Below are 576,716 nucleotides of genomic sequence, written 5' to 3'. Positions count from 1 at the left end.
GAGGCCCACTGAAACATGCACCGCCCAGAGCTCTTCCCTCTGTGTAAATCAGAACAGGGGGTCCCTCTCCCTTCACCTCCCCAACAGGCCTCTCACTTGGCTTCTCCCAGCCCCCAGTTCTCTACACCTCTTGTTCCCATACTCCGTCTTCAGCTGTCCTCTTTATTGTTTTTTCCTTCCCCTGCACCCATGTGATTTCTGCCAAGGTGGGGACTTTCTCTACCTTGTTCCCGGCTGTGTCCCGGTCCCTTACATGTTGCCCAGTACGTGCTAAGGGCTGGATCATTATTTGTTGAATGAACTGTCAAGTGCAACAGTCAAGCCTACTTCTCTCCATGCCACATCCTTAAAAAGCCCCTGCGCACAGATATATGACGCACACCTCCCCAAATCTGCACGTGTGGTCCCTCCCTCCCCTTTCTACCTGGGCCCCGCTCTTCTCTCTCTGTCTGCCTCCTCCTGGAGCCTCTACAACTCCGTAATGCCTTCCCGCGGTGCACACTCGATACTGAGCCGCGCTGAACGGGGCTTCTGTAGTCCGCAGCCTCCCCCCAAGAAATGCTAAGCAACACCAGATAGTGCCACTTGTGTCTTTTCCCCTATCCTGGTGCTTTCGATGTTTGAGGAATGTATACGTAAATGAGCTATCCAAAGACACACAGCTAGTTAGTGGCAGGGACCAGGCTAGTGCCCAGATATCCTGGTCTTCCATACATGGCTCTTTGTTATTTCCACCAGAGAATGCCTCCGAGAAGCCCTTCTCACCAACTTCCCCCAAGCCCACCGTGTAGTTTCCACACGTCTACAAGTGTCAGCTTCCTGGTACCCAGCCTGTATGCTGTCTTCCAAAAACAAACGCTTCCTTAATTCGTCGTTGTCCTAATGCCTCACATTGAATCGCAATGTCATCCGATTGATTAATTTTCACAAAGTGTTAAAGCACAGAGAGATCTGGGGCATGAAGAGTTGGCTGGAATTTACAGATGTTTTGAAGTTACTTACACCGAAGGAATAACATCCTGGGCACATTTGCAAGGTTTTTGGAGTCCGTTCCGTGAACACATTTTCTTTTTCATGAAAAATCTCAAACGCACATAAAAATAACAGGACCAGTACGTCAGTAGGAATAATACAAGCCTCGTGGATTCATCACTCAGCTTAACAATTATTAATGACTTGCATCATTTCCTTTTTCTTTATTATTCTTTGTTGAATTATTTTAAAGCATATTCCAGAGACGGCATATCGTTTTATCCTTCTTCAAAATGCCCCTCCTTTTTTTTTTTTTTAACATAACCACCCCTAACAAATTAACAATAATGATTACTTAAAATGCGATAACATTTTCACGGAGGTGTTTGGAGGGGGTGGGTAGAGCTTCTCTGTACTCTCTAAGTGTATAACAGAACAGAAATAAACCCCACTGAAGGAAAAGGCCTGCGTGTATCCATTTTACCTTCTCAGAAATTGTAGATGGAAGTCTGAAACGGCCCAGACTTCTTTTCCTGGATGAGTGGAGCTTCACTGGAACTTTCTTAAGAATCTAGAATTTTCTCCTCTTGGGGTCTCAGTAAATGCTGGCTTAGGAGAGCTGCGTTCTCTCTGGGGCCCATCCCCAGGCCATGCTTACACCGTCCAGGCCCTTTAAAGCCGGCCTCTCTGTTCACCACCTACCGGCAGTCTAAACACCCTTTCATTTTCTTGGCCCTCCCATTTCATAAGCATAGTGACCAGGCAACAATAAAGAGAAGGTATTCGGATTAGTTAAGTGAATTAATATTCAAGTTTAAACTTTCAAAAATCCCGCTATCACCTATACGGGATCCACAGGGCTGGGGAGAGAGAGCTAAAGAGACCCCAGGATGGGAACCGCCTGGCAGAGCCTTTCTTGCCTCACCAGAAACAACTTGACCATGGGCAGGTCCTCCCCAGAAGATTCTCTGGCCGCTTCCAAGGGCCAACGCCCCGTCGCCGCTCACACCCTCCCAGATTTGGCAGGACCCAATTCCTCCCCCTCTCTCCCTCCTTCCTCCCACCTACCCCTGAAGCTCATTTCCCTTCCTTCTAGAGCACAGCTTGTTTTCTCTGGTTGCTAAGCAGCCTGGTGCTCTCTGGCAGTGCTTGCTGTCGCCTGTCCACTCCCGCCCTATTCCGATTATTCACATTAACCCTCTGTGACATAGATTAAAAACCTGGCGTTGGGTGACAGTCCGAAGGATCACATCAGGGGGCCAATGACAATCTACACTTTGCGTTCCCTAGCACTGTATCCTCTCTGGGGTCGAGGAAGTGTGATGGCCGAGGTTTCCGAGTCCACACACAGCTGACTTTGAGTTCGGATCCCGGCCCTCAGTAATGGAGTGACGTAGTAGTAACTTCTGGGAAGTTACTCACTCTTTCCAACTAAGCCATGGTCTTCTCGTCTGTGAAAGGGAGTAACATAATGGTTGCTGCATTTGCCTCCTCTGAAGGTTAAATTACTTAAAGCGCGTCGAGGGCTCAGTATAGTGTCTGTTATGTAGTGAGAATTCACAATATATTAGCTGATACTGATGCAATTTGCACAGCACTGCCACGTCCCGCGTCTGCTTTCACAACAGTGTTAGTTACCTCGTGGAGGTAACCATTAATACTTCCATTTGGGGCGTGGAAAACACAGGACAGAGAGATAAAGCAACTTGCTCAAAGGCAAACAGCTAAACGAGTATTGGAGTGGGACTAGTTTTGTGTTTTATGTTGTCACTGGGTCCCAGACCTACCTGAGGCTTAAGATCAATCCCACCCGGACCCTTCTTTGGGGAAGGGAATTTATTTGGAAGCAATCAACCCCATAGGCTTTGTTTCCACCTTCGAAACAGTATAGTATTTGAAGTATAGTATTTGATCAATACAGTAAATCCTCCCCAAGATGAAAATATGCGTGCATCCATTTCCATAGCTGGTATAATGAGAATGAACAGATGATTTGGGCTTCGAGTCAGACCACGAGGGCTGGAAAGGGAAAATTTGGCCTTGAAGTACCTGGTACTGACTCACACCTGCAATTCATACTACGCATAGAGCTTAGGGAAGCCAAGCTTCATAAAAGAAAAGGAAGAGCACATAACGCTATTCCTGAAAAAGCAGATAATGTTAAGTCTTATCTCTCAGCCCCTAATTCTAATTACACTACTTCCTCTTGTTAAAGGTGGTGAATCCAGCCAGCTTCCAAGGACTCGGGAGGCTCAGATGTGATGCCTGAAACTCCTTCCCTTAGTTGTGTTTCGCAGCCCGAGGCTGCACTTGACCGCAGCCTGGTCCTGGTCTCTCAGGGGGCCTAGTGAGGGCCCCCAAGCCTTGGCTTTCTCCTCTTCTGGAAGATCAGCTCGAAGACCGCACAACACTAACGTGGCATTTGAATAACACTTTTCCAATTTTTGTTACACCCTCGACCATTATTTAGTCGACATTTTCTTTGAGTGCCTTCCTTTTATGATTAAAAACTTTTTTCAATCATTGTGTGAGCCAGGAGAGGATGGGCTTTGCTGAAATAATAAACCCTGGTATCTCAAAGGCTTTAGCAGAGCAAAGGTTTATTTTTCATTTGCGTGACATCCAACGTGAGTCCAACGACTGTGCAGGGCCGCTTTCCTTGAAGGGGAGTCTTAGCCAATGGCCCTGACATCCAGGCTCCCTCCATTTTGTAATGCCACCGCCTCAAGATGTGGTGAAGACATTCAGGACATGCTACCCCACCATGTGCCGCTTTGGTATATTGATTTTGAGTTGAAGGCCTTTGAAAAACAGCAAATGCGGGGACAGACCAGGCTTACTCTGAATTCTCTTTATTTGCCTAACGACCTAGGTTCCAGAAGGACTCAGTTATCCTAACCCTCCTTCCCGAGAGCCAGGAAAGCTCGATTCTAATCGCAGGAGAGGAGACTGGATGCGAACACCACACCCAGGCAAACTGGGTCACAAACGATCACGTCTCCCGTCTGTTCTTCCAAAGGCCCATTCATTCATCTTTCCTAAATATCACTGACTCTCCCCTGAGTTGCCCTTCCCCCGCTTCCCCTGTTAAGATGGCACATGAACTCTCATTGAGGCGGGGGTATTCATGTTTTTTCTTGTGATGCCCCGTGCACGTACTATTTAAAATGAACACATGTGTATGCCTTTACTTCCGTTCATCTGCCTGCTGTCAGTTTACTTTGTAGACTCAGCTATTGAACCAAGGAGGGCGGAGGGAACGTCTTTCCTCCCCGACTGTGGCATCCAGGGTCACGGAGGCAGGAGAGAGAGAGGCAGGAGGCCTGCACACTGGCTTAGGAGTTCTGAGCCCAGAAGGGAGGTCAGTTGTTTCTGCTCGCGTTTTGCTGGTGATGAGCTGTCCCGCGGCCCCGCCTAACTGCAAAGGGGCGTGGAAGTGGGCGTGAGGCACGTAAGGTATTTGCTTTGCACAACGCCCCGCCAGTGGGACGGAAATGGAAAGCTGGTGTTATCGCTTGCTGTGAATAAGAGATGGTCATAAATAGAGGTAACGAGAACAACGTGTTACATTCTACGAGGGTATTTTTGTCTGCTGAACGCTCTGATTCTTACATTGATTTCCTTACGCAAGAGATGTTGGGGGTGCAGGGGGGAGACAGCGAGAGATACAGGTGTTGAAGGCATATTCGCACCACATGGAGAGCCCTCTCTGATTTCCGAAGGAATCAGAAAGATTGCAGGATCACTGAAGCGGGAATAACTTTCTCATTATAGGAGTGCAGGTTTTGCTTAACACCTTGCCGTGCGCTGTCTAAAATCATCTCTCTTTCCACCCAAAAACTCCCAGTGGACACCAGGCGTCCACCTGCCATGCTCTGGGACAGGCTGCCCTCATTGGACTGGGTCAACATCACTCTCCAAGGCAGGAATAAATAGTAGCTGTGTGGTGTGCCTGGTGCGAAGAGCACAGAGATGATGATTACCACCCCCACCCCCACCCCGAAGATCTCAGAGAAAGGAGAGACTGAGAAATAAACCAACAGTTCCAATCCAACGCACACAACGCATTTGGGAACCCCGAGGTGCTATTGCAGTAATCCTTGAACGACCGCTGATTTTCCCAGAAAAATTCTGTCACATCCTCGTTGGTTTGTGTTCACTGTTTGATTTTGGTTCCTTTTAATTTTTCTTTCGGTGATGTCGATGGTATTCTATTTAAGGTAAAACCCACGGGTAGAAGGGGAAAAAACCCCAGCTAATGTTTTCTAGGTACTTTGAATCTAGTGCCTCTTGAGGCGTGAGATGTACTCAGGGGGCCACGTTGATAAGAATCATAAGGCCGTTTCAGGATGTGGGGAAGCCGGATTGCAAGTTGTGGAGAAGGCTCATAACGATGTCGGATCAATACAGCCGTTATCGACTCAACTCGCTGAATGGAGGGGACAGGCGGCAAGCCCTGGGTCCAGCCCAAGGTCCTGGTGCTCCGTGGCATGTAGCACCGAGTGCCTTGTGAGCAAGTTTTCTTCTTGGGAAACTCAGAGAATTGGACGAAATGTGCAGTTCCTGAACTCTGAATGTTCATAGATGCAAAGGGCGCTCTCCCATCAAGCCTGCCCACAGGGGACAGATGACCTCGGAGTTCCTGGACTCTATGTTTAGCCTCAGCCATCCCCTCATTTGTTATTCTAGCGCATTTGAGGGAAAACAGTATTAACCTCATCACTGCTGCTTCCATTTACTTCATACTTCCTGTGTGCCAGGGGCTTTAGCAGTATTAATTAACTTAATCTTTTAAAAATGAGTACCGTTATCATGCCCATTTTAGAGATGGGAAAACTGAGGCACAGGGGGGTTGAATGCGTTCTTCGGTATCCGGTATCTAGAAAGACGCAGGCAGGTGTTCAGTCCCAGGCAGTCTGGGTCCAGATCTTGGAGTCACTACCTTGCAGCGTCTCTAGGCAAGGGAGTTACAAGTGCAAATAATAAGATGAGGAATGTCATAGTGAGTCCTACAAAACAAGTAGTTTTTTTGAAGATTAAAAAACATGAGACAATGACAGATGTTGCACATGTACCGGAGTGGAGTCCTTTTAGAGAAGAAACAGCATGGATCACACGGTGTGGGAGAAGGGGAAATGCTTCATATTGTTATGGACCTACCAGGCTTTAGGTACATGAACACCTTTGCTCCTCCCAGCAGCCTCAGGAGGTAGGGCCATTACCACCCCCCAGCCCAGGTCATACAGCTGGTAAGTGGTGGACACGAGGTCCCCCAAAGACCCAAGTGCCTTAGGGCGGAGCTGGTGCCCCAGACCATTGCCTGGACACCAGCAAGGGCAGGGATAGGGAATCCACATCTGTCAGTCGAGGAACCATGGGTCTGAGTGAGGTGATGGGGCAGCTGGTGACACCTTTGCTGGGGACATGAAGGGCGTCCTGAGTTCAGACGTCTTAGGGCCAATGCCTTGGGGTAAACGGGTCTCCTGTTTGGACAGGACGCTGTGCTGGCAGGCGTAAGAAAGAGAGATGCAGCCGCCTTAACATAGTCCAATCAACCTGACGGGTCTGTTTCCGGCAAAGACACCCTGTGCATAGGGGACGCCTAGCGACAAGAAGAGTGTCTGGTCTTAAGTGCCTCAGGACTAGATTATACCCTTGTTTTGTGGAAAATCATCTACAAGCCACAGTCGCTCTGGACCAGGGTTCCTCAACCTGAATTGTTCCCCCAGTATCCCTAAAATTTCTTCCAAGTCTCAGAACCTAAAAAAAAAAAAAAAAAAGGGATTTGCATACAGTACTTTATGTATGGGGTTGCTCAGCACAGCAGAGAGGAGGAGACACAGAATCCTAAGCGGGCTCCAGGCTTCGTTTCATTTTTAAGTGCTTATTTATTTTGAGAGAGAGAGAGAGAGAGAGGGGAGAGAGAGCACAGCAGAGAGAGAGAGAGAGAGAGAGAAGAGAGAATCCCAAGCAGGCTGCATACTACCGCGCAGAGCCAGACGTTGGGGGGTTCTGGGGGGGGAGGGTTGAGGGAGGAAGGGGCTGGATGCCAAGACCCTGGGATCATGACCAGAGCCAAATTAAGAGTCCGTGGCTTAACCGAGGGAGCCACCCACACGCCCCTCATCCAGTTAATTTTTGATATTTCGGGGAGTGTATGGCTATGGTGAACAGAGCTTGGAAAGCATACTCATTGCACTTTACAACACGATTTTACTTTGTTACTTCACCTCCTAACGGGCGGAGTTCATGTCTTGCACCATACTGCCCCCTAGCGGGCACTTTGTTTCGTAGCACACAGAAGAAAGGCTCTAATAAAATGGCTTTTTAAGACGGAAGTCAAGCGGGGGACTTGCTGGGGAGGTGGGTGGGGTTCATAGGACAACTGCAGCTTCTGGCTTAGCCGAATGGTGACCCTCCGGCTTCGCCACGCCCCCCCCCCACCCCGAGAGCGTCGCCCCACTCCTCTCCGAGCCCCACCCGTCTTCCTGCAACCCCACTCCCGCACATTCCGGCACCCATGACCCCTGGGTCTTTCCTGCCAGCAGACTAGGCCTCTTCTTTGAGAAGGGAATTCAAAGCTGTTTCCATTTGGAATAGAAAGAGCATCCTGTCACTAGAAACATCTGACAAGAAGCGTTTTATGAATGCCCAGAAGAGAGCTGCCACGTGAAAACTAGAAATGATTCAGCGGAAAAAATATGGATGATTTGTTGGTGCTGTTTCCGAGTTGGCCTCAAAAACTTCCCAGGAATGTCTTTCCTCCCAAGTGGAGAGTGTGCTACTTTGCAGGTGCCCGTCTGTTCTTCTCACCCAGCTCCGGACCGTTTAGTTAACGGGATGTGACAGGCCGCCCTGTAAATGCATGTACTTGTCGTCTCAAGAGCTTTGGTAAGCCGAGTGAAATTTCAGGGAACTAGAGACTACTCGAATGGCTTTCACTCAATAGGTGACATTGTGTGATTAGTAATCCTATAAAGCTTTTAAAAAACATTTTTTTTTAACGTTTATTATTGAGAGGCAGAGCATGAGCAGGGGAGGGGCGGGGGGGGGGGGGGAGACACAGAATCCGAAGCAGACTCCAGGCTCCGAGCTGTCAGCACAGAGCCCCACACGGGGATGGACGCGGGGCTGGACGCGGGGCTCGAACCCACCGCAAGATCATGACCTGAGACTAGTCGGAAGCTTAACCAACCGAGCCACCCAGGTGCCCCGCTTCACCTTCTTTACTTCTTGTCACTTGACTCGGTTTGACCCCAAGACCCCAAGGTAACAGGAGCCTGAGCCCCAATAGTCTGGTGATAGATACTACCTAAAAGGAAAGATGATCTCTGTGGAGGTAGATGTGAACTTGACAGTATGAGCAAGAAGGAATTGGTCGATGCGACAAATGGTGAACTCAGTCTGGGCCAACAAGTTCGGCCTGGCAGGCGAATTACCCATCCTCAGATCCACGGATCTCATCGGCACTTACGGCTCTATAGACATGGCCCCCAAGATGACTGGAGGGGGCTACTGTGTGACAAAGAAGACAGAGGCTGCTGGAAACTTCCATGACCGGCAGTTGAATTGTTCAGGAATGTTTGATCCCTGCAATGGAGGAGCTGGATGAGGCAAAATAATACATGACTGGTCATCAGGGGTTAATAGAATCGGTTGATTCATGTTAGCCAAATGTCAAAAAAATGAGAGCAGTAAAGTCTAGATGCTGTCTCTAGCCATACGGTGCCTGTGGCAATGTTACCCTTTTGGCTTATTATCGGCTATCTTATCAAAGCCGCTCTCTAAGTGTGCGAGAACTCTCCTCAGAGAAGAGACGTGTATTGAGAAGGTCGCTTCTTTTATTTATTTACTTATTTATTTTAGTTTATTTATTTATTTTGAGAGAGAGAGAGAGAGCAAGCAGGGGAAGGGCAGAGAGAGAGGCAGCAGCAAGTGCCATGCTGTCAGCACAGAGCCCGACACGGGGCTCGAACCCACAAACCTTGAGATCGTGACCTGAGCCAAAGTCAGACGCCCAACCGATTGAGTCGCTCAGGCGCCCCTTTGGAACCTCTTTTTTCATGTCTGTAAAACAAGGGTAATCAAAGAAGATGAAGTTTATAGTGCACACGGCCAAGTGCCTGGCGTAGAGCAAACACACAATGAGCCTTCGCCTGATGGAGGAATTTATTTTAGAGTTTGATCTTGAAAGTTATTTGTGCGTCTCTCTGAATTTGCCTCACCCCCACCTCCCTTCACTGTTGACTGCAGGAGACGTTGACTATCAGTGAAAAATCCATTCCCTAGTTAATGTTCTCCGGCTTGCCTTTTATACTGTCTGTCGGATCCAATCCATCACGCATGTAATCATATTATACATTGCCTTCTCTATGAATAAGAAATGAGAGGACGGTATTTTGTTTGCTGCAGTTCCCCTATCATGAGAGACTAGATACAGGACGAAAGTTTTAGCTCCATGGCTGCAGGGAGGGTACAGATAATAAATCATTTCATATTTCCGGGATGGAAGACAGTCTCCTTGGGGATTCTGTGGCTGTGGAAGCTGTGGTCTCTTCACGATCAGCGTTTTGGATGCCAGTCTGCGCTGGCCAATGGGGAATGAATGGAGACCTTAGGGTACAGCCATATCCTCCTGGGTGGGGTGGGGAGCCTTCCAGAGTCAGAGTGTGGAAGTGGCTTAGGTGAAGTCCCTGCGGGCGTTAAACTCTCTCATAGGCATCAGTTAGGTGTTAGGACCCCAAAAAACTCCTCAGCGCTGCAGAAGATTTTACAGTCTTTGGATGCTAAGAACAGCCACTTAACTTCTTAACATTCTAGCTTCCTTAGGCGTAAAATGGGGAATAAAAGCTCCCTTACCTGTTTCACCGGATCACGTGGAGAACAAATGTAATAATGAAAGTGAAAATGCCTTGTACATTCGGGGAGAGCGATGAAATATTACTATGAAAGTCAATAGCATTAGTTACTATTATGTGCATAATTTCACAGACAACCTACATTTCAGCAATGGCTTCCACATACTTCTTGCATTTGCATCCTGGTGCTGCTTTACTGTATAGATAGGCTATGGAAATGAATTCTAAATGCTAAATACTGGATCCTCTCAAATTGGAGTAATACAGAGAAGGCGATTCATATACACAGTTTTGTTTTCAGCGTGGTTGTCTGGAACAGGTCGCTAAAACATTTCTCAGATCGATGAAATAGCGCCACCGTGTGGCATAAGGACGTAATGCCCTTCACTATTCACTTGTCTTTGAATTTTCATAAATACGGCTTAGGAAATAAATATCAGAAAGCCTATTTCCTGTTTAAATAAAAGTAATTTTTATATATTTACCTGTAAGATGCATAGAATTCACGGAAATTTAAGGAAATTCAATGCAACCCCCCTCAGCTGCATTTGTGAACTACTCGGTAGAGAAAGTTATCCACTCGTGCTTGGCACGAACATACTCGAATGTTTGTGAGTGATAACAAACCTAATATCCGCCACAATTCTGCCTTTGTGATGATGATAACTATGGAAATATACCTTTTCCAGGATATATCCCTCAATTCAATTAAAAATTATATATAATGTGTATATTTCACAAAAATACTTTTTATTAGGGGGTCTATATGGTAATACATATTTAACAAAAAATATAAGAATAAAAAAGTTGTGATGTGTTTACAATTAAGACGCATTCACCTATGCTTGAATTAAGCAACTTAAGGCTGAAGCACTTTTGAAAATGATGTGATAGCCCTGGATTGGACTGATAGTAAATGGAAAAACCTGAGTAAGGTTGTATTTGTCAGCGAGAATACCACAGGGAGGATTGGCTAATTTTTTCAGTGGCGCATGAATGACAATAACAATAACTCACTAAATACTTAGCAAGGCATTGTTAAATTTGGTAAGTATGGAGGAGTTCAATCATGACCCTTTAGAAAATTTTAATGGAATTTAAAAAGAAAAAAACCTAGCCAATGTAAGCAGAAACATCTTCAAGGTAGAAGCGGAGCATTTGCCTGAAGTTCTGGGTATTCGGTAGTTAAATGCTCTGGGTGGCTGATGCCCTCTGGTGGCCATTAAGGGAATTTACAAATTTAACCCTGAAAAAAAATTTTTTTTTAAATTCAAGTATGTACTTTTATTTTGCTGTTTCTCAGGCCCCAATACCATTTTGAGCTTGTTCATAGGCTTTCCTATTAATCTCTGACCAGCTGCTTTGCCAAACATGGAGGTTATTCCTATCCCTGTGACAAATTCTCACCTCTTAACAATGTGGCAAAAATACATTTCTGCTCTATCCTGCCCAAATTCTTTTTTTTCCTAGTGGCTATCTCTATTATCTTCTTTTTTTAATTTTAATTTTAATTTTTTAAAATTTACATCCAAATTAGTTAGCATACAGTTCAACAATGATTTCAGGAGTAGATTCCTTAATGCCCCTTACCCATTTAGCCCATCCCCCCTCCCATAACCCCTCCAGTAACCCTCTGTTTGTTCTCCATATTTAAGAGTCTCTTATGTTTTGTCCCCCTCCCTGTTTTTATATTATTTTTGTTGCCCTTCCCTTATGTTCATCTGTTTTGTCTCTTAAAGTCCTCATATGAGTGAAGTCATATGATTTTTGTCTTTCTCTGACTGACTCTTTTCACTTAGCATAATACCCTCCAGTTCCATCCATGTAGTTGCAAATGGCAAGATTTCATTCTTTTTGATTGCCGAGAAATACTCCATTGTATATATATATACCACATCTTCTTTATCCATTCATCCATCGATGGACATTTGGGCTCTTTCCATACTTTGACTATTGTTGATAGTGCTGCTATAAACATGGGGGTGCATGTGTCCCTTCGAAACAGCACACCTGTATCACGTGGATAAATGCCTAGTAGTGCAATTGCTGGGTTGTAGGGTAGTTCTATTTTTAGTTTTTTGAGGAACCTCCGTACTGTTTTCCAGAGTGGCTACACCAGCTTGCATCCCCACCCAACAATGCAAAAGAGATTCTCTTTCTCCGCATCCTTGCCAACATCTGTTGTTGCCTGAGTTGTTAATGTTAGCCATCCTGACAGGTATGAGGTGGTATCTTATTGTGGTTTTGATTTGTATTTCCCTGATGATGAGTGACGTTGAGCATTTTTTCATGTGTCAGTTGGCCGTCTGGATGTCTTCTTTGGAGAAGTGTCTATTCATGTCTTTTGCCCATTTATTCACTGGATTATTTGTTTTTTGGGTGTTGAGTTTAATACATTCTTTGTAGATTTTGGATACTAACCCTTTATCTGATATGTCATTTGCAAATATCTTCTCCCATTCTGTCACTTGCCTTTTAGTTTTGCTGATTGTTTCCTTCGCTGTGCAGAAGCTTTTTATTTTGATGAGGTCCCAGTAGCTCATTTTTGCTTTTGTTTTCCTTGCCTCCAGAGACGTGTTGAGTAAGAAGTTGCTGCGGCCAAGGTCAAAGAGGTTTTTGCCTGCTTTCTCCTCAAGGATTTTGATGGCTTCCTGTCTTACATTGAGAACTTTCATCCATTTTGAGTTTATTTTTGTGTATGGTGTAAGAAAGTGGTCCAGGTTCATTCTTCTGCATGTCGCTGTCCAGTTTTCCCAGCACCACTTGCTGAAGAGACTGTCTTTATTCCATTGGATATTCTTTCCTGCTTTGTCAAAGATGAGTTGGCCATACGTTTGTGGGTCCATTTCTGGGTTCTCTATTCTATTCCATTGATCTGAGTGTCTGTTCTTGTGCCAGGACCATACTGTCTTGATGATTACAGCTTTGTAGTATAGCTTGAAGTCTGGGATTGTGATCCCTCCTGCTTTGGTTTTCTTTTTCAAGATTATTTGGGGTCTTTTCTGGTTCCATACAAATTTTAGGATTATTTGTCCTAGCTCTGTGAAGAATGCTGGTGTTACTTTGATAGGGATTGCATTGAATATGTAGATTGCTTTGGGTAGTATCGACATTTTAACAATATTTGTTCTTCCTATCCAGGAGTATGGAATCTTTTTCCATTTTTTTGTATCTTCTTCAATTTCTTTCATAAGCTTTCAATGGTTTCCAGTGTGTAGATTTCTCACCTCTTTGGTTAGATTTATTCCTAGGTTTTTTATGGGTTTTTGTGCAACTGTGAATGGGATCGATTCCTTGATTTCTCTGTTGCTTCATTGTTGGTGTATACGAATGCAACTGATTTCTGTGCATTGATTTTATATCCTGCAACTTTGCTGAATTCATGAATCAATTCTAGCAGTTTTTTGGTGGAATCTTTTGGGTTTTCCATATAGAGTATCATGTCATCCGCAAAGAGTGAAAGTTTTGACCTCCTCCTGGCTGATTTGGATGCCTTTTATTTCTTTGTGTTGTCTGATTGCAGAGGCTAAGACTTCCAATGCTATGTTGAATAACAGTGGCAAGAGTGGACATCCCTGTCTTGTTCCTGACCTTAGGGGGAAAGCTCTCAGTTTTGCCCCATTGAGGATGATATTAGCGTTGGGTCATTCATATATGGCTTTTATGATCTTGAGGTATGTTCCTTCTATCCCTACTTCCTTGAGGGTTTTTATCAAGAAAGGATGCTGTATTTTGTCAAACGCTTTCTCTGCATTTATTGAAAGGATCATATGGTTCTTGTCCTTTCTTTTATTGATGTGATGAATCACATTAATTGTTTTGCAGATATTGAATCAGCCTGCATCCCAGGTATAATCCCACTTGGTCGTGTCTCTTGTAAACAGCATATAGATGGATCTTGTTTTCTTATCCATTCTGTTACCCTATGTCTTTTGATTGGAGCATTGAGTCCACTGACGTTTAGAGTGAGTACTGAAAGATACGAATTTATTTCCATTATGATGCTTGTAGAGTTGGAGTTTCTGGTGGTGTTCTCTGGTCCTTTCTAATCTTTGTTGCTTTTGGTATATATATATATATATTTTTTTTTTCATCTTTTCTCCCCTCAGAGAGTCCCCCTTAAAATTTCTTGCAGGGCTGGTTTAGTGGTCACAGACTCCTTTAATTTTTCTTTGTCTGGAAAACTTTTTATCTCTCCTTCTATTTTGAATGACAGCCTTGCTGGATAAAGAATTCTTGGCTGCATATTTTTCTGATTCAGCACACTGAATATATCCCACCACTCCTTTCTGGCCTGCCAAGTTTCTGTGGATAGGTCTGCTGCAAACCTGATCTGTCTTCCCTTGTAGGTGAAGGACTTTTTTCCCCTTGCTGCTTTCATGATTCTCTCCTTGCCTGAGTATTTTGTGAATTTGACTATGCTATGCCTTGTTGATGGTTGGTTTTTGTTGAATCTAATGGCGGTCCTCTGTGCTTTCTGGATTTTGATGTCTGTGTCTCTCCCCAGGTTAGGAAAGTTTTCTGCTATGATTTGCTCACATAACCCTTCTACCCCTATTGCTCTCTATTCCTCCTCTGGGACCCCTATGATTCTGATGTTGTTCCTTTTTAATGAGTCACTGATTTCTCTAATTCTTAAATTGTGCTTTTTTGCTTTAATCTCCCTCTTTTTTTCCGCTTTGTTATTCTCTATGTCCTCTATATCGCTGATTCTCTGTTCTGTCTCACCCATCTTTGCCGCCACTGCATCCATCCGTGGTTGCAGCTCAGTTATAGCATTTTAAATTTCATTCTGGCTATTTTTTACTTCTTTTATCTCTGCAGAAAGGGATTCTAATCTATTTTCAACTCCAGCTAGTATTTTTATTATTGTGATTCTAAATTCTGGTTCAGACATCTTGCTTGTATCTGTGTTGGTTAAATCCCTGGCTGTCGTGTCTTTGTGCTCTTTCTTTTGGGGTTAATTCCTTCGTTTTGTCATTTTGAAGGGAGAAGAGGAATTCATGAAGTAGAAAAATTGAAATAAAAAAATTAAAATTAAAAAAATGTTAAAATTAAAAATTAAACACACACACACACACATCAAATAGATGATGCTAGATCCTAGGTGTGTTTTGGTCTGGGCGTTGAAAGTGGCTTGACAGATTAGAGAAAAAAAAGGGGGGGAGAAAAAAAAGGAAATCATTTGAGAATTTGAAAAATGAATATGCTGAAGTAGATTAAAATGAGATGATGGGGTAAAATAGAATTTGAAAAAATATACACAAAAGTAAAGAATATAGTAGAAAAAAATTAAAGAAAAATATTATTAATAAAAATTAAAAATAAATATGAATTTTTTCTTTTACTGTATTCAAGAAAAAAGAAAAGAAACAAAAAAGAGAAAAAAGAAAAAAAGAAAAAAAAAGGAAATAGTTTGAAAATTTGAAAAAGTGAATACACCGTAGTAGACTAAAATAAAATGATGGAAGTAAAAAAGAATTTGAGAAAATTTACATAAAAGCAAAAAATATAGTAATAAAAATTAAAGAAAAATATTTTAATAGAAATTGAAAGTAAAAATGAAGTTTTTCTCTTTCTGCATTCAAGAAAAAGAAAGGAAACTAAAAAGAGAAAAAAAGAAAAAGAAAGAAAAAGGAAAAAAAGAAAATTGTTTGAAAATTTGAAAAGGTGAGCACACTGAAGTAGACTAAAATAAAATGATGGAAGTAAAACAGAATTTGAAAAAATTTACATAAAAGCAAAAAATATAGTAAAAATCAAAGAAAAACATTTTTAATAAAAATTGAAAATAAAATGAATTTTTTCTCTTTCTGTATTCAAGAAAAAGAAGTAAAAGAGAAAAAGAAAAAAGAAAAGAAAGAAAATTGAATAGACGGTCCTGCTAACAGATTCAAGTAGGACTGAAATTATTTCATTTTCCTCTAGAAGTCAGTCTATGTAGTGTTATAGAGTCATAAACTAAGCCGGCGGTGAGACTTGTGTTCTTGAAGAGTGAAGTTGGCCCAGTTGGGCGGGGCTCAGTGTAATGGCTCTGCTCTCCACTAGATGGCGCTGCTAGCCTACTGGGGTGGATTGTTGCGGCACTCGTAGGTGCGTGTGCGTATGCGCATGCGCGGGACCGGTGAAGATGGAGCCACCCAGGAACCCAGTCTGTTCTCCCGGATCAGCAATCGCGCACCCATCCTCTGTTTTCAGCTCTCGTCCACTCCCCGCTTTTTCACTCTCCGTGACCAGGCCCCAGGCAGTACCTCTCTCCCGAGTTTTGTCTCACTTGCGGCTGTTTTCCCCGGCCCCGAACTTCCGAAGGACTGAAGCTTTGACCCGTTCCGCCCCTCTGCAGGAGGGTGTCACCGAGCAATGGCCGAACGATGGCTGAATGTCAGCTGCACCCAGGAACGCTTGCTGGACCCTGCTGCTGTCGGTGCCCCGAGACTACAGCCAGGTGCCAGCCCGTCCCAGAGGAAGTTCACGAGACAGGGTAGCAGCAGCGTTTCAGGGATTATGGAAAATCACAACATACGTCTGGCACAAGGCTTCACCCTTAACGACCTTGTTCCAGCACCAGCGAATGTGGCCATTCTCTGGGGTCTGCTGGGACCAGGTGGCTTCAACAGTCTCTACCAAATGCCCTTCCAGCAGTGGAACCGCTTTTCCCCGTGTGGCCTGAGACCCTCCCGGACTCCAGTCTGTTCCTGGGGATTCGCCCTTCCCACCAGAGCACTGCCAGGTATCGAGCTGTGGAGTTGCAGCCTTTGCGCTCCCCTTGTTTACAGTCTTAATGGAATTTAAACCCTCTCCTTTCTCCTTTCTCCCTTCTCCCTTTTAAGTTTAGTCCCTGTGGCTATTTCCAATTTTCCACTTTCTCTCCAGCTGCTTTTGGGGAGGGGTGCTTTTCCCATATCCTCTCCCCCTCCCTAATCTCCAACTTCTCTCCGCCCGCAAAAGCGGTTCTCTACCCTCTGCGGCTTCTTGCTCCCCAAATTCACCTCTCCGTGCCGCGTACCTGCTAAATTCCGTGGTTCAGGTTGTGCAGATTGTTGTGTTAATCTTCCAATCAGTTTTCTAGGTGTGTAGGATGGTTTAGTGTTGGTCTGGCTGTAGTTCAGGGACGTGAGACACACAAAAAACTTCCATGCTGTTCCGCCATCTTGGCTCCTCTTAACCCTGAAATTTAACAAGTAATGAACATACCAGGACACCTGTTGGTGAGTGCAGAGTCCTGGCCAAGGACACTGAAGCCACCGGTGTGTGGCCAGTGACGTACAACCATCTTTATTCTCATTAAATCCCTACTGTAGATGAAAGAGATAGTAAGTGCATTCAGATCCACTGATGTGTTAGGATTCAATATGGAATGTGAAGTTACAACCTATAAAATGATGGGCGTTAACAATGGGCTGACACGGCCACTGTCTGTTTTCCTATTTTAGCTGTTAAATCAAGTGGGAGCAAGCATTGAAAATGCTAAGTAAATCATCAAAAGGGTAAACAAACTGTGGTGTATTCATTTGATTCATTTAAAACTGAAAGTTGATTTTTGCATTACACAACACATTTATATGCATGTGTGCATGCGTGTGTGTGTGTGTGTGTGTGTGCACATGGGAAATTGCAAAAGGATACGCATCAAATTGTTAATAATTGTGACCTCTGGGGATGCGTATGAGGACAGGAGAATGAAAACCTGCTTTTTACTTTGTCATTCGTTCGTGAACACAAACTTGTATTTCTTTCATCGTAAGACAATCTTAAGGGAAAGAAACAGATTTTAAAAAAACAAAAACAAACTTATGCCCTTTGAAATAGAACATGCCCTGAAACAGAGATGTTATAAGTTATTTTACTATTTTAGAAATTTAAAATGTATAACCGTATGTATTAGTTTTGGTGAAATGTGTATGAATTCCCTAGTATTTTGCTTGTTCCTTAAGATGAAATGGAGTTTACCTACCCATAGATCTAAAATATTTTCATTACCTGCTGTGAAGCAGTTAGGGCAGGAAATCTGGGATCCTTCTTTTAAGCCACAATTTCACTATTTCCGTGTTTGTTGGTCTTTTTAAAAAGTTTCTTCTTGGGGCGCCTGGGTGGCGCAGTCGGTTAAGCGTCCGACTTCAGCCAGGTCACGATCTCGCGGTCCGTGAGTTCGAGCCCCGCGTCAGGCTCTGGGCTGATGGCTCGGAGCCTGGAGCCTGTTTCCAATTCTGTGTCTCCCTCTCTCTCTGCCCCTCCCCCGTTCATGCTCTGTCTCTCTCTGTCCCAAAAATAAATAAACGTTAAAAAAAAATTAAAAAAAAAAAGTTTCTTTACAAAACTGACATGAAAGGCAAATAATGTTTTATAGACCGCATTAAAAGTAACTCTGATGCCATTTATTTATGTGCCAAAATATTTAAGGTAGGTGTTTTTGGTTTTGAAATCTATATAGAATACCAGAAAACAAAATAAAAATAAGCATGAGGGATAAGGAGGAAGGAGAAAAGGGTAAGGACATAAAAAGAACCACATTTGAAACAAGTAAAAGCACATGAGTGAAAATGAAGATCCGTAGAGCTTTTGGTAAGGGTGAATCCTAAATTCAGTTTGGAGTTTGCCAACAATTGAAACAAGGAAGAAATATGAAAAGTTCCAGGAGTCACAGGCCCATGAGACACAAACTAATCAGTAGTTACAGAGAAACAACAGCTTCTGGGCTATTAAAACAAGAAAAAAATCTGTCCCTGCTTGGCTGGCTTCTAGAAATATACGATGTTGTTCATCCATTACAGAAGAAGATGGGATACGTGTGCTAGAACATGCCTTTATCCTGGGCTTGAGGCAAGACTGACTGTTAGTTAGTCTTCAATCCCTCAGAAGTTTTCACTGCCCATTTTTAGTGGTCTCCGTGTGCTTTGCCGAATCTTGTCCGCAACCCCACCCTGTCCCTGGGACGGAGGTGGGGGGGGCGGGGCTCTATGCTTTCTCCATTTCTTCCCAGTCAGACTGTGCTCCATGGAATGGTTCTGGAAGACTCCATAGTCATGCATAAGTGATTTAGAATACAAGTGTGCCCCCTCCCCCTTCAGGCATTTGGATTTATTTTTTGTTAGAATGGCAGCTGGGTAGGTGGGAGTCATTCTTCATTCTTCATAACAACGTTTCCACTTCACTTGGCGACACACGGGTTAGCATCTCCTCTGACTCTTTCCTGTATTTACAAATTCTCCTTTGGCTGTGGAGATCACAAGTGAACCCTAACCGATTAAATTATGTCAACTTTATTTAATACATCCTGGTTCTATCTTCCACATATTTTATTCTAGAATTGCTTATTTTTCTTACAGCCATCACCCGCTGATAATCAGGTTAGGGTCTACTATGACCCCATCATCTTCTAAATCAGTCTTGAAACCTCGTAAGGAGTCCACTCATTCCCACCGGCTGTTTGTCATCCCCTCCCCCTCTCCCGCTTGAAGTGTTCATTTAGCATCCAAGTTCACACATAAAAAAACACATTGTGCAATGACAGACTGTGATGCCCTAACCCAGGGCAATAAATGGACTATTCATCTCACCAACGTCTTGGCCTAAGAAGCAGACTTGAAAGGAAAATAAACAAAGTTGTGAGTTGGTATAGGTGGAACCCTCCAGATTTCCTTTCCCAGACAGCACCAGGCAATTAGGCCGAATGCCCATAAAAGTGTAGGTACTGATATTCTTTGCTTCTGCAGTTTTCCTTTATAGAAGGCAGGAAAGTGGTGGTGAGTCCATCAAGTTACATACACTAGGTAATGGATGGGTCAATCCAAGAAGCCAGAGACTCTCTTTAGGACCAGTGTTCCCTTAGTTATTTTTGGTCATGAGCGGATGATCCAGGTCTAAGAGCAACAAACTTTATGATGTGGGCACACACAGACCAAGATCACTGATGTCTTGGGGAGGGATCAGTGCTGCCAGGAGCCCAGAAACATCTCATCCCACCTTGGCCCATCTGATGCAGCCTTCATGTCTCGCCACGTTGCCCTCCCACCCCTGGAATGTACTATATAGTGAGTAGGAACTGGCATGCCTCTTCCAGAGGAGGTCCGTGTATTGGACCTGCCATCAAAGAGCTGTTTGGTCCTCACGAGGAACAGAGCTGTATTAGGTCACAGGTTTTGTGACCAAGGAGGTGGCAATGGTGCAATTCACCTAAGTGAGAGGAAGTTCAAGTTGTAGACTCTGTCCCTGTCATCATCCATTATTATGTACGTGTTTATAAATGGGCATGCTCATGGTAGAGGCTCAATGTATACCCTAACGATGCTTTTGGCAAATGTTTTATCATTCAAGTATTTTGCTTAATAGAATCCAATGCTAGTTGATTTGAGGCGCAGAGGTTTGCAACTGATTACCTTTACGGTGGATTGATCTGTCAGTGTACAAATGGCATTTTAATCTTATTTGCTTTTAGTTTATATTTGCTTGAAAATGCCTATAATTTGCTTTTAAAATAAAACTATAAGGAAGTATAACATAGACACAAAAATGAGAATGTATAACTCAATGAATTTTCCACAGTGAACACCCCAGTGTAACCAGTTCCCGAGTCCAGAAATGGAACACCACCAGCATCCCAGGGGTTTCCTCAAATCCCCTCCCTGATACAACCCCACTTCCAAGATAAATATTAACCTGACTTCTTTTTTTTTGATTGATTGATTGATTGATTGATTGATTTAGAGAGTAACCAAGAGAGGGGCCGAGGGAGAGGGAGAGAGACAGAGAGACAGAGAGAGAGAGAATCCCAAGCAGACTCCACACCAAGCACAGAGCCAGATGTGGGACTCAATCCCATGACCCTGAGATCATAACCTGAGCCAAAATCAAGAATTGGATGCTCAATTGACTGAGGCACACAGGTGCCCCAAAGATTTTTTTTAAGTAATCTCTATACCCAATGTGGGGCTCAAACTCACAACCCCAAGATCAGGAGTTGCCTGCTCTACTGACTGAGCCCACCAGGGCCCCACGTTAACCTGACTTCTAACACCAAATATTAGTTTTACCTTTTTTTTTGTACTTTCTATAAGTGAGATCATACAGCTTGCACCATTTTATGTTTGACTTTTTTCATTCATCATGCTCATGATGGTCCTTCAAGTGCTTGCATGTAGAAATAGCACATTCATTCTCTTTTCTGAGTAGAAATCCATTCTATGAATATATCGCCATTTATATATTTTATGGTAATGTACATCTGGGTTGTTTCCAGTTTGGGGTGATTGTATATTCTTAGACTTGTCTTGGGTGGACACATATATAGATGTTTCAGTTTGATATAAAACCAGATTGTCGCACTGGGTAATGGGGCATGCCAATGTTGGATTTAGTAGACCATGCCAAATCATTTCCTACAGTGGCCACACCAAGTTCAGCTCCCCAGCAGTGGATCAGAGCTGAAGGTGCCCCACAACACTTGGTATTGTCAGTCCTTTCACTTCTGGTCATTCCAGTGGATACGCAGTGGTACCTCAGTATGGTTTCCATTTGAATTTCCCTGATGTCTGATGATATGAAACACCGTTATATATGCTTATTTGTCAGTTGAATATCCTCTAACTTAAGGGCCTTTTTGAGGCTTGGCCCATTTTTCTATTGGGCAGTCTGTCTTTTTCTTTTTAGTTTGTAGAAAGTCTTTATATAGTCTCCATGTAAGTCTTTTGTGAATATGTCCATTGCAGATGTCTTCTCCTCCCTTGTAATCTGCCTTTTCACTCTCATAATGGTGTCTTCTAATGAACAGAAGTTCTTAATTTCAGTGCTATACACTTATTCCCCGCCCCCCATAGGTAGTGTTTTTTTGCGACGTGTTTCAGAAATCTTTGCCTATCCCCAAGGTCATGAAGATATTCTCCTAAGTTCTTTTCCAGAGTGCTTTATTGCTTTATCTTTGATACTTGAGGTTATCATTTATCTGAATTGTTTTTGTGTATGGTGTGAGGTAAGGGGTGAGGTCCCTTCCCTCCCCAACCCCCAACCCCTGTATGGTTATCCGACTAGCCCAGCACCATTTGCTGAAAAGTCTGTGCTTCCCCACTGCCCTGCGGTGTCATCTCTGTCAAGAATCAAGCAACAGGGTAAGGGTGTTTCTGGATTCTCCGTTCTGTTCCCTGGTCTATTGGTTTATCCCTATGCTATTACTACACTGTCTTAGTTGTCTATAATTTATCTTTAACTTGTCTGTGTCTTTTTGGTTTAGGCACACCCCTTATTAGCAGCTTATAATTAGATTTAGGTTCTCTAAACCCACCTTGGAAGTAATGTCTTTTGAAAAAGGGGTTTTATGAAACATTTATCTTTATTGTTATAGTTGATACTTTTGGCCTCATTTTCTGTTTTGATGATTTCACATTTCATCTTCTTTTAAAAACACCTGAAAACGAAATAAGTTTACCTGTTAAAATCAGTAAGTGTATAAGTATTAGCTTCTTCTCGGTCATCTTTGGTTTCTGTTCTGTTGCAACTTTCCTTTGGTTTCCTGCACTTTATAGGTTGATATCCCTGTCCTTTATAGATCAGTCTTTTATGGACAGTTTGTCTCCATAACTGTCACCTCTCCTTGGTTCCTCATTTTGTCCTTTCTCCTGATCTTTTAATTTTTTTAATGTTTATTTATTTTTGAGACACACACACACACACACACACACACACACACAGTGCGAGTAGGGGAGGGGCAGAAAGACAGAAGGAGACACAGAATCCAAAGCAGGCTCCAGGCTCTCAGCTGTCAGCACAGAGCCCAATGCAGGGCTCTTAACTCCCAAACCGTAAGATCATGACCTGAGCTGAAATCAGATGCTCAATCGACTGAGCCACCCAGATGCCCCTTTTCTCCTGATCTTTTACGAGATTTCTCCACCTCATTGATTTGTTGTCCTAAACCATCATTTTTACTCTTGGTCATTTCACTGTTAATTTTATTTTTGCTATTGTAATTTTCATTTTTTAGTGATTTGGCCTGTCTCTCAGTCTCTGATCCAGGGATCAGACCGTACAGGAAGCAAGAGAGCCTATTTCTACCCTTTTTTTTTTTTTTTTTTTTTGGTTTGGCAGGTTGATTCTGCATTCCTGACAAACTCTGGGCTTTAGTGGTCTCATATTTTCAGTCCAGCTCCACGATCTCTGTAAGTTCCTAGAAAATCTTCCCGAGTTATGGCCATAACTTGACTCTTAGTTTTTCTTACTGTGATATTTATATTATGCGTGAAGTGGGATAGATATAGAACACGGAGAGAGATTTCCTCCACTGCTAACAGCTGGAGGTACCGGAACCTCTCCCTCCAGCATCGTATAGACTACATCTTTCTAGCTTCTTACAAATACAAAATACAGTTTTAAATAGTCATTACTCTCAACTTAGAGGTTTCACGTTTCAGCAATCTTTCAACCTTGGCTTTTCAGCAATCCTGACTCACGGTCAGTGCCATTCATTCACTCTCCCTTGGAGCAGCCTCCTTTATGAGGCCGAGGCTTGCTTCTTCCGCTAGATATACGTTCTTGCCTGAGTCATTCAACTGCTGATGATCTTGGCTTCCTTAATCCAAACAATGAGGTGCCTGAATTATACTCTCTGATTTCTTACAGTTTGAAACACCACGCTTCTGTGAAATGCCACAAACGGTCATTCTTAATTTTTTTTAATTGAGATGACAGTGATCACCGAACAAAACCAGCTTGCAGAAATCATAGTTCTTGCCAATAATAATGTGTCCTTCCTAACACCTTCTTTAGTTGACTTGCCCAGAAGCCACCGGCACTGTAGCAGTGAAGGGCTTGTTCATAACCAAAATACACCTGCTCTGCCTCTTTTTGTTGGATAGGATGGTAGCGTTAATGGGTCCCGACTAGGTACACTTGTTTATCAGAGCTTTGAAGTTGCCTCCTCACAAGGCTTCTATGGAAACAGTGCATGGCTGACATATTAATCCACTCTTTGAGGACAAGAAAGATCCTACAGTAGGGGTAAGGGAAATCCTTTAAACCCTCTGGAAAGGTAAAAGATAATGAGACATCAACGACTCTAGAAAACTTGAAGTTATGACTTATATCCTCTTTCACGTGCATAAATTGTCACAGTTTTTCCTACTATTCTATCCAAGAAGGGAGATATTTCTATGTAGTGTTTTGTTTGCTTATTGAAACCAAAATCAGGTCCTTTTGTAGAATGCCACCATAAAAATAATCTGATGTGTCATCTGATGGGTCATTACAGAAATATCCAAGATGTGAACAAAGGAAAATAAACTCCAAGTCTGAATATTTTATCTCCATACTGCTGAATCTGGCCTTTGGGACAGCTGCAGAATCGGTGTTTCTCTCTCTGACTGTCTGGAACTGTGTGCGTGGAATGTGGGCATGGGGACACACATGCAAGATGGCACCGGGGTGGCGGCTTCTCTCTTTCACCATTTAAACGACTCTCTGTGAGATGAAATAATTGTTTTAAATGTCCAAAGAGGTTTGGGTAAAGATTTCGAGTTGTTTCCTCCAAAAAGCTTTTTAGAGTCCATCGCGGGAATGGTTTTAGCATCAAAGACATCGTTTCCAGCCCGTAAAACACCACTTTCATCCACAATGAAGCAAACTTTAATCCTCGGGAAAGCAGGGTTAGCACAGACCAGTGGTATTTTAGTACCAGGCATTCTCGGTAATGACCTGTAAGATTTTTTAAAAAAGCTCCACTGGTGAATTCAGAGGGAGGCAAAATGAAATGTGTCCAACACTCTGGCCAGCCTGTAGTCGCCTCGCATCTTAAATGAGAGGCAGGTGTTGTTCTGGGGCCAGGTGACACAGTGGTCATAAAATCCACACGTATCTACTTGAAAGTTGCAGGGCGCATAACCATTGACATCAAAGGCAGCCTTGGGGTCTGCAGTGATCCTCAGCCAGGTTGCCCAGACACCCATGGGTCAGAATATTTTTAAAACAAGAAACGTTGGTGAGGAGAGTTTGCAAACAAGAGGCTTCCGTTTTGAGGTTCTTCTAGAGGCGAATGAAATTGTAAAGCAATTGAAAAATAACCAAAAACATGTAGCATTGGAGGCAAAGGAGTACAACTGGTATTTAAAATCTGTCCCATGAGAGTCATCACTTTCTCAGCAAAGCCTTGTGGATTGTTTGCATGAGGAGCAATCTCAGGGATTATCCAACCCAACCTCGGTGCCCCAGTTATCCAGGCCACAAGTGCGTATTCAGTCCTACTATGCACCAGGCAGAGAACTGAGGTGTAGAGATCAGTGGTTTTCCCAGCATCACACCGCATCTAATACTTATCTAGGTAGGTCCCAAATGCCCCCCAAATTTAGATGCCTAAACCACTTAATAGCTTATGGTTTCTGTGGATCAAGAACGAAGCACAGCTTGTCTGGGTCCTCTGCTTCAGGGTCTCCCCACAAAGGCTGCAACCGAGGTGTGAGCCAGGTCTGAGGTCTCATCTGAAGGTTCACCTGAGGAAGAGTCCCCCTTGCCAGGCTCATGCATGTCGCTGTTGGCAGAATTCAGATCTTAAGGTTGTTGGACTTTGGACTTTGGTTTCTCATTAGTTGTTGGCTGGAGGCTTTCCCTGGTCCCTTGTCGCTTGGGCCTCTTGGAGATGCACTTTATTTCATCAAAACCAGGACGACAAGAAGTCTGGTGGCAAAATGGAAGTCACTGTCTTTTGTAACCTAATCACAAAGTGACCATCGTCACCTTTCCCGAATTCTTTTGGTTAGAAGCAAGTCACTTGGTCCAGCCAAGGAGAGGGGATTTTATGAGGGCACTCAAGGGGAGAGGATTATATAAGAGTGTACATACCAGGAGGTGGGGATTATTTTAGACATTCTCCTCCTATGCAGAGTAAATGGTAAGACTTAAAATATACTACAGTGTGCTTTCCACCCTGCAGGCAACATACTTTAGGTACATAACAAAAAAGAATGCATTCCCCTTTTCTGAGCCATGTAGAGTGGTATCTGCAGAGAAATCCAGTTGATTTTTGTTAATAATTTTTTAATATCCCACCAATGACTTACAATTTTAAGGGAAGTGATTTAAAAATGTTTTCAGTATAGCAGTCATAATTCAAGGGGCCCTGTCTCCTCACTCTCCCCTTTAACCCACTTATATTAGGGTGAGCATATAATTTATCAACCAAATGAGGGCACTTTGTGGAGTGAAAGGGGTTGGTATGACATTAAAAATTACAAGAGTAAACCAGGGCCAGCCCTGGTAAACCTGACCGTATAGCCCCTCTACTTACATGCAAATGCAAGAAAAATCCACATCCAATTAGGAAGCCCAAACTTGAATGATGAGGAAGGGGAGAGAGATGGAATCAACCCTGACCTTCGGTGGGGCTATGGATCTGCAGACAGATAACCGCCCCCGTCCTGCATCTGACTTGGCTTCTCTGGGAGCCTTTTAATGAAATTAAGGGTCATTAGAAGCCCAAAGGGTTTCTTTTTCTTTAAAAAAATTTTTAAAGTTTTATTTACTTATTTTGAGAGAGAGAGAGAAAGAGAGAGAGAGAGAGAGAGAGAGAGAGAGAGAGAGAGAGAGAGAATCCTAAGCAGGATCCACAGGGTCTGTGTGGTGCCCAATGTGGGACTCGAACTCAGGAACCCTGAGATCATGACCTGAGCCAAAATCAAGAGTTGGCTGCTTAACCAACTGAGCTCCCAGGAGCTCTTTCTTTCTTTCTTTCTTTCTTTCTGTTTATTTTTGAGAGAAGGAGAGAGAGCATAAGCAGGGGAGGAGCATAGAGGGAGACAGAGGATCAGAAGTGGGCTGTATGCTGACAGCAGAGATCCCAATGCAGGGCTTGAACCCACAAACTATGAGATCATGACCTGAGCAGAAGTTGGCCAGTGAACCGACTGAGCCACCCAGGCACCCCTAGAAGCTGGAAGAGCTTCTTAATGGTTTTGTATTGCCTCTCCTTGTTGTCACTTCTCATTCCTTTTTCTGTTAATTTAATGAACAAATATGAAATGCACCTTGCCTCCTTCAAGGTTTTGCGACAGTTCAGTTGTTCTTCAGCTCTTTTATTTCATCTCATTTTTAAAATTTCCAGATGCAGATTGGGTTATTTCTTGATACAGTATTGACAACAGATTTCAATGGAAAATGATAGTCCAGTGTTTCATTAAATGCTTGCTTAAAAACAAAAATCTGAGACATCACTGTCTATTAGTTGTCGGTTCCTCTGTCTCATTTAACACTCATACCAGATACTTCCAAATTAAACACATAGTAGACATTTTTAGAACTTGATTAAGGGGCGCCTGGGTGGCGCAGTCGGTTAAGCGTCCGACTTCAGCCAGGTCATGATCTCGCGGTCCGTGAGTTCGAGCCCCGCGTCAGGCTCTTGGCTGATGGCTCAGAGCCTGGAGCCTGTTTCCGATTCTGTGTCTCCCTCTCTCTCTGCCCCTCCCCCGTTTATGCTCTGTCTCTCTCTGTCCCAAAAATAAAGAAAAACGTTAAAAAAAAAAAAAAGGCAGCAAGCATGTGAGATGTTTATTGAAACTCATGGAAATATTGTCTGCAAAGCAAGCATTTCTTTGGTTTAAAAAAAAATCTGTTGAATGCTTTCACTGAGAAACAAAACCTGGTAAAAATATTTACTTTGTTTGAATCAATATACTCACTACTTTAAACAGAGTCCTCAACATGGAAATCACTTGTGTATGCCCAGGGCATCAATTAAAAGTGAGGTCAGACAAAAAAAGACAAATACTGTATGATCTCACTTATATGTGGAATCTTAAAAAAAAAAACACGTGTATTCATAGACACAGAAAATAAATCGGTGTCTGCCAGAGATGGGGGATGGGTAGAGGGCAAAATGGGTGAAGGTGGCCAAATGTACAACCTTCCAGTTATAACATAAACCAGTTCTGGGGATGTGATGTACCGCATGGTGACTATAGTTTAAAAGAAATAAAGTGAGGTTTAAGACAGTTTCTCCTATGGAAGACTTGCCTGCAGTATAGTGTATGTATGATTGAGTTTGCATATGGCGGCCTCTTGAGGACTCCTTCCATGTCTGAGCTGTCCATCAGGAGTCTTTTATTATTTTCTAGCCACTCAAACAAGAAAACCATGATAATGATCATAATTCCACCTTTCTACCCACCTGACCATCTCTGTACTTTTGTGTGCATACATATATATATATACACACACATATATATATATAATATATATGTATATAATATGTACGTATATAATACTTTATATATGTATATACTGTATGTATATATAATGTATATAATATGTATATATAATATGTATATAATATACATAATGTGATATGATATGATAAATATTTCAAACTTTATAAAAAGGCATACAGTCAAGCACACATTATAATCTCATTTCCTGGGGCAGCCATTATTAATGATTTCTTATATATCCTCCAAGAATTTTTCTATGATATGCAAACATAAAAATTTGCACGCATGTTCTTCTCTCTTTCTTTCTTTTTACACAAAGGGGAGAATATTATCACATTTGAAAAAAAAAAAAAACAATTTAACACTATACTTTGAAGATCTTTCCAAGTCAGTACTGATTTGTTGATCTGCTTCATTATCTCCAGCAATGCCCCCAAGTATTCCACTAATGGGGGTACCATATTTAATGCAGCCAGTCCTAAACACGTAGGCTGCTTTCTGTTATTAAAAACTTGCTGCTGTGAACATTCTTGTCTTTGTGTGTGAGTGCAAGTATATCTGTTTGTAAACCCCTAGAAGTAGAATTGCTGAAACAAAGGAAATATCATTGTAAAACTATGATAAATATCGCCAAGCTAATTGAGTATCTTTCTACTCAAAATATCTCCAAATACAGCCAATTCATACTTCCATCCACGGAAAATGAACATGCCATTTCCCTACTTGATCAACTTGTGTGTCACCAAAACAGTGTCACTTGTCTCACAGGTGAAAACGTTCTTTTTTTCTAAATTGATTTTCTTTCATTGTGATTATGGTCAAATATCTTTTCAAATATTTGGATTCCACTCATATTCCATTTTCAGTGAACAGCAGGCTTTCAGATTACTTGCCCATTTTTCTATCAGATTGTTGGCTGTCCTCACTCTGAAATTAAAAGTTCTACCAGCTTGGGGTGGAATTTTTACATAGATATATTCCAAATTTATACAGATATATACCAAATCCTGAATCAAGTGTTCTTGGGAACAATCTAACCGCCATAATGTTCTTATATACAATTTTTATTACCCTTCAGCTGCTATGGCTTTGGGCTTTAAAAAATACACAAGGCCTGTCTTTTACAGAATGGATTTCAATTTTTAATGTCAGCTCTTAAGAAGGCCTTACTCCTATCTTTCGCTTAATGATGTGCTGGCACTCAGCATCCACAGACGGCATTTTGTTTCTATGAAAGCATTAACTCTATCTGGTCCTGGTTTTCATTGACTTTCTCTGGATTGCGGTCAAATGCTGTGGTAATAATAAAAGTAATTCTGTGCTTCACTTTGAAGTGTTAAAGCTAAGGGTCACTTGGACAGGCTGCTTTTATTTGGCCAATGCGAGAAGGCTTCATGAAACTGGGGCACACGGGGTTGTCCTGATCTCGCTAATGCAAGTCTTCAGAGAGGCTATGCAAATAGAATGTATTTATCCATTCTTTTGATTTATGTGTTTTCTTAAAGGTCATGATTTACATTCTGGTTCTCCATCTCTCCTTGTGCTGCTTTCTGAGAAATGCAAAACCTGTGAGGAGAAAACTGTATTTGGGGATCTGGCTTTTGAGACATTTTCAAGTGTAACTCCCATTATTATCACCAGAGGTGGGGCTCCCTAGTCCTTCCTACACCAGCCAAATGCCTGGAGGGGAATGGATTATCTTCCTGTCAGTGACTCCATGGGAGATATTCTCAATGGTTTATGCATTCTGGCCGGAAAATGCTCCCTGCAGACATGTGGGGAGATTTCTTCCTGTGTTCTCCAGCAGCGGTCCACTGGGATTGAATCTGGCTCACAAAATGTAAACCCCATGTACTGTAAAGAGAAGATCAAGGGGCAGCATTGGCACTAAGTGGTTGTTCAAAAGTTTCCAAATGCTCTAGCTTTTCAAAAACAGAGAGTGAATTCTTGCCGCTTTAGCCTCAGGGAATGCTTTAAGAAGGTGTCTTTAAACACCCACGCAAAGTGCCCAGATTTTCAGAGGAGGGAAAGGAAACCATAATGGGAACAATGCTATTGGTTCCATGTTTGGAGAAGAAAACAGAAAGGCGATAAATAAATAAATAAATAAATAAATAAATAAATAAAGTGCAAAAATCTTCCAAAGCAGACCTTCATGTTTGTGCAGAAAGCATTTGCAAGTGCAAAGCCAGGCAATGGATAACCAAAAAATTGGTAGCTCACAAGTATCTCCTTCACATGTAATGGCATTGCGTTACAGTTTAGATATCTGTAACAGCTTTCGCCATAAAGCAAGGGGGTAAGCTTGGTAAACGAATAATGTGCTTTTGGAAAATCAGCAAGAAAACTCTTTGAGTGTGATCCAAAGAAACAAAAGAACTTTCTGAAAACATGTTCGGGGTGGAGTCCTTTCTGTATCTTCAGATTCCGGATCAGGAATATTGGAAGATTGATGCCATTAGCCAGTGTACATCCAACCAGGGCAGCTTTATCACGTAATGTTTTTCTGGTTGTTCTACAGAGCTTGAAGGACAAAAGGTTGGCAAACACTTAAATTACCGGGCACATTAAGCTTTTGTTTTGTGATTCTTAGGCTCCGGGGAGGCCTACAATTTTGGACTTGAGCTGATAAAAGGCAGATTCAGGGAATTATTTATCTTGCTCTTTTTCCATCTGGGCTTCCACATTTAATTGAATGGATTCATTTGGTGCCATTTTTGTTCCCTTTAGAATTTTGGTCATGAAAATTAAGAATCATAACTCTAATATCTCACACAGCCTGTGAGTAATGGCAGGATGCTTTATGGCTCTGACCTTTCCAGTTTTCTAAGTTTTGATTTGCTGAGTTCTTTCCTCCTCTTTCTTGCAGTTTACTTATTATAATTATTAATGAGGAAGCAGAAAAATGACCATTCAGTCAAACTTTAGGGAATGGAACATAATAAATGGTCTCTGTCTAGGATCTAACATTTGCCCCTAAATACAGTAATTATTAGGTTGCCTGATGATATGCTGAATTTTACAAGGCTCTTATTAGGGGAAGAAAAAGAACATAATAAATCCACTAATGTGGGTAATGACTGGTATGGCAATTGAAAATGGTTCAAAATTAACCCACTCCTTTTTTCCATCTTCTACATGCCCTCTGGGTCCTAATATTATTCATCATATAGTATCCTTGCTTTTCTCTCATTTCAAGCAGTTCTGCATTGCTAAGAAGCTCCAGAATTGTTTGCAATTAAGTGCTATCTCGCCTAACCCAAGCACTGCCAACAATTAAACAGAATCTGTGGGAAAATATAACCAACTTGCATTAACAGATTGATTCAAACGTTGGCCTGTGAGCCCTTTGTATCTTACCCATTGTTAGCTCCCTGGCGCTCTGAACAGCATGGGACCAGGGAGGTCCCCAGTGAGTGGGAATTTTTAGCATTATCTCCAGGTATTCAGTGATCACTGCTGGAGGGCTGAAGAGCCTAGGTTTCTCTTTAGGCTTTTCCACTTCTATGGGAAAAGGTAGTCGTATATTAAATGCAGGACTTCCTATGTGCCTTTTAGAGAAGCCAACAGACAAGAGGTGAATAGGGGACATGGTGAAGATTGAGGCAGGGAGAGTACAAAGAAATGTTTTCTACTTCATTGTCTCAAGAATATTTGAGGTCCGGCGTTCACTGTTTGCAATGTTATTGCCTACCTTCTAGGTTGTATAAAACACTGCGTTTACACAACACAGCTTTGGAAAAAATTCCATTTCATGTAGAGATGTAATTATTTGTTGAGGCTAAAACTGAAAAGAGTGTTGGATTGAAAAGAAACCTTAATGTCACCCAAAATCTGTTTTCCACATACCTCCAACTGGTGTTTGCAATCTTTTTTAAGGCTTAATTGAAATCAGAGTGTAGTAGTGGGAGAAAAGTCAAACTAAACTAGGACCAAACACCAGCTCTGCAAAACAAAATAAAAACAACGAAAGAAACAACCAACCAAATAAACAAAAACACACAAAACCTTTAGTAACTGACAAGAGAAAAAAAAATCGTCAACCTAATAAGGATTACTTACCAGAAAACAAGAGCAAACATCATACTGAATAGCAAAATATTAGAAGTATTAAAAATGGAAAAAAGAAAAGGATGTTTTTAATCACTGTATAATTCAACACTGTATTTGAGAGTTTGCCAATGTCATAAGACAAGAAGAAATTAGAAGTATAAATAGAATAAGAGGAAGAAATAAAACTGTCACTATTTGCCAATATGATTGTTATTATGGGCTGAATTGTGTCTCCCAAAATGTATATGTTGCAATTCTAACCTTCAGAATGTAATCATGTTTGGAGATAGGGTCTTTAAAGAGGTGAGTAAGTTAAAATGAGGATATTTAGGGTGGGGTCTAATCCAATATGACTGGGATCCTTTAAGAACAGAAAACTTGGACACATAGAGACACCAGAAACATGTGCACTCAGAAGTGTGACCGTTGGGGGAACACAAATGAGAAGCGGCCATTTGCAAACCAAGGAAACAGGCCTCAAAAAATCCAAGCCTGGGGTGCCTGGGTGGCTGAGTCAGTTAAACATTGGACTTCAGCTCGGGTCATGATCTCGCTGTTTGTGAGTTCAAGCCCCCCTGTTGGGCTCTGTGCTGACAGTTCAGAGCCTGGAGCCTGCTTTGGATTCTGTGTCTCCCTCTCTCTCTGCCCCTCCCTCACTCATGCTCTGTTTCTCTCTGTGTCTCAAAAATAAATAAACGTTAAAAAAAAATTAAAGCCTGACAAACACTTGATCTTGGACTTCTAGCCTCAAAAACTGTGAGAAAATAAATCTGGGTGGTTAAACCACCCAGTCTGTGGTGTTTGTTATTATGGCAAACCTGGCAAACTGATACAAATACCTGTTTAAAAATGCAACTGAATCCAATAAGCTCAATAAAGTAGCCAGAAAATGATCAACATATAAAAATCAGTTGTGCTTTTATACACTATTGCACCAGAGAGAAAAGAGATCCCATTCAAAATACCAACTTGCAACATAAAATAAACACCTAAATATAAATGCAACTGAAAATACACAAGACTTAAACATGATAAAATTTTACTGAAAGACATTAAAAAGGCTTAAGCAAAAGAAAATATACCATGTTCCTGAATAGGAAAAATTAATTACAAAAATGACAATTCTGCCCCCAAATTAATCAAAAATTCCAGTGCAATTACAATGAAGTTCCTCCTGTCAAGATTTTTTTCTAAGGCTTAGTAGAAAGGGTCTAAAAATTTATATGAGAAACTATTAACATTTCATAAAAAAGTTTTTTTTTTAAATTAGAAGACAGGGGAGAATATTTTCCTATTATCAACATACCTTAAAGATATACTAAATAAATCGATGGGTATTCATTTAGGACTAGATCAAAGGAACAGAATAGAAAACATTCATGTGCTTATTATAGTCTTTCTTTTTTTAAAAAATTTTTTTTTAACATGTATTTATTTTGAGAGACAGAGAGAAGACAGAGTGTGAGCAGGGGAGGGCCAGAGAGAGAGGGAGACACAGAATCTGAAACAGGCTCCAGGCTCTGAGCTGTCGGCGCAGAGCCCGATGCGGGGCTCAAACTCATAGACTGCGAGATCGTGACCAGAGCCAAAGTCCGACGCTTAACAAACTGAGCCACCCAGGAGCCCCTAGTCTTTCAAATGAATAGCTAAACAGTGTCTATTTAATAAATGATGTTGGGACAGTTGACTTGCCACTGGAGAACAGTACAGCTAAGGAGAACAGTACACTTAACACCAGGAATTTAGATTTCAGATAGCGTAAAAACAAACCCAAAGAACTACCTGATGAAAATATAGGAGATACTTTCCACTGTAATCTTGAGGCAGGGAAGGCCTTAAAGACACAAGACTCAGATCCCTAACTAAAACAGAACAAAACAAAAAATGTGTATGATATTATAAATATATCATAAATAAAATAAAAAATTATGCAACAAGCTTGGAAGAAATAGTTATATAACAGGTAAAGGATCAATAAGAAAAATTTATAAAGCATGCCTACTAATTAATAAGAAATGACCAGGGGCGCCTGGGTGGCTCAATCAGTTAAGCGTCTGACTTCAGCTAAGGTCATGATCTCACAGTCTGTGGGTTCGAGCCCCGCGTCGGGCTGTGTGCTGGCAGCTCAGAGCCTGGAACCTGCTTTGGATTCTGTCTCCCTCTCTCTCTCTGCCCTTCCCCCGCTCATGCTCTGTCTCTCTCACTCTCAAAAATGAATAAATGTTAAAAAAAATTAAAAAAAAAATAAGAAATGACCAAAAAGCTATCCCCATAAGGACACAGGAAACAAATTGTTAATCCACAGCAAGATGTACCATAAGAGGTCAGTAAACTTCAGAATTCTGAGCCTCATTAGTAATCAAGTAAAACAATGAAATACCAAATTCTGTTATCACTGGTAAAAATCGGAAGGATTTATATGTCAGGGATTGGCAAAGATAGAGAAAATGGTAGTGACTACTTCTTGAAAGGCAATTTGACAATATCTGTCAAAAATAAAAATTCATCATATGCTTTAACTGGGGATTCCTCTTCTAGTAATCTAGCCTAAAGAAATACACATGTGCACAAATATGTACGTACAAGTCACCAGAGTGGTCTATGTAGCTACAAAAAAATTGGTATATTATTTAATTAGTTTGTTGGTACTGCCATGACAAAGTACCACAGAACAGGTGATTTATTTCTTCACAGTTCTGGGAGCTATAGTCCAAGTTCCAAGTGTTGGTAGGGTTGTTTTTTTTCTGAGGCCTCTCTTCTTGCAGATGGCCGTCCTCGCTCTGTGTCATTTATATGGTCTTTTTTCTGTGTGTGTCTGTATCTTAATCTCTTCTTTTATGGACACCAATCACACTGGTGTAGGACTCTCCCCAGTGACCTTATTTAACCTAATGACATCTTTGAAGGCCCCATACAGGGGCGCCTGGGTGGCTCAGTCGGTTAAGCATCTGACTTCGGCTCAGGTCATGATCTCACGGTTCGTGAGTTCAAGCCCCGCGTTGGGCTCTGTGCTGACAGCTCAGAGCCCGGAGCCTGTTTCCGATTCTGTGTCTCCCTCTCTCTCTCTCTGACCCTCCCCCATTCATGCTCTGTCTCTCTCTGTCTCAAAAATAAATAAACGTTTAAAAAAAAAAATTTAAAGACCCCATACAAATACAGTCCCGATACAAATAATACAAATACAGGCCCTATACAAATAAAGGCCCTCCAAATACAGTCACATTCTGAGGTACTGGGGACTAGGACTTCAACATGTGACTTTTGACGGGACACAATTCAGCTATAACAGTTGAAAACACTCTTAAAGGGGTGCCTGGGTGGCGCAGTCGGTTAAGCGTCCGACTTCAGCCAGGTCACAATCTCGCGGTCCGTGAGTTCGAGCCCCGTGTCGGGCTCTGGGCTGATGGCTCGGAGCCTGGAGCCTGTTTCTGATTCTGTGTCTCCCTCTCTCTCTGCCCCTCGCCCGTTCATGCTCTGTCTCTCTCTGTCCCAAAAATAAATAAACGTTGAAAAAAAAAAAAAAAAAAAAAAAAAGAAAACACTCTTATAAATACAAAATAGGAAAATGGTTACGGTACATTCAGTCTGCACTGAATGAAGTTGACTTATGAAAGATTTTCAAAATATTGTTAAGTGAAAAAGGAGTCACAGTGTATGTGTATAGTATGATTCCACTAATGTAAAAAGAAGACAGAGAAATTGATATGAGTGCACATATCAATGTATAGTTTGAGACAGAGAATTAAAAGGGAATACACTGAAGCGTTGGGAATGGCTGCCTTTGCTTGGGGAGGGAAGTGGAAATGTGGCTAGGGCGGAGGGAAGCATAGCAGATAAAGGATGAATTTCATGTTTTTCTATGTATTTCGATTTCCTTGAATATTTTACAATGGGAATGAATTCTTAAATTACCTGAATACCTTACTTACTAACATGCTTAACAACTTCATAATAAAGTGGCACATGCACATACAGAAAAGGAAATTTGGAGTTTGGAGTTGAGCAAAACAGAATTGATAACTATTCAACACCCTTGACACCCCAAATTCCACTGTCCAACAGAGTCCAGAGCAGCCCTAACTCGAAGTCTCTCTTCTCTGCTGTTTTCTACCATAAGGTATGTGAACTGATGCCCTGGTCAACTGGCAGAGCGATGTCAAAGTGTAAGATTCAAAGGAGGAGCTAGAGAAAACATCTTCCGGCTTTCTCTAAGGAGGCATCGCTAAGAAAATGGTAGCAGAGAAGGAGTGCTAGCAAGGCTAGGCTCTGATGAGAGAAAGAGAACCGAGGTCTTTTTTTTTTTTAAGTTTATTTTTTATTTATTTTGAGAGAGAGAGAGAGAGTGTTAGAGGGAGAGAATGAGCAGGGAAGGGGCAGAGAGAGAGGGAGAGAGGGAATCCCAAGTAGGCTCCGCTCAGCGTTGACTCCATCCCACAACAGTGAGATCACGACCTGAGTCGAAATCAAGAGTCGGATGCTTAACCCACTGAGTCACACAGATGCCCTGGAACTGCTGTCCTTCTGGATACTCTTTACCTCCCTCTGTCCTGGGATCCTAGGAGCTGTCAATGAAGAGTTCGGGGCAGCAGCTGGTCCTGGAGCTAAATCCTCAGAATCGGCTGGGGGTGAAGCCGCACTGGTCCAGAAGTTCTGCGCTGGAGCTCAGCACGAAAGTAACGTGGTGGACTGGAAACCCTAGCCTGGCAAAACTATAATCGACATGCCTGAATGTGTGTCATTGCCCTTAAAAAACTTAGATCCCGGTATAACACTCAGTCATTATTAGACAAGTCAGAGTTTAAATAAGAGCAAAAATAAATGATTGGCTGTTGTATTGAGGGTGGCTTTTAAGGCCACCACCTACTCAGCTAAGATTTATGTGTTTCTAATTCCAGTTTCTGTCTCATAGAAACTGCCATGGAGGGAGTGGGGATGGCACCTGGGTGGTTCAGTCGGTTGAACATCCAACTACGGCTCAGGTCATGATCTCACAATCATGGGTTCTAGCCCTGTGTCTGGGTCTGTGCTGACAGCTTGGAGCCTGGAGCTTGCTTTGGATTCTATGTCTCCCTCTCTGTCTCTGTCCCTCCCCCACTTGTGCTTTCTCTCTCTCAAAAATAAATAAACATAAAAAAAAGAGAGAAAGAAACTGCCACAAGGAGGCATATGGATGGGAAGAAAAGCTTTGAGTGTCAACATACATGAAAATTCTCACAAGATAAATCAATTTGCAACCAACATTTTAAAGGATGCATCATTGTGGATAAGCAGGTTGTGATTGTGGAGCTGTCTAAAGGGGGTAAGATTTGAACTGTGATTTCTGGGGCATGGTGGGAGTGGCCAGCAGTCATGAAAGAGGGAGGTTGCTTCTGCTGTAGGGAAGGTCAAACAAAGATGTGGGGTTTGAGAGCATGGCCAGTGAGAAGGATGTGCACATGGAGAGGTATCAGTTGGGGAGGACCAGGGCTTCTGATAGAAATTTCTTTAGTCTTCTGTGGGGCTTATACTGATCTTCTAGTATTTATGTCTCTTTTTTTTCATATGAAAGTATCATACATGAAATGGCCACCCACCTTAAAAGCGTTAAGAGAAATTGATGAATGCAATCAGTAATGTATTGTGAAATGGCATTTTTTTTTATTTACAATTTTATGCATTCTTCACGTATTAGGGTTATTAGCCCTTTGTCTAAGATACATGTTGCAAATATTTTCTCCCTGTTAATCAGTTGTCTTTTGGCTTTTTTAAAAATGGTATTTTGTTTGTTTTTGTCAAAGAAAACCTTTTAGTTTTTATTAAATTTATCTCCCATGTCTTCTCAGACTGGCTCTGGATTTTAAAGTCACTATTAGGAAGACTTTCCTATATTGAGACTACAGAACAATTCACCCATATAAATTTCTAGTACCTTATTATTTTATTATTTTTATTTTTTTATTATTTTATATCCCCAGACTATTTGAAGTTTATGCCTATGTGTAGTGTGAGACATTGGATTTAATGGTATCTTGTCCCAAATAGCTCTTCAGTTTTCCAACATAATTTATTTTAAAAGTTCATCTTTACTTCAGTAGTTTCAAATGACACCCTTGTCATATACTACACTTTTATATGTGTTTGAATTTATTCCTGGATTTTTTTAGTCTATTCTATTGCCTGTGTCAGTACCACACTGTTTTAATTATAGAGACTTTATAGTATGTTTTAGTGTCTGCTGGTCCCCCCTCATAAATATTCTTTTTCAGTGATTCTTGGTTATTCCTGCATGTTTGTTTTTCCATGTAAACTTTGGTATCAACTTAACTCTATAAAAGAGCTTGTTGGCATTTTAATTGGGATTGCATTGCATGTGTAAATTATCTTAGGGAAAACTCACATCTGTATAATGTTGACCTATTTTGTTCAAGGACAGAAAATGTCTTTCCACTTGTTCAAAACCACTTTTTAGTGTTTCAGGGGTTTATTAGAAGTATTTTCTATTAAATTTAATCTTGTGTATTTTTGATGCTAGTATAAATGAAGTTTTTTTCTACCACTATATCTTCTAACTTTTCATTGTTTCTGTGTATGAAAACTATTGATTTTTAATATTAATTTTATACCCTGATACCTTCCTGAATTGTTTTATTGTTTGAGTTTGTTTCACCCCTGCTTCTCTGGGGATTTCCTAGTATACTATGATATTATCTCCAAATAGAGATTGATCATTATACTTCATTTTACTTCTTCACCCATTCTTATACCTCTAATTGATTTCTCTTATCTAATTGCATTGGCTAATGACTCTAGTACAATGTAAAGTAGAAGAGACAGTGGTCATCCTTGCTTTGTTCCTTATCTTAGTAAAAATGCTTTGAAGATCTATTGGTTTTACCTTGTCAGTGACTCTTCTCTATTTTTCACTTTCCATTGTCAACGATGATGCCCTGATTCAGACCTTATCATTCTTTTCCTAGACTGTTGTAGGTCACCTATCTAGATTCCCAGGCTCTCATTTCACCTATCTATCTCCCTTCTAATCTACACTGTAGGCTGCTATCAGAGGTGGTCAATCTAATACACAGCTCAGAGTTTGCAAAGCTCCTCAAAAACCTCACCACTGCTTTGTGAGCAAAGTCCTAATATGAAAGTGTGGCATTCGTGATCTGATCTCACATTATATTCTCTTCTACAACCTCTCCCCATTCTTATTTCATGAATCTCTTTTTTTTTTTTTAATTTTTTTTTCAACGTTTATTTATTTTTGGGACAGAGAGAGACAGAGCATGAACGGGGGAGGGGCAGAGAGAGAGGGAGACACAGAATCGGAAACAGGCTCCAGGCTCTGAGCCATCAGCCCAGAGCCTGACGCGGGGCTTGAACTCTGGGACCGTGAGATCGTGACCTGGCTGAAGTCGGACGCTTAACCGACTGCGCCACCCAGGCGCCCCATGAATCTCTTATCTAGACATTCACCTTTATACTTTAACTGATGTTGTTTTCTCTGATAAAAGCAACCATTTCAAATTTTTGAAATCCTCTCATTTTTAAACCTAGCTAAAGTGCCGTCACCTCCTCAAAACATTCCTATTCCTTCAAGTCAGAATTGTTCTTCCTTTATATCCCATAGCATGACTTGTAACAATATTTAGCATTTATCTTATATTATGATTATCTTATATTTATCTTATGAGTTAAAATATACTGAGAGCTTACTATATGCTAGAGGGAGTTAAGCTCTGGAAAATCATATCTCATTTATCCCTTCAAATTCAATGAGAAAGACATTGCTATATCCATGTCATTTGAGGTGGATAAATGAATAGTGACTATCTCAGTACCTTTTATGAAGTAGACTCTTATTAAATCAATTTTGCTGAAACAAAGAAGCTCTTTATTGGATGACTTCCATTGGCCTGGAAGTCTTATTATTAACCAGAGGTCAATTCCTCCTTTCAGGAAATTAAATCAAGGAAATATTTATTGAACACTTACCATGTGAGCAGTTGTAGATTTCATATGATCTTTAACACAAGTTCTATTATTATGTTTCCCACTTTACAGTTGAAGAAACTGAGGTTTTAAGGAAGTTAATGAACATGCTCATGGCTATACCACTAGTAAGTAGTAGAGCTGAAACTAGAACTCATGGCTTTCTGTCTCCAGAATTAGAGACTTTAACCATTATATTGTCATGCCTTAAAGGGCTAATGATAATTAGAATTGGTTTCAAATTTGATATTCAAAGTACCTGGCACAGACCACTGTTTGTCTCTTTAAGTTCATCCTCTTTTTCTTCTTGGAAACATGGCTTCCCAGCTGGAAACTGAATTTCCCAGTCTCCTTTGCAGTTAGGAATAACGACACGGCTGTTTTTGGCCGATGGAATGTAAACTGCCGTGATGTGAACAATTTCCACCTCACTTTTGTGAAGGAAAATTATTTGCTTTCTATTTTCTCTCTTTCCCTTTCCCAAGGGTGGGGTGCGCTTTTTGTTATGGCAGCTTAGCCTTTATTACCCTAACTAATACACCATCCATTCCAAATTGATGTTATCCACGCTTTTCTGAAGACAATTTAAAGTTTCTCCTCATCAAATTCTCAGAGTGGGGGACAGATAGACCAAACAGGTACTTGTGAATGCATCAGTAACAAACCAGGCATCAATGAATAAATTACAATACTAATGACACAGCGAAAATGTTTTTCATCATGCTTTATGATTCCCAATTAGAATCTCTTTCCATTGCAAACTTCATTTCTGCAACCAATATACTGTAATCGACACTAGCTAACAATCCAGCCACAGAATGTTAATATTTTTCTTCAGCTAATATGGAGCAAGCCCTGAGAATTTAATGAGATAACCAGCTGGGTGACACTGAATATATTCCTCTCTGTTCTCTGGATGCACAAAGTGGGGAAGAAAACTGCCCCATCAGGGGAATAAAAATAGGAAGACACCTGGACAGAAGATAATGAGAACCACATCAGCATAGAGAATGGAGAATAGGCTCCAGAGGACTGTTCAAATACCGAAGTGTCAGAATAGGAAAACTGTCCAAAGGAAAAATCATGTTTACTCTATATGTGCCATGAGCCAAGGTGAGGCTTGGTTTGAAAGGCTAAAAGATTTAGGTCAGCCGAACACACACACACACACACACACACACACACACACATACACACACAATCCTACCAGTTTAAGGATGAGAGAATGAAAGGGTAAGAAAAAGGAAAAGAAGGTAGGAAAGAAGAAAAGAAGGAAGGAAAAAAGGAAGTGAGGGAGGGAGGAAAGGGGATATATGGAGAAAAACAAAAACATACTACACGAACTGTATAGATAGGTTAGTTCATGTTCCTCCCTTAGAGGTCATAAAACGTTCTTGCGGGCCTCCCTCTGCAGTGTGTGACACACCCAAAGGAAGTCCGTGACGGGTCTCAATGACACAAGAATCACACCTCATCTCAAGGCCTTTCCAGTTTCTGGCAAGACTTTCTGTGAACTTTACACTTACGCAGGGCTTTGCTTCTTAGGCAGGCACTTCCCTTGTACAAGTGGGAAAAAGAGCCAGAGGCCACGGAGAAGCATCTTTGCTCCAAAATCTGACTTCTTTGGGCGTTTTATGTTTTCTAATGGCACACTTGCCATGTGACCATTTATACTCACGGAGAGCTAAGGACTCATATAGAACATTTGCTTCTCAGTCCCCCAGGGAGCACAGGAGGAGGACTGGGCTATGCACCAACCTCCCCAGTGACAGAGCAGGTTTGGGGTCCACGGTCAAGCGGGACATGGAGCGACCAGGGCTTCAGTGGTCTCCAGACGCACTTCAGTTTCCTAGTAAATTCCAACTTTACGATCTTCCCTCCTTCCTGGAAAACGCAAGTCTTTCACTTTTTATACATTGGTTTGTCTGCTTGTTTTCCTAGAGGACTTCAGCGATTGGTCCCTTACACTGGATTTTTGTTTAGCTATAATAGATCTTAATTATAAATTTGCAACAACATTTATAATGATTGCCCAGAGAAAGGAGTACAAGCCTCTATAGCTCAACATTTAATGGAAGGACTTTTCTTTTTCCATCTGAAGTCTGAAATGAACTCCTATTTCATGGCTAAATATTTTCTGGTGTGAATCATTTAGAGCTCTTGGTTTGCCCTTTTAAAAGCATCATTGATAAAATGCTAAAGAGATACATTTAAACATTCTTTAACAGACTGATCTCGAGAGTTTGTCTGGAGGACTGTGGAAGATAATAAAACAATCTGTTACTTACAGGCTACTAGAAGGGAGGAAAGAAAGAATTAAAAATTAACCCAAAATATGGCAAGAAGAAAATAATAAGTGGCACAAATAACAAGAGGGACACAGAAAACAAATGGCAAGATGGCAAATTCAAACTTGAATGTATTGGTAACTAAATATAAATGGATTTAAAACTCCAAATAAAAGACAAACTTTGTTAATGAATAATAAAACAAAACTCAAGTATATGTTATTTACAAGAGACTCCCATTAAATATAAAGGATACAGAAATACTGAAAACCAAAGATTAGAAAAGGATATAAAATGCACACATTGGGGCACCTGGGTGGCTCAGTCGGTTAAGCGACCGACTTCGGCTCAGGTCACGATCTCGTGGTATGTGAGTTCGAGCCCCGCGTCGGGCTCCGTGCTGACTGCTCAGAGCCTGAGCCTGTTTGAGATTCTGTGTCTCCCTCTCTCTCTGACCCTCCCCCGTTCATGCTCTGTCTCTCTCTGTCTCAAAAATAAATAAACGTTAAAAAAAATTTACAAAAAATAAATAAAATTCACACATTAAGATAATGGAAGCTAATGTAGTTATCTTTCTGTGACAAACATTGGACTTCAACACAAGCAATATTACTAGAGGTAAAGAGGGATATTTTATAAAGATAAAAGATATAACAATCAGGAATTTTTATCCAATATATAGCATAGTATCACATTGTATAAAGCAAGGACTGATAGAAGTAAAAGTAGAAATAGCCATCTGCACAATCCTAGTTGTACTTTTTATCAAACCTCTCTCATAATAGAGAGAATAAATGAATAAAGTTTCGGTTAATACATAGGAAATTCAAAAAGCCAGAATAACTTTACCAAATTTCCATGGAAGGAACTCTGCACCCAGCATCTGTAGAATAAACATTCTTTTCCAATACACATGAGACATTTACCAAAAGAACTCAATACTTAGCTGTAAAGCAAGTCTCGCCAAATCTCCAAGGATGGACATAGGCTATCTGAATACAATGGAATTAAACTTGAAATCAATAACCATAAATAACCACTATGGAAAACTCCCCAGATGTTTGGAAATGAAGTAATACACATCTGAATAACCCATGGGTAAAGATACAATTACAGTGAAAAACTTAAAAATTATAAGTTGGACTAAAAGGGAGTGAAAATATGACACATAACAACCTATGGGATGCAGCTAAAGCTGTAATTAATGTCAAAGCAAATTAATGTCAAAGACAATAGAAGGAAACAATAAAGATAAAAGGAGAACTACTGTAGTAAAAGATACATATGTACTAGAGAAAAATAATCAAAGCCAAAAGTTGGCTCACTGAAAAGACGAGCCCCTTTTGTAGGTAACCCTATTTGAGAAACCAAGAGAAGTGAGAGATTACCAACACGAAGAATGGGCATTTCTACAGAAGACCTCAAGTGTGTAAGGAAGAAATGGTATTAGTTTATAGGAATTCCTCCGGAGAACTGAATTTTGAAAACATCCAACAAAATAGTTAGAAAGCGAGTCTAACAAGATGGAAAAAGAGTGATCTTTATGACTGCTTTGCGTTTTCTTCTGGAAATACAAGGCCGGTCTAACATTTGAACATCTATGGAATTCATCACATTGTCAGAATAAAGAACACTCAGATAATAATCTCAACAGCTGCAGAAAACTATTAGGTAGGATGAATCCCAATTTGTGACAAAAAGTCTTGGCAAACTAGGAATTGAGGGGGACTTTCACTATTTTACCAAATTTTGGAGAGTATCTCCCCCCGCAAAAAAAAATCTGCCTCCAGTTTAGTGTGGAAACATTGAAAGTTTTCCTGTGAGATGGCAAATGAGACAAAAACCTCTACTGTCATGGCTTCTATTCAACATTGTACTGGGACGTCCGACCATGACCAACTCCAGGGCAACTGAACCTCAGGAAAAGGTTAGCCCTGTGAAGAGTAGAATCCCAAATCAAGCAGCTTATTTCTAGACAGGACTGTGGTCTCAGAGTAGTCGCACTGACAGACATGAGGAGGAGTCTTACAGGATCTCTGAGAACATTGAGGAAGGACATGAAGCCTTGGGGACCTCCTGAGTGTGGGGAGAGAGAAGGTAAGAGGAGCCTAGTGAAGCCTCTCAGAGAACTGAGGACGCTTTTGAAGGATCTGAGTGGGTGGGAGAGTCATAAAAATATTTCAGTATACTTATTTACAGTATTAATTCCTCCTCAACTCTCCTCTTTTTTTTTTTAATGTTTATTTTTCATTTTTGAGAGAAAGAGCACACGCGAGTGGCAAGGTGGAGAGAGATGAGGGGGGGACACAGAAGATCTGAAGCGGTATCTGCGCTGACAAGCAGAACCCATGAACTGTGAGATCATGACCTGAGCTGAAGTTGGATGCTCAACTGACTGAGCCATCCAGGTGCCCCTATTCCTCCTCAACTTTTAAGAGGCATTTTTGTTTGTCCTGCTAGATTTCCAGGTCTTTGTTGTTCTCCAAGAGGAAAGGGCTGGTTAGCACATGTAAGAGGGTACTGCAGCAACCTGGGGCTGGGTGGAGAGGTGGCCAGGATTGGTTGGAAGAGGGTTAAAGAGAGGACAGCAGAACATATGAACGGAACCCGGAATCCGGAAGTCTCGCTTTGTGTTTGGTCAGGATAGAGGACAGCGATCTGGGAAGAAGCCAAGGTAAGTAGAATCTGCAGAGAGGAAATGGTAAAGGGGATTTTTAGAAAGAGAACTCCAGTGAAGACCTATTATATATTATTCTTCAAAGCTTGCTGAAATAGTTTGGGGGGCGGGCAAACATACCAAGTTTTATTCAAACTTCTTACAGAATATCCTCTAATTAGGGTTGCCAAATGAAACCCAGGATGCCCAGGTAAATTTGAGTTTCAGATAAACAATAAATACTTTGTTTTAGTGTTAGTATGTCCCCAATATTGTATGGGACTGTTAAAAGATAAGCTGAGACATATTAGAATTTTTAAGAGTTTACCTGAGCAAAAAAAATGGTTAGAATAGGGCATCGCCCAACCGGAAGTGGTTGGTAGCCCTTCACCAACACGACCATGGGGACAGATGTTCATGGAGAAGAGAAAGAGGCAAAACAAGGAAATGATTGATTAGCTATAATCTTAGCGCTTAGTTGGCTGTCGTGATTGGTTATTTGTAGTGTTTCAATTTTGTCACCTTGAGGTATTGACAGGCTTAAATTTCAGCTTGCTTCCACGGCCTACAATAGCATTAAAACCACAGTTTAATGGCTTCCTTATTTACTTCATTTAACAGAATAAACTTATACCAAAAGGACAATTAGTTGCTTATATGTAATTTGTTTAACTGGACATCCTGTATTTTTATTTGCTAAGTCTTGCAACCCTATCAATGTAAGAATTGTAAGTGATACACAAGAGTTTTTACTGTAACATCACCATCATTTGTGCATGGCAGTGGTCATTTGCATTTTGGTAGATATAAATACAGCTGTAAAAAATTTTAAATTATACTTATTTTCTCTTGATAAAATTTTTTCTAATTCACCGTGGCCAAGGTGCTTCTTAATAAACAGTTTATGTTGCTAGTAGGCTGCTGGGTGAAAAGATTTTCCTAGATTGTAGGGCACCAAGAGAAGTGTGACTGAAAATAGGTTTTATAAGTGGAGAGAGGGGCGCCTGGGTGGCTCAGTTGGTTAAGTGTCTGACTTTGGCTCAGGTCATGATCTCCTGGTTTATGAGTTCAAGCCTCACATTGGACTCTGTGCTGACAGCTCAGAGCCTGGAGCCTGCTTTGGATTCTGTGTCTCCCACTCTCTCTGCCCCTCCCCTGCTTGTTCTCTCTCTCTCTGTCAAAAATAAATAAATATATTTAAAAAATAAGTGGAGAGAAAGCAGGGTTTACAGGAGCTACTGGACCATAGATGGTAGAGAAGAGAGGAAGGTGGAAAGCTGGGAGCACCCAACACGAGCTTTAGAGACTGGATTCTGAGCTACACTGAATTTTTGTAATTTTCATTTGACAGAGAGAAACAGAGAGAGGGAGACAGGGAAGGAGGGTGTGAGAGCAGGAGAGAGGGACAGAGGGAGAGAGAGAGAATCTTAAGCAGGATCCATGCTCAGCTTGGCCCTACACTCAGTGTAGGAGTGGAGCCCAGTGTGGGGCTTGATCCCACAACCCTGGGATCATGACCTGAGCCAAAATCAAGACTAAGGTACTTAACCAAATGAGCCACCCTGGTGTCCCTGAGCTACACTTAATTTGTAACCATAGCAAAAATCAAACTTCCCTTTATTGTTTTCCCCCACCCCCACCGAAGCTCATTAATTGTGACTGTCTTTCCACCTTGGCACACATTAAAAGTATTCTTCGATAGAAGACCCACTGTTTTCTTGCTCAAGCCAAAATTACTGAAAAATCATTTCCCTATCATTTTAACACTGACATTTGTTATGGTAGAGGATTTTGATTATTGGTTTCAGTTCTCTTCTTCTCATCTCTGTTATTTTGCTCCCTGAATATATTTCCTGTCTCTATTTCCTTTTTCTGATTTCTAGCCATTTTTCCAGTTGATTCCAGCTCACGAACCATGAGCATGTTCTCTCTAGCAGGTGATGTGTAAGTGTATGTTGCCAGTTCTTTGCACATGTATTATTTCTTTGTAAACCAATTTTCAAAAATTTTTTGAAATATACCCTTAGTTAGGCACACATTTAACAAGTTCAGGACTCCTTTTATGTGCTCTATCACATACCGGACTGAACTGTGAGTCCTGTGTGTACTCTGTTCTCTCTCTTTCTGCACCTACGTAAAGAACATAAAACTCCATTCATAAACATGACTTACAATACATTCTAGGTACAGCATTTAAAAGAGTTTTCGATTTGTATAACTATATCTCCAGCAAAGAAGGCCGAATAAACAGCCTAAGGAGTCAATGTCACCATTGAAAAGAATTTATTCAACATTCACTGGATGGAAAATGCTCAAAAGATTTGTGCTGTTTTTACAGAGTGAGTTATAAAATGTGTGGTCCATAGAGAGTGGAGAGTTTATATTTATAGCAGAGTGCCTAAGACCCCTGCCCCCACCCGGAAAACTTCAAGCTCATCCAATCACCTTGTCTTAGCTTTATAAACATGAAACCCTGTATAAATAACACTGAAGAAATGCGAAGACATGTTGGCATTAGAGCTGCTTCAGAATAAACACAAAAGTAACATTTTAATGTGACTTTATTTTCTAAAGGGAGCCGAAAGGGTAAATCGTTTGTGTGCAACATATCTCAACTGATGCCTTGAAGCAAAAAATGGAAAAGTAAAGTCACATGTCACCAACTGCATCAGAATCACTTGGAAATCTGAATTACTTGTGTTTAAAGCAACAATAGTTCACGCTCCTGATAATGGAATGTATGTGGCATCTAGAATAACCAACAAGAATTTCCAATACTGGTAACCTTAGCCCTCAGGAGAGGAAGCTAGATAAGAGATACTATTTTTAAATAAACAATTAACATCTTTTCTCTTATTTTTTTTGCTTAAAATGTTTGAAGCTCATTTCTCCCCTAAAATTCTAGTTGTAACTTAACTAACCAGGAAGCCCTATCAGTTCCCAAGATTTATAAAGTCAGAGTAATTGAGATGGTGCAACTTTGGTACAGGAGAAGACATGTTGATCAAGGCAACAGAGTAGAGGGCCCATCAGTGTCCCACGTGCATGAGGCAATCTTGCTATTTGGAAGAGGTGGTCTTGCAGATGGGTAAGGAGGTGGATGGGGGGATCCCAACCTCATACCACAGGCAAAAAAATGGGTGAAAAATTATTTAAATGTTCAAAGCAAAACTTTAAGACTCTGGCTTAGGAGGCCAGTGAAGAGAATATCTTGATGAAGGTAGGGTGCGGATAGATCTCTTAATGAAGACACAATGAAAAGTTCAATACGCTTAACTACTTCCAAAGCTGAGAATTTGTCAAAAGAACCCACAAAAGCGAAAAGACAAGCCACACAATTGGAAAAGACTTTGCACTTCACATAATTGGCAAGAGATTAACATTGAGTATTTATAATGAGCTATAATAAATCAGTTAGAAACTAACAGAAATAAGAAAATAAGCAAAGGGAATAAATAAGCATTTTGCTGACGGGGAAACATACATGGTAAATTCAATTGTGAAAAAGTGTTCAACCTCATCATTAATCAGGGAAACACAAATTAAAACTGTAACGTGATTTGTTTTCTATCTGCTTAATTGGCAAAAATGTAGAAGCCTGACAATATGGTATTGGTGCAAATACCATACCCCCCTAGTGACTTATAAACTGATACAACCTTTTTGGAATTAAATTGCCAAGGAAAAAAAAAAGGCCCAAAAAACATTTGAAAAGCTTATAAACCAGAAATTCCACTCTGAGTTACATATCCCAGAGAAACTCTTGGACACGTGTACCTGGAGACACATACAAATTCCCTGAGAATGGAATTGTTCATAACAGCAGAAATGGAACCGCCTGAAATGTTTATGAACAAGAGAATGAATAAGTAAGCTGTGGTATATTTCTAATAAAGTTTATTGTGGATCAGTGAAAATGAATGAACTATAGTGAACTCCGAAGCATGAAAGAATTTCAGGAACATGATAGTGACAAGGTACAGGAGATTACATGCAACGTGACACCATTTTTGTAAAACTCAAAGAGGAAGAAACCTCAGAAATGTATCCTGTTTTTTCCAGAATTCACACAGCGCGTGTAACCATCTTTTTTAAAAGTAAGAGAATGATAAACACAGCATTGCGATAGCAGTGGATGCCCTCATACACTGGTTTTTAAGTTGGTGGTGAGGTCATGGGTGGCAGTTTATTTAAATGTTTATTGGGGCGCCTGGGTGGCTCAGTCGGTTGGGCGTCCGACTTCAGCTCAGGTCACGATCTCACGGTCCGTGAGTTCGAGCCCCGCGTCGGGCTCTGGGCTGATGGCTCAGAGCCTGGAGCCTGTTTCCGATTCTGTGTCTCCCTCTCTCTCTGCCCCTCCCCCGTTCATGCTCTGTCTCTCTCTGTCCCAAAAATAAATAAACGTTAAAAAAAAATAAAAGATAAATAAATGTTTATTTATTTTTGAGGGAGAGAGTGTGAGTAGGGGAGGGGCAGAGAGAGAGGGGCAGAGAGAAAGGGACAGAGGATCCCATGCGGGCTCTGTGTTGACGGCAGAGAGCCCGATGCAGGGCTCTTGAACTCACGAACCTTGAGATCATCACCAGAGCTGAAGTTGGATGCTCAACCGACTGAGCTACCCAGGCACCCCGGGGGGGGCATTTTATGATCATGTTGCCAAGTTTATATACCTGACATATATTCTCTTTCATGTATCAATTATTTCATTATCAGCAGAAGCAGCAGCATCTTCATCAAAGAATCATACAAACTTTAGAGATATGGTGCCCAGCTTCCTTCCCTTTTTGAGGGCTAGGCCACAAGACCCTCTCCAAAAGCTTACTCCTAGTAATTTTTCTCAGTGGCTCCACCTTTAGAACACGTGTATTCCCCCATTCACTGGCCAGTGTCCTATTGCCCATTCTTCTCTCCATCCACCCCTTGGACTCTCAGCCTAGGTGGTCCTCACAGGTTCAGGGACACTCATAAACATGCAAGCTAGCCAGAACCAGTTCTCCCAAGACCTCAGCCTCAGATCAAGGCTCAAGTCCCACTGGCTTGGGAGAGGAGGTTGGACGGTGGGCCCCAAGCAGTGCAGGACCCAGAGAAGTCTTTGTGGAGACGCCAGGTGAACAGTTCTGATGCCCGGGCAAAGGGAATAGGAAGGAGACTTACAGACCATTTTGTACTCTATTTAGTCAGCCCTTAGGGCTCTTCCGAGAGGGTACACCTTACGTAGCCCAGGCTTGGGCAGATTCTGAGCAAGTAGGGATAAGATTAGTAACATTTTATGCTCGCATAGTGCCTTGACTGAATTTGAATTCACGGTGCCAGGCTTCTGTGGATTATTTAAACAGACAGATTACATTTTTTATTGCATGCTCGTAAGCTGAATTTTACACCTGGGTCGTGGGAGATTGAATAATTGGTTCTATTTCTTTACTCTTCTCTGTATCCATGGCATTTCCCACGTGCCTTTGTAGTTCTTCCTGCTGGAGATGGAGGGGAACCCCCTGCCCCTTGACTAGGGTGCAGCCCTGTGATGTGGAGACGCACAGGGAGAGAGGACTACGCGGTGACAGCCGGCTCCTCCCAGACAGATGAGAGCAGACCTGGTTGGAACCCGCAGGCTGGAGCCAAACCCCAGTGAGATCAGCAAAGTTGCCCCAGCCAACCTGTAGGTGTGCGTGATAGAACACGTGTTTATGGTTGTATGCCACCGAGTTTTGAGTGGTTGACACAGCGTTGTATTGTCCCCAGGTGACTGATATACTCGTTGAAGGATTACATAGCCTTCCAAGGGATATCAAGTACCAAAGGGACCACTCGGCAGTAATGACACTTTTCACCACCACCACCATCATCCCTTATCATCGTCATCATTAGGAAGGCAATAATAATTGCTCCCGGCTCTGTAATAGGCAATAATAATAATTGCAATAGGCAATTGTAATAGGCAATAATAATTGCTTCCTAATGGCTCTGTAATCCTGGGCAGGTTTCTACTTTAAGCCCAAATTTTCTTATCTACTTACTGTGCCTACCTCTTGGGGATTCCTAATGATTACTCACCTGTTAAAAACTCTGAGAAGTTCTATAATAAAGAAAGCTTTAAATTTCTTTAAGTTGGTTTTCCCCAAAGTTGTTTTACCATGAAATCTTTTTGTTTTCAGAAAAGCATTTAAGGGGTGCGTGGGTGGCTCAGTCGGTTGAGCGTCCAACTTCAGCTCAGGTCATGAGTTCAAGCCCCACGTCGGGCTCTGTGCTGACAGCTCAAAGCCTGGAGCCTGCTTCAGATTCTGTGTCTACCTTTCTCTCTGCCCCTCCCCTGCTCACACTCTGTCTCTCTCTCTCTCTCTCTCTCTCTCTCTCAAAAATAAATAAACATTAAAAAACATTAAAAAAAAAAGAAAAGCATTTAATATCTCACAGGACACACAACACTTGGGACAGAAAACTGGTTTCCAAGTGTTGTTTAGTGGCCGGTAATGTGGTCAAATGCCTTCCATGCAGGAGAGTCTTTGCCTGGTTCTGAAATATTTCCTTTCTAGCAACAATAAAACTTTACTGCCTTTCTCTCATTTTTCTGCTTAATAGAATAATGGTCAACAAAGCCTCACTTTAACTCTCCAGTTGTAAGCATTAAGTCTTTGGGTAACTCCTCAAATACAAGCAGAGCTCAATCCATTTAAAAGTAGAAGTTTGGAGTCAAAATTATACTGCCTACAGAATTACCAATTTTCCCTCTTTTTTTTGGGGGGGGGGGTCCATGCACACTGTTCCTCAAAGCCAAAACATCATCTCTAAGCCCTTGCCAAAGTACCAGATTCATATTTGCTTTTAATTTTTTAATATTTATTTATTTTTGAAGGAGAAAGAGACAGAGTGTGAGTGGAGAAGGGACAGAGAGAGAAGGAGACACAAAATCAGAAGCAGGCTCCAGGCTCTGAGTTGTTAGCACAGAGCCTGATGCCAGGCTTGAACTCACGAGCCGTAAGATCATGACATGAGCTGAAGTCAAAGGCTTAACTGACTGAGCCACCCAGGGGCCGGTAGACTCATATTTTCTATTCTCTGGCTGAACATTTTCACCAGCACTTGAAAGTCAGAATGCCCACAGTTAAGCCAGCCATCAAGGGGAATGGCTCTTCCTGGTTTCTTCACTGTAATGACAGTGCCTCTGTCGCTGGGCCCTGGGCTTGAAATCTCAGAGTTATTGGTCCTTTGTTTTGCTTGCTTTTTCTAAGACCAAGCAATTACTGGCTGTTATAAATTTGATCCCCTCCAGTCACTTCCTTTTTACTTCTGATACTCGGGGTCAGGGGTGGCAAACTTTTTATGCACAGGGCCAGATGGTAGAAATTTTAGGTTTTGCAGGGTCATGTGGTCTCTATCACAACTACTATGCATCTCTGCCATTGTAGCTTGAAGGAAGGCATAGACAATATCTAAATGAAAAGGCACGGCTGTGTTCCAGTAACACTTTATTTACAAAACCGTTCTGCCTGAATAGGGTGGAGAGCTGTAGTTTGCTAGCTCCTGCTCCAGGCCAACCTTATTCATCTTCACAGTTAAAATTTGAATTTGTTTAGGGATTTATAGGCTGGTTTTTGCATGTGTATGTGCATGTAATGCTTTGCAAACTCCCAGTCAGTCCACACTGCAAACATTGTCTTAGTTGGCAGAGGAAGAAATTGAGTTTGGAGGGATTAAGAAACTTCTACAAGTCCCAGAGATAAGTGGCAGAGCCAGGATTCAAACCTGCTTTATGCCAGAAATTCTAATGCTCTATTCATAGAAATTGTCTAGATCACTGAGTCGCCATCTTCTGCCTCCGTCTTCAACATTTGGCCTTGTAAATGACCACATCATCTTTCTAAGTTACACCCTGCCTCTGCTCAAAGGCTTCATTGCTTTCTATTTCTCAGCTGGGTACAGGCTCCTTATCTTGTCCTCAAGACCTTCCACAGCAGAGTCACAATTGCCTTTTCAACAATAGCTGCATGGTTGTCCTGTTGGAATCATGGTTGTCACCCAAGGCCTATCACCTTCACCAAGTTTCCTGTGAAGAATTATCTGATCTACCCAACTGTTAGGGGTTGGATTCTCTAGGAAGCAATCTCTGAGCTGAGCTATGCATGCAGGATGTTTATTAAGGAGTCCTTGGGGTTGACACCAGTGGAAGGGAGGGGGTGAAGCAGATGTCACTGTGAAGGCCCAACAAAAGATCAGTCAACACATGGGGAGCTCTGGAGCCAGAATTGTCCTTAAGAGATATCCCAAGTTGAACCAAGATGGCCAAGTTTTTACTTCCCTTTCAGGCAGTGAGTGGATATGGGCTTCTCAGGAAGGGGTATGACTTTGGACAAGGTGGTTCTCTGTAGATGAGACAATCCCTAATAATTGAAGGTTGTATGTCCCCAGCACTCCCAGCAGTGGGGACAATGAGCACTTAATTGAAAGGGGATCATCAGCGTCCACCACATCACATGTATTTTGAATTTCTTTGGGACTCTTGGATTCGGAATTTCTTACACAAATTAGTATAATCGGCTCTGTACTACAGTTTTGGGTACACTTGCATTTCCGTATTTCTATTTCCATTTTTCTCTTCTTTGGGGGTAAAGGAGACAGTATGGAAAGAGCATGGACTTCCGAGTCAGATATACCTGGCTTGAAGCTCAGCTTTGCCTCATATCAGCTGCGTGGCCCTGGGCAAACACCTGAACCTGACTGGGCTCCTGTTTCTTGGTGCAGAAAATCATAGTAGCATCGTATCATGAGTCGCCACAAAACCCCCACAAAATGGCAAATGCAAGTGCTTGGCTCATGGAAACTGATCAAGTGTTAGTTTCCTCCCTTTTGAGCGAAGAGACTCATTTTGGTGTCAACCGAAAAGCAATTCTCAGAGTGCCATGAACACATCAGTCACTCGATACATCTTTGCTGACTTGAATCTTTGAAAGTTTCTTTAAATTCATTCCTACTATTGATATGAATTCCTCATATATAGGTGGCCTGTCTCTGTTGGATCTAACCTAGAGACTCTGGAAAACAAAGTAAGTGAAAGAGAGGGAGAGGTGGGGGTGGGGTAGAGAGAGGGAAGATAAAGGATCTTTTAAGATTTCTTTGTATGGGCTTGAATGTCTGTGTGTGCATAAGGCCATTGGGACCAATGGGTAAACACTTCATGAGTGTCTCACTGGAAATCCATCATTTAAAAACTGGCTGTCTTAAGAACCATAGGGCAGCAACAGAATCACAAAAAAATTAGGCAAGGCCTTTGTTCTCATAGTTGGCAGTGCTTAATGACAGTTCTGGCCCTCTCTTTGAGGCTACAATCTCTTTTGCACAAACAGCAGTAAATGTCAACTCTGAAAGCCACCCAGTTTGACAACAAATGATTTAAGCACTAGGGGTGACAAGAAGACCATATTTTATTGAGCCATTGAGCTGGATTTGAGGACTACTTTCTGACATTTTATATCAGATGGGCAAAAATGCCGACAGTTGCAGATGGGAAGTGTCAGCCTGAGAGAGAGTGTGTGTGTGTGTGTGTGTGTGTGTGTGTGTGTGTATAAACATATATATATAATCAGCTTGCAACAAAGGATAGAAACTAGAGCTGACTTTCCATATTTTTTTAAAAGAATTTTGGCTATTCTCATAGTCCATATTCATGTAAGTATAAAATTCCAGAGAGTGATACTGTCCTAGTCCCAATTAGAAGCTGATCATGGATCTTGGATGCTATCACTTATAACTTTCCAAGAAACCCTTGAAATTGGGAAATTGGAAACAACTTCTTGATTTATCTGAAAATTCATCATTTCAATGGAATATTATAAATGAAGTTTTGCAAAAAATGAAGCTTACTAACACATAATGCCTCCTTTCTTTTTTTTTCTTTTTAAGTGTTTATTTTTGAGAAAGAGAGAGAGAGAGAGAGAGAACAAGTGGGGGAGGGGCAGAGAGAGAGGGGGACAGAGGATCTGAAGTGGGCTCTGTGCTGACAACAGAGATCCCAAGGCGGGGCTCGAACTCAGGTACCACGAGATCATGACCTGAGCCACCCAGGAGGCCCTCTCCTTTCTTATCTTAACTGCTATTGCCTTAAACACAAAGCCAAAGCATATATTTGTGAAGGCTGCACCTTGCACAAAGGTGCCTATCCAGGTAGATGGGTAGGAACTGAAACCCATGTTTAGAAATCAAGCTCTGGCTGCATCCATTACAAGGAGACGCCTTTTTCTAAAAGCTCAGATGCTTTCACTGATGGCAAATAATTTTCACTAATTTGGTTTCTCTTTACTATGCATAAAAATTCAAAAAAGCTCTGAGAAAAGTAGATACTCTCTGGGGGAAGAGAGAGGGGGGTTGGTGGGTATGAGTATGAAAGAATTCCCTTGCAGTGTTGGAACTATTCTGCTCTTGACCATGGTGGTGAATACACAAATAGGCACATATGATAAAATTGCATGGAACTTATACGAACATACGCACACACACACAGATGACCACAAGTAAAACAGGAAATCTGAATAATATCCATGTCAATAATCTGGTTGAGAGATTGTTCTATAGTTTTTGTAGGATGCTATCCTTGGGGGCAACTGGGCACAGGGCTCATAGGATCTCTATTAATTTGTACAACCGATGTCAATCTGCAATTATCTCCAATAAAAAAGTAGATGTTCCAGACTTCACAAGTGGCTATGTCTTTTACAGGGTGGTCCTTTTCCTATCTGTGGCGGAGTTTTAACTTACTCAGCTAGTGGGAAAAGATGAATGGCTTACCCTGTTTTATTAATAATAACATGACTTGGCCAGGACAGGAGGGAAATTATTCTTGATCACTGTCTGTGTGCATTACAATGACCTTATCACGAAGATTTTTTCCATTGACATTTAAGAGAGAATATAAATATGGGTGTGCGTGTTTTAAGCAAGCCCCAAGAGACAGGAGCTTGAGATTACAAATCTTCAGAAGTGTTTTAATAGTCTGTCAAACTCAGTTGACAATGTTTTATCAATTATGGAAGCTATTTCCATAATGATAAAATTAATGGTTTAGAAGGAGATGGAGAATTTCTTTGACATCTAAGCACAAAAGTCATCCCCAGGGTTTTGCATATAAATCAAACCCAGTGCTCCCTCTGTTAATGAAGAGAACCCATTTCAAGAGCATACTTCAGTTCCAGAAATATCATTAGTCGAGAAGGAAATAATAAAGAAGTTACAGGGAAATGTTCCAGGATGTCAGATACAAGGCAGTCCAGATTAAGAAAATATTAAATACTAACTAAAATGAAGTCAGATGTTGCAGAAAACACATGCCACTCTGGTGGTGGTTGGGACTATGGTTTTCTTTTCTTTCTTTTTTTTAACGTTTATTTATTTTTTCAAGACGGTGGGAGGGGCAGAAAGAGAGGGGGACAGAGGATCTGAAGGGGGCTCTGCTGACAGCCGAGAGTCTGAGACAGGGGGCCTGCCCTCATGAACGGAACCGTGACATCATGACCTGAGCTGAAGTCAGACGCTTAATCAACTGAGCCACTCACGTGCCCTGGGACTATGGTTTTCATGTTCTTTGTATCTTCAGTTTGTGTAAAGGACTTCAGGGGGGCAGAGAAAGACTCCCCCCTGTATTATCTTGTCTCCCTTTGCCCATGCTTCCATAACTCCACAGTCAGCCCTTTTGTTTGTTTCATTCAGTTTTGCTTTTGAGAAAAAAATTGTAGCCACATTGACCACCAGCACATCTAAGATAATATTAAGGAACCAGTTTTTAAATGTTTGTAGTGTTCCGCGATCCTTCCCTCTCTTCACTTCTTAATTCTGCCTCTTTGTCTTCCACCCCTATTGTCTGTTTCAGATTTATTTAGTAATGCTCTACCACTCTGGAGGAAAATTAAGGATGAGCCCCTTTATCCCTTAAATAGCTTTAAAGTCAAATAAATGAATACACATTAAATGAATCTGACATAAAATAACATTTTTTTATTTTCCCAAGCTATTTCACAGAGGGATAATATCCTTCCAGAAGGCACTAAGTGCCCTGGTGCTCCTGTAGTAAAACTGATGGTTTCATTTATTATTGTTAATGCTAGCAATGAACTTGACCAGATCAACCAAACCCAGAGCCTTTCATTACAAAACCTCAAGAGGCAGAAGCTGACGCCAAGAAGAGGCAAATGGAAGATGAGTTTTTTTCCCTCCATCTGCCATGTTAGAATCACAGAAAACTTAACTATTAATCTTTGAAGATATTGTTTTCTTATTATTTGAAAATAGCAGGGTTGAAGAGCTTGGCTGGTGATCATCTAGGGAATCTACTGATTGTGGCCAGAAAGATAGATCAACAAGGATCTTTGCTGAATAAACAATTCTTTTGGAGACCTCGGCCAGGACTCATTTATGTTTATTTTCTTCTTTCACCTAACAAATGGAGCATTCGGAACTTAAGGCCTTTGAGGACAGGGATCATTTATCTTTTTATCTTTTAGAAGAATGAATTCCAACATTGAAGCTGGACCTCCTGAATTTCCACCAAATGTGACCATGTTTCTCTCTCATACCTTCTTTTCCTGTTCCACTTATTTACCAGACCCTTCAGAGGATTCCCCTGGCTCTTCAGATCTCAGGATAATGGTTAAGGTCCCCAGTGTCACTTTCCAAGCCCTGCATGATGTGTTCCTACCTACTTCTGCAGCCACACTGACCTCTTGCCTTTCTTGACCCCCTCAAGCCCCTCATTGCCATGGAAGGCCTCATCATGTCCTCATGGGAGTCTTTCCTGAGCCCCTTGACCAGCTGATCCCCCATGAACGGCACTCAGAGCATACACCTCTCCTAGCAGCCCCATCAAGTAGTAATTTCCATCTATTTGTGAGCTTTTAAAAATTAATTCCTGGCTTCTTCATTCAACCATAACTTTCTTGGTGGAAGCAATGGTTTCTTTTTTCTTGCTTTGCCATTAAATCTGCAGCACCTAGCATTGTGCCCAGAATGTAGTGAGTGTCCAATAAATGTTGAATAGTTTTGTGACTGCATCATGCAGAAATACTTTATTGCTGGCCAAGTTTGGGCATGGGTAGGAGAGAGAAGGAAGGGAGTACGGGAAAAGCAGAGAGAGAGAGAGAGAGAGAGAGAGAGAGAGAGAGAGAGACAGGGACTGTATGGTATATTTAAATATTTTACAAAAGCAAAAAAGGATCATGTAATTATATCCCCAAACTGTACCATATAAACCGAACCCATGTAAATATGCAGGGTCAATTTTGCTGTTCATTCATTCAAAAAGAAAAAAAAAATGTTTCTTGAGCACCAACCAAGAACTATGCTCACTGTCAGGGCCACAGGAATGGATACAACACTGTAAGTTCCTGCTCTCAGTGAGCTTGAGCTCTATATTTGCAAATAAATATTTAATACATAGCTGGTGGTGGAGCTCCATAGAAAAATAAAGCAGGATGAGAAGACAGTATAGAAGGTGCTAACAGGGTGGTCAGAAAGGGCCTCTTTAATGGGGCAGAGACTGGAGTGAGACCAGGAAGGAGATTTGTAGATGATGGAACAGTAGCGTTGGTCTGAAATCAGAGCAAGTTCAAAGGCCCTGAGGCAGTAGTGTGCTTGGTAGAGGCACAGTTAGGGATGCAAATGCCTTCTTCAGATGTGGGGTTTTTAAATCTTACTGCTCATGCATTGGTGCTCTTCTTCGGCCTTCTCTGGGTAAGTTCTCTTGGGCCTGGTGGGGGAAGGCTGTGCTCCTTTCAGCCATGAGGAATCTCAGTTAATTTGCAAAAGTGTCCAGCAACCAGGAGATTTGAGGAGTCTTGCACCTGATTCTGTCTTAACCCTGACTTATTGGCCATCTACCTTTCTCTTTTGACTGTCTTCATCTTGCCCTTTATGCCTGACTGCCGAGAGTGTCCTTGCTATCTCTTGACTGTGACACTCAACCCAGGGCGGCTAGGTTGACTGGACCTGGGATCAGGCTCTCCATGGTACTCACCCCTTCTCAGAGCTGCTACTTCAGACTTCACTAGGTTCTTGGAGTAGAACCAGCATGGGTTAGCCATCAGCAATCCTTGCCAAGGCATTATCTGGTAGATTTTCAGTGGTAGCCTTCCAGAAGAAACTTCAATGTCAAAAATACCAAGTAATTTCCAGGGGTGCCTAAGTGGCTCAGTGAGTTAAGCGTCCCACTCTTGATTCCAGCTCAGGTCATGCTCTCAAGGTTCATGAGATCAAGCACCATGTCAGAGCCTGCTTGGGATTCTCTCTCTCCCACTCTTTCTCCCTCCCACACTTAGGCTCTTTGTCGGTCTCAAAATAGATAAATAAACTTTAAAAAAATATACCAAGTAATTTCCAAAAGCATGCTTCCTTAAAAGGAGGTAGAAGATGTTATAATGCAAGAGAAGTGGTTGATTCTACCTAATATGTCCCTGACATAGTCTCTACCTTATCAGAACATTGGACGTGATTAGCAATGTCATTGGCAGTTTTGTATCTCCTGGGGGAGGGAATTCATGCCATCGATGGCTCCCTGGGTCTGTTCTGGATGATACACCTGTAGAAAAGGATATGGAAGACAAACAACACCACCCTTCCCTCAGAAACATATCTTAATGCTCAGGAATAATCCTGGAATCTCCTTGGCTGGTTTCTGTCTTTCCTCTGAAGCATGACAAATGTTTGTATTTCTCTTAGGAAGACACTGCTAATCTCGAGACAGATAAAATAACATTCAGTTTCATGGAAGCTTGGTTTTTAACAAATGCCACTACACATTTCTAAAGGCTGGTGGAAAAGATTGTGACAATGGTGTAGTGGAGAAAGTAATATTTTTGCCCTAACATGCTGCTAAAGTAAACTCAAATATTGTAACAAGGAGAAATAGTATCGCCTTCTTCTGAGCTTGGGTAAGACAGAAGGAACTCTTTAGAACTTTTAAAAGTTTTTACAAGATCCAGTTTATAAGGAACAACTATGAAATTACCAGCGAGAACTTGGATTCCAGATACATACAGGATCCAATAGTACATTCGAGAAAAGCAACAGGTGAGGCCTCTCATGACCTTCCTGCTATCAATAGCACACATTCCACACTTAGTGACAATTAGTTATCTGGTTATCCATAGAAAGTGCCTCTTTTAATGTTTGTTCAACCTAATAGTTGGTTGTATGAACAACAGTTTCTGTTACAGGACTTACTGACACATCAAACCAATATTTATTAAGCAAAATGGTACATTATACCAATATCTATTCCTTTGTTCATATTTCTAGTTTGTCCTGTTGAAAGTATAGTGCGTAGAGATTAAGGGCCTTTAACTAGGTCTTTATTTGTTGCTTAACTGAAGGCAATGATGAATATCCATGACTACACGTACCTTTTCTGATGAACACATACAAATATAGATAGAGTACATACGTACGCTGATAATTTAAATAATAGAAGTTCCACACTAATGCATTCAGGTTATACTTACCATAATTTATAAAATGAATGAATGTGCACAAAAATATAGATGGGTTGAATTTTGTGGTGGCCCTTCCTTCATGTCTGGCTGCCCTTTTCTATTGGCATTCCAATTCCCTTTGGGAGAATTATGAAATCCCAAGGCCAGTCTCCCAGGAGATGTGTGGTGTAAGCATCCCCTTGGCTTAAATTTGTCAGAAAAAAAATTTCTTTTGCTTTTAGCCAAGAATCCTAACTGATAGTACCCTTTATGAGGAACAAGGAAAATAAATAAATAAATAAATAAATAGTGGTCAGCATTTGAGGTATATTTAATAACTGTTAATCTGATAAAAAACTAAAAAAAAAATCCTTTTGGTTGGTATTCCAAAATGATCCAGTGGGAAAGGAACTTTGCATTTATGCACATTCGAATTAGGCATCACATTATCTTCCTCTCAACAGTAACATATTCTCTTGTTTCTTCTCCGTAAATAGCAGATAGGAAAATGCCATATCTTGACATCAACGAACATGGTGAAGTAAGCGGGTTAATAGTCGTGCTTCATTTTAAATGTCTTTGGACGAAGGGTGCTTCATTAGAACAGCAGATTATTATTACTGACTGCTCACTGGGGTATGAAGAGGAGAAAAATCAATACTCAATAGTGTTTTCTAAAACCCTATGTAGTCTGACCGGAGTTATTTCATTTTTTTTTAAAGTGAGAGTGATGAGCAAGAAAACAGCATACAGTAGGATGTTTCTAACATTTTTTTTCAATGTTTAATATTTTTTCAAATGGTTATTCGTTTTTGAGAGAGAGCACACGTGGGGCAGCGAGAGAGAGGGAGAGAGAGAATCCCAAGCAGGGTCTGCGTTGTCAGCACAGAGCTCCACGCCAAGATCAATCCCACAAACCGTGAGGTCATGACCTGAGCCAAAATCAAGAGTTGGACGCTTAACCGACCGAGCCACCCAGGCGCCCCCAACCCACCACCTTTTTCGAATGTTTGTTTATTCATTTTTGAGAGGGAGAGAGCGTGCATGAGCAGGGAGGGGCAGAGAGAGGCAGGGAGGGTGGAAGGGAGAGATCTATCATTTAAAAAAAAAATGATCTTCTATTTATTCTCCTCCACTATCTACTCATTAAAACTTGGCACCCAGGCAGCTCCAGTGGTGGCAGGAAATTTCTGCCCCCTCCCTCCCCACATACTTAAATTTTGCCACAAGAGCACCTTTTCCAGGGACTACTGAGATAATGGGCCATTTCCTCCTAGTGTTATTTGTCCAGGATCCATAGAATGTTCGATGTAAAAGCTACTTTAGAGATCATTTGGTTTAAACCTGTCATATACTGGAGGAGAGAACAGAAGTTAGTCTAAAAGAACACAGGTAATTTGGGTGTGGGAAAGGAGACAAGAATTTTATTTCTAGACATGACTTCAATCCTTTCACTGAAACCATTGAATTTCTCCCACAGGAATCATCTTAAGGCATGGTTCTGTGGTCAGTGCCTTACCTGGTAAAACCGTGTATTTGCTTGATGCTGTAGGCAACACTGTCCAACAGAACTTTCTCCAGTGATGGAAATAGTCCATATCAGCACTGATGATGTGACTCATGGGCCTGTGTGACTGAGAAACTGAATTTTCCTTAACTTTTTGTTGTGCAAGTACAGAGAGTTCGCCTATATCCTTCTCCCAGATTCCCTGTGATGTTGACCACTCACATAACCCCATTGCATTTGTCAAAATGAAGAAATCAACCTTGGTACGAAACTGTTAACTAATCTACATGCTTCATTCAGATTTCACCCATTTTTCAACTATTACCCTTTTGTTCTGTTTTAGGATCCAACCCAGGATCCTACATTGTCTTCAAAGCCTTAAAGACGTGAATATTTAATTTGATTAAATTTAAGTGGCCACATGTGGCCAGTGGCTCCCGTAAGGGACCGTGCAGCCACGGAGCGTGCAAAACACATTCACATCCATTATCTTCTTTAATTCTGACACCAACCCAATGAAGAGCCATTATGACTCCCAAGTTATGGTGAGGGAAATTGAGGCCCAGAGAACGTGTGACTTACTCTTGTCACATCACTCGCGAGTAGCAAAGTGGATGAAAGCTTCCAGGGTTTTCTGACCCTTAGCGGCACGCATTTTCTGCTCTACCACAGCTGCTTCCCCACAGTGACACGTGTGACTTAAAACTCACAGGAGACTCTGATGTAACATTTATTGCTAAGATATGTGGAAAAATCTATATGTCTTAGGACATCTTTTAAAAAGCAAACAGCCCTTTGGAGTGGAAAAGGTCTCAGTATTCTGGAAGAATGGCCCCTCCTCCCCTTGACCTCTAGATAGATGTTGGATCCCGGTCCCCAGTCTTGGGACCTCTTCTGTATTTACACTCTCTCCCGAAGTGATCTCATCCTGTTCTGTGGCTTTAAATAACATTTATAAACTGATGGGCCCCAAATTTATATCTTCAGGCCAAACCTTGCCCTGAAACTCCACCTGCTTCCTTCCCATGGTCATGTGAATGTCTAATGGCATCTCTAACTGAGAATTCTTAACATTGCGCCCTCCCTAAGGCCCCCAGTCCGGGCTTCTCCAAAGCCTTCCTATCTCTATAAATGGCAGTACTGTTATTCAGTTTTTAGTTACTCAGGCTGAAAACCTAGAAGTTGTTCTTTATGCCTTTTTCTCTTACTCTCATTTGTAACATCCAAACCATCTGCCAGGGTTGTTTCTCCAAAACATACTCGTTGTCATCCAACTCCTTTGAGGTTGCATCCTTTCTCACCGAGGCTGTCACCCCGCCTCCCTGCTAATCAGTCTCCATCAGATCTTGCGATTATTCTCTTTCGAATCATCTCACAGCTTCCCGTTGCCCTTAAACTGCAATCCAGCCACACCGTGATGGTTCAAAAGGCTCTATCTAGATGATCCCCTATGATCTCCGTCTTCCTTCTCTCTCTTCTCCATTTATGACGTTCCAGCCCAACCAGACTTCTGGCAAACTGAAAACTCAGGCCCTCCAAATAAGAACTCATCCACCTCAGGGCTTTGCAGCTACTGTTCCCTCTGCCTGTAAGTTCCACCTCCAGATCTTCGCGTGGCCGTTTCATGTTACGGGCTTAACTGTCACCTCCTCTTGGAGACTGTTCCTGACTGCCCACTTGCTCTCTGCCACCTTGCTCCAGTTATTTTCTTAGGCGCAGTTGTCCATTCTGAAATGATCTTATTGTCCTTTTTGTTCCCTTGCTTATCTTCAATTAGTACGTCAGCTCCCTGAGACCAGAGACCTTACCTCTCTTGGTCACCATTATCTCTAGCGCCTGTAAACGTTTGGTCCACAGTAGCAGCTCCGTAAATACTGTTGAGTGAACGAACGAAAGAAGGCTCACATGTGAACATTTACCTGTTGGGCTCTCAGCCATAATGAAAATCCATTCCTATTGCCTGGTGAGTGATTTTCAGAGTGGCACTTCAGGGTCAGCCAGTTATTGGGTCTGTCTGTCTGGTAAGATCACTAAAGCGGTCATGAGGATCACAAAATGACACGGCAGAGGTCAAAGAAACATTTTTTTAGATAGGCGAGGTTAGGCGAAGCTGCAGTAACGAACACCCTCCAAACCTCAGTGCAGGCTGGGTCACTCTCTAGGGCACTTCTCCTCTATGTGGCAATGCAGGAGTCTAGACCATATTACGATGCTCTCATCACAATAAATGGCTTCCTGGTCTCACAGCAGGCAAAGAGAACGCTGACAGTTCTCACACCAGCTTCTGAATGCTTTGGCCCAGAAGTGACAAACACTATGTCTGACCACAGCCCATTAGCCAGACCTGCCCATGAGACTGAGTGATTGCCAGGGGGCTTGCAATATGGAGGCATACATGTCTCTTTGGTGAGTGGAAAATGTCTCCACAACAGTCCACCCTTGAACACTTAAAACTACAAACACCTCTCCAAGGGGGCTTATCTAAAGTCCCATCTAGTCATAGCATCTAGCTCTTGGTCCAGGATCTTGGGGGGATATGCCAGATGTGACATCTCCACCGGGGCAGGATGCAGCTTACTCTGGTCCGGAGACCTGTGACCTAAAGTGACTTTATCTACCTTCTCCCATACCCAACACACAATAGTGTCATAGGGAAGGGCAACCACAACACACACACTCCCTTTTGGAAAAGAGAAGATTGTGAGGTATAGAGTGGTCTCTGGTCAGTAATAGGGCCCAGACTTCAACATGGCCTTTAGTTCCACCTCTGGAAGTTTCTTCCTTTCTCGTTATTTTCCTTGGTCAAATAGGAAGTGAGTTTTGGGGAACACACTCTCCTAGAGATATACATGCCTTTCTCAGCCCATTTCTTGCTTATAAAGTATTAAATCTCAAATAGTCTCTTTCAAACCAACAGCAATTTTCTCATCTATCTGCTTCCAGTCAATTCTATGAGCCAGCAATGACACCCATCCTTTTTTTTTTAATTGTTTCAGATAAAGGATTTAATGTTTATTTCCTTGCTTTCTTGCCTCCACTGCCCTCCATGTCTCAACTTCATGATACTGTCCACTTGGGTGGTATCATCACTCCTTCCATAAGATTTTATCCTGAGTCTTTTTATCCAACAGGAAGATTCTATGGAGCACCACACCATTCGTCTAATTCTTTTCCAGGAGTTTCTTTGGGCCAAATGTTTTCTCAGTATGATTAGGAATCATGAAGTGGTCCCTTGAATAAATGTATCAGGTGTCAAGTTTCTAGGATGTATCTTCCTTCTTTTCTTCTTATAAAAGAGTCAGTTCCTTTTTGAGCTCATCTCTTTCTTCTCACACTTTAGGACACATAATCTATAGCAATCTCGTCCCCTGAAGCTATGGGCTCACAATCCTGTGATCTCCTCCATTACCGGCGACAGACTGCACAATATGAAGTACTATTTTCCCAAAATTGGACATTAGTTTCCACACTGCCCACTGCCTAACCGCCCAGGCAGTGCTGCATATTTTAATCCTGAGTACTTCTGTTATTGCAGCACCCGTGGACTGGGCGATCTCCAAGATCCCTTTAAATGTCCTATGATTCTAAAATGATGCAGTTTGCTTCATCCTATAGTAAAATCCTGTTGCTAGAACACTATCGTTAAGCATGTGCATTACACCCATAAATAAATCAGGATGCAGAATAATATTGAAGTACATTTTTCTCTTGCGTGTGCTTAAAAAGAGCAGGATAATAAGGAGGGAGTACTGTGATCTGAAGTTGTAAGTCTTCCATAGTTTTGGTGGGATGGTACCATGTCAATCCAGGAAAAGGAGAACAAGAGACAGGGAACAGCGGAAAAGGCAATCTCGTGTGATAAGGGAGGGAGGAACAGATTGCTAAAGAATGTAGTTGAGAAGAATAATTCCTATAGCCGAGGAGGGTGTGGTGGGCGAAGGCAGGAAGGACTCCACCTTTTTGAGTCTCCCAGGCTGCTCAGGCAAGGAGTTTATGGCAAGCTTCAGCAAGTGACTCAAGAAAGAAGCAGGGTTAGCAGTTAAAGCTCAGGGTCTTAGAGAGCACTGGTAATGCCAGGCTTCAATGACTTTCTTTAGGGGGATTTGAAATTCTATCAGTCCTGGGCTTTGCAAGAACCTTAGCCAAATTAAGGGATGGGACCATGGTCATGGTAGAAACGGGTGGTATAGTGAGAACGGTAGGGACCAGGGCCAAGTGGCTTGACCCCTTCGAGTGTCACTTTCTTTCTCTATAAAATGGGGACAATAAAAATACTTAGATTGTGAAGAGGAATAAATAAGATAATGCACGTACGTAACATAGAATTAGTGCTGAGCAAGTGTTAGTGTTGGCGATAATGATGATGCTGGTGGTAATGGGGCCATGTAGGAGGTAATAAAGCTTCTCAGCCTTCTCTGTGCATTGTAAGCGCCTGGGAGCTTTTAACAGCTCAATGCCTGGGAGGCACCTCGCCCAGTAAATCAGAATTGTGAGGAGCAGGATCCAGATATCAGTACTCTAATATCTCCCTTGTTGATTCCAGTGTGCAGTCAATGTAGAGAAGCCCTGCTTAAGGGCTTCTGGGGAGCAAGGATGATTTATTAGAATCAAATGCCTCAAAAAATAATAAAATAATAGAAAATAATAGAATAAAATAAAGTAAAATGCCTCTAAAAGCATTTCACACTGGTCAAATTTTCAGTGATGTGACGAAGGATGGTCCGTAGGAGTCATGGGTGTGGATCCATTCATTTATACAGTTGTTCCATAAGTCTTTCACTCAATCCTCTGAACAAGACAGAGAAGCCGTTCTTGGGCAGTTAACAGTCAAGTACAGAGCCAAGCGATAAGACCAATCCCAAATGTGAATAGCAGTGGCTTCAATAAAAAAATGGATCACAAAGGGATCTCAGCAACTTTTATTATGGCTAATTTGTTTTATTTGTTATTAATTTTTTTAAGTTTATTTTGAGAGAGAGAGAGAGAAAGAGCATGTGCAAGTGGGAGAGGGGCAGAGAAAGAGGGAGAGAGAGAATCTCAAGCAGACTCTACACTGCCAGCCTGGAGCCCAACGTGGGGCTTGAACCCACAAACTGCAAGATCATGACCTGAGCTGAAGCTGCACGCTTCACTGACTGAGCCACCCAGGGGCCCCATGGCTAATTTCTTTTAAAAGGAAACACTGATATCAAAACATCAAAGATTTCTTCAATTTGGCTGGCAAGGATGTGGGCATTTTAGACTTTCCTTTTTTGTACACTTCTCCTTGTTTGGAATATTTCATCAAAGAAGATAATGCCACATTAACATAGAACTTAGGTGCTAAGTGCTTACCTAAGTGCTATGATGGGGTAAGATTAGGAAGCAGTGAGAACGAAGAAGAGGAGGGCCACCCAGAGTGGGTGTAGGAGGGTGGGGGGGAGAGTCAAGGAAAGCTTCCAAGAAATCATCGACGGGGTGCCTGGGTGGCCTGTCGGTTAAGCAACCAACTTCGGTTCCGGTCATGATCTCACCGTTTGTGAGTTCAAGCCCCACGTCGGGCTCTATGCTGACGGCTCAGAGCCTGGAGCCGGCTTCAGATTCTGTGTCTCCCTCTCTCTCTGACCCTCCCCCACTCACACTCTGTCTGTCTCTCTCTCAAAAATAAACATTTAAAAAAATCATTGGCACTTATAAAATAGGAAGGTGTCACAAGAGGATTTGCATCTTAGCAAGAACAAGGGGAGAAAGCAGAAATATGGAGCTGGAGGTATCATTAGAAGACCATTTGGCCCTCATGTGAAATATGTAAGGCCTGGCTAGACTAAGGCACCTACAGTAAGGATGGGGAGGAGGAGTGGAGACAGAGACGTCCTGCTGTGAGCCGATAAATTCAGATACAGATGCAATTGGACCTGCGAAGTAAGCAAGAGGAGTTCTGGAATTCCTCTTGCATTCCTGGGATGGGCTTTTGGGCAGACATAGTTCTTGGCATAAATAACTCAGCTAAGGCTTTCAGGATGAGCAATGGACTAGAAGCGAGAGAAAGTTCATTCGGCGAATGGTGCTTGTACATCTAAGTGTCCACATCAATAGAATACATGGGCTCAGGAGAGAGGTCCAAGCCTGAGATGTAGGTATGGGACCATGGTGTCCATCCAGTTCATCTCTTGAGGAAACGGAATACATTCACACAACAGGATGACCCATAAAGGGCCTTTGAACACACCTGCTTTATAATCACGAGGATTGGGATGAGAAGAAAATTCTTCCAAAGAGGGCTGAGAAGAAGCAAATGGACTGATAGCAAGTGAGATCAGGAAAGAGTTCTGACCATGCCCAGGGGAAGGTGTGAATACCAAGTGGAAAATAACCGAAAAGGTAAAAAACCATGGAGAAGTCGACCGAATACCCACGAAAGGTATTACTAAATATAGCAATTTATTTGCAGGCCAATGGTGATTACAAAAGCCATTTCAGGACGCCAGGCTATAGAGGGGAACTTGTAGCATGAAAGGTGCTCATTAAATGGTTGTTGGATTGCAAATGCACTGGGTTATTGCCATCATGGAATAAGCCTTGAGCCTCCAGGCAGGGGTAGGAGATGTTGGAGAAGGAACGAGGTCTTTTATGGGGCTTCTCGGTCTGGCCCAGGAACAGTGGTTCTGCTGATGAATCTAGAGGGGAGACTGCCTTTTCCTAGCCTGGTTGAACTTGCCAACATTTTTGCCAACATTCTGCAGCTCTGATCCACTATCAGTAAGTGTCACCCGTTAGCCATATATAGAAACAGCAAGCAAGGAAAATGCACTGTGGGGGCGGATGACTCAGGGTGTTTGGCAAAGGGATAAATAAGCATTTTACCTTTAGTGGTGATAGATTAAGGGCCCTCAAGGAAAAGACTGCTGTCTGGTTCTCCTCATCGCTCCTCCTCCTACTATACTCTTGTATAGCTCCGAGCACACCATCAATAACACCCACAATAAACCATTAATTAAAGCTAGCTTCTGGACCAGGTTTGAACAGCCCAAAGTTGCCCCATGGAGCTGGGTGTATGTACGAGCGAGCTTCACGAACGATCACAGCCATCGCCTCTCCCATTTACCCACCCAACTTAGTAGTAGGTACTGAAGCCCAGATGAGGGAAGAAATCGTGTCAGCTCTGTTTCTGGTTGCATCTCCGGAACACCCTGCAATACCCCTACCACCGGGAGACAATCAGAAAATAGTGAATGACAGTTGGGAGGAATTTGGGTGGAATCTGCTGACACTCTGAACTTCCTTCATGCTTTTTCTGATTTCAGCCATGGGAGTTACATCAGCTATGGTTCAACCAGAGACATAGAACCAATACCTACATATATAGTAAGAGGTTTATTACAAGGAATTGGCTCATACGATTGTGGGAGCTGGCTAAGCAGGCGCAAAATTCGTAGGGCAGGCAATCAGGAAGACAAAGTCACGAGCAGAGTGGAGCCCGGTGGGCATGGCTGAAGCTGTTGTCCCCAGGTACACTTTCTCCTCTGTCTCTGTTTCTCTGGGAAGTCTCAGCCAGGCTTTTAAGAGCTCCCAACTGATTAAGTCAGGCCCGCCCAGACTATCCAGTATAATCTCTAGTGATTTTAATGACACCTGCAGAGCCCCCTCAACAGTCACATCTAGATTAGGGTCTAATGTAATAACTGGGGGCTTTAGCTTAGCGAAATTGACATCAAAAAGACCAACACGGGTGTTTAAGAATAATGTGTTAGAGACCTTGTAGATGAAAGAGAAAATAAGTTTGTGTGTGGTCAGAGAGAGAGAGGGAGAGAGAGAGAGAGATAGACGAAGCTGGTTCTGGAAGTTGGGGGACCTCCTTGTTCTCCCTTTGGAATCTGGAATCTCACAGAAGCCTGTTTGGGGGAAGGTCATTGGTATCTAACATATTGCTCAGGGAAACCATGAGGTTCTATAGCCTTAACACACGGAGGAAGAACCCAGTCTGATGTTTTAGGTAGGCGATGGGCCACCAGAACCAGCAGGCCCCCCCCCGCCCTTACTTCTTTCAAACCCACAGCGCAGCTCTGTATTTTCCTCCACGGCTCCCCGCGCCGGGTGAATTTCTCCATAGCGGCACCAGAGGGCGCCCGAACTGAGGGAAAGGCCTCGGGACGCCAAGAGGACCCAAGCAGGTGCTACCACGCCGGCAACCCAGACCTCCCTGGCTCCGGTATAGCCCCTTCCCAGGGACCTCTCTTATGCCCACCTTTATGTGCCCGTTTCAGGGATGAGCAGACGGGAGCAAAGAGCTAGCAGATTCGCTTTCCTTCGTAAGGGGCGGGACGGGGCGTTTGCTGCGGAGGGAGGCCGTGGCCCCAGTACAAGGGAGAAGAGATGGGACTATCTCTTGCCTCACCTGTCAAATCGTAGGCTCCTACCTTCTACTCCTGAAATCCGTGGGCAACTTGTCTTCGTGCTGAGAGTGTAGGAAGGCCCGCTGTCCCGGGAGAAAGGCACCTGGCGTCCACGCCCAATCCCATCTTCCGCCCCTGAGACCACCCGTGGGAGCCCTGCACCCGGCTGCTGAAGTTTGCGGGCAGGTCTGCCTTGTCTCCCACTCAGCCGCCCCTCTCATCAGCAGCCCCACACCCTAAAAATCAAGGGCCCAAAGCAAACAGTCAGGTCTTTTCTGTAGGTTAGTATTATTACTTTTAATCTTGGGATTAAAAGGAATGTTATTGCAGCTAATATCATCCATCTGTCCTATCCTCTTCCCTCCTTAAAAGTGCAGAGTCTTAATGAAATGCTTTTAAAGGCAATATAGATGTTGAAGGAAAGAAAAATCACTAGAGGATTCCCACCAAGGTTTAATGCAAGGGACTTATTAAAAATAATCATGGGCATGGCTTTTTGCAATTCTCAAAGGTGGATGGCTACTAAGGACAAGTAGAGTAGATCAGACAGTTGGAAATTATAAAGAATGGCTGCTGCACTCATAATTTGCACAGTAGGGACATTTAAACACTCAGCAAAACTGAGCAATAAACACATTGCTCACTGAGATATAATGGAGGTCAGGGAGGGAAGCCGTGTTCTTCTTTTCTTGTCTGATGTAGGCACCTCGTGGCCTCAGCTTATGTGTGGTTTTGGAAAACTCTGGCGGGAATGAGTGTCTGGGAGACTTCTCAGTTGTCAAGAAGTTCTTACATTTCCTCAAGAAACTCAACCTACGTTTGTTAAGCCATGTCACAGAGCAAAGAGAATCAAATATTTTTTTAAGACTGCAGCTAATCCCGCAACTGAAACATGGCGGAAGGAATCCCACATAGGAAAGTTCTGTGAAATTTTTATAGGAAATGTGCAAAAACGTTGTGTTTAAATATCCCCCGATGAGGAAAAATCGAGATACACACCCCCGCCAAAAAAAGAAAAGAAAAGAAAAAAGACACCATGATTTTTAGCCATCTAGTCTCAGACCTGCCCTCCTAGACTTCAATGAAATACGATGACATCTTTTTTGGAAAATATTTGTATATCAGTGAAAGCAAGAAGATTCTTTGAAAGATGTGTGTATTTGAGCAAGGCCAAACCTTTTATTATTTATGCTTTTTTCATTGAAGTCGTAGGCTCACATTAAGGATTTTCTCTCCCTTTATAAGCATCGGCGCAGTGCAATAACTTCCTTTATTTGCAATCAGTATAATCCAGGGTTAACAAAGAACTTTTTAAAGAAAAAATGTGCCCTAATGAATTCAGTCCTTCTTTATATGCATTTTTATATGCACTAAATATATAAGGATAGTGTGTCCCTGGTAAAGTTGGTTTCTGCTGATGGGGTAACCCAGGTAAATCAACATCGAGTCCATAGCACGTTATAGGTTCCATTTTATTGGGTTTTACCTTCAGGTAAAGACTTCTATTAAGAATGTACAAGTGCTTGCATACCTAACCTGCCTTGTTTTACACAGTGCTGTATACATAATCTCTTTAAAAAAAATTTTAATCAAAGCATGCTATATTGAATACATTTAATTGGAATCCAGTGGTTAAAAAATATAAAAATTTACTGCTGTAGCAAAGTTTTGATTAGTACTTTCCATGAGCAAGTGTTGTTGAGTAAACTCTCTAACAGTCTATTTGCATTCAGACAAGAACGGACTTAGCAAAACAGGTGACGCTTTCAACTGTACAAATATATTATTTCCCATAAATATTCCTAATGAAAGAGGTGGTCTGTTTCAGAGGACGTTACTGCAGTGAAGACTTTTAAATGACCGAAAAGAAATTGTTCCCAACCTTGATAAGTATGGGCATGGAGGCTTGAAGGTTGAGTTATTAGGTGTGGAAAGGTAGAGTCGCGAAAACCTCTCCCACATACATTCTAAAGTAAACTGCCCTACAACGTGGCAGAAAACATCTTTCATTGCTATTCTCTTACATCAGAATCTTACCCTGTCTTCCTCCATCCAAACAAAGTGAACTCAGATACAAAGAAAGGGTGTTTTACTCTAATGAAACATTTCTGGAAGATGAGAGTTTATGCTGGGATTTCTTCACTTGACTGTGCTAAAAATTTTTTGTATAAATACAAGAAAACCAAAGAGAAAAATAGGAATACTTCTAACCAAAATTCAAATGTAAACAATTTTCAATGCTCAGAATTTTGATTAACCTTCATCTGACATTTAGCTATCAGTTTGGACTTTACCAGTTAACAAAGAAAAGTAAAAATAAGATTCAGGTTTGAAAGGGTATTTTTTTGTTCCCCTTTCCCCAACAGCGATTATCCGATTCAAGAAGGGCTGTGTTTCTCTCCAATTGTATGCTTAAATCTGGAATCAAGATGGGAGCACATTGTCCCACCGGCTGTTTCCTAAGTAACAAGTCAGTGTTCTGTGTTTCATAGACGGCAGACCTCTGATTTCACACACTGAAGCGTGGAAAAGCCCCATGTACTGGAGCCAGAGGTCTGAATCCAGACTTTTCTAGTACATAGTTTCAGCCTATTCTTAGAGTTAAGTGCAGTGAATATCTTCATTTGTATACTAGCGTTATATTTGGGCAGATTCCTAGCTACTATAATGCTGTGTGTGTGTGTGTGTGCGCGCGCGCGTTTGGAATTGGGGGCACAAGAGCAGTGGGGTGGGGGCAAACAGAGAGGAAGAATCAGGGACACAGAAAGCCTCTGCTTTGGGATATTACATGTCCTCCTTTTCTACTATCTTATTCACAATGAATTTAAAGAAGAATAACATTATTTAAGGAAGCAAATCTCCCTTTCCTTCTTAAAATTGGTCACAGTTATAGCAGATGATCTACTCTGTCTCACGACTGTTCAGATGTGATGTTTCTATTCTCTGGCTTACTTTTTGTGCATGATACACGCACACAAGTTTTCTGCTCTTTAAACCTCATCACTGTTGGCTGACAATGAAATTGGGTATAACATCCCATTCTTTGTTGCATCCTGATGTTCTTTCTTTGTGAAACTGATACCTCTCTGTAATGAATGTAATTTAATGACAGCAGCAAACAACGCTAATCACAATGCTATGCACGAAAAGGATGTTATACCATAAGACTACTTTGCAGAAAAAGGACATTTCGTGTTGGAATTGTTTGATTTGATTGTGGTGAAAAGAAAATGTTAGTGTATTCAAATCAAATCAAATAGTAAGCAGTCAAAAGCAAAATATGTAAAAGGATCTCAACTTTCAGATGAAATGTACTGTATTTGATTACTACTCATTTAACATTCTGCCAGTGTAAATTTCATTAATTAAGTAAAAAATTACATAACCTGTTAACCTTGTAAGTTATTCAAAGAAAAAATTTTAGTTCAAAGCCTGAATAGAATGCAATTGTGTTACTTTTGGTATAAAGAATGCTTCTTCGTGTTACTTCCAAGCAGGTTTAACTGAATGACTGATGGCTTCCATTTCTTTTTTTATTAATTTTTTTTAACGTTTATTTATTTTTGAGACAGAGAGAGACAGAGCATGAACAGGGGAGGGGCAGAGAGAGAGGGAGACACAGAATCTGAAACGGGCTCCAGGCTCTGAGCTGTCAGCACAGAGCCCGACGTGGGGCTCGAACTCACGGACCGTGATTTCATGACCTGAGCCGAAGTTGGACGCCTAACCGACTGACCCACCCAGGCGCCCCCTTTTTTTTTATTAAGTTTTTTTTAATGTTTATTTTTGAGACAGAGAGAGACAGAGCATGAATAGGGGAGGGGCAGAGAGAGAGGGAGACACAGAATCTGAATGATAGCTTCCATTTCTAAGAGCTTTATTTGCGTGTAAGGAATGTACTATTATGTGCATTGATATAATATAATATAATATAATATAATATAATATAATATAGTAATGTATAATATAACAACATAATAATAAAAGCCCTTTAATTATGAACCTGTGCTGTGTTTGGAGCTGCACACAGTGGGCTTACACAGGGAACAAGAAAGATGCAGTCTGTCCCCTAGAAGGCACAGTCCAGTGGCTCATTTAGAAAAATTAACCAATTAACCAAGTTTTCACATGATCCAATTTACTTGTTTAATAAGTCTTTCTTAGTAAATAACTCTCAAAAGATAACTTCTTTTTTTTTCTTAGAGTTTATTAATTAATTAATTTATTTATTTTGAGAGAGACAGAGAGAGAGATCAGAAGCCAGGGAGGAGCAGAGAGAAGGAGACAGAGAATCCCAAGCAGGCTCTGCACTGTCAGTTCAGAGCCCAACGTGGGGCTCAAACCCACAAACTGAGATCATGCACGACCTGAGCTGAAACCAAGAGTTGGATGCTTAACCGACTGAGTCACCCAAGTGCCCCTCAAAAGATACTCTACTGAGTGACAAACTACTTTTTTACAAATTCCAAATTTGTGGCATTTGAATTAATGAAACATTTCTAAAACATTTCCAAAACTGTTTAGGTTGAGAATTTTAAAACATCCCGGATATGTGGTCTAGCCATTCTTTTATGCCAGCTTTATATCTTGAACGTGACTTCATCACCTTTACCAGCTGTTTTGCACTGTCTTCCCCTTTACAAGTGTCTTTGAGGGCAGACAGCTTTATAGACAGCTCAGGATCTTCAGCATTAAGTGACAGCATGAGCTAACACAGTTTAAAATTGTGCTAAAAGTCCACCTTTTAAGAAAAAAAATTTTAATTGAAAATATCATTTTAGGGGCGCCTGGGTGGCTCAGTCGGTTAAGCGACAGGTCATGATCTCACAGTTCGTGGGTTCGAGCCCCGCGTCAGGCTCTGTGCTGACAGCTCAGAGCCTGGAGCCCGTTTCAGATTCTGTGTCTCCCTCTCTCTGACCCTCCCCCGTTCATGCTCTGTCTCTCTCTATCTCAAAAATAAATAAACGTTAAAAAAAAAAAGAAAAAAAAAAGAAAATATCATTTTAATACAAAGTAATAGATGTTCTAAATTAAAATGAAGTCATACCATAAAGGAAAGTTTAAAGAAGAAAATAAAAGTCCATTGTAATTCTGTCAAACACTCAGAGATCAGCATGGGTACCATTTTGACGTATTCACTATTTTGACATGTTTGTCCAGATATTTTTCTATGGATATTCATATACCTTTTAAAAACCAAAATGTGTGGGGTGCCTGGGTGGCTCAGTCGGTTATGTCTGACTTCAGCTCAGGTCATGATCTCACAGTCTGTGAGTTCAAGCCCCGTGTTGGGCTCTGTGCTGACAGCCCACAGCCTGCCTCAGATTCCATGTCTCCTTCTCTCTCTCTGCCCTTCCTCCGCTCATGCTCTGTCTCTCAAAAATAAATAAAAGTTAAAAACATAAAACCCAAAATGTGCATTTATGCTATATAATCTAACCGACTTTTTCACTTAGCAATATATCATGAGCATCTTTTGATACAGATAAGTACAGATGCCATCGCTATTCTCAATGCACTTTAAAGCATCACACCGTGTAAATATAACAAAATTAATCCAATCAACTTTCTGTCATTAACCATTTATGTTCTTTTCAGGGTTTGTTAGATTGTTGGTTGGCTGCTATGTATGAAATACAATTAAAAAACATTTATTTTATTTTATTTTATTTTTATTTGAGAGAGAGAGCCAGAGTGTAGCAGAGAGGAGACAGAGAAGAGGGAGACACAGAATCTGAAGCAGGTTCTAGCCGCCGAGCCATCAGCACAGAGACTCAAGTTCAGGAACCACGAGATCATGACCTGACCTGAAGTCAAACACTTAACTGACTGAGCCACCCAGGCGCCCCTGAAATACAATTTAAAAAGTGACTTTGTTTTTTGTATCTCCTTAGAAAGAACTAGTTTTAAAAACCCCATATACACAATCAAGAGGCCATTTGTGGTCACATCCTGATTCTGCTTTCCTAGATGTTTCTAAGGATCTGCTCCCTAAGATGTATACTTGTGAAGTGAATTTCGTTTCTTTAATGTTCAGAGCATCAGGAAGAAAAATCATAGAACATGTGGATTCTGCTGGTATTCCTTATGAGTCTGGGAATAAGACATTTTGCCTGTGTAGAAAGCAATGGCTTTCAGCACACTTATACCGAATAATCAAAAAAATACTGTCAATTTAAAATTTCGATGACTTCATATTGCTATGAGAAAAAATATCTATTTCTAAAATCAATTACTTTGTTACATAGGCAGCACTGACCAAGTTTAAGAGAAGTTAAGAAAAACCTACTGTCTCTTTAGAAATGGTACCTAATGGATACAGTGGACTTTTAAAAAGGATGGATGTTTTTTAGATGTCCAAAGCACAAGATTATTGCTTAAGGAATCAAGAAAGCAAAAAGAAAAGTAAATGACTAGAACATTTCACTAACTGCCTTTATTCTTTATTTCATCCCCCAGGACCTTGAAGGAAAAACAGAACTGTGTTCCTCAGCTCTATCCTTTCTGCTCATTTCCTGTCACCCAAGATGTGATTTTTCAGTGGTGGTCTCCATTTTAATTCACATATGGCTGCTAGATCAAGGGACTGACATTATCTAGAAATCTGTGAAGTAAAAAACATCCAAGACCCATTCCCTGGGGGCAGAAAAAGGAGGGTAGAAAAAAAGGTGTGTGTGTGTGGGGGGGGTGGAGTGGGAATCTCTAATCAGGGTTCTCTGTTCATTGTTCTAGAAGGTTCTAGAATGAACAGGAGTGTTTCTGAGTGTTCCTGAGTGAACATAGATTCTAATGCTGCTGTAGATTTTTCTTATTTCTTTGTCATCTCCATTTATAGACTGAATTAAAACCCTCAGTCCTAAATGAAAACCTGGCCTTCTGCATGGTTGGGGAGGAGGCCAGAATCTCTGCCTTGCTGCTTTTTATCTCCATCATCTCCTGCCAACAGACTGCCTCGTATGTAAAGCCACATTTGGCTTACTCTCATGAACATTATGATTATAGCCTAGGGTTGCCTGAATAACATCTTCCTCTGTCATATTTTGATAGATCCCTACTCTTTTTCTAACATAGATGAGGAGGGGTGAGCCACTTAGGGGAAGTTACTGTTTCTTTCTTGAGATGGTCCGTGAGGAGAATCCATTGGGCCAGGGTGGGGCTAGGACCCGGCTGAAATCTTGGCGAGAGCCAGTGGGTGGACCCCACCTAAAAGCTGACAGAACACAAGGTCCTGGTCCAAGCTGTTCCGCAGACGTAAGCCATTGCCTTCCAGTTCCAGCTGATCTGGCTTAGTGGATGAAATGGCATCTTTCCCTGAGGAACTTCCATTCCTGAAATTTCACTCAAGAGATATGCTGCTTGTGATAACAACGTGTCAAAGAAGTCAGCCTTTTACACCCAGACCCTGGGTGACCTCAGATTCAGGAGACATACCCACAGTCCTTCTCTCTTTGCGGAGAGAAGCCTCCTGGGGGGGCAAAATCCCTCTCTTGTTTGTGGTGACCTCTCTGTGCTTACCACAGAGCTTGATGTCTGGGGTGGAGAGCCTGGCCACATGGCCTCGGGGGGTATGGGGGGACGAACTAATGCTGGAGGCCAGGGCTGCTGATGCGATTATTTATTATTTCACTGAATTACTGCTGAGTGACAAGGGCGCTTTGCGTTCCTGCAGGCTGGCATCCATGGAACATATTTTTAACATGAATCGCTAAAGAAATAACAAAATATGAAATGGCTAATTAAAGAGCCATTTCACAAAGGTCCTGCCTGATGACAAGTTTTTTGATCAGTCTCACCATTTGCTAATTTCCAAGTGGAATGAAATCAGAGTCCATGAATCCAGGGCTCAAAGCTGGGGCTGGGGGTGGCTGGGAACAGGGAGAGAAGCAATAAGGCTGAACTATTGGATATACCTTACTGCATTCATAATGTTTGAGTGAGTTCATTGTATTTTGGAAAGCTCTGTGTGGCCCCTCAGTTTTTGGTGAGAGGTGTGGACCCCTAGTCACAAAGCAAGTGATTCTAGCCTATTATGGTATTTCTAAGACTAAGTATTCCCTTTTTAATGTAAAACTCAATGCCCTTGACAGATTTTTTTTTTCCTCCTCTTTCATATTAACCATGAATAAAAACTTGAGTGAGTCTTTTCCTGCAGTGCAGTGAAATGTTACATTGTTTTCTGGGAGATTTTAAAAGCCTTCAAAGCAGGTAATCATGTTCTGAGGTCCATGAGTGATGAAGACCAAAGTCTCTATTAATCTTTGTGTGAGTATACCTTTGGAGTTTATAGAAAAGAGGAAAAATGGACAAAGAGTGTTTTCTCCATTGTGTGACAGGCTAATACTTAAACAGCTCCTTACTTAGAGGTCGGTTTCCTTATGTAGGGAAGACAACACCCTGGGAGCTTCCACAGCTTCCACAAAAGATCTCTTAAGCATTATGAAGGAATATTATGAATTGCCCTATTGTTTGCCTTTGACTTCTATAAAGGGAGAAGATCAGTCCCAGCCCAGCAATAGAAGTACGCACAAAACAGAAGAGAACACGAAGGGACTTCGGTTTCCCTTTTATCTCAATACATACGGGCTAATGAAATGACATCGTAAGTCATGTTAGGATTCTATTTCCCTTAGCATCGCGTACCACTGTGGGACCTCTGTGTTTTGGTAAGCGTTCCGCTGCACCAACAAACTGTCCCCAGACTTAGTGGCTTAAACCAACCATTTTATTTTGTTCACAATTTTGTGGGTCAGGCATGCAGGAAGGCATAGGCTGGGCAGTTCCTCTCTGATTCACAGAAGTCAGCTGGGCCTGCTGGGACTGGAGACCCTTTCCAAGGTGACTACATCCGTGTATCTTGTACCTCTGTGCTTCTCAGCCTCTCTCCTCCTCCCCCTCCGTTCTCCTCCCTCTCCTTCCTCCTCCTCCTCCTCTTTCTTCTCCTTCTCCCTCTCCTCCTTCTTTTCCCTCTTGTTCTCTCTCTCTCCCTCTACGCATTGACATCTCTTCTGCTAAGCCTTCTTCATGTGGCTTGACCTCTTCCCAGTATGGTGGTCTCAGAGTAGGCACACTCCTTACTTGGGGATTGGCTTCCAAGAGGCAAGAAGTGAAAGCAGCCAGGCTAGGGAAGACCTCTGATGATTTCACTGGTACGCCCACGAGAAGTTGACTGGTGAAAGCAGTCACAGGGCCCACTCACATTTAAGGGCTGAAGACACAGACCCCTTCTCTTAATGGGAGATGGACAAGGTCACACTGCAGAAGGGTATGTGGGATACCGTCATTTTTAGAAACTATGTAACAGTAAGAAACAAAACTCTGACAGCTCTGCTGAAGAAAATTTTATTGTAGGGGCGCCCGGGTGGCTAATTGGTTAAGCGTCTAACTTTGGCTCAGGGCGTGATCTCACGGTTCACGGGTTCAAATCCCGCATCGGGCTCTGTGCTGACAGCTCAGAGCCTGGAGCCTACTTTGGAGTCTGGGTCTCCCTCTCTCTCTGTCCCTCCCCTGCTTGCACCCTGTCTCTCTCTCAAAAAGAAATACACATTTAAAAAATGTTTAAAGAAAGTTTTGTTGTAAACATATCACCTATGAAGTCTTCGTTTTCTACTCTGATATCCAAGGATGCATTTCTTTCTTAAATTTTCAGTCTGTGTCCATTGGGAATCTCCATGCAGGTCACCTCCTCTCTGAAGCCCACCAGGCAGTCTTCCATGCCTCCTTCAGGGCTCCAGCACTGATGTCACTTCCATTACATCACCTGTCACCCTGTTCTGGTGCTACCTGTCCATCCTCACTGATGGACTGTGAATTGAGGCAGAAGTTGTGTCTTATTTATCACCATAATTGAGAACTGAGTGTTCTTTTCGAATTCTATTGATTGACTTATTAAGTGAATAAATGTCACCCTGACTCCAGGAGCTTGGCCCTGGAAGTTCATTCGTGTCGGTTGAGGAAAGAGTATAGACTAGAAATGGAAGCACGGTTTGCCTAATAGGAGTGTTTTATTTTGTAGGAGCAGCATGGAGAACCTGTGTTTTCCGATGCAGAGGTGGGGATGTAGAAGCTATTAAAGCAGGGAGAACCAGCTTCAGCTGGCCATCTTTCACCTTCATTTTCACTACATTGGCTCCTGGGGACAGCTCATTCATGAATATGGCTGCAGTGAGGATAGACCCAGATGGGTTCCTTCTATTGTTCAGACCATTGGCATATGTGGATCCCCCCAAACCTCTTGAGTGGATCCAGAGTAAACATTTTTTGCTTCTGAAACCTCTGGGGACTTAAATGTAATGACATATATGTATTTGTGTGTGTATGTATATCTCTATCTTTCCTGTATGTATGTATGTATGTATCTATCCATCTGTCTATCATATCTATCTATTATCTATCTATCTATCTATCTATCTATCATCTATCTATCATATCTATCATCTATCTATCCTCTATCTATCATCTATCTATCTATCAAGAGTGAGACAGACAGAGACAGAAAGAAAAACTGCTTAAAGTATTACTTTGATAATACTAATAAACATTACAGCTTTGTTGCAGGAAAATAGAACTACTCTAACCCTCCTTAAATCTAGGTCATATTATGGAGTATTTTATTTATAAATTTTTTTTTCCAAATACATTTTACCAATGAAAGAAAAACCCAAGGATAATGCCAGGAAGATTTTCCTAGTTGGAATTGGGGGTGAACCAAACCCACATCTTCTTCAACTGATAATACCACGGATAAGAGAGAAGTGGATGGGGGCGCCTGGGTGGCTCAGTCGGTTAAGCGTCCGACTTCGGCTCAGGTCATGAAATCACGGTCCGTGAGTTCGAGCCCCGCGTCGGGCTCTGTGCTGACAGCTCAGAGCCTGGAGCCCGTTTCAGATTCTGTGTCTCCCTCTCTCTCGGCCCCTCCCCTGTTCATGCTCTGTCTCTCTCTGTCTCAAAAATAAATAAACGTTAAAAAAAAAAATTAAAAAAAAAAGAAGTAGATGAGTGGTGAATAGCAGCTAACTAGCCTATTTATTTCCAGAAAATAGGATTTGATTAAACACTCTCTTCAACAGTTCTTACCCATCAAAGAATTAGAACCACTCTGCCTCCCAAGTACAACCTCTCAGGAGGAAATGATCTGGAAGAGAAAAAATTTTCTCCACCTCAAAACAGGAGTAGGGAAAATATGGAAACAAATATTTTTGGTCTTGTATTTAGTAATTTTAAAATTCCATGCTCAGCGCTCCAATGACTCCCTCTCCCCTTTAGATTGAATGATGTTTTTTTTTTGCTCAGAGAATTCTAATGTAATTTTTGATGTCTTAATCGCATTTGTTTATCACCTTTTTCTTTGTTTATCAGCTTTGAGACTTGCCTACTGTCTAGAATGAATAGCTTACTTGCTAAATTAGGGGCAAATGTAGACAAAGTTTGTGCTCCCCGGTTGGGAAAGAGATTAGAATGGCCGGATCCCAAGGGCACGTTGGCAGTCCGCTCTGAGCAGAGCATCTGTGGCGTCACAAGTGGATCCGATCCAATAGGAGACTCAGGAAGCTCCTTTCAACTTCAGCTTATCTGAAGGCTTACCTGGCAAAGACTGTCAGCTCTAGGGCCACCCATTGCGTGTGAGTCAGAAAATGTCAGATTTGGGAGAAAGTGGCCCCACCTAATCAAAGGGATGGTGGCACAAACAGGGAGCCCTGTTCGACTGCCTGAAGGACCACATCCCTGTGGTTTGGGGGCAGAGAGCTCGGCTGGGCTCCTGGAGGGATGGTTCTCCCAGTGCCAAGTCGGTGCAGTCATCAAGGAGACGGCCAGGAGCTGTGCAGCTGTGCTGTGCATTCTCGTACACACGTGCTTTCCAGGGAGCTTGCACCTTACGTGTTCATCACATGCCAGAGAAGCTATATGACAAGAGTGAAGTCCATAGGCTGTGCATAGTTAGACAAAATATTCTTGCATCTGGGTCTCAGGGTCCTTAGGTAAGATTTTCATTTTGAGCTGGGGCAGCTGTGTGTGTGTGTGTGTGTGTGTGTGTGTGTGAGAGAGAGAGAGAGAGAGAGAGAGAGAGAGAGAAAGAGAGGGAGAGAGAGGAGAGAGAATATGTATAGCTCTGACACAGAAATTAATGACATATATTCAAAAACATTTCTGAGCTCTTTCTCAGTGCTAAGCTGTACGCTAAGTTGTAAGGGATCATAGAAACGAGTAAGGTGCGAGGCTGATCTCATAAATGCCACAATCTGGTGGGAGAGAGAAACACACATATAAATATTGATATGAAGCAGGCTGTGAAATGTGCTACAATAGGACAAGATAAAGCACTGTGCAAGTAGAGTAGATGGGTGGATGCATTTTAGTTGGCAATATCTCGGAAAGGCTTTCTGGAAGTATGGGCAGTGGGCCCAGGCTCAGAGGATGAGTGAGTTTGGCAGGCTCCCTTGGGGCAAGGGAGCCAGTGGCAGGATTCCTGGCAGAGGGAACTGTATGAACAGCCGTCCAGGGAGAAGGTGCAGGCCCTGTGTGTGGAGCAGCATCACTGGGATGGTGTGGGGGCAGAGGGTGAGGGTGGGGAAGAGGCTATAGAGAGTGTAGAGCGAGAGAAGGAAAGGTAGTTCCGGTGACACTGTGCGATCACATCTGCAGGCACCGAGTTACTAAATCTGGACTTTGCCTGGCATGTAATGAAGGGCCACTGAAGTTATATGACTTGGGGCAGGAGTGTGTGTGTGAGCATGTGTGTGCACGCCGGGGCGGGGTGGGGGTAGGCAGGGCAAGGAGGGAGGATGTGAGGAGTCCCCTGGTTTGGAAGGGGCAAGCAGGGGAGACCAGTGAGCAGGGTATTGTAGTAACTCAGCCCAGAGATACTGAGATTCTACAAAAAGGAAGAGAGCATAGCAAAGAGGAGGCAGATTCAAGGTTTATTATGAAGGCAAAATTGCCAGGGTTTGCTAATTAGAGCTGGGGGGTGAAGGCATAGAAGACCTGTACAGGGGCCCCATGGCACCAAGCCGGCCTGAGATGGACAATCAGGAGGAAAAAGTGTGAACATCCATGCATTCATTTATTTATTTTTCTTTTTTCTTTTTTTTAAATTTATTTTTCATTTTTTAAAATTTACATCCAAATTAGTTAGCATATCGTGAAGCAATGATTTCAGGAGTAGATTCCTTAGTGCCCCTTACCCATTTAGCCCATCCCCCCTCCCACAACCCCTCCAGTAACCCTCAGTTTGTTCTCCATATTTATGAGTCTCTTCTGTTTTGTCCCCCTCCCTGTTTTTATCTTATTTTAATTTCCCTTCCCTTATGTTCATCTGTTTTGTCTCTTAAATTCCTCATATGAGTGAAGTCATATGATATTTGTCTTTCTCTGACTAATTTTTCTTAGCATAATACCCTCCAGTTCCATCCACGTAGTTGCAAATGGCAAGATTTCATTCTTTTTGATTGCCAAGTAATACTCCATTGTATATATATACCACATCTTCTTTATCCATTCATCCATCGATGGACATTTGGGCTCTTTCCATATTTTGGCTATTGTTGATAGTGCTGCTATAAACATGGGGGTGCATGGGTCCTTTCGAAACAGCACACCTGTATCCCATGAATAAGTGCCTAGTAGTGCAATTGGTGGGCCGTAGGGTAGTTCTATTTTTAGTTTTTTGAAGAACCTCCATACTGTTTTCCAGAGTGGCTACACCAGCTTGCATTGCCACCAACAATGCAAAAGAGATCCTCTTTCTCCACATCCTCGCCAGCATCTGTCGTTGCCAGAGTTGTTCATGTTAGCCATTCTGACAGGTGTGAGGCAGTATCTCATGGTGGTTTTGATGTGTGTTTCCCTGATGATGAGTGACGTGGAGCATTTTTTCATGTGTCGGTTGGCCATCTGGATGTCTTCTTTGGAAAAGTGTCTATTCATGTCTTTTGCCCATTTCTTCACTGGATCATTTGTTTTTTGGGTGTTGAGTTGGATAAGTTCTTTATAGATTTTGGATACTAACCCTTTATCTGATATGTCATTTGCAAATATCTTCTCCCATTCTGTCACTTGCCTTTTAGTTTTGCTGATTGTTTCCTTCACTGTGCAGAAGCTTTTTATTTTGATGAGGTCCCAGTAGTTCATTTTTTGCTTTGGTTTCCCTTGCCTCCGGAGACGTGTTGAGTAAGAAGTTGCTGCGGCCAAGATCAAAGAAGGTTTTGCCTGCTTTCTCCTCGAGGATTTTGATGGCTTCCTGTCTTACATTGAGAACTTTCATCCATTTTGAGTTTATTTTTGTGTATGGTGTAAGAAAGTGGCCCAGGTTCATTCTTCTGCATGTCGCTGTCCAGTTTTCCCAGCACCACTTGCTGAAGAGACTGTCTTTATTCCATTGGATATTCTTTCCTGCTTTGCCGAAGATGAGTTGGCCATACGTTTGTGGGTCCATTTCTGGGTTCTCTATTCTGTTCCATTGATCTGACTGTCTGTTCTTGTGCCAACCATGCATCCATTTATTAGCATTTATTAGCATGTGCAGCAAATTGTTACTGAACACATACTTGTATGTTATATGTATATGTACATATACTTGTATATTACTTGCATATTACTTGTATATGTATATGTATATTATATGTATATTATATGTATATTACATGTATATGTATAGTCTTTGTCCTGCATTCAAGATCACCTGTCCTTTGCCTTTTCCTATGATTTCAATGCCATAGGCACAAATACTTAATCTTTCTTAACTGAAGTCCCCAGATTCAGTGACTCTTGAACCTAGTTAAAGTAATAAGCGACAATTAAGGAATCACTTTTCAAGAAGTGTGTAGGGTATTTGGGCTCTGATCTTGCAGGAATCCACACCTTGGGAATCTCTCCTTGCATATCAGCACTGCAGCCATGGCTAGATTATTTTCCCGGTCCTTGGAGACTGGCCTGATCAGGTTCACCAACGACTGGATTCTTCTTCGTATTTGCTTACATAACACTATCAGGACACATGTCTTAAATATTTTATCAGGTTTAAAGGGTAGTTTTCATAACATGGCATTGTGTGGCCTGCGGAACCTACTGAGGAGGGAGGAAGGAAGGGTCTTGGCCTGTACTAAGTGACATAACTGTAATCCACATTCTGATATTAAAAATTTGATTAAGTTGATAACAAGACTGCAGGTATAAAGACAGTGGCTTTCCCTGTATCGTAAAGATAGCTATTAAAGCCCTAGTGCACTTTACTTAAGTGCATCTCCCTTAGCTAGTATAATTGACTCCTGAACATAAAACCACACGGTCCTGACCTGTGTCTATGCAGCCCACTGGTTCTGGAGAACCAGGCATGGGCTAATTGCATGATTTGGCTGTTTGCATACCAAAATGGAGTTCAAGTGCTTCTTATAATAAGTGAACGCTTGGAAGCAGAGTGGAAATTTGTCCATTAGCTGAAAGGCAGAAGGCACTATAGGATGAAAAAGAGCCTCTCTATTTGATTATTAAGTGTTTTGTAATCTGAAGCTATAAGTTAACAAGAATAAAATGAAATGACCCAGGAGCAGAACGTTTTTCTAAAATCTTTAAAGAAGAGAAGCAGCACCACCAGAGCAATTGTCAGGCTCCTTTTAGGTTTTTTTCTAGCCTGCCAGCTGATTTAAAAACAGTGTCTGCTTTGAAAACGTTCTCATATAAATATTTCAGTGTTTCCAACCAATTATAATTATTCTAAGAAACAATATTTCCACCTGACTCTTTAAACAATGAGATCCTCAAGTTTTGCCTTTGACTGACTGGCTCTGAGTCTCATGATCCTATTGGAAATACTTGCCATAAATATGTTTTAGATTTTCCTATGGAAGCTCCTTGGCTCTCTTGGCCTAAACTGTCTTCCTGATCGGTCAATCTGTCCTTAAATCAGTAATTTTTAAATGTTTTAATGGTTGTTTATTTATTTATTTTTAATTTTTAAGTGTGTATTTACTTTTGAGAGAGAGAGAGACAGAGCATGAGAGGGGCAGGGCCAGAGAAAGGGAGACACAGAACCGAAGCGGGGCCCAGGCTCTGAGCTGTTGGAACCCACGGACTGCAAGATCATGACCTGAGCCAGTTGGATGCTTAACTGAGTCACCCAGGTGCCCCAAATCAGTAATTTTTTTTAAATATTAAAAAAAAATTTTTTTTTAACGTTTATTTATTTTTGAGACAGAGAGAGACAGAGCATGAACGGGCGAGGGGCAGAGAGAGAGGGAGACACAGAATCGGAAACAGGCTCCAGGCTCTGAGCCATCAGCCCAGAGCCCGACGCGGGGCTCAAACTCACGGACCGCGAGATCGTGACCTGAGCTGAAGTCGGACACTTAACTGACTGCGCCACCCAGGTGCCCCTAAAAATATTTTTAAAGTTTATTTATTTATTTTGAGAGACAGAGAGAGAGAGAGAGAGAGCAGGGAAGGAGCACAGAGAGAGAGAGGGACAGAGAGAGAATACCAAGCAGGCTCCGCACTGTCAGCACAGAGCCCGACATGGGTCTTGAACTGATGAACCGTGAGAAATCTAGAGTTGGATGCTTAACCGACTGAGCCACCTGGGCACTCCCCAAATCAGTAATTTTTAAATCTGAGTGGGCATCCAAGTCACCTTGAAGGCTTGTTAAGACACAGATTGCTGGGCCTTACTCCCAGAGTGTCTGGGTTAAAAAGTCTAGGATGGGGCCTGAGATTTTGCATTTCTTGTAGATTTTAAGGTACTGCTTGCTGCTAAGATCTCTTAGCAATGTTAGTCCAACGGGCTGAATGGAAGCTTTTCTGTCAGGATAACTGATGGACTCAAAATAATGCAACCTCTTCCAGTTTTCGATTAATCAGAAAACTACTTGATTTCTATGAGAAAGGAGACTCTTCACTAGTGCCTTTAAGCAGAGTAGTGGTAGAGTATTTGCAACAACATGGATAAACCTTGAAGACATTATGGGACGTGAGGTCGGTCAGACAGAGGAAGACGAATACCGTATGATGTCACTTATATGTGGAATCTAACCAAGCCAGGCTCCTCTGAAAACAGAATAGAATGGTGGTTATGAGGGGCTGGGTGGTGGGGGGCAGAGGGAAGATGTAGCTTAAGGGTTCAAACACTTAACTAGTGTGTTAGTAAGTCCTGGAGATCTAATGCACAGCATGGTGAATACAGACAATATGGTACCATGATCATCAAACTTGCTAAGAGACTGGATCTTAATTACCCCCACCACTAAAACGAAAAGATAATTATGTGACCTGAGGGAGGTGCTACAATGGCAACCGTATTACAATATATAAATGTGTCAAATCCACATGCTGCCCACATTAAATTTACACAACGGTGGGGGCGCCCCTGGGTGGCTCAGTTGGTTCAGCGTCCAGCTTTGGCTCAGGTCACGATCTCACAGTTCGTGGGTTCGAGCCCCTCATCGGGCTCCGTGCTGACAGCTCAGAGCCTGGAGCCTGCTTCGGATTCTGTGCCTGCCTCTTTCTCTGGCTCTCTCCTATTCGTGCTCTGTCTCTGTCTCTCTCAGAAATAAATGTTTTAAAAAATTTGAATTTCACAATAGTATAAATCAAATACATCTCAGTTAAAAATAAAGAAATAATAAAGAAAACATGGTGGAGTGATGTAACTTCAAACATTGGATTCTATTCCTGGGAAAAGGGCTTGACTGTTGAAATTCCTATTTGTGAGTTTTATCTATCAGCAGAATGAATTTGCTGCTTTACAAATGTAAAGTAGGCATTCGGGATGGATGATATTTCCCCTGATGTAGACGGGAGGCCAAAGTTAGAACCAAGCAGCGTTCCTGGATGAAAGGGAGGTCTGACGCGAGCGTTCAGGTGCAGAGTAGAAAAGGAGCAGAGCAAGGCTGAATTAGAAGTGAGCAGTGGGGGCTCTGTGTGAATGAAACCTTTACCTGCACTAGTGAATACATGTGGTCTTCTTAGACCCTTTGGTTCCTTTCCCATTACTTTCATGACCAAGGTCTCCACACTGAGGCTACCTGGTGGACAAAACCTATGTATAAGAGCATTTTTTGAACTCTAACCGATCATCAGTGACCCGGGTGTCTTGTTACAATGCAGATTCTGGTTCATTAGGGTTGGGGTGGGCCCTGAAAGTCTGCATTTCTAATCAGTTCCCAGGTGATACCAATGTGGGCGTTCACCAGGGCGGGCTTCACGGCCTTGCACCAGTCCAGTCATGCAGGGCAAAGCCTTAAAGCAGCAGGTTGCTTTTTTCTGATTTTTCCTCTTACCTTATAGCCCTGCCATTGGCGTTTGGTTGGCTTGTGTAACTACAACTACATGCTAAGCCAGTGGAGTTATGTTTTTCTCCCTTTGTGTAAGCGATCCCGGTACTGCCTAGTTCACAGCTGGAGACTGTTGAGCAAACGCTCTCCTTTGTTCATTTTCACATGTCTCTCTAAGACAGGCATCATCTTCCTGCGCTGAAGTGTTCGTTTGACTTCACTTTTCAAATGAATCTTGGCTTAACTGGTTTCTGGGTTTTGGAATCGACTCTGGGTTTTTGGGCCTTCCCCTTGATTCTGGGCCACAGCTGAAATAGGACGAAGCAGGTGGTGAACCCCATGGCTGTCTTTGATTCACCAGTGGCCTCTAGCCTAGGGAATGGATAATACCAGGTGGTTCTTTTTACATGGCGCTCAGCTTGCTTCATTTACCTAAGTTCCATCCTTTTCAATACCTGAGGTATATCCAACCCCAGTGAGTTGCTGGGCAGGACAGTTGAAAAAATTTTTATTGAGCACTGTATGCATTTAGGCCCCAGTGAGGATACCAATCTAGCTAGGTTCTCAGGTTGGCCATAACCCAGGAGAAAACCTCAGAGGCAAGCGGAATTTGTTTAGGTGAAGCCTGAAAGAGAGTGTTTTATTGGCCAGTGAACGAGCAAATGAAGAAATATTGCTGGTATAATGGCAATGGTGTGGCAAGAATCAGGATGATCAGATTAAGCTTTCTTCCATCTGATCCCGTCAGAATCCCCCCATCCACGTTAGGCAAAAATAGATCTGGCCGCTTTCATGAAATTTGCAACTTTCACGAGCTTTTCCTCCCGTCACCATATTCGGTAATTAGGTTTTGCGGCTAGTATAGGCCAAGTTCAAGTTTCTTAGTCTGAAGTCTTTTCCTCACTTTTGGAAAACAAATATTTCCTAAGCACTGTGTTGGCCTTCTTGTAGTGTCTCATAAACACCTCATGAGATATAAATTGTCCTGATTTTATAGATGCAGGAACCGAGGCCTTGAGAGGTTGATTTGCCAGGTTAAACAGTCAATGACAGAAGCAGAGTCCAGGCCTAGAAATGCTGACTTCAAGTCCATTGTACTGGCTCGTGGGATTTGTGCACTTAAAAAAATGTTCCTCGAAGCTTTATTCATTTGCAATTTTTATTTTTATTGTCCCTGATGTATTTGCTCTGTACTTTACTGTTCAGAAGAGCTTTAGAGTTGTTTTAAAAATAAATAAAACTAAGTGACTTTGGGGGATTGGTTTTGGAAACTCTCTAGCCAAAATCTAAATATTTTACTCTCTTATTAGTTAATGCTATTATGATTTAGTCAAGAAGTGGCTCAGGCACAATTAAGTATTATCATGCCATCATTAATGTTTAATGCACAGTGTTTGGATTTAGAGACTATTATTGTAGTAACTGGACCTCCTGGTCCAAAGTGCCTGGAATTTGAGAGGCAGGCAGCTTACCCAGGCACACAGATCAGGCTGCATAGCTGGGACAATGTTGGAAGGTTTTCATTTGAATGAACTAAAAAAAAAATCAACAGGTAATCAGTATTAATTTACCTTTGACTTCTAGTTAAATGTCACCTTCTCTCCCTTTCCTGTTTCATTTTTAAAAGAGAATTTCCTTATTTTGTTGTTCATATGGACTCAGCTTGGGGGACAAAAATATAGTCACTTCCTAGGAAAAATGGCATAAGAAACCAATAGGGCCAATAGGAAAAACAAAACAAGATAAAACAAAACACTGGTCTGGAAATCAGGAGTCCGGTGTCCACTTTCAGGTTTGTGACCTTGAATGAGTCATTTTACCACATCTGGCCTCTGATTCCTTATTGCACAATGAGGAAGTTAACCTAGCTGTTCTCTGAAGGCTTCTTCTAGTTCTGAGTCCTGCTTTGCGAGTATTGCTTATTCCTATTAGACAAAAGCATGAAAGTGAATGTGCCTCCCTCCCTCCCTTCCTTCTCCCCTTCCTTTCTTCCTTTCGCATTAGTCAAATTAGGTTAACTGCTATTAGAAAACAATCTTAGTGGATTAACAAAATGGAAGTTTACTTCTTGCTTCTGCAAGAAACATGGTCCCCTGTAACTGCCCAGGATAAAATACAAAAAGTTGGGTGAATGCATAACATTGTCTCATCCACATTTTATTTGTTAAACAAATATTAATTGAGAGGCTAGTGTATGTCAAGTGCTATAGTTAACATTGGAACATGACAGACCATTCTCTTCTTATGAATTTTAAAACTAGCTAGGGAAATTTTTTTTTAATTTTTTTTAACGTTTATTTATTTTTGAGAGAGAGAGACAGAGAATGAGCATGGGAAGGGCAGAAAGAGAGGGAGACACAGAATCTGAAACAGGCTCCAGGCTCTAAGCTGTCAGCACAGAGCCTGTTGTGGGGCTCGAACGCACGAACCGTGAGATCATGACCTGACCCGAAGTCGGACGCTCCACCGACTGAGCCACCCAGGCACCCCTCTAGTCAGGGATATTATACGTGCACGTGTGTATGTGTGTAAACTACGTATATATGCAATATATATGTAGAATATTATTAATCCGGGGATTGAAAATAGTATCACAAGGTAATGATAGATAAGTTTTTTTAGAATGTATACACAAAACATCATTCTCAAGACTTCGTGTGTGTATTTATGTATTCTGTCATTTAATCTTCACGGTAACTCGCCGAAGTGGATGCTGTTATTATTTTTATTTTGCGTATTAGGAAACTGAGGCACTGAGAGGTTAAGAGGTTCGGAGAGCTAGAAGGCAGTAGAGCCAGCTGCAAATCCAGGCTGTTTGACACCAGAGCCCGTACTCAGTCTTGCTCTTCTGAGAGCTTGTGCCTGACTGTGACAACATTCCTCTAGCGGTAACTTTCTTCATACTCACTCATAATTAATTTGATGAAAATTAAGGAACTCATGAATGGGGATGTATGAAGGCACTTTGTAAGCTGGGAAGCATTATAACACGGCATATTGCTTTCTCAAACCACACTTGGCCTCAAAGTCTTTGAAGGCTTCCTGTTGTCTCTTGCTTAAAGTTTAAATTGTTTAGTCCTTCACCAACTTGCCTCTCAGTCTATCTTCCCTCCTCTTTTTTTTTTCCCTGCCACACTAGACAGATCACCTTCCCAGAATGTAATCCAAATATTGTCGGCCTTTTGTCTGTCCAGTTTCAGTACATCAACCCTGGGTATCCTGGGCCAGCACTAGGTTAAATCACCTCTGTCCTCTCCATACTACGGCACAGTCAGTGCTAAATCGATGCTTGACAAATTAAATCAAAGCTAGAAAAGTAAGAGGAAGGGAGAACCGTAGATAATACCAAATTTGAGGGGATCAAGGCAGACTCGGGTCCCCCCCCCGCCAGGAAAGGGCAGAAAGAATGGTTTGCACAAGACATGTTCCTCTTGAAAGTCTTTATTCTCAGAGGCTGGAGATGGCAAAGGAACGATAGGAAACAGTGTGGCCACCCCAGTTCAGCTAGAGTGCTTGGCTTATGCCTGGCCAAAAAAAAAAAAAAAAAAAAAAAAAAAAAAAAAAATCTGTTCAAAATGGAGTTATTTGGTAATGTTGTTATTAAGGTAATTGAACCATACCACAAGACATCTGGAGAAGGGAGCCCCGCCTGGAGAGGCTTCACTTAATTACTTTGTACTGGGGGCCAAGTCTTAGCATACCTTCAAAGGAGAGCTAAGGAAATAAGCACACAATTACTCAATGTCTTGAAATGAATACAATGGAAACTTACATTGTGGCAGATGCCGCTGGGCTCCCAGGCTTCTATGCGAAAAAGGACCTCCGTGCCTTTAGGGTGGTGGCCTGTCCACCTCTGGGGATGGATGGTGGGGTCTCAGCCAGTGCTTCCAAACATTTTTCATGACTTGACACATGGAAAATGATTAAATTTGCACAGAACTCTGTGCTAACCTGGAGGGGATTTGGAGGCATCATGGGGCTTGGAGAGAATGAATCTATTACATTCTCTTTGTATCATATAATTGTGATAAAAAAATAAAAATATTTAGAAAGATATGAATTCTTAAATTTAGTTAAAACTTCCAAATAAAATATTTTCTAGTGTTTTAAAATGAGAAACTCAAGCTTTCAACCACAAACCAAAAAAAAATTTTTTTTAATGTTCATTTATTTTGAGACAGACATAGAGTTCAAGTGGGGGAGGGGCAGAGAGAGAGAGAGAGAGGGAGAGAGAGAGAGAGGTGGGGGGGGGTGGGGGGAGACACAGAATCCGAAACAGGCTCCAGGCTCTGAGCTGTCAGCACAGAGCCCAATGCAGGGCTCAAACTCACGGACCATGAGATCATGACCTGAGCCGAAGTCAGACGCTTAACTGACTGAGCCACCCAGGCGCCCCACCACAAACCTAAATTTTAATAATCAGATTTTAGGGCTGGAATGATTAAATACAATTTCTCACTCAGCGTCTTTTTTCTTTTTTGACGATCTCTTCAAATTCGTGAAAGCCATCACAATGTTGCTCAAATTGGCGACTCAACACAACCTAGAAACATATTTCTAACAATTCAAAATTTGTCATAGTTGAAATGACTTGTTAAGCCTGACATTCTTTTGACAAATACAATATTGAAGTTTTATCTAATAACGTGAAGGTATTTTAAATCTAAACCGTTCACACCAAGTAGGTAAAAATCCTGATGAAGCTGTAATTTTCAGGACACACAAATGGGAATGTGTGAAAGCACTTTGTGAACAGGAAAATGTTGGACCACAACATGTTGCATGTGGCTCATGTAGGTTGGCTGTTCCTAAAATGGGACATCAACTGCACATGGACAGAAGTTTCTGGTACAGGGGAGGGCTGAAATTGAGGGTAGTCCACCAGAGTTGTCCTGCCAGGAGCCCCTATTAGACTTCCCTGACTCCTAGCCCCTAATGACCACACTGTGCAATCTCTTTCTTGAATACCTGGGATAAAAACCTCTCCAGCAGGCCCCAGACCACTGTCCTTATGCACCATGGCGGACCCTGCAGCCGGGCTCCAGTGCGTACCTCCGTGGCCAGCCTCACCATGTTGCCAGCAAGTGCCAGATGCTTACCACCCGATGGGACCTCAGAGTATGTCACTGGACACCACTCCTCTCAGACCACTCCACGAGGTGTTCTGGAAGGCCCCATGTGCCTAGCCAGAGGCCATCAGCCAGAAAGGCCTTGCTATACCAAGAAATGACCGTTTTATGTGGCTTAACTGTAACCCACTGGCCATATGCAACACAGCACGCTAGTTGGGAAGCTTGGGTCTAAACAAGCATGATGATCCTGTTTCCCACTATTGCAGTCTCTTTTAAAGCGGAGAGTGGCCCGGTGACCTAATACTGGCCAGGAAAACACAATTGGGTTGGCCAGGGGTAGGGGTAGTTCTGGGATAGTTTTTGTTCTCCAGATTAAAACACAGCAGGGAATGTGCCTGGTATTGATCCTTCTGCCTCCTTTCTTCCTTGACTGGGGATGTGCTCTAGAGGTTCAGTAGTCGTCTTGTGATCAGGAGGGGAGAACCATGAATGGGAGGCTAAGAGGGCTATAAGCTGCTGGTGCTGACATCATGTCATTTCCAGATCAGTGCCAAGCACCCTACCTCTAGATTTCCTATTACGTCAGAAAGATAAACCCCTCTTTGTTACAACCCCTGGAAGTCAAGTTGTCCATTATTTTCAGTCAAAAGTGCGACTTACACATTTTATTATGTACCTTAGGACATGTACAGAATGAAAGGTATTAGAGTTCTTTATCCATTCATCAGAGTATTTAAAACAGTTCCAATTCAGGGAGCCTGGGTGGTTCCGTTGGTGAAGCATCTGACTTGGGCTCGGGTCATGATCTCCTGTTTTGTGAGTTCAAGCCCCGCATGAGGCTCTCTTCTGTCAGCACAGAGCCTGCTTCAGATCCTCGGCCTCCCTCTCTCTCTGCCCCTCCCTTGCTCTCTCTCAAAAATAAACAAAAACATGAAACAAATAAAAGTAAATAAAACAGTTCCATTTCTAGGCAAGTATAATGCTAACTTGGTGAACATTCTTTAAGAAGAAAAGTAGCATGACTATCCTTCAGTACATGTAGCTTGTCGGTCTAGGTCTAGGGAACCACCTCTAATGCATGTTCATGTGTGTGGAATGAGAAAGGGCTACATCTCTTTGCAGTGACATTCCATCTCCTTTCCTCTATTAGTATGGCAGACGCTCAAAAGGCTGAAGAAGCTCTTCTGGTGGTTTCTCATGGTAGTTCTAGGAATAGAGCATCAATTAGACCTTTGTGGCTTCTAAGAAACCCTCCTAAACTAGCTTAAGCAAAAGGAGAGATTTATCAGATGGACCCTGGGCTATCTTATGATAAAAATACGCCATGAGGAGGGTCGTGGTTGCAGTGATCCATTAAGAACTATTTCAATAGGAAATGACCATTTCCAGAGCTCTCTCTCTGCTTCTGCTGTTTTCTGCTTTATTTCTCTTTCTTGCTATAGACTGAGTTCCCTTACCTGGCAGAAACCTGGATCCTGGTAGGTCCTAAGTTTTATATCTTTTTGATTCCGAGCTATGAGAGAGAGAGACAGAGAGAGAGGCTGACTCTCTAGGCCCCCTATCCCAGTATCTAGCTGTTGGGGCTCCTATTCCATTGTGAGTTAGAGGCAGAGTATTAGACTAAGAAGCTATGGCCAGAGGCTTGGACCGTGGAGTCTCCTGGAGGAGCCAGATGATGGAGTGGGGGGGAAGAGAAATTTCCAGAAAAAGGTATGTTAGTGGCTAAGTTCTGTAGCTAGTCACCACGGAAATAATTCCCACTTCACTCCATGTGTGTTTATACTGACAAAGGAGACAAGTGAGGAACAGAAATCTGTGTTTGTTGAAAGCCATACAGGAAATCAATGGGCAGTTTGGTATTAAAAGGAAAAACTATTAATTCTTACTCCAGGTTGTTATATTCTTTTAGGGTCTTGTTCTAGTCTTCTTGGTAGCAATTCTTATGGTTTTCGTGGAGGCTTATTGATAAAAGCTGCCCTGTTTCCTTGTCACAAAGCCTTCTTTCGTTCTTACAGTACCTGGAGGGAGCTTTAAGACAAGAATGTTTCTTAACCTCACCCTGGAGACATTACGCTGACCTCCTTACAAACAGAAACACACTGGAATCAGGTATGGAGATTATATATATATATATATAGTCATGATCTTTCTTGGAAAGTATAACTGTAATCAGTCAGGTTAAGCAAGAGCATGGGAAATCATGGTAAACATGACAAGCTAAAATCTGTCTTACTCTTTTTGTTTAATGCTTATTTATTTGTGAAAGAGAAACAGAGTGTGAGTAGGGGAGGGTAGAGAGAGGGAGACACAGAATCTGAAGCAGGTTCCAGGCTCTGACCTGTCAGCATAGAGCCCGACGCGGGGCTCGAACTCACAGACCACAAGATCATGACCTGAGCCAAAGTGTGACGCTGATCTGACTGAGCCACCCAGGTGCCCCTTTCTCACTCTTTTTGATGGTTAATTTTTATATTTTGGATATTATGGCTTACAAACTGAGCCATAATATCCAGAAAATTTCTTAGCTTTGTAAAATTAGTTTTATCTAATCTTTAATGAATATTTTGTTTCAAGCTTTCAATAAAACAGTAACTCATCAACCATTCATTCATTCAATCAACATTTGTTGACATCTACTCTATGCCCAACTTTGCATTAATCTCACTTTACTTTTTCCTCTTGGTATGTCTTAAGGGTAAATGACTACATTTCTACAGATTGTTTTAAAAATAACTACTTCCCTTTGAAATCATCTTCGCACTTCCTTTTTGGAAAGCCAGTTTTGCCCCTAGAAGTAAGAGCTTTCAATACATATAGCCCTGCTTCCCTAGACATAGTTGATTGTACTAGGATTAAATGCCTGACCCCATATGGTCAATCAGATTCTCTCTCCTGGGAAATTGGAATAGAAAGATGGAGACTGAATTGATGTTGGGTGTTTGAACTAGAAGACCAAAGATCTGCTGGAGGCTGAGGCTGTCATTTTGGAGGAGAAATGATGGGCCCACACAGAAACAATTAAGTGAGTGTACAAACCAATTTGCAGAGACAGAGAGAGAAAGGGAGGGAAAGACAAAAGCAGAATCAGGAATGATATGGCCCAAGAGACAGACAAGCCAGAGAGATTAGTTATTTAATGACTTTTCGGAGTTGTTGGGATAGTTGCTACAGTACCAGGAGGGACCCCATGAGCTACCTCTTAGGTCCTAACAAGAAATCCACCTTCGCTCAAGCCTCCTTAACAGGGTTTCTCTTTCTTTAAGTAGACTTACTCTAAGATTGATCCATATAAGCAAGCCAATTTAAGTAGAGAGTACTCATTTAATAAAATGTAAATGTAGTAACAGTAGATCATGGACTTATCAGTGTAAATACAATACAATCAAGCTTAGATACTCAGAACAATTTTCTTGCTGTAAGATTAGTAAGGAGTTAGAAATGTGTGGTGAAAATAAGATCTTCCTTTTTAATTCATTAAAAAAAAAAAAAACCCATGGGCAGATCTCTTTCTGAGAAAGAGCAAGTGACTTACAGGGGACCTTTTCTAGCCCATCGGGTCTATGTGGATTTATGGAAGATGGCTGACAATTGCTACGATTCAGCCTCCCACTGGTACAAAGAAATGTGATATAAGCAAAGACACAGTACCTGGCAACATAGTAAATGAAACTCAGTGGTTACTAAAAGATTCATGACTTAATTTTCAGGTTTAAATATGACCATTTCCAATATGATTATTATGTTTTTCAGGTCTACTATCTAGAAGACAATTTTTCAGATGTAATAATTTATCCATCCTTTCAGCCATTTTGAAAAGCCATCTCTGGTTGCCAAAAGAAGTGCTTCTAAAGTGTGTGAGTCTAAACCCAGATTCTGTATGTTTAAAATCAGTACTTTTTTTCTCTTTTGTGGCCTAATTTTCATGCTTGTTTTGATAAAATCCACATTACTGCCATGAGAACAGATCTCACCAAGTGTCTTGTTTTCAATTGCTTTAAAAGGGGGGGCTCATCGTGCTCCAGAGTCTTATGATCTCATAGTGAAGATACTTAGGTTCCAAACCACAAGGCAGGTTGTTTTGATAAAACCTTGTTTTTGTTGGATAAGAAAATACGTAATGCAAAATTAAAACGTGATCCAGCAACCAACCAATAACCAACCACAAGAGCAAGTATAAGAAAAAAGGATGTTATGAAGCTCTAGGGACAGAGGCATGAAACATAGAATGGAGATTAGAGCTGTCCATCTTCAAAGTATAAATGTGGGATCTTGACATTTTTTTTAAACCAATAGTAATGGCTTTGAAATTGCAAACACGGGTGGGATGGGCATTACAAAGACTCTCTTGGGAACTATGAGTGTAGTGAGTGGTCTAAATGTAAATGTAACAGATGGGATTGCCATTAGAACAGCAATCATCCTCCCCACCCAAATTGTTTTTCTGTCCCAGTTTCCAATATCCTGGCAGGCTACGTGGAAGACGACACATCCGGGTTCTTGGTTTTAAAATATGACTGCTGTGGTCACAGGACCAAGTGGTTGGGTTGAAGTATTCTGAGATCAAGAAAGAAGACAGAAAGTAAACAGAAGAGTATCCACCCAACAGGTGTTTATTGTGTGCCCATCGTGTAGGACTGCTCTAGATCTTGGGTCACAAGGGTGAACGAAACAAAATGCCCTTGTGCTTGCGGGGTTTACATTCTACTTAGAGGAGACAGACAATAAAAAACAACTACATAAAATTGACCAAAGTCTGTTAGATACTGGTAAATGCTACAGAAAATACAGTCTGTGCAAGGCAGGAGAGAATGAAGAGTGAGGGTGACATAATTTTATAGAGGATGGTCAGGAAAGGCTTAAGTAGTAGGGAGGCAGATGAGGAGGTGATGCTGATATCTGGGAGAAAACATTCTGCGTAGAGGGAATGAACAGCGTGTGAAAAGACTCTCAGGTGGATGGCTCAAGCGATGTTTGAGGAACTTCAAAAATATCAGTGGAACTGGAGAGGTGTGAGGGGGAAGAAAAATGGTAGGACATGGGCTCAGGGAATTAATGGAGGGGCAGGTCATGGAGGGCCTTTACAGAACATAGTAGTAAGGAATTTGGCTTTTGCTTTGAACGAGGGGAGAAGTCCCTAAAGAATTTTGAGCAGTGGAGGGACATGGTCTGACTTCCATTTTCAAAGTTTCACTCTGGCTGCCAGTCAGGAGAGTATTGCAGGGATCCAGGTGAGAGGTGCTGGTAATTTGGACAGAGCTGTAATGGCAAATCCAACATGATGGTTGGATTCTGGCCATGCCGATGGATCAGACATTGAATATAAGAGAAAGAGGAGAGTGGCTAAAAAATTAACGAAAGAAGTACAGGGAAAGAAAGTAGAAGGGAAGGAAGGGGGCAGGGTTGATATCTGGAAGACATCGAAAGGGGCTAAGACTGTCCTTAGGACTTCTCTGGAAGCCAAGCAAAAAACTCCAGGAGTTGACTGCCTGAGTGGCCAGTATGTGCTTCTTGGTTCCTAGAAATCCTGAACGTGAATTTATGCTGGCCGTATTTCTTGATTATTAAAATCTGTTGACCCCCACGAGAAGTTGAGTCGTGTGGCCAACCCACTGGGAGTGTGTTAGACTGGTGGCCTCAGGTGGGAAGTTGGATGGAAGAGGCAGTGAGAGGGTAGTGGTGGTCTGCGAAGGAGAAAAGCTCACCTCCTTTCGTCCCTAGATAATCACGACCCCGAAAGAGTCAGCTTTGGTTTACAAGGCATGAATGAGACCACATGCAGAATAGATACCGTTATCCCCAAGCCCGAATTTCATCATACGAAAGTTACATGTGTTATTTGCATTTGAGTGCTTTATTATATTGGAATTGCAGTGATATTATTAACATTTGTACAAATGCACAAAATCTTGTCTCTTCTTGCTCCAAAGAGATGTAAAAATCTGACCTAGTTGAACAGTCTTAATGAACTCATTGTCCATTGATAACAATAAATGTGTTCACAATGCAACAAAAAGCTTAACATAAAATTGAACATATTAAATGCTGCAGCAAGTATTTACACGTATGTACCCCCAATTTTTTTTCTCCTTCCAGTAAGGAAGGTGGTTGCTCTACAAATAGACAGACAAACATAAATGCTTTGCTGTTTACAATTACAAACAACCCCCCCAGTCCAGAACTTAAAGTGACAGCACCTTTTTTTTTTTTTGGGACTTCCTTAATTAGCACTTTGCATAATGCTAGACTTTTTTTTTTTAAGTTCCATATTTTGGACAATATTTATGTTCCAATTATCCTAGAACATGGTGTTTGAACTGAGCCATTTTTTTCCAGGCCTTTTCAGAAGATCCCAAACTCTATGTCCTCTCCAGGGAGAACAGTTCAAGCTTATCATTTCTCCAAGACAAACCTCAAAGGCAGAACTCCTCTCTCCATGAGGCAGGTGTGATTTAGCAGAACACAGAAGAAAAGAGGGTGAGTAGGTCTTCTCTTCTACTGGCTGGCTGGTTAGGAGGGGTTCCTTCTCTGAAATGCCCTCCCCTACAGCACTGCTGATACCTCCCATGATCTCTTGTCCGTGACATTGGTATTCTAAGGAGACAACTAGAATCTAATGAGCTTATTGTGCATAAGATTTTAATGATATACTTAAAGCTAATTTATTCAGGTTCCACATTCTCAGTCCTGAGGCTAAAATGATTCTGTTTTTTTAAAAAAAATCCTAGAAAGTTCTATAGCATGAAACTCAATGTAAGAAATCCTAAATGCCCTAAGAAGAGCTTTCTACATCCTGGCTTCTAATGAGCTAGATATTGTAAGTTGGCTGAAATGTAATAGCTGATCATTACTGATTCCCCTCTGATGATAAGCTTGGAAAGGTATCAGAGTGTGCCACGTAAGAATATTAATCTTTTAACAAATGCTGGCAATTTGGCCTTACCCCCCCCCCCCCTTCAACTTGTGGTAAATAGTTTCTTTTTTTTAAAAATAGACAATTTATAAGGAAAAAAATATATAAACACTCTTTAAGCAATTTGGCTATAAGCATTACATCACTGAAAAACTCCACAAGAAATAGTAAAATATTTTGAGTTGGACATACACTTTTTCGTTTTCACAACATGATGAGCCTAGGGTTTTCTGTTCTGTTTTTTTTTTTCTTTGTTTTGGTATTGAATTTTACTTGGACGTTTATTGCTTCAGTGTCTTCTTGTCCTTTCTTAGATTATCATTGTAAAACAGAGGTGCTGTCCCTAATGACGTCACAAGGCAACATTGTATTTTTGAGACCTAGGAATGACACAGACAGGGCCACTGTTATTTCAGCAGCCTCAGAGAGACAATGGCTGGGACAACAGTCCACGTGCACCACGATGCACAAAAGAGTAAGTCTCCTGGCTCATTCAGGACACTTTGGTTTGGAGAATGAGATAGAAAATTCTTAAGTGTAGCTTAGCTGCTGCCTCACATCTGTTGCATAAGATAACATTAAAAAAAAAAAAAACAACATGCTATGAATAAAGGGGTAAAGAATATAAACTGGCTCTTCTTGGTATTTCCGTAGCAGGCTTCATGTAGGCTGATGTGAGGAACCCGACTTTACGCAAATGTACCTGGTACAAATATTCTGTAAAGTATTTTAAACGGTGCAGCTCAGAGCCTTAGGGGGAGGGGGTGGGGGAGCTGGAAAGTGGGGAGCAGAGGCAGGTTTAAGGGCTCGGAGGGGGTCTGAGGGAGAATAAGAGAAACAGAAAGGGATCGAGAAAGCTAAAGTGCAATTTTAAAATATAAATTATCTTAAAAGCAGAAGAGAGACTCTAAATTGCTACTGCTCGCAGAGGCACAGTTTTATTCAAATTTAAATGGGTTGTTTCCTTTTCCTTCTCAGATATACTGCATAATGGAACTTGAATGGCTTAAAGCTAGGGCCCATTGTTTGGCAAAGGGCAAAAAGAGCACGAAGGAAGCTGAATAGCGCAAGGCATTCTAGGAAATTGGGGTGGGGTGGAGAGAAGCAGAGATGAAGTTGTTTTTACACTTTTACAAGAAAGTTGTTCCAGTCGTGGTTACTGATTCCCTTTAGCTGAACTCCGCTTCCTAAAGGAAAGAGCTTACTTTAAACATTAAGAAAAAAATAAAAAAAGAGAGAGAGAAAGAAATGTGAAAAACAACACTGTTTAGAACATAGATTAAAAAAATAACTCACAGAGCAATAACAAAATCCTTGAAATTTCTATGCACAGAGCTAAGCGAAACATTTCCACCAAATGATGGAGAAGAGCCGTTTGAAACCCTGAAAAATGAAGATATACACAAGTAGAGAAGTTTATTATGAACTAACACTTTAAAAACAAGTAGATCCTATGGAAGAATACTGTTCAAATGGAATGTTTTAAAATAACATTTATTAATAAATATCTTATAAAATTCTAAATTAATAGATTCCTGTTCAAATTTTGCTTTGGTCCTTGAATTCCACTGTATACACGCATACATACATATATATTTTCTTAGATGGTTTTTATTAACCAGAAAGAAGCACATTCTAATCCTAACTGGATGGCTAGTTTGAGAGCAGTTACCGATGCTTAAAACTCCCCAGCCAAAGGCTGGTCTTTCACCACAGCTGGTTTCAGATTTTAACGGCAAACTCAACTAAGATGCTAAAGTTTACTTAACGGGCAACAAAAACCGCCTGCACATTCACCGTTGACGCCCCTCTGTTCAGAACATGTGCTGCATTTGGTTCCTTTGACGGGATAGGCTCCAAAGAGCATTTGCTCCAAGTCAGTCACCCTGATTCTAACAGTTCGTGCGGTGATATACCACGCAAACTGCTGTCTCCCACAGGCCACGTTAACCACTGGGACTCGCACACGCTGACACGGAGGGAGAGAGATGGGTGGGGGTATCGAAGGGAAAACATCAGCTCCACACAGGCTTTCAAATGAGTATGTTCGCCCATGGCCAGGGTTTCCCTATACCCGCCCTGGCATCGTGTTCTGGGAAATGTCTTCAGAAGGAACCCTTAAGATGTGGATGCCTCAATTTAGGGTCACCTGGTAGAAATGCCACCGGGTGCCCCTATCTAAGCTGCCACGTCCCATCACGTAAGGCAGGGGAAGCGTCGCAGAAATGTCCAGGTAGGCTGGCAGTGACTTCAAAGGCAGACGCTGCCAATATATAAAAAAAAAAAAACAACCAAAACCCAAAAACCAAAAAACGCAGGTGAATGAGGAGAGGCAGTGTTGCAGGATCCTTCCCTCCTCCGCATGGGTGCTCTGAAGGTCACTACAACGGATTTGTGAAGATATGGGTGCATGACCCATATCTAGATCGAGTGGGAGAGGAGAATAGGGCAGCAAAAAGATGTTTTCCCACATTGGCAAAAAATGCAGGGCAAGGAGGGATTTTCAGGCAGACTGATTATTCTACGGTCTGGTGAAGGCTGGACCTTCTGGTGAAGTACTTCTCCTGATAAGCCGAGTGTTGGATTTGACCAAGGAGCCTTTCTGTTCAGGGTTTCAAGAAGCCTTGACAACTAGCTGGCATCTTCCATTTACTGTATTTCCACACTGCTAATGAACATACCTAAAGGCCCCGAGCATAACAAGAAGACGGTTTATTCTAATTATACGTTGAGGCCCGTTTGCTAACGCGTGTGTGTGGTTGGTTTGCCTACTTAGCATAAAAAACAGACATAATTGAGCTCTATATAATGCACATCAGTCAAACTGTCAAGTTGCTGAATTAAGAAAACTCAGGCAAGTTCTTCACTACAGAGGCTTTCAGTTTAACAACTAAATATTCAATCAAGAGGCGGAGCAGAAGTAAAGTAAACCATAATTTTAGTGACAGCCCACTTTCTGGACATTCTGATATTACCAGTGGATTTTTAAAAAATCCATTTCGTTAAGTGCTATGCATGCAGTAAAGAAAAAAAAAGTTATCGTTCACTTAAAGCAAGAAATAAAATAAAACTAAAAAAAATTTTTTTAATCCAAGCAAACATTTCAATGAGCTCTTTTTTTTCTTTTTCTTTTCTTTTTTTTTTTAGAGAGACACATAGTCCTAGAAAGGAGTTTTGAAAAAATTAAATTTAATTTCAGAATAGAGATATATCTTAAATATTTCTTAGGAAGCCAGTTAGGTTCAACCATTCAGCGGTTAAGGCTGGGATTCAAAACAAAACAACTATGAATTCAGTATTTAAAATACTTAAAAAAAAGATATGTTTGTCTAAAATATAATAGAAAATCCTTTTAATTTGCATTTCTTTTTTCTCTTTCTTTTTAACATTTTTAAAAATTTTTTTTTTTTTTTTTTTTTTTTTTTTTTTGGTGTGTGTGTGTGTGTTTTGTTTTGCTTTTGTTTTGATTTTTAGACCATATATCTAGTCATGAGTTTCCCTGGACACTCAAAACTTTCTTTTGAAAGCACTGCATACATGAAAAAAAAAGGTTGATAAATACTGATTTAAAAAGTAAGTTATTAGATAAAACTGAAACTAGTTATAAAAATCATGCTTCACGACTCTCATATTTTCTTTTTTCTCCAAAATAGATTCTTATGCTACAGGGAGAGATAAACACATATACACACACCCACATCCACACATGTATCTTTCCCTTTTTTGAACTCTTATAAAAGCGACACCTTTTGTAAAATACTATTATTTAAATCCCATGAACACACACACACACACACACACACACACTCATGTTAGGACGTCAAGCATTCAAATGGAGATGAAACACCAGCACCTGTCTACACTGCTAGAGAGAAACATTAGCCCGTTACTTGTGAGATGTGATATTAGCACACATTAGCACAGTAGAATGGCTTGTTTCAAGGAGGCACAACCGTGGTTCGGGACTATCTGCTTTTTATAATGGGCAAGCTGATGAAAGTTGTTGAAAATATAAATCAGAATTATTCAGAAGAGTAGAGTAGCCATATCCACGGGATTCTTGCAGCAGCCAAAAAAGGCTTTGGCTGTTCTGGGGGCGGTGGGGGGAGGGAGGGGGGAGCTGAAAGCACCCCTACGGGAACATCAGGTTTTCTTTCTCTCTTTGTTCCTCCAGTAGAGCGTGTACTTTCACCCACCAGAATAGCAAAGCCAGTTCCATAGGCTTAAGAGAAAAAAATAATTAATAAATCTTAGTCTATTAGCAGCTGATGATTGACCATTGTAATCTGTGTAGTGAATAGAGCCCTTCTGAATTATTATATAGTCTATGGATTTTTAGCCTTATAGACAGGCCATATAAAGCCGGTTGTAATTCGAGGGTGTGATGTTACAGCCCACATCATAATTTGGACCTTCACAATCAAGGCTTATAGGCTCCCTTCCCTGGTGTCTCCACAGCTGGCATTCAACAGTGTTTCACCTATGGCTAAGCCACCTTTTATTTATTCTGATTATTAAAAACATTAAATCAGGCACATTAAACCTCTCTTGCTTACCATTTTATAAAAAGCAAGAGATGAATGAACTCCAGCTGTGGGTCACAGGCAAGGGAAGCAATGGCTAAATCCGTATTTTTTTAGATTTACTTGTGTTTTTTTTTCCCTTTAGGCATTGTTTTCTTCTTTACCTGCAATGCTAAAGGTGAAAAATAAAACAGAAGAAAGTAAAAATGAAGAGTACACAGGCGGCCCAGGAAAAAGTGGAAAAGGAGAGGGAGAGTGGAGAAAATTGGAGGGCGATTCAAGGAGGTGGACCAAGAGGAGGAGGAGAGGTGGGGAGATGCTTGGTGGTTTTATTTGGACATCAGTGGATCTCATCCTTTTTGTATAATAAGAGGAAGACAAATATGGAAAAGGCTCTGTGTTCATCTGGAATTCTGGCGACATCACAGCACAAACTCAACATGTGTTACGACATCATCAGACTCACCACCCAGTTACCTTGCATCCGTTTACGTGACATGTGGGCATGCCTCATTTTGGCTAAAAGCTGCGGTTTAACAAGATGCAATGTTTCAGGCAAAGGGTTGGACCGATAAGAATGAAACCATGTCTATATACAGAAGGAGTTCAGTTTATAAACAAGTTCACTGGTACCAGAAAATTGGAGAAAAGCACCAAAGCATTTCCCAAGCTGATAGATTAATTAATTGCATAACTCCCTTTTTTCTTATAGAACTAAGTATAAAAGACGACATTTCCATAATAACTATAAAAATGAAAGCCAGTCTCTGAAGGGCTGAGGAGTCTTCCAGGTCTGAGTTAATTCTAAAAATGCCCTTAAAGGAAAGGACGCATGATATGCGACAGCTCTTCTTGGAGGCAAGGTCTGACCCAGTGGTGGATTTTAAAGGATGGGATTCAGGTCTGTTCTGTGAGTGGTGAGCTGACTGAGGGTGGAGCTTCCCACCACCTCGCTCACTGCAGAGGAAGTGGTGACGGTATTATGTTGGATGACCTGGTGCTGAGAGCAAGCTGGGACGGGGCTGGCGGGAGGACTGCTCTCCGGACCTAGGAAAAAGCACACACACGCACACACCAATATAGCTCCTCTTGGGCGGACCTGTGGCCTACTCGGGAAAACATTACTAGATGTTTACCAGAAATGGAAGAGTTTCACACGTGTTCTCCTGGACGTTAATTTCAAAACTTTATTTTAAACTGTTGTCACCAGCTATGCCTTCCCACTTTATAGCTACAAGCAAAGCCATGCTTTCTACACCAGCAGAATGATTTCACGTGTTGGAGTCTTGGTGTGTGAACGTCCCCATTTTTGTATTTTCAAGTAGCCATCCGCATATCAAATGTGGAAACATACTCACATGTGGTGGGAGAATCTGTGTTGCTCAATCTAAAAAATTATTTGAAAATGAATTGACCTTCAGCCATGAATCCTTGCTCCTCCCACCATCCCCCACTCAACTAGCATTTAACTTCTTGACATTCCAGATGCAGAAACTGGGGTCTAGAGAAAGGGGTCCACTTTACTTATTGGAACACCGAGATAAGGTCACTCACTTTTCAGCCTAGCAGCTTATATACCTTACGGGATTGGATGTGATTCACCCAATGCCTGTACCCCAGCCCCTGGATTTCTCTGGAAGGCGGCTAGCCCACTGGTAGGTGGGCTCCAGCAAGTGATTTTTCTACTGGCTGCAGAATTGGAATGCGGTACAATTTTACAATGTGAAATGGCAGGGAAAGTCTAGCCAGAAATTATCAGGAGGGGCATGGTGATGGGCAGGGGTCAGAAAAGGGGGATGTCCCTGGTGCAACAGTCTGGCAGCCACTGAAGAATTCTAGTGTGATTTCTGCCGGGGTGTGCAATCTACACTTTACTTTTGCTCTTTCAATAAAATCCAGTGCAAAATTAGTGGCGAAAAAAAAAAACAAACTGGACACTGAGAAAAGAAAAAAAAAAAGTCAATGACTTACTTAGATATCCTTGTGATTCTTTCTGCATGGCTGTTATTGGACAGTCCTTATGTGTTAACAACAACTGTTTCAGCTGGGCCACCTCATTTTTCAACATGGACACTTCATTCTGGAAAGAGACATATCAAAGCCATGTTGGAAAGACCAGAGAATACAAGTCTCCATGCATTCTTTTTTTTAAAAAATTTTTTTTTCAACGTTTATTTATTTTTGGGACAGAGAGAGACAGAGCATGAACGGGGGAGGGGCAGAGAGAGAAGGAGACACAGAATCGGAAACAGGCTCCAGGCTCTGAGCCATCAGCCCAGAGCCCGACGCGGGGCTCGAACTCACGGACCGCGAGATCGTGACCTGGCCGAAGTTGGACGCTTAACCGACTGCGCCACCCAGGCGCCCCATGTCTCCATGCATTCTTAACGGTGATATTGGCAAACTTTCCTGTTGTGTCCAAAAGACACTGAGGATGATATTCAATGAGATTCGCCTGAAAACATGTACCTTGCCTTTAACTTGGCCATCACATTTACCAGGGACTTTCTGAAAAGACCAGACTTATAACTCAAGAGCTGAATCCTATTAAAAGTCCAGAGCACCCCCTTTAGGTGGCCAACTCTGGAGCCAGGTTACATGGGTGAGAATCTCCATTCCACACTTACTGGGGGACCCTAGGCAGGAAACATAAGCCAGCTGAGATTCAGCAATCTTGTATATAACTGGGGGGGGGGGGTGTAAAAAACCAATATAAAGTTTTTTTGAGTTGTGAGTATTGAATGAGGTAATATATGTAAAACGCTCTGAATATTACCTAGCACAACACTAAGCAATCATTGAATTTAGCGAACCTAGCTGTTCATAATAATCATCTTCACACTGTCTGGTAAGCTCGGGCCAATATTCAGTATGAGAAGAGTGAATGTGACACATGCACTGGGAAGAACTGAGTGGCAGAATTAGTGGCTTCACATTGAAATGTCCTCAGAATAAGCCAACTCATCTACCATCAGATTTCCCAAAAGAATTTCCAAACAGGCTGTAGTTCAACAGAGCACATCCCTGCCGGATACCTGCTTAGTGGAAGGCATGGAAGCACATAGAACAAATTGTTGATCCTCTACTGGTGGGGTGAGGTCAGCCCAGGAAGGGAGGGGCAATGAAGTCTTGGCCATGATTAAATGAATGTGATTGGTTCATTAACTAGTTTGGCTAATTTCAGCCTATGAACTCTGCCATCAATATCGGGGTGTTACGGATTGCGTGTGTGTACGTGCGCTTGTTTCTTATTTACTTAGATAAGTGCCTCAAATCTCCGCTTTATGGAGTAGTTCACAAAGACAGATTCATGGCTTTGGAGAATAATGTGCTTGGCACCACTGTCTACAAATGTAGATGCAGAATAGATGGTTGATTCTAAGGTGCTTCCACTTGATAAAAGTAAATTGTAAACGTAGCACTATCTCAAATAAGCCATTTTACAGTTGTGATAAATAATACCCTCTCTCTGGCTAATGTTCGTCTGTGGCTTCCAGGCATTGTACTCCACATGTGGAGACTAAAACAAAACAAAACAAAACAAAACAAAAAAACCATGCACACAGAAAAGGGTGTTCTAACATTGCTGTCATTACATTGCATCTACACTTTCAATATGAACTTGGCTTTCCGGGCACGTATTTATCACCTAAAAAAGTAAGTTTGGGATTCTAGAAGTTAATGTAAAGAAATTTTTTTTGAAACATGTTTTAAAGAATACCTCCCATTTCCAAATTCATTTGCAAAATACATTATAAGTAACCAAATGTTGAGTAACATAAGGAACAAAATAGTAAGAATCTCATCTACAAAAGCTTTTCTCTTTCTTCTCCAAATTTTACAAAATAAAAGTGCCTGAGAAATTAGCATTAATGATGAATACATCACTTAAATGTGAAAATTGCATCTTCCACCTCTGAAGAAGTGTGGTTGGTAAAGGGGCCCGATCAAAGCCAAAAGTGACCCTTGTCAGTGGGATGGATAACTTTATTTAGAGGACAATTTATTTTAGCCTTAAGTACTAATTCTTTCCTCTCTTATTTTATGCCCATTTAAATTCAGACAGCCTTCCTTGCTTTTCCCAGATTCCCTTTGCTTAAAATAGCCTGTGTAAGAGAAAGTTACTTTTAGACCATTAAATAGAAGGCAACCCCTGGTTAAAAACCAACCAACCAACCAAACAAAACAAAACGAAAAAAGGAAAAAAAGAAAACTAAGATGTGTGTGTGTGTGTGTGTGTGGTCTCAAAATGAAATGTCAGCTTATTCACATTTGGATTATAGACATAGCACTTTTCTAGAATCACAACTGCTAAGACACTTGTGTACCCTAAGGAGAAACTCTCAGCTGCAGTTAATGCAGACAATTGCCCGTAGAAAATGGAGTCAAGCTCCAATTGGTAGTAAATCCTGCCACACTTTTCTTCTGTGATCTAGGAAACAATAAATAAGGAAAGTATTTAGAACAAAACAACGGGCGCCTGGGTGGCTCGGCTGCTTAAGCGTCTGACTTCGGCTCAGGTCATGATCTCGCGGCTTGTGAGTTCGAGCGCCGCTTCGGGCTCTGTGCTGGCCGCTCAGAGCCTGGAAGCCTGCTTCGGATTCTGTGTCCCTCTCTCGCTCTGTGCCTACCCTGCTTGTGCTCTGTCCCTCAAAAATAAATAAATGTTAAAAAAATATATAAAAAAAATGAAACAAGATTCTCTTGCTTTCTTACACTTCTAGAAGAAAAAAAAAAAATCCCACCTGGTGGCCATCTTGGAGAGGTTGACCTTAGCCTCTGCTTCTTCCCCAGCTATGTCCTTCTCAGTCCCACCTTTTCTAGGCAGTGTTCGATCTCCCAGGCACAAAGTGTTCATTGCCCCTTCCTTAAAAAAACACTTTGAATTCCGTTCTTTGGGTTTCTACAATCACAAGGAGCTAACTGCCTACAATACTTGGCACACCCCAAATCATTTCACAATAAACCTTTTGCTTCCATGAGAGGCCACAATAAAACAGCACAGTGTATGTGGTGTCTTAGCCTCTAACCAAAGCCCCATACAAAATAGATAACTTAAGTGGCCCTCTTTGTCTATGAATAGCAAAGCACTTCATTAGTAAACTAATATGTCGTAAGTATAGAAACTGAGACCCTGGGAGGTTGAGGGTCAGTAAAAATGTAGGAACCTGAAGACTGCCATGATAACTGATCATCCTTTAAAGATAATAGGTGAATAATGACATATTTCTTCAAGCGATGTGTTAGCAATTATGTTATTTAGATAGGTTATGGTTGGAAAATGAACGCCAATTAATATTCTCCATAAAGAAGAATAACCAGCCTCTTGTTTAGATCAGAAACACGTAATTACGGTGCTTATAAGGGCAAATTCAAAGTCTAATGGCCACAGAGGCACTAGAAATTCATGGGACAGCTTTCCAGCGGGAAAAAGAGTTCTCAACAGGGATTTCAGAATAATAGGGTTTGGCCTCCCAAACCGCTACACCAACCTACTGTAAAACAAGACGGCTGAATTAGTTCTCTAGTTCCCTCCAGCAAAACAGTTGTTTAGCCTTTGAATGTTTCTGCTTTGCCTTCTGTTGAGAAAGCTAATTACCTAATAGTCTAATGAAGGACTTGATCTTGATTTTTTTATTCATTAATTACTTTGGTATTGGCATCAGTATTAGTATTTGGTATTCTCAAATACGCTTATATTTCAGGTCTCATATTCCCTGAGGGAGACAGTTCTTGAACCTCCTGGGCTTCCAAGTCTTAGGGCAGATTCCAAAGCGATATCTACAGTTGCATTTTAGTGCAAAACTTCGTGTCCGTGGATGTGTCCATACTGTTGAGAGAGTCTGCAGCGCCTTCATCAGATCCCAGAGGAAGGCTCTGGATTAAGAAAGGTTGACAATCACTGCCCTAGAGAAAGCAGCTTGAACCGTGTGCTGTCCACATGCATAATCATCGTAGAGTCTCCATACAGACTGATAGAGGAAATGCTAGACTATATTTTTAAACAAAAATCTTTTTCAGTGGAACATAAGTAGAATCACCTTGAATTCATTTTGGAAGAGAACCACCAGATAGCAAATGTTCCAGAACGCACGAAAGAAATAAAATGTTGCCTGCAGCTCTAGTAGGGAAATAAAAACCAGGCCTTCCGGAGGCAGTTTCTTACTCTGAATTACCTTGCTTTATGAATTGAGGCAAGTCACCAATTTTTTTTTTTTTTACTCCCCTGTGCGGGTGACAAAAATTGTTCTAGGTCTTCACATAAAAGTACTTTGCTAAAGCAAAGTATGAATAATCAGTATCAATTCTCCTGCTGAAATCATCCCTTCATTTTTTCGAAGCGAGTTTGGGTTCGCTACGACTCTAAAGCAGTTGGCCGTTTAGAGAGGGCCTGGAAGAGGCTAGGGGCAGCTGGATTATCTGTTCTTTAACCCATAAGGTTGTCTGGGGATGAAAGAGAACCCCTATAGAGACATTCAATACCATAATAACAGCCTTTAAACAGGTACCCCAAGAAGTCCCTAATAGCTACATTTGCAGTTTGGGGCTTTGGGGATATACCACTTTGTTAATATGATAAACCCAGAATGCTTTTTGGTGCAAGCAGTAGTCAGTGCCAAGAAAATAATTATCAAAATGGGCCCTACAGTAGAGCCCCTCCCCACTTTTTTTTTTTTTTTTTTTGTAGATTAAGGCTGAGGCCAGGTTTGTTTCACTCTAAAACAAAGGACTTTCAATTTGTAAGGCAACAGTTCCCATCTGGCCTATTCTCTTGCCAAGTCCCAAACCTGGGCTCATGTGTCTAAAATTTCAGCAGCGACTGAGACCATGTGTCTTTGCACTAAAAAAGAAAAGCAATTATTTCCGTGGGTGACCAGATGATTTCCATATCATCTACTGCACACAAACAATCCACTGAGCACCACGGCAGTAGTTGATGAATTAATTCAGAGCTGATCTAAGCCACGCTGCCGGAGAAAAGAACGTGGGTTCCTTTCGCTTCAGAATTTTCTACAGTGAAAGACCCCAGAGCGGTGGGTTAGGTCAAGGGAAGACTTGCTTGGGTCATCATCCAACCACTTGCTGATTCTGACTTTTGGGAAGACGCCTCCTGTTTCTCCCCACATAACATGTCAGATAGGGCAGTTTCGAATACTTCCCTCAAATCTTATACCTGTGTTGACCTCTTGGGTACAAATTTGTTGTGAGACACGGAAATTGAAGTCTGGGAGTTTGATTTTGTTTTCTTAGGTCTGATTTTTCCAATCTGAAACTCTGCAGCCCAACCAGAAGGTTCTATGCTGGAAAACAACTCAAAAGTGGCAGCGGGCCATCCGAGACCTTGGATATTCCGTTTGGCTGGAGTTTGTTTGCTTAGCACCTTCCATTTCTGTTTACTTAAAATTTGGCTCACTGGACCAGCCTCAAGAGAGACACCTTTTTCTTTTGACAAAGGTCCAGCAAGACAAGACGGAAAGGGTCATTCAAAGGTAGCAGAATCTGCATATCCTCTCCAGCATCACAAGGCAAGATGTGGAGTGCTTTGCGTCACAGAAAACACGGCATGGCTGTGGAAGCTAAGCAGTGGTTGGAAAACACCGATAATTTAGTTTTTTCAGAGACTGTCCCTTCCTTGGGCGCTGCGTTAACAACCAGAAATATCGGTGCCTGTTGATTGGCCCAAACAGAACTTTTTTTTCCTGGTTTTCAGGGGCTAGAATGCTAGTATCTTTTTCTTCTTTTGCCAGTATGGTTGTACATGGTGCAAATTCATGGAGTAGGGTCTCGTAAAGGGGAAATTTACCTTATGTCTTTTGTAAAAGCAGTAATATACAGGCGTATGCCAAGTCATGAACATATCTGACCGCAAAGGAAAACCAGCATCTTCACTTTTCCAGGATCTCTGCTATTCTCTCCCCCCTTCTCTCTCTCTCTCTCTCTCTCTCTCTCTCTCTGTTTTCAAGCTCCAGGACCACAGTCAGTATGCCCAAGTAATTCTGCAAGGGCTCATTTTTGTTAAAACTGATTTAAACATTTGTTGGCAGTGTTATGTGCCAGCTGGCTGTTCATGGCTCCTTCGTCTAAGGCAGTGGTTCTCAATCCCTGGGTGATTTTGCCCCCACAGGGGATATCTGACAACGTATGGAGACTTTTTGATTGTCACAACTTGGGGGTGAGGTAGAGGATGCTACTCATATTGAGTGGGTAGAGGTCAAGGGTACTGCTAAATACCCGCGAGGAACAGAATACAACAAAGAACTATCAAGTCGCAAATCGAATAGTGCCAAGACTGAGGAATCATGCCCGTTTTCATGGTCCTCTTGCAAACCTCAGAACTGGTAGCAAATTCCAGGGATTCCCACACCTCCGCCATTGCAGAACCACTGGCTGGAACATTTGCCAGGCCCGCATGCACCAGAATTTTTATTTACTCAACATGTTTGTACAAATTAACTCCTTATTTAATAATTTAGCCTCATCCTTACTAAGAGTATCTGTGAAATTGAAGGTTTGATGTCCTAATTACATTTTTTTCAATACACCTAAAAACAAACCCATGATTACCATGAATGTTAAAAGTGCTGGTCCATCTTCTACCTAGAAGCTTCTCACATACGACTGTGGCTGCTGGATTCTAGAACTACAGACTTTCAAGCTGGTGTAACTTGTGAGGTGTTGAGTCCAGCCATCCCACTGTGGCTTGACTCCCCTCAATCACATCCTTGCCAAGTGGTCAGGCTGCCAGTTCTTGGACACTCCAGAGGTGGGAAACTCGCTCATTGATTCAACAAGCGGATATTGAGAGCAGACACTCAGGAGCTCACCATGTTAGCTTGCCACTATACTAGAAATAGGGGGTAGAGAGCAGGGGGAGAGGGCAATATGGTAAGACACCAGCCCCCCACCTCATGCACATGCAGCTCTAAGCCACTGGGAAGAATTATTACTTTATTTCCCCCGCATCTGATGTGTATGTTTCCTATTTTCTTTCTCATGTCTATCACAAAAAAGGATGAGAAATTTAGGGGAAAAGGTGAACATACGTATGCAGTCCACATATCACCCAAACTTTCTTTATACATTTTCAATGTATACATTGGATGCTCCGAGGTCACTTCCGTTTAATGGCTTGAACATGCAAAAGCTTTGGGGATTTGGCAGCCTTATTGTTGGTTTCTAAGGATGCACAGAGAACCAGGTGGGGGAAGGTGAAAGTTACCTATGAACTATTAAGGTACAGAGTCTCCCCATCTGAGGCAATCTTTTCCCCCTTCCCTCCACTCTTCCGCCATTTTTTAGGCTCCTAGAAGCACTGGGCTATAATCCACAACTCTCACTGCTATCCCGGCACCGCTTGTCACATAATCTAGTAGGCCGCTCTCTTTCTGCTGGTGGAGAGGGCATTCCTTTTTGTGCGGAAACAGATACCCTGAACGCATCATCTGTACAGCATGAAGTCTGCTGGAGAAGCCCTGGGCACTAGAGTTCCCTCCCCTTCTCTCCCAGAAATGGCCTTGTTAGAAACCGTCCCCAGTTGAGCCACTCATGAAAAGCAAAAATCCTGTAAGATTCAAGACATGTCAAGTTTGAAAATGAGATGGGAACATGGCTTTTCCCATAGAGCAAAATAATAACCATAAATATTCCTTTCCTCCATTAAACAAAAAAACATAGATAATCTAGTGTAAGTCAAAGCAACCCCCTCACTGGTGAATATAGAGAACTGCCTTATAGTTGAAGATTTATTATGTGCTAGGCACTGGGAAAACTGCTTGGTAGACATTAGTTCACTTATTACTCCCAATGACTCCATGAGGTTATTCTTCCCATTTTATGGAGGAGGACACTGAGGGCCAGAGAGGTTAAGCACAGCTACTTGCTGAACAAGAGTGCGAACCTCCGTCTGACCAAAGCCTGTGCTCTTAGCTCTGTAACTCACTTGGGCAGGTTCTCTCTCCTCAGAGCTTGATTTAAAACCGAATGGTTATTGGGGCGCCCGCGTGGCTCAGTCGGTTAAATGTCTGACTCTTGATTTTAGCTCAGGTCATGATCTCACGGTTTGTGAGTTCAAGCCCTGTATCAGGTTCTGCACTGACAGTGCTTAGGATTCTCATTCTCTCTCTCTCTCTCTCTCTCCCCCCCCCCTCTGCCCTTCCCCTGCTTGTGCTCTATGTCTCTAAAAAAGAAATAAACTTTTTAAAAAAAATTTTAGGGGCGCCTGGGTGGCTCAGTTGGTTAAGCGTCCGACTTCAGCTCAGGTCACGATCTCCCGGTTCGTGAGTTCGAGCCCTGCTTCGGGCTCTGAGCTGATGGCTCAGAGCTTGGAGCCTGCTTCCGATTCTGTGTCTCCCTCTCTCTCTGCCCCTCCCCTGTTCATGCTCTGTCTCTCTCTGTCCCAAAAATAAATAAATGTTAAAAAAAAAAATAAAAAAAAATTTTTAAAAACCATCATTAAAGAAAACCCAACTAAACGGTTACTTCGTTTTGTCCAGTGTCCCAGAATTAATAAAGCTTGAGGAGGAAGGCTGCAGTCGCTCTGTGAGCTAATGTGCGGTATTACTGCTTAGGTCAACAAGCGCCTGCTGGGGCAGGAAATGCCAACTGTACACAGGGCCTTTGAGTCCTGAGGAAAAGAGACAGTGGCCTGCACCTGAAGCTGCATGTTTGTCTGGGTGAGTTCTTCTGCTTTCTTTTCCAGTGACATCACCCAGACCTTCCTCTTCTGTCTGCAGCGGGTGGCAGCGGCCCGGTTCCGTTCCAGAAATTTCCTCCGCCTCTCGTCGGGATCCTCATCCACCACCCTTCGCCGGCGCCCCCCTGTGGGCTGGGGCGGCTGTATTGTCTGGGTCGGCTGCATCTGTTGTGTCGCTGGTGAAACCTGTTGGGCATGAGAGGGAGGGGCGATGGGGAAAGAGAAGGAACACGCTGGGTGAGAGAAGAAACCCAAGCTGGTGTTGAAATGCAAAGCACAGAGTCGACTGCTTTAGCGAGCATATTGAACTTGTTTTCTAAGAACGAAGTAAACAGTGAAATCACGCTCGTGAAAAGAAAAAGCACTGTGGAACTATCTGCTGTGATATTTTGGCAAGACGTAGAAACGACTTGGGAGAGAGAGTTAAATAGATTTTTCCCTGACAGGCATTTGGCTGAATCATGTCAGGGGAAACACTTTTTTTTCCCCTCTCCTTCAGATGTTAAACATGTCTTATTTAAGGTGTGTTTTAAAAGAGTAAAATGCCAACGCAGGGCTACAGGTGACAACAGAGAGGTCATGGTTATTGTCACCATATTGATGAGTCTTCAATCATCTGCAGAAAACTCCTTCCGGGCAAGTTGTGAGCTCCCTTCTTTCTCCTGGTGTTAAAACCGTGTTCCTAGAACTCACTGCTGGGACGTCACCACCGCTGCGACTCCCTATCAAGAGAACCCTGTGAGTCCCAGAAAGCAGATGAAATCCTATTTTCACTATTTCAGAGCTCTCAATGCCAAGGCCTGGCTGGACTGGCAAACTCCAGATGGGTCCACCTGTTCCTTGGAGCTCTGCCTCAGACAGGCTTTTCCAGGTGACCGGAAGCAGGGCTTATGCAGTGGATGCCCAGAGCAGTGCTGAGCCCCAGCCGTCTGTGCATGAGGGACAGAAGGCTAAGAATCACATTGTAAGAGGCGCCTGGGTGGCGCAGTCGGTTAAGCGTCCGACTTCAGCCAGGTCACGATCTCGCGGTCCGTGAGTTCGAGCCCCGCGTCGGGCTCTGGGCTGATGGCTCAGAGCCTGGAGCCTGTTTCCGATTCTGTGTCTCCCTCTCTCTCTGCCCCTCCCCCGTTCATGCTCTGTCTCTCTCTGTCCCAAAAATAAATAAACGTTGAAAAAAAAAAATTAAAAAAAAAAAAAAAGAATCACATTGTAAGAAAACCCTGGAAGTAGCAAAGCACTTCATTAAAAACTTTGACTATACTTATAGATTCCTCCTAAGATCTGCACGGGGCTCAGCAGTATCTGAAGTTTTGGAGACCTACTGCCCATACAGCTTCATTTTCCTTCACGAGGTAGACACACAGCACTGAGTGAAATTTCCACCACGGAGTCTTTATGTGTCTGGACACCTAATGCTTTCCCTAATGCAATCCACTCCTTCCCCCCTTTCTTCGTTCTCCATAAAGGGTGTTCCTCCCCCCGCCGCTCCCCGCCCCCCCCCCCCCCCCGCCCTTCTCATTCTCAGTCACTCAGGCTCACGGCTGTAATATCTATAAAGTTGTTTTACAAGAGACATTTAACCTACGGAAATAACATGCAAAAAAAGTTTTCAAGAGGAAGCGCAGCAATGTTTTCTACCACATTCCAGTTCTGCGATTGGAACCAACCTGAATGACTGTAATTGTGCTAATAAGGGCTACCGGTTGACATCAGCTGACGGCAAGTGATGTATTTTCGCCTTAAACCTCTATCGAATCTTACATGAGGCACTGTAAAAGAATCGGGCTCACGGTTGAAGCTGGACTGCATCTCAGTAATTTTGTCTAACCCATAGACATTTTCTAAAAGTGCTTATCGGCGATCCCTTTCCTCCCAATCACAGAGAAATAACAACAAAAATTAACTGTCTAGGGTCTTACTCACCAGAGTGGCCGGTGAAGATGTAATCCTCGTTATTGGCAAAGGTTTAGCCTTGTCATTTCAGATGCTGACTGCTAAGCTAAGCTAACCTCAAAGCAAAGCATTAGGAAGGAACTCACTAACTTGGCTATTTTGACCTGCACCATTTCTTTTTTTTTTTTTTTATGAATTCCCGATGTCTAATTGTCAGCCCTGGACAAGATTCTCAAGTAGGCCAAACTGGGTTTGAATCTCCACTGCCGAGACCTCTCATCTGGTCTTGTATTCTCCTACCCCAACTTCAACCAACCTTTATCTCCGACGCTCTTCCTGTGCCTTTACCCAAAAGGGCGAGCCATGTGGTGGTTTTAGGCTCAGTCCAAGTTCAAGGTTTAAAGTGTAGTTTGGACAAGAGAAATTCCCGGTGACTGAGGCGTGACACCAGGACTCTGAAATCACATCTTTATATGCAAGAGAATCCTAAGGAGCCAAGAGAAATTGCAAATGCAACCCTGAGCCCAGAATTTACGTCCCTTCTAATTATTGTTGCTTATTTTCTTCTTAAATAGAATTCTGTTGGCGTAGATGCTCTGAAACTTTTCATAAAAAATGATGTATTGTTATTTCATAAAGACAAATTTATCCCAAGTCATATTAGGATCTCAGAGTCAGAAGGACCTTACTATACTTCTGTTCCTAATGCTCTAATAATCATACAATTGAGCAATATGACAAGATCTCAGTAAATCAGCCAAGTGAACACAATTTAAGAGTGGCATTTTGAGTACTGTCTAAATGACCTTGTTCAAATTTTAACACCACCAACCTGTACCCTTTCTCTTTAGTATGGGATTAAAAAGCAACTGTTTGTGCAGCTAATTATAATAGCAATGAACTAATTGCATATACAATTGGCCACTTACTGACTTGAAAGGGAGGGCAATTGGCTAATTGGTAATTAGCTAATGAATGGCTTTTATATTCAACTTGTTAAATATTGTCTGTTAAATATTAACTGTTAAACTTGTCTGTGAAGTAACTCGCCGACAAAGGCAACCAAAATGTAATGCTATAAAATATAAGTACACATTTATGTGAATTTATTTGCCTATCTTTGAACCTGTAGTTTTCCTTCTCCCTTCTAATGTCTCCGTGCCGTACTATTGCATTTGACTAAAAAGGTGGTTTGGACAGCATTTGATTGCTAAACCACTTGTAAACGTCTATCATATTACTTCCGTTTGGAGTTAATCATGGCTAGTATGCTTTACAGACATTCTCTTAATACTCCTAGGGGTCTATGAGTTTCGTCTATTATTACCCCATTTTGCAGATGGGACAACGGAGGCTTAGGGAGTTTAGCTGACCGACCAGAGTCACACAGCATATAAGGTGAGGAAAGATGGACAGATTTCTCACTCCAAAGCCAGCACTCTTCCTTGCTATATAGAATTCCTCTAACTACGTTTGCAAATGTAAGCTTACCTAATGAATAAGCTCATCTATTGAATAGATCAGAGAGTTGCTTGTGAATGACCGACCCATTTTGCAGATGGCTGTCTGAGTTTGGTGTGTGTAAGAGGAGGGGGTTCAAGAGCTCAAAAACTGCCTAGTGTGAGGTCCAGAGGCAGACGATGGAAGAGACGGTGAATAAGCGTTATATTTGGCGAACCCAAGTTCCCAACACCACTCTGACCCAGCTGGTTAGAACCCGGCAGTGTGGAATGGGTGGAGGGGACTGACAAAGGTCATCCTGCTTGAAGATCCAAAGTGTCCAAGGCTAGCCATTCTCCTAGACATGCCCTTTGTCCACTTACCAAAACTTACCCGGGTACACGGACCCGCCTCTCTTCTTGGGCTGGGTGACATAATGTCTGCCTGGTCCCCCAACCCTCTTTCAGTTGAGTCTAAAAGCTGGCTTTCTTTCGAGCCACTTCTGGTGACTCTCCACCCCTGGGATTTGGCCTTTCTCTAGAGCCAATCATCTACTGAGCTTGGCTCTCTGACTACTCCCTCCAACGCATTTCACATTAGGTGGGATGAGTCACCTCTCTTCATCATTTACACAGCACCTTATGCCCTAACATCCATTACCGAGCTTCTTTGTCTGGAATCGTTACTGTTTAGATTTTTAACACTTGGTGCAATTCGGAAGACTGTCCGTGGTATTTAACTTCCATTTGACACGTGACAAAATTGAGTGCCTATGTTCTAAAGCACTGCAGCCAAAACCATGGCCGGAATTAACTTATTTTTCTCATTCTCTATTCAAATCTTTCTTTACATGCTGAAATTCTTCCTAATCGTCCCATCAGTATCGCCTTTTTTAGAGTTAACTTCGTGACATGGGGTTCACATTTGCCCCCGGGGACCAGGCCTGATATTTACCATATTATTTCTAGAAACTATGGTCTGGGAAGGTCTTGCAGGTTATCATTACCTCCCAGGAAACGAACAGAGCTCCCCAGAGTGTCACACAGAGCACCCAAGCTCGTCACACAAGGTTGCTGCCAATGAGCCCCCGCGTTAGAGCTTGCACTGATAACAACAAGGGGGAAAGAGATCATGAAAAGGGTCTACCTGTGCTTGGTTGCCGGAGTGCAGGGGTGGGTGTGGCGAGGTCTGGTGATGTGCAGGGTGTGCGTGAAGGTGGGAGTGATGATGTGGGTGGTTCTGCTGGTGATGGGGTTGAGGGTGAGGATGGTGGGCTGGGTGCTGGTGCTGGTGCGGGTAGGGGTGATGGGCTGGCAGCGTCTGGTGCTGATGTGGGTGCGAGTGCATGTGATGGTGTGGCGTCTGGTCCTGCCGGGAGCCCATCATTTCCATCATGTGTCCCATGGTGTTCATATTCCCATTTGACATGGCAGCGGGGTGGTGAGTCAACGCGGCCTTCAACCTCTGAAACAGAACAAAACAAGAGGGGACAACTGAGGTCAGTCATGGACAGAATAGGAATTTTGAAACGATGACTCATATTTTCAATTCTATGATGCATCATGGTACTACTGTTAACAATTTTTTATTGGCTGGCAGTATGGCTTATGGGAATTTCAAATTTTCATGTATATTGTATATGTCAGCTGTACACGTTAATTCACCTGTCACAGCAAATGAGGAGGACACCCTGTCAAGAGTTAGACAGTCTACCCAGAGGCATTTCCTACTGATTTCCCGCTATCGATTATTCATCGTATCCTATCGGCAGCTGAATGGAAGAGTAAACCAAATAAAACCAATCAATACAACAATGCCACCGAACCAAGGGCTCATCTGACAGGGCGCTGTGTTTTGTAAGGGTCACAAGAATAAGAGATTTCTTCCTCTCAAAATATTACTCAAATACAAAGAGGAAACGATTTCAAATTTCAGAATATGGGAATGGTATGGAGCCCTTTTAGGGCTCCAGATGAAATTCATGATCTGTAACTTTTGACGGCAATATGCAGGTCTTCTCCATTTGTTACCATGATATTTCTCATAGTCCCTCCCGATCACCTAATTTTTCTCACACAATAACTTTCTTCCGGTCTTTGGGAAAGACGGGAGGAAAGTGGAAACATTTGGAGTGTTGCATTCTCTAGCTTCTTTGGTGGCCACATCAACAGTCGTATTTCTAACCCCAAAGCATTGTCCATTCACAAGCAAACAGTCATGTACACAAATAACGTCTACCTGAATCTAAAAGCAGGGATCAGCAAAATGCTTCTATAAAGAATCGGACAGTAAATATTTTCACCACCACATGCCTTACAGTCTTGGTTGCAGCTACTCAATTTTGCCCCCAAAGCAGCAACAGATGGTGTATAGAGGAGTGAGCATGCTGTGTTCTAATACAACTTATTGAGGGCGAGGAAGTTGAATTCCGTGTAATTTTCACATGCTATTCAACTTTTGACTTCTCATCATTTCAAAATGTAAAAACCATTTTTTAGCTCATGTGCTGTGCAAAATGAGGCACTGGGCCAGATTTGGCCCACGGGCCATGGTTTGCTGGCCCTGATTTAAAGAATCGGTTAGTTGGTAATCAGCTTAGTCACAGTTTCTTCAAAATTGCCTTTTCTTGTACACAGGCAATTATCATCATATCCTGAGGGGCACAATGTGCTAAGCACTGTATAATATAGTTATTCCTTGTAAATGTATCTTCTGCAGGGATGATAGTCTGGTTGACAAGCTCACACTGGCTTCACGAAGTATTTGCTACAGGACTCAAGTTCTCCCCTGATTTGTGATTTTATCTGATTAATGATGGTGGCGCGCAGTCAGTGTGAAAAGGAAGAGTTAGATTTGAATGAGGGTCAAAGCAACCATGTTCCAGCCCTGTTTCATATTAGCATTTCTCAACTGGTTAGAGTCCGTTGTTGATAAATGCCAACCGAATTCATCAAAATCTTTAGGTAAACAAACGCAAAGAGCCCCCCACTTGTAAAAGAAAAACAAAAGGGAGGGGAGTATGTGACGGACTAGATCGTATTATCAGATAATCACTGAAAACATTTCCTGCATCCAGTCTCAGTAACCACTAAGCCTACCTGCTTCCTCTTTCCTGAGTACCAGCTACTGACCTCCATCATATTAATCCTGCAGAAGTTAAACTTCCTGGATCCCTGGGAAAGATGAGACGCAGGGTATTGTGTTTATTATTACTAAACGGAAAAGCGACCTAATACTCCTCATCTCTAATTTTTAGAAATGATTTCATTATTTTTACAACAATGCTCATTATAAGACATTTAAGCAATGCCTGCAAGTACGATGAAGTCCGCAACCAATGACCCAAATGCGTTCTTTGCATTTGGTGGGTGAATGGCATTCCAGACAACTCTCTATACGCATATGGGGAGACAGAGGAATAAGTACAATAATGTCATCACAGTGTAACATTAGCATACGAAGTAAAAACTAAAATGAATTCCTGGACTTCAGATACATGTTTCTTCATCCCGAGAAATGGTTCTAAATGACATCTCCGAACTTAAGGGTGAAGAAGGTTATGAAGAAGATTATATTGAAATCACAGTGTTTTGTTTTCTTTTGTACGTTTAGAAATTGACATGTTGGGCAGTCTTGATAGACCTCCTCAACTATTCTTTGCAGTTTCATTATTACAACAACATACAGCTATGTAGTAAAAAAAAAAAATCAACTACTATAAGAATATGAGGTGGAAAACTAAAAGACACCTGCCTACCCTTTCCCGTCTAAGCTCCAGTCCCAAGTAACTTGCCTTTGTTCTCTTTAACAGTGTATCTTCGACACCTTTCTCTATCATGACAAATGGCTAATAACAATGGCAGGCATTAATTGAGCACTCATTTCATGGCACTCCCCATTCTATGTTTTACAAGTATTAACTCACCTCATCCTCAGAACAGTCCTGCAAGGCTAAAAGAGAGGCCAAGCCACCTGCCCAAGCTCAAGCCACCGCCGCAGAGGTGTAGAGGTGTGCTTACCCCAGAGCCTGTTTTCTAAACCGAGAAAGAAGGTGCCGGAAGGCATACCATGCACACTTGCCAAAGACCTCGTTATAAACTGTGTTATGCCACCTCCTTATCAACAAAAGAAAGGCAGAAAGAAGAGACAGGCCTACAATCAAACGACAAGGCAAGGTGCCATTGCTGCATGGTCTCAGCACCCAACTGCAGATCTGGGATATACTCTTCCTGAAGCTTGGCAGATGGAAGGGCGAATGGTAAGAATTTCTAGGAAGCTCCAGTGCAGCAAAGGATCACGGAATTAGCACGATCATCTCCCTTGCTACCTTTGTGAAAAAGGGATACTCGTCTCCTCCCTGCCCTGTGCCCCAGACACACAGATCTGAAAAACTACATGTGTCCTTCTTTTCTGCCCCACTTCCTAGCGCTAAAGGTTATGACCCTTTTGTCTTTCTCATGTTCAGAGGACGATACGGGGTATGCACAGACACCGAGGAGTGTGGCCATGCCTTCCCATCAGCCCTTGCGCTTCCGACACAGGCCACAAAGGCCTTTGCATTTGATGGTCCTTTTGCCTGACATGCTCTTTCCCGTTCTCAGCTCCTGGCTTCTCCTCGCAAAATTTTCGCAAAAGGAGGGTGCATTAACCCTCTCTGGATACATTTTCCCTGAAAAAGTAGGATGGAAACCTGAACCGCTGTTTCGCAGTGGTTCACTCTGTTATCCCTTCAGTGCTACACACAGCTTTTCCACCTTTCATCAGGAGCAAATGGAGCCTGACAAATAAATACTATCCGCCAGATCTTCATCTCTCAAATAATTAGCTTGTCCTGTTAAGGGAAATTACTCGATGGCCTCAAGTCTCTTCTTGCATGTTTCACGCCAAGCCAACAACACTAGTGAGGCTTACAATATTCCATTTAACTAGTCTTTCCTCGACAAATATTCATGGAGCTTCTACTGTGTGCCAGGCACTGTCTCAGGCACATCACTGTTTGCCCCCTACCTGAAGGAAACGGGAGACGCAAACAACAAAACTTTTTCAAAGCTCTGGAGAGAAAAACACACACAATTCAGCAAGGAAATGAAGACGTGAGAGCACCCCTTAGAGACCCACAGGCCTTGGGGTTGAGACCACCCTCCAAGCACCAGCCTGTGTCATTTTTGAAGGAAAGCAGTGCCGAGAAATAATTATTGGGGCACTTCTCGAAGTTTTAGAGCCTACTGCTTCCCTGCGTCCTGGTACCAACACGAATCACTACACTGTAAACCATTAAAATATACCAAATATAGATATTTGTACCCCACTCTTTTCGGGATGATAAATCACCATTAAATGAGTCCAAGCTGTATTTCCCAGAATGATTTTTCTTTTTGAAGCCGAACTGTGTCTTGCTTTAAATAACATTCCACCCGATGCCAAGAAAAGGCAAGGGAGAGAGAGGAAAATTGAGGAGCAAATAAACATATATTTCCCCCCCCTGTAAAAACCAGGGCTCTTACTGAGGTGTGACTGCAAGAAAGAAAGAAAAAAAAAAAAGATTCTGTTTACTCTGTATTATCATCCTCCACCACATCCATTTATTTGAGAGAGCAAATCGGGAGAGACAAGGAGAAGCCGGACACAGCTGGTTTCAGTCAATAAGGGTCATTTTCCTTCGGTCTGTGTATTTTACAAGATCCTTGCTCACTGTTCCCGATGGGAGAGTGGTGGGCCTGCTGCCCGGGATCTGAGTCCTGGTAAGTAACGAGCCATCTACCTGGTCCCGTCCTGCGCTCGGCCACCAGGGCTCAGCAGCCACGCCCCCTTTTCCAGGGCCAGCTTCGGGCGGTTGCACAGCTCGGCACCTTGTGAAGCCCAGGTAGGCGCGCACGTCATTACCGCCACATGGGTGCCTGCCTGTGGGCCTGCGTGAGCACACACGCACGTGACACACCCACCCACACCCACCGCAGGCAATTTATCTCCCATTAACAACTCGCTCTTGCCAATTAGAAACATTTGTGGAACCGTAAAAACATTTCTTCTCCATCTAAGGCGCAGCTGATTGCTTATGTTTTACAGACTCTGAAAGCCAAGCCGAATTAAACATTATTTGAAATTCAGCTGGGTGGGGGTGGGGGGAAGGTTGCAGCATTCTTTGGAGAAAGGTTTTCATTAAAAACGGCTGTTGGGTTTTGTTCCAGAAAAGAATGTGATAACATCAAAATGTAGTGTTGCTGAGTTGACCACAAGTAAGAGGCTGTCTACATAAAAACAGGGCAAAATCCCTGTTCGTATTTCCTTTCCAATACAGGATAATTGCCATCAGTGGCCTCCCCCAAGGTATGGCTTGAAATGTACGTAATTTCTTCTTTTTTTCTCTTCCCCAAAGATCACTGATCAGATGAGATGGGTCAACACAGGCTTCTGAAAGGTCCAAATGGTCACTGATGTGAGACTGGAAACCTTAGCCGGAGGTGTACTTGAAATATCAATGACTACTGACTTACTCTAAGTATCAAGGATTTCTGATTTTAGGTCTCTGAATTAGTAAAAAACAAACAAACAAACAAACAAAAACACCAAAAAAATCAAAAAAACAAAACCCGCTATTCCTCCACTGAATTTTATGACTACATGTGGCCAGTTTGGATTCCAAAATGCTTCCCAAACTCGAGAAGGGATAGGGATGGGCAGAAAGAGACCTGTCACATAGTGCCGTGGGTCAGTAACATAAACTTTGAGCTTTATTTTGCCAAGATAGAAATAGTTTTGATGTCCAGATCCACATCTGGGCTTCAAGATGTCCACTGAAAATGACTGTTTAACTCTAATCGCTTACTGGATCTTAAAATGCACATTTATTTCAGGATCTCCGTTAAGATAATAAGCTAAAATTATGCCTGGCTTAATCGCTTGGAATAAAATATGTTTCTTTCAAAACTTTCACAATGTAACTCAGCTCTGATGGTTTCATAATTTAAGTATTTCTGCTTTTGGTGTGGTTTGGTGAGTACAACTCAAATAAGGCTCCCAGGTTGGAAGGAGAGATTACCTGCGAAGGGCAAGATGCTATAAAGTCTAGCAGGAAAGAATATTCATACTCTCTGTCATGTTGTCATTGAAAAGCATTAACTCTGAAAATATTAGAGACCATGTAATTAGTAAAAAACACAAAGAAAAAGTATTATAAATCATTACTCTAGTACACGGGAAAACGATGCAAGGGAATTTCACAAGAATGAGAAAAGCAGAACTCCAGCAGTTTTAATAAAAGCAAGGAAAAGATTTGGTGTTTGATTTCAGTCTCCCATTTTCCACTTGCGGATACAACTTCTAAAATGAGGTAAAGCAGACCTAAGTGCTAGATGAGACGTTAAACTGTGGTGGTTGAAAAGCCAAACAACCCCCTTAGCAATTTCCCTGCCAGCCTTTTTCCCATTAATATCCAAATCATATATTAATTACAGTTTTGCAAAAGCGAGCCTTCGAAAATTCTTGTTAAATGAAATTAATTAGTGCACGCTTAGAGAATTATTTTATTTCAGATACCTACCACCTCCCCGCCATCTCTTGGACTCTGTGGCTGCCTTTTATTTTATTTTTTTTAAATTTTTTTTAATGTTTTTTATTTATTTTTGAGACAGAGAGAGACAGAGCATGAACGGGGGAGGGGCAGAGAGAGAGAGGGAGCCACAGAATCGGAAGCAGGAGCCAGGCTCTGAGCCATCAGCCCAGAGCCTGACGCGGGGCTCCAACTCACAGACCTTGAGATCGTGACCTGAGCCGAAGTCGGACGCTTTACCGACTGAGCCACCCAGGCGCCCCTGTGGCTGCCTTTTATAAGTTCAGCAGGATGGTGAGTGTTTTAAGGGGATGTACACTTTAGTGAATTTCAGAACAAACTGACGTTCTGACATCAGGAGCCAGTCTTAAATTCTGCGATAAGACGGCTTTCAGTCCTTAGGTAAGTAAACCTCTTCGGCTCTGGTGCCTTAATCTGCCTAACACACGAGGGCAGAATCAGAGAGAAAGGATCTGAGTTCAAGTCAGCTAAGAGGTGGGAATCTACTGGAGAAGTGAGTTGCAGGCATGTCCTCAATTAAAGAAAGAAAGTCATATAAACCATAAGCATACACAGAATAATTAGTGGAACAGGGTGGAGTTGTTTTCTGGGCGGTTAAACCAGTTTCTGATGAAAAATAAGAAAATGTGCTATTAAAAAACACTTTTTTCTCAGCATTAAAATATATGTTTTACTTTTGATTTTTAAAATTGATAATAAAGCACAATGGAATATTCATCACCCATTAAAAGGAATGAATGAAGGAGTGAAGGACATGCTACAGCATGGAGGGATCTCACAAACATTCTGTTTAATAAAAGAAGCCAGACACAAAGTCTTATCTTGTGTGATTCATTTGAAACAAAATATCTAGAATAGGTAAATTCACAGAGAAAACAGATTAGTGGTTGCCCAGGCCGGAGGGGAGGGGAGAATGAAAAGCGACAGCTTAATAGGTACAGAGTTTTCTTTGGGGGTCACGAGAATGTTCAGGAACTAGATAAGGGTGATGACTCCGTACAATATTTTGAATGCAGTAAATGCCACCGAAATGTACATCTTGCGGTCTCATGATTACATGATTGCATATGGTCTGTATGTCAATTAAAACTATTTTTTTTTTATTTTTTTTCAACGTTTATTTATTTTTGGGACAGAGAGAGACAGAGCATGAACGGGGGAGGGGCAGAGAGAGAGGGAGACACAGAATTGGAAGCAGGCTCCAGGCTCTGAGCCATCAGCCCAGAGCCCGACGCGGGGCTCCAACTCACGGACCGCGAGATCGTGACCTGGCTGAAGTCGGACGCTTAACCGACTGCGCCACCCAGGCGCCCCGTAAAACTATTTTAAAAATAAAGCAAAATAAGAATCTCTCAGCAGGGTGTCAACAGAAATTCTTGATTTCATCTGAGAATTACTAATCTTCAATTTGATGCCACCTGAAGTAAAACACTGCATTATGAGTAATAAAAGCCAAAAAGATATTTGGCCCTAGAATGGCTACCTTCACTGCCAGATTTTTAGTCCCTGTCTCAGGGACTTTGACCCCTCTGCAAGACGTTGGTACCCTCTTTTCCCTGGAACTCTTGTCATCTTCTAGCTGGCTCAAAACTACAGAGAAGTTTGCCTCCAGGGTTGATGGGGTGGGTGGTAGGGGAGAGGGGAAAGTGGGTGATGGGCATTAAGGAAGTCATCTGTTGGGATGAGCACTACGTGTTGTATGGAAACCCATTTGACAATAGATTGTATATACAAAAATTAAGTAGTTAATTAAAGATTTTAAAAAAGTATTAGAATTCTTATTTGTTACTTTATTTATCTCTCTACATGATGTGCCATAAGCTATGTGTGGCACATTAATAAAATGATTCAGATAAAAAAAAACTACAGAGAAAACACAGAAGCCATCAAGGCGTCTCAAGAGAGAAATTTAACAGGGATCGGGTAACATCTTACGCTTGCTTAACAAAAACAGAAGAAAACAAAACAAAACAAAACACACAAAACCCCACGACTGTCCCAAGGCGGTGGAATCGGTGGAATAACGGAGGTCGCAGGAATTTCATGTGAATTTGTAAAGCACCATGATGCAAGGCACACATCGAACCCGCTGATGGGACTCTCGGCTGCCTCGATAAAACTGGATTCAGGACTGAACGCAAGAGAGTGAGAATCCCGTTCGTCCACCTCCGCACGGGCCGTGAGGTGTGCCATACAAGTCCGTGTCCCCTGTATTCCTGCCCCCTCTCTCGGAGATCTCGGCATCACACCTACTAGGTGTTGCATCTTCTCCAGGGGAATATCCCAGTTCTCAGCTGGCGGACATACGTGCCTCTCCCCCGCTCTGTAATAGCACTGTGATGAACATCCTATTTTGAAAAAGTGTTTGTTTTAACGTACATCTGATGATCTGATCAATCCAGTTGGGTTCAGCTTCTAGGCAGAGGTGACAGTGTTGATGGCAGTGGTAGTCGTGTGTGAACGGGGGCTGGGTGTCTGTTAGGAGAGAGCTAAAAGGAGAGGGGGTGCGGACACCTGTCGAGTATCAGCTTTAGTTAAAGAGCCTTTTCTCGGGTCTTATTTTCGTATTCTATCGATACCCCTGTACCGAAGTGAGAGACTGCCTTATTATATAGTTCTAGGGGTCCCTGCCACTTTGGGGTCACCGAGCTCGTTAAGCACTACGGGATGACCTTGGGTACTGACTTAGCTCTAGCAGATCTTACAGTCTCCTGGCTGGTTTCCCTGGCAATTTTAAAGGTGCTGAATCCACAGTGGGCTTAGAATAAATATTTGTTGATTGCCTGCCTGCCTGCCGCCTGCCAGTCTCCAGGAGTGGTGCCTAACCATGGAATGTCTTTGAAGCGCTGGCCTATAATTTTCTCTACAGAAAGAAAACCTTCTGGTGGTGGTTGCAGGGAGAATAATGCCCTTTGTCTCACTAGCAAACACTCCTCACCCCCCAAAAACCCAGCACCTGCAAGCCTGGGTAATTTTAGGTGAGGGCTTATTTCCAGCTTTTATGGAAGAAGAAAGTTCTATTGGAAAAAAGTAATCCTTTGTTATTTTATTTTGGACGAGCTTTTAATCAGAAACATAGGCAGTAACATATGTTAGAAAAATATATATGAAACATAGAACTTTGCATTTGTAACTCGCTATGGAAAATCCATGCTAATGCAACATTAAGTTTGGGGTTTTAATTGCACAGGAGTCAGAGAATTCAGAGTTCAAGTTCCCACAGCAGGCTTCACTCCACATGTGCATCCCAGGACGCTTCCTGAATGGGGTGACCTAATTATTTGGCAAAACGTAGTGCAATGGAGAGTGCTAGAAAGGATTTCTCCTCACTGTGACACTTCCTATCATCCCAACCAAGAGGGACAGTGGTCGACTTCAGCTACATAACTCGTACCCTTGATAACGTACGGCAGTCTTTGGTGACCATCATGGCGAACAATGTCACCGTGATGCCAGAGGTAGGACGTCCAGGTCTTGACAATGTGCCTCTCAGGTAGAGCCGCCAAGTAACCACCATGTCACCGGGTTCCCCAGCAGATGGTGCCCCATGCCCTTCCAAGGACAGCTATGTGGAGTGGGCACTGTCCCCCTCATCCTTGCTCTATTGGCAGAGGATATCTCTTAGTAATGCAGATACTTGAACTCCCGAGTCTGAAAGTCTGACTACAAGGCCCCCCGGGGATTAGACGGGCCTTCTTGGACACATCTCTGCCTGGTCCTGAGGAGACTTGTCCAAGAGAGCTGTTCTACAGTGTCGTCCTCCAGCTTCAATGCAGTTGTTGGAAGATGGCAAGATGTGTGCTACTGTCTGTCGGAGACATAAGGTGTCTGGCCAAGGGGACCACAAACTTATCATAGTAAGAAGAAGTCTCTAGGTATTTCTCTCTAATAACGGGTAGCATATTGTATGAAATATAAGGTGTCCTGTCCCTTGGTATCTATTCCCAAGTCTGTCTAGCATGTTCTATGTGTGTTCAATTCTGTCTTTCTCTTTGGTAAAGTGGTAATGGTACATTCTAGTCCTTCATGTCTGCATTGCCTCTAGATCTGATCCCTGCCTGGGTTCCCTAAAGTGTGTTAACACTGACATGGGAAGAGGGGAAGAGGGAGGGGGTGGGGGGAGGGAGAGAGAGAGAGAGGGAGAGAGAGATTGCAATAAACTCTGATTCCCAAAGTGCTGCTTAGCCTCCACTGGGGACTTTGCAAGTGTTAGTGGTCTAGAGTCACTGGACCAACAACTGAATCAACCAGTTGTGATGGTTCTACTATACCAAGAAGAGTTCCAGGTCTGTCTCTGAATGATCTGGATTATAGGGTGCTCAGCTCAGTGGCCCTTGGACAACACAACAGCGCATCTATAAACAGCCCCCAGGCTCTGAGCACATCGAGAATCCTTGACGCCACTTAGGAGCTTCCTGGTCTCACTGAGCGGAGAGGGGAGGACCAGGAGAAACCTGTAAGAGACTCAGAACGAAGATGCATCCTCACTAACAAAAGCTCTCACAGCACAACCTTTGGTACTTTAGGTAAACCACACCAGAGAGAATAAAGTTGGGCTTCGGGAAGCCACAACAAAACATCAACTTTCCTCTCTAACCCCTGTGTGTCTACATTTAAGGCATTTCCAAGAGGAGCCATTTATAATTCACGGAGAATGTGGCCACTGGTGTATGTATAGAAAGTTAAGCCTAGGGAGAGTTTGTGAATTTGGCCTGAGAAGATGGTGGTGTGGAGAGAACACTTCCAACCCAAAAGCGAATAACAAACAACTTCCTTCTGAGCTGAGGTGCATCCAAATCATGTTGGTTCTCACACGCGTTTCTTAAATTCCCTTCGTAACCAGGTATGGACAAATATCAAGTATTCTGTGCTCTTCTCTAGGTTTAGAGTTTTCTCTGAAGTTTTTCTTTTTTTTTGTTTCAGGAGGTCTGATCAACAGGATCCGTGAACTAGTGGGCATTTTTTTTGAGAGTGGAATTATAGGCCCTTGCTAAGCTACCTTTTTATGGCTTTGTTTCTATTGTCTCTGTGGTATACAATTCAACGAACCAGAGATCTATATCCACTATTTTTCTGTCTAAACACAAGTAATGGGGGGGTTGGAGAGGGGAGAATGTGGAACCATGTCTTCAAATCATATTGTCACAACTGAGTACCATTCTAAAAACGCCAAACAGAAAGTGTTCTCGTTGATTTATTAATTGCAAATGACCTAAGAATTGATCCCAACAAGCTTAAAATATCATTTTCATGATCTGTCTTCTTTCCAGCTCAAATAACTTCATTTCTGTCTCCAAACTTCTCTTCAGCAACTGCTCACCAGGAACTAACAATAATATAGTAGCTTGCCCTAAATCAGTACCTTCCTTCTAGAGAGAGCAAAACACTTTGCAGATAGTAATCCTCTGCGGTAGGTAACAAAGATCACTCCCCATGTTCTGGAGATGTAGGAAATCCTTGTGAAGAAATGTTAAGTCATCTGCTTGGAAGCTAGTGCAGAGAAAGGATTTTGGTTTTATTTTTTTAAATATTTTTTTAATGTCTATTTTTGAGAGAGAGAGACAGAGTGTGAGCAGGGAAGGGGCAGAGACAGAGAGAGAGGGAGACACAGGATCCGAAGCAGGCTCCAGGCTCTGAGCTGTCAGCACAGAGCCCGATGTGGGGCTCGAACTCATAAACTGTGAGATGATGGCCTGAGCTGAAGTTGGACGCTCAACCGACTGAGCCACCAAGGCGCCCCTGTTTTGTTTTGTCTTTGAGATCATTTTATTTTCCTCTGTTTTCATTTTTGTAGATGTTAGAAGCTCTTCTTAATTCCAGTATAGTTAACATATATTGATAGTTTCAAGTGTACAATACAGTGATTCAACAACTTATGCATCACTGGGTGCTCATCAGGACAAGGGCACTCCTTAATCCCCATTGCCTATTTCAGACATCCCTCACCCACCTCCCCTCTGGTAAACCATCAGTTTGTTCTAAATACTTAAGAGTCTGTTTCTTGGCTTGTCTCCAGTCTCTCTCTCATTTTCTCTTTGCTCGTTTTGTTTCTCAAATTCCACATGAGTGAAATCATATGGTATTTGTCTTTCTCTGACTGACTTATTTCACTTAGCATTATACTGCAGCCCCATCCACGTCATTGCAAATGGCAATATTTCATTCTTTTTGATGGCCGAATAATATTCCATTGTGTATCTTCTCTACCCATTCATCATTAGATGGATACTTGGTCTGCTTCCATAATTTGGCTGTTGTAAATAATGCTGCTATAACCATCGGGGTGCATGTATCCCTTTGAATTGGTGTTTTTGTTTTTGTTTGTTTGTAAACAGAGAAGGGATTTGAACCTGATGTTCTTTGTGGTGCAACCTGACAGCTCGTCTGGTTAGAAGAAATCTTATGGATAATAAAGAGCTTGGCGGAGAAGTCAGAAAGGAAGGAAAGAAGCAAAAGCATAGAGGGAAGGGAAGCAGACCTAGAGAAGAGTAAAAAGAGAGAAAGGAAGTCAGCTCTAGCTGGAAGTGGAAAACACACTCCACCCAAGCGCTCTAATATTTGTATTTATTAATTTACAATGATAAGGCAGAATAATTCTAAAAGAGAAGTGGATACGAGATTAAGGCAAAACTGTCCCAAACTCAAAACAAGCTCAGTTCCCTTTTTTAGAGAATTGTCCATTTCACCCTCATTTCCAGATAAATTCATCACCAAAGGGTATTATCAAGTGGTTTCTTCTTTTCACACACGCTAGCAAGAGACGGTCTGGATTTAACGTGGCAGATAAGGCAGGAATCACATCTTGTAGGGTTGTTTTTTACGTGGAGAAAATCATAGATAGACACTTCCCCACTTCTGTAAGCTTTTCAAACCATACGTGGTTAACCAGAGGCTAACAAAATGGTTAACCAGACGTGTCAACCGCTAAGCCAAGTGGAAACAGTGATGGCAGTTCAAGCACTGGGAGGTGTTCTCCCATTTCCGGGACACATTCCACCCAACATCCAGCCTGACTTTCAGAATGGTGTCATGTTTGAGGAGCATGTTTGGGGCTGCTGTCTTGACATGCGTGAAGCCCAGCTGACCAGGGGAAGGGCCGTCTGCATTTATAGAGTGCTTCTTCAAAGCAGCTGTTGCAGCTCTGGGTAGGAATTGAGACGTTTTCTCCAGTGAGTCCACATTAAGTGAGCTCACCACTTAGCTCTGGTCTGACTAACTGATGGGACCAAACCCATCAAGTGGGAATCTTTTTAAAGTAGGAGATCGATTGTTATTCTTGGTACCATTTCAGTGCCTGCTACTTTTTCCTCTTTTTTTTTTTTTTCTTTTCTTCTGCTCCAAAGTATCCTTTGATTTCCTTCCAAAATCCATTCACTACGGGAAGTATATCATTATTAAGCTTCCTTGGTGGGACACCAAATACTGTATGTTTCGCCAAAGAGGACAACTGTCCGTAGTTAAACACTAAACTTCTTAGAGTTGGGTAAAATTTGCTATTTAGAGGAGGTCTATTTTTTTTTAAGGCACTGCATTTATTTGTATTATTTAGTAGTGCAAAATTCTTTCTAGAAGTAGGAGGAATATGTACTAAAATCCAATGTAAACAAAGAACGAAATAAATATTATCCTCTTCCGTGGCCAACCCCAACTATTTCTCCTAAGGACAAAACAAGTCTTTAAATCAGAATCCAACAAGAGTAAATAATCTAACTGTTTTGGTTGTTTCTTTCAAAATCTTAAACTCAGTCTGGGTACACAACATTCCTCTACTTGGTGATTTTGTTTTGTTTTGCTTTTGAAGGTCTAAGACATTTTTTTTTATTATTTTTTAAATATAATTTACATCAAGCTAGCTAACATACAGTGTATACAGTGTACTTGTGGTTTCAGGAGTAGATTCATCGCTTATATACAACACCCAGTGCTCATCCCAGCAAGTGCCCTCCTCAGTGTCCATCATCCACTTTCCCCCTTCCCCTGACCCCACCCCCCTCATCAACCCTCAGTTTGTTGTCTGTATTTAAGAGTCTCTTATGGGTTTGCCTCCCTTCTGTTTGAAACTATTTTTCCCTTTCCCTTCACCCATAGGGTTCTGTTCAGTTTCTCATTGCAACAGTGCTTGGTGATTTGGGATGGAAGAGTGGAGAGACATGGACAGAGGGAAAGTGGATGGAAAAGGAGCGTGCCTTCATTCTTTTAAGTGTTTCTTCTTTCCTCCCAGATTAAAAATTTTTAACCAGTTTCGGTTTTTAATTTAGAGTGTATATCACAGGACAAAAATCAGGAACTCCAGGAGTATGTATTCATGATCCCTGCTGATTACACCCGTACTTATTATTATTTTAATCTATCTTTTGAAAGAACTGACTTCTCTTTGAATCCTAATATTAGGCCTTGTTTCCTATGCAGAGATAGAAGCACTCTTTCCATTCTTTTGCTCTTGGCTTGGTTTTGATCTCAGAATTCAGATCTTCGTAACATCCGCTGCCAATTAATTAAGTACATTATCAAAAGGACACCACAACAGAAAACCTTTCACCTAGTCCTAATAAGGTGTGGTGTTTCCAAAGCACAGACCATTTGAACTCAGTGAATGGATCTGTTGGTAAGACTGACCTATTTTAAAATCGAGACACCTCTCATGAAGTGTGGTGATGAGGCTGGATGATAGGGTTGGAGCATCAGCCTAGTTGATTTCCTTCTACATGACCATAACTACCCAGGAAAGGGGCAAACATCTCAGGGTAAGTAAATTGTGATCATTTCAGAACTTGATGGTTACAAATATCATGAATCAGGCATGATTTCGATTTCGATTTAATACTGTCCTGAGTTTCAAGTCTGGCTCAAAGAACACCTACAAAACATCAAACATGCAAACAAACTCAGTGCAGTACTTGCGTCTCCCCCAACAGATATAGGTGGATTTTGTGTATTTTGAGAAAATAAGGTTGTCAGGACAACTGACTGAGACATTTCAAATGCAATTTAAAGTCATACTCTGTAGTACACTAGAAAAACAGTGAGCCTACCATTTTAGGGAGATTAACACGTCAGATGCACATCGGAGATTTCCACATCCCGTGTTGCCAAAATAGATGCCAATTTAGGAATATGGAAGACTTAAAGTAATTGAATCTTTCACTCTTATATGCTCTTGGGGAGCATGGGTGATGTGAACAGCCTGAGCTCTGATGCGCTAAGGCTGGTCATTAAATGTTCCATGACATTTTTTTTTTTTTTAAACCAGAAGAGGTTTAACCTGGCTCTCCTTCAGCTCGGGTGATGGCAGCCTCCCTCCCAAAGATTCCTTCTACCCTTCCAACTGGCAAACACTTGCTTCATTTCCTCCTGTAGACTAAAGATCATGCAGAATCGCTGGCTGAGCCTTGCAGTTCCTCATTCTGCTCTCCACTGGTGTTTGGGGGGCGGGGGGGAACTGCTTATTCTTTCAACACACATTTAATGAGCATTTACTCTGTGCACAATAAGAAATACGAAGACAAAAATGATACTGTTCGTTTCCACAAAAAGCTTGAAATCTAGTAGATTCCATTGCCTGGGAGGCACCATGACATTACAGATTAAATGGGTTATTTCTTTCTTTTTTGTTTGTTTGTTTGTTTATTTTCAGGGGGAGGGGAGAGGGAGAGGGAGAGAGTCCCGACTCAGAGCTCAGTCCCATGACCGTGAGATCATGACCTGAGCTGAAATCAAGAGTCAGACGCTTAACCGACTGAATCACTCAGGTGCCCCTAAATGGGCTATTTCTAGCGAGATTTTTGGATCAGGGTTAAAGTACTATCACCTAAATTAAATAGATATGGTTTGTGTGCTCTGGGGCTAACATTTTTTAAATTGTAGCATATCAAATAAATACATTTTTTAAATTGTAGCGTATGTAGTGAACCCTGGCCTAAACGGGGACTTTTAGTCATGGATGAACCCAGTGGTTCTCAACCAAGGGTGATTTTGCCCCTGCCCCTGGCAACATGTGGCAATATCTGGAGACATTTTTGATTGTCACAACTTGGGGGGTGGGGTAGCGCCTGGAAATGTTGCTAAACATTCTGTAATGCACAGGAAAGTCCTTCACAACAAAGAACAATCTAGACCAAACTGTCACTAATGCCAAGGTTGAGAAACCCTGCCTTAACCTGACTGCCAGGTTAACCAAACCACGACTAAATGGCACTTATCAACCAATTATTTATTTTATTACTTTGAAGGGTACACCACAGGACCACTGTGATGTGGGTATTAAAATAGGCTTGCATCAAAATCCAAGTAATAACAAAACATCTTCTGTGTGACATTTCCTCTCTGTCCTTCATGAAATTCACCACCTCACTCTGGTTCATGAATGGCAGTGATAATAACACAGAGGATTTAGTTTTCCTAACCATAGGCTCTAAAGACTGGAAGAGTTTTAGAGCCCACCTGGACTGAAACACACATTAAAATTTATTTATTGATTAAGATATACTTCACAGATCAAAAAGCTGAGGGTCAGAGAGATTAGAGGCCATGGTGATCGCATGACAGGTTCAAGGTTGGAGGCAAATTAGAGCCCAGGCCTCCTGACCTCCAGTCCCGGTCTCCTCTGCTCCCCTGGAGACTAATCTGGGGCTCAGCTGCATCTTGAACATTAAATAAGAAACAGAAATGACATCTGAAAATGTGAACTAGCCCATGTGCTGTGTATTTTCCATGGCATTGGATCAATGTGTTCTGAAGCTGGGCTACTTCTTGGAGGAGCCACAGTGACAGCATCAGCCATTGTGCCATGAAGGAACCAGGAGGTGGCATCTGTTAAACCCACAGACATGTGCATCTCCTCCGCTGGAGACGAGCACTCTCCTGGTAGAATCTGCCAGGGCACATCCTAGGAACTTTTAGGGAGTGTTATCGAGAGCATAAACATACTCTCCTTCACCAGTGGCGGCTGGGGTACTTCTCTCCGGTTTCTTCCTCTGACTTCCTAAAATGATTACTGGATTGTATTTTTACCTTCCAAGTAATTCCAGCCCCCTGTGAAGATCTTTAAAGAGAAGTACGCAAAGCTTCAGGCTTGATAGTCTCCTCTTAGTAATTTATTAGTTTTGTGTGTGGATATGGCCTGTACAATGGGAGAAGAGGTATATGGTCCATTTGTCTACCAAAAAGCAGTAAGAGTGGGCTCTGAGTTAGGTAGTGAACTTAACAATTCTACTTTCAAATAATCAAACCCAATCCAGAGATTCCAATGCACATTCTCGTAAACCTTTTTAGTAGGCAGACTCAACATTTATTTAGTCAATAAGGGTGGGGAGGAGGTCCTCCCTCCCACCCCTACCCTACCTTCTATCTATAAAGAATTTCAAGAGGAGCCTAGAAATATGGACATCAAAGTATCTGCGTGACTCTTCCTTACTTCGTTTCTCCTCTCAGATATTTCTGTAAAATAAATATAGGGTATTTCAAAGCAACGGTAAAGTTTGAGTTTTGTGTTGTGTTGCTCATTTTCGTGGGGGAAAGGCATGTAAAATGGGTAGTCATGAAGTTTCATACAAGTTGGCTGTCTCCCCTGTCAGCCTACTGACACTACCACTAATATTCTCCTTGAAACGATCACCATCTGTCCCCTACACTCTTGGATCTGCCTCATGACCAAGGAAATGAACAAAGCGTGGGGCCAGAGTGTGAGCGTGCATGTGCGTGTAAGCGCCTGCGTGTCGGATGAAGGAAGGGGGACAGGGGAGGAGGAAGGTACCATGGCATATAACCAGGCCCCAGAAATAATGCTCAAGTCTGCTCTGAGATTTTCCTATGGACCTTTAAACAGGATCCTTGTTGGAAGTTTTGGATTCTGTCCCGTGGAGTTTCAAGTGCATTCTTCGGGGGCGGCCAGTGACTGTTCCACAGAGGTGTGAATGTCCCGGAGTTCTACAAGCACAATACTTCACATTGTTGGTTCAGAATTACTTTAATTCCTCTTTCCACCACCGCACCCCCATCCCCATTAAGAAGCTGCTAGATCCACAGACAGGCCTAGCTCAGCCAGGACTGAAAAGCCCAATGAAAGCCACAAAAGGACCTGCAGTTAGTGTTCCAGTGTAAGAATGCAGTCAAATAGTAACAAGGAGCATGGTCCTGATTTTTGCTTGGAATGGTCAAAGTCTGCCTTAAGCGATTGCATGAGGTTTGCTCAAAGAGCTCTATTTTCCTGAAAGATAGAAAAAAAAAATAGCCATCACTTTATCCCATCTCCAAGCCCTACCTAAGTGTAGAGGATAAAGGCTGTACTCTATCTGGACAATAAAGCACACAGGCTCCAGAAAACTCCCTCGGAAATGCAAGTGTTTGGAAGTCCATGAACCAAAGAGATCAAGAACCCCTGCATTCGCCCAGCCTATACCTGTTGTCAGTTCCCGATCATCCTCTGCAGATGATTTGTATATTACTATGCAAGGCAGTATTCTGAAATGAAAGCACCTCTAGGAATTAGGGTGTTAAACTGGGATATACAACCCAGATGCTTCCCATCTTGGGTCAACCCCAGGAGGTCTCCGCACGACGGAATGAGACAACACAGAGGAGCCTAATGACGTCTACGCAGGCATCTAGCCTGATGGTGACTGTTTATTTTTCTGACTTTGAGAAACCGCCCTCGGGACGAGCAGAAAAATGAAGGAAGAAAAGTCGCCTTAAATTGGACAGAACCTCTTGAGAGGTTTCATGATTCTGGTGAACAGCACTAAAGAACAGCTTATAAAAATCACTACCTTTCACAACAGTGACTTGACATCGGGTCTTAAGATACGGAGAAAAGAGAGGGAGGAGACACCAAAGAAAGCTGTAAAGTGCAAATATGGGCGAAAAGTGGCAGAGTGCATGCAGGCTGATATCCCTAAGACTCTGGGGAGCCTTCACTCCAGAAAGGCCCAAAGCTGTTTGGCATTAGAGGTGGAGCAAGAGAAAGCAGACATCACAACCCTTCGCTCGTGAACCACATCACACTCCCCTCCCTTAACGAAAATCTTGTGGGCTTAAACCACAGACTCCTAACCGAACGTTCCCTGCCAGGGCCGCCGACAACTCAAGCGTTCCCACAGGCCGGCGCGGACTTTTCGGCATCCCACCACCCTGGGCTTAGGGATCCATCATCGGGGCAGCCAAATACATTTCTCCACCCAGAGCCACTCTCGCCTGGACCTCAGCCAAAGTGACAAGACCAGGGCGGGGGAAAATCCTATAACTAAGTGAACTGAGCGGGAGGGTTGGAAGCTGTGAGAAAGGGTTCAAGTGGCTAATTTTTCCACTTTCCCCTGCTGTGGTTAAAGCAGTGACAGATAATTTATCACACATTTTGGTTGCACGCCAGCTGGCCGTAAAAAAAAAAAAAAAATAAGAAAGAGTTGTTTATTAATTCAATTAGCTGGCTTACTTATCAGGGCTAGGTTAGCAGGGGCGGCGAGAAGGCCAAAGGATGCCCGTGTCAAGCTGTCGCTTGCAGGCCCTGCAGGCAAGTGGAGACATGCGTTCCTACCCCCCAGGATTTGGAGCGTCGTGCTAGCTGTGTTTACCCTGAACACTTGGTGCGCGACAAGAAAGCCCATCAATTGTAATGAAATACTAGGGTGGGAAGTTACTCAGAACAGGACAAAAGTCGTCTGAGTGATGACAGCCATCAGTGTTTACCACCCACTCAGCGGCCACTTTCAGAGAAAATGCAGCGTCCTTTCCGGGCTCATTTTGGTTGTTGCTCTTTCTTCTTCTTCTTCTTCCTCTTCTTCTTCTTCTTCTTCTTCTTCTTCTTCTTCTTCTTCTTCTTCTTCTTCTTCTTCTTCTTCTTCTTCTTCTTCTTCTTCTTCTTCTTCTTCTTCTTCTTCTTCTTCTTCTTCTTCTTCTTCTTCTTCTTCTTCTTCTTCTTCTTCTTCTTCTTCTTCTTCTTCTTCTTCTTCTTCTTCTTCTTCTTCTTCTTCTTCTTCTTCTTCTTCTTCTTCTTCTTCTTCTTCTTCTTCTTCTTCTTCTTCTTCTTCTTCTTCTTCTTCTTCTTCTTCTTCTTCCTCCTCCTCCTCCTCCTCTTCCTCCTCCTCCTCTTCTTCTTCTTCTTCTTCTTCTTCTTCTTCTTCTTCACTCATTGGTGATTATTAGCACACAAGGTTGCCGGCGTATAGCAGTTTGTCCACACCACCACTGCTCAGGATCATAGAAATCATTCGTTCAGTAAATGGCTCGTCAAATAAAGAAAATCCACAAATTTTTATTAACCGCTGCTTTGTGCTGAGCTCTGTTGATAACGCTTTTACTGATGTTACCAGATCTACCGGGTCCTCGTGTGGTGGGTAAGATGTGCCTATCTTACCACGAGTCAGCTAAGGTAGAAATTTTAGTTGACTCAACCAATGCCTCCCCGAGGGTCTGAAATGAGATGTCCCTGAAGGCCCCCTCACTTCACTGCAGCTGTCCCTAAGACCGTGCTTTTGGCGGGTCTAAGCCAAAAGTCTCCTTGGTGACCCAGACTATACATTTTCGGCTGATCCTGGGGTGGTGAGTAAGAAAGAAGAGAGAAAAGAGAGAAAACGTCTACAGTTTTATTGTCTTGTTTCAAAATAACCTCATCATGAGAAATGGTTCTACTGTATACATTTGATTTTGGTTTTATTCAGAATATAACAGTGTCCCTCATTAGCCTGACAACTGAAGTGCTTTATAAACTTGAAGAAGGATGACTTTTGGACTGATACATAAGTATACTAATTTTCACATGTAATTTGGAAGAAGTGATATTCCGGATTAAAAAAAAAATAGGGGAGAGGAATCATGATATAAGAATGTGATAAATATTCTGGTTAATCCGCTGGTTAATCAGGCAGCAAACGGGACATGACCGTGGTGCCAGTAATAGGACCAAGATGGCCATTTTAGTGGGGACATTGCATATTAAGGGGAAATTTGTGAGCCTACACCAGGACTGAATCTAGGGAGAGATGAACAAGATACCTGTGTGTTCTACTGAATGTTAGGATTTGGGGAATATATTATGCTAGCTTCTCTATATCACGCTAAGAGTTAAACCTCTCCACTGTTCCATATCCATCACTAATCATAGGGGGGCAAGAGCCTTTCCCCAACTTCCGGAAATGTCATGCCATCTTTATTTTTCCTCTCTTCCTTCCTTCCTTCCCTCCCTCCCTCTCTGCCTGTCTCCCTCCCTTTCTTCCCTCCTTTCTTCTCCCATTCATGCAATACCAAATTGGAGAGTGAAACGAAACTTCAGGTGCACAGGTGGACTCACAACAGTATCACCTCAACGTGACTCCTTTGGCCTGTCTGCTCCCTACAAGCCTATATTGTCCCTCTTTCCTTCACCGTTGGCTAACTCTGTCTTTGACTCCTTCTGAGTTGCTTCTCCCTTGACAATTTGCTGATTTCTAAATCGCCCCTGAGAAATACCATGCCCATAACATGACCTCTTCTTGATAATATTTCCAACACTTGCCTACAATATCTTTTAAAAAATGTCTCTTGAGTTGAGTAAAATTCAGGAATTAAATCCCCTCTTCCCATTAACATCTTTCGCCTCATCAGGAGTGACTGGGTTGGGAGTTTCTGCTTTCAAAAATGGGAAGAAAGTTTTAGGTGGCGATGTACTAGTATTTCTTTCGCTTCTTCTTTTTATTTTCAGATCAACTTAAGTAAAAAGAAAATCATTTTAAAATGGTACATTTTACCTAACTTTGGGTATTCTCCTATTTTTTCACATGTGTTCAAATTTCCCAGTTACACATGCTGCTTCCATTTTCTGTTGCTGATGATATATCAAATGGGACTTCACACAATTTGGGTGACAAGTATACGTGGAGATGGCAAAAGCCAACGACAGAATGATCATCCACGTACTTTTTGAACTTTTTACACCCTAAAGGATTCTGGGTAAGTCTTTAAAAAATTTATTCAGCAGTCTTGGATAAAAAACATTCTTACTGGTTTTCCACCAAAATGACAGACAGATGCATGGGTATGCAGATACATCTATTTTTGGTTGAGCAGTTGATTTCTATGTAGGAAAAACTGCTCAGTTTAAAGTTTTACATTGTTGAGGGGCGCCTGGGTGGCGCAGTTGGTTAAGCGTCCGACTGCAGCCAGGTCACGATCTCGCGGTCCGTGAGTTCGAGCCCCGCGTCAGGCTCTGGGCTGATGGCTCGGGGCCTGGAGCCTGCTTCCGATTCTGCGTCTCCCTCTCTCTCTGCCCCTCCCCCGTTCATGCTCTGTCTCTCTCTGTCCCAAAAATAAATAAACGTTGAAAAAAAAAAAGTTTTACATTGTTGAAACCTAATGTATTTTTGGATTCAGCAATATCTCTACTAAGTTTCAGTTTCTAAAGTTTATTTTCTATTTTTAAAAAATATAATAGCCCAAACCCTCTGCTCCAGCACAGTCTAAGCACTAGATATAATATTCCCAGGAAAAAAAAAAAGTAAATTCTTGTACAAAACAATAGACCATTTGATGGATAGGAGATTTCACAGAAGAATTCCTAGCTTTTCTTTGTAACTATCTTGTCTGGCTTCTCAGTTTATTCCAAATGGCAGAGCACACATTTAAAAAGTGAGAGAAATATAGAAAAGGAGGTAAATATCTTTGCTTTGTACAGAAACCTCATACACACTGAAGGTTTGGCTTCTCACATTCGGTAGGAAAAGGCTGTGGATGATTTCCCCAGAGCTTTGCTTGACCCATGAAGGTATTTCTCAGATTGACTTCTGGAGTTTCCTTCCAGAAGATTCTTATGACCAAACACAAATTTTACATTTTGAACCCAATTCCTTTAAAAATGGAAACACTCCAGATAATTTCACTCGTGTAGGTTTGTAAGACCGCGTATTAACATGCTAGCAATTCTTAATTTTCCCATTACAGCCTATAGAACAGCTCTGTGCAAATAAGACTTATAATTTCCATATAAATCAGGAAAATTAAGGATATTTCAGGACTTCTCTTCATGTTTTCCCCCGAGAATGGGTATCCCATCTGCTTTGCTGAATGCAGGATAATCGAAGGGCACTGATCTCTCCAAATGGCTTCATTCATTACTGTCTCTGGATCCTCCAGGGCATCTGCCCCTAGGAAGGTCACTTCAGCTACGCTCTGGCCTCCCATACGTTAGAACACAGCCAGTCCACACCTCCTTTAGGACGTACAATGTTTGGAGAAACATTGACTGGAATGAATATTTCTCCCCTTGGAGTTCAGTATTACAGAAATAACATAATTCTATTTCGCAAGTTCCAATTTAAAAGGCATTCAGAATCTAGCACTATTTTGGCTAAGACAGTTTGAACATATTTCACTATTTTGCCCTCATAAATACGAACCACGGTGCAAAAGGGGGGGGGGGATGGGCTGTAGCTACTGAATGCTGAGAGAAGAAAAGCGTTTTCTGGGTATAGACTTCAGTGTATTTCAAGGAACACAGTTGAAAGAACCACTAGAACCAAAGTATGGGTGTGATCTCTACAGGCTTGATTTTGAATCATTTTAAGATAGCATTGAGTATGCTTTGAGCTGTGAAATGTCTTTTGCATTACTTAGGTGAAGGCCATTTTCTCCATTTAGAAGGAGAAAATGGTGTCTTCTGTGGTGTAGAGCACACAGATTTCATTGGGGGATTGTCCGTTTGGACAGTTCAGTTGACATCCAACTTCTGTATCTCCGAAGTATAAAGGCATCAGCGTCACGCTGCAGGCTGCAATTTCCTTGCCCCAAACACAGAAACCAACCAAATAGGCTTGTGGGAGTTGGCAGGGAGTATAGAAACGCAGAAGACTTGCTCCCACCCTCAAGACTCTTACCGTCTAGTTGGAGGAATAAAAAGTGTACACACCAAGGCCAAACAGTCAAATTCGTGGAAGGGATGAGTTTCAGAGGAGACAGAGTCTGACAGCATCTGGGGTGGCCAGGAAGGTGAGTCATGGCCAGACGTCTTACAGGACGATTTGAAGGGGACAGATTCCAGGTTTCTAACAAAGCTTGGAGACCTCATCTAGATAACAGTATGAGCTTCCTGGAAGAAGTCTCCTTCTCTTCCTCCGTTCACTGCCAAGGCTTCTTATTTACTTTAAAGTGACCTCAGATGTTTACTACCTATCTCTGTCTACCCTTCCCTTCCACGATGCCTTTGTTCCTCCAATTTCGTCTATAAACAGAAAAACATGGTCACGGCCACCAATTAAGTGCAGTTGGGGTGAGCAGGCCTCGATGAGGGAGTGAGCGTAATTTAGAAAAATGCATTATTTGTGCTGTAAGAATACTCACTTTCCTCCCTTCTCCTTTACCTACCAAGGGCTATGCAGAAACAAATAATTCGAGTTAATAAATATCCCAGGGTAACAAGTCCAGTGAGCCCATCTCTTTAATTTTTAAACTGTGGACTTTCATCGTGTCTACCCGCCCCCCCCCCCCTTTTCCTCTGAAGCGAGCTGGGTATGGCAGGCTATGTTCCAAAACAGTACCCTTTACTCTTCTTCCAGGAAAGAACTTTTCAAATAAGGTCCTAAATGCTCATACAGTATTAGTGAGCACACATACACCTACACATAGTTGACGCTTGCCAACTCCTGACATGGGAATTCTCAGAAGCACACCAAAGTCTCTGTTTGATTTCAATTTATTTTTAATCACATAAAATCCAATTTGGAAAATTGATGCATGGGATTTTCTGAGTCACCAGAAGCTCTTTATAAGATTGCAAATGCATTGAGAAGGAAGAAATCTGTCTTGGCATGGCTGGTGTTTCACAACAGCGGTAAAAATGATGGGTTTCCTCAGTTTAGAATGAATGAGTTTTAAAATCTATAAAAATATGCTATTAAATCCTAACATAAAGTCAAAATATATTTGATATGTCTTAGTCATGAGGAAGAATTGAAGGAAAAAAGTAGTCAGTATTTTGAAATAAGTTTATTTTGTTAAGTTTCTTTTTCAGTCTTACTTAATTGCCTAAGCAATATTTATTATTCTGGATCATAATTATTAATTTTAATAGTGATCTTTACTCTCTACGCCCAGTCATATTTTGTTATTTTTGGCAATATACTACAACATTTTCCATTTCCTTAAGGAGTTCCCAAAAATGATAATGATAAATGTAATTTGAGTTCATTTTATACTCATATTTCTTATTATTTATGTGCCCATGAAAGTAGTCTGTATATCCGTAAATGGATTTCATAAGGAAAGGCATGAAGATATTTATTAAATCTAACTAGTTTTGTATCTCCAACATGATCAGGAAGCATGGATTTATACAATAATCAGTTTTAGTGATAACTGATAGTCAAATCTTCAAAGGCGGGAAGGGGTTAATTCCCTATCCTTACATATGTGATGTGTCAAAATTTTTTAAAGTGTTATTTGGCCCTTCTCTGCACAGTTATTGTAATCCTGTACTTTTAAGTCAAAACTTACTGCCTTGTCACTATCAGACTTAAGTATTACACAACTTTTTATTAATTGCACATTACATTACAAAGTACAACCATAAAACTCTTTACCTGAAGATGTGTATCTGGTTCCTACAAGTTCCCAGTATTTTCTCATGAAATGTTCTTGTTTGCTATTCTTTTCATGGGAAGAGTGGGTAGGCTGTGTATGCCTGGGCCATCTTTCCCACCATAATGTGAAAACAAGTTAAAGGTATTCACAATTCCATATGGAAACATCAACAAACGATACAGAAAAGACCAATAAACTGTTCTCCATCAGGGGGATGGTCCCATAAATCACAGCACATTCATATGTAGACATGTCATTCAACCAAGGAAATCACGTTTTCAAAGAATTATTTATGCACAGACAAAGGACCGAAAGAAAATATTCTGTCGACAGTAGTCATCTCTGAGTAACTGGGTTACAGTCTGTTTTCCTTTACTTATTTTTATCTTCTTCTATCTTTTTGCTGCATTTCGCAAAAATTGCCTTTGCGATTAACATGTATCTTTCAACCAGGAAAAAAATAAGAACAATTTATAAAGTTCACCAAGCATAAAAAAACTTGAAAGAAACGGTGTGAAGGCTTATATTTGTGCAATAAAAAAAGCCTCCAAAATAGAGATGATTCACAAGTCCCAGAACTTTCGGTGGGCAAACATCTGGACAGCAGATTACTTTGTTCTTGTTCAGATTGTTTTGCAGTGGGGCTTGGAGAACTTCACACTTCCCACTGTCTTATTTTTTTTCTTTTCATTCAAATATGAATCACCTGCATTGTTACTGCAATGAGTTACATGAAAAGTTCTGTATTTTTAGGGTGGGGGTGTGTGTCTTTTTCTGATAATCTTTTTCTATCAGAGCCATTTATGTTTGGAAGATAAAATAAATTAAGAGGGAAATAACCGTACAGATTTTTCACTACAGTGAAACTGTATCAGATTGAGGTTAAGTAGGGATGCAACCTGGAACGAGACGATTTCATTCAAAAGTGGAAGGGCAAGTATAAAGTTATTAGAGAAACAATGTCGTGATGTGTAGTGATGTATGTCCTGACACAGAATCATACAGCGGGTTCAGACACTGTTTTAAAATTTAGAACGTAAGCTGGGGTCCAATGATAACAAAGAAGCTGGGAATGTCTTTGGAGTGTTGAGCTCCTCAGGAGAATGTGCTGGGTAAAATGGTGCTGCTGCTTTGGGAAACAGTTTGTCAGTTCTTCGAAAAATGACACATCGGATTACCATATGACCCAGCACTCCTACTCATGGGTATACACCCAAGAGAACTGAAAACATACCTCTACACAGAAACTTGTACACGGATGTTCAAAGCCACGCTATTCGTAACAGCCAAAATGCGCAAACAAGCCAAATGTCCGACAGTTGATGAATGTGGTATAGCCATACGATGGAATATTATCTGACAATAAAAAGGGATGAAGTGCTGACACTTCATCATTCTCTAACTCGGATGGCCCTTGGAAACATTAGGTAAGTGAAAGAAGCCCACCACCAAAGACCACATGCTGTATAATTCCAGTGATAGGAGAAATCCCAAAGAGGCAAATCTATACAGACGGAAGGAAAATTAGTGGCCGCCAGGGGCCGGGGAGGGGGAAGGAGTGACTACTAATGGGTAAAGGATTTCTTTGGGGGTTGATGAAAAGGTTTGAAATTAGTGTTGATAATTGCGCAACTCTGTAAATACACTAAAACCTACTGAATTGTGCATTTTAAAAGGTAAATTTTACGGTATATCAATTCTATCTCATTTTTAAAATTAGTTTTTACCTCTATCATTGGCCTTCGTAGTATGAGATGCAGTTCCTCCAAACGAAAGGCAGAGATAATACGATTTTTAAGTTTTTTTCAAAGAATTTTCAGGTTCTGGGCTAAAGATGTCAGTTTTGTTGACTATATTTAGATAGAAACATAGAGAATAAAAAATTTCTTAGTCTTCTCTAGTAAACTCTGATGGCTTTTAAGACGGCCTTGCTTAACTTTCCAGCCAAGGGAATTACAAAATCTAGCTTCTAAGCTGTGCTCATGGGACAGTAACATAATGTCAGTTTCCTCACTTGTCCAAAGGTGATAGTACCGCTGACTCTTTGCAGGGATTGAATTCAAAAGAACAAACATGTATGAATCACCTACTGGGCTCACCGGATTGTAGCAGGCATTGTGGCAAATAGGAAGATGAATAAAGTGTAGTCTCTGCCCTCAGGAAACATTTAATCTGGGGCGCCTGGGTGGCTCAGTCGGTTAAGGGTCCGACTTCGGCTCATGAGTTCAAGCCCTGCGTATGGCTATTTTGACAGCTCAAAGCCTGCTTTTGGATTCTGTGTCTCCCTCTCTCTCTCTCTCTCTCTCCCCTCCCCTGCTCGTGCTCTGTCTCTCTCTCAAAAATGAATAAACATCAATAAAAAAATTGAAAGAAAAGAAACATTTAATCTCATAGAGGATAAAAATAGATCTTAGGATACAATAATGATGCCATAATAATGATTTGAAAACTTTTTTGAGCTCAGATGAAAACGCCTTAAGTGTGTACCAACAGAATGATAAATAAGTTTTGGCGATGGATACCATATAACAGTAGAAATGGATCAACTATGAGAATCAACATGATAAAGCTGATAAACATCAATGTGAGCTCTATAATCAAGGTTTAGAAAAACACATAGAGCATAAAAATGTTTACATAAATCTAAAATACTCTATGTTATTAATACTGTAAAAATCCCTTATGTTATATATACCTAACCTTAACTTCACATATAATATATAAATTATATTATATGAGGATATGCATGGGAATGATAAATACCAAAATCAGATAGTGGTCCTTCTAGTATTCGGGGGCTTCTGCACCGTAGATGGTGAGCAGATTGGCGATTGTTATATTATTTCTTCAGTTTCTGTGGAGGGATGCCAGGGGATAAGGGAAGACTTCCAGAAGGTGGTGCCTGAGCTAGACCAAAAGGGATGCATGATTTCCACAGAGAGAAAGGGAAGGCATTGTGGTTGAAGGGAATAGTATAAACAAATTAAAATCACAAGGTTTTCGCATTAGAGACCACAAGGTTTCTTAAAGCCACACAAAGCAATTTAGAACTCAGGTTCTTACGGAGTTTTGAGCTGCGAAGCACAAAGAACAAGGAGATTTTTATGAATCATAGTGCCGAAAAGCACGATACGTGAAAAACAAAGCGTAACCAGAATCTCAAACTGTGTTTGGAGAGTTGCAAACTCGTTCTTTCTTCTTAACAGTGAGAACAAATTGGGATGCCTGGAATATACCACTTGGGAGATGGTGGGAGAATAATTTTATCCACAAGTATTAAGTTGTTGCCTGAGGACAGCTGAGTAAACAGTTTGCCGAAGTCTGTTTGACGACTGCCAGCTAGTTACACCCATAATTTCATCTCTATTAACAAAAACAACTCATACTGTCGCACTGCCCTGCTTTGGCTACCCTGTGGTTCACAGTATTTGAATTATGGAGTGTCATTTGAGTAACATTCTATAGCAGTGGGGGCTGTGTTTTGATGTCCTTTCGTTACCCACCCCCACTCTGCTGATTTATGGCACACCACGCAGAGACCTAAATCAAAACTAGAAAATACGTGTGAAATAATGCAAAACAGAGTCGCGGGGTTGGCAATTCGGTAATTATACCTAAAGGGAAAATAATTATGTAATACCGTATGGCGAGAGTCAGTCTCAGAATAACAAATGCCCATACTGTAAATGCAGAATTCTGGGAAGAACACTCAGGGTCTCTGAAGAGGAGCTGAGGGGAAAAGTTGCCTTTTAAAAGGACCCAGAGTCACCTTTGTGAATGATATTTGGCCGCTGATAATACTGTTTACAGATGTGAGTAAGAGAGGTGACATAGGCCTAACAAAATGAATGCCAAAAAAAAGGAGGGGGGGAACAGCGAGAGTTATTTATTGTTTGAGCTCACTCTCAACTACTGCTTGCTGGAGCCAAGGATTTTACCTATCAGTTAAAATTCTGAAAGCGTGAAAGCTACTCATTGATAGAAATCAGAAAACTCTCCGCATATTCACAGCAACCACGAAATGGAAACTCAGTCAACGTTCAAAATGCAACAACAACAACAAGTCTATCGTACTGGAGACCTTTCAGTTAAAAAAAAAAAAAGAAAGATGAAAGAATTCCTCAGTAGTCGAGAATATAAAACTCTCCCCTCGAAGTCTATCAGTTAATGAACAACCTCGGAGTAGAGGGAAATATGAGAGAAGTGACCCGGGCAATCCTCCAGCTTAAATCTGCATGTTGGAAAACAACTCCTCATCCACCTCTCTATTGTAAAGGCCTGGCATGGGAACTGAAATAAAAGATGTTAGGAAAAGATTAGGAGACTAAGGCTTTTACAGGCTGACTTCCTCATTAAAAATTAGCTCTGAATTTAAGTGTTCCGTAAGTTCCTCAAACCACTCACCTGGGTGGAGCCATACTAGGTGAAGTTGTGTGAGCTCGGGGGACAGGGGTGTCAATTAAAACCATTCCAAACAGGAAAATCAGGAAAGGATATGGCTTTCTTTAAGACAGGCCTTGGCTCCTGGGCCAAATCTGGCCGGCGGTCTGATTCTGTAAATAAAGTTTTATTGGGACACAGCCATGCCCAGTCATTCTTGTATTGTCTACGGCTGCTTTTGAGGTATAATGGTGGTCTTGGGCAGGTACAAGCATCATATGGCCCACACAGCAAAAATATTGATTATCTGGCCCTTTTGAGAAACACTTTGCCTACCTTTGCTTTAGTTTACCAGTTATCTGGAATAGGTTCATGGTTAAAAAGTTTTTAGAGTAATAATTTATAAGAATTCCTATTCAACTGGGCACAACCTTTAGGTAGTTATGCTTAAGCTTTAGAGTAAAAAGCTACTTCTCTGGGTCCTTTTTTTTTACTTCCCTAATTAAGGGTAAATATATATATATATATATATATATACATATATATGTGTATATATATATATTCAATTAAGCTATAATATTTGAAATGAGGTCCTAATTTTTTTTTTGCTCTTCACAAAAGAATGACAATAAAAGTAGGTCGAGTTCAACACAATCAAGTAGTCTTAAGATGATTCCTTTTTGAAAACCAAGCTATTTAAGGGGCGCCTGGGTGGCGCAGTCGGTTGAGCGTCCGACTTCAGCCAGGTCACGATCTCGCGGTCCGTGAGTTCGAGCCCCGCGTCAGGCTCTGGGCTGATGGCTCAGAGCCTGGAGCCTGTTTCCGATTCTGTGTCTCCCTCTCTCTCTGCCCCTCCCCCGTTCATGCTCTGTCTCTCTCTGTCCCAAAAATAAATAAACGTTGAAAAAAAAAAAAAGAAAACCAAGCTATTTAAGAGAGTATTAATGAAGAAATTAAAAAGGAAATGCTGGAATAAGGGCTTAAAGGAGGAATGTACGTGCTTGCAAATAATAGTAACCATTTCTAAAGCTCTTTAACACATTGCCTTGTAATAAGTCATTTAATCCTTACAATAACCCAGATATTAGATATCACCCAGCCCATCGTATAGTGGTGAACTTGAAATCAACGAGGTTTTGAAAGCTGCCTATAATCACTTGACTAGCAAAATGGTAGACCCGAGCCGGATCACAAGGGTCACCTTCAAAGCTAAACGCTTTCCATTCTCCACGGCAATGCAGGGAACCACAGAAAGAGGTTTTGCTTAGGAAAACTGAGCTCTCTAATCTTAAACCTCAGTGAGCTTGGACAAGTCTTTTAGTTTCTTCAGCTACCAGTGAACTCATTTAAAACAATGACTGATGGTATCATACAAACTATGTTATACAAACTATAGTTGGTCGGAAAACATCTTTAAAAGAGAATTTACCTTCCTGTGTTTCCTTTATTCATAACAATTCTTGCTTCTTTCTTTTCAATTATTTGCCAAGGTGAATTGGTAGTTTTTTTTTTGTATGGGGTGAGTTCTGTGGTGGACACACCTGCCCGCACCTCTCTTCATCGTCTGCTGACCCTGGGAATCAAGTTTCAGGTGATCCTGAGCTCACAGCCTCTTTTGGTGGGTTTGGCTTCTCACCTCCCTTGGCCCTCATAGGTGCCCTGTTCCCCATTAGATCTTTCCCAAAGCAGTAGCCCCCTTCAGCCTGCCCAGATCACCCTGCTTCCCCCATTGCTCTTTTGCTCCAGCATCCAAAACTCTGTGTTAACCTGAGCATTTTCTAAACCTGAACCCACAGGTCCCAGTGTCTGGCAGTCTGAAGTAGAATCTCTCTTTAGAGAGAATTCAGGAAACTCCACCAGTGTCTGCTGTCTGAGGAAGCAGATTTTATAAGTGAAACAACTCCATGTTCCTTAAAGTCCAGGCTGGGCAGCCAAGGTAGGTGGCGGCCCCAGAAAGTGGGTGAGTTTCAGAATGAAAACTACCCTTTGCCATCTGGTTTTTAGCAGGCCAGAAAGAAAATGGCGACTTGCCCCTCATGAAAAGTTGACTGCCAGGGGAAAATAGAGACTCACACATGAGCCCTGCAAAGGAGGGATAGGATGTTCTCCGACTCCATGGAGCACAGTCACTCAACCTTCTTTTAAATGACCAAAGAAAAAAGTTACAAGCAAGGAAAATGTCTTCTCCTGAGAGATTGGACCCCACCCATCCACCCACCCACCCACCTACCCACAGGGAACTGTAAATCAGATATTACCGGCACAGCAAATTGGCAGCCAATGTTTTAAACATTATGAAGTGCCAGGTCTGGGCCTCAATACAGATACTTTTTTGTTTTAGGCACTTGCCTTTTAAAAATGTACTTGGAAGTTTCTGGAAGGGGTATGGCTATAGATGAAATGCCCACATAGGGAGAGCATGATGGGAGAAGGGATGTCCTGTTTCTAACATGTGCTAGGAGCCCGAGGTGGGTGTCATTATCTTCCTATTAAAGATGAAGAGGGGCCCTAACAGGAGGAGGAACTTGCCCAGGCTCACTTGTGAGTAGAATCCCCCTATTCCAAGATGGCTTCCTTGACAAAGCAACACTGACTGAATATTTCCCTGGAAAATTCCTGGGAATTGTGACCATGGAATTTCAAGCCTTGTCTTTCTCCCCTAAAGGCAAAAACATTTTTTCATTTCTGTTTACAGAACCACTGGGGCCTTAGAGATCAGTTCATCTAAACCCTGTCACAGAGCAAAGAATGAAATTGAGGTTTGGAGATGTAGGATGATTTACTCAAAGACAGAAACTAATTAGCAACAAAGCTCTTCTTTTTGACCCTGCTACTGTTTCGTATGTTATTATTTTAAGAGAGAACACCTCAACTAGTAAGAAAAAGAAAAAAAGTACCACTGAGGTCGAGACTCAAAATTTAAGTCGCCTACATTTTGTTTACAAAACCATCATAGTATCATCATTCATGCGACTGCCTTTACCATACTTGGGCTTTTTCCTCATTCTTCTGAGTTATTTTTCTGGTTATGAAAACCAAAACAGTAAGTGGAGGAAGCAGTGACCGAAAGGATCATGACAAAAGGTCTGCAACGTACCCCCTCACATCCAACAAAAAGCATTCCATTCTTTCTCCTCGTCCTTTATTCAGGAAGGTTGGCTAATGAAGAAGATGTCTTGGCAGGACGGCAAGAGAATGTGTAATTGCTCTGGGTTTTGTTACGTTTCTCTCTTCCTACTCCCGACTTTGGTGGTGGGGCTAAGCTTACTCGCAACTAAAAGCAGATGCTTCAGGTCACCAGGCAAAGGGCTTCCAGAGATTCCCAAGAAAGTTTGCAGCCAGCGTGTGCCTCAAAGTGGCCACAATGCTGCTCTCAGAGGCAGGACAACAGACTGGTGTGGCTGAAGCCCTGTTGTGTGCACGCGTTTAATCTCTCCACTTCTCTCCACTGGTTCCCCTTCCTCACGGCTCACTTTTCACAACTCATCTCTTATGGGACTTTTTCTATTAGAAGTTAGAATGCAGCTGTTGGGAGAAGTTGCTGTCGGAGACCCTGCCCCAGTCTGAGCTTGGCTTCCATACCTGTCACCGGCCAGTAGTAGCTCACTCTGCACATGGTTGTATAGAATGACGGGGCCTCCTGCCAGCAATTGGCCCCGTCTCTCCACTGGCAACAGCCCTCCTTTTTGTCGTAATGGAAATGCCTAACTTTAGAGCTGGAAGAACGCTCCTAAAATCCTATTCACCTTTTAACTCTGACCCCAATTTTCAGCTTCCTGGATGGTCCTACTGAACCAAGTAATGGATCTCTTTATTTTGGTCATGGTGATACTCCAATTGACCCCATGGGGTCCAAGGAATTACATTTCAATCGGGTACCCGAGGAGCTTTCCCCAGTCCTCCTTAATAAGGAGTTAACTTTGAAACCTAATTGCACCCACTTGAATGTACAGTTAATTACTTCATAGCTGCCACAGGACAAATGCTTTGAGGCTCTAAGACATGTCCTTTACATGCATGGGAGGTTCATAAGCAAACAAGGCACCCACTGAATGAGGTTACAGCTATGGGCCTGCTCAAAACAGAACTAATTTACCTGTCTGAGTTTCAGAAAAGGGGAAAGAATAGAAGATAAATGTCATTTTTTTCGCTACCTTCCTAACCCTTTGCATGTTAATGCTTCATCATTGAGAACAAAGATAGATTTTTTTTTTTTTTAGAGTATCAGAGGACTGAATTTACACCCAAGCTCATGAGTAGAGGTCAACACTTGGTCATTTATAGGACAGAATTTGAATACTCTGGAAGAATGGGAAAGGTCTTGCTTTGCCCACAAGGCAGCCTGAGAAGGAGAGAGGGTGAGACAGACTGAAGGCTACCCTCAATGAATGCTGCTTAACTCAGATCCTATCAACGGGGTGAAACTGTCTCCTTGTGGGAAGATGGCCAACATGGTTAACTCATATGGGTGGGAGGAATTCTCTACATAGCATCATAAATGTCGAGACTAGATGGGAGCTCGTGATCAAATTTCAGTGTTCGCAGGACTTTCTTGATACTTGTCCAGAAGTGAATACTTAAAGCCTTAACTTTAAGTGAAGCGGAAGTTGAGAAGCAGAGCTAGAAGAGACTTTATGCAGGAATCCCTTTTCTCCAAACACATACACGATATCCTCAGAAGGATGCCATTTTATTCCCTGATCCAGAAAGGGAAAGCTCACTGACTACAGAGCAACTTACCCCACTCTGACGTAAGATCTGTCTTTCTGAAACTCTAACTCCTTCGCCACACTTACGACAACTTCGATTCGAGACTGGAATTCCTTCACTGTTTCTGTGTGTTACAAGGTTTTCAGATTCTTTACCAGTTTGGGTGAGGTAAAAGCTCCCCCCAAGGACTTTACCTCAATTCTACATTCAGGAGAAGACTAAAGCCTGGGATGCGAGTGCCTCCAGTAGCCACTGGTTACCTCCTTGAGTCTTCTCCATCTCCCACCCTCTTAATTCCCTCAAGAGTCTTTCTTCTGAGGAAAGGGAGGAAGTGTCCCTTCCTTCTACACGGGCACTACAGGCCCACAATACACTGCAGAACCTGCCGCCTCAGACTCTTCCTCCCCACCCCCCACTCCTCCGTTTCATGACACCCGCAACTCAAACTCAGTTCTGCATTTTTACCAGCTAAGTCCAACATGTGCAAAATCCCACGGCTTTATAAACGATAGTGCTGTTTTCTATCCTTATGGGGATCTTTTTCAATTGACCAACTTTCAAATATTTTAAGGACACTTGGATGATTTTTCTAAAGGAACTTTCATCAAATTTTACTTTTTTTTTTTTTTTTTTTTTTTTTTTTTTACAATGAAGTTAATATATTGTAAACCACCTGAATGGATACAACATCCCTTACACAGAAATTAGATTTTTGGACGGGCCATGAAAGGACTGATCTTTAAGGAACAGCTTTAGGTTGAAGAGGCTCTAGGCAAAACGGGCTGCTTCTGTCCCCTAGTTGGGAGCTTTGAAGCAGTGGCTGGATGAATACAGATGCTTTGCAACTTCATAATTTGAAAGTGACTCGCTCTTCTATGGAAAAAGCCACATAAAGAAAATTGAGGGCAGTAGGAAGCGTGTTTGCCAATTCACAGTAGGCCTCCCCTCCCCACCCCCTCAGGTTAAAGGTTAAAAATGCTCATCAGTCTATGCCATGTCTGTCCTGATTCATCTTGGAAACTTTGAGTCTTCAGGGCCATGTTAGGCTGAACGGTTATTTTGCAACATCTCTAATCAGAACCATTGCCAAGCAAAATGAACCCAGGTTTGTTAAGATATTTACTAATAGGAAGATTCCTGAAAGGACAGAGCAAAGCTCAAACGAAGAAAACAATGTTGTGAATATAGCAACCAGAGAGCCTGGCTGACCCATCTTACAATTTCCATTCATTTTCTCATTCTCTCTCTCTCTCTCGCTCTCTCTCTCTCTCCCTCTCTTTCTCCCTCCCTCCCTCTCATGTTTTCTGACTTGCCTATAGCTAAGTCTGATACACATAATCAGAATTAAATTATATTCATACATGGGATTGGAGATGGGCAGTGAGAACTTTTAAACGGGCTAAGTTACTTGGGTACATAAATCCTGAATGAAGTCATTTTGATTTTTCAAAATTAAGTCATGACGTGAAGACAGAACATAGGTTCCTGAGCAACTCTCCTTCCAGAACTTGCCTCCTAGCATGCAGGTTAAAACCAAGTGTGCATCACTCTTTGTTAAAACCAACACACAAACAAAAGAAGCAGAACTAGACATTAGGGTAGAAATACTGTCAGGCTCTGGGTTTGAACTGGTGCACAAATGACTTGTACTTCATACTTTCTTGAGATTCAAAGGTTGATCTTACCCTGACCCCCAGAGTTATCTTAGAAATGAAACCTTGCTGAGGAGGCAAGTTTGTCCCTGCATTTTCCAGTGAAGATTAAGGCAAGGAGATCCAAAAATCTAGATTTACCAAGACTTCCTGATCTAGAGCCTGAGGAAAAGGATTCTTCATCATTCCCCCCAAGGCTTAATTATTCATAAAAGCTGCTCAGGTCTCCATCTCAACCATCGGCTCAGGTCATGATCTCGCGGTCTGTGGGTTCGAGCCCCGCGTCGGGCTCCGTGCTGACGGCGCAGACCCTGGAGCCTGCTTCGGATTCTGCGGCTCCCTCTCTCTCTGCCCCTCCCCCACTCATGCTCTGTCTCTCTCTCTCTCTCTCTCTCTGTCAAAAATAAATAAACATTAAAAAAAATTAAAAAAATCCTTTATCAAGAACCAAGTAACCTATTTAACAAAAATCCTGGGGCATGAAGCATCATTTTTTTCTTCTTTTCACAGACTGTGTTTTATTTCTTATTTATTTAACCAAATGATTTTTAAGTAACTTTGCAGAGCTGGTGTACAACATAAAGAAAATAAGTCTAGTGGCTAAACCAACAAATAATATTTCACGAGATCTTATAATGCACTAGACATAGGCTAAGGAATGTACAAATATTATCTCATGTATTTTTTTATTTGGTGTGTATTAAGACTTATAGTTTACACTTTGGAAAACTGTAGCTCCAAGTCTAAGTGACTTGTCCAAGGTGGTAAACTCACATTAGTCTGACTTCAAAGCCCTTGCTTTTTCCCCGCTATACCACCCAAAGAAAACTTCTGAGGTTGGAGTCAGTGATGATTTGTGGTTGATTTCCACACTGACCTGCACATAAGCATTAGCTTTAGCAATGTGCCATCACTGGGGAGACAGAGGGGGCTTGAAGCAGGGGGGTGGCCATATTTGGAAACATGCTCTACGCTTTGCTCCGTTTACTCTCTGAGGGCACATTACTGTATGCCCATCATTAATAGCGCTGGGTCTGAGATCTGGTGCAATGTATGAGAAACAGATTTTCTGCTGTCAATACAAACAGGCTACGAAGAGATTCCTTCTTTTCAGCCATTCATGTCTTCAGCAACATTCTCCTCTCTTTTCATTGCCAGTGCTGACTTTCTTTTCCAGTTGTTTTTGTTTTGTTTTTCATTCTTTTTTTTTTCTTTCTTTCTTTCGTCTTTCCTGTCTAGGTTATGTCATGGCTCTACGAGAGAGATAAAAACAGAGGTATACGCAAAGATACGGGTACGGCAAATGCGATTTTGTGGTACTTGCCTTACTTGAGGGAAGAATGCCAAAGGAACGCAGCCAAATATCGAATTGCACACCTAATATGCATTTATATCCTAAATCTTTGAATGAAATGTGGACAGAGAATCTTGGATAAATATTTTCACATTTTAAGGTGTTGGATTTGTACAATACTGAAACGGCGAGACATACAGGGTCTTATGTCACTGACCTTTGACCAAAAACTCAGATTGTGTTCCAATATGCCCACTATTGTCTCTGCTCTTTACAGATTCCATCATGACACAAGTGACAACAACAGGTGAAATATTCAAAGGCTAATTTGCAATAAAGTCCACCTTGGGACCCTATCCAATACTTTACGATTCAAAATAATAAAAAATGCCATTCAACTAAATACCAGAGAGATACTCAGCTCATCCTTGTTACCGTTTTGATGACCAACATTTTAGATTATGGTTCATGGCTATACAAGCAGAGAATCTGACTATAAAAGCAAAATTGTGTTTGGCCAGATAAGACACTGAAGTGACTAAAAATGATTTATGCGACATCAACAGAGTGTAAGCGACTCGTCTAAAGCTCATTATCCTCAGAAAGAGGTTCTTCACAAGAAGGGAAATAGAAATTGCCATTAACATTTATACTCAGACATTAAAAAAAAAAGAAAGAAAGAAATTCTCACTTCTGAAAATCTGTGTAACAAAAAATGCAAGAGATATATGAAGAAGGATTGTATTTCTCACAGGAAGATAGCAGCTTTATAAATCAGTAGTATTTGCAAAGAGTTTTAAAAAGTGGGAAAGCATACTATACAAATAGAAATCAAATAAATTATAGCTCAGACTTTCTTTTAACCCACCGGAATCAAATGGGCTAAGACCGTCCAACAGGAATATTTGCGCTAAGCAAATATTTGTACATATAAACCCTCTCGTTTTAGTTTTGATCTTTCTCTTAAACATCATGAATTTTACAGCTTGGCAAAGTGTTGTGTTTGCCATCTAAAACCCAGATGGCTAATGGTAGATTGAAAGGGTAAACTTTTAGGTCAGTCTTCTTAAAAGAAAACCGGGGCCTTCCCTGAATTTCAGCTCTGGCTTGTGTGCAACACCACTAACGTTAACATCGTATCATTTATTGCCGGGTTGAAATTTTTAAAAATAACAAGTGACATATGAAAATGATAGAGAACGTAGGAACAAGCTCAGGTCAATAGAAAAATGATTTTTATATCCGACTGAGTGGTCACTGAAGGACACTTCTCCCGTACCGTGAAATGTATTTCTGCACTACCCTCATCAAGTAAAATAATCCCACACTCCTGATTCTCCCATGTTTTCAAGTCTTATGAATAATCAAAAAAAATCAAGAAACCTTTCCAACGGACTTAACTGTGATCAATCACCAAGCCCCACAATCGGAGCAGGATAATTTATAGGAATATTAAGAATCTAAAGAGATCAATATGTTTATACAATACATACATACCCAGAACTTGAATACCTGTCAATAAGTTACTAAGGATGCAGAAGTCTATGTAAGAGATTTTCATGGTTTGAGCACCAGCATGTTTTTATATTAAAGAGCAGAACAGATCACCGGGAAAGGCTCACAGGACAAACGAGAGAATTTCTGATATCTGATCACCCTTGAGAAGCTCTAATACTGATGAACACATATCCCTGCTTTAAGCAAGGATAGGCCTCTGCCTGTTACGATCCCCCCCTCCTTTTTTCTAAGTTCCTGACGATCTATATCATCCCTGGGTAAACTCAGCAAAGGTATGAAACAAGCCCCACGTGTAAGTTGAATGCTTTCATACATAAAATCTCTGGGACTGTGTGTTTATACTAATCCAGGATTCAAATCAAGAATCTCCAACAGGTTTACTGTGTCTCTCAGCTCTAAAGCAAAATGAAGCACTAAAGATATAGAAAAATAAATGGATGAAAAGAAATGTGTGGTCTCCCTGTTTCATACCGTCTAGAGGTGACTTGAGAGGCTCACAAAGGAAAAAAAATGCCAAGAGTCTACGACAGATAACTATTTTGCTGAGGGAAAGAAAGATGTACTTACATTTACCAAGTGTCTGTTGTATTTGCTTTTGTGCTGTGTAGGAGGGAGGGCTCAAGGCACATGATGTTCTCAGTTCTAGGGGCACAGTGATATGGTAATACAAACACTTATAAGATGACCACTAAAATGATGTCAAAGCCTTATGTTGCTTTAAATTCCGGATCATTGGGGCGCCTGGGTGGCGCAGTCGGTTAAGCGTCCGACTTCAGCCCGGTCACGATCTCGCGGTCCGTGAGTTCGAGCCCCGCGTCAGGCTCTGGGCTGATGGCTCAGAGCCTGGAGCCTGTTTCCGATTCTGTGTCTCCCTCTCTCTCTGCCCCTCCCCCGTTCATGCTCTGTCTCTCTCTGTCCCAAAAATAAATAAACGTTGAAAAAAAAATAAAAAAATAAAATAAAATAAAAATAAATTCCGGATCATCACTTGTGCTTCAGCAGGGATACATGCAATTTCACTAGTGAGTGTACAATTCCAAATCCTTGTCAACGTCAATAAGGACAACAAAAAAAGGTAATAAATATTTGTCCCCGAATTCAAACCAAACACAATATATTAAAAATTTCTTTTAAAATTACAAGTAACTTAACTCTGCGTGACTTGAAGATTTGAGCACATCGTTCTGACACCTAAACCCGCGAAGTTCTGGCCACACAAAATTCGCTTTTGCGAACTAGTTTTCATTTGATATTCAGGTTTTCTGTGAAGCGTGAGGTGTCTTCAGTCAACTGACCCCAACTGACAGTCAAAAGAATAGTCCAAATGTGGGAACGGTGTTTAAGACACCAACGCGGGCTGCATCATTGCGAAGCACGGACATCAAGCTTTCATTTCAATGACTTGCTGGTAAGTTTACCTTCCTCCTCACCGCAAACGTTCTGCCTCCAGAAGTTTGGGAATGAAGTAAGCTGTAACCTCAGCTAGTTACGTGACAGTTTAGATCCACACTAGTTTACCTTTAGGTCACAAATTCATTTCTAAAAAAGTATCCTGCCTCCAAAAGCGACCAGAATCACACGGTTACAAAAAATGGTTTAAATATTTAAGGAGTCATCGAAACCTTCTGGAGTCTTGGCACGTATAGTTGGTTTATTTTCTTGAATGCTCACTTTTACCTCCCATACAAATATTTCCACCAGGCAAATGATAAACTCACACACATACATCCGTCCCCCCACACGTTGAAAGTGACTACAGATAAAAAGAAAATTGGAGTCTTGTCCAGTCATACAAAACGTCAGCTATATGACTTTCTCTGGCTGAGAAAGGCCCTATTCTATTTGCATTTGTGATATTGGTACCCCCCCCCCCCCCGTCGCAGGGAAATCTTTAATTAAGGTTGGAGTCGAAATTTAATTCTATAAATGTACTGTGTGGAGATTTATGCCACATCTCTGCTCAGCAGCTCAAGAGGTAACCCACTCAGAAAACATTCTGCCGAGACCTCTTTGAGGAAGGGAGACATGCCTGTTGACTCACCATTTGCCTTGAGGCAAGGCCCTGTGAATTTGAGAACAAAAGGGACCTTAAAGATCTTGTCTGACACCCACAATTTTATAGAAGAGGAAACTGAAGTTCAGAACATTACTAACTTGCCCCAGGGCCCACCACTGGTTAGCAGCAAATACGATCTCCGCCCCCCCCTAAAGAACACGTTTCACACCTAAGGAAACAGCTATATATAAAAATATATTTCTTTCCCTCTTAATTTGTTTCTCCTCTTGCCCTTGAACTCATCAGGCTTCGGCTAATTTTTTCAGAACCGCTGGATATTAGAATCCACTTCCTTTGTGTCTCTTTCTAACCCAGTCAATCTTGCCGTGTCACAGTCCCCCCACCTGACGACATTCACCTTGGTTTAACGTGTAGGAAGCAGGAGGAAGTGTATGTAGACAGAGTCCTCAAGGGTCTTCCCGTGAGGTGAACACCCTTCACATGCTACCCTCAGTACAAGGAGGAAAATATACGTCCCTACCACTGGGAAATATTATGGATGATTAATTAGTTAGCATTTGTAAAGCGCTTTGAAAATGAAAAGTGCTATTATTACACCTAATTAAATTTCTCCCTTATATATTCAGCAACAATTTCATTTGTATTTGTTTCTGTGCCAAAAATATAGCTGTGTGGGCTCAGAGATGCCTTAATACGAAAGCGAGTCACAGGTCTGTTTTGCTTCTGCTTCTTTTGCAAAAGAATTATTCATTTATCACCTCTTCTACACAGATCTGACCTAAATGGGCGCACGTTCGTAAGTCAATGCTGTATTTTGGAGCGAAATGCCTTTTAATCAAGAGTTTTGTTGTACGTGGCCGAACGGTATACTGACAAGGCAAATGCTGATTCACAAAGAGACAGCCACAAATGATACTATATGCCTGACCTAAGTTAGGGCAAGACTGCCCATCAGATGAAGGCAAACAGGCAGAGGCAGCATTGGTTGAAGCAAAACCTTCGGCGGGTCTGAATCACTCCCTCGGATCTTCAAGGTGGTATCGTCAGTAGGACCTTGTAAACATCTTTCCCCGCTGGTTAGGCTACTGTCTTAACCTGCCGTGATGCATCAGAAATGTGGAATAATTTGGTTGGTCTGGTTTTGCTGCCACATGTAGATACCCAATGGAGTCTCCAGGGAGAGGAGAGAGAGGTATGTGTGGAAACTCAATCTGATTTAGAAATCAACGCTCCTGTAGGTAATGTTGTGTTCCAATAAAGACCTGGAAATACAGACTCAGGGTGTAATTAACAGAGTTGGGAAATCAACACGCCAGAAAACTGTTGATAGAGAAGTATTTCTATTGTTCAAAACATGTTTGGTGCATTAGGAAAACAAAACCAAATTCTTTCTCTTGGCATCTACCTTGAAAAGCACATCAGCTAATGAAGGGGGCATCAGGGTTGACATCATAGCATAACCAGCAGCCTGAGACCCATTCGTATGTGGTTAGAAGCTAAATTCTAGTCTCCTGCTGATGTCATTAGTCAAACTTGCATTAGTGATGTGGATTGGCAAGCTTTCCGTTTCTTCCACATAATAAACAACCCTGGCACACCACAGACAAACATAAACCTGAGCACGTCGTGCATTCTGCAAAGTTGCGTGTTACTTGCATGCCAGGCAGGTCTCATTGCCAAAGCTGCAGAAGCAGAGACAAGGGGGGAGTGATGACACAGGACCCTCCTAGTTTGCAGCCTCCCTACAAAGGCAAGTGACCCTCCATCCTGGCGTGAGCACAAATGAATGGCAATGGTTTTGCCACAAACTTCTTAGCTAGAAATGCTGGCAGCCAATTCTCCACTTGGTAAACTCAGCAGGAAATAAAGAAAACGAAGCCCTCATTTAAGGAACATGGTTTGAACTGCATGAATGTGTACATTGTAAAAATCTAATTGTGCATCTATAATTTCCGACAGACTGCACATATCTACTGTAAAAACCACAAAAGTGCACTGCACATCTGCTCTAGCTATTGAAATTCTGAGACGGCATTCTTCAAATACATTATTCTAAGAAATCCCATGTAAGTATAAATAACCAAAGTCAGACTTCACATATCTGGCAAAAGTAAATGTCAAAATTGGGTAAACTTATATTTTATTGCTCCTTCTCTTTATTTTGGAGCTATTTCCTTTCTACTTGGCAAGTTATACAGTACCTTAGCCCAAACTCAGTTGAGTTTCCAATACAATCTCTGTGGCATATGTGTTAACAGAAGTATGCTGGATAGGTACTCTAAAAGCTCAATTAATTCTGATTTACCTGTTTTAAGGGAAAAAATGTCCACGTGCATGAGTGGGCCCATACACTCTCTCTCTCTCTCCACACACACACACACACACACACACACACACACACACATCCACTGCATGTATAATCTCTAGAGGCTTCTACTGAAGTGTTTTCTAACAGGGGCAGCAGTTGAGCTAATCACCCCAGTACAAATTAGGGGTGCTCAGGACTGAACCATTGCTCTTCCATTGGCCTCTTGACAGTGTGTGCTTTTCATTAATGCCATTCCCTCAGTGGAATTACTGACGCCTCACTTTAAATACACTTTTCTGTAAGTCAACTAACAAAACTAATTAGGAACTGTGAAAGGCTATATTGATAGAGTAAAAATATATAAAACAGCTCTGACAATTCTCCTAGAGGACTCCATACATCATGGGACTTGGTGCTCGACTTTGGGCCTTTTTTTTTTTTTTTTTGGCTAGAATGTAAATAAACTGAAGTAAAATCTCAGGTTTTAAAGTGACTTTAAAGAACCACACATTTCCTGAAAGAACCATTTTCAAATTACGTATAAACATGTTTAATCAGGCTTTACTGCTCTAAGTGGCAGGGGGATTTCACAGGGGCCCGAGTCAGTGACCTAGAGACCCCAGCAGCGTCTACCTGAGGCTACTAGGCTGATCTGTCTCACCACATTGACAAGTTAGTTCAGTCACAGCTAACTTGACTGGCTTTGCCCAGTGGACTTCCTTCCCTTCACATACCACCCCTCACACTTCCCGGCTGCCCCAACTGGTCACGTGACGATGACAGTTATTCAACCAAGGATAACAAGCACCACAACACCATCCAAGCAGCACACGGGGTATGGCGGCCCTGCTAACCCAACGGCCATGCTGTCCTTGGCACAAATGCATCGGGGCAGAGACTTCTACAGGCTGCTGCTTCTTTCTTACGTGTTCATCCCCAGAGATGACAAAGGATGCAGATACATGTGGGCACAAACCCTCTCCCGACGCTTGCTTGTTATTAGTCCTTTCTGAGCCTCAATATCTTCATCTCTCAAAGGAAATACAATGACAAGGACAAGAGACAATGATGACTGCCGTACTACTAACACCCCTACTCCTCATGGCTTGTGGGTTCGAGTTCCGCCTTGGGCTCTGTGCTGAGAGCTCGGAGCCTGGAGCCTGCTTCAGATTCCGTGTCTCCCTCTCTCTCTGCCCCTCCCCTGCTCGCACTCTGTCTCTCAACAATGAACACATGTTAAAAAGAGTTTAAAAAGATACTATTACTCCATATACTTCTATTCTCATCTTGCTGTCTACGGTTACGTTGGCATAGTAGTTAGAGGCAAGAACGATAACAGCGAGACTCCTAGGTTTAAGAGTCCATTCTGTTTACTTACTAACTGCGTAACTTTGAACAGGCTAATCTTTCTGGGCCTCAGTTTCCTCCTTTATAAAGTAAGGATGGCATTAGGAAATATGTCATAAGATTGTTCTAAGGATTCACAATATTTATAAACTATTTAGAACAGCGTCTGGCTCAGAGAAAACACTATATGACATTATGCTGGAGAAATTAGCATGGGTAGTTGATAACTGGCAATAATGTAACATGATGGGCATTAGCTGTGTTTAACTTGGTGCCTATATACACCATATTGCAGACTGCCAAAATTCATTTACTAATGGTTGGTCACACAATCTTGAAAAGGTGAGTGCCTGAACCAATGATCCATAAAACCACCAAACTGTCGTGACCAGCAATTTAAGCACGATGCGAGAACAGCCAGCTGACCACCCCTCCCCGCCCCCCACCTCTGGAAACTGCTGTCAACTCCCAAGAAACATCTCTAAGGATCAGTTACACAGTTTGAAGTACATGGTTGTGGCAGATACTAATCAACAATGTAGTCCTTGAGGAGGGGCCATTTTGGAGGGCACCAGTGGTAGTCACGTTGGTTAGGGAAGTTCGGGGTTCTCAATGAACATTTCTGGAAAAGAGTCATTTCTAAGTACAAAATAAACAGGTATCCAACCCACTAAAATGCCAGGGCTCCTTAGATGCAGCTTATTTTTTACCGAGACAGGGAGCTGCTAGACCCTTCTTCTGACCGTTACTCGTCTTCCATTATACTTCTCTCTTATGGGCAGGGCTACCTAGTAACTGACCCTCAGCAAGGCCAGGAAGTGGCCAACAAGCAGGTGAGTTTCTCAACGTAGGAAGGTCTGCATATACTGGTACCATATATGCTAAAAATTCTGGGCTTCTGCACCTTCCTATGATCTGTAGGGGAAAATCTATAGCACTTACATATACGTTTTTTTGAGAAGACAGAAATGTGTTTCGTTTCACTTTATAGCTCCAGGGGCTGTCATGGTGCCCAGCACATGGCAGGTTTTGAATAAATATTTGCTACATAAATGAAATGAATGGACGGAATTGAAGATCTTTGAAACACTTTGAGATCACACTTTAGCCTCGGAGACATAGGGATGTGAAAGGCTACCTGCGTATCGGGCGGGTCGTTGGCTGGCCGCATCCATTTCATTGTTTTCATAGTGAGCAGCTGTCAGGATCCGTGTTCCGCAGCCTTCCACAGACATGAGCCAAGTTCGTGGTTTAATCATTGTTTAACACTGCCCAAAGTGGAACTTGAAATATTCCTAACTTGGTGAGGTTCTTCCCCCCTTGTGATTGGCTGCTGTGTGCTTCGTGCACATCACTGCCAGATTCACCTCCCAGAAAAAATGACTCATTATTGCCTAAAAGATAATGGCCGTTTCCTTAAGTGGGCATTCCAGAGCCTCCATGGTCTGGCTGGCACCCAGTGCACTTTTCCAACTGGACCTCCCATCTCTCTCACATGGATGGGATCTCTCAGGTCAACACGCCTGCCACTGATCCCCAAACACGGACAGGTTTGGTCATCTGTCAGTTGATTCGTCTAGTTGAAAATCTGTATCTTGAGCAGCTGTTATAAATAAGACATCACCATCTCTCTCTCTTCATCCCATTTTCCTCAACTGAAGGAGCCAAAGCTTGTTCCTCCTTCAATGACCTGTTCATTTCCTGCCTCCCTTCCTGGGTCTTCTCTCTATGTCCACCAAGTCCAGAAGCACATTTTCCTCCGCTGAACTTCTATAGCATGCCTGTGCCCCACTGGTCATAAACTGCTTTGCATTATTCAACTTCCTGCCCCCCCACCCCGACTTCAGCAGAGCTATAAGCTTCTCAAGGGCATGGATCAGATAACTCCCATAATGCCTAACCTTAACCTGGTCAAACTTAAGCTTTCATTTACCCCCAGTACCGATTCCTGAAATGCAATATATATAGGATACGGTCATCTTAAAGAACCAGGCTTACCTATTCTTGGAGTTTAGCTTCGGGAGGGCTTTTTATGCAATGGGGGCTTATAAGCTAAGCCCTCAGGTGAGACAGTTTTCGTGGAGAGCTGTTAAAAAGCTGTTGTTCTTCTAGGGGTGATGGTGCCTACCGAGGCAGATGCAAGCAAAGGCATGGTGTCCACTATCTTTAAAATATCTTATTTAAATGGGATGCTGCTTGCTGTCACGCGGAGAGTGAAGGATCCCCCTCCACTGTAAAGCAGGAGGTTAAAAGCTTGGAGAACTTGTTGGGGCGGCGGGGGAGGGGGGGAGAGTTTTTTCCAAGTTCTCCCAGCTCAATAAAGATGGTATTGGAGAAGGGCTGTTTGCCAGCCTGCTGTTGGTAACTCACTTATTCCTTCAAGTTAGGAGGTCCTGTAGGGGAAATATGAACTGACACGCTTCCTGATCCCATCTTCTGGTGACTTAGCTCTGAGACGTGAGCCTGCCGCTGCTTGGGAAGGACACACAGAGCAGTGGAATTTCCATACCTACAGCAGAGATCCTTCCTGGATCTTGTGACTGAGCAGTAGAAAACGGGAGGTACCGTCTTTTCCGCTGAGAACAGGTGGCCAAGGTGTATGTCCCAAGGAGAAGACACTCTACGCTACTGTGGTTCTGGCCACATGTCACTCCTTGTACCTCTGGCTCTGTGTGGGAACACTTGAATTATTCATGACACACGGGGCATCGCTACCCACAGGCGAGTCGGGCTGCCGCCCGGCCCAAACACGCCGAGGGCCTTTGGTGTGAGAATGGCAGTTCTGTGGCTTTAAGAAAGCTGGTGCGCCCTGCAGCAGGAAAGCCTGTAGATTCAGCTGTGTTCTTACCTCACTTTCCCTTCTGCAGTGACCTCACCCTGCCACAATGCTACTATTCATGCAGATGGAATGGACCACGGCATACAAAAGTTTCATTTAGTCACATAAACACGAAGATTTAGCCTGTTTGATTAAAAATGAAAGCTAGATGTTTGACTTTCTGCAATTTGATGGGGCTGAATGAGGGTTTTTTTTTTTTAAATAAGTTTAATTTTAAAGACCAACCTTGAAAAGAACAATAGGAAAAACATATCCTTCCCACCTTTTTTTTTTTTTTTTCTGAAAAACTGTTCCCTGGTAGGGTTACCCTGCCTTCATCCTTTCTTGTATCATAGTCCTTAAATCCCATAGAATTTTCTATTTACTGTTATAAAGTCAACCATAAAAAATACAGACATCAAATCTGTTTCTCGAAATACGGATTTAATTTTTCAAATTGTATTCATTTTATTTAACCAAGCGGTTCATCATGACTCTCTGAATGTGTATGTGTGCATATGCATACACATAAATACTTCTGAGAACAAACTCAGAAAGTGCATGCCATTGATTGCTTTCAAGGTCATAACCTACACGGAGCTGAAGAGAAGACTTGGGAAGAGGTTCCAAAGAATCCACCCCCTGAAAGGACACCCGTGAAATTATTGCTAATTTTGACTTCTCAAAAATTCCTTCTTGTTGTTCTTAGAAAAAGACTAGAAAGGAAGAGTTGGGAAACAAGTAAGTATAAAGAACAACATAAATATCACTCATGATTCTAACACCTAAAGAGAACTTTCTGATACACTCCTTCCAAATGTGTGTGTGTGTGTGTGTGTGTGTGTGTGTGTGTGTGTGTGTGAGAGAGAGAGAGAGAGAGAGAGAGAGAAGGGACATATTGTGTAGACATAATTATTTCTATTTTTTTCCACATAGTGTATTATTGTGATCTCCTGAGCATTTTCTTCTGACATTATTTGTGTTTCAAAAACATGATTTTAAATTGTTGTATACCTCTCCACTCTTTCCTTATTATTGGGCATTTACCTTGTTTTCCATTTCCCAAACCACTTCCCAACACCTGAGAATAGCACTGCATTGAATATCTTTGATCATAAATCCCTCAGTAGGTCTGCCATTATTTTCTTAGAACTGAGTCTTTCAGGTGGAACAGACATCCTCAAGGCTAATACCTTCAAAGGACTCGGTACGTCTTGCCAGATTGTTTTCCAGAGACTGGAATCATGTATATGGCATATAATTGACATCCCCTTGGCCTATCTACTTTGGTGTTAAGTAGGTTATAGATAGAACAGCCTCTCTTAAAATATTTCCCACCAAAAATATATATATTTTCCTAACCTCTAACTATTTCTGACAATAGAAAAAAGACTTCCCTTTAAAAAAAAAAAGGACAAAGAGTGCGAGATAAACTCTAGTTTCTTCTTTCAGTGACCTACCAAGTATGAGAAACTCTACTTATTGTTTTAATTATATATGGGGAGGAGAATATATTCATGCATTATTTAAGAGAGCATGCATTATCCTCAAAGAACACATTGTAGCAGACATTGCCTCAAAAAGCTGTATAACTATCAACATTTATTAGGCACGCCATATTTTAAATGTCCTACAGCTGAGATTGCTATTTAAAATGAAATCCTGTGGTGAATTCTTTGGAAAGGTGAAGAATCCTTTCTTCATGCAGGAAATTATATCGGTATTTATTTCACCAGTTCAGATTTCTATGTGAAGATTTTTCTCAAAAGAGGGAGTACCTAAGTCTCAAAATATTCTCTTGAGATAATTAATTACAAGGGAAAAACAGTAACTTGAGAGTGGAGAAACTAGACTGGTTAAAGGTATCACTTGAACTGAATGAGCAAGGTTAATATCACCAGTAAGAAGATTTATCATTGCCATGTACCCCTGATGTGATACACCAAAAGGGTACAACATCATACTCGGAGGTATTCTTCTAAAACATGCATAATGTCAATAATTATGAGAAAACATCAGACAAACACAAACTGGGGACATTCTATAAAATAACTGGCTCTTAAAAATGCCAAGTTCAGGGGCACACGGGTGGCAGTCAGTTGAGCATCCAACTTTGGCTCAGGTCATGATCTCATGGTTCGTAGGTTCCAGCCCTGCATTGGGCTCTGTGCAGAGAGCTCAGATCCTACAGCCTACTTCAGATTCTGTGCCTCCCTCTCTCTCTGCCCCTTCCTGGCTTTCTCTCTCTCTCTCTCTCTCTCTCTCTCTCTCTCTCTCTCTCTCAAAAATACATAAACATTAAACAAATTTTTTTAATGCCAAGTTCATACAAGATTGAGGAAAAGACTGAGAAACTGTCACAGGTCAGAGAGACCAAGTACAAATGGCAACTAAATGCACTGTGAGACCCTGAATTTGGTGTTAGAACAGAAAAAAGACGTAAGTGAGGTTGGGTGCTGGAATAGAAACAAGACATTAGTGTGAAAAGTGGGGAAATTGGAATAAAGTCTGTACTTTAGCTAATAGCATTGCACCAATGTTAATTTCCCGGTTTTGAAAACTATACTATAGCTGTATATGTTGTTAACATTAGGGAAACCTTGCTGGAGAATATGTGAGAACTTGGTACTATTTTTCTCAACTTTGCTGTAAGTCTAAAATTATTTCAAAATAAAAAATTTAAAAATTAACAATTATGACATTCATAATGAAAAGAAAAAAACACGATGCACCTAAAAGACACCAAAATCTCACATAAGGAGGCAAGTCCTATCTGGAAGGCACTGTATCCTTTCAGATATTTGCAAACCACAAGTTACTCCACGACTGAGCAGAAAATCACTGTCCATCTGAAATGGCTAATTTAACCTGTCTACTGAAATCTGAGAACATGTTATAGACAAAATCCATTGGCTCTTCACATGGCCAACATGTAAATTCCAAATATGCTTGTTTCTCTTTTCTGACAAAATGATCGTCATGGCAATCCCTTCAAAGGGAGTCATGGCTTTCTCAGAATGCTGAGAACAGCATCTTGGTTAATAAACATACACGGAGAAGAAGCGTGTCCCCTCTCCACTCTGTCCCCACTGGCTCATGCTCAGTCCATTTGTGCTACCTGATACTTCCCAGACTTGTGGGCGACCAAATGGCTCCCTGTGTTGGCTGGTGAAGAAGGCACAAAATCGCCTTGATATCTGGAAGAAGCCTAGAGAACCTAATCCAAAACTTTTCATCCAGGAATATGCTATTTAATTCCTGATGAGAGTATCAGCTATTCCATTTCTACCCTTGAAAAATTTTAAATCTGCACTCGACCCAATGGATGGTTGAAGGATTCCATAGGGATAATTAGGCCTATGCTTAGCACAGTTCTGAAAGCTGACGGAAACCTGAAATTTCATTATCTGATAAATTCATTCCGTAAAAATTAGATTTCAACTCGTGACACTCAATTACACGTTTAAAATGAATATTTAATTTGATAATTATTACATGCTAATTATGTATAAGTGTATCATGGAAAATATATCTTCTCTGGGTTTAATTACCACATTGCAGAAACAGCAAAATAAGATTTAATTCATGTATTTTAATCATTTACTAATTAAAACATAATAAGTATGAGAACTACAAGCATCCTTAAGTCCAATAAGAAAGAGTTACATATCTCAGATTCAGGCTCAAAATGTATTTCTTATATTTTTTTGTGTAGCAGACACCTATGGTATAGATTTAAAGTGATCAACATACAGTCATCCTCTTCCTTAAATAAAACTCATGAGTTTTCTTGTCAGAATTTGCACTGAGTGAAAAAGCAAGTCCTGACAATTCCATACAAGATACCATTTCATATAAAGCTTAAAATCAGCAAACTTAAATGATACCATTTTTAAGAAACTCATATATGCATGATGAAACTATGTTTTAGATGCTGAGGAATGATGAGCACAGATTTCGGGATAGTGGTGATCTCCAGGGTGAGGTAGGAGCATTGAGTATGGAAGAGCACACAGGTTGTTAGAAATGGCAGGTGTTCTAGTTCTGGGGCTGAGGGATAGATTCACAGGTATTTGTTACACCATTGTGCTTTATAACACACATATGCATGACATATATTCTCATTTTAGAAATATGAGAGGAAAAAAGCTTATTTCCATTCGAAATGCTGTCTATCGCTATGACCAACGGTTAGGAAATATACTTGATCATTTGCACACATTGATTTATAAAAAATTTTTTTTGATGTTTATTTATTTTTGAAGGAGAGAGAGACAGAGCGTGAGGGGGAGGGGCAGTGAGAGAGGGAGACACAGAATCCGAAGCAGGCTCCAGGCTCTGAGCTGTCAGCACAGAGCCCGACGCGGGGCTCAAACCCGTAAACCACGAGATCGTGACCTGAGCCGAAGTCGGAGGCCCAACCGACTGAGCCACCCAGGCGCCCCGCACATTGATTTATTATTAAAAGTTATATTTTGGGTCTAATATACCTAGAAAAGATATAGTGTACTTTTTTATACTGTGCATGTTACCAAAAAAAGCGATTAGTTGCCAAGAATGATGTCAAATTTCATCTTTTAGCCAACTTCTTGGCCAATTGGATTCTACTTCTGAGACATGTAAAACTATTTATCTTGCACAAAAATCTGGCAACTGCATTAAACACTTCTTCTACTCATACTGATGTATTAGGTACCCCTAGCAACCTAATAAACACAAAAGAACCTTAAAGATTGCCTTGAAAAATCAACTGATTCCATCATTACGGACACTTGTAATGAGACCTGGAAAATACAGATGACATTTGACAGAACTCAAAACAATAATTTAAAGTCTGTTTAATACCAGCATCTCTGGTCTTTTGTTTTAACAGAGACAGCATGCAACAAGCATGCGAAAACCGATCAGATTTGACCAGGGCACAAACTGCCTCACACTTTGCAGTATCCCATGATTTCTTGTCCAAGAATAATTTCCTCCAAGTTAGTTGTGTTCAGCCCACTTCTTCCTACTGTCCCTTTAAGCAGGTGGACCCCCTAACAACTGGGTACCACCCAGTAGGGCTTGAAGCAGAGGAGGCAAGAGTGAGTCAGATCAGAGGAGTGCCTTGTAAATCAGCCACATGCAGCACTGAGACATCCATCAGGGCGGTGTGCCCCTTTCTCCACGGCTGCAGTCATGAAGTCATGGGCCTGCCGTGGGGCTAACATATTATTAAAATAAATCATTGGCCTGGAGACTTGAGTTTAAATGCCAGTTAACTCATAAGTCAATGGGAAGAGCTGACTTGTCTCACCCAGATCACTGTTTGGAGAAGTTACTGAAATTACCACTCTGTGTGGAGGCCTTGGTTTTCATAGATGCTGAAACACCCAGAGAATACGGGGCTAGAGTATGTGCCTTATAAGACCAGACTTAGATTCTGCTTACAAAATCCCCTTCCCAGTTTTCTTCCTCAAGGATAGCCGCAACAGGCTTCAGTAGAAGCGTGAACTCTCAAGACCTTTAAATGCTCACTGACTGTTCAAAAACATCACGGCCACCAGCTCTTTGGTTGCTCTCTTTGCCCCTGCCCAACAGCAGCTACGACCCTGGAAGAAAAATGGCACTGAGATTTTCTTCCTCTCTTTCATGTTGCTGCTTTCCAGGCAGCATCACCCAGAGACACCCAAGCTCATGATGTCTGGAGGGCCAAGACCTACGAACCACTCTGAAATCCTAATTGCATGCTGGGGCATGGGCAGGCTTCTCTTCCTCACTGGCATGTTGTAGTAAGTCAAGTCCGTTTGAGTAGAGACTTCCTTGCTCAGCAATATGCTCCAAAGCCAAGTTCTAGCTTCATTTGTTCCGCGGATAATAAAATCTCACTTCTCAAGAATGAAGTCGACTCCAAAGCCTGCTCAAGGCATTTAGAGAGTCTTCTCCAGAAGTCCGAGATTCTTCTTGTGTCACAACACTAAGCGCTAGCACCTTGCCCTCCTTGGCTGGGACACATTCTCTCTAGTTTCAAAGGGTCATGCTCAGACGCAGTCTCTGCCCTCAAAATCGCCAACTCTGGTTTTGAGGAAAGAGATTTCCCCTACCCACACGTGTTCTTCCTCACGGTGACAAGCAGAGTTATAACTTGGATTTCAAAGGAGTCTTACGCATCTCTTTGCTTGCCTCATTCACAGAAATCCAAGATGCCCACAGATCTAGAGATTTATCACTAAATTTGGCTTGTATAGGTCTGGATTTGCAAAGACTACCATGAGCGCGCCACAGGCCTTGCCTGTAGGAAAACAAAACAAAACATTACACTTCAGCTCGTCACTGTCCTTGTTCCAAGCGACCTACAGACATGTTATTAAAACATGGCCTATTAAGTCATTATTTTTGAACGTGCTTATCCAAAGCAATCAGGTAACAAAGCATAATCTGAAGCCAGCCACATGGCCACCGGCCCAACTGGAATACATTCATGGACTCTGTCATATTTTTCTGGCCTTTCTCCTACGGAGACAGACACCATCCACCGCTGTGAGCAGTGACTCTAGAGGGGCTCTCCTGACACCTTACAGGATCTTATCCACCTCCTGCATCCAGTTGAGAATGCTTGTTCCTTCAGGGAGGGATGCTGTTAACAAATTAAAGGGCGAAACTGGTAAACAAAGGCTGTTTTTCATGATCCATTACATGCTGGGAGGCTTTGATCTTTGTGTCGTGCCAAGCAGGATCAAGCCATGCCTCACCGTCATTTAGAGCACAGGCCACAGGCAATGTGTCAGCTGCCCAGCACAATGTCTTGAACCTTCCTCAGAGGGAGAAACTGGAAACAAAAAAAGCCTCGTGGTCCTTGCCTAGGTGTCTGGCTTCAAGTTAGGGTTCAAGAATGTGTGAGTGTCTTCTCTCTGCTCAGCTCTGGAAGCAGAAAGGTGAGTCCCTCCACCATTACGGATTCTAGACAGCTGCCAGCCAGCCCATATGACATTGCGTCGTTCCCTCACTTAAAGGGAATTGGGTGTAACTCCCTTAGGACAGAATTCTGCCATGCTGTGGATAACGGTTTTGCCGGTCAGTTACTTTGCATCTCTAAATGCTTCCTTCTCATTATGGGGTTCATTTTGGCCTTACTTTTAATGAGGAGTGATTGATGAAGTCATCATCTGTTATAGAAATGATGCTGCTGATAAATTTAAAATACAGGTGATGAAAGGCCATTGAATCTCAGACTGGGTGTTGCTGTGTGCGCTTGCCTGTGTGTGTGTGTGTGTGTGTGTGTGTGTGTGTGTGTGTCCCTTTTTCTCTTCTTCTCCATCTGACCTTCTTGTTCATATAAGATTATACACATCAGCAGCCCCCATATTACCTACCTACAGCACCCGTAAGGAGTTCCAGAACTGCCGCAGGAAAAGAAATTCTTATTTCTAACATGAAAAATGATGAAGGAGATAGAAGCTTAGCAAATAACGTATTAAAAGAAAAACCTCTGATTTTTTTTTTTTTTTTTTTTGAGGAAGAATCGGAGTTCTTTTGAACTGGAACTATATTCTACAGTGGAGCCTAAACCTTCCGGCTTTATCAGCTTCCTTGCCCTCGAATCCTAAGAAATGTCTGTGAACCACTAACATTTTCTCAGGAGATTTCATTACTGAAAGAGTTCATTAGTAAAGACATTAAAATACGAATTACCTCATAAACTATTTAGTTGTGTACCCAGGGGGAGTGTGTACTTACTAGGGCCTGGGCTTTTCACAAACAGAGCTCATCAATTAAGCTTTATTAGAAACTGAAGGGAGTCTTAAAAAGATCGGATAAGCCAGGGGCCAATCACAAAAGGACCAGACAGGAAAAAACCATCTTCTGTGACACAGCTGCTAATGTTCCTTTGCAGCTTTTGGGTAGTAGAGTGGGTCATTCAAACATTCCTGCCTTGGGCCAGAATCTCCTCAGGTTCAGTGTTTCCTATATATCAGGGGCTCCTCACAACTTAATGTGCCTCCGACCCACCTGAGGATTTTATGAAAATGGAGGTTTGCATTTAGTAAGTCTGATGTGGGGCCAAAGATCCTGCATCTCCAACAAGCTCCCAGGTGACACTCAGGCTGCAGGTTGAGGGCTCCCACTTTGAACAGCAACGTCTCAGATTATATAATTTCGCCACACGACACAGCTCAGGTAGCCTTCGTGGTGTTAAAATGGGCCGCTCCAGACGGATGCCACACTGAACATAATTTTCCTTGTTGCCCTCTGTGGCGTGACAGAAGGAGAAAATTATGGGCAGACTTTCCTTCTAAGAGAAATTTCTTTTCCCTCAAGTCACTAGCGAATTTATCTTTGCTAATATTACTGGTGAAAGTTACCCATAACACTAAAAAAACGGGGGGGGGCGCTGTTGTGAAATTAGCTTTGAAGCTCCTCAGAGACCAACTTCCAAAGGACATTCTACAGCAACATTTTTTTAAAAATGATTTTTCTTTATGTTTGAGAGGCAGAGAGAGACAGAGCGCAAGTGGGGGGAGGGGCAGAGAGAGAGGGAGAGACCCAGAATCGGAAGCAGGCTCCAGGCTCCGAGCTGTCAGCCCAGAGCCCGACGCGGGGCCCGAACTCACGAACCTTGAGATCCTAACCTGAGCCGAAGTGCGACGCTCAACCGACTGAGTCACCCAGGCACCCCTCTACAGCATCATTTTTGATAGTCGGAAGGAAGGGCAGAGATAGCTTTCATTTTCCCCTTGGAATAGGAAATATTAGGAAGGCTGGACAGACTCACACTAAGGCACTGAGCTGGCAAGGGGCTGGACTTCGTAGGAGCACTTATGCAGGCTCTCAGAAGAAGTATGTGTTCTTGGGCAAAAGCGGAGAGCCAAGGTGTCCTGAAACAGGAAAATGTTAATCCTGAAAGCGCTGGGCTGAGCTGTCCTCCCTGGCCTCTTAGAAAACAGCAGCATTCACTGCCCCCCTAATCATGCCACTTCTGAAGAAAAACATCAGCACTGCTTCAGTGGTCAGATCAATGGCTGCGGTGGGGGGTGGGGGGGGCGGGGTAGGGGGGAGAGGGAAATCTCCCTCCTGTCTAGACAGCTCCAAGCCAATGCCACGGCAGCAGCGTGCTCCAGCAGTGTGCACACATCTACCCTGGGCCGCGGGGCTCTGCTCTGCCGCCGCAGAAACAGGTTTCTCAAGTTCACAGCACAGGCAACAGCCACAGGCAGAGGTAGGCATGCGTGTGCTCCTTCTCAGCTCTCAGAGTACAGCTGGCCTCTTCAGGGAGGATCACAGCACCGATCCGAGAAGGTGGACCTCAGCATATTCCGAGCCTGAGCACAGACTCATACGGAGGGGCACTGACCCACTTGCCAAATTCCATGCTTTTCCCTAGACCATCGAGCACATGGCTGAGAATATGGCCAATGAAGAGCAAGTAACCCATTGGGTTAGGAATGTAGAGATAAGGCACAGGAACTCCAAAACCTCTTCCTGGTTCAGTGGCTGTCGCTAGCCACGAGGGAAGGACTCAGGACCCATATTTCCTCCCTCCACCCCTGTTAACCATTACACTCTCCATCTACTTCTGAAATACTAGTTAATACTACTAAAATACTACGTGTTTGCCGGAACATGGTTGAAAGAGCTGTGTGAATGACACACGGACAGCTTTCGCCTTCCCCTCAGGAAGTGCTGGGACTAGGGTGAGGCCAGAGAGATGCCAGGGCAAAAGTTTAAGGGGATACTCGCTCTCAAACTCCTGCAAATGCTTCGGTGCAAAGTCACTGCACGGCACCGAGAGTGAGTGCCTTCTTAAATTGTACCCTGGGCACCTCTCTTGGCTCTTTTCCCTAGCTCTGCTTTTAAGCTTCAGAAATGGGTCCATCTGCAAGCTATGCTTATCAAGGAAGAGCTCTTTATTGTAGAGGCCAACACAGCACTGTCAGGCTTTACTATTCCCACAGAACTTCCCTGGAATTAGAGATCTGATTTTGCAAAGGAGAATCATGGAGTGTTGGTCAGCGTTCTGCTTAAGATTTTAAGATTTAGGTAGCCTTCGGATTACTTTTGGAGACTGTTATGGGCTGAATTCGTGTGTCCTTCCCTTGCTCCTCAATTCATATGTTGAAGTTCTAACCCAGAGTACTTCTGCATATAGCCAGATTTGGAGATGGGACCTTTAAAGAGGTAATTAAGGTAAAATGAAGTCATATGGGTGAGCTCTAATCCAATATGACTGGTGTCCTTATAAGAAGAGATCAGGACACAGACATACAGAGGAAGATCCTGTGAAGACACACAAGGTGGCCATTTATACGAGCCAAGGTGAGTGACCTGGTATAAGGCCGTCCCCCAGCCCAGAGGAACCAACAGATTCCTCTGACACCTTGATCTTGAACTTCTAGTCCCCAGAACTGTGAGACCGTAAATTTCTGCTGTTTAAGCCACCCAGTCTGTGGTGCTTTGTTGGGGCAACTCTAACAAACCAATACAGAAACGAATCAGTTTCCTAAGTGTTCTAAGGTCCACTTCTCTGTCTTTTTCTTTTTTCAAAAATATCTTTGATTGCTATGGACAAGTAGCCACAGTACCCTAGGGTCTACTTCGCCATCCAAGACTCAACTCTCCTAGAGTGAAAGCAAAAGAAGAAAAAGAAACAGTCTGTGATACTGGCTGAAAATGTCCTGAGTATATCATTAGCGGTGAATTAAGGTTGCAGGGGTAGTAACTTACATTTTAAAGTATCACGGATATACTTTCTAGGTGGGCAAAAAATATTAGAGAATGTTGGCGTCATTAGTGATGAAGAAGGACTTGAAAGGCTTATCCTCTAAGATGAAGCAAGCATATAGAATTGCTTCATCAATTAGCTCAACCCTCAGAGGGGAGAGATTTCACCTTTCTCTAGGTCATCTCCATCACTCTTGTCTTTGGTTTTGATGCTAAAAAGAATCAACCAATCAATTGCTCAGACATCAAAAAGTCACAATGTATCAATCACATGGGAGAATGGCACACTGCGGCTATTTTTAAGAGCTAGGAAAATGTCAATAAGTCGTAGGAGATTGCGTGCCTTTGCTAATGACGAATCCCAGGGACATCGATTTCCATGGTCATATGGTCATCACTCCCCTAGTTTCTGAATCTAGTAATGTGCGGAACAGTCATCATGGAGCTCACAATAATAAAAGAAGAGAGAGTTCAAAACACACCTAATTCCAGAAGTATTGAGCTGTCATTTAAAAAAAGTAATACGTGAGTGATAAAGGTTCACTCTGCAAAAGGCTGTACCAGGGATAATTTCAGAGATAGGCTCCCCTCAGGGAGAAACGTGTTCCCTTTTTCTCCCTGAAGTCCTGGTGGCTGTCTCCATAGCAAATAACAAGTGCTGTCCCTCGGGATGGGGTTGGGGGGGGGGGGGGTCCTGTCCCATACTACTCCATTCTTTTCTCAACACATGGAGACAGTCTCGGATACATGATAGAATAAAAGGCTTTTGTGGGCAGTCCTGGGAAAGTAACCATCTCTGACATTTCTCGTGAGGAAATCTGTGTTTTGAGTTCTGAATGACTGACTTTTAAACTCACTTTGGGAACACCACTCCTGTGTGAGAGTCAGGCCTGCCTTTAGTGGAATTATTTGCCGAAGATCCACCTTGGGGTTCCAAAGGCGGCACTGAAATCTGCTCAACCCCGCGGCACTTTTGGTGACTCAACAACCTCCAGTCAAATAGAAATCAGTTGATTGAACAAGTGTGCAGAAAACCCACTGTGCAGCCAAGTAAGGTGTTCATGATGTCTTCTTGGTCTTGAGAAGTTCAAGGTATAAAGTCCAGATAGAATATTGTTGTTTTGAATTTCTTTTTCCCGCGTTGATATCAAACATCTTTTAAATAAATTTCAGAAATTACATATTAAGGGATAATGGGGAAAAAATTTTTTTCTTTTCCCCCCAAACTATTCATGCCATACTTCCAGTTGTCTTTTTGTTTTCTTTTTTTCTTTTTCTTTTTTTTTATTTAAAAAAAAATTTTTTTTTTTCAACGTTTGTTTATTTTTTTTTGGGACAGAGAGAGACAGAGCATGAACGGGGGAGGGGCAGAGAGAGAGGGAGACACAGAATCGGAGACAGGCTCCAGGCTCCGAGCCATCAGCCCAGAGCCTGACGCGGGGCTCGAACTCCCGGACCGCGAGATCGTGACCTGGCTGAAGTCGGACGCCTAACCGACTACGCCACCCAGGCGCCCCTGTTTTCTAATGTGTTAGACATTCTGGAAGGGTTTTCTCCTGGCAAAGGACAGAGGAGAGAGCTTGTATTATCCCGTTTTAAAGGAGATTTTAAATAGGGATCTGCAAAACTGTTTTTCACTTTATTTCATACACAGTTTCTAAAGACCTGATCTCAACCTGAATCTTAGCACACATCAGAATAGTTTTTGTTAAGGAGACCATTCTCTGTCACCCTCTCGAATCCTTCTCTTTCTGGATGGCTGGAAGTTTTCCTTCGTGTACGGTCCTATGACTGGCGTTTCCCAAACAACAAAGTACATCAGAATCCTAGAAATGGAAGGACAAGTGGGTTTTGTGATAAGGAAGACCTCAGCTGCACTTCATAGGTTCTTCCAGCGGAGGAAAAATACCAAACACAGAAAGGAAGTGGTCATTGTAACTTCAGGGAACAAATAGCCGGGGAGGAGTTTCGTGAGATCCGATTGTACAATTCAGAGACTAGAATTTATATATGTACATAAGCATTTACTGATATTTTCATTGGATCTGCCTAAGTCATCTGCCCCATAATATGCCTCACAACTGCTTCCAAGTTCCCTCACCTATTGGCATATAAAAGCTGCTTTTACAGAAGTCTCCAGTTTACAGGCTACATATTGCCAGTGATTTGCATAATCCTTAATACCCCCCCCCCCACACCCCCATCCTTTTTTCAGCCACCTAATGCAAACAAGATCTGGCTCAAGCTTCCCTAAACTAATCCATGCTAACACCATTTAGAAGGGAGACTATTCCGTGTAAGTTGGCACAGCCGAATAAGCTCCCCATTGTATAAATGGCAGTCTTAGTAGAAAGACATTAATGAATATGCCAGTGGGGAGAGCCCTCAGCTTCTCAGTTGCTTGCTGAACCCTAACGCCGGAATAACTGTGCGAAATTTGAATGTTTCTTGATCCAGGGTAGGAATTTAACTCCACCTCCCTGTCTGAATCCTCACAGACCTCTTCAAGACCCAGATCAAAAGCAACAACTTCATGAAGATTTGAAGACTGGCCCGATCTTCCAATTCTCCTTCCGAACACCCAGTAATCAGTCTCTTCTGAACTCAAGATACAGATTTTTGGTCATTTTTTTCTTAATTTTTTTTTAACGTTTATTTATTTTTGAGACAGAGAGAGACAGAGCATGAACGGGGGAGGGTCAGAGAGAGAGAGGGAGACACAGAATCTGAAACAGGCTCCAGGCTCTGAGCCATCAGCACAGAGCCTGACGCGGGGCTTGAACTCACGAACCGTGAGATCATGACCTGAGCCGAAGTCGGACGCTTAACCGACTGAGCCACCCAGGCGCCCCATGGTCATTTTTTATGGTTCCTACCTCACCCATATGTATGTAAGTTATTCAGAGGCTGACACTTTGTCTTATGCATCTTTGCAAAATCCACAGCTGTAACATAATAAATGCTTCCTGAATCAATACATACGCACATCTAAAATTTTTATAATAATTGTTTTTTTTTAATAGCTACTTTTTTTAAATGTCATTTCTTCCTCAGCGTCTCCAGGCTTGGGCTCACCCCATTTATTCTTCCTGGAAAACCCTCCCTCTCCCATCCAGCCAATCAGCTTAGACCACCGCTGTTGAATAGAAATTTCTGTGATGACGGAAATGTTCCTTACCTCTGTAGTACAACATGGTAGCCACAGGCTACGTGTGGCTATTGAACACTCAAAGTGTGGTTATCGCAACTCAGAACTGCATTTTAAATTTTATTTTACTTTCATGAGCTTAACATTTAAATGCTCACATGTGGGCAGTGGCCACTTTATTGGAGAATGCAGGAGCAAAATTCATCCGAGGGGTCTTCCTGGAGGGCACCCCCGGAAGCCTCGCCACCACTGCCACGAAGGCAAATGAGGCACAAGCTTTGTACTTGCCTTCATCATAATATTTATCACAACATACTCAGTGGCGGACTGTAAGTTCCTAAAGCCTTGAGTTCTGTCTTATTTGCAGTTTGATCCCCCAAAACCTAGTATAATATTGGCATTTTAGAGGTGCTCAATAAAGATTTTTGAATGAAAAGCGGAACGAATGAGCTGATCGCTCAGTGGACTGGTAAAGACATTGCTTTATATGTAATAAATCTATAAAACAGATCTCTTGGAACCAAGTGAGCCGGGAACTAAGAGATTAATGGTGGCGATGTGACAAATTATCTTTGTCTGAGGAACACGCACGGCTCTTTAGCTTATCTTTCCTTACAAATGCAGGCCCTGTCTTTGCGTAACTGGAACTCAGGAACAACCCTCTTGTAGAGTCCCTGGTCATTAAGCCATGACTCTGTCCAGACTTGCTCTTTGAGAACATTCCCAGGAGATAAAGTTCGCTGCAATGATGGAGTGAGATAAACGCGCTTTTGCTGTGATCCCATGTTCTCACATACCCCATACTGGCCTGCGGAACAGCTGGACTCATTCACCAGATTGGAAAATAATCAGGTCTTCACACTCTGTTATCACGGCTATGGTTGTTCCAAAGGGCACGTTGGCAAAGAGCCTTCTTACCCGTGTCCCAGAGACTCAACTACCGCCATTCACGGGACTGAGGGACTCTTCCTCTGCTTCACTAGCATTTCTTCCAAACCCATTTGCAGAGCATGAGGGATGCTCTCACGCAAACCAATAATGATTCTAGGTGTTTTGGAAAAAATTAAATGCCCCAAATTGGCATGCCACGACTCGTGTCATTTTAAGGGACATAGCTGGGTCTCGTGGCTAGACGTATTCCAAACATTTGGATAATCTAAAGTAATTTGTACAGACACAGCAAAAGCCTATTTTAGGCCATGGAATTTAACATATATTTGTTGGTGAGCTTTGGTCCTTTGTGTAACTTCGGCTCTGATATTTGAATGTTATAAAATGTTTTCATATTCATATGTTTGGGGAACTAGCAAACCATAAAACAATACCATGTGTTTGAAAGTTGAAAATATGCTGCACTGAACTGTAAAATAATTTTAACTATTTAAAAGCATTTCTAAAAGTCATCTTTATTTTTACGTGTTTCAATTAATTGGCGAATTCAAAGCAACAGCTGTATAACTCCCATGGGGTTTCTCTAGTCCAGTATCTATAAAGAACACAGTAATTTAGCGCATTAATCAAAACTGGGAGTTAAATTCTACAACTGAGCTCACCACCACTTTGCTGAGTGATCAAAGGTGAGGTACTTAATCGGTGAGGCACTTCATCTCTCTTAGCTTCAGCTCTCTACGAGACTATGGACTTTGCACAAGTATGTTTTAGCCATCATGAATTAAACCAATAAAATAAAAAGAAGTACCCTTTGAAGCAGGGAAAAGGGGAAGAAATATATATAGGGAGAAGGAATACTACATGCCAAGTACTATGCCAAATAATCTCCCTGTATCATCTCATTTAACCCTCAATCTCTAGGAGAGGCCCTCCCATTATCCCCATTTTATAGATGAGTAAATGCAGAACAAAAAGGTCAAGCAACCAGGTCATGCAGCTAGGATTTCATTCTCAGCAGTCTGATTGTCAGGTCTTTGCTCTTAACGCTTCATTCTGTTACTCAAAGAGAAAACAAATTTGAAAACACCTTATTGTTAATTCCAGTTGAGAGCTGTGGCTCCCTTGAGAGGCTAGCGTGCTGGTCTATGTGGAAGGTGTGAAAATGTTCTGCAGATCTTAAAACATGAAATAGAAGTCATTATTAACATTACTGCTAAAGATATAGAGACTTGGTATTCTCCAATTTACATTCAAGGTTTCAAGTATTAAAAAAAGAACCCTCAAATTCCACGACCTACAGTAATTTGAACTTCTGCCGGGGCACAGACTCGAACTGCATTGGCTACAGCTCTGAGTGGGGATTTGACAGTCAGTTTGGCCCTCCACTCAGGATCAGAATTACAATTTGGTTTTGTTCTCTGCTTGTTGCCCTGGGTGCAGGAAATGATGCACCACATGCGTGTGTTTGGAGATTCAAAACAATGCCAGGCAAAGCCCTCAGGAATGTCAGGGGCATACTGTTAAAAAAAAAAAAAAAAAAAAAAAAAAAAAAAAGAGGCCTAATACACAGTTGACACTAATAATGAATATTTGCCAATTGACTCTGGCTGATTCCATGCTTCCATCCCTACTAGAATCCAGTCACCATGTCATTTTGAGGTTGCCAAAGAAAGGCCTAGCATGGAAAGGTCAGATCCCAAAGTGGGGTTTAAATCCTTGGTCTGCCATTTGCTGCTTGAATGATCTTGGACACTATACATCAAGTCATTTGCCTGTAAAAACAGGGATACACTATTTATAGGATAGTTGTGAGAATTAAGTCAGATAATACATGTAAGTGCCAAGTCTATAGGACTTTATGTACAGTGCCTCCCTAAATCTTTACTACATGGAAATCACACAGTAATATGGCCTGTGCTCAATGTGTCTCCTATTATTATTATATAATTAGTTACTCATATTCATTCATCTGATACAGAGATAATTTGTGTCAAATATGTGCTAGGTGTTCAGATCCCTCCCTTTGGGGAGCCTATGCACTAGTAAGGAGGTTACAGTCTGGTCAGCAGAAGACTCACTCAACCTTAAAATTATTCTCCATTAATATCACCCCACAGGACTTAAGCTGTTTTATATTTTCTGTTTAACTTTCTTGCTGGAGAATGGAATCAGCGACATTTAACCATCCAGTCATGATGATAAAGTTTAATCAATATAGACCCATCTACTTACATAGTGACCGGTGAAATAAAACGGTCAGAGGTTGATTTCTCATAAATGGGATAAAAGCAGGATCCACATAATCCTGCCTCAGGCAAATGCGAAAGACACAGACGTATCTTCAGTTTATTTAAGATACTCAGATATATATTTAAATAGACAAAGGCTGGGCTAGATAAACACAGAAAATGTGGCAGAGCCACATTTATATCCCTAGATAAGTCAACATGTTTGTAATGACTAAGGGGAGTAACTATAAAAACCAGAAAACGTTCGGAGAATTTTTTTTCAAATTCTCAAAACACTGTGCTTCTAAGCAAAATCGTGTAAACCAAGTGAAACAACCAAAACAACTACTAAACATATTTTAAGGTATGTATTGTAAGGTCTTACAAACAAATGTGTAATGGGTAAAGTAAGGTCAGAAAGCCAGCTAGTTAATAAGAATTTGAAAAATGTAGTAGGAAGAGGACAGTCTGCTCCGTCATTTTCCCCCTTGGACTCCAATACTAGCCCTAATTAAGAAAAATTGCTGCGGAAAGTACAGAAATGTATCAAAGAGGAAACGCAAGTAGCCAACAAATATAGAAAAAGACGTAACATGACTCATAACGTAACAAATGCAAACAGAAAGTGGCAAAGATTTTGTTAAAAAATGATAATACTTAACACTTGTGTAAATGCCGTAAGGTAGATATCCTCCTGTATTACAGACAGGAATGAAAATTAGTATAGATTTTAAAAAACTGGCAATATATATACCATATACATACAAAGATTTGGTAATATATACACAAAGATTTTTAAATGTTTCATTCTCTTTGACCTGGTAATCCTAATTCTTGGAATTTATCCTATGGAAATAATCAAAAAGGTAATTCGATAACTTCAGATCAATTTTTTAAATTTATTTTTATAATCAAAGGGTTTTTTTTTGAGTAGAGAAAACCCAAAAATGAAATAAAAATTTTAACCACTTAAAATTTTTATGTGACACCCATAGGAGAAATCATACGATTATAAAATGTTTTCAAAAGATACTTGATACGGGAAAGCGCTCATAATATGTGAAATTTTAAAAAAACAGGATATAAAGTATACATTCAGTGTGAGCTAATTTTGATATATTACATATACGAACAGGGAAACAAGAAAAAAATATTTTCATTTTAACGTATCTCCAAAAATTTGTCGCCATGTATTAATTTTTGACCAAAAGTCCATTGGAATTCACGAATTTATGTATTAAAAAAGGTACTAGAATCTTGGGCCTGCACCAAGGAGATTTCAATGCTGAAGTATCACAGTGCCTTAATAGAAAGCCATCTCACCGGTAGGAGGTACCATACAAGGGGCCCAGAGGGCTCTCCCCGGGCTTCTCTGGAGAGGTGCCCTTGGCCGTGGCTGGCAGAACCCCAGGTACAGACTGATGCAAGGATTTAGGAAATTGTAGGAAGGATTCTCACCTGCTCAAATATCTCTCCCATCCACTTGTGATGGGAGCATTCCCATCCCACGGGTGCATTCCCACGTGAGGTGCCAGAAGGGAGAAGGATGTTCCCGGAAAGGGTGCGAGGGAAACACCTGCCAACTCTGAAATTCTACCCGAGTGTGTTCCTGCTCCCTCTTACACTTCAGATCCTGGCTGGCTACTGGAATCACGTTATTGCCCTGCCTCTCTGGTTGCACTTTTAGGATCCAAGGCCACGGTTGGACGAAAATCTCATCTTCCTTAAACACATCTTCTGTTCTGGTGACTGCAACCACCATTTCAAAATAAAAATACTTGACATTTGTTATTGTGTGGGGCTTAGCCAGTCTGAGAACCTAGCGATTCATCATATTTATACCAAGGCAAACACAACAATCATATAATACTATAGTACCACAGTACAGCTAGATTTTCACACTAGCAGGGGGATAAAAAGGCAATCTTAAAAGGATGCCAGGAGGGAAAATACACTGCTTGTTTGTTTTTCCCTCAAAGATTAAGTTCTCTCTTTAATTTTTTAGAAAAGAAAAATCCCAAAATGTTAGGAAAACATTACCCCTTCCATCCACCCCCACGTCTCACCTTCCATCCCCCTCAAGGCACACATTTTCTGACAGATTTTCTGTAGCTGCCACATAAAAAGCCAAATCAAGGCAGAGGCATCATCCCAAAGTGCAAAGCAAACTTTCGTTATTAGTTGTGCTGGCAAAAATCTTGGAAAGATACACAAATTCCAAGAAAAAGACCAAAATATATCTCTACAAAGCAGAACTTCCCCCTAACAAGATTTGTAAAATTTCCTTTTTTGTCCCCCCCTGCCTATTCTGACACAAGCTGAACTTACGTGCACAATGTTCCAAAGCAGACAGGGACACACGCACATGCGCACGCACACAGAACACAAAGAAGACGTGCCTGAAAACTTTCTGAGAGGGGGTGTTCCGAACCGGACCATGTGCAGTGCTCTTGCCCAGATGCATCTGACTTCAGGCTTGGGAACATTAAACAAACACAAAAACAAGACCCGGCAATACGCGTGCTGGGCTGGATGACTGAGGCAGGGAGCAAATATTGGGATTGTGTTTCACCTATTGCCATGGTTACCAAAACAGGGTGGATACTGACAGAAAGAGAACGAAATAAAACTGGGAAGACAATGAGTCCTAGAGGAGAGTGTCTGAACGTGTGTATGAGGAGCTGCTGGTGAGGGTGGAGGGGGGGAGCCAAGAGACGAGATCAGACGGAAAGGGTCTTTCAATACCCCTTTGTGTTGTGTGAGCGGCGAGCTGGGCCAATGCTCTGCGTCAGCACAATACAGACCTCCGAAAGCCCCTAGAAGGTCCACGAACCCAAGGAAAACAGAGGAGACGTGGGAAGTTTAGTTTTGCTTGGTGGCAGACAAGATCAAGGCAGTTTGTCCTAAGTGCCAAGAGGTGAAATACTCAGTGTGTATCCACACGCTGGACGGTGAATAAGAATGAGCTCAGTGGTATCATGTCAAGAACCGCCAGTCTCAAGAAGGATTGTGGAGAAGTGGGCCCATTTCTTTGGGCAGTCTGATGGTTACCTTCAATTCCCAGTTGACATGATGTGAAAGGGAAAAGCTGATTGACCCTCTTCTCCCCAGGGACTTTGCCTTGCTAGCCAGACTGCAGAAAACACGTCAGGAAACACTCCCCTTAGAGAATTCACTATCACAGCAACTAGCAGATGGCTTTCCCTGTCAATTCCCGCCTAGCACATGAAGAGCAAAGTTCTAGAAACTTGAAAATCCAGCAACTGAGTTCTAATTCCCCTTCTTTCTGGGCATTAGCTATGTGACCTTGGACAAGCTATTAACTTGACCTTCAAGCCTTTGTTTCTTAAAGGGAAAGGATTTTGCTTAAATGATTCCTGAGCTCCTTTCCTTCTTTGGAATTTGGTGATTCATAGGCAATTGATAATCTCTCAAATTCTTATTTTCAAAACAAATATAATCAAATGTGTAATCCCATGTATTTGAAGTTTGGATCAGCACATGGAATGTAATCCTGTGGAAATGTATTCTGTTCTGTAGAAATATAAATAAATGGTTGCTAGCTCTTATCAAGGATCTCATAATCGGATCATTTACTTTTTACAAAAAAAAAAACGGCACGATAAATTCCTAAATTCAACTTTCTATAGTTTAAAAGGGCAAAGTGGCAATCACATAGGAATGGGGTATACTTACAGCCAACAGAAAAGAGCTGGGGTTTCTGTTCACTCTTAGAGAAATATTCCTGCTTTCAATTCTTTAATAACCATAACTAAGCTCATATTCAGCATTTGTCCTGGCCAGACAGAAATATGGATCAGCCTTCTTTCCTGTGTTTAGTTGATGAGCAACAGAGAATCTAATAGGCATAAGCTAATAGGTAGCTGGGCCTGAGCTATTAATTTGAGCCTCCTCTTACTTTTACCACTGAGTTTTGTTTTGGTAAGAGCTTGCTTCTCTTCAGGATGAGTTACCATAGGGACACCAGAGACAGCGTGATAAAGTAGAAACAGGACAAAAGCCACAGAATATTGGGTGCAGGGTGTGGTTATGCCACTGGATGATGCTGGAAAGGCCACTCAACTTCTCTGTCTATACAATGAAGATGGTAATATTTCCATGTTTACCTTACAGGGTTGCTACGAGGCTCCAATGATATCTGTATACAGAAGTCTTTGCAATTTGGAAAGTGCCCCACTAATAGAAACTCATAGGATGATCATTCCCCTGCTGGCAAATCATAATGGTTTAGAGCCAGGACCAAGGGCCCAAAGCCTGGGTTCACATCCCAGCACATTTGACCAGCTTCTAGGTTCTTCCCCAGTTACCTAACCTCTCAGTTTATTAGTAAACGAGAGTAAGAATGGTATCTCCCTGGGGCGCCTGGGTGGCTTAGTCGGTTAAGTGTCCGACTTCAGCTCAGGTCATGATCTCACAGTTTGTGAGTTCAAGCCCTATATTGAGCTCTGTGCTGACAGCCCAGAGCCTGGAGCCTGCGTTGGATTCCGTGTCTCTTTCTCTCTCTGCCCCTTCCCTGCTTACACACACACACACTCTCTCTCTCTAAGATAAATAAACATTAAATTAAAAAAAATGGAATAGTATCTCCCTCATCAGACTGATGTGAGGATCAAATGAGAAAACATAAGATGCTTACCATAGTTTCTGCCATATATACAAGTGCTTAATTAATGTTAACTAGTTACTATTTGCTCCAGGTTATTTTCAGAAAGCAAATTGCTTTTAAAATGAGATCCATCACTCATATTAGTGATAGCATAGATTTCTGTTGCTGTTTTTGTTGTCATGGAATCTTACATAATTCCTACTCATCTGCATACTGGACAGTTTTTTCACAGCAGCGAGGGAGGAGGATTCTGAAAAAAAGGGGCCACCTTGGCTCGGGCCATCATCATGTTTTGATCCCCAGCTACAGGGACACATGGCTTCTGGCATGATTCAAAAGTTAATGAGAGTTTCTTTAAAGTCAAACAGCATTTCCTGCCTCACCACAAAGCTTCTGAGAAGCAGACAGCCTATTCATTCACTGATTTTTTTTTTTTTTTAATTCCTGGACTTTTAGGAAGTGAAACTGGGGGTGATTAAAGCAAATAGGCAAATCGAAAAGCGGCATTTCTCAAGAGTGCCAGAGAGATGTTACCTGGAGACTGTCTTTTCATGTGTATAAACTTTCCAGGCAACTCCATATGGAGGCAGGCTTCTCTGTGATTTATCTGTTGGACAGTGGGTGGTCAAGGGGCACCGTAGGCAAACAGTTATCCAGCTCGATAATTAGGGAGGGGAAAGGCAAACACAAACACACCCAGGTTGACATTCAAAACAAAGTGGAGATTTGACCATGGATTGCTCACTATACCGCCCTAGCTCTTGTCTGCCAATCTGCCAGGAGGAAACTATGGGCCAAGAAGAGAAACACTGTTAGTCATTTATCAGTACAGCTGACGAAAAAAGCATTATGCTGGGTAGAAACGTGAAGGTCTGCACGGGGAGGCCCATCTCTGTGTTTAAATGATGGCTTGATTTCCCTGAGCTTTTATTTGCTTTTGGCATCCTCACTTGTGAGACGAGGAAGTTGGGCAAGATCTTCACTAAGTACCCTCTGCCGCTGAAAGGCTTCGACTTTCCACCTTTATTTTTTTTTTGTTTCATTCATTCATTGATGCATAGATTTATGTATCCATTTAATAAATTGTAAACCTAACTAGAGCTGATGTACTGACAAGTCGACAACCAAAATACAGCACAGCTAGTCTATCACAATGGAAGAAATAGCATTTAGTATTGACCCTTCTCAATTCCTAAGAGGGCGATGCTAATCTAACTTCTATTTTCTCAGTAACAGACATATTGCTTTTCTCTCAAGGAAAAAAAAAAAAAAAGCCAGATGTTGTTTCCAGCTGTCCTTCGAAGAAGTCAAATGTAGTCAAGTACTCTTTATCAGCTTGTTACTTTGCTTAGCATTTTCCTTGTTTTACCCTCTCCTGAGCCCCACCCTTACCCCTTATCCACCTCATTCCACCTCCATTTCCACTGCTACTGTTTGGTTCCTTCTCATTATTTTAATTCAACTCAACTCAACTAGTTAAATTCAGGTCTCACTCATGGGGCCTTTCTCAGTACAAGGAGCTTACACGAGGCAAAGATTATCCTCAAGGAGATCCCAATTAGTTGAGTAGTGGGGGGACACACATGTAAAGTAAGAAATATCAAGATAAAAAGTGTATTTGGAGGACATTAAAAATTTTTTTTAAAGGGGCACCTGGGTGGCTCAGTCGGTTAAGTGTCCAACTTCAGCTCAGGTCATGATCTCACAGTTTGTGAGTTCAAGCCCCTCATGGGGCTCTGTGCTGAAAGCTCAGAGCCTGGAGCCTGATTTGGATTCTGTGTGTCTCCTTCTCTGCCTCTCACCCGCACGTGTTCTGTCTCTCTCTGTCTCTCAAAATAAATAAACATTAAATAAAATAAATTTAAAAATGTGTTTGGAGAAAGAGGCAGGGAAGCTGAACCAGTCAGCGAGACCACAGAGCTCTGGTTAAACAAAGGGGCACATCCCAAACTACCAACCACTCCTCATCTTTCCCAGGTAATCTGGACGTCTACACTGTCCTTGGCATCCTTATCTCCCATTTGTACGAAAACATAAATTAATGCCAATGAATTTGATGTCATCTGCTGGTTACTGTTATCTGGAAGCTGCATGATATTCTTTTTTTTATTTAACATTTTTAAGTTTATTTATTTTGAGAGAGACAGAGAGAGCGCAAGCAGGGGAGGGGCAGAGAGAGAGGAGAGAGAGAATCTCAAGCAGGCTCTGTAGGGTCGGCGCAGAGCCCGATGCAGGGCTTGAACTCACAAAACTGTGAGATCATGACCTGAGCTGAATCAGAAGTTAGATGCTTAACCGACTGGGCTACCCAGGCACCCCCTGTATGATATTCTTATCTAAAGGGTCAATATTGTGATGAAGAAGCTTTGTCATTGGAGCCCTGAGGTGTTAGCCTCCACTATGTGCTGTGTTGTTGGGCCAGTTTTTTAACCACTTGGAGCTTCAGTTATCTCAACTAGGAAATGGGGACAACAGCCCTGTCACGGTGCTGTCCTGAGGGCAAAATCCGATCACAGCTGTATACATACCTTCTCCTTAGTATCAACACTCCCTGGACTTCCCTAACCCTGTTCAAACTGAAGGTGAATTCCAGACAGAGTGGCCACAGCCCTCTCCAGAGGGTTTCTATGTCACCCTTCATTTTAGTTGGTTTCAGTATGGTAATCATCTCAACATTACTAAGACACAGGACAGGCATACGGACAACTTCCCCCCACCCCCTTATTTAGCTTCCAATCTCATTATTGGTGGAAAGAAAGAAAGAAAGAAAGAAAGAAAGAAAGAAAGCAAGCAAGCAAGCAAACCTCTTTTAAAGCTAGATAGGATTGGTCTCATTCTCACAAATAGAAATGAACACAAATCTACGTAACTCTAAGAACACCATATTCACACCACGACAGAATCAGTCACACCCAGAAGAGTCTGGAAATGTGTCCCTGTCTGGTTTAAATGCCCCCTACCCTTTCTGTCTCCTTCTTTCTCCCCTTTTCCATTTCTATCTGCTTAACCCCCTCATTTTCTCCCTTCCCCCTATGAATGTCAAAAAAGTCCATCAGGTATGCAGTGGATTTCCTTTCTAGAAGACCCCATTTTCATGGAAGACACCCACAGATCTCAGGGATCTAAGAACCTGTTGTTTGGGTGGCTGGAAAGATGGAAAGCTCTCACAGCTTTGAGTCTGCTCTGACCCCCAAAACAAAATCCAATATGCATGTATTCACTTGTTTGTTGCCTTAATTCTTCAGCAAAAGAATCCATAAAACTCAATTATAACCTGCCAGATTATGACAAAACCATCTTGGACAGATGTGACTTCAGTACACTGAAGTCCAGAGCTTGAGACCAATGTACATTAAATGAAAAGAAGGGCACTGTCCTTCTTGATTTGGATGTCCCAGATTAACACACTCTACAGCTTGCTGGGGACACCTGTATTGCTCTCTTCCACAATAAAAATGGCCAGTTTACTGAGCAATCACTAGTCGGACAGCTTCCAACAAAGCCGTATCGTTAAAGCAATCCTGTCTTAATCTTTTGTCCACCTCCAGGACCTCCAAGCGTCACCAGAGATGCAGGGTGATGGCTTTTGTCAGTGGCCAATAGAGAATGTGAAATAGACACTGTGACACTGCCGTCCCCCAGAGAATAGGCATGCAGTGTTGTGGTGTGGACGACGGCTCCCTCGCAGCTCTCTGGTTTCTCATGTGCTCCGAGAACACACCCCGCAGAGTGCATTCATCACAATAGCCCATGTGTGACCTTTGGAAAAGTCCTTGAAAACAGTGAAACAGGAGTCTGAGTTGAAATCTGGAATCCATTCCCGTCTTACACAGGAAGAAAATTAGGCATAGAACAACAAAGCCCATAGTTCAGAGAAACCTGGGGAGGCTCTGGCTGACATTAAAATCGTGGAAGTTTTTTTTTTTTTTTCTCCATTACTTTGTCTTTCGTAAAAGCTTTTCATCTGAGCAGCCCAAAGCTGCTAGAAAACCCTGTATGGTTAGTAGACGGCAATAACTGGCTTCTCCAGTGAATAAAGAAGGCAGAATAAGAATAGAGATGCTGAGTAATGCATTAAAAGCCAATTACTAAACACTTTTCCAGGCTACTAAGTAAATGCTATTCCCCCAAATATAAGTGGCTACCATTTCCCCCTTTGGAATAATGGATCGGTGATAATGGCGTTAGGGCTGGGAGGTTAGGACAGAGAGGAAAAAAAAACCGTGCTCCTTAAGCCCTAACTCCATGATGGAATTCATTAGCCCAGACATCATGGATCTGGAAATATTCATCCACTTAGAGCATGAATCAGCAGAGTTGTGTGCTTGCTCAGTAAATTTAACTCGACAAACATTTGTGGGCTAACACTCTTTTATAGGTACGGACCAATTTCCTTTTGTCCCTGGCTGATATTATTCACAATAATTGGCCATATCATATGTTCTTATTTCATACGTATATACGATTATCAACCCGTACTCCCTCTGGAAGCATTCTCCTTCTTTGCCAGTAAGAAGAGAAGGGTAGGACATTTCTGAGTCAAGTGGTGGCATATAATCCAGTGAAAATCAATTGGCAGGGAAATTTGGTTTGGAACTGTGTGTAAGAATCCACCTAAAGTTTGTCTGGGAGGTCCCTCAAAAGGGTTACAGACCCTGAACCAAACAAGATGATTCAGAAGTAATCCAGCTAGGGGAATAGCATCGGATGCTCAGACCTAGAACACTTATTCATACATATGAATAAGTGAATTTTGTTCTTTTCTTAAGTACCTTCACAGTTCATTTTTTATTTTCCTTAAAAAAAAAAAAAAAGTAAATGGCATTACTCCGGTCTCCAAAACAGATGCCAGTTTGAACTTTACTCTGCCAGCAAGTATTTGGTTTGGCACCGCAGGGCTGGAGCTGAAAAAATATTTGCCGATTCCAAAAAGATTTAACGAGCTTTGCTGAAGATGCCGGTGCCATTTGGCATGTCACCGGGGCTGTGGCACGGCAAAGAGAACTCTCTTAACCACAGATTTTATTTGCCCAAGGTAGCCAACGCTGGGGATTCAGGCGCTTCCTTGAATCAAGAAGCCGAAAGACAAATGAGTAAAATTTCCAAGAGAAAAGTGACCAAAGCAGGCATTAAAAAAAAAAAAAACAACAACAACAGAAAAAAACCTTGCTGCCATTGAAAATGAAGCCAGTAGGTTTTGATGGCTAATTTTCAGAACTGTCAATAACATCTTCATACCAGCCATCAGACATGGTCTCCGACACTATCAGTCAGGAAACCAAATAAATCTCTAACTTGTAGCAAAGCTATTCTTATCCAATATCAGACACTAAAAACTTTGCTACAGTGTATTTTGTTGCCATCTGATAGCCTCCTAATTGTGGAGTCAGAGTTTAACTACATGAAAACTGAATGACCTACTTCAAGTATCTGTCCAACCAGCAAATTTACCTTATGGTGCAAAGACAGACATGCATTGCTTTTATTAATATTTAATAGAATACCATGCATAAATCTTTCCCTGTGATTGGAAAGACTGACCTTACTGCACACAAATCTCATATGTTAAAAGCCACTGGAGGCTGTCACCCGAAATCATGTATTTCAGTAAGAGGCGCAGTTACCCTGCAGGAAAACAAGGCTGTGGTCCTCTGAGTTAACGTCACATCTGACAACCATAATAAAAAATGAAAAATATTTCCGTACCAGTGTGTGCTGAAAAATCACATGTCTGTTTTCACGGATGTGGGGACAGGAAGAGTGGCACTGAAACTGTGACCACCTTGAAGAAGAGAAACTCTGGATTGTTTTCGTTAATTTCACATTATGAGAAAACATACATACACTTGGGTGTATCCCACCTCAACTCCTATGGATCTCCCCAAACTTCTAAATGTCCTTTTCCCTAAGGCCATGAGCCGATTCAAGGCTTGTTCCATGGTCACCTGATGCCAAGCTTCAATAACAAATATCCTCAAAGAGCGAGCCAAGCTCTGTCCTGCTTTTCCACAGAAAAGACCTTTTCACCAAAAACGACGACGGAGCCATCTAACCTAACTTAACTGAAATGTGGAAGTCAGAGTAGAAGTCAAAAGACAAAGCCGCGAAACAACACAAGGATGATGATAATTGTTATTTACCATTTTGGCTTCTGAATGCATTGGCTGGACTTGGGGAGAAGCACAGGGGTTGCTGAGATTTGGACCTTGCATTCCCAGGAGGCTGGAGTTCACTGACATTTGTCTCTCCATCTAAGAGAAAGGAAAGCAACAGAATCAGAGTCTGAGAAAAGCAGTCTAGGTCACAGACAAAGCTGCATTTCTCTTTCAAGTGGGTCATTTAGAAGCTCTGTGAATAACTCTGGAGAGAGACTGTGGTTTGGGGAAGGTAAGCACCGCACTTCTGAGCCTCAAACTCAAGGACATCAAAGAACTAATCCAAAGCCAGGCCTTCTATCGGAGATGCCCCATGCCAACCAGAACCATGTCGTCATGGTACGTTTACAAATAAAAGTATGGACTATTTCCACTTTTGCAAACCCTCCAACCGCCACTAGTCATGCTTCTTTTTATAACTGGGAAGAATAATGTATGCACAGAAAAGCACTGGAAAGATACCCCACCACATGGTTATCTCAGGTTATCCATGGCTTCCCCCCCGCCCCCCGCCCCCTTCAGTTTTATGCAAAAACGTGCGTCATTTTAGCAATAAGAAAAACACTAAATTAATTTAAAAAGTAATGCTCCCAAATAAGGTGGGTCTTCCTGGCCCCGTAACTCGTAAGCACAATTAAGATGACTAACAGGTATTTGAGCTGCTGTCCGGGCACAACTCCCCTTCCCTGTAAATCTAGTCACGACCCGACATAGTGCAGGACTAGGACCTGGGGTGGGTGAAGAAAGCAGCTGAGGGCACTCTATGACACGTGATTGACCCCTCCAACCTTGTCCCCCACCCCCCCCCCCCGCCGGCCTGCCATCGGGTCTACAATTAACGTCGTTCAAGTACCTGTATGAGTTGTGGCATTTTTGTCTCCAGGGTGTCCCTGTTAAAGAGTAAATACAACCACATCTCTCTTTCAGTTGGGAAAGGGTGTGTCTGATTGATTTTTTTTTTTCTGTGTAGTAGAAATTTAGCACTTTTCAAAGAACTCGAGTAAAGCAAGTACACTTAATACTCAAATCACACAGAGAATAGAGTTTCCTCAAGAGGAAAAAACAAATTCTTCAATGCAAAAGTTCTTCCACTTGTCAAAGGATGGATAGAAAACAACGGTCAGAAATTGCAGGAAACCCAGGGGCACCTGGATGGCTCAGTCAGTTGAGGGTCCAACTCTTTTTTTTTTTTTTAACGTTTATTTATTTTTGAGTCAGAGAGAGACAGAGCATGAATGGGGGAGGGTCAGAGAGAGGGAGACACAGAATCTGAAACAGGGTCCAGGCTCTGAGCTGTCAGCACAGAGCCCGACGCGGGCTCGAACTCACGCACCGCGAGATCATGACCTGAGCCGAAGTCGGCCGCTCAACCGACTGAGCCACCCAGGCGCCCCGAGGGTCCAACTCTTGATTTCAGCTCAGGTCATGATCCCAGGGTTGTGGGATGGAGCCTCACGTCAGGCTCCGTGTTGAGTGCCGGGCTTACTTAAGATCCTCTCTCTCCTTCTGCTCCTCTCCCCTACTCACTTTCTCTCTCTCTCTCTCTCTCTCACTCACACACACACACACACACACACACACACACACACGCACACACATAAAACAAATAAATAAAAAATTAAAAAAAGAATTTCAGAGAATCTGGTTTCTGCTCAAAGTCAGCTGGGGTAGTCTTGGAAAATACAGAGTTCTTTATCACTGGAACTCTTCCAAGAGTGGAGGACAGAAACCTCACAGACAAGAGTGGAGAGTCAAAGTTGAGGTAAATGCCCCCTTAGGGTCCCTGCCGTCCTTGAGTCCCATCCCTTCAATCCCTGCTGGGTCTGCCCAGGCGCGGGACTGTAGTTACATTAATGTGTGGAGTAACGGAGGTGCTCACTAAATGACATGAGTGACGGGCGGACAGTCCCTGTCCCAGCAAAGCACCATTAGCTGTACCTGAGCCTGAAAGAACAGACCAGTTATCTGGCAGTGGACGGTGGTGTGAAACTGCTTCAAAAGGAGCTATCTGGTGAAGAATTTTCTATACATTCTAGAGCATGCCAGCAAAAACTTCTGAGGCCTTAGCAATTCAGTAAAATAACGTGTTCACTCTCACATATGCCCTGAGTCTCCAGGTAGCCTGGGTATTTTATTTTTTTATGATTGTTTTTGTAATTCTGGTAAAATACGTGTATCATAAAATTTACCATTTTAACTATGTTTAAGCGTGCAGTTCAGTGCTATTAGGTACATCCGTGTACTCTGACCAGTAACTCATGAAGATTGCTCCACAAAATGCTTATTCCTTATAACCGCCCCTTCCAGAGGCTGGAGGATAGAAGACTTGGAAAGGCATGTGACAATTCCAATGGGGGACCTTCACCTGGAGGGACATCAAGTCCAAATGAGCTTTTGCTTTCAGTTTCCCAGAAGGAAGGTCATGGAGAAGTACAAATGATTATCCGAAAGTTTCCAAGCTACTATCCATCAGGCACTACGAGGACGTGAGAGCAGCTTACTTGTAGCCTCGGGTTTCCCTCTTTGTGGAAAAGTTACAGTCTGTGACTATTTCTACTCCATGACTCACAAATTCAACAGCATGTTGAAAACAGGCTGATTTCTCTACCTAAAAAAAAACACAAAAACTGCATTTTTCCACCTTAGTGGTTATAAGGGCTCAGCAAGAGCCTCTTCGAGACAACTATTTGGTGCTTATACTAATAAGGCTCTGCCCCACAAGTGTGCTCGGGTGAGGCGACTAGAATCAAGAAGTCAGAAGGTGGGAGTGGTTTGCTGAATACTAAGCAACATTTAGCACTGCAGGTAAAACATCCAGATAAAGGTTTTTACCTTTTTTTGGGGAGGAGGGGGTAGGCTTCTCCTTTCCCCCTGAAACAAATCAGAAAACGGGAGCTCAAATGTCCACAGGTCACTGAGCTTTTGTAATGACACAGGAGGGTTCCTCTTCCTAAATTATGTCAACATTCGATGTTCAAGGTAGGAATTCACAATACAATGAAATCCTGCCTTGTTGTTCACCACATCCCCAGGATCTAGCACAGCCCTTGACCCACAGCAGGTGTCAGCAAAAGTCTGGGGAACGAGTGAATCAATCCCTGAGCAGAGGCATCATTTTGCTTCTGACCGAGGACCTTGTGAGATGTGGGGTCTGGCAGTGTGCACTTCACATGAGTTCAGAATCTTAACCTTCACCGACAGACAGGCTGATCTTTTATACCAAGGGAATCGTGGTTTCCCAGGGCAGGAACTCTAGAGGAAGACTATGCTTTCAAGTGCCAAAATCTTGGGGCGCCTGGGCAGCTCAGTCGGTTAAGCGTCTGACTTCAGCTCAGGTCATGATGTCACGGTTCGTGAGTTCAAGCCCCGTGTTGGGCTCTGTGCTGACAGCTCGGAGCCTGGAGCCTGCTTCGGATTCTGTGTCTCCCTCTCTCACTGCTCTTCCCCTGCTCATGCTCTGTCTCTCTCTCCTTGAAAAATAAATAAGCATTTTTTAAAAAAACGCCAAAATCTTAGGACAGGAGCAGGAGACTTGATAACAAGGAAGAGTAGGCCTAGATTTCTAGAAACAGGGACTCGTAAAGTATCTTTTCTTAGCGATTTTATGATCGTTTTTATTAGTTACATTAGTGTCACTCTAAAACCAAGGTTTCTCAGCCTCAGCGCTGTTGACCTATTGGGCCCAAATAAATAATTTTTTTGTGGGGGCTGTCCTGTGCCTGGTAGAATGTTTAACATCATCCCTGGCCTCTCCCTACAGACCCCAGTAGCACCCTTTCCCCAGTTGTGATGGAGCAGCAGGATCTCCAGACATTTCCAAATATCCCCTGCGGGAGACAACCGCCCCCAGTTGAGAATCAGCGCTCTAGACTGATGCTATTGTCATGGCAGCTGTCCGCGTCAGTGACAAGGGCTTGGGAACTCGTGTGGGGATAGCATCCCTGACTTGCTGTCTACACTGGCTCTTGATCATGCACCTGATCTTTTACTTGTATTCTGAAGCACCAACAGGAGGTCACGGTGTATAATGACGTGACGTGGGGGAAACAGTGCGAGACGCCTGTTCTCTGCGCTCCCTGAGCCCGTGTCCCACCTTTGTCCCTGGAAATGGTACGGTTTACTCAAGTGGGACAAAAAGGTCACCGCAGTGGCATTTTTCTAGTTAATGGATGGAATTTATGAAAGGAAACTAACGTTGGACAAGAGGGATTTACAGTCTACACGAAGACAGCTTATGGTGGGGGTCTTCGCGCAGCTGGCTGGGTTGAATAAAACCTGGGATAATGGCCTTGGTGGCACTGTTGTCCCTCCCCTAAAGATGCTTACGGTGAGCAACGCAGGTAAAGTGTGTCAACTCATCTGTTCCTTCTGGCCCGGTTTTGCAAAGACTCTTTCTAGCCAGGACCTTCCAATACTCGTAGTAGGCAGGTCCATTTCTCTGAATTTGGGCCTCCACACTCCTGCCCCCACCCCCCCGCCGGCTTCCACCTAGATAAACCAGCCAACCGCTCAACCTTCGAGAATCTGAGCTGCTCGGCGCAAGTTGCGATGGGGTTTGTCACAGCTGTGTGACATTAGGCAGCTGCCTTCAACTTCTTACCCTTTAGCTTTTCGCCTGTAGGATGAGCACGTCAATAACTACCGTGGCCCCATTCCCACAGGATGGCGAGGCCAGCAACGTGAAGTGACAAATGCAGACAATTTCTTAAAAATGCCCAAATGCTCTGCCAGGCATTGTTGATACTGGTGCGGAAGGGTTTTCGTTGAGTTGTCATATCACCTCTAGGGCTCTGAAAAACTCCTGTGGCCCCAGGAATAACGACACCAACCATGCTCCCCGAATTACAAAGCCAGGGAGGATGAAGAGAGACGGGGAGGGGATCCCGTGGAAGGAGAGCAAGGTTTAGAATAGTCTGGAATAGTCTGTATGTCCCTTCTAGGCGAATGCGTTGTTTTCAGAGGTGGGGGGTATAATATAATGATTAAGTGTAGACTCTAGAGTCATACCGCCTGGATTTAAATCCAGACGCTCCATCACTTACTAACTGTGACCTTCGGCCAGTGCCTCAGTTTTCTCGTCTGTAAAATGGAGGTAATAACAAGGCGTCCCTCGCGGGTTTGTTGTGACGGTGAAAGCAGAGAATGTACATATCATGCAGGAGGTGACGGGGTGGGTTTAAAACTCAGCGATGCTGCCTCTCAGCCAAGCAAGCTACCTGCCTTACTCTTCTCATTCGAATAAAGGGGACTAGAAATAGTACGTACCTGACGGGATTGTTCCATGTGTTGATGAAATGCTTACGGGGGGACTAACACACGGTAAGCACCCGGTAAATGCTGTGAGCATGCTTAGTAGAACATGATGCCCAGGACTACATATTAGCAGGCATTATGTACCATCATTATTGCTTTTATCATGATAATTGTTACTCTGAGTCCTGGCTAGACCACTCCCTGGTGAGTTAGAGACACTCTGTATATAGCCCACGCTATACAGGCTTTGGGCGAGTCATAAAACACTGTGCCCTTGAACAAATTCCATTCCCTGGGTGTGGCAAGCTCGCTCGCCCGCAGGAAGTTGGGGCCAGGCCTCACTAGGAGAGCCCTGAAGGACAGGAAAGCCAGCAAGACACCTAGCGACAGACAACCGGGCACTCTACCCAAAGTAGCACACAGCTCAACTCTTCATCCAGAAGCAGCCACTCTCTTCCCAGCTTAGAGCTCAGCTTTTCTTTAGTGCCTTCAAAAGAGCAGGATTCGGTGGAAGCAAGAAGCACTTACTGGCATCGAGACGGCAGAAGATCCCGGCATTGTTGGGTTGGGCAGGGTCCCAGGCATGGAGGCTGGCATGGGCTGTCTCTGTCTGTTGTGGAGATGTAGCAGAGAAGATAGAGAGCCTGGGACAGGCCTGGTAACACAGACAAAAAGCAGACATTATTCCTGATGCCTTGGGGCAGGGGATTCACTGCCTGTGTCCAGAACCAGCGGGGACAACACCATTACATGAGCAACAGATCAGATCCTCTGATGGGAACCACATAATTGAGGATATTAGGGAAATAATAACAAATAAAACACAAGCCTGGCTTCCTCTGCTGCTTCCTAGTTAATACATCAAATTCCACTTCATTTCCTGACCTCTGTTATCTAACTCATGTTCAATAGTCAACAAGTCGGTAAATCTCCTACAACCCCTGCTTCTTAGGGAAGGGACTTGGGGGCGAAATCCTGTGTTTTGCTCAGAATTCTCGGCCCTTTGGGAGGATCTCAGACCCTGAGATCTGTGTGCGTTTGTTTTATCCACACTCTCTTAAGCCTCTGCCTGGAAGCCCTCCCGGCTTTGTACGGAACATACTTGCACCGTCTGGATTTGAATAGCCAACGTTAGTCATGAACTCCCAATAGAAATCTGTTTTGACTTTTTCGTAATTCTCCAGCGTGGGTGGAAAAAAACAAAAAACAAAAAACAAAAAACAAAGCCAGGACCAAGGAACCAGAGGAACGAGACTGAGGTTCATGCCACTATAGCTGGCCTTTTTCGGGCAAGTCCTGAGCCCAGCCCCCAATTACCAATCCCTCATTTTATAATAACTGGAGGTGTTAGGCTGTTTGACAGAAACTGATTTTGGCCTGACCTGCAGAACTCGGGTAAGCATTCCTCGGGGGAGTACACAGTTTGAGCTTTTGCTTCAATTTGCCTGAGAACAAAATTTTTTCAGGAACTCAAATTGATTTAATGAGCCAGGGAATGTGTGGCTGAGGGAAAAAGGAAATTATTTGTGTTTATGAAAAATGGCAAATAAGTGACCTCCTCAGCTAAATTCTCAATCTCCTGATACTTTTGCCCCAGGGAGCTCTATAAATGTCAAACAGTTAAATTAAAGATTTAACAAATAAAACAAAACAAATAAATAAACAAACACCACCCCCCCCCCAGGACCTCTGAGGCCCCCATGTTAAGACACCTTATCCTGAATGCCACGAAAGAAGCTTCTGCTTCCAGAATTAATGCATTTTCTTAAAAAGAAAAAAAGATTCCCTCCTGCTAAGTGCTGGGTGAAGACTGCAGATGGAGGTGTTTGGTGTGGCTGGATGCCTCTCTATGCTTCAGGGGAGGACAGTCCCGTCCAGAGTACTGTGAGAAGCCTCTTTGGAGCTCATGTGCCTCGCCTCCCGTGGCTGACTTAGGGCGAAGTGGGAGATTGAGACAGGGGAAACAATGCCAACATATTCTTCTTGTGCATTGCTGTTGAAATTCCAAAGAAGATTAGGTTTTCTACTCCTTTTGCCTAATAGCTCCCTTGGGTATATAGCTAGCTATCACAGGCACATGCATCTTGGAAGGATTAGTCATAAATTAGTCAATATTTATATGTTTAAGAAGTTATATACATGAGGGGCGCCTGGGTGGCTCAGTCGGTTAGGCGTCCGACTTCAGCTCAGGTCATAATCTCATGGTTCGTGAGCTGAAGCCCTGCGTCCATCGGGCTCTGTGCTGACAGCTCAGGGCCTGGAGCCTGCTTCGGATTCTGTGTCTCCCTCTCTCTCTCTCTCTCTCTCTCTCTCTCTGCCCCTCCCCTGCTCACACTCTGTCTCTCCCAAAAGTAAACATTAAACAAAATTACAAAAAGAAGTTACATACATGAAAATATAAAAGAATATAAAACCTTTACACAGACTCCATGTCAAGGTACACAAATGGCACCCAGCTTTATTAACGGAACATGTACATGAGTGGTTACACGGATGGGCCAACGTGAGTAGCCTGTAACGGTAAAATGAGTGTTTTCAGAAAAGCAAATGAGTATTATGGGTATTTTTTTGACATGTGCCCTGGGGATTTCTGGAGTATAGATTAACAAGAGGATTAGCAGGGTCTTTGGAGGTCCTTCACATTTCAGAGCTCTAGGAAACTGCTGACGTCCATCGCTCCAAAATTCTATAGTAGGCTGTAATTTCACTGGGTCCTAAAGCTCATCTCACTCAGAGGTGGATAGCTCGAATCACATAAGTATAAATGTGGCTCTATCAACAGGCAAGGTTTGCCTTATATTCTCCAGTCTTAATGTTTTGTTTGTGACCTTTTCTGGAAAGAAAATAGCTGTACAGTAATGGTCAGTTCCTCTAGGTGCAAAGTTAGTAATCGGAACGGCCCTGGTTTCTAATGAGAAAGACTCACTGAGAGCATCTCTACAGATAGGTAATCATCTATCCATCTATTCTCCTATAGATATCCAGGCAGACGGGTAGATGTACACACATACATGTACACATACATATAGGTACGTCTAAGCCTTCTACCATATGTCTGTTTCCCTAGTCACCAGGAGGAATGCTTTGGGTATAGACAGGGACAAGCAAAAAGAGATAACTGAGAACATTTTATTATGTTGATATGCCATATCATCCTCAGAAAGGAAGAGCGGCATAGTATCGTCATTGACATTTTGTTTCCAACATGGCATATTAATGATGATCTCGGTGATCAGTGTTTATTGATGAGCTATTATGAAAAAAGAAATCAATTAAACAGCGCTGATGTGAATGGAGATGCAAAAGTAATTAAATTTAAAATGAGTTTTCATGTTTCACAAAACTATGGAAAACTCCCAGTTGGATACAGTAGCTGGGGAATGGTATGGTTCATTTAATCAATGTTCTTATTAGATCAGTTACTTCCACACCATGCATAGATGTACTAGATTTTTAAATAACAAGCATTCCCTCGTTAATTAAGAAAGCCTTTCAGGGTACTGAACTCCCTTGGAATTATAATAATAATTGCCTAATGGCAGCAGTCAAACCAGTTAACAATATATACTTGAAATAGAAATGGCTATTTGAGAACGCTGTATGTTTGGGCTCTGAAGAATTCTGAATTATTATTTTACACAGATTCTACAAACAATTTTCCCAACCCATGTACAAGACGGCGTCATTTTCTAGGCTTCTTGCTTGGGCTTTTAAAACTACAAACACTGAAAGAAAAAAAAAAATCTATTCTACCCATCACTGGGCATACAAAGGACTAGACTGAAGTAATTATGTAGCTTGGCCCAATAAATAATCATTTGTCCAGAATATTCTGATCACTGAAGCAAGAGTGGTATCGGAATAATTACATAAATTATCTAATTCCCCTTGTGTATACAGAAATAATTACTAACACATTGCACTTGCATGAAACTTTTTATGTTGCACTTATATAGTTTCATATTTTTCAAAATATTTTCACCTTCACGCGACTTGAAACAATGCCATGTGGTAGGTAGGTCAGATTACCCCTATTTTACTCGGAGTAAGCTAAATTCAGAAACATTTAAATGTGCCCAAGGTCACACGGGTCCTGAAAAGAAGCAGGACTTCTATTCAACTTGCAACACAGGGCATCCCCCATCACACCTTGATGGCTCCCATAACTAAGTTATTATTGATTTTTTACACTAAAATAAATTCACGGTCTATTTCCTTTGATATTCACACTGCTCCCTGGACTTTGCAACGAAGTAGTAACATTCTGCAGTACTGCTAACACGAGAAGTCACTCATCCGTGTGAAATTATGTTTTCTTCCTTTAAAAAAAAAAAAAAAGAAACTTCCCAAACAACACATCAGTTAGACTCTGAAAATAAGATGGCAAATCGCAGTAAAGTTGTGAAAACAAAGACCCAACAGTCTTTCTCCAGTGCGGGCTTGTTGCCATGAGCTAATAATTCCAGACTTTGAGCAAGCCGAGCCTCCTTTTTAATAACCATATGCCTCTAGGTAAAGTATTTCTACTAAAAATTATTGAGGCATGGAACAAGGTAAGATGTGTGAGCTCATGTTGGATTGTTCAATTACTAAACTGAGTCCCGTAGCATTAAGAGTTTTCCAACTTGACAGATTATTCCTCTTTATACACTTGTATAAACATACTGCTTACGGCTGAAATCTATGTAAGCTTTTCTTTCAATTAAAATGTCAAGGATGACAGACTGTGTTTTCAGTGTCCTTAACAGAATGAAAGGTACCACAGCAAGCGATTTCATGTCCTCATTTTTACCCCCAAAGGATGTTTTCCAGTCTAGGGGTGTCTGAAAAGCAAGGTCTGGGTCTCTAGCCTTTGCCCTTGGACAAGCCCAACTATCTTTAAGGAGCTAAGGGCCAGTACTTTTTGGGGGGAAGGTCTCAGGAGGGTCGCTGTAGACCGCTTTCCTTTCCCAGGTCTTCAAAAGATACGTGGCACTCCCGAGTTGTCTATGAAACTCAGGAGAGACAAATCTATCAGGTGTGTGGTCAGGCAAAGGGAAAAGCAAGCCATGAAAAAAAAAAAATAAGGTTAAAGAATTGGAAGATCATATTAGCATCAAAATGAGACCATAGACATCTAAGAGAATCATGAGGAGATAATAAATAACCACTTGTAAGGACGGGCGTGTGCAGAATCAGAAGCTTCAAGGCAATGAAATGGAAAGAAGAGTGGGCAGGAAGCAGAAGATCCAGAAAGCCACTGCCATTAGAGTTTTTGACTTTGGGGGAGAGTCTTTCTCCACTTTGGGGCTCTCCATTTCATCATCTATTTAATGAAGGGATCAGACTATAGGCCATCTGGAAATGGCATGAAGCTCTAAAATTTTGATTCTAGGGGCACCTGGGCGGCTCAGTTGGTTAATCATCCGACTTTGGCTGAGGTCATGATCTCACGGTGGGTGAGTTCAAGCACCGTGTCCGGCTCTCTGCTATCAGTGTGGAGCCCCCTTTGGATCCTCTGTCTCCCTCTGTCTCTCTGCCCCTCCCCCACTCACTTGCACGTGCATGCTCGCTCGCTCTCTCTCTCTCTCTCTCTCTCTCTCTCTCAAAAGTTAACATACATTTTTAAAAAATTAAAAAAAATAAAATTCAGATTCTAGATTTTGAAAATGAGATGTTCTTAATCTCTAGAGACTATATGTTTTATTATATAGTAGGTGGTCAGTGTCTGTACTAAATGGAACGGAGTCAGGATAGCACTTAGTTCCTGATGTCAAAAATACATTTGAAATATGGACAAACCACGAAAAGAATGTGTCTCTAAACAGCAAGAGAAATTGCTAAAAAGAACTGGATACATTCCAGGGGGGTCCACATTTCGTCCGCATTTAAAGGTACGTAATTTCACACACAGACTTGAGAGAGAGTATTGCCCATTATCGCTGTATTTGCTTATAAAAAGATACATGCTTTCTTTTCACCTTAAATCAAGTATTGTGGCCTATCTTGGCAAACTACTTGCTGTCTAGGATGGGGAGACTGAAAAGCTAAACAGGGTGAATACAAACTCTTAAATCTTAAGAGATGGCTGTTTGTAATGAGAAATGCTTCTTCTATCTTTCTTCTCCCAAGTGGAGTTTAAAAATTCCTATTTTTGTAAAGAAAACAAATTGCCGGAAAATCAAGTAGAATGTGAAATGGAAAGACAATACAGTTCATTTCTTCCATGAAGAATTTACATGTAATTTACATGTAATAATTACATTGGAAAATGGGAGTAAAGAGTAATGCCTCAGAAGATCATCTGTCTAGGTTGGAATCCCAGCTCTGCCACTTACTAGCTGTGTGACCTTGGGTAAGTCGCTTGGCCTCTGTGTGCCTCAGTTTCTTCAACTATAAAATGGGAGGACAGAGATATTCACCTCATGGCATTAAATGAGTCACCACATATTAAATACAGTTGACTCTTGAACAAAACAGGCATTAGAAACCCCAACTCCTCATGTAGTCAAAACTCCACATGTGATTCCCCCCACAATTAACTACGAATAGCTTACGTGAGAACATGAACTACTAATGCTAACAGCCTTAATGATAACACGAACAATCTATTAGCACATATTTTGTACGCTATATGTATTATATACCATGTTCTTGCAATAAAGTAACCTAGAGGAAAAGAAAATGTTAAGAAAATCATAAGGGAGAGATATCATTTATAGCACCATACTGTATTGATGGAAAAACATCCTCATATAAGTGGACCTGCGTAGTTCAAACCCGCGTTGGTCAAGGGTCAACTGTATGTTGAAGATGCTCAGTAAAATTAGTTGTTTTGTTTTTATTCTTCCGAAACACAGACCAAACTATAGATTAATCACTGTACTCCAATAAAGGAACTGGGGCTTCAGGCTGGGATCTTAAAGTTAGCACCAATCCTTAGCTTTAATTAAAGAACCACAGCAGCCTAACAAAATGCCTATAAAAAGGTCCCAAACTTGCTGCCTTTATAAGATATCTTTAAATATCCATCAACTCGAGATTTCCAAACCCTTCTGCGGAGGCAAATGGACTCCTCTCACCCACAGTTTTACAGAATTTCAAAATGATTCACACTATTTCTCAGAAAGGATCTTTGAAAATATTTCCTCAAAATGGAACCAAACTAGTTCCCCAGAGATCGGTTCTCAGTATCTTGTTTTTCCTGAAAACAATGACAAAAATCCAACAGAAGCAATAATTGGGAAAACAAGACAGCTATCTGGCCCATATTTTAAAAGACATCATTTTACCCATATCTTTTTTTGAATGAGCTCATGTTCCGCACCAAGTCTCACTGCCAAGCTCCTAAAGTTGGATGGCAAATACAACATTTCCCCTTTTAACAAATGAGGAATTTGAGACAAAGAAGTAGAAATATTTGGCCTGAGAAGAGGCACCAAAATATCAGCAGAATTCAATTAAAATATGTAGTTTCCATTTCAAAGCTTTCTTAGACTCAAGGAAGGACCTCTGGTAAAGATCTGGAACCTCTCTCCAAGATTTGTACCTCTCCCCTTCTCCCCTCTCCCCTCCCCCCCCCCCACCCCCAATGCCACCTTTCCTTTCCTTTGGTGACACAGGCATTTGGGTGTCTAGGAAGATAATTTTGCCTTTTTATCTGTATCCTAGCCACCATCTTTCCTAAAAAGCTAGCAAAACAGCCCAATGAAAAACAGCAAATTGTCCAGCTCAAGAGACACCGGTACGCTTGGCTTCTTGTGACAGAACTTGATATGACTCCAAGGCCATTGCACCATGTGGCCACTCACTGCCTCCCCAGCACATGGCCCTGGGCTCCACACCAGTGACATAGTGACTTCCTTCCAGTTTCATGTAAGTGCCACCTTCCTTCCTGCCACAGCCTTGAACGTAAGTAACCTTCACCACCTTCTCTGGACATCCACAGCAGGTCAGGGCCTGTTTTTGGAGTGCCCTCACCCTGCACTTCTCCCTAGCAACATTTATCACCAATCAATGAATAAATGAATGAGTCAATCAACGAATCAATCAAAAATCAAATTAAGCATCGAACACAAAGCGGGCCCTGTACACGCTCATTTCAGAGTGGAACGCTGGCAAGTTAGGTCATTTGCCTAACAATTCATTTACAAATTCACAATCTGTGGTCACATGTTGAAAAACAAAATAGATGCATGTCATGGTCTCTTGGAGTTTACCACCTCAGCTCCCCAGTTATAATTCTTCAGTGATTTTGAGTGATTTTTAAAAATGTGTCTGTTCCAAACCAGACAATAAACTTCACAAGAGGTTGTGCCTGCTCTATTTTTACTAATGCAGATCCTTCAGAAACCTAAGCAAGTGCATGGTACCTAGGAGGTGTTAATAAATACTTCTTGGGTTAATAAGAATACAGATATTAAGGATCTCTTCAACTAGCAATAGATGTCGCAAGCACAGGGCTCAATAAATTATCTTTGCTAGCTAACGAGAAGAACTTCATTGATTTACAAGTCATGAGTGAAACTCCAATTTACATTAACAGCCTCATGTAACCCATTTCTGTTCTTGAAAAGCATAAGTGGTTACCCCCAAGGTAATCTGTACTTTTTATCAGTGCCCCTTAGATTAAGCTCAAGCCTTCAGACAAGTTCTAGACCTATTTGTTTTTGCACCAATTAAATTCATTTCCATTTGAAATTATATTCTAGGCATTTCATAAGAAAAGGCCAAGAATAATTCAGCCACACTCATCTGTCTCCAATCTATGCAATGTTTTAAAAATTGGATGCCTGCCCTGTAATAAGGCTGCACTTTATACTGCTCAGAGCTCTGGGCTCGGAGGTACCAGTTACACCCACACCACGGTCAACTAAACATCTCGTTTCTGCTTTGCACTGACTTATCGATATTGACAAGAACACTTTTGTAATCATTATCACCAGGGGTGTCGGAAATTAAATTTACCACGCAAGATAAATTTGGGCCTCCTTTTTTTATCAATTTTGTACTACTGCTGCCTTTATTTTATAGATGTAGTATCTGATATCTTGGAAATGTAACCTCTTTTTCTTTAAATAAAAGCCCGGCTGCGAGAGAGCCAATGGTAGTCATAAAATGTAATACAGCTAACAGAGCTGCACCCTACTGGAGCCTTTGCTGGGTTTTATAGCATAAATGCTGTATCTACTCAGGCAGAGGAGATGTTTACTAGTGCTTTCAAGTGTTTTAAACAGAGAGAGCAGGAATAGAAAGGGAGATGTAAATTTATGGCCATTCTGTTAAGACTATTAAATCAATCTCTTTTTTTTTTTCTTTAATGACTGATTTCTGCACCATTAATCTGAATTAGTCATGCAGTCAGCCTGATTCATTTAAGTTAACCAAAAACACGGTTGGATTGGTTTCTGATGTACTAGTGTCACCACAGGAAAAAAAAAAAAAAAAACACGTTTTCAAAATCTGATATTTTTTCCTTGTAAAGAGCTAAAGGCTCTTTTAAAAGACCCTTTATAAAAGACCCCTAAATGCCTGAACAGTCTGGCTTTCGCCATGGGTCGGGCTTAAAGACACGAAGAGATGGCTTTTCAATTAGCCAATAACTTCCCGGTTGCTTCAATTATTCATAAAGTTACACTTAGAAAAGGCAAGTAAATGCAGATCCAAAGACATGAAATAAAAGATGATTTTGAATGCAGGCTCAAATAAATGATATACATCTGGCTGCCTGGGGAAATTTTTTCTTTAGAGAGACGTATCTCTAAGTAAAATTTCTTCCTGTTTCTAAGTTGTTAATAAGCTTCCTCCTTGCTTCATAAGGACAAATAAGTAGCCCTCTGATTATGAGCCTTGTCATTTACATGTGATTGCTGCTTGCATTCATTCACCATCAATGAATTATTCATGGAGACATCCAGTGACACACTTGCCTGGATGTTCTGTAGAGGCAGAGAGCTCCCCGAGCTGACAAACGCCCCCACCCCACAACTCTTAAGTAGGCGATTCTGTTTTGGTTTCCTCTGGACTCTCAGCTTGTCAGTTATCATATTTTAATGAGTAATTTGTGGCGGACGCCACACCCTGTACAGTCGCCCCATACCTATGATCCAAATAGATAGTGTCATTTTGCAGCTAACCGACAGAAGCACCAACTGCGAAAGACTTCAGCAAAAACAGAAGAGCTCTAGGAAACATCATCTGGACAACCTTTACTCATCCTTGCACTTTGCAAGTTCTCCCCACTAGGTCGCCCCCACTAATGCCTTTAACCTAACCTCTTCCTGAATCTCAAGGCAGGTTCTCGTAGACAGTTTTCAAGTGCCTCTCCTGGGAGACCAAATTTATAACACCCTCCACCCCAGCCACTTGCCAGGATTATTTCAGCTCCTTAGGAGAAGGCGCTAGAGACGATTAGCTCCACAGCTATACTGGCAGGAGGGGAGATACGTCAGTGATGCAGGAGGAGGGGCTTAGGCTGGCTATGAGGACATGCATAAACGCAGGCTGCTAAAAGCCTGATTCCTCAAGTTCTGTTCTTAATGATAAAGTAACAGAAGTGCTGAGAGGGCAGCTTGTCCTCCAAGGAAGCACAGACAAAGACAGGGGCACTGCCTCGAGGCTTAGCCAACTCCTCAGTAGGTTACATCCTGACAGACAGCCGCAAAGTCTAAACAATGGCTGTAATCAAATAACCAGAAACCATAGGAGAGGGTGTGAGAGCTTAGAGGAATCCTTGTCAGACAGAGCTGAACATCATGAGGGTGGCGGGGAGGGAAGGGGGGGGGGGGGCGGGAGGGGGGAACTTGGAGAAGGTTCCAAAGGCCCACAGAGAAATACTGAAAGGCCAGAAGGGAAGACCTAAATGGAAAAGTAAAAGGAACAAGACCGGGAGATGACGATAACGGCCTTCAAGTTTCCAAATTACTATATTCAGAGAATGGTGACCAGCTACTTTCAAAGCCAACCAAAGCAGAATAATAACTATAATAAAACAGCAGCACATGGGATTTACGTTAGAAGAAAGAGTATCTCCCAAGAACGAACAGTGTAAAACAATTAAATGGCTTACTGAAGTTTTGGAATTTCCTCTTATTAGGCTCTTAAAAAAGAGATTCGTCCCCGTCTGGCATGGTTTCTAGGGAGGAGGACGAGGAACTGGCAGACTTCTCAGAGTCCTAAATTAGGTCTATTATTTTCACTGATTCCAGTCAGAGTGGCTGACAGAAATGATAGAGATAATGCTGGCTGCCATCATTAACCAGTAAATCGAATAAAGCGGCCTTGTGTGGCTGACAAGGCACAGGCTTTGGGCCACCCGCTGGCTCTGTCACGGCCCATGAGTGTGTGATCTGCACAAGTCATTTAACTTCTCCGTTTCCTCATCGGCAAAAGTAGGGCTATACTACCCACTTCATAAGTATGGTGTGAGGACGCTTTGATAATCACATATGAGATGATATCTTGTATGGGTTTGTCCTTTGGAAGATGATCGATGTATATTCTATTCAACAGATGACTGATCTGGTTTAGAAAATAAAATTATTGCTAATGTCATTTTAAAATACAAAGGAAAACTATATTGTTCTAAATTTCAGGGTGAAGTGGTTTGGAAAAAAGACCCAGAAACTTCCAGCCTCTCCGAGGGATCTGACTGTACTTTTCTGTCACTATGAGACCTGGTATCTCCTGGTGTATCGGCATCTTGGGGAAACCTGCTCTGGTTTTTTCCAGGCCAGGCTGATCCCTACTCTGTGTTCGCACAGCATGTACCAGTCTCTTCACTAGACTGGAGAGAGAGTATCGCAAAGCACAAAGCTAGGGGCGCCTGGGTGGCTCACTCAGTTGAGTGTTTGACTTTGGCTCAGGTCATGGTCTCATGGTTCATGGGTTTGAGCCCCTCATCGGGCTCTGTGCTTGACAGCTCAGAGCCTGGACCCTGCTTCGGATTCTGTGTCTCCCTCTCTCTCTGCCCCTCCTCTACTCACACTCGGTCTCTCTCTGTCGCTTGACAAAATGAAACGTTAAAAAAAAAAAAAGCACAAATCTTGGCACACAGTAGGAGCCTTGTAGAGGTTTGATGAACGACTTAATGATGTTACCTCACTGTACATGGTCTTTCATTTCCTGGCAGCAGTACCTCCATGACACATCCATGACAGTCTTCTTATTAAGGGTCACGATAACTCGACACATTATCATGAAAGAACAGTCAGCTTATCATTGACTTGAACAAGGGGATTGGGGGAGGGGCAGAGTTTCTAAGAAACTGGTATCCTCCGTAAGCAACCTTTCCTGAGCTACGTTTCAAGTTCTCCCACTTTGCAGGAGCACTTATCATGAGCTAAATTGATATTAATCTCAAGCACTTAATAAAATAACAGCAATAGAGTTCATAATACTGACACTTGGCACTTTGCATCTAAGGATCTCAAAGGATCTAGTCGTGGGCTGGACACACAAGCAAAGAAGCCATTGTGCATAGCTTCCCTGTGGACACAGTTGATCCTATCATTAGGTTCTGAGATTGAGACTGTGGCCATACTATGTGCATAAACACACCCACTGCCCACAAACACCCCCAGACATCTACATGCTAAGAGGCAAAAGTGATAAAAAGACGACTGGCCCCAAATGCACTCTTATCTGTATTAGCTGGGTCAAACCTCGAAACACAGATTTGCATTTTGATACACTTGTTCAAAGGATACTTTTGATCGATAGGATACTTCTTCCAACCTCGTTCTTGCTGTATTTGTAGATATAAACTGGAAATTCCATGTCTGTTCTTTAAAGGCATGAAGTGTTAGAGGGCTTATTTTTCCTTTAAGTTCATTCTGAAGGAAATTTTGTTTAGGCTTAAACATACAGGAGTTTGTATATAAGGCGTCACTTCTAAGGCACTTTTCCCTTCCTTGGCGGCCTTGCATTTGCCAACGACAGTGACTTGCTCAGTTTCCCATATTATTCCCCAGACAGCCCTATTCCTACTTCCAAACAAATGTGGTATTTGGGGTTTCAAGTTTAGAATGTAATTTGGTATCATTTCAGATGTCTTCCTACAGCTTAATAAACATCTTCCCCAGAGGGACTTGGGGTCTGATTTTAATTTGTGGTAGGGTTATGGTCACAGTAAATGTCAATTTTAGCTATCGACAATAAGCCCTACTAGAAAGAGAAATTGTAAGTGAATGACAGTACATTTACAGGACGTGTGCCACATTATGCTTGCTCATAGGAGTTGACTATTCCCTAAGAAATCCCTTCACTGATCTGTAATGAAAGTCTGGTTTCTCCTCAGGGCTCTGACTGTCAGTCACTCATCGGAAGAGAATGTGCCAATCTGTAGACCAGAGAAAGGTACAGTGAAGTAACCAAGCCCTCCATGATATAGCTTTGAATCCGAATACCCCAGCGACACGTCACTGTGTCAGCCGGGTGATCCTGGGCTGTGTCCTCAAGATCTCCTCAGAGTTTCTATTTCTTCATGTATACAATAAGGTGGCTGAACCAATAATCTTCAAGGACCTTTTCAACTCGAAAGTTATGTAATCGGGTATGATCAAGGGTGGGTAACCTGCCTCGTGGAGAAGCTCAAAACTATTTATTTTGGAGAAGCAGCACGTCAGTAGGGGACGGGCTTTCCTCAAAGGTGGGACAGATGAGTAACTTGTCACTGGCCTCTCTTGGACATTCCCTATCCTTGAACAAAAGGCAGGTTCCAAAGATCACTGAGTACAGGTCATATTTAGCAAAGTAAGGCAGGAACCAGGGGTGCTGAAGGGTAGGAGAGGAGGGAGGTTTCTTCTCACATGTGAACAAGGATCCTTTTAATTAGCATGTGAAATAAAGGTTTCACTCTTTTGTGCATCAGAGTTAGTCACATATTATTAAGCAGAATACCATTCTTTAGGGGAGCTAGGACAGGCCCTTAAATAAGCGATTCTGTCTGTTCAATGTGGTGCCATCAGGCCCCATTGGGATTGGGGAAAAAATGGGCATTCTGAGAATGACAAAAGTCTTCCAAGTCTGACAGTTGTCGGGAAAACTGAGTAGTAAACGCTAGCTTGACCTACCTACTAAAGAGCTAAGATAGCATTCCCTAAGTGCCTATGTTGAGCCCTATGGATGATCTTGTCCATGGTGCCTGAGATGGTTAATTTTGTGGGTCTACTTGACTGGGCCATGGGCTACACAGATGGCTGGTTACACATTATTTCTGGGTGTGTCTGTGAAGGTGTTTCTAGAAGAGATTAGCATCTGAAGGGGCGAACTGAATAAACCAGATTCTCCCTCCAAGGGGTGAGTGGGCATCAACCAAGGTGACGTGGGCATCATCCAAACTACTGAGGTTCTAAATGGAATTTTAATAAAGGAGAAAAGTTGAATTATCTCTCTGTCTCTCTCTGTCTCTGTGTCTCTCTCTCTGTCTCTCTCTCTCTCTCTCCCTCCTTCCCTCCCACCCTCTCTCCTTCTGCCTGATTGATTGAACTATGACATCAGCCTTCTCCTGCCCTGGAACAGAGACTTACACATCAGTTCTCTTGGTTCTCAGGCTTTTGGACTTGGACTGAAATTTGTACCACTGGCTTTCCTAGGACTCCAGCTAGCAGACAGCAGATAGTAGGACTTCTAAGCTTCCAGAATTGGCATAAGCCAATTCCTTACAATAAATCATATATAATATGATCATATAATAAATTATATATAAGTGATTATATATGTAGCAAATTTTATTATATATGTATTCCATATCCTATTGGTTATTTTTTCTCTGAAGAACCCTGAGTAACACAGTGCTCATCTTCAGGCTCTTTTCTCTAGGAAGTGTCCCATATTTCTTTAAATATAGGATGCAATGAATTAGTGGAATCTGGGCATTAACTCTGACATCCCTCATCCTCTACTTCCAATCATTCACTATGTTTTATCTACTCTACCCCCCAGATAGACCTGGAATCCATCCACTTGGCTCTATGTCCATTACCAAGATCCTCGTCCTCTGCACTACAGCCAGAATGATCTCCATGAACCAATGATCTAACCATGACTTTTCCTATTCAACGTTTTTCCATGGCTTCCCTCAGCATTTGGGATTTAATAAAATCATCCTTTACATGGTGTACCTCTTGATGTCTATAGTACTACTTTCCAACCTGACTTGATGTGTTTTACCCATCCTGGCTTTCACTCAATCCCTAGGGTGTGCCAAGCTCTTTCCTACCCCAGGGCCTTAATACATCCTATTACCTTTGCCTAGAAAGGCTAGCCATTTGCTCTTCTGTGGACCAGTTCTTATTCATCCTTTATGTCTCAGTTGAAATATCACTTTCTTAAACTTTTCTCTGACCCCCAAACTAAAGGTGCCTCTTATTTAGAGTGTCTCATAGCTCTGTATGTTTTTCCTTCATGCAATGTCTAATAATAAGTTTATAGGTATGATTATTTATTTAGTGTCATACTTTACCATTACATTTCTACCTCCCTGATGGCAGGGCTATATATCTTTTGACTGCCAGAGGTAAAATCATTCTGATTTCCTTTAACCACTGGGAAAATCTGTGCTTACTTACTGGAATATTCTACCCCATTTGGATACAGGAGAAAAAAACACCATAATATAGCTAGAAAGAATTCTAGAAGTTAAGAGGATTGATCTAACATAAGTGTATATACCACCGTATTTGCCTACATGCTATTAGTAATTGATCTTTCCACCTTTCTGAAGCTGGGGGCTATTTCTTTTGAGAAACACAAAAGCAAAAATGCCAAATGGAAATGTCCATTCCAGGGCGTATAATTTTTGCTTTAGGTCAATGTTGAAGCACTCAACTGTTCTTATGACAGTTAAGTGTTTTCCATTTTTGCCAATGGTTTCAATTGTTGAGGCTCTCCAGATGGGTCAAAACCCATAATTTTTATGTAAGGTTCCCAAGCGTTTAATATATATGCCAAGAAAACCTCTTCAGTTAAAATAGGGCATGAAGAACTATAGTTACATGTGCCTTGGACTGCTTTCCTTATAAGGTAGAACACTGAAAAAAGATCTTCTGGGTTTTTTACTCAAAAACAAAGTAAACAAAATCAGTGATGTCAAAGTCCAGTGTGGCTGAGAAAATTCATTTCCTTAATATGGTGTGGGCTCAGGAGTGATGGGGAGAGAGCGGACATCCAGGAATGATGGTCTGCTGCAGGCTTCTGGCAAACTTTTTGGCCTATTGGTTCACAGCCAGTGTTTTTCTTCATAAATGAATTCCACATCTTTATTAAGTTAAGTATTTCTTTTTTTTATTATTATTTGAAACATACTTTAAATATTTTGTTTTATGACGTCCTGGAAATTGATACAATTCCTTCCAGATCAAGGAAGATGGAAAAATCAATTACTTTTTTTTTTTTACACTGAGAGTGATTATACAAAAATTATGCCCCAATTTATCCATTACTATGAATATCATTTGACGTCATGTGTGAACAACACAAGACAGCCAGAATTAAAGGCGTCTTTCCGATTAGATGAATCAGTTACTTTCACAGAAAAGCCCTAACGGTTATTAAATAGAAATACACCCCTAGTGTGAGCTGATTTGTAGAAAACTATGTCGTAAGAATTACAGATTTTTAAATTGCAATTAACCTTTTATAAGAAAAATCCCCGTAAGAACAAATCAGAAGACATCAAAAGCCTGACCTGAGTGTCTGATGTCAGATCCTTTACACAAACAAGTTATGGTTTGCAATCCAGAAACTGAATCTTATTAAAATGAATTTTATCTGACATAGATGGAATTTCAATGTTGGCCTATTTACAGATGAGTTAATGGGGTTTATCCAAAAATGGAGGAATTTTTAGGGTCCTTTCATTCATGAGAACCATGGTTCAAAACGCAGAGGAGGACTGAGGGGAAAACATGAAGCCCAGCCCTCAGCAGAAACTAGAGTTGCCTTCTTCACACTCTTCAAAACCCAGTTCTCAAAACCTCCTAATGGGTTTCACTGTTTTCTTTCCCGTGCTTATCATAATCAGGGAACCACACATTTGCATCTCTAATGGACCCTTTTCAAAAGTGTGTTGACATTTCAGTAGGTTTTGAATAGCTCTTAATGCTTCTCTCAATTTGGTCAGATGCCCACAGATCTCCTTATATGGATGGGTCTCAACATATAGACTGTCTGCTTTACTCATGGATTGTTGTGTGTGTGTGTGTGTGTGTGTGTGTGTGTGTGTGTGTTTAATCCCTGGGAACCTATCTTAATTATACTCTTAAAAAAGTGAAAACTCAGAAGTCAGATGACTCAGAAAATGAGTATTTAGCTGGATATCCACACGCAGGGACAGCATCTTAACTACCTCTGTGAACTCAGACACAAGTCAAAAGCATCATCCCTTGTGTGGTAAATTCACTTTTTGGAGCTGCTATTTTTGTCAAAAGGAAATAGATATAAATAAGACCATCAAGATAAACATAGGTTAGGGGAGAAATCAGGCAGGGAGCTCATCATCTGAGCAAAAACTACACCACATTTTTTTTACTCCTTGCATTTTCTACAAGAACTGAGGACCCAGAGGGCTTGCAAAGGAGCAATTTCAGTCCCACCTACTTTCTGTGGCTTCAATAAAAAATGCGATCCAACAGAAACACAACTAAAATTATTTTTTTAAGTTTGCTTTTTTAACTCAGTTCCTGCTATGTTTCAGGAACGGGGGCTGGGAGTGAATAAAAGATAATCCTGGCCCTTAAGAAATTCATCAGAAAGGAAGAAAAGAAAGAAAGAAAGAAAGAAAGAAAGAAAGAAAGAAAGAAAGAAAGAAAGAAAGAAAGAAAGAAAGAAACTCATCATCTATTAAGAGAACTACACAAGGCAAGTAAGTATAATGGGTGTAATGGGAGAACTCCCCACCCCAGCCGCAATGATATCTAACACCATGGGGGTTTGGGGGGAAGGGTCCTAGAAGAAGAAACGAAGGAACTGCTCCAGGAAAGAAGAGATGTTAGCTCTGCACTGCATGTGTGCGCACACACACACGTGTGTGTGTCCATGTATGTGTGTGTGAGAGAGTAAGGGAGAGGGAATATTGGTAGTAGGGGCTCCGATCTGAGTTAACCATCTGTGCAAGGCGGGTTGTTAAAGTACATCAACATGGGCCAAAAGTATATTAAATAATTACTGATGTTCATAGCTTAACGTGAGATGAAAACAATCTCTTTGGATGGTACCAATCCCTACCTAGCAATACAGGCTCTCTGATGTGCGTTCACTCAGGCTGATCCCTTGTAGATGCCAAATTGAGAAATGCATATATTCAGAATTTTTAAAACTGATATTCCAGTATTTTCTGTAGATGGCTGAGTTACAAACTACGAGAACCATTTGATAGGCTATTCTGCACTATTTGATCCTTTTTGAATTAGGGGGCAGTGGAATAAAGGAAGAGATTTGGGGTAAGTGGGAGCAGGGGAGGTGCTGGGAGCTCCAGGCAGGGGCTCAGCATTTTTCAGAATCAAAGAAGCCCTTCTTGGCCCTATTATCCCTATATTAAATTGCGTTGGAAAGGGTAAAAATGCAGCGAGAATTTGGCCCTACTTTTACTGATTCTGAAGCCTTTTCCAAGACAGAAAGTTGGTATAACTGGAGTTTTCTCTCCCAGATTTCTAGTTTCCATTTCTTACTTTGAGCTCCATAAAGCTAGATGGGTATGAGTTGGGGGTGGGTATATATTTTAACCATCACTTTTATGCAGCATTTTCATTGGAGGTGCCCGAAAGTAGTTTTCTGTGTTTCTTGTGACTTTTACTCTCCTTTTTGGATGCTCCTTTTGCAACAAATTAATTTCAGCTCCTAGGGAGGAAGGTCCTACCTCAAAGCACTGTGTCAAATGCTGCACTAACAAAATAATCCATAATAACGGATTTCCCCATTATTTCTAGCACAGAGTTAAAACCTATAGATTTAAAGATAGGAGTTTTTTGTTTGTGTGTTTGTTTTGGGTTTGGGTTTTTTTTTTGTGTATGTTACTTGTTTTTTTTTTTTCTTTTGGTCTATATGACTTGAAACCTTTTTTTTTTTTCCAAGATCTTTTCAACGTTTATTTATTTTTTGGGACAGAGAGAGACAGAGCATGAACGGGGGAGGGGCAGAGAGAGAGGGAGACACAGAATCGGAAGCAGGCTCCAGGCTCTGAGCCATCAGCCCAGAGCCCGACGCGGGGCTCGAACTCACGGACCGCGAGATCGTGACCTGGCTGAAGTCGGACGCTTAACCGACTGCGCCACCCAGGCGCCCCGAAACCTTTTGAAAAGTAGGTTGTTGTCCCCTCATTTCTAAACCAATATTGGCAGTCACTGAATGCACCCTTTCTTTCAAAGGAAGGAAGGAAGGAAGGAAGGAAGGAAGCAAGCAAGCAAACCTTGGTGATCCCAGCTTAACTATGAAAAGGAAACAAGAGGGCATGAGACAAGGTAGCTTCGAGCCCACGCCTTCCCATCCAGACTCTTTCACTTGCTTGCAGCTCTCACTCAAAACCCACTCCTTCTGTGCTTTTGCATATGAAAAATGAGGTTGTAAAAGTGTCAGCCGCCTTTTGACTAGCTAGTAGGAATAGCTAGTAAAAGCTAATTGGAAGCCATTTCATCCATAAGATGTACGGCTCTCAACCGATCAATCCCTGGGTCCTTAATCTGTTGCTCCTGAGTTTCCTCAGGCCGGTAAGAATTCTGAAGTGTGGAGAAGCTCTAAACCAGCTTATCAGATCGAGAAGCTATAACAGAATTCAAGTTTCCAAGACCATTCCCAGCAACTTGAAAACCTCAACCCATGCCCTGCCTCTATAATATATAGCATTTCCACACTGTGGCTGTTTTAATAAGCCAATGGATAGTTCGCTCCAATCTGTTTGCTTTTAGTGGGCTTTCTTCCCCTCTCCAAAGAAGCTGGAATTATGCTGTCAGACAAATGACTAGAAGAACCGTGCATTGCTCTAGACACCGATGAATAAAATATATCAAATGGTGTATATCCCTAGAGTGTATTATTCCACTTAGAAAATGGTATAATTGACTCTGGGTAGTGTAGGGGGGAAAAAATCCAAGTATTTTTGAGTTGTAGGGTTATTTTCTGGTAATTGCCCAACTTGAAACTTTAGTTTGTCAATCAGACAGTTCTCTTAGCCTTATAAAGGGTTTTTTTTTTTTTTTTCAGGGGGCAGGGGTGGTGAGGGGGAAGAAGAGGTTATTGAAGGAGAACTAGAAAATGGCTAAGCCCCACAGGCCTTTTTTCTTGTCATAAAGTTGTTGTCAAAAAGATTCGCTATTATGTCTGGGATGGGTGAACTCCGTGGCATTTTGCGTTCAGTAAAAATGTCTCAAACCATTTTTCAAACATTTTGAGGTTTGGCAAAAACCTGAAATCCATCTTGCCAAGCACTTTCCCCCCTTAATTCTTAAACCCATGTGTCTTTCAAGGGAAATTTAATCCGTATGTTTCTGATTCATTTACACTTAACTCATCAAAATGGTGTTTTGTAAGAGCTATTTGATGTTCAAGAAGTCTTATGAGCTTCTCTTTTATAAGTCTGAAAAGTCTTTCTTTCTGAGAACCAGAAAATTGTATTTTACCAGCTGTAAGCCAAATGATTTGAGCTGTGTTAAAAAGCAGGAACCTGCTGAATTTAGGAGGCAAAAAAAAAAAAAATTGTGGACACGATGCATAAATAAAGGTCCTCACATGTCTGCCTGCTCATGCATCTGCCAAAGACCTTTCGGACTCCTTCTTCCCTGGAGAAGCCTAGACCGTGGGGCCTAAGAACAAGCTAAAAACTGACTCGGAGTATAACTATGGTCCTAGAGCAAAAATTCCCATGGGTTCCGAAGATCCCCAATAGAGAATCCCAGCTCAGAATCAACAGAAGTAAAACCTGGTGTGTTCCGTGAGATGAATCTATTACCTAGGAGATAAAATGGTCATTGAATTCCAGCACTAGAAGAGACTTATGAAATTTGGAGTCTCAAGGGCTCATGAGAAGAGGCGCAGACGTGAGTTAAGGGAGCAGCTGCGGGCCAGTGGGGGCTCTGTCTTCCATGCTTGGCTTCCAAATGAGAGGATTTTCCAGAAAGTACTTGGAGAGTAAATCCAGTTTAAAATTTGTTTAAAAACAAATACCTTAATTTTATATGAGGACCCCAAGGTTTGGGGAAGGAATCCTGGAGTGTTGGGACAGAACTGGCAACATGCCCCGGGTCTCCTGACCCTTGTCCATGATTCTTGTGACGTGTCTACCATGTCAATGCTTTTCCAACTCTGAATGTAGTTCATTAGTGGGTCAGTTGGTGAGGAATCGGTAAAATCAGTTTAATCTGACGTGACTAGTATCTCAGAAAAATGAATAGAATATCAGATATCCAAGAACGTCCTATGCAGTAAAAATTAAGTACTGTTTCATCAAACTATACACACACACACACACACACACACACACACACACACACATAAACACACACATGTGAGGATACTGGGCTACAAGATAAAATATTTCTTACTGTCGTTCATATCAAAAAAGTTTCAAAGCCACTTTACCACCTGCAAAACAAGACAAAACAAAACAAAAAAAACACACATGTCTCTTTTACTCGTAGTTCAGCCATTAGCAGTTTTCAGTTTGCCTCATTAAAGACCACACGGTTAAACAGACCCAGAATGATACTTCTCACCTCACGGAGGAAATCCTATGAATCACTAGCCTATTGCACCAAAGATGGTTATTTCACAGATGAGGAGAAATGGACAAAGAACAAATGCGTGGTGGAGGCAGGAAGGGAGGGGGGCCAGATACCTAGCCGAGAAAAGAAAGGGTCATCTTCTTCCTGATATGATTTACAAATGACAGGAATGATTTCCAACTTGCATCCTGTGCAACAGCACAGGGGGAGCTTCAGACATATTAGCACCAGCATATTTCCAAAGTGCATTTTCCAAGCACTTAACAATCATTAATTAGTTAGAAACATCCTTTCAAGGTCGGGAGGCATAATAGTTCATCTTCACACAGCAGAGCTTTGGAGACTTCAGGGAAGCTGAATTGTACAGCACCTGGATAATTACTGTGGGAAGATTAATTGGGTTAACTGGCTGTGAAGAATCTTGTGATAAAGCATTATGAAAAACGCTGCCCCCGTCACACTGTGAGATGTCAGAGCTGGCATCCTTTGTGCCTAACAGCTGAAAGCTGCCTCCATGGGAAAGGATGCAAAGTCATTAAAACAACTATGAATTACCCTTTGCTCTCTCGCTCTCTCTCTCTCTCTTTTTTTTCTTTTTCAGAATTGTAATGAAGTGACAAGTTTTCTGTGGTCACAGAGTGCCTGAGTCTCTTTGGGATTAAAGTGCGAAGTGGGTTGTGTTGGGAATTGTGGTCTAAAACCGGTCCCTAGGTGGGCAGGAAGAGGGAGGAAGCAGCGAGTTTCAGAGCCCAGAGGTCACATCCTGCAGGTGGGTGGGTGCTGGTTCTGGGGCGGATTCCAAACGCTGTCCTCATCAGACACGCACTCAGTGCAGTGAGGGCTGGTGCAGGGAGAGGGAGGAAGGCGAGAGTGGTGGGAAGCAGAGAGCCAGACTCCTGGACGGTTACCCCATCTCATTTATGGCCCAGGGACAGCACGCCCCACCCACTAACGAGACACCAGGGAGCTTTTGGCCGGAGGTGGAAAGCGAGCTATCTTGTCCATTTATTTCCCCGTCCCTCCCTCCAGACCGGAGGGTGGAGTCACTATACTGCTAGGTGCCTGAATGACTCTGAGCTTCTCGAAGCCAGCTGGTCGGTCTCCCCTGTGCCCCTGCTCATCTGAGTCTTTCTTTGCTCTCTCCCACCACAGCCTCCCCAGGAGCCAGAACTCAAAAGAGGCCCGAAAAAGCATACGCTTGAGCAAGAAGATGGAGCTCTTGGCACTGGGAAACCCAATAGCCTGGCGGGGCAGACATGTGTTTCTCACTGCATCCGAGCCAGGCCCTGGCCCTGCCACCAAATAGCTTTACGATAATTCATCTCTCTGCTGTATGGATACTGGATAATTCACCACATCTTCAGGTGGCCTCGATTTCTGAATCTATAAAATGAACGGTTCCGCTGAAGGATCTCTAGGGTTCCTGCCTTATCGATGCATTTAGAATTATGGGATTACTATTCTACCGCTAAGAAGTTCTGGATGGTGAGAGGGAAGCCTAACGAGCTGACGTCCCCTGTGACCTGTACACTGAAGCTTCCTCGTTGCCCAGGATGGAAGGAAGAGGCCAGAAAGCAGCCATGTTCCAAGCTAGGTCAAGAAGGGAATTCAGAAAAATGGTGTGGCTAGAGAGAGGCCACTGTGCAATCGTGTAAGGGTGGATACTGCCTGAGAGCAAAGGGAAGGCGAAAATGCAACGCGAGAGTAATTTACATCTACATTTACACTAAATGGGTTTATCATAATTGCTGTTATTATGATTAATTCCCGAGGAATTAAAGAAGATCAGCCTTTTATTGCACTGCGGCTGAGCTGACTGAAGTATTCAAACAAATAAGAAGGTTAAGAAGACACAGATGCAAAAGGAAACCTGCTTTATGCCATCTAAAAAAGAAACCTACTACTTAACTAGATAAAGGTGGGGGTTGGGGGCGGGGGGGGGGGGAGTGGGTAAGACCTGCCTCTTCTTGGCACTGAAATAAACTGCTTTACAGAGAGATCTGAGACCTCATTTTCTGGCCAGTGAAGAGGTCTGGTGACACAGAACAGGGTCCACAATAGGACTCTCCTCTCCCCTCTCCTACTGCTCACAGTCTCACCCGCCTTCTGTGACTCAGTTTACCTGTCGGGGAAGGAACTGCTGAATGACAGCATTTCTCTTTACCTTACTGATGCCCCAAATGTGTCATCATCCAGACTTCCAAAAATGTCAACCGGTCCCATTTGGTCCCATTATTAAATAACTAACATTTACTGAACATCTACTATGCTGAGTGCTTTATAGTCACCACTTCATGGACTCTGTCTCGTAGATGAAGTAAATGTGGCTCAAAACTTTCAACAGACTGTCAACAGTCACATAGCTAGCAAGTGGCAAAGCCAGAGTTGGAACACAGATCTGACTCCAACACAATTCAGGGCACAATCACATGGGCCGTATCAGATTTCGAATCAACGAGTTCCACCTCTGACAAGAGCTTGCTTCACAGACCTTCCCTTAGCAGTAACATGGACCCCACCGAGGGCAGAGTGGCAAAGCCAGGGGGGCCGCCAAGAGGTCCACAGGCTAGACGAGGCCAGCTTGGCCATATCAGCACATGTCCAGCTCAATAGGACTTCAATTCTTCAAAGATCTTTGATTTAAAAGGAAAAAAAAAAAAAAAGTCCACGGGCTCCTAAAACACAGCAACTCATGGTAGGCATTCCAGCTTATGTAACACAGCCCGTTGGCCTCATTTCCATCTCCCATTAAGATGAGTGATTGAGTCTGTGCATTAACAGATACCTTGGCATTCATTTGGAGCCTTATTATTATTTTTTCCAGGCTTTGTTTTTTTGGACACATCCAGTTCTATTGCAGTCACTCAGACGCCAAAGAAAGAAATCATACATAAGGTAGAATTCAACTTTTGGTATTCTGTGCAGGAAAGGAAGACTTCGCCGATAGCTGGATGGGCTTCGTCTGTTGTAGAACTACTGTGTCACGCTCTCCATAATGACTGCGGACTATTGATTAATTCTTCTTGGGGACAGTGTTGCTCCATCAGTCATTAAATAAGCTTTCTTGCCAGCGTAAGTGCAAGAAGAAAGATGTATGGACTTGTTATAAAGTGTATCTGTACTATGTAGTGGGCTTTGGAGTTCTAAGGCAGGTCAATTTCAGTTTTCAGGGATGTAAGTAGCCAGGGAACCCGGTTTGTTGCCACGGAGACTCATGAAATACATAAATCTCTAAGCACTGGTGGTACTCTCTAAGAAGACTAGGAAAGACTGTTTACAAATCACACGCAAATGTAGACCACAGAATTTTGATTGGCTTCACCCACCCTTATCAATGCCACTCATTTTCCTTCCTCCTCTCAGCTATTCCCCACATCCCTGGACTATGATCACTCATTCAGGTACTTGCACTCACACCTTTCTGCAGTCCAGTGCAAAGGAGTCCCCTCCAAAGGTCAAAGGCCCATGTAAACCACACAAAAAGGGAGCAGGAAACAGAAGCCAGTGTTCAAACCACTGCTTCCTTTTGTTTTTTTATGTTTATTTATTTTTGAGAGAGAGAGAGAGAGACAGAGCGTGGGTAGGTGGGGGGTGGACAGAGTGGAAGGGAGACAGAGAATCTAAAGCAGGCTCCAGGCTCTGAGCTGTCAGCACAGAGCCCGACGCGGGGCTCGAATTCGCGGACCACGAGATCAGGACCTGAGCCGAATTTGGGTGCTTACCCCGCTGAGCCACCCAGGGACCCCGCTTCTTTTTTTGTTTTTGTTTTAAGTGCAGTTCCAGAGTTGACTATCCCACTTTCTATCAGGCACATGACAGTGCTCATTCTCTCTCATCAGTCCATACTAATCTCTGCCTCTTAATGACCTGGCCTTCCTGACCAACACTTAACTAAATAAAATGTGAGAAGACATTTTTATCACACAACTTGAAACAGCCTGGGCCCCATTTCCAGCATAGACTCGGGGATCCTCGAATGGAGCCCCGGAGGTAACGTTTTGAGCCCCATTACCGCTACATGATTCCACGAACCTCACCATCACAGTACTTTTCCACTTGCCACCTTTGAAATCCCCTTCTCTTCGGTCCCCAAACGCCATTTGACCACCAGAGAAGATACATGAGGGGAGGCAGCAAGCTTAAGCAGCCTCACCCAACTCTCAAGATACACACTGCACCCATACGGCACTCAGATCTAAACCCCGTATTCAAGCCAGGAATGGAATCCAGCTCTCAGGAGCGAAATCACTCACCTCCATTACACTTCATTTCCCGTTCACGAAGCCACAGCTGAGCATGAATGAGGACGTAAGTCTTCTCCCCAACCTCCCCCGTTTTCATCTCTCCCTCCACTCGGGGTGCTGGCAATTTGTCAGTCCTCACCTCGCTTTAATGTGAATGGTGCCTTTGCTTCTCTCGTACCTGATACGATCTCAGACCTGCTTGCTTTTCTGGATAAAAAGGAGCATAAGGGAAGACAGGCAGGCGAAGGAAGAAGGCTGAGTGATGTGTGAACAAGCGGCCCAGTTAGAGTCTGAAGTTGGTTACCTGCACAGAGCCTTCTCCCAGAGAAGCCTTTACGGCCATTCTCATTGCAGTAGGAGCTAAGACTTGACTTCCTGTGATCCCACTGCACGCTGTGAGTGAGATCTTAAAAGAGATCTCCACCCCTCCCAACTCCCATGGTAGGCATGGTGACCCTCATTTTACACAGAAGATACAAACTATGGCACAGTGAGGTTTTAAGTGGCTTGCCAAAGTCACACAACTGGTAAGTGGAAAAGTGATTTGAACACAGGCACCTTTTGACCCCAAAGGCCGTGCTCTTTTCAGGAAACCCTACACTATTTCCCTGATCAGTAGATGCTTGACCCCTGGTGCCAGAGATGTATCCAGCAGGGCAAAGATGAGAGGGCAAGAGGAAGAATGCGGCGTTTAGCACTGGCTGTGGTTAAGCTCAGGCATGGACAGTTGGCATTTCTCAGCTCCGTGCCTGCATACAGAGGGAACACAGCTGTGCCTCTTCTGTTGTGCCATCAGAGCCTTGCCTTGCCTCCCCCTTCACCTGCTAACATGTGAGGCATGGTCCCAGGGACCCCTATGGAGAGCAAAGGGGCCAGTCAGGCCGTGCCCCAAAAGAAGGTGAAACATAGACAATGTCACCAAGATTCCCCACTGACAAGTGCTGACACGAGGCCCCCAACAGTCGTGATGGTGGTGGAAAGTTTGCCAGTGATGATGAGATAGACCTAGTGTGGCGTGAACTCAAGGGGTCAGAGCTTGTCTGGCCCTCAGTTTGCACACCGATAAAAACAACACACATGTAAACAAATTAAAGCCAGAAAAACTGAATAAGGGCCGTGGATCACAGCAATGTCCATATTCTGGCTGTGATATTTACTATTGTTTTGTAAGATGTCACCGCTGGGGGCAACCGGCTAAAGGTATGTGGGATCACTATTACTTCTCACAAATGCACACAAGTCAACAGTTCTCTCAATAAAAATGTCAATTACAAAAATAATACTCAAAACAAGAACTTCAAACAAAACAATCTCCAGACAGTGGAGCTGACGATTCTTTGATTCTTACCCTTTCGGGCCACCCTGGGGATGAAGTGAGACAATATTCCTCTGACCCAAGAGCACGGCTGGGCTCACGCTCCTTGCCCTGTCTCCCTGTCAGTTGTAAGCAGGACATTTCTGATTATGGGTGAACAACTCAGAGCCAAGTCAACAGAGATTGTAATGCTCTAAAAAAAGAAATCATGCCCTCTTTATTCCTGAAGAGTCTCAAGCACACATTTGGCACTCATCAAACTTTGCACAATGACTAATAACCTTCACCGGTGGTTTCGTTTCAGCTCCAGATAATTCTTCCCCCCAGATAGGCATAGTTGTGGCCCTTCTCCCTAGGCACAATTAAGCCTGGTCCAGAAATACTTTACAATAAGGCCACGGCCCTGGAATTTGGCTGAAGAATGGGGATGTTGTTTGGGAAAATCATCTTTCTACGAAGCACAAAAGTTTTGCCTTTCATATTCTCTGAAGCTTTAAAATGTAGCCTGCAATCTCAACTAAAAACTTGAGTTTGCATTAAAATGACTGAACCTGGGGAGCCTGGATGGCTCAGTCGGTTAAGCGTCTGACATTTGATTTCAGCTCAGGTCATGATCTCACAGTTCATGAGATCAAGCCCCCCACCTCCATTGGGCTCTGGGCTGACAGCACAGAACCTGCTTGGGATTCTCTCTCTCTCTCTCTCTCTCTCTCTCTCTCTCTCTCTCTCTCTCCCTGCTCCTCTGCCCGCTCCTTCTCTCTCTCTCAAAATAAATAAGACTTAAAAAAGTGTTTTTAAATAAAATTACCAAAACATATCAAAGAGTCATGTAATCTTTTGGGGGGAGTCAATTCATTACAAATACTGTTCTGTATCACTATGAGTGAATGAAACATACATGTCTGCTGCACTTTCAGCATCATTTTATGCATCTGGGAAACTTGCAGGATCAGTGAATTCTCCCTCGCTATTCTGCCACTCTTTCTGACAGACTCACCTACATAATCATCTCTCTTTGAGGATCCCTTGCAGGTAGCATCTGAAAACCCAGGCTTTCACAAGAGGAATCATCATGCCAAAAAGCAAAAACCAAACACGATCTTCAAAGTGGAGAAAGACATGTTTCTCCTCACCCTCCTCCATTCATTGAAGGCACGAATGCATCTTGAATTCAAATGTACTTTCCTCTGAAAGGCTATGCCAAATACCTTTTAGCAAAACTTTTACAGACCACGGACACAGACACAGACACAGAACTTTCCAGCTGGAAGGGACTTCAGAGACCATCTCAGATTGGTTCCACACGTGGGGGAGGGGCTTACAGCCCACCTTGTCTGCTCCCTCATTTCAAAATGAAGCCCAGATGCTTTAAGTGATTTGCTCAAGGTCATCAGGATTTGCACTCAGGCCTCTTGACCTCCACCACACCATGCTGTTGCTTCCAAAAATTACCTCTACCTCCCCTGCCCCTTCCATCACTGCCCAAAAAAGGAGAGAGGGAAGAAGATCCTTAAAAAGTCACAATTATATGAAAAACATGCAGTCAACAAATAAACGTAAACACCTCTCTGATACATGCCCCAGGCCTCATTATGCATCTCACTGTAGGATGATCACAGTGAAATGAGCAAAGAGAAGTTTTGGAGTAGCCAGGAGTCAGGACTGCTCTCAGGGGGGCCGGGTCTCTAGTTGTAGAGGGCTTCAGTTGGTAACTATACAATGATGCCGGATGGTTTCAGAAAGTTCTCAGCCTGAGCAGTGCAACACAGCATTAAATATATTTTATGACACACACAGAAATGTGGTAGTAATTTTCAAAATATAAGTCTCTCTCTCTGGGTACACAAGATCCTGGAAGCATTAAGAACAGCATCGTCTGCCCTTCTCTCCATTTATTTAGTGTTAATTCCTGACTCGCCAACATTAACTGGCTGGGTCCAGACAAATCAATCAGGAAGTTTTCATCATCTCTCCCACAACCCCGGCATATCACCTTAAAATTAATTCAAGAACACAGAAGTCCCAGCGATAGCACTGGCTTAAGTTGTCACATAAAACAACAGAAAGTTAAAATCCTCAGGCAAACGCACAGGCGCTGTTCACAGGAGCTGAAATAATGGGCAAAAGACGGCCGCTACCTCGGCCGTTCGGCATCTATTCCTGTAAAAGCCTACCGTCTATTCTTAATAATAAATGCAATAGCACACCACACCGAATCCTTTTCCAGGCATTTGCAATTCACCAGTTACACTCAGAAAGCACCCCCCCCCACCCCACGCCATCACTTCACTTCGACCTTCTGAAAAGACAACCGTTTTGAGCCATTTAAGAAACACAGAGAGAGAGAGAGAGAGAGAGAGAGAGAGAGAGAGAGAGAGAGAGGGAGAATATCCTGGTGGAAAATAATACACAGCTGTGATAATATCATGTTTTTTTAAATACCGTAATATAGTTTTACTTTTAATAATAAAAGATAAAAAAGGGGCGTCTGTGAATAATTAGAGATTGCAGTCTGAAGCCAGTTACAGTCACTGCAATTGATAATAAACTGAAAACCCCTTGAGAGCAGGTAAATGCTTTGCATCCCTGACCCCCTTGCTCTCACATTACTTAACTACCCTGCGGTTCTTGCATTACATCACCATTGAAGCGATTGGTTCCTGCATTTTAACTCTCTCCCTGTCTCCTCCGATTAGGAGCGACACCGCCGCAAAGAAACTTCGCCCGAGTTTGCTCTTTCTCGCTTCGCTTTTTATTTGTGGCCTCTTTGCTCCTGTCGCTCTGGCTTGCTCTGCCTTTTTTTTTTTTTTTTTTTTTTTTTTTTTTTTTGCCCAACCCCGGCCTCGGTTCAACTCATTCAGGTCGCTGTGCTAGAACAAAAACTCTTATCAAAGTGAAAAGAAATGCCTCTTCGGGACACGAAGAGGAGCGGAGGGGCTGGGGAAAGAGGAGAAGGAAGAAGAGGAGAAACAAAGACGGGCAGAAAGGGGAGAAGGGGAAGAAAAAGAAGAGAAGGAGGGGGAACGAAGACTGGAGAAAAGAAGGTGGTAGGGGCAAAAAAAATTCTATAAAATCGGGAAAAAAGAAAATAAAATTAAAAACAAACCTCATGGACATCACTGAGGCTGAATTCCCTCCTGAGGTGCAGAACATGAGAGCTCTGGAATGAGTGTGTGTAGAATTTGAGCCAAAGCTTAACTAGCCTGAGTGAGTCATATCCTTCCCACTTGATTCCAGGCCAAGCGATGATGTAATGCGCTGGCCCTTCTCTTGCGCCTAGCTCTGGCTCTCTCCCTCCGGCTCGCTCACTTGCTCGCTCTTTCTCCTGGGCTCGCCCTCCTCCCCCTTCTCCTTTTTAGCTCAGTGCTGGTGAAGTCACCATTTAAATCTGGCAGAACTGAAGCAAAAACTTCAATGTAACCAAAACAGCCCCAGGCCGAGTTCCAGACTCAGGGAGCCTTCGCGGTGCAATTGCCCTTAGAAACGAGTAAACAGAGGGGGAAACAGTGCCGCCTGGGGAGGGCCCAACAGCTGCCTCGTACTCAGAGAGGGACCGGGGGTTCTGTGGTCCACTGGTTCCGATTTAAACACAATATGCTGGTTACAAAAAAAAAAAAAAAGAAAAAAAAAAAGTCCCCGCGTTTGGAAACAGGAGTGGAGACACCAGCAGAGGTGGAGTCCCAGTGGGTGAACCATCAGGTTGGAAGGACAGGGCTTGACCAACCAAGACAGGTCCCCAGCCCAAGCTTTCCTTCAGGTGGCACGGTTTCCATTGCTCAAGGCTCCTTTTTTTTTTTTTTTTTTCCTGGAGCTGGATGGGATTTTCTGTCACTGGATGCCAACCACCGGCCCTCCAGAGATTTCTCACATCTGACCTCCCTGTCAGCAAGGGCAGCCCCACTTTGGGGCCAAACACGCGCCTGCGTCTGAAGCCATCAAGAACTGGGAAATCATAGTGGCTTCTCCCCCGGCCTGTGCTGGGCAGAAGGGAAAAGGCCCCCCTCCCTGGTCGCAAAACACAAAGCTTGTCTTTCTGAGATTAGCACCCCACTCTCAGGTGAGCTGTCCAAGGAAGAGGGAATTAAAGCACGTCCATCCTCAAAATGAAAGACAAGCTATCCGTTCCTCTACCTGCTGGGGGTCGGGGGGGGGGGGGGAACCAGTGCAGGTGGGGCTGTCTGTGAGTTTAAAAGGATACAGGGAGAACAAACAGTATGTGTGTCTCTCCTTTAATTACAGAGTGAGGATAAACCAGCCTGGGGTGGTGGTGGAGGGGGGGTGGGGGGTGGGGGGTGGGGGGAGTCAAACATCACTTCGCTAACAGCAGTGAAGCCCTTTTAACTGCAGATTCTATCCTTCACACTTCCGCCCAGGACTTTACCTAGAACAGTCCAGAGACTTGCTGCTTTGTCAGCACAACTTTTTTACCCTACCTTCTCTCCCTTCAATCTTCCTCTCACCCTTCAATGCCTCCTTTAAAAAAGGGAGGAAAAAAATGTGATTTTGAAAAAATGGGAAGTTCACTAGAATTTTTTTTAAATACCACAAAAGCAGAAGAAAGGCGTGGGGTTGCAAGGTTTGGTTTGGTTTTGTTGTTTTTTTTTTTTTTTTTTTTTGGTTCGGGGTTGTGTTTTTTGTTTTTTTTTTTTTTCAAAAATAATCATAGCTTTTGCCAGAGTCTATTGGCTCTCATTGGTTTTGTGACCCATGAACTGAATAGGTGCTATAAACATTTGTATCGTCTCCTGTTGGCAAGCGGAGAGGATCCCAACTCCTAAACTCCGCAGTTCAGAGAAATCTCTCCGTTTATTAAAGATCTCTGCTGCTGGGGACAGGGCTGTTAATCTGAGTCCCTTGGAATTTAAATCACAGCTTCAGGGAATATTGCCGCACTCAGGGCGAAGAGTTAAAAAGCAAGGTTTGCCCAGCCGTCTGCCTGACCCTGGGGGCTGGGGTGGGGAAGAGCTTTCTCCAGCCGTCTGCCTGGAGCATGACATCCCCAATTGATGCTGATGCCACAGTTGCTGCTGTGACACCTTTATCAAGGCAGGCAGCTCTGAATTAAAGGTGATCAGCCGTAATTACAGCTGGCGCCACTAAAGCCTGTGGCCTGACAGCGGCAAATGTGGTTGTTATAAAGTTTGGTCCACCATGTCAGTGGCCTGTATAACTCATTTACGTCTGACTCGCCAAGCAGCTCTTGATTTTTCTTCTGATGCAGGGAATAAATAAAACAAACTCTTCAATCACTCCTACGAGCCTTTCTTTCCACTTCGAGGTAGGTTGACAAGATTTTATATAAACTACCGTCTCCCTTTCACAGGAGCCATTGACCATGATGGTTAATATAAAGCTAAGGAGTCTGCTTTTGCCTTCTCTGCTCTCTGCAACACCCTCCCCCCCCCCCGCCCCATCCTCACCTTAGCTTTCGTATTTAAATGTTTTCTTTACGTTATTATTTGAGGCACCTCAAAATGGATATGCGGTAAAAGTTTTCCAAACTGCCACCTTCCTGTAACCTCAATGGGAAAATGCTCCGTCTGGGATCTTTCTTAGACAACATCATGGGGGGGCAGGGTGAAACTGCTAGAAAGAGGGTCCCTGTCCTTTTTTTTTTTTTTTTTTTTTCAGTAAAATAGGTAAAAGGGACCCTGCGCTCTAGGTAAAGATGATATAAAGGGATTACATTTTCTGTGTAAGTAACAAAGGGAATGACAGCTTTGGCCAAAGCCAGCCACAGACTTCTGAAACACAGCATCTTCGCTTCTGCCAAGAGGAGGAAGGGGCTGTCTGGGAGGTTCCAAGACGGTGAGTGTGCCTCTGATCAGTGAGTGGTGCGACCAAGGGGTTCAGAGCTTCTATAACCCAGCCAGACTCTGAGAGCCCTGTACCTGACGATGATGCCTCTACAGCAGTAAGGTGCCAGGACACAATGGCATTCCAATAAAACTTCGCTGGAGTGCTGGCCTGAGCTGCAAACAGTTTCAGAGTTCAAAGGGGTCTGAGTATTTACATTTGCACTTGCCGGTCCAAACGTAAGTACCCGGCCCTGCCATTCCAAATCAGGCATGTTCACTGGCTGCTGGGCTTCTCCCCACTTGAAAAGAAACCCTTCTTTCCCATTTTCCTTCCTGTGAGCAGCTAATGATAGAGAATATCCTGTTCCCAAAAGGAAATTCCCCCCAACTCCAGAGCTTCCTTTTTCACCCATCTGGCCCTCTCGTTGACTCTCCCTCCCCCCGCCCCTGCAGCCCCCTCCATGTCCTAGCCACTCTTCCGAAGAAGGAGGACTTTGCAGATAGGACTTGTGAGATGCTGTAATTCCAGCGGGAGCCTTCTTGAGAGTAGCTCCCGGCCAGCAGGCTCGGCCTCCAGATTAGCTGGCTTGCTCAGGAATGCTTGCAACACCCTCCTTTCCTTGTCATCCTTGGGGAGAGGGTGGTGGGTACCGCGCAGCTGTTCTGTGTAACTCACTCCCATACTCCCAGCTCCTGATGAAATGTTCGGCTCCAAAGAAGTAGAAGCCTCTGAGATTTGAGCTCAGGGTTCAGAATGCATTTGGACCATCTCCAAAACAACCCCACTAGAAAAGGCGCAGCTTGGATGGCAGGACTGAAGGGCGCAAGGGCCGACTAAAGTAAACTGTGTGCCTGGGTGAATTTCTGAGCTCAAACGCCTGAAAACACACAGCAAATATAAGAAACGATAGAGATCCTTCCTAGAGAGAGCTGACTTTTTTTTTTTCCTCTTATAGGTTTGAATTCATTCTCCTTAAGGAAAGGCATATCATCTTCTTTCAGACGTTGTTTTTAAAATTTGACCCATGATTCCTTTGGTCCCAGGGGAGTTTGAGGGGCCAGATAATTTCAGAGTTAAATAAGCTGTAATGACTATCACATGTACCCAGCCATAAACCTAGTATTAAAAATTATTCAGAAAAAAGTGGCATCTCTTCCTTTTTTAATTTACAATAGCCATCCAGGTGGTTTTCTAAGGCCTCCTTTGCAAATTGCTTCCAGCGAACCTTCCGGTCACAGACCACTGCACACCCACGTGGTGTCATTCAGCATTCCCTTCAACTTGGGTGTCCCGTGTTTTCACAGTGGACAGAGGCTGAGGGGCTGTCTGGGTGAACCTGTGAAGCATGCATCCTAACTCTGTGCTAGCTGGATCGGCTGGTTTAGATGGCTGGGCCTGCTAAGCCAGCTCCTAGCACTCCCTGGAAGAAAAAGAGACTGGGCCACCCTTGGTTACTTTTGTCTTGTACCTACCGCAACCCCTGCAACCCAGGCCCGGCACCAAGTCCTCTCAGGCAAGTTGCTGCCCTGTGCTGTGGCCAGACCTACTTGTAAAGTTCTGAAGTGGCAATGTTAAATGTGGCTCGGACAAAGGAATGCATTTCTAATGGTGGAGGCATCAGGAACTTAGGGGTGGGTATGGAGAGATGATGAGAGCCCTTCGATCAGCTCTAAAATATTATCACTGATGCTGCCTACTCATAGCAGTTTCCCCTAACGTCTCCATCTTTAAAACGTATATGTCATTTAAAAAAACCCAAAAGTATATGTCATTTGTATCATTCAAACTTACCACAGTGTCTGAAAGGCCATTGATGCCCAATGAATATTTGTTGAATAAATGAACGGTGAATGAACGAATATGCTCCTCGGCTCAGGCATTACTTTCTCCACGAACGCCTTGCCAGACTATCACACTGGGGTAGGACTGTCCGTTTCTCTAGTTTCCCATGGCATCCTGGACGATATTCTATTCCAGCAACAAGCCAGTTACGGAAAGTACCTTTTTCCATGCCTGTCTTCCTCACGAGACACTAGCTTCTTCAGGGCAGGAACTGGGCTTACCCATCCCAGCATCCCGAGCACCTAGCAAGTGCCTGACTCACACATAGTAGGTCCTCAAGAAATGTGACTGGCCTAGGAGTGTGTTGGCAGCATAGGCTGTTCTGTCTTCCCTGAATATCTCCCCTCCCCCAAAGTCCTCTTTCCCTTTTGCATCCTTAGATCTTTTTCTGTGGCTTCCTGGAAATCTGGAAACTGGAAAACCTAGAATCATAAGAAAAATCCTAGGAAATGTTCTGGTTGCCTTTCTCTATCCCTGCACTATGCCATTCCTTCTTGAAGGGCCTAGATCCTTTTTGCTCCCCTTTTCCTGATTCCACATGGCCGCGATGCCAGAATGGGTACCCTGAAGTTTTGTATCGGAGCAGCTGACGCTATGACTGTTTTCTCCAGTTTCCTATGTGAAGCATCCAGGGGAACTGAAACTTGAGGTAAGGGGACCGAATATTCTCCCAGAGGTCAGGGCGCTGAAGTGCCCTCAGGAAAGGGAGACTTTCACCAGGACTCATTCATCTCCAAAGCAATGGTGGTGTCGGCTCTAACCAGCAGTCCCTACAAGTCAAGGCACACACCAAAGAGTGGTGGAGGACAGGAGGTCAGAAATTTGTAGGTAAAGGTATAGACAGGATCAGAGCCTGCCGGTGTTGCCAGACTGCAGTGAATTCATGTTGGGTGTTGAGTGAGGCTGGGATACGGCACATAATAGCAGACCGGGACTGGCTGAGGAGCAGTCCCGCTTGGGAGACGTGGACCAGCAAAGGAAGTGACAGAAAGAGGCCTCTACCATGGGCTCTGTGGATAACCTTGGTTCAGAAAGGTAATCTACCAAATTCCCCCCGGTCCCTTGGACAAGGTGTGGTGACCGGGCCAGTGTAGGGTGAAGCTGGTACGGTGCACAGGGTTCAAAATTTAAGGAGGTGCTTCCTCTTGGGGCTGTGCACGTGCGGGTCAGCATTACGACCCTTGCTCAGATGTTGAGCTGTAGGGGCCCCACTTGCCTCTCCTCGTCTGGGCCCCAGGGGTGAAATTTACTACTCCGCGTCCTTCCTGAGCATCAGGAGGACTAGCGAAATGATAAGGCGGGGGGGAACCTCTAGGTCTATCTGGCCAGCTGTGGGGAAGAGAGGTGGTGCCTGCAACGGACTGGGCTTTTCCTTGGAAGTGTCACCTGTCGCCAGTCTTTCCTTTTCAATGTCCTGTCCTTTAGCTTGCTGTTCTATTCTTCCCCCACTCTATTTGTTTTCTGTGTGAAACGCGAAGATTATGGCCTTCTCTATCCATTCTGTTAGAATTTATGGAAATTGATACATTTTTCCTCGTTCTGTAGCTATCATATATGTCTTACTGACATATGTATACGTGCATATGAATACATGAGTGTAGACACATGAGTATACACACTTCTATATTATACATACATGCATGGATACATACATAGAAACTCACATATATGTGAATATATGCATACATATTATTCATCAGTAGCCAACATTCATGGAGCACATTCTGTGCCGTGCATTATGTTAGATGCCCCACAGACGTGAGTTCTTTTCATCCTCTCCATACCCACTATGCACTATGAAGTAGGCACTCCCATTATCCCCATATTAGGAAGAAACTGACTCAGGATTTAGTAACCTGTCTACAAACCCCAGTGGAGCTGAGAATTAAGCTAAAAGTTGCCTGATGCCAAAGTCAGGGATGTGACTGTGACCCCTCAGTGCACTAACACCTTCCACGACCCAGATGTTCCTCGTGAGCTGGCTAATCCGTGTGGGCAGAAGGAAGCAGCGTTCTGGGTCCTGGTGATCAGGATGGGAAAAGGCGGCGGGGGGGGGGGGGGGTCTTTCCAGCTTCAGGATTCTGATCAGAGAGATTTACCGAAGGAGGAGGCCTGGAGTAGAGGCAGAGAAGAATGAAGCCTTTTTATGGCATAACCTCAAAGAGTTAGAAATGCAGGTGGTCACCCCTCTCAGGTGAGAGGATGGTGTTGCCTGCCTCTCACCAATCCCCTGGGCTCCAGCACCTTCGTGAAATCTCATCAGGGGCCATGCTGAACTCACGCTGCAAAGTGAATACCTGTTGGTCTCCCAGCGACCGCACGCTGCTGGCGGCCAGGGTCCTTGCTTCTTGGTGGGTTTCCTCATTTCACGTGGGGGAAACCGTGTGCCTGCCAGAACCCGAGCCTCTTTTGCCGAGTATTCATGTCTGGAAAAGCAGTCCGTGGGGACTTTCACACTCAGTGAACAATGGTATTCCCTTGCATATTATAAATTCACAGTATTGGAGTGTCTTCATTCTGAATATCTGCCCCCAGATACTTTGCAGTTGCACAAAAGGGCTTTCTGAAAAAAAATTATACTTGTTTGGATGATACCCCTGAAAATACACTCTACTGGTGATTTTCATTATGAGACATCTTTAAATAAATTTTCAAAAAAAAACCTACAAAAGTAAGAATGAATTTGAAGAGGTTTTGAGCATATTAAAAATAAAAGGGAAGGCTTAAAGTCAGGAGTTGTATTTGCGGGTGCGTTTTTCTTCCCAGAGACTCCTGCTGCAGGGCTCTGTGTGTATTTAGTAACTGACCTCCCGGTCCTCTGAGCAGAGAGGCTCCCCAGCACTGATTTACTCGGAGGGTTTGCAAGCAGTGCAAGCCCTCCGACATTTGTGCCCGGAGGGGATAAGAAGAATTTTTTTTGAACCCCAAGCATGAAGCTCTTGGGCCTTCCAAATGAAATTATCTATGTTTTTATGAACAGAGCCCCTGAGTTACAAAGTTGGTTTTGATAAGAGGGAATAAATGAAAGAGAAAACTGCTGACGTTATATTTTGGTTTCCAAGCCCACGTCCAGGTTCTATGGCCCCTCGTAGGCTCAGGCACGACGGCGGGGTCTGTCCTGACACCAGACTCTCAAGTAGAGAAGTGCAGTCAGTCTTGCCGTGTGCTGAAATTTAGCTTTAAACTTTTAAGAGAAGGATCACAGGACACTTTCATACACACTGGTATAGGTGTCTGTCTTTCTAGAAGTATTGTACTGTGGGATTCATAAATAGCTTGGTCTTGTCCTCTCCGTTCCTATGAGAGGAAAACTGAATATCATGATGTCCAAACGGTCTTTACGTTTGGGAGTAAAAGAGCCAAACCTTCTCATTCTTCATAAACTTCAGAATTCCTCTGACATTAATAGAAATGGGAAGGAATGTGAGATCCAGGCACCATCTGGGCCAATGGGAGTGCCCAATTCCTTTTGCTTAGTCCTCACCCAAACTGGAAAGCAAGATTTTAAGCCAGTGTTGGAACATATCTTTCTTGGGCAACAAGCCTCCTTGAGATGCTAACGAAAACTGTGAACTCTCCGTTTAACCATGGAGCCCAGGTTTAAAATCCCCAAGAAAACAAAGCATGCTGTCTTTGTACGCAATTTCAAGCGAGGCTCTTTTCCAGGTCAAGAAAAGCAGGCGCAGGCAGCGAAATCTCGGTGCTTTGCAAGGCTGACCCCAGTCCTGGCACTATAATCTGCTGACCTAGGTCGTTTTTCTAGCTCACTGGTTCTCGGATTTGCTGGACCTCAGAATCTCTGGAGAACAGATTATAATGCGGATTTCCAGGTACTACCTCAAAGATTGTAACCGTCAAGGAGGACCCCAAGTATATGCATTTTAAAGCAAAACACTCTTGAGAGTTTGATGCTAGTGATCCACGGACCACGCTTCACGAAAGACTGAATTCTAGCTGGTCATCCTGTCGTCACAGAAATTTTACAAACAAATGAATTAGTAGGTAAAAGAAAACACAGGGGTGCCTGGGTGGCGCAGTCGGTTAAGCGTCCGACTTCAGCCAGGTCACGATCTCGCAGTCCGTGAGTTCGAGCCCCGCGTCGGGCTCTGGGCTGATGGCTCAGAGCCTGGAGCCTGTTTCCGATTCTGTGTCTCCCTCTCTTTCTGCCCCTCCCCCGTTCATGCTCTGTCTCTCTCTGTCCCAAAAATAAATAAAAAACGTTGAAAAAAAATTTTTTTAAAAAAGAAAACACAAATAAATATGGGTATATTTTCCCTATAATTCAGGCTATAAAGGGGCCGCGGTCCTCTTTCACATCTTATTTTTTAAGGTAAAAAGTATAGTAATCTGCTCTAAAATCATCAGGCCTATAAAAATCGGCTATAGTGGCTTTTCCAAAACAGGATGCCTCCGATGGATGGAAATAAAACACATATTCACAACGACATAACACCGTTTAAACGGTCTATGGGATTATGGTCCCAGAACCCCTGATAAGATTAGAGTTTCCTGACCTGTGGCTGGTTTTAGCAAGGCATTTCTCTCCTATGTTTACTATCAATGCTTCCAGATGTTTACTTTGCAATATTCCCAGTCTCCTGATGTGACAATCACAGGGAGGGTGCTTTGGGGAAGGGAAAGAAATATCAGTAGTCGCTGAAGAGTGCGTTGCACGGTACAAGCCCAGCACACCTTTGGCATAACTGGGTTATCTTCTAGAACTTTAGTTGAACATCCAAGAGTCGTGTCGGTTCTGTGTACTACAGAATGGTGCGGAATTCTGCACAGGGTCCCCTTCTCAAGGGTTCTTTACCCCTCCCTTTCTCCAAAGGATGTTTTAAAGTTTTTCAGAAGTCTTCTATTTTTATCCTTGTAAAGTGCCAGGAGCACTTGAGATGCGAAAGTGCCAGTCCCTCCTCAGACGCAAAAATTCGAATGATGGATGAAGGGGAATGAGGATCATGACCTGTGAGTCATCAAGGGCTGCATCCAGTGCTAAGTAGGAATTAAGTGTCTGAATTACAATGATAGTCCTTGTATAATTTCTGTTTGACCAACTCTCTGTCATATCAATATGGTCACGGTGGCACTGAAACAACTATTAAAACAGACACCACACACAATTCCAAGGAACAGACAAAAGAAAAAACCTTGGTAGGTGCTGAATGTCTGGGAAAATAATGCTTCCAAGGAGGTACGGAGGTTCCAGGACACCAAGGGCAGTGAACATGAAAAATAATGACAGAGACGACAAGACGAAAGAGGACACTTAGGCGTTTCTTTGGTCACTTACGGCCCTCTAAGCCAGAGGCCATCGCGCCCATTTCATTCTGATACTTGGTGAAATTTTACACCCATTGACTCAGAGAAGCTTTGTGTTGGTAGAAGAGGAAAGCCTCCAAGTTTGGGGAGTAAAGGGATATTGGTCATTGTTCATGATTCTCATCTTTGAATAAAAGAATCTTGGGGTACTAATCCTCTTGAAAGTTCTGGATATTTTCAGAAATAAATAATCTATAGTTGCCAGCAAACTGCCCTTTCCATTCGGTTTAAAAAAAAAATGTCCTTCTTGTTGACCTCTCATAGTTGAACCCACGGTCTTCTTCGTCTCAAATCCGAGATGCTGCTGGGTGCGTGAGTGTATGTATACCTTCTCCCAAACCGAAACAGCCTCCAGGATGCATGGTGTTGTAAGGTGGCACAATTCCACAAGGTCAGATGGTTTTGAGCCTAGAAGGCCTCGTAACTTAGTCTGGGCCGGCTCCGTTTTAATCCGTCAGAGTTTCTGGTATTTTAACAAAGGCTACATGGCGTTACCCGGTATCTCGACCTGGCCAAACCACAGCAAAACTGGGACCCTTTGGTTTCTATCTCCTTTCCCCTTTCAACACCTCTCTTTGCATTTCCCGATGCCCTTTTGTTCTTTACGGGCTTCCACTCATCTTACAAAAGATTTTAGCTGATAAAGGCAAATGTGCTCCATTGTATATGCTGACGATCCAAGGAAACGCAAAATCATAAGTTATGGTGGCGCTGGAGACACCAGGCGAGAAGATGGGAGGGGACTGTCTTGGTATAAGGATGCGGCTGAATCTTTGGTTTCATGGGTCCGAGCCCCGCGTTGGGCTCTGCTCTTGCAGTGCAGAACCTGCTTAGGATTCTCTCTCCATCTCTCTCTGCCCCTCCCCGACTTGCACTGTCTTTGTCTCTCTCAGAATAAACAAAAAAACTTAAAATATATATATGTGTGTGTGTGTGTATACATATACATATATATATATATATATATATGTATATATAAAATAAAAAAAAATTATAGATGGTGCAAATGGCTCCAAAGAAAATATAACATGGTGATGAGAAGGGATGTTGGTATGGTGAAGTCTTTTAGGTAAGGTGTTCAGGGAAGTCCTCTCTAAAGGGATGGCATTTTGCCTGAGAATTGAATACTGAAACATGGAGGTGTGGGTGTGGATACGGAGGAAGAGGTGTACAGACAGAACAACCTGGATAAATGCCGAGGCGGGAAAAGACTTGGGGTGTTCCCTACTCAGAAGGGAGGCCGTTACCGGGAAGAGGAAAGGGGAAAGAGATAACCTGGAAAAAGTAGGGAGGGGTCTTGCTGGCCACAACAGCGTTTCTATTTCATTTTAAGGCAGAGAAAAGCCACTGGGAAGTCGAAAGGAAGGACTGACATGATCTGATTTTTATTTTAAAGAAATGGCATTAATTGCTACATGGAAAATGGATTGTCAGAGAGTAAGAATTCAAGTTTGGGGAATAGGGAAGGGATTTTGCAATAGTCTGGGCCAGTGGTGATGGAGGCTGGCACCAGGCTGACAGCAGACAACACGGTGGAGGAGGGCAGAGCTAGGACAGATTGAGGGACAGCCAGTAGCTCTACCTGAGTTGGCCACAGGAGCACGGAAGACGAGGAACGTGGGATGCCTGTATTTTCAATCCCATCAAATGAGTAAATGTTGTTGCTATTAACCGTGATGAAGAAGCCTGGTATTGCATATGGCTCGAGAAGGGTCAAGAGTTTTGCTTTGCACAAGTTAAATTTGAGGTATCTAGTGACACACAGATGGAGAAATCAGGAGTGCAAAGAGGTGGGACTGTCTGAGCTCAGCAGGCGGTCAGGAGTGAAGATGTCCCTTGGGAATCAATTCTGATTGACTGTCGTTAAAGCCACAGACTGGGTGAGTCTCAGAGCTGAGTCATGCGGGACAGTCTTACAGTAAGTGCTGGGCAGAGGAGGGGTAGCTGGTGAGGTGGGAGAAAAAAGCAGGAGGAAGGCAGTGGAGATTCCTGGAAGTCAGTGTAAGTACAACAGTCACTTCAGAGGACCAAGAACTACACGTTTGTTAAAAATCACCTAATCAGGGTTCTGGCTGTGTTCTGCCCAGAAAAAGATTAAAAGGCAACACAGAGAGTCAGCTGAATGAGAGAATAGTTCCTCTTATACCCTACTATCCTTCCTGCTAACACTCCTCTTTCTTCCCCTCTAGTTGTAAATACCAAGACAGAAATGATTGTAATGCAGAACATTGGAAGATTTTACTTGCCAGCAACAAAAGATAAGGAGTTTCAGAAAAAATTCTATCTGGGGCCAAACTCTTTTTTTTTATGTTTATTTATTTATTTTGGGGGGAGAGGGGCAGAGAGAGAGAGAGGGAGAGAGCGAGAGAGAGGGAGAGAGAGGGAGAGGGAGAGAGAGAATCCCAAGCAGGCTCTGCACTGTCAGCACAGAGCCTGATGCAGGGCTCAATCCCACGAACCCTGCGACCATGACCTGAGCTGAAATCAAGAGTTGGACGCTACACCAACTGGGCCACCCAGATTTTGGGGGCCACAATCTTTTAGGTACTCCCTGCCTGGATACCTTTGCCTTTTGCAGTCGCTATTCATGGGGGACTTGAAACACGGTTCTAACACCCAGATAAATATATGCAGTTTTTATTAGCAAGAGATAACCTTCCTGTCAACAAGGGGTTCTGCTTTATTCATTACCAATTTTGAGATTTAGCAGAAATGATACAATTGAAATTACCCGTGGACCTTAGATGGAAACCTTCTTTTGTCTCAGAGGCCAGGGAGAAGATGAAAAAGAAAATTCAGAAACATGTTTTTAAACAATAAACTTGACTAATGTATGTGATTTTAGTAGCTCGAGGGCTTTTCTCACTTTCAGATCGGAATGGGGGCTGCTCAGTAGGTTGTAAGAGCTGCTTTCCAATAGCCACTGTCGAGAGAGCACAGGTATCGGGGGACAGGCTTAAAATGGGAGGTCCTTTTGGAATGTGTGATGATATCGATTATATTGGGCCCAGGAGGCCCTGGATTCGAGAGGGGGAGGAGGGGGGAGAGACAGAGAAAGACTTGAGAAACTTACCACTCAAATTTCAAAAACTTAATGATGTATTTTAAAATGTAAAAGTCAAATTGTGGGTGTTTTTATGAGGATCCTTATATTCCGGGTAAATCCAAATCTCCCTACAAAGCAGTGGCATTGGCTCTACATAAATCTGTCCCTTCCCTGAAGATGACCCATACTGACTTCTAAAGAGCAATGGGGGAAATCATGGCGGTGCAGGTAACCGCATAGTCTGTGACCCCAAGCGCTGCGATCATTATTTTAAGTTTGGAGGGACCGCAGAAAAATTCACCCCAGGAGTCTGATGCCCAAGTCAGAGTTCCCTTTATTGCAGCCCCGGGAGGCCTGGGTTGCGGGGAGGTTCTCCTTGATTTAATTCCCTGAATTTGTTCTTGGCTTTGGGCTCTTGGGAGTGGCAGTTGTGCCCTGAACAAGGTCAGTCGAGGGGCACTGGAAATGGCCCATGGAAACAACAGCTGGGGTCCAGGGCATGTCCCCTTAACTGAGTCAAGATGGCCAGACTCTGTCGATCAGAATTTGTCAGAGCCTATTTCATACTCCATTATTAAATGCCCTGATGTTTTTGTAACCAAATAAATGCATTATGAACAGGACCCTTTTCCTGCAGTTCTCTACAACATCCTGGATCTGTTCTTAGGAGTGGATAAAAAGCAGTAGTGACTGTGGCCACAATAATGCCAATTTATACGTGTCGTAAAGCAATCTGTTACCTCATTTGATCCCCCCAGAACTTTTCCCCAGGAGAAAGCTGAGGTCAGAAAGGTATAATAACTTGGTCAAGAACACAGAGTTAACTAGATCCCAGGTCTTCTGAATCTTAGTCTGGTGTTCTTTCTATCACATAACTTTTCTTCTTGTCGGGTCTCCTGGATGCATGTTGTTTTATTTTGGAAGGTGATTTTTGTATTTGGTTGGCTGGGGTGGTTGGAACTCTTCTTTTTTTTTTTTTTTTTTTTTTTTTTTTTTGTTTAACTGTAGTAAAATGTACATAACATAAAATTTACAATTTTAACCTTTTTCAAATGTACAGTTCAGTGGTATAGGTGAACTTTTGAGGTAGGGAAGAACAAAGAAGTGTAAGAAGAAGTATCATAAAAATAAAAGTTAATAGGTCCTTACTAAATGCCGAGCAATGTGCAAAGAGTTAACCTTCAATATCTCACTAAATTCTAAAAGCAAATCTGGCTGCAATTCGTATCCTTTTTTTCTACAGATGAAGAAACACAAGTTCAGAGAGGTTAAGTAATTTGTCCAAGGTCACACAGCTGGCCCTGGCCTTCAAGTCACACACCCAGGCAGTTGATTGACGCATTCACACTCTAATGCATCACACCTTGTTGCTTTTCCTTGGGGGCTGCTGTTAAACAAAACAAAGAAGAACTGAAAGGCCCAATTCTTCTTTCTTGGCTTCTCTGCCTGGTTTGAACCCTCACATGTTGATTGGCAACAGAGCAACCCAAGCGCTACCAGAATTTGAGAAGTACTTGAGACAGGAAAAAAGGCCAAAAGTCTCTTGCTTCTCCTCTGACAATCTGAACAATCAGGATCACTCTTTTCTAGTTGAAGCTAGCAACATCAAAGACTGGCCCAGGGTATCCAAATTATGCTTATGCTAAAGCAAACTGTAAGAGAACCTCGTGTTTTTTGAGAAGAGATGATGGAAAAGCAGGAAACGTGTTTCTAAATAGGAAGTGTCTGAATTCATTTCGCAATAAATGTCACTAAGTAACTCAAGCGATCTAGTACACACTTTTGGATAACAGGTTATCCAAAACGGGTTACAGGAAATGTAGTTATAACTTCATCCAAAAAAGCAGGCTTCTTATGGACTGGTGGAAAAAAATACACACACACACCATAAAAATACGTACACACTTGTGTATTTCTATACCAGTGAACTTCTGCTATTTTGACTCATACTGATGTGTATCCTCAGGTTTTTATACAGCACGTGGGAGATACAGAGAATTAAAAAGAAACTTTGGACAATTACCTCATAAAAGCTGCATATGTCTTCGTGCCCTACTCTTTGTATACAAGTAAGCATTCATGGATGAAACACATTTATTTTATTTTCGGATAAACCGTCAGCTTCTCTTAGTCTGCATTCATCACCGCAGAAAATATTTCCAATGACAGACACACAGCAGCACTTAGAATCCCAGAATCAGGCAGACAGTCTTAAATGGACAGATAACACTTAAAATCACCTATTAAAAGCCAATGAACTCAAACACTCTTCAATAGATGTGCCGAATGGTCTTAAACACATTTGACTTTCTTCTTCTTCTTTTTTTTTTTTTTTTTTAAGTTTTATCTATTTACTTTGAGAGAGAGTGCACGCACAGGCCCTAGCAGGCAAAGGGCAGACAGAGAGGGAGAGAGAATCCTAAGCAGGCTCCCCACTGCCAGTGCAGGGCCCGACACGGGGCTCCTTGAGATCATGACTGAGCTGAAATCAAGAGTGGGATACTCAACCGACGGAGCCACCCAGGCGCCCCCAAAACATTTTACTGACTATCGCACGTGGCAGGGAACACTCACAATGCCATCAAGAGGATGGCGGATGCTGTACAAAGAGCATGAGAAGAAGACCCAGGGAGCTGGGGCTCCGCATCGTGCCCAGTGCATGGGTCCTCAGGGCAGCGCCTGGCTCCCAGCTGAGAACTACACCCTTATGGCAGGGCACAGGAAGAAGCAGACCCTAAGAGCAGGTGAAATCACAGAAACAAAGATTCTTGACACAGGAAACAGACCTCCAGAGCTTACAGCAAAACAACAAATGCTTTACTCTGTTCCAGGAGCTTGGCTTGTGGCCACAGCCAAGCCGTCCCCTGACGCCCCTAACGTGAAGGTCCTGTGCTGGAGATGAAGTCCCATAGTGATGTTTTGTTGTCGTTTCTTTCTATTTTGAAATGATTTCTGATTTTCAGAAGAGTTGCACCGAGCTTCCCCTCGTGTTAATTTCTTCATTAACCCTGGCACGTTTACAAAAAAACCTAGAAACCCACACTGGTGTAATGCTAGTAACTAAACTACAGACTTCATCAGTCCTCTTTTCCTTTTCCAGGATACCACCATAACAGGGCTTTAATAATTTTATTCCCTTGTTCAAAAACAAGTTCTCAGGGGCGGCTCAGGGGCGCTCAGTCGGTTAAGCCTCTGACTCCTGATTTCAGCTCAGGTCATGATCTGGCGGTGCGTGAGATCGAGCCCCATGTCAGGCTCTGAGCTGACAGTGCAGAGCCTGCTTGGGATTCTCTCTCCCTTTCTCTCTCTCTGCCCTTCCCTTGCTCACTTAACTCTCTCTCTCTTGCAAAATAAATAAATAAATATTAAAAAAAACAACAACAAGCTTTCAATTGCAAATCAAAGTAAATGTTCTTCAGTTATTTGGTTGCTTCCTGTATTTTTAGAATCATCACCACTATTATAGGATACACCAACGTGTATCCTGTAAGGTTTGGCTAGAGCCAAACTGGACATGTTTGCTTTCTCTCCGTATATCCTGACCTTTCCTACACCCACAAGCTTGCTCACACTCGTCCCTCTACCTGAAACATTTTCCAGGGCTCAGGGTTCTAAACCTTCTTTTAAAAAAAAAAAAAAATTATTCATTTTTGAAAGGCAGAGAGAGACACAGCACGAATGGGGGAGGGGCAGAGAGAGAGGGAGACACAGAAACAGAAGCAGGCTCCAGGCTCCAGGCTCCGAGCTATCAGCACAGACCCTGATGCGGGGCTCGAACTCACAGACAGCGAGATCATGACCTGAGCCGAACTCACAGACGGCAAGATCACGACCTGAGCCGAAGCCGGCCACTTAATCGACTGAGCCACCCAGGCGCCCCACTAAATCCTCTTTAAGGCTCAAATCAAGTGCTTTCCCCTTCAAGAAAATGTTCCCAGTTCCTCAAGCCTGGTGTGTTCTTTCTGGCCTAAAAAAGCCCTGGTGTGCCATTTTGGTGCGTTTCTTGTGTTGCACTTTGGTAAGGGTACCACCAAATGAGACATCAGAGCAGGGCAGGGTGGAGGCCAAGGCCTCAGCTGCTGAGGGTCAGTAAGAAAGAAGGCCCTGACCCCTGAAAGAGGAAAGGTAACAGGGGTCCCTGGATGTAGGCACTTCAGCAAATTTGCAGAGCCCCTCCACATCCTCAACCGCTGGTAGAACCCAATTCCTCAGAGGGCTTAAGGCCTAACGATATAATTTGATTCTCCTATAGATTGAAATCATATCATAAAATAAAAAGAGCAGGATATTTCCTAACTCTCACATTCCATTACTTTAGCGGGAATAAAGCCTGTTTTCACCCAACCTCTGTGTAGAGGAAAACCTCACGCTTTGTAAACTTTTTTGTTTAGGTTTTTATATTTTGTCCTCCTTTTGCTAGTCTATTAAAGATTATATCGTAAATATACTTTTTCTTTTGTAGCCACACCTCAGGGGAAAACACAAATGTATCCTGACTATTGTGATTGTTTTGTATTTTTATAATTCTGCCTTCATATTGGCATCATTATGGTAGAATTTTGTATAGTTACAGATATATAATAAAAATGATGACCAAACAAGAAATAAAGCTTGACATATCCTGAGATGTTTTCAAAACCCAGACAATGGAAAAAGAATGTATGATGTGACCTCTCCTATTAGAATGCAGAACCCTTATTTTTCTTTTCTGCAAATGAAAAGATGTGATATGCTTTTTGTTAGTTTCCTTATACATCTCTTAGCATGAAGTGAGCAAATAAATTTAACCCAAACTGAACAGTATAAAGTGAGATCAGGCATTAGACCTAGGAAGGGACACCTTGTGAATGCGATACAATGTGATATAACCTGATGATAGGGCATTTTGCGGAAAAGTCTGATTTGTGTATATGACTATGCAATATTCAAGGCTGGGGAGATCATTCAAGAAGACGTATGATTAACTTCATGTGAGTACAAAGCAGACGTGCAGTTTTTAAACCTTTAATTATCTTGCACTCTGTAACTGTTTTTCTTTTGAAAGGCAAAGCAAACTCTTAGAAAATTCTGTTAATAAGAATTGAATGTTTCCCGCTTGCAGTGTTTTAAAAATCGAACACATCCCTCAAATAAAAATATAAATGTGGACTAATTTCAAGTCTATTGAAGAGATATTTGTTTTTGTTTCCTGGGCTTTGTCATTTTAGGGAGACAGGCTGGATGTGACTTCAAAAACAATTGTATAGAAAACTGTTTATTTTATTTGCAAACCTAGAAATATTTTGCAAGTTTACAAATAAACTAAACAAATTTTTCTCTTTTGTAATACTGAAAAGATTTCTTTTTTTTTTTTACTGTTTCATCTTTGTTCTTTTATTTTTTTTTACATCATCCAATGGGATTTACTTAGAAAATGATTTCAATCCCAAAGAAAATATTTAGGCAGATTTATTCATATCCTTGGGGTTTAAAAAAATTTTTTTTTAACGTTTATTTATTTTTGAGACAGGGAGAGACAGAGCATGAACAGGGGAGGGGCAGAGAGAGAGGGAGACACAGAATCTGAAATGGGCTCCAGGCTCTGAGCTGTCAGCACAGAGCCCGACGTGGGACTCGAACTCACGGACCGTGAGATCATGACCTGACCCGAAGTCGGACGCCTAACCGACTGAGCCACGCAGGTGCCCCTCATATCCTTGGGTTTAATATAGATAGAAGCTGCCTGAGTGTATTTAATTGAAGAAAGGAAATATATTCACAGTTCCTCTTGCATATTAACAAGTGCTTTTTACTCCAAAACCCTCAAAACATTCGATAAGAACTTAAACACCTTCAAAACAGCTTCTAGAAAGGGACATAGTAGCATTTTAATTGCCAACAACAAAACTCAGTGGCAGTTTCAAGCCATGAGAAGGGCAGGGTAAGTGTTTACCAGAAGACACGCTGCAGACCATGTATCCTTGATGGCTCTGACTGGCAATGCAGCGCTTGCCCTGGGACTGAGCCGGTCCACCCAGGGACAGCATGCCTCTGAGACCTTTGAATGAGGTTATGAAAATCTTCTGGATTTGTGTTGAGTGGGTCATTCATGGGCAAGTCAGAACTTTCCGTAGGACCCCAAGAGCATCTATGCTTGCTTCACACTCCACCTCAAAGCAGATCCCCAAATCTCGTCCCTGATGACCCCCACTCAGTTGAAGCACAATTTGTGACCACCGTGCCCCGATACAGTCAAATAAGGGGCACCACTGAGTTTCTTGAAAGGGTATGTGGCCTGCAATGGATCACTTCTCCCCTGTTTCTGCTGCTCCCTTCCTTTTTCCTTCTCCCTTTTTTGGGGGCCACCCTACCCTAACTTTTATATTTTTAAAATCTTTTTTTTTTCTTTTAACCGAATAGGTTTGGGGCTGATTCTCAAAAAAAAGCTGCACCTGCATATATAAAGGACCCGTTAACAGCAGGAAAGAAATGTGATTTGGGACTGGCTCAAGGCGGGGAACTACCCACTGAATCATCGCTGACACCTCCAGGGTTTCCTTGGAGGTCTCCCATAAGAACACGGACCCAGCCCAGCCTGGTTCAGCTTATGAGAGCTTAGCTGAAGGTGGTATGGCCACCAGCCATATTACTCATTGGGGATATTGAGTCATATACACTTATAAGGAGTGGGCACAGAACATTAAATATCCCTAAGGTGTTTTGTAGCTTGAATGATGCTGCTGAGCCCCAGAGTGATGGAACTCAATTCCTAATTCTGGGTATAACATGCAAGTTTCATCTCCACCATATGCGTTTCATGTTTATTTCCTAAATTTTTGGCAATCGCTCCTTGTAACAACGTTCCTGCGTTTCCAAATAGGACTGTTTGTTATTTTTTGAGAGGTGGCAATGAAAAAGACAGCAAAAAGTACATTTCCTTAGACAGTTAAGGCCATTCAAGCCATCATGGATGGAGTGACCTTTATTTGGGGATTTTGTATTTGCTTAAGGTATAAGAAACACTCTTTGTTCTTCTTTGTGCTTTAGACTTGCCCCTTAATTCTACTTGGGTAAGTTAACCTCAGAAGTTGGATCACACAGTAACATGTGTGAGACTATATCCGACACCATTCAGGCTGAACGCAATTTGAATAATGGCTTTGCAAGGAGAAGAATAAATCTTCTATCTTTTATCTCAACCGCTAGTAGCTGAGACTTATCAGTTCAAGCCATTCCCCACCCCATATCCTTCCCAATTCCTCTTACTTACAAAGAGAAAAAAAATTTTTTGATAGAGCTTGCCTGTCTGTTTTTCTCCCTACCTTCTTTATAAAGTTCCTAAATACATTCTTTTTAAGTTTCATTTAAACTGGGGCATTTGGTAAGTTGATAGTTATAGCATGCTCACAGCTGTGGGAAAACTGACATAAAAAATAACCAGCTCAGAAAAATGGCCCATGCACAACATCTTTGAGTTTTTATGTTTTATTAGCAATTTGGACTCATTACTGTTTGGGGGAGGAAGGAAGGGAGGTAGATGTTTCTGCAAGTTGTTTCTTTAATGTATTAAGCAGAGTTTCCCAATCAGGTTTAATGCAACTCTGCCCAGTCCTTTTAGCTGGGCTCCAGGAGATCCAGGAAATGTTGACCACTGGCCCCCATTCTCCTCCACCCACTACCCCCCTTACCTCCACACTCCCCCATTTTCCTTCCCTGAAATTCATTATCCAACAGCAGAGGTCAAGCTGAGTATTTCACGAAGCTTCATAGAAAAGTGAGATAACCTCTTTATCTCAACCCACTATGCTCTCTGATCTTTCCCAGCTTTTGTCTTCTTCTCAGTCTTTTCTGCAAAGGCAGGATTACCACTTGCAGCTACCATGGTGTCACTGTAGTTTTGAATTATGACAGCCAGAAAGAGCTGGGTAATATTTAATAGCCTGAGATCACAGACTTCCCTGACACAATACTTAGCCAGGTCTGTCCCTCTTTCAGAACTCTCATTATTTGTACATGTTCTATGACTTCTAGAGAGAATATACTATCTCTAAAACTCTCTTTTCCTTTCCTTTTTGCTCTCCATGGTATTAATCATCCCCACCCCTCACCCATCCACCTGAAAGAGCTGTCCATTTTGTCACAGAAAAGCATTAATGAAGACTATAAGAATTCTGTTCCCCTAATCTTTGGTGCCTCTTGGTGAGTCTTTGGGACATAAAAACAAACTGCATGCTGAAATGGCTTTCTGTAGCCAGATTCAGGAAAATCATCAATTATCTCATTGGGGAAAACATTAAATACACAGGTATCAAGCCTTTCAACTCAATTGCCACTCTTTCCCTAAGAACACGGGAACAAGGGTGATGGAAAAATGACAGGCACTACAGGAATCAAAAGAATGAAATAGGAAAATTCATTTACTCAAGCCCACACCCTCAGAGGAAGGAAGGAAGGAAGGAAGGAAGGAAGGAAGGAAGGAAGGAAGGAAGGAAGGAAGGAAGAAGGAAGGAAGGAAGGAAGGAAGGAAGGAAGGAAAGGAAGAAAGAAAGAAAGAAAGAAAGAAAGAAAGAAAGAAAGAAAGAAAGAAAAAGAAAATGGGAGGAGGCAGGGATGGAGGGAGGGAGAGAGGAAGGGAGAGAGGAAGGAAGGAAGAAAGGAAGGAAGGAAGGAAAGAAAAAGAAAAGGGGAGGGAGGGATGGAGGAAGGAAAGGAGGGAGGGAGGAAGAAAGTAAATGACTGGTAATATTTTTCATCTTTCCATAGACAAAAACGTATTGTAAAAGTCCTATAACGATTTGAAACTGGCAAAGATTTGGAATCTGAAATATCAAATCATACTCGAAGTGTTGAATTAGCTCGATAGTCCTTGATTTGATACATAGCTCAGAGACAAGAATGTTAATTCCACCTCTATCAACAAGATGACTAGTTCAGCTTGTTTTTCATGACTAGTTCGAGAGCTCTCGGGAGGAAAAATAGTAGAAGCTAAGTAAGCAGAAAAGTCCTGTATGATGGGTTTCTAGGGCAGTACGGCTCTTAATTGAGGTCCTGGGACCAGCAGCATCAGCATCACCTGGGAACTTGTTAGAAATGTAAATTCTTGGGCCCCACTCCAGACGTGCAAATCAAAACCTCTGAGGGTGGGGACCAGGAATCTGTGTAATTGCCTTCCAGGTAATTCTTCTGCAGGCTAACTTTGAGAAGCACTGTAAACATTCTTCCCCCAAAAGATTTTAGCCTGCACTTGGGAAGGAACAGTAATTACCAAGCCCTCAATGAAATAGCAGTATTATTAAAGTACATGAAAGAATATAAGACAAGGTGTAGAAGAACACATTTATTGTGAGCAAATGAGAGAAGAGAAAAGAATAAATGAATACACATACAAACACATATGCGGGAGAGAAATCAAATCACCACGTGAGAATAAGCTTTCCGTCTCTGACAGCTCAGTCTAGAAACTAGAGATAGTTTCATCCGGAAAATATAAAAATGGAATTTTAAACCACAGGTTTATGGTCCCATCTTGCCTTGGGGAGACTCCTTCAGGCTTCACACACAAGGGGAGACATATTTCTCCAGGTAGTATCATATCCCCCCCCCATATTGACACACATGAGCAGTGGAATATTCCATAGTAGAGGAAATGGTGATCTTTCAATGATATTGAGGCTTCACCTATATCCGCCTCCACATCTGTCAATGAGAATTAAATAGTAAACCCGATAGGCAAAATAGGCAGACAGGGGCTAACACATAAACCAAAGGCTCTCTCATCCCTTCTTATCTTCCTTGAGGGAAACAGAGACAGAGCTTGCCCAGGGCAGAAGGCTCCAGATAAGTTCCCTTGTACCTCTCACAGCACATTCACCGGTCAGCCCATCCACCCTGTTGTGCCGTGCACGTGTGCTTGTGTGTGAGCGTGTGCTGTGCGCCTGTGCGCGTGCAGGGTCATCGTTTGCAGGTAAGTGTTTAAATCAAACTTCAGAGCGAGATGACAAGTCAGCTTTATGGTTTGGCCCCCAAAGACTTGCTGTGGGGAGCAAAAATCAACAACCCTGGGCAGCCCAGGCTTCAGCGGGCCAAGTTTAACCACCGCCATTTCCTGCTGAGGCAAGCACGAGAGCGCACTTAACCCACATTGTGTTTGGAACTCCTCTCGGTGGCATAAAATACTGAGCTGTGGCAAAGCCACCTGGTGAAGTTACTCACCAGTAGAGATTTTTAGGCACTCAGGAGGTCTCTGCCTCATAAAAGGCCAGGTCCCTTGAATATCGTGTCCAAACCATCTTAGGCTGTCTTTTTGTTGTTGCTCTTTTTTTTTTTCCTTTTCTTTTCTTTTCTTCTCTCACCTTTTCAGTCAAGGTTGGTGACTGACCCACAGCAGTAAGGCACCATTTCAACTCACTAGACCATCATCAGAGGATGGAGCCAGCTTTTCTTCTGTTTGCTCCCTTTTGGTTCCTGGTAATGATCTTAATATGTTCTCTTGATGATCAGGAGGTCTGTGCAGCTGGAAGAGCAGCATATTTTCCTGCCGTTCACTAAGGGGCAAGCACATTGTCCCTGGGGGCTGGCATGCGCAGATCTAATATGAAACGCACTCATAGGAAATGGATCCAAACAAAGAACTGTGTTTCCCTATCACGCGGTGTTTCTGCCCGAGTACAGCATGTCAGTTTCCTTCACAGCTGGCGTGTGTGCCTATTGTTACAGGACAAGCAGTAGCCATTTAAAATGCTTACAATTTGCCTGCAACTTTCATATTAAGTCCTCATTACCTTCCCCTTAAAAATAATGTATTACATTTCAAACTTGGTATAAATGCAAGGGAAGAGTAGTCACCCAAACAGGATCCTCACTACAAGGACAGGTGAATGAGTGTGCTTTGAAGCTAGAAAGAATCAGGAGGAAGTTGAAAAACCAATCAACTGTTGCTTACTTAGAAAAATAACATTCGGAATAAACCAAAGCTTTAATGAATTTTGTGTCTCTTTCAATAAAGACAGGGAGTTTTATTTATGAAGTTAGGTCTCTCTAAACCTAGCAAGTAATTTATGCTGGCAGATATGCAAATAGCCAAGAGAGAAGAGATAATGACTTGAGAAACTTTTACTTTCACGCAGAAAGAGGGAGAGGCAGTTCCAGTGACATAGAGACTGGGTTCCATGGAAGCTGGGGGGCTGGGTGGTAAAGAAAGGACAATAGGTATGGGACAATCTTTATCCCCATTAGTATATTCATTCAAAAAACATTGAGCATCCAGCAAAAATTATACAAATAAGTCATTAACAATTATGGTATAATAAATGCTATGGGACCACAGTAGGATGTGTCAGGAGATTGGCCACTGGGAATGGAGGATGAGGAGGAATGACGCAATTGAAGAAGGCTTTACTGAGAAGGAAACATTTGAACTGGGGTTTGGAAGCCAGAGAGAAACACAGCAGAAGCAGGAGATATCAGACCCTTGAAGGAAGAGCCATGTTTTCATCTTTCACACCCCAGCAGCACCCCTCCCATACACGTGGTTCAGCCTATAGCAAGAGTTCAATTGGTGCTGGATGAATGAGTGTTGAAAAACATTCACACAGAGAAAACAGCACACAAGAAGGCAAGTTGCTGCCAGAGTGGTTGGCATGTTCAGGGCCTGGAAAGTAATGGAGAATGGCTAAGGGCAAGGTTTGTGGAGACAGAGAAAGGGAGGAAAGTAAGCTGAGGTCAGATTGTGAAAAAGCTTTGTAGGTAGTGCCAAGAAGAATGGCTTTTTCCTCTGGAATCCAGCATTTCTCACGATGTGTTTTGGGGGAACACTGGTTCCACAGAATATTAATTTAAGAATACAAATGGGAAGAAGAAGCGGTAGGGAGTAGAAAAGGAGGAGGAGACATAATTCCACATTTAAGTAAGTTTAGGAAACATTTGGTTAAACAAAACTATCCAGGCATTTTATGGCATGATTTCTCAATTTTTAATAGAATAGTATTTTTTTCTCCAAGTCAGTGTGGGCAGTACTAGATGGTGGAACTTATATCTGTTGCAATTATGCATTTGTTTGAGTAATTATTTATCTCTATTTCCCCCAATAAGATTAGCAACTCCAGCAGGACAAGGACTAACTCTGGTATTTCTCACCATTATATCTCTTGTGAATAACAGAATATCTAACACATAGTAGATGCTCAAAAAATTGTTGAATGAATAAATGATAGTTTGGCTGGGTATAGAATTCTAGGTTCAAAGTAAATTTCCCTTTTTTTTTTTTTTTTTTTTACAACTGTACTTGTTTTCTAGTAACTAATGTTTCTGATGAGTAGTTTGAGGCCATTCTGAATCCTATTCTTTTATTGGTAAGGAGGGCCTTTTTTCCTTCCTTTAAAAGCTTACAAAATTTTCTTTTAACTTTTATTGATAAGCTATAAGCCACAATAGCTATGTTATTCTATACATAACATAGTCTTGACATTAGCATAAGGATAAACATTATTTTTTATTAAAAATTTTTTTAAAAAATGTTTATTCACTTTTGAGAGACAAAGACACAGTGTAAGCAGGGCAGGGGAAGAGAGAGAGAGGGAGACACAGAATCCTAAGCAGGCTCCAGGCTCTGTGCTGACAGCAGAGAGCCTAACACAGGGCTTGAACTCACAAACCATGAGATGATGACCTGAGCCGAAGTCAGACACCTAACCAACTGAGCCAACCAGGTGCACAAAGGATAAACATTATTGACAGGGGAGAAGGAAGAGTCCCAGTAAAATCAATTTATTTGAATGCAGTTCTTTTGTTCTAATGCCATTCCTGCTCTTTGGAATTACTGACTTAAAGTTTGGAGCAGGGCTGAGGGACCTGGGGAAAAACCTATTTGCTCCTGGTGTCTTGGGCAGCAGTTTTCTCTACTTTTTCTCCTCTGTGCTGATAACATCTTCTAGAAAATCCTCAAAATTTTGGATCCAGTGATGGTGCACTTTGTCATTTCTCAGTGGTATTATAGTTTTATTCATATATATGAGTTTCATTTTATATATATATATATATATATATATATATATATATATAAAAGATAGATAATTTCAAGGGAGGCAGCTTATATGCACTTGTTTTGTCATCTTGAACCATGTATATGTATTTCATTTTTTTTCATTTTAAACGTTTACTAGAGGTATCAAAATTATAATGAAATTTAATTCAATTTTATCTGATCCATATGGAAATAGATTTCTTATGTGTGTAAATCAGGAGGCAGGCTAAAAACTAAAAAGAACTGCAGGATTTGCTGTCACAAAATGCTGTGTATTTATAAGTTGCTTTGTAGCTCTTTCTGCCAAAGGATACCACAGGATCAACAATAAAATGTTGGTCCAAGGCTTTAGGCTCTTTGCATGCAAGTCATATCTGGCTATAGGACAGCATCACAGCATACTGAAAGAAGAATAAAGCAGCTTCAGAAATGGGTTTAGGAAAAGCATTTTGCAGCTGACACCTTAAACTTCCTCCTTAGTGGAAACAGTGCCTTGTTGCCTCTGTTGGAGCCCAGTTTACCCTCCTTGGCTTAAAATATCCAACATCCTATCAGGCATTTAACTCTGAACACCATTTCCATCTTCTGAAGTGCCACAGGAACTGACTCCAGCTGCTAAGGGGACTTTCCAGATACTAAATAATTGCCTGCAACGGCTTTCCTCATGCGTGTCTAATAAACAGGAAAAATCCCGCCTGCCCAGTATACTTATTGAGGAGATTGTTTAAAACATTGACCTTCTTGCTCATTTGTGAAAGCAGTGAGTCAGTAGGTCAGTGTTCCGAGGCAGACAACCAAATCAAATGTTCATTCTTGATTTGGAGGTCCCTCAACATGAAGACTTATTATAAATTATGACCTGTGTATTATATTTAGTTCAGTGACTTAAAGCTTAGAGAGCCAGTCAATAGAGGACTATAGAGAAAGCATTCATTTACTGCAAATGGTCTATAGCATATCTCAGTGCCGCGTGGGGTTTTTTTTTCCTACGACAGGAGGCTGTTATCTCTACCAGTGTTTGTTTCCAGTTGTGCCGCAGCTGTCAGCCCTTTTCTTATCCCCCTCCCCAAACTGGAGACTCAACATAGCCTTCCCATCACCCCTGACTTTAATCAGCTTGGAGTCTGAGAAAGCCAGGCTGCATCCTCCTGGGAACTCCATGAGCTGCTGGTGGGCTACTTGGCCAGACCTCAGCGAGCTGTCTATTTGATAGTGTCTCTCACGTTTCTGTGTGCAAGAGTGCAGACGTGCTTTGTTCAAGGATGCCTGAGCTCCCCAGTGCAGCTGTAAGGACTGACTTCTCTTGCAAGGAAGATAATTGCTGTACGCACAGAACAGAAACTCTTGCCTCCTCCACCAGTGTTAAGCATCTCTAGCCTGTGTGAAATTGCAAACCAAAGTCAATCTAACAAGTCTTCAAAACAAAATAAACATCCAAGTGGGTTCACAGGCACAGGTAGATAGGAGCTATCGTCTTGACCAATAATGTTGTTTCTTTCTGGGTTCACACAACCACAGAGTTGGTCGAAATGAATTTTACTCCTTGGCTTTGGAAATTTTACCCTCATTCTTTGGAAAACAAAAGTCTGGGGCATGCACGGGAGAAATGGCCCCCAAAAGCAATTAACAACTCATCCTATCATTTGTCTGGACCCGTAATTATCCCTGGTGTGCAAGCCATGCTCCACCCTCATCAGTGCATTTATTTATACTGCATGCTCTGCATTAAGGAGGACAAAGGTGTGGAGTAAATGATGCTCACAGTCACTAATATACTGTTTACGCAAGAGTAACATAAGATAGACTATAATGTGCCTGCTCAGTGAGCAGACAAGAAATGGAACCCAGCAGTTCATCATTTTGTTCAATCAGTGTTCTCTGTGTGCAAACAAAGAGATTTATACACACAATAAAGCAATAAAAACATCCTTCAGAATATTTCTATGAATGAGTTTATGACTGCACTCTAATGAGCCATGCCGGCATATATCTAAGCAGCTGGCTTAGGATAGCTGATTGGTTCCACCACTTTACAAAGGAGACACAATGACTAGAATAGAGAGCTTTGGAACAATTTTTTTTTTAATTGTAAGCCAAGGGGTGGGGAGGGGGTTGGTGAGGAGTAGAATTGCAGAGACAAAGGGGATTCAATGCAGCACTAATGCCACCAGACAGAGTTGTCAAAGCAGGCTCTGGCTTCATTCCTGAATTCCTCTTGACCTGACAGGTTATATTTAGAAACCAATTGTCCAGAGACATCCCCTTCAAACTTTGAATTGGTTACCTACTTCTCTAATGCATGGCACGAAAAACTTTTTTACAAAACATCCACCATATGCTTAAGACCCTTTGTGAGTATGGCAGGTGTGGGTAATGGGGCTGGTGCCTTACAGATGGGGCAGGTGTATTTTCAGAAGGGATTATGTGTGCTTGGGATCATATCTGCATAGAAACATATTCCATGCATCCCATTGTTTACAATTCTCTTGAAAAGCTCCTTTTCCCCTATTTTTCTTCTTTCCACAATAAATAGTCTCATGTGTTGTCTTACGATCTGGCTGTCTTGCAACATTTTTCAAAAAAATGAAGATACTGAAAGAGTTAAAATCTTCTTGGATACAAACCTGGCTTCTTATAATCAAGGAGGAACACATTAAGAACAAAGTGCCCTGGAATAAAATGCTGGTCAGTTTCTAGCATGAGTGAAAGTGTGACTGAGCAGAGATGTACTTTCTTCGGAAGGTCTCGTCTGTTTCTTCACTCCACAATCCTTTCTTCCAGGATGAGTCCTGGCGATCGTACCAACAACCACTGACGGTATATGTATGCAGTACAAATCCAAGACTGTGCCCAGTTAGCCTGTTTGGCACATTGATGTGCCCCATTTTACAAAATTTGGATTGTTTATACACCATGCTGCTGTGAACATCATTTGATTTTAACTCCGAATATTGCCTTTTTTATAGCAAAGGAAGTAGTTATTAGGTGCAAATACATGAGAGTGATTTTTTTTTGGAAGGTTGCATGCAGTGGTATCACTCAAGAGCCTAAGCTCCACCATACTGACTCTGGGACTGAGAAATGCTGTATCGATTTAGTTGTTTTAGGCAGAGTATCTCAGTAAGAGTCTCCTCAACGAACCTCAGCATCATCATTTTTTTTAATTTCAGTTGAACTACCTTAAAAAGATAAATTTGTGTCTAATTAGAGTTCAGTTCTTGTTGATAATGCCTCACTGTTATTGTCATGATATTTTTATATGACTGAGCCACAGAGGAGCACAGCTGGGCTGAATTTTAGAAAAGTACCTAAATATACCTCCATTTTTTTCTTTTAATCAATAGAAATATTATTCAATAGGCTCAGTTTCCTCCATTAAAAAAAAAAAGTTTTATAATGTGTTAGTGAACTGTTGGCCTTGACGGGGATTAATTAAACCCCGGCTGTTATTCCTGTTAAACTCTTTCCACACAGCTCAGTTGACTCAGGACACTGACCATCCCAAATTGCATTGTGGGGTAAATCAAGGACACAGGCAAAACCTTCCGTTCATTCATTTGCAAATACGACGCCATTATGAAAGCTAAACTCACGGGTATCATGACTAACAGAAGCATTTTAAATTTCATTTTATTGAAAGACTTTTTGGTGTAACTTTAAAGGCAGGCAAAAATTGAAAGAGTAATACAATTAAAACCTAAGTAGCCCCCACTGAAACTAAGAAATAAAATATTACAGATAGATGTTCACCAGTAACCCCCTCTGGGTCTTAGTCACTCCCCCTCCACCAGCTATAGGGATCACGGTGTCTTGAATTGGGGGATTATCATTTCTATGCCTGTCTGTATACTTTTGCTACATGCATGTGTACTTTTGAAACTCTCGCTTTTCAGCCAGGAGGCCCCGTTGGTTTCCACCGTGACGCTTGGTTAGGTAGGAGATATTAAAATACAGTACTTCTTTAGTTTGTAAAAATATTGCCCATATGGCACCCCATGCCTCTAAACCATTTGCAAGCTCATCCCTGGTGACCTTATTCTCCAAACACAAAAAACAGAGTTCCGCAAAGGCAAATGAATTATCCAGGGTCACGCGTCATCTCAGTAGCAGAAAACACCACATGGAGTGCTCCCACCCTTGCCTCCCACTACTAGCCTATGATGCTGTTGTGCTCTGGGGATTCATAATATATTTATAAGTGCTCCACAATATGTAATAAATCATTATGTATTGATTTAAACAGTGCCATTTGCAAGCCTCAGAGCGCTTTACTGTATTACATACATAAAGGAATCCAATCACTCCGCCAGCCACTGACAAGCAGTAGTTAGAAGCCCGGGCTCCTAGAGCAGTGTCAGCAAAACTCCACAGCAAGCTGAGAACCAGAAGTGAGTGAGTCACATCGACTCCTGTAAGCAGCAAGCCTTGGCTAATTGCTGAGGGAGTACGCACTATAGCGTATCTTAGATTTTTAACTGTTTGGATAGAGAGAATCTTTTATTCGTATAAATCAATGTGTTCCTTAGAGGTCTGCTGTGTTGGAAATTCCACAGGTGTAAAGCGTATTGGCTACTGGAAATGAAAGCTTTAAACGACGCACTAAAGGCAAGTGAATGGGAAAAAGCCACACGCTCCTATATGCAGCCTCAAGTGACAGGCACCTGTCAGTCTCATTAACATGCCCGTGGAGCCAAAAGAAACTCCCAAGGTCAGGACTTGAGATTTAAAAACTCACTCTAAAGGCTGTGGTGTGTTAAAGCCTGTTGCACCAGATTTGTGAGAGCCAACTGCTAAATATTCAGGAACCCCGTAACGGTCCTTAAACGGTTGGGAGGCAGAAATGGACCATGGTGGGAGCGCGAAGATCGGTAAATCCTACAGATCAGGACTTTCCCCTGCAGCAAGTGGTTTGCCAACCCACCACTGCTTCGTCACATCCCTGGGGTGGTGGGGTTTGTGCTTGAACCTAATGTTCCCTGGATCCTGAAAAGAGTCTTTTGAACGGCTCACAGATCCATTCACAGATAGTTGTTACGGAAAAACATCTTTGTACCTGGCTGGCAAGTAATGTAAGGGATGTCTATCGTGTTCTCCTGGATGAATGGAAAACTCCCATTTTCCCAAAGTGTGAATCAGGAAATGGCTATCATGGAAATAGCTACTTCTAAAGAAATAAAATAAATGTATAGTGAATATTTTCACCCACATTCAGTCAGCCTCAATCAAACACTAGTTGCCTTCACGCTGGAAATCTGAAAGGGCACGCCGTGTCAACACATTGACAAGTTACAGAATTACTTCTGTTCCCGAGAAAATCTCCAGCACCTCAAAAATCCCGTCGGCCCAAAGTGCCTCGAAGGGGAAAACAGAACATGTTCATAGAAGTTTAGTGAAAACGCCCACTTCTACTTTTCAAATGGTCACTCTAATTTTATTATTTATGGGTGGCTCTTCCAGAATCAAAGTTGCTATTAAAGTGGTAACTTCACATCTTTTGATTACAAGAAATATTTTCTGGTCCATGTCAACATTTTGCATGGAAATCATCCAAGGTAATTTACCCCAGCTCCCTGCCAAATGAAACACATTGGGTTACTTATTTTCCTAATTTTAGTTTCTTTCTAATTTTAGTTGCTTCCTAATTTTTGTTTCACTCCTGTCTGGGGGTACAGGGCTCAATGCCGTACCAAGTCTCGCTGGAAAGGATTTTCATAGATAGTAGAAACAAGATTGAATTTGGAATGTCCATCACCACGTTTTTCGCTTTTTGGGCACGTGTGCAAAGGCGGCTGAACACCAATCATTTATTAAATCAGATCTTCCCTGTATTTACATGACAGCCTGCAGTGAAACTATATACTTGGGGGGTGTCACAGTAGTCCATTACGATCATCCCCTTCGCCGGGGGGGGGGGGGCACCTAAGCCTAAGAGAGTTCATTGCCAGATGGATGGGGGCAGGCGATAGTTATGTCATAAAAGTTTATTGAGCATCTGAGCTGTGTACAAAGCTGCTTGCGTGCATTTTCTCCAACCCTTACAACATGACTACAAGATATTATTATTCCCATTTTATAGATGGGGAAATTCAGACTCCAAGAACATAGAGGGACGACACAAAAAGTATAGGAGACAGAATTCAGTCTCTTTTCACTCTGCCACCTCCCTCAACACAGTGCCATCTTGACTAGACCCCTGAATGATCATCTCCCTTCCCTATCTGCGTTCTAGAAGGTCATATATATGTCTGACATTGATAAAATTAGGACCACCAAGAGTTTAGATTACTAGAATAAATTTCTTTAAAGCCATAATGTGAAAACATTTCCATTATAGCTTTAAAGCAATTGGAAAATGGGGACTTTCAAGGAGCAGAATTACAAATTATGAAATGCCATCCAGTTGTTCTAGCTGTAACAGCCATGAGTGATATTAACAAGTTGTTACTTACTAGGTATGAGAAATTAATATCAAATTTGAAATATGGTTTGCTGTATACATTTACCTTTAAGACAAACTTGTCGATGAATTATTTTGGGAGTGAGCGATTACTCCACAGCCAACATACATAGTTTGGTGATTTTTACCATTCTGCCTAATAATAATGTGAATGCCTTTTACTTTAACCACAAAAAGCAAGTAAGTTAAATGTTATTGATTCTATTTTACAAATGAGGAGTTGAGGCTCAGACAGACATGGGCATACCTCATTTTATTATGTTTCTCTTTATTGTTCTCTACAGATACAGCTTTTTAAATTTTTATTTATTTATTTTTAATTTTTTTTAATGTTTATTTTTGACAGAGAGAGAGAGACAGAGCGTGAGTGGGGGGGGGCAGAGAGAAGAGGGAGAGAGAGAATTCTAAGCAGGCCTCACACTCAGCATGGAGCCCCAATGTGGGGCTCGATCTCACGACCACAAGATCACACCCTGAGCCAATATCGAGTCAGATGCTTAACTGACTGAGCCACCCAGGAGCCCCTGACTCAGTTCATTTCAATATTCACTTCACTGTGGTGGTCTGGAACCAAACCCGCCATATCTCTGAGGTATGTCTGTATAAAGCAGCACAGCCAGACATGATAGTCAGCTCTTATGATCCCCTCTAGTGCTTTCCCTGTCATATGACACAGAACAGTTAGCTTACAAAAGAAGAGTGAAAACACAAGAAGTAGGCGTAGCACTTCTGATAAAGAAAGAATGGATTCTGGCTCAAAATATAACCTGTGGAGTTCATAATGCAAACAGCACCTTGAATAGTTTGGATGGCAGGAAAGAAAGTTAAGCAAAATGTTAGGTCTGGCACAGGTTGGTACCCAGTGCCTGGTGGATGAAACAGGACCGGAAAAAAGTTGGAACAGAAATAGAAAGGCCCAGAAGTCTTCCTAAACCCGTGTTTCAAGTTCATTTGGGGCTTGTTCTATATATTGCCACACATACCCTGTGACAACGTTAATAAAGCATCTCCAGAGGCCACTTTTTGAATGTATGCACTGAGAAACACTCTTTCTCTCCATTTGCCCCTTCCCTCAAGAATGCAGTTAGAGCCCTTTGTGTTATTTTTAGCGTAGCCTTCACCACATTCTAAAAAGACAGCAACGGTAGTATTCTAAGACAGCCTCTAGTCACTACTGTGATTTTCAAATAAAATTTACCTGGCCCATGCTGAAGTATATTTGTGAAACCATATATTTGTTTTACAGGTTCATTTGCCAGGAGGTGTAAACCTGCTTTTCCTACTAATTAAAAATTTTGACAAAAAAATGGCCAAAGCAAAATCGTATCCTCCAGCCATGAGCTGTCTTTATATTCTCATTCTCCCTTTTACCACCGCTGCCAGCTCTGGATTACTGCCACGACTGAAAATAACCTGCAAAAGGGGTTTTGTTCCCATTCAGCATGGTACTTTGTTTTCCAGGCCACAAACCCTTGCCATCTTTATGGGAATGCAGTAAACACGTCAGAAAACTTCAGTCCAATATGCCAACATCCAATAATCAAAGGTGATTAAAATCACCATTCGTTTTCTCTTTTTCCAAAAAGATAATTGAATTTGAGATCTAAAGAGCCATCTGCTACCAAAGGTGTCTTCCAGTCTAGGTGAATGCACACTTCGTTTGGATATTCTTTTTCCTTGTTACGAAGGAATATGTGCTCCAGAAATTTCTGATTTACTTTGTGTTATTGAACAACATAACCTTCTGATGATTTGTTTCCTACTAATCTTAACGTTAATTTCCTATGGAAAAAATATGCTAAACTAATTCTTCAGAGCCTGGTGTTCTGATGTTTCAGCGTTCCACTTGGAGGGTTTGAGACAACCTGGATCTACATGATTGAAACAGCGTAATTGTGGCCTGGCAGAAGCAATCAGTTCAGGCAGCTAAATGATGTGTAAATGGAAATGGCCACACAATGGATTTGACCAAGGCAATCAATACTCCTTAAGAAGACAGAAAAAAAACAAGCGGATCAGCTGGGCTATGGTCCCACTCAGTGGCTGCAAGTGGATACAATTTACAAAGAATGTGTACAACAGAAAACCTTGCCCCAGAGAAACTGGGTTTCTAGGTAGGTGTATGTGAAATGCCCAAGTCAGCACCTGGCTAACAGAAGGTATTTAACAAATTTTACTTGCCCCCCACTTTATTCTGGTCATAGAATTTTTCTAGTATTTCATTGGATTTTGCATTTTAGTACCAAGTACAATCACCATAAACAAATATTGGAGACAATTAGTATGTACACAACTCAACTCAAATGGGAGCCCAAGAAAGTTACATACCGGCTTTGCACAGTTTGTGGGACATAGGCATTAATCAACACGTTTTAAAAGGGAATGGTTTTCAATTAGCAGAACTTCTGTTCCACTTCACAGTTCTTGGTATTGTCCTGTTTTCTGGTAATCAGCTGGCTAGTCAGCTCATTGCGTAGAGACTATTACAATTCTGATATTTATATATGGCAATAAAGCAAAGGTAAATAATTTGTTCCAAAACTCTATACTCTATCTAGCATCTATCTATCTATCTATCTATCTATCTATCTATCTATCTATCTATCTTCCTATTTATCTATCTACCCACTCATTCAATAAATAACTATTGATTACCTCCTATTTACTTGTATGGCACTACAGAAGATACAAGAGAAGATAGCTCATGGTCTCTTGCTCAAAAAAGTTATAGTTTACTGGGACGAGGGTGGGGGAAAAGTCTTGAATGAAAAGGCAACACTATCCTTCTCGGTTCCAAGTCAAAAAATGCCAAGTGGGTTGAATACTCTCTGCTAGCTTAGCCGATCACCCATACTTTGGACCATGTGTCAGAGGTTGGCAAACTTTTTCTGTAAAGTGCAATCTTTGCCACCAATATGGCCATTCTGTCTCTACTGTGACTCCTCTACGTTGTAGCAATAGATAATAGGTCAGTGGCTGGGCAGAGCTGTATTCCCAATAAAACTTTATTTGTAGATGCTGAAGTTTGAATTTCATGTAAATGTTTACATGTTATCAAATGTCATTCCTCTTTTAATTTTTCGAGTCACTTAAAAGAATAAATACTATTTTTAGCTCATGAGCCGTCATGAACACAGATGGCAGGCTGAACTTGGCCCAAGGGCTGTGGTTTACAAACCCCTATCTTAGTTTGAAGGAAGGCATTTTGGGGGCTTCCTTTCTTGGGGAAATCTTGCTGGTAGCCAGGAATCACAGGAACTTCAATCCACTGCTTTGTGTATCGTTCACCTTTGGCCACATACGGGAAGGCATCCTTATAATCCACGCCTTCCAGGAAAGCACTGGGGGCTTTCTGCACACCTACCGAAAACCAGTCCCTTTCCCTCCAGGGGCTGGCACTGGTGATAGTGTTCCATTTAGACTCCCAAAGCACAAATACTTTACTGGTACATCAAAAATATTCAAGGCAGGGGCGCCTGGGTGGCGCAGTCGGTTAAGCGTCCGACTTCAGCCAGGTCACGATCTCGCGGTCCGCGAGTTGGAGCCCCGCGTCGGGCTCTGGGCTGATGGCTCGGAGCCTGGAGCCTGTTTCCGATTCTGTGTCTCCCTCTCTCTCTGCCCCTCCCCCGTTCATGCTCTGTCTCTCTCTGTCCCAAAAATAAATAAACGTTGAAAAAAAAATTAAAAAAAAATATTCAAGGCATAGCTCTAATTAGAAAGAGCAAAAGAAGAGAAGCTTCAGAAAAGCGCAGGCTTCCTGTTTTGTTTCTTTTTAAATAAAAGGATCTTCGAGTATATTATGGAAACTCAAAGGAATATTTTAGTAACTCTTGATAACCAAATATTTAATAGCAGTTTTCCAAAGCTATCATCTTATTATTCCTCTTATACTTCATGTGGTCCAGGTTTGAGAGCCATATGCCTTGTTCACTGTCCCCATCCCAGCGTTCTGGTTTGTGAATTGAGTTGAATACTCCTTTTCTAAGATCATAGCCCATCGTCCTTCTATCTCCTCTTCAAATGAAATACTACCAAGAGAAACCACACATGCTGGTGCTAATCTGTGGTCCCTTCTCAACATGAATTCCTTGTGATGCTGATTATCTTTTATCTTACCACCTAGAACGACAGTCTTTATATCCTCCCCTCTTGCCAGGTGGAAACCTCACCATCTTGTAGCCAACATACTTTACATTAGAAATAGCAAACTTTTAATGATCTATAGGAATCTCAAATATTCCCTCCGGTTCTATACGATGAACCTGTGATTTTTCATAAGGTACAGTATTTGCTAGCTCTATGTGGCTGTTCGGTTTTAAGTTTAAACTAGGTGACATTAAATAAAATTAACAACTCAGTTTCCCAGTTGCAGTAGCTGTATTTCAAGTGCCTGACAGTCATTTTTCCATCACTGCAGAAAGTGCTACTTGACCATGCTGATCTAGGTGAAAAAGTAGGAAGGCAGTAGGTATGATGGTCAACCTTCCTGATTTATTTACGTCAGCTCGGGGTTATCCTGACCGATTTAATTCTTTATTTCTCCGGAATAAAATTCATTTTTTAAAGTACAATTACGAACAGTGTGTTAGTATGAGAAAGCTCCACCCTCCAGTCATAGGCTAGGATGCTTTTCTCTTTCAGCCTTCTATCTTCCGTGTTCAATGTTAGGAATTAGCGAAGTAATTTTAACCACACACCCATGGTCAACAAATGCCCTTTTAAGGAGTTATCCAGCACCCAGTCTACCTGCCTCTTCTGGGGGGAATTCCTGTTGAAAAAGGTCTTAGTGGAACACGTGATACGCAGGCTCCGTCAACCAAATGTTCCACCTGAGCCTACAATCCTGGGGCAAGTGAGGTCAAGAGAGCGCAGATGGACCATTGGTGCCATGTTTGTGACGATGTCTAACGGTGGTGGTGGGGACTGCCCAGGGGCAGGCAGCAGCAGTGATATGGTGGCCAGGCTGTTTCTGCTGCAAGCTTTCTAGGCCATCTGGAGCTGCTCTGGCCTCTGCCTCGTTTACAAGGTTGAACCCCTCCAGCCTCTGGCTAATTCCGGGAAACCAAACATCCTTTGAATATATTCCCTTTTTCATCTTCAGGTAACAGGAGTGTGTTTTTTCCTCTTAACCACCAAGCACCTCTACTGATACACCACCCACATCACCTCCTGGGTTATTTCCACATTCTATTAGCAACTGTGTCATTTTAATCTGGTTTTCATCCAAAGAAGTAAGTTCAGATGCAAAGGATTCTGTTGTTATTGCCATTGTTGTTCTGCCAAGGGCGGCTTTTTAGAAAATTTGTGGTCACTATTAATTGCAAAATAAATAATGTAGAGGCCCAATTGGAAAAAAAAAATCTCCCTTGCCAAAGGGTTACTTCGGCCTACAAACAAAGATGGGAGAACCTAAAGAAAACACATTTCAGATTCTTTGTGTACTTCCAACCTGCCCTCTGGGTTTCTGTGTCAGAAACATTCTTCCCTCTCTGAAAGATTTCTTTCTTCTAAGTTTAAAAGCTTTGTTCTCTGTTATCCTTGGTTAATGCTATCGTGGCAACTGGCACTATCTCTCTTCAAAACATATGAAATAATCCTGCTCTGAAGGCATCTAGGGGATAGCCTTTTGCACTGTTCACACAGCCATACCCCAGTCTGTGCAAGTGGGGATGGCTTTGAAAGATAAAGCGTGTATCACTTCCAATGGTTACTTCAAAATACTTCAGGAGATGACAGCATTGGGCCTCCACAGAAAGGTGTGACTGATGTTTCTCTTTCCTACATCCTCTCAGTTTTCTTGGGATCTCTGGACTGAAACATTGCTCATGGAAAAACAAGGTTGGGAAGATTTCTCCTTGAAGAGGGAATTTCAAGTTCTTCTAACTGCCTGGCAAAGAGCTTCTTCTCTAAACAGAAGCTACTCATTTGCACATCAACCTACCTCCTGGTACATACCACCAACTGATGGTGTGCCCTTTCAATTCTTCCTGTGGCCATTAAGAAAGACAAAAATCTCTAAACAATCATAGCATAAAGAGTAAATGTTCTCCCCCACTATCTTCCCTGCCTCCACTTCCTCCTCCCTTAGAAAGAAGGTAAAAATCACCATCTATAGAACATCTATAGTTTTATGCTAGCATCCAGAGAGATCACATCTTTGGCCACTTGGTTCTCCTTTATGAAGAGTCAAAGGTAAATAGGATTTTATCATGGCAGTACTGATAATATGACGAGATGCACAGTTTTTAGGATAAGGTGAGAAAATTATTCCTAAAGCCACCCACCTCTCCATGGCTTCAACTCCTTCTAGGGCTTACTCTTTATTACTCATCTAAAGGCTGAGCCAAAACTCAACTGCAGAATTCAAAAGGGGCACCAACTGGGGTAGAAGCCGAACTTGACCTGGATATTCCTATCTTGAAAGTGGCACTGGAGATCTTCCATCTAAAAACAAAGAGTTGGCCATGGTCTGCCAGAGAGTTTCTCCCATGTCTCTTCATGTGTCTGTGCTCTAATAGGTGCCAGCGCTCCCTGGATTTTGCACGCTATGCTCAATGGTCATCATTCACAGGGAGAGCAATCTGGAAAAACCCAGTATAAAGCAGTACTGGTGGGACTGCAAATCTAACTAGTTTTTGAAAAAAAATAATCGAATATTGAGCATCAGCAGGCACTCTTAATCTTAACAGGCAAACAATTTAAATGCAGATAGATGCACTAGAATCCTTCTGGCTTTTCTTTTTCTTTTCTTTTCAAGTATCAGTGGTATCTGCCACTAGAATTTGAAATTGGATCCTAATTGTGAATCCCTTGACATACTCCCCATCCCTCTCTCCAGGTTCATTCGCGTATAACGTTCTTTGTTCCCTACTTTGCAGGAGGGTGGGACACTGTGAGCCTCAAGAAAGGCTCAAGTTTCTAGATAGAGTTTTATTTTTGCCATAATGGAAATCGATTTCATTGATAGTCTAGTCCCCCCCAAAAGGGTTCACATCTGAATAATCTGGAAGTCCCACTGGTAAACTGTAAGCATGTTTTTCTGATGCTATTCTGGAAAGTTCGAGGGAAAGGCATTCATGAAGAAAGATGATCAGGCATCAGTCAGCCCAAAGCTTGTGTGCGAGGCATATCTACCAATACACCAATAACACTCATCCCAAGACAGTATGTTGCATTATACAGACTGCTTTCTTGTAAACATTTGCCTCTAGCTCAACATAGTGATGACGATGGTGGTGGTAAAAGCTGACACCTCTTGAATCTTACTATGTGCTAGGTACTTTCCAGCCTCCTTACTTGTATTATTTCATCTGGTGTCATAACACCTCTGGAAAGAGATACTTTTTTTATCCCCATTACAGATCAATAAACATAGAAAGGACTTAACTCTTCTAAGGCCATTACCATCCCACTCAAGTTTGAGAGGATGTGTGTCTGAAACTGTGTGTGTGTGTGTGTGTGTGTGTGTGTGTGTGTGTGTATGTGTGTGTAGGGGGTGGCTGAAGGTCACTATGGGAATGAGGTGGGCACTCCAAGTGAATGGAGAATTAAATGTTCTATTCCAGTCACTTGGAATAGAATAGGAGTACCAAATCACAAAACACCTCGAAATTCAACTCAGACACTCCAGCCTTTTTAGTGACCTTGGACAAATATGCCCTAAAATTAGCTGGAAGATTCCTTTGGGGATTTGCACGTGTTTTTAGAAATTCCTAAGAAATCTGGCTAAAAGGGCAGATCTGTTACCTTTTGGATTCTTAGATATACTCACTTTATTACATAAATTAAGTGAGAGTAAAACTTCATTATGTCTAAAAGTCGAATCCAGTTGCTACTGCAAACCTCCAGAACCTGTCAATTGAGAGTTGAATCTTGAGACAACAGGCTTCCTCATAAGGTGTCTAGAACTTTGGGGGCCAGCCAGGCCAGGGTGTGTGTGTGTGTGTGTGTGTGTGTGTGTGTGTGTGTGTAAGAATGAGGAAGTTGATCTCTCAAAGGTAGTGCCCCAACATGAAAAATAAGGGTTAAAATCCGTTCTCTTTTCTTTCTGGAAAATGTTGAATAAGATCTGTGTATATGCTGGGCCAAGGTTAAGGCATGATTGTTTTCAATCACTTCAACAAAAATGCAAGTTATTATATATGCACTTTTCTATCTGCTCCCACCTCTATCCTGGTTGCATGCAAAAACTCACAAAGGACAGTTTAGTCAGCTAGAGCTACAAATCTCTCTTAACAGAACTGGGATGAGGCTAATCTATGAGCCATCAATTAGAACATTTCCAGCAAAAGGAGTGAAGTTCACATCTGAAGTGTCCACAGTGGCCCTACTAAGTATTGTCCCATCGTGGGTCAACGTGTCTACTCTTTGACAAATATTAACAAGCTGATTGGCAGATCACATTAAAGCACTTACATGGAGAAAAGGCCTTTGTATGTGAAAGAGCAAAATAAAGTTCAGCTTGAACTATTTAAAAAAATGAAGTTGGTAAATGCTTGATTCTGTCGCACTAAATAGTTATGTTGGTATTAGTAACAGCTTCTCACTTTCTGGAGTTTTAATTATGTCTCTTGGGACTGAGAGAAGGGTGAGGGCGGGGGATACAGATTTTAACAGCTTATTTGGTTGCTGTCCCTACCTTTACTGCTGTTGAACTGAAAAATCTCCACAGGCTAAAATTCTTTACATTGCAAATAAAATAGTTTTTCCCTGGTTTTTATCAGCCTAGGTCCCACAAGGAACCGACAGCCGGTTTATGTCAATGAACAAGACTTATTGTTTTCAGATTTATTTTTTTATAGCCAAAAAAAAGTTGGTGTTGAGCTTAAAACAAAGGCAACAAAGAACAATGAAGACTCTAATTTGGGGTTCCAACACAATTGCTGGGTTGAATAAAGGCCATCTTGCACCCAGCTATTTGTGGGAGAACTCATTAATTTTGGTGCTTCTCTTGAACTTGCTTCACATTATGGCATGCACACACACGAACACATACACACACATGCACACACATGCTTTTCTTTTTACCCAATGGGCAGATGTGTTTGCTGTGTGTGCATTTCTGCTTTCCATGATCCATCCATAAAAACTAATGAGATAGGGAGTGGAGGTCAAAGAAGAAAAAATAAAGAACAAAAGAGAAATCCTGAAAGACTTAGAGTATTTAATATTTTATCTGGGACAAGAACAAGAACATGACAACACTCCTTGCTAAGCTGGATTTATAAAATCTTTTCTTCTGTGAGTCTATCTAACTCACCATTTCATTTCTCCTAGAGAAAACAATGTAGCTAGAAATGTGGGAAGACCCCAAGTATGTTTTGCCCCCCAGATATAAATGTTGCTACTCCTCTACCCTTACCATGCCAGAGGACAAGTCCCTTCTGGAAGAATGGAAAGGGATGGTTTGGAAACCGAGAGACCCATATGCTGGTCCAGCCTGACCCAAGTGCTGGTCCAGCCTACCACAAATTTGCTATGTGGATTCTGGCAAATCACTAAACTCCTTTAGTCCCAGTTTCTTTATCTGAACAAAAGGACAATCCAAGAGGACTGTCTGGGTCCGATATTTCTTGATTCCATGCTTTCTTCTTTGAAAATTTAGACCCATCTTCCATAATCCAAGAATGGTCCCTCTCCCCATCACCTGATGGGATGATTTGTCATGGTCCTTCACACCCAGCTTCTGGATTGTTCCCATAGAACTTATTCACCATCAGCTGCTGGGTTCTATGGAAATCACCTGGGACAAATAATTTCCTCCAGGGTCTTGCCCTGGGGAGGGGGTAAGAATTAACAGCTCGAAGAAGGGGAGACATGAGTTTCACGCATTTACAGGAGGTATCGAATTTTAAAATGCTGCCCTGTCGCATTCCCAATTCCAAGGCTCATTTTCTTCCAGCGTGTGGCCAGCTCATATTTATTTTGTAATCTCTTTTAATTATGGAGCTTATCATATGAAAGTTACTTCCATAGTTCTTCCTTATGGTCACCATAAAATTAAAAAATGCCCCTAGTCTAATTTTTCTTAATCCAATTTTGTTACCAATAGTCATTTGATAGAAATAACATAAAAAGAGCGTTTTTCCCCCCAAATGGTAACATGAAAAGCCAAGCACCTGTAGTTTGGGGTAGTTGTTGAAATTGTGATTTCTGCCCTATTGTTGTTTTGAAAGATGTTTGGTAAGCTTTTGACTCATATCACCGTGGTTTGGGCTTTCTTTTAGTCCAGATGTGACCAAAGTCAAAATGCCCCGCAGACACTGTCGTGGAGTTCATGTGGCAAAAATGGAAATTTCTAAGTAGTGTTGGCCTGGTGAAGGTTGCCATCCCATTTGCTTGGTGTGAGCAGCCTCGGTAGAGAGTGCAGTCGGGCTCTGTGGCTCAGGCTCTTGGTTTACTGTTTAGAACGCCACCGTTTGGGGCTGTGGTGACACAACAGAACGTCACGCTCACTCACCTATGAGGCTCTAGCCCAGGTAATCACGGAGGTTAACATTTTCAAACAAATTCTTCCCAGACCTGAGACTGCGGGGCCCAAGTTTTACCCAGAGTGGAGAAGAGTATGAAATAAAGGGGGATTCTATTTCTCTTTTATATCCAACTGATTGGTGCGTGCGCACACACACGCCTGCTCTCCAGTGTTTGTGGAAGGCCACAAACATGGCCAGTTGTGAGTTCCTGTGGTCTCTGTCGGGACTGAGCGGTGTCTATTTTGATTCCACAGCACGGCTGCTGGCCTCAGGGTTGAAATGCTTTTCAAAGGAACCCCATTCATAACAACCTCTTGCCTGTCGCAGTTCAAGCACAGTGGAGAACTGGGTCCTCCTACACAGCAGATAAGGCAGGACACTGAAGATTCCTTGTTGGCTTTGGATGAGCATCAGATAAGGCTTAGTGTAGTCTTTGGTCCACGTTTCATGACCACCTTGCATTATTCAACGTCTAGTGAGAAGCCAGGCAGCAAGAAATGATGGACGCTTTGTTTTCACTTCGCTCACACGCTATGAAAAATTGAAATATGGATTCCTTGTATTGAATTTGGATACATGTTCATTTCTCACTTTTAGAAATAAAAAAATGTACTTTTGAGGTAAAACATAATAAATGCCACAAAAATCCGTATTTCTTTTTTCAAATATGTGTTATTATTTTTTTCTCTTTTTAATTTTATGTTTTAATTTACATCCAAGTTAGTCAGCATATAATATAGTGCAATAATGATTTCAGGAGTAGATTCCAGTGATTCATCCCCTAGGTATTACACCCAGTGGCCATCCCAACAAGTGTCTTCCTTAATGCCCCTTGCCCATTTAGCCCATCCCTCCACCCACAACCCCTCCAGCCACCCTCAGTTTGTTCTCTGTATTTAAGAGTCTCTTATGTTTTATTCCCCTCCTTGTTTTTATATTAAAAAATCCATATTTCTGTTTCTTAGTTCATATCTCTTGAGACACAAAAATGAAACCTACCAAAATGCTTACTCTTCTCTAGAGCAAAGTGTCAGTTGACATTTTAATACAGCACATTTTTTTTTCAGGAATTTTTGTTTGGTTACATTCTGATGTGTTTTTGTTTTTTATTTCTTTATTTTGAGGGGGGAGGGCAGAGAGAGAGAGAGAGAGAGACAGACAGACAGACAGAGAGAGAGAGAGAGAGAGGGACAGAGAGAATCCCAAGCAGGCTCTGCAGAGCCAGATGCAGGGCTGGAACTCACAAACCATTGAGATCATGACCCGAGCCAAAATCAAGAGTAGGATGCTTAACCGACCGAGTCACCCAGGCGCCTCATACATTCTGATTGATTTTAAGAAGAGACTCCTGCTTGTATCAGAATACTGGACATATTCTAGAAAATGCTAAAGGCCAAACAGAAATAAGACTAAGGCAAAGAAACTTACCTGACCCTCACTGAGTACCAGAGGAAATTGGAATCATTATGTGGAGCCATTATTATTCAGTTGGTCCAGAGGAACAAATGGTATGCGGCACTCGTGAAGCATAGCATGAAGGCTACTGGGCTGGAGGTGGGCATTAACACGTTCCCAGCTCAATACAGCCCATTCAGAAATTTTCTCAAAATGTATTTCAAATAAGTAGACGTGTTACTTTCACTCTCATGCAATACATAATCAGAGAAAAAAATGGATACAGACATTTCACTTCTTTGGAATTTAGAAGGAGTATGCAAAATATTCTCTACTTATAACCTAACCTCTTCTTCAGAGGGGACAAAATGTCCGGGTTTTGCTGTCTGATTTGCTATGTGAGTTGAAAATTACTGGGAGTGGGGCGTCTGGGTGGCTGAGTCGGTTAAGTGTCTGACTTCGGCTCAGGTCATGATCTCACAGTTTGTGAGTTCGAGCCCTGCGTCGGGCTCTGTGCTGACAGCTTGGAGCCTGGAGCCTGTTTCGGATTCTGTGTCTCCCTCTCTCTCTCTGCCCCTCCCCTGCTCACATACACACATATTCTCTCTCTCTCTCAAAAACAAACATTAAAATAAAATAAAATAAAATAAAATAAAATAAAATAAAATGAAATAAAGTAAATGAATATCGGAAGGCTGTGTGGAGTATATTATTAATACAAGTTGTAATAAGATTAGTTGCATTGCTGTATTTTCTCTCATTGAAGAGTAAGAGAGAAAGAGTATATATACTCTAGTAACAACCAACTCTGTGACACATCCAGGCATACCTTGTTATTATTGTGTTTCACTTTATTGTAATTCACAGATAGTGCGTTTTTACAAATTGAAGGTTTGTGGCAACCCTGCGTCGGACAGGTCTACTGCCATCATTTTTCTAATAGCATTTGCTTACTTCATGTCTCTGTGTCACATTTTTGGTAATTCTTGCAATATTGCAAGCTTTTCCATCGGTATTATATTTGTTATGGTGACCTGTGATCAGTGATTACAGCTCCCTGAAAGCTCAGATAATGGTTAGCTTGTTTCAGCGATGAAGTATTTTTAAATTAAAGTGTATGCACATTGGTTTTTTTAGACCTAATGACACTGCACACTTAATGGGCTACAGTATAGTGTAAACATAACTTTTATATGCGCTCAGAAACCAAAACATTCATCTGACCCGCTTCATTGCCGTGGTCTGGAACTGAACTTACAGTGTATCTGAGTTGAGTCTGTAGATGTTTGATCTCTTTCTTTAAGATTAAGTTGAAGGAAGTCTGGACGAAGATATTCTTTAAAAAATGTATTTTGTTAACATTTATTTATTTTTGAGGGACAGAGGGACAGAGTGCAAGCCGGGGAGGGGCAGAGAGAGGGGGAGACACAAAATCTGAAGCAGGCTCCAGGCTGTCAGCACGGAGCCTGATGTGGGACTCGAACCCACAGACTGTGAGATCATGACGTGAGCCGAAGTCAGATGCTTAACTGACTGAGCCACCCAGGAGCCCCCAGGACCAAGATATTCTTGACCAGCACTACAGTGATACATATTACAGGTTCTTAGCCCATGTCTTTGCTGACAGACCTCACAAGAACCCTGCATCCAGCATTCACAAGCCCAGACAGTTGATAAACATTGGGAAAATCCAGGAAAGACCATTCATTAAATGTTGTAAATCAATGTTTACAATGTTCTGCCAGGGAAAGAGATCCTGCGGCTAATGAGGCTAATAATGAAGATTCCAAGAGACACCTATTAAGTTAGCAAAAAAGATATGCCTATCTGCAATTTGATAAAGCCATGCAGTTTCAAACACTGAGCTGTCTGAAATCCTTTTCATTTCCAAACCTAGTATCTGTTAATCTTCTCCGGTCAAACCATTCTCCAAGCATTGTTGGAAAATTACAGTGACCCAGGAAAAGTAAAAATGAAAACTGTAAATCACTCAATGCTTTACATTTAAGCATAAGTTCTTGGGGCGCCTGGGTGGCTCAGGCGGTCAAGTGTCCGACCTCAGCTCAGGTCATGACCTTCCGGTTCACAAGTTTGAGCCCCGCATCAGGCTCTGTGCTGACAGCTCAGAGCCTGGAGCCTGTGGCAGATTCTGTATCTCCCTCTTTCTGCCCCTTCCCCGCTCACACTCTCTTTCTCTCTCTCTCTCACCTCTGCATTTTCACACGGCCAGCTCTTTATGATCCTTGGATCTTATGTGTAATGTCACATTTCAGATAAGCGTTTCCTACCTAACCCATCGAAATCATCTTTCTCTCCTTCCTCCCTTACTCTATTCTATACCGCTCTGTGATGACTGGTAGTCATCACAAATTTTAATTACACACACACACACACACGCACGTATGCACACACACACACTTTATATTTATTATTAATCTTCCTCACTTGTCTGTAAGTTCCTTGAGAGTAAACTATTCCAGCAACCTCTACATAGGAAGTCCCTCATACAGCGCCTAGCAAATGATAGCCTCTCAGGAACTATTTCTGGAGTGGAAGCCTGAATGAATGAACGTTATAGGGGGCGCCACGGCAGCTGGCGACATTCTAAGCTAGGAAGCATCGTGTGATCCAATGTGCACTTGACAATGTGCATTGTGCATTTCTAGCTGCAGGAGTGTGGAGGCTGGGTTTGAGAGACCACTTAGGAGGCCAGAGAAGGAGTAGTAAGACGGAGCTTGAAGGACAAGTAGTAGGATTTGGGTTCGTGGAAAAAAGAGAGAAGAACCACATAATTAAAGTGCTAGGCCTGAGTCACGAAGGAGAACCACTCTGACCACTGAAGCAACAAGGAAAGATACACAGGGGAGGGCCTGCAAGGTCCCTAGAAGTCAGGCCATTTAAAATTTTTGAGCAGTGGATGCAAATGGACTTTCCCAATGCATAGCTCGTAATAATTCTTAAGGAAAAATTGTCAAGGTGATGTAACAATATGTACTTTAAAATATGTTTCCTTAAGAAGAGAGGGAAACATGAGGAGATTTAAATATGTTTGCCCTCCCCATGATAAAATATCAGTTTACTTTAATCCGTGAGCATGCATTTATCTGTTCCACTGGTCTGAAAGGGAAAGGACATGATTAAAGCTTTGGGTGAAAATAGGTTTTTAAAAAGAAGCTCCTTCTGGAGCCAAGAGCTGCCAGTCGCTGTTCAGAGACAGGCGGGATGGGTAGATTAAAGCTCAGACGAAATGCGTGCGGAAATACGCCTGCCATGTTAGACGGCTATAATGGGAAACACCAAGATCACACTTATCAAACTCTGAGAAATAGACGAGGCTCAAAATTGTTATCAATTACCTTCATTTTACTTTTTATTCTGGGAATCTTGACTGATCGGAGAGCCACGAAGGCAGGCTAAGATTTCAGGCTCATCGATTTTCTTTTCACCCTTTTGTTTAAGAGCCAGACTCCTGGCTTCAGATAACAGTGATTTAGAGATTTGGTCTCATTTTATAGGCAGCACAGGAGTTGTGCTGTCCAATAACTGGAGACAGGCTAGATTATTATCTTTTAGATTTGAAGATGCAGGACTAAGGGGACCCAACGTGAGACTCAGGGCCACTGCCTCTATATTTATTTCTTTGGACGAGCTCATAAAGCCCATACGTTCATAATCTACTTTCCCTGCTCCCTCTATTATGAACCCCCACCATCGCTGCCATCACTGTTAGATTCATACACAGCATGGCCAGCAAATTAAAAGAACACTAGTAAGTTTCAGATTCATCACTGTCAGCCCGGCCTTAACCACCGTGTGAGCACCTTACACAGGGCAGAAGTGATATTTGTTTATAGAAGGGATGCTCTCTCTATCTTCTCTCCAAATGTTCTCCCCAAGTATTTTTCTAGATGTGGATGTAGACATAAGCAAAAGCAACTCCAGATAACCTAGGAGTTAAAGCTAAAGGAATATTTACAGCGCTGAATTTTCTACCTTTCTTTTCTTTCCACACACACGCACCTATGCACGCACACATGACTGAATCCTCCTTTTGTTAAACTGATCAAGCTTCTCATTTGCGAGAAATAATTTTGTTGTAAAAGAGTTTTGCTTATTTCATATTAGTATCATCAATATTCTCGTGGAAGAGCAACATGTTGAATAGAATGTCAGTGTGGTGGGTAAAATTCTAGATTCTGGCAGATTCTAGAGCCAGGTGGTCAGAGTTTGAATCCTACTTTTAGGACTTATTAGTTGTGTGACCTTGAGTGAATGACTTCACTTCTCTGTGACTTAATTTACCCATCTGCCAATGGGAAGAATAATAATAATAATGCCTACCCTGTGTGTTTATTCTAAAGATTAAGTGAATTAATATCTTTAAAGTGCTTGGAGAAGTGCCTAGAACCTGATGAGAGGTATAGAAGTATTAGCTCTCATTATTATAATTTGATCTCTTGCCACATTCATCATTCAGCCATGGAGTATCCATTATATGATAGATACTATTCTAAAAACTGGGGACACAGGGTAAACAGGACAGATGAGCACCTTGACTTATGGTGCTTACATTGTAGTGGGGGAAGCAGATAATAAACAAAATAAATGGATATACAACACTATTTTAGAGAATGACGGACACTATGAAGAAAATGCCAGTGGGTGATGTCAGAGAGGCTGACTGGGGTCAGGCACTGGCTAACCTTCAAGCGGGTAGGCAGAATATCCTCTCTTCGTGAAAGTATTGCTAAGACCTCAGCCACCTCTCCTGTGTAAGAAACACTAACCAGAGGTGCCCGGGTGGCTCAGTCGGTTATGCGTCCAACTGTTGACTTCAGATCAGGTCACAATCTCATGTTTTGTGAGATCGAGCCCCATGCTATCAGCACAGAGCCCACTTGGGATTCTCTTTCTCTCTCTTCTTCTCTGACTCTGTCTTTCTGTCTCAAAATAAATAAACATTAAAAAAAAAAGAAAAGAAAAGAAACACTAACCAGAAGCAGGTCGTGGTATTCTCCATTCCCCTAAGGATCCATTACAGTAGGTTCTTCCAGCTCTAGCATTGCCAATGTTCTTTACATGGCACAGGTACATTTAAGGGCGTGAACAGAACATTTAAAAGACAAATACATCTGAAAAGAAAAGTAGGGGTTCAGTCCTACTGACAGTCACCCCAACTGAAGGCACCAACAGGAGACAGAGAGCAAAGAATAGAGAGGGACCCTCACTGCTCCTTTTCTTCCACCTCATCCTGCTCTGCTCAGGCAGTTCAGATTCCAGACACCCACGTCCTGTCATCAGTCAACTGCAGGAAAGTTTTAGAAATTGTTGCCCAATCTGCAAGGACAGGAGGTGGAGGAAATGGAAGAGTGAGAGAGAGAGGAAGTTCTGCTCCTTGGTAGATGATGGAAATCAAGGAAAACATTACTGCTTGTGTTTGTTCAGTGCAGGCACCTAAAATTTTGGTGTGGGGGGACAAAGGCTGTTATCTTGTGGAAATGGAACAAACTTCACTGGGTTGGAATGTTAGTCTTGACTCTTATGGGAAGAACATGGTCCCAGCTATATTTTGCAAGTGCCCACTGCTATCTTTCATTTGCGACAGAAGTTTTTTTTCTACGTGTTTAGTCTATTTTCGTTTGCGAAGTATCCTTATAACACATATATGATCACTTTTACTTTAATCCTTTTTCCCAGCTCAGAGCCCTTAAAAATGCCATTCCTAGGCCTGCAGTTCTCCTTGCCCTTCCCTTGGGAGATGGCCTCCTCACCTTCTGGACACATCCTCCTCAGAAAACTATGCCCAGCCACCTTATCTCAAAAGTGATCCCACACACTCAATTTCCCAATGCCGGAATCTTTCATTTCCTTTGGAACTCTTAACCAAAGGTGTAATTATGCATGTGTTTGCTTACTTCTTTTTGTCTAGATTCCTCACTTGACTGCAGGCCCTACAAAAAGGTAGCACTTACGTCTATTTGATCTACCATCACATACCCAAAGCTTTACCGAATGCTTGACACGTATGAGATGCTCAATATTTGTTGAATAGAAGAATCTATGCCACAAACCTAAGAAGTGGACATTTTCACAAATGAAGAAACTGAATCCCAGAGGATTGAGTACTTTGCCCCAGGGTCACACAGCTCATATCTGATGGAGCTGAGACTCTAACTCAGGGGTTCTAACTTTTGGTTGGAGGGCTCTCTTTGCCACACATCATACAGAAATCAATTCACAAATGACTGTCAAGGGCACGAAAAAAACCCATGTGGCTTCCAGATATGCCAATGAGAGGCTGAGATATCGAGACTTATAATAAGAAATATATATTTGGTCTTCCTCCTTGTTTCTGGCACAGAGCTCCTAAAACCCTTGGAATTGCCCAGGCTGCGTTTTGTTATGTTAATTAGGTGGCTTTTTGACCCCACTTACAGATGGACCTGGCTTCGCAGAGAATCAACATTTGTCATTAGCCAGTTGGAACTTTCAGTCCCCACCTCACCCCACCACCCCTGACTTCCAGGGAGGGGTGAGGAGCTGGAGGTTGAATCAATCACCAATGGCTAATGATTTAATCAATCATGCTTATGTATTGGAGCCTCCATAAAAACCCAAAAGGACGGGTTTCAGAATGCTTCCAGGCTGGTGATCACATGGAGACTTGGGAAAAGTGGCATACCTGGAGAGGGCATGGAAGCTCCATGACCTCTCCCCACACCTTGCCCCAGGCATCCGTGCCATCTGTGCATTCCTGAGTTACATCCTTTTATAATAAACTGGTCGTCTAGTAAGCGAAATGTATCTCTGAGTTCTGTGACCTGCTCTAGCAAACTAATCACATCCAAGGAGGGGGTCAGTGGAACCTCCAGTCTATAGATGGTCAGTCAGAAGCACAGGTGACAACCGGGACTTGCGACTGGGGTCCGAAGTGGCGGGGGAGGGGGCAGTCTTGTGGGGCTGAGCCCTTAACCTGTGGAATCTGGTGCCACCTCTGGGTAGAGAGTATCAGAATTTAGTTGACTTGTAGGACACCCGGCGGGTGTTAGAGAATTGCTTCGGATGCACAGGGGAAAGCCCCACACATTGGAATTGGGGTGCAGAATGTTTAGAAGCAGATTAAAGCAGGTAACACTTTGGAATCCGGATGCAAACATCCTTACCACGGAGAGGAACCAACAGTCCTGCCCAAGATACACTCAGCAGCTCAGGATTGAAAGTTTTCCATACATCTCCAAGACCCACTGTCGGTCTCAGGCGGCACTGGAGACCATGAACCTTGCAATCACGTCTCTGGTTCTAACCCCAGGGAGACCACTTCCTAACTTTGGGTAAGTTATTCATGTTCCCTATCCATGTGCCTAGTTTCTTCTTCTGTAACATGCGGAAGATAGCCATGCATACCCCACATTGTTGATAACACATAGACTCTGCTTAGAATACAAAGGAAGTACTGAATAAATGTTGAGTCAATACTGATGGAACCTACAGACGTATCTCTTCTGTGTGTAAAAAGTCAATCTCTTAGCTAGCAGGGTGGTGCTTAAGGTGAAAATGGTAAAAGATGTATGGGTAATTTTTTGACTCTTCACCATGCTCTTGTCCTTTTATATGGTAATCTATTTAATCAGAATGATTACAAGCCCCAAGCCATAAACCAAACTGCTTTCTGCATTGACCATTTTGCTTTACCATATGTCCCTGTATCACTATAGTTTCGAGCAGCCACATTTTTAAAAACTTTTTTCAGCTGCTGCACACCCAGCATGATGCCTTAAGATGCAATATGTCAGGTGCAAATGAAAAACACATGTTTTTTCAGCACTTGGTTTCAAGTATTCTTGGTTTTCCAAAAAACACAGATTGGAGAGTAAGATTTTCAAACAGAGTGGACCAAAATGTAGTTTCCCGTTGTTCCCAAAGTTGCTATTAGGAGTAAGTAATGAATCAGACGGTATTAGAAGTGAACAGTATTTGTTACTTTCACAGATTAGTTGGTACTATGGAATCACGACAAATTTTTAAAAATATCAAGCGGGGTTGTTTAGTCTGAAAAAAAGGTTCAAGAGAAATAAGACAGCTATCATTTGGGAGAAGGGATAAACGGGCTTAGTGTTAGGTCAAACAAGTAAAACTCAGTTCTATGGGTAGAAATCCCGGAAAAAAACATACAGCAGACCCCATTTTACTGTACCTCATTTTATTGTACTTCGTGGATATTGTGTTTTTTGCAAATTGAAGGTCTGTGGCAGTCCTGTATTGAACAAGGCCATCGGCGCCAATTTTCCAACAGCATCTGCTCACTTCGTGTCTCTCTGTCACATTTTGGTAATGCTCACAGTATTTTAAACGTTTTCGTTATTACTATACTTGCCATGGTGATCTGTGACCAGTGATTATGACTTGCTGAAGGCTTAGATGATGGTTAGCATTTTTTAACAATAAAGAATTGTTTCATTAAGGCATATACTTTTTTTTTTTTTAGACATAATGCTATTGCACACTTAATAGACTACAGTATAGTGTAAACATAACCTTCATGTGCACCGGGAAACAAAAAAATACACTTGACTCACTTCACTGTGATATGCTTTACTGTGGTGGTCTGGAACCAAACCCACAAAATCTCCAAAGTACGACTGTAATTGGCTCCATGGAAGTAGTACTTTGATAATAATTAAAGCTATCCCAGTGGCCATTACAGGTGCAGAGTGCTAAAGGAGCCAATGAGCACAGAGCATCACAGAATGGCTTGGCCAGAAACTGGGCAGCCACATGTCAGGGCTGTTTGGAAGGAAGGATAAGGGTGGCTTTGGGTATGTGACCTCTGTGGTTCCTCCCAACCTTGGGAGCCCATGTTTTCTAAATGCATCACAGAAGTCCATCCTTCCAAATATGCTCCTTGGTCCATCATCGGTCAAAAGTTCTATGTTTATAGATGCATAATCAATACTGAAGCTTCTCTGACTAATGGTGGAAACTCGACATAGCAAAGAACCTTTATATGTTAATGATATCTCTCGTAAACAAAAGCTAGCTTTTGCAATTAATAGACACCATCCCTTATACAAAGCTGAGAACACTATTCAGAATATCTGAATCAAGGATGGTCAAAACGTCGAGAAGACCTGTGACCCTTAAGCGAAGGTTATCTGAGAGGGAGGATGTTGTGGCCTGATGTTTAAGGGGTCCTTCCTGACTCTAGAAGGCCAATGAATTTTCTTAAAGCAGCACAGACCCTTCAGCCCCTGGCTGTCCTACTATCCTCTGGAGCAAGGAAACTCCCTGCTTGTTAGCTGCCCGTTCAACTATGATACAGAGATGTTCGTGGGCTGCCTCAAAGCCTCTCTGCTCTGTCTACAGAAGCCAGAAAAAAAAAAGAGTTCAGGAACCGGCAGCAGCTGAACAGCTTGGCTGACCTGTACACTGAGTCCGTGATTCCAGAACAACTCTCCAAGGGAAGGGCGGAGGTGAAAGGAGGAGGATGGGGCAATAAATTAGTCATTTGGACTTCCCTACAGGGACTTCCTCTGTGTGTCTATCCTCACCTCTTTCTTCCCATACTTCAGTGGATTAATCCCAGTAATCCAACCTTTGTTGAGTGCTTATATGTGCTAAATACTTCTCTAAGGATTTTGCACGTGTTATCTCGCTTAATCCCCTTTATGGATTTCTCAATCTCAACTTAATCTAGCAACTTGTAAGTAAGTATTTTTATTATGTCGATTTTCAGAGCAGTAAACTGAGGTATCACTTAGCCCAAGATCACACAGTTGTAAATGGTGGACCCACTGTTTCAACAGATAGCCTGATTTAGAAGCCTGGGCTCTTAACCGCTATCTACTCGTTGGATAGGAAAAGCAGGACATGAGCGAGAAGAGGTATCGGAAGTTTGCCGTACGGTTGTTGTTGTTTACATTTGCTTCTTTTTAATGTAGTTAACTCTATCAATGTTCAATGCCTGTTTAATGATCTGGTGTTTCCCACCAGACTGTACTTCATGAGTCAGGGCTGCCCTTCTTGTTTCTCAACTATTAGTAGAGTGCCTGGCCAATGACAGGTACTTGGTCAATGTTTGCTGAATGAATGAACACAGCAGAGGTAATGTCTAAGAGGATTTTCCTAGAAAAGTCAGAGAAATAGTGTACTGAAAGCACTAGCATGCACCATATCATCTCTAATTCCTTAGGTGCTACTGTCTGACTCACGAGTCTATCACTTGGCCGCCATGTCCCCTGATTTCCATGCTACCTAGCCACCTTCCTGCAGGACACAGTGTTCTCTGAATTCAAATTTCCTCTGTCCAGTCCTGTCTCTATTAGTTGTCTCCTCCTTCTCTTACCCCTTGATTTCCTGGCCATGTCCCCTGGGTTCCGGAGGAGGCTGTTTATTTCCTGTGGTTGCTGAAACACCTCCTGGAAGAGTTTGAGGGCAGAGAAGATTGACAGATGCTAAGCCTGCTGGGGCAAATCAGAACTATGAGAGGTGACCAGACAGGAGATGGACAATGAGCAGGCACAGCGGGTTGCTGTGGCAGCCTTAGCAGTAATAGGTTTGGGTAAATAAACAGAAGTAAGTTCAGGAAACCTGCACAGTCTTTTCATATGCACTGTAAGCTCAGACCACAACCACAAGTCCCTGATGGCTCTCTCTATCTGGGGTCTTACAGATGCGATATATCAGAACCGCTCCTCACTGGCACCTTGAAAGACGAGTTGACGATGTTGGCCGAGATCACAGTAGTGATATTTAGAATGAGAGAGATTCCCTTCTCTGAACTGGGAAGTTTCTACACCATTCTGGAAGGAAGGAATAAGAAAGGAATTACCGCTGCATGGTGGCAGGTAGATCAGGAGTTTTCACTTACGGAATTTAATTAGTCAAACAATCCAGGAAGGTAAGTATCAGCACATCTACTTTACAGATAAGAAACTAGACTCATCTCCAGACACACGGTACAGTAGCCCCTGCATTTTATACCAAGCCACATACAAATTTTGATTTCTTAAACATCTAGTATGCAGCAGGCATTGTTGTGAAAATGGCTTCTGGTGACTGCCCTGGTTTGTCTCCGGCTAAAGATGAGCCAAAACATCTTAGCCACCAAACACTGACCTCTTGGAAAGGCTGTGGCCAGAGAAGGTCTGGGGAGCACTTTAAAGGTGCCATGAACTTCATCCTTTCCCTTTAATCTGGGATGACCAGAACTGTAGAGAAAAAAAGCCCTTTTCGCATTTCAAGAGACAGGTCATGGGAATTACAATTGGCCATTTACATGAATTTTATGTATTTCTGAGCCAAGACCTTTCAGGGTCTTGGTATTCAGATTTAAGCCAAAAGATTAATTTAGCCCAGTATTTCTCAACCATGACCTCACATTTAAAAAAAAAAAAAGAAAAAGCTGATGCCTGGACTCCACCCCAGAAGAAATGATTCAAATTTTCTGGGGGTGGGGCCCAAGCACTGGTATTTTTTTCAAGCTCCTCAAGTGAAAGCCTCAGGTAGCCAAGGCTGAACCTTTAAAATGGCCCGAGTGCCATCTTATCTAATACAAAGAATTGAAGCTCAAGTTGACTTGAAAATTCAGGATGATCCACTTTTCTCCATTGAATGCTGGCTCTCAGAAACCCCAAGCTGACAATAACAAGGCAACTACGATGGAGATCTTGGAACAAATGCCCAGCAGCCCGGGAAAAAGACAGGGAAAGAAAGATTATATGAACCACCACGCTAATTAGGGAAAACCAGACACTCTGGCAGAAGGCCAAGGGCGTGGCTGAATGGAGAGGGGTGGGGAACAGGAAAAATTTTAGGAAATTAGAAATTTTAATAACTTTGACCGTCAAGGGTTGCTATTGGATGCTGAATTGTTTCTAACTTATTGCAAGCCTTGAGAGCAAAAACAGATGAGGAAAGAAACTCTTGTATCACATTCTGGCTGCTTTTCATTTCTCAAGCTTAGGAACAGAAAGGAAATGAAGCCTTCCTGGGGCTCCTTTCCCCAAATCTAATTAAGGGCCCCCACAGGCTCCCTTTCTGAACACCAGGGGGAGTAAGACACATGCAGCCTCCTTCACCAGGCCTCCTGATAGAACGTGAGAAAGAACGAATTCTTGCTTATTGTTTAGATCCCTTAATGGGCTCTTCCTTGTGTCTCTGCCTAAGATGACCATCTATTTGTACTCATTTAAAAGAGTAGTAAACGTCATTAAAAAGCAATAAAATGGATTCTATTCTATCACCCCACGGTTTAAAGTGGTACAAAAGGAGAGGGGTTACGAGAGCAGATCCTGAGCCCAACTCCTTGGGTTTAAATCCCAGAAACAGCACTGTGTTACCATGGGCAGGTTACTTAGCCTCTCATGCCTTGGTTTTCCTGTTCATAAAATGGGCATAATAATGGTAATAAACCTCATAGGATGGTTGTGTAGACTGATGGACTGAGACAGATAAAGCTGGGAACCATGACTCCCATAGAGTAAGCAGTCAATGAGTATTAGCTAATGCAATTATCAAAGGGAATACCAGGAAATTTTTATTGAAATTCGAACCCTTCCATACTTCAATCATTCCAAAAATTTTATATTAAAAACCATACAACTCAAATAGTAGAATGGTAAAGCCAGTGGAGTGCCTGACAAGAAATGATATTTTAAGGCAGAAACGAGTGCCATTTCTCACATGTAACAAATGTTACTTATTCTAGTGATCTGTAATAAGAATATACAGAAAATAATGAATTACACTATCATAAAATGGCTAGTATATATGTTAAATATAAGATAGCGCGTCCCCAAAGAATGAACTAAAATGAGCGTACCGTAAAGAAGAAAAGACAATAATCTGTTAGGATATCATTATCATAAACTCTCCCCCAGAGGAAATAAGAAATTAGGTGAAGAAAAGGAACACATGGTAATGACAACTTATATACATTTTTACTCTGGCAACAGCCAAGAAGACTCTAACAGTAGTTATTTCACTAAAATGCATGTACTTTTATAATTCCACAAAATTGTTTTGATTGGAATAGATTATCCTCTATGATGCTACATCATTTTAACAAAATGAAAGGCCAATAAGGAAGCCCGGGGTCGGTTTTCCCCACATGAAGACTGATGGCACATTTTCCATGGATGGAGGCCACGGAATAAACATTGCTGTATCAAACATTCCTGACGATGAGGGAGAACTCCACTTGCGTATTTTTTTGTACTAGAGCACATAACTTTTTTCCCCTGTGGATCTTCAGCGAGGCAAGGCAGTTGCCTTGGCTGTATGGAATTCAGCAAACAGAAATGCATGACCAGTGACCACACACTTGCATCTGGATGAGGTTTTGGCCGACTGTGCTTTGGGATTTTAACTCCAGCCACTAACAAGGATCCCCTTCTTTTTGACTATATAAGTCAACTCCGAGAACCGCAGGGCAGTGTGAATGTTTTCGTAGTCTTTCCAGGTCTACCAAGCACTGAGAGCATAGGAAGCACAGACCGACTCTCTTGTCCTCTATACCTCCTGCAGTTGGAGGTACCAAAGCCTGGCAAAAAATCAGAATGATGGGAGAAGGGGCATCTCAAAGAGTGGAGTGAAGGTCATCCTTTTCACCGTTTGGCCAGCATGGGTGGGGAAAACGGACAGAGATAGGTAAAGAGTGACCCCACTGGTCGAAGCATGGCCTCGGCTTGGGCTTGGATCCAGCTCCACACCTACTAACCCTATAACTTGGGTTCAGTGGTTGAATCTCCCAAGCCTCCTTTCCTCATCTGTGAAACAGGGGTAATAACAGTCTCTTCTTTACAAGGTAAAGGAATTAAACGAGATGGTTTATAAAATACTTTATCCTATACTACACTGTATCCTTAAATCCTCGGAGACAGATACTACTGTCCTCATTTTGCTGATGGGAAACCAAAGCTCAGAGACATTATAAACTGGCCCACAGTCACCTAGCAGGTAAGCGGAGGAAGTGAGGCATGGGTCCAGGATTACTCCAAAGTTGGTGCTTATTACCACTGTACCGTGCACTCGCTGGCCTGTATCACAAAATCCCAGAAAGTTAGGACTTGTGGACTCCAGACCATCTGAGCCAGCCCTTCCTTTAATAGGAGAGGAATAAAATTAAGAGCTGTTCGGTACTCAGGCCAAATTATTCCAAACTGAACCCAAGGTGGAAGCGAAGGTACTCCAGGAAATCAGTTCTTCAGACTCTTGGCCCGGCGATTTTTCCTCTGTTGGTTCATATCTCCAAGGAATAAATTGAGCAAAGAATAAATTGAGAGAAATGTTCAACTCTGACACTAAACTTACAAGAGTACTGACTGGGATAAGGCACAGGTAGAGGGGTAAAGAAGGAGCCAGGCAGACTCTCTTTTTGTACAAAGCCTGTTAGTTAATGGGGCGCCTGTTAGTTTATGGTTCAGTCAGTTAAGCATCCGACTCTTGATTTTGGCTCAGGTCATGATTTCATGGTTCAGGGGATCAAGCCCTGCATGAGGGTCCTTGGGATTCTCTCTCTCCTTCTCCCTCTGCTCCTCCCTCCCTCAGAATAAATAATAAGCTTAAAAAAAAGAAGACAAGGTCTGTTAGTTTAGGATCTTAAAATGTTGGTAAAATGCAGTATAAAATCCAACCATTGGGAACTGCAAAAAACTTGAGATTTCCAAACCTGCTATTGTTAATTAATGATTCATTAAAGATCTGTTAGCAAACAAACAACAACGACAAAAAACCCACAACACAACAAAACAATAGGGCTGAGCCAAACCAATAATAATTAGCTTTTTCAAGTGTAAACAAAAACCTAGCTCACGAATTCCCAGTTGTTCTTTCCTGATACCGATACCAAATACACATTACTCAAAAATTTTCAAAGAGTAAATTAAAATAACGTGTTACTAAATGTCTCCTTTTTATTTTTATTTTTTTTTTAATTTTTTTTTCAACGTTTATTTATTTTTGGGACAGAGAGAGACAGAGCATGAACGGGGGAGGGGCAGAGAGAGAGGGAGACACAGAATCGGAAACAGGCTCCAGGCTCTGAGCCATCAGCCCAGAGCCCGACGCGGGGCTCGAACTCGCGGACCGCAAGATCGTGACCTGGCTGAAGTCGGACGCTTAACGGACTGCGCCACCCAGGCGCCCCATCCTTTTTAAAAAAATTATTTATTTGTTCTTGACAGGGAGAATCCCAAGCAGGATCCCCGCTGTCAGCACGGAGCTCGACACAAAGCTCGAACTCACGAACCATGAGATCATAACCTAAGCTGAAATCTAGAGTCGGATGCTTAACTGACTGAGCCACCCAGGCACCCCTAAGTGCCTCCTTCTTTTCTGGCTTCAGAATTTGCACAAATCAGACCTGCAGAGCATAAAGGTTTTAGTTATTTCACTGGCCTCAATATTTCATTTGCATTGCTGCATTGGCCTGTGTATTTGAGGATGCTTTCTCCAGTGGTATGAATTTAATACTATCCGATTTAGATTGTATACCTGTAGAGGGCAGTATGCCATATTTATTTAATAGATGGATCCAGAATCTCTACTAATGGTGGTGGTAGTTGTCATCACCATCACCATCACCACCATCATCATCATCATCATTGTTCTTATCCAATTCCTGGGTTTTGATCTTAGGGAAAATATCTATTGCAAAGTCGCAAAGTAGGAAATAGGCATATAATCTTTTTTTTCCTGAGTATTAACTGTGTTCATTTTTTCTGACTTATTATTTTGTGTAAACCCCAAAAGGCTCTTCTCCCACTTGCGCACCACAAAACTCCTTTACTAGGTAAGAGGTTGGCATAAAAGTCTGCCATTCTGCTATAAATAATTCAGGACATTTTAACACAAAATGCAAAGACTTATCACTAACAGAGAGCTGGGGGCGGGGGAATCAAACGAAACGAAAGTTCCTCACCGAGATGGGTTTTCATTCGTACTAGCCTGTGGTCAGAAACAAACACTCCCTGTAGAATCTGTTTCTTTAAGATTCTAAAAATAAACTGATCTGTAAGTGACTTTGCTGTAATACATACAGTGAGTCAGATCAAGGAATAAGAGCCATTTATAGAATGTGAACTAAGCATTGGCCTGAGACACTCCTTCGACTCTCACCAAACAGAGAAAAGGCATTTCAGATTGGGCAGAGTTTGATCGGTAAGGCTATTCTGAAATACGAGGATTTTTTGATTAGAATATGACCAGAGGCTACTATAAGGCCAAGCAGCTTGCATGGGCAGCAGTGTCCATCCATAAGTGCACACTCAGGCCCACGCCCACTATAGATCTATCCGTGTTCACATGCATGTAGGTAGAGACCGTATTTGGTACCGAGTAACAAGCTGTCCTCCCATGCATGCTCCTATAGAGAAGCGGGTGGGAGCATTTTGACTTGCATTGCACAATGGTTTAGAGTCCATCGGTGTAACCATAAATAAGTCATTTAACATGTCTGAGCCTCGTTTTCATCTGTAAAATGGAAATAAATATAGTCCCTACCTCAGGAGACTGATGTGATGATTAAATGAAGTAATGCACATAAGGCACTCAGTACACGTAATAAAATTTTAAGAAATGTCAGCTACGATTCTGCTCTCTTCAGGCCTGGCAGTGATAGGATGATATGGTTTCCCGCTTCTTTGGGTTTGGGTGCTCTTTGATTGCTAGAGCATGTCTTCATAGTCTTGTCAATAGCATGCCTTAGGAGGCATGTCTGATGGCTCCAGGTTACTAAGGTTTTCTTACCCCTACTTCATGGATGGCTGATGTAATGAACATCTTTAAGGGATATATGATTGGAGGGAAGAAGTGTGTGTGTGTGTGTGTGTGTGTGTGTGTGTGTGTGTGCGTGTGTGTGCATGTGTGTGTGTGTAAGAGAGAGAGAGAGAGATGAAGGGAGGGAGGGAGGGAGGAAGAGAGAATCTGTGTGTAAGAATTCATGTTGGGACATGAAATTTACCACCCTCTTCACCTGACTTTCACTCACAGGCACACGTGTCAACATTGCCTGCACACAGATCTCAAACCTGGCACACTACAAAGAGCTGCGCTGCAGGGACTATGACTTCATATCATAGTGTTAATCACTGACCTCCGCCTTGGCAATAAGATCTCTTTTGGCCCTTGTACAATTAGAATCCACCGGAGACTTCCTAAACATCTACTCGATAGCGAATTGGCAGGAAACTGTTAGGAAACTGCACGCTGGTGTTTGGATGAGCCCTTTCCATTGATACGGTTTCTTTGGATTACAGGGTCTTCCTCAAGTAAAACAATAAATCAGTCATTTTCATGTTCTTTTCACCTCTGGATACATGTTGCCCTTAAGACATTAAGTTGCAGTCAGAATGCATGCTGGTATGACGACACCATCCTGTCTTTCAGGTGTGGTTTCAGGGTCACAAGAACACTTGCATCTGGAAAGTTGAATTCACAGCACACCACAGACACACTCTGCTACTCAGGGGGGGTGAGATCATGGCGCTGGCATGAATTTATCACTCTTTTAAACGAATGGGGTTGAATTCAATCTACTGACCTTGATCAGGAGGCTAGTGATACACGCTGTGTAAAACAAAACAAGACAGAATAAACAAGGGAAAACCACAGCACATGCAGCTACTTTGTTCAGAAGGTGACACTGTTGAATTTGGTGTGTGAAGGTCTTGTCACATGAAAGTCTAGAAATAACTATGACCTAAGCATGGAGGTAGGAGACGACCCATTTAGAAATGAATGGACACATTCCATTGTAGCTGTATAGTGGCTAAAATCTATTTTGGGGCAAAAGGGATATTGTAGATACTTTCCTTTGTTTGTAACTATCATAACCCAAGCTTTCCGGCACTAAACATTTTTTAGTAACCCTGCATTCCAGTAATATTTTACACACCACCCGACCAGGCAAACATTATTCTACTAAAGAGGCAGGATTCCCTGTGACCCTTCTGAATCCCCAGGGCTAGCCAACCCTGGACTGCACCTCATGAATGGTCTTACTCTGGAAATCCCTCGGGGCTTCCCCAGTCTCACTACATAATTCCAAGGCCACTCAGTTCTGGAGGCCCTCGGAAGATACTGCCATATTAGGCACAGGGAAATGTTCATGTCATTCTGAAATTATTTTGGAAGTAGAGATTTAACATAACTTTTTAAATTAGCATTCAGCTCCAAATTTGGGACTAAGTTTTGGTGGAATTCATTTTAGGGACTTCTCGTTGGTTTTGAAAACTGTTAATGGCAGCAAGCACTCTTTCATGTTCAATACCAACTGGATCCTAGGCTGTGTTCTGTTTTTTATTTGCTTCTCCCTTTGGTAATAGCATTTCTATGGCAGGGGGCATGGCAATATATGCAAACACTTCCAAACTCTAAAGTGATTGGCTGGATAGGCTTATTATTGAATTCAGGTCAATCTGTGGCCCCCTTTCCCTTCATGAGGATGGCTCTGGATGCCAATAAGAGGGTCAAAAGTGAGAAAAGCCTAGAGCTAAGTATGGAAAAGTAAGTAGGCATTGTCTGAATATTTGCTTCCTAGTATCTCTATAAGGCCAAATAACAACTTTTATCTAGAAATGTTACACTATGAACAACTTTATCACTTAAGAAGATTCTTTCCAGAGACAATGATGATCTTTCATTAGGCACCAAGCCTGTGTGAAGATCTGGAGATACCAAGACATGGCCCTGGAGGGTGTCCTTTTTCACAGGAAAAGCAGACTCTAGAATGTTCCCTTTAGTTAAGAGTTCTCTTGTAGCACTAGTCACTGAGACGCTCGTTATAAATGGGAACACCTCTTCCAAGTGGATTTACTTATTGAAGAAATAAAAGGAATCCCTTACAATGCAGCTTTTCTCATCAGATGACTCCCAAACAAAGACTCCAACGAGATCAGCACAGAGGGCTCTGGGATAGTTCTTTTTTGGCATTTCCAAAGAGTAGTTTCATTCCATTTCTGCTATCTCAATAATAGAGAATAAATCAGAGACTTGGCTTTGACTATTCCATTGAGCTATTAATTTTTAAGTCTTTTGCTGATGGGGTTCCAACTATACGTTTGATGGAGACAACCTTTTATTTATTGTTTAAATCAAACAATAATTTAAGCAAACCCATCAGTTTAAGATGTTATATCAAAATCTGTTTGCTATTGAGTAAGATTTAGTTTAAAATGGAGGCTTACCAGAGATCCAAGTCTGAGGTTTAATGAGAATATCTTATCCTACAATTGATATTGGAAGACCAACTATTTGGGTACTTCCCTAGTAAGGTACCGGGGTCCTGTTATTGATAAATTTGCACAAAATAATGTACCATGTTAATGCCTTTTGTCTTCCTAATTATTTCTTTTGTTTAACCTCTTATTTAAACATTATCAAAAGCCCACTAGCCAATGGTGCGTCTAATTTAAAAATGTACTATTAGGCTTATGTCACGTCAGACTTAAGAAATGACCAATTCTGCGAGGATGATACGTATAACCACATTGGAACATATATTTTTTTTCCTTATATTTAGAATCAGGGTCAGACCTTCCCAATTTTCAGAACCATTTAAATTTTTTTTATTGCTGTACGAACATTTCACGTGAAATCTACCTTCTTAATACACCTTCAAGTGTACTATACTCTATTACGCATTATTATATATTATTATTACTTCTCATTACACATTATTGTAGACTATAGGTACGATGTACAACAGTTCTCTAGAGCTCATTCATTCATCTTGTTTAACTGACAATTTATGCTCATTGATTAATAATTCCCCTTTTCTCCGCCCCCCCCAAGTCCACTTTTTAATGTTATGAACGGGACCATTTTAAATACCTCATGTAAGTAGAATCAGCAGTATTTGTCTTCCTGTGACTGGCTTTTTTCACTTAGCATAATGTTTTCATGGCCAAGAAGTATATGAAAAAATAAAAAAAGCTCAATGTCATTAACCATCAAGGAAATGCAAAGCCGAACCACAACAAGCTATCACCTCACACCTGTCATGATGGTTATTATCAAAAACAAAAACAAAAACAAAAAACAAAACAAAACAAAAAACAAAAACAAAGGACAAAAACCAGACAGCAAGTGTTGGCAAAGCTGTGGAGAGATAGGAACCCTTGCACACTGTCAGTGGGAATGCAAAATGGTGCAGCTACTATAGAAAATAGTACGAAGTTTCCTCAAAAAAAAAAAAAAATAGAATTACTCTATGATTCAGGAATCCCACTTCTGGGTATTTGTTCAAAAGGATGGAAATCAGAATCTCAAAGAGATATATTAGGACTCCTATGTTCATTGTAGTACTATTCCCAGTAGCAAGGATGTGGAAACAACCTAAATGTCCATGGAGAGATGAATGGATAAAGAAAATGTGGTATTCAATGGAATACTACTCAACCTTAAAAAAAGAAGTTAATTCTGCGCTCTGCAACAACTGAGCCATGTTCTTTTCAGAAGAGAACATGAGCACCGACCATGCTAAATGCTTCAAACACCTTATTTCATTTAATCCTCATAAACACCTATAAAGGTAATTAATATTACGTGCCCATTTTCCAGGTGAGAAAACAAGGCTAAGAGCAACTCACTCGGCTGCCTAGGGTCTCAGAGCAGTAAGCGGTAGAGCCAGGACTCATGCCGATCTCTCCTGATCGTAGGGAAATTCTGCTTGTCTCTGAAGCCCACCTTCTTCACTACCACACAATATTGCTTCCATCCAACAAGATTTAATCTCCTCAAGTGCAAATCTCTGCAAATATAAAGCTATCAAAAAGGTAACTTATTTGGAATTTTCTAGAAAAAGCTATGAGAGGATTGCAAAAATTGTTTCTCTTATCTATACCGATGAACTATATCCCTAGCTCAAACTATAAGGGATGAACTACTGTGCCATTTTAGAAGTTACTGTTTTTACTATCTTCATTAAATTAAGCCCATTTTATTGTAATGTGCCTAAAGTATACAGAAGTTTATAAGCTGCTCTCAAATCTCATTTTTTAAAAAGTCTCCTGCACTGAGACACGAGATGAGCTCTGAGAAAAGTAATCACTTGCTAGAAACTGTAAGGGATAATACCCATTGCATTTGTATGATGTTCTACAGATAACACTGATTTTTATAATTTTTTTACACGAGATAGGCGAAAGAGTCATTATTTGATACAGTGGAGGCTCAGGAGGGGTACAACAAGTAGCCCGACATCACAACTTTTAGCACGTGACCACAATCCACGTCTTCTAGCACTGTGCTCACTGCTGCTTCCCCATGAGCCTCTGCTCCCCATAAAACCTGGAAAAGCCCTCTGTCCCCAAGGTTTGCTTCCCTGCCATCCTGGAGGAACAGAGGTGGGATTAGACGTGTGGTTTTCTTACTGAAGAGGATAGTGTTTGTCTCAATGTAGAATGACAGGGGAAAATAAATAGGCACCAAACAATTTTCTCCTTAACAGCTTTCTTGAAATCCACCCAGTATAGTAGGCCAATGCGTGAGAAGGCATTTGTCCAGCAGAAATATTTGCCATTGGGGAACGTTCCCTGTGATATCCAGGCGTCCTCTCGGCTGGGTAAATGGTAAATTTGAACAGTACTTCTCTTCCAGACCTGGGTCATCTAGTGCAACTTTGGAGCCATGCTGGCTGAATTCAGATCTCACATCTACAATTTACTAGCTGTGGGCCTTTAAGCAAGTTATATAACTTCTCTGTGCCTGTCTTCTAAAGGGGGACACGAATGGTCTACCTCAGGGCTTCTGTGAGATGAATGTAAAGTGCCAGGATGGGACTTGGCAGTGTGCTCAACGAGAGCAGTTATTTTTATTATCTGAAAAAACAAGCCCCTCAATATCTTTCTGTATAAAGTAAGAATAATGAAAAACCATGTAACAAGAATCAAAACAGATCCCGTCCTTGAAAGTTCTTTGTCAGTCATAAAATGCTCTGTGCGTCTAGAGAATGCCTGCTATTTTCTTGAAGAGAAAGGTGCAATGTCTGAGCTCCACCCACCTTCCTGTTGCATCAAATTGAGAAAATCACGAATATTCTAATCTCCAGGCCAACCCCGTTGGGAGCTTGTTAGGCAGGTGTCTGGCCAGGGGTAGTGCTTACCCGAGGCCCGGGTGGGCCTGCATGTCCCAAGGGAAGGCTCACGATGACAGCAGTTTGACATGACATGCTATTTCGGGCAAGATCAGGAGGACTGCAGTTGATACAAATGAGGGGACCCTTTTAAAATATCTCATCCTTTTTGTTCAGCGTCACGGTCTCACCCAGTGACACACACGTGGACTCCAAGCCTTAACGTCTTTAAGGAAGATGGGATGCCAAGGAGGCACGGTTGTTCTCCGTGCCCTTTCCTGTCTTACTGCGTGTGCTCTGCTTCTCCACTCCCTGCCAGCTTCTACCCAGTTTCCCGAGTTCGCCTTCAGTGCCCATCTCCTTCACTAAGTTGCCTCTCAATCCTCCCTCTAGAACTAATCTCTTCCTACTGTGTCCTCATAAAACTTTCATTTGTGCACCTTTAATGCCGTGCTGTCCAAGTTCGCCTTGTTTCGTAATGAGTTGTGCAAACTGCCTCTGCCCTACTGGCTTGTAAGGAACTGCTTCTTGCCATCTCTGGGTCACGGTGACACCTATGCCGCATGCTGCTCAAATGAGCCACTCAATAAATATTCATCGAGTGAAAAAATAAATATTTGTTGGTGATAATTAAATTGAATGAGAGAACTTCATGGCCTCCAAGAGAGACTCTGCATCTTTTAATGGAGCATTGCTCTCTTCTCCTCCTATCACTCTGAAGGCTGTTTCATAACATTTCCTGCCAGGAACAGCTTCTATTATTAAATGATTAAGTGCCAGGGGAGCAGCGGCACCTCCTGTGATTAAGTACTGGGTCCAACAGTGATGAAGGGAAGCCCCCATTTGCTCCTCGTTTCTGAGGCGAGTGCTGTTGACTCTATTTGCGTTCTGCTTCTGCCATAAGCCAGCGTGATCCCAGTGGTGGGTTTGCTTCCCTTCCCCTGAGTATCCCCTCCACCTGGGCCACTTCTACAACCCACCCTATGTGGAATATAAGGCACATCAATGAGAAACCAGAGTCCATATTTCTAATTTGGAACCTGGGACTGTGCTGTCAGTAGAGTTTTAGTTCTTCGTGGTCATTTGATTCCTAGACACCCTGACATGGACGTACATCATTTTTTATCCTAAATTAAAAATCATAAAATGCTTCACCTGAAAGAGACTTTAGCGTAGACTCTTGATAACGCGATTCTTGAAAGTCGTGGCCTGATTTGTTCAAATGCCCTTAGAAAACACCTGCTTCTCTGACTGACACGTAGGTAAGGGCCTGGGGACCACCAGCTCTGAGGAATCAATTATAAGGTTTGCCCAACATCATACAGATCTCAGAGGTAGAACCAAGACTGCCGAGACACCAGCCTGGTGTCTTCTCCTACACGGTACCTCCCCTTATGAGTTAAGAGTTGTTTATGGGGACTTATTAGGTAAAAGGACATCTCTCTGGCACTAAAATTAATGGGACACGGGCTTTAAGAAGTTTTGAACCAGACTTGAGGGTAGGCACAGATTTGAGGGTAGGTTCTCTTTATGGAAATATTATAGCTAATAAATGAAGAAGGAATGATAGAGTTAGACTTCACCATTTTGCAATCCCTAGAGAAATAATGGGTCCAGGCACAGACTCTCAATCTCTGACAATACCCCAAAGACACACAGAGAATTGGTACCTCCTAACAGAAGTACTCCACATTGGCCATGAATTACCCTTGCCAAAAAAAAAAAAAAAAAAAAAAATTGAGCTTGACTCTAAGGCAAGTCTAGAAAGCCAGAAATTGCCAACTTACAAGAAATACAAGAAAAACAACTTGTTAAACTGACACCATGAAAGTGGAATCAACAATATTCAGAGTGTACAAAGTCTACAGGCTCTCCAGCAAGTCAGTTGCAAGGAAGATCAAGAAGAGGGAGACGTGGATCTGTGATTTAAAAGTGTGTCAGGGGACAGGTCAACCAGTTTCAATGTATGGACCTTATTCCAGTTCTGATTAAAATAAAGGGCACTTTTTCTCTAAGAAAACACCAAACGGTGGAAATACACCAGTGCTGCTGGGGCCTTGGAGTAGGAGGCAGTGGCAGCTTGACCCAGATGATAGAGCTTGAAGAAGCAACTCGAAGTTAGGTCACCTGGTCAAGAGCCTTAAGATCAAATCCCTAGGGGATATCTCTCTTTTCTTCTTGCCCATCAAGGAGTCATAAATCACTGACTTTTTCCTGGGGATGTGCCTCAAGGATAAGGTTTTGAACACAAGGATAAGGATAAGCCTTGGATAAGGCCATACGAGAGCAGATGTGCATTGCTCAGTGGCCCAAGTTCAAGGCATTTGTCCCCATCTGGGACTATTTGGCCATGTTGGTCTGGGCGTTAAGGGCTCCAAGGAGGTAGCCGCTGCTGTGCTTGGGGCCATCACCTTGGCCAATTGTCCCCATGTGATAAGGCTACTAGAGGAATGAGACAGGCAAATCCCACACTGTCCCTCAAAGGTGCCTGCCTCCACGCTGACAGCCTCATCCTACCTCCAGAGTCACCAGCATCATCTCTGCCTCTGTGCCCAAGAAGCTGCTGCTAATGGCCAGTATGGATGACTGTCACACCTTAGCCAGGGGCTGCACTGCCACCCTTGGTGACTATGCCAAGGCCATCTTTGATGCCATATCCAAGACCTACAGCTACTTCACCCCTGACTTCTGGAAAAAGTCTGTGTTCATCAAATCTCCCTACCGGGAATTCAATGACCTACAGAATCACACTAGAGTCTTCCCACAGAGGACCCAGGTGGCAGCTGTGGCTACCTCTGTAGTGGTTTTATATAAAAACAAACAAACAAACAAACAAACAAACAAATAAACAAACAAATAAAAATAAAGGGCAAAAATCTATGAGACAATCAAGGAAATTTGAAAGATATCTTAAAATACTAAGAAACCATGGGTAACTTTTTAGGTGAAAAAATGGCATTGTGTTTATTCTTCTTTAAAGAATACACACTTTTTATACTTACATGCTGAACTGCTTAGGGATGAAATGCTATGATATCTGAGATATGCTTCGTGCTGGACGTGGGCAGAGACACCAACAAAACATGACTGGCAGTGAGTCAAGAACTGTTTAAGTGGAGCAACAGGTCTGTGGGGTCATTATCCTCATCTTTGTACTTACAACAGGCTTGAAATTTTCCATAATAAAGAAATTTCAAAGGTGTTTTGTTCAGAATTATAACAGAAAGATGGTTTTGCTCAGTTGTTAAAAGAAAAACAAACCCGAAAGGCGGGAAGGAATTTCACAGGAAGTTAAGAAGCTTTTGGAAATACAGGGAACCTTCATTATGAGTGGGGCATGAAGAATCTCTCAGAAGGGCTAATAGGAATATCCAGTCTGTTTTGATTGGAGCTTGACTAGACAAGGACAGGGGACCTGCTGGTGGCAAAGGTGGTATCTCAAGGGAAAAGTATGGTTTCACTGACTTAGTCTCAGGTTCACTACATTATGAGTGACAACAGTAAGCCTGGCCTCTGTCTGTTTTAACTGACTCAAAACAGGACAGTGTGAAACCATGTATTTTGCCATGTAATTAAAAGATCATTCCATAACCGCAAGATCAAAACCCAAATGGAGGGCACCAATGCCTGCCATCTTGAGTGAGCTTTAAAATATCATTGTCCTTACCACCATGATAGAGCTTTCCTAAAGCAAATCCAAATGCTTCAGGCTGACAAGAAGCCTCTCCAGATTACAAGTTGCCCCTGAAAGGATGCACTGGCTTGCACTTTTAAAAGGTCACCTGTGACACTAAACCACCCCAAGACCATTTGGAAATTACTGCTGGGGTCATTTACTAAAACTGGTATTTGACAACCTAAAGAAATAAATATTCCCACAAATGGCTAAGGTGCTTATGCACACACTTGATGGCAAGGTCTTGTCCGAATGTCATGAAATCAAACATGTCATCAAATATGACAATTTCCTAAAGGGACCCAAGGCAGGTAATGACCAATAATCAACGGGTCAAATGAAAGCACACGGAGGGATCCCAAAGTTTACCTCTGATTTCGTCCTTCAAAAACCCAAGCCGATGCAGTAATCATTTTCCATTCAGTTCACATAAAGTCAAAATGATCTTTTATTCTGAAAGTAGTGACGATGATTTGACACCTATGAGTCATAAGTGGCCCTTTGTGAAGGGCCCCGTGACAATGCGTTAGTTCATACTGAAACCTCACTGTGCCTCACACACTGTTCCCATCAGTCTCCATTCTTCATTGCTTCCAGGATGGCATTCTAGGCCCTGGCTTAGTGAGTGTCCTCATTTTCAAACCCAATATATTGCAACAAACCTTAAAAATTCTTAGGCAGTCACACATTTGCAATGAGATTTTTCTAAAGGGGAAACACATATATTTAGTTACTTGGCCAAATTGAGAAAAACGCTCACAGTGTTGGAATAGTGGGGCTCTCATTATTTCATTACTGCTTTGCTAAGGCCTACATAGAAGTAGAGACAGTTTCCTTTGTCATCCCAGCGAGTGGTACACATTTACCAATCACGATGCTCTGCAATGAATGTCTAATAAGATACACTGGTCCTCAGGGTAATTCCAAATTCCTGCAGAGAAAGAGTTTGGCTTCTTCTGCTTTTAATGGCTGCATTTGGGGGATGAACTAAAACGGGCAACATTTTCAATACATCTTTGAGAAGGGGTAAGCACAAAAATCCCGTTAAACAATAATGGGATTTGTGTATGAAACATTACACTCTTTGAACGTTCTTGAGAAAGTTACTCTCCCCTTTCCCCTCCGACTAATAACAATTCAACATTATTTAACATAATCCTACTGACAGGTAATTTCTGACACAAAATTTATTACTGGCTAGCCCTTTGAGGGCGTGTTTCACTATTAATGTTTCCTTTTAAAAGCTATAGCATACATTAGATTCTCATACAGAGTTCCCCCATGTTTTCCTTGGAAACCCCTACTTTCTGTGGTATTTTACATTGCCCAAGTCTGCTTTAACTCTGTATCCTTAACACGCACACACCACGCGCGCGCGCGCGCACACACACACACACACACACAGAGTCCAGGTATACACTTAACATCGAAGCAATGTGTTCTACCATTATTAGGTTTACTTACAACTGAATAAGCAACATTATTACAGCACATACTTAAGAAGTTTCTCCTGTACTTGAGTATACGATTGAGTGAGCTAGAATTTAATGTGATCACGCCTGGAAATAAGAGCTGCAGGCTGTGCTTATTATCCATATAGGGCCACCGAGACCCTACAAGCAGGTACCCTAATTGGTGCTCTCAGTCTTTCACGATGCAGGACATATAAGACTTTTCAGAGCACGCTTTTGATTCTGACTCATTCAGAGAAATGATTTTTTATCTGGTGAGTCAGCATGAGGCAGGTATTTCGCTACCTGTGCTAACCATACAAGGGCATTGCTACCTGGAGGGTTAGGTCATCTGCCCCCAGGAGGAAACACACACCATCTCTGCTTTTTCTGGAACTGCTTTACTGGCATCATGAGCTCATAGGCCGGAGTTGACTATGTGGTGTCCTTCCTTTGAAAGGGAAGCATTATCTAAATGGCTCACTGGCTGGCAAAGCAGCCAGGGGACAAGTGAAAGGAATACTCATTTGTTCATTCACAAATTATTTACTTATTCATTTGTTATTTCAGGGAGGTCATGTTTATTGAGCTATAATTTACAGATAGTAAAATTCACCCTTTTTAACATGCAGCTCTATGGGATTTGACAAATGCGGACAGTCATAAAATATCACTACAATCAATACAGAACAGTTTCATCACCTCAAAAAGTTCCCTCGCCCCCTTTGTAGTTAACCCCTCACCCACCCACCACGTGTATTTTAAAATAATACTCAGATAACTTACTACAGAGGCATGAATTCACCTGCAGGTCCATTCATGGTCATCCTTATACTTATTCTTAACATAGTGGCAGGATTTACTGGTAATGAGATTCAGAGACCCTCAATAGCACTGGAAGATCAAGAACATTTGGGGGAGACCTGTTGCCTCACACGTACCCTAATGGATTACCTGTTTCTGTAGAGAAACACATGCGGGATAATGCCCCTATGTAAATTCTTAGCCCCCCAGCTCTTCCCCTAACTTTAACTGAAGACCAAGTTCCCCTCGGCTTCTCTCCTCGACCAAATGCTAACTGAGAAAAGCTGGGGCACACACACTCTCTCCCTGACCTTGGCTCCTACCTCTCTCCCCACGGACGCACACGTATACGATTCTCTCTCTTTTACACATACACGCACGCATGCATACACGTGTGCCTGTGCGCGCGCGCGCACACACACACACACACACACACATACGGGAAACAAAGGTAACACAAAAACTGCCAAGACAGTCTGTCCTCCAAGGTGGTCATTAAACCTCTAAGGCCACGACTAGACCTTCCAGGCCCAGAAGCCCGGGATGAAAATCCCCGATCCCGAGAAGTTGGAACTGATCCGAGGTCCCTGCACATTAGGGAAGAGTTAAATTCCTAGGTTACTGGGCCATTAGCAGCTCAGCCATCCATTTTTCATTTGAAGGAACCTTTTTAAAGGTTGAATTCTTATCTTCGGGAGGCCTGTAAATGCAGTTCTTGTGTTTTCATTGGGTTTATTTAGCCTGGGGGATTTAGGTCCCTCTGTTTAGGCAGTAAATTTTCCCCTTTGTGTGAATGTATGTGGTTAATATACTTAAAAATCCATCAGGCAAGGCTAACAAAAATGCAGCCGCCTTTACACAGCAGTTTTTGGCAAGGATAGAGTCACTCAGGATGGCGGTGCGGTGCTTATAATTGAATTGTGGTCACTAAGCCGAATGCTATCAACTTCTGTAAAAACCCAAAGCCAGATACCCCTGAGCGCGCCTTTCACCACCTTCCCTCCGGCCCCTTCCCCTTGCTGCCAGCTCCCCCCACTTACCCGGCTGGCAGAGTGGGACACAGAAAGAAACCCAAGACAAACCACCAGCAGCCACGGCTACAGCCTTTACACATGTGCCACGGAAGAGTGGGTGCAGGATCTGAAAAGACACGCGAAGACCCTAGGACACGCCTGACATGCTCTCGAGGCCAGGGAAGGAGAAGCTGCTCATGAAAAGGGGGACAACAAAGGTCTTCTAAGGCACCCTTGGAACGCTTCCAACTCTTGGTTGAGAACAATGTGCACATTTAGCCATTGGAATCAACACTGTCTGACATCAGGGGCACAGACCCCAGCTCCCCGCCCAAGTGCCCCTCGCAATGGTTAACTTCAGGCAACCTAGAGTCCGTTAGCCGACCTTCCTCCCTTCCTTCTCTGACCTCACGTGCCCACCTCTCTGTCATCTCCCTTCCTGGCACTTAGATCAGAGCCCAGTCAACCACAGGCTGGGGTGCACAACCACAGCTGTGGGCTTCGGCCAACATGCACGGGGCCTTCGTACCTCGGTAGATATCGCTGCCGCAGAAGACCAGACTGCAACCACACGCTCCTAGGGCACCAGACTCAACAAGCTGGCCTTCGTTCCTGACAGACCGGAAACAAAAGGAGAAAACTCGCTCCTTGAACTAAGTCGTGGCAGGAGGAAAGGGGAAAAAATCCACCATACAACTCTCCCTACGCTAAAGACAAAAGCATATAAAGCAAAAATACACACAAAAGGATTGTTCTAAAAACTACCTTTTCCACTAGGCTAAGGAATAGTGAAATATTTCTAATCCCTCCCAGGCATCGCATTTATTTAATAAATATCATTCTAAATGGGCACGTGCTAAATGTAACAGCAATACCTGGGCTCTTAGCGTGCGTAAGCCCATCCCATTGCCATAAAAAGGAGAGAGAAAGCATTTTAGACTCAACCACCATCCAAAGCAAATTCTGCTGAAAATGAGCTCCTGGAGTTAAGGAGCCTAGAGCAGGTGAGGTCAAGAGTTAGAAACTCAACAAGACAGAAACTATAAGCAGCCCAGCACAAATGGCTTCGAAGCATAAGACATACTGTCCCACATACCTAGGACCTAAAGAAAACCAAACTAAGCCATATCTAAAATGCATGAGTCAGAAGAGCACACACTTCTCAAAGTTTAGGCATACAACTTACTACTCAAGACCTACTGTGTTAATTAAAATTTTTGCTGCTAACCACTGACGGTGGCTGCAAAACTGTCTCAGGTCTACATTTTTCGAAAAAATGTATCTGCAAGGCTACCTAAAGTCATACCTCTGACATCCTGCTTTAGATGGTAAGCTCCAAGAGGAGTTATTTGACTTTCTCAATATAACCACACATATAGCATGATATACAAGTAGGTCACCGATCAGGAATGAATACTGATGACTATTGTTATTAATTAATATTTATGCCAAACGTTACAAAATCTCCCCTTTTAAATTAGGTTAATTTAAGAAGAAATGCAGAGATCCTATTCTTCTCATATATGAGCCAGGCACTACTTAAGCTTACATATAACCAACAGTCCCTATCATTAACCTTTCCTGACCTATGGATTACTCATATATCAACACATGTCACACCATCGCGTTGCCCCATGCTCTGAGAAATTTCAGAGCCGTGGTTTAAAGAAAAGTAGCAATGACTTCCGAAGGAGTGAACAATGAAATATGATTATCTAAAATAGTTTTAGGGTCATGGATATAAGTGTTTACACCCAGGATTGCAGCATGTTCAATGCGCTGTGCTGCAGGGAAGGAGAAAAGTCAGGGGCCAGGAAAGCAGGAAGACAGGTGTTGATATAATATGAAGTTTCAGAGAAGCATCCTTAAATTCTAACCTGGCTCTGACCATAGGCTAGTTAGCAGTTTTAATTATATCCTTTTTCCCCTTTAACATTCCCTGCCCCCCCCACCCCAATCTTTGTTTAAAAAATAATAATAATAACATAATATTTATGTTATTGCCAAAAGGATCTTTCTGGCATTTTACTGCTGATACTACCACTATCAAAAAAAAATCACAACAAGAAGAAAAGAGAAAAAAACAGAGAAGTATAGGGAAAAAACACTCCTTATCCTGCCTTCTCTTAAAGAATGAGGGAAAGACACAAAGCAAAACAAAGGGCAAAAGGAGTTTGAGCATGTGCGTGTGTGTGCGTATGCATGTGTGCATATGTGTGTGAGTGTGTGTGTGAGAGAGAGAGAGAAAGAGAGAGAGACAGAGACAGAGACGGAGAGAGAGAGAGAGAGAGAAGCCTGTATGGTACAAGAGGAAGCCATATAAGATCTCTCAATGCCCTAATGTCATGATTAATAAACAAAGCTCACAGCCAATGACATTACCCAGGAAATACCATGTCCTGTGCTGTTCAGTGTTTGTTTCAAAGGGCAAAGTCTGGAGAAAAACAAAGGAAGTAGGAGGGAGGAAGAGAAATTCATTTTAACTGTACTGCTGTGAGCTCTAAAAGCAAGCCAAATCCCAAGTCTGGCTTTTTTATTTTGTATTATTTACTTTTCAAGTATGCACATCATAAAGAAAAACCTATAGGCACTGGTCTTCCTTTGTGTAAGTCAGTGGTCTTTATCATTTCGTGGTTTGGCAAATAAAAAGGCATTAAGCCACTTCCCTTCCAATGCAGCAGACTTCCAAAGTTTCAGCCTGCAAGTAACTCAGAGTTGTGTACTTCATTAAAACTCTGAGATCCTACCTGGTTTAAGGTTTCCAGATCCATAAGGCAACAGATGAAACGAGTATAATTTTCGCGGAAAGTAAATCCAGTCTCATATTATGGATTGGATCTTCCTGGCATTTGTACTTGCCCCGGAAGTCCCTGGAAGTCCCTGGAAGGCCTCATATGCCCCCAGGACTTGTAGGTACACACTGCTTTGCTCCCACTCAAAGCACATGCCGTGTAAGGTCTCTCTTCTTCCTGTTTCCCCTTAATTCTGTCTTGTGTCCCCATATTTTATATATTTCTAGATTAGTTTTATCCTCAAGATTCTTTTTGGGGGGTATCTTTTAATTAATTTTCATCTATTTTGGCCCCCTCACCCATCAACCCTTACCCCTGCCTCTGGCAATCACCAATCTGTTCTCTGTTATCTGTGAGTTTGGTTTTTCTCCTTAGATGCTACATTTAAGCAAGAACACAAAGTATTTGTCCTTCTCTGTCTGGCTTATTTCAGTTGCCCTCAAGATCCATTCATGTTGGCACAAATGGCAAGATTTCCTTCTTTGTTATGCCTAAATAATATTCTTCTGTGTGTGTGTGTGTGTGTGTGTGTGTGTGTGTGTGTGTGTGTATGCGTGTCTTTATCCATTCATCCACTGATGGACACTTACGTTGTTTCCATGTCTTGGCTATTGTAAATAATGCTGCAATTGACATGAGGGGGCATACACCTTTTTGAAGCTTGGTATTTTAAATACTAGTTAAAAGGCTGCCATTTAGCTAGAACGTCCCTGAAATGGGTCCAGCAAGACAATCAGGAAAATCACTTTTATAGTTGCCTCTAAAGCCTAACTAGAGAAATCAGAATCTAGTTTTTCAAAAGGATCATTAAATTTGTCACAAAATAAATGACTATTTCTGACTACTGTATGCGATTAACATAAGATGGTATTCTGGAGACAAAAGAAAAGAGAAAAGTGGGCACACAGACAATGAAAAGCCACACTCCATCCAACAAAGTTTGCAAAGACTTAAAAAGAACCAGTTCTGACTGGGAACATTTTGTAATGGAGAAGCTGGGGGCAAATGAGTATGAGCCAAGTCTGCTTGCTGAGAACCCTTTTCCAAGGCTGAGTAGCTATTCTTATACCAAAGGTGAGCAGGTACACCCAATATGTCTTCCAGGAAGGTCCTACAAAGGTGTGCAATTTGCACGAAAGGATTTGTTAGGTAATTATTCACTCTTAGCAAGACAATAATGAAATTAATATGTAAACATTTTTTTAAGTCAAAGTTACGGTTTTACTCGAAGGCATGAGATTATCTTGAGGAATAAAACGTAAACATCTCTAAGCAAGTGGAACAATCCTGTTTTGTGAGATAAGTTATCTTTCAGTGGTATTGCATGGACGTCTCAACCTTATAAAACATGAAAAGTGGTGGTTGCTATCAAAATATTGCCCTGGAATATTGTCACGTCCTCTGTACTAAAGACAAAATTAAAGGATAAGTAAGGAGTTGGCAGTAATGCTTTTCAAATTGCATTCTTTTTTTTTTTTCCAGAGAGAGCGAGCACAAGAGCATGAGTAGCAAGAGAGGGGCAGAGAGAGAGAGAGAGACAGAGAATCTTCAGCAGGCTCCACATTGAGCCCAGAGCTCCACATGGGGCTTGATCCCATGACCCTGGGATTATGAGCCAAAATCAAGAGTAGGAAGCTCAACCAACCGAGCCATCCAAGCACCCCTCAAATTGCATTCCACTCACAATTTTTAAAAAATCAACCTTATTGAAATATAAATTACTTATAATCAAGTTTATTTCATTTTGAAAATGTATTTGAATTTTATTTAATTTTTATTAAATTGATTTACTTTTATTAAATTTAAATTTATTTAAAATGCAGTTCAAGTGTATGGTTGTTGACTTTCAGCAAGTGTCTACCCATATGTCACCATAAACACGATCAAGATACGACAGTTTTGTCACCCCAAAAGTTCTCTCCTGGAACGTTCCTGCCAGCCAACTCCTGAATTTCATGGAAGGAGAATCATACCAAATGCATTCTTCTGTGTCTGGCATTTCTAATCTCCATTTGCCAAACCCACTATTTTGCAAAGTCCCATGCCCCTCAGTCCTGCGACTCACGGTCAGGAAATCAGCTTTGACTCTGATAACAAGACTAGAGATGGACGGATGCCACTTTTGAGAAAGTTGCTAAAATAGCAGGAAACAAGGGGCAGGAAGCAGCAAAGGTCAATTCCAGTTCATTTCCTTTTGGGGTATTAATTTTAGCACATTGTTTGGGTTTCCCCAAAAAGATATTTTTGGAATAAGGGAATTCCAAGCATGAAGGCCAAAAATAGAAAAGAAGACCCTTTGGATGCTCTTTCCCATACACGCCTTCAAGTGTTATATCTTTGACCAAACAGATGCAAGTAAATGCTTTAAGATGAAATCGGGGGGGGGGGGGGGTTCTCACAATATCTAGAAGAATTTGGACAAAATACAAAAGTACAAAGCAATTATGGATTACTTTTTTTCAAATCTACCAATGTTCTTCTCACTTAAGGTAGAATTTTCCTGGCCTTATAAAGTAGAAATTTTCATTTGCCAACACTTAGCACCAAACATGAATAATTTCTTTTTCTCATTAGGACCACATAGGGTGATTTGGGTTGTGTATGATATCCAGTTCTGTATGAACCTGATACTCTATAAACCATCCCAACTTTAGAAAGGTACAGATTATCAAAATTATTAGGCTAGTCTTTTTCCTGATGTCTTTCAAAACTTTCCTGTGTGACTCAACTGTTTTCTTAATGAGAAAAGGTATACATTTTTGTGTCCTAAGTCTTTACATAAACATCAGCTCCTGGGTTCTACACTCCCTCAAGCTGCTGTCACATAATGATTGGAAGAGAATATGTTAATTCTTCCATGGTCCTGGGGTAGAATGCAAGTAATAAATCAGTTTATATCATTTTAAAAATAAAGCAGTGGGACAGATTAGTTACAAAATGGTTTATTTAGGAGTAATAGTTGTCATTAAGAACCCCTCTACTTCAAATAAAATAATTTTTATCCCAGTGATAGTATTATTTTAATCAAGGATGCTATAATAGATGAAAAAACAAAGGCACAAAACGTAAAACAGCCAACATGATTTATCTTGAGTAAAACTGCAGAGAGAACTGTACTCATGACTTTCATTATCTTCCTACTTTATTTTATTATTTATTTACTCACTTAATATTTATTAGTTATTATTTAGTGCCAAATTATCTGTGGACTTCATGCCCTATACAGAGTAATAGTTCCTTAACTGGACAGATTACCTGACCAATGAAAGAGTCAAAAAGTAGGTTAATCAAACCACTAAAACAGAATGAATGGTTAAAAGAAAAAAGTTTTGATTTCTCTGAATGGTAAGTCAGCATCAAGCACTACTTGATAAGTAATCTTGCCCTCTATTATCTAGTTCTATAGGGAAACATATACTCAAAAGATCAATGGCCATAAAAATGATTTCTTCACTGACATTTCTCAAGTCCAATCTCTCACCCACATAAGCATCTGATGGCAGAAAATAAACCCAGATCTCACCATATACATAGATTCTCTAAGATATCTAAAGCCAATAAAAAGAAAACAGAACTTAGCATGTTTCTTTGGTATCTGGGTATGTGCAGAGGCAGAAGGTTCTGGTGAAAAGAGCACCAAATTTAAAAATGTGTAACTAGTCCTTGATTCCTCACTTCCTGAGCTGGTGACCTTGAATAAATCATGACCCCTCCAGTCTTTCGTTTTGTATCTGTTAACAACAACAACAAAAAGTAGGTGGAGGGTGTCATACCTGCCCTACCTGGATGCAGATAACAAAAAGATTCACATGAAATGGTTTTAAAACTTCTTAAGTGTCACACAAATGCAGAGGCTTAGCACCATTTCATGCACACCTCCTATAAATGCCATCGGCTACCTGCAGTCTGAGGAAAGCACTGCCCTTAAACTTGCAAAACAACCCAGCCCTCAGCCACAGATCTCCTGCGGACACATTCCTCCTTACATCAACAATGGTTAGACCTCTGTGAATACATTTACCCCTAAACCCACAGCAAAACCTTCCATACTCTGTTAGCGAAACTAAAAGCACATCTGGCTGTTAACTTACCAGCCAACTGACAGACTAACCAACTAACTAAAAGGTAGGGGACATAAATCAGCATGTTCAGTAAGCTTACCAGGTTTTGAAACAGAATGGAAAAAAAAATCCAAAATCCAAATCCAAAATAAGGCCAGACAAATCAGCTATTATTCCTCAAAAACATCACACTCCTTGGAAGATCTACAAGCTAAATACACACTCCCACACCAGGATGTCACACACATTCAGACTGCAGTCACTGCTCATTAGCGGTCACTGCCAACAAAGACCTTCTTTGAGACAACTTCCACCTGGTTGGGGAGCCCAAATTCTGAAGAGTCTACTGCGTGCCAAACGCATCTCCTCCCTGTTTTGCCATCTGGTTGAGATAGGAAGCTTACAGGGATAGTGATAAGGGAGCTGGTATTGCATGGAACAAGGATTCAGATGAGCGACTGCCCGACTCCTCTTAAAATGTGATCAAAAGGCCCCCATAGATAGGCTGTGATCAAAACAAAATATATTGGGTCATATTGGCTGAGTTCTCAAAGGCTGTGGAAAAGTTATTCTGCATGTTTTTTAGAGTCCGCCTAATTACCCATAAAGGTTTCTGTCACTGAATCTTCATCGGGAAGCAACGGAAAATAGCAAATTTATGAAATTTGGAGTAGTATACAGCTGCTGGCCCTAAGATGCTCCTATTCAAAGAGCTGTCCATCAGTCGGTATTTTAAGTGATTATCTTGTCGTGGTAGTATGGTGGAAATCAGCAAAGTTAAAAATCAAATTAGGAATAAATATACCTTTGATTTTTGAACTTTTGATTTTGAAATCATTACAGATTCACAGAAAGTTGCATAAAATGTACAGGGAGTGTCTTCACCCAGTGTCTTCCAGTGGTAACACCTTGCACGATAATGGTGCAACATCAAAACCAGGAAATTGACGTGAGTACAAACCACAGAATTTGTCTCTCCAGTTTTACATGCACGCGTTGTGTGTGCGAATGTATGTGTGTGTGTTTAGTTATGTGAAATTTAACACATGTGTAGTTGTCGCCACAATCAAGAGCTATTCTATTATCATAAACACTATTCGTGATACCCCTTTATAGCCACCGCCAGCCCTCCCACCAACCCTAACTCTTGGCAACCACTAACTGGCTCTCCATCTTTACAACTGTGTCATTTCTAGAATGTCATATGAATGGAATCATTTAGTTTGTAATCTTTTGAGGCCAGCTTCTTTCACTAACTATACTTCTGAGATCCAAGTTGTTGTATGTATTCACAGTCTATTACCTTTTATTGCTGAATAATAGTCCATGGTATGGATGTACCACAGTTTGGTTTACTACTGACCCGCTGAAGGATATTTGGAAACACACCCTTATTTTAAAATAGTCCAAATTTGTGAATTCTGAAACAGATCAGATTAGTAGTATAAAGCAAGTATTTATCTTTAATGGAGAAAAAAAATGTCACGCCATAATCTATTCACAGATCTATCCCTGATTATACAAGAATATTATGCACTCATGTTATGGCTTTTACCTTTGGTGCCCATATGAAGTTCTCAATAATACGTCCTAATTTTATTGTACTTAAAAACAAAAAGCAAAACAAAACAAAACAAAACAAAAACCTCTAGCAAAAAACTTTCTGGCCTCCATAGAGTCCAGAATTTGAAGAGGTACGGAAGAACTGAATTAACATTCTCCAAGAGAATTGAGTAGTCTTGATCTGCCTTGCATAACTTTTCAGCCATTTTGTGCCCTGAAATATTCCCACTGTAACTAGCAGCTCCAAGTGTAGACTTGTCTTCCCTTTTCTGTCATTTTAGGCCCTTAAGACACCACACATATGAGCACTTACCATGTGCCCAGTGCTTGTGGATTAACTCCATACATTATAAATACCCTTGCAAACTGCCTCTATCATTATTTCCATTTTACAGATGAAGAAACTGAGCCCCGGAGGGAGGTGAGGTACCTTTCTCCTGGTTGCATATCTAGCAAATGATGGATTTAGGATTCAAACCCAAGGGGACTGATTCTAGCACCTGTAGCTTGGACACTGTGCTCCCACTATTTTGACAATTTCAGAGTATGTCCCTGTTTGTTCAGTTTGCCAAATGATGCCCTTTTTTTTCCCCCAACCATTCCTCCCATTTTTGTTTCATATTGCTCTTACTCGCATGGTTTTTCTTTTCTTATTGTTATCTTCCATGTCTCTAGAACAATTCCTATATTACACACCCCCATACACTAAAACAGAGTGTGTCTATTAAAGTTCACTATGTAGATCCGGGCATCACCTCCCCTCCACCCTAAATAAAAGAGAGATGAGAGAAGGTCTAAGGATCCTCCAAGATGAAGACCAACATGGTGATTATTTGGAGGGAGATAATCCTGTCTTGGAGATTTTATATGTTTCCTTCCTTTGGTTCTTTGGTTACCTCATTTTGGACTGAATACACCCAAGAAGAAAGTTTACAGGGAAAAAGGAAAAAAAAAAAAATGTGAAGCTCCTGTTGGTGAAAACGACTCTTCACAGCAACTCTAGAGTGGCGGGGGTGGGGTGGGGGGTGGGGCAGGGGGTGGAGCGGGGAGAGGCAAAGAGGCTGTTGAAACTCTTAGCTGAAACCTGTTAATGTGGGTTGAGTTGTTTATTTATGTGTGTGTTAGTGAGTCCCTCAACTCCTCTAGAGGAGACACATATTTAAAGACCTTAAGACATGTACTGAAGGTATTTTTTTCAATAGCTCCCATGCCTGTCTCTCACCCATTTGGCTTTCATACAGTCTGGCCAGTGCTAGTGTCCACAATTTTTTCACATTTTACCTTTTATTTGTGATAGAATATAAATACAAAAAGTGTGCCTTTGCCTTGCACCGAATCTTGAAACAAAGAAAAAGCTTCAAAAGATTGTCTGGCCTGCAAAATTCGTCTCTCTCGTGCAAGTTGTGCGTTAGCCAGCAGCTTCTCTTCTCCATCCCCTCCCTATCATCCTTGGTCCTCGTATAATTACATTTAACAAACACAGGCATTTGCCTGCTACACTGAGTTTCATCACAAAGGGATTCTCAGGAAAACATGCTACAAAGACTGCCTCTATGAAATTACTCCAGAGGCCCACTGTCTCATCTTCACAAGGCTGCTTGGATCAGTGCTAAGTCTTGGGCCCGGATGCTCGGCCGGGTACGCCAAGTATATGTCAGGGTAGTTTTGCCCTGCTTCTCTCCTTCCGGTTCAGCAACGCCTGGATTCAAATAGCATTTTCTTTCCAAGCCAAGGCACACTAGGGAACTGAAGGAGAGGCAGTGGCAAGGGAGAGAGAGGACCCAAGGCAGTTGTAGGGTCACAGAGACATAAAGGGTGGGGTATAGAACTGCAGGTGGGAGGAAAGGAAGGGAGGAAGCGGACATCTCTACAATGTAAAGACTACCTCCAACCTTCAGAATCCCCCACTCCTACACATAAGCTCCTCACCACCAACACCTCGGTCCCACCCTCTCAATGTGGCATGGCCCCTTTTAATAACTCAATTATTGATTCCCTGTGATCATCACAGGAAGCAGAAATTAAATCACAGGTGGCATTTCTATAGAGGCAGGTCACATCCCAAAAGGACAGACAATAGATCATTGTGGAATGATTCTCATATCCAGGTGTTGACTCAATATTCCTGACGTGTTAGATGGCTTACAAGGACAATATGCTGATCCAAAAAAAAAAAAAAAAAAAAAAAGAGTTGTCACTAGAGTCATACAGAAAAACTGAGCCTGCCCTGGGACTTTAAGAAGCTCCTTATTGATAAGATAGAAATAGATTGTAGAATTTTATTAATTTGCAATAGTGCAGAGCCACGGAGCTCTTTCCCTATACACTTAAGGACTCATCTTTACAGAGGCTATGCTGTGAAATGGGGTATGTACTTTGGCTGGATGAAGTATCCATAAAAGAGCTTCCAAATGCATCCCCCCCATCTCCCTAACATACAGTCTCTTGCTAACATCAGACCAAAATGCTTGCAAATATCATCTTGTAAAATTACTTTAATATTTCCAGACATCCTCATGGATGGAGTTTTCATTAGTGGGTAAGCATAAAACCCAAGAATACGTATTTATGAGTTTATTTTCACATTTCTTAAAATTAGCATTATTTGAGGAAGAATATCCGAAATAAAATGTGAGATAATACAGCATATCTGTTTCAACCACTCTCCTCTCATCTTTCCTGTATACACTTCAAATAAACTCAAAATGAAACTTAAAGAGACAGACTTGAGCTGTAGTAATTTAGTTCAAAGCAGGGGCTTCAATCGCCTCCTACAGATCAAATTGCCAACACAGCTTGAAGAAAAGGGAATGGTTCTAATCTCACGTAATTTACTGTACAAGAGCAAGCATCTTTTGCATACAGAAAATTCTCATCGAAATCGGTCAGTCCACAGAAGAGGAGGAACATTGAGGTTGCGTATCAGACCGTACTGAGTCAGCAAAGCTAGGAGTCTCATTTGCCTTTTCTAAGTCACTTAAGATACAAATAATAATAATGTGATTTAACCCTCACTTATTAAACAAATGAAGATACTTCTTTCCATTAAAGTATACCATGGAGCATAAAAATAATCCTGCCCTACTTTACACCAAGACCCCCTTTAAACTCAGTATGGAAAACTCACCAGTTGTACCTACGTTGCCCTTCTTAATGCTCTCAGGTCACCCCACATAATGCAAACTAGGCAAAGCCAACTCAGCAGAGGGATCAATGTTCAGATAAGGTCATGATGGACAGTGAGACGGAGAAGGGGTTTGGCCCACAAGATGCTCAACTGTAAGTTTTGTATTAGGGGTGAGTCATCTTACACTAGTTTAATGGACTCCCCACTGCTAACTAACCTGGGACAAGGAGTGGTCAAATGCATCATGAGAAGTTGTGATAATTCTTCAATTAAGTCTAATGACCACAGAAATAATTCATAGGCCAAGTGTCTGATGATGGCCCAAGGGGAGCTTTAAAAACATTTTGCCACACACAAAAGGGTCTACTAACCCTCAAAATGATTACCCATCCTTTTTACACATCTCTTAAATGACATGATTCATTGAAGTGCAAGTTCATAAATAAATAAACCTTAGTTCTAGCTCTCTGTCCTGCCTTTTCCTTTGGAGGGAAGTCGACATCAGTCTGCCGAAGAAGTACAATTCGAGGTTCATTATCCCACCTTTTTAGAATTCAAATGTAGTGCATTTGCCTTGCCCTCCACGGGAAGGCAGTCCCATGAGGCATGTTGTCTCTCTCCTTGCTGTTTAGCTCTCCTATGCTTTGGAGTTCATCCTTACTCCCACACAGGCTGGGGATCCCCCTGCAAGCAGAGCCAGAAAGGTGCAGCTACGTTGTGACTCATCAGGGTCCTAAAGTCAGGAGGCTGAGGAGGCTCCCAAGCTGAGGTAGGGATTGAGGTGGTCCTAGGATGGAACTAGGAACAGGCTATTCACTCCCTGTTGATCTGGTGAGACATCAAATTAAAAGAAACATCCAAATCCAAGTTGGATTCTTCCAAAAATTATTTGCATGAAATATGACCTGTATATAGGCCAGACCCTCCAGGTCCACTCTATCTTTCCCCATCTGGCATCAAGTCTCTCTAAACACTCCCACAAAGGTGTTGTTATCACATTTTATTGGTAGAGAATGTGCTGGAAACGACATATCATTCGGAGTCCCTAGTGGACAGTTGAAAACTATCGTGATAGAGTAAGCAGGACCAAGAGACTGGCCTTCCATTTGCAAAGAGGTGTGCTCTTGTCTTGTATCCCTCCTGAGAGAACGCCTGCTCCTGGTGGCCTAATGTCTACGTGTCATCAGAAAGCAATAACAGAGGGTCAAAAGGAAGGCCTCATGCAACTCATTCTCATCCAACCCTTAGGCTCCAGGACTGTCCCTTCAACATGCATTTCGTAACTGGGAAAGGAAAAGAGCTGCACCACTTATCCTGACAAGGAGACACTGGATCCCGTAATTTCCGAGTTTGCCTTAGGAAAGTTCAACTCTCCATTCGCCACATTCTTGAATTCAGGCTAGAACATCATGCATTTCAGGTTTCATATGAAATCATGGGCTTGGTCCCAGGGCAAATTTCACCAAGGAGTAGGCAGGAATCAACATCATATGGTGCTATCTTGGCTCCAAGACTTACAAGTCATTAGATAAACTGGGATCCTTCTCGCTATTGAAAATCACCATCATGTGCTAATAACGGAAGTAGTAGTAGTAATAATAATAATAGCAAATACTGTTGCATCCTTGTAATGGACATAATGCTAAATACTTTACATATGTATTATCTCATGTATTTCTAATGATAGCTACATAAGTTGATTGCCGTCATCCACACGTTAGGGATGATGTAACTGAGGCATGGAGAAGGTAAGCATGTCCAAGGTCACATATTAGTTATTGGGTAAGGCCAGGGCTTAGGCTTAGGTCCACACCACTACAAGTTCATGCTCTTATTCCACTCAAAAGACTACACATGTGGCTAAAGGAACTTGTTTTAGCTGGACAGGGAAATAGGAAGAAACAACATTAGTGCATCTTCCTTTCAATAATTTAATATGAACTGTTCAAAGTGAGCAATTGAGATGCTTCTGAGTGTCTGTGACTCACTTCTTTTGGATTCCAGAGGGCTGTTATGGAAATAAGTTGCAGTGTGGATCATACTTTTCTTATAATATATGCAATGCAAGAAATTCAGTGCTGAAATATGCAGGGTGGTTGGCTCCTTTCTTTGTCCTCTGGAAAGAGTAAAATTTCCATTTGTTTTATTTAGAGCATCTCTGACTTTGAAGTGATCACCTTTATCTTGCTTCCTTTGGCCTGGAGCCCCAAATATTTAGTTAAAGCAATTTGGGGGGGATTACTCACTCATCATGTTTGATTTGGGGGAATATTCTCCCACCATATTCCATGGAGCTGCTGCACACCTCAAAGTCTCATAAAAATGGTACCATATTGTCTCTGAGAAGAATCGTCCAGTTAGACAGTGTGGCCCCTTTGGGAGGGGTCGTTGAAATCGCAACACTTAGGTCCACTGGGTAGAGGGAGATGCATGACGTTGTGATTTAGGAGGTCTTGGCCTAAACGCTGTGGTAGGCATGATGAAAGTGAGGCCAAGGATCATATTTCCCAAGGAACCCAGAACACCATACCAGAGGTGGGCGTATGATATCCGTCTGCTGAACTTGTGACGCCAGAGAACTTCAACTGGAGTAACATGAAAACTGGCCTGGCCCCTCCAATTTCAAAAGCATCAGTTCCTATCCCCTTTGCTTTGATGGTGTGCAAAATAGGTCTGAAATGTGATCTCTAAATTATTCCCAAGGTTGTCGCTGCCAAAAGAAAGAGCCATAAGCCAGACCTTTTTCCATGTTCAATCTTCATCACCAGCTTTGAAATTAAGACCACGTTGGTGGGAAGGGTTGAGAAGCAGAAAGAGGAGACCGCTTTTTGTTCAGACTTTGGCTAGAGTTAAAAGTGATTTATCATTTTTGCACAGCTGGGTGCTTGCTATATAAAGTGTGACACATAAACAGAACCCACCAAAGAAAGTAGGTACACCCTGGGACTTGAGGTAGAAGCGGTAAGAAATGTTGAATATTTAAAACTTTATTTTAAATTAGATCACTGATTGGTCATGCATCCATTTAGGCAGACAGACAGATGCTCTCCAACCCAATCCTTAAAGTTTGAGTGAGCTTACCATGGGATGGTGATACTCCCAAACTTCCAAAAAGTTTCCAAAAAATGTTCCCAGATCTTCCTGGCAGAGTCAGGCTGCCCTACTAGATGCTTTCATAACATGCATTTGTACTTTAGAGGGTTACAGTTTCAAGGTATTTGTATAAATATCCAGCTAATGCCCGTCACCCTCACTGGACCATGTATTCCTTGATCATGTCGATTTATTGTTCTCTCCATTATGTTCCACAGAGCCCCGCACATGGTCTAACGCATAATATGAAATAAATATGCAAATCATTTATTTACATCTATAAAACCATATGAAACATATATGAAAATAGATATGTTTAATATATAAAATACATCTTTTCATAGAGAACACAGACATTGGATAGGGGGGGATAGAGGGTAGGCGTGCTCCAGAGATATTTGAATGATGAGTTTAAGAAGCTGAAGGATGTTCAAGGACTGAGGTAGGGTGTAAGGAGACCTTTGGCAGCTCATGCCTCTGAACCATATGAAGTTCAGAGAATGTGGTAGCTTTATGTAACCAGAGTGGCTTGTAGAGGCTGCTGAACAGAAATTTTAAATTCTAGCACAGAAAACAGAATAAGAAGGAAGACTTCAAACTCTTTGTAAGTCAAGGATTTGGTTAGCCGGGCCTCATACATATGAAGGATCTTGACAATGATTGGGTTGTCTGAAAGGAGATGCTGACATCGACTCTGATACTAAAAAAAATTGTTATTAGACAGAAAATGGATTTTTATCCTTAATGGGAATCAGGGTTCTATTCTGCCTTGCTCTACTCACCAGGTACTCTTCAATAATTATCTTAGCATCTTATTACTTATTGTCTACTGAGCTCCAGGTACACAATGTGCCCAATCTAGCTGAGTAAGTGACAAAAGTCACACAGGCATGCTACAGAAAGAGGGCAGAGTTGGCCTGGGGAAATCAGAAGAACCTGACAACTTTTCTAGAAAGTTCACTGTACCTAGACTAATAACCTGAGGAATGTTTTGGAGACTAGGCAGTCTATGTTTACCCAGGCCTTAAAGAGAGTTAAGTGGGCTGTAATCCTTGTAACCAGAGTTGTAGAGGGAGGTAACTAGATTTTCCCTTACCTTCAAGTCAAACAGGCATCATATTCATTGAGTGTCTGAATCCACTTCTCCCCTCTAATAACAGAACAGGGCTATGAAAATAGTTACCTAGTCTAAGACACTTTAATGAACCATTTGACCCTACCTATGAGGTTAAGAAAAAGAAACCAGTGATAAGCTTTACCTTTTTACTTATACTTTATAATTTTAAATATTGCTTGGGGTTTCAAGCAGGCAACACTGATACCAGTTTTATTGTATTAGGAGAAAGGTGGCAGCTTTCTCCTCCTCTGGGGAGGAGTGTTTGCGACAGTCAGGCAGATGAGCTTGGCATTGCCTGCGGAAGAGATCGACAAACTGGCTTCCCACTGCTCCAGAAGGAACCCGCTTTCAGGGGCTCAGGGGAGCCCCTTCACCCACCGGTGTTTACTCGGCTCCCTGCGGCTGGTGATAACCTCCCAGGAGTTTTCGAATAAAGTTTCTTCGTGGAGTTTCACTCTTTCACACTTGGCAGGCTTCTTGTTGCTAATGGATCTGAAATTGATGGGTCCTTCCTCCTTTATTTCTTTGGATCTCTGACAAAGTCAGCACGTTCCGGGAAACGGGGCAGGTGGTTAGCTGTCACCTGTGGCACATCTCAGCAAGCTGCATTTGTCACACCCCGTGGCTCTCCCATCAATTCCAAGTGGAATTACATGGAAGCAAATCCCCTTGCACATTCACCATCACTTTTAGATTTTATTCACAGAAGTGTCTCCAGGCATGGGTCGACCATACTGAGCATTCTTCTGGAGGCATCTTCTGTGTGTGCACAAAATGCAATTCAACCAACGCAAACAGGGCAATGATTGGAGCATACTGGAGCTGTGCATGGTGGTTAAGTCTGAAAGCGTTAGCATCGATGTCAAGCCTCTTTTGGTGAGAGGCAGAGAGCTTGGGTGGAGGCTTATGCCCTTTGCTCTCATGATCAGCAACCGGATTTGTCTCTGAGATGTGGTAACTTGCTGAGATTCTGCGGTTGTGTTGCTGTTCTGCATAGCAGACTACTTGCGTTGGAATGCTGGCCCTGCCATTTATTACCTATGTGACCTCGGAGAAGTAATTGACCTGTGCCTCAGTCTCCTCATCTGTGCAGTAGGGATCCTAATTGTATCCCCATCGTAAGGATGAGAAAACTGAGGCACCTAGAGATTCAGTAACTAGGTTAGGTATGTGGAACTCAGTACATGGAGTACACCTAGAACACTGCCTGGTACACAGACCACACTATTGTTGCCTCTGCTTCTCATGCTTCGGTCACTCTTCACAAGCCCGTGGGAAGTTTAGGCGGTGGCACTCAAACGGGTTTGTGGCTCCACCTCCTTCAGTATGAGGCTAAGTGAGCCATGCAGGATTGAACCCTTGACCTCTGTAGGTTTAGCCCCGCGCCCTTGCCCACCGAGCTAACTGTCTTAGACAGGGCTACTAATGACCAAGCTAAAGGATGCCAACCCTCTTTGTTCCTTCACCCCAAATCCCTCCAAGATTTAAGTATACCTTCTAGGTCAATCTGTCTCAAACATCTGCGTAAGAAGCGAAAGAAGTCAAAGTGCCCGCTGCTTTACTCCAAAGTTGAAAGTGGGGGTACTGGTCTCTTCCCCCACTGGTCCTGCACTCTATTCCCCCCAAGTTCTTTGCAAGAAAAAAAATTATGTTGGCCACAGTTGCAATCAGTTTTAATTCATTCTTTATTGCTGCTCTGGTTTTGTGTTATTTGAGCTGGTTTAACTGTTAAAAGCGTTTCAAATGTTCACATGGTCTGCATTAGGTTACCGAATTAAAACAGGAACAGCCGACCAAATGTAGCTTTCTGAAATGCAAACCACATGAGTTTGATTTCTTTGTGGTATAACTTTAATTGGGTTCAGAGGTCCCCGAGACTTACCTGTCTATCTGCTCCGTGACGGCCTGATCTGATAAGGCTAACCTAAAGGGGCTGAGGGATCCTAACTGTTCCAACTCTAGTTTCAGAACCAGAGCTGCCCAACCCACCCCACCCCACCCTCCAACCCATTTGTGACCATCTGAACTCGAACTCAACTCAGTGGAAATCGCGGCACACTCTCTCAGGGCTTCTTTATTTGCTAACCTCACTAGTACCTGGCACACAACAGAGCACACAGATCTCATGCACAAAGTGCTGGGAAATTGCTAATATGGTATAAGTGACCTAAAAGAGTTGTCACTTTTCTCCCTCCCCTACACCCCACAACCAATTATGCCTACTATCTGCCCTCAATAGAAAGAGGGCTTTAGGGGCGCCTGGGTGGCGCAGTCGGTTAAGCGTCCGACTTCAGCCAGGTCACGATCTCGCGGTCCGTGAGTTCGAGCCCCGCGTCGGGCTCTGGGCGGATGGCTCAGAGCCTGGAGCCTGTTTCCGATTCTGTGTCTCCCTCTCTCTCTGCCCCTCCCCTGCTCATGCTCTGTCTCTCTCTGTCCCAAAAATAAATAAACATTGAAAAAAAAAATTTAAAAAAAAAAAAAAAAGAAAGAGGGCTTTAGGCTCAGGTTGTCCCTCTTTGGGTCCTTTTTGATGGTACTTTATAGCCAGTCTTTCTTGGACGCTGTCCACCTTCTGGAATAGCTTCCACAGCCTCTAACTTTTCCCCTTATCATTTCTGAAGGCAAGTGGAAGCAAGAAGTAACTCATTTAGTTCCTTGGGAGAGCGGACTTCCCCCATAAAGGTGACTAAGAAATAATCACATGACCTAAGCAAATCTACAAATGTTTTCTGAGTATTACAAGCAGGGTACCATACGAGCCACCGTGAAAGGTGAGGCTTGGGAGGGAAGGAGAGAGAAAAATCAATCGAACATGTGGCTGATCTAAGATGGAAGGCAATGGAGAAGAGAAGCCAAGAAGTCTCCTGAGTTTTAGGCCTGGCCGTTTGAAGGGATGGTATTACACTTGAACAAAAGAGAAACCACCTTGTGATTTCAAGCCTCAAAGGAAACCCTGGGAACCATGTGATGGAAAAATGATGTCCTTTGGTCATTCCTCTTCCCTAAGGCATGACTCTGGGGACACAGGGCAGAGACACTGTGAGGAAAATCCAATGGTTATCCTGTCTGAGGTAAAAGTAGACATCTCAGTTGAGGTTAAACAGTGCTCATTTCCACTAAAACAGTGGGGGGAAAAATACATGGTTCAGTACTTCCTCAAAAGTTCATTGATCACACAAAAGATTGGCTTTGGCCACCTGAAAAAATGTTAAAGTCTTTCTAAATTAACTATGCAAGCATGTACGCTTACCTCTAACCACTCATGGTGCTGGTGTTTGGATGGCAATAATGATAATAGTTAATGCTATTGAGTCTATACTATGTGCCAGATAATTTTCACCCATTATCTTACTGAATCATCACAACCTTTAGTGACAATATCATCCCCATTTTAAGAGATGAGAGAAGAGAGGCACTGAGTGATATAACTTGCCCAGGCTCAATGTGACTTGAGTTTGAATTTAGGGCCTATGATGTCAAAACTCGTGTCCCTCACCACCACATATACTTCCTCTCCTATTGTTGCAGCAACAGGGGACTCAAGACAAAGGAGGTGAACACAGAGACAGAAGGAGCTGACGCAGTCTGTTTGCAAAGTGAGGCCTTTAACATGCAAGCCTCACACACTGCCTTGCTCTCATGGCTCCTTCCTAACTAGAACAAATATGGTAAGGTAGAGGAAAAATGGGAGGTGACTACGCATCACCTAAATGTGCTAACTTTAGATATCACACAATATTTTTCATTTTGATGATTAGCTGTTGATAATGAGAAAAGCCAGGAAGGAAAGTGACATCCTACATTAAAAGTGGCCATAAACATACCTGGGATTTATACATTTACTCTTTGTCAACTTCAACAACAAAAAAGAGCCATAAACTTATCGTGAGCCTTTAGTGATACCGATGCTGAAGGGGTTAGGGGTGAGGTTACGGGTGTCTTACCATTTACTTTGAAAACCATCAAAAGGTAAGATGGATCGATGTATGAATGCAGGGACTGATAAATGTATAAATATATGAAAAAGCACATATAGTTAGGTGGAATAGTAGAATCTAGGAGGCAAACAATTCTTTAAGCTTCTTATATTTGAAAATTTTCATGATAGAACGTCAGGGGGCCAGCTGACCGTAGAGTGAGGCTCACATTTCTGGGCTGCTGGTTTCCTGGCGCCACACTTGAGTTTTAGAAGCTGGGCAGGCTGGTAAGAAGACAGAAACTACATCCTTGGTAAGAAAGCCAGCAGGGGCCAATAATTATATGTCCCTTCCGGGGAAAAGAGAGGCTTGGAGAACAACTCCTTGACTACTTCTAGCCCGGATCCCCAATCTCACGAAAGACTGTCATGCCAAGAGGGAACAAATACATAATGGAGGCAAAGAGTGGCCCAGGCAGACCTGGAAATGGGGGTGGGAGCTGTAAGCGGTCTTTTTCGGTTCTGCAACCTAGACTTGGAAGGTTTGTAGATCCTCAGGAAAAAACAAACAAACACAACAGGCCCTTAGTCAGTGTTTTCCCAATGAAAAACTGACTGAATGAATGATAAATATTTTGTTGAATGGTCGCAAAGAAGATACAAACACTTATGCACCTCTTTTGATCTCCCACTCCTTAAACGTAGGGACTCTGCATATACACGATGCCTCTTTTCAACTCTTCTATAGCCATGTGTATAAATGCACTTTTAAGCGTAGAGTCCTCCGTATTGTGTAAAGTGCTGGGTGTTGGAGGAGATATAGGAATGAATAAACCACCATTTTTGTTTTGAGGACTTAAAGCCTAGAGAAGCAGATGAACACCGAGTAGGTATAATACCAGGTGGGAAAGAGTGAGTGCCATGAACAAGAGATCTCACATAGTTTTGCTAAGGTCTGACTTTTACAATACGAGTCCTGCATACTACATTCAAGCCATCAGAAAACACAACTGCGATCTACAGGAAATGGCCCCATCCTAGAGAAGGTGTGATCCAGGACATCAGAGGCCAAAACTCGAACTCTGAACTGTAAATCAGAGCCATCTGGAGAGCCTAAGGTGGTTTCTCTATTTTGATCAGAAGTGTGGTATTTGCCTTTTGTGTCAAGAATTTGAGATTTCGCAGAGGGGTCAGGAGGCCTCCCCTAAATAGCCCTGGAGTTCTGATCTGGATTGAAGGCGCCTTGAAGCATCCTTAGGTGCACTAACTAACGTAACCAGACACGTGTTGGTAAAACCAGGTGACGGGGAAACTGGTTGGGGAGCTGGATGGGGAAAAGACTAACTCAGTGCCTGTGAAGAAATTTTAGGAATTGAAAAGGAGGTAATGTTTTCCACCACAGGGTATCCAGTTGGAGACTGGTCTGAGCTGGCTCTTGTTTTATAACCTCTCGACACATGTGTGTAGTCAAGGCTGAATTTAAAACCTATACCGTGAACCTTCGGAAAATAAACCACATTAAACAAGCACAAATTGAAAATATTACACAAGAGATTTCACAGGAAATTGGTCCAAATTTAGCCTCGCTCTTTATGTATTTAAGCCTCTTATTCGTCACTTAGAACTTTATATCGGGATTTTAATATGAGTCTGCCCTCCCCTCCCACCCCCCCCCATCCACCTCCACAATGGCCTGCTTAGTTTTACAAAACTGATTTTTTTTTAACTCCCAAAGAATCCTGCTACCATTGGCCTGCTCTTTCAGTGCTCATTAACACGTGGCCCAAAACGCTACGCTGATGACACACACACTACCAACGGTCAAGTGAGGCTACACATATACCTAAAAAACCCACTACAGGACCAAGGCAAGCTTTATTTCTCCCTCCCTAGTTTGTGACTCGTGCAAGAAGCGCTCTGTGCCGACAGACTCAGTCACTGACTTTCTTTAAAAGATGGCAGCAAACGGGGCGCCTGGGTGGCTCAGTTGGTTAAGCGTCGGACTTCGGCTCAGGCCACGATCTCACAGTCCATGAGTTCGAGCCCCGCATCGGGCTCTGTGCTGACAGCTCAGAGCCTGGAGCCTGCTTCGGATTCTGTGTCTCCCTCTCTCTCTGCCCCTTCCCTGCTCATGCTCTGTCTCTCTCTGTCTCAAAAATAAATAAAAACATTAAAAAAAAAAAAAGATGGCAGCAATCATGACAAATGTCATCAGCAGCAAACCACCCCATTGTCTTTCAGTCTCGTCAAGCATTCTCAAGTGCTGCTTTCCTTTCTCCCAAACGTTTTCTTATTTTTAAATTTGTTGTATTTTCCGCAAGGCGCCTCAAATGACTTTTTTTGGGGGGGATAAAGCCAAATGTAGATAAATAACTGAGTTTCCAGAGCCCTATGAATTTAACGATCCTCCTTTTCCAATGACGTTTGAGATGATCTTATGTCCTCAAGGCTGGTCACGTGGCAAGAGGCTCACTGCCGGAAGCAATGGCTGGACCACTCTGTCCACTTCAGGTCTGGTCTTATACCATCGGGAATGTCCTGTGGGGCGCTTCTGCCAGGCACTCTAGATGGAAGCCCTTCTGCACCAGGCGGTTGCCAGGTGGGAAAAGCGATGCCAAACCAGAAGGCAGTTCTGTGGGATGGACAAGCATGCCCTGAGGCCACGCTGGGGTGTCCCATTCTTTCCCACTTGCTGCTCCCAGCCAGAACGTGACTATGACTGGAGCGGGCTTACAAGCCACTTTTTCGAAGCCTTCCAAAATTAAAACTTATTTCGTAATTAGACTGCAATTTTTTTTTTTTTTTAGTCATCTCAAATCTGAGATCCATGATGGCTCCAACTTCTCTTTATCATCCCAAAGGAAAACACTTGCCTGGGGAACCGAATTCGATTATCCTGACCGTGTTTCTTCACCCTTGTCGTTCTCTACTTCTTAGCAAACTGATGAAGCTACGAAAGGACAGAATAAGCCATGGGAAGGGTTCGGCGTAAGATCTCAGCCTGGGAGAAGCGGGGCCCTGTCAGAGGGCTGGCAGGGATGATTAGCCTGATGCTTTTACTGGACTGAACTGCAAGAAGAGCTTCTTTGCGGCTACTATTATTTTATGAAAATTGTAAGAGCATCCTGGATCCCTCCCAGAGTCCTGAGCTGCTCTGGGGAACAATGCTTCCTCCTCTTCTCTGCCTGCCATACAGCCACCATGCTCACCTGTGGGGTTTTCATCAGGACTCGGAGAGAAACATGTGCTTGGAAAACACCCAGCCGGAGTTCTGACCAATAAGGATGAGGACCACAAAAGAGCGTGAGCTTCGGGAGGTGTCACTTCACATCAGTTCAGTGGTTGGGCCAGGGGAACGGCTTCGGTTTTCTGGTTTATTAAAAACACTGAAGAAATCAAGGTGGCATTGTGATTTGATGAGACCATTAGGAAAAGGAAAACCCTGAATCACTCTGGATCCAAAAGCACCAAGTTCCTAAGAGGTGAGAATTTGAACAAAAAGCTACTAAGGGCTGGGGGGGTGGGGGGTGGTCGGGGGTGGGGCAGGAAGTATCTATTATACTGAGGGGTAAACAGATTTCCCTAATAGAAAATATGGAATTTTCCAACATTCAAAGTGTTAGTCTGGTCCCACTCGTACAGGTGTCGGCAGCCTGCAGACCCCTCCTCAATGGCAGCTTCACAAGGGTCTATGTCTACTTGCCTTGAACACCCTCCCACTTGGACTCTTGCTCTGGGTGGTCATCTCATACCCCCGCATCATCCAACACAATTCTGGTGGTGAGCTTTATTGGATTTCTCAGAGCATTAGGTTTCTTGGAGCATATAAACTCCAGGATTTTTCCTTTAAATCACCCAGAGCCAGAGAAGGAGTCAGAAGGATGCTTCAAAAAGAATTAAGAAAGGCTAACAGATCAAAAGACCAGTGCTGCCACATAAGCTACTTCCTTTTTCAAAAACATGTATTAGGAGAACAGCAGCTCAAACCCTGATCAGTCATGAAAATGAGCACCAGCCTGCAGGCTGGGGTGGGGGGGAGGGCGGGGGGGCTGAAAGGAATCAGGCACCCCCTAAAGGAAATCTCTTGGTGATTAAGCTCAGTGTCTGAAGATACACACACGTACACGCACACACACGCGCGCGCGCACACACACACACACACACACACAAAACCCATCACCCTGGGCAGTCCTTCCTCAGACCAGTTGCTGGTACCTTTGACCTCAATGTTCAGAGAATGTCCTCGGCTGCTAAAAAACTTCTAGCAGGCTGAGTCTAAAAGCCCCCAGACCCATGTGCAATGCTGATCTTCCATTCACTGCAGATTACGGGGTAGACAGGCTTAATCAACAAAAGGTACATCCTTCAGAATCCAGCAAATACCACTGAGCAGAGTAAGCATGGTGAAAGAAAAATCCCACTCTCCTCCGTTCACCTCAAAGTGGATTTCTATGGCAGTGTAGGTTTGCAGCCCAGGTAAAATGCATCTTTGATAACATTTCTCATCAGCAGATATCAATGGTGGCTCTGTTTGATCTAGAGTTTGATCTTCATTCTCTGTCCGTACAAATGGAGAATTGGAGGTATCCCGCCAAACGGGTCCCAACTCCAAGATACCAGTTCTCCAGAGTAGTTTCATTTTTATTCTCAGTTAGCATTTTTTCTCTTAATGTTTTTATCGGCACATCTGGTCCAGCTGAATGAAAGAATAGTGACAGACTTTTTTTTTTTTTTTACCACAATTCTGTTGGCAAGGCAAACAGGTCCATAATTACATGAAGACATGTGTATCAGTTTCCTAGGGCTGTTGTCGCAAATTACCACAAACCGGGTGATTTTAAAACAACAGAAATTCACTCCCTCAGAGTTCTGGAGGTTAGAAGTCTGAAACTGAGGTGTCAGCAGGGTTGGTACCTTCTGGAGACTCTGAGGGAGAATGTGTTCCATGGCGCCCCTACCTGTTGCTGGCAAACCTTGTCTTTCCCTGGTTCGCCAATGCATCACTCCAATCTCTGCCTCGGTTGTCGCAGGACCTTCTCCCTGCGTCTTCACGTGACCTTCTCCTAAGGACACCAGTCATGGGGTTTAGGGCCTACTCTAATTCAGTGCGACCTCCTCTTAACTTGATTCTATCTGCAAAGATCCTGTTTCCATATAAGGTCACATTCAGAGGTACGGGGGTTAAGACTTCAACACATTTTTGGGGGGACACAATTTGACTTGCAACAACACACATATGGTAGTCAAAGGTAGAAATAACAGAGTCGTGCCTCTGAGATAGGACCTGCTGAGCCTGTGAAGGGGGAGGAAGTCAGGGACTGTCCTACTAGGGATGCCAAGAGGCTGAGTTCAGGCTGGACTGTGGGAAAGGTGAGGTTGTGAAGAGACAAAAAAAAAAAAAAAAACAATAGTGAAATCCCGTGGGATGCCTGGGTGGCTCAGTCAGTCAAGCGTCCGGCTTTAGCTCAGGTCATGATCTCACGGTTCCTGGGATCGAGCCCCGCCTCACGCTCTGTGCTGGCAGTGTGGAGCCCGCTTTGGATCCTCTGGCTCCCTCTCTCTCTGCCTGTCTCTCGCTCTCAAAATACATAAATAACATTTTTTTTTTCAAAATGATAGTGAAATCCTAGAGAGCCCAACCGCAATGGTGAAAGAAAGACAGTCTGCAGATGGAAGGTGGCAGGTGAGGCCCAGGCGTCTGGGGCCCTCAGTCCATGAACACGGCCTCTTTGGGTGGCCGGGGTCTCAGTGCCGCAGATCTTGTGATCCCAAGTGTTAACGTATCTCGCTGAAACGGTGAATTGAAACAGCACAACTTCCTTTGTTGTTGCTCTACCTTTTCCTGAGAGATTAAAATGTACAAATTCCCACGAAGTCTTTATGTTTTCCGTTTAACCAGTTTCTCCCTTCCCAACCAGCTGCTAAAAGTTCTTTCATGTTTTCCTTTTCCCCATCACTTTGGAAACCACAGCTTGTTTCCCCGATCCCATGTACTTTCCACAATGGTGATGGCATCACTACTTCTCCAGGAAACCGGTCTTCATCATGGTGCCTATATAAGCATGCCCCCAAATTCACTTTTTCTCTCGTGGTACCTAGAGAGAAAAGACTCTCCTCATTCGGTAGTTTTCAAACCTTTTTCTCTCTGTAGAAGCCTTTATTCAAAGAAATGATTAGGTAGAAACTCAACTGGGTGAAAAAATGTGGAGCTTCTCTGGGCAAAGGGGTACCTGGGAGATGGGGTGCCTGTCCACCTGGCCAATCTCCACCTCCCTAATCTTTGGCAGCCCCCGAGCAGGCTCTATAGAGCCCAGTTTAGTGGAGTCTGGCTGCCTATGTTCTAATGATTCATCTTTGCGACAAGCACGTAGACATCACATTATAATGTACTGGGGTCTATCTGGTCATCTTTCATAGTAGGCAGTCAGGTTTTTTAAAGGAAAAAATCTGTGTGCAGTTTAACTGTTTCCCTGGTGTCGTCATATGCCAGGCTGTGTCATCACTGCTTCTCCCTTGGGGTCTGCCATCTAATGTGGCTGTAGTTTCTGACCAGGGCATAGTTCTATTTGGAAGCTCCCCCGAAACTCACCACGCACCCCGTTCCGGAACAATTACCAAAACTTGCAAGCTCTTTTCATTGCTTGACTGTACAAAAGAAACTAAAATTAGGTCAGTTAATGCAGAGACAGAGCTCAACGGAAGAAACATCAGGCACATCACTATAAAAACCAGTATCACGAGACTTTGAAGAACTCCCAGCCTTCCAGAGAAATCCATCACTAAAACACGAGGGATCAAATGCTTTCTATAGAAACACTCTTAAAAGAAGCACTTCCCATGGTAAGACTTGGTACAACAGGATCTTTGAATGAGAATGTAACAATGGGACTTCTATTAAGGACTGATAGAAACAACACACTGCACACAGCTTTGTAAAGACGTAGCTCCTTGTGACGGTTACCACTGAAAAGGAACAAATTAGGGTTCCATCTTTATTAAACTCCACGCTGATGCAGGCCATTTCCCTGGCCTTTCCCTCCCCTAAATCCCTAAAACAAATCACAGATGAAAAGGCAGCGATTCTGTACCTGCAAGCAACCTTAGCTGAAGACAAGCTTTACTGCCACGGGGAAAGTGCTAGATTTCTTTTCCTTTAAAGTACCGTTCTGCCATCTTTTATAAAAACCCAGACAGGAATACTCCCTTGGAATATTTTCCCTCTAAACAGTTTTCCTACATATAATGTCCAGGATCACAAATCCCTGGAAATCACTACAGTGAAACTTTCATTTGCTTCTTATTCACACAGCGGCGTTCACCCAAGGAATCCGTTTAATGACATATAATAATAGAAAAAGTCACTATTCAGTGGGTGGCGGGGTGGGGGGTGGGGAGCAGTTCCCGTCACTCACCCCACTGGAGCACAACATCTGGGAGAAGGTGTGTACACAGTTGCTTCCATTCCTGACCTGCTAAGGGGGGTGTCTCCCACCACAGACATGGTGTCTCCCCCACACCTAGCGAGGTCCCCCTGGTCTTCCCTGACACTGTCTAGCAATCTTGGTTGGCTTTGGGACGGAGGACAGACTGGGTATCTATAGACACAAAGCTGACATTCACTCAGTTGTGTGGGCTCTGACGCGTCAAATGGAAGCTGTTGGGGATTTTCTTCTTCTTCTGATTCAGCAGTTTTTAGGAGGCTCTTGAGGGGTCTGATTCAGCAGCTTTGGCTACAAACACCCACGGTGAGAGGAAGAGGTTAAGGGGAAGAAGGGACAGACACCCCACACTTGAGGGCGTGTGCTGTTCCCTTTAAGTGCCCGCAGGCCTGTGACTGGTACAGCCATTGGCAAGAAGCCAGGAACGTCTTATGGGAAAAATAACGTCTGGAAGAACATCTTGTCGTGCTCTTCTTACTTTCATGACTTGGTGAGCCTTTTGCCAGGCACAGATTCTGTCGGGAGCAATCCACTCGGTGAAAATACCTGGCCCCACTCTACCTGAGATCCCTAAGGAAGGTGTGTGGGATGCCCATGGCACAGGTATTTCAGGATGAGAAGCGAAGGAAACAATACAGAATCTGGAATCTGGAGAGTTTCCAGGAGTGAAAACAAATCAGGGAAAAAAAAAAAAAAAAAAACCAACCAAAGTCAAGGTCGTAAATATTCTGCCTCCTAAGTAAGCATGCTGCTTTTCCGTTGGGTGTTCCTCCTGTCCTTGTACATTTTCCTCTCATACCATTTCAAACCCAGCCTGTAACTGAAGACTCAACTTATTATTTATTTTTCTATTTTTAATTCAAGGAACACAGCTTCATGAAGAGAACTCTCATCTCCAGACTTGAGAAACATCAGGAATTCAGCATTTAATCAAAGAAGAAGAAGAAGAAGAAGAAGAAGAAGAAGAAGAAGAAGAAAAGAAAAGAAAAGAAAAGAAAAGAAAAAGCTTCCTGAGTGTGGGCGCTCATTCATGCTGGTTTTGTATCTGATGAACTTTTCATTCAATTTGAAGCTCAATGTGTACGAAACCCAGTGAAGTGAACCAAGGAGAAGGACGTCGTCCAAACATGTTGAAGCACTTGTGGGTGATTGCTCGGTTCTTTGTGCTCTACAGCTCCTGTGAAAAGCCTCTGTCTCAGGCAGGCTCCAAACTGCCAACTCAACGAAGCAAATAATAATTATTCCTAATGGCAATAATAATTATGGAACGCGGTGGACCCAATATAACGTTGGTTGTATGTGGCTTCGGTGGGGCAGCCAAAGTTTCACACACTCTTTTTATAAAAATCTCTCTGTCCCTCTGTCTCTGTCGCTCTCTCTCTCTCCTCTCTCTCTCTCTCTCTCTTTCTCTCTTTCCATCTCTCTCTCTCTCTCCCTGTCTCCCTCTCCCTTCCACCCTCCCTCCCTCTCTCTGTCTTTTTCTTTCCCACACACAAACACAGACACACACACATTTGCCAAAAGAGATCTGGACAAACTCACTCCTCTAGTTTCCTGCAAAGTGCTTGACTACGGAGTTAAATTAAATAAATAGCAGCTATCCACACAATGAGGGTGGATTGGGACATGTCTAGTAATTGACACTGCACACAGACGTGCGCGCGCGCACACACACACACACACACACACACACACACACAACCTCATTTTCTTTTTAGTTAAAAGTTTTAAACTCTCTCCAAATCCAGACTTTTAGCCAGAGCCATGGCCAAATGACAGACATAAATAATTTGATGTATTCCTCCTTTCTTTCCAGGGGAAATGGCAAGAAAGGAGGGAGGAAGCGAGGGACAGAGAAAGGCGAGAGTCAGGATTCCAGATGAGTGCCCTCCCACCCCCACTCTACTGTGTATTATAAATTAGAATCTCAGGGTAAATCAAAGCCTTCTTTGGTGAAGCCCCAAGCCCATGATTAGCATCACAGCCAATTTTCTCTGAAATATTTGCCCTCCTCCTCACAGGAAGGGAATCACCACCTGAGCTGACTCTCCCTCCCCTGCTCTAAGATTTGGCTGTCACCACCCTCCAGGGATGTTAGCATTAGCACCTAAGTATATCATCCCACATGCCAATGATGTCAAGGTGTCAGAGAAATAAAAAGTGGCTTCTCCTGAAAACATAATCCATCAACCAAATGGTCATTTTCTAGATAATGAGGAAATTGTTTCAATTTTCTGAAAATTAGGTAAAGGGGCTCATGTGAATCTACGTGAGTTTTTTCTTGTTTAATCTTATTATGCTTGTCAGTCACTGTGGCTATTCTTCAACTTAACTTAAACTTTTTTTTAAGTTTTATTTATCTAAGTAACCTCTATACCCAATGTGGAGCTTGAACTCATGGCCCGAGATCAAATGTTGCATGCATTACCAACTGAGCCAGCCAGGCGCCCAAGTGGCTATTCTTTAAAAGTGGTTCCAAGGTGCTGGTATAGTTTATTGTCATGTAAGAGGGAGATTATAAGGGATATTCAGGGCATCATGAATAACCATGCTATTTAGAATATACAGAATATACCAAGAATTCTTCAAGGGCTTTGAATAAGGTAACATACATGTCAAATGGCCTAAATTATTTTCCAGTAGAGCAAAATATTATGAAATGTATACATACACACACACACACACACACACACACACACACACACACACACACAATTTCCATTTGGATATAAGTGGCTTTAAAATTCCCTGGTCTCCTATAACAGTGTACACAGTTTACTTGGGATTATTTTTTTAAGACTTTATTTTTAAGGGGTGCCTGGGTGGCTCAGCCGGTTAAGCGTCTGACTTCAGCTCAGGTCATGATCTTGCGGTTCGTGAGTTCGAGCCCCATGTCGAGCCCCATGTCAGGCTCTCTGCTGACAGCTCAGAGCCTAGACCCTGCTTCAAATTCTGTGTCTCCCTCTCTTTCTGCCCCTCTCCCTCTCCCTCTCTCTCTCTTTCTCAAAAATAAATAAACATTTTAAAAAAGATTTTATTTTAAGTAATCGCTACACCCCACATGGGACACAAACTCACAACTCTGAGATCAAGAGTCACATGCCCCACCCGACTGAGCCAGCAAGGTGCCCCTATTTTCAAATTCCTTCTCCCAATGTTTTAGAGAGGCTATCGTTTGGAGTATGTATCTATAAAGTTGCATTTTTGCTTAATTTTGTCATTAAAAATATACTCTGACGCAGCATAGGATCATGGAAAGAGGTGAAAATAATAGATGAGAGGTCAGCTGTGAAGTGCTGTGCATTTGGTTTGTGAATGACCGTACCTGAACCAATATACGATGGGCCTGTGGTTATTGGGGAAGTCATTTCTGGCATTTCAAAGATGTTTGGGGCCATCTGTTCTCTGCAAAGTTCTGCAATCCTGCAAAAGCAACCCAAGCACATGCCGACATGTCTCTACCCCACACTCACAAGGGTCCTATCATTTTACAGACTGTACCAGACTATTCACCAGCCAAAATGCACTTTGCCAAAGGGGGTGAAACTATAAAACTCCAAATTCTTTTAAACATGTCTGGTACCATTAAGAATGTTTATTACTCTACAGGAATTTTACGTTGATATTTACCAAAAGCACAGCATACAAGGCAAATAGATGACTAGACTGCCTACTAAATTTGAACGTATCGATTTTATGGAATTTCTTCTTCCACGATCCACATCAGCCAAGCACTGTTGTGGTAGAGTGTTAGTTGTGGTAAAGAAACAAAGTTGTTCCTAAGAGCTACAAGAGGGCACTTATTAGGTAATCTAGTTTCATTATTTCTTTTCATAAGATGGAAAAGTAGGGCCCAGCGAGATCAAGGGGGTCTGTGTAAAGAACTTGGGAGTAGTACAGTCAAAACCACCAGCTATGGCTTTCAGTCCCCAACAATGGCTTTGCGTTGTGCTTCATTGAAACTGAATTCCATCTGGATGTAACTGAAACTTAATATCAAGGATCCCCTTTATATCCAAGATCCAAGACCAAACTGGATGTTTATTAAAATGTGTAATTCTCATCCCACCAAAAGTAAATGCCCACAGAATTTGTATAATCTTTGACCAAATCCTCATCAGAAAAGTTATAAAAAATGATGGTACAGAAAATCCATATGATCTAATAAGGATTGAAATAGTATTATTGAAAAATACATATGAGAGAACCTATTGAATCATTTATCTTTTGAATCCCAAGATGTCCAATTACATACATACATGATGTATGCAATGGGTACCATGAACTATCTGCAAATTCCTAGAACAGCCGTCTCTTAACTCAGAAAATACCTGTCAGTCAGTTCAGATGGAGGAGTTATTCACACTTTATGAGACATACAGTACTTAAGAATATGAAAGCTACAAATGACCAGAAATGTCCACTGAGACACTGCCGTGTTATTTGCTCACTCTTCAAAAGAGCAAAGTGCCCTCCAGTTACAAAGGACCAGATCTGCTTTATCAGGTTCATTTCTCCTAAGATGCTTGCCTTGCAGAGCACTGCACACACTGATCACTTCCCCGTGTTAATACCCCTTTTGGCATTCACCAAGGAATGATTACACTTAGTCCTGGGACTCTCTTTAAACCACACATCAGGAGCTGCCGTGAGACAGCTAGGCATCCATGTTTCCGGTCCTGAAAACAGGAAATACTGAGCCAATCCCCATGTAGAAACTATGACAAGTACAGAAAGGTAGTTAATTATTGCATTTTGTATTATGGGAAACATATATCTTAACCCCCAATGTCTAGTTACTCGGCACCTTATCCAAGGTTTACTTTTCTAGGAAGACACTCAATATTGACGTAAACTAAAGCCCTATGTTTCAAATCTTCCACGAAGTAAACCCAAAAATGACAACAATGCCAGAAAAGAAGACAGTGGACAGCATTTTCCAAAAGAGCTGCCTCCGGCAAGATCGTTGTCCAGGTTTCTTGCATCGGACTTGCATTATATCTTTCACTAGTATGCTGTTGCTTTTACGTTTTTCTTGTGAGATCTCCAACAGTGAGATACTTTTAGCAAAGTGGCAATAAAAGAACAATTTATTGATAGGATTAGTGCAGAGGAGGAAACTACACATAGCCATGCATGTAGCACTGTGCCTTCAAAGAACGTACCATGTCAGGTCGTTTTCAAAATTAAACTTGTTATGAAAATCACTACTTTTTTTTTTTTTTTTTTTTTTTAGTGAATAGGACTTTGAGGATTTTCTAGTGATACCTCCCCATTTTAAAGGCAATGAAACCAAAACTTGGGGGAGTCAAGTTCATTCAGACCCACAGAACAGTGCAGTGTAGGTGGCCTTGCTTCTGGTTCTGGCTCTTGCCATTATTCGTACGACTTGGGGCAAGTCACATAATCTCTGAGCCTCATTTTACTCAGATGTAAAATGGGTATGCTCATTCCCATGGAACAGACTTATAAATTTGTAGTTATCCACCTAGGAGTTGACTCTGGTAATCAGATCTCTCTGGCTTCATATGTTGGGACCCCTCTGTTTGACTGCGCCAGCCTCCTCTTTCCAAGCAACTCCCAAGCCCTAATCTGTTCTTGTCCACTGTAGTACCTGAACACATCCGTAAACACATCATCTAGAGCTCTCACCAAATTCAACTCTCAGAAGAAAACAAGCCAAGAGGGAAAATAAATTTGAGACAGAAAAAGCACTGTCGGAGAATTCTGAAACTAGGACTGACTTGAAATCAGTTGGTTATTAACCTTTTCATATAGAGATGAAAGAACTGAGGCCCAGGGAAGTTGAGCACTTGGCCAGAGTTGAAAACCTTTTGAACGGCAGAGCTCGGACTATCCTAAACCTATCACCTCTGAACTCATGGCCAATACTTTTACAAGGCTCTCCTCTGACCCAACGTAGTTTAGCTCTGAGCAAACTCTTTCTGGTTCTCCAGGCATATCTCTTCAATATGTTGCAGAAAAGAGCCATTGTCTAGATTTACGACGGACACGGAGTGAATGATTCTGGGCTATTTGCTCTAGAAGCAGACCCTCATCTGCGCCTATCTGTTTCTAAAAATGGGGTTGGGGGCAGATTCACACAGAGTAACCTATATGGAAGCTACTGAAATTTTGTGAGCAGGGCTTCTGTTCATAAGGTCCAGAAATGAAATCCTCCTTGGAGAGGAGGTCACAGGCAAATTCACTTATCCACAGCAGAGATCAGAATAAATCTGGAAGTACATAGTTCATCTGGGCAAAGGCTGGGGGTGGGGGTGGGGGGTCTTCCTTGAGACCAAGAAGCCCAGGGCAGAGCAACCAAATGGCTGAAGAAAGAGCAGTCACTCTCTGCAGTGACTTTGGTTTTCTTACAAAAGGGGAAATTTGGCCAGAGCTCCCAGGTACAGACCAACTCTGCTTCCCCATGTGCAAAACAGTCTCCGATCTCCTATATATTTCCCCTACAGGACTGGAGCGGGCTGCTAGCCACTCAATGTGTCTACTTCTGCCCTTGACCATCCTGCACAGCACAGAGGCTCTTCACACTGGATTCTCCCAAACGGCCAGACAAGCTCATGTGTCTTCCACAGCACTGGGATTGCTATGCAGCGGAGTATAGGGAAAGCATGTGCTTTGGAGTCCAACAGACCTCCATTCAAAACTCTGCTCATCTCACTGGCTGAACGATGTTGGACAAGTTACCTCTCTTCTTTGAGCAGTGAAACTGGAATAAATAATGCCTGCCTCCCTGGGCTCTTGGACAATTACAGGAAACAACACGCAATGCTAGATCAGGGCCTGACATATAGTAGATGTTAGATAAATGTCAACAACTTCCTTCTTTGTCTTCATTACCAATGGAGGGCTTGTCTAACAAAAAGCTTGAGCCATTGTGGGGTGACCTCCAAGTTTCTCTCCCAACTAGCTGTTTATGGACTAAATGTCTGTGTACTCCCCACATTCATATGTTGAATCCCTCACTCCCCATGGGATAGTATTAGGAGGTAGGGACTTGGGAAACAATCGCGTTTAGATGAGGTCATAAGGGTGGGATGGGATTAGCGTCCTCCTAAGAAGAAGAAATACCAGCATTTACTGACATTCCCCACCCTTACCCCACCAAGCACAAAGAAGAGGTCAGGTGAGCCCACAGCAAAATGGCAGTTGTCTGTAAGACAGGAAAAGGGTCCTCACCGAGAACCAAATCTTCTGACCAATGTCCTTGACCTTGTACTTTCAAGTCTCCGGAACTGTGAGAAATGAAGGTCTGCTATTTAAGCCACTGGGTCTGTGGTATTTTCTTATATCACTGTAAAGGGATGAAGATACCAGCCTTGCTGTGTTCCAGGTGAGGAGCTGGCGGAGCAAGGCACACAAAGCTCGCCTGAGGAATCCAAGGCAAGAGCCAGATTCAGAGACAAGAGCAGGGTTATTTTTCCGCCTCTTGGAACATGCAGCCATGTGCTCTGGTGTTCTGGCTCTGCCCCCTTCATCTGGCCACAATACCATGTGGTATTACAACTTCTGAATGTTAAGAAACCTTATATTTCCTCAAGTATCAGTACTTAATTTTTCGTTCCACACATAAAACTCTGTGAGTGGAAAGGCTGCTGGCCCCCTTGTCAGAGGTAATTTCTCAAGGCTCTGCATGGGATTTAACGGGAGCCATATGGTTAAGTCCGTCAACCCTCCCAGAAAGCATCCCCCTGAAGGGCCCTCGTAAATGTTCTCAGGGCTGTGAAAGATCCAGCAACTTTCTAACAATAAAGCAATGTTCACAGCCACGATACTCAGCAAAACACAAAGCAGGAAGTAATGGCTTCTATTCTGAATTACTCAAAGGGGTCTTCAAGCTGTCCTGGCAAAGGGCTGTGGGCCAGTGACACCCTGGGGCCTGCTGGTCTGTTGCCTCCAGCAGGAAGAAGGCTGGCCTGGATGTCACTAGCATCAGCCTGGGGTGGGCAGTGACGGTCTTACTCATGCTCAGTTTGGCTTGTGAAGTTAAAGAAAACTCTGGATAGTGGTTTTACACAGCTATGCATTTACAGAGCAAGCACACTCCCAAATTGTCAGCTGCTTTATTTATCTTAAGTCCTCTTTAAATGTTGCTTTTCTGTGGCAGCGCCATTAGCCGACCTCTCTCCCTTAATTTCTGAGCAACGGCGACACAAAAATCCTCAAATCAATTACCATTCCCATCTCAATGAACACCTCAAACAGCAACACCAACTCATACAACGAAGCCGCATGACTCTGGTAGAAAAGGTAGCATGCTTTTAACACCAACACGCTCTGAGGCAGAACAAGCTTTATTACTATGGCTACCGGTCACGTCAAGGACCAAGTATTAGCCACACCTAATACTCTGTATAATACATAGTGTCAGAGATTGCAAACAGAAAAGAAGTGCGGAAAGGGCAAGAGGAGGTACAATTTATGACGCGTACTGGCTTCTCTTTATTTTTACATAAAACAAGGTTTGCTTCTATGGCATCTTATATCAATTTCTGGCTAAGTATCGGGCCTAAACTGTCCAACCACAACCCCATGCAAATAGGGTTCAGGACCAAATCGCTAACATAGTTACACATCACACGGACACTGATGTGCCAGGATTCAAAGTAGTACAAAACGAAGGAGGAATTTCATACATTAATGGCTTCAAATATGCATGCGGTTGACCATATTTTCACAGTTCCTGACATCTTAACCAGAATGTTCCCCAACGAGCCAGATATCTTCTGTTCAAGACACGAGCTTTCGTAGGAACATTTGTGTATCTTGATGTTAGGCACAGAACACTTCTATGTCGTAAACTATGACCATCAAGTACTTTTTTTTTTTCAACGTTTATTTATTTTTGGGACAGAGAGAGACAGAGCATGAACGGGGGAGGGGCAGAGAGAGAGGGAGACACAGAATCGGAAACAGACTCCAGGCTCCGAGCCGTCAGCCCAGAGCCCGACGCGGGGCTCGAACTCACGGACCGCGAGATCGTGACCTGGCTGAAGTCGGACGCTTAACCGACTGCGCCACCCAGGCGCTCCCTTTTTTTTTTTTTTTTTAACGTTTTTTTAATTTATTTTTGAGACAGAGAGAGACAGAGCCTGAACCGGGGAGGGGCAGAGAGAGAGGGAGACACAGAATCGGAAACAGGCTCCAGGCTCCGAGCCATCAGCCCAGAGCCCGACGCGGGGCTCGAACTCACGGACCGCGAGATCGTGACCTGAGCTGAAGTCGGACGCTTAACCGACTGCGCCACCCAGGCGCCCCTTGTACTTTTCACCAATCGTCTAACAAGCTCACGTGTTTGCCCAAACCCCTACAGGGGATTCAATCTGTAGAACATGTTGAATGAAAACGGAATACAGGAAGAAAACGGGTGGAGTAGAGTGGCAGTGTCGCCCACGACCTATCAGAATCCTGTACTGAGGTCCATTGGTGGAGAATGCCACATTCCATACCACCTTCACTACTCTCCTGAAGAATCACCGGGCATGAATTCCCTGCTCATGCTTACATCATAAAGAGAACTAGACTCCCTCAGGAAAGCTGGGATCTATTAAGATTATAGCCACCTCCTCAATTGCTTACCGGCTCCTACAAAAGTATCTCATGCAAAGAGAGACAGAGAGAGACAAAGACAGAGTAAGAGACAGAGAAAGGGAATTTACATGACCACTACATGCTCATCTACCATTTTTCCCAGGTTCTGCTGACTTAATCCTGAATTAATGAGCCTGTTACATGATATCTAATAAAAACGACTGCAGCAGAGATACTGCTTGGAATCTGCCACATATTTGCTCCAAGGCTGAATCGATTTCATCTATATTTAACACATGCTTGTTTTCTGTCTCACTTGTCTCCCCCACAGCCCATGGCTCAACTCTTTTTTTTTTTTTCCCCCATCTGGAAAACTTATCTCCTAAAATGCTACCATCAATCAGCCAAAGACACTCTTCCTGAGAGAGCGTCTGCCAGTCTGACTAAGCACAAGTAGTCACTAGTTTGGGGATGCCTCCCACACTCTCTAGCACCGTGTGTTTTTCTAGCTTGCCTAACCGCACGAGTACAATTTGGGATATTTATACTTACCTCCAGTTTCTACTGGGATAACAGCGTTACTTTGACAGAACTGGGCATAGGGCATGGTGGGGGGGGGGGGTGATATGGGATGGCACAGAAGTTGCCCGTGTCGCTTATCTACCTACTTATAAATTTATTTCTTTGGATTTTTGCATTTCCACCCACTTTGGTCTAGATTGGCTCAGTGCCTGCTCAAAAAGTATGAACATCGATGCTTACAAAGACGGATATGCTTTGCCCCTCAAAATCTTCCCTGGACTACCGTGCTGTTCCCATTTCCAACTCCTTCATTGTCAATATCACCCCTAATATATTCGAGCCTTTATGCTTAAATACAGCATGAAAGAAGGTGCAGAAAAGAAAGCAAAAGTAAGGTTGGCAGCAGAAGCCAAGCACCGGGAGAAGGGAAGGAAAAAGAGGGGGCAGGAGACAGGCGGCCCCCTCCCTCTCCCACAAAGTTCCAGTCGTGAACACACCCACTGGCCGCAGCAAAAAGGCACTATGCGTGGGCACAGGTGGGTCCCAGCCTCCCTGCCTGGATGCAGCTTAAGCGCTGAGCCTGAATGAAGACTTTCATTGCTGTTTGCTGTTTTTGTTGGCCAGTAGCCATGGCAAACATTTGCAGGTGGCTTGGCCAGATTTTGACACTTAAATATTTGAGGTTGTGATAAAAATCAGAATATTACTACAATATGGTTCTGTGCAGTCTCAAGAAAAAAAAAAACTATCTGCAATTTCAAATGCTCATTTAAAGACACAGTCTCCAGAGGGAACTCATGTTTTAAAATAAGTACTCATTTCCTCTTTGCTGCGAGAAATAAAAGAGTCAACCATCCCCAAATGTTACCACCTAGAGTTTCATTCTGAATCCACTGGTGAGATGGGTTGGGTTGTTCCTTGCTGAGCCCCCACGGCCATCCGGGCAAGGTTTTAGATGGGTCACATGGAGAAAATGGAAATGACAGGATGTGTGGGTTGGAATCAACATGGTAAGCACGACAGGGAAGGATCTGAAGAAAAGGAACAGCCTCCCTCAAGCCTGGCAATGAGACAGAGTCCTAAAAGTGACAATTATCTCCTAGAACGCACCAGGAGAGACACGCAGAAGTAAATGAGAAGACGGAGTGGGCTGGGAGGTCGCATGTACCAGAGGAACACTCCCACCCACCCAGGCACAGTGACACAGCCTAGAAATGTCACCCAACTGTACAGCCCTGGGCCAGCCGGGTAAATTATTGACAGAGTCAACACGCATCTTAGAATTCAGTGCTAACCCTTAAAAGATTGTTTCACAAAAACCAGCATTGTACTAACAATGGCCGAATGCTAAGGGCCTCCAAGAGGGTAGCTGGGGTGGGGGCGAGGGGGGAGGCAGAACTCCAGGGGGGAAGGAATGTTATAAAACTGCTAGTAAACTCTAACACATTTTATGTTTTTTCCCCTTGAAAGAAAAATAAAATAATTATGATTAGCTGGCCTAACTGTGAATTGTCTGCCCAAAGCCAAACCACTAGAGTGAAGGAGTGCCTTGAGATTTAGATGCTGTCTTTAAAGAACCCACTCCACCCTCGTAGTATATTATAGGTTCTTGCTTTAGATGGTGGCAGTATTTGCTCCCACGGTCATTTGAAAACAAAAGAAATATTTAACAGGGCTACTAGCTAATTTAGCATTGGCTTCTTCCAACAAAGTCAAGCATTCAAATGGCCAGATTAATATTCTTTTTTTAAATGGGAGACCAAATGTACCCATGGCAAGCTCACGAAACCATCACTGCCCACAGCTCTCATTTGTTAAGACGGGTCTTCACAAATCACAACCCATCTGATAGGTTGAGAAATGTGGGAGACAAGGCACCCCTTCTAAAGCATTCTAAGGAGGAATAAGCTGATGTTGTTCCCCATGCTCACTCTTGATCTGAAATTCCTACAAACATGAAAAACAAAGGGGAAAGCACCTGGCTGGCTCAGTCCGTGGAGCATGTGACTCTGGATCTGGGGGTTTTAAGTTGGAGCCCACATTGGGTGTAGAGACTACTTAAAAATAAAGTCTTTGAGAGACTCGTAAAAACTGAGAATAAACTAAGGGTTGATGGGGGGTTGGGAGGGAGGGGAAAGTGGGTGATGGGCATTGAGGAGGGCACCTGTCCGGATGAGCACTGGGTGTTGTATGGAAACCAACTTGACAATAAATTTCATATTAAAAAAACAATTTAAAAAATAAAATCTTTTAAAAAACAAAGGGGGCAAGACACATTGGCACATTGCAGGTCTGCTTTGGGTTGTTGTTGTTGTTGTTGTTGTTTTAAATCACCATATCCAATATTCAGCTGAATATTCACACTGAATTCTGATGCACATACCAAATACAGCAAACTCCCTATCCTATTTTAAACAGAGGATTGTGGGAACATACAGCAAGCAGTTCTCAGCTTTCAACAATATAAATTTATCAGAGCTCTTTGGCTTAAGTTACTACTTTTTCTTCCTAGGAACTTGACTACTCTTAAATATTCGATTTCCTCTTCACTCTACTCCTGCGAGGGTGGAAAGAAGACACATAGCCATCATCCTGAAGATAAGGAAGCAGGCCAGAGATTCTGTTATTTCTGAGAAGCTCGCGGGTAATGCCCAGGCTGCTGGTCCTCAGACCACACTCCAAGTAGGCAGGGGATAGCACTGTCATATGAAACTCAGAAGTGAAAACTCTTTCCAACCCATAAACAGAGTGTCTGGGATTCTGACGAAACCGACCTTTCTACCAACTTTTCTCAATACTGCAGTACTGTCTTTTTTACATAAGCCAGGGGGAAAGGGCTTGCTGTTTTTGCTTTTTCTACTCCAGGAATGAGCCTGGGCCAACACAGAGGAAGGGGAGAACTAATAAAGAGGTATTAACAAGGAAAAGAAGCAAAGAAGAATAATCAGAGGGAAGCAAGACTGGAAATACATGGAAGACACAGGGGCTGGGCTCAGCAGATCCTAGGAAAAAAGGGACACACTCTGTTGGGGAGGAAGGTGGGCTGGTGAAACCTCCCTCTACCATCCTCAAGCATTTGTCCTGAAAGTATGCTCTGCTCCCCGTCACACCCAAGGGGTTTTCTCCCGTCATCTTGAAGTTCACAACTCTTGTCTGAAGAAGTGATGACACCGAATGCCTTGCTTTGCCCCGCAAAGTCCAGGATCAAAAGTGTCCACCAAATGGGGACTCCCCACCCTTCTCCCATTAAAAGCAACACTCTAAGGGCCAGGTGGTACCACACCAGCCAGGAACACCAACTTCTGTCTCACCCGATCTGAGCACCAGAAACAAGGAGAAAGTCCAGAACATTCTCTGAGCTCCAGCCAGGACCCAGAGACAACCGAGGAAGTCTCCTTACCCGATCTGGCGGTTGGTGGAAGGTGCCTGTGTGATGACAGAGCTGGACTGGGGCGACGGCATGGCTTGCTGAATCACAACGCTGGTGTCATGGTTGGGCATCCGGGTGCTGCCAAGCTGGTGAGCTCCGGGCCCCGCCATGGCCCCACCAACTGTGTTATGCATCGAGATATTCTGCCCAGAGAAGACAGAGGGGAAGGTCAGAAGAAGTCAATGTTTTATGCTACTCTCAAGCTCTCAGAGGACAAAATTGGGAATCTGGTCATGTCAACTAAATAAAGAGTTATGGCTTCTGACAAGCCATGGGTCCATCCATCTTGTTATAACTTACAGCTATGAGCAGATGAGAAACAACTATTTACCCTAAGAGTAACACACATAAGAAAACACCCTGAAATTTACTAATCACTCTGCCGCCTTCCTGATGTAAGGTGTCTATCAGGGACATTTGATGCATGTCTTCTCTGACTTGGTGTGATATATACTGTGTTTGAAAATAATTTCCATGGTGAGTGCATGATACTATGATTTAGTGAAGAGCTGTTCAGCATCCTGCTTTGAATGACATGCACACTAGGTTATTGTTTCTTTTTCAGTCCCATGAGAGTGGCCAACCACCTACTTCCACCCCACCCCCCCCCACCCCCAGGAAACTACTACCTTTCCCAATCATAATCTGGGTACTCATGACCCAAGCTCAACAACCTGGAGAGTGAGGATAGATGACTGGCATAGATGACAGGGTGTCTGGAATCCAATTCCAAGAGCCAAAGTTGCAACTTTTGGCTGTATTTCTATAAAATCTCTAACAATTTTATGGAATAACGGAATATAGAACAATGATTGCTTATTCATTTACTTTTTCACTGTCTTGTCCTCTAGAATGAAGAACGTTTGTGTTCATAACTCTCTCTCATGGTACTTGGAACATTGTAGGCACTCAGGTAAACATACATTGCATGAATAAACCAGTGAAGGCAAAATGTGACATCTGAGTCACTTAAGGGAACTAACAGCCTGTGCTTATTTCTGATGACTTGAATGAAGGTTTCCTTGTTTAAAATTCAAAAGTAATAGGGCGCCTGGGTGGCGCAGTCGGTTAAGCGTCCGACTTCAGCTCAGGTCACGATCTCGCGGTCCGTGAGTTCGAGCCCCGCGTCGGGCTCTGGGCTGATGGCTCAGAGCCTGGAGCCTGTTTCCGATTCTGTGTCTCCCTCTCTCTCTGCCCCTCCCCCGTTCATGCTCTGTCTCGCTCTGTCCCAAAAATAAATAAATGTTAAAATTCAAAAGTAAGGTAACACACGCAAGGTAAAGCTGTCTTAAAAGACAGTTCTTCTTAAAAAAAGAAAGTCACTGGGACAAACAAAAGAGGATTCACAATGGAACAGAAGTCTTACCAATGTGGTGGAGCCAAAAGGTGAGAAATTCAGAGTCTAGAAAAGAAAGGGAAAGTGCAGGGTAAAGCCAAGTAAGTAAGTGGGTCTCTGTAAACAGCTAGGCACAGCTCTTCAGCTTAGAAGTGTAGTGAAATTCGAGAGGTCAGCTGGACAATGGGTTGAGGATGGCAGAAAAGAAATGGAGTGTCACTAGCAATTTACTGGAGGGAAAATATATATCTGTCTGCGCTTTGGGGTTAGCAAAGAAAAAAATAAATGTTACCCAGGAGAACCAGAAGTGGTTCTTTGAAGTTCTTCTGCAAAGAACAGGATTTCCTGCACTACGTGTTAAATGATGGTGATAACATATATGGTATTTGGGGTGGTTGTGTCCATCACGTTGCACCTTTCCCAGATTTCTGATTTCTAAATCCTGACCACACAGTTTGTCAGGAGTCCGGATGGAAACTGGGCACCTGGCTTAGACTGTGAGCCGACTGTGTTATCGCGGGATCCCAAAGGCATGAACAGTCGTCTATACACACACGCGGTCCAAAGGCTCCTCTTTTACACTGGAAGGCTTTTCTGACGTGGGAAAATATTGTGGTTGGTTAAAGCAAGATGAAAGGAAATGGCGATTGGTGTTGGAGTAGCAGCGCAGGGGTATGCTTAAGTTCTTTTTATAGGGTCTAGAGATGCACCGAATTGAGCTCAAATGATAATAAAATAAAATAACTGGGTTACTTCTTTAAAAACTGAACCTTAACAAACATACTTCCCTGGGTCTTAATGAGGTCTTGAGGAAGTCAACGATTAAAAATATGTTTTTCCTCCATTGTTGGGATCCTCAGAGAGACTCCCAAGTTTTTGTCTTGCTCACAGCCACCTACTTTGCCAATAATAGATCTGAGGCACCGAAAGATTTCTGGCTCTTTTTAGAATTATTTTCTGTTGTGCTGTACTATCAAAAATTATGAGTAGAGCTGCACAGTCTAAAATTTACAATAACAATCTTTCAATTGACAAAGAAGAATATAAAATGTATGAACCTTCCTTGGGTCACCCGCGGCACTATTCTTCTATCACCCCCCTATGCAGTCCCCAAGTACTGCAGAGTCAACCTACGCATCTTTGATCTGTTTCTATCCTTCTATCTCTCCTCCTGCCAACCTACACCCAACCACCTCCATCCCCTTTCCTGGACTAGAAAGTGGTCTCCTAACTGGTCTGTCACTTACTTTGCCTTCCCTTTCTCCTTTTGCCCATATACGGTCACAGTGATTTTTTTTTAAGTTTGTTTGTTTGTTTTGAGAGAGAGAGAGAGAGAGAGAGAGAGAGAGAGAGAAAGCAAGGGCATGAGTGCGCAAGTGGAAGGAGGGGCAGAGAGAGAGGAGAGAAAGAATTCCAAGCAAGCCTATGCTGTGAGCACAGAGGCAGACTAGGGGAGGGTACGCACAATGTGGCCCTAGAGATCTTCCAAACTGTGAGATCATGACCTGAGCTGAAATCAAGAGTCAGAGGCTTAACCAACTGAGCCACCCAGGCACCTGGCATGGTGATCTTTTCAAAAAGCAAAACTGATCACGGCCCACAATTCTCCCCACCCAACTGCACTGCCCCACCTCCAGCCACCACCCCCACAAGCTTCTTAGATGGCTTCCATGGTTCAGAAGACATTGACAGCACTCTTTGTGTCATCTCCAAAGCCTGTAGGAGACCCTTCCTACCTCTCAGTTCATCTCACACTACTCTCACTCTTGCTTTGTGTTCTTCACTCCACCTTATTGGCATGTTCCTGTCCTCATACTGCCCATGCTCCCTTTCAGCACAGAGCCTTGGGAATATGTTTTTTTCTGCTACCTGTGCTCTTCCCCTGATTCCACCTTCAAATCTCAGATTAAGCATCACGCGAGGAAGATTTCCCTGACCTCTCCAGTGATGGGCACCCTCTCCCTCTTCTTTGCAGTACTTTTTACAAGCTCACAATTGTTTTGATTATTTGACTAACATGTTTCTTCCTTAAGGCCATAAGCGCAAGGTGAGAAGAGACTAAATTTGACTTTACTCCCCATTGTCTCTGTTGCCTAGATCAGTGCCTGCATATAATAAGTGCTCAGTAAACACTGAATGAGTGAGTAAACTATAAAATGATATTCCTAAAATATTCAGTATGAGGAAGTCTTTTATTCCCTGGCCAGTTTTTGAGAGTGCTAACTTTTTGTCCATCTACTGGGATCTCAGAACATGTTTATAGTATTAGAGCTTTAGATATTAAGGTATTTGTTCAATTATGGGCTAGAGAAAGAGAAAAGACCAGTGTTAAGATGAAAGCCACAAACATGGGACGTACACAAGAAGGAAAGCCTTTGAGAAAATATTAAATGAGCCCTCGGAAGAAGATGCCAAAAGGCAAGCTCTGAATCTTTGAGCACTTTGGCTCAAAGTATGGCAACAACCATTCTTCACCTGTACCATGAAAACCAGGAAAAAATGATCTGTGCTGCAGCACAAAGAAAATGATTTCTTCAGAGGGAAGCATGTTAAGTGAAAGAAAGAACTACTTCTTTAATGAGAATCATTAAGAATAATTTTAAGGGACACCCGGGTGACCCAGTCGGTTGAGCGTCCAACTTCAGCTCAGGTCATGATCTCATGGCTCCTTGAGTTTGAGCTCCACATCAGGCTCCTTGCTGTCAGTGTGAAGCCTGCTTTGGATCCTCTGTACTCCTCTCTCTCTCTGCCCCTCCCCTGCTCTCTCTGTCTCTCTCTCTCTCTCTCTCAAAAAAAAAAAAAAAAGAAAAGAAAAAGAAAGGAAGGAAGGAAGGAAGGAAGGAAGGAAATAAGAAAAAGAAAGAAAGAAAGAAAGAAAGAAAGAATTTTAAAAACTATCCAGGAATATACCTCACACCTTCTCCCACCAACATTTAAGACATCTCTTTGTCTCTGTGACCCCAACCACAGATGGAAAAGGCTCCTAAGTGTTATATTCTAATTCTTCAATAATCTCTTTTCTCCACCACACGTGAAATCTGCAAATTCTCCACACTCCTTCCCCCAGACCGAGGGAGTAATTTCAAAACATTTTGGAAAAATAAACAATTAGGCAAACATTATCATTTCACATTAAGAGAAGATCTTTTTTTTTTCCTTTAAGCATTACGTAGTAACTCAAACATGAAATTATTTTCTGAGTTCACATTTTCCCAATTATGGGTTCAAAACCTGTCTTCATTGATAAAAGAATGGCATTTTACCTCTGGGTAAGTTAAATATCCAATTTCAAAAACACGAGTGACTACATCTTGCTGAGTTACTTTTGCTAGTATAGGTGCATAGGTTTGGAACTGGTACAATAGTGTCATCAAGCCAGTGGATGGGTGTCAATACGCATGGAACAATCAGAGGTGTTCCTCGAGGCTCAGCCTTTGGCCTTTTCTTGTTCCGCATTTGTACCAACAGCTTGGATGAAGATGTAAAAATTGCGCCTGTCAAATCTGCAGTTGACACAGTGTTGGGAGGCAGAGCTTATGTTCTGGGTAGTAGAATCAGGTTTTACTTGAGCCAACTGTGTGATCTGGCCTCCAAAAATGCTAACATAAATCTAGGTTGCTGTAGAAGAAGTGCGATGTCCAGCTCAAGGGAAGTAATTACTCCACTGTAGAGCGCGCTGAACTGACCACATTTGGCCACCACATTTTAAGGGGGAAATTGACAAATAGGAGGGAATGAAAGCAATGAAGGCATCCAAAATGCATCACAGGAAGAACTGTAGAGGAATCAGGGAATATTTAGTCTGAATAGAAAAGATTTAGAGGCTCATGCTAACTGCCTTCAAATATTTGTGGGATTAGATACAGTCTATATTACTCCAGAGGGCATAATTTCAAAAAAATGGGATCATGTTGATAAAAGCCAATGATGACTACAATTTGAGTTCTTATTTTGAGACAACCACTATGCTAGATGCTTTATAAACTGCATCTCTAACCTTCACAATGGCATTACAGGGTCAGCGTTATTATCCTCGTTTTAAAACAATAAAATAGTAAAATTCCTACCATTACTAATACTATGCCATTCTCTTCTAGTCATCCACACTCTTTCTGGACTGATGCTCTAAAAATACAAATTTGATCTTTTGTCCAAAGACTAAACGAGCTGCCTTGTCACGTACTGAGCTTTCTGGCATTGGAGTTAAGCCAGTACAGACTAGTGGCCCCCTGTCAAGGATGTCACCAAGAGGATTTCTGCATCAGGAGGGAGAAGGTGCTGCATGACCTCTAAGGTCTCTTCTATTGCTAAGATTCCCTCACTTACGATACATGGTTCATACTTCGGCCCAATGCTTCCAAATGATTAGTAATCTGTGATAACATTGGAAATACACTGGCTTAGGAGTTAGGAGGTCTATTCTAGTCCAGGCTCTCTACCCCTCCTTGCAGCCATGTAACCTGGATAAATCATCCAACCCCCCTCAGCTCCATAGCCCCATTGCTAAAAGCAGGGGGTTAGACTACCTGGTTTCCATAATTATTTCTGGCTCTGATACTCCACAAGTCTCTTTGTATGTTACATTTTATGAGACATTAAATATCCAAACACACTTTTTAGATTCTGATTCACAGGCCTACAAACATTGATTTTTTTTTCTCCATAACCATAAGCTTTTGGAGATGAGTCTCCTAAAAATTATAGCTTTATGCCAGACCCAAGGGATCATGATTCAAGAAACGGATCCAACACAAAGTAAAATTTCTCAAACTTCAAAGATGAAAATTTCGCAAATTATTTTCACCTAAATCGCTCACTCTGGGGTTCCAATTTCTCCACATGTTCCTTTGACTTCTTCTTCCCTTCATATCCTTCAATATACCTTGCTCTCCATTCAGTGTTGTTCTGAGACACAAAGGGTGTGAATGGAATGAGAATCAGGGCATAATGAGTCTTGATTGCATACTCAGTGAGTTTGAGGTAGATGGTAATTGTCTTTCTGCATGCATGGGCTTGGAATACAATATGCAAAAAAAACAACGCAATGTATATGAATATATGTCCATGTTCTTATAAATACCTATAATTTCAGGGCGTGGTCATGAAGGATGAAGGGCAGTGGACCACAGATGAAAGTAAAAGTTGGAGCATACAGGGAGAAGGTTGTTGATTCCCATAAGGTCCCAAAATGCTATCTTCAAATCTATATTCTGTCCAACTGCCAAGGTGTGGAGACTTTATGGGTTTCTCTATAAAGAGCCAGGGTCATCCCGACACGCGTTTACAAGTCAAGTTGTGCAATCTTGGAATTGTCTGCATCTTAATGAGGCCCGGGCAGTTATGAAGACTTTCAGAACTTCCCCGATGTAAACATCCATGAATTGCATCCAAAAGATGTCTGAGACATTCACAGGATAACACAAGTTCTAACCTTGTGTTAGAAGAGACTAAGCTCTCTGGAGGTTTAGGAAGGATTCTAGAAGGTCCTAACTCCTTCTTTCTGATGCTCTCAGGAGCTGGAATACCAGAGTGAGTATTTTGAATTCTACTAAGAGAGTAGGCTGCCCAGTGACAGAGGGGACAGTGAAGTATTAGAGGGGACATAGTGGGGTTGGGGAGGACACCAGGGGCCATGCCAGCTGCCTCTCTCTCCATAACATTCTCCTTAGTGTAGCCACACTGTGAAAGATGAACATAAGAAAGAATCCATCTCAGGCAACTTTGCATCAGGGAAAGGGAGAGGAGAGCACAGAGCCCTGTGAAAATTCCAGCTCTGACATGCACATTTAAATTCTGCTTTTTCAGAGTATGCTACTTATCCCAGAAGCCTTCTAAGGGGAACAAAAACATGGGCACTGGAATATAGGGCTCAAGTTCAGATCAGCTCAATAGCACCTGGGCATGTTAAGTTCTCTGAGCCATACCTTCCTCATCTTTTTTTTTTTTTTTTTAACATTTATTTATTTTTGAGACAGAGAGAGACAGAGCATGAACGGGGGAGGGGCAGAGAGAGAGGGAGACACAGATACGGAAACAGGCTCCAGGCTCTGAGCCATCAGCCCAGAGCCTGACGCGGGGCTCGAACTCCCGGACCGCGAGATCGTGACCTGGCTGAAGTCGGACGCTTAACCGACTGCGCCACCCAGGCGCCCCCCTTCCTCATCTTTAAAATAGAGATAATCATCTAATGAACAGGGTTGCAGTGAGCCCCACATGAGAGGACGGATGTTCCAGCACAGTGCTGACAGCATACGTGTACTTCTTCTCTTTTAGTATAGTTCCGAACGTGAGGCTCAGAGAGTAGTGGTTCATTCTGGGTGGCTACTCCCCATGACTGATTTTAATAGAAATATTACTAATAATAGCTAGCACTTATACAGCATTACCATACGGCTGAAAACTCATTTAGTCCTTATTAGTCTATGAGGCACATAGGATTATTAATCTTCGTTTTACAGAGGAGGAAACTGAAGCACAGAGAGGTTAAGTAACTTGCTCAAAGTCATCCAACTGATAAGTGAAGGAGCTCAGACCTAAGCCCTTTGGCTTCAGAGTCCAGATTCTTACCTACTAAGCCATACTGCCTCTACAGTCTTGCTGTAAAAATATTTTCTAGTGGAAAATGACATGGCAAAAAATAAAGTGTACCTGCTATCCTTTCTAGGGACATTAAAAGAAATGGTTAATTGATGCTGGTATGGGATCCTGAGAATTACAATATATCGGTCTTACCACTAACTTGGGGCAATGTCATCACCACCATTTTCATACCTAGAAAAGCCTGGGATACACCATTAATTCATTTCTAAGTTGTTGCCTCATGACCCTTGTCTTAATGTCATATTGCCTGCACAGGTCTTTTGAGACTGGTTTACAAGGAACAGGGCAGATTAAGATTAGGGAGGAAAGCTGTACTTCAAAAACTGTTGAACGATACTCCTACCAAACTACCAAAACAACCAACCAACTGTCACTCACTCATTCTCTGATGAAGTTCAGCTTCCTCAATAGTTCCATGAGTTAAGCAAAAGGCTGAGAAAGAGGTAATTTCTTTGATGTTTGGATCAAGTTCAATTTCCAAGGCAACTTCCCTTACAGCGGGTAGAAAAGCAGCTCACACATGGATATGACCCTCAGTGGCCGTTAGCACACTCACCCGTTCCCAGGAAGTGGAAGGCCTGGCCTGAGTGAGGTTCTAGACTTGAGTCTGCAAGATACGGACCAGCAAGATCCATCTGACTGGACTGTGCTCTCCTCCAACTCCAGACCTCTGTCATCCTTCCTAATACTGGGTTTAGACAAAAGAGCCCTGAACCATCCCTGTAAGCATTTTATAGCTATTCATTTAATACCGTAGTAAAATGCTCAAGACAATAAATGTCTTCTCAGGTGCCACCCTCGACTGTGAGAAACAGTTTTCAGGTGTCTCTCAAAGATCCTGCTCCTTCCTGTTCAGATTCTCTCAGTGCCGTGGAGTGTCTGTGTCTCTGCTCTCACCTCCTGCTTTAGTGTCTCGGTTAATTCCGCTAAATATAAGCATATGGGTTAAAAGGAAGGAAGTGATGCCACTTCGTTCAGGTTACTAGAATTTTAGTTGAGCAAATCTCTGTGGTTGATGCATCCACAGATATCTTGGAAGTCAGAGACTCCTCTAATGCCCCTGAAAATGATATTGTACTCACTGCTCCCTGGTAAAGTTCCTCATTTCTCAAGAGTCTTCCCCAAGAAACCGTGGCACCAGCCTACTTGAACACTTCTGCCGGCCATACCTCTGACCTATGACTTGAGCTTTTATCATTTCATTCCAATCAATCTTTTCCGTAACATCTCCTGGCAACTCATCCTCTCTACCCTTTCCCTCTCATTCACACACACAGACCTCAACGCTTCTTGACTATTCATTCCATTTCATGTTTCTTTTTCACCTTTGCAAATGATATCTCCTCTTTGCGGTCAATCCGAGATCCAGCACCTTTCTCCTCTGTGGGGCCTTCTCCCACTGCTTCTGGCCCCATTAGTTGCTCCCTGTTTTGTGCTCTCATGGTACCTTTTCCATATTGCCATTAAAGAGCCTGGCTGATTTCCACAAGCACTTCCTCCAGCAAACTTGGACCAGGGAGTACGCCAGGTTCACCTGAGAACAGCCAGTGTCTGCTCCTTGATATGCACCTTGCAGACGTGCAACAAATTCAATTTTTCAGTGAATACATGAATGGTGGCGATTTTCTGCAAGTCTATTGCGTCTCTTTGCTTTACTTTCCTCACTTGTTAAACAGGAACAACCATACCTGGTAAGGTTTTCATAAATATTTAGTTAAGTAATGCCAATGCAGAGCTTAGTACAATGTTGGGCGTATTAAATGCCCAACACTTTTTAGTAACCATTACTTTAATTATCATTACTGTTATCATTAACAATGGTAACGCCGCCTCTATACGCAATTAACCACTCTTTGGTCCTCCATTTTATCCCATAAATACCTCTTTCAAAGCTCTGATAACACATTGGTGTATTTGTTTATTTTTAAGATCGGTCTTCCCCTTCTAGCTGTGAAGACTCTGACAACAGGAACAGTTTCTGATTTCACGTGGCTGTCCCCAGGGCTTAAAACAATACCTGCCACATGGAGGTTTGCTGAATGAACGTGTCGGGAGTGCAACTACAGTGCTCCCAAAAAAGAAAAAAGAAAAAGAACCCACTTTCCCAGAAGACCTACAGTTCAGAGGCAATATGGAAATCTAAGGAGACAGAGGGATAAAAAACAAACGAATCTGAAAAACACCTTTACTCACACAGGCAATAGAAACAGAGACCCACCCTCTAGAGCAGATTAGGCGCTGGCCTAAAGGGTGAAGGGCTAGCCAATGGGTCTGCACCTTCATGTGAGCTCCAGCATTAAGCCCATGATCTTGCTTGACTTATTAGTCTGTTGATTTTGCCTTCATACTGATTCCCACATCTGTCTTTTCTTTGCTATCCCACAAGCTCCAGTTTGATAACCTTCCACCCTGACCACGCTATAACTTCTTACTGTTCTCCTGGCTTTCAACCCTTCTGGTCCCTCCCAGGCCACTCCAGACCGCAGAGTCCAATTAATTGGTATGAATCAGCACTTTCCCAATGTCATACCTTAACTCTAAAACCTCCCAGGGCTCCCCAGTGCTTACACTGTGAAAGCCCACTCTTAGCCTTGCCTTCAAAGGCTCTTTTATCCAGCCCCATCTCTTACCCCTGTCCCCTGTGCCAGCCCTCCGCTCTGACCACCCTTCTCTACTCACTACGCAACTCATGAGTTCAAATTCTCCCCTTCACACCTTTGCAGGTCCATTCCCCAGGCCTGGAATTTCCTCTCTGCTTAGCTAAATCCTACCCTCTAGGCAATAAATCTGTTGGTTGATAGATACAGTGTTTTTCTCTAGTACAAACGGGGATAGTATTCCCTGGCTTCCTTTGAACTATGAAGTTAAGGTACAGAATGGCTTGAAAAGAGCTTTAATAACATACGTATTATCCTGCCACCCTTGCTCTCCTCTCCTCTGACATCCCCTCATTCTTGGAAAGACCGCTTTCCTCTGTTCAACCTCTGGTTCATCTTAAATATCACCTTTTCAATGTCACCTCTCTAACTAAAAAAAAACCCTCCTACTATTTTCTACCTCAGTACCCCGAACCTTTCCTTTATAGCATGTGTCATAAGGTGTGATTTTTATCATTATCATTTCCAGTTATATATTATCACTAGCATTTTATTATTATTTTATCATTATTATTTCCAGTTATATATACTTTTATCATTATTTTTTTTTTATTTTTAAAACATTTTTTTTAAATGTTTATTTATTTTTGACAGAGAGACAGAGCACGAGCGGGGGAGGGGCAGAGAGAGAGGGAGACACAGAATCCGAAGCAGGTTCCAGGCCCTGAGCTATCAGCACAGTGCCCGAGGCGGGGCTCGAACTCACAGGCTGTGAGATCATGACCTGAGCCAGAGTCGGATGCTCAACCGACTGAGCCACCCAGGCGTCCCTATACTTTTATCATTAGTATTTCCAGTTACCTATTATAAATTCCTGGAAGGGAAAGCGCCCGTCTTATTTTCTCTTCTATTGCTAGTGCCCAGCTCAGTGCCGACACAGAACTAGACAACCAGTGACCGAATGGACAAATGAATTAGGATTTCTGAGGTGATGATATAATAAAGAGCAACCAATTTACAATTTCCTCTCATTGGGCACACGGTCGTCTTAAGCCTGAGATACAGAGAGATAACATTTGCTGACTTGAATCCTCATAAGTCATGTCAACAGAGGCCAGACACAGCTTAACAGTCTCCTCAAACTGCCATGCATTTGGTCAATTCAAATCACTGGTTGAAGTGAGGCAAGACAGGCCCCCCTAAGCAACTGGAAAACATACAGGAGAAGACAAAGTGAAATGATTACAAACAAGCAAGAAACTGGGGTCCTGGGGTGTATATGGGGAAGGGAAGCGAATGGCACCAATGGCATTGCCAGGCTCCCACTTCTGTACAGCATGGGGAAGAAAAGGTTCGCGAATATCCTGAAAGAGGCACTGAGCACACAGGGAAATGCTGAGGAGACACACTAAGAACCTGGTATGGCCACACCCGGGGCAAATGGCCCATTCTAGAATTAACTAAGCGTATTTCCCTTCCTTCCTTACCAGAACGTGTGAAATTACCAAAAGTAAGGGTGAATATAAAACTACCACAAGGATGCTGATGGTCTGTTTCCTCAGCATTTCAAAGAGAATCAAATACTTATGCTGAATGACCAGAAATACCAATGTAGCGCTCTCTTCAGTGCTGCTCATGGTCTACTATAGTTCTGAGAAGAGACTTTGCCTTTCCCTCTCCCAAAGCCCCCCCTTCTCGGCTCTTCTCTCCTGGCCAAAAGAGCTGGAGGGCAGGGCTGGCTGCTAAGATGAATCTGCTTGAAAACTCCCCTGCCTGGAGCATTGGTGGAGTATCTGCATTCCTGAATATTTGGCAACAGCCTCGCTCTTAACATGAAATAGAAATGTGATCTTCAGTGGGAAGGAAAATGTGCTACAAGATAGACTTCCTCCTCCGAAACAATAGAGAATAAGAGTGCCTGCCCTCCGTTTCACTTCTGGTGGAACCTGTCAGGTGGCTTGCCATGAATGGCCTTGCTTTGTAAATTGTTCAGTACCTTCACAAACGTAAGTTACTGCTATGCTGCAGTAGTGATCAATATTAATTCAGGGAAGTGGATGTTTTATTAGGAGACAAGTACCCTCCACCTGCCATTGCTACCAAGCAAACTGAATCACAGCGACTGGTGTTTGTTAAGTCTTTGACCAAAACCCAAATGATATAATGCGACACAGGAAATCAATGAGAGACTGAGTCTGTCTTATTTGATGAAATCCTAATAGAAAGAGATAACATTTTTACCTTGACCATACCAAATGAAATTCACTTGTTGTGTGCATCGAGGCACTGGCCACAACTGGATGCAACAGTCCTCAAAAGAAGCCTCTGGAAATCTTGTCTGAATATTGAGAGCGAATTTTCAAAAAACAATTTTTAACGTTTATTTATTATTGAGAGACAGGGAGAGACAGAGCATGAGCATGGGAGGGGCAGAGAAAGGAGGAAACACAGAATCTGAAGTAGGCTCCAGGCTCTGAGCTGTCAGCACAGAGCCCGACGTGGGGCTCGAACTCACAAACCGTGAGATCATGACCTGAGCCGAAGTCGGACGCTTAACCGACTGAGCCACCCAGGTGCCCCAAGAGCAAATTTTAAAATAAGAGTTCTTACCAGTCATTTGGGTTCTCTGGGTCCTTAGGAGTCCAGAGAAGTGCAATGGGGGTCAATGAGATAGACGGTTTCCATGTTTACAGCACATACAATGTACATTCCCAAACCTACATTATACCACTTATTACCATTCTGACCTCATCACTTCCTACTACTCCTAACCTTACTCGCTCTGCTCTAGACACATACTGGCCTCCTCAATGTTCTGCAGACATACAATAGCCATGGCACTGGCTGCTCCCCGCTCCCCACCCCACCCCCCGAAAAGGTTCCTTCTCCTTCTCCTCACATCTCCTTCTGCCACCAATTCCGAATGTCTGCTCAAACGTTACCTCCCAATGAGCCTTATGTCTGAGGCTGGCCACTCTAAACTGACAACTCAACTTCCTTGAATCCACATTTCCCTTACTTAGTTCATCCTCTCCCATCATGACATCCATTCCTTCCTCACTTACTCCAATCCAAAAGCACCAAACTACTTCTGATCCCTATTCTTAAGACAATATGCAAGAAAAGAAAAAAAAAAGACACAAAATCCAATGACTCTATTCTTTTTGAACCACTAGAAATCTCTCTTATCTCTTTCTCTGTGGATGCCATGTTTTGAAAATACTTCTTTAAAAGTCATGAATTCATGGGGCGCCTGGGTGGCTCAGCCGGTTGAGTGTCCGGCTTCGGCTCAGGTCATGATCTCACGGTCCATGAGTTCGAGCCCCGCGTTGGGCTCTGTGCTGACAGCTCAGAGCCTGGAACCTGCTTTGGATTCTTTGTCTCCCTCTCTCTCTGCTCCTCGCCCGCTCATTTTCTCTCTCTCTCTCTCTCTCTCTCTCTCTCTCTCTCTCCTTCAAAACTAAATAAAAACATTTTAAAAAATTTAAAAAGTAATAAAATAAAAGTCATGAATTCATTTTTCTGTACCAGTCTTGAAGCCTTCACATTTCTTAATTTCTAAAATCTCATTTCACTCTATTGTACCATCAGACACTACTGTTTCACAGCATTGATAAAATTCTAGGCCCAGAAAGAAACTGATGCTTTATTTTTTTATTTAAAACAATTTTTTAATGTTGTTTCATCTTTGAGAGAATGAGAGAGAGAGAGAGAGAGAGAGAGAGAGAGAGAGTGGGAGTGGGTAAGGGGCAGAGAGAGAGGGAGACACAGCATCTGAAGCAGGCTCCAGGCTCTGAGCTGTCAGCACAGAGCCAGACGAGGGGCTCAAACCCACGCACCGTGAGATCGTGACCTGAACTGAAGTCGGACGCCTAACCGACTGAGCCACCCAGGCGCCCCAAGAAACTGATGCTTTAGTTTTTCTGGGCAGACTTGCTGCAGATAAATGTATAACTGCAATTAGAAAATGTGACTACTATATCACTTGGGATGCCAAAAGGAAACAGACAGCACACTGAAATTGTGTAACTTGAGGACTGATTAATCAAGAAACTATTTGCAAAGGTGTGGGCAGAGTGCAGGGAAGCCACAGCCACAATGCAGTACCCCGGGGCCAATAAGCGTTCCTAGGCCTATAGGAGTTGAGAGAAGGGAGAGGTTACCAGACCTCAGGAGAGAGACAGGTTAGCAGGAGACCAGGGAGGAGAGAGCTGTGTGGACAGGGCATCTGGCAGGACCTGGGACCTTTGGTCAAAGAAGACAACTAACTGAGGCAGCTGGGAGAATAGACACCCAGGTCCCCTTTTCTCCCTTTCTGGAACCTACTGTGGTAGTTCATGGCCACTGGCCCAAATCCAACAGGAAAACACAGGTTAAAGGTCAGCCTTTCAGGGTAGACAGCAGGGTGGAATAGGGGGAAAATGGGCCCAGATGGACACTGAGAAAATATCTAGCACAAGTATGTTTGATTAAATTTATTTTATTTCACAAGCAATATACTTGCTTATCAGAGAAAATTTGTGAGGAAAAACAATACATGGGAAGGAACAAAATCACCCATCATCCAACATACAGAAAAAAAACTAATAGTTTACTATACCTCTCCAGATATTTTGTCTCTATATATGTATACACACCATGTTCACACACGCGCGCGCGCGCGCACACACACACACACACACACACATTATGATATGCAAGAGATCCAAAAGATCAGAAACCCCACTAGGACGCAGTAACACAGTTTGCATTCCACCCCACCTACCATGACTGAAAAAAAAAGAAATGTTATCTGTATCTTTATTTCCTCTCTAATTTAAACCATATAAGGACAGGACTGTCACTAGCTGAACTGGCTCTGCATTTATCCGTGTGCTTAACAAATCATGATGGGACTGATAAAAACAAAACAACGCAGAGTGAAGCCTGTCCCACAGTGCACCCAAGTAACCCAGCTCCACCCCACAAAGATGAGCTGGGGCAGGCACGGCTCCTCTGAACCCAGTTACACACCCTCAAAACAAGGTCTCACTTTTAGGCCACAGCTTCCAATGTGTCTACATTCCTCCTGGTGAAACAACTGAGCTTGGAAGAAGAACAACTTGCTATGTGGGAGTCACAGAGGGAAGAAATTGGCACCTGCTGTCTCCGTACCATAGGGCCATAACAGCGCGGAGTTCAATTCTCTTTTCCACCGAAGTTACTGTGTGGCAGGAAAGTAAGGACACGTAGAAGGTGCAGGTTTCTACTCTAGACAATCAGAATTTATGGGTTGGCTGGCTAAATAGAAGCACTAATGCCAATGAAATGTCTATATCTAGATGACCTCCCCCAGCAACCTGTCACTCTTGTATTAGAACGCCAAATCTATGGGTCCCTGCTCTTTGACCACTTGGACATCCTGTGTATTTCCATCTTCATTTTCATCCTCTTGTGCTCTATTGACAACCTCAAGGTGGGACAAATCACTGATTATTTGATAGACTAAGAAATAATATTTCTAAATCTAAAATAAAGATGAGATTCCAGGAGAGTCAGGTACCCACGTAAGAACCACACCCACACTGCTGGAGCCTTTAGTAAGTCAGTCCTTGGACGACAGGCTTCATGTCTTTCCCTTTGTGTTGGTATGTCCTTAAGCTGATAATATATATGTGTGTTTATTTTTGCTCCCCAGATAAGTTTTTTTATTTCATTTTGAAGTTTATTTATTTATTTGGGGGAGTGGGGGAGCAGAGAGAGGGGGAGAGAAATAATCCCAAACAGGCTCCATGCTGTCCACACACACAGCCCGACTCGGGGCTCAAACTCACGAACTGAGAGATCATGACCTGAGCCAAAATCAAGAGTCAGACGCTTAACCAACTGAGCCACCCAGGCGCCCCAGGTTTTTGTTTTTTAAATATCTGAATGTTGTCTGGTTACTTTTTAAAAAGTCTAACTGCAGATAGCCCATGTATAAAGACATGTTTCTCAGATGTCTTTTCACACGTCTTTTCACATCGATTTATGAAATAGTTTCCAACTGCTATAGATGAAATTAAAGAAATTTAAATCTGCTCTTAAAAGTCAAATAGAATCTGAGAATGAAGAGCCATTTTAAAGGTTTGTAACCATTGGTAAAAGGCATGTTCAGGGCAAAAGATGAAACACAAAATAGTTGAATCTCTTATATTATCTTCACTTTGATTAAACATCTTTGCCCATAAGTTAGTTCTGCAATTACACATAATACTGACTTCTGTGGGTAGCTAATTAACTCTCCATTCCCTTTTTAAGAAACAATGACAATGGGGCACCCGGGTGGCTCAGTCAGTTGAGCATCCAACTTCAGCTCAAGTCATGATCTTGCGGTTCCTGAGTTCGAGTCCCACATCAGGCTCTGTGCTGACAGCTCAGAGCCTGAAGCCTGCTTTGGATTCCGTGTCTCTCACTCTGTCCCTCCTCCACTGTGCTGTCGCTCAAAATAAATAAATAAACATTAAAAAAAAAAAAGAAGAAGAAATTACAATGTTTAGGCATAAATCTGATCTCCCTTCTGCTGCCATAGGAAAAACCAGTCCCCAAAGCCTCAGGGTCCTTATAGATGCCTTGTCTTATATTTTACCCCATTTATTCTTTTTTTAAAGCATTTTTTTTTAATTTTTTTTTCAACGTTTATTTATTTTTGGGACAGAGAGAGACAGAGCATGAACGGGGGAGGGGCCGAGAGAGAGGGAGACACAGAATCGGAAACAGGCTCCAGGCTCTGAGCCATCAGCCCAGAGCCCGACGCGGGGCTTGAACTCACGGACCGCGAGATCGTGACCTGGCTGAAGTCGGACGCTTAACCGACTGCGCCACCCAGGCGCCCCCTTTAAAGCATTTTTAAAAGTTTATTCATTTATTTTGAGAGAGAAAGAGACAGACAGACAGACAGACAGTGATTGTGGGAGAGGGGCAGAGAGAGAGAATCCCAAGCAGGCTCAATGCTGCCAGCACGGAGCCCAATGTGGGGTTCGAACTCATGAACCGTGAGATCATGACCTGAGCAGAAGTTGGATGCTTAACAGACTGAGCCACCCAGGTGACTGATTCTAAAAGTCTGTCATATCTCCACTTTTGATGAAGGTTGAGGCTCCATGTCTGAAGAAGGGCTGACAAGGTTAAAACAAACCTCTTTCCCCTTCCTCTCCTCCCTTCCATTGACTGGCATTAAAATCATCAAGAACTGTTCTTGTTGAAGGCCTTTTTCATGCTCTTCCAGAGGCAGCAGAGGGAAAAGACCTATTTCATCCCTAGTTTGTAACTTTGTGTAGAGGGAATCCAGAAAACTTACCTTTCTGGCACATGGTGACCACATTTGGGGAAACTTTCTACACACACACACACACACACACACACAATGCTACTTACCACTGGCTGAACAAAATTCAAGTGCAGGCTGAGAAGGGGGAGGAATGCTTGGCCAGTGGTAGAAAGAGGTTGAATTGCTTATGGCCTTTTATCTTAATTTTTGTGACACAATCCAATTACATCTATTTACTAGTGCCTTCTAATTACTAGCAGAGATGAATAATGAAAGATTACCCTTGTATTCAAGCTCTCCCTCAAGTCAGCCTCCCTCCCTGGTTCACTCATGTGAACATTCTAGATTCAAATACAGAGCATACCTAGAGCTCATGGCATGCTCAGCCAAATAAAGAGTCACGTTAAAAACTGGAAACAACCCTTCAGGGCTTCAGTAAGAGGCCAAGGTTACAGGTTGGTGCTGTGAATGGCAGGGTGGGATAGAAAGGGACCCTGTCCTGCCTCCAGGTATGGTGTCTGTAACCAAAGAGATGTTGGCCAGCGGAGCTACAAACTCTTTAATGTACAGGATTTAATGGTCAGGTTTCAGTGGTAATATAGGAATGTGAAAAGGAACAAAAGAAAAGCAGATCTACCGAAGTTAAGGTAATTATGGAAACAGTGGCAACTGGGGCAGGAAAAAGGAGGGATGATGTCTCTACCTTCATTAGGAATAGAGTCCCTTGACTTTGGATGGATAAACCCGAAACAGGAGATCCAGCTTGGATGCAGGCTGGGCAAACAGGCAAAAAGAAATTCCAACCTCAAGGAAAAGATTTTTTTTAAATGAAACCTCTAAGAACCCGCTCTCCGAACTTTAGATTTGAAAGAATCTGTCCCCATCAACAGCCTTTAATCCCACTCCCTGACTCAACAGAAAAGAAAACGGAGGCCAGAGGAGAGGATGTGATCAGACCAGTAGTTCACATCTAAGTGGACAAAGAAATAGAACAAGAGTCTAGATCTTTTGATTCCTCATTCAGTGCTCTTTTGGCTACGATGAATGATTTTAGAGTTCACCCCTGTAAAGTGGAAAAAGTGACTTTATTTCATGTTCACTTCAGAACTCAATATATTGGACTAATAAGGTAATGAATTATTTCATCTTGGGGCCGCAAAAAACTGGCAGGCACTCAAAAGAGGCAAGAGTTAGGGTCAAGTCCAGGGATGCCCATCTCCTCGGAATGACCATTAGGGATCTGGAGTGAAGGGGAAGGGATTCTCCTTGACGATGGACACACTGGCCCTCAGGCCCTACCAGCCTCCCTGCGGCCAGTCCGAATCTCTGAGAGCAGAAGTTCTGAGGTCACTCGGAACTTCATGGAAGGAACACATGGAGCCTCCTGAAAGCCCAGCACGGCACGGTTATAAGGCTGGGTCCCCGCCAGTTGCTCAAAGTACTTTCTCAACAAAAACAAAAACAAAACCCGGCAAAGAGCTCCCTTTGTCCTGACAATTCTCCCTCACACTTAAAGTGCCCAGCCCAATTAGGGCCATTTATTCTGTGCACACTTGGATAACGCTCTGATAAAAAGCTGAAACTCCAGAGCATGGCTGCAGGGACAGGAAAACACTATTGCTTCTATGGTTTCGTACACAGATTGCGTCATACTTAATGCTGAAATCATAAACTATATATTTTTGCCCCCTCCGAGCTGCCCATTGTGTGCTTATAAACAGGAACCTGGCAGCATGTCAGGGGTGCAAATTGATTTCCTTTCCCAAATAAAATTTTAAAAAGCAAATAAACAAGGTTATGTTGGCTAATGAAACATTACATGCCAGGCTGGGGAGAATTCTTTTAAAATGTATTTTCTTGAGCAAAGGCAACACCAAGCATCCGTAAAAGGTTCTTTAATAAACAACATGTTTACACAAAAATGCATTACTTGAAAGAAAGGCAAGTCATGGTGCATCTCCCATGATATATTTGGACCGGGTTTTAAGAAATAAATTAGGGATGGGTGAGAAGGGGGGTGTCCCACACTGCTACAGAATTTGGAAATTAACTACAGCCACTCACAAGTAAGATGAAGCGGTTCGTGTTTAGAAAACTGCTTGATCTTAGTGTTTTTATCATTTGTCATCGAGACGTAAGTAGCCCACTTGGAGTGCCTCCTATTGGTATGAGGAAATCCAGGAAAGAAAACTGAATCGTGCCCACAGTGCTTAGAGACATAGGACGAGCAAGCCTGGATGACTAGCATCGATGGAAACTTCTCCTGGACAGTGACCTGCTTCCCAGCTGGAAACCGGGTTAGTAATCCTCGTGTAAGAGGGATTCCCTGGCTCTTGTTCACCTTACACTTTACCACAGAGAATGAATTCCTGGAGCCCCAGGACCGAAGCCATCCCGAGTGGGCTGTGAAGCCCAGATCAAATATTCCTGCATCGTCTCCCTCCTTCCACTGTCTTCCCAACACCTTTTTGCTCACGCGCCCGGGCGGCAGAAACCCTGGTGCATCCCGATGAGCAGACAAAGCCCCAGGACAACTCGGAACGCAGCTTGAAGGAGGAGGCTGGAAAGGTAGAGGGTCAGTCTCAAGCCTGCGCAGCTGAGAGCTGAGTTGCTACCTAGCAATAGTGGTAGATGGACAGAGAGCATCCTGCGTGTTGTTGTCAACCCCGGTGATGCGTCCTTCCCTTAGAGTTACTGTCTGTCATCAGGGAATTAGTATCTCATACTAGAGCCCAAGGGCACAAGATAGAAACTCCCTATAGTCTTGGGATGGTCCCGACTATGAAGGAAGAAAAGAAACCTTTTAATCCTGCTCAGGGGGGTTTTGTTCAGCCTTAAAATACAACTCAGCCGGCTAGTCCGAAGTAAAGAACAGAACGGTTCCAAATCACAAAGGTAACCCTGAAATCCCGTAGACCCAAAGGCCCTACCCTCAGAGAATGGTGTTGGGCGGTGACAGGGTGTGAGGGCTCGGTGACGGAAGAGTGCCTGAGATGATAAGTTTTCTCTCTCTCTCTCTTTCTCTCTCTCTCTCTCTCTCTCTCTCTCTCTCTCTCGCTCCCAACTCACCATGCGACCTTGGTCAGGTCTCTGGGCCACTCGGAACGTTCTTTTTTCCACCACTTTTAATATAAGGCAAACACTGTCAGTCTGATGGCTGTGTGATTAATGAGGTAACATTTGTAAAATGCTAAGAGCTTTCCAGAACTCAAATGCAAATACTTTAGGCCAAATACTCTGGACAACAGTTAAAACACAAAAAGGGTTAGTCACCAGTTGGCTGAGGATATGAACCTGGGAAGGAATTGCAGAAGGAGTGTGTCCTGTGAAAGGATTTGACCATGGTCGGGCGCCCATCAGGGAAAGGGGAAGGAAGGAGAAAGAAGCTTTAGGCCTTGCAAAATCTAGCATATGAATTATTTCACCTGCAACAGAGGCCATTAGCTTTTAAAACCCTGCATCCTTTCAACAATACGGAAGATAATTTGATTCCACAAAATAGTTTTCGACACACATAATCCTATAGGGTACAACCCAAGGTATGACAGTAGATTATACTGAAACTTTTGTTCTTATCCCAAGAAAATGACACAGCATGAATCTATAAGGGCCACATACCCATTGGCTTGGCACTTGTAACCATCAACTTGACTTCCCCTGTTTTCTGTGGAAATGGAAGAATCATATTAATCATCGGCAAATTTGATAACAGATGTGTTTCCCAGCAAATCCACATCAAGCACTTGAAAAGTAATTACCCCCTAAAGCTTGTTGTGTTCCTACGTACATTTGGCATCAACTAAAGACTTCAGCCGCTTTGGTTTTATCTAACGTGAAGCTAAAGCCTCAGGGTGATACTCCAAGTGCTGCTTTAGATTATAAAGTCTTAACAGCCCCTCGCTTTAGGGCACTGTGTTTATTGATGCTTTGTAAGCAATTTACAGTCCCTTAATAGCACATTCACCACAATGTTACAGTGTTTAACTTGTTAAATTATATTTAGAGCTTCAGGGAAAATTACCTCATTGGCTTCACTGGCGTGGGTTATTGATATCACACAGGAGTTATGGCAGCATCCACCTGACTGGGGACGGCGACAAGAACATTTTACGGGCTGGAGTCAAAAGTGGAATGCAAAATTCAAGTGGAGAAGTCAAGGCGGTATGGCGCTGGTGGGAGAGATGGAATGGGGTGGCCCTCCGGGAAAGGAGTTAGGGAAGGCAGAAGGGACAGAAGTGAGCGAGCAGGGTCAGCATCTGACAGAGTCATTCATTAAACTGGAAAGCAAAAAAAAAATTGCCAACGACGGCCATCTTGATTCGGACATTGATGTAAGCCACCTCCACAACCAGGCAGTGCTCCTATTCCTGATCTCCCCGTCCTTTGGAAGAAATGTTCTAGATCCAGGGACCTGGGAGGCTGACTCCAGTTGCTATAGCCATTTATCCAACGGCTTGGTGTTTATCTCTTCAGGGCTAAAGTATTGCAAGGGAAAGAGTGGATGTGTTAATAAGTAAAACAAAGGGAAGGAGAAGGTGGTGGTAAAGAAAGGAGAAGAGGAGGAGTGGGAGGAAGAAGGAGGATGAGAAGAAGAAGGAGAATCAAGGGCAGCAACAACAACAGTAGAAGCAGCAGGAGCAAAATCTTTATTAGAAAAAAAAGAGACATAAAGTAGGACTAAAATATCATCAGACCTGAAGCTTAGTGATGTCATGAGACTTCTTCAGAAAAGCAACCCAAGGCCAAGGTATTAAAAATCCACTGCAGAGGCTAGAGAACAGGCATGAGAAACCAACCAAGTGGCTGATACCTCTGGGGTCTTAATTCGTGTGACCCTTGGCTGGCTCACAGGTGGCTGAAGGTCGGAAGCAAACCATCAGAAATGACAAGTATCATGGTGTATAACCTCCATGAGACAACAGCTCTTTCTCTTCCCCATACGTAGGTGCTGCACTACATGAGGTTTCTCATGCTCGGGATACTTAATAATAATTAATGACCAAAATAAAACAGGCAGTTCGACCTTGCAAAAACAAAAGGCACCCAATGGCGTAAACAACGTTGTTCACCAGGCTGTTTTGGCAAATACAGTCGTTGGCGAGGAACCAACGAAAGAAATAGCAACTTGTATGTATTTCAAAAGACAGGAAATGAGAAGAGGGGAGAAATGCTATCCTGAATACAGGCATATAGTTTCCTACGGAAGTGAAGAACAGCTAGGTGTACAAGTATAAATCCTAGCATGTGATCCCTCAAAGAGAAATTTCGGTCTTTTTTTTTAATTTCTTTTTTTAACATTTATTTATTTTTGAGAGACAGAGAGAGACAGAGCATGAGCAGGGGAGGGGCAGAGAGAGAGGGAGACACAGAGTCCAAAGCAGGCTTCAGGCTCCGAGCCATCAGCACAGAGCCCAATGCAGGGCTCAAACTCACAAACCGCGAGATCATGACCTAGGCTGAAGTCGGACGTTTAACCGACTGAGCCACCCAGGTGCCCCGAGAAATTTCAGTCTTTTTTTTTTTTTTTTAATTTTTTTTTTCAACGTTTATTTATTTTTGGGACAGAGAGAGACAGAGCATGAACGGGGGAGGGGCAGAGAGAGAGGGAGACACAGAATCGGAAGCAGGCTCCAGGCTCCGAGCCGTCAGCCCAGAGCCCGACGCGGGGCTCGAACCCACGGACCGCGAGATCGTGACCTGGCTGAAGTCGGACGCTTAACCGACTGCGCCACCCAGGCGCCCCCGAGAAATTTCAGTCTTAAGTACAAATCAGAAATTCCCACTCCTCCTAGATTTGATAGATTATAACATTTGATCTAATAATTCATGTCTACAGTTGCAGTTCCCAAACTGTGTGCCTAGCTGCCTCAGATGCTGCACTGAGCTTCTCAAGTTTGAGGGCAACATGGCAATACTTGACCTCCATTGGATACTGCACAACCCGAGGCTGTCAGTGTTTCAACATTAGATCACGCCACATTCCTTTGGAGTATATCACAACTTTGCAAAGCTGGATTTTTGGTGGTTGCTGTGATAAAGAGTAAATACCATGCAAAAACAAATGTGGAACAGAAAACAAGGGTGGTTCTGTCTAATCAGACTCTACAGTTTGGGAAGTGTGGAGCATCCAACAGGTGCACACAGCCTATTAGCAAGTGATTATGGTCATTTTTAAATAAAACAAAAGCATTCTTTTATATTTCAATATCCATATATTATTTATTTCAAATAACTACTGAGATGATTTTATACTTATTAAGTTGTTTGGACCCGACATGCGTACCATCCCACTAGGTACTGTGGGAAACCCATACGAAGTATAAGATATGATCCCTATCTTCAAGAAGTTGGCAAGACAATCCTTATATGCTTACAAAGTTAAATGCCAAAAGCAGACAATGCAAGAGATGTTACTAGCCTGCATACAATTATAGGCTAAATGAGTGGTTCAAGAATCCTGAGGGATTATGGTAAATTTTATGTGTCAACTTGGCTAGACAATCGTGACCAGTTGTCTGGTCAAACACCAGTCTAGATGCTGCTATGAAGGCATTTTTAAAATTTTACTAACTTCAAAATCAATAAACATTGTTTTTAAGTTTATTTATTTTGAGAGAGAGTGCGAGAAGGGGAGGGGGGAGAGAGAGAGAGAGGAGAGAGAGAGACTCCCAAGCAGGCTCCGTGCTGTCAATGCAGAGCCCAAGGCGGGGCTCGATCTCACGAACTGTGAGATCATGACTTGAGCCGAAATCAAGAGTCAGACCCTTAACTGACTGAGCAACCAGGTGCCCCCAAATCAATAGACTTTGAATAATGCATATCATCCTGCATAATGTGAGTGGGCCTCATTCAGTCAGTTGAAGGTCTTAAGAACAAGGACTGAAGTTTCTCAAAGAAGGAATTTGGCCTCAAGACTGCAAAATAGAAACCCTATCTGCATTTCCTGCCTACAGATCTTGGACTCAAGAATACAAAATCAACTCTTCCCTGAATTTCCAGTCTGCCAGCCTGCTTTATAAGCTTCCAACTTCCTAGGCCCTCCTCTCCTCCGTCTCTACATCCTCTCTCCTCTCTCTGTCCAGAGATAGAGGTAGAGAGGCAGACAAATATCTCCTATTGATTCTATTTCTCTGGAAGTCCCGACTGAAACTGAGGATAAAAAGGTGACTGTTGATTGGTGCAGTCAGGGACCTCTTCAACAAGGAATTAAAGATGAGTCTCTCAGAGCAGGTAGTACTTCCGTGGGATGAGAATCACTGGTGTACTCACGGTTAAGAGACGAAGCAATATAAACTAAAGGAAAATGTGGCCCCCTGACCTACAGAGAAAGATAAAATAGGAGAGACAAACACTACAAGTAGATATCATTCCAAAAGGGGAGACTAAGGAAGTCATGTTGGCCAAACATAGAACTTTGAGACGTCAGAAGAAATTATTGTGAATGATTTGGCCTTCACTTCCCTGCCCCCAATTCAAACAAAGCAATGCCCCACAATATCCAATAGTATCTTTGCCACTTCTTGCAAATATTGTTTCCTGAGAGCAGGGGCAAAGAGGAGAGAGCGAAGGGGAGATCTCTTCCACACTCACATGGGTTTAAGGCAAGACTGATGTCAACAGGACATGATCTTAACTGAAAGGCAGCAGTCTAGAAAGACACATTCTGAATCTATGTAATTATAAAGAGTAGACTGCTTGGAATCTGTGTTGGAGATGATTCACTATAAACGTCTCTTTTCTCTCCTCATATAGATGTATATCTCAAATACATATATATCATATATGATATACATACATATGTATGTATATATGATATACATACATATGTATGTATATATGATATACATATACATATACATATATATGATATATATACATATATATGATATATATCATATATACATATATATACATATGTATATATGATATATGATATATATGTATATATATGTGTATATGATATATATATCATATATATGTATATATATCCATATATATATCATAGAGAGAAAGAGTAATGCTGACTTTTTAAGAAGCTCCTGTTTTTTCTGACTCCATTACAACTTAAAAATCATTGGCTCCCCCTCCCACAACATGTATATATCCCGAGAATAAACAAGAAAGAGATAGCACACCCAGTAGAAAATGAATACAAAAATATGAATAGGAATTAAAAAAAAAGAAAGTCCAAATGTCCAAAACATATATGGAGAGATGTTCAAATTTACTAGTAGTAATCAGGGAAATGCAAATTAAAATGAGAACAGCGTAAAACAGAAATGTGGATTATTATTAGTGTTGGTGTTGATATGGGGAATTAGGAATCACATGCTATCATAGTCGTTCTGTGGTCATTCTGAAAAACAACCAGGATCAATTCAGGGAAATTAAATATGCATAGGCTATATGTCCTTATATTCTCGTGCAGGTCTATACAAAGATCATGGTCACAACCCAGCCCCCTTCTATTTTGGGGGTGCAAGACAAGAATACAGATGAAGGTCTATATACCACATGACTGAATTGTTTACGGTCACAAATCAATTCATAAAGATGTCGCCTCCTACCTTGACAAATGCACAATCACAATGGCCTGGAAGGTCAGGTTTAAATTAGTTAACAAACCTCAACTCCTTAGGGCTCTATCTTTAGCCTCTAGCTCTGGCCCCCAACCTGCCCCTCTTTTCTTCCCACCCACAGCTCTGTCTGCACCTAGGGTAGTCCCCATACGCATGCAATTTACAAATGAAGAAGCCAAGACAGACAATTTACTCAATATCACAGAATAAGTGGCAAAATCAGGGCTTGAATTCAGGTTTCTCGACGCCCAATCCTGCCCAGCTCAGTTATTTTCAGTGGACAAAATTGGTCAGACAACTACCTGTAAAATAACCCTAAAATTGAGCTATTGAGATGGGGTAAGGTGATCCTAGCTGAGAATCATTGTCATAGAGACTGAAGCCCACATCTACAAGCTCCATGCAGATCCCCTCTCCCTCCAATCGCCAGGTCTTGATCACTGACCCCATATGAGGCCAGTGATATAGACTGGCCTTGGATTAATGGACCCTAATTGGAACCCTCAAACTGTTAGGATTGTAAATGGCACAGCCACTTTGGAAAATAGTCTGGCCGTTCTTCAGAACCCTAAACATCGAGCTGCCACAGGACCCAGCAGTTCCATGCCAAGGTACATTCCCAAAAGGAACAAAGACTATATCCATACAAAAATGTGTACCCAAGTGTTCACAGCAACACGATTCCTAATAGCTGAAAAGTGGAAACAACCCAAAAGGCCACCAACTGATAAACGGAAAACAAAATGTGGTATGCCATACAGCCGTTAGCAACAACGAAGAAGTGTGCAACAAGAACAGACCTTTACAACAGTGTCGCGTGAGAAAGCTAACGGCAGAATAGCGCGTTGCTATTCAACAGCACACACAACGATGTTTTTATAAGGATGCGTGCAGATGGAAGAACACACGATGAATATTTTGGACTAGGTGGCTACGGAAGGAGAGGTGCATGGGTGTGGGAACTGAAGACCCGGGAGAGAAACGAAGGGGAGGTTTTCCCAAACCGGTGATGACAAAGTACTCTGATCTGAGAAATTACTGAACAGTGTTGATTAGCTCAAGTCGGCACCTGAAGTTTGAAAGAAACTTTAAGCTAAAGGAAGTAAAAGAGAATTTTAAAAATATACGCCGGCAGCAGGGAATGGTCTATGTTTTTTCAGAATGGCCTTCAGAACATTGCTGAAAATCACACGAGCAGCTGAATGGCCCAGGTATAACACCACTGTGGGAACAACGAAGTGTTCCTGCCTCTTCTTCTGCATAGGCTCCTGTAATTAATGCTTAGGTCAGAAGCAAAGAAATATATCTTAGCGTCCCTCCGAAAGGATAAGGTAGTGCTTACACACCAAGTAGGCAACGAGTGAAGCAATTTAAACAAATTAATCACCCAGAGACATACCAGTCAAAAGATAACATGTTGTCCTCGAAGTTCCAGAAAGAGTTGCCAAAATTCAGTGGAGTGAGTAGGTTAGTAGAAGGAGGAAAAAAAAAAAAATAAAGGAAAGAAAAAACCTTCCATTTTTTTTTTAAACGTGTATTGTTTGATTTTGTTTGGTTGGGGTTTTGGCTTTGACAGCAGGAGTGAAGTGGACCTTTTAGATTCTGTTTTCAAGGAAGTAAGTTTTCAAAAATGCGAACTTTACTAACTTGAAGAGAAGGCTGTCTCCAGGATTGCAATAATTGATCTATGTAGTGCTGAAATGAAAGCTCCTTCTTCACGGTGACAGACAAAATGCTGCCCCCCCAATCTTTTATCTGCTTCTTCCTACCATCCGCATGGCTAATGCTCACAGAGAGGGGCTGACCCTGCCAACCAATTACATTATGCTAATTTGTCTGTTGCTCTAACTCCGGCAGGGGCATTCACCACACAGAGCCGCTCCTAGATTTATATTGTGTCTTGCCGCCTCTGCACACCAGCTAGGCTAATGGATCTTTCTGCCCCGCCCCCACACTCCCTCCTCTGCTTCAAGCTCGGGGCTGTATCTTCTGGAGGCAACAGTGTACTTTCCAAATGACAGTTCTGCAGGCTTGGGGCTGTGCAGAGGCGAGCCTGGGCATTATCCTGTACATCTCCCCAGAGTGCACTGTTTATCTTAGGAGACCTGTGCTCGGAAGAAACTTGTTTTCCTAAGAAAATATATGGCCCCCCCCTTTTTTTTTTAACATACTGCAAAGTACTAGGCAAGTGTGTGTCCGTTTGCTGAAGCTTCTGTGTTTTATGGAGTATGCATCACCTCACAGGAAGTCTATTAGGGCAAAAGTTAAATTAAAAAGTCATGCATGCTAGGAAATCTGTGCTGGACTGCTATTCTGTTAAAAAAAAAAAAAAGAAAGAAAGAAAGTGCTAGAGCTTTGGAAGGCGGGTTGGAACACACATCTGAGGTTGTAGACCTTTCTCCCAGAGTTAAGAATGAATGCACTGAAGGCCTTCTGTAACAAGTATTCTGACACAACATCCAAAGCTCATAGATCTCTGGATCGACCAGGATTATAAAAAAAGCACCCACCACGTGCCAGGATGTGAGAGAGAAAATAAGAAGCAATATGTAACTATAAAACAATGAGACTGGTTCCTATAAGTCACCGTTCAAAGTCAATTCCTTTATATTAGAAGTTTGAAGTCTATGGGACAATGATAAATACTAAGTCCTGAAAAGATAATAGCCGTTAAAAATCTAGCCACTTTCAAAGAAAGTTACTTCATCAGCTGAAGACGGTGAAGCAGCCTTAGAGTACTCAGAAAATTCACCATTTATCAAGGCAAAAATAATCACCCTATTTAATGACCACCGCCCCCCCATGAGGTAGATATGATTAATCCCACTTTACAGGTGAGAAAACTGAGCCCTGATGGATTAAGTAACTTGCCCAACATGGCGAATCACCAATGGAGCCAGAATTCAAAATAAGCCCATTCTCCTAACCTTCATTCAGTCTCTACTAGATCTACCAAACTGCCCTGTTTTGCACATGGAGAAACTGAGGCCTAGATAAATGAACCCTCCCACACCCGAAAAACAAAACGGAGGCCCAGAAAGGCTCCAAGTTATATGACTGGTCTCCAGGCACCTGGTCCAGGGCGCCTCCCTGAACACCTTGCCCACTCCTTGTCTCGACTGCTACTAGCCACATAGGAACGTGGCATTGCACGACATTTTCAGAATGCTCCACTTTTATATTAAACACAAAATGCAGGCAGTCCTTTTCAACACAAAACATCAATTTCCTTTTCCTCCAGTGGATCGGATTGAGATCGGTCCTGACAAGATGGGGCTCACGAAAGCCCATCTCTTCAAACTTAGGCATCCTTTACTCACATATTTCATGACCTAAAATAATATCTGAAAAACAGACTTTTGGATGACTGACATTGTTATGTGGTCACTACAAAGAATGATGGGAGGCTACTTGTGACGATATGGAATGATGCCTAGGGTGCATAATTAAGTATTTTTAAATGGCAAGGGGCAAATGATCTCCTTTGGATAAAGACAAAAAGGAGAGATAGATAAATGAGTAGACAGACAAACAAATGCATAGTATTTTTTCTGGGATGCTATAAATTATGGTACACGAATAATTATTTTTGGAATGATATAAAAGGAGACTGTTAACAGGGATCACCTGTGGGGAGAGGCATTCTAGGAAGGCAGAGGGAAAGGAAACTTTACTTTTCATTTTATGCCTTCCTGCGCTGTCTGAAAGTTTCAATGTGCACACATTGCTTTTATTCTGAAAAAACGGCCCACAGACATTTGTTCCATATAACACACACAACTAAATTTCAGATGTTCCAGGGGAAAGAAAAAAGCAAGTATTGAGGGTTTTATGAGGCTCACAGGATCGTGTATGAGGAACTGGCCGGTAAACTAAAAAGAAAGTTGTATGGATACAAGACACTCATCACGGCGATGGTCAGGGTAATGAGGATGATGAGGAAAATCATAATCAGAAGAGGCAGGGCGAAGGAGAACAAAGATCCAAAATTGTGGGGAGGAGGCTGGGATGCGCTATGAAATGGAAATAGCCAGATGGCATCAGCTGATTTGTTTTTAACGGGATTAAACATTAAGTAATGTACCCCCCAAAATGTACACCCAGTAAATTAAGGCTGTAATTCCATCTTGGTGTTATGGTGACATGAAAACCCACTCAAGCTTTTCTGTCAGGGTTTATGAAGTTATCCAAGCCCCTTGACGGAATTACAACACTATTATGTACAGCTGGAGAGACATTACTCCTTATCTTAACAGCAGTTAAAAGCACAGTGGCACAAAAGGGCACTAAAATGCCACTTCCTCATTAGCAGCAGGGAAAGGGGACACATATATGCACATGTGCTTGCATACACATGCGCTCACACACACACACACACACACACACACACACGAGCATGCACTAATGACCATCTGCATTAATCATTATTGGTCTAAGTGCAAAATGCTGCATATTCTACACTGTCTCTTTCACAAGATTTAACAGAATTGTTCACAGGTAGCACAGTGTCTGAAAACAACCAGTGTTCTGTCACCTTCTGGACATAAAAGAACATCGGCGGGTGGTCAGCTTTGCTCCCCAGCATCCCTGCCCCCCCAAAGGAGCCGTGAACATAAAAAGCAGCAAAAATGACTTAAGATATTTCAAAATAAAGAGTGTGATAGTTACGAGCACAGGGTATGGATTCAGTCTGGGTTAGAATCTGGTTCTACCATCTACTCACTGGGCTACTTTAGGCAATCTATTTCCCTTTCTGTGCTCAGTTGCCTAGTAAACGGAAACCGTAATGAAACCCACTCTTTGGTTGTTGTGAGGACTGAGTGAGATAATATTAGTTGAACGCTTCGTGTACAGTGTAGCTACAAATGAAGCCCTTACCACATGTTACTACAATTATAGTGTCAGCAGCATTATCATCTGTATTTATCATCATCTTTGATCATCCAGGCTAAAACTGTAAGTAGCCTTAAGAGAGACACTAAGAAGTTAAGGACCATGGTTGTACCGTAGGACTCTCAGGAGAAACTAGAAAGAATGGTCAAGATGACACCAACCTTTGAGTTCAACATGAAGAGAACAGCAAGGAGCTTTTAAACTACAGTAGAGGCCCTTGAGAGTAGTAGTTGATTAACTAAAAAGTTGAATAGAGGGAGGAGGACCATAAAAATGATAGGCGTATGCTTTAAACATCTTGTTAACTTAAAACGTATCAACACATATGCCCCACCAATCTTCCAGCGGAGGGCCAATGCCTTTTTGGAATGTGGCTCTACTGGTTGAGTTCTGCCTATTCTTTTTTTTTTTAACTTTATGTATTTATTTATTTATTTATTTATTTATTTATTTATTTATTTATTTGAGACAGAGAGAGAGCATGAACGTGGAAGGGTCAGAGAGAGAGGGAGACACAGATTCTGAAACAGGCTCCAGGCTCTGAGCTGTCAGCACAGAGCCCGACGCGGGGCTCGAACTCACGGACTGCGAGATCATGACCTGAGCCAAAGTCGGACGCTTAACCGACTGAGCCACCCAGGCGCCCCAAGTTCTGCCTATTCTTTCTTGCATAAACCACACCCTGAATTTACAGCCAATGATTTCTAGCTTTAGGCCTTTAACAGTGCCGCAAGAACTCAAAGACCACTGAGAAACCATCTGAGTGCAGGACGTGTCTGTATTTCCACAAATACATTTCACGATCTCTTACAGTTTTTGCCGATGCTCAATTCGATAGTGTTTGTAAGAGATGCTCCTGTATTCTTTGCAAGCATTCCAATGAGGTCTTTCCTTTCATGCTCATACTTTATTCATGCGTACATTATTTAATTAAGTTCTGGCATTACCAAAATAGGTACAACCAGCACTGACAGTTTGAAAATAAATACAACTGATAGTTGGTATGCACACTAAAGAGCTGACAGTTGCAAGCATTCAAGGTGCCATGGACATCAGCAGATTTGTTTTAGCAGGGGAGGAGCAGAGAGAGGGAGACAAAGGATCCGAAGCAGGCTCCGCACTGAGAGCAGCGAGCCCCATGTGGGGCTCAAACTCACAAACCACGAGATCATGACCTGAGCCGAAGTCAGAACCAACTGAGCCACCCAGGCGCCCCTCTTGCTGACACTCCAAAAATCCCACCTTACTCTCCTGTTCTCAACTCTTCTTTGCCATTAACACCAGAGAGACAACCCTAAGAGCTATCTAAAGCCAAGAACCCTAAGAGCTATCTAAAGCCAAGAAGGAATACCTATGTGCAACCAAAGAACCAGAAAAAGAGCAATTTGTCATAGAAACACATGACAATCATAACGTTACTGCTAAAGGCTGACGACAATCGTCTAACTAAATGGCATTTGGATGGGTGGTAGGATGTGGGCAGTGGCAGCTCCAGGCAAAACATGAAGCCTCCTCTGCTTTCACATGCCCAGCCTCATAACTACAAGAACTCTTGCCCCTAGCCCTTCCAAACCCAGAGATGCCCATTATACCTATATCCTCCCCTTTTCCCCTTCCCCTTCTCAATCTGAACCAAAACACGCTCTGAGGAGCCAATCTAAAACTCATTCACCCACAATATGAACAATTAATGAAATTTAATGTTATCTTTCCCAAGGGATTGTCCATTAGAACCAATAAACAAAGTATTGAGATGACATGTTAAAAGAAGAAAATTATGCAACGATGGGGCATCCAAGGAGATTTAGGATCCTCAGAAGAATGATGCCAGCCCCCTTGAAATCACCCTAAGTAAAGAAACTAGGTGCTCCCTATTATAAAACAGGTTAAGAAACTGGCACCAATATGATTTTGGAAATGCCCTTTATAAAATATGTTAAAGCCTTCAATGTTCCTTGAAAATACAAACTGGCCTCTCAGGACTCGGCTTGATGTCAAATTTCCCCGAAAGACCCCCACATGACACGTGTACCATGCATCCTTGGAAACAGCCATAACAATTTATGCCCAATGAATGGGAAAGAATGTTGATTTCACTTGCTTTACGACTTGGGTGATGGTGGGCTGGTAACCAAAAATGTCTGTGCTTATTTTCAGAACTGATACCATGACGGTCCATCAACCACCATTTGTTGAGTTCCCACAAGCTGATGATGGTGGGTTTTGTCTTTGGAAGATGTTAAGGGCTGGGAACCTGGACCTATTTTCAGCTCACCAGGACCCTGCCTTTCTCAGACGAAAATTGAGTGGCTGAGTTGAGGCTAACCTACCAATTGGGGAAGAGAAGTCCCCTGGCCTGAAGGATTTAGACATCCATGGGGAGCAACTGACAAAGATAATCACGAAAACACTTGATTGCAAAGTTGATGACTTCTTTTATTGGTACGTAATAAAATAGGAGCTAATAATATAGATGTGAATTAGAGAACAGGCTGATGCTAATATCTTGAGAAACAGAGACTTCCATTCAAGTTTCTTACCCCGTTTGCACTTAATCCTCTTCTTGGCAAAACACAGATAATAATAGTACCTATAAGAACAGTACCTAGCTCTCCAGAATGCTGTGAGACTTAAATAAAATTAAAACCATGCCTTACAGTTTAGCAGCAAATGACAGCAGGCAGGCTCAGTGCATTGCAGACACACAGGGGATGTTTATATTAGATCCAACACAATAACCAGTAATATTTTTTTTTAATTTTTTTTTCAACGTTTATTTATTTTTGGGACAGAGAGAGACAGAGCATGAACGGGGGTGGGGCAGAGAGAGAGGGAGACACAGAATCGGAAACAGGCTCCAGGCTCCGAGCCATCAGCCCGGAGCCCGACGCGGGGCTCGAACTCACGGACCACGAGATCGTGACCTGGCTGAAGTCGGACGCTTAACAGACTGCGCCACCCAGGCGCCCCACCAGTAATATTATTAATTAATTAATTATTGTTTTTACTGACTATGTACCCAATACTGTTCTAAAAACTTTTCCTTTTTAAAAAAATTTTTTTAAATGTTTATTTATTTTTTGAGAGTGAGAGAGCACAAGCAGGGGAGGGGCAGAGGGAAAAGGAGACAGAGAATCTGAAGCAGACTCCATGCTGTCAGCACAGAGCCCAATTTTGGGCTCGAACTCATGAACTGTGAGACCACGACCTAAACCAAAATCCAGATTTGGACACTTAATCGACTCAGCCACCCAGGCACACGTAAAAACTCTTAATGTAAAGCTTTTAATGTAAAGCTGTTAAAGTAAAATACAATAGCAGGTTATTAATTTTGAGCTACATAAAGCAAGCATCTGCAAATTTCAGAGAATTAAAAGTATACAGAATATGTTCTCTGATCATAATGAAATCAAGCAAGAGTCAGTAGCAGACAGACGAATAGAGAATTCCCAAGCATTTGAAATTTGAAATAATATGTGTGCAAATAACTCATGGGTTAAAGATAAAATCACAATGAAAACTAGAAAATATTTTTTAAATGGCTTTTTTTTTGGGGGGGGGGACAGAGAGAGACAGAGCATGAATGGGGGAGGGGCAGAGAGAGAGGGAGACACAGAATTGGAAACAGGCTCCAGGCTCTGAGCCATCAGCCCAGAGCCCGTCGCGGGGCTCGAACTCACAGACCGCAAGATCGTGACCTGGCTGAAGTCGGACGCTTAACCGACTGCGCCACCCAGGTGCCCCGAGAACTAGAAAATATTTTTAATTGAATATTAATAAAAATATATCGAGCCTCATGAGATATAGCTACAGATATGCTTAGAAGGAAATGTATATTATGTATATTTTTAACTAGTTAATTAGAAAGGAAGAATGGCTAAAGCCTCAATGATCTAAGTATCCATCTCAAGAAGTTACCAATAAAAGACAAATTACACTCAAAGGACATAGAAGAAACGTAATGCAAATAAAAGTAGAACTCCATGAGATAAGAAATAAATATACAATTTAGAAAACTGAACCACAGTTTTTTTCTTGGAAAACACTGACAAAATTGATCACCCTCTAACAAGACTATTCAAGGGGGAAAAACAGGTATAAATTATAACAAGAATAACAAAGGGGACATCACTTACGTATGCCACAGACAACAAAAAGAGAGAGGATATTTTCTAAAACTTCATGCCAAGAAATTTGAGATTTTATTTAAAAGGACAAGTTCCTAGATAATCCCAATTTATAAAATTGACACCAAAAGAAATAGAAAATCTTGATAGATGGAGACAGAAGCTATATTCTTCCCCCATGTTTTAAGATGCTGTTTTGCAAAGGAGGGGTATAAATATACCTGACCACTGCTAAAATATAATTATGGAATCATTATTTGAAGTAGCTGCAAGCATTTTTAGGCAGACATAAGACTTTCAATGTGACTGTCTGTGGCAAAATCTAGCTTTGAATACCTGGATTTTACTTAAAAGGAAATAAAAATCCAAAGTCAACTTTTCTCCTTAGTTCCAATGAGTATAAATTAGTTTTAAGTTCTCTCCACAAATGCCAAGGCAAGACGTGGCATCTAGGCCCCGTCAATCCAAAGTTTATAAGGTCTCAGAACTACGATGACGTTGGACTTGACTCTTTTCCCTCAATCTCTGTAGACCATAGGAGAGTTTAAAGAAAAAACTCTTGACAAAGAAGAGTTTTCGTTTCATTTCATGGCAACCCTGTGAAGCGCACAGAAATTACCGTTGCCCATTTTATTGGTGCTTAACCATTTAAGTGATTTGTCCGAGGTTCCATTAGCCAAAAGCTAGATTATTCTATGAATTTGTATCAGCACGAAGTGTTTTAGAAAACTGATGCAGACATAGCCATGGGTCAGCTGAGGCTGAGGGAAACTGGTCCTCAGGACTGTTGCTGCCGATGGGTTTCTTGCAAAATAAAATTTTCTTCAGTGAAGGGTGGCCCGGAATGACACAAGGGTCTTCTTTCCTGCACAGTATAATATAAAGCCAGTGTCTGGTGTGGAGTAAGGCTCACCTGAGCTCAAATCCCACCTCTACCACCGACCCCCTATGTGACTCTGAGCATGCTGCTGAGTCTTTCTCTTCCTCAGTTTCCTCATCTGTAAAATGCAGATGACAGGAGCATCTGTTTTACAGGCGTTCTCTGTTGTTGGTTTTCTCTTTCTCTTTTATGCGAAGTAACACAAAAGCACTCAGAACATTCACTGGCACACAGTTGAGCTCTCCATAAAAACAAGATATACCTGTCAGGCATCTTTCTTTTTCCAGTCCATCATCACCTCTGACTTTATCTTGGCTTTAAATTTTAAAAACCAAAGTCTATTTTTGCTCACTGTTCTTTAAAGCAAAACATTGGCGTTTGAACCAAAATGTCCCTCTGAATACTTGCATAGTGCCCAGAATAGAGGATTTACAGCTGAGCAAATGATGTTAGCTCCATTACAAATACTTTCAGGAAACGGCAATGTGAGAGACTGCAGCAAGGGACAGGGTCCATGTGCCTAGCTGAAATGAGTTAAGAAACCATGGAGGCGACATATAGATTCCCCTCCCCCCCAGTATTTTTTAAGTGACATTTTAAAATGTTTATCTTGAACTTGATCGCATCCATTTACAGAGATTTATTAGTGAAAGGTCTAAACCTGTACACCCAGGTAAGGGATGCACGGTTAGAAACCCAAACTGCTTACAATGAAGCAAAGATTGAATGAGAAACAGAAGGATGTGAATGTATGGAGTATGATGGAAGAGGTTTGAAATTGACATTCAGTTCTCCTTCCTCAGGACAGGCCCCTGTTCTTACTTCTGGCCTCTAGCAAGTGAGTTGTGAATGCTCAGGATTTGTAAACAGAGCCCTTCTGCTGTGAGTTCATGTTTCTCTCACTAATCTTTCCCTCTTTTTCACGGACGGGAGCATTAAGCATCAAGCATCCCCGGTTCTGCCTCCATTAGCAACCCCACCCCCCGTCACATTTACACGGTGTTTCACCCCCCTCCACTAATCCCAGCGGGCTGCACCTTCTCTGCATCCGTTCTAAGGCATCCACAACCGGGAGGCTATCTCAGGGTATAATTTCCGACGACCACTTTAAATGCATGTTACAGAAACTCCTTGTGTGTTTTGGTGGTGAAATTCAGAGTGCTTCTAAGCATTTGTTGGGCTTCAGTGAATATACTAGAGTGGTCATTTTCAGCCTCTCTGAGCCTCCGCTTCCTCGCCTGAAAACTGGAGCTAAGTCTCCCAACTTGCAAGGTGATTCTGAGGATTGAATCACGCAGCCCGTGTTAAACTTCCAGCACAGTCGTGATACACGGCACATGCTTAACACGTGCAGCTAGTATTGCGGGGAGTGGATGGGGGGGGGGGAGAGCACAGTGACACAGGTGAGCAGTACTGCTGGCCTCAGAGAAGAACAAACCAGGGTTAGTAGTTGGACTTCGGATTTCTCTCCTTGCGGGTGGACCGACTGCAAGCAAGTGGCTTAACCGCCCCGAGCTTCAGTCTCATCTGCAAAATGGGCATAAAATCGCCAGCTTTTAGGACTACGTGAAGATGACGTGGAATCTAAGTAAGCTTTCGTAGCTAAACCCTACTCAAGCGATGCGTATGCACTCAGTACCTGGTGAGCGGTCAGACGCCAGCGGTCAGAAACCGTCTCTGCACCGGAATGCCGGACGTCAACCCCTATTCATTAAGTGATTCCACAAACCTCAGGCGGGTCAGGCTAGCACACTGCGGCCTTGTGAAGCTGTCAAATCCTGTTGCAAGGAACGTGGGGTCTGAGCTGGATCAGGCCTGGGAACAGGAGACACAGAGTTCCCACCACTAGAATTCCCGGGTTTCAGAGCCGGAAGGGAATCCGGTACCCGGCAGAGGCTGGCGGCACAGACAACCTGCCAGAGAGACGCACCCCCACGACGGAGTAGAAGAGCAGCCCAGGAAGGGCAAGCAGGCGCCGAGAGGGGATCAAGAAATACAGACGCCATTATGGATGGCCCCTGCGAAGTCTACAGGCATGCATTCCCCACTGTGCTCTTGAAACTATTCTATGCCTTCGAGATAGAAAGAGGGAAACTAAAAAGAGGGCCCCCATAAGCTCCAGGTGCTTTTCCAGCCCGGGCCTGCTGGTTTCTCGGGCAGGCTGCATGTTCACACAGACGGCGAATCAAGACGTTGTATGAGCGGTGAATCGCGACTATAAACGCTTTGGCTCCCACAAGAAAGACTCAGGATGTTGGAGGGACCCACTTACGGCTCCAGGCTTGGAACCTTGGTTTGATCTGATGTGTTTCAACATTTTTTTTTTCTCATTCCTTCTTTTTAGATAGGAAATCTAAAGACCATAGCCAGGCTTCCAAATGTAAAATCTCGGTGGGACAAAAGTTAGTATGGCCCGACCAAAGAGAAAAAGAAGCAGGTGACAGAAACCATCAGGCGTAGGAGGGCAGAAAGAATATCTTTCCTAAGAAAGTTACGGTCACCAAGTCAGCGAACATTCTTCCTTTCTTCCCTCTCTCCTCCTTTCTGCTACTTCCTTCCCTTGCTCCCCCCTTGTTTCTCTCCCTTCCCCTTCTTTTCTCTTCCTTCCTTCTCTTTCTCCCTTAGGTTTTCCTTCCTCCCTGTCTCTCTTCCTTCCATCCTTTGTCCTTCCTTTCTTTCTCTCCTTTCCTCAAGAAAACAGCTTAACTATGGAGGACTTCGGTATTTCCAGGCAGCAGGGACAAAGCCTACACCCTTTAGCCCACGAGTACGAGTATTCCCACAGAAAGATGTGAGTTTGTTATCAAATCAGACCGACCTAGCATTCCTGGCAGGGATGCCCCTGCGTGACTATGGGGGTAGGATAGACGGGGGATCACGCTGCTGGCAAAAGCTTCACCTTATCTCACTGCTAATTCACCCAGGCCTGGGAGGAACCTGAAACAGGAGTTGCAGCACATAAGCCCTTCCGTAAGAAACAAACTGTTAGCGAAGAATGAATTTCTAAAAAGAAACAAATAGCAAAACTAAAGGGCAGTAGGACATCAGGGGCTTGAGAAGTCAGACTCCGGCATCAGACCAGTTGGGTTCAAATCCAGATTTTGCCACTTAGGAGCTGCGTGACCCTAGGAAAATGACTTTGTCTCTCTATAGCTCTGTTTCCCGATCGCCAAAAATCGGGGAAACAGGAATACCTACTACATAGGGTTTTGGGGAGGATTAAAGGAATTAATATGGAAGCACTATATAAATGGTTATCGTGATGATAATGACAATGGTGTTGGAAAACCCGGGCTTCTTAGATAAACGTTAAGTGAAGAGGGGAGCGCATGGGTGGCTCAGCTGGTTAAGTGTGCGCGACTCTTGATTTTGGCTCAGGTCATGATCCCAGGGTCCCACATCAGGCTCCACACTGGGTATGGAACCTGCTTCAGATTCTCTCTGTCTCTTGGGGCGCCTGGGTGGCTCAGTCGGTTAAGCGTCTGACTTCAGCTCAGGTCACGATTTTGCAGTCCATGAGTTCAAGCCCCGCGTTAGGCTCTGTGCTGACAACTCAGAGCCTGGAGCCTGCTTCAGATTCTGTATCTCCCTCTGTCTCTCTGCCCCTCCCCTGCTCATGCTCTGTCTCTCTTGCTCTCAAAAAGAAACAAACATTAAAAAAAAAAAAAAAGATTCTCTCTCTTTTTCTGTCTGTCTCTCTCTCTCTCTCTCCCTCTGCCTGTCTCCCCCTCTCATGCTCACAAAAAAAAAACAAAAACAAAAAACCACTAAGTGAAGGAAAGCAAGATAAATGAAAAAGGAAAAGGAAGTAGACATGAAGAGAAGAAAATACCTGAGAATTCTCCCCTTGCTTGAGAATTCTCATATTCGGGGAAAAGTGGGGAAAGAAGGAATACCCACATACACCTTATGCTCGAATGCCTGACCTGAAATGTCATCTCACTGCAATAATATCTCTGTGAGAGGCCCCTCATTAGGGGAGGGATTGCCTTAACTGCTACTTAGCTTAGAATACTGTTTTCACTTCACCCCAAGCAAAGGGGTCCACACAGTCCTTCCCCTCCAGTAGGAGAGGGAGGGCCATGAAGAGGGCTCTGGAGGGAGGAGCGGGGCAGGGCTGGGACACAGAGGCCAGAGCACCCATCAGCCCTTCCTAGAAGCTAGGACCTCCCCATTCTGTTTAATAAAGAATATTCCTTGTCTTTTAGCATACAGAGTAATCTCTGAAAGACTGCACTCCAATTTGAGAACAAGCCAAGAGCCAGTGGGAAATTCTCTAGCAAGTCGGACAGGGAGACAGTACTATGAAGGGCAACTGATTCAAAATGTCTTTTTCTTTTTCTTTTTTTCTTCTAGAAATGCCTATCCCTGAGGCCCAAGGCACTGTTGGTCTAGGACTCTTTTCACCAGAGGTTGTCAGGATAATGCTGTTCACAAAGCAGATACAGATTTGTTTCTCCAGGGTTGAGTGACAGGATCTGGGTCCCCAGAACTTAACCGGGAAACCCTGTGTCAAAAGCAAATGTTAGAGTCCCAGGTTTGACCGGTCATTGTGACTCATAAAGGTTTACTTGTTTTGTTTTGTTTAAGAGGTATTGATCAAGCCTATATAGAAGCATCATTTAGGAGAAAGAGGAAGAGAAGGAGGAGGAAGGGGAGGAGGGGGAGAGGAGAGTAAGGAAAGAGAGAAGAGAGGAAGGAGAAGAGGGGGAGAGGGAGGAGGGGAACGGGAGAGGGGAGGGAGATGATGAAGACAAACCTCTTGGGGCTTTGGCTCGGGATGGGCACCCCACAATATGCTCAGGTTTCATTATTGTACCAAGAAGTAAAAATAGGAGTGGGAATTTCAAGGTCCTGTAAAACAGAAGAGGAGTTTGTCTCTGCACAGTAAAGAAAGAACTAAGCCCACTGAAGTCTTCTTAGAAAATGTCATGTGAAATGCGGGGCTCAAAATCCTACAAAAATATCCTTTAGCCTTTTAGAAATTATGAATGGGAAACTTCTTTATCAAGTAGAGTTTAAAACACCTTGATCTTCAGGAAATCCTTGTGGCACTTTCTTTCTTTTAAATATTTACTTATTTATTTTGAGAGAGAGAGGGAGAGAGAGAGAGCACACGCAAGTAGGGAAGGGGCAGAGAGAGAGAGAGAGGAAGAGAGAATCCCAAGCAGGCTCCACACTGCCAGCACAGAGCCCAGTGTGGAGATCAAACCCACAAACCATGAAATCATGACCTGGGTGGAAATCAAGAGTCAGATGCTTAACAGGTTGAGCCACCCAAGCGTCCCCCAATGTGGCACTTTCTGATAGGAATTCTTAACAGTATGACTTGGGTCACCATCTTCATGTAAAGTACAGGTATCAATGAAAGGAAAGAAGGACAGACACTTTGTTGGGACGGCAACAGCAATTACTGTTTTCTCGTGTGTAATGCCCCCGACCAAGCTATCTAGTCTCAAGATCTCCACTGTAATGAGGGCCAGTTACTTTTTCTCCTAATGTTTCATAGGTTCATACATTTGCAAAGGTTGGAGAAGATAGGTTATGAAATCAGTCTTACCTTACACAAGTTCTGAAAGGTTGCCCTTCCAACATGCACCCTAATTCAACTATAAGACATTTCATGGCTTAAGTATTGTTTTCCCAGCCCTGTGTTCTCAAAAACGGGGAATTAATCTTACTATGTGCGAACGCAGTTCTCAATTACTGTTTATATGAACTATTTCCTATGGGGTGGGTACTATTATTATCATTCCATTTTACAGATGAGAAAACTAAAGCTGGGAGGTACAGTAACTTCCCCCAAACCGCACAGCTGGAAGATGCTGCAATGTGTACAGAGATAGCTTGGCTCAGAACCCTGTGCTCTTGTCCTTATTCGATCCTTCTGCTCAAGTTACCGCTCACAAAGTAAATACAGTTTTGTTTTTCCAGGGGTGGGGTAGCAGGTGCTGCATTAAACCTCCACCGCTGCATAACAAATTGCCCCCAAACTTTTTAGTTTTTTAAGACAATAAATATTTATGACCTCAGAGTTTCTCTAGGTCAGGAATTCACTAGTGATGTAGCTGAGTGCTTCTGGCTCACAATCTTTCATGAGATTACACTCAAGACGTTGGCTGGGGCTGCACTCATCTGAAGGTTTGACTGGAGCTGGGAGATGTTTCCAAGATGAGTCACTTATACAGCTGTGTTGGCAGAAGGCCTCAGTTTCTGACCACAGGGATCTTTTCTCAGGACTATCTGACTGTCCTCATGATATGGTACTACCTGCTCCCAAGCCCTACAAAGCCCTGCTTCACAAGCAAACACTGAAGTCTCAAACTAAACCAGTAGTTTTTGGCCAATAATTTTTTTTTAAGTTTATTTATTTTGAGAGAGAAAGAGAGAGACACAGAGAGAGAGAGAGAACAAGTGGGGGAGGGACAGAGAGAGGGAGAGACAGAATCCCAAGCAGGCTCTATGCCATCAGTGCAGAGCCCAATGTGGGGCTCAAATTCATGAATGAGATCATGACCTGAGCCAAAATCAAGAGTCAGGCATTTAACCAACTGAGCCACCCAGGTGCCCTTAAGGGTTTTATTTTCTAAAATTTTTATTTCTTTATGTAAGTAATCTCTACACCCAATGTGGGGCTTGAACTCACAACCCCCAGATCAAGAGTCACACCTTTCCCCGACTGAGCCAGCCAGGCGCCGCTCTACCAATAAAATTTTAACCTCAGTTTTTAGTTAGGGTCCACACACCCCTCTTTATTGGCCTACTTTCAGAATTCCTATGTAAAAGAGACCTTGGATAAGTCTGTCAGGTTAAATTATGTCCATCCCCAAATTCATTTGTTGAAGCCCCAGCCCCCAGTCTCTCAGAATGTGACTTCATTTGGAAACATTTGCAAACTTCATTTGCAGATGTAATCATTAAGACAGAATAGGGTAGACCCCTAATTCAATAAGATTCGTTTCTTACAAATAGGGGATATTTGGACACTCACCCACAAGGAGAACCCATATGAAAACGAAGGCAGAAATTGGGGTGATGCATCTACAGGCCAAGGAGCATCCCAAGAGTGGAGCAAACGACCAGAAGCTAGGAGAGAGGCATGCAGCAGGTTCTCCCTCACAACCCTCAGAAGGAATCAACGCTACTGATAGCTTGACCTTGGACCTTCAGCCTTCAGGACTGTGAGACAATAAATTTCCATTGTTCTAAGCCACCTAGTTTGTGGTACTTTGTTGCAGTAGGCTTAGAAAACTAACACAGATGGCAAGAGAAAAACACCAGACATGTCCAATACCAAGAGATCTCTAAAAGACAGGAGGCATGGTTATCTTGCATCCATGGATGGACCATGGAGCTTTCCTCAAAAGATTATATTGTTCTTTCCTGCCACGCATTAAAACACACACACGCGCGCACACACGCACACACGCACGCGCGCACGCGCACACACACACACACACACACACACACACACACACGCACGATCTTCCAAGAGTACATTCTCAAGTAAAACTGGCAAAAACTGAGTGGACAGTCAAGGTTTCCTGATCTCGCCCAAGAAAGCGGAAATTTTATTACTCTTTCATGACCACAAGGTATTTCCTAAGCTCATTAAGCACATTTTTTTCCTGCAGAAGATCTTGTCTTAATAAGGCCACTGCCACCCTGTTCCTCCAGCCTCTGTCATCAGACAGGGATAAAAGGCAGAAATGCGGGTGGAGATGAGAGGGGGCTCTAGAGAGTTCCACTCTGCTTATTTATTTTGAGACACACTCGTGCTCCGACACAACTGTGGTCAAAGCATTCAGAATCTGAGGAACACAAACAAAGCTAACATGGCCAGGGGCCAGGGTAAAGTTTCCTCCAGCATCATACAGGGAGGGTGATTTTACATAGCCTTTTATATGATAATCACAGCTCCTTCGTATGTATTGAACTTTGCAGCAAGAAGGAAAAATAAATAAATAAGGCTGACTAATGGCTTGTTTCCCCAGAGGCGGCTTTTTATGGGATCATATGTTTTTTCAGCTTTTCAGTCACAGTTTCCTGCTTGGACGTTAGGAGCCCTTGACATTGGCTATGGCTTAGTGCACTCTGGACAGCAGCCCGAGCTACCCCTGAGTGGCCAGAGAGGGGTCCAGCTGGACCACAGCACCTTCCCAGGTCACAGCAATGGTGAACCTTGTCCCCTTCGATGAGCTGCACGCAGCGGCAGGTCTTTCAACACCTTCCAGGTCAAGCATGACCCTTCTTATCCAGTGTGGTGAGGAAAACAGAGTTGGTGGATTGGGAGCTTGTGACAAGCAGTCTGTAGGCATTCAAAAGCAGTAATAGCAAATCTGGACTGCTTTTGTTCCTGTTACATTCTCCACTGCTCCTTCCAGCATCAGAGGGGACTCTGGGAATTGGACGGTCTTGATTTTAGATCCCTGCTCATTGGGAGACCAAGAACAAATAACTGAATTTCTGAGCTTCATTTCTTATCAGTAAAACTGTAGGTGAGAACACCCGCCTTGCGGACCTCTTATCAGGATAAGAGATAATGTTTGCGAGACACCTGGCACATACTAGGTGCTCAGTAAGCAGTGGTTATTATCAGTGTTCCAAATATCCTCACCATCAGGGAAATGGGACTGGCAGGCGAAAAGGTATCCAAAGTGTGTGGGAGCCAAACGTATCCTGAAGATGGGTGGAGTTAACAAACCACAGCTCCCTCTATGCAGTTCTCACTTTATTTCACTACTTTTTAAAAAGTAAGTTTATTTATTTATTTTGAGAGAGCACGCACACGCACAGGTGGGAGAGGCGCAGAGAGAAAGGGAGAGAGAGAGAATCCCAAGCAGGCTCTGCACTGCCAGCACAGAGCCCGATGCAGGGCTCGAACTCACGAACTGCGAGATTATGACCTGAGCTACAGTCGGATGCTTAAGCAACTGAGCCACCCAGGCGCCCCTCACTATTTTTGAGTGGGAAGCAATTATTCTGGAATGTTTCTGTTTTGCACCCCCACACACATACCTTTAGAGGGCCACGGAGCAAGAGGAGTCAGGGTGGAAGAAGGAAAAGAGACAATTTTTATTCTTTATTTTTTCCACCTTGGACTGGGTGGTTAAGGGAATGAAGAAGTTGATTAAAATACACCACCCTCTTACTCTTGGGTAATTGCAGCTTAATTACACTTGGAGTAGTGGTTTTATCATATTAAATTTGGGGAAAAGTCACAAGATGAGTCATGGAAAATGTTTTGATAAAATTGTGGAAACTTGGGACATCTGTGACTTTTTTCTCCCCCTTGCCTCACTTCTTCCCTACTTTCCTGATCCACCCTTTTCTTCTTGCCAACAGGGATCCCTGCAGGGAGCCATGCTGAGAAGGCTCCCTTCCCAGCCCGGCATCTACTTACTCCCTGGGCCGCTGGCTTCACTGAGCTTCACGGTCTGTTCACGCCTTCCCGGTATTCAGGGGTGGAAATCTCCTTCTGGGGGCGGGGGGTGGCTAGCTGGTCATACAACTAAGTTGTAGAAGCCAGCTGCGTGCTCCAGACCATGGCTTCAGGGTCACTCCCATGTGTCTCTGTTCCTCACCAGGAGTCCGTTGCCTTTCCACATAAATCGCATTCCCTGATTCCAGGTTTGTTGCCTCGGAAGAAATGGACTTCTTCCTTGATTTGGGGGACTTATTGCAAAGTCATTTGATGCTTTACTCTCTCATTGCCTCTCTGGGGTCCAGCCTTGAAGTAACAGGCTCAGAACAGCCCTAAAGTTAGGGAGGCCCCTCCCAAAGAAATCCTGAGAAGGATAACGGCCAGAGGATGACCAAAGAATGGAAAGAAATACTATATTCTTCCTGGAAAGGTGAGAAACACCCTACTCTGCAAGAACAAGCCTTTTTGTTAAACCTAAAACATTCTTAAGGCAATAATAATGATAATCAATCACTCATTTTTATGCCACATTGAAGCTTATAAGCTACTTTCACATAATTTAGAATCGAAATGCTAAACACTCTTGATGTCAGGGCATCCTCAAAAACTACCCTGCTGGTCGTTTTTCTTCATCATGAAAATACTCCCCTTAATAATTATAGAACAAATGATGCTGACTCATTCATCGTGAAGATCTTCTCACTTGAAGACAGACCGAAACTATATACCTCAAGTTTCAGGAAATCTTTGGACACATTAAAAATGTCCTAACGTGTCAGTACATTCAAAGAGAGTGTGTGGGGCAAATGTCAGCAGAGCTCTGACTGGAACTAAACAAAGCATACCTTCCCTTTATTAAATACATCCCAAGTGCTAGACCCTTTATGTGTCATTAGGCCTCAACCCCACTGCGACTTTGCAAGGCGGACAGAAATGGAGGCTTAGAAAAGCTAAGTAACCTCGTAAGGGCACGTGACCCATAAGTCTGGAAATCTCAAGCTCTTTCCATTACGGTCCTGCAGTGTGGGTTCCAATGGGTTATGGCTCTGTGGGGCACTAATGGCTGTTCTGCAGAAAGAAACGGGTTCTGGGTTCAAATAATAATTTAGAGAAATAATGGGTTGAACAGGGTCTCTTTCTCGAAAAATTTCTTCAAGCCTTTATAATGTCCATGGATATTGTGGGTCCCCAAGAGAAGGACAGTGTTAAACAAGCAGTGAACATATTTGACAAGGGAGTTCTTACAGCAGTGGTTTTCTTAGAACAGTGGTTTTCAAAGTGTGGTCCCCAACCCAGCAGCATCAGCACCACTTTGGAACTTGCTATACCCAGATTTAGTGGATTGGTCTCAAGTGGGGCCCAGAACTTGTATTTTTAGCCAGTTTCCAGATGATGCTGGTGATCCTGAGGCAGCATATTTCTCAGAAGAAATTTTCCAAAGAAGTCATTTTGGTAAACACTGAAACAGAAGTGCTTGTGTGGCACTGACCTTTGGATATTTGGTTCCAGTAGCAAGAGGAAAGACAGGAGGACAGGCTTTTACTGGGGCAGAAAATGAGCCTTTCAGCTCTAGCTCAGGAAGGGACAATCGTAGCTGTGGTTGTAATGGTCTCAAACCCATTCTTGAAAACTGGGAAGACCCATGTAGGCATGCCTCCCCGCGACGAATCAGATTTTCACAAAAGGGCAGGGTGTGTGACATTCAGCTCTGACTTCCTGATGAGTTGCCCTCCTCTGATACAAAGTGAAAAAGTCAGTATTCCGCCACTATCGCAGATTCAGTATTTCACAATTTTCCCATTCAGGGCAAGGGGTGCAGGGTGTGTGTCCAGATGTCAAGCACCTGCCGTTAGAGGTATCATAAGATACGGATGAATTAGACACCACAAGTACAGAACAGAGGGCCTCACGAAGTCTGCGACATTTGCAACAACAACAAAAAGAAAAGAAGAATTAATGAACTGTATGGTTCAGGGCCCATGCTCCAAGCTAACATAGACCTATGCACGGACTTGTATTCTCTCCTAGATCCCTACCCCAGAGGGACCAGGACCAATAGGCAGACGGCACCTCTTTTATGCGTGCCCGGCCTTGAAATTCCCAGCGTGGCCAGCCCACGTGGCTGCACAGACTGTTTTCTAAACTCAGGCCAAGCTTGCCTAAACCATGAACTCAGCCTTGATGGTGGATCTGCCCAAAGAGAGAGTTTATTTTTCTTTCCCAACAATGTTCTGAAGTTACCAAAACTCTGGTAGTCCTAAACACCCCCAGACCCTGGAAGAAGCACATCTTTCCAGGAAGTGATTCACAATGCCAAAGAAGGCAAAATGAGATGGTATCAGCAGGATAAGTAACTGAGGAAGAGGTAAGTGTGCTCTAAAGATGTTAAGGTTGAATTTCTCTTTGTCCCACGGGAACTTCTATTATATCGCTCTGAAGAAACCATTCCTGGACGTTTTTTCTGACCTGGAAGTCGGCCTAGCCAACATCTGCCAAATCTTCCTAAAAATAAATAGTGGGTATACTGCATTACCTGGGCTGTGAAAGGAAACACTGGGGAAGCCCTGAGACTTTTGATTTATATAAGAATCACCTGTAACAACAGAAAGACTATCTCCTGCTGGGTATGGGCTGTAGACCCTAAACCCACCTCTGAGTTTTGACTAAAGCCTTTGGAAGGTTTCAGTCTCTTGGCCCACTGCAGTGGCGCAAGGGACTTCTGACTCACAACTACCACCTAAAATCCAGGAAAAAGTATGGGCGTAGAGTATTTGCTTAATATCCCATCCCACCTTGGCATCAAAGTTTCAGCAGCCTCTGAACCTTTGGTACACGTATCATGAGGGGGAGAGGACAAGAATTACCGAGCACTGCTGCGTATACATTAAGTGATTTACAAAGGCTTCATTTATCATCAACGATACCCTACACATTGGGTTTTATCACCATTTTACAGACAGGAAGACCAAGGCTCATAGATTAGGTTACTTAACCAAGACCCATCACTAATACCTACTACTCTCCCCACCATACATACACACACACACACACACACACACACACACACACACACACAATAATGGGTTAGGAAATCCTTAGTTTATCCCTATTACACTATTATGGCACAACATATTTGTTACACCTCATTATAAGTGCCGGCAGTTTGACTGATATCTTATTGTATCCCAATGGCTGACCCATATAAAACTTTGTTGAATGAATAATTTCTCATTCAAAGCCTTCTTGCTTTCAATGCAAGATTCTCTGCACAATATGGCTATTAACCGATAACTGTGTTATTGGACACTTTGCATGCTCAGTCATCATGAATTAGCAAATTTCTTGAAAAGAAAGTGGATAATGAAACTTATTCTCCTTGGAGGTAGAAGGTACTTCCATTCTCCTTGCTTCAGGGAAACCAGGCAATGTAACCTTACTGTGTAAGGACATCCACTCACTCATTCACGCTCATTCATTCACCCACTCCAACAAGTCTTCACGGAGCTTCTTCTGTGTATAAGGTGACGGGGCTGGGAGTTACAGAAAGGGGCAGGCAGAGCCTTGCGACAGCATGGCTTACCGTCTAGGGGGGAGACAGGAAAACACAGCAAACGCCAGAGCACAAGAGAGGCAGTTGAAAGTGCCATAAGAAATGCTTCAAAAGCAATGTGGGAATTCAAGGGAAGCCAAGGTTGCATCAGGTGAGGGGAAAGCAGAGAATGCTTCACAGGGGTGGTAGCATTCCACATAGGCTTTCATGGATGGATTAGATTTGGTCAAAGAAGGGGGACGGGGGCGGCTGGGTGGTTCAGTCAATTGAGCGTCCGACTCTTGATTTCAGCTCAAGTCATGATCCGAGGGTCATGGGATTGAGTCCCATGTTAGGTTCCATGCTGGGAGTGGAGCCTACTTAAGATTCTCGCTCTCTCTCTCTCTCTCTCTCTCTCTCTCCACCCCCCTCTGCCCCTCCCCCACTCATGTGCATGCTCTCTCTCTCTCAAAAAAAAAAAAAAAGAGGGGAACAAGAAGAGACCTTCCTGGCAGGAAACCTTCCAGGCAGAGACAACTGCATGGGCAAGCACAATGAGGTGGGGAAACCACAGACAGGGTTAGGGAAGGGAGACTTACTCCATTTTCCTGAAGCAGAAAAGACACAAGAGGAAAAAATGACACAAAAGAGAAAACTGGTAAATTAAGTCAGAGTCAGATCATGAAGAATATGCAGCGAAACTGAGTAGCCACAGTCCTTGCTGTTTCTACGTACATACGATCCCAGAGGAGCTTAGAACCCATCGAGAAAGCCAAACGCTCCCCCGTACCCCACGACCAGCAGCTCCCCCACTAGAATGTAGCCTTGGCGTCTGGCCCACCTAGCACAGCACCTGGGACACATTAAGCCCTCAATAAAAGTTTGTTGGATTGAACTGGGAGGACATAAGAGAAACATTTCCAGTGGTGGAAGTCAGGGGTGAAGAGAAGGTGCACAGCAATGCTGTCCTTTAAAATCCAACATTTAAATATACAAAATTGACCACGGCCTATATACCAGCAATCACTTTTCATCCTACAGCCAAAACTCCTATGACATCAGAAATAATGGCAGAGCAACCCCTGAATCTCAAGGCAATGTCCTGGGAGACCACAGCAGCATTCTGAGCGTGCTCTCCTCAGAGGCAGTTGTTCAAGCAGATATTAGTCTATTAAAATTGATGTCAGTTCCAAATACATCGCCATGAGACAAATGTTCATTTTACTCCAGGAAAGCAGTGCTCACTTGGACCAGGCCTGGAAGGAAATGTCCCACAGCAAGAGGACGTTGCTCACACCATCCCAGAGATGGTGCCTGGTTCAGAACTGGAATTATGTACTCAAAACTTCTGGCACTGTGCCCGACAAATAGGAGGTACCCAATGAATGGTGGTTGATTTTTGATTATTGCCAGTTTCGGATCTCCATTTTTCATACTTTGGTGTCATATTTCCCCACTATGTCTAAATTTGTATAAAATAGGATTTTCACTTATCTCTGTGTCTAAACTCTGTGTTCACAGAGTCATGGAAACTGTGAGTTGGAAAGAAACTTAGAAGTCATATAATCCAACCTGGATATAATCCTAAGGATAAATTAACATCCTTTCCTAAAACATCTTCCTGGCACACACGCTCTCTCCGTGCACCAAAAAACAACCCTTATTTATACGGTCAGAAACAGGATTCTGGAGGAGTATGTGGACGCGCTTTAAAGAATGCCAAGTGAGATTCACAAATACATGACTTCTCCGCGGAAGGTAAAAGAAATCCGGTCATTTAGTAAAAGCCATGGCTGTTTTAAAATCTATTAAATACAGCGACTGATGCGGTAGAAGGGATTATAAATAAACAATAAATCATGCAATTATGACTGTTTGAATTTTGGCAAGATAATAAAAAGAGCAGGGGTATAATCAGGAAATAATAGAAAAGATCTGCAAGGCACCCCTGCAATTAGTGATAAACAGAACTTGGCTCAGAGTTGGAGCCCCAATATGGCTCTCATTAAAGAGCCTTGGGACCTATTCCTGGGGCAGACCTCGGCTAGCTTGGGGAGAAGTGAGGTAAGCAAAATGTCAGTGTGTGCGCGCACACACGCGCACGCACACACACACACACACACACACCCGTATTCAGATAATCTTTTACTATGGTATTATAACCACCTGGGCTGAAATGACTACCTTATGCCAACTGAAGACCAATCCATGGTCTTCCGAAACTCTAATTGAGATGTTTCCTGTTCTCAGCTTTTTGACTCTTTCCTTTGTAATACCATAAACACACACACACACACACATATACCCACACGTGCACGTGCGCGCGCACCCAGGCATTGTGCGAAGGGCGCCTTCACTCATTTTTCCTTCCCCCTTTCCTTTCACCTTCTTTTATTAATGGTACCTCTTAAAGAGATAAATGCTCCCACACAAGTGATACCACTTAAACAGATAAATAGTCCACACTGGAGAGACACGGAGAGCATGAGAGCAAACCCTGTCTTATTAGACTGGAAACAGACACACTATATTAATGCAAAAAAATCAGCATATGGTTCTAATAGGCTTTCTTAAAATGATTTATCAGCTGTGATTAAGCCCTCAACCAGCATGTCTATCTTCATAAATAAAGCAAAAGTGCACCTTGCTCTCAAATGTATCTGCAGTATCTTATTACCCAGCCCTGTACAGTGCACTCCATTTACAACACGGCTCTGGGGAACCAAGAATTTGTGTGCAATCACAAAGTGTGTGCTCTGAAGAGACTGCCAAGATTTAGGACTCTTATCTCAGAGATAGTCTTACTAAAAATCCATTACAATGAAGGTTTATCCCCTCTCCCCGTGCCACAGAGCTCGGCATCGCTGAAATATGAACAGGTAATTAAAAGGATATGCCTGATTTTACAGTGAGCCCGGTGACACGGAATCACCAAACAGCTGTTGGGAAAGGCATCTGGCACTCGGTGTAGGTCACCTCTGCCAAGGGCTTGTGGAAAGTGGGGACCACTTTACAAATCCGACTCCGTCTCCTTCTCCTCTTCCACGGGTAGGAAACGCAAATGCAAATATTAGTCAGCTTGGTTCCCACCTCATTCTCCGACTGGCTAATATGTCAAATGGTCTCAGCGGCGGACTTGAAAGAAAAAGCCTTCACAGACACCCCGAGCAGGGGATGAGGAAGTAAGTGCCGTGACTTCGAAACGCAGGGGGAACTGGATAAAAGCATGTGAGCGCAGTAAGTCATAAACGGATGTTTGAGCACTGCTCTGAGCCAACCGTTCTATACTCGCGGGCATGCCTCTGTTGGAGTGGTATTTACTCTTTGATAAAAAGCCAGTAAGTCCAGGAGGATGAGCTGAATAAATCCCACAAAGCACCCCAGCAAAGTGTTCTAGGGGCTAAGTCCCTTTCGAGCCACTCCTCGCATACACACAGAGCACCATTCGTGCCCTCCCTTCTCACAGCACCCCAGACGCGGACATCACAGTCACATCTGCCCCCTGTCCTATCTGGGCTTCCCAGGCATTTCTCGACATGGCCGTTTGCAGGGCGACTGAAGCACAGACGTGAGACTCTCGATACTTTTTACAACGAACCACCGCCACGTGACTCAGGCAGGTTGGCTGTGGCATCGTGAGATTTTGTCAAATGGCAACAGAGTCCAGGGAGGGCAAAATCTAAAATCGCAGAGAAGAGAAGGATGCTTGGGCTATTCCATCGGTGTGGTAAGCTGACTGTTTTGTGTTTTGTTTTGTTTTTTTTTTCTGTAAAATGCACCAGCCCGTTGTATTAAGAGTGCGGCCTTGGTAGCTCTAGTCTGTGCCTGTAGCACTCCATTAGAACAGCGCTAATGAGGTCAAAGCGGCTCCTCTCCCCCCCGATCACAGACTGCACCCCTGGCCCTGGCCAGCTGTCTGGCAATATGTGCCTCCGGCTACCAGGGGGGCTGAGGGAGGGCACGTGCGTTTGGAGCCGTGCAAATCTATCACCACTAACGGTCAGTCGACTCGTAAGCTCACGCTTGGTGGGCAAATCGGTTGTGGCATCTTCACGAGGCAGGGCAGCAGGTAGCTGTGTTCCTGACATTAAGAGTCTGTTAAAGCTGGTGTTGGACACTGGAGGCAATTCTAGGTAGCGGTCAGCATGATGAGGAATTATTCACAAAGCCTGGATTTCCCACTTTGCCTAAAACAGGTACGCAGGTAGGTGTGCATTATTGTGATACAAATGAAGGCAAAAAAAAAAATTTGGCAGAGATCTAGGACAAAAACTATCCTCCCCACCCCACTGTGCGGGAAAAGAGATGCTCCTTCAGGCAGCAAGGTCACCACTGCGGTATTATCTCTGTGAATACGGAGTTTGAGGTTGTGTCCCCAGGACCCTTCTTCGACCACTTATTTCAGTCAACATCAGAAAGAATGTTCAAGGTGAGAGGCTGCGGCAACGTGTGCATCTAACACCATCTACCTGAGAATGAGCTTTATTTTTCTATTCTCCAGCTCTCAATATATTTGAACTATGTATGTGTGTAATCTCAAGGTTGTCAAAAGGCCCGGTGTAGACAATAAAGCCGTGCGTTTAGAAAGTGACGGAGTGGGGTCGGGATTTCTTGCCCCCGTCCTGAATTCGTTACTTCTCCACAACCCGCGCCTGGGCTGTTACCAATAGCACCGGAAGTGTTGCAAGGCTATTTTCAGGTGGACCGGCAGCACGGGGCACCCACACTGCACATCACGCTTTGGCACATCATCCCGCAAAGGGGCCGCCAGAATTCCGGAATGGCTTCTTCTGCCACTTGGGGACCAATCAGGTGGGGGGCTACAAGGGTGGGGCTCGCCCGTGCTCTCCATTCTAGAGCACTACAGATTCCAGGCTTCCCCTGGAAAGAACAGGAACGCCCGGGCCCACCGTGCCAACAAATCCAACAAAAGCCTCACGTTCATAAATCCTCTGGGAAAGTTCCTAAGCTCTGTGCATAACAAATCATGTGAGGAGAAGCCAAAAAGGGGACGGGTTCTTTGGGAATGACAGTGATTCACAAAGCCCAGTGCTGCATCATCTGCAGCCAATCAACCTGACATCCACACGGAACACGACTGCTTTTCTTCGTTGGGGACATGACTGCTCGCAGAGCCCAAGCAAGCCCCCACCCAAACATAAACCCACAGAAAAGGGCGGTGCCTGGCACCGACTCAGGCTAAGGGTGCAGACAAGCACCGTGATCAACTTTCAAAGTTTCCATGTAGCAGGTGGCGTGCCCTGCACATAACTCAGATCCCAGGGATGGCTGAGACTGCAGCCACCCTAAATGCAAAATGTGGGGTTCACCCCACTCCACAGAGGGAACTGGGGACCACCCCCCCCCCCCACGGTGCCAGACAATGAAGGGAGAGCTTGCAGGTGCGTCTCTCCCTTCTTCTAGCTCCAACACTGAGAAATGAAACAGCTCGCATTCGCCTTCAGGTCAAAGGTCAAAATACCATCCACCTACACAACAGTCTGGTTTCGCCAACGCTAGAACGTTTTGTTAGAAAGCACATGCTTAGAGGAGATGCGGAGGGTAAAGTCTTTCGGCAACCCATCTCACTCTAGAGCCAGATGAGAGAATTTGGCCTCATCACACAGAAGAGTCACAGGTTCAAACGGGCTAAAAATAGCCTTTAATATCCCGGAAAGCAAAAAAAAAAGAAACCAAAGTGAAGTCCAGCAACGTTCTGGAAACCCTGCCGCTGATATCCCGTCATATTTGGGGTGTGAGGCTCGTTCCAGCCGAATATCAAGGAGCAGCTTGCGTGTGGCTACCCACGAGGATGGCCTGACTGCATCTCCCATCCAACCAGCCTGTGAACAACCCCCTCCCAGGTCACCACAACAGCTAGTTCCCCAAAGTGTAAGAACGTGGTACACGTAATTCAAGGGGGGGAAAAAAACAACACTATTTCCTAGGCCCTTGGGCTTTGGCGATCTTTGGGTAAAAAACAAAGAAACAAACAAACAAAAAAAAAAAAAAAAAAAAAAAACAAGGAAAATGTCCGAGTAGTGTTCCGAGGCTAAAAACAGTAATTGCGCTGCAGGTTTGAGTCGATAACCAACATGCTGGCAATATGGACAGGAGGAATGCTCGGAATCCCAGTTCCTGGCCTCAGCCTTATCAATATGGAAATAACTTAACAACACACAAATGCTGAAGCAGGGTTCCCGGAGTAAATCACTCCCATACCTGCTCTGGACCATACTTAATGTTCACCTGGATTTATGAGATGATGGGGGCAGAGACTCTTGCAACCATTATATTATTTTCCTATTCTCTTTTTACAATGTCAATTTTTTTTTTTCTCACATCTCTGCGAGGGGCCCAGGTAAGTGATTCTTCGCTACAGATGCACGAGGAGTCGAACATTTGGCCCAATTTTCCAAATGTGAGTGCTGTTTTCTGCCTAGAACGGAAGCTTCATCTTTAAGTCATTTCGTTTTTAATCCGGTCCTGAAAACAGATCTGTTTTCCTGCTTGCCTTTGGGAGCATTAATGCAGGGCCTCACAGAGGACAGCGTAAGCTTCCTCTGCAGATGCAAAGGCCTCCCATGCCCAGGTACACACCCGCCTCCCCGTGCCTGTCTGGCGGGTTTGGAGTCCTGAATTACTCACAGCTGGAAACTGACTCCTTCAGAGGAGAGCATCAATTCTCTGTTGTGATTCCATTTGGGCTAATACCTTGAAATCCCAGCCTGGCTCGCCTGCCTGCCTCGGGACAGGTAAGAAAGGATTCTTAACTAGCTGAGGACCCAACCCAACCTGGAATAGAAAAATCACCCTGTTGAGAAAGTGTCCTCCTGGGAAAAGCCGTCCTTTTCGGCGCCCTTAAAGCGAAGCATCATAATTGTTTTAGTGAGGAGCTTCCAGACAAGTAATTCAATTGGGCTGATTTTCAGCTACAGTAAGGCCACCTGATGGGAAGGCAAGCCAAATGAGTGGTCCTCACAGCCCAAGTCTGGGTTGATGCTGGTGCCCAAGGAGCTCCAGGGATCCACTGTGTTTGGGGCTATTTTTGGAGTCCTTTCTTCAGTATACTTCCATGCCCGCCCATCCCTGCTCTGTTCCTTTTAGGTGCATTCCATGCATAGAATGTCATAGAATCAAGCCTATGCTCAACAGCTCCCAACATAACTCCTTTTAATACCTACGACATCCCACACCAACCCCTCTACCTTTTAACAATCACAGTGCCTGGAGGAACTCTGAACTTAACCACAAGTCAGAAGTAAAATACAATTTTTTTCTAAATGTTTGCAATTGTGTTTTTTTTTTTAACTTGTAAACACTTCGGTTAGTTTCTTTATTGCTTAAAAAATGCATTCAATTTTGCAAGGCTTAACGCGAGGTATTTCTTTCAAGTTAGGTTAGCGGTCAGAAACTTTCTTGGAATTCACAGCGATAACCCGGTAGGCAGCGATGACGGTCTAGACTTGAGGTGACAGAAACGAAAACTAAAGGGAAGAGAGGAGGTCTCTTTCCTAAGAAAGTTGCTGGGGCAAAGGAGGCTTGGAAGGCAAAACGGACTCCTGCGGCGGGGGGGACACATGCCTCTGACAAGGCAGTGGGTCTGCACGAGGAGGCTCTGAGTACACTTTGCGGGCAGTTGGGAGTAGCGGCGGGGTGTTCGATGGGAATGTGGGTAGCAGCTGCAGACTGGAGGCTAATATGCAGGTCTGAAGGCTAGATGTAGAGTTGAAGGAATTGTCTGGTGGAGCTGATTGTTACGCTATGAGAATTTATGAGTTTTCTGAAGAAGAGGTGTAAGCAGAAACCACCTGGGCGGGGATACAGCCAAAAGACAAGGAGGCAGAGACAAAGCAGAGAGAAGAGCCTTACCACCGGCCCTCCATGGGGAAGGCCTATCAACGCTCTGTCTCTCTTGATAGTTTATCCCTCTGCATTTAAAGGGGGAACACAGTACCGGTATAATCGCCTATAGTTATTCCCTGTGAACTAAAGGGACCAAAATCAAATTATTAACAACATGTTCCAAGTGGCATACGTGGGCCTGAATACGCTTTGTGAGTACCTAAGTACTTTGATCGTTGCTGTTCCCTGTCACAACGGAACAGGAAATACTGGTGCAAGAAAATACTAATTTATTCTGTGATATTCCAACACAAAAAGCGGTTCTCAAAGTCAATACCCGGTTCCCTCTTGCAATCTTCCGGTTACACCCTAAACAGGGTCTGAGCCTCCCATTCTCTTCCACTGCACAGCTTCAAGTGGAAACATAAGTGCCTCGTGCGAGGCCACCCGTCACAGCACGGGATGAATGCAAACTGTTTCTCATTCAGACTTTAGCCTCTGGAAGCCTGGCGATCAACTCTCCCCAAAGACATCAGGCCGAGACCTCCGTCTTGGTGGGACACGTGTCGTGGGCTAGCAAATATCAACAGGACCCAGGACCAAAAACTTACAGGCTTAATACTGAACTCAGAGAACAATCAAACTTGCCACTCATAGGCTGAGACATTTATCCGCAAGTCCCGCCCCCCAGCCACCACCCCCTTTTAATTCAGATTAGAACACTGGCTGAAGGCGGAGCCAGGAACTGCCAAATAATTTAGCATCAGAGATTAGATCCTCAGTTCAAGAGATAGACATATTTTTTCCTCAGTGTGCAAGTTACGTTGTGAGGATTCATCCATTTTAGTCCAAATCATCCAAATATACAAAGTCTTCAAGGGAGGAGATGGCCAAATACCAAGCACGCCTCTCGGTCGGTATTCCCCCAAACCATGGGCCTTCCCCCATCATCCATATCAAATATACTTGATATCAAGTTCTTGTTCTTTGCAAGGCAACAGACAATGCATTTTGCCACTTTGAGGATGCCCTGACTTTCTGCCAAAAACTTATTTATTTTTAAATTTGTTTTAATGTTTATTTATCTATGAGAGAGACAGAGTGCAAGCAGGGGAGGGGCAGGGAGAGAGAGGGAGACACAGAATCTAAAGCAGGCTCCAGGCTCTGAGGTCTCAGCACAGAGCCTGATGTGGGGCTCGAACTCACGAACCAGGAGATCATGGCCTGAGCTGGAGTCGGAAGCTTAACCAACTGAGCCACCCAGGCGCCCCTGCCAAAAATTTTTTTTAAATAAAAAATACTCTATTTTGAGTTTTTATTTCCCACCCCATTCTAAAATTGAGGCAGAGCCTCAGATCACATCTTGATGCGCTGACATATGGGGCAGTGGATGCCAGCTCTTAATAATCTCTGGTAAAGACTATATGCATTAACCCTAAATCCCAGGAAGCTGAAACACATGAAATAGCTTCCGGTCTTTTCCACGGGTTTAGTCGCTCCCCTGAGTGGGATGCAAAGGCCAAGCCAACCTCTCTTCCAGTGTCAAAGTCCACTCAAGCTGAGGGCATAATGTAAACCAATAAGGAGAAAGCTGAAAGGCTTTACATTTGTAGTGTACTGACATGGGAGGACCAAAAGAATCCTTACAAGATAAAGGTTAGGTTTTCCAATCTCTGGCATGGGGGAAGAAATAGGTTGTTATGTCTTAGAGCATTGCTAGTGGGGGTTTCCTTTCAGTCATGCTGATTCAAAACAAAACAAAACAAAACACGAGAAGATCAAAACCAGTTTCATGGTTTCATCTCCTAGGATTTAGCAAGCATGACGACATTTTCAAAACCAGAGTAAAACCAAGTTTAAGTTTCAGAATATTCTTTTTCTCCAGACATCTGCAAGGAGGGACCGTTTTACACAAATATCGTAGAAGCAACGTGTTAACAGAGCAGCTGCTGCAAGTTTGCTCAACTGGGTTTCTTTTCGTTTCCATTCGGCACCAATCCTACCTTCCCCAGAGGGCAGCAGTGCCAGCCAGGGGTTGACAGAGCAAGAGAGTGTGGACGAAGGCAGAGGGCCTCCTCTCTGCACCCTCTCTCCCCCAAGTAACTGGTGGTGTCGAGTAACATGATTTCCAGGTACAGAATTTAATCAGATTGAGCCGCCTACTTTTCTGAGCTGAGGCTGACCTGGCCGTGCCCTGTTCCGTGACTCCTGTTGAGCTGGGATCCAAGATCTTAAGATTGTAGCTTGTCCCTTGTTCCCATGTGTTAAACAGTCAATCCCCTCTGGGAATAGACTGCACTTTTCATCATTTGGGTAGGAATTCTAGAGCATGGAAATGCCCTAATTTGCTATTGCTGCATCAGCATGATGAGTCAAATTTAGGTCCTATGGGAGGAGAGCAACACTTAGCACTTACACACCGTGCTTTTCATCTCCAGGGTCCTTCACCACGTGAGGCTGTAATGTTATATTTCTCTCAGCAAGACAAAGGAGTTCATTTCTAGTCCTCTCAACTCCCCTTACACACACTCACACACACACACGCACGCACTCCCAATTATTATCATACGATGAAGCTATATCCCGCTTCCTACGCATGCATTATTCCATCCGTCTTTTAAAAATCAAATTTAAAATTAGGTCAACTCACCTTCCTCTTTATTTTTCTCTTTTAAAAATCTTTTTTGTTTTTGTTTCTGCTTTTTTCGCCTCTGACACGGAAAATGAAATCAGCATGCTAACTGCCAACTGTTACTAGAGTCTATTCAGTATTACCGGTAGGGTTCTGTACTTGACTTGATTCTTCACGCCTCAGGGTCGTCTGTGTCAGCCCTGGCCACTGAGGAGAGTTGAATACTCTTTCCTGGAGGTTCGGGAGGAGTCCACCAAGTTCCATGCTGAGACCTTCTCCACTTCGTCGCCATGGATTCCCCTGGCTCAGGCGATTCCATCAAGTCTCATGTATTTAAACCCCATCTATAGGCCAGTGACTCCCAAATTCATATCTCAAGACGAATTGCCTCTTTCTGAATTACAGACCACAATACCCATGTGCTGGTTCCATATCTCCACTGAAGTAAAAAAAAAACCAGTCTCCACGGTCTTCCCCTCAAACTGGCTCTTCCCACAGGCAACCCCCCATACTTCCAGTTGCTTAGGCCAAAAACCTGGTTCACCTTTGATTCCATCCTTGCTATTACTCCCCAGATCATCAGCAAATCCTGTTGACTCTATCTTCAAAATAGACCCAGAATGGAACCACTTCCTCCATCTCCACCTTGGACCAATCCAACATCACCTTTAATCTAGATTCTTCCTTTAGTCTCCTCAACTGCTCTCTCCCAGCTCTTGTCCTGCAACAGTTTACTTTCAACTCAGCAGCTGAAGTGAACTTTCTAATATATAAGTCAGATCCTATCACTCCTCTGCTTGAAACTCTTTACGGTTCCCCATCTCACCGGGAGAAAAATCTGGAGGCCGCAGACCTTCTGGAATCTGCCCTCCTGGTGCCCACTCTTTAGCTTATTATATACTCTCCTCTTTGCGATTCCTCCAACCCACAGAGCGTCCTCCAGCCTTAGAGCTTTGACTCATTGCTCTCTCCACTTGGAACATTCTTCTCCTCAACACACACCTGCTCTGAAGCAAAGCTCCACTCTCCTCCTTCGGGTCTCTGCCACATGTGTCCACTTACCGGCAACCCAGTGACCACCCCCAACACTCATTCTGCCCCTTTCCTGCTATAACATTTATCACCTTTTGACACATTATATGTTCTATTGTTTTTACTTATTGTCTGTCTTACCCATGAGAAGCAAGCTTGCTGAAGGCAGGGTTTTGTTTTTAATTAGCTTTAGTCCGTGGGTATATTCATCAAGGCTCAGACAGTGCCTGGCACGTGATGAGCACTCAAAAAGATTTACTGAATGAATACATGATGAGCACAAGTTTCTCAACTGTTTCAGGACATAGACGACCCTGACTTCTAAGCCACAGGCAAACTGAGATTTGTGACGCCTGCTAGTGATGGATGCTTTTTCAAGGGAAAAACATCTCTTATTAAAGAGTTTTGAAACCGTGAGCTTATACTTATGTGGAAGATTGGGTAACTGTGGAATGTGTTGCTTTCTACATGTGATAGAGATACAGATATTAGGGCTTTTCCATTGTCATGACCTTCCTCTAGCCTGTCCTCATTCTATACATACATTGATACGTTTTTGGAGAAGGCTGTCAGGATTAGAGATAGTCCCTAGAAGAGGATTTTGCCCAATGGATGGCCAAATGGGCTAATAAGCAAGGATCAATTCTCTATTTGCTCTTGAACAGAATGTTCTAGATAAAACTGCAGCTAGAAAGTCAGAGGTGGAGGGAAGGACCAGCCTAAATCTTCCGATATTTTTGTATAAAGTACTTACACCCAGAGGAAAAGAAACCAGAAAAAGGTTGGAGATGTACAATTAAAAAGAAATAATTATCTGAATGTGAAGCAGAAGGAAGGAAGTAGAAGATAGCATTGCATACAAAATATAATATATAACAATAAGGTTTGCTTTGAATAAAGAGCTTGTATTCCTCCTTTTCAAGCAAGGGATGAAGAAATGAAGCAGGGGCTGTGGGTGGCAGTGTGCCAGAGATGTTGGTAGTTAGAGAAGTGGGGTCAAAGGTGGCACAAACCTATGCTGCTAGATTGGAGACAATCCCCTACCTTTTGTTTATCCACCTGAGGCTTCCAAAGAAATGCCACGCAGAAGCCACCAACCCAGCCCACTTGGCTGCTGGATAAGTCATTGTGCATTAGGTCTTGAGAAGCCAAGGCCACCCAAGGCTGGATTTGGCCCCTCTGATTTGAAAGAGGCAAGGGGAGAGGACAGCTCAACAGCCTGAATGCTGTCCAGCTTTCCTGGTGTACAAGTAAAGTTGGGGTTTGAGATGCCCACCCCAAAACCATGAGGGAAACTGACTACCCTCACCCAAACACCCATCACAAAACCAGCACATGGCTAAAAGCAACACTCAAAAGACACTTTTTAAAAATGTTTTAAGGATGTGTTTAAAATATGTACTTCTACAACTACAATAGTCTTCTTTTTCTCAACTTTGCTTGCCAAATTACTTGAAGTTTTTAAAGTTTAATTATTTATACTCGTTCTCAACCCACAAGGACTCAAAAGCAATTTGCCAAAAAAAAAAAATGTATAGCATAGAAATGTTTTTTAAATTAAAAATCAGGACCAGAGGAAATATAAACTAGAACTGAAAGTCTAGTCTGGGGAGAAGTAAAATATGTTCATCATAGTGTTCTAAAAAGTTCTCAAAGTTAAGCAGTAAACTTGGCTTTCTGTTAACCGAGCAGTCAAAGCGAAAAGAGAAACAGAACCAGTTACAGGATTCTCATGTCCATGAGGACAAAATATTTCAGTTCCTTTGGGGGAAGCAAAGTATTTCCTGGAATCCAGACCTGCAAGAATTTCCTCCCATGGGGCTTCATATAGAAGATCATGAGTACTACGCAAAGGAGAACATCTAAAACCACACCCCTACCATGGGCTTCCTAACGCTGTCCTCGGTAAATGTCTATAAGAAAATCAAGGGCACATACTTTGGTTAAAAGCACTCTACTGGAAATGAAAACAATACGAACCAAAATGAACCAGTACACATCTTTCTTATAGTTCAGTTTTAATCTAAGAAGCCAACGTTGACTCTCTTGAGGAATGAATGAATTTATTAATCCCTTGGTCTTTCACACATGCCCTGTCTACCAGGAGAGCTAAATTTATTATTCAACCAGAGGAAATTTACTAGACTTTTGGGTTCTTCTTTGCCCTTGTTATTTTCATTTTTAAAAAATACGTTTCTAGTGCAGTGAATTATAGAACATATGCCTTCTATTTTTCTTGACTTGAATTTTTAAGTGCTCAGAACAGCGCCTGGCTAACAAGTGCTAAGTAAGTATTTGTTTAAAAGGGGCGGGGGAGCCTTTCATGTCACTTGGAGGGCGAGGGAAGTGGCTGTATCAGGTACGCATGACAAAGTAACCCTATACAAATAAAATGAGTTGATTGAGATTTCATACCTCTCTTGTCTCCTTCACCAATTATCATGATGTTTCCTAAAGCGGTACAGACTCAGTGCAAGCCCTTGACTCTCTGGATGTAAGAATGTGACATGAAAAGTCTGGTCGAGGGATTATTATAATTTCACATACAGGAGGATTCGAAGGTTTTGAAATACCAGAGCCTTTTAAAATGTCTCCTCCGGATGGAACAGCTGGAACTTCAGAATCCGTGACAACTTAGCCAGCCCTTCCTTTCAACCAACTTCCACATTTTAAGTCTCTGTTCGTGGAACGTGTCTAATTTGTTGTTTAGTACATCGTGGGCATTCAATAATGCTCTATCGTAACGATGGGGAAAATGCTAATTATCACATTTACTTGTGACCCCGTTTCCTTTCCTTTATTGTGATTTTAAAATACAAGCACAACAGGGGCGCCTGGGTGGCGCAGTCGGTTAAGCATCCGACTTCAGCCAGGTCACGATCTCGCGGTCCGTGAGTTCGAGCCCCGCGTCGGGCTCTGGGCTGATGGCTCAGAGCCTGGAGCCTGTTTCCGATTCTGTGTCTCCCTCTCTCTCTGCCCCTCCCCCGTTCATGCTCTGTCTCTCTCTGTCCCAAAAATAAATAAACGTTGAAAAAAAAATTAAAATAAAATAAAATAAAATAAAATAAAATAAAATACAAGCACAACATTACAATAAACTGAATATATTGTGGGGCATTCATAAAGTCGATTTTCTACATTTATTATTAAGAACAAATAATCCACACATACATTTAAATCATTTGTCTCAACACTAACAGCTGTTCAATAATACGACTGGAAAGTAACTGTGATGCTGGTGGAGTTCTACTGGGAAGATTTTACCCCAGGTTGTCAAAATCAAATGAAACCCCCCTCTCCTCCTGCTATGATTATTTGCCTATTGTCTCTTTGACTTCTGTCTTCTGCATGCAACGCCCATGTAAGACTTGCTACTAAATATTTAGCAAACTAAATCAACTAGTTTTGAATAGAAGAAGTCTGAGTTTGTCCAACTCAACGTTCAAGAATCAGGTACATTTTTTTTTTTTGCTTGAATTTCACATTTCATGTCTGTTTTCCCCTTGAGGGATTCTACCACAATCAGGGCTTCATCCTTTTTTTAAAAAAACATGAGACAAATACTTGCAAATGCATAAAATGCTGTTGTAGGGCCACATCAGCACAATCTGCGGTGCCACCTAAGTTTCCACACAGAAGATTCTAATGGGGGTGAGAGGAGGCACCTGTCGAGGTGCCCATTCAAGCAAACCTACCCGCTTGCTGCTCTCCTCCTCCTGAGCCTTCCTGAACTCATGCTCAAGGGAGCAGTCCAGCTCATTGAAGAGCCCCACCTCCTCACAGTTCTTCAGGAATCTCGTTGGGGTCGGAGTCTGATCTGAAAACAGAGACCGAGGGATCATACATGGGATCTTTTCCTCAAAAGCCAGTAGCAAGCATGAGCTAAAATTCACTAATCCCCTCCCCTTGCCTTAATTAAAATGCCAATTAGTCATCCATAATCTTCCACCCTTTTGAATAAAATGACAATATGGAAGAAAATAAAACCACAAATCTCACAGAAGGAATACAACGTGTAGCAGGCTGAGTATGTGAGGGTTTTCCAAACTTCCTCCAGACAACCTCCAGAGATCCCACTGTCAACTTTCTGGGGTCCCTATCACTTGAATAAACATTGCAAAGTGCGGAATGACCTTTTTTTAACTGGAAAAAAAATGATTTAGCTAAAATCAGGCCAAAAAAATCTTCTGAGACAAAGATAAGCTTGATTTTAGGGGGAAAACAGATTTTGTAAAAGTGTGTATCAAACAAAAAGAAACAAGCATATTAATTCTTTTCCTTTTTTTTCCAAGTTTATTTATTTATTTTGAAAGAGGGAGAACAAACGGGAGGGGCAGAGAGAGAGGGAGAAAGAAAATCCCAAGCAGGTTCTGCACTGTCAGCGCAGAGAGCCCAATGCAGGGCTTGAACCCACCAACCGTGAGATCATGACCTGAGTCAAAAATCAAGAGACGGGCACTCAACTGACTGAGCCACCCAGGCGCCCCAATTCCTTTTTCTTAATGGAAAAGGAAAATATAGCAATTCTGTCTCTCATTTTTGAGAGTCATAGAGGATGATGAAAGGTTCCAAGTCAAACACATTCAGCTTTCATCCATTAAAAATATAATTATTAATTTCATTTTCCTTTGCTATAGCCAAAAGAATGTTCTGAGAAAACTCTTTAAAAGGAATTTCTTTCATATTCTTGACTGTCTAGAGAGAATATAACTTAGAAAACTGGAGGGTCTGAAGTCACTATTTGTGGCTCCACATTTACGCAACGTTTGCAGTTTACAAAATGTTTTCACACATGTTCTATATCATCTAGATCTCACAAGATCCTACAAGGTCAATAAAGGTAGAATTGTACCTTTGTAATCACTAAGGACGGTCATCTTCCTTGGTAAAGGTGTACTGGAGTTGACTTGAAGAAAATTGTAAACTGTCCCTCTGTTCTAAACAGAAGATGGCCGTGCAAAATGGCCATGCTAATTATTTTGCAAATGAGGAAAACTGAAGTCCTGAGTGATGAAGAGTCTTGTTTAAGGTCTCCCAGGTGGATGTGATGGATGACACCAGGACTATAACCAAGGCCCTGTCGCTATCTCCAATACGTACGTATATCATTCCCACCTGAGCCTACAGTACACATTGCTAGGTTACTTACGGCACTTGTCCAACTTGACCTATCCTCAGTCCCCAAATCTCCTTCTGCACGGTTCTCTAACACATCACTACCACTCGACCCAAGAGTGCCCACAAGTGGACACGAATTTGCCATTTCTGCACGCTCTTTACACTTTCCTGGATGATAAGAAACTAGAATCACGTTTACTTTTCTAAGTCACACACAGAGCAGTTAATCCCAGTAAATCATCCGTTGAGACTCAAGGAAATAGCTTAATATTCATGAAGATGAAAGTAGTTTGAGATCCCCATATATTCAGCCCTTCCAAGGCAAGATCTCCTGATTCCTTATGGCAAGGGGCTTTTTCACCTGTTAAGCACCCAACTGGGTGACCTGGATTTCAATGCAGCGAAAATCCCCTTCTGCATCCTTTCCCCTTCGTAGCCCAGCCTCCAAGATCCTGAGTTCTCTTTGCAGTACAAAGAGAGCCTACCACAGATGACCACAATTGGACACTACAGATAAAAGCTAGAAAAAAGTTGGGGTTTAATTGAAAATGGTTTTATTAGCACACTAATCTACTAAGAGTCACATATATACATTTATGTCCCAATATACATCTAACATGTATATGTATATGTATATACACATATGTATATGGTGTGATAAAATGGTATAAAAAAGATAAAATCAGTATTTATGAAGCATTTTGCAGTTTGCAAACATTTTCACCCACATTGTCTAGAATCTAGATCTCACAAGATCCTATGAGGTAAGTAGGTACCTATTATTTTAGAAATGGAGAGGTAAGTACCTTACACAAGGTCACAATTTGTAACCATTTTATCAGTCCTCTTTTACTTTCAGACATAATCCCTTCTCAATCTAAATCCTGTGCTTTGCCGGGACTCTCCTCTGGGTCTGAAGAACTCTGTTACATGTGTAAAAGACAATGTTGGCAACCCAGAAATCCAGATTTGAAAACTGTATGATTTGGGAGAAATTCCCTACATTCTCTGGACCTCATATTCCTTATCTTTCAAGTAAAGTTCTAAAGTCACATGGTTCTATGAGTCCTAAAATCACCACCGTACTGGGTTCCCTTCAAAAGTCACTGTCAGCAGGTCAAAGGAACATAACCATTTAAAGGACAGTTTAATGAAAGCATCGGGAACAGCTGGCTAGACACTAGAAGTTAGGCCAGAGGTAAAGGCTAGAGAATTAAAGAAGGTTCCTGAACAGAAGGTACAAATAGACAAGACCTGACAGTGAAAATAAAGGGTGTGTGTGTGTGTGTGTGTGTGTGTGTGTGTACATATTCTTCCATTTATTGAGTGCTTATTCCATGTCAGGCATAGTGTTAAGTGCTTTGTATGACACATCATCTCATTAATTTTCACACCAACCATGTTCAGTAGAAATCATCTTCCCCCTTTTACTTGTAAGGAAACTGAAACTCACCCCAGGCCCGTCTAGAAATTGAGTCACATAATTGTATTGGTAACTGACAATCCTAACCATCCTTGGTTCTTTTAAAATATCTTGGAATCGGGGTGCCTGGGTGGCTCAGTCGGTTAAGCGTCCGACTTCGGCTCAGGTCATGATCTCGCGGTCCGTGAGTTCGAGCCCCGCTTCGGGCTCTGTGCTGGCAGCTCGGAGCCTGGAGCCTGTTTCAGATTCTGTGTCCCCCTCTCTCTCTGACCCTCCCCCGTTCATGCTCTGTCTCTCCCTCTCTCAAAAATAAATAAATGTTAAAAAAAATTTAATATCTTGGAATCATTCATATCCCTCATATATTAGAACCATATTATAATCCCACAGACTCTCTACTATCTTTCAGGTCATTGTGTGACAAAAAAGCCTTCGAAAACAACACACAACAGAACTGAAATACTAGACCACTTGTCATCAGTAGGAATTTAGTTTGCCAGGTTTTCATTTTTCTTCTGCTCCTCTATATTTCTCTGTTGGAGATTTACAAGCTGAGAGCCATGATTCCAGGTAGAGGGAACAGTAATCCTAGAAGGATCCATATGAGTCCTGAACCCTAAGATGAGTTCATGAGATGGGCCATGAAGTCGAATTCACACTGGCATTTGGAGGCCGAACCTCAAGCAAACTTGAGAAATGTGTCCTGTCTTCTCTCGGCAAAATTATTCCCAGATTCCAGTGCCCGCACACACAGACATCAGGAAAGGAGGTGGAAGGAACACGACACAGGGATAGTAAAGGCAACGGCCGCCATCACGAGCCTCTCGGCAGCAGCAAGGAAACAAAAGGTCTGAAGCAAGGGGAGCTTTGAACCCTAAAGGGAGTTGGTTCCCTCCTACCCCTAGAGCAGAAGACCCAGATGGAGGCCATAGAGTTGTTACTAAATGTGACTTTCTTTGCTGTATGATATAATAAGGGAAAAGCAAAACAGATATCTGTACCCACATTTGGAAGAGATAAGGCACACTGTTCCTAATTTTTAATTCATTTTCTTCTTGTGAATGAGCTATTCTTTCCAGTTACAACAGGAACCAGAAAATGGAGCTTAACTTTTATTTTAACATTTATTAGAATTAATACAGGGTCTCTAGCGGTCTTTGATCCCACATGGTACCAGTTCCAAGTAAGCCAGGAAATGTGCAAATCTTCAAAAAGAGGACAGCTAAATCTATCAGCAGCTTAAATAAAAGAGTCAGAGTTTCTCAGCCACATGAATGCCTTGTCAAATAACTATTCCGGCTGAAATTAGATCTAAAGTAGGTGAGCAATATCCATGGCCGTAAATTAAAATTCTTATAAGCCACACCTTATTTAGAACCAAGAGCATGCATCAGCTATGGCAGCAGCAGTTCATGAATAACGGTGGCTGATGCCCCATTGGTGGGTAATGTCTAAGGTGTGTTCAGTCATAACAGGCCACACTCCAAAGACTTACAGGAACTGGTTCCGGTGGGAACTCAGAGCTGAGATGATCACTGCAGGCCTTCTGCTCACCTTTCTTTTAGTGTTTCCACTTGAGTGAGGATCATCTGACTGAGAGAAAGAAACGACTCCAAGTCTCAAACGAACCTAAAAGATTTTTTTTAATGTTTATTCATTTGTTTGATAGAGAGAGACAGAGCATGAGTGGGGGATGGGCAGAGAGAGAGGGAGACACAGAGAGACACAGAATCCGAAGCAGGCTCCGGGCTCCGAACTGTCAGCACAGAGCCCGACGTGGGGCTCGAACTCACAAACCGGGAGATCATGACCTGAGCTGAAGTTGGACGCTTAACCGACTGAGCCACTCAGGCGCCCCATCAAACTAACCTAAAAGGTAGTAACTTTTTATGTTTTCACTCTTATGTGGATCCTGAGAAACTTAACAGAAACCCATGGAGGAGGGGAAGGAAAAAAAAAAAAAAAGAGGTTAGAGTGGGAGAGAGCCAAAGCATAAGAGACACTTAAAAACTGAGAACAAACTGAGGGTTGATGGGGGGTGGGAGGGAGAGGGGGGTGGGTGTGGGTATTGAGGAGGGCACCTTTTGGGATGAGCACTGGGTGTTGTATGGAAACCAATTTGACAATAAATTTCATATATTGAAAAAAAAAGGTAGTAACTTTTGAGTTTGGGCTTTCCTTGAGTTGAAAGTAGTTTGTCGTTCTTACCTTTGCAAATCTGAATTGGCACTGCATAAGCACCTACACATTGCTTTCTCGCAGGGAGTTCGCAAAGAGCACACCAGCTTCTCAGAAGACCCAGACAGCCGGGACCAGGGCAAGTAAGGTATGTTACCCACTTCTACCTGCCTCACATGTCCTTGGGATTTCTTTACCATTCAGACAAGAAAAATTGGCACCAAAAGGTATAAAAAAAAATCCTTTGTAAAGTTTGTCATATTTCAGTTTCGGGTTCCCTTCTTGGAACGGTTAGTCTGTTCCTTAAAAAGGGAGCACCTTTTCATAGAATCGCTGCCTCTGGAAACAGCTAGGTAGAGGATTCTTGTCATACAGAGACCCTTCTTGTATACCTGAAAGAGTGCCATAGGCTTGACAATATGATTTAGAAATTCACCCCTCCGTTATACGATAGGAAATTCTGCACCCCAGTACATCGGGGAAGGACGACAAGTACATGGCTACAACTATTAGGGGAAAAAACTCACTAAGTTTTCCAATCAGTCCATAGTCTGCCTAGCATCAAATGCTTCAGCCCCAGCAAGTATGATTACTCCAAAGTCTAAATGACAAGCACAAAGCTAAAGCCTGAAACCCGATTCTTCTTTTCAAAAGTGTTTAGTCTGCTCTACATTTAATAATAGGCTGCTACCTCATTGGGTTTCAGAGCTGCATTTGAGTTGTACGTTTGTCTATGTTTCATTTTCCTCAATGATAAAAAGGCAAGGAGACAAGTGATAAAAAAAAAAAAAAAACCAGTAAAAGCAGAGTTCCCATAACATATCAGAGAAGAAGAATGCAAACTTCCTAAGCAAAATTGTCTTACCCACTGGTCTAATAGTCTCAACTATGGTCTCACTAAAGGACTATGTGAAGTAATTTTACATCATTTCGTATTAAATTGATGGTGGCTAGGAACACTATAAAAGCCCCACTAATTCAAACCACTTATAAGAAAGATCAGTTTGAATTAGTGACCATTCTAATTATAGGGTATTTTTTAAAAGGTAATGCATTTTTACTATTTGCATGACTCAGATTCAACCAACAAAACGTAGCTTAATGGAACTCCTGCAGAATGCTGCTCAAATCAATAGAGAAAAGGATTGGAATTAGCGTATCTATTTTAATAAGAGTTGGGGTTCTCAGAAAAGGCATTTTTCTTAGTTTTGATATTCTTTTTATAGTTATATTTATCCCGTGAATTTTTCAGCAAGTGCTTTCTTGAAAATTTCTTACTTCATCCCTATCCCTATCTGAGTTTTCATAATGTCTTAATTAAGAGGGCTTACATTAAATGAATTTTTTTCTCAAAATTTTTTAAATGTTTATTTATTTTTGACAGAGACAGAGAGACAGAGCATGAGTGGGAGAGGGGCAGAGAGAGAGGGAGACACAGAATCCAAAGCAGGCTCCAGGCTCTGAGCTGTCCGCACAGAGCCCGAGGCGGACCTCGAACTCACAGACCGCGAGATCATGACCTGAGCTGAAGTCGGACGCTCAACCAAGTGAGCCACCCAGGCGCCCCTAAATGAATTTTAAAATAACACAATCCTTTATAAAAGCAATAATCAGTAACAACTGACAGAATTCCACGGAATTTTAGACAGGCTCCTTTATACAATAAATGTGCCTTTTATTGAGTGTGAATATACAATAGGAGCAATAGGGTCCTCTCTGCAACACTGATGTTACTCTTTCCCTGCATCTGTCCCAAGAGGCAGTGCTTCCATGGGACAAACCAAGGCAACTCTGGTTTTTAAACAACAGCGGTGGGATGTTTAAGCGTTGGCCATGGTGTGGGTGATACAGGTCAGCGAGACATGAGACACTGGCACACTCCTGGATCGAATGCTGCAATCCATTTACTGTCTAGGTGGAGAGCTGGTGGACTAGAGGCCCTTGGGAGGGCCTTGAATCAACTAGAAAATGCTCTGACAAGGGCATCTCATATGACATAGGGCTCCGGAAGACAGATTCAGATTTAATTTTTTTTTTCAACGTTTATTTATTTTTGGGACAGAGAGAGACAGAGCATGAACGGGGGAGGGGCAGAGAGAGAGGGAGACACAGAATCGGAAACAGGCTCCAGGCTCTGAGCCATCAGCCCAGAGCCCGACGTGGGGCTCGAACTCCCGGACCGCGAGATCGTGACCTGGCTGAAGTCGGACGCTTAACCGACTGCGCCACCCAGGCGCCCCCAGATTCAGATTTAAATTAATCAAGTATATAATCCACACCTACTCACAGTCAGCCATGGCCTAGCCAAAGTGTTCACAGCAATCAAGCCACAATGTTATTTATTTTTATTTTATTTTATTTTATTTTTTATTTGTTTATTTTATTTTTATTTTATTATTTTATTTATAGCATCCAAATTATATATATAAATATTTATAAGTTTATATATATCTTTATTATTGTATTATTTATTTTAATATTTGATTTATTGATTTATTGATTTTTAGAGCGAGAGAGAGTGAAGCAGAGAGAAGGACACAGGGGAAGAGAGAATCTTAAGCAGGCTCCACGCTCAGCACAGAGGCTGATGAGGGGCTCAATCCCACAACCCTGGGACCATGACCTGAGCCCAAATCAAGAGTCGGACGCTTAACCGACTGAGCCGCCCAGGCAGCTCAAGCCATAGTTTTAATTCATGTGAGAGGAGCTGAGCTGGTGAAGAGGGTTATGAACACCAGGAGATCATGTCTCCGCAGGCCAGGTGAACTGAGGGATCCAAGGTGACCCTCTGATCAAGCCCTGCCCTGAACCATGGAAGCTAAAGCTTCAGATTTCCACTCAGTCACCAGCTGCCAGAGTTCTCCTACACTCTTTGTCAAAGATGTTAGTTTCTAGATGGAATAGACTGGAAGCCAGTTTTTCATATATAAAGAGTACTGCAGATCAAGGCCTCCGAGGTAATCAGGTGAATCATTCAAAATTCAAGTTTGCTTGACCAGCTGGAAACATGAATGACAGGCTGACAACTCCTACTCATGCCCATTGCCACTTGTCATAATGGAGGGGAAAATCTGATTTAAAACGCACTTTGTTCCTGTAAATGCTAGTGTGTTAACATAATCTCTTTCTAAAAACTTTTGACTGTTTTCTCCATACAATGAAGAAATAAGCCAATAATGTAACACCAAACCATGTTCTTAGTGCATGCAGCTCAGCAAATCTAGATGTACAATGAGAAAATTATAGACAGGAACTTTGGACAAACTGCTTACCCTCCTGATCTTATTTCTTTGTGTGAAAAAAAGTGGCCAGGATTAAATAACATAATGTACATAAAGCAGGAGGCACAATTATAGGTATAAGACAAGGCAATAAATGGTAGCTATTGTTATTATCATGCTGCCCTCCAATACAAAGCCATTTCTGCCACCCTCTGTTCCATAGAGATCTGATGAATTTCAGTAGTGGGGAGTCACTATGTACCTTCATCATCAATGGAAGAGGAGGTAAGTATGGTCCGTGTGTGTGTGTGTGTGTGTGTGTGCACGCGTGTGCGCACCCACGTGAAAGAGAGAGAGAGAGAGAGAGAGAGAGAGAGAAAGAGAGATTTACTTATCCAGTCTTTTTTTTAAGACCCTAGTTCATTCCAAAAAGAATTTGCAATGAGATGGTCACCTTTTCTCTGACTTTCCCTTTAAAATGCCCATGGATTATTATGTAGGTTTGTAGCGAACGGCCATAAGCAATGGATTTGGGTTCTGAGATCATCCGGTTAATCATGATCAATCTCATGTTCTACTTCACTGAATTTCTTGCTTCTTGCTTTCTCCATGGTGAGAATTAGGTGTAGAGCCTGGAATTAGAGACAGTCCCTCATGCTAGACTTAATCCAGGGACCCAATGGGGTTCTGAGGGACTCTACTGTCATTTACAGTAGATCTCTGCATCGAATGGGAATAAGGAAGGCGGAATGAGAAAGCCAGTCTCTCTCACCTCTCTTCCGTGTGTTTCGGCTGCACCATATCTGGTGTTGTGGGGTCACCACTTTCAGCCCCACATATTCAGAAGACAAAGAGAAAGGACACTGGAGCCCACAGTGCTGAGCATTGGGTCTTAGTTGAAATGCCACTAATGTGGAGGGGCCTTTCCTGACCTCCTTTAGCAGCCGGTTAGACACCTACTTCACATTGTCATGGTTCATCTTCACACTTGTCACTAACTCATTATTTATTAATCTGGGGGGAGGGGTGTCGTCGATTACCGCTCTTCCTCCCCACCCCCAGTAGAGTATAGTAAGTTCCACGGAAGTGGGGCCTCATCTGTCGTGTTCAGTGCCGCATCCCCAGCACCTAGCACAATAGGATCTTTGCAGACACTCAGTGTTTGTTGAATGAATGAATGAATAAGTGACGGTGGAGAGACAACTTTAGCCCCTCTTTCCACACCTCAGCAGATGCCTGTTCTAATTTCCTTCCAAGTACACACACCAGTTGCCTCCAGCATTAATTGGGCTATGATGTCTTGCATGGAGGCGTTTAAAGGTGTGGTTTTGCGTATCTCTTTCTCAGATGAGATGTTGACTGGGTTTTACCTTTTGAGAAAAGGTCTGCAACACTCTTAAATTTCATGAAGCAAACTCTATCTTTTCAGGAAGCAAAATCTGTCATCTTCTAGGTCAATATTTCCACCATATTCTCCCAATATGCACATTCACACACACACACACACACACACACACACACACACACACACGCATGCACGCACTTCTCATGTGGAATATTATTTGCTTGTCTGGCTATAAATAAAGTTGCACTTTGATTCCCATTTTGGCTTTTTCCTGTACAGGACCTGGGAACTCTGTAAATAAGTGGGGTTTGGGGCTTCTGACAGAACGAGATTTAGGAATTCCTGAATGCGTAATCACAATACCATTAAAATAGACCCAAATGCCATATTCTTTTAGCTCTAATACTAAAACTTGATCATAATTTTCAAACCAAACACATCTTTTGTCGCATAATAGCTGGTGATTTTACAACCTGTATGTGACAGTATAATGTTCTCAGTCGGCTCCCATTTCTGCCTTGGCCCCTAAAAATCTCTGATATCCCAACCTCTCTCACCATGAAATTATCTTCACTCACAACAAGAACAGCTAAAGGGAAAGACTTAAGTCCATCATCATATCGGGACTCTGGAAATGTACCACAGGAACCAAATAAGAATGGGAGGGCCAAGGTGGGAGGGTCTAGAAGTTTTTGGCTCAGAATCCACCACCACCACCCCATTCATGTACCAACTGGTACTGTCTCTTTAAACTGAGGTTTTATGTTTACTGTCTATCCATAAGAGCACTCATGCTAATAAAACATCATGACTGTCACTTTTACTACTCTGCCTCATGGCATGGCGCAGATCATTTACAATCATCTTGAGTAGTAAGTTGTACCTGGCCTGAATAAAATGGACTTTATGACAAAGCCAGGAAATTATTTCAGATCTGACAACGCTTTGGACACTTACCTTCAAAAAGCCTATCTGTGGCATCTCACTAATGTCTCTAACTATAGTATTTGCAATTAACGAAGGAGGAGGTGATTTTTCCAAAATACAAGTTAACCAGATATTCTGAAATTAGTAATAAACATATATACCCCACTTTCTCTTTCTATGTCAAGCTCCACTTCATCTGAAATGAAATTTTGTGTAATTGGATATTGCAACAACAACAAAAAAGTGGCCCCCAGGGGCACCCGAGCATCTCAGTCGGTTGAGCAACCAACTCTTGTTTTCGGCTCAGGTCACGATCCCAGGATGGTAGGATCGAGCCCGGCATCTGGCTCTGTGCTGACCATGGAGCCTGCTTAAGATTCTCTCTCTCCCCCTCTGCCCCTCTCCCTAGCTCGTGATCTCGCTCTCTCTTTCTTCCCCTCTCCAAATAAATAAATAAATAAATAAATAAATAAATAAATAAAATCTGTTTACAGGCAATATATGTGTTCACACATCCTTAGTTCCTTTTTTTCGGACCTTCGGATGGGGCTCCTCGTAGGGCCATTCCAGCAGTATACCTGAAAGATACTACCTGGTCCTTACCACTAAGCTGCAGTATCTGCACATCATTTCTACTCCTTAACACACACCTCCCCCTGTCTTAACACTAAGAAGCCTATTTGAGGGCTTCCACTTGGGAAAAATCAGAGGAGAACCGATAAATTTAAATACTGGGAATTGCAACATCTCCAGCCCTGCTAGTTGCATATATATATATGCTCATCGTTCAACGATAAAGTCACACCGCTTCATAATGGGAATGACAGACGACTGACAGAAGAAACGATAAAAAAACAAAAGAACAGACGATCCCTCCTAACGCTTCTGGGCTTTTACAATTCTTGCAGATCTACGCTTCTGCATCTCTGCTTCTAGACGTAAGGGAAGATGAAACAAGTTCTGAAGAGCCAACTAGTTCGATCCAAACGAAGAGGCTGAGAGGTGGCGGGTGGTGGCGGAGGCAAGGAAAGACGCTGCCTTTGGACTCGAGATTCTTCTAAATCACAGCACATCCACACTACTAAAGAGTCACTGGCGGGTTTGTGAGACGTGTGGATGGCCCTGGCGCCAGGATTATCTGGTTGTCGATACAAACCGCTGAAGCCCGACAATGCAGCGGCCATGCCAGTCAGTGGGCTAGGACTGCAGAACGAAGGACCCTTGTCTTTGCCCCGGGCGGTAAGCCTGGGAGAGCTTCTCCATCTCCCTATGCCCCTTCTTCTCTATCAGTAAAATATGACTTGTAATAATAACCTGTCTGACAAAACTCTTGGAGGATTTACTAATAATAGGGATAATAAAATACTCGTAAAATTTAAGTGCCATAGAAATGCGAAATTATATGAGCCAGGCCTGCCAGGGCAGTCCGTTTCTCTTCTGATATCATTTAAAGCATGTTTATGGGCATATTATCTCTTTCATGATGCCAAGAAGACAGTGGCTTCGGTGAAATATTTCTAGCCTAAAAGGGTAACAGGAAACACTTCAATTACCCTGCCAGGGTTTCTGAAACACTTTCGCTGACATTCTTTCACTGGATCTTCACAATAAGCCTGTGAAATAGACTGGGCAGATAAAATCATTCCCATTCTATATAGAAAGAAACTGAGGCCCAAAAGGGTTCACTGATGTGGCTCAGGGTTATCTGGCCGGTGGATTCAGAGCCCATGCTAGAGTTCAAGTTTGCCCGCTCCTGGCCCTGCACTCTGTTTTAACTTACCGCCACCACCTATCAAAACTGGAAGAAATAGCAATTACTTGATGGATTGCTATTATTATTTCTGCTCACATTTGCTGAACACTGGCTACGTTCCTCTGCATTATCATCTCATTTAATCTTCCACTTAGGAGGCAGGCTCTGTTTCTTTAAAAAAGTTTTCACTGACCACCACAATCCAAAGAGAGAGAGAGAGGGAGAGACAGAGAAAGAAAGGAAGTTTCTTCTACTAAAGTCACACGGCATTTTCCAAACACTCATCTGAAACATAGTCCTCCCGGCTAAATTTTCACACGTCCACGACATTGTGACAGGAACGGAAATCGTATCAATCTTTGCACTTCCCATGGCGCTCAGAACAGCTTAGTGTGCATCACAAATGCTCAGTGAAGATGTTTTGCTTGACTGATTACAGGCATGTGATTTTTAAAATACTTAGATGGAGCCAACTTTCATAGTAATAAACATTTTACGTTCCTGAAAATGAGAAGTCCCAGCTCTCCAGTTATTTGAGTGAACACCACATTAGCTGATTACATTTTTGCTTACCATTATTTTAAGTCTCTGCTGTACCTTAAAAATATATGTCTTCAAGGCACAGCATTTGCCATTGGAAACTATCCTATCATAAGTCGAACAAGTGTCTCCCGTGCGGCTGATGCTGTTCACCCAAAGCCTTTTTGCTTGATGGCTCCTTACCTGATAACATACTGTCTGTTTTTATTGAGGGAAACTTCAAAGTCATTTCATGCTTGTGCCTATGAATCATCAGATGGTCCTCTGTTGGGAAGCGCTGTCAGACAAATAGAAAAAAAAGGGGGGGGTGGGAAGAGGGGAGAGGAGCCATTTAGTTTTATAACATATATTTGCCATCACAGAGAAAGAGATGTATTCAGCATTGCATATGTGACAGGCAAAACAAAAAATTAGTTCTGAAAAAGTGTGAAAGCATGCTAAGTTAAATGACAAATTATTTTTTGCAAGCAAATGGGCAGAGATGTTCCTTTGAATTGCACCCAAATATATGCATCATTGTTGCCATTATAGTTTACCGGGGGCTTAACTAGGTTGCAGTAAAATCTGGCTTAAGAGTAATAAGAAATAGAGACCTTTGCCTGCCATCATCTCTGGCTCCCCGTTCCTTCTCTGGGAATTCCTTTTAAAACTCTCTACTTCCTAGGTAGTCTTCGAATATAGTCAACTGTCATGACTCATCAGTAAATTAGATATTTCCTTAGGAACCAGAGGTTTGCATCTGAAGGAAGACCCTAAATTTGTGTTTAAAGAATCAATGAGAAAGAAGAAATGAACAATATTGAAAGTATTCAAGTAATGTATACAATAGAAATATGCTATACCTTCAAAGAATTCGAGTGTTTGAATGAATGTTCAATGTTTATTTATGTTCCCAAAGAAGCCAAGTAAAATTCTCTCATTTCTACCTCTACGTGGGAGAAAAACATGTCCAAAGTAAAAAAAAAAAAAAAAAATGAATTTAGACCTAAGTAGCCCCGGAGTTTCGCAAAACTATTTGGAACTTTTGTCTAAAATTAAGTCTAAAGCATAATAAGTATGCTACACATTATCTATAGATTAACCAAAAGTAGGAGAAATGCATGAAGTAGGAAAAGAATTTTGATTCATGTCAGACATTGGGAAAGAATTCCACGCCATGCTCAACTATTTGACACGTACACCTACAAATGTGCACATGCCATTTGTTTGGTACGTTTCTGTTGATGACGACCTTGCACACTCATTATGTGATCTTTTACAAGTATATATATATGACTTATAGTAACATGGCAAATCATTTTTAGGATTCTATACTCTGTACAGTATCGTAAACCAACACTTTATTATTAATTTTCAAAGAATGATGTTACGGTTATCAAAAGTGCAGCTCTCAAATGTTTTCAGCTGTCTGGCTTCTAGTCATATAGTGGAACTGGATTTCCTGGCCCTCTTGTGGTTGGGTGGGGCCATGTGACTCGTTCTGCCCATGGAGTCATGAATGGAAATGACACGTTACTCATATGTCAGCAACTAATTCATGGTGTAAGACCATCTCCCCTTTAGTCTGGCAACTTACAATATAAGAAATAGTGGCTCCTCAATCTTCCTAAATCTCTGCAGGAATATGAAGAGCATTTTTGAATTCTAAAAGATTATGAAGAATGTCCTGCCAAGCTCTGATAGAAATGGATGCTTGTGCAATTGAAATTAGTGATTGTTGGTTTAAGCCATTGAAGCTTCGGGATAATTTGTTATTGGAGCAGATCCTAGCCTCCCCTGACTCAGACTGGTATGTTTTTGATAACTGAACTTAACAAAGTGTCTGCTTTACCAAAGTCAAATGAAAATACAACCAAAGGCAATAAACTCTGCTGAACATTTCCGAATCTTTGACAATTTAGAAAATCTCTTGGAGCTTCCCAGTCCCTTGGGATAGTCATTTTAAGTTTTGATCACTATTGCATACCGTGGTAGGCATCTTCTTTGCAACGTGTATAGATTTGGGTTCATATGAATGAGGGAATTCACTGCACTAAATCCTTTGGAATAAAAGTAGTTTGGGGAATACAAATCATTTCTTTATTTGTTATTTGTATCATATGTATTGGCGCATTTAGAATCTGCAAAGCATGGTAATTATGTCAGATTTCTAACTACATAGAAGTTTGATTTGTAACAACAGGGGTTTTTGATGGAGCTTCATCTATTTTCTTGGTCCTTTATACACCTTATAATATGGGACACTACCATGTGTGGTTTATAGACAGGGTAAACTTCTTAGTCTTTCTGCTAAAATCCTTACTTTAATTTTTACCGTGATATATATAATCAACAAACAACATGGCAATAGCCTTTACTTCGTATTTGTAAGCCATTTTTTGGCTCCATAAAATAACAGCCTAAAATAGAATATTAACCACAATACTTATTAAGTGACAATAATCTCCATAGTATGCCATGTTAACTATAAACCCCTCCCCAAAGAGACAATACAGGGCATCGCGGGTTGTTTTTTTTTTTTTTTAATTTACCAGGAATATAGCAGCAAATTGTAAATAACCAAAATGTAGAGTCTACAACAGGTACACAGCTGAGAGAAGCCACTGGAACTCAAAACATGTTCATGCTGAGGGCATAGGGGCAGTGAAATTAACAATGGAACCTGTGAGATCAGAAAAAGCAAAAGAAGCTTGTTTCTCTCGACTTCTGGGACAAAGCTAATGTATCCGGAGCCGTAACACAAAAAACCTCCCAGGTACTGTAGACCATTCCTAATGCAGCAAAGTTTCTTTCCACTGAGGGAAAAGGGGAAACATCACCCCCAATGCAGCACAAGCACTGGTAACTCATATTTACTCTCCCCTTTCCAATCCCCGGCCATCCTTTCTTCTCTATGCAGGTTCCCAGGCTCTGGACGGTCATTACCGTAAATGCCATGATCACAACAATTGACTTGACCGTGATTGGCTAACACTCCACCGGGAGACCCTTGGAACCACTAGGGAACTGTGACATTTCCTCAAGTCTAACACGTCTTCAGCTGAAAGCTGCGCATATTTTTTTTTAAACAGCCTATCAAGAGAAAGAAACACATTAAATAAAAACATCAAGTTTCAGATGCATCTTTACGTTTAACTTTGGCAAGGGGTTGAGGGGGAAGGCTTGGAGTTTCACCGGGCAACCTAGAAACTACGGAAATCCTCAGGCCTCATTTTGTCCAACCGGTCCACTCAGCCTTCTCAGGGGAGAAGGCTGCTCCTTCACTGAGTTCAAGGTCATTGGAAATTCACCTCTTCAACCTTCACTACCAGCGTCCTAGACTAAACCCCGCCTGGCTAGCCTCTCGCTTAAAAAGACCTCTCTCAGGCTGCTTCCTTCTCAAGCTACCATTATATCACTCTGTTTCCCGTCATGCCCTGGTGCTCTTGAAAGAGTCCTCTATGCTGGCCACCTCCACTGCCTCACCACCCACTCACTCATTAATCCCTTCCAACCTGGTCCCCGCCCGGACTCCTCCTTCATAGGTCACCCGCCAGAACCCAACAGCCAAACCCAACAGCCTCTGCTCAGCCTCTCACTGCCCCGGCTCTAGCAGCGTCTGACACCGGTGACCACACGTCTGTGGCATTATTTATTTATACCCTGCCTGATTCCAAAAAGGAGAAAAGACGGCTCATAGCAACACATAAAACGGGCTGGGAGAGCATCAGCAAGAATCAGGGGACACCCGAAAGGGAAGAGGTCCAAAAAGAAACAAAGCTAAAGCCAAAAACGCAAACCATCGGGCAGTCATTCTCAACCGGGGGCCGTGGTGGCCCCCAAGGGGACCTCGCCCCCAAGGGAGAGGTCAGGGAGGCTGCCCAACATCCTGTCACGCACAGGACAGCCCTCACAACGAAGAATCGTTCAGCCCCAAGTGCTAACAGTGCCAAGTCTGGGAAATCCTGCCACACGGTCCGTAATGACAACAGCAGTAGTAGCAACAACGGTGAACATTAATAAAGCACCTATTATGTACAGGCCCTATACTAAATACTCTACATGCAGTATCTCATCTAATCCTCACAACGATTCTGCCTGATGGGAGCCATTGGAGGCAAAGAGGTTTGATGTTTAATCTCCCCTCTTGAAGTTTAGATAAGTGGAAAAACTGTGGGTTCTAGAAGAGTTATAGGGGGTTTATTTTACTCAAAGAGGAAAACAAAACAAAACAGAATTCAGCTCTGATGGTGAGCTAGTCCACCAGTAATCCAAAGGCCCTGTATCAAGTGACTATTGTAAAAGCAGCGTCCTCCCTCCCCTTTCTGAAATAACAGTCCTGAACATCTGGTGGGCAGGATGCGTCTGGCTTACTTCCAGGGGGAAAGTTAAGGATGGAAGAGGCCAATGCTGATGTATTTCACGGGGCTTTGAGGGAAGTAGTTCAAACTATTCAAAGTAGAAAATAATAATGATGAGGAAGATGATGGGGGGGGGTGGGGATGGGGCCAGGGGCTTTGACGACATCTTGGTGAAGAAAGCAAGCCCACAGCAGGCATGATTGGCAAGTGAGAGCTGCTTCCCTGTCAGAAGGCAGGTAGTCTCTGGCAAAACAGACCAAAGGATTCTCACACTCACCTGCGAACAGCCTGGGGCACTGCAGACAAACGGCCTCTCCTGCTCCAAATTCATCTTGGATTCCTCATAAATCTGAAGGGTCACGGGGAGAGGGAGGAAGGAAAACAGAAAGCCATGAATATCTCCTGCTTCTACCTAAGAAACATGAGAAAGGCTATTGCTCGGAGCCCCTTGCAATGCCAATCCCCAAATTAGACAAGATAAACGTTAACGTGAGCACAGGTCCCGCTGAAGTTCATTAGGCTTCCTGCAGTCTGCCTTCCTATTGTTCGCTTGAGTGCGTATTTATTGTACTTTGAAGAAAAATGCCATGGGGCTGTGCAGCAGAGATTCTGCCTCTGGAAAACCACCTGGACTATGTTATTACCTGGTGAGACCGCACCTGCGCAAGAAGATTCCAAAGTAAAGTTCACACCTGCCCTTTGGAGTTGGCGGGAGAGGAGGAAGCGAATGGGGTTGTCACCAGTGTGGTGACCAACCCTGAGCAGCAGTCACATAATTCACCCATGATTGCCCCACCAAGCTTCAGGACAGCCACAGGATGAAAATAGCCCTGCAGCCAGCTCAGCAAATGACCCCAGTGGTGAGCCATGATCTTAAATTCCCTTTCATCTCAGGCATTCACGGATGCCTCAACAAAAAGTACCCGAGTTATGCAGGGAGAAACAGAAATAAGAAAAGACGGAAAACATCACCTGGGATATTTTGTTAATTTGGTTGCACAGGCTGATTTGAAATCAATATTACATTAAGGCCATCGCCCATCTGATCTGCAGCAGTTATCTGGCGTAAGGTAGCTTTGTGGGGAGAAATCTCACGTTACGGTCTCAGGCATAGGTTAAATTCGAGTGTGGGTCTCTTCTTATGTAGGGGTGAGGTTCTGAGGTAAGCTTATGAGGCAAAACTTGAGCATAATCAAAATCACCTTGACAAATCCTCCCCCAACCCGATAAAAGTACATACACGTGGTTTTGTGGTTACCGATCTATACAGCAACATAAAAATTTTTTAGACATCGTGAAGTACTATGCAAATTTAAGTTTCAAAATTTAAACCGTCTTCTAAGTCACACTTTTCTTTCTTGCCAATTTTAGAGTTGAGTTTAAATAAGCTACGTGTGCTGCTGGCGGGACGTGGCTCTCTCAGGGACTCATAGACTAAAGCCTATTGCTTTATCTCTGAAGCACAGGAAGGAACTTGCTTCCTTAAAATGGTACCTGCAGGTGATACCAAAGGAGTCCCAAGTCACCTTCACCCTTGAAAGAGGGAACTCTGCTTCTACTCAAGAAATAGTTACCCTTTGTCCAAGGAAGCTTTATTATCTTGCAAAAAAACCCAACGCTAATCTGTCTGTCACTATACCCTTGCCCCAAACACTGACAGACTTCATATCTATTCTTTGGGAAACAGGTGCACGCTTTCACTTTTCTGAAATACCAAGCGAAAAGACTTGCCTTAGGCAACACTCCTGGTCAGATATTAAAAAACAAAACAAATTTACAAATGCAAATTCTTCTTCACACTGCTTCCTCTTCATACAATTTTCACTCAGTAAATACCCTTTCCGATCTGTGTCTGGATTGACTGCCCACTGGTCACTTACCAACGCAGCAACTTAGCATCATTTTATAGCTTTCCTGGGTCAGATGTATTGCCTAAATTATTTTACTCTATTATATGTGGAATGAGAAGGAAAAAAACAAGTATCTTTAGGAGCTTTCCACTTGTCCCCGTCTGAGGAAAGTCATGAGCAATTAAAAAGACTTCTCAGGGGCGCCTGGGTGGCGCAGTCGGTTAAGCGTCCGACTTCAGCCAGGTCACGATCTCGCGGTCCGTGAGTTCGAGCCCCGCGTCAGGCTCTGGGCTGACGGCTCAGAGCCTGGAGCCTGTTTCCGATTCTGTGTCTCCCTCTCTCTCTGCCCTCCCCCGTTCATGCTCTGTCTCTCTCTGTCCCAAAGGTGAATAAAACGTTGAAAAAAAAAAATTTTAAAAATAAAAAAAAGACTTCTCAAATCACTTATCACAGAGCATCCCTTCTGTCCCCTGTGAATGCTGATTTACTTCTAAGCCTCAAAATAAAGAGTGAGAAAGTGGTTTTGATCCAAGATAGAAAAAAACAACAGAGTAATTGAGTTATCCATTAATTAAATATGCTTTGTCTTTCTAGTAAATTTTTAAATGCCTTCCTGGAACTTTTCTGTCTCTGTGACCATGATCTGCCTAACTGGGGCTGGGTCATTTCATTGCTTCAGGCCTCAATTCCCCCTCTTTACAATAAGGCTATGAACATAATCTTCGGCTCCTTCATTCCTGTATCACACTGATCAGTGAGGAGGCCTGTAAGACATGCCCAAATTATGGAGAAAGGTCTCTGTCTTTAAGGGTGTGTGTGTGTGTGTGTGTGTGTGTGTGTGTTTGGAGGTGGCTGGTGGGGGAGGTTCTGTGGACAAGTGTTACTTAATCCTCACCATAACGTTAATTATTCTCTACTTATAAAGGAGAATCTGCTATAAGGTGAGTCTTCCTTGGATGCCACCTAAGACTTTTAGTCGCTGGGGCGCCTGGGTGGCGCAGTCGGTTAAGCGTCCGACTTCAGCCAGGTCACGATCTCGCGGTCCGGGAGTTCGAGCCCCGCGTCGGGCTCTGGGCTGATGGCTCAGAGCCTGGAGCCTGTTTCCGATTCTGTGTCTCCCTCTCTCTCTGCCCCTCCCCTGTTCATGCTCTGTCTCTCTCTGTCCCAAAAATAAATAAACGTTGAAAAAAAAAAATTTAAAAAAAAAAGACTTTTAGTCGCTAAGGTAACAAAAGAATGCCAATACAACAAAAGAAAACCAATACTAAGATTATCTGACAGTAAAAAGGGAAAGCTCCATATAAACGCATTTACGGCATATGTCCAGAAGTAGTAATTAGTGATAATAATTAGATTAATGTCCAACTAATAGCAGTGGTCAAGATTGGAAGTGCCACTACTGAAGGTTGAAAGAGATTCATTAAAAAGCCAAAGTGAGGAGAGAGATGGGCCAAGCCCTGCCAGGTAAGTATGAGAAGAAAGTATTTTTCTACCATAATCACAACTCTACCCCACACGCTGGTTCACCAAAATGCCGACTTTCTCCGTAAGTTCAAGCCTACAATGGGAATAATCTAGCAATTCTGGTTGGTATCAGCATGAGCTATTTTATCTTAATTGTTGGCTACAATGTGCCATAACCAATGGGTAACGTGCATAGGAGCTGCAGCAGATGCCACGGACTTAGACTATGGTGTGGATGCTTGAAGACGGGATAGGCCCCAGCCGTAGAGATTTACTCTGTCTTATTGAGCCATCATGGTATGGATGTTACGTTTACAGCAATATGATTAATCAGAGAAATACAGGTTGCCTTCAAATAGTTTAGATGTCAGTCAGCAGTATATTCAACTGAGTTGCTACTGTCATTTTATCATTCTATGCTTTAAACATGAATGAAGCTGTACTAATTTATCATATGCTACGGATCCCACGGCCCAAATGTTTTGGCAACACGGTGCCGGAATGAAAGTCCTAGGGTAAAATGGCAGTTGCTAAAATAAAATAGGCTTAAGTGATTAATAAAGTCTACGGTGAGTGGGTGTGTATACAGAAGTGTGTGAACCTCAACTGCTTTATTTTGACGCACTGCAGTTCCCACATTCAACCCTCGGCAAACAGCACGCCCTTGCTCATTGCTTGCTGTGTGGGTGTTTGTGATGGTTTTACTAAATGGTACCGCTCTGCCACACGGGCTTCATTACTTTTATCAACTAGTACGATCTGGTCTGATGTATTAGTGAAGAACCAGGTCTCTTTTTATGGTCTATTATTATGGTTCTCTTCCAGCAAAGGGTGTGACCACTATTCTCTCCAACGGACTCCTACGAAAGCCCCGCAAATCTTTTTCTTCTTATCATCCACTGAGTGGGGCAAATCACTCAGACACGATTTTAGCCAGCTTGTTCTGCATTAGGGCCTCCGAAGTCATGCCTCAACCTCTTATTTCCCACTCTGCTGTTTTACCAGCTGGGACATTTTAATGAACCCAGTTTTGTTTGGCAGTCGCCATACCCCAGGCTCCACTGCATAGAGTTGACATGGTAGGCGTTCAATAAATATTTGTGGAATGGATAATGAATCCTGAATCATCATCATAAACCACCCCAAACAGCTTGCCTTTTCTCTACTCCTAAGGCAGTGGTTCTCAAACTTTTGGGCCCAGAACCAAATTTTCAGCAAGGCGAGAGGTTGTGCAGACCCCTTGTTCCACTCGTTCTCAGTTATGGCCAGGGAAGACAGTTCACCAGACTTCATGAAAAAAGATGTCAAAGTTGCTTTTGGTGAAAACACTGAGATGAGGCTAGTTTCCATTAAATTTCACATGTAAGCGTCTTAATTCACTCTAAGTTCGGTCTGTTAATATTGCCATAGACAGTGAGGCCACTGAAGACCAGTCTCTCAGCCATGTGCTGGCTACTTATGATCCCTACAGAGCACCCGTTGAGAAACACTGAGTGACCCCATAAATTTGGTTAGATACAGTCATAATTGTGGCAGACACTATCTAATCATTTAAGAGTTTCTAAACAGCTCTATTTTTTGTTCCTCTTCTCCAAAGTTCAGATTCAATGTTCACTTAGAACAAATGCCTTATGAGTCTAATTTCCCTTCAAATTTTTGGAAAACAACACAAAACCCTAATAACAAACCCTAATAGTACATAAAGTGAGTAGAGGTTTTTCCCAGTTGACAAGGAGATGACAGGCTTGATTTACAATTCAAACCCTCAACTGCCACTGGATTCCTCAGCCTTGAAATGAGCAAGAATCTCTTTCATTGTTCAGTGTTTGACCCCACAAATTCCTCCTGGTCTAAAATGGGAAATCTTCCACAATGGCTGATGCAATCCATTCAAATGCTTTGCCAGGCATTTAGAGATATACTTGGAATTACCATTTCATGAAAGGCAAATATTGCAAAAAACAAATGTTACCAAAAACTTGGACAGTCTACACAAATTTCTATAAATATGTATTTTAAGCAAGGGCAACAACCGAGCTCAAAGGGAAAAAACCTACATCAACGAAGTTTGCTATAATCAGCCAAGAGTGATGCTTCCCTGTCTGAATCATAGGAAGCTGATACTTCCTTATCAGCTTAGTTAACACCAAACTCCAATCTCAGGTCTCAAATCTTAGAATGGAACAAATTTCTTCCAGTAACAGCAGACAGATTCACACAGTGACACAGGATTTGAAATATCAAGACACTAATAACGTTGTTTTCATCTGAAAATCTGTATGCACTTTTATCAACGCCAAAAGTTACGGGAGCTTCAAAAATGCAAACTGAAGTTGTACATACAAATGAGCACTAATGACAATATTGATATGTCCCCATCGGCTCTGACATTGTTAATCTGACCATGAATGGATTATAGATCTGAAGGGGGGGCTTGAATTTTAATACGAAGTTAATAACATCTGTCGACATTCACTGGCCTACTGCGAGTGTGGAAAGAGCCTTCTGGACAGGACTCATGTGAAAGAGACCTCGCTACCTTGCTGAGCTTACAAGATTGCCAAAAAGGTTCTAGAGGGGAAAACAGGTCCTTCCTACAGTGCTGAGGACAGCTAGCAAACAGGAGCATCTTGAGTTAGTCAAGCAGTGTGAGAGCAGATCAGTCTTTGTTTCTGGAAACAAAAGTTGCTCATTAACTACATTAGTTAAGTGCATAGCCAATATGTACTTCATGCTTCTGAAAAAAACAAGTATTTCTCTCAACATATTGGTCAGAAAGGCAAAGAGCCACATATAATAATAACCCAACAGAAATTCAAGGAGGCAGGATGGTTTTCCCAACACACGGCTAGCTCCTGGAAGAGAATTTTATATCCAGTGTGGGGCTAAGACTTTCTTTCTTTGTGAAGGATATTGTACCTTTCACTATCTCCTTTGCTCATCTATAAAACATGACCATTTAGGAAAACATTGTAAAATCAGACCATTCAAAGAGATACCATATGAAAAAACAATTCATGGAAGCTAATTATTTCCAATATACCTCTAGTTTTCTAACCTTAATATCATACTGTCAAACAGAAAAATAAACACCCTTGAATTTAAGTCCAAGAAAATCAGTTATTTTGTGAGTGTGTCCTTGTATCCCTTTCTGCCTTTCTGTGTAGGTCTCTCTTTTTTTCCTGTATCTTCGCTGTCTAAAACTCTTTCTCTTTGTGTGCCTATTTCTCTGTGTCTCTGTCTTGTCTTGTATGTCTTTCTCCGTCTCTCTTTGTGTGTCTGTCTCATACACACACACACACACACACACACACACACACACGACCATGTGTGCATACACACATTTTATCAGCTGTATTCTTCCTAGCCTTACTGGGAAAAAATATCTAGTAGGCTTGTTTCCTGTCTCAGTGTTATTCTTGAAGTGGGCTGCAGCTAGAATCTGAATTTCATTGGGCTATTATTATTTGCAGCTGTGTGACCTTTTTAACCCCCGCTTTTAAAGTGACATTTCAGCCCTCAAGCTTGACACGCCTTGAATGCCGCAAAGTTTTCGAACCAGAGATTTACACAGGGAACAAGACCAACAGTGGGACCGTACCTCCTAAGTGAAAATTTCACCAGGACGTGGCGAGAAGGGGGTGTGCTGCTGGGCAGTGAACGGCCAGTACTCTTCCCCGGAAGTCCTAAACTTTACACGTACCGCTACAGTTACTTCTTACTCTTCCACTCAAACCGGAAAATCTTTGTCCTTAAAACATGTTCGCCATCCACCGGTATCCCCAAAGTTCAGAGTCTTACAACCTGAATCACAGACTTAAGGAGGACTGTTTCGCGCAGTGCGTCAGGCTACACTAAGGGACTGGCCAAAGTCTCCTTGGAACCAGGGCCCCCGTTCCCAGGAGGAAGGATTTCCAAACAGTTTTTGTCTCTGGAAACTCACCCAGGCTTTGCTCCCCATCGGAGGCCCGAACAGGAGGGTGCTGGGGGCTCACGTCCACTCATGTACGCCTGCAGAGCTTTGCGGTTTTATTTATGTGGCGTTTATACTGTGTATGAAAAAACATTCCAGTGGGACTGGGTTTTCATATGTTAGATTCCTCTTTTTTTTTTTTTAAGTTTTCCATATGTTTCTTTGGATACGAGGCCTCTTTTCAAAGTTGCTGGCTAATTTCTACTTATGTTTTGCACAGTCCTGCCTTACAGCTTTCCTATCGATGGGTTCAATAGTTCAGAACGTATTTGCTAAAAGCATCAGTGTTGGGCACTCGAGGTGCAGCGCTGAAAAAGTCACCACAGCGTGTGTGTCTGTGCCTGAGAGTGTGTATTCAGGTCCTCCTCTTCTTGCTCCCATGGAGCATGATATTTTTGTTTCTTTTTTTGCAGGGCACACTCTATCTCTAAAAAAAAAAAGTATATTTGGCATGCATGTGGTTAACAAAGCACTAGGACAGAGATTCTCAGGAAGTATTAAATGGAACCAAATCAGCTGACTTATTTCTAACTGAGGACAACCTCAGAAGACATGCTGAAGGCAGCAAACTCTGCCTTTTTACCTGCTCCCAGTAAGAACACACTGAAGAGAAAAGCAATGAAAGGAGAAAAGAAAAGAAAAGAAAAGAAAAGAAAAGAAAAGAAAAGAAAAGAAAAGAAAAGAGAAGAAAAGAAAAGAAAAAAGAAAAGAAAAGTTAAATTGGAATAAGAAGGGATCCGGGGTTTCATTGACATGGTCATCTTTACCTTTCCAGAAAGTCTTCCACTGCAATTTAAAAAAAATTTTTTTCATTGATTTATTTTTGAGAGACAGAGAGAGACAGAGCACAAGTGGGGGAGAGGCAGAGAGAGAAGGAGACACAGAATCCGAAGCAGGCTCCAGGCTCTGAGCTGTCAGCACAGAGCCCGACGCGGGACTCGAACCCACAAAACGTGAGATCATGATCTGAGCTGAAGTCGGATGCCCAACCAAATGGGCCACCCAGGCGCCCCCTCTTCCACTGCAATTTAAAACAATTGCCCCCTAAAATCCTGAAAGGAAAAACTCTAACGGCAAAGAGACTGACTGCAAAACTGGGTATATACTTTTCTACAAGTCAAAAGCAGCCTGTTTAGAAAATCAGGAAAAAGTCAGCAGTACAGTTCTTTCTTCTCCCTTTTTGCTCTACTACAGTAAAAGCTGCCTTTTTTAGAATTACAACACATCCCAAATAATTCTGCTCTGCCTCTGGATAATTTTTGAGATGTTTGGGTCTATTGGCTTTTAAAACTGTGTTTATAAACAATGCATATTTTTAAATGGTCTGGAAAATCACAACATTCTAGTTGGTTTTCTTTTCACACATTCAAATAATTTTTATCGGGGAGAGTCGTTTTCTTTGTATCTCCATTCTATATAAATATCCTTGTATCCCCGAGCAACACAATACGTTTAATCCACCTAAGGGCTGCGATAATACTTTACATGTGAGTTTTCTTCTTGTGCGTGAATCTGAACTACAAAATTTAAGAGTGTATATAAACACAGTGGTGATCATGCCAGACCTCACTACTTTCTGCAAGGCCTGGTAAGAGATTATTTCATTTTAAGATTACTATTACTGACTTACTATTCAAAGACATTTGCAAATGATCATATGGAACTAGGTACTTTTCCCCTGGACTCCAACAGAAAGCTGGGCATTTCCCAGTTCCATGTAAAGTAGCCGGCAGTTTTGTGTTCAGAGCCTGTTACACCTCATGGCGTCAGTTGGACACAAGGTAAAAATACACTCAAAGACTTGATTCAGATTCCTGACACACTATGCTTCAAATGTCAAGCATGTGAACATTGGACGGTCCTAAGCGGGTCACTTAAAGGCCATGTGAAGGCAAAACCCTTATGTCATCTGAAGATGCTGCCGTCATTCTAGTAGGGTTCGCTCTCTGAATACTAGCAAAAGGCACGTCTTCCTCTGCCTTCCTAGGGAAGGCATACTTTCTTTGCCTGGTCCGGAAAGGGGATGCGGAAATATGTGAGGCCAATTGTTAGGTGCCTCTGTTCCTGGGATCCCCGTTGCCAGTTAACAGGTGGAGGGCAGGGCTGTGAAACATTCTGCAAATTGCAGAACGACCGGCACAGTGTGGTACCGAAGTCTCCTGATCCAACACCCCACAGTGCAGCTTTTGCAAGGGTGATAATAGCAGGAGCACCACTGCCCCCTGGCCTGTGCCTCCTGGTTCCCAGACAAAAAAGCAGATAAGAGGACAGTAAGAGCGAGACCGTAAAACAAAGCCCGCACACGACAGAGGAAATGAAAATAAGGGACTGAAGGCATATCCACCTCTCTCTACTTTTCAAAGAGCTCTGAAAAACTTAACCCAGTTAAGCTTAGGATGAGGCTAAATTCAATGCCAATGAAAACTTTATGAATATTCAAGAAAGCGTGTGAAATTATCACTCCCTCTCCTAGTGGAGCAGGGGTGGGGACAGTTGCCAAAATTTTAACTAAGCATAAGCATACCCTTTCAGGTTCAATCCACAGAGGAGACAGATGAGTAAGCTTGTATAAGCTACCTAGATTTTTTTTTTTTAAATAAATTACCTGGTTTGGCTACCTACAGTCCCCACTCTCCAGTTAACTTACCACACCGTTTTAAGCAGTGTTGACTCAACAGAAGCAAAATAAAGCATTGGCCCACGGTGGAAATATGGCTCTTTCTCAGATGCCTTTTCACTCCTGATAATTGCCTGTTGGTTTTATATTAATGCTGAGGATAGTCCCATCAAAAAGAGCGTGTTTTTTTTTTTTTCTTTTTAAAATTTAAGTAGAGAACACCACAAGCTTCTAAATTCTGTTTTCATGTGCCGGTACCATCAGCCATCAGCTCACAGAACACTTACTAGGGAATACTGGCCTCCTCAAAAAAAGTTTTCAATAAGAAAATGTGTTAATAGGCCAAATACACACACACACACACACACACACACACACACACACACACACACACACACACCTTTTTTTCTCTTGGCCTGTTTTCTTACTAAGAAGTTGGGGTGTGTGTGCTTATACGTACATATTCATACACACATTACAGAGATGATTTCATCCCCATAAACTAGTTCAAACACTCAAAACTGATGCCTAGTTCCTAATGTAACCCAGAGGAGAATACTGAGCTCACAAGGGGGCAGAGTAAGAAAACTCAAGTCCGCCTCTCAGCACAAGGTCACCACAGTTAAGGACCATTAAACTTGTATTTTAAAAGTACAGAAATAAGCTGTATTTTTGAGGATCACTAAATTGTTTCCATGGGCTAGAAAAGTCCTTAATGCCTTTCTCAACTTCCTATTAAACAAAAGAGTCACTCACTAAAGCCTACAAATCCACTAAAACACCCTGGAAAAAGGACACGGAAAGAAAAGGCCTTTTCCTTGAACCACCACCCACGAGAGGTTACGCTGTACCAGACTCCCAATTCATCAAAAGGTCCGAGCCATTCACAAACAAACGCAGGGGCCAGCTCCTTCTATCCCCCAGGGCTAGGCCCCCAGACAACAGCACCATTTTTCGGTCAACACTCCACATCAGCGCAGAAAGGGAAAGAGGATTTCTTAATGCCCCTGCTCTCCAAAATATAGGACCCCTCCCTAAGCATGAATGTGGTTTCTTTGCTCAGGGGGTATAGGTCAGGGCCTAGGAAATACCCTGAACCTGACTTTTCCAAGAGAAAAAGGGGGAAAGGGTACAGGCGGTACCCAGAGGGGATCTGGAGGCATGCCTATCAGACATTTCCATTGAAAGGCTGGGTAAAGGGGAGGGGGAGGGGCAAGTCCCCAAATCCACAGGGTAAACTGCAGTGGCTCCAGGAGGGAATTCAGGGATCTTCACAGAGCATTGTTCACAGGCTGCTTCAGGGAAAGTGGTCTGTGGACAGTGATTGATTACCTGTCTCGGAGAATTTGTTCAGAAGTGATTCAAGCTTGGCACGCACTGGGGGTAGGATCAGAATGCCGAGGACACTGGTCTCATTCATTCGTTCTTTCCTCACACAGTCGCTGAGCACCTACTATTCCCTAAGCCCCAAGCTAGGAGCAAAATAACCTCTGCCTGCTGAGCCCTGACTGTCCAATAGGGAGGTGAGGCCCACACAGATGTCTGTAGTGGAAGGTAAAATTTTAAAGGCCAGAAAGTAGTTTGAGCCAAGTGCTGTGAGAGTTCTGAGGCTGTGAGAAAGCAAGGCCATTTCAATCACTACATCGAACACCATATACTCTCCTTTCACAGCCAAATATTTCTCATAATAGAATGCCAATATAAAGTGCATGTGCATTCACACACACACACACACACACACACACACACACACACACACCTTGGAGAAATCTCTTAACTATACTAGAAGGAAGGTTTTTTTAAACTTAGGCTTTCTTTTGCTTTTACTCTTGATAAATAAGATTGCATTCTTTGTGGTAAACCTAACAATGTGGTCAGGGGACCAGCTTTTACATTAGAAAGTTGCTAATTATGGGGCACCTGGGTGGTTCAGTCGGTTAAGCGTCCGACTTCGGCTCAGGTCATCATCTCACAGCTCATGGGTTTGAGCCCCACGTCGGGCTCTGTGCCAACAGCTCAGAGCCTGGAGCCTGCTTCAGATTCTGTGTCTCCCTCTCTCTCTGCCCCTCCCCTGCTCACACTCTGTCTCTGTCTCTGTCTCTCTCTCTCAAAAATAAATAAACATTAAAAAAAATTTTTTTAAGTTGCTAATTAAATCTCAGCTCTGTTGCTCACCAGCTGTGTGATCTTGGGCAAGTCATTTAACAGTATAAGACCAGGGCTCTAACCCCTAAGCTATGGAGCCAACGAAGTTATTTAACATCATTCTGAATATCTAATATCTGAACATTATCTCCTCACTATAAAAAGAGACTATAGACAATATCAGCATTATCTGCCTCACAGAGATATTGGGAAGATCAAATGGATGATTTTTGGGAAAGCACTTAATAAACTGCAAAATGCTGTGCAGTGTTGGTCACTATTTTTATTATGCAGTCACCTTACAGTAAGCACGTGGAGCTGCAGAGGTCCTGGATGGTGCAAAGAGTTATACTGATACTTGACAGCACGTGTAAAGAGACTGAAGATTCTGAAGGGTGTTGAAGGTGATGATCTTTAAAGACAGCCTCACCTTCTACGATTCTCTGACAATCTAGCAATTAGCAAGCAAAACTTTTATCTACTAGCCTTTTACTGGAAAGCTCCCAGGTAGGATTATTTTCTTGGTCTTCTAATTGAAACACGATGTCGAGAAATGCTTTGTAGTCTGGTCTGTGTTCAAACCCTAGCTCTGTGACAGACCAGCTGACCTGTAAGCTTGGGCAATGGGTCACTTGACCCTGGGATAAATTTGGCTGTTGCTGGCTGGGCAAACCCTCAGACACCTTGCCCTGGACTTCGAAGAGCCAGAGCCACACTGCATGTGAATTTGTTTACCTTCCTGGAGCATCGCTCCCGGCCAGAGAAATGCAGGCAAAGGCCTTGGCTGGGCAAGCCCACCCGCTCGTCTGTGCCTGGCTATGCTGTCCTTGCAGGCCAGCCTCCATTCACACTGAAGGCAGGGAACAGTAGAGTTTGGAGGGCACCCAGGGTAAGCCAGGAAACTCAGCACCTTCTTATCAGTCGGGGCTTGCAGGCTTACCTAGAGTCATCATAAATAAGACCAGTAGACATTATGACATTTTCATCCATCCACTCTCCACTTGGTCTATTAAAAGAAGAAACCGAATCTTCCTTTTGCTATCACATTTTCTTTAGCAAATTATATATATATTTTTTTGCAATTGCGTATTCTCAGTCCCACCCTTCCCTATTTTTTTTCGTTCTTCTCCTTTTCATTCCCCAAATACTCCATGTAGTAAAAGAAATACCTCGAGAAAGGCAAGAAGAAATAGTTAGCTGTGGAAAAAAGGGACGACAGAGCACAAATATCTGGACGTTTCAACCAGCTGGAAACGTGGAGACATGATACCTCCATTACAGCAATATTTCCTAACCTTAGGACACTGGAGGCTTCCGGAGGAATAGCCTGAGACCTCTGTCCCTGAAAGCAGGCCACCCCTCCCCCCCATAATGCACAGAGGTCTGTATGAGTAGGAAACCCAACAGATTTTCAGGTGCTCAATGCTTGGGAATGGTCAAATTTTTATTTAACGAAAACATCTCTTCCGTGTACCACTACATCCTATGGGTCGGGCATTTTTCATCTCCAAAAAGCATTTTCCATCAAGGTTGAAAGAAAGCCCTGATTGGATACAGCTTTGATTTATCTTCTCCACTGAGCACCTCTGTAGGGAACATAGCTGGGTAAAGCAGTTTGCATATGAGTCAGGATGGCAAAATTCCCAGTTATTTCCCAAACCTTCAGTTTTCCCATCCACCTCTGTGATACGTACATCAAAGGATTTCCGGTATTCTTGAAATGGGGACATTATTTAAATAGTGACACCAAGCTCATGTTTGTAACATGCCTCAGAGACCTTGAACACAAGTTAAAAGTAACAGTATCATTATTTCTTCCTCTGCCCTCTACTGTTCCCAAAGAAACAGAAACAACCTCTTACACACACACACACACACACACACACACACACAAAATCCTCTGGACACCCAAGTTAACCAACATCTCCCTCCTTCCCAAACCGCCAATCAGCCAGTCACCAGGCAAACAGCTCAAGCACCAGGCAAGGAAAACATGTTATTTTTCTGGGCAAGCCTTAACTTCACTGCCTACAAAACATAGCCCCACGGGGCACATCCCACACATCGTGAGATTAAGGCTCCCCTCTCTCATTGGAAACCAATAGTTACCCGTCAACGCCCGCGGACACTGAGGTCAGGATTCGCTGGCATGCGCCCTAACGTCCAAGCTCATTTCTTCCCGAGCTTTCCTACACAAACCAGCACTCACATCCAAGCTATCCCTGCAACGCCTCTCCTACCAAAAATACTCAAAGAAAGCTCAAAAAGGAGTAGCAGCATGAGAGAGGAAGCTCTCCACAGAGCCTCTAACCCCCAGCCACAGAACAGCCAGTGGGGACTTCGCAGAATGAGAGAATTCGCACAATGTCAGTGCTAGGCAGCGAGTCAACCTGGATGTCTCGGTGTCCCTGAAACAAGTGATTCGGTGAGCTAAGGTGGGGAAAAGAAAGCAAAAACGGACAGCAAAAGCAGGCTTCAGATAGTCCCTTAAAAAGGAGGCTGTCGGGAGCCAAATTCCACAGTGCACATAAGCCACTTAAAAGCACACCCCAAAGCACTCGTCAGAAATCTTCAAAGTGCAAGGGAGGCTCCCCTGCCACGGGGCAGGGTCATGGACCGAAAGGTGACAATGAGACACTCCCAAGAACATCTGGCCTAATAAACCAGCACTGGGCCCTCCAGACAATGGACAGCGGCCTCTGTCTTTACTCATCGGCTGACCCCAGATTCTCGTCCTGGGTCTGGCTGCTTCATGCAGACCGCAGAGCACGCACCTCGCTCACCCGAGCCCGGTGCAGGGTTAGGGATTTAAGGCAGCTGGAAGAGCCACTTCTTTCCTTATTTCCCACCCCCAGCCCCCCACCGTCTTCTTCCAGGAGACTTGTCAGTCTTCCAGCAAATGCCTCTGGGGGACCTCGTTAGGTGTGTGGGTGGAGGAAGAGCGGGAAGGGAGCCAGATGAGGTCCCTGGGCTCACAGAGCAAAAGTAAGCAAAAACCACAAGCACACAAATCAAGTAAGTGAACAAGAAAAACAGCTGCACATTTTGGAAAATCCACTGAAAGAGACAGAGAGGGTGATTTGATAGAGAGAAAGGTGGACAGAAGAAGCTTTCCGGTGGGGAGATCAGGTCCATCTCCCAGACCTCGGGGCTGACGAATGCCAAAGAGCAGCCTGGAGAGAGAAGAGGGGAGTGCCAGGTAGAGGGGATGGCAAAAGCAAAGACCTCGGCGAGTCTGAGGGACTGGAAAAAGGCCGGACGCTGGAGGGTGGCGGGTGAGGAAGAGAGGCCCGGAGCCACTGAGAAGCAGACGGGCCTCAAATCCTCCAAAGGTAGGATTTATGCTAAGAGTTAAAGAAAACCACTGAAGAATTCCACTGAAGGGGACAAGGCAGAGGCTGAAACAGACAGTGTAGACACTCAGCTTCTCATAAACTACACGGCGCAGCCTGGCTCAAGCATAAGGAAAGACATAGACTCCCCCCACCCAAAATAAGAATGTGGTCCTAGGAGTGAGAGGTAGAGAGAAAACAAGAAAAAATAAAGAGCCCCACTTTGGGATTAATTCTTTCCAGTCACCGCTTTACTTGAAGCTTGAGGTCACACTGCCTGGTTTCAAACAATGGCTGCGTGACCTTGGGGAAGTAACTTAACTTCTCTGTGCATGTTTCCTCACCTATGAACGGAAATAATATTACCTATTTCATTGGCTTGTTTTAAAGATTTATATATAGATATAATATAAATATGTAATAATGTCAGGGCACCTGGGTGGCTCAGTCGTTAAGCGTCCGACTTCAGCTCAGGTCACGATCTCACTGCTCATGAGTTTGAGCCCCGCGTCAGGCTCTGTGCTGACAGCTCAGAGCCTGGAGCCTGCTTCAGATTCTGTGACTCCCTCTCTCTGCCCCTCCCCTGCTCAGGCTCTGTCTCTCTCTGTCTCTCAAAAAATAAATAAACGTTAAAAATTTTTTAAATATGTAATAATGTCTTGTTCTATATGGAAATAGAATAATTCCTGGTATATAGTGAACATACAACACATATTAGCTATAATTGTATTAATAATTACTTTTTGTCTATCAGAAGAGACTCTGATTTGTCTTTCAAACAAGACACCAAGGCCTTTTCAATCCCATATAACCACATTTAGGACATTCTCAATTACTTTTTTTTTTTTGGTTTGACTACTAAATACCATACTTTGAACTTGGTGGTTAAAAGAACATTTTCACTGGGGTGGAGAAAGTGGATCAAATGTCATTTTTCTCTCTCAGTAGGTTAGATTTGTTTTGGTTGAATTTGGTTTCACAGAGCTGAGTAATTATTTTAAATATAAAGACTCAGGTTATCCATTGAAAACTGGTCAAGCAAACAATGGCAATTGACAAATCATGTTTTATCTCGAGTTGTGATTTTATACATAAAGGATATCTCGGAGGTCATATGCTAAAACATTAACAGATTAACAGTGCTTGCAGCTGCCGATGTTTGTGACGCATTTTTTGTACATCTACATATGATTTTCTATGGTGAACACTGGTCGTGTACAAGATAAATCAAAAAGCAATATATCTGGAAGCATGTGATGATGGCAAAGATCCTATAAGAGTCTGTGGGCTTGCCTGGCCCTTTGAAGCTATCTGTTCCATCTTGGGCAAACTTCTAAACCTCTTTGGAGTTTAGTTTCCTCATCGGGGAAATGGACGAAACAGTCCTTTTTATGTGGGGTTGTGGTAAAGACTGAAGGAGACATATAGTGAATATTCCGTAAATCACAGCTCACAGGCCTATGCAGTCTTTTAAGAGCATCTGAGTTCAAGTCTTGATTCTTTCATTAATTAGCTGTGTGGCCTTGGATAAGTCGCTTGACCTCTCTGTGCCTCAGTTTCTTCCTATCATACAATAATGGCATTGACCTCAGAAGGGTGTAAGAGGATATGAGGATTAAAGCAGTTAACATATGTAAACAATTTAGAACAGTGCCTGGCACATGGTAAGTGCTATGTAACTGCCAGTTCCTATTACTATTCTGAAATCTGAACCTAAAACTTCTGAAAAGCATATGGTTACACAATCATGTAAATATGGTTTACTTTATGGTGACAAAAATAACAAGCAAGAGTAGCATGGCATTTTAGTATCATTCATTGGCAGAGACACTAATTTTTATTCATGTATGAACTTGTTATGTTTATGCGTCAAAAAAATCAAGGTCCTAATTTTTATTTGTTTCCATATATTTATACATAAGCTATAATTTCAGGACTACTCAGCATGCTCTTAATTGCCTGAGCTAATTTCCCCAATGAGCATTTTCCTTGCCATCACCCTGTCTTTATATCGCTCCTCCAACGTAGCAGAGGACTCAGGAAGTCTGTATGCATATTTGTTAGAGAACGTAATCACACGGTGTGGCAGGCATACAAGAGGGGCTCAGGCTGTCCACTTACTTATCTAACACAATTTTTAGTGGAAGCTTGTCCTGCCTGGAACCATGCTAGATACTGGGGAGACCTAGATGAAAAAAAGGAGCCGCAGGCAATAACATAGTGGCCAAAGTTCAGAGTAACGCTGCACTGAGTTGGACCCTTCCCCTGTCCTTTTTCTCTTCACCATTGATAGCTCAATGTCCTTGGGCACACTAGTTCATTTCTCTGAACTTCAGTTCCCTCACCTGCAAAACAGGAATAAGTAACAATAACTACCTTATCGGTGTGTTGTAAAGATTGGAGGAGAAGCTGCCTATAAATCATTGAGCACATGGTTAAGTTCTCAGCAAGTTCACTGTTGCTATATGGTCTCAAAGGAGACAGACACAAGCTGTTAACTACAGGTGTATGTGAGAGCAAGGTCAAGTTTCAAGGAAGACTGTGCGAGCACAAAGCAGGAAGTGGTTCAATTTGCCTGTAGGAGTCACGGTTTAGGAAAACAGAATTAAGCTAGTATTCTTAGCATCTTCTGTTCCCCACTCTGGTGTCTGTCCAACCCATCGCCTATGATCCTTGGTTGAGCGGATGTGCTCCTGTCTCAGGCTCCTGCCTCCGTGCCTCTAGAGCCAGGCCCAATCAAAGGTTACTCTGATCGTCATTAAATGAGATGGTCGTGGTTATCTTGTTCAACCACACCTCTGGTGCTTGATATTCAACAACACCATCCAACCCCAAAGAACTCAACATCCAGATGCGGCTGGAAGACCTGAAGTGATGGCGAACCCGCCCTGTGAGAGACTGGGCACCGCCTTTGGGATGCCCCGCAGCGTTAGCAGACAGGCACTGGCCCAGACCTTAGTAGCAGAAATGAGCCCAGAGATGGGCGTCTGTTCCAGAAATGAGCCCAGCACCTCATGCCCATCGTTTGTTTGCCTGCCACAGTGGCTCAGAGGCTCCTTTCTATTCTGCAGGTAAGCTCTTCTGATCAGCAACTCGTGACTTATGCTCGGGGCACCGGACACTGCCTCACACTCTGTTCCCACAGCTTCTTGAGTTCTGACCCCTGAATGACACTGCCCCTCGCAGAAGCACCCAGTGACTTCCAGGGCCACTTGCTCATCTCCATTTGCATTCAGTGCTTAAAAACTTCCCCTTCACAGGGAACTACACCCATGTCCCTGTAACTTGCAGGCACTGGGTTCATGCCCATCCCAGAGGCCATCCTGACAAGGTATGATCTTTCCTTAACGTGCAGGGTTTCACATACCCGTAGGCAACCCAAAGCTGCTCACCACTCCCACTCCTCTTCAACAGCTCCAAGTCTTTTCTGTTGCTTCTCTTGGGAAGCTCTCTCTCCTAGGGTGCCAACTTGATATGGGTATCAGGCTGATGATGGCTTTTCCCTGCCACGCACCCTAGGGGACATCTGCATCTGCACAACAGCTTCGACACAGGAGCCCCAAGGAGAAAGCAATGTGGGGAAACTCTGACAAAAGGGCAGGCTGATGTGAGCTGGGGTGACTTCTGCACACCTCATATCACCCCGCAAGACCAACTCTTTATCTACAGAAGGAAAGTAGAGAATTGCAAATGTCACCAGGACCAGGAGCCGTAACCCATTTTCATAAATCTTCGGTGGGGTCTTGCGAACAAGTGCTATCTCCTGAAATATGTACCGCCGGAGCTGTGCCCCAGAATGCACAGCAAACAGTAAATACAACTTCTCTGAACCCAATTCGGGATGTATTATTGAATCTTTCTCCTTTCTAGAGGTGCCGAAGGACAGAAAAAAAAAAAAAAAAAGAAAGGGTAGGGACAAAACAGTTGTGTTTGTGTGTAATGCTCCTGCCCTATGGTTCCAAGGACTGGAGTTAGTCCCCATAATGCCACGGCCTGTCCTGATGACCTTCTCTCACTGAGAGGACAATTCTGCTGGATGGTCTCCTTCTGCTCCTCCAGATCTATTCTCTGCTTCCCTATGTCCTAGGAGGCTGCCTCCAGATTCCCTTGACTGGAAGGTGGAAGAGGGGAGAAGGCAGGTGTCCATTGCCTGTACTGCCTGTCTGTTGGGGTTTGGCTGGCATCGGCTATGTGTCTCCACATAGGACAGGCAGCCCCCCGCAATGGCGAAGTCCTCTCCGTGGGGTCTTCCCCTCAGCCCCCTGGACCCTCCAGGCTCTCTGCGACGGCTAGACCCTCGTTGGCCTGCCCACAACTCTGAAGTAGTTCCTTCATTACACTGTCTTCCCTTATTCCTTAGAGGGTACCATCTGCTCCTACGGGGACCCTGACTAACACAGCAGTCTCTGTTTGAGAAACCTTTAATCATGTCCATATGACCAGATTTTCAAGGCCTTGACCTAGGGCCTCAGAATTCTCTAGGGGAGTCAACAGAACGGAGAGATGCCATTCGGAATCCGGACAAAGAAAAATCAGACCCTTCAGGGCATATTTGGAAGGAGGTGGAAGGACTTGTTTGCGAATGTTTCCTAACTAAGTGATGTTGGTCTTATGATACGAAAAGCTGAACCAAGAAGAAGCCAAGGAAGGCAACAGGGATTTACTGCTGTTTATTTGGCCCTCAGCCAAACCCTACCGAAAAGGTATTTTATTACCCCTAGTTTACAGATGAGAAAACCTGAGGTAAACAACTTTCCCAAGGACCCAGCTGGAATAAGGGGATCCAGGGACCAAATCCATATCTGCCAACCCTGATGCCCGCAGTCTTCCAGAACCCTGACCAGGCTCTTCTTTCAAGCCTGACTGAAACGTTCCCGAAATAATCAGGGGAAATTCCCTAATAACCCATGACAGATATGACTGTACCTTGAGAAACACGATCACTCTCGATTTTCAGGAGGTACCTAAAACTTGTGGGTTGTTGTTGTTGGGTTTTTTTTTCCAGTCATATAGTCAAGATAAGACTGATCGGTTAGGTAATAAGTAGATGGAAGTTACCAGGAAGACCACAAAAGAAACATAAGGACCTATTTATTTTAATGATGCTTTTTATAAATGAAGGTACTATTATGCCCTTCAGGTCTGTTTTTATTTCATTTCTTCAACTTGCCCGAGTCTGGTTTCTCAGCTCTCCTTATTCTGACTGCTTCTGCCCCAGCGAGTGCGGCGGGCTCTGTGAAATCATTGCCTTTACAGCTGTGCCTGCTGCATTGCGGGGGGAAGAGAAATACAGTCTCTCTGCTTCCTTTTTAAAACCTGACAGTCACACTTTCTCCACTTCAAAGCCACACCATATGACCTCAGCAGGCTGACATAAATGGACACTCATGCAAGAGATTATTCATTCAGTGGCTTTTTCCAAATGGGGAGGGAAAAAAAAGAGCTATTTGTTAACCTTTGTAGAGTTTAACAGTTTACAAAGTCGTTTTCCATACATTAATTTAATTTGGTTCTTAGGATGATTTATGAGATGGATGTGTTTTTTTTTTCCCCCTCATTTTTGCAGATGACGAATCCGAGATTTAGGGCGGGAAAGTAACATGTCTGAGGTCACACCACTCGTGAAAAGCAGAGCAAGGACTCGAATCTGGGCCCCCTGCCCCTGAACACTGGGATATTCTTAGAACAAAACACAGCAACCAATTTGCCAGTGCTCTAGGATGTTCTACACCTGGGGGAATTAATCCAAATGCCAGTGAGTCCTAATAATACACCGATGACACAATACACAAGTATTGTTCTAGAAGGCCCTAGGCCCCATGGGGTGTTTCCAGAGATGTGGTACATGTCGTCCTCTCTCCTTGGAGGCTGAAGAAACTACATCAAGTGCTGTTCCAGCACTTTCTGCCCCAAATCAAGCTGCAAAACCCTCTGTCCAATATCCCCAGTGCAATTAAAGAATGAAAGAATATCTAAATATACAGAAAGATTTTGTAAACTGCAAGGATTAATATTATTAAAAGGCTACAGTAGCCAAGTTGATCTTTATTTATTATTTGTTTTGTTAATGTTTATTTATTTTTGAGAGAGAGAGAGACAGACCACAAGCAGGGAAGGGGCAGAGAGAAGGGGAGACACAGAATCCGAAGCAGGCTCCTGGCTCCAGCCTGTCAGCATTGAGCCCGATGATGCAAGGCTCAAACTCATGAACCGTGAGATCATGACCTGAGCCGAAGTTGGACGTTTAACCGACTGGAGCCACCCAGGCACCCCTTGATCTTTAGATTCAATACAATCCCAATCATAATCCCAGATGCCTTTTTTGCATAAACTGACAAACTGATCCTAAAATTCATACATAAATGCAAAGGGCCCAGAATAGCCAAAATAATCTCAAAAAGAAAAAAAAAAAAAGAACACAGTTGGAGGAATGACATGTCCTAACTTCAAAATTTACTACAAAGCAGTAGTAATTAAGACACATAGCTTAAGACATATAACTAGATACACGGATTAATGTAATAGAGTTAAGAGTCAGAAATAAACCCTTACATTTATGATCCATTGACCATAATGGTCATAGATTTCTTTCTAATCAAGAAAAATGCCAGAACCTTTCAATGGACCAAAAAAAAAAAAACAAAACAAAAACACACAAACAGTCTTTTCCACAAATAGTGCTGAGACAACTTGGACATCCACATGCAAAAGAATGAAGATAAATCTCTACTTCCCACCATTTATAAAAGTTAACTCAAAATGAATCATAGAACTAAATAGAAGAGTTAAAACTATAGAACTCTTGGCAGAAAACACAGGCATAAATCTTTGTGACCTTGGACTTGGCAACAGATTCTGAGATACGACATCAAAAGTAGAAGCAAAAAAGAAATAGATAAATTTGGCTTCATCAAAATTTAAAATTTTCGCCCTTCAAGAAACACCATCAAGAAAGTGAAAAGACAACCACACCATAGGAGGAAACATTTGCAAATCAGATCTTTGACAAAGATCTAGTCTCCAGAATATATAAAGAACTCTTACAACTCAACAATAAAAATTAAACAAATAACCTCATTAGCAAGATGACAAATGATTTGAATACACAGGTCTCTAAAGGAGATATCCAGATGGCCAAAAAGCACATGAAAAGATGTTCAATATTATTGGTCACTAGGGACATGCAAACCAAAAGCACGGTGAGATGTCACATCATACCCACTAGAATGGCTAAAATTAAAAAGACACACAACAAGTGTTGATAAGGTGGAGAAATTACAGCCCCTCACACATGGCTGGTGCGAATGTAAAATGAACCAGCCACTCTGGAGAACCGTTTGGTAGTTCCTCAAAATGTTCAACATGGAGTTACCAGATGATCCAGCAATTCGACTCCTGGGTCTACACCTAAGAGAAACGAAAACATGCGTCCACACAAAAACTTGTACCTGAGTGTTCATGGCAGCATTATTCATAGTTGCCAAAAAGTGGAAACAACCAAAATGCCCATCAATTAATTGATGTGAATGAACCTGAAAAACATTATACGAAGTAAAAGAACGTAGATACTAAAGGCCATGTATTGTATGATTCTACTTCCGTGAAATATCCACAATAGGCAAATCCATTGAGACGTAGAGAATCACGGTTGCCAGGGGCTGGGGAGAAGGCAGAATGCAGTGGCTGCTAATGGATACAGGGTTTCTTCTGGGGGTGATGAATATGTTCTAAAGTTAAATAGTGGCAGAGGTGCCTGGGTGGCTCAGTGGGTTAAGCATCTGACTCTTGATTTCAGCTCAGTTCATGATCTCACGGTTCGTGGGTTCAAGCCCTGCGTTGGGCTCTGTGCGGACAGCGTGGGGCCTGCCTGTGGTTCTGTCTCCTTCTCACTCTGCCCCTCCCCTGCTCACTCTCTATCTCTCTCTCAAAATAAATAAGGAAACATTTAAAATAAATAAATAAGTAAAGTTAGATTGTGGTAATGGTTACACAATTCTGTGAATATATTAAGAAAATTCTGAATTGTACACTTTAAAAAGAATTTATAGTAGGTGAATTATATCACAATAAAGTTCTTTTATATATAAAGTCTACTACTGGGTTCTACATTTTAGGCCAGTTTCAGTTCAAAAAATGGCAATGGATTTACAGGTTAAGCTTTCTAAGGCCCGTGTCTTCTGAAACAAAATCAGGACACATTCTGACACGAGAGGTCTCTGCTTTTTCATTTATTTAAATGAAAAGGTCTACATATTCAACCACAGTGAGCTGTTTTACAAATCTGTTGGGAATATGTTACAATGACACAAAATTGGAGCTCTCACAGAAAATCCTAGAGGTATGGGCTCATATGTGTCAATCATCAGTCCACATGAAATATACATATTTCACTACTCAAAAAACACACTAATTTCTAGACCCTAGCCATGATGAGTTAATGGAAAATTGCGACTACCAAAAAGGTGTTTTGCAGAAAAATAAATATCACCTATTTTCTACACTAAACTCAGAGTATGAACATTTCCCAAGCACCAAGGCTAGAGCAAATATCCATCCAAAACACGCAGTAACCAGACCATCTTGTTTTGCTGATTGCTGTCTAATATAATAGGTGTTCCGTCAACACTGGTTGAATGAATATGTGGATTTTTTTCCCTCACCAAATGCTAAGTTTTCCCTCTTGTTTATGTCTTTCCTTTGTACATCTTCTCCTGTGATTACACCTCTGCTAACACTCAGTATTTTTATAGGACCTGCATCTCCCTAATACCCCTCCCTCCCCTTCTGTGCCGTCTTCTCCTTTCTCTGCCACTATCCTCTCTCTCCAGCTCTCTCTTTCTCTCCTCTCCCCACCCCCATCTGATTCACGATCAAATCCTCTCAATTCCACATCTCTTAAATCTGTCCACTTTTTTCCACACCCACTGAGACACCCCCTCAGACAAAACCATCATCTGTTTAACTGTTTTGGACCAGCTCGCAGTAGGAAGAGCTGACCCTTATGACGCGTCTACTGTGCCAAACAGCTCTCATTTCGTCCTCAGGGTAACTCTACGAGGTAGGGGTTATCACTAGTCTCCATCTTAAAGTCAAGACTCAGGGGCGCCTGGGTGGCTCAGTTGGTTAAGCATCGAACTCTTGATTTCGGCTCAGGTCATGATCTCATGGTTGGTGAGATAGAGCCCCGCGTTGGGCTCCGCACTGACAGCACGAGAGCCTGCTTGGAACTCTTTCTCTCTCTCCCTCTGCCCCTCTCTCTTTCTCTCTCTCTCTCTCTCTCTCTCTCTCTCTCTCTCTCTCTCTCTCTCAAAATAAATAAATAAATAAACTTAAGAGAAAGTGAAAAAGAATCAAGACTCAGACAGGCTAGGTCTCCTGTCCTCCTGAGCTGACAGCTGAGTGTGTGGGACACCAGCAGTGGGACATCAGTCAGCGCCACCCATCTCACCATCCTGCCCCAGCCCTGCCACGTGGCCAACATGGCTGCCAACGTGACTCCCCGAAACCTCAGAGTCGAGAGCAGCACTGCACTGGGTATAACCCTTCATTGCCCTCCGGGGTGAAGTATGAACTCTTCATAAGGTTCTGCCTGATGACGTTCTTCCTTAACCCTCCCGTCTTATTTATTACCAATTCCCATGAGTCCTTGGGAAATCACCTTAGCTGTCACCACCTCTGTGGTAGATGCTCCACCTGAAAGAATGAGTTAAAAAAAATCCTCTCCCGGGTTCCCTAGCCCCTTGTCCTTACCCAAGTGGAAGCCCTTAGAAGGCAGAACAGCAAATCATCAGAGTTAAAAGTGCGGGCTCCTGCTTCGGAGTCTGGGTCTCCCTCTCTCCCTCCCCTTCCCCAGCTTGCATTCTGTCTTTCAAAAATAAATAAACATTAAAAAAAAATTTTCTTTTTAAAGTGCAGGCTCCAACTGCTGGTCTTCAATTCCAGTTCTGCCACTTACCAACGAGGTGACTTTGGGCAAGATTCTTTTTTAAAAAGCTTTTTTAACGTTTACTCATTTTTGAGAGACAAAGCCCAAGCAGGGAGGGGGAAAGAGAGGGAGACACAGGATCCCAAGCAGGCTCCAGGCTCTGAGCTGTCAGCACAGAGCCTGATGCGGGGCTCGAACCCACGAAATGTGAGATCATGACCTGTGCCAAAGTCGGACACTCAACCGACTGAGCCACCCAGGTGCCCCTGCGCAATATTCTTAACCTCTTTGTGCCTTGGTTTCCTCAACTGTAAATTAGGGGTAATAACAGCACAAGCATATACCTCATTGAGCTGTTAGGAAGTTTAAATGAAATAACCCATGTGAAACAATTAGATATGGTAAGCACGTGCATGTTAATAGGTAAAACTTTTCCTTTTTACCCTCTTACCCTTTTTTTATTCCTGTCTCTGCTATTCCTCCAAACTTTCATTCTCTGTGTATAAATTTCATGATATTAGTGCGGTTTCCTTGCATTCGTAAAAGGTTTCATCTTTTTCAAAATTCTTCATCCTCAAAGCAATGCCATGAAACGGGCAGAAGAAATGATTTTATAGAGAGCTCACACGTTTCTACATGTCACATGAATGTAGAACCACTGTAATTAGCATGTAGTGAGCTTTAGTAAGAGCTACCTCAATGGAAGACACAATACCAGTGAAAGTATCTCCAGCTATAGAAAAATCATTATTATCAAAGTCCTATTTGAGTCACTTACTTTGCTTCGCCGAGCCTCATCTTCCTCATCTGCCGAATGGGGATGATGACACATACTTTAGAAGACTGCAATGGGGTTTATGCAAAATAACATATATAAAGTATCTGTTCAGTGCCAGGAACCTACTAAACACTCAGTAAATATTACTTACTGACAACAGGACCCCACAAGGACAAGGTCACTGAGCTGGTCAAAGGGGAGGCCAAGCACAAAGCCAAGTTGGACTATCCACTTCCCGCCATCACAACTCACCCTCCCACGTGAACACAGCCTGGCCATGTTTTCAGCATGATACATCAATCAGCTCATCCATAAATTGTATCCTGCCTGCCCTCTGCTTTTCCTAGAAGAAAAAAAGCAGGGGATGGAGAGGCAGGAGCATAGAAGAGGCTATTTAATGCAACCCATGACGACTAGGTGTCAGGATCTAAAATGGCCCATGGGCCCTGACTTTACGGGCGACTTAATGAGAAACACCAGCGCTACATACCTCTGATCCAACAACTAGTCTCACTTTTTTGAGGGCTTTGGCAAGAAGGAAACAAAGTCCCCTTTTCCTCATTCTTATTTTCAGTGCTTTATCACTCTCCCAAACCAGACAAAAGGATCACCAGGAAGCAAGCTCAAATTCTGACTGGCGAAATAGGAAAACTGGACTCTGGGACAAGAGATGAGAGGGGTAGGGTTTGCAGAGGTGGCTGAATGCCAGCTCCGAGGAGGGACTCCCTCTCTGAGAACGTGACCACGGCGAGGCACCCGTGCTGATTTTTCCAGGACGCCAATAAAGCCCAGTTCCACTGGGGCGTTCATGTGGAGCAGTCAGCGAGGGAGTGGAGGCTCGAATGAGTGCAGCCCATCTTGGCAGGGAGGGTGACAGGGTGTGGGTGTCCTGTCATCAGATCTGCATGACATCGACCCAGCCCATTACATCAGCAAGAATCGCATCACTCGGGGAGCATAAGGACCAGGCCCACCGGGGTCATCAAATCCCACAGCAAGGCATTAAAAGCCTCTTGCCTCTCTCGTGCACGGTTCCTTTGGGCCTTTCTATGGGTATTGCCATTCCCATGGCCACTAGGTCTCAGGCACCACCTAAGTATTGAACGTACGTTAACTCATTGAATTTCTACAACGTCCCTTCCAGGAATGCGATAGCATCCATATTTTACTAATGACTGGGTTGAGCTCAGACAAGTGAAGTCATTGTCCGTGATCACACAGTTAGTCTTAGCAACGTTGAGATGCAAATCCAGGCCACTCTGAGACCACAGCCCATGTGTTTTTTCCACCAGCCTACACAGTCTCCAAAATAAGTTCAGGACCCCTCTCTCGACACTACTCTTTCCTGTCTGCCTGGCTGCCTATGTCAGGGATTATAGAATCTCAACAGAGGCACAAAGCTTTTTTTTTTTTAAATATATATAATGCTCCTATAAATTTAAATCCAGCTTCACATAACCTTTCATTGCTTTTATAATTTTCAAAACACCACCGTGCCGCCCACATGGCAGTCAATACTCACCTAGTGAGTACTACACGGTCAGGCATCTTGCGAGATACTAGAGGATACGCAATAAATAAGACCGTCTCAGGCCTACCCCCCCCCCAAGACCCAAAACTAAGCCCAACCCCCTGCAAGGGTTCTTTAAGGAGCTACAGCCCCTGAATCACAAGCATGGCTCATTTGCCTCACTGCTCACGTGTCCTGATCTTACACCCCAGTTTAAATACCTTGGCGTCGGCGTGCCCAGAAAGCAAGACCTCCAACTCTGCGTTTCTTCTCTAGGTCTTGTCTCCCTGTACTAGTCATCTGATGAGTAACACAGCTTCTTCTTAAGAATAGGGTCTGCCATGCTCTTCTGCCCCTTCTTTCCTGGCCTGGAGTCCTATCCAATGGCACAAAATCTGATGAGACAGCCACCATCTCGTCTGCGGTCTTAGTGTGCCTACTTGCTGGGAAACCATCACAAATCTCTCACGAGGACAGTGATCAGTTACTGCCAGGGGTGCCAGGCTACCTCGTCGCTCAACCAGGCTGGCCAGAGATTCTGTTCTGAGGTAGGAGGCAAACCCGGTTCTAAGCCCACTTACCACCAATCCCACCTTTGCCGGTGACCGGGTTGCACCTGGCTGAGTCCCAGGACCAGAAGAAATGGTCCCTTTGTTTCTCTATGTGAAAGCCAGTCTTCTACAAACAAGTTTTTCTGCATGTATCTAACAGACCCAAGCATATCAACATCAAATCCAATTCCCAGCGTGATCCGTGACAGGAATTTTTCATTTGTTTCGTTTACTTTTTGTGTAGCACCTTCTCAAATCTCAAAACAGATTTTCTGGCACAAGACAGACAGAAACGACGCTCAGGCCAACTAGTCCCCAATTCCGCAAAGGTGTATTAACTGCCTGCCACGCGTGGGCCACAGAGGAGGACCCTGCCCCTTGTGTTCTGAGCGATCTGCTAGGCAGCATGCACAGATGTATGTCCCTGAGATTAGTAAGCCAGTCCAAAACCCTGGCGATCATAAAACAGGAAGCTTTACTCAGTAGCGCTTGTTCTGACTATAGCCAAACAAGAAGAGAGCGTGTCCCAGGCACAGTTCGATAAAGGGAGGCCGAGAATAAAATAGGTGAGGTTTGACCACGTGGAAAATGGCAAATGCAGCACCCGTATTTTTCAAAGACCTGCTAACCTGCCTCTCTGCTAAAAGGACATGATCTTTAGAGTTTTTCCCCTTTACCTAAGAACCCCACGAAGACTTTGAAACTATACCACCATCTAGGGCTCTCTGCTGGGGAGAATTATTATGTTACCAAAAGGGTCTTTAAAAGCAGCCTCTTGGCTCGGGGAGCGGTGCCCCCATTAGCAGGCACTCCATCACAGCGAAGCTCCCTCTGCCAAGGACCATCGTCACATGGCTGTCAGTGACCAATCCATAACCGTAAGTGAGAGCATTAAAACAGCACATGAGAGATTTGTTTTCCGAGAGCGAAGGAAACAAACTAGGAGACAATTCTCCAAAGACCGAACATTCACAACCAGCAAATGCCGGCTGGAAATTTATATGCTGTGGGTGTAAAAGCAGTGAAATTCAATAATCTCAAAGCCACAGATTTGTAACTTGCACTTATGTAAATATTTATGGATTCTTTGGAAAAAAATCAATCCTCTCAGCCTTTCTCTTGAGTACATGCTTCAGAGAGAACTTTTTTTTTTTTTTTTTTTACTCCTCAGGATGGGGATGTAAACTCTAGCTGTCGCTTAAGAACATTAAGTCAGCAGACTGCCTAAGAATAATCTGAATTCCATTTATGAGTTTACTCTACAGGTTATATATCCCATTCTGTTCCCCGATACCAGTGAGAGTGCCGAGGAAATGTGGTGGTCCCTCTGTAGCCCGGCCTCGCTGAGACTGGGGAGGCTAAAAGTTGACCCGGTGAGTAACGCTCCTTACGGAGGTACTGGTCATCCCTCCGTTGTTACCGAGAAGCAAAATGTTCACAGTTCTCCAGTATCTGACACAAGCCCGTATCCTCTTAGCCAGAGCCATTCCAACGGCCTGTTAGCCTTCCTGTCTGTTTACCTTCCCAATCCCTACTTCATACTGCCCCAGGGCAATATTCCTAGAACCCTGGCTTTACTGTTTCTCCCCGTCTTCGATGCCCCCCAGAAGCATCAAAGCCCCAAAGCTAGTCCGAGGTCTTCAACGGGGCAGTCAAGGCGCTCCGCTGTCCAGCCAACCTTTACCCCCTACGTATCTGCAATCCTGAATCTCCCGTCACACACATTCAGCATTTAATTTACAAACAGCATTTCTCTCATGGGAGTAAGCGGCACCCTCTTCTCACTTCTGTGTTGATGACAACCTTGGCTCAAATGTCACCGTAAGAAAACCTCTACTCCCCGCGCCCCACCTCGTCCACTCCCAAATCATAACGAAGTGTGCCATCTGCCCACGTGATTGCCCCCTCAGGGAGCACTTTCATTCCCGTCCATCTCTGTGGCTCCGTGGAGTGTTAGCCTGGAACATTCCACGCAGTAAGCATTTCCAAATACGTCTGGGGATTGACATACGCCTACCGGTAAGTGAGCAACTGTGATGCCTCAACACGTGGCACGGATGACCCGAGACAGGTTTCCGGAAACAGCGTTACCTCCCGCCCGTCTCCTCTGTCAAATGCCACACTTAAAGCTGCTGTTTGCTGTCTGGTGACAAGAACTAAAGACAGTAGAAGGACCGTCTAAACGCGTGGTAGTGGGGTGGGCAGGTGCCACCGCACAATGACACGGGAGCCCCATTCGAGGACCGGTGAGGTGGTGTGCTGAAGGGCATCCCTCAGCACCCACGAAGAAAGGGTGTGGAAGTGTGGTCCAGTATCCTCGGCCCTCCCTGGCTGACCCACCCTATGTCCAAACATATTTCCGTATGGCAGGCCAGGTCCTCTGAGTGATGAAGACACCGCTGAGGTGGCATCCCAGCTCTTTCAACCTATGCCATATTGGCATCTCAGTCCTTCAGAAGGGAACCTTCTGTGCTTGACAGCATGCCTCAGGAATAACAGTCACCCCAGCGGGAAGGGGGACCCTGAGATACAGACACTGACAAGTGGGCGTCGCAGCAATGAGGGGAGGGTGGAGCCCCGGGCAGACTGAGCATGACGTACACCCGATCACGACATAAACTGGCTGAGCATTTCAGGCTCAGGTGGAGGTGTGGTTGCCACAGATGTGGTGAGATGGCAGTGGGAGGCAACGCGGCCCACACAGAGGAGGAGGGAGAAGGGCAGAGAGCAGCTGTGGGAGAAGACTGCGGACTGCTAATAATGACAGAGCTGTGGGGACTCCAGTGGCGGTGCCTGTCATCACAAGCGCCTCGGGAGCCCACCTTCAGGCTGGTCTGATGCCCCAGAAGCAACGGCAGGGCCGCCTGAGATCCAACCACAGGGGGAGGACCTGTTGGATGAGAACACGTTAGAAGAGAGGTGATCTGGAAGCTTCTACGTGAACAGGAATGGGAGGAGAGTCTCTCAGTTAGCAACTAGCTTGGACCATATCCTCTTCCCAGTGAGAAGGTTTACAGGTTTACAAAACCTGATCAACCCAGCAAGGTGAAGAGGGCAGCATTTTCATTTACAGAGATTTTTCTTGTGTTTTACCCCAAATGCACTGAAGGAAACCTGAACCTCTAGCAATTTCATGGGTGATGATGTAGTAAATGGCACCAGAAATAACTAGGGCAACGGCTCATAGCAGGATAGGCCCTATCCCAAGAGCATTTTGAAAACTGCTGGGTGCTTCATTTTGTTTTTTACCGTGATGAGAGGGATGCTGTGGGCATTTACTGGATGGGGGTCAGGGCTATGAACCGCCCTATAACAGATAGGACACTCTTGTCCTGCACACACACACACACACACACACACACACACACACACCCAACTCTCAAATGCCATTTGCATAAGAAAAAGACATATAACTAACTCATATAACTAACTCAATTTTATATGTATAAACTAAATACATATACTAACTATATAAACTAAATATATACATATATAAACTAAATATATACATATATAAACTAAAAGACATATAACTAACTCTCATATAACTAACTCAATTTTATATGTATAAACTAAATACACTTCTGCATGATTTTAAGATATGCTGAAATTTTTAGAAATGCAACCTGGTAAGAGAAGATTGTATTTGTTTTAATTTGGAATTTCTACCGTAAGTTGTTCAACCATCTGAGAACCTCAGAGTTGCCAACACAAGGCAAAACATTTGTCACATTCCTGTATTGACAGGGAAATACTACAAGGCCCTTGGAGTAATGAACTTGACCCTTCATTAATGAAGTCTACCAGGGTAGTAGCACCTAGCATGTGCATACTGGTGCTGTGCTGCTTTTCTCCATCTGCACCAGCCTCCTCGATCCATTGCCTGCCTTTCTCTGTCCTGTTTTTGGCATCAGGAGGCTGAACTCTGTGGACTGCATCCCCCAGGCTCCCTTGCTCTCTGGCTTCCAGCATTCAGGCAATGAGAGGAAGTGGCAGGAGATCAGAGGGTGAGAGGAGAGAATATACATTCCCGGCTCCCTTCCCTCCTAACCCTAAAGTCTTGGTGTTGCTTCCTCCCATCTTCCAGCTCCAGCTCACAGGGTTCCTGCAGCTTGGGGGTGACAACATCTTCTAGCTGTTCCTAGTCTCTTTGTCCCTCACTATTTTTGCTTGGTTCCCATAACCCTGCCCTCACTTTCTTCCAAGTCTTTTTGATTAAACTCCTTTTTTTAATATTTATGTTTGAGAAAGAGAACAAGCAGAAGAGAGGTAGGGAGAGGGGGGGTGCAGAGGATCTAAAGCAGCTCTGTGCTGACAGCAGAGAGCCTGATGTGGGGCTCGAACTCACAAACCGTGAGATCATGACCTGAGCCAAAGTCAGACACTTAACCCACTGAGCCACCCAGGTGTTCCATCGGTTAAACGCTTTTTACTGTACCACCTCCTTCCTGTGAGGATCCTGCATGCTATAAATACATATTATTTTATTAAAAATACATTTACTTTATGTTTCATTATATTTAGGGCATGTTTATCTATAAGATTCACTGCAAGATTAGAACAGTTTATTATAAAATATTTGTCTAAAGAGGGATCCTGTAGATCTGATAGAGTTAGAGACAAGAAGACACAGAAGAAGGAATCACGACTGAGCAGCAGCAGGCAAAGAGCTGAGACTGTGTAGGAATGCTAGCACCCATGTTAGAAACAAATCACCAGTCCAAGATGGGCTGGAGTGACTCAGAAGTAGACCAACAGATGATGCAAGGAAAGCAGGAGGTGGGGGCAGAGACCGATTTCCTTGTCAAGAGGAACTGGCAGCTAACACCAGGACATGTAGCAATGACATCTGCATACAACTTGGAATTGCTGTAAGTGTGTATACTTACATATGTGTGTATCTCAAAATACATGATCTGTTATGGGATACCCTATGGAGGTTAATCAAGAATGTCAGCTCAGGGATCCTCATAAAACCCATCAGCTCTTTTTAAGAAAAAATTACTGTTTATTTACTTTTGAGAGAGAGACAGACAGATAATGAGCCGGGGAGGGGCCGAGAGAGAGGGAGACACAGAATCTTAAGCAGGCTCCAGGCTCCGAGCTGTCAGCACAGAGTCCGACGCGGGCTCGAACCCACAAGCCACGAGATCACCACCTGAGCTGAAGTCAGACACTTAACTGAATGAGGCACCAGGCACTCCCCTCTCAGCTCTTTTTAAGTAAGGTAACTGAATTGTATATAAACTCAATCCTTATTTACATTCAAGTTCCCAGGACCGAGGATGGAAAGACCAAGTTAGCAACATTCTCTAGAGAGTGGTACCTGAATAGGAATGCTCCTGTAGGAACACCATAGTCCCATGCACACACAACCCTGACCTCCTTCGTCCCCCCTCATGGTATAGCCACACTATATGCGTGTGTGCGTGCACACACACACACACACACACACACACACATTTTGGCAAGAGAAGAGAATGGCATCCCAGGAAAGTGGCTGGAATCCAGGTCCATTGTAAAAGACCACAACAGCCTGGGCCCTACTTGTTTATGCCCAAACCACAGAAAGGCTTACAGAAAGCTTAATACTGCTGGTATAACTTTAAGACTGAGGAACGTTAGATGCCAGCCATAATACAGACTAGCTACTTCCCAATAAATATATATTGAATAAATGCACAAATTAAGGGGCAGTTCCCTCAGGAGAAGGATTCCCAGGCAAGGACCCTCCCAACTGTATTATTTCCTCCACTCCCTTTGGTGCACCCCACACCCATTCCACACAGCCATGCCACAGCCCCCTATAAAGCTGTCCAGACCACGGCTACTACTAGTACTTGGAAAGCATGATAGGAGAATCGATTACTTTTTTGTCCAAATCACCTTGATGAGAGGCACAGAGAGGGGAGGGCGCTTGGTTATCCCTTATAGACCTGGCATTCCCTATACAATGGCAACTCAAATAATGGATACCTACAAATGGTGGATGCTCACCACATAGCAGGAGCTCTCTCGCTCCCAGGTTTGTAACACCTTGGGGATATGCATCTACTTCATCATCAATGACTCCAAATACACCATCACATCAAACAGCAAATCACTGTTTCAAAAGGACTGATTAATCCAGAGACTATGTGTTACAACCCATTTTCAACACGTTGCCAGGACTTGAGACAAATTGAGAGAGCCAGTTTTCATCTCCTGCTCCCCATGTTTCTCTCCTCTCATCTAAGATCCACAAACAGACAGAGAGAAGGGGCTGCAAAGCTACGATGAGGTGAAGCATCTGGCCAAGCAGATTCAGCTCCCGTGGCAATCCATTATCTGGGGAAAATTATGGTTTAACATCAACCATTTCGGTTGTTGCAAATACCCTTTTCTAATCTGTGTTAGGCATTTCCTAATTGCATATTTTCTTCAGCATGAGAAATTGTGAGCTTGGTAAATTATCTACTTCGATATTTCACGTAACATACAATTCGAGTATCAGGCTAGCAGCTTAGAACAGCAGGCATCACACTTTGGAACTGGGATAATTTTTGAGATTTTCCAGGCTCTTCCTTAAGTAGCTGTTTCTGGTGACGTATTATATAAAGCCCTCGGATACCCACTAATTGATTTAAAACCCAGTTAGGCACATTACAAATACCCTTGGGCTTTTTATTATCTTGGTCCAACAGAAAGCATCAGAATCACTATTATCAATCACAACAGGATCCATCAGACAAACAGCATGTATTATACTGGCATCCTCCTTTGGGACGAAAAGACCAAAAATAAATAAATAGACGAATAATATTAAACTCATCAGCAATATCAATTGACTCTCCAAAATAACAGCTTCTTTTATTATTGCAGGCCACATATAATTCCAGGGGTCCAAAGGAAGACCAAAGCATCATTGGCTGAGCTTTACCTCACAAACTAGATCTTTAAATTCTGACAGTTCTGAAGTCTAAGAAAACTGAACAGTATTTCACTGTGAAGTATTAGAACAAGAAAGGAGAAAGAAGTAAGGTGGTGGGGGGGGGGGGAAGAAAACAGAGGAAAGGCCGACGGGGACATTCTCTGGAGAAACTGACAAGAGTTACTAACCTAGGTCAAACAATTTAAGCAACTAATGAAACATAAAAGAAGCCAAGCATGACCTGGGTGTTAGGAATACTCCTGTTTGAGAGACCCTCGAGTAATGACATTAAGTCCTCTCGAGAAGGAACCTAACACACAATTTGACCAAGCAACAAACAAAAATTGTGGTCATATATTTTTAAATATACAGTCATTCATATGTATATATAATGACTACAGTTTTTGTAGCAAATGTATATATATATGCTATTCATTGGTTTTTAACTTTTAACAATAACCAAAAACACAGAAGACAGAGCGGTGCTTGCAAGACAGAATGGAAAGGCAAATCACCCACGCAATGTGAAAGTAACTATGGCACTGACAAAGAGTGGAATGTGGAAGGGAGTAGGATAAGAAAAGGGTCCTCAGAGGACTCAGAGCCTCAACTTAAAAAAACTGAAAGTTAATGGTACACAAAGTGAACACGCAAGTTACAATTTTTTTCCTCCAAGTTTTTGTTTAAATTCCATTAGCTGACATACAGTGTAATCCTAGTTTCAGGTATAGGATTTAGTGATTCATCACTTACAAACAACACCCAGCATTCATCACAACGCAAGTTACAATTTAAAGGCAGAGGCAACCAATAGAAGGAGTAAAAGTAACAATGGAACATTGAGAGAAGGCAGGAGGTAGAGAAGAACGAGGGCAACTGAGCTAAATCTCCATTTTCAAAGCAGAGACTTAATAGACACTGTAAAAAGGTGATAAAGAAACACAGAGGGGGCCTGGGTGGCTAGGTCGGTTAAGCAGCCGACTTCGGCCAACCAAGGTCATGATCACGCAGTTGGTGAGTTCGAGCCCCGCGTCGGGCTCTGTGCTGACAGCTCAGAGCCTGGAGCCTGCTTCGGTTTCTGTGCCTCAGTCTCTGCCCCTCCACCTGCCCCCCTTCTCAAACATTAAAAAAGAATTTAACAGGGGCGCCTGGGTGGCGCAGTCGGTTAAGCATCCGACTTCAGCCAGGTCACGATCTCGCGGTCCGGGAGTTCGAGCCCCGCGTCAGGCTCTGGGCTGATGGCTCAGGGTCTGGAGCCTGTTTCCGATTCTGTGTCTCCCTCTCTCTCTGCCCCTCCCCCGTTCATGCTCTGTCTCTCTCTGTCCCGAAAATAAATAAACGTTGAAAAAAAAAAAAGAATTTAACAAATTAAGAAAGAAACATAGATCTAAGTATATTAGAGTCTGGCAGTCCCTTCCAGAAAAAAACTGAGTGGACAGAAATAATAATTTTTAACTTAAGTTCTTTTACTTTGGTTCCATGTGCACATATTACAAGGAATATGAGAAGAAGAAGAAATTCAGCCAAGGTGGAGAGCAGGAAAATGCCATTTTAAAGAAGGTAAGAGGGGTTGGGGAATGGCGAAAAATTGATTAAGAAGCCAGAGTTTCATTTCTGCCTTGATAGGTGTGTGGGCAGAGAATAGCAGAAAGAACCCCAAAGAAGGGATCACAGGGCCTGTGTCCCAGCCATGGCTCCGGTCCTAGCAGCGTGACCACGAGCATGTTATTTAACTCCTCTGGGCCTCAGTGTCCACATTTATAAAATGAAAAGACTGGACTAAATCATCGCTAATGCCGCCAGGTCCCAGGACCCATATTCCTGGGTTCACTTTCAAATTCTGAAAACAGAAGCAAGTAGTTTTGAAAGTGACACTTCACGCACTGTTCGATGGATTTTGTTTATTTGTTTTTGTTCCAGGATTGGAGTGCAAACGCAACGACAAACTCTTCTGATTTATCAAATCCTCTAGTCCCCGCCCCCAGCTCAATCAACCCCCCATAAACTAAAAGATTCGGGGCTCTCATGTTGTGGAAGTCACAAATGGCAACCAGTCAAGCCATCCAAAGATTTTCAAGGCTAAAGGCCCACTTCCGTATCTGAAAAGTCCTCCAGAAGACAAGGAGGACTTGTCTTCCAGAAGGAAGTGGCAAAATCCCACAGCTGAACCCACCAGCTCCATAACACTAACAAAGTTCCTGGGCCCAGATGGGAAGTCTAGTCTGGAGAATGAAGTGCCTCGGGGCCAGGGAGCTTGTGAGAGCCAAACAAACTCTGAGGTGTCCAACAATAAATTAAGCAGATCTGAAAAACAGTTGGAAGCAAGAAAAATGAAACCACACATACACCGCTCCCCCCGCCCGCCCCAAAAGTTCACTCACTGAATGGCTTCTTGCTGCTTCTTGTCTCTTTCTTTAGTAGATTCCAATCTTTATAAATACCTTCTCCAAGTCAAAGGAAGAAGCCAATGGGAAGAAGAGAAGGCCTGAGGTATACCTGAGGTCGGCTAGGAATGTGAGATGGTTGTGTAATCAGAAGCCACTTTTTGGAAATGCCAGGGAAAATAAAAGACCCTTGAGTCATCAACTTCTTTATTTGCTCTCCCAGCTGTGACCCCCCCCCCGCCCCCCGCCGCCTTGCAAACACACACAAACATGCGCCACCTACTCCCCACCCCAGGCAGGTGCGTGTGTGGGGTCCACGTTCCAGGGACATGCTGAGCGAACATTCTTGGGCACTGCTTTCTCTCCCACCTCAAACCCGGCAAAGGATCACTGAAGTTGGGCCCCACTGAAGCAAATGGCTGCATTGAGAGGATGAATGTCCTCAGGCAATGAGTTGGTTGGTCCACATCTCTCCTCTCGTAGGTTTATAGCAGTGAAAAGAACAAACACGTATGACGGGAACGTTTGGAGGTAAACTCCCGCCGGAAGACCATTGCCTTCCTTTCTGAGAATCAGTCTCAGTGGAACATACCATTCTGACTTCTCCTGTGTGAATAGGAGGACTTGTCAAAGACAGATTATAGAAAATGGAAATTTTGTTGAGCATTTACCGCGTACTGTATTTCAAAACACAGGTATGTGCCAGGCACTGGGCTTGTAAGTTCAGAAATAACCATTGCTGACACCGTCACGAGTGATTTCCAAGCCCTGGGCAAAATGTATTTTCTTATTTAATTCCCAGAAGAACTCCATGAGGTGAGCAGTGTTGTGATCTCCACTTTCCAGGTGAAAGGTTAAACCTTCCCAAGGTCACAGAGCTAGCAAGGAACAGAATCGAGATCCAAGCCCGGCGGGTCAGACTCAACGGTCTGGCCCGTGTGGGAATACGACAGGACCTTGCCCTTGAGGTACCCATGCTTCAGCAGAGGAGCTACTTCAGCACATACTATCTGGCATGTAGCAGGCCCTCCATAAATGACTTTGCTCAACTCCGGTGGCACCCTTACGTGGTGGGGAAAACGACTGCTATTGACAAAGAACTGGGTTCAGAGGTGTCACCCAGCTATTAGGAGGCATATCAGAAACCAAGACCCAAAAGTGTCTGGTTCTTTCGTGCTCTCTGTTCTCAGAGAGGCGCAATGAAGACTTCACACCCGAGCATACGAGGAACATTTGGTTCATATTTTCACTGGTGTCATATTCTGGAAGCTGCCGGCAGCCACACGATCCTGCCAGGTCAGCCCCAGATGCTCCAGTGTGTGTACAGCTTCCTTGAGCCGGGGGAGGGAGGGGGACCCACAACAAACAGATCCGACAACAACCACAACAAGGAAAACTGCACGCAGAACCCTCAAGAGGGACAAAACGGGAGGGGAAGATGGTCTGCACGGAAGGTTCTGTGGGAGCCACATGTGTGTGTGAGCACCACGCACCATCCACTCAAGGAAGGGTGCCGGGCTGCTCTAATCAACCAGTCAAGGGAAATCCAATCAAGGGAAAGAGGCAGAACCGAGGAATGACGAAAGCAACGCTTCACGTGTTGTTGGCGGGTTTTTGTTGAGATTGTTTCGCCACTGCCACGCAGAAGCCCCGGATATTCAGAGCCAAGCAGCAACCTCACCCGATTAAGTGTACCGGGAGAATATACCGGCTTCGGAAGCCTGCTTTCAGTCTTAAATAAAACCTGGTCCCAAAGATTCTCCTTTCCTTCTTTGCTTCTTGGCTTTGCTGTTAAGGTACACAAACTAATTTCCTCTTTCTGCTGCCTAGTCTAGAATCAGGTAGACAGAGCCTGTCTGAAGAGAGAATTCTTTTGCGAGATAAAGGACTCTAGAATCATCTGCTGTGAAAGAGGCCTGTCTCCATCACAGGGAGTTTATGCATAACCTTTCTTTCTTGTTTAACATTTAAGATTAGGGAAAGGAAAAAAAAAAAAACAAAACACCCTTGACAGCGATAGCCTCACAGGGAAGAATCATGTCCCCACTCTGCTGTGGGTTTGGGGTGGCAGAGTTCTCCCTAAAATTCTTTCTTTCAAATTCTTCACTAATTAGATTTTCTCTGGCATCAAAGGGAGTTGAAAGAAGCTCAGGAAACAGGGCCAATTGCTTCAGGGGCTGAGGAGTAGGCCAACAGGAGAGAATTTCTCACCGCGCTATGCTAATCCATGAACACGGTGGCAGGACTAAATGAGCTCAAGTCAGGCTTCTTTCCTTCACTTTTTTTAAGGTACAGCTTCTCCTCTGACAGAGAGATGTCAGTAGAAGAATGTTTCCCCTGAAGACACTTGGTTGAAAGGGACCAAGGTTGACCAGCTACGATTCGTTTTGTTTCCACAGCATAGTTCAAAGCTGGTTACCAATCCTTGTCACCATTCCATTTGCTCCTTTATCATCTCCCCCAGAAAACTGGCAAACTAGCTCCCTCAAGGGCCTGTGCTGAGAGAGGAGAGAATTCGTAACCTGGGAGGCCCTTATCTAGGGTGGAGAAGACCTCTTTGTTTTTTTTTTTTTTTTTTTAAAAAAATTTTTTTTTCAACGTTTATTTTATTTTTGGGACAGAGAGACAGAGCATGAACGGGGGAGGGGCAGAGAGAGAGGGAGACACAGAATCGGAAACAGGCTCCAGGCTCTGAGTCATCAGCCCAGAGCCTGACGCGGGGCTCGAACTCCCGGACCACGAGATCGTGACCTGGCTGAAGTCGGACGCTTAACCGACTGCGCCACCCAGGCGCCCCAAGACCTCTTTGTTTTGAAAAGATACTTCTAGTCATATTGTTGCCAAGACATTTTCTTCTCCCCCAGTTCCAACTTCATAATCGCTGAATATTTCCTGATAGACAGATTCAAGCACACGTCAAGAGGAATCTCACAAGCTGGCATAGGCACTACGAGAACCTTCCACAAGTCTTTTAATGGTATCATTATATAAACATAAAAGGATGCTGATTGACTGGTGGAGGGGGCAACAAGGAAAAAGAACCTTCTGGATTTTGAACAGAAACCAAATTACTTCCAAGTTACGAAATTACGTTTTCCAGAACAAAATTATTCACATTGAATCTAACTTTCAATCACTTAGCACCATTGTCTCCTGCCTGCTGCTAAATATGATCTCAAAATAACATTCTGACTTCTCTCGGGATCTTCCAATACCACTCCTGCATCGCAACAACCTTACTGAGTTTGGGTATAGAGGGTGGGGTCAAAGTTGCGGGCTGAGAACCTGATGGCCGAAGAAGCACTTGTCCCAAAAGGTCATTATCATCTTCAGTTAATTTCTGTTCCGTATGATCGGTCATCAGGTGAAGAGGCAAGATGGACAGTGGCTGAGGAGGTCAGGGTGGAAGAGGTGAAGGGTACAAGTTAAAGGCTTAGAGACTGTGTTGACTCGCCTCTCTTCTATTTTTCAACTATGTGACCTCAACGTATATACATGCTCAGTAAACATTTCTGGAGTGGGTGAATGACTTAACTTCTCTAAGCCCAGATTCCTTGTCTGTAAAACAGAGATAATAACTGTTGGGAGAGAAGTCTCCATGGATCTCTTGCTATTATGTACGTGCAAAAATCTTTGTTCCAGAATCTTCTCAGACACATCTGTATAGAGAACAGTCTCGGAAGGTAGACTTAGCGTGTCCCTCTGAGGCAGAAGGCAGCATATTAAAATGTCTCCCAAAGGGGCAAAGGTCAGGCAAGGTTGCTTTCCACAGCATGAAAAGAGGGTGGGATTTCTAAACTCAGAGTGCCTCAGCCATAACACAACCCACGGCATCCTCAGCATCCACCTGGGCCACTCCATGTCACCCTTGTCGGACCTGGGGCCAGGAAAACTGATGTGAAGTTGGAGCCATTGCTACTTGCCTGCCCTAAGTAATAAAGAACTTTGTTTCTGACCCAGAAATCTCATATTCTACCAGCCCCCAGGAAACTTACACGCTAATCTCTTAGTTTGTGAGTAGGGCAAAATCCCAGATCTTCATAGTTCTTCACAACGGTCTCTACCTCACAGAGTCGTGCATCTTTTTTTAATGTTTTTTTAACGTTCATTTATTTTTGAGAGACAGAGATGGAGCATGAGTAGGGGAGGAGCAGAGAGGGAGACACAGAATCCGACACAGGCTCCAGGCTCTGAGCTGTCAGCACAGAGACCGACACGGGGCTTGAACTCACCGACCGCGAGATCATGACCTGAGCCGCAGTTGGATGCTTAACTGACTGAGTCACCCAGGTGCCCCAGAATCATGCATCTTAAATAAGCACATAACAAGCTCTGCAGTGTCTGGTCCAAAGTAAGTACTCAATTAAAAGTAGCTTCTATGGGGTGCCTGCGTGGCTCAGTCAGTTAAGCATCTGACTCTTGATTTCAGCTTAGGTCATGATCTCACGGTTCGTGGGTTTGAGCCCCGCATCGGGCTCTGCACTGACAGCGTGGAGCCTGCTTGGGATTCCCTCTCTCCTTCTCTCTACCCCTCCCTGACTTGTGAATTCTCTCAAAATAAACATTTAAAATAAGTAAATATGATGGGTATTGAAGAGGGCATCTTTTGGGATGAGCACTGGGTGTTGTATGGAAACCAATTTGACAATAAATTTCATATATTAAATAAATAAATAAATTAATTAATTAATTAAATTAAAATAAGTAAATAAATATATATAGCTTCTATTACCATCCTATGCAATGAATGATCTTTTAATATGTGTATATTCAAACAGCACATCATCATACATGCACTCGCTCTAAACGTTCAATAAGAGAATGTAATAAAAAATACAAGTAAGTGGTCACAACAATATGGAGAGACTCGGTTACGACTCAAGATAAACTTTGAGTACAGTGATTAATATGGCTTCCAAGGAACACTACACAACTTCGTGGTTAAAACCCATAGAGCTGGTTTCATATTCTGGTTCTTCCACTCACAAACTATAAGACCTTGGGTAAATTATGCAGAGGAGTTTTATCTTCTAAAATGTAGACATTAAAAGTATCGACCCTTCGCCACATACCACGAGGACTAAACAAGATACGGACGCGTAAAATGTTTCCCATAATGCGTGGCACATAACAAATGTCCACTTACTATTTTATTCAAAGAACAGCAACATCAAGAAAAGAGATGTGATTCTATACAGAGCTCTTTGTATTTTCCAAAGTACTTTCACATTAGCCCTTTTAACCCTCTCAGTAACTCTGGGAAGTACGCAAGACAAACAGGGGCCCCACTTTACAGATGGGAAAACTGAAGCTAAGGAAGGTTAAGTGGCTTTCTCAAGATCACAGATCTAGCAAATAGCAGACATTTTCTTTTTTGGAGTTTCTTTCCACGTGCACAGCCACTAGAGACTGTCAAAAGGTAAAGATCTCCTTGTGCTTTTGAGTAATAGAGCTCGCACATTACCAGGAGCTGGCGAATGCATTCGGTCCAGCTTAACGGCCTTATGGGCTTGAAGCTTTCAACCAAACTTTTGGTGTGCTTGCGTTTAGGTTTTGCCAAGAGTAGATGGCTTTCTATTTTTAAAAAGGAAGGGAAAGGAACATTGGAAGGTATTTAAATCAAGCTCTAAAGTCTTCTTGGACACCAAATGACTCTTAGAAAACAACATTTTGATGAGTTAAGTATAAATGAATCAAAAACATATGGACTAAATTTCCCTTGAAATACACAAGGGTCTCAATATTAAGGGGAAAAAATGCATTGATAAAACACATTTGGGATTTTATTAAAACCAAAACATTTACAAAACCGTTACACATCCAGATTCACCCAGCCTCGGTGTGTTCTCTTCTGGAGGCTATGGCAAGCCTCCTTGGACGTCCCCAACAGGCTGCTAAACATATCCTTTCTTGCCAAAACATCACTGGACTCCAAGCCACCCCCCAGCAAGGTTTGGATCCTATCTTGCATACAGTTGACAAAACACCTTCAGCCCGAATGACGCTGGCTCCAATTCTCAGTATTTTGAAGGATCAGCCTCAGTCAAATGGCTCTGGGCACCCCATCCCATCAAAGGCCTCATAACCAATTTTTGCCTAAATGGTTTTATAAGTGGCTATTAAATTAAGCTTCCAACTTGCAACCCTAAAGCTGGTAACCCATCAGATTACTTTCCAGGCTTGTAAAATAGCTTAAGATGAACTTAGAAGCCCAAGCAGGGGCTGGCATAGAACAGGACTACAATAGGTTTGAAACTGTGGGCCCCACTGCAGCCGCTTCCTGCAAACTAGAATAATAAGCATGTGATATTAACTGAAGCCCTTAATTTAAGGAAACAAAATCAACCAACTAGTAATTAACAAATTACTCTTAAACAGACTTCGCTTAAAAATTAAGTTCAACTACCATTTTTCTATAACTCGTCAGGAAAATGCTGACTGGTACTTAAAGTAAACACAACTTACACAGATGGCAAGATCTCACAGAGCACCAAACCTATACTTAAATAAATCAGCATTGTCGGACTGAAATACTACATGGATATTCAGCACAATTCACGGGCATCTTTGCAAGATTTGGAAACGATTTGCTGTCACGCGAAGATGACAACGGAGAGCTCTAAGTTTTCCTGTTGGGATGCTCTGCACCCTTGAGACAGGTCAAGTCTGCCTACTGGAAGGAAGGGTTTTTCAACTGATATCCCAGAAGGATGTCAAAGAAGGAACAATGACCCCAACCCATCGGGGTTCAGACAAGCGCTTCTGTGTTTGTTCACCTGCTCATTTATTCCCTTATTCAAGAAATATTTACTAAGTATTTACCCAGTGGCAGGCGTTTTGCAAGGTCCCGGGCACATGAAGCTGAATGATGCTCAAAATTACTCACAAATCACACAGGCGTGGAAAGACAGAAATAATAATGCAGCTTGCTAAATGCCATTACAAGGATACTTTAAGAAGCACTTTGGGAATCCTAAGAAAGAAAGAGCTAAATCCATTTGAAGGATTTAAGAGAGCCTCTGCCTGTAGGGGAGAGGCAGTGTAGTGGGTTCAGAGCATAAGTCCTAAAGGGACAGACCGCACAGGTTCAAATCCTGACTCCACTGGTTATTGGCTCTATGAGTCGGCAAAGTTTACTTAACCTCTCTGGACCAGGTTCCTCCTCCGCAACCTCAACCATAAAGATTAAATGAGTGCCTGGTACATAATAAGTGCTACTAGCTTAGCCAGAGATTATAGGAATTTACCCAACAAAGACTGTGCAGAGAGAAAAGTTCAGTTAGCAGAATAGCATGTATAAAGAGTGGGATTCATGAAAGGTCCAGTAATTGCAAGTATGATGAAAAAGTCAGTGTAGCAGGTTCATAATGTATACACGGAGAAGAATCAGGTTTAGCGTAGGGTCATATTGTTAGAGACCTTGAACATTCAGCCAAGGAGGTTAGATTTTGGCCCATGGGTAGTACAGACCCAACAAAGATTTGATATAGTCAGCTTTGGTTTTCTAGAACATTCTGCCTGTAATGTGAGGCCCAGACTAGAGGGTGGGGTAAGTAAGGTCCATGCCAGATGTGGAGATAAAGCATCACATAAAGGGTCTGATTTTTTTTTTTTTTATCACGAGTAAAACTATCTGTGGTCAAGGATGACAAGGCAGACACTGCTACTTTTAGCTGCTCACCAAGGAAAATTGTGGGGCACACCCAAAGCACAACTATTCCCATATCCTTACACCACTCTCCAAATTTGGGGGGGTACCGAAATTTGCCTCTTCCCCCAACCCACAAAACGCTGGACCGGGATTTCAAAACTCACAGTTGGAAGTGCATTTGCAACCAGTCGATTTTATTAGCTTTACGGGTGTTCACAAATCACAGAATGTTTAGAAGCCGAAGGAAATTTACAGGCAATTGCTAGATCCAGTTGTTCCCCACTTGGGGGTCTCTGGATTCCTAGACAGTCTGTGAAAGTAATAACAGAGATCAGTTCTATTTTCAGTACTTCTAAAAGCTTACCATATATTTAAACATTTAGTTAGTCACAAAAGAGCTTTCACATGCCAAGTAAAATGTCAACTTTCTTTACTTTTACTGGGCTTTTCTGATTCGATATGGTAACATCAGTCACCTCATGTTTATCACAATTTCTGACGGGCAATTATGAATGCCTTTAACTTAAAAAGAAAACGAGTTAATTAATATTTATCTAGTAGAAAAAAATCCTTCAAATGTAAAAGTAAGGGAAACCAAAGAGGTCCTTTATGGTGTAAAGGTAGGAAATCAGTCTATCGTCCGCAGCCTCCCCCAAAATCCTCCTTTAGCAATAACTTGATGGTAAAGTCTATACCTTCATTCCGATCCCACCTCCTGCCCATTTTTAAAGTGTAAGACCTACTCTTTACTGGGAATGTCTATTGGAAGTGAAAATACAAATCAGCACGTTTGGGGTTATCTAAATGTCAAAGGAAACCCTGAACATCAGCTCTCAAGAAATGGAGGAGTTAAGCAATATGTGCTCTTAGTTGAAATTCTATTACATAACAGTAAATGTGTCTCTAGATAGTAAGGCCTTTAGGACAGGTTCTTGGGCTTTGTCTCTTGCACACCCTTCCCAGTAAACACTTAAAGGCACTGCATAAATGATGCATCACAATGTATCCCAACCACAAATGGATCCTGAATAAAAGCCTTTTTGGGTAACTGGAAACTATCACGCAGGGATGAATGCCAGTGTTTGTAAATTCACCCTGGGCCTGAAAGTTATCAGATTCTAATCTTGCAAATGTCTATTCTCTTTTGTGTTCCAGGACAGAATTAGTACAATAATTCCAAACACAATCATACAAAGGATACGAACGCGTTAATCCTTGAGTGACTGCATTCAAGAAGTAGGGTGAAATAACATTGTTTACAGTTAACAGGATTGTATCTCTAAACACAGCAACAGCAGTCACAATTCCATTTAGTTGTATTGCCAACTACACCTTCAGCATTCTATTGTTAGAAATTCGGGGCGCCTGGGTGGCGCAGTCGGTTAAGCGTCCGACTTCAGCCAGGTCACGATCTCGCGGTCCGGGAGTTCGAGCCCCGCGTCGGGCTCTGGGCTGATGGCTCGGAGCCTGGAGCCTGTTTCCCATTCTGTGTCTCCCTCTCTCTCTGCCCCTCCCCCGTTCATGCTCTGTCTCTCTCTGTCCCAAAAATAAATAAACGTTGAAAAAAAAAGAAATATAGAAATGACCTATGCTTTTATTGTACTGCTCGAAGTCAATGGCTCTAAAAATTAGGATTTCGTAGGCACTCAGTAAAATATCTGGTGACAGATAAAACTAAAAAAAAAAAAAAACAAAACAAACACATCTCGTATTGGCAGCAGGTATGGAAGTAAGATCTATGGAACCAAGAGGTCCATGGTCTTTTCTCAGTATGTATATCTTTATTGAAGAAGACGGTGTGGTGGTTTCTCTTGGCAAGTTTTTCAAAAATATGTGTATAATACAATAATTAGCAGCACAAGGAAAGGAGGCACCCATGACAGAAAGGTTGGCTCTGCCACTTAAAAACTACATGACTTTGGGTAAAATCTTCAGCCTCTCTGAATGTCAGTTTGCCCGTCAGAAAAAAAGACCATAACATCTCCTAACTAAAGCAATGTAAATAAAGTATTTAACATGGTGCCTGGCATATAGTAGGCATTAATCAAATTAATTTATTAGTCTATTTCCTCCTCGTGAACAGGCAGTGATAGGAAGTCTTTAGCCACGCCCCTTAACAGGTGCTCATCTATGTCATTCAGGTTGGGAGAATCCTTTCTGCTGATCACGTAAATGGGGCCTTGTGAGTAAGATCTGAGCTCACCGAGGGATGCTGTCCTACTGACTCAGTGACATCACCCAAGCAGAGACAAAATCATGCCTGGACTGCACCAAACCTCTGACCTTGACATGCTTTCCCTCCTTCCGAAACTGGGTCAAGGACAATTAGGGATAGTTCATCATTCGCACTAACACAACCTTGGAATTACCTCAAGAGCATAGTACACAATTCCATTTTTGGAATTTTATGTAGCAGAATAGACGCAACCTGCTCCTACAAGCTCCATCATCTCAGTAACACATCTTTAAATCTCACAAGTGTATGCTCTCAAGGGCTGGGTTGGTCTCATTTATTAGAGGCCATGATCAGTTCAGGCAGAATCTTAGAGGATCTCAGAGTCTTTCCTCTACTTTGGAACCTAATCCTAAAATTCAACATTTGGCTATCTGCTAGGAGAAAACTGATGGAAATTCCACTTGGTTAGGAAAAATCATTGCATCTAAGCTTGGGCAAATAATTGGCCATCAAGAGTCAAACTCTGCGTACTTGGCATATCTTTAAGATAGTGTAATTCAAGTCTGGAAGGAACTAAATGATTTAAAATTTTGCTGATATCCATATTATGGATATCATTAAAATTATGCAGATATCCATATTCTTCAGATGTTCTTGTCCCCTTCAACCAAAGGAATAACACACAGATAAGTAATAAGCTGACCATGTTCTGTGCCCACTTCCCAAGGCAAACATTGTGACATTGGGTGGGGGGGACGGACACCCTCTAACTGCTCTCTCGCAAGCACACAGGAAGACTAGTCACAAGCCAACAGATTGTTTGTAGTGGGGCTGAGGTCTCATATGTTTCAGAAACATCAGAAAACACGGGAGACCAAAGGCCATATGCACACAATACACACAGGCTACATAATAAGACCTCTGCAGCTCACACGGCAAGGGCAAGAAGCATTGATTTTTACTGGAGAGGACATATCAGGTTACAGGAATGCACGCATTTAATTTTTATGAGACTGAAGGCTCACAGAAACAACAACAACAAAAATCCCACTTTGTGACACATTAATGTAGCCCGTAAGGTTACGTAAAACAAAGAGAAAAGCTTAATTGCGTTATCACACGCCCTTTGAAAATAAAATGTAATGCCCCAAGCCACTCTGACATTTTCTGTGACGCTTCCGGTCTCCAGACTAGAGAGAGGCTGGACCCAGGTCACATCCCCAGATCCTCCTCTTTATATAAGTACATAGACATGGTATTACTCACCCCTTTCTGGTTTCTCTAAAGAGAGATTTTCATTTTCCAGGTAAATCCAAGAGTCACCAGTCCTCCATCTCTCAGCCCCAAACCAAGAAGAGCCAGTAAGCAAGGCAGAAATGTGGTTTCATACCAGAACATCTCCTTCCAGCCATATGTAATTTACAGCAGAGTGTTCGCTTCATCTGTCACATGAGAATTATACCACCTCACCACTTACCCTGAAAATAAATATGCGCTCCTCATTCAGGTAAATGAGATCGGTTCAGAAGTAAACCGACTCCACCACGAAAACTTGCCTTTTGCAAAGAAAATAAATGTTTGAAATTTTCTTCCTGATGAAGATGATGTAGCTGACACTTGAACTGAAGAGACTGTTACATGGCCCTCGTTCGTATTAAGGCCAGCCCAGGAGAAGCCAGAGGCCCCGGGAGCTAAAAACATCTGATAATAACTCCTTCTAAATCAACCGTTAGCTCTTATCAGTATGCAAAATCTCCCTGGCAAAAGTGGAGGGGAAGAGGTCAAAATGCACATCTCCACCTTCAGTCATGCATCTGAAAATAAAACATCTAAAAATGAAAAAATAAAAAAATAGCTTACAAAATGACACTGAATTTTTACTAGTCCACATGAAGCTTTTAATCTACCAACTATGAATGACCCATCATTTAAGCTTCACAATAGCCTTGTAAATTTGAGAAGATATCATTTTTCCCATTTATGGGTTGGGAAACTGAGGCAGCATGTAGTTACCCAAGTAACCAAAGACTCACAGTTGGTTCTAGATTGAGTCATGGTAAAGAAACCAGATGGTCTAGGTGATAATTCCAGCATTTGTTGACTCTCTCTGTTTCTAGAGGAATGACAACACATGGTTTCTACTCTTCAGGTCCTTAGGACCTAATTACAAAAATAAGACGCTCACCCACTAAATTAAACAATGCCGTTGAGGAAAAAATCACCACTGTTCAATGTACATTCTTTTCACTATTTTCAGCTCACAGCCACATTAATTTTATGAACTTACAAATTGACAAAAAGATGCCTAAGAAGTTAACATGCAGTCATATGTAAGTGATGAATCGCTAAATTCTACTCCTGAAAGCATTATTACACTATATGTTAACTAAGTTGGATTTAAATAAAATTCAAAAATTAAAAAAATAATATTAACACAGTTGCAAGCTTAAAACTGCACAATGAAAGCCAGGGCCACTATTCAGAATACACCATTTGTTAAGTTATTGGTGCCCACATGACCCTCCTGCTGAATATTTAGGTAAACTTTAATACCTAGTCTTAGGTATAATCATTTACCAGTGACCAGATTATATGGCTCACATTGGAGGAAAAAGAAGCGAACGTGGTTTTAAAACCAACGGTTTCAAACATTTAGTTATTTTACTATTGAGTTACAATGACCTATGGAGATATAAAGTTTTATCATTTCTTTTTTTGAGGGTAGAAATCAAGCATTTTTTTTCTTTATCTCCCTAAAATTTTATAATTTCTTTGGCAGCCCCTCTTCTTGGAACCCCAAAATTTCTACACACTTTCAACACACTTTCAAGTTTTTACATTTGGAGGAATTCACCTAGCACGGGGTAAGGTCAACGTCAAGAAGCTATGAAAATAACAGGCAACAAAATCTCCACAAATTCGAGGACCTGCGTGTCAAATTTCGGCGTATGATTAAAATTCTATAAAAAGGAGTGAAGAACTAATGATCTAGCAGTTATAATAATTAGCAATTATATTTTCGGAGTCTCTAAGAATAATGAATTAGAACATACCTTTGAGGTATTATTGCGTCCATTATAAAATGAGGCAGCAGCGGAGATGAAGGAGTTGCCTCTGGCCAAAGGCAGAACAAGAGAAAGGACTGTCAGATACCTGAAATTCCTGAGCCCCTAGGCCGTCCCGATCACTAAGCCTGCCCGATCACTAAGCCTGCGCCCTCCCAGCCGGCAGTGGGGAAGTTCATTCCTCACAGGGCATCGACAAACGACAAGAAGCTGTCTTTTTTTCTCTGTCAACTATTCCTCTCCACTAGAGCTATGGACCCCTTGGGTTCTCACATGAGGCTTTTTTTCAGACTGTGGTTTCCTTGGCAGGCTGCCACCTGAAAGTGTAGTTGAATAAAGTGGGATAAGGAGAAGTCTGGATCTTTTAAAATTTTTATTACAGTAGATGAAAGGGAGACATGGGCAGAAGAATATAAGGAAGATTGGGATAATTGAACCTGTAACAGGCAGAAGTGACATGACTCTGAAAGCAATGTGTTTACACATTTGCAAACTCATATATAAACTACTATACCAGAAGTTAAGACCCACAGGGGAAAAAAAAATGCTGTTTTGAACCTTTTACCCTAAAAGCATATGGCTGGATGCTATGTTTGTGCCTCTAAGTTTTAAGGATAAAGGGTGCATATCCTTCCCCTATTAAAACGTGTAAATTTCAGCATCTTAAACATTAATACTCTGAAAGATAAATGCCCAAAGGCACAGACAGACATGAACAGGCAATTGACAAATTGCCTGCAAATAAATGGAAATAATGTTCGATGTTCCTTTTAATCCAATAAAAGCAAATTAAAATAATTTTTGCCTAGTAAATTGGCAAATACTTCTTTTTTAATGACTATCCAAATCTTGGTTAAAGGTCAAGTTTGATAGGCTCTCTGCATAGTCTTAATGATGATGAGGCGATTGGGACAAGCTTTGAAAGCAATTTAATAGGATGTATCAAAAGCCACTTGTTGGAATAATTCCCCTGGAAAAATGAGAGATGCAGACAAAGGTTTGTGTGTGGGAAGGTTCACCACAATATTATTTATTTCCAGGGAAAATTTCAAAACAGACTGCACCTAATCATAAGCAGAATAGCTTAAGTAAATTAAACAAAGAGAAGATTATACCATCATTAAAATCATATTTTCAAAAAATAAATCATGACCTCAGGGAAATGTTCACAAAATAAGTTAAACGGAAAAAAATCCAAACACAAATCTGCAAATACTCTATGAATTATAACTAGATGATACGGATGGATAAAGACATAAATTACAAAAGACTATACATCAAATCACCAACAGTGATTATCTTTGGTTAGAATTTCCTTCTTTATATGCTTCTGTATTTTCTACGAGTTTTAAAGATGAGGAAACAATAAAGTTCTCTTTCAAATTTTTAAAAAGAAAAGTAAGGGAATCCTTAAACGAGATATAATTAACATTTTCTTAAACATGTTTGTGCAAGCCAGCTAAAATTCACCTTGACTCAGAGAGGAACATACCAGCAAGGAGATTTTAGGACTGGTTGATTCCCCATGTTAAAACTCTGGAACCTTCCCTTCCTAGCTACTCTTTCAGGAAAAATAGATTCTCCTGTGTTCCTCTCTGGGGTGTTTTTCTCGCAAGGTCAGCTTTCAGGGGGAATTTAGAGGAAAGAGAAGTTACCAAGACCACTATTTTAAAAGGTGTGCTCTAATATTAAAATCCTAGAAGACACTGCCAAGTTGCCTGGGCGCTTGCTGGCTTAGAAAAGAGCCATAGGACTGCATAGAGGCAACAGCCATAAACGACACAACAGAAAAATGATGGCTGCTTGTTTGAGAAAATATGCACAGAATATGCCAAAAAGACTCCTACACTGGATGTTTTTCTGAATGAATTTAAGTCCTGTCGCATGAACTAACGTAATACTAGGAATCCCTATGCTTTGAGGACCTCATTCCAAATGCCTCCACCACACTGCCTTTGCCATTGGCTGGTAGAAATACACAAGTCTTCAACTCCATTAAACACATTACATAATTATAACATCCTTTCACAAAGTTTCGGTGTTTGTTTCATCTTTGCCCAAGCACCGTTTTAGCTAACAGATTCCAGAATATCTCTCCCCAAAACAACTAGATGCAGTAACTTGGAATTAGAATCACTAAAAAAAATAAAAATAACTCATCACTGTTTGTAGTCACGTAAACTGTGCAATGACTCTCCCTCCATTGCATTTAGATGAAACTGAAACCCCTAACCTGGCTCGCCACACCTCACGTCCAATGTCATCGCATAGCATTTGCCCCCTTGCCCGCTACACTTGGGCTGTACACTGATCTTTTTTCCTTTTTCTCAACCATGGCAAGCTTATTCCCATAACACTAGGTTTCCTCTATACCTGTAATGCCCTCCCCCTTAATCTCCAAATGATGGAATCAGCTTTGTTTTCCAAGTGTAGGTTAAGGGTAATCAAGTGAATGGATGAGATACCAATCCTGTGAAATGACGAATTTAAATTAACGTATTTTTAATTTGGTACTCTTGCTTAGGAAAGACTGATCTTGGTTTACCACCAATATTTGGAAAGCGCCTTTCAAATGCTTTCCCGAAAAACTGAGAGGTTCTAAATATCCAAGCCTGAGTCAGTGCCAAAAGCAAAAGAACGAACCAGGATTCTTTATTGGTTACAAGTCAAAATCTAGAAGGCTGTAACACCACCTTCCCTTGTCTGCCCTAACTATTGTTTCTTAGGGGGATGGTGGTGCCTTTTTCCTCTATGTCTTTCATTTCAAATGGTGTAACATTATCAATGCCATAAATACAGCATTAACTCAAAGTGTCATTTACAAGTACTGTGGAGGAGGCAGTCTCTGACGTGTCCCCTAATGATCCCAGTCTTCTAATATACACGTGTGTAATCTCCTCTCCTGAGTCCAGGCTGGGCCTAGTGATTTGCTTCTAATGAACAGAATATGGCAAATGTGATGGGATGCCACTTGTGAGATAAGATTAGAAAGAAAGACTGTCATTTCTCACTTTCTCCCTCTTAGAACCCTTGCTTACTCTTGGCCAGATAAGCAGCCAATAGCCATGTAATGAGCTTGGTGTGGAACTTCTGAGGCCTGCAAGAGCCATGTGAGTTTAGAAACAGATCTCCGAGATGAGGCTCAAGGTGACTGTGGCTCTGGCCAACATCTTGGTTACAGCCTTGAGAGAAACTCTGAGCCAGGAGACCCAGCTAAGGAATAACCAGATTCCTGACCCACAGAAACTCTGAGTTAATAAATATATGCTGAGGAGGGGCCCCAATTTGTTACACAGAAATAGCTAACTAACACAACTGTTTATAACCCAAACTACATACCTCACATTGTCTTTCTTTTTGTTAGGACTATAGTGAAAGAAAATTGTAGCTCCCTAAATTATAAGAATAAAATCTTAGGTTGTGTAGGGTTGGAGGATATTCAAAACTAGAAATAATTACTCAGGATTTAGTCCCAGAGGAAATAATAACTATATTCGGGACATCGATCATAAATAGCCGTTCATAGTTTACATACCATTTTTAAATCTAATTGTGTTTTCACATTCATGGCCATTTACTCCTCTTGCAAAGGCTATGAAGAAAGTATTGTTACAACCTCCATCTTACAGATGAGGGAACTGAGATTCAGAGGATTTTATGACCTCCACGAAGGCAAAGACCTCTCTCTCTTGTTCACCATGCTTCCCCAGGGCCTCACTCCATATAGATAATAGGAAGCCCTGCAAATCTTCAACACACGTTTGTTGAGCAAATGCTTCACAATGTTATCTCTACAGATGGTGACCTTGTCTCATGAAGTTCCCCAAATGACATACACATCAATTAATTAATTTTTTTTTAATTTTTTAATGCTTATTTTTATTTTTGAGAGACACAGCATGAGCAGGGGAGGAGCAGAGAGAAGAGGGGGACACAGAATCCGAAGCAGGCTCCAGGCTCTGAGCTGTCGGCACTGAGCCTGATGCAAGGCTCAAACTCACCAGCCATGAGATCATGACCTGAGGCAAAGTCGGACACTTAACTGACTGAACCACCCAGGCATCCCTCAATCAATTTCTATACAGACCAGTGTAACACACATATGTATTTATGGAACCGGTATATGGGTTTCTCAAACAACATGAGCACCTTTTCTCAAAGACAGTAAAGAGATCATTCTCTAATTTAATCCTGTTTTCCATACAGTTCTACACTGTCAAAGACACAGACCTAGAGCTCTTTTATGGCCAAACAACCCTTTCTCAGGAAATCAAATCTCTGCCCTCACATATCATTTCCTATAATCTTCCCAAGGAGGCTGGAGACAACAGACCTTTTCTAAGTCATCAAAGGAGGTCATCAGCCAGCTCAGATCCTCTCATCCCCCACCACATTCCCACCCCTCCCCTGCCACCCTTGTCTGCCCCCACCCCATAAACATGGCGATGCACATGGCAAGTAGGAATAGGTCTTGTCAAAGGTCACTATAAAATAACCTCAGGCAATGTTAGATACAGGTGTCCACAGAAATGCAACAGAGCTGCTGACAGGGAAACGGGAGGTAGAGGGATTTTGATTAGGAAGTTTATATAAGCCTTAAATTCCTCTTCTTTTGAAAGTTTCACAGGCCACCGATCATTCAATCTAACCACAGCCTACTCCTTCCTATTATCTACTAAGTGTTTTCACACACACACACACACACACACACGCACCCCAAAAAACAAACAAAAAAAACAGGGAGCCATTAAATAACCGATTAGCTATGTTTTAAGAAGGTAAGAAAATCGTTAGGTGTGATTACTCATGAAATTGTATGTTTACAAATAGAGGAACTACAATATATCATGTATAAAGTAATAAATTGATAACAGACATCCATTCATTCAGCAAATATCGAAGAAGTATCTGCTATGTGCCAGGGCTAGATATTGGGAAAATGGTAATAAACTAAACATGCATGAGAAGAATCCAGATTCTAGTGGGACATAATGGATTTCCCAATTTAAAAAAATTAAAAATCACTTACAGAAAGACAAATCTGAAAATTGATAAATGCTAGGAAGGAAAGGTTCAGGGTAGCAGGAATATTTACAAGGGAACCCTAATATGGATTAGGGAGCCAAGGAAAAGCAACTGTCATCTTGGCAGGAACGGTCTAGGCAAAAGGACAGCATATGCAAAGGCCCTGTAGCTGAGAAGGGCTTAGTGCTTTCGAGGATCTGAAACTCCAGGGTGGTTGCGGCCCCCTGAGTGAGGGGCTGTGCGCTGTGAGATGAGGCGGGCCTATCTGATGCCAAGACTGTGCTCCTGACTCTAGAGCTGTAGCCCAACCTCCTTCCCGGAACATCAGACTCCACATCCCGTATTACTGGAGATCTCACACATAACAGGCTCCCTGTTGAGTTCCACTTCTCAGCACCAAACCTGTTCCACAGGCCATCTTCCCCATCTCAGCTGATGCAACTCCATCCTCCCAATGCCTCAGGTCAAGAATTTTAGCATCCTCCTTGATATCTCCCTGACCCCCACCCCCAATCTGTCAGCAAGCCCTTTCAGCTTTACCTCCAAACTAAGCCAAATGCCTTCTCAGCGCCCACGATCATCTAGTCCAAGCTGCCATGGTCTCTTGCCTCCTAACACATCTCGGCTGCCACCCTACCCTCTACAAGTCCACTCTTCAGCTACAGAGGAGGTCTTTAGAAGTGATGGATTCTCTTCTCAAAACTCCCCAGTGGCTTCCTTTGTCGCTAAGATTAGCATCCAATGTTCACAGCATGGTCTGCAAGCCCACCCATCACATCCCACTCCTTCCTCACCATCTTCGTGTCTGCATCCTTCCTTGCAGCCCCTGGAACACACCAGGCCCCTTGCACGAGCAGATCCCTTTGCCTGCAAAGCGCCTTCTCCGGACCTCTGCAGGAAGGACCCCTCCCTCCAGCCTCTCTACTCACATGTCACCTTCTCAGAAAGGCCTTCCCTGACTACCCCACCTGAAGGAGAAAAGAGCACAGAGTACCACCCACCCAGTCTAATCTTTCCTTTTAGCACTTACTACTATATAACACGTTATATATTTACCTACTTGTATAGACATTTTGTCTGTTGGAAGAGTTCTAGCTAAAGAGAGCAAAGGCACACTTTTAATGATGCGCTTTGTTGGGCTACCACATGGTCATCTCCAGAAGTCTTTTTGTAATAAAATGACAAATTCCCAGGAAATAGGTTCACATCTTACCAAGATTTGAGAAGCAAGAGAAGAAGAGAGAATGTGGCTAGGCGGAGGGACAAGAAGGGCAGTGTTTGTGGAAGACAGATCAGTGTCTGGGGAGGAGGGAAGGCCTGAGTTCCTGTGACAGGCACTGCAGTGGAACAGAATGTGCTAAGAGGAAGAGGGGCAGAAATAAGAGGGATAGAAGTGAGGGTGAGGGTGTCCAAGACCGGCTTCAGCTCCAACACATTTTTGTCCAAACTCAAGCCTAAAGGAAGGTTTTTTTCAGCCAGCATAAGACGAAGGAGATTAAGGTCTTCAGAGTATATATTTCTCTTGCCAAAAGACACGGCATGTGGTGGTTTTTTTTTGTAATAATAATAAAAAATCCACAACAAACTTAAATGTCAAACAATAGGGGATGGTTAAGAAATTATGGTATAGCAACTCAATGGAATATGACACATAATCATCGTTTTGAAAACTATGTAGCAACATGAAGGAATGCCTGTGGTATAGTTTTAAGTGAAGGAAGCAGAGTTTTAAAACATGTCTATGTTCTGATTAAAACTATTTAAGGGGCGCCTGGGTGGCGCAGTCGGTTGGGCGTCCGACTTCAGCCAGGTCACGATCTCGCGGTCCGTGAGTTCGAGCCCCGCGTCAGGCTCTGGGCTGATGGCTCAGAGCCTGGAGACTGTTTCCGATTCTGTGTCTCCCTCTCTCTCTGCCCCTCCCCCGTTCATGCTCTGTCTCTCTCTGTCCCAAAAATAAATAAAAACGTTGAAAAAAAAAACTTAAAAAAAAAACTATTTAAAAATTGTTATCTGGACCAGGTATGGAAAGGAATGTAAAAATGAAAAACCAATGATTCCTTAGGGTTGTGACATTCTCTGTGATTTACTCATCTCACTCCATTTTGGAAGTTCTGAAATATTATGACAACAGTTTCTTATGCTGTAGGGACATCTATCCATATACCTAAAGAAGCTCCCTAGGCTGGTCTTCCCAGGAACACTCACCTCACCAGACATCATATATCTCCCTCTGGGGCACCTGGGTGGCTCAGTTGGTTGAACATCTGCCTCTTGATTTGTGTTCATCTCACGTGAGATCAAGCTCCGCCTTGGGCTACATGCCGGGTTTGGAGTCTGCTTAAGATTCTCTTTACCCCTCCCTCTTCCCCTCCCCTGCTTGTGCTCTCTCTGTCTCTCTCTCTCAGTGCATCAAAGCAACAACAACAACAACAAACAAATATCTCCCTCTGGTCATAGGAAATTCACAAAAAAGAACAATATTCTAGTATCCCTATAATGAATTCACTCAAGATTAATTATCTACTCTGCGTAAGGACTATATGCTAGGTTCAATGAGGGAAATCAAAACCGATCAAGAGTCAATTCTTGCTGTTATGGAGCTTATAAGCCAAGAGAAGGAATCTATGACAAATATGAAAATAACTAAAATAGAAGATATTTTTTAATCATAAGAAACATTTTAAGAAAATACTATGGAACTGATTATGCATTTACTTTTTATTTGGAGAGATCGGGAGATGAGTATTTGCATAGGCAACAGGTAAGGTGTTGCAGGGAAGGGGTGTGCTGGATAAGTACGGATGTTCCAGGGAAGGGGAGAGTCTCAACATGGCAGAGAGGCACTTAACACAAATGAGAGTTTATTATGGATCTGGTTTTAATATGGGGTATACATACAGGGATGCTGGCTGGGGTTGGCCTGGCAGGCGGGGACAGGTAAAACAGAAGGTGAAGACTCTTGAGCACAGAAATGACACATTCAGAGCCATAGGATAGAAAGATTTATTTCATAGTCACAACGGAAAGAGTCTGAGCTCAGGGACGAGATAAAACAGTTCTAAACCCCAATTCCTCCATTTATAGGTCACATTTCCTTTATCATGTTGATTGGTTTGTCCCTTACCCTCTGAGCCTCACTTTCCTTATCTATAAAAAGGGGTAAGTCCGGCTCCTGGGTAGCTTTGTTATGAAGGCTGACATAGTAGGTCAAAACAGCAGGCTCAATAAAGACTCGATAAATAATTCTGTTCCCCTTAATTCTCGGTTCCGAGAAGGAAGTGAATGAGAAAGAGGCAGGCAGAACAACAAAAGTCACAGGACATTGTTCAATGGGGTCTGGAAGACTTGGCAATGACATGTTTGTGATGGCCAAGGGAAAAGGCGAAGTCAGCAACTGTCATGAAGGTTCAAGCTGAGGACCCAGAGGACAACAGTGGCCTCTGCTGAAATGGATGTGTCAGAAGAAGAAATGCGACGAAGATCAGTTCCTGTTGGACCAATCAGAAATTTAAGGAGCAGGAGCAGTCCATCTAGGAGGAAATGGCCAGGGTGAACCTAGAAACTAGGGCTCCTGGCCCAGAAGAGAGGTATGGGCTGGAGACACATGGAGTATGCTGTAAGATTTTCAGTCATTGACCATTCCTACTTCGAAGATCTGCAATGCTCCTATCAACCTTTCTCCACTGCTCCTCTTGGTATGTTCGTCCCAAATATGTAGAGAAGTTATTAGATCAAAATATTCTATTTGGCATATAACCTAATTAAATTTAGCATCCTATATTTTTCTCTATGATGTGTGACATTTTTTAACAGCTTTCTTGACATACAATTTCTATACCACGTAGTTCATCCGCTTAAAGTGTACAATTCCAATAGCCTGAGAATATTCACAGATTTGTGCAAAAAGCACCACAGTCAATTTTAAAACATTTTCATCATCTCAGGAAGAAACCACACATCCCTCAGAGGTTCCCAAGTCCCCAGCCCCACCTTCAGCCCTAGCAACCACTAATCTACCTTCTCCCTCCCTGGATTTGGCTACTCTGGACCTTTCATATATGTGGAATCATACAATATGCAGTCCTTTCTGTCCGACACTTTTTCTTAGCAAAATGTTTTTAAGGTTCATGAATGCTGTAGCAAAGGTCAGTATTTCTTTTTATAAACATAATTTGCCAATATACGCATAGACCAACTTATTTATTCATTCATCAGTTGATGGACTTTGGGCTTTTTCCTTATTTTGGCTATTGTGAATAGCACTGCTATGAACATTCACGTACAAGTTATTGTATGGACATACATTTTAATTTCTCTTAGGTGTAGACCTAGGAATGGAACTGCTGGGTCACAGGCTCATGTTTAACTTTTTAAGGAACTGCCAAATTGTTTTCCAAAGTGGCTATGCCATTAGACAATCCCACCAACAATGTATGGAAGTTCCAATTTCTCCACTTCCTAATCAAAACTTGTTATTGTGTGCCTTTTTTATTATCGTTATCCTGCAGAGTAGGAAGAGGCAACTCACTAGGGTCTTGATTTGCATTTTCTAGTAACTAGTGATGTTGAACATCCCTTTTGTATGCTTATTGGTCATCTGCATATCTTCTTTGTAGAACGGCTAATTCAGACCCTTTGCCCATTTTAACTGGATTGTTATTTATTATGATATATTTTTAAAACACAGAATTTTGTCTTTTGTGCTTTCACTGCGTAAAACAAAGGTAGCACATAGGCATAAATTATTCATCAACAACTATAAAAGCTTAATTTTTTTTGCCCTGCATGGAAACATCTATGTTCAACCTGTGGTGTGTGTGTGTGTGTGTGTGTGTGTGTGTGTCTGCGTGTGTGTGTGTGTGTGTGTGTCTGCGTGTGTGTGTGTGTGTGTGTGTGTGTCCGCGCGTGTCTGTGTGCGTGTTGTGTATGGGAACTGGTGGCTATTGTTCTTATAAGTAAATATTACCACATCAAAACAATGATTGTTAAACCTGTCAGGGTGACAAACTAATTATATTTAATTCTTTGTTTTCAATGTTAAAACTTGGTGTTGCTCTTTCACAAGCTGGGAAGACAAATTCAAGGCCAAACCAAGGACAATGCCTGTATTAGCAAATTCAGTAATCGGGGCAATATGTATATATCTATTTCAAAGCATAGCCTTGTTTTGCTGGCTTTGTCCATACCTAGTAATGTATGTACCCTCAACTCTAAAGACTTGTTCCAAGCTTTTCTGGGGATCCATCAGAAGTTTATGCTTAACATGTGCTAAAAAAATGTCTGGTTATGAGCCATGTCACTCCAAACCTACCAGCTCCCATAGGGTCCCACTACTACCTGCCCTGGGTGCTGCCTTCTTGATAGGTTTACCTACTATTACAGGTTGAACTGTGCTCCCCCCAAATCTCCAGTACCCTGAAATGTGATCTTATTTGGAAATAAACTCTTTACAGTGGTAATCAAGTTAAAATGAGGTCCTTAGAGTGGGCCCTAATCCAATAGGACTAGTGTCCTTATAAAAAGGAGAAATTCACACACAGAGACAGAAGGGCACAGGAGGAAGATGATGTGAAGAGATACAAAAAAGAACACATCCATCTATGAGCCGAAATGAGACACTTAGAAACATTGCCCCTCACAGCCCTCAAAAGGAACCAACCCTACTGACACCGTGACTTTGGAAATCTCGAAAATAAATTTCTGAAAGCCACTCAGTCTGTGGTGCTTTGTTAACAGCGGCCTTAGGAAAGGAATATGTGTAGCTGTGCACTGGACCCTGCTGGGGCCTCAGCTGTGGTTGCTTTGGAGGGGTCGCTGCCTCTCTCTTCGGAGAGGCTACTCTCTGATATAAATTATCAAAACTGCACTGCCTATAACCCAATGACCAACTGTGCCACCGTTTGTAGTTACAGTTGCTCTTGGAATGTCTAGTCACAGCTATTTTCTGCTCTCCATCAAGGACTCGGACTCAAGTCCAAGGCAGAAACCCTCCAGTCCTCTACTGCCACAAAGGACAATCCAGGCTTCCATACTGGGTCAATCTTATCCCGCCAGGCTCCCTCTCTCCTTAGGATGAGTAGGGACTCTTCCCTCCCCTCATCTTCCAGAAATCAATCCCCTAGTCATATTGATAAAAACCATCTCTTCAATGGTTTTTAAATCTGGCACCATTGTAGCTAAGCCACCATCACCTCTTGCCTGGACAATCACACTAACCCCCTGACTGGGCTTCCTGCCTCCAGGCTTGCATGCTCACAATACTCTATCGCAGAGACCTTTTTGGTGTCTGTCCTACGGGTAAGTTCTGGGAGGAGAGGGACTCTGGTTTTGATCACCTATCCCCAGTTCTTGGTGCATAACGGGTGCTCGGTAAATATCTAATAAAGGAAGGGTAAAATGGAAAGAGAGAGAAAGGGAGGAAGGAAGCCAGGGACGGAGGGAGGGAAGTGTGGGCTTATACGCCCTTACATAAACTACAAGTCTATCTCTTTTCATTTGAGCAGATCCTTGCACTGAGAAAGGCAACCAAGTCAATACAAACAGATAATCCCAAATGGTGTGGTTTTCAAACGAAATGACACGGCTTTCTATACATAGGGCCCATCAAGATGCAAGCCAGTCTCCAAAAAAAAAAAAAAAGGCATTTAGGGCTATGCGACTAGCTGTTGTCTTCCCTGGATTATCCTATGTATTAGAATCGCATTACACACCTGTCACCTCTCTGCATCGATCAGAAACACACGAGTCCTCTTTAAATGTTTGCTCTTCCCACTGAGGCACTAAAGCTGCTACACCTAACTTTGAAAAAGTGGTCCACGCGTTCTATTTCTCCATCTGGAGAATGGGTACATTGAAACCCTCTCCCTCCCCCCCCCTTTTTTTTAATCGTGTTAAAGTACACACGACAAAGAATTCACTATTAACTATTTTTAAGTGTATCCTTCCGTAGTGGCAGTAAGTCTTACACTGTTACGCAACCAATCCCCAGAATCCCCTCTTTTTTTGAAACAAACATTAAATAACTAAAAACCATGTAAAGGAACATAAGACTTCCTACACAGACCATCCTAAAATATCTGCTAAATGTTAAATAAAGATACAGCATCCCATGTGCAACCTTCCTTTTAAAGATACTGTAGTTGTTGTGCTTTACGGGGGGGGGGGGGGGGGGGGAGGCACATTTCCTCGAAAGGGTAAAAATGACCCTTGGGTGAAAGGGTTAACCTGTCTGTCTTAAGGCTGTCCCTTCCAAAGGGCATGTCAAATAATGACATGCAGTTTTTTTCTCCCTGATTTCTGCGAGTGCTTCTAAGGCACATGAAAAAAAACCAAAAAAAAAAAAAAGGTACATCTTTGCCAGTGCTGCCTCCATTCAATGAGCAGACATCACTGTTTTGTTTTGTTTTGTTTTGTTTTTTTAATGTTTTGAATGGTTGGGAGATTAGCATGGGTATTTAACAAAAAGCGCAATTTCAAATTACATGCTTCTTCATGGTGCCAAAACTCTGCGCACCGTCATCTGCGATGACGTCCACCGGCACGGCATTAAGAACGGTGGTCGTTAGTCATCTGGCTTTGCAAAAGCTGGAAGATGAAATTGTAAACAGCGTGTGCTGGGACAGGCCATATTAGAAAAGAGGAGTGTCTTAAATATGGTTTCAATTTTTTTTTTAACCTCGCAATACCTTTTAATCAACCATGCGTGTGTCTAAATCAATGTGACCCATAGATACTTGCTCAAAAGAGGAACAATTTATCCGTGGGCATCCCAAGAAAGATGATAATCACCTCCTGGTCTGCCCTGGCAGAGGTTTTTATTTATATACAAGCTTGACCACCATAACCACATATATGTGTGGATATTAGAGTTGTTTTCACGTTAGTAGAATGCCTAGAAAAAGATCCAAAATAACCCCTCCCTGGCACTAGTCACAGATTGCACTATTAATCACGGCTTGTATCTCATGCATGAAAGACCTAGAGGTGCAGACAGAAACTGCACATGGCTAAGTCCAACCCCAGTCATTACTGGGAGAAAACAAATGCCAAATACCCAAAAGCAGATGACTCAGGCCAAGTGTGAAGACAGTACACTGGTAAAACAAGAGCTAAAATGTTTTACTCAAGATAATTCAGGAGCTATCTGTCTTGCTTAGTGAATGAATACCCAAAACCCTTTACTTTCAATCCCCAAAAGAGTTGAACAACTCACATCTTTAATCTCACCATCCTTCCACAAAGTCCTCAAAAGTCAATCACAAATTAGCCTTAGAGAAAGTTTCCCTAGATACCACTGAAAATACGGGTTTGTAACAGATGTCTCTGTGCAACTTTCAGAATAGGTCTCATGTGAAGAGGCTGACATACCCAAATGTATTTGTTAATCAGTCCGGATACACACAGCCTGGAGCTGGGAAGCAAAAGTTATTAGCAGAGACATCATTTAAGTACAAGTAACGCATGCAAAAGCATCAGGAAAAAAAAAAAGTTATTTGTAAACTCAAAGACAAATGCAATCATACACACAATTGGCAAATCGCCACCTGGAAACCACCCAGAACAGTGCTTATCTTTAGGTACTAATAAATGGGAGTGCTTGCCTCACCCCCTTCTAATGAATGAACACGATGCCCCGCCTTGTCAATCCTTCAGTTTCTTCTAATGAAAGGAGGGTAAAATTTTCCTAATGAATGGAATGACCTGACAGAAAACACAAATACTACCATCACAAAATGTAGAGGAAACGCGCCAGTTTGTACCAAAAATGGTTGTAAGGCATGTTTAGAAAGCACGTGGCCACATAGACACGTACTTGGAAACACACTGCTATGCAGGGGATAAGGAGAGAGGTTTGGGGTGGAATGACTCACGAATTCGGGAATGCAGAGGTTTTCAGCAGCACCAAGTCACAAGAGACCGTCCCTGAGATCTCTCCTCCCCTCCACAAACAATACTCGTTGTTGACTTGGAAAGAAGATGGGTGAGGAGTGTGGAAATCATTGTTTTTAATTTTGGGTTCTTTGCGTCCCTTAACTGTCCCTTAACGCACAAACTGACACGCCGTTAAACATTTATCAAAAGAGAACACGCTGATGTGCCTTGGGAAATACTGATTCTTCTAATACTTTAAAGGATGGCAACTAGAAAGAACTGTTACTAACTTCTTGACGTGAGCAAAGGGCAAGTTTGGTCTCTGCAATGACACAAAGCTTATTTAAAAGCTTAGAGGAAAACACAAGGGGACCCAGCTGTCTCAAACGAAGTAAGATTCTCCCTCCAGAAAGAGCTAAAGGAGAGTAGTAGCTGAGGCAAAGAAGTAAGCTGGCAAAACCACTGAAATGTGGTGATCTTGGCCTTCTCCAAAATGGAGGATTTCTAAGAGGCTGCATGCAAACCCAATCGTAATATTTTGGGGAAAGATAACCATTTAAGATATTTGAAACTCCTACAAAACTGAGTTCATCTGTGGCTCAAAGAATCCTCTTCTAAATTATTCAATCTGTACATTTTAATGTTTTTAATGTTTATTTTTGAGAGAGAGACAGAGACAGAGCATGAGTGGGGGAGGAGGAGAGAGAGACAGAGACAGACAGAGACACAGAATCCAAAACAGGCTCCGGGCTCTGAGCTGTCAGCACAGAGCCCGATGCAGGGTTCAAACTCAGGAGCTGCGAGACCACGACCTGAGCCGAAGTCGGACGCCCAACTGACTGAGCCAGCCAGGCGCCCCTGGACGTTTTAATTTTTATTGATTATATCTCCTTAAATATGTTTTGTCGCGTGCCTACAACAACTACTGGTTAATCTCAAACTCTGAATGCTTTACTGCAGTCCCTTTCCGTCAATAGATCATAGAATATGAGAACAAAAGACACCGTGGAGATCAGATAGAATTGCAGGTCCCAAACCTGGCCACACTTTAGAAACACTTTAGGAGCTTTTAAAAAATACAAAGGCCCAGGCCCCCACCCAAAAACCGATCAAATCAGAATCGGGGGTGGGGAATCGGTATTGGCCTTTTTTTTTATAAACTCCATGGGTGGTTCTGTTGGGCTGCCAGATGAAGAACCATTGAAACAGAGTCCAGATTCGCATTGCCTGACACCATTGTCACTTGATGACATGTGCCTGCAGAGCACTTGAACTGTGACTGGTCTGAACTGAGATGCGTGACCAATAACCAGATTTCAAAGATTCAGTACCAATAGCAACAACAAAAGCGCAAAATATCTCATCAACATTTTCATATTGATCATACGCTGAAATGATAATATCTCAGATATACTGGATTAAATTAAATGTTATTAAAAAATTAACTGTTGCTTGGGGCGCCTGGGTGGCTCAGTCGGTTAAAGGGCCAACTCTTTGATATCAGCTCAGGTCGAGATATCGATATCGCAGTGGTGAGATCTAGCCAGAGTAGGGCTCTGTGCTCAGCGTGGAGCCTGCTTAGCTCTGCCCCCACCCCCGCCCCCCACCCAGCCTCCCCTGTGCATGTGTGTGTGCACTCTCTCTCAAAATATATAAATGAATTTTTAAAAATTCCCTGTTTCTTTTTGCCTCTTTAATGTGGCTACTAGAACATTTTAATTACATAGGTGGCTTGTATTTATGGTTCCCACTGTTGGACAGAGCTGGTCAAAACTAATACTCTTTTCTCACAAACAGAGAAACTGAGGCAGAGAAGCATAATGAATTGAAGGCAGCACTTAGGGGATTCCCTCTTCCAGTGTCAGGCTTTTCCTGTTGCCATAAAACATACTGTTTGGCAGAGTTATGACAGGGCCTTTGAGCCATCCATCGGATTTCAAATCTTTCTCGCTCTTGTCTTGCTAATTATTTCTTCTAAGATTTGATATGAAAATCTACTTCCCTTATGGAAAAATGTTCCCTCTCCCATTCTACACACACTTGTGACCTGGTATTGCAGGGTTACTCTGGAAGCAGAGTCACCAGAATGAATACTCAAAAATAAATCTAGAAAAACATTAGCATAAGAAAAATGCAGAGAATGGACCATTAAGGCTTTTAAGATGTAGATAGTTGAGCTCTAGCTTGGGAATGTCTTACCATTACCATGTGGTAGTTTAATAAATAACCGGCATTCTGAAAGCCATCTTCAACACAGCCGGCAGTCCCTGCTCAGAAGTGAGCAGTTTGAGAATTGAGCATATTGTCTTTCCTCCCAGAAGGCAGTGTTTTTCTGGACAAGGCTGTCATTGCAGGAAGGCAAATCAGGCTGTTCATAATGGTATGCCACAGCATACCTAGGTACCCTGGTGGAAACAGATTTGATCCTCAATGCCTTCTATCCTCTGGTGCACAGATCAGTACCTGGTCATTCAGAGGCCAAACAGTGTCGTCGCCTACTTAAGAGAAGAAGATCTTGTTTTGATAAAGTGATAGGCCCCTACCAGGCCTGGCAAATGGAGCTAAATGTATTTCTTCTTATAATCAGCTAATTCAAGCAAAAACAAAGATGTTTTTTGTTGCATGTGGTTTTCCCCCTTGGGAAGCCAGCAGAGAGAATTGCATAAAATTGGCTGAAAAGTGTTGTATTTGAGGAATCATGCAACACAGGGGCTCCTCAGTGTAATAAAAGAATAAAAGAGACCTGAATTCTGATATAAAGTGTTCATGCAAAGAGCTGGAAAGGAAACCTACGGGTCAAGCCAAATAACACATACAGTAGATGCATTCAAGATTTCTATTGAGATATTCTTGTTCCCCATCCTAAATACAGCATAACCTAAATGTCATCTTAAATCAGATGTGTGGTGCTCTGGAGCCCCCTATGTTGCATGCGTGATTTCTATTAGCTGTGATTAGTCAAGTTTTGCCAGTCAAACCTCAAAGAGCATACTTCTAGACGCAATTCACTTCTGATGTAATATTCACCTCCAAATACTCTCGTATACTTCTAGACGCAACTCACTTCTGATGTAATATTCACCTCCAAATACTCTCGTATATACCAACCTGGGAAGATAATATATGAGAGAGAGGTTCTGGGCAAAAGTACATCTGCCAGAATGAAAATAGCACTCGTGGCTCTATTCGACAGAAAAAAGGTTATTTAACTTTAAATAATTGCTCGGATCCCTTCTTCAAAGGTGATAAAGAAAAAAAGGAAGTGACAAAAGTGACTGCCTTATTCTAAAATGGTCTTTTGGACCATCTTTAAGTTCTGCCTGGTTTTTAGTCTCAAATCAAATCGGGAGGGTACAGTTTAACAGGGCATGTCTAATAATAACGGTGAAATGAGAAGAATGGTTTTCCAATAAGGAGGTCAATGTGAAAAAAAAATTAACGTTACAGATCTATCAGAATAAACAGAATAGAAACTACAGTTTTTACAGTCAGGGCATTCATTCAAAATATCTGATAAAAAAAAAAGTTGTCTTTGAAAGGTTACGGATCAAAAGGCTTAAAAAGAGCACAGCATCCAAAGCCATAGGTAATGTTTCATTCATGACCAGGGTATTTATGGTGGCCTGGCTCATGGAAAGAGAACTCGGCCCGGAGGCAGGGACTCCGCTTTTAGGCTCAGTTTGGTACTCTCTAGCTCTGGGCTTCGGTGAGCCCAGGGACCAGGCCTTAGGTTCTCCCCCGAGGAGTGATGAGGTTGGTCTGTCAGTGAGAAGGCCTCCCCAGCTCCAGCTCTCTATATGCCACAACAAGCCTCTCTATCTCACCATCAGCATCCTTGGTCCAGAAGGCATTCTTACTCTCCAAGGTTAGTTCAAGCCAAATGCCAACATGGTAGTTTTCAATCCTGGTTCATTTTTGGGTGGAGATTAGAAATGTAAACCTTGAAGAAAGAGAAGGAAGCGACTACAATATGTGTTTTTAAAGTGTTAAGTTGATTCTGATCAATTTCTCAGAACACAGAAAGAAGCAACAGTGTGAGCTTCAAGGAAAGAAACACAAGAATGCCAAAATAGCATGCATTCAGACATTTACCCAAACTTTCTAAATTTTATTTTCAAAGTCCCAGAGTCTCAAGATGAGCTTCAAAAATTTTACTCTCGTTTCTGGCGTACTGTTATCACTACCTGAAAATTTATAAAAGCCCTCTCTCTCTCTTTTTCTCTTATGTTAAATCCATGATTTGTGATTCCCAACAATGGAATACTAATGGATCCTCAAAATCACGAATTGCCGATCTTTTCCTAATTATAAAGTGTAAGAACTTTTTAGGGAAAACATTAAACATGATGTCACTTTTAAAGTGTCAGAGTTTCTATTTAAAGCAATGTCACAAAGCAGATAGCTTATTTAGTTTACAAATAGCGATACACAAAGGTTCTTTAAGTCTGCTTAGCATATCCAAAAGTGCTTCTTTCTCACACTTAAATGTTTAAGGCTATCGCCTCCCAGTTTATTACCTTATCTCAACTGCATAATGTTCTTAAATAGCATTCAGAGAGATAGTACTAGATTTAAATTTTTAAACACTAATTTATAAAAAGCATTGGTAGATTCCCATAATACAGCTGGTAGTCAAACTGGACAAGATAATGAATTGACTGAGATCATTGTTCCATCTTCATCCAAGAAAGCTGCCTCTAAAAAAAGATCTTAAATTGCTGTAGAAATCCAATTTGTAAGAAGCAAAAGAAGCGTATAGATGGGAAACACCAGCCATGATCACATTAATTTTGTGACTAACAGCACTGCTTTGAAGTGAAGAAGGAGAAAAAAAGATGACAAACATAATAAGTCCACTCAGATCCCCAATTTTAATCTAACCACGCAAGCAGAAGAAAACCAACTACAAAGTTCACGTCTTGAGGATACAGCAAACATCGCCTTCCCACAGAACAATTTTCAGCTTAATAAGAAATGAACTCCAATGCTAAGGAAATACTATAGGACAGTGATGTACCGTTGCTAAAAGGCAAATTAGTAAGAAATCAGGAGACCAGGAACTTGACATTGGTACAAATAGCAAGGAAAGTCCATGATTAATTGGTTTTGAATCTGCAGGTGTGGGAACCTGAGAGTTAGTTGTATGAAAATCTTCAATCTACTGTAATTGAAAAGCTATACAGGAAAAGTCTCTCTGGCAAACTACCATTCAATTAACCTCCTATTCAAATAAAAGCTGCAATGTCACAGAGGAGTTTCCATGCTTTTATGGGAACGTTCTAATAAACTCTCTACTTATGTAGAAACTATATAGGGTCACAACTGACTTCTTATTGACAGGCAGTTTATGGATATCAGCAATTTACATTCAGAAACAGCTTGAAGATATGTCAATTGAGCAAACATGCTTATCCTCAGTCAAGTTGAAAAATACAAGTTGTTACGCATCAGTTAGGATTTGAAAATAACAGGTTTATATGAAATGCTACAAGCAAAGGAAAATGAGGACATTTATAGGGAAGGAAAATGAGGACATTTACAGGGAAGCACAAGCGAGTTCTATTATTTTCTTTTTAAGTTTTAAAACTAAAGTAATAGCGTAATAGCTGATATTCAATCAACAGCATCCTATTTCAAAGGGAATACATATCTAGGTTTGTATGTGGGAAATGTTTTTTTTTGTTTTATTTCCATTTTTAGGTTTCTTTTTTAAAAACGCCTTCCTTATTAAAACTTAAGTACTTATTAAAGTGATTCATGAAGGCCCATGGAAAAAGGAATTTTTACCTGACACATTATTTAACATGCTTCATAGCAGTTAGAACCTACTGCAGTTCACATGCTCATGAACATTATTTTACCCAGGAAATAATGGTCTTATTCACACACACACACACACACACACACACACGCGCACGCGCACACACACACACACACACACACACACACACACACATACCTTCCACACAAAATGCTATACCAAGTCCCAGGAAACTGACAAAGGCAATATTAAAATTCAGTGTGAAGTAAGAATTCCATTTCTGCATTTCATCTATGAAGATACAGGACCGGCCTCATTTAACCAACTGCAAAGTTCCTTTCTGCTTCATAAGCATAAGAAACATCATCTTACCATTATCTGTAGAATAAAATCAGCAACGTGTTGCTTCCTGCAGTCACCAAATCAGGTTTTTTTCTTCCTTTCTTTCTAGTAACTTCTTTTTCACCAGCAAGATTAGGAAGAAAATAAAGCTTTGAGGATTTGCCTCAGAATATCAGACCACAGATTGTGAAACTAGCTCTTAGTCAAAAAGAAGAAGAGGAGGAGGAGGAGGAGGAGGAGGAGGAGGAAGAGAAGCAGGTCTGCTATTTTACAATCACTTCTGCAATCCAGGGGTACCTCCTGGCCTCCGGTACCTCCTTTCCTCCCTCGTTCGCTAAGTTTCTTTTAGTAATGAGCCTAATTTTTCCAGTAGCCTTGAACTCCCCCGATTTGACTGACATGGAAAATGTGACTAAAAACTTGTAGAACTGTCTAGCCTCCAAGCCTACACAGAATCAACTTTGTTGGAAGTGTGGAAGAACCCCTCGCAAGCAGCTACTTGCTCCTCGCGACTCCTGCACTCCACCGCACACAACACCAAATAACAGTGCGCCATCTAGCTAGCAAGTTGCACTCTCCATTCTAGAAGGGGGGACGGACACCTTCAAACCCTGGGAGTTAAGAACTTGTCAGGGTTCAGCTGCTCTGAAGGTCCAATTGTTTATTTAAATAAAAAAAAATATCGCTACTGAGATAATCCACATCGAGTGGATATGGGAAAATTTAGGTTATAATGGCACTACAAACTTTTACATCTAACTTTGATTTACAAGATAAAAGCAAGTTTTAAATTAAAAGGGCTTTCTGTTAATAGAGCTTATTATTCTGAAGACGGGGAATGATTTTCTTCGAAAGTTGTCCCTGGGTGCATGCCTATTATCTTTGCTTTTCCCCTTCCACTAATGAGCATTTATCTAAAGAGCCTGTTAATCCTCTGATGTGTGCTTCTGGTCAGAGGTAACAGTTTGAATAAAACCACTAATCACTGATCACTAAATCACTGATCATTAATCACACTCTCCAGTGCTGGTGACCCGGGCCATTTTTTCCTTGAGGTCTATACATCACAAACAAGAAGTTTCACATTTTAGATGCACATGTATTCTGCAGGGGTTATACTATTTCATCTCTAGAGGTGAATAAATAATAAATACAGCCGCAAACTTGGGGAAGGATGTCAATTAGACCCCAGACACAAGTTTCACAACTGCCTTCCCCGCAGCATGGCTGCTTGAAGAAAGTGGATCTGATTATAATAAAACATGTGTGTTCTTCAAGAAATTCCCACATACTCGGAATATAAATGTTCCTCAATTTAGCTTCCGCCAACTTCAAATCAGAGAGCACCCAGATCCTCTGCGCCGCTCAATCCAAAACTCTGTCAGGAGGTCTTTTTATTTGATTTCTGCTGCTTACACACACACACACACACACACACACACACACACACACCCTCCCCCACCACTTCTTTTTACTTTTATCCCTTAAACGCGTCACACGCAGTGTTTTCACTTCAACTGCCAGATACTAAGATTCTGACTCAATTCAGTGACTTATGTATTTAGATTTCCTCTTCAAATATAGAAACTTAAGGTTAAGAGAAAGAAAAGCATCCACCAGTTTATTGTGAGGTACTTCGGGTTCAGTGACTCACATTCCCTCGCTTTGTAAACGAAACGTTTAACTCTTGATTCGTTCAGCTAAATTTGATTTAGTCAGCACCCTCACTTCTTGGCCTTCCCTCTTCCGCTAAACGGTTGGAGGAAGGCGCTACGTAAAATTAAGTACTTTATTTGCAGTGGGTGTGTGGTTTTCCTAAGTCACCACAGGGACGTAGTATTATCCTAACGACTCTAAACATTTCTTGAGATGCCTTTTCTATCAGGACAGAGCAGTTGCGCCTTGGGGAAGAGGGCTCGCTGGTGCCTTCCTTAAATAACAGAAAGGGGCAGATTGCGTGTGCGGCGATCAGGTACTATGCTCCCTTCAGACCCCAGAAGCTCTTACCGCACTCTGGGGACAGTGATCGCCCCGGGGAAAGCAGTAGAAGGCAGAGGCGGAGCCAGAGTGATAACGGTGTGGGCGGGGGAGGGGGCAGAGAAGGAGGGGTACCGGAGGAGAGGGCAATAAAGATGCCCAGGGAATGGGCGACTGTACGAGTCTGCTGGGGGAGGTCGGGGGGGGGGGGGGTTGGAAAAGCAGAGTTGCTTTGTCAGCATTTCTAAACCCCGAACTCTTGAGTATCTGAAGCTGTTAATCAAACACTTACTGGCCTGCAGAATGACGTAATGGACCTGTATCCAGCCTTTATTCCTTGACACATGTCAGAGAGGGAGGGAAAAATAAAAATCGAACACACTCTGAGGACTCTGACAACGCCACCTACAAGCAACCCACTCCAGTTCCTGGCCTTGAACGAGCATCAAGTGGGGGGGTGGCACCCGTTCAGGGAAAGTTGGGGAGGGGGTGGACAAGGTCTGGGGCTTTATCTACCGGATACTCCCTCCCCCAGGAAGTAATTCTATGGCAAAGAAGAAGCGGGATGCAGCTGCCGGGAGAAAACGTGTCCTTGGTTCCTTCGCGCCTCTTTGCCCCTCTAAGAACTTCATGAAAAGTTTAAGTGGTTGCGTGGAGAAATCTGCAGGAGAGGAAGGCTCCGCCGCCGGGTCCCGGGAACTGCCACCGCGCTGCCGCGGCAAAACCCGGAGCTGTCATTTGGGGCAGCGGCGGGGAAGAGGTAATGATGCCAGCGAGAACCGGACGGAGGCAGGAGACGACTGCAGGACTGAAAGCGAACAGAGCCGCGCCACTCTCGAGCCTTCCGCGCCTGGGGCGAAAGCCAAGTGCCCTTCAAGGGCCACGTCCCCTCCCCCGGCGCGCGCGCCCACCAGCTGCGGCGGGCCGCCCTGCGGGAGAGGTGGCAGCAGCAGGCTCGGCACCGGGAGGGAGCGAGCGCCCCGCGCGCCCGCCCGCCCCCTAGGTGACCCGGCGTCCTCGCCGCGCCCGCTGGAAGTTTGCAAACTTTCTCCGGGGGTTCCGCCGCATCACCGGGAAGTTGGGGACGCGGGGGGAGGTTCCTGGCTCGCCGTCTCCGCTGCCACCGCCGCTGCCTCCGCTCGACCGCACTTCTGGAGGGTTCCGCACCTTGCCAGGTCTCTGGAGGCAAACACACACCCCCGATTCATAACTGTTCCCCGTGTCAGGGAAACACACGCGCGTTCCCACACACGCACCACGCCGGGGAAGACACGGCGCTCGCTCCACGTTAGCATCCCTCCAGTCGCACGGCGCGGCGGCCACTGAGACGCGCTCCAGAACCGACACGGCGTGGGGTCTCTGGGGTGGCCTCAGGACACAACAGAATTCCACAGTCCACCAGCATTTGGGGCCGGACTTCCCTCTGGTCCGCCAAAGTGTTTACAAACACAGATCACCCTCCAAAAAAAAAAAAAAATGCATCGCATCTTCCCTACGCCTTGCCCTGTGACCTGCCCACTGGACCAAGTAATCTCGCGGCTGCTGCCGAGAACCAACCCCTGCAAACCAAGTACGCTCCCGAGATGGCTCCCGCGGCAAGTGCAACAAAAGTAGCTAAATGCAAAAGCCCCAGAAGTGGCCGAGCCGTATTTTTAGGAACTTACCAAACAAGTGTGGAGAAGGCAAGAGCGGAGCCCGGGTGAAGGGACCACGTTGGACTGAGCAAAGATTACAATACATTCTATTTAGAGTGCATTACATCACCCCCCCGGTGACGTCACGTGGGATTCCTGAACTTCTAAATCATTGCGGTCCGCGGGGGAGGGAGAGGAGGGGCGGGGCCGGCGCGCCAAGGGGGTGGGCCCCGCCCCGGCCCCGCCTCGCCCCCGCCCTCCCCCCCTGCCCCCCCAAGAGCGGACCCTGGTGCACCCGCCGGGGAGCGGCGGCCGCGGCGGCGACCGCGCAAGCAACAGCTTGCAGAGCCCAGCGCCGTGTGACACGGCTCCCTGACATTAGTGGTGTGAGTCAGCTTGGAAACAATCCTCACGGTTTCAGACAGGACCACGGAGGAGGCACGGACACAGGCTCTCCAAGGAGGGCCTGGTATCGTTTGAAAGATGTGGGGATGGGACAGGGGGGTGGGGGGCTGAGGGGGTGCCAAAGGGTGCGGGGAAGAGACTTTCTACAAACACAAATGCAGAACGCTGCCCCCTTCCCCCACCAGCAGATGTCCACCTCCTTTTTGCCTGCGACAGTCGTGACCTCATTAGAGTGTTCCCTGAATCCTGGCTTCCCAGAACACTCACTCGGCACCCCTTTTCACCATCCCCTACGCCGCCTCACCTCCAAGGGAATAACTTCTTTACTGTGTGCACCCTCACAAGGAATACACAGCCCCCACCCTTTCCAAGCCCCCTGCTTCGTGTGTCTGAGAAGCTGGAGGGGAGATAGTTTCTCCAGGAGGCGAAAGGTGAATCACAGCTAGAGCCAAGTGATGAGCCTGATTTAGACTCAACGTCAGAGCCGGAAGGGCCCTTGGCGAACACTTCCAGAGCCTCCTCTGTAACTCGCCCAAGCTCACAGGCTGGCAAGTGGCAGAGCCGGAGCCAGAATGCAGGATCCGGGCGTCTGGTCTGCAGTATCTTCCTGACAGCTCCGTTGAGGGAGGGAGCCTGACGTTTTCAGCAGTGGCCAGTCACCATCCCCATCTCCAGCTTAATTTCCATTCGGATTTCTCCTTGTGACTAGGACTCAAAGGTAAGGTATAGGCTAAATTCCAGTGATCCTAGATGACCACTGTCATCCTTGCAGGGGCTCACCTTCACAAAGCACTCGCACCCATGCGAACGCCCCTGCTTCTCACAAGGACTGAGCACAGGAAGCAGAAGTCGGACAGGTGTTCTTATCCCCCATTTTACAGGTGAGCTAAGGCAGGCTCCAGGAAGCTAGGTACCTGGCCCGAAGTTAGTTGGGTAAGTAGTGGCACCACAACCCCTGTTTTCAAACCCCAGATCCAGCTGGGCTCCCTTCTAGAACCAGGATGGGAGCATTCCGTTCTCATGGGTTATTTGGTAGTTAGAATCTCTGCTACGGATGTGTTGGCTGGGAGTCAGAGTTTTGCTTAGGAACAGTTTAGCCCCCATTAACAAACAATAATCATTTCTGACATTTATGTAACATCTAACATTTATATAGCACCTCTTATCCCAGTGCATCATAACCATGACTGTGCAGTTTGCCAGAGAATCATGACTGGACTGGCTAGAAACTGTAATGCTTTGCCCGGATCATCACATAGTACTTTCTGAGCTGGTTTTGGTATCCTAAATCGAAGAGTCTGTATTTCCTTTCTGCTTTTAAGTGTTTAAACAACTCCCTGCCCTTCAGTGTTCCTTGAGACCATAGGGACTAGCGACTCTTTGTTTCTTACAGCCTTATTCAAAGTTCATCACTGAGTTTTCTATTTGTTCTTTTCCACATGTAACCCCGAAGGAACTGCAAAAGAAGGGCTCTAGTCCTAACTTGAAATCTTCACCAATAAAAGTTTAAATATGACAGCTCAATTCACTGGGTTTACAGAAGAAAGAAATAGCCTACTGAGGAACAGCCTTCTTGCCCACCTTCCCACTCAATAATGAGGATAGCCTTTTCCACCCAAAGCAGGTAGTCTACCTACTTCTCTAGCAAAGAAGTGTGAGCCAAACAAGGAACAAACCTGAGACCAAAGCTTGAAAAGCTTAATATATCAGAGCTCAGTCAGAGACCTAATCTTTTTTCCCCGTTGACCAAAGGAATAAAATGGAGAAATGAATAAGCAAAAATGAAGTGATAAAATACTTAAACCCCTGTAAGCAGTTAATCAATGTATAAATTTGAAACATTTAATTCTCAGTATTCTCTAAACAAAAGCATATATATATGTATACACACACACACACACACACACACATATACATATGAGTTTTAATGCAAGTAGTTCATCAATTTCTAATACTATCCAAATCATTTGTTCATCTTTAACAATGGTTGCTGGTCTTGCATGTTTGACATGCTTCCACTAGGTAAACAATGCTCCTGTCTGAGCCATGATTGACAAAGGAATACGCAGGTAGCTTTTCCAATAACTTCCCCAATACCTTGATAATCATTAGGCTATATTGGGTCTCAGTAGGTAGAGAATTTCTCATAATATCAGCAATATTGTTCATAATATTGTTCATGGTGAACATAGCATCTGCTGAACTGATAGCAATTTCATTCAAAATACCCATCCATTGTATTATAGGGTATGTATATATATCTCAAATCTTTGTTGCCATCTAAGTCATGCACACAAACTTTTTGAATGTAAATTAAGGAAGAGACATAGTCTCTCTGACTTTGGTCTCTAATGTCAGGCTGCCTGAGTTCAAACCATGGCTTTGCTACTTGAGTTTTAACTAACCTCTGGGTCTCCAATTCCTCATCTACGTAATAAGGTGATAATTCTAGGAACTCAAATAAGTGAAGAGCTGTGCTTGGCACAGGACAAATACTATATATAGAGACTTTGGTCTCTAATGTCAGGCTGCCTGAGTTCAAACCATGGCTTTGCTACTTGAGTTTTAACTAACCTCTGGGTCTCCAATTCCTCATCTACGTAATAAGGTGATAATTCTAGGAACTCAAATAAGTGAAGAGCTGTGCTTGGCACAGGACAAATACTATATAAGTATTTGTCCTCATTCTCATTTTGTATTAATGAAAGTAATGTGGCTGATGTCATGATAGTAGGGCATTTGGTGATTTTAACAAAGTTGGGCAAATAAATGAAAAGAGAACCTGTTTCTCCATATTTCTCCCAACCCCAACACTAACCTCTGTATGCACCATCTGTACGAAAGAGGCTCTCATCTGTCAAATCACACCCATAGAGCCCTCATGTTTGTAGACTCAAATTCCTGTATGGCTCATATTCACCTACTCTCCTCCAGGATCCCTCAGAGCCAAAGTCCCATGGAAACTGAAGTTCCCAGAAGCAGCCATGAAGAGCATCTCTAGGAGTAGGTACTTTGGCTGGTGGTGGCCATAACCTGAGAATTTTCCAGTAGGAAAATTCTACCTCTGGAAAATTCTCACCTCCAGGAATCTCATCTCATCCACTGGGACTCCATCCATTATGGCCTCACGGACACATGGAGATGGGGATCTTGATAACAGAGTCGAAGTAAACTGCCTGGGGTACCACCCACCCAAGGTCCTCCTTCCCAATCCCACCCCCCCCCCGAAAGGGTAGGGGCACATGCAGGGCACAAGCCCACTGGTAAGGTATCATGCTGGTTACACCTATGAGGGGCTGACTGGCACCTTTATTGGCCAGTGAGAATAGATGAGACCCCATGCTAGACAAAGGGTTAACCCTTTAGTTAGTGGGCCAGAGGGCAGTCCAAGGGAGCCTTGGGCCAGTGGGATAGCACAGAGCCTAGAGTAGTGGGTAATTACTAACCCCTATGGAAGAATTTTCATATTTTAATATAGTTACAGCCTTACCAGTGCTTACCTACTGAATATTAGGCCTGAATAGAACCATCCCAAGGGTCCTCAGATGAGGAAGAATCCTTTAGCCTTGTGCTTTGGATTCTGTCATTTCTCCAACATTCTACAAAGGGTGGCAGGTCTACCAGGTGCTGGGGATTAAAAAAAGAAAAAGGTCTCCTGCTTCCCAGTTTCTAGGCTCCCACAGAAGTTATCAAACCTAGCAACATAAGAAGCACTTGGGCAACTTGTTAGGCAATTTTTTTGGGTCAGACTTCCCCCAGGGATTTCAGTTCAAAGCTCTGGCACTGAGCTCAGGATTCTGCATTTGTGATTCTGATGCAAGTGCTTGGCGACCCCACTTTGAGTGACTCTGGTTTAGTAAATTCATAGATGGCCAGTGACCCAGGAGAAAGCTGGGGAAGGAACAGAAGAGTCTGCTGCCCGCAACACTAAATATATACACACACATATATATTCATATATGTGTGTGCGTGTGTGTATATATATATATATGTATATATTCATATATATGTGTGTGTGTGTATATATATGTGTGTGTGTGTGTGTGTGTGTGTGTGTGTGTGTATATATATATATATATATATATATATATATATATATGTTTATGACCCAGGGATCATATATTTAAGATCAGTCCTCTAGCTGCTTCCCATAAAGACACATATACTTCTAGAGAAGGCTTCTCCTCATCTCTTCCACAAGTATCCATTGAGAGGGACCTTTTCCATTTATTTTTCCATTCGAGGCTTTTCTTAACTGAACAGTTCACAGTGGTAGTGGAAAGGATGCTAGGTTTGTGGTTAAACCCCTAGCTGTGCTCCACCGGAAGTTTCTCTCTCTTCTAAGATGAATCTTCACCAGGTTTCTTCATTATCTTATTTAAAGGGATAAAGATTTTCAAACAAGCGGAACTGCAAAATGCATCCAGAAGACGGCGACAACCACAACATGGCTAGCTAACATTTCCGAAGCATTTACTACGTGCCATGCCCTAGGCTAAGTCTTTTATGTGTATCCTTTCAGTTATTCCTCAAAATAACCCTATGAGGTGTCTGATACCATTCTCGTTTTGTGAAGAGAAGATAGTCTTAGAGCAGTGAATAACTTGCCCAGGATTGCACATCTAGGGCATGGCCGAGGTGGGAGAGACACCCAGATCACTGGTACCAATCCCAGCACGTGCTGGAAGCCTGATGGGGCACGGAGCATGGGTAGATGCAGAGATTCTGCAGTGTGCCAGCTGTTCCCTCCCACCTCATTTGCATGTAGTGTTCCTGATGCTGCTTCTGTGGTCAGTGAGACCAGAAGTGAGTGCGAAGTAAGCTTGTTTCGTGTAAGGTTGAGTGGGATGGGAGAGAAGCCATGCTTTCCTTTCAAACCAGAAGTTTCTTGGAACACAGGGGAGAAAAGACCATGGCATCCGAAGAACAAAGAAATTAGAAAACCTGTCTTACTCAGGTTACATCGATGGGCTGGCCAACCAATCACACACACTGCAAATGACACTGAAGATGGGGTAGCCCTCACTTCCTTTTCCTTACTCGTGAGTAAACAGAAGGCAGAGTTCTGGCAGAATGTGTGCACATCTAGAACTGAAATAAAGACAGGTGAGTTCATTTTGTGCAGTGTTTCCACTTGTCTGGTACGAACAAAACATATGCATATAGGAGCCACGAAATACAACTTGTGTGAATTCAGTGATTCCACACACAAGTTAACTTATAGTTACACTTATACTGGCATTGCACAATATAAAAATTAATGGTAAAATGAATGCTCATCATTGAATATTTAAATTCTGTGTTACTTAGAATGACACGTTAAATGGCAAATTAAAAACACCAAGACACATTGAGAGACTAAGCTATGAAAGCAAGGCAAATCTTCCTATTTAATATCTTTAACGACACCTTCCTCGTCTTTTGAACAAGGGGCCTTGCATGTTTCGTTAGCCCTGAGTCCAAGAATTCTGTAGCCAGCTCCAACTACAGACAAAAGACTGACGAGATTCATCATGTCCCCAGATCCACGCTCACTTTGCTGAGAGTAAAGGCATGCAGAGCAAGAGGTCTAACAGCCTCAGCTTTGTCACTTATTGAGTGTGTGACCGTGGCCAGTCTTTTAACCTCTCTGAACTTTAGATTCTTCATCTGTAAAATGGAGCTAAGACACCCCCCAGGATTTTACAAGGATTGAATGAGTTAATATATGTAAAGTGCCTAAAGCAATGCCTGGTACGCCATAATTACTGAAAACAATGTTAGATGCGGTCATGCCTGATAAGGTGTTGGGGAGATTTTAATAAAATAATCTAGGTCAAGTGCTTAGCACTATGTAGCATTTAGAATGTGCTCAGTAAATGTTACGTAAAATTGCATGGAAGCTGTAATACTGAAGTTCTTTGGATGAAAATGGAAGAAGCAATCCAATTAGTCCTCAAATTAAGGGCCTCAGTATAAGCCACTTGTATTTGAAGAAGGTACAGTTACATGAGCAAATCTGCCCTGAGCTTGTGCACAGCAAAGCAGTTTTCTACAAGCTGATGTTCTAGTTGAAATGATCAGAATCTTCCCTTGTAGTCTTGACCTACGCCTGCTATTTACACCGGCAGTTGTAATTATATTAACCCTTGTGTGGTTTAGATTTTCTAAAATAATTTCTTAAAATTGCAGCAGGTATAGCTTGAAAGTGCCACACTCTTGCATTGGACGTGAGGGTGCATACCAACTCTGAAACGTTGTTTAACAAGGACAGCCTGGTCACTTGACTCAAGCTTGGGGAACCTCAGCTGAAAGGTCACCGGTTGCTGATGGCTTGACCTATTCCTATAGGGAATTACTGTATCCACCACCTTATAAAAAGTTAATGTTTTCTTTTGAACCTGGCTGAAAATCAAAAGCTTCACCTATCCCAAAAGAGTATTAGAGTGTTAACATCCCTATAAAAGTTACACTTATCTTAATGTGTTCCATTCTTTTTTTTTTTTTTGCGAGACTTGATTAAATGAAAAACTACTCTTTTTTTTTTTTTTCTGCCTTGAGATTAAGTGAAAGAGATTGACACCTGCTCTGAATAATGACCCGGAATAACAGTGCTGTGTCAGCACACTCCAAAATTTTAGTCATTTCCTCAAGATCAATGGTAAGTGGAAAGTAACGGTTTTACAATAATTAGGAGTGTTTTATATATACGGAAGGTTCATTTAGACTAAAACATTATTGATATCCCATAAATTAATATTGAGCGTCACCTCACATGAACTGATACTTCACATACCACCTCTTTTTATGTCATCGTTAACCACATGTTTAACTCGTGTACCTGCTGACGTGGAAGGTTACTCTCGTCTCTTTAGGGGCATTCCTAAGTACCTTATTTAAATGATTCTTGAGAATTTCAGTAGCTTTTAAACCTAATTGATCAGCGGTTCCTCCTCATTCTTACATGATCTAGAATATTTAAAACCTGGAAAGTTACTCTCAGGCTCATTTGAACCATGGAAATGATCCACTGAAAGAGTTAGGAAACATAAAGCGTCCGTATTCCTCCCTCCATTCTCCTCCCCCAGCCTGATTTTAAAATATTCTGTCTATAGCTTTCACAACAGTGCCCTTACTTGACGCTTAAAGAGAATGCAGTACAAACAGTACACTGGGACATTGTGCTGTTTGGAGGAAAAAAAAAAACACATCTATTTTCAAGACTGCCATGGCTATTTAATGCTATGCCAAAGTCTGAGAAGAAGGAAAGAACCCTGTTATCTGTGTGCACCACCTCTGGTTCAAACCCATTATATATTTTATCTCGTTTAATCCTAACAACTCGGGGTGGAAGATGTTGTTACTCCTGTTTTATTGATGGGAATATTGCAGCTCAGAGAGGCTAAGTAATTTCACCAAGGTCACACAGTTAATAGATAAGGCAGCTGGGTTCCAAACCTAGTTCTGACCCCAGAATCCACTCCATCTCTCCTTTCACTGCCTCTGCATTAACATTTTATCATTTTGTTGAGCAGCCCACCCGTGTGTGTGTGTGTGTGTGTGTGTGTGTGTGTGCCATCTATATATAGATGGTCAAGCCATCTATATATATGTATATATAGAGGCAAAGGTCTCTGCTGTGTCTCTCAGTGATCATTTTGTTGGGAGTTGTATCCCTCTATAGTCCTGTGTTTGTGGAGGGAATTAGTAGACCTATTAGACGATGAGCAGAGGACTGTGCCATAGCAAGATCTTGGCTGTGATTGGTAATCCAGGCATTCTGTAGCCCTGCTTGTGTTGGGGGGACTGTGGTCTGGAGCACAGCAGCTGCCCAGAGCACTTCCGGTGAGCGTATTACGAACATAGTTTTGACTTCAGCCTCACTGATAAGACAAATCAGCAGAGGCAGAGAAGGTGGAAGTTACTGGTACGTAGGCTGGAGGGATACTCAAAACACTGACTGAATTTGCCAGAAGAAGACAGATGCAAAGATACTTAAGACTGCTGGAATCCTATTTCTTTCTTTCATTGCAATAGTCATTCATCCATTTCCCTTTTATGGACTCAGATCTGGATGATGCTACATAAATATATGGTTTAAGTTAGGATAACACCTTGAGAAATACAACGGCTTGCTCTTCTCCACAGCCAGAGACCCTTAATGATCTCTCTTTTATTTTTTTAAAAAATTTTTTTTTTCAACGTTTATTTATTTTTGGGACAGAGAGAGACAGAGCATGAACGGGGGAGGGGCAGAGAGAGAGGGAGACACAGGATCGGAAACAGGCTCCAGGCTCTGAGCCATCAGCCCAGAGCCCGACGCGGGCTCGAACTCACGGACCGCGAGATCGTGACCTGGCTGAAGTCGGACGCTTAACCGACTGCGCCACCCAGGCGCCCCTCTCTTTCATTTTTTAATGGAAACATTTTTATTGTTTCTGCAGATTATAAAAGTAATACATGCTTGTAAAGACCCCAAGTAACAAAGAAGTGTTTAACACAGAAACTAAATTCCTCCTTATAATCCCATCCAGAGATACCCACTATTAAGTTTGAGGAAAAGCCTTCCGCAAATTATATTATACATCTAAACATAAAATGCATGAGTACGATCAAACTGTATATGCTGTTCCCAGACTGCCTTTTCTTTTCACCGCACGATTTGTAGTGGACCTCTGTCCATGGAAATCCTGTAATTTGGCATCATCCTTTTTTATGGTTACATAAGATTCCACTGTTTGGGTTTAATCAAGTCACCAGAATGGATACTGACGTAGTTTCCAATTTGTTGCTTTTATAATCAGTACCACAGTGGACGTCTGTTCAGGTACTTGTACATACATATGTGACTACTTTTCATAGAAACGGCACTGCAGGGTCACAGGCTGTGCATGTCTTAAATGTTGTTACATTTAAGGGCTTGATAGCCCTCTCCCAAGGGACTGTCCAACCTGCAATACCCTGATCAATAGGGTGCATCTTTTAGAGCAATTAAAGTCTGACAGGAGATATCAAAAAGATGAAAGTCTATCTTGTAGGCAAAACTGAAATTGGTGACTTCTATGAAGAGTTCTACGAATGGAGGACCGCACAACAAACGTAAGGGATATTAACCACAGAATTCACCTTCGTAAATCATCACAACCACAGCTAATCTTGATTATTCTGAATCAGTATGTCTGTCCCATGTATCTCATTCAATGAGGACAACGCTGTGAAGTGGCTAGTATCATTATTACCCTCCTCGCATACTCTACAGCTGAAGGAACAGAATTAAAGGTACAGTAACTCGCCAATATGGCTAGTAAGAAGCAGCACTGGAATTCTTACCTTCATTTTTTTTATTGTGGTAAATATATGTAACGTAAAATTCACCTTTTTAGCCATTTCGAAGTAACAATTTGGTAGCATTAAGTACTCCATACTGCTGTGTAATGATCACCACCCATTATGTATTCCAGAATGCTTTCACCATCTCAAACAGAAACTCTGTACCCACTAACCAATAACTCCACATTTCCTCTCCCGCTGGAACTGAGATTTGAGCTCATGAAGCCTGAGGTTAAAGCTCAAGAGTTAAATTTCAGGATCTACTGCTTTGAATGGCTCTCCCATTTTCTCTTTCATTGTGCATCCGAATTAAAGTCAGGTTTTAGTGCTTTCTTTTCATGAGTAGGGCCTTGTGTGGTACAGGAAGAGCAGCCATAGAATACTTCCAGAATAATGGGAGGTTTTGTGGCAAAGGTGGGACTGTCAGGGCACCAGTCAAGCCTTAGCATTGCTGACTTACCATTCCTGAACTTGCCTGTGGTAGTTCTAATTGTTAAACATGAAGGCCAAGGTATTGTGTTAGGCTGATGAATCAGTTTGTTTGTTTGTTTGTTGTTTGTTTGCTTTTTAAAGCAGAAACCATTTTTATCCTGATTCACTAATCCAAACGGACTGACCAAGGGGCAGCTGTGGCATGTATGGATCGCCTCAATGCAAATCTTCAATATCCCCCAGTCTAGAAGAAGAGGGAGACGCTGTATCCTCTAGGGGCTGGCTCTAACCCAAGAGACCCAGACAGATGGGATCCTTACGTCTCCTTATCTTTTTATGTTGATCCCACCCTACCCTAAATTTTGCTTTCCCAAATAGAGCCTTCTGGAATACAGCTGCCATCACTCATTCAGTTGTCAGGGGGTGAATGGCTGCCTTTTTGGAGGAATACCACTCTGTAAATCAGCCACCAGGTGCTGTTTATCCCACTGATGGATGTCACACATCCACACATATGGGACCTAAACCAGAGCTATGGATTTTTTTTCCAATCCACATATTGGATTTTTTTTCTCTGTATTTTAAACTTATTACACTGCTGTTTTAGAATAAATTCTTCTTGAGAAATCAGGTTCCACATATCATTTAACACTCCAATCCAAGGTACGACAACAAAACACCTTAAGAAAATGTCTGTGTGTATTTTCAGGGTGTTTAAAATGTATTATAAAGTCATCTGTCTTAATAGAAAGAGACCTAGATTTTTTCTTCTTTTTATACTCACAGACAAGTGAAGTGAATAAAGGCTTAGTAATCCAGAATATAAAGAGGACAAGGGGGAAAGCAGCCAAAGGAGACAGATACAGACCAAGAGAGGGACAATGCAGACGAATACAGAAGTTACAGTTTCTTCATTCTTACAGTTACCTGGTATTCTTCAACTTGCCAAAAAGAAAAAGAAGTAATAGCATCCAAGAGTTATGGTCCTGTCCTAAAACAAAAAGAAATTGCAATTAAAATGATTAAACTAAGTAAAACAGACACGGGAAACATATAGAAAAAAAATATATTTCCTGTGCACTAAGCCTCTGATCCCATTAAATACTTAAATAATATCTTCCTGACATCATGACTGTGGAAATAACATGTTACTCTCATATTTATGACATCAAGAGATTATATTACTAGTCTATGAAAATATATGGTTAATTTGTAATTTTTAAATGACACTGATATAAATTAGTATATGTTATAGAATTAGATACATATGCTATACCAGCCAGTTTTATATTTTGTTATCAACATCCCCAACATGTTGATAAAACAAAAGAAAACAAAATGTATCTTTGGACAATAAAAGCATATCTGCCCCACATCCAAAAAGAAGGGCAAGTGTGTATGTATGTATGTATGTGTGTGTGTGTGTGTGTGCACGCACGTGTGTGTGGAGGGGTGTATATATAAATATATATATTCCAATATATAAATATATAAATATATATTCCAATATGTAAATATATAAATATATATATTCCCATATATAAATATAAAATATATATATATATATATATATTCCCATTCTCCGACGTTCTTCTTTCTAGAGCTTTATCTAACTCTTTCTTGGGCACAGTGCCATAGATGTATAAGCCTTTGTATCTTCTGATTAAAAGAAAATAAGTGTAGAATCATGTATGCTACAGTCTGCAGCCAAGAGCCCATGTCTATAATCCATCATTAAAATGTGACAGTATATGGCTGCAAAGAAAGAACATCTCAGTTGTCATGCTCATTTGCAAATGTTTCAGGGGCTGGAGATTGTTTGGCAATCCTGCTGTTTCTAGGTTATTTGTGGAATAACCGGTTTAATTGAGCTGATGATTGCCTTGTGCCTGCACCGCACTTCTGACTTAGATCTTTATTTTCTGCAGTTGGCACCGATTTGGGCTACGTGGCAAGGGAATGGCATGCATTCAGCAAGCCCAAATTCCAGAGTTCCAGCCCACCCCTTCTTTGCCCTTGCCAATCTGATTTCTGAGGAATTTGCCTAGAGTTGCTACAGGAAAAAAAAAAAAATGGGGAAGGTACTCCTTGCCCTCCTTTCAGACCATTTCACAGAATACCTCCTTTGGCTTAAGATTCTTAGCCCCATTAGGGAAAAGGCATTTTATGCTTTCATCAAAATGGAGACCTGTTTAGGATGTTCTCTGTAATTGGAGTACACCCCACGACATGTAGTACACAATGCAGACCAACCTGTTACAACCTGGAGAATAGTGCAAGTCAGATATTTGCTACCCAACAGAGCCAGTCGGAAAAAGAAAAGGGTGGGGGGAACCTGGGTTAACACCAACCTTGTCCTGACACGCACCAAGGCTATAGCATGAAGGAAAATTGAAAACAGAAACATCAGGAAGATCACTGAGAAGGCAGGGTCTTTCTTTCTTCCTTTACTTTGTTCCTAACAAATGTTCATCCTCAACCACTCTAAATCATATCGCTTGAATGAAGCTTGTGTAAAAGGGAAGTTCATATTGCAAAGCCAGTGTGGAGAGAAACTGCCCTTGACCACTAATGGAAATGGCTATATCCTGCTTTGGAATGGGCTTGTTCCCCTCGAGAGTAGGTAAGTACCCCAAGCTAGTTGAATCTTAGAATCTAAGAGTATGATGAAATTAACAGGCAGCATTTAAAAGAGTTTTCATCTTCCATGAGAACAGCCTAACATAGGTCTTTTTCCAATGAAAATTTAGATAACATTCTCAGGCATATAGTGAATCTCATCTAAAAACCTCCAAATGGTTTCCCCCTAAAACCTCTACGGGAAGTAACAATAGTTCTTTTCCTCTTTCAGGGAAGAGAAATAAGCCGTATTCTTTCAAAGTAGGGTGGAAGATAATTTTGATGAAGACTTCCAAATTTATAAAAGTCACTCCAACTCAATTTGAGAAACTTAACAGAGGACCATGGGAGAAGGGAAGGGGGAAAAACAGTTTCAAACAGAGAGGGAGGCCAACCCTAAGAGACTCTTAAATAGAGAGAACAAACTGAGGGTGGATGGGGGGTGCATAGCAGAGGGGAAAATGGGGGATGGGCATGGAGGAGGGCACTTGTTGGGATGAGCACTGGGTATTGTATGTAAGCGATGAACCACGGGAATCTACTCCTGAAGCCAAGAGCATACTGTATACACTGTATGTTAGCTAACTTGACAATAAGTTACATTTAAAAAAAAAAGAAAAAGTCACTCCAATTCAAAGAAGGCGTAAGACCGACAGATGTGCTAAAGCAAAATAGGAAAGTATGGTACAATCTCTTTACTCTTCCTTTACAAAAATAAACAGAAATGCAAGGGTTAGAAGACGAATTTGCAAACAGGCTTCTTTTCACGACAAAGTTTTAAGCAACATTGTTCTATCCTGGGTGACATCGAATCAGATCCAACACTCAACAGGAACGCCGTTATCACTGAATTATGGTGTGCGCAGAGTCAAATGTGGGTGAAGTTTGTGCCGAATGCTGAAAAATGCGAGATTTTCTCTTAATATGAATTATATGAGAATAAAGCAGGGGCATCTAACGAACACTTGGCTCTCCACAGGACTAGGTTACTTATGTTAAGGATGAATTTATCTGAAATAAATCGAGCTACTCAGCTTTCTTTTGATTAATGTTAGCATGGTATATCTTTCGCCATCTCTTTACTTTCAATCTACATGTGTCTTTGCATTTAAAGTACATTTCTTGTAGACAACATATGGATGGGTCTTGTCTCTTTTATCCACTCTGACGGTCTCTTTTTTAATTGGTATATCTAGACCGTTCACATTTTAAAGTGAGTATTCATGGGAGTGCCTGGCTGGCTCAGTTGGTAAAGCACGTGACTCTTGATTTCAAGATCATGATTTCAAGCCCCACACTGGGCATGGAGCCTACTTAAAAAGTATATATATATAATTTAAAAATTAAAAATAAAGTGATTATTGACATAGCTGGGTTTATATCTGCCATATTTGTAAATATGTCAAATTTGTTGCCCTTGTTCTTTGGGTTTTTTTTTTTTCTTTTGCTGTCTTTTCTTTTTCTGACTTCCTGCTTTTAATTGCCATTTTATACAATTTCATTTCTTTCCCCTTAAGACATCAATTATACTTCTTTTTAAAAATAGTTCACTGCTCTCCCTAGAATTTATAATATACATTTACATCTTAATCCAGGCCTGCTGCTATACCACGTCACAGGTAATCCAGGTACGTTATAACAGAGAATTCCCAAGTTTTCCCTCTCATCCCTTGTAACTCTGCTTTCCTTTCTCTTATTCATAAACTATCATCGCCCAATACATTATTGCTATTATTAATCTGAACAAACTGTTTTCTGTTAGATAGTTGTTGATTTTCAGCTGTGAGAATGGGATTGATGACTTCTAAGCTCTTTACATATTGGACTGGGACCCCCCCCCCCCCCCCGCAAAGTCAACCTTAATTTACATCACAGTGAGACCAGGAGAGATCAGAGAAAGGCTAATTAAGATCTAGCAGAAACTGTAATGAGACCAGAATCCATAATCAATCATCAGAATATCAAAGTAACCAAGAAAAGTTGAAATAAATGGGGAGATGGGTGGAAATGTAGCAGAGAGAAGGGACTAGGAAGAAAGATGTTTGAAAATCTAAACCTTTAAGTGTGTTGTTTCTTTGCGAGACACAGAGTCTGAGGAAACGTTTCTGAGAAGTGAGTCAGGTCCAATAGAAATATCTAATGTTTCTTTGCTAAAAAGCATCACTACTTTGTGGACTGAGAAAGATGGCTATACTTAAAAAGGACAAATGTGGGGCGCCTGGGTGGCTCAGTCGGTTGAGCGTCCGACTTCGGCTCAGGTCATGATCTCACAGTCTGTGGGTTCGAGCCCTGCATCAGGCTCTGTGCTGACAGCTCAGAGCCTGGAGCCTGTTTCCAATCCTGTGTCTCCCTCTCTCTCTGCCCCTCCCCCAGTCTCACTTTGTCTCACTCTGTCTCTCAAAAATAAATAAATATTAAAAAAATAAAAATAAAAAAAAAAGGACAAATGAGTAAACAGAGAGGCAGCATTAAGCCTGAACTCACTAATGCTGGAAGTGGGTCACAAGACAGACAAGGTCTGAATTATGGGGCTGAGGTGTCATCTGTACCTGGAAGATCCCTTCATTCTCCCAGCCTCCTTCCCCACACCTTTGAAAACAAGGATTTGACTAGATAAACTACAAGATCATTCTGTTCTGAATTCCTAAGATTCAATGTCAGGTACGTCTGCGATAGAAATATTGATCTATCATTGGTCAAGAGCAGGAATGAACTGGAAAGACACAAGGGTAAAAGCCTACAAGAGAAATACTGTATAACCCATGAGGTGCAGTCCCTGGGTTAATCCTGGGCTGCTAGAGCAAAGTCATAGATGTAGAGACACTCAGGGTGAGCCAAAAGAGGGAGCACTGAGGGCCGCTGACCGCCCATCAGAACTGGAGCAGATCTCATACCTCAGTGAAACTTACGGTGGCATGGAGTCTTTGTGGAAGCAATTCTCCCACGGCCAGTTAATCTGATTTCATTTATTTCATGTTTTAGCTATATGGGAAAGCATGAAAATATTTTAAGCATACGTTTTATTTGCTCATATAACTGTTTTCCAAAAGGATTCATTCTACAGCATGTAATAGCCTATTAGTAATGACAAATGAAATCCAATTAAGATCAGGGAAAGAAAGAGAGAGAAAAATGAAAAACATCTGTTGAGTGCTTATGTGCCAGGCACGGTGCTAGGTGATTCAGATGGGTCATTTAGTCCTTATATCACCCTTTATGAGACGTATGATAACACACTTCTTACACATAAGGACAATTTCTAATTCTCAAGAATATATATAAGTTGCTGAAATATTTACATGGGCTGAAGACCATACCAATACATATGGAGGAAAAATGTTTTTGATAAAATTATGATAGAATACTAAATTTGAAATAGTACAGAAAATCAAGTATACAAATATAATCGTTTCATCCTATGAGTAATTTTTAACTGAAAAAAATTAACAGCTGATGCATTAAGGTGATATGTGAGACTGAATGGATTGTTTTCTCTATTCTAAAAACAAAATCTAAAAAAAGTTACCGACAAAGACTTTCAAAAATTCAATCAACAATAAAATAAACATAGCAGGAGATCTGTAAGACATATTATATTCAACCCATCTTTCAAAGAGTTAAAAATGTGTAAGGAAAGTCTAACTGTAAGTCCAAATCATAAACTTGACTTGAACTCTGTTGTCAATTGCAGGGAAAGCATTCCAGACTCTAAGAAACTGTTTGATTTTTTTTTTTCTTCCTAGCATCAAGAAAAAGCTGGAAGGCTTATAGGGCCCGTGGCATGTAAATTGTAGCCATCAGGAGAAAAACTCCCTGTACTAACAAGTGATGCTTTCAAAGTCATTTTCTTTCCATCCTTTACAATGCTGCCACACCGACAGGGTAAAAGATGGGACAGAGAATTCTTCTAGTTTGAAATCAACCAAATGATGCAGAGGAAAAAGAAGCGCTTTGCCAAAACCTCAAGATTAAAAGTAATAAGAGAGATGTCTGTCAGCATCTAGAAGAGTTGTGCAAACAATAGATGCAAGACAGAGCTTCGAAAAGGAAAATATTGTTTTTAGTGCCACTTTTGGAGAGTGATCGGTAATGTATTTCATTTCTGGCTTAATCAGGTTATTAACAGTTTTCTTACAGAAAAGAGCAAAGTAATATTTTCGGTGAAGGTCTGTCGATAAGCACTAGTGTGGCAAAGAATTGTGTGCCTTTTTATGAACAGTCTACACAGTAGAATAAAACACTATCTACATGAGCTTTCACACAGCACAGCAATTAATTAACTTATCTCTGTGAACACTGTTCTCACTGAAACTTATTAAAAGTCTGATTCATCCCCAAAGCCCCAGGCAATCATCAATTGCTTCATAATAATACAAAAGAAAAATAAGCTTTGGTTATGTTCTCATTTAATATCCTAAGAAGATCCTCTTTGCCCTCTGTCTTTGTTTGAAAGTATCTCTATTAAGAGGTTTGTTTTTTTTTTTTTTACCTTAAACCCTCCCACTTGACATGAAATATGTTATGGCAGGGAACTGTGGGAGTAAATTACAGAGCCTCCAGGATACCAGATTAAGAGGAGAAGCTGGACTTTCTCAAAGACACACAAATCATTCAACATGCAGCACAACAGGGCACGCAGTGTGTTATCGATGCTGAGTTCCAAGCACCATTGTTAATACAGACCAGAAGAGGAATTGTTCATTAAGTAATAAAAGGGGGGAGGGGAGGGAACACTCAGACTTCAGCGTTCAAGAAGCCAGCAGTGGAGGCACGCTGGTTTCACAAGTATTAAACAGCTTAAGAATTATTAGTCTGTTTAGAATTTTGGTTTCATTCAGCTCTCCCAAATATCAACCTAATGACTTCTCAGCAGCGACTACAGTTTATGAACCGTGTATTTTTTAAATGTTTGCTATAGTTGACAATATCAATAGCGCCCTCTACAGGAAGTTTCAAACCCACAACTTCAGTTTTCTTCAGTTTTAAGGGAAGTAATAAGTAGTAAGTAGGGTGAACACTATCTGACACAGGTGAAAAATGAAATGAAATTGACAAAATTGAAGAAAAATCTGAAATGTTGACGATGCCTCTATCTTATGTGGAAATTCAGGAATTTGGAATGAAGTAAAACAAAACCACAGCTGGTAGCCCTAGGGTATTCCGTTTGTGTGTGTATATGCCTTATTTTTGTCGGTGGTGGTGGTGGTGGTGGTTTGTTTGTTAACACTCAGCCATTTGAGAGAAGGACATCGAAGTTCACAATGTCTTTTTTTTCCTTTACACTGGAATCTCAAAAACATATTAGCTTTCCCTCTTCTAAGATTTGCTAGTTGCAGTATTGTAGTATATTACTCAGATTCCTTTTTTTTTTTTTTTTTTTTTTTTTTTTATTTATTTTTGGGACAGAGAGAGACAGAGCATGAATGGGGGAGGGGCAGAGAGAGAGGGAGACACAGAATCGGAAACAGGCTCCAGGCTCTGAGCCATCAGCCCAGAGCCAGACGCGGGGCTCGAACTCACAGACCTCGAGATCGTGACCTGGCTGAAGTCGGACGCTTAACCGACTGCGCCACCCAGGCGCCCCTCAGATTCCTTTTAAGATGCAACCAGAGTTGACTTTTTTGAAAACACATAAACGACTAATGCATTTACATTTCAAATTATGTCTATTTTCCTAATATTCAGTAAAGATTCTTAACTGGAGGCTTTTGCATGTGAGGAAATCCTGATGCTGATAAGATATGTCTGTATGAGTCCTTAAAAATGCGGCCGTTTAATAAGTACAGATAGTTGCTCTCCATGATCAGTGGTTGCAAATCCAGACTCAGAAGGCAGCATCTGCTTGAAGGAATTGTCAGGACTAAATTTTCTACTCATGTCACTACAGCCTTGGAAGGCCGAGAGGCAGACTTCTTATCTCAACTATAATACATCCAATGACCTTGTGACAATGATTTAATCTCACCTTATTTTAGCAAGTTATCACAATTTGGGGGAAATCAACTTCTGATTTCAGTTATCTACAAAGTGACACAATAAATGTCAATCTAAGAGCTGAGACGTTATTATTTTGGGTGATCTACAAAGTGAACAGGCAATTCAGAGGCTGTTTTAACTCTTCCACTTTGTTGCACCTTTTTACAGTCAATTAACTTTTCCCAGGCCTTAGTTTCTTCATCCGAAAAAAAATAATTAAAAAATTCTGTTTGGCAAAATATTTTGAACTAGATACCTGGTTGAACATATAAACATATTTTTAAATAGTTGAGCTATATAAAAAAGGAAGGATAAACAAATCATTGGGCTCCTAAGGCTAAAAAACAGGTGTTAGCTGAATCTCTGGCTATCCTATAGGCATTTACCAATCTTTATAATCAAGAGGCTTGAATTTTAATGGCCACACTGGGTCCTAAGCAAGATGATGAGGACTTGGAACTGAGACTTCTTATAAAGCCCAAGTAATGACAGAGCGTGCCTTCCACATAAACCATGTAAAGGGAAATAACAAGAAAATCTCAGCCTAGGCTCTGGGTTGGAATATTACATCTTCCCTGAAAATTTATAACCACAGGCCTGTCCTGTGAAGGTTTGTGGTTAAATTGATACTACTCACAATCTAGGAAACCTCAAGCCAAGAAATTAACCCAGTGTGGACCCAGATGGGTAGTGACCTGCACGGCCTGGCAGAAGGAAACCAAGATTCTCTCTGAGGGACTGGCCCTCGACTCGGGTCTTAGAGGATTCCTACAGATACCTCCAAATAGGAACTGAAAATCCAAAATTATGAAGTACATGAGGAAACAGGTCCCAGGAGTGAGGGCCGGCAGAAACAATAACAGCTGAATTAGACTGCCAAGAATTTTGAATATTGGAATGGATCATACAGAATATAAAATAACCAGACAGAAAATGTTAATAAAACAAATATGGAATAAAAAACCAGAGAAAGTAATAAAATACTTTCAAAACACCAGAAAAGGGCTTGAAAAGGGACCAAATATTTTAAAAACTGAAAATGTATAATTTAAAAGCACAACGGATAGCTTAATAGATTAGTCACAGTTGAAGAAAGAATTGGTAGAATGGAAGGTAACACTCAAGAAATTAACCAAAACACAGGAGAGAGAAACAAAGAAACAGTAAGTCCGAAAGAATACTTATGAGAAACAGAATGAGACACTTAATAAATGTCTAACTGGAGTTCAAAAAGATGCTTTTAGTGAAATACAAGTAACACTGGCATAGAATTTTTTTTAATTTTTTTTTAATTTATTTATTTTTGAGACAGAGACAGACAGAGCATGAGCAGGGGAGGGGCAGAGAGAGAGGGAGACACAGAATCCGAAGCAGGCTCCAGGCTCTGAGCGGTCAGCACAGAACCCGACGCGGGGCTCGAACTTACAAACCGCAAGATCATGACCTGAGCTGAAGTCGGATGCTTAACCAAATGAGCCCACCCAGGTGCCCCTGGCATAAAATTTTTGAGAAGAGATGAAAGATATAAATGTTCAGGTTCCGAAAGCGAAGTCCCAAGGAAGATATGTAATAAGAAACTCACACCAAGACCCATCACAATAAAGCTGCAAAACACCAAAGACATAAAGACAATATGGAAAGCATCTGAAGGAGAAAAGACAGATTATCCATAAAAGGAGAGTTAAACCGGCAGCAGACGTCTCAAAAGCAGCAACAAATGCCAGACTTGTAGCGGAATAAAATCTACAAAACGTTCAGAGAAATGACCAACCTAGAATTTCACATATAGCAAAAGTACAAGGGTGAAATAAAGGCATTTCACAAAAACTAAAAGCCATGCAGTTTACTGCCAGAAGACCTTCGAATTTGAAGAACATACTTCAGAAAGAACAGTTGTAGAGAAGGGAGATGCGGTGCCCGAAAGGAAGACAGACAACGAAAATGCAAATAAGTGGGTGAATCTAAACAAACACTGACCATATAAAACAACAACATTAATGTTTATAGCAAGAACAGTAGACAAAAGTGGCCCTCAAATAGTGGACAACAGTATTATGTAAGATGCAAGGGAAGTGATCAGAGTAAGCATATGTACGGATACAGAAATGTACTTATTATAAATACATAAATCAGATACAATGGAGCTATTCTGGTAGAAGGGAGGGCAGGAGATTCCAACCAGCTTCGGTTCATCCAGGAGCTATGACCATGAAGCCACAGGGCTCTAAATGAGCTGAAAACTCACTAGACTGCCGTTTACCTAGGAAAATTCATAACACTAACAGTCTGTATCTGTTACTTTGTTTTTATAATATTCATATTTTTAAACAATGATTATAGAAAGCCATATCCTTTTTTTTAAGAGTTCTTTGGGGCGCCTGGGTGGCTCAGTCGGTTAAGCGTCCGACTTCAGCCCGGGTCACGATCTCGCGGTCCGTGAGTTCGAGCCCCGCGTCGGGCTCTGGGCTGATGGCTCAGAGCCTGGAGCCTGTTTCCGATTCTGTGTCTCCCTCTCTCTCTGCCCCTCCCCCGTTCATGCTCTGTCTCTCTCTGTCCCAAAAAAAATTTAAAAAAAAACGTTGAAAAAAAAATTTTTTTTTTAAATTTTTTTTTAAAAAGAGTTCTTGGCAAGAGCTTATTAATTTGCCGTCTTTTGTTACTTAAGTATAGCTGACACACGATGTTACATTGGTTTCAGTGATTCAACAGGTCTATACTTTCCGCTATGCTCACCACAACTGTGCATCGGCCAGCTGTCATCATACGATGCTATCACGATATCATTGGTATGTTACACTTTCATTGTGTTTTAAAGAGGGAAATCTTAATTATACAAGCCCTGGTTTGGTCTATTTCAGTGAGTTTGAAACATTAAAGATCTATAGGTTAAGAAAAAGAGAGGTACAGTTTGAATCTTTCATATATAATTATTTTAGCTTTAATGACAATGAAATATTTACTAATTCGAGTTTAAATTGATTATAACATTTCATGGCAAAGGGTTTCACAGGAACTCAGATTAACTCTCCTGATTTACGTCAGTAGGGGAAAAATAAAAACTGGAGAATACGTCCTCAGTGACCTTGTTTTGATGCCCCCTTTTTCTAGAAAAAATTTTTTTTTACATTTATTTATTTTTGAGAGACAGAGTGAGACAAGGTGAGAGTGGGTTAGGGGCAGAGAAAGAGGGAGACACAGAATCCAGAGCAGGCCCCAGGCTCCGAGCTGTCAGCACAGAGCCGGATGACGCGGGGCTTGAACTCATGAACTGTGAGATCATGACCCGAGCCGACGTCGGACGCTTAACCAACTGAGCCACCCAGGCGCCCTTGATGTCGTCTTTTTCTGTTTGCACCAAGTATGCTGTCGGCGCTCTGATTATTACGCTACTGTGCCAAACTTAGCTCCTTGTCAGACTGCGGCTAGCAAACAGGACGTATGTCTATTCACATGCTCCCAAGACAGTAATGAAACGGATCATCTATCTTTTGTCTTTTAGGTTAAGAGAGGTAACTACTTAAATAGTTAAGGTTCTTGTTAAAATGAAATTACCTGTTTTCAAATATGAAGACCTAAATGCGTGTCCGTGCCTGGTTATCTGAGGGGCAAGGACGGGAACTCTCACTGGAAGCATAAGGCTGCAGTGCTGGGACAGGCAGAATAATCTGAAGCGACGAAATTCGGGGTAGTCTGTTACAGTAGCAATAGGAAACCAATATTGATACCGTTCAAAAGACGACCGTAAAGCTGTCACACTGTGGGCTTTGAAAGCAGATTTGCTGCCTTTTCTTCCTCTGTTGTGATATCATATGCTTGTTTCCACCAGCAGTAATGCACACTGGGGTCGCCGTTGTTAATCTTGCAATCGTACTTTTCCAGTTAAAGACACCAGACCTTTGGCCTCTTTTTCATTCCCAGGGTGTCCAGTGGGTGGCCTGTGATGTCTCGCTGCTAACCTGAAACGATATTTCATCCGACCTAATAAGCACTCAGCTCAGATGGTCATCTGTGCAAATGCCACAAGGAACAGCTCCCACAGGACCCAGGAAAGTATTCATTTCCCAAAGAGACTTAAAGCCCACATTGAGAGCATATAAAATAAGGACCCTTTAACATGTAAAAAGTGATGAGGTTACTTCACCCTTTCGTTAGGCTTTTAGGAAAAAGCGAAACTTAAATCTTAAGAGATCCGTATGCCCACCTGACACTTCAAAACAATAGAAATCCAACTAATGAAATGTATCCTAACTTCCTCCCCTAGCTTCTTACTCCCAACATTAGCTACCCTTTCCAACTGACTTTTCCATTCTTCTAATTTTCTGATCTTGAAGCTTTGGAGTAATTTTTTTTTTCTTCCTCTGATCAGCCCTTTGGAAAGCTCCCACCTTGTCCTCTTTCTCTGACTCTCCTTTCTCACCATTAGCACGCAAACATCAAATACAACTCGGGCGTCCCACGTCTGTATCCAGCGGCACACTCCCTGGTCTCTGCCTCTTGGGTTCATTCTATACAACATATGCCTCTTTCTGCTGTCACCCCACACCATTCCCTCCACACTCCACGGTGGCTCCCTGCTGCTTTGACCTTACGTACAAATCCTTCTGCTTGGCTTTCAAGGTCTAGCCATCTTCTCAGTCTTGTTCTCTGCTCCTCTCAACATGCCTTCCCTCTTTCAGACAACCAGGCCACTTCCTCTGCTCATGAAATTTACTTTTCTCTCTCCTGGTAACTCAGGAGAAAAAGACAAAGCTGAGTAAGACATTGACCCCTCTCTTTGACAAGTATGTAGTTTGATGGGGTGGGGGAGGACAGACAAATAAGTTAATGAGCGTTTTAGGCTCTGTTATAAAGAGCCTTGTGGTGACAACACCAACGAGGGCTGAGGGATCAATTCTTCAGGAGATGGCAGGGTAGGAAAGGCTTTGGAGAGGAGGTGATAGAAAGAGGAGTCGTCCTTTTGAGAAGTGATTGTTTTGGAACATTCTGCAATAAACAGTAGACTCTATTAATGCTCGTCAGATAGTGGAAAAAGAGGGGCGCCTGGGTGGCTCAGTCGGTTAGGCATCCAACTTCAGCTCAGATCATGACCTCTTGGTTCATGAGCTCAATCCTCGCGTCTGGCTCTGTGCTGACAGCTCAGAGCCTGGAGCCTGCTTTGGATTCTGTCTCTCTCTCTTTCAAAAATAAATAAACATTAAACAAAATTTTTTTAATGATAATGGAGAAAGAGAGAAGCAAAACTCAACCACTAGTAATTTCCATCCTGGGAGAAAATATCTCCTTCGATACAGTTCTATCTTATACTTAGGAAGAATTGTGACCTCAGTGATTCAGAAAAAGTCAAACAGTAGAACCCATGTAACTCATTCTGCTGGAGTATACTTGGTTTGATTCCACTGTGAGAGTAAGGGAATGTTCCCAATAGTTTTGTATTGCCCTGCAATGAGCCACAGATACAGCATGGATTTGAAAGCAAACTTTTTTCTGTTGGTTTCTGCCTATAACCTATGCTAACCCTATGGGAAATCGAAGTCTGGCACTCTATTTGATATTTTGAGGGGCTCTGGGAAAACAGTCTGAATGGGTTTCTTAAATTCCACTATCATTGGTTTCCTCACCTTCAAAATGGAGATGAGAGCAGCACCTCTTCTGAGGATTATGTGAGCATAAATACAAAAAGCGAACGGCATATTCTGAGGCAGGCACTTCCCTCTGTAGGGCTAAAAGACATTTAAATACTGTTCGACTGCATCTAACTCTGAAAACATGAACACCCCGAGTAGTTCCGAGTCATGTACCCTACTTGATTAGCACACCAGCTCTCTTCCAGCGGATTGGTGTGTGAAAGTGAATTTCCGAAGGCTGAAAAGAGACCAAGGTCCCAGCTTGAGGAGGAGAAAGAATGCCAAGAGGGGAAAAGGAAGTTTCTGGAAACAGCACCTGATGAGGCTCTATGGATAAACCTTCTACTCCATGGTTTTACCAAGCCCTCGTTCTGAAAAACTAGCTAAAGACAACACTATAATTTGACGGCTGGTGCACAAGAGGCTTGTTGAATAACTACCACTTACGAGTGCCGTGCTGGGCATTTTCACAAGTATTATCTCAATTAATCCCCATAACAACCCCGCGAGGCAGGTCTCATCACTCCTTGTTTTTATACATGAGGTAACTGGGGTTCAAAGAAATTAAGCGAGCCACGCAAGGTCATAGTACCAGAAAGAAAAACCGCCCAAAATGGCTACAGGCTCCTCCAGTGCCAGCCGCTTCTACACGAGGTGGTTCTGCAGTCACAGACAGAGCCAGTGTGGGGCCCAGGTTTCTTCCAAAACGTCTATCCCCCAGGCACTATACCAAAGATCTTCCACCAATTTCTGATGGCCTGTTTACGTGGTTTCCTCCAAGTGCCTGAAATAGCTGCAACGTTTGTGTGTTAACATCCAGGGTGGTATTCTTCCTCTTTTCTTCGTAGCAACCTAGCACGGCCACAGGTAGACGTGTATCTGCGGTTGTGGCTCAAGAGCATTCACTAAAAGCTGAAATAAAAGGCAGAAAGGACAGGCACAGCAGACTGATCAGCAGACTCAGGTGAGCATCTTCAGCTGTGGATGGGACAGTCGCGTGCGAGCACGAGGTGAAAGCAGTCATTGTAAGCTTCGGGCCAGCTCACTGGCTGCCAGGGAAATTAGAGCACTCAACGCTTTTTCTTTGGCTTACTTGCCAACGCCTGTGGCCTTAGAGAGTTTTAACTAGCCTCAGAGCAGACATCTTCAGGGTCAGTAGCATGTGGCCAGGCAACTCTTTTTTCCAGGGGAAAGGAAAGCCTATATAGAGCGCTGGCTTTCAAACCTTGGTATGCTTCAAAATCACCTGGAGGGCTTGTTAAAACACATTTTCCTGAGCTCCTCCTCTAGAGTTTCCAATTCGGTAGATCAGAAGTGGAAGCTTGAAAATTTCCATTTCTACCAAGTTCCTGGTGATGCTGCTGGTACAGAACTCCACTGTGGGAACTATTCACCTAGATCAGTGTTCTTGACATTGGCCACATATTACAATCCCCCTGGAGAGCTTTAAAAGACACTGGCATCCATACCCAAGCCAATAATCTAAACTTCTGGGGATGTGACCCAGGCTAACCTATGGGAAATCGAACAAATGGACACCAGGATTTTAAAACTAGTGATTCCAACGTGGAAACCACTGGCCCTGGATCTTTGAGAATCAAGCCCTGTCCTCCATAACTCCTAAGAGCCCTGTGCTAGGTGACTCCTGACATCTACTTTGCGTGACAGAGGAGAAAGTGTTTATGACTTTTAGTGGAAAAACATTTAGCTGTTCTAGACTTCAAAACAAAATAAACTACGGATATCTCAAAGATAATAGCTTCCAGAACCTTAAAAAACAGGAAAAATCAGCAGAGAACAAATTGTGATAAACAAATGGAATTGCCTTGGGGGAGCAAATGACTTACATTGCTGGACAGAACATGTTAAGAGTGGGATGGTGTGTTTATCCAAGTCCCTGTGGTCACGTAACTTTATCGTTTCACTTAAGTATCGTTATTCATCATCACCTTTGATCCCTGTGGCTTAGCTAACTTAAAAGCCTGGTATTTCAGGGGCACGTGGGCGGCTCAGTCAGTAAAGCATCTGACTTTTGATTTTGGCTCAGGTCATATCTAACACCTCGTGAGATCAAGCCCCCTGTAGGGCTCTGCGCTGACAGCACAAAGTCTGCTCGGGATTCTCTCTGCCCCTCCCCCACTCGCAACACTCTGGCCCTCTCTCAAAATAAATAAATAAACTTTTTTTTAAAAAGCTTGATGTTTCCCAATTTCTTTTTTTTTTTTAATTTTTTTTCAACGTTTTTTATTTTATTTTTGGGACAGAGAGAGACAGAGCATGAACAGGGGAGGGGCAGAGAGAGAGGGAGACACAGAATCGGAAACAGGCTCCAGGCTCCTAGCCATCAGCTCAGAGCCCGACGCGGGGCTCGAACTCACGGACCGCGAGATCGTGACCTGGCTGAAGTCGGACGCTTAACCGACTGCGCCACCCAGGCGCCCCTGTTTCCCACTTTCAATCCAATGTAAACTTAATTTTGAACCAGGCTCTATGAAGACATTTGTGCCAAATTTCAGAAAGATCTTAGAGAATGGGGGAAGTAGGTCCGAAAAGCAACGGTCCCGTGGGTTCTCTGTCAAACCTCTAGTAACACTCTGAAACAAACTATTTCAAAATCAGTGAGCACTGATCGCTGAGAGTGAGTATACGTTCCCCAAATCAGTCGTTCGCCAAACCACTTGCATTTCCCTTTTTGACAGGTTTACAGGTCAGGAAGATCAGGGGCACATCATAGACAAAAATACATCTTGATTTCAGCAAGGAATTTGCCATCCTGTGGATAAGAATGACATAAATGACAGTACACCTGAAGAGAGTCGTAGCTGGTAATTGTAGCTACCCAAGGAATGTCGACCGCTTGATGAATCACTGCCTCCCCGAAGGGCAGTCACAATGGCAAACTCCCAAGTGCTATCTATGGTTCATCCAGTCTAAAATCTCAGTTAATGATGGATGAGGACACAGAAGACATGCTTATCAAAGCCGGAGGTGTGACAAAGCTGGGAGAGAAGCCTAATTCATTAAATGTCAAAAGAACCAAGAGAGGCAAACAGTCTCCACAAACTAAAACAACAGGCTGACATGACTAAGAACAAACTTAATAAGGATAAACGTAAAAGTATCCATTTTTAAAAATCAAATGCCAAAGTAGGGGAGTAAGGGAGATTGCGATTAAAAATGGTTTGGTGAGAAAAAATCCCAAGGAGTTTTAAGCGACTATAGTCTCAATACAATCTAGTGGGTCTCAGATACCTGTGAAAATCTTTGAAAGCTAAAGACTATCTCATAGACACATGTGCATAGTCATAAAATTTTGTTTACAATTTCAGCTGGAGCCCATGAATGACCACCAGAGTTCACAGATCCCAAGCTAAGAACTCTTAAATAGTATATTTAAGCCACCATAAAAATGACATCAAGTGTTGTTAAAGCACAAAAGTGTAATATCAAAACAATGGAGATAACAGTCCAAAGGGCTTGATACATCTTAATTACAGTCTTCAGTTTACAGTATTCAGCTAAATGTAGAGACTGAAAAAATCGGAATAAAATTAATGGTGAAGCGTCTAGAAATTATGTTAAATAAAGACCATTTGATGGAATCTGAGACATTCACTCTTAAAAAACACAGGAGGGGGGCGCCTGGGTGGCGCAGTCGGTTGGGCGTCCGACTTCAGCCAGGTCACGATCTCGCGGTCCGTGGGTTCGAGCCCCGCGTCGAGCTCTGGGCTGATGGCTCAGAGCCTGGAGCCTGTTTCCGATTCTGTGTCTCCCTCTCTCTCTGCCCCTCCCCCGTTCATGCTCTGTCTCTCTCTGTCCCAAAAATAAATAAACGTTGAAAAAAAAAAACAACACAGGAGAAACACAATAGCAGGGTTCTAAAATCTGAAGGCTACCATTTGTAAGAGCGTGCAGACTTACAATACTCTATAGCACCATTATCCAGTAGAAATGCAATGCTAGTCACATGTGTCACTTAAAACTTTCTAATCAGCATATTTAAGGGCAAAAAGAAACAGGCGAAATTAAATTTAATAATATATTGTATTTAACCCCACGGACGAAAAATAGTATCATTTCAATGTGCAATCAGTGTCAAACTTTTTCATATTGAGTTTTTGAAATCTGATATAAGTTTTACTTTTAAAATACATCTCAATTAGGACTAGAGGCATTTTAAGTGCTCTCCAGCCACATGTGGCTAGTGTCACCACATGTGGCTAGCTGGACACCACAGCTCTTTAGCTTCCCAGGATGAAGAAAGCCAATTAAGAGATATCAGAGACAGACAAATTTCTAACAGAGCTTCCCCAAAATGGAACAAGTCCCCTTACAGAGTAATAAGGTCTCTGTCATGGGATATGTTCTAATTTAGACCCGGTGACTGCACGTCAAGGATTATTTAAGCATTTCCGTATAGGCTTGGCACTGGGGTAGAGAATACGAAAGTCCAGTCTAATGCTGAGGCTATAATGCTTTGACTGTCAGGTTTGGGAATCAAAGTTGTTTCAACCACCAACTTCATGATATTCTGGGACAAGTGGCCAGCCAGTCTCTCCTTGGAAGATCTTGCCAATCTGGTTATGCAAATACACGGCAGGTGCCCCTGCCCTTCTGTGGTAGAACCCAGCCTAAGTTGCCCGTGAAGACAATCCATATGCTTTGGCTCAAGCTCTGACAGGAGGCTGAAGAGGGACTATTATCGCATCACTGAGCTAAGCTCAGTCTGGAAATAACCCACCTAAAACATGTGTCTGACATACACATTTAATTCTTGCACTCAGCCAGCCAGCTCACCCTTAGTTCCAGTTTTGCATTAAGCTCATTAATAGAAAATTAAGCGCTTAGCTACGGTAAGACCATAAAGGTACTTCTCTAAAGGGAAGTGCTATGCAAAATGGAAAACCATCCACAAAGAAGACCGCTGGCTTGTGGTTAACCACCCACGGTCCCAGCCCTCATGGTCTGCAACAGCTGATGACTGCATCAGTATATGGTCAGTCTGAACCGTATTGGATAAGCGACCAGTGTTTGAGGAACCAGCCCCAAGGTTTTTGTAATCCACGGACAACTGCTGTCTGGTGGAGCTGGAAAAGGGTTGGTAGGAAAGATGTGCTCTGGAGGCAGAGTCCCTGAGTTCGAGCCTCACCTGTGCTCTCAGCAGCTATGGGACTTGGACAAGTGACCAGCAGTTCCTCTAATTCATGCTTTTCACCTGAGAGACTAATCTGCCCCTGCCAGTCATTTCAGTGTTTATAAAACCAAAAGCCATACACGAAGTAAGATACAAGCGCTGGGTTCGTTGATGACACTCTATGAACGTTACTGACAGTCCTTTTTCTAAAAGTGCTTTTATTTTTTTCCTGAATATATGTATAGGAATAGGTATATGCATATGATATACATTCATTACAGAAAATTTGGAAAATCTATGAAAGCATTAAGAATAAAGTTTAAATGACCCTACCACCCAGAGCAAGCCGCTTTTTGATATTTTGTCACTTCTGTACTTTTTTTAATATAATGTGCGTCATTTTTTAGAAACATCAATTTTTTTTTTTTAAGGAACACCAATTTCTAATACCCTTCAAAGTTCCAAGGTCACAAACAGTAACTCTCTTATTGAAATCTCTGATGTCATGCCTCTTCTCCTACTATCCTGACCATGGCAGCAGGGATGGACTCCTGCTATCATAATGTCCCATCCGGGAGGGTCCTAGATAAGGACTTAGTAGCAGATAAAAGGCTGTAAGAGTCCCGGTCTTGCATTTCACAGGGGAGGAAAGTGAAGCTCAGAGAGCCAAAGTGACTTTCCTACCATCACCCAGCACGACCTAGAGCCGGTGTGTTGTACCCCACATGAGCACCCTCCCACCTCACCACACCCCTTTGTACGGCATGACTCAACCTCGCACATTCGAGCTAATTTGGAGCCCGCTTTCTGCCAGGCATCTCTATATTTTAAGGTCAAAATCAAATGCCTAACTATATATATTTTTTTAAAAGTTGCATGGTAGCTTGATGACAGGAAAGTCATTTATTCGACCAAGGGCACTTGATAAGGTTGTCTTTCCGAAGAAAAAGCTCAAAAGAATTCTCTTTGCCATGTGCAAAATATCCCCTTAATTAACACGAACACTCAAATCACCAGGCATTTAAAATGTTTATTCCAAGAGTTTTAGAGTTACACCTTAATGCCAATCTATAGGAAACAGGGGACATAAGAGTAATAATACCTGCTATCATCCCAGTTAAATATAAGCATCATAAATAATATTTGCACCTTTAAGCAATTCATATATCCTTCCCAAAAATTAAGGTTGTAATGTGGGGCTTTTGCTTTCCAACGGGATGAAATATATTGCTGAGCTTTGTTTTGTTTTTTGCGAGTCTAACACTCAAAGAAGGACTTTTCCTGGTCTATCTGGACTATCTATCTCCTTAAGAAATAAATAACTTTGAAGTTACAGGGTTACCTCCATTATCACCTAGTCACTCCTCACCAGATGCAGGGAAACAAAATTAGTCACCCTCAGTCCCTAGTGCCCATGCTTTTACATTACCCGCTGTGTTGTATTCTAAATTATTTGTTGATTCATAATGTATTTATCTGCCTCTCTCATTAAATAATTGGTCAACCTTCTCGAGGTTGGAGTTTGCTATAAGGATTAACTAATAGTATATATAAGGCAATTTAGCACAGCCCCAGGCACAGACCAAGAGTGACCTGATGTTACCCATTATTATCACCTTTATTATCAACTTTAAATGCATGTCACTGCCCAGAACAGAGTCTGGAACCCTCAAACAGAGGTGGAAACATGGGCCCTTGGAAAATCTGGTGTCTTAACCACAGAAGTACCGAGTGCAGTTTTGGAAGAAGATTCTCCCTACCTTCTTCAGCAGGTGCTAACTAACCACTGTTCGGCAGCACGCGTGTGTGTGCCAGGCCAAGTCATAATCACTGAGGCTGTGAAGATGGCCTGCCCCCAGAGAGCTCACAGATGAATCCTGGGGCAACACATGTGAGTGATGTCTGAGGACAAGCGTAAGGAGACAAGTGCAGAAGCCGAGAAGAACTCGTGGTTTTATCTCGAGAACCAAAAAGGCATTTGAAATAGCAGCCTTTGTCTTGAATGTTGGAGACGGGACGCCTGGGGAGGGTGCACCAAGTCCCAGAGGACAAGTCGTAACAGTAAACCTATTGTTTTCTCGGAGGAAAACAGAGAAACACGGTCATTTCCATGTGTGGTACCTGGAGAGGGTGGGTGCAGCCTGCAGGGGGCCCTAGGGAGGGTGTGGTTCTGGGGGCCTGTGGACAGGTCCAAGCTTCAGGCACCACCTCCCGGCACCACTTGGTTCTGCCTGAATGTTCTGTGGTTCCACGGAGCCCTTTGGCTCTTCTGGATTCCCCGGCTATCGCCACCAGCCACTTTCTTAACCCTTCTGCTCCTGCTTTCTTCTGCCCTGTCCTCTCTTTTCTGTTCCTGTCATTTATGTTTTGCTTCTTGGCTTTGTCCCAATCCTTCTGAAGTGCTTCTTTCCTTTCCTCTAGGAAATAACTCATTCCCAGGCATCTAAGTTACCTTCGAGTTGTGGGTTCCTCAAACTTTGGGGTTCCCATTTTCATTGCTGCTTCCCGCACAGAATGTCTCTCTTTGCCACGAGAAAAAGCGTTCATTTTTCTTATTTCTGGGTTTGGCAACGTTTGAGGTGCCAAAGTACAATCTTTGAATAATTAAAGCCTTATGTAGGCAGCTCTGGGGGACATTTTATGGCCAATAAATCCTATGAAATACTGTTACTTTAACTTCCCTAAATAGTTCTCAGAAGTCATTGGAGCTGCTGTAAATATATATATATATATATATATATATATATATATATACACACACACACACACACACATACATACACACACACATATACATTTTTAGAGATATATATATATATATATACGTTTTATTATTTACAAAGTACTTCTACCTTACTCTGCTTTTATTCAAGTATGAAAAATATGCTTTCTACAAAAGTCATTTCTTTAAAACACAATGCATAGGACTCTAACACAATTTTCCCCATTTCTGCATAAAGAGGCTCACACTTGTGGCCAATAGCTTACTTAATGCCTTCCCTTCCAATTCCTGAACTAACCAGAATTTCCCTTTTACGTCTCAAACGCCTTGCTTTTGTGATGTGTTTTATACTTGCCAAGCTCTTTCACATACAAGATTTCACTTATTTCTCTCAACGGCTCTGTATTATTTGTTCTTCTTTTGCACTTGACAAAAAACGAGGCAGAGAGGTTGCGTATTTCATCCCAAGCCCCACGGCTTAGCTGTGAGTGGCAGTGGCCACTTGAATGCAAGATGGCTGAGGCACGTCCCACCGCTACCTTATATGACATGAGAAGACAGTAAGGCCTTGGCGTTTTGGCTCTAGGGCCTCGTCCCATATTCCTCAAATGAGAAATGTAATTACTCTCCTTTCCATTCTTTCTTCTTTGGTATTAAGTGGCCCTCCAATCACTGTTACACTAATGCAAAGACGTCATGATAATTCTCGTTTCAAATAAGGCTCTTACTGTGAGCAAATAACTAGTGACTTGACATTACCAGAAAAGAAAAAAAAATAGCTGCCAGGGTTATAAACCCTATAAATATTTTCTAGCAGAACAAAAGGTGATAACCACTGCCGCAGTCAGGTTTTGCAGAAGCAGAGCCTGAGCGGGGATTCACACACACCTCATTTATTGAGGCATCACACGCAGTAGAAACTGATGAGGAGTGAAGAAATCAGGACACAGAGGGGGAAAGGTGACGTCTGGTGCCTGAACTTGCAGGTAGATTTGCAGATACAGAAGTGCTGCCCCCACTGTTCTGGGGCTCCCCAGCGTGTGCCCTGCCTTGAGGCAAAGGAGCAGGATTTTATAACCCCAATGCAGTCTGCCACGGGCCATTGGATGGGCCAGTAGAAGAGACTCTAGGGGAACCGGATCGGGCAATAACAATAATAATTTAATGATAATAGCACTAATTCCACAACTATCATTGGTTGAATGCCTACTATGTGATAGTCACTTACCTGTATTATTTCCAATTCTTAGAGCAATTCTGCAAGTTATTAATAAAAAACTGATATATAAAGAATGATGTGATTTGTTTGAGGGAATAGACCTGGACATTGGCAGTTCTGGGGTTAAGTCCTTATAAATCCTTACTCGACTCCAAAACCCACGATTGTTTGCTACTCTGTAACACCAGCTCCAGTTCTGTCAATGCTCAATGGTGAGACGGCCAGGCAGCACTAGCTAGGCCTGCGTTACTAACTTATTCTTCCGCCCAAAATGCCACTAAGACGTGTCCTGTACTTAAAAAGAAACAACAGCAACAAAACAAAAACCACAGCAAACACAATGAAAATGTCTGCATCCATTCAATAAATATATACTCAGCACCTACTATGTGTTTCACAGCCTTTTGACACTGGAACTAGATTAAGACAGGAAAGATCTCTGTTTTCAGGGAGCTTATATACATAACCACAGAAACAATCCATCTAATAGGATATGTGCTATTTTAAAACATAGGATAATGGGATAGAAAAGAAATTAGCCAGAGAAGGCCTCCAAAATGTGGGCGGAGTCTGAAGGGAAAAAATTAGATAGCAATGAGATGGCCTGAAGGCAGAAAATTCCAGACTAAGAACACAGCAAGTGCAAGGCCCTGAAGGCGAGGGGTTGGGGGAGGGGGAAGCTTGTTGTATTTAGGAATAAGAAGGTCTGTGTGGCTGGAGTTCGGTGAGCAAGGGAAGCACAGACATGAAACTGAGGTCAGGAAGGTTGGCAGGGTCTTTGACCACTTGGCCCTTGTAGACCCAGATAAGGAACTGGGATTCTCTTTCATCTAATGTTATAGACAACAGTGATATGACCTGATTGACATTCTTGAAAGACACTGACTACACTGTGGAGTGTGGATCATTTGGATAGGGGGTAACAGAGGGAAAGCAGGGAGACCAGCAAAGATGTATCCAGTCCTCTAAGTAAACCCTGATGAGGGTGTCTCTGGAGTAAGTAGCGACCATAAGAGAGAGAAGTGAATGGATATGAGGTATGCTTTATAGGTAGCACTGACAGAGTTTGCTATAGGAACTGATGGAGACAAAAATCAAGAATAACTCCTTTTTTTTCCTTCAAATTTTTATGTAAATTCTAGTTAGTTAACCTACAATGGTTATAATACTGGTTTTAGGAGTAGACTTCAGTGATTCATCACTTACATACAACACCCGGGGCTCATCACAACAAGTGTTCTCCTTAGTACCCATCACTCATCTAGCCCATCCCCCACCCACCTCCCTCCATCAACCCTCAGCTTGTTCTCTATCTTTAAGAGTCTCTTATGGTTTGTTTCCCCTCTCCTTCTTTTTTCCCCCTTGCCATATGTTCATCTGTTTTGTTTCTTAAATTGCACATGAGTGAAATCATATGGTATTTGTCTTTCTCTGACTCACTTATCTCACTTAGCATAATACACTCTAGCTCCATCCATTTGTTGCAAATGGCAAGATTTCATTCTTTTTGATGGCTGAGTACAATTCCAGTGTGTGTGTGTGTGTGTGTGTGTGTGTGTGTGTGTGTGTGTATCACATCTTCTTTATCCATTCATTGGGCTCTCTCCATAATTTGGCTATAGTTGATGATGCTGCTATAAACATCAGGGTGCATGCACCCCTTTGAATCTGTATTTTTCTATCCTTTGGGTAAATACCTAGCAGTGCAATTGCCAGATTGTAGGGTAGTTCTATTTTGAACTCTTTGAGGAACCTCCATACTGTTCTCCAGAGTGGCTGCAGCAGTTTGCATTCCCACCAACAGTTCAAGAGGGTTCCCCTTTCTCCACATCCTGGCCAACACCTATTGTTTCTTGTGTTGTTGATTCTGACAGGTGTGAGGTAAAATCTCACTGTGGTTTTCATTTGTATTTCCCTGATGATCAGTGATGTTGCGCATCTTTTCTTGTGCCTGTTAGCCATCTGAATGTCTTCTTTGGACAAATGCCTATTCATGTTTTCTGCCCTTTACTTAACTGGATTATTTGTATTTTGGGTGTTGAGTTTGATAAGCTCTTCGTAGATTGTGGTAACTAACCCTTTATCCAATATGTCATTTACAAATATCTTCTCCCACTCTGTGGGCTGCCTTTTAATTTTATTGTTCTCTTTGCTGTGCAGAAGCTTTTTATCTTGGTGAAGTCCTAGTAGTTAATTTTTTGAAGAGTAACTTCCAAGTTTTTGGATTTAGCAACCAAAGTTGCCATTTTCTCACGTTTGGAAGGCTTTAGAGAAATAGGTTAGCTAGAAGTGGTGCTAGAGAATCATGAGTTCTTCTTTAGGCATGCCATGTGGCATGCCAATTAAACATTCACACAGAAAAATCAAGTCAGAAGCTAGATGTGTGAATCTGCGCTTGTGAAGACAGGTCATAGGGAAGACGGAAATCTGGGAGCCTCAGCTTATTGACAACATTTGAGGCAATGGGACTAAGATCACCTAAGGAGGAGATGGCCGCAAAGGGGAATGAAGGGGCCCAGGAATTATGTCTAGGGACTCAACATCTAAAGGTAGGCAGAGAAGGAATAGCTGGTTAAGGCACTGCGAAGGAAAAATCTCTCGAGTTAGGAGAAAAGCAGAGGTCTTCAGAGTATGTGAAGATTTTCCAAGGAGAATGCGGGCACAGACAGTTCCAAGGAAAGTGATTTCTAGATCCTCAACTTCACATCCACTCTGCAGAAACTTAACTGCCTGAGAAGGTGCCTAGTGTGAGTAAGAGGTTCTCCATCCCCACTGCCTTTCACAGACACGCGTCTCCCACCTTCTTCTGTCTCAAATCTCACTCTAGTATGTGCCCAGTAGTGTGAAAATGTCCTGGGCACAAAAAGACACAATTAGAAATACAGATGTTAGTTTGATGAAGTTCATAACTGCAATCTCTACCTAACCATGCCTTGTCCAGGTCAGGTGATGTCAAATTTTTTGCTTCCCATAAAATTGGAGGAGAGCCTACTTGAGCTGACAAATGGCGGATCGTTAAAACATTGCTTTGTGATAAATTACTCTATGAGTTTTGGCATATAACCCAGGAGTTCAAAGTACCGAATAGCACTTCTAAAACAAAATTTCTATCTGATTTATATAAACATGTTTTCTCAAAGCTTACCCTTTTAAAAAAGAAAACAACAGGCAAAGAATTGATGCTAGATTCTGTCTTACCATAACAATAAGTAGTAGTATCCACGGATATATGAACTAACTGGCAAAAAAATATAAGCTCTAGCCAACTCAGAGGAATTTATTTATAATAAAATTTTCTTTTTAGTTTCATAATTTCTCATCAAAATTTGTAATACACAGAATCTATGTTATACTTTTATCAAGGGTATAAATTATTAATTAAATGTAGTGATAACTGAATCTGAAATAACTGTTTTAATTTGGAGAGATTTTCATAGAAAAATTGTAAAGCTTTATTTCCAATTCATACGCATAATTCAGTTGTAGAGATGCTGACACAGAGCCCTAAAATATATTACACTGGGAAAAAATTTTGTGCAGAAAGTTGAATGAAAATATAAATTTAGGGGGAAAAAGGAACAATGTAAAATTAAAACGTCAAACTGTTAAAAGAGTCTGTGCATTTTCTAAATGGTTGATGGTAAGAATCACATTTCTACAGTGTTTGGATTCCACTGGGCACATTAAAAAAGAGTGATACAACATTTTTATTTTAAGATGTCAATATATATAACACACTAAAAATTTTATCCCTCACACTATTTAAACCAAACGATGAAAAATCTAGATGTCATCTCTAAAAATGTGCAAGGGTCTACAAAACGTTACAAAATTCTTTCAGGGCCTACAGGAACAAAAGTGTTTGAAAACAATATATGTAAGCCAAGAGAAAGGCTTCAAATGGAGAGTGGTCAATTTGTCAAATGCTGCTGGGAGTAAAATGGGAATACAACTGGACTGGCAACAGGCAGGTCACTGACCACCTTGATTCGAGCAGTTTCAGTACAGTGAAGGGGCTGGAAACCCAGGTGGAAGAAGCTGAAGAAAGAACGAGAGATGAGGATGTCGAGGCCCCCAAGTAAGACAACTGTTGATAAATTCTGCAGTGAAGGGGAACAGAAAAAGGGAGTGACAGCTGGCGGGATAGGAGGGATCGAGAGAAGGTAGATAAAGGGGGCCTGGGTGGGTCCGTCGGTGGAGTGTCCTAGTCTCTCTCTTTTCTTAATGTTTTATTTTATTTTTGAGAGAGTGCAAGTGGGGGAGGGGCAGACAGAGGAAGACAGAGGATCCCAAGAGGGCTCTGTGCTGATAGCAGCGAGCCTGACATGGGACTTGAACTCACGAACTGCGAGATGGTGATGTGAGCCAAAGTCAGATGCTCAACCAACTGACCCACCCAGGTGCCCCAAGCATCTGACTCTTGATTTCAGCTCAGGTCATGATCCCAGGGTCGTGGGATCCAGCTCCGTGTTGCGCTTTGCACTGATCTGAGCAAGCAGAATGCTTAAGATTCTCTCTCTCTCTCTCTCTCTCTCTCTCTCTCTCTCTCTCCCCGCCTCCCCCCGCTCCATCTGCTCCTCTCCCCTGCTTGTGTGCTCTCTCCCTAAAAAAATTTTTTTAATATTTTTAAAAAAGGGAAGATAGATAAAGAAGATACTAGAACCCACTTGTATGCTGAGTGAAAAGTAGAGAAGAAGAAACCAATGATGCATGTGAGATGGGGGAAATTCAGGAGCAAAGGTGAGGGCTAGAATTCAAAGTACAAGGGAAGCATGGACTTATCTTCCATTGTCACAGGAAAGAAGGCACAGATGTGGGTAGAGAGGCCAGTACTACTAGGTTTATAGAAAATACAGGTGATGGATAGTGAAAAATATAGGGTGGTCAAGGGACTGGAGGTCTTGATAAGGTCAAAAAAATATTGGAATGAAGATAATAGAATAAATGAGATACAAGAATAGAAAGTATCAAGGAGAAGGATGTTCAAACTAATATTTTATTTTATTACTTTACTTTTTTAGAGAGAGAGAGAGAGAGAGCATGTGCAAGCAGGGGAGAGGGGCAGAGGGAAAGAGGGAGAGAATCTCAAGCAGGCTCCACACTCAGCACAGAGCCCGACATGGGGCTCGATCCCACAATCCTGGGATGATGACCTGAGCCAAAATCAAGACTGAGACACTTAACCGACTAAACCACCCAGGCACCCCTAGAGATTACTCTTAAAAACAAAATAAGGGGCGCCTGGGTGGCGCAGTCGGTTAAGCGTCCGACTTCGGCCAGGTCGCGATCTCGCGGTCCCTGAGTTCGAGCCCCGTGTCAGGCTCTGGGCTGATGGCTCGGAGCCTGGAGCCTGTTTCCAATTCTATGTCTCCCTCTCTCTCTGCCCCTCCCCCATTCATGCTCTGTCTCTCTCTGTCCCAAAAATAAATAAAAAAAACGTTGAAAAAAAATTTTTTCTTAAATAAAAATAAAAAAAACAAAATAAATAAGTAAATAACTAAATGGAATAGAACACTCAACTGACTTGGCCACTGAGGCACCCCATCAAACTAATATTTTAAAGGAGATGCAATTATTGGTTTGATCAAGGGAATTGGTGGTGAGGTGGAATGGAGGAAAAAATACTTGGAGGTGATGAAGTTAAGGAGTTGAGGGCGCAGGGTATTGGATGGATTACTCACATGGATGTTGAAGTCACCAGAACAGGAATGGGAGTAGAAGGAAAAAGGCAGTGAACCAGATACCAATCTTAGAAATAAAGGGACACAACTGGGAGGCTGAGAGAGGAAGACTCTGAGAGAAGTGTGGGCGGGACACTAGGATGTGTGCGCTTTAAAAGGACCAGCACTTCTGAAAGATAAGGAAGACAAATAGTTTCTAGTAGGTAATAGGTAGCCAGAAGGACATCTATCCAATGTCAATGCCTTGAGGTATATGGAGCATGAGAAAAAAAGCAGCCACCACCTAGGACAAACATTGGGGGGGGGGGGTGCGGGGTGTAGGTGGAACGAAGGATCAAGAGCAATTCACGGTAAAGGTTGAAGCTTCAAGGGAATTTTCTGACAGACTGAGAGCATGAGTGTGCAACATGGAAAGACACGGGAGGGAGTCTAGATGATCATGGGTGGCCCAGGAGACTCCTGCTTCTGCTGGTGACATCAGTTATGATGGAATTTACCCTACGAGCAAGATGTGCCATCAGTGCATTCTAAAATCCAGAGGATTTAGGGGCACCCGGGTGGCACGGTTGGTTGAGGTTCCGACTCTTAATTTCAATGCAGGTCATGATCCCAAAGTCATGGAATGGGGCCTCGCCTAGGGCTCTGTGCTGGACACAGAGCCTGCTTGGGATTCTCTCTCCCTCTGCCCCTCTCCCCCACTCACTCTCTCTCTCTAAAAAAATAATAATAATAATAAACAAAATAAGAAATAAAAAATCCAGAGGATTTAGCTAGAAGATTAGTGGGCAAGTATACATTCAGTCTCTTCATTTTTCACCAATAGGAAAAGCAATAGATGTAGGAGAATTGGTCAAAGAGAAACTATACTTGTGAACTGTCTCTGTGTAACTCATCCTCAAAGGGTTGGGTTTGTTTCTTACTATTCCTGCAATTTGGGTATGCCACCACCAGGGAGCAGAGGTACCACAGTCATGTGATGTTAAGGCTGGCAGTTTTTTCTTTTATTCCAGAATCTTTCTGCTTCAAGCTTCAGCATTTTCCAACAAAGGTTTTAACACCCAACTGAGGACACATAAATTCATTATGAGACAAACTGAAAATACCAAACATTAAACCGTTCACAGATGAGACTGAGAGCAAATTTTAGAGAAATAAGCAGTCAGACAGATTTTTACTTTTCTATTTCAACTAACCTCAACTTTAGATCTAAGCCTAATTTGGTTCACAGTTGTTAACTAGAATATGCCTTTACTACAAACCCCGTTCTTCTAAATATGGAGTCAAAACCTTTTTGTGCATGCTAGTTCAGTTAAATCAGAAATAATGCATTTCATAGGACTATAAAAGAGGAAACTAGTATCTGAGACCCATAACACCCAACCTCAAATCCTGCCTGATCAGCATTATGCCCTCCATTTCACAGATGAGAAAAGGGGCTTCAGAGAGATTAAGTAGCATTCTGGGGTTACATGGCCAGGTGGTAGGAAGTCAGGATTGAATCCGGCTCTATTGGCCTCCAAAGTCTGTACTCCTTTGATGCTACAGTGCTACTCTAGGGGACCCGTTATATGGAGACTAGAGAGGGTGAAAAAATAAGTATAACCCTTAAGGTACTTATAACGTAGTAGGGGTTCAGACACACCTTAAGTTCCGTAAGAGAAGTCCAAACTCATTCTCTTGTAGATGAGATCAAAGCTAGTTGGAGGATCAGAAAAGACACATGAAGGAGAAGGCTACCTGGGATGAGCTTCAAGGAATGGACAAGAGATTAGCAGGGGGGAAATACATCCACAGCCATGGGGCTCAGTCTCCAGACACTTCACATACCTTTTGGGCTCGGCAGCCCAAGCTTAGTTCACTAGCCAATTTCCTTCGACTGAATCCAAGTTGGTCAAAGGAAAATTAATGTGTTTGCCTTCTTCATGTCCCAAGACCAAAACATCTGTTTCGTTGCCATATTGGGGAGAGGGAAAATGGGAGAGAGAAACGGAGGGAGTTAGAGGTCTTCATGATGTCACAGTAATGGAAAAGATCATGTTTCTCCCTTCCTAGAATTTCCTCTGAAATATGTGACTACTCCAGAGATGTCACTCATGACACATTTCCTCTTCTATTTTTCTTAAGATTTTATTGTTTTTTAAGTAATCTCTACACCCAGTGTGGGACTCGAACTTAAAATCCTGAGATCAACAGTCACCTGCTCTATCAATGGAGTCAGATGTGCCCCAGACACTTTTCCTCTTTTAATTGACCCACAGTGATACACAGTGGCTGTTTCTAGTGCTTAGCTGAGTTTATCCTTAGCAAAGAATTCTGACAAAATGCTTTCTCCTCCCAGCATTAGAAACTATAAAATCCTTGTGTATAACCAAAACTGTACAAAATGATTTTATTTATTTTTTTTTTAATTTTTTTTTCAACGTTTATTTATTTTGGGGACAGAGAGAGACAGAGCATGAACGGGGGAGGGGCAGAGAGAGTGGGAGACACAGAATCGGAAACAGGCTCCAGGCTCTGAGCCATCAGCCCAGAGCCCAACGCGGGGCTCGAACCCACGGACCGCGAGATCGTGACCTGGCTGAAGTCGGACGCTTAATCGACTGCGCCACCCAGGCGCCCCTACAAAATGATTTTAAACTCTATACACACGTGGTCTCATTTAATTGTCCAAACAACCAGATGAAATAATTACTATTATTATCCCCACCTTAGAGATGAGAAAACTGAGCCTCAGAGGTGTTGAACTTCTAACTGGCTTTATCAGAGACTTAATGTTTTTATTTTTAAAAAATAGTTGCAGGGGTGACTCATCAGTTAGGCATCCGACTTCAGCTCCAGTCATGATCTAGAGGTTCATGAGTTCGAACTGCCCCCTCCCATCGGGCTCTGTGTTCACAGCTCAGAGCCTGGAGTTTGCTTCGGATTCTGTGCTTCCTGCTCTCTCTCCCCTCCCCTGCTCACACTCTGTCTCTCTCAAAAATAAATAAACATTAAAAAAAATTTTTTTAATTAAAAAATACATATATTTGTGGGGCACCCAGGTGGCTCAGTTGGTTAGGCATCCAACCTTGATCTCGGCTCAGGTCATGATCTCACAGTTCCTGAGTTCAAGCCCCTTCCTGGGTTCTGTGCTGACAGTGCAGAGCCTGCTTGGGATTCTCCCTCTCTCCCTCTCTCTGCCCCTCTCCGACTCATGCATGCACGCACTCTCTCTCTCTCTCTCTCTCTCTCAAAATAAACAAATAAATACACTTTTAAAAAATATTTGCAAGGCTTGTTTATTCAGTGTTTTTTGTTTATTTGTTTTTTTTTGTTTTTTTTTTTTAATTTTTTTTTTTTTTCAACGTTTATTTATTTTTGGGACAGAGAGAGACAGAGCATGAACGGGGGAGGGGCAGAGAGAGAGGGAGACACAGAATCGGAAACAGGCTCCAGGCTCTGAGCCATCAACCCAGAGCCCGACGCGGGGCTCGAACTCACGGACCGCGAGATCGTGACCTGGCTGAAGTCGGACGCTTAACCGACTGCGCCACCCAGGCGCCCCTGTTTATTTGTTTTTAAGCAGGGTTCATGCCCTAAGCGGAGCCCAAAACGGAGCCTGAAGGCTCCCAAGCTACCCACTGAGCTACCCAAGCACCCCTATTCATTTTTCTTTTTTATGCCTCCACTCAATGATCATGCAGATGATAAATACCACCGTGGACATGTATAAATACATACTTTGACTTTACAAATCCATATTAATTACGGCTCCTGCTATACAACCTAAACTGGTAATAACTGTTAGTGCTGTATACTGAGGATAATTGAAAATTTCAAAAATTGCAACTCTGAATTTTCTGTTTCAAAGACTGTCCTTTTGTACCCTTAGAAAATAAAAGTTGCTTAAATTTCTCATACGTTTGAATTTCACAGGTTATATTTATAATGAGAAAATATTACGCACAATATTCTTTGTAAACTTAAAAATGCCTGACAAACTTTAAAGCACCAAACAAATGTGATTTGGTAGTAAGCTCCTTATTTCCAAACAGAAAGTGAAGCTCATCAGAATTTTTTTTCCCCAAACAGTCCCACTTCTGGTCCAGAGAGACAACCTAAAACTAAAAGCTAAAGAATAACAGTTAATGAATGTGTTAATTGCTCACTGGCCAGTGTCATTGCTTGACTGAACTATTCCCAAATGGACACAGAATATAAATTTCTATTCTATGCAGATATTAAAATAGGGTCTGGCAAACACGAAAGATGAAGTGGCGGGGTGGGGGGGGGGCGGAGAAAGGATGGCTTCAAATGTGCATTTTACAATAAATATACCATGTACTTCTGAGAATTTGCCTAAATCAATATTTTAAGTCATACTGTTGCCCAATTCTATTAACCAAATGTAAAGGGTTCACTGCAGGACAGGGCTAAAGCACTTTGCTAATTTATGTTTATTGATGAGGACTTGGCTGGAGGAGGACGATTCAGCTTTTACTTTGATAAAGAATGGGAGCTCTAGTACTTGGAACTGAATATTGCTGCAGTGCCACTGGGAAAAATCCAGTTAGAAGATCTTCCCTGTTTTTGCCTCCATCTAGGCTACAAATCCACGCCTCTATCCCCATCTCCTCTCCCAGTGGACATGACACATACAGTCCTATGGTTCTATTCATTGGGTTACTGGTGGGGAAGGGATCGGCCGAGAGTTTGGCTGATCCAACAGAACCAACTCTGGAAATGTACTGGAAGGCTGTGGGAACCTACTGGCTCCACCAGAGGCCACAGAACAGGCACTGAAAAGGACAGGAACCAAAGGGCTCTGTGGAGTGGGGAAGCAGACATGCTCGTGGCAGCAGCGACCCCACGGTTCCTGCTGCCGCGTGTTTTCATCACTTCCTCTTATACTCAAGGGTCACGTCCTGGAAGAGACTGTTCAGTGGGCCAAGGTCAGGTCACAGGACCACTCCCCAGCAGTGCAGGGGCAGGAAAAGGAAGGACATGGCCCCTTTCACTTCCCTAAAGAGAGATGTGTGGATTTATGTTCCCACTTAGGCATCACATAACGGGGGAAAAGAAATTCTCAAAAAGGAAACCGGTATACTCTTGAAGAGGGGGAATGAATAGTTGGCAGCCAAAACTATATGAATATTTACTTACGTAAGTTTAGGAAGGGTGGATAATTAAGGATTGCAAACAAGTAATAAGGATTCTGGGGAAAGCAGCTATAGGAACGCTGAGCGTGGATTGGCTTCCGTGAACCTTAATATACGGCAGATACGGGGCAATGATTTAGTTGCATTACTTTTTTCTACCTACACGCAACTCCGTGCAACTCCGGCAATCAACACTACTGCTATTATTTCTGTTTTACCTCAAGATGAAAAACACTGAGGTTGATTAAGATAAAGCAGGATTTTTTTTTTTTTTTACCCTCAGCCCTATTGACACTGGAGCCAGATAATCATTCACTGCAGGGGGATGTCCTGTGTGTTGTAGGATGTCCAACAGCATTCCTGGCCTCTACACTCTAGGTGCTCCTAGCACCCTACCTCTCAGTTGTGACAATCAAAAATGTCCTCAGACATTGCCAAATATCCCCAGGGCGGGACAAAATTGCGCCCAGTTGAGAATCACTGAGATAAAGGCACACCACAGAGGGGCTATTCCCAAACCTGTCTGAGACCAGAACCCGACCTACCAGCCGTGTTTGTGACACACACTCGAGTCTACAGAGCACTTTCGCGTGGATTTTTTCACTGGTGTCTGACAACACTCTTGTGGGGGAGGGAAGGCAAGTTTGGTTGTCTTCATATTTCTTTTGAAAAAACGGAGCCTCACAGAGTCTGTCACTCACCTAAGATCTCTCAGTCTTCAGTGTGTCAAGCCACCGCTCAAAAGCCTCTTTTTGGTCTGCTTAGCTTTTAGTTTGTTTGGGTTTTTTTGTCTTGTTTGCTTTTAGTTTGCTTCCAACCCAGTATTTTTTTCCACTCTGCCAGTTTTACTTAAACAATAGGATTAATGACAAGAATAAGTTTCTTGATCAAAGTGTTAGGCAAAAACAGAAATTCTCTTTGAATGGTTAGGTTTTACTAGTTTTAGTACTCTGAAAGAAGGAACGAGTCAAAAAGAATAAAGGAAGGAAAGGAAGGACGAAGGGAGGGAAGAAAGGAAAAATCACTAAATCACCTACCTCCCCATAGCCCTCGCCAGTTGCTTTGCATCTGACAACTAAGAGCCCTTAGGGTTTCACCACAGAATGGCCCCATCCTTCCTCCAACATGCTGAGGCATTGTTTTATTTCTGACTCAGAGGGAGGACTGACTCACAAATACCACTTTACCACTTAGCCTTTCGTTGAAGGTCTCATGGCCAAGACCAGGTCAAATGTGAGGCAGCTTGAAGTAAGAGAGCAGATGAGTTCAGGGCCCAAGGCAGAATGGCTGCAGATGTTTGGGAAAGAAAGACTTTCACAGCTGGGATGTTCGTGACTTAAAAGCCAAACAAACCTCCTGGCTAATTAGAAACCAAGATAATGCCTAAAAGGAAAACAACAGGCCGTGGTTAACCACTAGAGCTCCCAGGCCTTGTCCCAACTGCTGGAAGTGGTGACCGGCAGCGATACCCGGGAACCACTAACAATCCTCATCACCGGCCTCCCCGGCCGTGAGGGGCCATGTCAAGTCCGGGAGACACAGCAGCTGCGCCCTCTCCCTGGTGAGGTGTGAGTGTTGGGTGGGAGCGAGGAGTGGCAGATGCGAGGGCTCTTCCTTCCCGCCTCCCTTCCATCCTAACCCAGTGCCGTGGAGCAAAAGGTCTGGGAAATTAACAGACCATATGCAAGCCCCAGGCTCTGACTCTCAAGCTTCAATTCCTCTTGATCTCAGTTTCTTCGTCTGTAGGACTAGACAACTGTACTTGTTGCCCAGGGTTGTGAGGACTACAGAAAGCTGTGCATACAGGACACCTAGGAGAAAGAGCGGCATACAATAGGTGCTCAAGAAAGGCTATTAGCTCCTTTCCTTATAGGGTCCTTATAGAACCCCAAAACCCAGGCTCTTCCCTCCTCGTTGGCTTTGCCCTCTGCTCTCAGTCAGCACATACTGAAAGCCGTGACATGAGTGTAAATTCTGCTTCCCCACCCTGCTCGGCTCATCATGCCCCCAAACGCCCTCTCCTTTACCTTTGGGGATCTTTCCTTCCTTCCGTGAGCCATAGCCACTTCCGAGAATTCTTCAATGAAAGCTCTGACTTGGATAGAGTGGCACTAAATGCTATTCCAAGCAATTGCTTCCACAATGAGCTCCTGGCACAACGCTGCATTTACTTAGTTCTTTTCCTACACAGAATAATTCCAGTACATACACTCCATGCCCTCCAAGGGTATTTTCTAACTGACATACATTCATGCTCATGCATAATACCTCTAAACTAGAGAGATAAAGATTTAGCAGCAAGTGAAAAGAAGTATATGGAGTAATATTTTTTTATTTTTTTAATTGCTTAAATTAAAAAAAAAAAAGATCCCAAGAGGGAAAAATGGCAATTTCTTTAATCCAGGCTAATAGGATTCTTAACAGCAACATCCTAAATAATTCCTGCAAATACTGAAATACCTAATTCACCATCCTTACTTTCGTCTCCAACAAATTAGATGGGCAGTCTCATTTTTCTCCAGTAAAGACTTCTGCTCTCAAGTTGGAGACTCAGAAACACATTCAAATTCAAGTGGGAAAAAAAAAAAGGAGAGACATTTGAAAGTGATTTCTAGAAGAAGTTGCTTTTCAAGCAAGAATCTAGACTCATGCTGAAGAAAGATGTGCCATGGAATTTGGACATCAGCAGTGAGATTTAGGAAGAAAGAACCCTCCCTGGAGAGTGAGAAATATTCTTCCATTTGGGATTTGCTTTTTGGCCTACGTCAAGTTCCTGTGTGGTTTTAGTGAGGGATTTAGGGAAAGAAGAATGAGGAACGGGGATGGTCCAGGGCCCAAGGGGGTTTTGTCTCATTACGCGCCGCAAAACAGCTTTCTTCCTCAATAGGAACAAGTATGAAGAGCTCTGTGGCAGTCCTCTCAGTATCTCTGCTCCCTCTCTCTACGGTGAGAACATCCTTTACCTCCAGGAAGAGAGACGTGTCATTAGCCCCCTTGCAGCGAGGCATGGCCGTGTGACTTAGCTCTGGCCCGTGAGAAGTATCATGTGGCAGCCTCCGGGAACCTAACCAAGATGCAGTGGAGGCCCTCCCTTGTCATGTCTTGTCCATCCCATCACCGAAACACAGTACTCACCGCGGTGAGCGTGGGCCGTCCAAGGTGATGAGCACAGCCTGGCTCTGGACCCCGTGAGCACTGCGGCTGCCCTGAACCAACTACTTGTACTTTTCCAGGAGACAGAAAGGAACTAGCTTCTATCTTGTCCAGGCTGTTATTCTGGGTCTTCTCTCACTTCTGGCTGAATGCAAGCCTAGTTGGTACAACAGCTGAGTGTAGGCCCTTAGGTTCACCCCGCCAGCCTATCGATTGCCCGTGGGTTCATCTGTGCCCTGGTTCAGCTCACACTTGGCGGGCCAGCCTGGGTATACAGGCGCCAGGTTTAACTTCTTCTCTAGTTAAATGCCAGAGTGTCAAACTGCTGCCTAAAATGATGTCATAAAATAAAACCTATGTCTAAGTTGAGAGCCTTGCACACACACCCGTGTGTGCACCACGTGTGTGTCATAATATATACACACTTTTCATTGAGATAGCAGCTGTATAGGTGGAAAGCCTTCTTTCCAGCACGCCACATCTGGGTAAACGCCAACAGCCAGTTGCCTTTTCACTTTGTCAAGGAGTAGAAAATGCCTCATTGTATCTGCAACAGGTCTCAGTGCCCCCTGATTTATTTACCTATCTGCATTCAATTAGAAAAGTGCCGTTATTTTCTATTTATTTATAGACGTCATTTTGGTTATGCTGGTGCTTTGCTGTGTGTTGCTCGCTTCCCTTGAACAGAGGGGCGTGTTTACAAAGCCCTTACCCATAATTAGTGTCACTCAGCGGAACAAGGCACCTCTGTTTTGTACCTGCCACAGCTGTCATGCTCTCTTCAGAATGAATTGCGCTGATGGACAACCTGAGTCACCCATTTCTTCAGAAAGTAGCATGAAAAGTGTTATTGCAGTTGGCCTGGCGCTCAGGGAAGCCATATCAGGTGTTATACTCTGGACAGCCCAAGCTCAGAAAGAGCTTCCTCTATTACATTTCCAGTTAATTATTCCTGTACACTTCAAGAGCTCCGTGTCACAAAAACGTGGCACGTAGTCGATTCGGATTAGCTTTATCCTGTCAGGTGATGGCGGACCTCAGACGACACGTTAATCAGTGGGTGCTGGCTTGGGTATGTTATACATGTGACTACCGCTGGCCATGTTTAAGTGGTGGGGGCAGGAGGCGGGGAAAGCGTTTTTATGGGTACATATTTCATTAGAATTCCAATAAAAGTGCCGTGTCTGTTTGAAAAATAGAACATGCCCCACTGTTGTGTTTAATTTTTCTTTAGGACACTTGCCTATTAACATAAATTGCTTGAAGGAAAAGCATGTTATAAGTAATATTTTTCTTCAAACACGAAGCCTTATCACAACTTCAAGGTCCTTTTGAAAAAAACTGTCACGATCCTACTACTACTTTTGGCGCCTCAGATCTAGTCACAGGCCAAATGGACGTCATTCCAATGTCATGTCAATGGTGGGCAGCAAGAAATGGAGCCATGGCGGAAGGAATTCACGAGTCCTTCTCGGTGCTGAACAGAGTAGGTACTGCATTGCACATACACATTTTATCCCAAATGGAACAGAAGCTTCACGGAGCTGTCTCCTCCAACCTGCCTGGGTAATGAGTGCACTATAGAAACTTCTCTTGCTTGAAGGTTTCCAACAGTGCATACGCAGTCAAAATGAAAGTGAGAATTGAAAATTTCTTGAACTGGATTAATGCATGCCACTTTTTTTAAAATTTTTTTATGTTTATTTATTTTTGAGATAGAGCATGAATGGGGGAGGGTCAGAGAGAGGGAGACACAGAATCCGAAGCAGGCTCCAGGCTCTGAGCTGTCAGCACAGAGCCCGACGCGGGGCTTGAACTCACAGACAGCGAGATCATGACCTGAGCCGAAGTCGGATGCTCAACCGACTGAGCCACTCAGGCGCCCCAATGCATGCCACTTTTCTAGAGATGCTTTCTCTTGTGGGTAACAGAAGAGGTCACCGACACTAAACCATACCAACTTAAACCAGAGGTATATTTATTACATGCTGAACGATACATTTGAAGTCAGGTCTTCAGGTCCATTGGTTTGGAGAATTTGGCATATCATCAGGGATGCAGGCCCCTTCCATCCTTCTGCTCCTTGGAAGCATTCCTTCTCAGGTATGTATGCTACTGGAGGGTCAAAAGATGGCTCAGGCATCAGGTGACCTCCTAGGACATTTCTCCAATTATCCAGAAGTTAAGGGGCCCCTGACTGGCTCATTTGGAAAAGCGTGTAACTCTTGATCTCAGGGTCGTGAGTTTGAGCCTCAGGCTGGGTGTCGAGATTACTTAAATAAATAAAACTGAAAAAAAAAAGAAATTAGACTCTTTCCCAGAAACCCAGAACCAAACTGGGTTACGTGACCACCCCATACGAATGGCTGGGAAAGCAACTATCTGAATTTTTCCATCTCTGAAGTGGGATCTAGACAAAGGAGAAAAGAATTGGAAATGGTTGAGGCCTGCCACAGGCAGGCCCCAGGTAATGCCGCGAGGGGAACTCCTGAATACCCGGATAGTGGTCTCCCTCTCCCACTTAACTTGAACTTATAAACACAACCTTAATACTGCAGAAATCCACTCTGCGCCACGCAGCGGAGAGAAATGGCTAAAATTTTATCCTGATCAAGTCCCTCTCCTCCTATAAATTCTTTTTTACTTTATTAAAAAGCATTTTTTTTCAAGTTTATTTATTTTTGAGAGAGAGAGAGAGTGCATGCGCACAAGCACGCGGGTGAGGGGCAAAGAGACAGGGAGACGGAGGAGGCAGGCTCTGTGCTGAGAGTGGAGGGACAGATGCGGGGCTCAAAGTCAAGAAACACGAGGTCATGACCTGAACTGAGGTAGGACACTTAACCAACTAAGCCACCCAGGTGCCCCTCTTCTAAAAATTCTTAATCATTCTCCGCTGATCTCAGGACACAGTTCAAACTCCTTCATGTGCTCAATTGTCTTTAAGGCTTCACTTCTTTTTACCTCTAGAATCTTATCTCACAACCATACTACTCTTTGCACTTGATCCAGAGTATTCTGAACTACTTTCAGTTTTCCAACTGCACCCCATTCTCCACTTTTTTATGGTGCTTCCTCTACTTGAAACACTTTATCCTACACATACACACACATACACACACACACACACACACACACACAAACACTTCTACCTGGCTAATCTTTCTTTTTTTTTAAATTGAGATATAACTGACATATAACATTATACTGGTTTCAGGTGAACAACATAAAATGATTTGATATGTGTATAGATTGCAAAATGATCACCACCTTAAGTCTAGCAAACATGCATCACCACACAAAGTTTTTTGTCTTGTAATGAGAACTTTTAAAATCTACTCTCGTAGCAACTTTTAAATGTACAATATAGTGAAAATAAATAAATAATACAGTATTATTAACTATAGTCACCAGGCTGGACATTACATCCCCATGACATTTATTTTATATGGCTAATCTTTCTCATTCTTCAGATCTCCGTAGAGATAATATAACTCACTTCCTCTGCAAAGCTACCCCTCACTCTAAGACCAAGTTCATTGCCCCTCCCATTGACTCTCCTAGAATCCTGTACTTCCCTATCAGTGTGTGGGATCCAGGACAGGACCCTGGGGAGAAAAAAAAAAGCACTTCTAATGGAAAGAATGAAGATGAGAAAAATCAAAACCAATTTTGGGGCATTTCTTTAATCTAAACTGACTCCAAGTCCCTGTTCAGAGTTAGGAAGATATCTGCCATGGCCAAACAGTTGAGTGCCGTGGATAAGAACATCTACCGTAAAGACCAACTGCCTCAGTTCAAACCCGAGCTTCACCACTTATTAGCAGAGAGATGGTAGGCACATTACTCAGCCTTTCTCACTTGCAGTTTCCCTATCTGTAAAATCTGTAAAGTGGAGATAATAATAGCATCTACCAATGTAGATATGACTGGTTGCCTACTCAACATCTATACCCCACCTACCAACAGTCTTCTACAAAAGACAGAAGAAGCTGGCTCTTAATAAAATGAGAAGCAAGTGAGTTCCCTCTACTCCCTCAGGGGGCTGACATGGACAATGCAACCCCAGAAATTGTGGCACCATCTTGGGACACTGAAGGGAGTCAACCCAAAGACAAAGTCCAACAGCCAAACAACAGGACAGAAAGAATCCAAGCTCTTAACGGGGCCAGGTGATAAATTCACCAATCTTGAAGCTGTCCTACTACCTACAGATCTTTTATTCCTGGAGACAATTCATTATCACTTAAGTCATTTCTAGTTGGTATTTTCCATACTCACAACTGACAAAAATCTTAGGTAATACATTCCCTCTGAAGACGGTGAGGATGAAAAGAAGTAATGCATATAAAGAGCTCAGTGCTGGACCTGACCCAGAGAAAATCCTTGGAACACGACATCAGTCATCAGTATCAACCAGGACACTCTTCTGTTCAATGAAGAGAAATTATTCCCAATGCAACTCAGGCGAGTATAGATAGTTGTAGAGGATAAACTCCTCAAAGGAAGGGACCTTGTCTGTCTAAAACTCATGAATTTCCATCACCACCCAGACCCATGCCAAAGACTCAATGAAGAATAATTTGAATATTTTTTTATTGTAATATGGCAGTCTCAGCAGTCTTAGGACTATCAAAGGTTACCAGGATACTAAGCTTCAACTCATGCCTATTTGGGTTTTTTTTAATTTTAAAGAAACTAACATCAGACACTATAAAACATAATTGTAACTAGTTGCATGTGGTTACCATGAATGGCCCAGTTTTCTAAACTTTGATTTATTGGGGGGATGTTAATTTATATTTGTCCCTTTCACTCATCACTATCCTTTTATTACCAAACTTTATTACTGTGGACTATAAATTCCTCCATAGCATATGGACCACATAACTTTCTTGGATACCTAATTAACAAGGATTTTTTTTTCTAAACTGCAATTATAACAGAATATGGTACATTTAGCTTAATTTTCAACTTAATGCTTGAAGGTGCATAGGAAATTTAGCTCCGTGGCTCAGAGATGGGGAAAGCGGCCATGTATACACTCGATTCCAAAGAGTGGGTCTGGGAAGCAGATGTTCATAGAGCAGAAAAAGAGATGAGGATAATGAAAAAGTGTATATGAAATGATATCAATGATTAAAGGCCAGGATGTAGTTCATGCTCATTAATAGATGAGGAGAAAGGAATAGGAAAGGGAAATCTCACAGTTATCAAAGAACATAAAAGACACTCCGTTTCTGGTGCAGGCGACCTGCCTTCTTCCTGGCTCCTTCACAAACCTCTTTCTTCCTCTTTCATGCAGCCCAGCAGTGTGGACCTGTAACCACTGGATGTGTGTTCTGAATAGAAAATAATCCCTCTGAGTGGAAAAAAGAAAACACGGAGCACACTGGAAAACCTAATATAAGTAACTGTATGGTCCGAAGAGTGTTCTTCTAGGAGATGTGTTTCATGAAAATATTCAGGAGGGTGGAAACTATTCCAGAAATTCGTAGGTTATACAAAAAAAATCTCAAATGCCTTTTGCACTCATGCATACATTTAGTTCCCACTTCTCCCTGCCACTCTAACCAGTTATCACAGTCAGCTCTTAATTTGTTGGAGCAGGGATGTATAGAATCCACCTTTAGATTCCACTTATGAGTATCTTTGGAACAAATTTTACTTCTGTCAGTACATAAGGCTGTCTGATGGCAATGAAGGAAAAGCTCAAAATCCGGGGTACCCATTAGGATTCTTTTTGTCATAACTGACACAAAATTCAGCTCAAACTGATTCAAGCAAAAACGAGGAATGTCTTGGTTCATGTGATTGGAAAGTCCGGAGATATGCTAGACTTCAGGTGATGTTTGATCCAGCAGCTCAAACAGTATCACCAATGACCTGGCTTCTCTCCATATCTCTGCTCTTCCTTCTGCAGTTTGGCTTTATCCTCAAGCTCTCCACAATGCCCTCTTCTCCCTGCCTCAACTCCGAAGCTGAGAACTCTCTCTGGGACCACAAAAACAGATGTCTGTCTCCATTCTCATGCTCAACCCATGCAATCTAGTAGGTTCCATGGAAGAGAGGGAAAAAACAAAAAGATCTCTTTGCAGAAACCCTAGCAAAGGTTTTCTTCTCAGTAAATATTACTGAATGAATGGCCTCTCCCTGAACAAATATGTAGCCAGAGGAAACAAATAATAGTATTGGCTTAAGCAAATTATGACTCTCCCATGAAATTTTAAGGGAGTTAAATTCCACCTACATCCCATGAGAAAAAATGGAGGAAGGGAGATTTCCCAAGGACTGTAAACAAGAGAAGCAACATGGGCTGAGCGGCAAGTAAGAACACTGCCTCTACTCACATAGTTTACGCTCCACAAGTGGCCACTCGTCTCCAACTCAGAGATACCATGAAAGAGAACACTCTGGAGGGGGTCAGATGAGAAAACAACGAGCTATCTTTAAATAGATACAGATATACATATGGATACAGGCACGGATGGACATCTATTTCCTTAGGATACTCCTGAAGTTAACGTTCCCCTTTGTGACTCTGGAAGTCAGTACTTGTCCTGCATCAACTAATGATGGCTGAATGCCTGTGTCCGCAGGGGAAATTCAAGGTGTTAACTTTCCTTTCTGACAGCCTCTGTATGACATCCAGGCTATTACCTAAGAGGCCTTGACTAGAAGAGACATCAGTAATCTCATTCAGTAATTCACCTGCAAATAAAACAAGAATTGATGACTTTTTGGTGGACATCACTGTAACTTCTCCCCGAAAGTCACAGCTATTTCTCCAGTGTTGAGCACACTGTGGGTCACAGAGTTAAAGGGGAATAAATATTTGAGCAAATATTCCTCTAATTGAATGAATGGTCGAATAGGGTACGAACACAGGCATCAAAGTAAAAAGAGACATGGTCATAAGCCCAAGCCATACCTCATCTCCTGGCATCCCTCCATCACTGGAACTAAGGTCTCTGATCAAGTAGATGACTATTCACACTGACATGGCCTTAAAATATTTAAGTCCCACTGGGCCCATTCTGGGCCTCCTTTCTCAGTTGGTTCATAGGGTGTAAGAACTTGGAGCAAAAGCAAAATTATAAAAGTTCACACCTCTCCTATTGGCCCTTTCTCCTAAAGTCAATGCCAAAGCTTACACCCCTCTTTCCTTTTTCCCACCACAAAAGGACACTGGACTGACTAGGGATGGGGAGACTTTGGATCAAAAAACTATCTGCAAAACCCATTACATGGTAAGTGTGGTTCCAACATGTTATTTGACTTGAAAATTAGAAAAAGCTAAGAATAAAAGCTCATTTTCCCTACCTAAGCTGCTTCAGATGAAGGGCAGTATTTCCAAGTATTGGAAATACTCATCGGCACTCTTTTACACGTATTTTCTTTTGACTTTACTTTTAAAACTATAACCACTGTCAGAATACTCTGCTGAGAGCTTGCACAAATTCAAAACTACTGAAAAATCAAACTGTTGCTCTCCGCCTAGCCATCGCCGACATGCTATGGTCTGTCTTCACTTAAGGCAGTCACTGCCACCCAGAGCCTGGAATTATGGAGCTGACGATAACCCGACAAGGTCCAGGACCACTGCGTTGGTAAGCCTGCACCCGGCAACATTTGTCTGTGGAATTCAGTTTCCTCCATCACTACAGCGCTAATACTATCATTTAAGAAACAGGAACGAGAGCTAGGCCAAAGTCACGGTGGGTTATGCCATAAATAACCTCATGTTCAAAGTGATTTATGCAGCTGCCTGGTAAGCCAGGCCCGAGAGGCTGGCACAAACAGCCGCCCCATGTATGGCCCAGTTGGAGAGTGTTCTGTGCATGGAATGTGGCTATTGGCACAACTTTGTCCTGTACCTGGACCAGCCTGAATTGCTGTCTCGTTGCCAGGAAACCCAGCAGACCTTTGGGAACCCATTAGGAAAAAGGCCATATATTTCATGTGACTTGTGAATGGAAAGATGCATGCTGTCCGCGAGCCATTTTTGCCGCCAGATTGGGCGTAAGGTAAGTGTTTGGGGATTCGGATTATACAGAAAAACCCTTTTTGTAGACTTAAGTAATAGCTAACAGTAATAACAACTTCCGTGTTATTGACGGTCTACCGTGGGCCAGCTAACAGGCTGAGCATTTCAGATGTATTATCTTCGATTCTGACCACTACCAAGCCAAATGAGGGCATGTGTGTGTACTTGCCCGCACGGGCCCGATCATTTTACAAACAAGGAACCTGACGTTCAGAGAAGTTACGTGACTTGCTACAGGCTAGCAACGGGCCGGTGGCCCTCACATTTCTCCGAGTCCCACTGTCTCCTGCCATGCCCTGCTTCCATCCGTGTGCAGGAAGAAGCCAAACAAAGAACTGGTGATCCCACGCACACGAGACCTCTGGAGTGACCAGTGGGAGCGTTTGGATGAACGCACAGGGACGTGAACACGGGACACAGCCTGCGCCTGACCCAGGGCAGCATTTCACCATGCTCACCTGAGAAGGCCCTCTTCCCACAGCTTCCCGGTGGAAGGAACACCGAGTCCGGAACGAGGGTTTCAAACCAGGTGAACGTGGCTGCTTTGGAACACAACAGTCTCTCAAGGACACTGGTCCTCCCCAGCTCGGGAGGGAGGGCTCTGCTAACAAGTGATTTGAATTACAGGGAATTTGAATGTGTTCTCTCCTCTTGGACAGAGTCAGTGCAATTATGAAATAGCCCTGTTTTGAAAGTATGTTGTCCAGATGCCGCTACAGCTGAGCCTTTTCATGAGCAGCAGACTCCTGACCCATTTCATGCGGAGGAGTCACACCCCCACACGAGAAGTGGACACCCATGATCTGTGCAAAGATTCCAGATCGAAACGAGCCATTGCCCACGAAAATTCAAGCTATCGAAACCTAGACTGTCTGGGTTGGGGACAGGGGCAGAGTTAATATTATTTAGAAAATAAAACAACAGCTGTTTAACGACACTTTAGGAATTAGAAAAATCTCACATTTTGCCAAGATGAGCCAAATGTTGTGACACATTAAATGCTGACATCGAAACATGCTCTAGGATGAGTTCCCCACTGCTTACTCACTTCATTTTATAAGTGGAAAGTTTTTTTGGTGTAAGAATTTTCTATTCTTGGACTCAAGCGAAACAATTTTTTCCCTCCTTCCTGTCCTCCAAGTGGGATTAAATCAAAGACCACTTTGAGCTGTGCAGAGAGAGGACAAGCATCTCTAAAAATAAATTAATGAATAAAAAATAATATATCCCCTGCCCTAGTCTTAAAACACAAAATGGCTAGAAATGCACACTGATAATCTCACAATAAAAGAATATTAACTTAGGCCTATGGAACAAAATTGCATCAATGCCTCAACAAACACTTTTTAAAATTAATATTGCATGTTTGCACATGATGAGTAGATTTGACTAAGCATTTTTAAGGCATTAAAGCCTCAGGGTCAGGATGTACAAGATTTGCTAGAATGACAGGAGAAACGTCCCACAGATATCCACAGGGGTCTTTTTATTTCCTTATCTCTGTTTCCTCAGCTTCTCATAGCCAGGTTCACTGAAGCCCTAACCTAATTAGACTAAGTCACCATCGCCTCCCACCCCCACCCCTTCGCACCAGGGTCCAGAGCAATTGGGTTCAGAGAGGAGAAGTATGCACACCGTCTTTCCTACTCCCTCCCTCCCTCCCTCTCCTTCCCTTCCCATCAAGGTCCATCCAGTGGGACTGAATATAATATCAAGTCTTCCCTTTCATTTTGATCAAAGTTCTAATGTCCCCGTCCTATCATTCATGGCCATTGGGCACTCATGTTCTCCAAGTCATAACGCTGTGGTGGATATCGTGATGTGTTCCCCAGATCCCTTTTCAGGAGGGAAGGACTTCTTTCCCCAGCTGCTGGGAGCACAGCCAGAAGATGGCCCTCAGCTGCTAGCCATCTTTGAGACTTGCTTCCCTGAAAGAAAAATTCTGACCCAAAGTCATGCCTTCCTCCAGTCTCCAGTGCAGCCCAATCCAATGACTACTCAGTGCGGGGGGGAGGGGGCATAAAGGCCTGACACCCCCCCCCCCCCAGACACAGGCCTCTCCCTCCAGTTTAGGACAATTCTGCAGGGTTCTCCCAAGTTCCCAACGGGGTCAGCTAAGGCCTTTGTTGGGGAACCGCCTCAGCTAACTTCTCGGCTCAATCTCATTCGCCATCTCTTCCTTCCACAGATGTTGATCCCAAGAGCATTACCAAATAGATCTCCTGCATACTGATTTGTATCTCAGGCTCGACTCCCTGGGGCACCCAGCCTGTGACTTTCCCCCCTTCCTACACTGTCCCTCTTCTGGTGATGTGGTGTCTGTATCTGAATCCTGAGCCTGAACAAAGACCCCCCCCCCCCCCTTATTCCATCCCCACCACTTCCTTCCCCATCACTGCAGTTAGAGGGCTGGGTTCTGCTTGCAACACCTGGCTGAGATGGTCTGCCTCCCGCTGAACGTCAAGCCGCACCACAGCCGCACTAGACCGTGGCTGATAGCCGAGGGTCAGCGGTTCCCAACCTCCCAGGAGGGAATCCCTTCAGATCCCCGCTGGCCCCATGCTGAGCATCTGACAGGCTGAGACAAGATACTGCCACCTCATGCCCCCTGGAAGAGTGGGCCTGCTTCACCCACTGAGCTGAGCCTCTGCAATGAACAGGAGGCCCCCCCCAGCACCTCCCTGCGCAAAGGGCCCACCCTGCCCTAAAGGGTAAATTGGGACCAAGCCTACCCCCACCCCATACCTCTTGGCTCCCGTCAGATCAAACTCTCTTATGCAACAAACGTAATAGGTGGCTCAGTGGGATCTCAAAAACGACAACTGAAGCTCAGATATTGTTCTTCCTGTAACCTGTGACGTCCAAGGCCTCACGGGCAGAGGGAGAGACTACAAATGCAGATGAGGTGACACTGAAAGTAATAGGGAGCTCTTTTTTTTTTTTAATGTTTATTTTTCAGAGAGAGAGAGAGAGACACAGCACAAGCAGGAGAGGGGCAGAGAGAGAGGGAGACACAGAATCCGCAGCAGGCTCCAGGCTCTGAGCAGTCAGCACAGAACCCGACGTGCGGCTCGAACTCCCGAACCGCGAGATCGTGACCTGAGCTGAAGTCGGACGCTTCCCCAACTGAGCCACCCAGGCGCCCCAAGGAGCTCTTTTTTTGGCCCTTGTAACTTTATAGGAGTTTCAAGCTCAGTAAATCTTAAATTTTGTGACCTCTTTGCCATTTTAACTCAGCAACCACAATGCTGCGGTATACGGAACATGGCAGCTGCAAGCATTTGCTCAGTTAGTTTGAGTTACCGAACGTCTACAACTCTCCTTTCTTTTCCTAAGTGTTCGGTAATTCAGACTTTGCACTTCTACTTATATCATTACTAATTAAATTAGTCTGAATCAATGAGGTTTACATCTTATATAGTTACTTTCTTAGCCATTCCCAGCTCATGACAAGCAGGGGCCTGTGTACCACTTCTGTCTTCTTACTCACCGCCCGCCCCCCCCCCCCAACCCATCCCTCCACACTATGGCAGAGTATGATAGCCACATCCAGGCAGAAAATAAGTGATTAGAATGGTGCTAATAAATCTATTCTTACATACTTGAGGTCTTAACATTTAAAGACTGTGGAATCTGTGAAATCTCAGTTAAGCAAACACGAAGACAGCCGGGAAAAAAGAATGTGGTGGAGGGAGCAGAGAATGGCCGGTCTTCCCGCCGGGGGGTGAGGCAGAGTCCAATATCTGCTTCCGATACCACATTCCTTCTTCAAGGCTGTCCTGGTGCACTAACGTGAAACTATTCTCCGTGTCTGTGAACAATTCCGTCTTCCAGCCACATTTACTATGAGGAGACTCTGGTTTCCAAATGGCCTCTCCAGCCCTTTCCCCTACTCAAATCACACCTCTCCATCAACACCAACTCGAAGTCCCACCTCACGCATACAGCTGTCCCGGTTCCTGACTTTCAAGAAAGGTGGAAAGGTGGACATAATCCAATGAACTTGGTGTCAATCCCTTGGGAATTCCAGAATGGCCTGCTGAAGAACTAATTGGTGAGCAAGGGCAAGAGAAAGTGCTGATGGCTGAGAGGTTATGTGGATGCACCATATACAAGTTATTATATTCTTGGGGACAATTCGATTTAAAGCAACTGTTCACTGGGTACCTCCTATGGTACACGTCAGGCACTGTACCAAGTATGAAGGGGACTCAAGACAAAGTGAGGTGTGAGCGCTGTCCTAAAGGGGCCAAGACAAAAGCCAGTACAATCTGATGAAGGCGTTGTATTGGAGGTGAATAATGGAAGACAAGATGTCCATAAGAAGTGTCATATCAACCAGGAGGGAAGCACCGTGAGGTGACAGAGTTCCATTTCTCACCTTGTCCTAGTCAACACTGCAATCCTTTACACAGAAGAAAAAATAAAGCACCTGCTTCTTGGGTCTTAATGACTGGCCTGACAGAGCACAAAGTATAATTCCAAAATTATCTCAGTGGGTTGAAAAGATAGGAGAAAACGCACTTTCCCCCATATGAAGCAAGGGTAAATGTAAAATCTTCCCAGTTTAAGCCAAAGGAAAACCAATAGTGTAAGAAAAAAAAATGTTTAGGATACAGAGTTCAGTTTAAAAGCAGAAACAAGACTGTACCTAAGTTATGATTACAATTGTATAAAAAACTCCCACATGAATGATTTTAAAAGAAATGTAAACAGTAGCTCAAACACAGTTTGAAGCGGCACTCTGCTTAATAACCATTCAGGTTAGAAGAACAAATTTTAGTCAATCACAGGGTCAAAAGAAGATAGCTGTCTGCCATCAAAAGAAGATAGTAACTGTTTCACAAAGCTAATGAAGTCGTCTGCCACGTTAAAGTAAGTGTCGCGTTTGAGTCGGAAGAAGCAGTAATAGCTCCACGATACTGGCGTGGCCAGATTTACAGGACCTTATACTGAAATGGCCATTCCCTTTTAAGAGGGACATTAGCGTCCATCAATAGGAGATCGGTTAAATAAATTATGATAATCCACACAATGGAGACCAGGTAGCCATTAAAACGACGATGTGCAGCTACTTTTATTGAAAAGAAGAGATGTCCATGGCACGTTTTTGAATGAGGGGAAGAAACAAGCAAGTTACAGAATAGCCTATATAATGTTAACCAGTTTATACAAGGTTACGCTTGTGTCTGCTTTGTAACATTTTTACATTTTTAAAATGCATGTTTCTAAACATGAAGGTATAAGATATGGGACTGTTTATCCTGCACAGGTGAAGATTGCTGGAGAGCAGAGAGAAGGGTCATAGCTGTCAGGTAAGTCCACCTAGCACAGGAGGTTGTAACAATGTCACTTCCCACTCGCTGCTCATACTGTGTGGATGTAAACTGAACACCTGCTGTATGTCACTCATCAGGCTTCCCACTAGGAACATACAGATGAACGAGATACGGTGCCTTTAGGAGGCCACAGGAGAGTGGAGGAGAGATGGGGCATTTGTTTCCTGTGGCTGTTGTAACAAATCGGAGGCTTCAAATTACAAAAATTTACTCCCTCACAGTTCTGAAACCCAGAAGTCTGAAGGCAAGATTTCAGCCAGCCCACACTCCCTGCAGAGGCTCGAGGGGAAGACCCCATCCAGCTTCTGATGGCCGCCGTTACTCCTCGGCTTGTGGCCGCGTCACTGAAATCTCTGTCTCCATGTCACATGGCCTTCTCCTCTGTGTCTGTTTCAAATCCCCCTGACCTTTCCCATAGAAGGGCACCTGTCATTAGATTTAAGGCCCATCTGAATAATCCAGGATGATCTCTTAACTTAATTACATCTGCAGAGATTCTTTTTTCCTTTTTTTAAATTTTTTTTTATAGATGAAATTTATTGTGAGATTCTTTTTTCCAAACAAGGTTACATTTATAGGTTCCTGGTAGACATATCTTGGGGTATGGGGATATCATTCGATCCACTATAAACGACTGGAAGCAAGAGAGAGCAGAGAATAAGGGTAGAGGAGAGGATACTGTGGTGTATATATCAGGATTTAGCTATTGGCTCACATGTCTATCATTCCCACTAGACCGAATTCTCAGTAGGGATGCTATCCCCTCAAAGAGTGGAAATTGGTTCTTCTAAAGCAAAAAACCGAAAAACAAACAAAAACCCCACAACAAACCACAACAACAACAAAAAACATATTCTTTATTATAAAGGCATAGATATAGTATACAAATATATACAGTATACCTGTGGTATTAAAATTTCATCAAGTAGGGGCATTTAGGGGGAAAATGTCTTAAAGTTCCCCTTGAGGGAATAATAATGAAAATCAGGTTAAGGAACACTGAAGTAGGCCAGGACCTCCACAAAACCAAAGACCATCTCATAGTCATCCATGTGTAAGCAAAGTGCTCAGTAACTGTGAATGCATTAGTTTAACTGATGGATGAAGCTTCAGGGAGACCAATTTGGCCTAAGGAGGAGTTCCACAAACAGAGCTGATAGTGAATTGTACCTTCCCCCACAAGGTAGTAAGCACCCTGTCCTTGAAGTATTCAAGCAGAGGCTAAATGAGGGTTTCCATTTGAAAAATGTCAGGACTAGTACAGAAATATTTGTTAAGCTTCATCAGCCCATGACACATGAATGTCACAATACCATGAATCCCGTTGGGTATTTGTTCAGCTGCTTTGGCTTTCAGACAAACCGAGTCCAATTATTGCAAGTCTGAATGTCTAGGACCATACGTAAGCCCTAACCATGACTTTAGACTTTCTACCAAGATGGAAAAACAACACCCTATTGAAACTGTTGCTTTCAACCTGCTTTCAGCTAGGACACCTAGCCCAGCGTCTGGGATTGTTTTCTTTTTGCTTCGGCTATTCTGTTTTGCGAAGATACTACAAATTAAACGAATTAGCAAGGAGTGAGATTCTGAGATAAGGCACGCTATTACTTTCAATCTGTCATTGACTGTATTTCCCTTTTGGCTTAGCTGCAAAGCACCAGATGATTCAATGACACGAAGGAGAAAGGATCCCACTCCTAAAGCAAATTAACTGTGGGAAACAAAGGCAAGGCTCTGCCTCTAGCACTTGCTAAAGGCCTGGATTTTTTTAAAACGTAAGGCTTATATTTACGCAAGGGGATGGTTTAACCCTCCTCTCAATTATCCAGAAATTGGGTAAGCTAATTGATCAAAGAGTCGATAAATCTGAGTCACTTCGAGCAGCTGGTGTTTCACAGCCGATGTGTGGGATACCAAGGAAACCTTCAAAACAGGAAATATCAGACTCAACTCCAGAGAGTGGAGCTGTGGTGAATTTGTACTTTTCGGGTTTGCACAATGATTTGCAGATGTCTTCGGAAACCTGTGGCCAAGGGAGGGCGGCTTGGGCCACGCTTGCCCTTCACTGGACCTAACCTTCCAGGCACCAGGCAGGAGGGGCCCCTGGAGCTGCGTAGCCACTGCCCGAGCTGATGAACTGGGGGGAAAGGTGTTTCAAATTATTCCTTCCTTAAGCGAAAACAGCTCCACGAAGCCATCGGTTTAAAAACTACTTAAGCATCTGCTCTTACTGGCTTAGCTTTCTTCTCCGACCACAGCCACATGGGATGGCACAGCCAGAGTTGGGGAGTCTCCTCCTGCCTTAGCATGAGGTGAATTTATACCCCTCAGCCCTGTTACCCCCTTAAGATGCCAGGGGCATAAATCGTCTCATTAGGTGAGGAGAACTGCAGCTTGATCATTGACAGAGAGCTGTACCCTTTCATGGCTAAAAGCTAACACAAAATTTCTCACTCTGGGAAACTTCTTTCCAGTGGGGTCCAGATGGGGCAGGGCAGGGGGTGTTGGCTTTAAAATCTCACACACCATAATCCAGCAGTTTGATTTTTTTAAAAAAATAAGGAAGGAAGGAAGGAAGGAAGGAAGGAAGGAAGGAAGGAAAAGAAAGAAAGAAAGAAAGAGAGAGAGAGAGAAAGACAGAAAGACAAAGTTTAAGAAAGAAAGTTAAACAAGTTGGCAGCTGGTCAAAAATATCACCATTCTGATTTTTATGAATGTTTAAAATTTGAATCTGGGTTTGTTTTCTGAGTGCAGGAGCCTTGGGCCCAGAGCCAGCCTGAGAGGCAACGGCCCCCATTCAGACTCTTCTCCCCAGTGTCTCCCCATTCTGTAGCTGCAAGGCCAGAGTAAGGGTGAACTCCCCGTAGACTAAGGCTTCTGGAAACACAATCACAAACTCAGCCTCCACTCCAGCCTCTGACCCATGAACAGCACAACTATATAACCATGTCTACACTGAAGAAGAGAAAATAATGCAGGAAAGGGGGACATAAATGATTTCAGCTAGTAAATTCAACAATTGTCATTGTTCTGTGATATGAGAATGGTTGCTGCCTGTCTGCAAGAAATCTTCCTGTATATTAACCCATATTAATCTATTAGAAGATTACTCACATAAGAAATGAATCCTTGGCTTTACAAAATGAACCACTAAGAGACTCCTCTGAATGGAGAGCTTCCCTGGTTACATTGATCCGAAATACCTCTCAGAAAGAAAGGATAGTGACAGTCACAGACAAAATTCAACTGACTTCACTAAGAAGGTATTTGCATATAGCTTTCCAGGAATGTCATCTGCCCCTTAATGATGGATATGGTGGCAGCCAAGAGTTCCCTCAATACCTTAAACGATGCTTTTCTTTTCTTTTTTTTTTAACGTTTTATTTATTTTTGAGACAGAGAGAGACAGAGCATGAACGGGGGAGGGGCAGAGAGAGAGGGAGACACAGAATCGGAAGCAGGCTCCAGGCTCTGAGCCATCAGCCCAGAGCCCGACGCGGGGCTCGAACTCACGGATCGCGAGATAGTGACCTGAGCCAAAGTCGGACGCTCAACCGACTGAGCCACCCAGGCGCCCCTAAACGATGTTTTTCAAGGTATAATTCATCACAGCTGAATTATACCTGGAACTTGTGAAAAACTCAAATTCCCAAGCCCCATCCTTACACATGCAAGTCGAATCTCTGAAGGTGGCCTGGATCTGCACTTTTATTTATTTATTTATTTATTTATTTATTTTTATTTATTTATTTATTTAACTTTATTTATTTTGAGAGAAAGAGAGCAAGAGAGGGGCAGAGGGAGAAGGAGAGAGAGAATCCCAAGCAGGCTCCAAGCTGCCAGCACAGGGCCAGATGGGGGGCTCAAACTGGTGAACTGAACCCTGAGCAAAAATCAAAAGTCAGATGCTTAACCAACTGAACCCCCCAGGCACCCCCTGGATCTGCATTTTTAAACACTCTCCCAAGTGATTAATGTTGATAGAGTTTGAGAACCACTTCCCCAAAGCAGAGCACCTGCCGGCAGTAAACAGTGATACATTTAGATGGACTGTCTCAACTCAGAAAAAAAATCTGTGCAGACAGTAAGTGCTCAGCAAATCTGATTCTTACTATTACCTCCAAGCAGAATGAGCATTCAAGAGCCTTTTGGCAAGGGCACCTGGCTGGCTCCGTCAGTGGAGAATGCAACCCTTGATCTCAGGGTCCTGAGTTTGAGCCCCGTGTTGGGCATTGAGATTACTTAGAAAAAAAGAAAAAGCAATTTAAAAAAAAAAAAAGAGCCTTTTGGCAGTTAGGGCATCTTAATGGAAAAGAAGAAAAGCCACGTAGAAACCTGACAACGCCTTAAAGATACACAGCACTTAGCCACTCATACACCTTGTTTGAAGGCTTTTCTCTTGCCAAAAATATTTGAAACTGTCTGAAAGTGAAGCCTGTACCTCACCAAAAATGACAATGCAGACACAGTCATAAACTTCTGTCTGTCTCAACTGTTCTGTGTTTTTTAGTTCCTTTCTTGCGGCCAACCATGGGTATGACATACAATGAAAATAAAGTTTATAAACGGACTTTTACTAAAAAGGGAGGCTGAAACCAAATGAGGACTTCAGACTTAGACTGAACACAGTTACAGAAAGTTGCCACCCAAAAAAAGTGTTCTCATCCGTTCTTCAGAGTTCACTGAGCAAAGCAGACAACTGAAGTCTGGTTTGCAGGGAATCCTAGAAGCAAATAGGAGATAGGCCCACATGCTTGGGGGGTGCTGCCATTATTTAAACAGTATGCTTCAAAACAGGAATGCTTATTTTTATTTTTTGATCTTTCAGCTAGTAATTTTGATGGATTATGAGAACAGAAGCTAAATGTAATAAGGGGTCTGAACAAAACCAGACTTGTTTTTTTGAAAAAGGAAATGGAATATGAAGTAACTCATTTATCCCCCAATCAAGCCTCTAAGAAGCCATCTTATCTACCACAAATCAAGCCTCATAAACAATTGCTAATATGTGGGTTAGCATTTTCTCTCTCAGAGGGAAGTGTAAAATTTATTACAGTGATGTTCTGAAAACCTTTTATTTACAGATGTTAAGAACTGGAAGAAAGTTTTGGCCAAGACTCTTGAGCAGGATGTGTGGCCACAGTAAATAGAAAAATGAAAAACAGGGGCACCTGGGTGGCTCAGTCAGCTAGGCATCTGACTTTGGCTCAGGTCATGATCTCACGGTCTGTGAGTTCGAGCCCCGCGTCGGGCTCTGTGCTGACAGCTCAGAGCCCAGAGCCTGCTTTGGATTTTGTGTCTCCCTCTCTTTCTGCCCTCCCCCACTCACACTCTATCTCCCTCTCTCTCTCAAAAATAAATAAACATTAAAACTAATTTTTTTAATTAAAAAAAAAGAAAAACAAATTAAAAGCTCTCAAAGGGTTGGATTACAAAGGCAACAGAAATGCCAAACTGTGGGAGAAGTGGGGAAGATAGAGACAAAAGAGGAATACTGCTAATAAATGTCTTAATCAACACATATTACAGCAGCATCTAAATTATATACATAACAAATTTTAACTCAAATAACCAGTTTTTATCAGACATCTACCATGTGCCAGGAACACTGCTGACTTGTAGATGAGCATTGAGCTATATATTTAAGTGCCATTCCTTTTTATAAGATCCTATTGTATTTTCTTACAATGTATGAATCAGGCCATTAATTCACTCTAAGATACACGACAAAATGCAGAGTCACAGATTTGAAGCATTTCTTAGAACCAAAATTTATAACTCTTAGGTATGGTTAACACATACCAGGGAGAAATAAGCATCGTTTACTTGGTTATGTCTACTCTGTCTTCCAGAATCAGAGTCAGATAAAGTCTACCAAATAAGATGTCTATATGTTTATCCACCTCTACCTACCCAGCACATTCTTTAACTTGGGACTGCGTGTAGACTGCAAAGGGGCATGTGAGAAATGACTGAGCCCTAATTCTATAATAAGCATTACACACAACATAGGTATATAGGTATACTCATGTACAACAAACTTTAAAGTTTAATAAGACAAATATATTCAGAGCAGAGATACATGGTCTAGGGGAAAATCCATGAAGTCAGATATTCTGGCTGTCATGGTCACTGGTGTGTGTATCCACAGCATTCGCCATTGTGCCTGACACAGGCTACATGCTCAGGGAACACCTGCTAGATGAACAAAGGAAAGAATGACTGACTGAATGAACAAACGAATGAATACCTACCAGAAAATTTTAAGTGGTTAATTTGGAACACTACTAGGGCTAGGAGCATGGATTCTCAATTGGCATGGGCTTGTGTGAATCAGTCATGCTACAGCCAAGGAATAAGTCTCTGTGGCCAAGAGATTGGCTACATGTGGAGGGATTGAGCAAATAAATACACCAAGGATAATGGGAGACAGGCTTCTCACTGTCGGAAGAAAGAACTACCAATATAGAAAGAGAACTGGTTAGAATAAAGTGTGTAGTTGTTAGGTTGAAACTGTGGGTAGCAGTGTGAACCCGGTTGTTTTAGATAGATGGATACACAGACTTGTGTGTGTGTGTGTGTGTGTGTGTGTGTGTGTGTCCTCATTCTATCTGCTGAGAAGTCCTAAAACAATGACACTCCAGTAACAATGAGCACATCCCGATCCCATATCTTGGTTACTAAATACCATACTCCACTAAAAGGAATCAAAGCTCCTTGAAGAAATGGCTGGTTCCAAAGAAAGTATAAAATGAGCCCAAAAGATCTTTTTGTGCCAGAACATTCCAAAGTATTCAAAGAAAAACAGAGACAGCGCAAAAGGACACAAGAGCCAGCATGAAGGGACTCCTGATAGCTGAGTTGGGAACAATTCAATCACAAAATGAATTATGCTAGTACTTGGTTATAACACAATGAATAAAATAGGAACTCATGATTCCACAGTGGTATAAATAACAAGGGTGATATTTAAGCCAAAGTATGAATAATAAGCCACTGAATGAGAAGAATCATGACAACTACTGCAAGGATTCCTTGGCTAAGATGATGTTGGCATGTCTAAAGAACAGAGAAGGCTGGCGTGGCTGAAGCATGCAGAATGGGCACAGAGAGTCACAGAAGATAACTGGAGAAGCTGACTGGGTCCAGACCAGGTAGAGTTTACAACCATCACAGGAGGTTGGATTTTATTCCGTGTCATAGGAAGCCTTTGGAATGTTTTAAGCATGCTGTGATTCACATGTTTTAAACATTTCTCTGGCTGCTGTACAGAGGAAACATAATAGTACAAGAGTGTAAGCAAAGACATTAATGGGGAAGTTATTGCAGTTGCTCAGGCTAGAGAGGATAACAGACTATAGCAGAGTGTGGTATTGGAGGTTGAAAAAGTGGGCAGATTAGGCATGTATTCTGAAGGAAGCACTGACAGATCTTGATGACAGACATAGAATGGTAAAGAGAAAATCAAAATAATGCCCACTTTTTTGGCTTCAGCAGTTAAGTGGATGAGGGAGCTGCTTACTGAGAATGGATGATAGGGAGAGAAGCAGATTTGGGGGGTAAGGAAAATATCGACAGCTCTGTTCTAACAGCCATGATAAATCTGAACTTCCTACCAAACATCCATGTGATGATGTAGATAAACAGTTGCCTACAGAAAATCTGAAGTTCCAAGTAAAGGTCAGAGCTAGAGACACAGGTTTGGGAGTCATTGGTGTGTAGGTTATATTGAAGACCATAAAGTTAGATGAGATCACCCATGGGAAAAAATACTGCTTAAGATTAGGAAAGAGCTTAGGGATGTTCTCCAGAAACCTCTGGCATTTAGAGATCTAGCAGGGAGGAGGAGCCAGCAAAGGAGACAGCTAGTGAGGTAGGAGCAAGACATGTGGCATCATGAAAGTCGAGATTTATTTTTTCTAAAGGACTGCAAACATGAACAAGTGTCATATGAGACCACCGAGTTTGGTAACATGGAGGAAATGGCGCCCTTGACAGGCGCAGTCTCAACAGCAGTGAGGACAGAGATCCAACCAGAATGAGTTAATTAATCCAACCAGCGAATGTGAAACAAGGAAGTGTAGGCAAGTCTTTCAGGTCTGCTATAAAGGGGAGTACACGAATGGAGTGGAAGCTGGAAGGGTAAGTAGAATCAAGGAAGGTCTGGCTTTTTTTTTTTTTTTGTCTGTTAGGAAAGAGATATTGGGGCACATCTTTTGCTCTAGATACGTATCCTCCAGACAGAGGAGTAGGGACATTTGTGAAGCAGTGATGCAGGAGAGGAGATAGCTGCAAGAGTTAATGAGCTGAAAAATAAAGAGACAGATACAGGGTACAAATAAGTCTTTTGATAGGTTGAAAGCAAGGACAATTTATTATGATACAAGGAGGGAAGGAAAGGAACACGGTAGTAGGAGATTAACTGATGCAAAAACAGTAAGAGAATTACTACCTGGCTGCTTCTATTTTCCTAATGAAGACTGAGACAGGGTCACAACAGGGTCACACGACAAGAGCAGGGAGGGGGTGAGGAGAAGGTCCAGCACAGCAATTCTGAGGAGCAGAAGAGTGAAGGAAATATGATTGCTGCTATGTTGAACGTCCACTTGAGATGTGAGACCAAGAGTTCAAAGTGAGAACAGTCAGCACACATGTTTTTCTCCAGCCAAGTGCCAGCACGAGTAGGTAGTTACAGTTTTAACCGGGACTGGGGCTCGGCCAGCCAAGTCCAGTGGGGATGAGTGTACGAGAATTCAGAATTAAAGGACAATTAACGATGTCCGCAATGATGAAATGCGGCAGTTAAACTAGAGATGCAGGGAAATAAGGGCATGGGAGAAGATGACTGCAAGGGATGGTCAATGATTTGGAGACCTCAATAAGGTCAACAAACTTCCAGTAAGTGGTAGAACACAAGAGCTAAAGGGTGGACGGAGGGGGTCAAGAATGCGTCCCGGGGGAGGACAGCCAAAGAAGCAAAAGAACAGATCGTGGGAGGTGAGGGGTTGAAGAACCATGAGACCAACTTTAGTTATAAGATAAATTCATTTTGAAATTTGATAATATTTCAGTTTGCTGAATGGATCCTCTTTTTCCAAGTTTCCCCACTCCTTCCAAAGTCTAAAACGAATAACAAAAAAAGAATGAGACACGGGCAAATTATCAGAAAAAAATTTAGTGCTATTAAGTAAGTAGTCCTGAATTTTTTTAATCTGTTAATTTTGTTTTACCCAGTAACCCAGAGTTTCCCTACAGAACCCTTTTCTCGAGTAACACACATTGGAAAATGGTGATCTACGGCTTTTGGTTAGGAGACCACAAAGATCTTTGCAGAAATTATTTTATATCCTTTGAATTGACCAGTTGGTTGAAACAGACCTGCTATTTTTTTTCCCCTGAATTCACAAAGAGTTAGAATGATTTACCCAGTTTGTGTTGGCCTCACCAACATGGAGAGCAAAATCTAGTTTCTACATCTGAAACCAAAGAATCACTTGATAATCAAAGTAGGGTTTCCACTGACTGCTAAGGAACGTCATATCTATTCAGCGATTGTCAGGGCCGGCTTCACAGACGTGTGACACAAGGGCCCGGAAAGGGACCCACACTTGGGGCTTTAATGCTCTGTGATCGGTGTTTTGAAAATTCTCAATAATTTTCTCTTTGAACGTGTTTTTGTAAGTCAAGTCTAATTAAACAACGAAGCATCACCAGGGTTTGGAGCCTCTGTTTGTGTTCAGTCCCTCCTCCCACCACCTCCATGCCTCCCAAGAAACTGCCCCCACCATCCTGCTCCTCCACCCCTACCCAGTGATCTCTGCTAACCCCCGCCCCCAGAAGGAAGCTAGATACAAACACAGGGAGCGTAAAAGCCAGAGGAGCACTTAGAGTGCACCGAGTTACAGGGAGGATGCCCAAACATTCGTGAGGGTTTACGCTGACCACTGGCTTTCCCTGTGTCTGAAGGTGTGTCGTTAGATGGCAAACAGAGAACACCACAGTTGGTTGAGAGACAGAAAGACCACAAAAGAAAGAAAAAAGCTTTATTCCTGATTTTTGGACAAAAGGACCTGTAATTTCGTTTTGTATCGTGCCTGCAAATGGTGAGTAACGAGCCCTGGCCATTTATTATGGATGATGATGGTGACGATGATAGCAAACAGGGGGAGGAAAAGGATAAGAAAAAAGAGAAGGAAGACCAAAAAGAATGCTTTTATCCAAAAGCTCATACTTTCATAGCACTTACTAAGTTCATGCAGTGTTTCAAGCGCTTCATACATTTTAACTTATTTAATCCTCTCAGCAATCCTTTGAGATAAGTACTCTGATGGCTCCATTTTACAGCTGAGGAGAGAGCTACGCCCAGAGAGGTTAAGTAACTGGCCTGGGGTCGCCCAGGTGGTAAACAGCAGTGCCACGATTCAAACTCGGGTCGTCTCCCTCCAGAGTCTGTAACTTGCCACAACTTTCCCATTTCCCCCGCTCTGGATCATACTTCAATGATACACACTGGCACCTGCCTCTACTAATTTTGAAGGATGTTATTTTTATAAAGAACCTCCAGAATATAAATTCAGTTTACTGATATTTGCCCTCCTGCTCATAAAACTTTCTTTATTGCTTAATTTAAGGACGGTCTTCTGCTTTAGTAACCCACCCGCAATGGAAGCGTTGATTAATCTTGAGTTGGTAGTGGGAAGTGAGAATCCTGATGTTTCAAATGTTATCTTTGCTTAAGTAGACAACAAGCATAGGCAAGCATAATTTATTCACTCGCCAATAATTATGTCGGCTGAGGATATGGGCCTGCACTTGGCCTGAAACCTTAATATAGAACATTCTTCACTGTATTTCCTGAACGCTGGAACTAGGTATTTATGCGAGACATAGTCTTTATGCAAAACAGGCCATTAGGGCTCAGGCGGGACCCAGAGCTGTAACACTGCAGAGCGGAAAGGAAGGCTGACAAGGAAGCCTAGGGAGCTAGACTCCTACGTGGCCAATGTTCCTGCGTAAGTTTCATTCCAAACTTCTGGCTTTTATCTCTACAATCACCAGCTTCCCTGGACAGGATCCTCTGTGTTCAAGTCCCTGGATTCCCCGTTAGGGAATTTTACCCTCTTTGAGAAGAGAATCATTTCCTTATTATTCATCTACACCCTTTATAATCTAGGCTGGAGACGTGGGGTTGGTGTTACACTGAGATTACATTCAAGAAAGCAAGCCAGTTTGCAGTAAGAAGATCTAGAAAGGGGAATTATTTCCATGAGAATAAATATTAAAAAGTGCAGCTACTTTGCCAGACCCCTGCCACCCAACAACTGTTATCAATTAACGCCGTCTCTGAACACATGGGATAACACTCGAAACAGACTGTGTAAGTAAGTGAAGAAGCAAACACCAGAGGTGATCATTTCTACCTTTATGGTGCTAATCCTGCTTTTGACGGGGAAATGATGAGGCCCCCCTGAGTAAGGTGGCTTGCACAATAGTGAAGCGTGCGGTGAGACAGAGGGTTCAACTGCACCCGTCTGCATCAACTCAAAACGTACACCCAGGGGGCGCCTGGCTGGCTCAGTCGGTGGAGAATGTGACTCCTGCTCTCGGGGTTGTGAGTTCGAGCCCCACACTGGGTGTAGAGATGACTTAGAACAAAATCTTTTTTAAAAAACGTACACCCAGGAGCCCACATGTAGACTGAGCACTAGAAGTGGCGTTTTCATGAAGACCAGAAGGTCCAGCTTCCTCCTTATCCTTTGTTCAGAGAATGATAAAGAAAATGCTACTTACCTTCCATTAGGAATCTTGAGAATCACTGAATGAACACACTTTCACTCCTTTACCCAATACTGTCCTACAACTTACCAACACTGAGGGCTGAAAATACTCCAAGTTATGGGTAAAGGTATCCTGTGTAAATGAGTGGCATAAGTAAAGAATAAATGAGGCATGCAGGGATGATAGGTAAGACACACAGCCTTTTCTGGCCTCACCAATGGGTTGTTCAGTTGTCTTTTGACCCACAGGCCTTCTGTATGGACCAGGCAACACAGAAGACCTAATAACGGAGGCCATTTTCTTCCTTTTCCTCCCCTAAGGTCTTACCCTATGGCTCCTTGCCCTTCCCAAGCTAGAGCCCCCCTGAAGTATGCTCCAGCCCCTGGCAAAGAAACTAGAAAAGAGGGCAGGAACGAACTCACGTGCCCATCCACCAACCGAATTAGCACGTTTTACATATAGAATAAGCTAGCTTCCTTCAGTTTAAATTGGTTGAAATGCCACAGATAAGAATGTCAGTCCAGATTTGGAATCTCTTGAATAATGATGTTTGGGAGGACTCTTTCAACACCTTCCATTTTTCTTCCCCACATAATCATTTCAAGGTATTATATGATCAATCTGCAAAAGCCTAAGCAATTAGATTTTCATGAACCATGGAATGTTTTCCTCTCCAGTATAGCAGCTTAGAACTTAGAATGGTATCATGTGCCTCTTCTAAGAATTCAGTATGTAACTCTGTACAATTAAATGCAGGGCATTTTTGGCACAATCCCTGGACCAGGAACTGGTCCTGCCTCTCCATCTTTCCCAGCCTGAACCTGCCCCTTAGGTCAAGCCACGTCTTCTTCCAAGCAAGTCTGAGAAGGAGGCATTGTGGGGGGGGCGGGAAATGAGGCCCTATGGAAAGCGAATCAGGTTGAAAATATTTATATTGTTAACTATACACTTTTTGAAAAAAAAATACTACTACATTTTCAATTTAACCCACTAATCGCTCAAGGTGTGCAGTAAATCTATTTGGAAACTTAGAAGAGAATTCCACATACTCTTACGAATAGCACCTATTCATTTCTGCAACACACTTTTTTACTGGAAGGGATATTTCCAGAACATCTGCATCTTGTTTGCTAAAGCATCATTATTGCCACCTGCTCTTGAAACCAACAATTGCAGATTGGCTATATCAATAATACAACATTCATGTATCGTATTGAATCCCTCTGTGGTGATCTCAACTGAGGGAAGGAGCTTAGTATCAGAGAATTTACAAAAAAGAAACACAGGCTGTGGTAAATTGGAACCATTCCAAACTCTAAAAAAAAAAAAAAAAAAAAAAAAAATCCTAGGGATAAACACTAGGAATGTTTGGCAGGTTTTGAAACTAGATAACTTCATTTTATCTGGAAACAGTTGTCTAGAAATATTACGAATTTATTAGAAAATGCCACTGTTGCGGCATAACGGGCAAATTCCAGAAATGTATCTGAAACTTTTAGAAACTGACTTACAGAGTCGTAAGTAGATTCTGGTTCCAACCTTCCTCTGCTAATGGTTGACTTTGCCTTGTCATTGGAGACCAGTGTTTCAAATGCTGAATGACCGTTCACCCTGCGTGTTTGTTCGGTCCAGTCTGTGGTGACCCCACGTGGGACTCAAGAAATATGAGACCCAGTCCTCCTCACGGTACTTAAAACTGAAGAGATTAGTGTGACACATATGGAACAATAATCTAAAACACACTGTGCATTATTAATAAACACATACTGAAGACTTACCAATGTGCAATGCACCATGCAAAATACTTTACACACATCACCCAGTGTAATCCTTGCAATAAGACAATGAAAGAGAAGGATACTGAAGTAGATTGTGAAGCAGGCCTTCAAACCATGTGTGTCTGAAAAAGCACAGAGCTGTTGCTTTTATTTTTTTTTAAGTTTTATTTATTTTTGAAAGAGAGAGAGAGAGAGAGGGATGGGGCAGAGAGAAGGGGGGACGGAGGATCCGAAGCAGGCTCTGCACAGAGAGCAGTGAGCCCGATGCAAGCCTCGAACTCATGAGCCATGAGACCGTGACCTGAGCCAAAGTCAGACACTCAACCAACTGAGCCCCCCGGGCGCCCCAAAGCTGTTGCTTTTAGCGGTGCTCTCCTGCCTTCAAATGCACAGAGCACAGCATCAGCTATTGGCGCTCAGGGATTCAGAGATGCAGGAAGTCAGAGGTCTTGAGAAGACGCCTCTTCCCCTTGCCCACCAAAGTGACTGGAAGTTTTGGGTTTTGAAAATTTGAAGTTTATGGGATGTCCCAGGTGGAATAAGAGAGGAATCAGCTGTTTGCTCCTTGGCACATAGGAAACAACAGCCACAAGTGCACCTCTGATTCGAAGGCTGTCGTGGCCGTGCCGACTCTAGTCTCACGTTGGTGGGGATTTCTCCACGTCACACTCTCACAGGGTAAGGTGAACCCTGTACACAGCATTTCTCAACCTCTTCCCAGGGGATGCCAGTTTAGCGCCGTGAGACAGGGAGAAAATGAGGCAGAGCCACAGGCAACAGAAAGCAGATCATCGTCAGAAAAATACCGTCAGGGGAAGAGATGGAACGGATCTTCCAAGACGCCGGCTCGCGTTTTGTTCCCGGCAGATTCCTACGTGGATGTCCTTCCCTTAAGTATGCCAGCCTCTTAAATCATGACTTATCTTCAGAAGAAAAAGTTGGAGTTTTGTCATATCGGTCGTTGGCGTAACTGGGGGCCAGCTCTTTTAACAACTTGGCAAGGCAAGTATTATTATCCCCATTTTACGGATCAGGATATTGAGGCTTGGAGAAGCCCCAGGCGCCCAGCTGCCTTCTACCACATGCGTCCTACACTGTGAATCAACAAGCGATTCTGAAGTATTTCTAAATGTTACCATAGCACCAGCTGTTGAGGCCACTGCGCCATACCAAGCAGCAGAAATGTCTGCTATAAAACAGTAAGTAGCTCTGCCGGTTACATACTGAGAAAGATGAAATACCCCATTTGAGTAAATCTCAAACCACATCCTGGGGACTTCCCAGGCCTTGTCGCCAAACTACAGCCAGCCTGGTGGCAGCAGTGACTCAAGACGCCCAGTGCACACAGACACATGTCAGGCT

General features: G+C 42.7%; 1 protein-coding gene, 1 long non-coding RNA gene and 1 pseudogene across 5 annotated transcripts; 2 read left to right on the top strand and 1 right to left on the bottom strand.

The window, feature by feature from the left end:
• Window positions 1-95,267: 95,267 nt before the first annotated feature.
• Window positions 95,268-101,958, top strand: LOC122488049. The gene is made up of 5 exons (XR_006298547.1): window positions 95,268-95,740; window positions 97,382-97,485; window positions 99,965-100,105; window positions 100,856-101,016; window positions 101,875-101,958. It is a non-coding gene; the product is annotated as an uncharacterized LOC122488049 (long non-coding RNA).
• On the bottom strand, window positions 99,464-501,129 carry CREB5 (cAMP responsive element binding protein 5). Of its 4 annotated transcripts, XM_043589166.1 has the most exons (12): window positions 501,031-501,129; window positions 427,337-427,408; window positions 422,903-422,996; window positions 409,910-410,031; window positions 345,423-345,595; window positions 201,772-201,898; window positions 195,976-196,086; window positions 120,237-120,554; window positions 115,716-115,943; window positions 107,036-107,144; window positions 106,423-106,451; window positions 106,003-106,111 (listed from the first exon to the last, which is right to left on the bottom strand). In XM_043589166.1, the coding sequence occupies exons 2-11, from the start codon at window positions 427,388-427,390 to the stop codon at window positions 106,447-106,449; spliced, it is 1,341 nt and encodes a 446-aa protein (XP_043445101.1). In that variant the 5' UTR covers window positions 427,391-427,408; window positions 501,031-501,129; the 3' UTR covers window positions 106,003-106,111; window positions 106,423-106,446. The 4 variants fall into 4 exon arrangements, with proteins under 4 accessions (XP_043445100.1, XP_043445102.1, XP_043445103.1 ...); XM_043589165.1 differs by lacking the exon at window positions 106,423-106,451 and having other exon boundaries at window positions 99,464-106,111; window positions 501,031-501,128; XM_043589167.1 differs by lacking the exons at window positions 106,423-106,451; window positions 409,910-410,031; window positions 422,903-422,996; window positions 427,337-427,408; window positions 501,031-501,129 and adding an exon at window positions 358,596-358,673 and having other exon boundaries at window positions 99,464-106,111.
• LOC122488048 lies at window positions 299,818-300,856 on the top strand (annotated as a pseudogene).
• Window positions 501,130-576,716: the final 75,587 nt, after the last annotated feature.

Source organism: Prionailurus bengalensis, chromosome A2, assembly GCF_016509475.1.
Source record: "Prionailurus bengalensis isolate Pbe53 chromosome A2, Fcat_Pben_1.1_paternal_pri, whole genome shotgun sequence".
NCBI lineage: Eukaryota > Metazoa > Chordata > Mammalia > Carnivora > Felidae > Prionailurus > Prionailurus bengalensis.
This window is presented reverse-complemented; position numbering and strand designations above follow the sequence as displayed.

Coding starts and splice junctions, on each gene's coding strand:
- CREB5 (XM_043589165.1), bottom strand. CDS start 427,390: ATGAATTTGGAGCAGGAGAGGCCGTTTGTCTGCAGTGCCCCAGGCTGT. Junction 345,596..409,909: donor AGGAGGAGAGCAGCAAGCGG/GTAGGTTTGCTT, acceptor TTCTCTGGGCAG/AATATCTCGATGCATAACAC. Junction 115,944..120,236: donor ACTCCGGCAACCAAGCACAG/GTAGACCCTTTT, acceptor CATGCCCAACAG/GTTTCACCAGCGACACAACA.